The sequence below is a fragment of the Jaculus jaculus genome, chromosome 15, assembly GCF_020740685.1.
Source record: "Jaculus jaculus isolate mJacJac1 chromosome 15, mJacJac1.mat.Y.cur, whole genome shotgun sequence".
Classification (NCBI taxonomy): Eukaryota; Metazoa; Chordata; class Mammalia; order Rodentia; family Dipodidae; genus Jaculus; species Jaculus jaculus.
Genome location: NC_059116.1, coordinates 65,164,593 through 65,721,567, shown reverse-complemented (window position 1 = coordinate 65,721,567; position 556,975 = coordinate 65,164,593). Strand labels below are relative to the sequence as shown.

The 556,975-nt window shown below is 43.0% G+C and overlaps 5 protein-coding genes and 2 pseudogenes across 15 annotated transcripts; 5 read left to right on the top strand and 2 right to left on the bottom strand.

Annotated features, from left to right (window-relative positions):
* The first annotated feature begins 101,510 nt into the window (after positions 1-101,510).
* Positions 101,511-107,044, top strand: LOC101602915 (annotated as a pseudogene).
* Positions 107,045-128,809: 21,765 nt separating this feature from the next.
* Positions 128,810-397,424, bottom strand: Fam107b (family with sequence similarity 107 member B). 4 transcript variants are annotated; one of them, XM_004662367.2, is made up of 5 exons: positions 397,008-397,424; positions 271,687-271,744; positions 141,898-142,084; positions 131,847-131,997; positions 128,810-131,389 (listed from the first exon to the last, which is right to left on the bottom strand). In XM_004662367.2, exons 1-5 carry the CDS (start codon positions 397,422-397,424, stop codon positions 131,273-131,275), a joined length of 930 nt encoding a protein of 309 aa, XP_004662424.1. In that variant the 3' UTR covers positions 128,810-131,272. The 4 variants fall into 4 exon arrangements, with proteins under 4 accessions (XP_004662424.1, XP_044991080.1, XP_044991079.1 ...); XM_045135145.1 differs by lacking the exons at positions 271,687-271,744; positions 397,008-397,424 and adding exons at positions 188,987-189,093; positions 201,548-201,563; XM_045135144.1 differs by lacking the exons at positions 271,687-271,744; positions 397,008-397,424 and adding an exon at positions 201,548-201,642.
* Positions 151,292-151,760, top strand: LOC101602322 (annotated as a pseudogene).
* Positions 397,425-435,995: 38,571 nt separating the features above from the next.
* On the bottom strand, positions 435,996-473,624 carry Cdnf (cerebral dopamine neurotrophic factor). The gene is made up of 4 exons (XM_004662366.2): positions 473,516-473,624; positions 444,179-444,306; positions 442,717-442,858; positions 435,996-437,117 (listed from the first exon to the last, which is right to left on the bottom strand). The coding sequence occupies exons 1-4, from the start codon at positions 473,622-473,624 to the stop codon at positions 436,939-436,941; spliced, it is 558 nt and encodes a 185-aa protein (XP_004662423.1). The 3' UTR covers positions 435,996-436,938.
* Positions 473,625-473,942: 318 nt separating this feature from the next.
* Positions 473,943-506,123, top strand: Hspa14 (heat shock protein family A (Hsp70) member 14). Of its 4 annotated transcripts, XM_004662365.2 has the most exons (14): positions 473,943-474,096; positions 475,127-475,207; positions 475,282-475,364; positions 483,403-483,451; positions 483,545-483,650; positions 484,736-484,826; positions 487,020-487,124; positions 489,495-489,656; positions 491,628-491,783; positions 494,813-494,915; positions 500,170-500,382; positions 501,524-501,697; positions 504,742-504,812; positions 505,913-506,123. In XM_004662365.2, exons 1-14 carry the CDS (start codon positions 474,040-474,042, stop codon positions 505,989-505,991), a joined length of 1,530 nt encoding a protein of 509 aa, XP_004662422.1. In that variant the 5' UTR covers positions 473,943-474,039; the 3' UTR covers positions 505,992-506,123. The 4 variants fall into 4 exon arrangements, with proteins under 4 accessions (XP_004662422.1, XP_044990798.1, XP_044990801.1 ...); XM_045134863.1 differs by lacking the exon at positions 504,742-504,812; XM_045134866.1 differs by lacking the exons at positions 473,943-474,096; positions 475,282-475,364 and having other exon boundaries at positions 475,128-475,207.
* Positions 475,153-481,771, top strand: LOC123455076 (zinc finger and SCAN domain containing 29). 4 transcript variants are annotated; one of them, XM_045134868.1, is made up of 5 exons: positions 475,179-475,207; positions 475,282-475,364; positions 477,526-477,764; positions 478,158-478,253; positions 478,727-481,771. In XM_045134868.1, the coding sequence occupies exons 3-5, from the start codon at positions 477,692-477,694 to the stop codon at positions 479,248-479,250; spliced, it is 693 nt and encodes a 230-aa protein (XP_044990803.1). In that variant the 5' UTR covers positions 475,179-475,207; positions 475,282-475,364; positions 477,526-477,691; the 3' UTR covers positions 479,251-481,771. The 4 variants fall into 4 exon arrangements, with proteins under 4 accessions (XP_044990804.1, XP_044990802.1, XP_044990805.1 ...); XM_045134867.1 differs by having other exon boundaries at positions 475,168-475,207; positions 477,526-478,253; XM_045134870.1 differs by lacking the exon at positions 477,526-477,764 and having other exon boundaries at positions 475,173-475,207.
* Positions 506,124-515,279: 9,156 nt separating the features above from the next.
* On the top strand, positions 515,280-542,082 carry Suv39h2 (SUV39H2 histone lysine methyltransferase). Of its 2 annotated transcripts, none has more exons than XM_045134977.1 (5): positions 515,280-515,405; positions 534,006-534,680; positions 537,396-537,542; positions 539,307-539,436; positions 540,525-542,082. In XM_045134977.1, exons 2-5 carry the CDS (start codon positions 534,009-534,011, stop codon positions 540,629-540,631), a joined length of 1,056 nt encoding a protein of 351 aa, XP_044990912.1. In that variant the 5' UTR covers positions 515,280-515,405; positions 534,006-534,008; the 3' UTR covers positions 540,632-542,082. The 2 variants fall into 2 exon arrangements, with proteins under 2 accessions (XP_044990912.1, XP_004662421.1); XM_004662364.2 differs by lacking the exon at positions 515,280-515,405 and adding an exon at positions 517,637-517,738.
* Positions 542,083-556,975: the final 14,893 nt, after the last annotated feature.

Below are 556,975 nucleotides of genomic sequence, written 5' to 3'. Positions count from 1 at the left end.
ACACACACACACACACAGGATCTCTCGAAGCATTGCAGAATGCAGACAGAGTTCAGACGGAAGGCTGAGACCCTGTTTTTACCCTCAGCTACTCTCAGGGCAGGTCAGAAAGCCTACAGGCCAGAACTGGGAGAAAAACTTCACCTGACAGGACAGAGAAGGAAAGCAATTCAGAGGGGAAGAAAGCTAAGAGCTCGTCAACCCATAGACAAAGTGAGGGGAAAGACAAACTATGAGGGCTGAATTTTTAAAAAAAAAAAAAAAATCTAATGTTTGTGGAGAGAGTTTTACTAAGACAAATTAAGGAAATAATTCTTTCCTGAACTGGGTCTAAATTGAACCAACACATAAATGAGTCCCTGAAATATCTTTGGATCTCATCCTCCAAAGTTGAACGGCAGCCCGTGCCTGTCACTCTCAGACTGTGCAGCACTGTTAATGGCCCCATTGAGTCTGCATTTGTCTTTTACCAGAACATCACCTAAGTTCATTCCAGATGTAACAGTAAGGTTAAAATTGACAAGTTTAATTCTGAACTGCACCAAATAAACTTAGCCATTTGAGCATTTTTAATGTTTTCCCTCCAAAAACTAAGAGAGCTTTTCTCTATCACCATGCACCACTGTTTCCCAAGAGTTCTCTCATTGGAGGATTTTCAATTCATGAGCAAACTGCTTTGAGATACTTCCGAACTCTTTTCCTTTCCTCAAATGAAAACTAATCTGGGCAGATGATATATTGCATAGATTTCTTTATAGATTCTGTTCTTTAGAACCAAAATGCAAATACTACACAGTATAATTTTAACCTATTTGCCCCACAGTAAACACCTTATGCCTGAAAAATATGACAAATATAGCCTTCCAGTTAATAGAACTGCTGTTTTGCCTCAAAGATTTTTATCATTCATCAAAAAAAGAATGGAGGGCTGGAGAGATGGCTTAGCGGTTAAGCGCTTGCCTGTGAAGCCTAAGGATCCCGGTTCAAGGCTCGGTTCCCCAGGTCCCACATTAGCCAGATGCACAAGGGGGTGCACGCGTCTGGAGTTCGTTTGCAGAGGCTGGAAGCCCTGGCGCGCTCATTCTCTCTCTCTCCCTCTATCTGTCTTTCTCTCTGTGTCTGTCGCTCTCAAATAAATAAATAAATAAATAAAATTTTAAAAAAATCTTAAAAAAAAAAAAAAGAAGGGAACAAGAGTCTTCACTGACTCATAGGCATATGGGCCCATGCCCCGCCTCTACCTCAGCCACACCATCCTCTTCTGTAAGTGGATGGAATTATTTAATACAAGTTGGATAAAGGATAATTGACCTTTTATACACAGTTAAAATTTAGGGAAAGTCATTGACTACTGTGGCAAAAGAAAGCTTTAGGCAGAAGTTTCTCACTAAAGATAGTAGAGGAGTGGGCATGCGGAAACTCACAGAAGCCCAGAACATAGGTTATCTTCTCCACGGAGCTACAGTCCTGATTTTTCAGGTGAAGACATTAGAAGGCCACTTCTCTTATCCTAAATAAATAACTAGATAAAGTTTGCAAAAATGAACAGGTGGAGGAATATTTCAAAGCAGCATGTGGTGTTTTAGGCCCCAACCCTGTTAGCAGGTAACAGGGTTCATAACAGCAGCTCCAGCACATAGCTTCAGAAATTTCAAATGTATGCCCAACAGGTGGGGCTTCCTCTCCCCCAAGACTGCCTGCATTGCTTCTAGAGGCATGAGTCCCCTGTACCTGGCCCCAGCTACTTTCTCCAAGATAAGAACATTCCTATCTGAACAAGGAGTATGCATTAGGAGCAACTGGTGGGTTTATACGGCTTCTGATCTTCTTTTCCAGGCATATGATAAGTTCTGGAGGGCTATAAGTAAAACATGGTAAACTGGAAATAGTTCAATGGAAAGATGTCAAGAATGGATGCTTTTAGTGACATATAATGGCCTCCTTGTTGTGACAAAATGAGAGAATATGGACACAGGTTGAACTGGAATTTTGAGGCTCCATTTAGCACTGTGGCAGAGCTGGAGGCAGAATGAGTGAGATATGTTCTTAGAGGCAGCAGGGAAGGAACCTTAAAGGAACTTAGAATTATATAGGAGAGTCCTAAGACCCCCTGAATGGGATGAGAAGGATTTGTGACTTGAGTTCCCAGAGGGAGCTTTTAATGAGAAACCATTATTAGTAAGACCCATATTTTCTTGATTTTCCCCCTCAGCCTGATAGTGGAAATCTGAACTGCTCTAATTATCAATACTGGAATATCAATACTGGAAAGTCTGTTAATGAATTCATTGGCTATTCTGAAACTTTTTTAAAATGTAGGAATAAAGATTCATAGTTATCAGCCAGGCGTGGTGGCGCACACCTTTAATCAGTACTCGGGAGGCAGAGGTAGGAGGATCGCCATGAGTTTGAGGCCACTCTGAGACTACAGAGTGAATTCCAGGTCAGCATGAGCTAGAGTGAGACCCTACCTAGAAAAACCATAAAAAGAAAAAAAATTCAGTTATCCATGACTAAGGTTGAAGAAAGTCTCTTGTGTTCCCTGTGGTCCCTGGTCCTCTCATGATGCTCATAGTTTCATGCTAGTTCTGCTCACTTGGTGGCCTGACCAATGTGCTAAGACACCTGGGCAGTCTTATGTGACCTGGTCAGGTGCCACGGGAGCACATTCGCAGGGAGTCATGGGTCCAGTAATATAAACCAGCAGGTATGCTTTCATACTACCATTATGGACAGATAGCCCCATCCTATTTCAGCTTCAGTTTCCTCAGGGAAGACTTCTTGACTGCCTGACTCAGGTCCCCCTGAAACATGTTCCTGTAGCACCCAATTCTTATAGTGCCTCACCATCCTGAAATCATGCATTTATATTGCCTTGAGATATTTTCCTTGCTAGACTGTAAGCATTATGGGCACAACATATCTATGTTATCCCCAGAGTTGACAATGTTTTTGGTGATGAATCCTAGAGCTTATGATGGCTGGAATACTGAACACTACTTGTGAAAGGATTAAATGAGTAAATGAATGAATCAGTTTATCAACAGTATTCAGTGATTTCACACCACTCCTTCAATCAGGAGAGTGCTCATTGTCAAGAGAATCCCATAAACTCTGGTCAAATGCTATCAGATCAAAAAAGAAAGAAAAGAAAAGAAAGATGACTTGGATGTTCTGGGTGGAGATACTGACCTTAAGGCTCATAAGCCAACTCTAACTTCCATGCTTGTCAAATGACTACGTCTTCAATGGAGTATATTTTCAGCAGCCCAAGGCAAGCAAAGTATATCTTGAAATGTTTGATTTGCTAAATTTGATCCTTTGAGAAAAATTATGATGCCATTTATAGCAATGATCACTTATTAGCTTAATAATCTGAATAGGCATTGGTCAAAACTTCAGAATGTACCCTTCAAAAGCGACACTGAGTCCTGAGGACCACAGAAATCCTGGAAGAAATCTTTACCCACCCTTCTGACTCTCTCTCTCTCTCAAACACACACTCACACAATGTACTAGACCATGCTTATGATAATGACCTAGAATCTGATAGCCCCGAGCATGTTAGGTGGTGATAGAGAATTCTATGAACTCATTATATAACCTTAGCTTTCCACTTAGCATTCAGCATTTTATTATATAAAATGAATCAGAATCCTAGGCGGATGCACATGAATAAATGACCTGCCTACAAATTTACACCTCAGTGAGTTCAATGAGACTGAGTTGGGGGAGAGGTGTATGTATTTTATCAGTCTCCACACTTTCTCAGGGTAATTAAGGTCATGTGCCAGGTTCTAGAGTTCTGAAAGTCTAGCATGCTCATGAAGGTTTAAGAATAAGATGTCACAAACCTTGTAAAATCTCTCATTGACATGGTTAATATTGTGTACTCACTTGATTGGGATAAAGGACATCCAAATAGCTGGCAAACATAACTTCTGGGTATATCTGTAAGAATGTTTCTGGAAGATGTTGGTCATTTGAATTTGTAAAAAGAGTAAAGAAGATCTCTCTCACCAATGTCACTAGTTAGCATCCAATCTATGCAGGGCCTAAATAGAGCAGGAAGAGAGAAGATTGAATTCTCTCTGCCTTCTTGACCTGGGGCATATATGCAAGAAGAACCTTGGACATGGGTTCCTGGTTCTCAGGCTTTCTGACTTAGACTGACGGTTATGCCATCTGCTCTCCTGGCCCCTCAGGTTTTTGAATACAAACCTAATGGCATCCACTTTCCTGGATATCCAGCTAATAGGTTACTACTAAAGGGGACTTCTTGAATTCCATAATCAGGGGAGCCAATTCCCATATTAAATCAACTCATTTCTCTCTTTTTTCTTTTTCCTCTTTCTCTTCTTCCTCCTCTTCCTTTTTCTTTCCTTCTTGCCTCTTCTTTAGAGGTCTTTGTTATGGCAAAGAGCTGCTGGTATATTGGTTTTTATTTGCCACCAAATACAGTCACTGCTTACCTTAACTTTTCTTACTTTGTGGAGATACAAAGGTCTTTAATCCAACACTGTGTACTTCTAAGCCAGTCTTATCAACAAAGTTTATTCAGTTTAAAGGTTTGACCTCCATCAAAGCCATGACTAGCTTATTTTTCTACTTTTAATCAAAAATGAAATAATGGGATTCTAAGTTTATCATTTTTCACCTTCACAGAGGTCAAACTGGTTTTAACTTGAGAATATAAAGGAAACTCAATAGTACTTATACTCGAAAGACAATAGAACACTCTGGTATGGTTATCTATAAGAGGTAGAATGTTATATGTCACTTTAATTAATCCTTTTAGCATAAATTAGTGGAAAAGTCTTGTTGCTTTCATATGGTGTCAGAAAGGCTTAGAAAAGAGACAATGCTTCTAGCAATGAGCTGTGAAATGCCTGGTTCATTGAGAGAAGAAATGTGAATGTATTAGTATGAGGTTATCTATTTTATAGCCAGAAAAACAAAGGAATCTCTAGAACTTGATAAATGCACTGCTATATTTTAAGTTGCAAACTGAGTCGTTTCCTATTTGTAAGAGCATTATTGTAACCACGGCCTTCTTTCTGTCAACATGTCCTGGCTTTCCATCAGCCTGTTCTTAGTGTGCCAGGCCTAGAGCAATTGTGCAGCTGGATCTTCCCTCCTTTTTCTGTCTTCTGTTTCCCCAGGTCTAGAGCCTTCTTTGTCTTTCTTTAAATCTTCCAACAGCATGCAAGTAAGGAACTTAGCTGGTAAATGCATACGAACTTTGCTATATGTCAGAAACAAATGAATTGGCTTCTTCTCCCAGGAGTCTTTGGTCATGGATAAAAGAGCAGGCTTACATCAAAAGAATGTTTTCCAGGCCAAAAAGGTAGCTCAGTAGTAGAGTACTTAACTAGCATAACCAGGGTCCTAAGTTCACTCTTCAGACTCACAGAGAAAGAGAGAGAGGAAAGATGCGGGGGTGGGAGGGAGGCTTTGTTGTTGGTAAAACTTGAATTTTTACTGACCTAATGGGCAGAAGTTGATATTCTTGATATTAACTGACATATACCACACCCTGCCACCTTCTCTTTCATTTCCCCTACTACCCTGACTTATAGCTTGATTAGTTATATACACTTTGAATTCGCTTTTGGATCCAGAATGCTCCAAGTTATGATATCATAAGGGTAGGATATAAAAGTCAATTTCTCAAATTTTTCCTTTAATCCTAATTATAGCACAGTGCAATCAGTCCTGGAAAAAAATAGTTCCCATCTCACTCAAAAAAGGAGTAGAGACACAGATCTGAGAAAAATGTAACTATAAAAAGAAGAGTCAGGGGCTGGAGAGATGGCTTAGCGGCTAAGGAGCTTGCCTGTGAAGCCTAAGGACTCATATTCGACTGTCCAGGTCCCATGAAAGTCAGACACACAGTGATGCAAGCACACACAGTTACACATGCACACAAGGGGTGTATGCATCTGGAGTTCAAATGCAGTGGCTGGAAGCCCTGGCACACCAATTCATTCTCTCTCTCTCTCTTGCATATCCACATTAAAAAAAGCAGTCTGTTGAACTCGATTCAAAAAAAAAAAATAGAGAGTCAAGAACTCACAAAATGTAATTGTCATCCTGAAGGTCACTGGCAAAAATAATTAATAAGTCCCATGGGGAGTTTAAATTGCCATCCATCCTGTGACAGTGATCGCCACTGACCACACACAGCGTGGCTTCACTCTGTTCCATCTGCTGAGCTCCTCACCACCACCCAGAAGCTCTTCGGTGGCTGGAAGGCTGTCCTCAGGTTCACACGGTGACAGCCCAGGTCCACGGCTGCACAGTTAAAGGTGCCATGCCAGGAGATGGGTGGAAGTTAGCTGTGTTGGCAAGCTAGCTGTATCTAATGTCATTGTTGTCAATCATCCTCATTTTCCTCTTTCCTTGATCCACTGCTTTTGGGATTCAAAAGAAATGAAGGCTAAAAGTCTTTTCTTTTTTTAATGTAGAAATCAAGAAATATAGAACATTCCTCTACCTAAACCAAACAATGCCTTCCTATCCAGGCTCATTCTGGACAATATATCAGGGGCCCCAGCAAAGCTAAGGTCACTTTTTAAGTATTTTATTTATTTATTTGAGAGAGAAGGGGAGAGAGAGAGAGAGAAAGAGAGAGAGAGAGAATGGGCATGCCAGGACCTCTAGCCACTGCAAACAAACTCCAGACTCATGTGCCACTTTGTGCATCTGGCTTATGCAGGACATGGAGAATCAAACCTAAGTCCTCTGGCTTTTCTGGCAAACACCTTAACCATTAAGCCAGCTCTCCAGCACCAGGCATATTTTTCTTCAATGAAAACATGTAACTGAAACTTCCTTTCTCTGTTTAAGGTTATCAAACAAAAGTTGCAAAGAGTTTGGACAATTCCATTTGCAGTGAAAGAAAATTAGATATGAAGTAAATTAAGTCTATTTGATGTTTAAACTACTAAAACAGGGCATCTTTGCGTTAGATTCCAGGCACGTACATAGGATGAGCCATTGCAGTCTTAAGGTACATGAGAATTACGGGCTATCCCAATGCCGATTGTTTGATATTGATCAAATCTGGTTGAAGCTTTAAGTTACTGAGTACCAAGAAGGTATTTACCAATGTGGCATGTTACCATTTGTTACTTCATTGGAGCTCCACAAGTGTCTGATGAAGGCCTAAGAACCCAGAGCAAGTCCAACACCAAGGAACCGGGGGGACAACAGATACCCTGTGACTTACTCAGGCTGACTGCCATGGCTAATGAGTGAAGTGTATTTCTAATTCAGACCAGCTTCTTCTCTCTTTAGAACTTCCTATCAAAACAACCTGGCTTCCCCCAGAAATTTTAAAATCTAGAAAGAAGAGGAAAAGTGAGGAAGGAAGGAAGTGAAAAGCATTATACAAAACATGCCTCATGAACCGAACTCTTAATAAAAGTGTGAGGAGGTCAGAGGAAAACCTTGGTGGAAGGCTGAAATGGTGAGGGAAGAAGACACAGAGTTTAGGATATGAGTTGAACTTGAGAGGATATGGAAGAAATACAGTCAGAGAGAAACAGGAAATCTCAGTGCTCAAGATAATAGTAAAACTGGTCTCTCCATGGAACGGACTTGTTTGAGTGAGTTTGGGCTACCAAGGACAACTTGTAGAAGAATAATGTAACCTAAAATCAGAACTAAAGTTGAAGTGAGGAATGTGAATTTGGCTTTTAACAGAATGAAAAGCTGCAAAGAGTTTCTAATAGGAAATAAATAAGATCTACAGAAACACTCTAATGAAATAATGAAAGCTTCCTTATTATTCTTCAAAAACGTCATGATCCTATGTCCTATGAAGTCAAATCCAGGTAGAGAAGCATGGGCAGCCTTTAGACATTTCCATTTCCTTGTTAGTTCTAGTGTAAGGTACTTAGATTATAGACAAAGGTAGAGGTGTAGAAAGGAAAGAAAGGGATGATGACAAGGTGGGTTGAGAAAAGAAAGATCACAATGGACCCACATCATAAATGTGTATCAGTGTGGTGGAATACGATACTGCCCTTCTTCTAGTCTCTGCTTTGCTACTAAATATCTCTTTGACATTGGAGAAATCAATTCAACTCCAAGGAAAGTGCTTATGAGCTGTAAGTAACCTTTGGGACTCAAGTAACTTTCCTTATTTCCATTTAGCAATATCTCTTGACCCACAATGCCATCAATTAGATGAGTAAGGAGCTATGTTGATTGAAATGAGAGAATTTAAGTCATCATTATAGACAGGTACTTAGCACAGCACACAAGGAGGTGATCTTTGCTTCATTTCACAGCCCAGTCACTGTCCCCTGAGCTCTGGGCTTTCTTCTTCTTTCATGTTGAACACCATGCATGCCCAATCATCTGAGCTCCTCCCTTCTCTTTTTTTAATTAATTAATTTATTTATTTATTAGAGATAGAAAGAATGTGAGAGTGAGAGAATGGGCAAACCAGGGCCTTCAGCCACTGTAAATGAATTCCAGATGCATGCGCCGCTTGGCTTACATGGGACCTGGAGACTTGAACCTGGGTCTTTAGGCTTTGCAGGCAAGTACCTTAACCACTAAGCCATATCTCCAGCTCTGTTTTTGTTTTGTTTGTTTTGTTTTGGATTTTTGTTTTTTGTTTTCTTGAGGAAGGGTCTCACTCTGGTCCAGGCTGACCTGAATTCCTTATGTAGTCTCAGGGTGGCCTTAAACTCACAGCGATCCTCCTACCTCTGCCTCCTGACTGCTGGGATTAAAGGTGTGCACCACCACACTGGGCATTTGATTCTCTTGCACTAAGTCCCTGTTGCCCACCTCAATGCCAAGACCTTATCCTTCCTTCAGAATCATTTCAACTTACTCTGCTTTGAACACAGAGGAAACACAGCAGCGAAGGCGGAAGAGTGCAAGTCACAGTGAGCACATGGAAGCCTCACTGGCCTTTCCTATCCCTCTTTCTCCTGTTCCCTTAATGGCAATTCCAAAAAGCAGCTCTGCCACTTACAAATGTGGCCACACGCTCACCCTCCTGCTGAAGAGCCACCTGACTATGAGCCCAACCGCAGACTGCTAGATCTCCACCACCTCCCAATGCTGGCTTTCACCCCAAAATAGCGCCCATGTTGCATAAGCTCACCAGCTCCCCTCCTCTCTTACAATGTCCTGCTAGCGAATCCAAGCTTTCAGCCCCTAACTGAATTCCCGCCAAAAAGTCATTAGCTGGTCTCCAGGTTCCTCTTTCTAATCACTTCCTTGTATCTGTAATGGTTTACATTGGTTGTTACCTTGATAGGGTTTGAGACCCACCTTAATTGTGGGTAGGGTCAGAACTGCATAAGAAGAAGGCCTCTGACTGAGCCCCCTCATTCAGCGCTCTCCACTTAATTCTGCACTGTGAGCCGAATGTAATCAGCTTCCCCAAGCTCCTGCCACAACACCCTCCCTACCATGATGGACTAAAATTTTAAGCTAAGATGAAATTACCTTTCCTCTCTTATCCTGACTTTTTGGGTCAAACATTGTGTCCTAGCAATGAGAAATTGACTAATACAGAATACAGGAGCATGTCCCCTACAAAGGCTGAGAATACCTGCATACCTCAGTGATCTCCCATAGCATGAGTACACTGCTGTCTGCTAAGCCTGGCATATAGTCTCCCTATCACCTTCATTTTCCTCCTCTTTGGAATCACCAAGTAACCCCTCTCTCTATGCCCCAAGAATCCTGTGAAGAACCCGGATCTCCATGTCTGCTAACTCCCCGCTGTGCTTTTCTCCCATGTTCAGTCCCCTGAGTCCCCTCTCATCCCAGATCCCATGTCTCTCATGTCTTGAATCCTCTCAGATTTGCCTCAGTGTCACCTCATCTTTCCCAGGATGCCTGGGCTGACACAGACTTGACCCCCGGCCCTCCCCTTTCAGCTCATGTACGAGGTTGTTAAATGCTCAAACTTCATACCCCTGGTCCACTGTATCTACCTGTCTTTGTCTTTATAGACTATTGCTGGCTTCAAAAGGATAGAAACGATGCCTGTGTCATTTTTGCTTCTCTGGAAGGTAGCACACAGTAGTGCCAGGGATGTAGTAGCCCCACCAAAAGAGGCATGTCCATGGCCCAGAACTAATCTTATTTGGGAAATTTTTTTTTTTTGCAGGCTGGAGAGATGGTTAAGTGCTTGCCTGTGAAGGCTAAGGACCCCAGTTTGGCACTAAATTCCCCAGGACCCACATAAGCCAGATGCACAAGGGGGCGCATGCATCTGGAGTTCATTTGCAGTGGCTGGAGGCCCTGTCGTGCCTATCCCCCCCCCCTTTCTCTCTCTCTCTCTCCCTCCCTCCCTCTTTCTCTGTCTGTCACTCTCAAATAAATAAATAAAAATAAACAAAAAGAATTTTTTTTAAAAAAAGAGTTTTGCACACAAAAGTCTCACAAAGATAAGATGAAATAGAATCACGAATTGTCCATATGGGCCTCAAATCCAATAGGAAGTATCCCTAGAAGAGACCCCGCAAGTACAGACACAGGGAGAAGAGACACGTGGAACTGGGACATGGGTTAGAAGACCTGAGGACACATCAAGTAACACGGGGACAGGTAAGTTGTGGAAGGAAGGCTGGCAGGATGCCCCTCCTGGAGTTTCCAGAGGGAGCCTGAGCCATGTGGCACCTGGATTTTGCCCTTCTAGCCTCCAAAATTATAAGAGAATCGATTTCTGTTGCTTAAGCTCACCACCTAATCGTGTCAGGCCTAGAAGGCAAATATGTTACTCACTTTAGAACCGCATGAAGCTGCCCACAGGGGAAGCCAGATAATCCAGGTGAGTCCTGAGTCTTGCCATTCCCAGAAAATCTATTCCGAGCAAATGCTCAATTAATAATAACAATATGCTACTTTCACTAGTGCTGCAAGATCAGTTTAGGTTTATTGATCCTTTGACAAATGCCAGCCATAGTTCCCGACATTTCACATACAGTCCTCCCGAGCCTCCGAGGTAGCTAGTGTTATTGGCTCTGTGTTTTAGACACAGTGGGCTGGGAGTGGCTCATGCATTGCTGGAGTTCTCAGAGAAACGAGGAGCGGAGCATCACTCACGCACATATCTGCATAAATCGTAGTGAAACGTAAAAGATCATTCATGCAGAGCCCGGGAGCTCAGTACCAGCCCCAGCTGTCCTAGAACAGGCTGCCTGCCTTTTCTGGGCTGGACTGAAGCTCTTGCCCACCTCCCCAGCTTGGGCGTTTGGGGGTCTCCCAACTCTGCTCTGCTTCTGACACTTCATGATTTGCAGACCACATTGTTCCTATTCAGAGATTTTCCTTTCGCATTTGCATAGCAGACACCTGCTCTGCCCTGCCACCCCGTCATGGAAAAGAACCAGAAACAAAATAGAAACAGAGAACGGGCACACTCTCAAAGTCACTCTGAAGGGTGGGGAAATTAAAAAACACCTCAGATTTTCAAATGTCTCCTTTCTGCCGCAGCCAGGTCTTACCAACAAAGCAGGTCCTGGGCTGCCACAACACCAAGCTGCCTCTTGTCCTTATTTTTAAATTTAATTTAACCATACTGTTACCCTGCATGTCAACAGTTCAGGACAAATTGATGGATTCCAGTTTAACTATTTAGCTGTGCCAGTGGTAATATGTTCAATCATGCATTAAATTAAAAATGACACTTGGAGATATGTACATCCTGGGCCTCGGTTCCATGCACCAAACAGGAAGAAGATTTAAAATGCTGCCTAGTGGAGGACTGCCCCGGAGGAAGCCTGAATCTCATTACCGCCGGCTGCACAGAACGCACTCGCGAAGCTCCATTTAAAGCTCTCCGACAGCAGCAGCCTGGTTATCTGGCTGGATAAACATGCCATTTCCCGTCCATGAGAGAAAAGAGAAAGCCCAGCTGCTGCCACAGCAAAGATCTTATCGGCGTCCCCAGCCTCCTCATGGACACCCACCCATGTCTCTCCTCCCTATGCGTACCCTCCTCGCTTCCCAAGACTATAGTTTCCTTCACCAGACGAACAAGGACACCTCCACCAGCCATAAATGGACAGTACAAATAGCCATTCCCCTTTTTTTGAAGTTAGCATTTCTATAATGTTTATTCACTGCTCAGTGTTGACTTTTTAAAATATAACAATATGTAAACTTGTGTTTTTTATATATTTTTTCATTGACAACTTCTATACTTATAGACAACCAACCATGGTATTTCCCTCCCCTTCCCTTTCCCCACTTTCTCCTTCCTAACTCTGCTCTCTGTCATATCCCCTCCCTCTCTCCATCAGTCTCTCTTTTAATTTGATGTCATCATCTTTTTCTCCTGTTATGAGGGTCATGTGTGGGTATTGCTAGGCACTGCAGAGTGTTGATTTCGAGGCCAAATTCTGTCCGGTCAGTTGTATGTAAGGCGTGGTGCCCTTCCTTTGGCTCTTACATTCTTTCTGCCACCTCTTCCGCAATCACCCTGAAATGGCCATTCTTACTAGGCACATGCTATGTGCCAGATGCTGGCAAGGCATCATTGAGCAGCCCTGTAAAGAAGCTATTTTCTATCTTTGGCATATACAGACATTGGAGTTCAGAGAGGGCAGACATTATGTTGGCTTGTTCTTTGAAGTGGCCTCTCGCTCTAGCCCAGGCTGACCTGGAACTCACTATGTAGTCTCAGGCTGGCCTCAAACTCACAGGGATCCTCCTGCCTCTGCATCCCCGAGTGCTGGGATTAAAGGCGTGTGCCACCCCGTCCGGCAGTAGGTATGTTTTTTTAAGGTCGCACAATAATGTGTGGCAGTCATATTTTAAGCCAGGCTTTTCTAATTCCAAATGCCAGGCTCCTAACCATGGGCGGCAATGCCATATAAACCACCCTTCTTGTACTGCCCATTAAGCCGAGCTGTCACCTTTCATAACCTCCCATGGACCCAAGTGACCCTAACTAGGGTCTCAGTTAAGAGCTGCAGGGATGCGTGCTGTGGTTCTTCTGTTCCTGGCGCTGCACCGCCCTCTGTGGGGCCGCCGAGTCCCCACTGGACTAGGAACCCTTGGTTATCTCATGCGCATACTAGGGAGCACACGCCCCTATTCAGCTACACTGCCGGGAGTGCCAGGGAAACGAAGGGTGACAAGTCCCACCTCGGGCGTGGGGAGGGTGGGCAGAGACCCCAGAACGGCTCAGTCATGAGAACGTGAACAGCACGAGAAGCAAAACCTGCCACCTCCCTTCTCATGCTGGTGGCAAGACATTCTCCCTGTGGGCCAAGTCAGTGCTGACGCAAAGTTAGCGTTTCCAGCTCTTTCATCTTCCCTAAGTGTGACTTTAGAACATTTTGACTAAATCAGCAAAGAAAACCCACTAGCTCACACCTACCAATAATGAGAAGTGAAAACTTGGGTAAATAAGGAAGCAAAGCCAGATGAAGACAAATGGTCCCAAGGCCACGTGCAGTTGGCTTACGGGGGGCACCACTTCACACCACTTCACACCACTTCACACCACTTCACGCCTCTCCCTGCTTCTTGGCAAGCTCTGACACACTGATGGAAATGGCAAGAGGCAGACGCACCTTACTGTTACAAACTCGGTCCAATCACATAACCAACTAGGTGCACTGTTCTAGAAACGATTGCGTCCTGTAGGAAATGAACACAGATCCGCAATAAGACATTTCCTGTTCACCCGACTCCACGGCTATGTATTTGCCTTCTTATTTTCTATACTGTAACCCACTTCCATCTCCTAATTACAGGCTGACAATCTCTTTTCCAAACAGAACTGCCCATCCACAGATTTGCATTTATTTAGCTCATGCCCTACTGAGAAATGTTCATTAGCGGGAGTCTTACCATGACCCAAGCTTGCAGATTTCTGGGCGGAGCTGTCCTGGGCTGTAAGAGGCCACAAACAGGACCCAGCTGAAATTAACCTGATTTCAGCAGTTGGCTTTGAGCGTGCCTGCATCTGTTGTCTTAATGGCCTGTGAGAGCTGCCAAGTTGTCTACCAGAACCTGCTGTCAAGGTCGAGGGATACGGGCAGGCAGCCCAAGGGAGCTCGCAGCCTGGATGCTTGACAGTCACACTGAGCTGGTCACCCTGCACCTTCAGGCGGTCCACCTGGAGGTCTTGGGTTTCTCTGACCTCTCTTTCCATTTTACAAATAAAGGAAACATTCAACATGAGCTGGGTTTGTTTGACTGGGGAAAAAAATCTAAATATTTTTATCAGCCTCAGTTTAGCTTCTTATCAATGACAAGACAAACCTTTCCACATCTAGATTCCTCATTATATAGCATGAGAAAAGCAGATTCATTGAAACATGTGCCCACACACAAGTGCCCTGTCCAGTCAGACATGGCCTCCTAATGAAAAAATGCAGCTGCTTTGATTTTTAAACTCTATTATAAGGGAGTTAGTAATATGGCTCCGTGGGTAAGAGCTTGTATGTGAGGACCTGAGATCGATCCCCATCACCCATATGGAAAGACAGGCGTGGCCACGTATGCCTGGAACTCCACCGCTCAGGGGAAGGCAGAGATAGGATACCTGGGCTTCCTACTCAGCCAGTCTCACCAAAGAACAGGGAGCTCCAGGGCCAGTGAGAACTCGGTCTCAGGGCAGTGAGTCATAGAGGAGGCCACGTCGGCCCTCAGGCCTCTGTGTGCACGTGCGGGCAGGGTGTGCTCCTTCAACCACATGCACACAGAAGCCCCGGATCATATATTACGTATTGAATATTAACTCTATGCCAAGCTTTATGGTAAATACTTCCAGCTGTCCTATCATTGCCCTCATTACAGATGAGAAAACTAAGGGAAGTAGAAGCCATGCCACTTAACTAGGCTCACATGTCTGGGAATGGAGAAGTGGGGCTGGAATTCAGACTCAAGCCATTTGATCCCTTAATCCACCTTTGTGAGGAACAGGTTGTATTCCCCAGAAGCAGCAACTGAATTGATAAGGAATCTGGAAGTGTCTAGGGCTGTTCTCAGTCTTAGTCCTTTGCACCTCCTCCTTCCACATTTTCCCAGTGTTATTCTCCCTTTGTACTGTACCCCAAGTTGTGAATATCTCTATACTTTCAGTATTCATTGAGTAAGGCAAGATGCCACTATGAATTTAATGATGTTTATAATGATGTCTGTAGATCTATTCTTATAATACAATTCATGACCCTTACATGTATATGTAAATCATATTATCTTTCAAGTACATAGGATCCTTGGATCCCTTGAATTAATCTTGAAATCTGTAACCAACATTAAGTTCTATCTCCAGTACTTTTCTCATGAGTGATCAAAATAAGTGGCTCAAAGCCAGATAAGAATTATGTTTACAATTTAAAATATAATAGCATCGGATGAAACAAATGCAATATAACCCCTTAAACAAGGAGGAATTTAAAGAGAGACAGAAGTTACGATCAATGATTTTCATGGGGTTGGACACAAAGTCAGCCTGCAGAAGAATAAAGGTTTTATTCTCCATCCTTTTCTAATACTAGAACCTCTTTGCCCTTTCTTTTAAAAGGCATGACTATTATACTTTAAGACACAAAAGAAGTCTCTTTAAAAAAAAAAAAATCTTGGGCTGGAGAGATGGCCTAGTGGTTAAGCACTTGCCTGTGAAGCCTGAGGACCCCGGTTGTAGGCTTGATTCCCCAGGACCCACGTTAGCCAGATGTACAAGGGGACGCACATGTCTGGAGTTCGTTTGCAGTGGCTGGGGGCCCTGGCGCGCCCATACTCTCTCTCTCTCTCTCTCTCTCTCCTTCTTTCTCTCTCTGTCTGTTGCTCTCAAATAAATAAATAAAAATAAACAAAACAATTTTTAAAAACATCTTGTTCTTGGGCTGGAGAGATGGCTTAGTGGTTAAGCGCTTGCCTGTGAAGCCTAAGGACCCCGGTTCGAGGCTCGGTTCCCCAGGTCCCATGTTAGCCAGATGCACAAGGGGGCGCACGCATCTGGAGTTCGTTTGCAGAGGCTGGAAGCCCTGGCGCGCCCATTCTCTCTTTCTCCCTCTATCTGTCTTTCTTTCTGTGTCTGTCGCTCTCAAATAAATAAATAAAATTTAAAAAATATTAAAAAAAAATCTTGTTCTTATTTATTTCTGAGGGAAGGAGGGAGGAGGGAAAGAATGGGCAAACCAGTGCCACTCTGTGTCTGGCCTTGGGGAATTGAACCTGGACATGCAGAAAGGCTTTGCAAAAAAGCAAGTTTCACCATTAAGCAATCTCCCCAGTCCTACTAGTCTCTTCTTAAATAGGGTGTATCAGTTACTATTCCTTGTGGCAACTTAAAGGCAATAAAAGAAAGGACTTGTTTTGGTTCATGATGTGAATGGGTATAGTCCATCACAAGGAAGGCAGGATGGGTTTCCCGGCAGTGGGAACACGGGGCTGGGAAACTCCCGTGTCAGAGGACCCAGAATCAGAGAGAAATGAGGCCAGAACTGGGGCCAGGCTATAACCGAGTCACAGAAACTCACTTCCTCCAGTGATGCTCTATATTTTAAAGTTTTCACAGCCTCGCTGAACACCGCCACTAGGTCAGAACCAACTGTTCAAAACATTTGAATCTGTGAGAGGCACTTTACAGCCAAACCCTAACCATAGCAGAGGGTTTTCACGGAATTCCAGAAAGGGTCTCAGGATTGAAATGAACATTTTCCTCACATTTGAACAAAATTCCCAGGGTGGACTTCTCACTTCTTAGAATCACCTGGACCCTGTCATATCATCTGGTTGTCTTGTCTTACTTGAATCTTGTCTAGCATACTTGTCCATTACACCACCTCACCCAACACAGAGGCACACCAGTTCATCCCGTCCTTTGGATCCCATTAGCCATGGGTCTTCTGTGGCAAAAAGCAAGGTGGAGGCCAGGAAGTTGGCTCCTTCCATGGAGTGTTTACTACATGAGAATAACGACCTGCTTTCAGATCCCTAGAACCTGTGTAAAAAAGTTGGGCATGGTGGGGTGAGCCTGTACCCCAGTGCTGGGAGGTAAAGACGGGAGGGTCAGTGAGAGAGAGAGCATGTCTTAAAAAAGGTAAGCTGGGTGTGGTGGTGCACGCCTTTAATCCTAGTACTCGGGAGGCAGAGATAGAAGGATCACTGTGAGTTCGAGGTGACCCTGAGACTACATAGTGAATTCCAGGTCAGCCTGGACTAGAGGGAGACCCTACCTCGAAAAAAAAAAAACAAAACCTAAGAGCAGAATTGAGGAAGACACCTGATGCCAACCTCTGTCCTTCACACGTGTGCACATACACGCACGCATACACGCACATGCACACAGACACATGCAAAGTAAAGGCACCATATTGCCCACTGTTAGTACCCTCTTGAGGGAATACTGTACTTCTGCATTTCTCCATCTCAAAAGGCAGCAGGGAGCGAGCAATGTATGACTGCAAGGTTGCCTGACCACATAGACACAACGAAATGAGTGGCCTTCCCACAGTCACACATTGACTTCTCTTATTCTCAAGATGAGTTTTGAATAATTCCTGGCATCAAAGGAAGAATTGCCTGCCAAGGAGCCCTGAAACTGTAGAGAAACTGGCAGAGAAAGAAAAGCCCCTCTGCTGCTTGCACGTTGACTCTGGGTAAGAAAGTTTACTCTGGGGCTGGAGAGATGGCTTAACGGTTAAGCGCTTGCCTGTGAAGCCTAAGGACCCCGGTTCGAGGCTCGGTTCCCCAGGTCCCACGTTAGCCAGATGCACAAGGGGGCGCACATGTCTGGAGTTCGTTTGCAGAGGCTGGAGGCCCTGGCGCGCCCATTCTCTCTCTCTCCCTCTACCTGTCTTTCTCTCTGTGTCTGTCGCTCTCAAATAAATAAATAAAAAATTAAAAAAAAAAAAAGAAAGCTTACTCTGAACTTATGTGATTAGAAACCTGGCATCTAAATCCAGACTCCTGCCACTGCCACTTACCTCTGAGGACACTAACAAAGGGTCACTTGTGTGTATGGCATGGCAGGTGCCCCATGTGGCTCCAGCAATTCACGTGTGGCTGTTTGCATAGTTTTCGCTGCAGGGTCTGGTACTCCATTCTACACATGGGGCTGTCTCAGTGACCATTGCCTGACAAACAGATAGCTGGATCCCTGCTCACCTCCAGATACTACGCAGCTGAAGCTCAGAACCAAGGTCTCAATCTAGTTTCAACTTGCCAGGACATCCGTGCAGGAGAGGCACAGGAAGGCCAGAGGATGACCCTGGAAAGGACGCTGGTTCTTCATGCAGTGCTCATCTCTGGAGGGCTGTGATAGCAGCCTTGTCCCCCAGAAGCTCACAAACTCTCTGTGGGATGAGTCACATGCTATTTCTGTTTTTCACTTGAGAAGAACTGAGAGTTCCTGTGAAGGTCAATGAGTTAAGCTGTCCACTGGGGTAGGATCACTCGTCTTTGCTGATAAGCAACGTGAGGGGACAAGGAACACACTGGGCCCTCAAACTGAAAGAACAAAAGAACTAACACAATTGAAAATATTTTTTAAAATTTATTTTACTTTATTTGAGAGAGAGAGAGTAACAAAAAGAAGAACGGGGGAGAGAGAATGGGCACGCCAGGGCTTTTAGCCTCTAGAAACAAACTCCAGATGCATGCAACACCTTGTGCATCTGGCTTACGTACTGGGGAATCAAACTTGGGTCCTTTGGCTTTGCAGGCAAATGCCTTAACCACTAAGCCATCTTTCCAGCCTTGGTATTTCTTTGAATAGCAGGGAAAGAGGTGAGATCATGAGGGTGGACTGGTTTTGGATACTGGAAATGGGATGCTAGTTATCAGCACCTGGTCAGCTGGGCCACCTAGAAATGAGATTAGCTAGCATCTTCATTATGCAGTTGTCAGAATAAAGACAATAACATATGGAAAGTCCATAACCAAAAGGATTCTGTCCTCCAACCTGGATTTTACTCAGGCCTGGCACTTTGCTTTAATAACCTTTAAATACCCCCTAGTTTCTACCATGTAGCTATGGAGCACAGGAAGACTCAGTGGTCATTTTAATCATCCTTCTTACTCAAATGCATATTGAAGGTAGACATTGAGTCCATGCAACTCATATTTCAGATCTCCTCTGCAATGTCTGGTCTAGTGGCACATGCCTTTAATCTCAGCACTTGGCATTTGGGAGGCTGAGGTAGGAGGCTCTTTGTGAGTTCAAGGCCAACCTGGAGCTACAGAGTGAGTTCCAGGACAGTGTGAACTAGAGTGAGACTGCCAAAATAATAATAATAATAGAAAGGAAAAGCTATCCTGTCTGTTAATTCTTTCCCGGCCCTAAGTCTCCTAGGACTTGGCTTTCATTTTGCTCTAACCATGTTGTCCCCCACCAGTCACCCCATCTTGACCTACTTCCTCCCCCCAGTTCCCTCATTTCTCCATGCTATTTGCTAACCTAGTCCCAAAATATCGCCTCTATACCCTCTACCTCCAAGAAACATAGAGCTTATGTTCTTCCAAGAATGTATCCATGTAACATGTGTCTTTTCATTTCTCAAAAAAAGCAAAGTTGGAGAAGTTACTGGGGCAAAGGGGACGGGGGAACTGTGAACTCCCACACATTAATAAATTTTATGCCAACTCATAGAATTAAAGTACAAGATTCTTTATTTTCCCAAGTATTATCTTGGTACGTATAGGATTGAAATTTCCCAGGAGTTCAAATAAAGCATTTTATATGGCTCATAAATCGTTATATTAACACTTGGATGGCATGGGGAACATGATAATTTTTCCTGGCCGACAAAATCACAACTAGCATCATTGCCAAAGCACTATTTTATAATCCTCTCTGGATTTTCTTTCATTCCAGTTCTTATTTATATTTCAACAGTCATTTGACCGAGGGCTCCTTTTTTTTTTAACTTAACTGAAAACATATTTTTTCATTCTTCACATAGCCATGCTGAACTGTAAAGTGCTAATCTACTCCTATATATTATTATAAAATCACAATATGTTCTGTTGAATGCATTTGCACCATGAAAAACGAACATAAAAACTATAAAAAATATATAGGAAAATTAGATTTGTTCATCATAAAGGATAATGAATGGGGGAGATGATGGCCATAGACAATCTTTAGTGGGTATAAACCGAGGAGAAGAAATGTTTTATTAAATAGGATAGTAAAAGAATAGAAATTTCATCACAATAAAAACCAATACTCTACTAAAGCTAAACTACATATTTTGTGCAATCAGTATTGTTATTTTTTTCTTTTTAAAAAATTATTATTTGAGTGAGTGGGTATGGGCATGTCAGGGCCTCCTGCTACTTTAAATGAATTCCAGCGGCATGCACCCCCCTGCACATCTGGCTTTACATGGATCCTGGGAAATCAAACCCAGAGTGTCAGGTTTTGCAAGTAAACACCTTTAACTGCTGAGCCATAGCTCCAGACCCAATTTTTTATTTATTTATTTAGTTAGTTAGTTAGTTAGAGATATAGTCTCATTATCCAGCTCAGGTTGGCCTTGAACCTGGAATTCTCTTGTCTTTACCTCCCAGGTGCTGGGATTTCAGATGTGTACCACCACAATGCACCCCTACAATTCTTTCTCAGTGGTACAACTAGATGAAGGGAATATTTGCAATATTTGACTTCTCTGGAGTCCAGGCCTCCTGTTTGGCCTCTTTGTCCCTCTTACATGAATACATGGCGATCTTGACTTTTCCCCTCACTCCATCCCCACGAATTCCAGTCACCTCTTGGTCCGCACATCTGTCAGTGCCTTTTGCCCACCTGCCCCAGAAGTGACTTTCTTTCCATGGGTGCTTATTTAGTTCATGTCCCCTCAGTTGGACCCTACTTCCCTCACTTGTCACTCAGAAAATTATGGTAAGCAGGACACCAGAAGCTAAGATGTAAATGCACGTTATATTTTCTTCTGAAACTCTTTGCTCATAACACCCAAGATTTAGGTTAGGTGGCAAATGTTCCTAAACAGAAAATCTTCCACCTTAGGACCTGTGATTAGTAAGAAGCAAGAAATTAATGTATTAAGGTAAAAACAAAGTGTGGAGTTACCAAACCAGAGACTATTTTGTTGGCAGAATTCACGGCGTCACCCACGAGAGTGAAAACAAGCAATGGGAGCTTGGCAGTTCAGGAATTTAGCTCTGACTAGCCTTGTTTTGGGTTCTGCTGTGTGGTAAAAAATTTGATTCTCATTGAATTAGATCATCTTTATGTACCAATCCTTTTTAGTGTTCTCACTTTCTTTCCAATCACTTAGCAGGAACTGGTACAGTCATCCCACCTTCTGTTCAGCCATCTTCAGCAGAATTGTTGGCAATGACAAAAAATCAGGCCAGTTCCTGACCGGCAATAATAATTAAAGTGAATCACACAGTTTCTAGCCTCTCAGAAAAACCACAGATGTCACTGGGAATAGAACCATGCAAAACAACCACCACCAAAGATGATTTATGAGTCATGGGATTACAGTTAATTTTTAAAAATGTTGTTCTTGTTTTTTGAATTTTCTGATTCATTTTGTACAGGGTTATGTATTACTTGCATAGTCAGAAAATTACATAGAATTATTGTGGTGGCTTGATTCAGGTGTCCCCCATAAACTTAGGTGTTCTGAATGCTAGGTTCCCAGCTGATGGAGATTTGGGAGTTAATGCCTCCTGGAGGGAGTATATCTTGGGGGGGGGGGACTTATGTGTGTTATAGTCTGTTTTCCCATAACAGTGTTGGGAACACTCTCCTTTTGCTATGGTCCACCTTATGATGGCCAGGGGTTGATGTCCACCCTCTGCTCATGCCATCATTTTCCCCTGCCATCATGGAGCTTCCCTGAGCCTGCAAGCCAAAATAAACCTCTTATTCTCAGAAGCTGCTCTTGGTTGGGTGATTTCTACCAGCAACGTGAACCAGACTGCAACAATTATATAATAGCTATTGGTAATATCATGGTTTTTTGGGATGCTGGATCTTGTAGTTTTCAAATTGCTGTTCCATGTTAAACCATATTCAGTTTCATGCAGATCAATAACTTGGTTCACCTCTTACTGTAAGGTGAACTGCTACAGGCTTTGAATCTTCCTCAGAAATCCTAGTGTCATTTGACCAGCAACTCTAACGCAGAATCACAGCCATTACCCAGAGCTCTTGGAATGTCCGTTCCTTTTACTATAACTCTAAACGCTGCGTTCTGCAAGCTCCATTTAGAGCAATGATTCATATGCTCAGTAATGCAAGTTCCAAACCGGAAACAGATTATGACTTCCTTCAGATTGGTCCTAAACAGTTTGATTTACTCAGAAAGGAGGGACTGTTCGGTGATTTTAAGAAAAGCTCTCAGATGGCAATTTTAAAAATAATTCTTATATTAAAATAAAAATCATGATTCTGATTAAAACAGACCAACCTTAGCTCAAAATGAGTATGCTAAAGATTTGTACTAGATTTTGCTGGATATATGCTTTGTGACCCAAGGGTATTATACTAAATAGAATTTTGTAGAGTCAATTAACATGCATGCTGCTGTTTTCACTCCTGTCAGATTTCAGTGCGTCTCAGCTGTAGTGAGAAGATTTAAGGCACTGTGTGCACCATCATTCATGATAGTCCAGATACTAAAATAAAAGCACCTAAGCATCCCTGGTGGATGAATAAAGAAAATGTGGCGCATATGCACATTATGGACTATTATTCAGCCATAAAAATGAGGAAACCCTGCCATTTATGGCAACACGAGAGAATATGGAGACTATTATGTTAAGTCAAATAAACCACACAGATAAAAACAAGCATGGTGGCACACACCTTTAATCCCAGCACTCAGGAGGCAGAGGTAGGAGGACTACTGTGAGACTCCATAGTGAATTCCAGGTCAGCCTGGCCCAGAGTGAGACCCTACCTTGAAAAAGAAAAAAAAAAAAAAAAAAAACAAGCATAGCATTGTGTGACCAACTTATGTGTGGAACTTAAAAAAAAAATCAAACTCACAGAGGCACATAGTAGCATAGTACCACCAATAGGCGTGAGAGGATGGGAAGAATGAAAGAAACAAGATATTGATGTAAAGTCGGCAACTTTCAGTTACAGGAGGAGTAAGTGGGGCGGGGAAGGAGGTTGGGGGTGGAGGAAGTGCCTGGCTGCCTGGTGTGTTCCAGGGCATGTGTGGGGATAGGGTGTGAAAGTGCCAGGCTGTGGCCTATGTTAAGGGCCTGGGAGGAGGAAGGGCCTGACTGGGGCAGTGCTGTGTGGGGGAAGAGGGTAGGTGAGGAAGTCCCTGACTTCTGGTGTGCTCAGCCAGGTAAGGAAGCACCTGGTGGAGAAGCATGCCTGCATGAGATAAGTAGGGAAAGCCTGATTAGCCCCAGGCAGTTCCTGGATCCCCACACACAAGATGTGTTGGGACAGTCCACAAGCAAGGATCTGCCTGAAATCTTTCAAACCCAGACCACCTCTACAAACCCTTGATCCAGGCAGGACCTAAACCACTGTGACTGAGATCCAAGGCAACTAGAGGGATCCCCACTATCCCTTTGCCCTGCTTGCCCCCAGCACCCATGGTCAATCAAGTCCACCACTAGGAAACAAAAAGTGATCAAAGACAACAGGACCCTGCTTGGCCACTGAGTTGGCCAGGCTTTCCAGAGCCATACACAGAATTCTGAGGAGAGCGAGCCCACAAGAAAGCCCCAGCATAGGCAGAAGAGTACCATCCAAATTTGTGAATATACATCATACCACTCCTACCTTGACCAAACATTAACAAGACAATCAACACATGCTCCGCAAGAGACAATAATTGCTACATTCCTAGCAAAATAAAACAACTACCTCAAGATGGGCAAACTCCAAGGCAAGACAAACAAGACAAGACACCAAGCTAAAAGATCTCCACCAAGGACGCCAGAATGGAAGCCTATATTGCAAACCTATAGGAAACTCCAGCTATAGAACCCCAAAATTAAGCTATAACAAGTAGATTCAACAAACTTAAAGAAGACATAAAGTAAAGGCTGGAAGACTCAGAAGAGAATTGAAATAAACAACTCAAAAGAGTTTAAAGCATGACTGAATGGAGAAAATCAACAAAAATAATTCAAGAAAGAACTCAAAGCATGACTGAAGGAAATGGAAACAAATCAACAAAAATAACTCAATACACTTCTCCAAAAATTGAAAAGAATCAAAAAGAACTTGATAGAACAATAAAGGGAATGGAAGAGAACCAACAACAACAACAAAAAAAGATCTCAATGGGTAGAAGGATAAACTCACCGAGGATATAATCAAATGTAGGATATAAACAAATGTAGGACTAAACTCCAACAAACAACAGGCAAATCTAACCAAGAAATGAAATTGGAGTTCCACAAAGAGATAAAGATGCTGAAAATAAAAAATGTAATAATGACATTGAAATAACTCCTTTAAAGGGTGCCCAAGAAAGCCTCACCAACAGAGTAGACCATATGGAGAATAGAGTATCAGAACTTGAAGACAAGACAGAAGAAATAGTCCATCATCCACAAAACAATGATAATTTTTTTTAAATATGAACAGAATAGGATGGAATTATGGGACACCTTAAAGAGACCAATATTCAACTCATTGGTGTACAAGAAGGGGAAAAATATACACCAAAGGCATAGAAGATATTGTCAACAAAATTATCAAATAAAAATTCATTAACCTCACAAATGAGAGCCCCTTCAAGATATAAAAGGTGCTCAGAACACCAGACAGGACCAGAGAAGAAACTCACCATGGCCATATCATAATCAAAATTCTCAGTACTGAAAACAATGAAAGCTTTCTAAAAGATGTAAGAGAAAAATAGCTTATTATACAAAAAGGCAAACCCATCAGAAATACCTCTGATTTTTCAATGGAAACTCTAAGAGCCAGAGGGGCTTAGAACAGAGCATTTCAGTTTCTAAAAGACCACACATGGTTGCCAACCCAAAATATTGTACCCAGCAAAATTATCCCTCATAATAAGAGGCTCAAGAAAACCTTTCCATGATAAACACCAGCTATGTGATTATACTGCACAGAGTAATTCAAACTGAAGAGATAATCAATCTCACTCAAGACACTATGGGAGGAAAGAGTAACAACCAAAAGTAGAACAGACATGAAAACCTCTACAGTTCAAGAAAACACCAAATTCCACAAAGCCTCCAACTTGATAGGGATTAACTGGCACCTCACAGTTATAACTCTAAACATCAATGAACTCAATATCCCAATCAAAAGACACAAGCTTAAAAGCTGGATCAAAGCTGAGCATGGTGGTGCATGCCTTTAATCCTGGCACTCAGGAGGCAGAGGTAGGAGGATTGCCATGAGTTTGAGGCTACCTCACTCCATACTGAACTCCATAGTGAATTCCAGGTCAGCCTGGGCTAGAGTGAGACCCCACCTATAAAAAAACAAAAAAAAAAAAGGAAAAAGGTGGATCAGAAAAAAAAATTGGACCCTATCACTTGCTGTTACAGGAAGCCCACCTTATAAATAAAGATAGACATCACCTTAGGGTGAAAGGATGGAAAAAGATACTGCAAGAAAATAGAAATAAGGAACAAACAGAGGTGGCCATGTGAGTATCAGACAAAATAGACTTCAAATCAAAGTAATTAAAAGAGATAAAGAATTCTTCTTCATACTCAACAAAGGAACAATACAAGAGGATATTACAAACATAAACCTATATGCACCAAACACTGGAGAGCTAAATTTCATAAAGCAAAATTTGGTAGAAAACAAAGCCAAAATTACCTTGAACACAATCATAGTAGGAAACTTTAAAGTTCCAACATCATCATGAGACAGATCATCTAAGTAGGCATTAACCAAATAATAAGGGAGTTAAATAATACCATAGATCAGTGGGATTTAACAGAAATCTACAGAATACTGTACACATTCTTCTCAGCAGTTCATGGAATGTTCTCTAAAATAGATGACATACTGAGGAATAAAACATATCTCAACAAGTTCGGGAACTTCAACATTATTCCAGGCACTATATCAGACCCTTATGCTATAAAGCTGGAGATTATCCACAGGGAACAATTGAAAACCAACCAACACCTGGAGGCTGAACAATTCACCATTAAACAAGGCCTGAGTAGTCACAGAAATCAAAAAGGAAATTAAAAACTTTCTAGAGCTGACCGATAATGAAAACAGCATACCAAAATGAATGAACACAATGAAGCAATTTTAAGAAGGAAGTTTATAGCACTAAATGCCTTACTTAAAAAAACAGATCTCAACTCAATAACTTAACCATCCATCTGAAATCACTGGGAAAAACTAGAACAGCCCAAACCTGATAGTACCAGACATAAAGAAATAATCAAGATCAGATCATAAATAAACAAACTGGAGATCAAAAAAGTTTTAAAATTGATGAAACAAAGAGCTGGCTCTTTGAAAAAAATAATAAACAAGATTGATAATCCCATAGACGATTTGATCAAAAGGAAACAATAGAAGGCTCATGTCAACAAGATAAGAAAAAAAGAGAGAGAGAGAGAGAGAAGTTACAGTCAACCCTAGCAAAATTGGGAGAATCATCAGGACATATTTCAAAGATTTGTACTCTACAAAATTGAAACACCTTAAAGAAATGGATGAATTCCTTAACTCATACCACCTACCAAAACTAAACCCAGATGAAATGAATCACATGAATAGAGATATAACATTAAATGAGATTAAACTATAATTAAAAGCCTCTAAATAAAAAAGTTCAGGCCAAGACAGTTTCACTACTGACTTCTATCAAGCCTCCAATGAAGAACTAAATCCAATTTTTCTGATTATTCCACACAATTGAAATGTAGGGAATGCTCTGTGATTCCTCCCATGAAGCCAGAATTACACTAATGCCAACCCAGAGAGACACAATAAGAAAAGAGAATTACAGACTAGTATTTCCAATAAAATTAGATCCAAAAATTCTTGCAAACTGGGACTGAAGAGATGGCTTAGCAGTTAAGGCACCTGCCTGCAAAGCCTAAGTACTCAGGTTTAATTCCCCAGTGTACACTTAACGCAGATGCACAATGTGGTGTTTGTGTGTGGGGTTCATTTGCATTGTCTAGAAGTCCTGGTGTCCTCATTTTCTCTCTCTCTCCCTCACTCTCTCTCTTTCTCAAATAAATAAAATAATTTTTAAAAAATTCTTGCAAACGTGGGGTCTGGAAGGGTAGCTTAGCAGTTTAGGTGCTTGCATGAAAAGCCTAAGCACACAGGTTCAATTCGCCAGTACCCACGTAAGATGCACAAGGTGGTGCATGTGTCTGGGGTTTGTTTGTAGTGGCTATCATTCCTATTCTTTCTCTCTCTGTCTCTCACCTCTCTTCTCAAATAAATAAATAATTTTTTTTTTAAATCTTGCAAACTGAATTGAAAAACACATCAAACGTATCATCTACCTTGACCAAGTATGTTTCATCCCTAGGATGCAGGGTTGGTTCAACATATGGAAATCAATAAACTTAATACATCACATAAACAGACTTGAAGTGAGGAGCCGCATGATCATCTCAATAGATGTTGAAAAGGCCCTGAATGAAATTTTATCCCTTCATGATTAAAACTCTGGAGAAGAGCAGGGTGTGGTGGCACATGCCTTTAATCCCAGCAGTGTTTGGATTGATAGAAATGCTATGGGAACTTTTAGGTTGGACTGAATGTGTATTAACATTTTGAAATAGTCATGAGAAGATTGTGTGCAAGGCCTCCAGCCAATAAAATTGAACTCCGTGTGCATGTACCACTTTGTGTGCACTTGCAGCCTTGAGTGCTTGTGTTACCTTGTGTATCTGGGCTTATGTGGAGAGTCCAACCTGGGTCCTTAGGCTTTGCAGACAAGTGCTTTAACCACTAAGCCATCTCTCCAGCCCTCAAATAAATAAAATAAAATGGCATTTAAAAACACAAGTTAAATTCACATGGTGGCACAGAGTAAGCATTGTACTGGCAAAAGCAGGAATAACAAGAAAAGATAGAAGCAGTGCAGCTCTGAACAACGCAGGCATCCATCGAGCCCTGAAGCTCATGTGCGCCATCTATGGCCAGTGACAAGGTCTCTGGGTCCCAAGTCCACCCTCCAGCTGGGCTGCTTACACCCTGGGTGTAAGCCCATCTCAGGCCAGAAGCTCCCCCTGGTGGCCTTTCTATGGTCCCAGTATCTCCAAAATCAAGGGGGCTCCACTGCAAGCATGGCTCACCCATGCCATGGCCTTCCAGGGCCTCCCCACAGGAACTCCAACCCCCCTGCCTGGACTCCAGGGCCCCTGCTCAGGACTCCAACAGCCCTGCCTAAACTTGCCCAGTAGCCATATCAAAATTAAAAAAAAAAAAAAAAAAAAAACATGTTGCAAATCCAATGACACTCTCTTTCCTGAATTTGTTATATGAGCATAGCACCAGGCGAGTTACCAAATTTGTTAAACCATGGACTAGGTGGGTAGAAGCTAACTTTGAAGAGCAAGAAAACTCCTTTACCATTTTTCCTTGAGGCTCCCCACATTCAAAAGTCAATATTCGTTTTTTTTTTAATTTTTTTGTTTATTTTTATTTATTTATTTGAAAGTGACAGACAGAGAGAGAAAGAGGCAGAGAGAGAGAGAATGGGCACAGCAGGGCCTCCAGCCACTGCAAACGAACTCCAGATGTGCCCCCTTGTGCATCTGGCTTACGTGGGTCCTGGGGAATTGAGCCTTGAACTGGGCTCCTTAGGTTTCACAGGCAAGCACTTAACCACTAAGCCATCTCTCCAGCCCAGAGTCAGTATTCTTTATACTGTCCCAGTGCAATTAGTACAGTCTCAATGGTGGTAATCTCTCAAACAGCTGCAGGTGAACTCAGCTGCAGACTCTGTCTCTGCCTAAAACTTTCATTTTGTTCTGTGTTATATCCTCTGCTCTACATTCTGCTAAGGACATCAGTCCTTTACTCTTAAATTCAGCTTTGCTCAAGTTCTCTGAACATGGGAAATACACAGGCAGCCTCTCAAATCGTCTGTCTCTAGCCTAGTTCCTGACAAATTCTCTTTTCCCTCATAAGCCAAGCCTCTACAGAGTGCAGTTCTTTCTTCCTTTGGATCTTTAATTCTCACAGGAACCCATCAAACTCTAATTACAGCTCTGCAAGGCATCTCCTAGTCCAAAGTCTCAAAATATATCCATATTCCTCATATAAATCAGTTCCAAAGGATCAGATGCCACATGGTAAGGTCTCTAGCAGCAATGGTACCATTCTTGGTACAAATTTGCTGTTGTAGTTACCATGACATTGTTAGGACACAACACTCAACCAAAAGCAGCTGAAGGCTTACAATCTCAAAGGGGAAGCTTTATCATAGCAGGAAAGCATGGTAAAGCAGAGGCTGGACATTACTCCTTGCCATAGCAGATGGCAGAAAGTAGCTTTGAGATGAGATAGATAGATAGAGAGAGAGAGAGAGAGAGAGAGAGATAATAGAGATAGATAGGTAGAGATATAGATATGTATATCAGGAAGATAATTTGAAAGGAGTAGGGAGTCCCAGCAGAAGTGAGGACAGAGAGACACAGAGGATTATAGGGGAAATTAATATGAGCAAAGTATATGACATACATGGATTAAAATGTCATCATGAAACTCATCAATTTGCACAATGAATATCTGCTAATTTTTAAAAATATTTTATTTTTATTTATTTATTAGAGAAAGGTAAAGAGGCAGGTAGAGAAAAAGAGAGAGACTGAGCATTCCAGGGCCTCTAGCCACTGCAAATGAACTCCAGATGTGTGGGCCACCTTGTGCATCTGGCTTTTATGTGGATCCTGGGGAAATAGAACCAGGGTCCTTTGGCTTTGCAAGCAAGTGCTTTAATCACTTAGCCATCTCTCCAGCCCCTCTGCCAATTTTTTTAAACAGAAAGGTATGCTACAGCAAAGTTGGTTTTCTGCAACCTGAGTCACATGCCTTTGACTTATTCCTTTATCCTAAAATTCATTGAGGGATATCTGATTCAGGTTTGAATCACTTTATATTCAAAACCAAGCCTATCTATAAGACAAGGACAATAACTGCCTATAAGTTTGTTTTGAGAATCTGAGTGAATATATATTAAGATGATAACACAGCACTTCATGAATTGCAGGTGCTTTATAAATGGTAAATGATAGTATAATTTCTTCATGATTTATAAAGCTAAAGTCTGCCCCAGAGTTGGTGGGAATTCTTCAGCTTTCCTGACTTCCTTTCTTTTATCTTTCTATGAAAAGAAGGTGGAAATAAATTATCTGGAATAATTAGTTAAGTGTTCCCCAATGGGCCATGTGTTAAAGGCATGGTTGCTAAACTACGTGTTATTGGGAAGTGGTAAAACCTTTAGGAGTTGGGACCTAGGGCTGGAGAGATTGCTTGGTGGTTAAGGAAGTTGCTTCCAAAGCCTAATGAACCAGGTCTGATTCCCCAGTAGCTGCATAAAGTGGCACATGCCATGCATGTGAAGTTCAGCTGAAGTGACTGGAAACCCTGGCACATCCATTCTCTCTCTCTCTTCTCTCTCTCTCTCTCTCTCTCTCTCTCTCTCTCTTTCTCTCTAGCTCTCTCTCTGCTTTCAAATAAGTTAATTAAATATTTGTTTAAAGAGTCTGAACCTAGTAAAAGGGAATTAAGTCACTATAGTCAATAAAGGGGATAATGGCCGTCCAACTCCTTCATCTTTTCTTGCTTCCTGGCTGCCTCCTCTGTCATAGCTCCCACCAGGATGTTCTGTCTCCTCCCAGGCCCAAGAAGCAGAGCCAAGAGACAAGGGATTGAAATCTCTAAACCAAAAGCCAAAATAAGCCTTTTCTCTATGAAATTTGATTGTCTTAGTTATTTTTCTAACAATCCCATTCCTTAGAACTGGCCAGTGCTTCCCTATAGGAAATAGCTAGTGAGAGCATCTCTCTAAAAGAGCTAATGTTCTGTGGAAATTTGTTTGTGTGGTGTGGTGTTTCAGCTTTCTCATGCGAGTCCTTGCAGATCCTGAAGTACCTTGTAGCAAGCCGTTGGAGAAAGAGCAGCTTGCTAGACATGACAGCCCCACTTCACTCTAGCGAGAGGAATTTGTTAATACCCAACTATGGTCATTGATGTGTTTATTATTAGACACTCCTGGCACCCACTGAAGCCACCACAAAGCCAAGGCTAACTTGAGATCTAGAAAAATAAACTACCAAAGTACACCGGGGAAGTTACTTTATATGCAATGGTAAAGCTACCTTGTATAAGTCTCATTTGACTTAATTAGTTGATTTGTAAATGTTCAATGCCATTGACTGGGCAGCCAGCCATAAATTCTTCCACTTAATAAAACAGCGGTCTATTAGCCCAGGAGTTCAATAAACAAGCACCAAAGTGGGGCAGTTTCTGTGGGAGCAGCCAATACTGAACAGCCAGACTCCCCTGTAGTCCCTCAATGAGGGAACAAGATTTCACTTTGGATTTATAATGCCATCTTTCACTTTGCATAAGGAATTTCTATGTGATTGAAGTATAATTTAGTTTTCTAAGTAGTAGTGAATATTTGATTGTATCCAGGTCATTGCTGAGATTTTGACTCAGAAACTACATACTCATGAAAAATTGTATTTATTTATATACTGTGTAATATACTAGCCATATACTAAATACTACAGAAGAGTTAGCTGCCTTTGATTATGCTGGAATTGATCTCTTATAAGTAAATCACAACTGAGAGGAAGCACATCAGAAGGGAATCCTTTGTGATTCTATCCAAGCTAAGGAAGCCAAAGTTGATATCTTGACATAACAGGCCTACAAGATCTGACTTATGATCACTGTGGCCTTGTATCTCATCCTTTTCTCTCTTGAACTCTGTGGTGTTTTGAATGTGAATATATGTCCCCCATAGCATCAGGGATTTGCGATGCAGGTTAAACTTCCTACCTATGTCTCCAGAAGCTCTTTTAATACAGCTGTAAGATGTGTTCAGAGCCAGTTTGGGTTCTGGATGCTCATATTTGTTGGCTGCTTGGTGGTGTCTATATGATCTATGGAAGTGAGCCAGCCTCTTCTGCCATTAGTGGTGTTTCCCCTGGATTCTGTAAGCCTAAAATAAACCCATTCATCCTAAAAACTGCTTCTGGTGGGGTGTTTGTCCCAGCAACAAAGGTAAATGTAACACACTTCATCCACACTGGTCTTTTTGTTGTCCCTGAAAAAACCCTTAAAGTACACTGCCTGCTCCTTCTCTAGCCTTATCCATGAGGTCGATCCTTTGTATCATTTCCTTTATGTCTCTGCACAAATATCAACTTAGAAAGGTGCTTTCCCACCACAGTCTGTGCAACATCAAACTGGCTCTGCAGCCATCTATCTCCTCCCTGGCTTTTATTTGTGTGTGTCATGTGGTACATTCAAACATGATATACCGTTAGTCATTTGCTTATTCGTACGTGCTCTTCCCTACTCAACGGCCAGGTTCTTAAGGGAGAAAAATCTCTTTTGTTGACCCCTGTATCTTGTAGCACTTAAACCCTACTAGCCAAGAATATAAGGCTTGTAATACTTGCTCTGAGAGGACAGAATTTACTTAAATGGGCTTGTACTTGGTTTTCAGAGAACTGCAAAAGGAACCAGCTTATTTCTGCCTACAAATAGAAGAGTTTTTAGATTTGACTATAGAAAACTAATTAATAATTACCATGTCTTGCCAGGCATGGTGGTACATGCCTTTAATCCCAGAACTTGGGAGGCAGAGATAGCAGGATCGTCGTGAGTTCCAGGCTACCCTGAGGCTACATAGTGAATGAGACTACATAGTGAATTCCAGCTCAGCCTGGGCTAGAGTGAAACCCTACCTTGGAAAAATAAAATAATTACCATGTCTTAAAAATAAATGTCAATAAACCGGGCATGGTGGCACATGCCTTTAATCCCAGCACTTGGAAGGCAGAGGTAGGATGATTGCCATGAGTTCAAGGCCACCCTGAGACTGCATAGTGAATTCCAGGTCAGCCTGAGCTAGAGTAAGACCCTACCTCAAAAAACCAAAAAATAAAATAAAATAAAATAAAAATAAATAAGTGTCAAGAGTCAGGAATAGTGGCACACACCTTTAATCCCAGCACCCGGGAAGCAGAGGTAGGACAATTGCCATGAGTTCGAGGCTAGCCTGAAACTACATAGTGAATTTCAGATCAGCCTGGGCTAGAGCAAGACCCTACCTTGAAACACCAAAATAAATAAATAAATAAATAAATGTCAAGAAATAAAGGGGAAAAGCAAAATTTCCTTTAATTCTACAAGGTGATCAAAAACTAATTTCTAGGGCTGGAGAGATGGCTTAGTGGTTAAGTGCTTGCCTATGAATCCTAAGGACCCCGGTTCAAGGCTTGATTCCCCAGGACCCACGTTAGCCAGATGCACAAGGGGGTGCACACATCTGGAGTTCATTTGCAGCAGCTGGAGGACCTGGCACACCCATTCTCTCTCTCCCCCCTCTCCCTCTCTCTCTCTCTGTCACTCTCAAATAAATAACTAAAAACAAAAAAAAACCCACTAATTCCTAGCCTGCTCATTTCCTTGAAATCTCAGAGTTCTATGAGAGCAGGTGCCTCTTTATTTGGAAATTTGTAAACGCAAGAGATGACATTTTAAAAATAATTATGCCTGGTGAATAGTAATTGTCTCTCTCTACAGAACAAAATCTGCCACCAAATGTGTCACTACTCAGAGGGCATTTTTAGATTTCCTTTTTAAAGATATAGACATATATATATCTTTATGTTTATATAAATGTATATATGATATATATATATATCTTTTTGTTTATATATCATATATACATATAGATATCATATATATATATATCAACCAGCATCCTCCCACTCTTGTTAATTCTGCCTAGATAATTCCTGTTTACACCACCAAAGTTTAATCTCTCTAAAATGACTTCTGAGGGCCCTACGGCAGGAGTCTGAAAAACCCTGATGGCTTGTATCACTTCACTCAATGGTATTTAGAGACAGCAGGGGCTGAAAGCCCAAAGTGGAAAGGAAACCTTTAGTTGCACCTCTAATTATCATGATTAAACCAAAGCTCTGACATTTGATTTGTTCCTTTTCCTTGAGAGTCTGTGTCCCACCATTCGCAACCAGCTTGCAAGGACAGCACTCTGCAGCAATGAGCAGAACTTGAGGTCCAACAAAAGCTAGTCTCCCAGCCACACGCCCACCCTGTAGCCAGACAAATTCATGCCTATCTCCCCCACACACCCGGCCATCTCAAGACCCCAAGCCCCTCTTTGGGATGTTTCAAGCACACTGAAGTCTCCCACTTGTCCATCTGCCTTGCTCACTCCCCATCACATTCACAATCCTCTCAAGGATCTTCTCCAAAGTCTTCTTGTTCACTTCCTCCAACACTTAGATACCCTGTCCATGGGCTCCTGGAGCATTTCACTATACCCTACATTAAGCTCGGCTACACTACAATGGCAATAAACACCCAAAATGCTTGTGATTAAGTAAACAAAGAACTATTTCTGCTTCGAAAATAGTTCCCAGGTAATGGGGTTTCTCGGGGACATTCATTCTCTAGGCTAACTCTGAGAACCAAGTGGACAATGGTTCTTGCAGCCAAACCACCTGGAATGTGGTGCATTGTCCTGCATAAAAGAGGGAGAGAAATGCCAACCCTGGCCATTAAGCAATGTTGCTACTTCCATATCCATAATCCATAGGCCAGAAATAGTTGTTCCAGGGATGAGGAGATAGTTGGATAAAGCACTCGCTGTGCAAGCATGAGTACTTAAATTTGGATCTCTTGAACCATGTAAAAGCCAGATTCTACAGTGTGCATCTGATATCCCAGCAGTCCTATAGCAAGATGCAGGGCAGAGACAGGAGAGTCCACCCGAAGCTTGTGGGCCAGCTAGCCAGGCAAACAGAGCGGTGGGCAATGAGCGACCCTGCCTCAAACAAGGTGGAATGCAAGGACCATTACCTGAAAGCTGTCCTCTGACCTTCACATGTGCGCATACCCACTCACATACGTTACATGAATGCACTCATATGAACACGCACACACATCAAAGAGAAAAAATAGTCATCTTAGTCCTATAAGGAGAGGTCTGTACTTAAGAGATAAGCTGAGGACATGAGTGAGAATTCTTTAATGCAAGAAATGCTACTGAGCACCAAATATTAACCAGACAGTAAACAAGACAATCATCATTTGTAGAAATAAATTAAAATTCTAAGTAAGATTCTGTGTACTCAGATCCCTTTTGAAATTTTCAGAGTGCATAATGCCACACTTTGGTTAATTCATCAGTTTAGCTGGCTTCCTAAATAAATGTGAACATTATTTGTCAAGATGCCTATAGTACTTTTTATTACATTCTTAGAAAAAGCAAGACAGGCACTCTAAGAAATGTTTCTTTGATATGTGGCATATTCATTTCTTGGGAGATTGGATGACCTCTCTGAATTTTTTGGAAGTTTCATTGGCTAACCTGATTGTCCATTGTCCAGAGACAGACTTTTTTTTTTTTTTTTCAGAGAAAAAGCAAGAGAAAGGCGGATGGAGAGGGATAGAGAATTGGCACATCGGGCCCCTGCCACTGCCACTGAAGTCCAGATGCTTGTCCCACCCAGTGGGCATGTGAAACCTTGCACTTGCCTCACTGTGCGTCTGGCTTATGTAGGATCTGAAGGGTCAAACATGGGCCCATAGGCTTTGCAGGCAAGCACCTTAATCGCTAAGCCATCTCTCCAGCCCAGAGAGAGAGAGAGACAGACTTTTTCACTGGTTACAAGATGTGAATTTGGTCTCTCTGCTACTGATGTGTGTGTGTGTGTGTGTATGTGTGTGTGTGTGTAGTACCAAACCAGGGCATTTATAGATGATCTTCCACCTTTTCAATGATATATAAAATAGTTCTTGTACATAATGGACTTCCATTTTATTTCTTTGTAAAGCATCAAGAGAGAAAAATATGAGTACTTTGAAACATCTTCTGTTTTATCCACAGTGCAGAAGTTGGGTGTTGAAATACCTCTTGGATTTTGTCTCTGTGGATTTAAAGGCATAGCACTAGTCCTCCACTGGGCATCCTCCTTCAGAGCAAGCCCGGAAATGCTTCACAGTGCATGGAGACAATTATGTCGACCAACGAAAGGGTAAATCAACTCATCTACTTGTAAATTAGTTGATTCCAGAAGATTGTCTATGCCAAACCAAGAATGAATAACACAAAAGCATGTCAATCATGAGTCTCTAGTTTGTTGTCTGAAATAAGTATTCATCTGGAAGAGGTTACAGTTTTCTAGGAAAAAATAAAATAAAATAAAAGACAGCACAGACCACAAACAACTTCCTGAGACATCAATCATGAACGTCTCCACCATTTCCTTCCCAAACTTGTTTTTACAGAAACTACTTATTTATTAAATATAGCATGAGCAAACCAGGGCCTGCTGCTCCTCAAATGAGCTCCAGATGCATGTGCCACTTTGCACATCTGGCTTTACATGGGCACTGGAAAATCAAACTGGGACCATCAGGCTTTGCAAGCAAGCACCTGTAGTGGATGAGCCAGCTCTCCAGCCTCTCCTTCCCAAACCTTTATGTAATGAGAAATGGCCTGTGTGGTGACTCATGTTGGCACCTGTACAAATGCATATGGACCAAGCCCCACTTCCCACAGTCAGTTTCCTATGGAGACAGATTGGCTGCCCGTCAGTGGTATCCATTGTTGATTACAAAGAATTAGAATGGTGCTCCCTCCCTCTCTCTCCCTCTGTCCCTTTCCTTCCTTCTTTCTCCCTCTCTCATTGTAAAACACTCTTTCTAAAAGCAACTGTATCTATGGTCAGTACTCATTCAGGAAATTTCTAAGTTGTTTATTTCTATGATGGGACTGAAACATCCAAGAAATCTGACCCATGATATGCACTGCACTTCATTATTGCCTCTGGAGTTTCTACTCTAAGGAGATCCACACCCACAGGCATCAGGTCATCATGTACACATGGGGACTAAGAGTAAAATGAATATATTTCAAATGTGAAATAAAGGGTAGAGATTTATTTCTACATATAGCAGATACTGCCTGTGCAGCATGTTCCCCTGAGATGTCTCTTCATCTTTCTAGGAGTCATTTTGGCCACTTTTCTCTAATACCACAGTGACACAAAGCTCTTTGCCATGCTATCCCGGTTAGTAATAGTGTCACTACTATGGCCATTGACTATTGACATTCAGAATTCCTAAGAAGTTAACTGATAGTCAATTCCATTCTGTTGTTCTCATTAATGCTACATTCAAAGTCAAACCTATTCTACTCTAAAATATATTTGTGTGTTAAGTTCAAAACTAATATTAAAGCTATAAAGGTAATACAAATTTACAAATATCAGATTTGTAATATATTTCATAAGATATGCAATTAGAACAAAATTTCAAAATACAAAGACTTTCAAATTATTATCAAGAATGGCAGCCAGGTGTGGTGGCGCACGCCTTTAATCCCAGCACTCGGGAGGCAGAGGTAGGAGGATTGCCATGAGTTCAAGGCCACCCTGAGACTACATAGTGAATTCCAGGTCAGCCTGGACCAGAGTGAGACCCTACCTTGAAAAACAAAACAAAACAAAACAAAAAAAGAATGGTTACAAGCCAAACACAGTGGTGAACACCTATAATCCTAGTGTTTGGTAAGGTGTTGCAGTCTGGTTCGCAGTGCTGGTAGAAATCACCCAACCAAGAGCAGCTTCTGGGAAAAAGAGATTTATTTTGGCTTACAGGCTCGAGGGGAAGCTCCACAATGGCAGGGGGAAATGATGGCATGAGCAGAGGGTGGACATCACCCTCTGGCCAACATAAGGAGGACACAGCAACAGGAGGGTGTGCCAAACACTGGCATGGGGAAACTGGCTATAAAGCCCACAAGCCCGCCCCCAACAATACACTCCCTCCAGGAGGCGTTAATTCCCAAATATCCATCAGCTGGGAACCTAGCATTCAGAACACCTAAGTTTATGGGGGACACCTGAATCAAACCACCACATAAGGTGAGGCAAGGGATCGTAATTTAACCCTGAGGTACACAGCAAAGCCCTGTCTCACAAACAAAAGATTTCAACATCATCTATGCTAGTGAGAAGTGGTTTCTGCTGTGCTCACTGGTGCATCTGCGGCACTTGCATAAAGCTCATGACAAGACACTCATTATATTTCTGTTAATGAGTCATAAACAAATCATGGATTTTTACTAGCTTACTAGTTTACTTTTTTATTTTAGTTTTTTGAGGTAGGGTCTCAATCTAGCCCAGGCTGACCTAGAATTCACAATGTAATCTCAGGCTGGCCTCAGACTCATAGCGATCCTGCTACCTCTGCCTCCTGAGTACTGTGATTAAAGGTGTGCACCACCACGCCCAGATAAATTTTAATGACTTTTTGATAAGAAAGATAATTCTCTAATGATGTTAGCAGATAGACCAGTAGTCACCTCTGGGAATGGGGTGTAGGTTGGGAAAGGATGCTTTCATTAGATCCTGGAGGCATTGGTATAGTTAGTGGTTATGTGAGTAAACATATATGTGTATATGTTTGTGTTTAAAATTAAAAATTTGACCAAAATTAATGTTAAGTTTTTACTTTACTTTCCTGTTTCCATTACATCTCCAATTAAAATAATTTAAAAGTAGAGAAATACAGAATAACTTAGGTTGTGATCTATGTGAAAAATCTGTTTTCTCCACCCAGAGAACTCTTTATTACTGTGGCATTTAGGGACCTCTTATCCAAGGGCCTGATCATCTGCCCATACTGATTCCCACCGACTGTTGCTTAAGTGATTAAGAATTCTTCGGGGGGAAGGGGAGGGAGGGAATTACCATGGGATATTTTTTTATAATCATGGAAAATGCTAATAAAAATTTTTAAAAAAAGAAGAATTCTCAGCAGGGTTTTTTACTATTATTATTTTTCAGGAAAAACAACTTGAAAAACAAACTAAAATCCTAAAGGAACACGGCATGGTCACACAAAGTCTTGGACACATTTAGATATTCTACGATGACAAAGCAATGTAAAGTTCCTCAGTGTCCTGAGTCCTTGGAGTCCTCAGTCATCCAACTGCGGGAACAACAAAGTTAACGTGGCCTGGGTTTCTTCGTTCATATTGATGGCAACGTCTCTACCTGTGGAGCCTCTGACAAGCTTCAGAACACGGCCACCAGCGAGTGTCAAGCCGTCCAATGACCTTGCACTGGCCAGGGAGCCCTTCACCTGCACTTCCTCTCCTGCTTAACAAACACAGGTGTAAGCTTGAGCCAGCTTCATCGTCCCATGTTTCAGCCAAAGACGAGCTTTACACACACTACCAGTGCTTCTGCCATCTCCAGTTTGATCAAGAAATCTAATTAGACAGAAGTATTTTCCTGTAACTTATTGTCTGCACAAAATGGTTTCTTGTTCACGTTCCAGTTCAGTAATGGAAATGGCACTTGTTATGGGTGATGGAATTTCAACGACTATTAGACAGAAATAAAGAATCTGATTCTTAGTTGCATTGCACTAAATTGAGTATACCTCACTGGCTCTCAATGTATATTAACAAATGGCTTTAAAGTTATTAAAATTTATTAATTTCTCCATAGCCCCAGAGTTAATGTACCAACACTAACTAAGCAGTTCATTTCCATTTAAGTGTCTATATTACATAAAATTTTCTGAAAGTTTATTATTAGGCTACCTTGATGTTGTAAGTTAAATATTAATGTTTTTAGAAAAGAGTGAGACCAGGACTCAAAACAAAGCCCAGTACTTAGCTTGGAGCTTGCTCCGCCGTCATGAAGGGTCTGAAAGCATAAGACATATCACGCCCAAGACCGCTGCTCTGCACTCATCAGCTCACAGGATAGGCCGGGCTGCTTTAGAGGAATCATGAGATCAAGATATTGTCTCGTCCTCGTGCTGAAATTTCCTGTTATTGATTGCCAGACAAAAGATATGTATTATTTTTTCCTCGCTGACCATTCTTTTAGAAAATCGGGCCATCCGTAGCTTGGAGGAGCCAGCCTACCCATCACAGGTCCTGGGGCCGGGAAGGCTGTGCCATGCTAGATTGACATAAGAAACCTCCTGGGCATGCTTGTGGGGGCTGGAACGAGAGAAAGATTTTTTTTTTCCTAGGTCATGCAAACTTATACCTGCTTTTCATATAAAAGCCAAATAATGGGCAAGGTTATAGAGATTAGAAGCTAGGAGGCTGGCTAAGAAAGCAGGTTCACCGCAATGTGAAAAATCGGAATGAGTTAAGCTTTGACTCAGAAAGGAAGGCGTCTTTGTTTCTGCACCAGCTGTACATACCAGTTATATGAATGTGTATGTGTGTGAAAGAGAGAGAGAGAAGGAGGAGGAGGAAGAGGAAGGAGAAAAAGAGGAGGAGGAAAAGAAGAAATAAACACGAAGAGTCTCTTTCAATGATATAAAGCATGTATCCTGTATCATGTATCCTGTTGTCTTTTAAATGAGTTCTCCTTTGGAACTTTTCAAGTTACTTCTATAAATATTTTACTTCCTTTTTTTTAGGAATTACATTTGTTCTTTATTCTTAATGAGATCCTGTGCAAAGACTGGATATCATAAGCCAGTGTTTTTCAGTGAGGTTCTTACAGCATTTTCAACTGACCAAGGCCTCATTATGCAGAGCCATCACTTAGACTCCATCTCTGGTCCCCAGGCACTAAGTGACAGAGAACCTCTCAGTCATTGTGACAATCAAAAGCAAATGCTTCACATTTCCAAATGCCCCGTGACTGGAGGGAATACTGCCTGTGGTTAAACACTACTGATCTAGATATCAGTAAATTTGTTTCTATTAATTGCAATGAATTAATTCCTGATGAAGACGGAAACTCATAAATAAGAATATCAAATTACTTAAATTGTTCCCTAAAGCACTCAAGTCAAATATATATGTTATCATGACTGTGTTTGTCTTCTGCTGTATGATGATTGAAAATGCAACATAAGATACCATCCTTCCAGCACAAACTTGCACAAACTTCTGCAACTGAAAATGAGTAAAGACAGCTAAAATCAATAGGCCAACATTAGTCATCCTTCTATGAAAGGTATGTGATGGACAATAAGAAGAAAATGGTTCTCAGCCTGAAATAAGGATAAAGAGATAATGTAATGAAAGGGCATGGTCTCAAAGACAAGAGCAGAGCGAACACATGTAAATGAACAAGGCTCCCAACAAGGCGAAGAGCAGAATGAATCGTCAACATTTTGAGCACTCATCTTGCTAGGTACAAGCCAGAGGATGTGTAGTTCTCATTGAAATAAAGACAAGTACTTCTTTATACAATGCAGTTATAGAAATCTGTGGTTCAGAAAAAGTGTATCTGTGTGTGTGTGTGTGTGTGTGTGTGTGTGTGTGTGTGTGTGTGTGTGGTGATGTTGGAATTGAACCACAGGGCTTTCTGCACTATTTGCACTCTACTACTGAGCTTTATGGCTGTGCAAATGCATCAGCTTCTCGGAGAGGCCACAGACCACTCCACTTTGCACACCCTTCTCCCATTGCTCTTCTCCACAGCTCTTATCACCATTCAATACACCATATGATCACTCCTTTGTTATTTCTCTGGATGTGCAGGAGCAAGGCAGTGTCACCTTCACTTTGAGAAGGCAGGGACAGCTTGTTCAGTTATTTTTCCTCAGTGCCAAGAATAATACCTGAAAATATAAGCACTTAATAAATATTTATTGAATGAATAAATGAATGAACAAATATATTTAAGAATAGTTCAAAGAGATAAATATATCAGTAGTTACAGGTCACTGATATTTAGCGTGGCCCACTAATTCTTGGAGGCTGACAACATGGAGAACAGATATAATTGCACCATCCTTTTCCATAATTGTACACCCAGTCTATGTTACTACAGGAAAGACTGAACACAGGTCTCTCTACCACCTGAGTCATAGGAGAAGCTTATTGAGCAGTGCTGCCTCCACCTGGTCACTTCTGGTTATACAGAGGAGGGTGAAGGCATTCCTGCATTCAAACATTTCCTTCCCACCACTGGAGAAGCAGAGACAGGCAGATTGCAGTAAGTCTAAGACCAGCTTGACCTACATAATGATACCTTGTCTTAAGTATGACTTATTGGACTTAAAATAATGTCTTCAAAGTTCACTTATGTCATAACATATATCAGAATTTCATTGTTTGTTTTAAGGCGAACCATATTCAAACACACACACACATACACACACTTGGTTTATCCCTTCTGGTGCTGATGGACACAGGTGTGTCTATCTTTTGGCTACTGTGACTAATGCTGACATGAATGCAATTATAACATTTTCTTCTTGGGCTGGAAGGATGGCTTAGCAGTTAAGGCATTTGCCTACAAAGCCAAAGGACCCAGGTTCTATTCCCCAGGACCCATGTTAGCCAGATACACAAGGGGATGCTCGCATCTAGAGTTTGTCTGCAGTGCCTGGAGGCCCTGGCACACCCATTCTCTCTCTCTCATTCTCTCTCTCTCTTTCTCACTCTCTCTGTCTTTCTCTGTCAAATAAATAAATAAATAAAAATAAAATATTAATTTTTTTTCTCTTGGGGCTGGAGAGATTGCTTATGGTTAAGGTACTTGCCAGCAAAGCCAAAGGACCCAAGTTTGATTCCCCAGTACCCAGATAAAGCCAGATACAATGTGGTGCATGTGTCTGGAGTTCATTTGCAGTGGTTAAAGGCCCTGGTATGCCCATTCTCAATCTCTCTCTCTTTCTTCTCAAATAAATAAATAAAATATTTAAAAATTTCTCCTTGAGTTCCCACCTTCATTTATTTTGGGCATGTATCCTCTAATCCTTAGGTTTAATGCAGACAATATAGATTACCAGTCCGAACTTATGCTGAGCTTCATTGGCAAGAAATGATCGCTCAGGCTCTGAAGTTGGAGCCAATCCTTCTCATTCAAGTTCATGATATTTCCCTCATATGGTGTGTTAATATTAGCTCCATCAACATATAAACCCCAAGTCTAAATGGCTTAACTAACATAGTAAAGGTTCTGTCTTCCATAGTGTTGGCTGAACTGGGTTGGGGAATGGTATAGATGAAGTCTAGGGCTAAGACATGCAATATAAAATTTCTCAGCATTTTTGACAACTGTGTGTCTCTGTATTAACCTCTGGCCATTGACAAAAAAAAAAAAAAAAAACTGCTATGATCAAGGCTGAAAGCAGTGCTAATCTATCAGTATAAACATGAATACTTAGAAGGCAGTTTGACAACCTATTTAGTTTAACAACAGTAGTATGATCCTTCCTAGGGCCTATGACCTCCTTAGCCATAGGCTTTGACTAGGTTTACAATGCAAGTATGAATAATTCCCACCTGTGGAGCAGGCCTCGAATCCAGTCAGAGAGTAGTCAATTGCCCCATCACATTGCACCGATGGGCATATCCTGCCTAACATGTCACTATAATAGAATACAAGGTCCATGTTGGGTCAGATCATTAATGCCTTTTCTCTCCCAATAGCCTATCTAGTACCTTCTTGCACTATAAAACAGGGATGAAGCTTCCAGCTCAATTCCAGCTTCATTTTTCTATACCCTACAACCAACGCATGTTCAGTCTCCAGACTCTTCAGCAATCAGAACTTACTACAAAGTTTTGGTGGACAACCAAGAGCAAAGACAATAAATAGCCTGTCTTGTTTTAGAAGCCTCCGTAGCCTCCCTGACCAATAACTTGTTTGGAGCTATCTAAACCCTGGCACCATTATCTTCATTTAATAACCTATCATCCACTCATGCAAGCTACCTTCATTCAAATCCTTTTTTAAGCCATATTGTTAATTAGCTCACCAGGCAGTAGTTTTACGTGTGTTTTTTTTCATACATCTCTAGTTTTGGTTAACCCTTTCCCCACATTTTCCTCTACCCTATCCCTCTGCCTTAAATCTTCCCTCTCCCCCACATTTCACCTGATGATGGGACAGAATGCTGCGGAACACAGTCTTTTGAACATGACAGGTTGTTACACTCATGAACACACAAAAGCTGTGATTGAGCCTGACACCATCTGTCATGGGTGAGGGAGAAGCTCAGAAGAACTCACTCCTCCCAGATTAGCTATTGGCAGCACAGGGAGGTTTTGGTTCCTTTGTTTTGTTTGAGAATTTTTAATTGGGCTTAGGGCACAAGAAGCTAAAGTAGTGCTGAATCACAGCCTCACCCTTACTAATATGCAGCAGCCTTAGAAACATTCACCATCTATTACCTCGTAATGCTCATTCAACAGATCTTCATAGAGCATCTGAATATGCCAAGAGCTGTTCTAGACTCTTAGAATACAACCTCAACCAACACAGATAAGCACCCCATCTTCCTAAACAGTCATTTATTCAAGAAAGTTTGAAATAGGATTTTAGATGCTCTGTGTTGATTTGACCCATTTTTGTTTAGTGCATAATTTTGGGACAGTGTAGAAAGCCTTCTTTTTGCCTTCTGGCACTTAGAAATCATCACTTAAAACTTTCATCATTGCTTTCACTCATACTATTTAAAGCATTTTATTTACATCATAAATCAATATTAAGAGATTTCCTGATGTTAACGTATTCTGCTAAGAAGCATGAGGGGACATAAACAAGCCTACCATGTGCATGTAAACATGTCCTGTGGTGAATTCTAACTCACACTACAGTTTCAAAGGAAAATACAACCTTCTTGTTGTTACAATGTTTGTATAACTTGGTATTGTCTACCACATCTCCACAGTACACAGACTGCTCTCTGCTTTTTGCTAAGTAAAAGTTTCTTGAAGTTTTTACATGTGCTGCATTTTTAAACCAAAATGGATACAGAGAGCAAATGATAGTCACTCTGGCACAAAAACATTATTTAATCTTGGTCATGAGAATCATTGTCCTAAAACCATAAAGACCCATAGGTCACCACAACCGCAGAGGCAGGAATGGAATGCATCTGCCTGCCAGTTTGGTTATGAGAGACCATACAGTGTTCTGTCTGTTTAGATCCCTCATTGAAGACTTGTGTCCAGTGTCAATGCAGAAGGAGGTAATGACTTTATCACTTTTCAATTGAGAATTTTCATACATGAGTACACTGTAATTTGGTCATAATACTTTCTCATTATCTTCTTTATCTCCTCTCTCCCACCTCCTCCAATGAGCCCCTTTTCTATTTTGATATCTTTTGCTCCTCCTCCACGATCAGTCAAAATGTTCTTCATTCATGAGCTAATTTATCTTGACACACACAGTGCAAGTCCAAGTGACTTCAAGAATAATGCTAGACTTATGCTAGAAGTGGTGCAATTTGTGCGAAAACTACTGTAGACTGTCCATATTCTACAATCTCTATTTTCATATATCTGGTATAATCTTCAACTTTTTTCATCCTAATTTTTTTTTTTTAATTTGAGAGTGACAGACACAGAGAGAAAGACAGATAGAGGGAGAGAGAGAGAATGGGCGCGCCAGGGCTTCCAGCCTCTGCAAACGAACTCCAGACGCGTGCGCCCCCTTGTGCATCTGGCTAACGTGGGACCTGGGGAACCGAGCCTCGGACCAGGGTCCTTAGGCTTCACAGGCAAGCGCTTAACCGCTAAGCCATCTCTCCAGCCCTTTCATCCTAATTTTAATAAAAATGGGTCCAGAAAACTTATATATACTTCTGAGATTTTTCTAAAACCCAGCATCTGAGATTATTTTGATGAATTAGGTATAGATAACTCAAAAACATATGGAAATCACTGAGGCATATCACAATCGAACCCAAAGAAGGTAGACACTTGACCACACCCTATAGTAACTGAGAGCCTCCACGCTGCTGAAAGAAGTATAGCAATGAGAAGACCATTAAATTGCTTCTTGTAGCTTCCTCTCTCTTTGCTTTCTCCCTCTCTCCCTCCCTCTCTCATCTTTCAAGCTGCCTGCAACATATCTGGACTATTCCTATCAAGAACTAAGATTTCCCAGAGGCCTTATGTTCACCTAGGAACAAAGAGCAAAAGTCACGCTGTGTTCCGTGTTCTCAAGCACGTGGAGCCTTCTCTAGCGCTTCACCCAGGGCCAGCTTGCCGCTCGTGGGAGAAATGGATGCAGGTGGGGGGTGGCAGGCCAGCTCCATCATTTGAAAAACTTGATACAAAATCAAACTGTGGGTCCCTAAGCCAGTAAGTATGAAGAACTTCAAGATGGAGCCACAGAACAATCAAGGAGGCCAGAGGAGGGTAACCTAGCAAGCCAGCCTGGAGATTCATTTGGGTATTTTCTCCCTCAAAGTCTTTTATGGCAAGTATAAGCAAGACAATGGCTGAATCATAGAGGGGAAAGCAAATTGAAAATGGAGAATGACTCATGTGAGTTACGGATTTGGGTTTCATAAGAGCAGCCACGTAACATCAAGGCATCAAGGGATTAGATGAGAGAGCAACAAAGATTCCAGAAGGTGTCACACAGCAGGGATGCAAAGGGCTGAGTTCTGATGAAAAACAGGTAAGCTGTTCAGGAAAGCCAGGAGGCTACAGTTCTTAAGACCATTTGCTGCTTCCTAGGGGCCTCAGAGGAATGCCACTCATGCAAATGAAAGCATGCTCTTTAAACCTGGTGGTGCTGCCGATAATAAGGCAAGGAAGGCGGTGAAGGAATGCTGAATAGCTCTGGGATAGTGAATATGTGAGCAAGTTTCTGCTTTTGCAAGTGTTAATTTTACCACATACTTTATTCAAGTCCTTCCTGATAAAGACTTCCAGTTCTCATTCAGTCTTCACAGATGAGGAGACACGCAAAGCCCAGCTCCCGCGCAGGGAAGTCACTTTCCACCAGCTCTTTCAAAATGCATCTTCCAGAGCCGTGAGTCTTAATGCAAGCATTGCCCCTAGGCATTTAGCTCTAAATATTCTGGGCATGGCCCACTTTTCTGTATCTATTTTTAGAAAAAAACAAATATATTCTTCCTGGTTATAAAAATGTGAGCAGTAACATAGAATTCAAAATTTAAATATCTGGATTATTCCAATTGTGTCTTTGTGATGAGCCTGTGTTACCTTTCCAATTCTTTTCTACGAGGTTTGTCGCACTGTATCATGAAGAGCACATTATACATTCAGTACTTATCAAGGTTCCTCACTAGTGTTTGTTTGCCAATAGAGTCTCCTAAGACTTGTTGTTTAGAAAAGAAAAACTCAGATAATATAGAATTGTTTTACAGTCTGTTTTTTTTTTGTTGTTGTTGTTGTTGTTGTTTTTGTTTTTGTTTTTTGTTTTTTTTTTTTTGAGGCAAGACCAACAGAGTGGCCTTTTTTATGAAGAGAGAGAGAGAGAGAATTGGCATGCTAGGGCCTCCAGCCACTGTAACCAAATTCCAGATGCATGTGCCACCTTGTGAATATATGCAACTGTAAGGTTTGGAAGTGACAAAGACCACACAAACCACTCGGAGGCAGAGATGAAAGCTTTTATTCAGGAAAAGCACAAGCTGCCAGGGCTGACTCACAAGAGAGGAGCACAGCCACCCTGAGTTTTCAGGTTGGGGCCTTTATAGGGCTTGTTCAGCTGGGGAAGGTGAGGAAGGAAAAAGAACTCACTTGTTTAGTTGAATAGAAAGGTTCCTTTAGGGGAGATCATTACATTAACCATTTAAAATAGCTAGGGTCTGACACCAGAACAGTGACCATGTGACTTAGGAAATAAGGGGTCAGGAAACCATGACCTGGGGCATTGTTAGGGAAGGAGGGAATAAGGACCAGGTGGTTTCTTGAGGAATGTGGATAATCCACTTGCCTATGCCTCTGTCACCATTCTGCTGACCTTGGCGACTCCATCTTGGGAGCCCATCTAACATAACAGTGACCATATGCATCACCTTGTGCGGGTCTGGCTTATGTGGGCACTGGGATGTTGAACATGGGTCGTTAGGCTTTGCAGACAAGAGCCTTAACCACTAAGTCATCTCTCCAGTCCCTTTTATATTCTTTTTTTAAATTTTATTAATTTTTTTATTTATTTAAGATAGGGAAAGAGGGAGTGTGTGTGTGTGTGTGTGTGTGTGTGTGTGTGTATAAGAGAGAGAGAGAGAAAGAGAGAGAGAGAGAATGGTCATGCCAGGGATTCCAACCACTGCAAACGAACTCCAGATGCATACGCCACCTTGGGCATCTGGCATATGTGGGCACTGGGGAATCAAATCGAGGTCCTTTGGCTTTGCAGGCAAGCACTTAACCACTAAGACATCTGTCCAGTCCCCTTTTAAATTCCTTAAACATGGTTTTCTCTCATTTAAAATAAAATGATTTCTTTTGGTTAGTTAGCACGAGATGTGTTATTAAGCATTCAATTGTGCCGCGTGCTTTTGTCTTATTTGTTGTAATCGAAGCACCTATGTTTATGCCTAGATCAAAAATCTATCAAAAATAGGAAACATCCACCTCTGGACAGGGAGGACCAATACCCCAAATTTGTCCTGTGACCTCTACACATGCACCATGGCAACACACATGCAGACATATGTACACACATGTGCACACTCATGCACATGCACCAAAACCAAAAATTAGCAACCAGTGATTTAAATATTAGTGGATAATCATTGTCAATCAACAAATTAGAAAATATTCAATACCAAAGACCTTGCTTCAGAAAACAATCAATTCAATGCCCTTTATAAACGCTCAATAAGCATAAAGAGCACAGCCCTGAGGATCTAAGCAACAACTGAATTTGCCCCCACCCCATAGGCCCAAGCCCTATCAGCTAAATGAAGTACCAGAATAAAAGTGGTCTGTCCTGGCAGCATGGGCCAGGTGACTTAATAATTCTTTCATGTCAAATCCATGTGATTTAATAAATAGCAGGGCAGTGTGTGACATCACAAGACTTTATTCCCTTCACAGGCTCCACTAGGGGACACTTCCTAGCAGCCTGGAAAGTATTTCAAACAACATAATCTACACTTGTCGGATTGAGGGAGCCAAAGAGCACCTAAGGACACATTTATTTTCCTGCTTTTCTTCTCTGGAGATTTTTTCGATTCCTTGCAAATTTTCAAGATTAGGTAGTCGATGATGGATCTCTGAGTAACAACAATGAATCAGGCGAGTCTGACTGACAGAAACCACAGAGGTTTTGGATTTAGACAGAAACCATCCTAAAGCAAGCCGATGTGTGGGTAACGAGGGTGCAGATGAACTTCTTCAGAGGAGAAACTGGAACTTGAAGTTCGATTTGAGGTTGATTCATATTTGTTTGTATTTTAATGCACCTGGGCAATAGAAATGGAATTACCCTTACCACTAAATCCATCACATTGGGAACTTACGTTTACAGATGTGGAGGTATGTGTGAGCATGTGTATATGTGTTTACGCATGTCTGACCTTTGGGAAGAGAAGGCTGTAAATTAGGGTGAGAGAGGCTAGCAACACATGGACCTATAGACAAGAAGATAAAAAGTCTGAATGCTTCCAGGCGGCTGCACCAATCTGCTGCCGATCTAGGTTCTACCCGCCCATGTTCAGGGAAAGCTGGGGAGATGGCTCAGCAATTACAGGCACTTGCTTGCAAATCCTCCTGGCCTGGGTTCAATTCTCAAGCCTCCCTCATCAAAGAGGCACAAGTGTCAGTGCTCATTTGCAATAGCATGTGACCTTGTGTTGAAACAAAAGATTTCTCAGCCAGGGTACAGAAACAAATCAACAAGCAGAAATTCGATAATTTTATTTTATAAATAAAAATATTTTAAATTTTCTCTTTGAAAGACTTTATTAAAAATACAGACAAGTCATATGTTGGGAGTCATAAGACATACATTCAATGAAGGACTTTTGTCAGAATACCTATGACATTTACAATTTAGTAAGAAAAAAATAAAAGCAACCAGTAAGAGACAAAAGGGCAAAAAATATGAAAAAAATAAATGACAGTCATAAAAATTGCCAAAAGCTTACATTAAAATATTCAACATCAGTATTTAACAGGGAAATTTAAAATTAAAGTCACAATAAGAGCCTAAAACTTAGTGACTAATACATAAAAGATAAAAAGATTGATCATATTTTCATTGGTGAAGTTGAAGAAAATATAGACTCTTTATTCTGCCCCATTATGATTCCTTAAGAAAACATGTTAGCAATTTTTAAGAAAACTCTTATTTTGGTGAGGGATAGAGAGAGAGCGAAATAGAGAATTGGCACACGAGGGTGTCTAGCTACAGCACTCAACCGTCAGACTCATGTGCCACCTTGTGTGCATGTGTGACCTTGTGTGTCTGGCTTTTGTGGGTCCTGGGAGTTCAAGACCACTCAAGGCTACTGCAGAAGTTACCTTCTTGTTGCTGGAGTAAAACACTAGACCGGAAGCCGCTTACAGAAGGAAAGAGTTTACTTCCAGCTTACCGTTTGGAGGGGAAATTTCATCGAGGTGTGGAAAGCGTGACAGGCAGCTGTGCATCACATCAACAAGGAGGAAGCAGCAAGAGTGGCAGCTGGCACTGACAAGGGAACTACACTATCCGCACCATCAAGTCCCCCGGCCACCCTCCAGTGACGCTCCTTCATCGGCACTCCTCCTCCCAAAGGCTGCACCTGCTGGGAGGCAAAATCACAAACACACGAGGCTATGGGGCCATTTTACATTAAGACTGCCACAGCTACATAGTAAGACCTGACTGAAGAAAAATTAAACTAAAATAAACTAATAAAATAAAATGAATAAGATCTGGCAATTTTGAAAATTTTATTAAAATAAACACTGACAATAATGACAATATAACCAAGACCTACTTTTATTTTTCTAAGGCAGCCCATCTCACTCTAGCCCATGATGACCTGGAACTCACGCTGTAGCTTAGGCTGATCTGCCTACCTCAGCCTCCTGAGCGCTAGGATTAAAGGCATGTGCCACCATGCCTGGCTAAGACCTACTCCTTATCAACCAACAGTGAAATGACATCAAAGCCAAAACCCAAAAGATATACAACATATGTAAGTGACAAAACTTAGTGACCGGCATTATTAACAGACAACTAATAGAAACCTAAACAAAAGATTTGAATAGACATGTAGTAGTCTGAATCACATGTCCCTCATAAACTTGTGTAGTTCAGGGTGTATTCCCCAGCTGGTGACAATTTGGGAGGCGGAACTTTGCTGAAGGAAGTATTGTTGGGTTTGAGTCAGAGATGTTATAGCTCCCCTTCTCAGACCTTTGGTTCACTCTCTTGCTGCTACTTGCCACATGCTGTGGCACATTATAATGCCCATCCTCTGCTCATGCCATGCTTTCCCCTGCCATCATGAAGCTTCCCCTTGAGACTGTAAGCCAAATAAACCTTTTCCTCCCATCAGCTGCTTTTGATCAGGTGTTTTCTCCCAGCAAAGCAAAGGTAACTACAAGAAGACATTTCCCAAAAATGAAAACACAAGTGGACAATATGATGAAAATTATGACAAGATACTCTCATATGTGGATCCTAGCTACAAATAACTGGACTTCTGGGTAAGGAGGAAGAAAATCAGTAGCATAGGCAAGTAAGCTAGAAAGGAGATATAAAAGGAATAGAAAAGGCAAGAGGGGGGACCTAATGGAATGGTATTGTATATAGGTAAGTAGAAGAACAGATTAATGGGGGTGAAGAGGCCTAAGTGAGGTCAGGGAAAGAGACTGACTAAAGGAAAGGTGGAGGGAGGGCTAATCAAAATCTAAGCGAATGTAAATAAGTCATATGAAAACCTACTTTTTTTGGACAATGGAACACACAGGACCCATAGGTTGTTACTAGAAAAATTTCAGTGCCAGGGATGGGATACCTTCCAGTGAGTTGTTGGCCAGGGAGGTCCCTGATGCCCCCAGAACATTATAGGCCATTGCTGAGGTCCTTTGTTTCCCATCAAGAATAGATTGTAAGACCCTATTGCTGAAGACTCCACATACTTGGGCTGCAAGGTCACTGAGAACCCCTGCTGGAGCTGAGCTGAAAACTTCCTCCATGTAGACCAGCTGATGGAAAGCTGGAAAAAGCTATGCTTCACGCAGTTCAATGGAAGAGAGAAATCACCAGTGAAGATACCCAACAGTGGATACTGCAAGCCTTGTATTTGGCCACCCAGGCCAAATGAGCTAACGGATGCAATAGTGGCACATCTGTTATGGGGGAACCAACTGCCCTCTAATTTGACTAGAGGCCTGCACCATGGGAGGTAATATACCTGTGATACTGAAAATCTACAACAGGGGTAGTCATGAGACCTAGGAATGGAATGTCTGCTGCTGTCTGGCTAAAAGTATATACTATGCTCACCAAACTGCCCAGTAAAGCACTTCTCTTAACATGTATAGCCATATATTAATGTTACTCTCACTTTTGTCTAGAGAACTTTCTCTTTTCAGATGGCAGTGACCTTAGGATGACTCAGAAGGCACCATAGTGCTGAGAAGAAGTGACAGAGGAGTGCTCAGCACTGAAATATCTCAATCACACCTTCCATGGCTCAGAGTCCATTGCAGAAGAGGTGGCAGAAAGAATGTAAGAGTCAAAGGAAGGGTAGGACTCCTTACAACATGCTTCTCCAGACACAAAATAGCCTGGATATCCATGACCTCACAGTGCCTGACACTACCTACATAGGACCAGCATAATAGAAAGAAAAGATCATGACATCAAAATAAAAAAGTGACTGAGATGGGGAGGGGATATGATGAAAAGTGGGGGAAGGGAAGGAATTAACATTATTGTTTATAATTATGGAAGTTTTCAATAAGAAGATTACTTTAGAAAAGAAATGCAAATGAATACCACAACCTGAGAGAGGCAAAATATTTAATGTTACCAAGAATCAATAAAACTATGGGACCTGGGAGAGGCTCAGTTGATAAGTACTTGTCATGCAAACTGAGTTCAGATCCCCAGATCCCACATAAAAATAAGTAAATAAAATTATGGAGCAATGGAAGTTTCATTCACTGGTATGGACAGTATAATTTACTATGATCACTGTGGAATATAATTTGACATTTTCCAATATAGTTAAAGGTATACTTGCCATGTGACTCTCCAAGTCCATCCTAGGAAAAATCCAATCTAATTTAATCTAATTTCCTAAACAAAAATCTAACACTGAGACATCAAGGAGAAGTCAGAACATTCCTAATAATATTATTTTCAACATAAAAATACCTGAAAACAATGAAATAATTATTAATTATATAATAATAATTATTATTATAATGAAATAATTATCAGTGATCATTAACAGAAAATGAGTAAAGAAATGGTGGTCCATTAATTCTGTATAATATCACAGAACAGTTAAAATGAACCAATTATAATTATCTAATACTAAAATATTCCTAGGAACTTATATGTGAAAGATGGAGTAAAAAAAATAGTCACAGAAGAATAAAATCTGAATCTTACTCTTTAAGGAGGGTTAAAATACACAAAAACTAAACCTGCTAATATTTATACTTATATAATAAAACCATACGAAAAAGCAAAGAAATGATTACCATAGTAATTAGAGTATTATTTTTCCCTTAAGGATAAAGACTGGGATGCAATCACAAATTAACAGTAATATGCTTTTGTTTGCTTTTCCTAGAAATACTATTTGGGATTTGTGGGGGTTCTTGCTTATTTGTTTTGGAGGGGCGATGACAAACACATGAGGCTATGGAGAATACCTCAGACTTACACTACCATGGAAGATTACTGCCTTTTGTTGGTAGAAAGCAAGTCAGGGTTTCCAGCCTCTGGTCTATTCAGGTTTTGAGTCAGCGTCTACCTGTCCTTGTCTCTGAACCGCCTGACCTGCTCCCTCATGAAGCTGACCCACAGGTAACGAGTGGTGTTTTCTGGTGACAACAGTGGCCCAGTGGAATGCCTACGAGAGACCACAGGCCCAGGCATTGGAAGGTCACTGACGTTGTTTGTTGCAGAAGCTTCAGGAGCATATCTTTAGCACACCTTTACCTGCACCCCCATGGCTTCCCCATGTGTGTGGAGGTGGTTATCTGCTGTTGAAGGAGGACCATGGGCTCACCCATCAGAGGAGTTTCTTCCTAGTCAGTTCAGGATGCAGAGGCCACCTCCAGTTGTTCCCTTTGAGTATCTTTGTCCCTTACCTGAGAGGTTGCTGCCAGGCTACCTGACTACAATGCCTGTGGGCCCTGGTGTGTGTGTGATGTATGTGCATGTGCTGAGTGTGGGCACATGCATGCCACACGCACATGTTGAGAGCAGAGGAAACTTGGGGTGTTGGTCCTCACCTTCCAGCTTGTTTGAAGCGGGGTCTGCATGTCTGTGGTGGTTTGATTCAGGTGTTCCCCATGAACTTCAGTTTTCTGGATGCTATTCCCCAGCTGATGGCAATTGGAAATTAAAGCATCCTGGAGATGATATATTGTTGGGGGCGGGCTTATGGGTGTTACAGCCAGTTTCCCCACGCCAGTGTTTAGCACACTCTCCTGTTCCTGTTGTCCACTTTATGTGGGTCAGGGGGTGATGTCCACCTTCTGTTCATGCCATCATTTCCCCCTGCCATTGTGGAGCTTCCCCTCAAGTCTGTAAGCCAAAATAAACCTCTTTTCCCCCCAAGCTGCTCTTGGTTGGGTGATTTCTACCAGCAATGCGAACCTGACTGCGACACTGGCTTTAGTTATTGCTCCCTGCTGCATTCCTCAGGCTGGGAGGCCATGAACTTCCAGGAAGCCTGCTGCCTCAGCCTCTCTTCTCCACCAGGCAGACGCTCGCCATGCCTCCTCACTGGGGATCTGAACTCAGGTCCTCGTGTTTGCATGGCAAGCAGTTTATTAACTGAGCCATCTCTTAGCCCCAAAATGATATGGGAATTTAGGGTGTCTTTGAAAGTGACAGAGCCTTTATAGCTCTTGGTTGGATAGTATCTTAGGAGTTAGGGCGTCAGACACCCATGATCACGTAAAACCCCACTGAGTCACTGGCCTCTGGGATCTTGTCTTATGAATTTCAATGAATGATGCTCCCAGGCCACTGGGTACAAGTTTAGAAAGATTTTATCATAGGGCTGGAGAGATGACTTAGTGGTTAAGGCACTTGCCTGCAATGCCAAAGGACCCAGGTTCAATTCCCCAGGACCTATGTAAGCCATATGTACAAGAGGGCACACGCATCTCGAGTTTGTTTGCAGTGGCTAGAGGCCCTGTTGTGCCCATTCTCTCTGTCTCTCTCTTCTCTCTCTCTTGTTCTACCTGCCTACTTCTATATCTCTATGTCTCTCTCTCAAATAAATAAATATAAATATAAATAAATTTAAAAAAAGAAAGATTTTATTATGGAGTTTATAGGACTTAAGAGAATAGTACAGAACTCCTGCCCAATAAATATGAAGGAGTTCCCAGAAATAGAAAAGCCCACCTAAATATCCAGAGTGGGATAGTTTACGGGAGCTTAATGGATAAGTTAGTCTAGCCCCTACTGTAGGTACAGCCAGGTTGTCTTGAAAGGGAGGGATCTCATCTCTTAATTTTCTCTTCTAGGAAAGGGGGAACTTCTTTACAGATGAGGAGTTAAGGAAAGACCAGATCCTTGCCACACGTTTGGGCTCCAGCAAAGTGGAAACTATGAGGACTCCTTTGGGAAGAAAGAGCTGAGGGTGGTTGTCCCTCACAGGCTCAACGACACCCTTTGCTTTGGCTTTATGGGGCTCCATTATCCCTAAACTGCCATAATTATTCTTTTATACCTTAAATATAAGTATATTCTATCAGTCATTTTCTTTTTGCAAGTATTTTTTATTTATTTGAGAGAGAGAGAGAGAAAGAGAGAGAGAGAGAGATACTGGGCACTCTAAGGCTTCCAGCCACTGCAAACAAACTCCAGACGCATTTGCCACCTTGTGCATCTGGCTTGCATGGATCCTAGGGAATCAAACTGAGGTCTTTTGGCTTTGTGGACAAGCACCTTAACTGCTAAGCCATCTCTCAAGCCCCTATAAATCTTTTTCATGTAAGAACTGACATCCTTTTCAAATCAAGAAACAATTTCAAATTTCAAAACTGGAGGAAGTGAACAGCCGTGGGACTTAGATGCATGCGTAGGAAGTTTGCCTCCATCCAACAACGCGACAACAGCGCTCAGTGTTATAAAGTGAAGTGAGATTTGGGGGTTTTCCTGCACATGACTTGTAACTTCTCATGCTCCCAACCTTTGCTTTTAGGCTTCTTGCTGCAGCCAAGAGGAAAGCTAATATTTCCCCCTGTTGACATTTTCTTTTAATCAAAGTATATATTTTATACCTTCTTATAAGAACAGACACTGTTGGGTGCCCCTTTGGGTGAGAAAGGCAGCTTATTTCTCGGTGGCAGACACATTTGTCAGGCACTCTGGCAGCACAAAATGTCAAAGTGCCCATGCGGAAAGGAAAAGGGTAAAGGGAGAGGCTGCTGCAGTATTTACTCAATGATCCCATTTAATTATTGATATGCTGGCAACCCGAATATGCACGGGATTTTTGAAAATAATGCAGCTATGCTATGGGGAAAATGTGTCCTCACAGTCTAGTCTGTCATTACACAGAAACCATGCACTTCGAAGTGATTTAAGCTTGTGTTTCTATTGTTCACTGTTACTGCCACATCAAGAAAAAAAAATTAACTAACTGTATGTGAAATTCTTTTGAATGTATAGAATGACTGCATAAGCTATCACCAAGTATTACTCCTGTCCCCAAATAAAACATGTGAGGTAATAATGAGTGAAGCAACTCTCCATGGGCTAGACTTGGACTCCGAGCTATAAAACCATGTTTGGTGCTGTCCTCTAGACATGACATGGTCACTGCACTCATGACCACAACCGCTGTTGTTACCTGCACAATATTGGGCCCATCAATGCTCCATCATGAAGGGTGGAGGAGGGCAGGAGGCCCCCATCCCTCATTAACAAGGTATTGACTCTCCTGTCTCATGAGACCATTCACTTAATGGCTGTTGGGGAATGGGGAGACATTCTCTTTAGTGGCTTCACATTGGTAAGTTCTATGTGCTCTGTGTGCAAGCAACACTGATTTAAACTCAGTGGGTCTCTCCCCCTTTCTCTCTTACACACACACACACACACACACACACACACACTCCCCAAAAACATCAAAGTGGAAGGGGAACTAGTTGGGAAAAAGAAGGGATATGGTGAAAGGAGGGGCAAAAAGAAGGCAATGGGGACATAAACATGATCAAAATATAGTATATCCATGCATACTAATTATCAATAAATAAAATTTAAGAAAATTTTAAAAATCACATGAATGATTGAATGCTCTGGACCTCGCCCAGCCAAATTGTCCCAAGGCACTTGAAGGAACATTGCAATGGCATGTCCTGTGTGTCTTACTTGCACTGTGATGCTTAACAGGTGCCTTTTATTTTCCCTATTGCCCTCTCTCAGGGAGCTGGGCATGGTACTGTCAGACACATAGCAAGCCAGCAGGGGACAGGGCCCATCATAATTTTTCCACAGCCCACAACTGTCCCTGAAGGCCCCACAGGGTCTCTGTGCTCTGGCCGGTGATGTACAGTTCAGATGGCTCCTCGGGCTGCTCCCTGGCTGTCCTTCCCTTTGAGAGCCAGGATTTGTTTCCTTCTGTCCTCCTCTGCCACCTACTTTCTTTTGTGTGTTTAGCTTTTGGTGGCAGGTCCAGGAAGCAAGGGAGGAAAGAAATGATTAGGGATGCCTGGGCTCTTTCTGACCCATAACACGACCCGCTTCCCTTTTCTCTGCAAGTGAAATGGGACCAGAGTGGAATGTGGGCCAGGGATTGTCATATGAGCTGCATTGACGCCAGAAGTTATAGTTATCACAGTTATCCACAAAGAAACTGTCACAGCCTTGGTGGGTGACAGCAGGGCACAGAAGAAAGTGTCTGGGCTTCCAGGAAAGAGGTTTGGGAGGAAGAAAGAAGATGGTAAAAGAGGGGGAGGAGGTGGAGCAAGCAGCTTCCTCATTTCGATCAGCCCAGAAATATCATCTGGGCGGTGATGCAAATGTGGAGATAGTGGCTTTTAAGTCAGTCCCAGTGGGAGCTTCCAAAGCAGCTTCCCTGAATAAGTCCATGTCTTTTTTCTGCCTTTAAACTCTGCATATATTTTGCTGCTTGCCTTCTGCCTCCTGCCACAATGCCTCAGATCCAGCATGTACACACACATAATCACACACACACACACACACACACACACACACACACACTCACCCATGCACATGTGCACACCTGCATATACATGCAAAACCACAACACACGCACATGGACTCATGCATACACATGTACATCCTGCAACATTTAAGGATCACACAGTCATACTCCATTCCAATAAAGGCACAGAAAAGGACATCAAATGCAGAGGTGTTTCTGGGTTTAATATCCTGACCACATGAACAGAAATGGGTCCCTTTGGTTTTTCTGAGACTTCCCTTGAGAAATTGCTTAGGAAAAATGTGTTGCTTCTCTACCAATTCTCCTGCATAAAAGGACCAGTAGCATCTCCCATCAGGGGAGGCCGACCCAACCCACTCTGAAGAACCCTCACAGAGGCCCATGGTGCATTACTCGGGACTCTCGGGGTCATGAGTGCAAAGCCTGTTAAACTGTGGTCTTCTCATACCCTCCTAAGTCAGCTGAAGGTCCCAGGATGGACCACGTTGACATCTTGGTGCAGAGTCGAATCTGAGTTTTCAGTATTTATGTTGTACTAAGTTATCAAGAACTCTGAATTGATGAAGAGAAAAATCATTCCTTCTAGGGGAATCTCACATAGATAACAATCTGAGATCCCAAAATAACTCATCCTTGCTGTGATATTGTGAAATAATAACTTGCCACTCTGTCCCCTATTCCTGGCATATAACCATTAGAAAAACAATTTAGAATCTCCAAAGTGAGTATTTCTCTGTATTCCAGTGAGTATTTGACAGATGGCTGTCAGCACCTAAATAGCTTCAGGATGGGTGCTGAGCACTAGACAAACTAAGGCATAATTAGTGTTGAGACTTCCAGATCACACACACACACACACACACACACACACACCCCTACCTCTAGGGAGGGGAGAGGACTGAAGGTTAAGTTGATTACCAGTGACCATTGATTTAATCAATCATGCCTTTGCAATGAAGCCTCATACAAATCCAAAAGAACAGCATTCAGAGAGCTTCCTCACACAGAGGTTTCTAGAAAGTGACTTTGTCAGACAGAACATGGAAACTCTCTTCATTCCTCCCATAAGCCCCATCCTATTTAATCTCTTCCAGTTCTGTTCACCACTATCCTTATTATGTCTTTTTTAATTAACAAGCCAACACGAGCAAGGATTCCGTCAGCTGCTCTTGAAGTTTGGGGAAGGGGTGTGGGAGCCCTGATGCCCTGTCCGTTGGTCATAGTCTGGGGCTTACCATTGGTGTCTGAAAGTGGTGGCAGTCTTGGGGCCTGTGCCCTTAACCTGTAGGCAACATCTCAGGTAGAAATCAGAGCACACGTGAATTACAGTGCACCCCTCAGATGCCTGTGCAGCATTGTCTGCCTGGTGGGAAGCAGAAACCCAAGCACATCTGGTGTCAAAAGCACAGGTGTGAGCTCTGTGGGAGAAAATGAGTTTGAGAATTTGTCATCCTAAATCTGCCTTCTGGTAGATCCCATTACCTCCATTTATTTCCATTTATTTGAGAAAATGAGATTCAGAAATGTTGGGTGATAAGCCCCAGGACACTTCACAAGCAGGTGACAGGGTAGTATTCACCCTGTCTAGTCACATCAGAGCAGAGCTTCTGCACAAGCCATTTCCCACACTCCCTGTCCCCATTCAGAACCACCAGATAGGCAGAGCCTGGCTCTTTCTCAGCTGGGAACATGTGTAGCCAGCAATTCAAATGGTTCCAGAAGGTACTGAGTTAGGTTGGGAGTTCCAAATTAATTGTAGCACAGAGGCAATTCACAAATACAGAATCCATGTATCTTGAATATGGGCTGTGCATACGCAATTGCCCCATGAGATAGATAGCATCTAAAGAAAAAAAATCATGGTGTAAACATTGTTGGAAAATCAGTAATATATCGTAGCCCTCGTTTTACATGGGGAGAAATGGGACAAATGGGATTCCTATGGTAGGAATGAGACTTGTAAGCTGTCTATAGCTCCCTGGAGGACTCCAGGGCCAATCAAGACTTGGTAGGAAAAGGGCCAGGGTCTTGGGGGCAGGGAATTAATATGCGTATGTATGTGCTCTGTGCTGACCACTGCAGTTCTGAAGGACACTGAGGCCTGGAGGAGCTGCTCCAGAGTTAGTGACCACATTGGCACAGGCATCTCCCTGCTCAGGGTGTATGTTATTCAGTGAAAAGAACATGAGGTTCAAGCCAAGGCACTGAGTTGCCTAATTAGAACATGCTACTACATTCACTGTGTAACTATGGACAAGCGCTTGCTTCACAAATCCTGGGTACACATTGAAGGTCAAAGCATCAGTCTGGGGCACCTTGGGAAACAGAGCAGCATATCTGTAAGTTATTCTGCTGCTATGTTGCAGATAAGCAACCTTCAGAGATGCCCTAAATAGGAGGCAATTCTATGTCCAGGCCTTCCAAAATTCTGTTGCTGAAGACACCACAGTTTGTGAGCACAGGACATTGTGAGATCAAGCTGGAATTCCAATGGAGCCAGCTCCCTGCTGGCTAGCTATCATACCTCTGGAAAGCACTCTGCCAGCTGCTGGTGGGGGGTGGGGGTGAAAGTCACCAGCAGCATGAACAAGCAGAAACCTCTGCAAGCTCCAGAATCAACCAGTGAGGCAAGAAGCATCCACAGGCTCCACAGTGGCACACAGGTTATGGGGGTAACCAACTGCTCTCTGATTGGATATGAGGTCGGCCCTCTCAGTAAGAGAGAATTCATGCCTGCTACTGAGAACCAAGTCAGAAGCCTGTGGCTTGAAAAGTCACAGACCCTAGTGGGAAGCTTCCACTGTTCTCTGGCTAAATGGAGAGGTTAAGCCAGATGCACAAGGGGACACATGCAGCTGGAATTTGTTGGCAGTGGCTAGAGGCCCTAGCGCACCCATCCTCTCTTTCTCCCCTCTCCCTTTACCTCTTTCTCTCGTAAATAAATAAATAAATAATTTTTAAAGCCTTCTAAATTTATGTTTATCCTCTTTGATCAATGTTTCTCTCACTCTTGCCTAGAGAACCTACTTTTTACAGGTGGTGATGAATAATAGGGAGACCAAAGACCCAGAAAAATGACAAGAGAGAGCCAAGTGACAAGCAAGAGACAGACAAACCATCTCTATCACACCTACCATGGCTCGGGAAAATATTGGAGAGGAAGTGACAGATTAATTGTGACTGCTGCTCTCACTGCTACCCAGAGAACCTTCTCCAGGAAGATTGTGGTAGACACTGAGGAGGTTCAAAATTCTTAAAAGCAGAAAATCAAAGGTAGGAAGGATTTAAGAGCCACAGAGTAGGAAGGTATATGGTAAAGCTTTGAACCCATGGACTAATGTCTCCCCATTTCTCTCACCCTTCCTAGTCCCTGATAATCACCATGAACTCATCCCTTCCGTGAGTTTGACTACTTTGGATTCCACATCTAAGTGAGAACATATAGGATTTGTCTACATCTGGCTTATGCCTCTTAGCATAGTACATCCAAGTTTGATCCATGTCACAAGTGAGAAATAGCATTTTCCACCCATGCAGGGGACTTCTGTTCAAACTCTCGATTTTCCTTGATTTGTTCTCTACATCCACTCATTCATCACTGGGCATTTGGTTTGCTTCCACAGCTTGGCTCATGACTGATACCAACGGACATGGGAATGCACACGTCTTTATACAGTGGGAATTGTGTTTCCTTTGGGTATATGCCCAGGAAATAGGCTGCTGGATCACATAGCAGTTCTACTTTAATTTTTCTTTGAGGATCTCCATACAGTTTACCATAGTAGCTCTGGCAACCTAGAGTCCCACCCAACAGTATACAGCCTGACCAATACTTGGTTTCTAAATTCATCAACTTTTATAACATACATGTGCCACTATATTATTGTGGTTTTGCTTCACTTATCCCTGATGAGTGATGGCACCCATTCTCTTTACAGAAATAGAAAACTAAATCCTAAAATTCACCAAAAACTATGAAGATTTTAAATAGTCAAAACAACCTTGAAAGAAAAACACAGCTGGAGACACCATCCTTCCTGATTTAAAAACATGCTACAGTGCTGGGCATGGTGGCACACACCTTTAATCACAGCACTTGGGAGGCAGAGGTACAGGGATCACTATGAGTTCGAGGCCAGCCTGAACTACATAGTGAATTCCAGGTCAGCCTGTAATAAAGTGAGACCCTACCTCCAAAAAAAACAAAAGGAAATATTACAAATATTAATCAAAACAGCATAGATGGGTATTGGGAAGATTGCTCAGTGGTTAAAAGTACACACTTGCTTGCAAAGCCTAGCAGGCCAGGTTCAAGTCTCAACCTACCCATATTAAGCCAGATGTAAAAAGTGACAAAAGCATTTGGTATTTGTTTGCAGCAGCAAAAGGCTCTGGTGCACTCGTGCGTGTGTGCATGCACGCGTGCACACACACACACACACACACACACACACACACAAATTAATTTTAAAACATAGCATAATACTGAAAAATACTTTAATGAGTATAAAGGATAGTCTAAAAATATCTACTTATGTACAATTGATTTTTGATCAAGAACTCAAAGGTGGGCTGGAGAGATGGCATAGCGGTTAAGGTGCATGTGTGTGAAGCCTAAGGACCCAGGTTTGATTCCCTAGTACCCACAATCCAGATGCACAAGGTGGCACATACATCTAGAATTCATTTGCAATGGCTAGAAGCATTGGCATGGTCATTCTCTCTCTTTTCCTGCCTCTTTCTCTCTCTCAAATAAACAAATAAATAAATAAAATACTTTTTATAAAAAGAAGTCCAAAGCACAATTGACAATGAGCTGTTTTCTTCAGTAGACTGTTGTAGTTTAGATATAAAATGGCCTTCATAGCCTCAGTATTTGAAAACCTGGTCCCCAGTTGGTGACACTGTTTGGGACATTGTGGAGGCTTCAGGACATGGAGTTTTGCTGGCGGAGGTGTGTCACTGAGGGCAGGCCTTGAAGCGTGATAGCTCAGCCCTGGTTGGTGGGGTTCATCTTTCTCCCTTTACCTTACTGACGTGAGGACACAGTACTGGCTGGCTGCTTCTGCCATGCTTCCTCACTGTATTGGACAGCTTCACATTGCTGGGGTGAATATCGAAGCCAGATACCGTTCATGGGATGAAGGGGTTTATTTCAAACTCACAGATCCAGGGGAAGTTCCATCAATGGTAGAAGAAGCTGGCTCCCATTCATAGATCCAAGCAGAGTGAGAAACCACCATCAGCTAGCGACGCCAAAAAGCAGCAAGCACTAACCAGCAGCAAGCAAGGCTCCAGAGCTCAGACTGCTCTCCACACCTTTGGGCTAGAATCAGATCTGCCCCCATGCACACCTTGGGGCTGTACCCCAAGACCCACCCCCCAGTGACACCTCTTCCAGCCAGGTGACTGGAGGCCCAAGTTAACAAAAGCACCTGAGTCTATGAGGGACATACATGCAAACTACCACACCCATTATAAGAAACACTTTGTCTTGAAACTGCAAGCTTGAGCCGGGTGTGGTGGCGCATGCCTTTAATCCCAGCACTCGGGAGGAAGAGGTAGGAGGATCACCGAGAGTTCGAGGCCACCCTGAGACTACATAGTAAATTCCAGGTCAGCCTGAGCCAGAGTGAGACCCTACCTCGAAAAACCAAAAAAAAAAAAAAAAAAGAAAAGAAAAGAAACTGCAAGCCAAAACCCTTCCCTTCCATAAATCTCTTCTGGTCAGGTATTTTTGTCATAGTCATGAGAAAGTAACCGCTTGCTAGTAATGGGAACGGAAGTTCTCTGGAAAAGCCTCACCTATATTAAAGATTCTGTGGACTCGCTAACTAATGACAGCTTCGTGATAGGGAGAATGGGAATCTTATAGATGAAAAGCCAAAACTAGCTTGAACTGTCTTTTGTTCCCTTAATATTCACCCACCTCTGTACCTGACCTAACATCTTTATGAGTATTGGGTAAAACTTTGGGAATATATTACTCAACAGAGCATTAGCTTCCACCAACCCAAAAGCCAACAATGTCATCAGTCAGAATCTGAAACCTATAGCAGAGAGTGCTCTATCTACCTGATTTAGTAAATACATTGCTTTATGATTTTTGTTTGTTCTGTGACTAGAGAAATTCATATAGCTTCCACCCTAGAGCCCACCATTAAGCATGGCCTAAATTCATGTTTCCAGGCCATGGTGACTCATATTTGGCTCAAAATAATCTCTCCATTCCTTTCAGAGCAAGAGCTGTGGTTCATGACACTAGCAACATGCAAAAAAGATGAAATTAAGCCCTTATCTCACATTGTTTGCAAAAAAAAAAAAAAAAGGATTTAAAATAGATTCATGGCTTAAATGCGAGACCTAAAACCACAAAACTACTAGAAAAACTCAGGGAGAAGCATCTCACCTATAGTCTTGGCAGTGATGTTTTTGTATAACACCAAAGGCTCAGGCAACAAAACACAAATGGACGAGTTACGACACACTCAAGAGTTGTCATAGAGCAAAGACAGCATTCATCAGAGTGACAGGGCAACCTACCGGACCGAAGAAAACGGATGCAAGCTACACGTCTGCTCAGGGTCAACATTCAGGGTCCACGTACAGGCTTCCGACAAGCCAACAGCAAACAAACAATAACAACAACAAAAAACACTTCAGTGAAAACAACTGAAAGAGAGAGCGAGCTTTACTTAAACTAGGGTTTCTTCCTTCTAACAAGTAAGAGGAGCTGCCCCTTCAAGAGCAAGTAAGGGAGAAGTTGTGACGTAGGACTGAGTAGAAGGCTTTGGAAAATAGAAAGCAGTGACACACCGCCCCTAACAGCACAAATGCACCAGCACAAAGAACGCTGAAGTCTCCCAGGAGCCTGGGGTCATGGCCCAAGCAAGTCATGTCATGTATGTCCTTTGCATTGGCCTGTCCGCTGGTCGCTACTGGTGGGGAGCTAAGGAAAGTGGGGGCTCACTCAAGGAGCACTCCTCCCTCCATTCATCGGGGTTTTGCCAGCTTAGGCAGCAATCAAACATGCCTTCTGTGAGAGGCGTTTGGGACGATGGCTCTCCCGCTAAGGAGGCCGTTTCTGCCATTGGAACTCTCCCCACATGGCAGCTTCACACATTCATTCAAAAAGAAAACACCGCCTGGTGTTAAATCTACAGGTTAATATTCCATTAAGTAAGATTTGCATCTGTATCGCATATCACTGACATGTGGCAAATGTTTGTTAACGTGTAATTTTAAAAAGGATAGGGGTTGAATGTCATCAGTTCTCCTGAGACACTGTGGCTTTGGGGAACTTGTGTCATTAACTGCAAAACTGGGACCCAAATGATGTGCAAGTATGAACAGATAGCTCACTGTTGATTTGAAAACTGCCATTCTGGGTCCAAATTCTGTACCTCCTTAGGGTTCTGTGATGTTCTGTGCCAATGCAGAACACCTTGAGACAGACAGAAACCTAGCCACAGAAGCCACTTTATCCTTAAAGGCGAGGCACCTGATTAACTCCTGCTGTGACAACAACATTTTAATTTTCCTTGCATAATTAATTGAAACCAAGAATTTCTTTGCATAAAAGAGGTAATGCACTTTTCAGAATTCTACTGTGGAGAAACATCCATGACATGCTTTATCCTAACAAAAGATAGTTGGCAATGCTCTTTCCACAGGAACATGCCATTTTTAACTAGAATAAGCACTCCTTAAAAATACACAATGGGCCTGGGAAGCTTTCTCAGGGATTAAAGGAACTTGCTTGTAAGGTCTGTGCACCCAGGTTTGATCCCCCAATACCCTTGCAAAGCCAGACGCACAAAGAAGTGATGCATCTGGAGTTCATTTGCAGCAGCAAGAGCCCCTGGCATGCCCTTGCTCCTTATGAATAAATATAAATATTTTTTTAAAATATATACAATGAGGGCTAGAGAGATTGCTTAGTGTTTAAGGCGCAAGCCTGAGAAGCCTATGGACCCTGGTTTGATTATCCAGGTCCCACGTAAGCCAGATGCACAAGGTGGCACATGTGTCTAGAGTTCATTTGCAGTGGCTAGAGGCCCTGGAGCACCCATTCTCTATCTCTCCATCTCTCTCCCTCTAATAAATAAATAAATAAAATATATAAAATTAGGCTAGAAAAATGGCTAAGTGGGTAAAGATGCTTGTTTGCAAAGACTGCTGGCCGGCCTGGGTTTGATTCCCCAGTACCCATGTAAAGCTAGATGCATAAAAGGACGTATTTATGTGTGTTCATTTGCAGTGGCAAGGAGCCAGAGTATGCCCATACTCATTCTCTCTCTCTCTCTCTCTTTCTTTCTCTTTCTCATCTCTCTCTCTCTCTCTCTCTTTTGATCTGTCTCTCCTTCATAAATAAGTAAATAAAACATTTTTAAAATATAAAAGCATATACAATGAAATGAAAAACATTAATGAGACATTTGTAGGGTAAAGGGAATCCCAGTCCATGCCCAAATACTTATATCCAAGGGAAGTATGTGGAGAGTACCATTGCTTCTCTGACCCACACTCTTCAAATTTTAGAAGACTTGATGAATAAAGATAATCCAAAGAGCAATGTTGAATCCATGCACAGTGGTGTTTGCCAGTAATCCCAGCACTCCAAGGCTGAGAACCCAGCTGACATAGTAAGATTTTGTCTCCAAAGCACAAAACAGAACCAGGAAATGGTTCAGTCACTAAGGGGCTTACCGCATAGGCAGGTGGGCTTAAGTTTGGACTCCCAACACCCACATAAGCGCCAGGCATGGCAGCTTGTGCCTGTAGGCCCAGACTTGGGAGGGAAACCAGGAGGGTCTTTAAGGCCAGCTCATGCAGCCAAGTCACTGAACTCTGGGCTCAGTGGATCTTGTCTCAAAATGTAAGCTGAACACAACTAAGAAAGATACCCACCACTGACCAGCAGCTCCCACAGCACACCTTGGGAGGGAAGAGTGGGCTGTACATGAGACACGGCGATGGGGTATCAAAACCCAGCTTTGACAAAGCTACGACACAAAGGCAAAACTGCATCCTTCCTCCATATTGCCAAAGATGGCAGAGTGACTACCACAAATTAGTATTCTTACAGCAAGCTGTCCTCAACCTGCAAGGGGATTCTAATTTATATTTACAAAGTGTTCTCCAGCTCAGTCTCTAACCCCTGGATCACACCACCATCCCTTTGACCTGGAATGCTACCACAGGCTCCTGCTGACCTCTCCCCTGCTCCCTCCTGCATGCCAGAGATCATATGAAGTGGCCTCAAATGCTAAACATAAACAAGTGCTCCAGACCTCAGTGATCAAAATAAACATTCAAGTGCAATATATATATGTATATTTATTCTAAGTAAGGTGGCCAGGGAGAGGACTTGGTGAATAAAGTATTTAGTGTACAAGCATGAGAAGCATTAGAACCTGAATTCGGATTCCCCAGCACCCATGTAAAATAGCGGGTATGGTGGCACAAGCCTGTAATCCCAGTGCTGGGGAGTGGAGGCCGGCAGACTCCTGGGGTTGCTAGCTGAAGTGGTGAGTTCCAACTTCAGTGAATCATCTGCCTCATAAACCCAAGTGTAGAAGCAAGGCAGGAAAACACCTAACACCAGCCTCTGGCTTTCAAACTCATGCATACACGTGGACACAAACACACAGATGTGTACAGAATGCATATGCACAAAAATAAGCTGATTGCACTGGAGAGATGGCTCAGTGGTGAAGGTGCTTGCCTGCAAAGCCTACTGACATGGGTTCGATTCCCTAGTGCCCACATAAAGCCAGATGCACAAAGTGGAGCATGCATCTGGAGTTCACTTGCCATGCCTAGAGGCCCTGGCATGCCCATCCCCCCCCCACATCCTTGCAAATAAATAAAAATGTTAAAAGTAATCTAACACAGACATACACATAATGCACATCAATATTTTAAAGAAATAGTGAACAAAAAACAGTGCCATAACATATGACATACATGTTGGAAGTTTAAGGACAAATGTGCACCTGTATATTACAGATTTTTTTCTTTTTTTTGTTTTTTTCAGAGGTAGGGTCTCACTGTATCCCAGGCTGATCTGGAATTCACTCTGTAGTCTCAAGGTGGTCTCGAACTCACAGCAGTCCTCTTACCTCTGCCTCCTGAGTGCTGGGATTAAAGGTGTGCGCCACCACGCCCAGCTATATTACAGATTTTACGTGAAGTTTAATGGTAACTTTTTATGAATTTTTTTATTTTATTTATTTATTTATTTGCAAGAAGAGAGAGAGGAGATTGACACAGAGTGAATGTGCACACCAGGGCCTCTAGCCACTGCAAATTCCAGATGTATGTGCCCCCTTGTGCATCTGGCTTACCTGTGTACTGAGGTCCTTTGGCTTTGCAGGCAAGCGCCTTAACCGCTAAGCCATCTTTCCAGCCCTAATGGTAACTTTTTCTTAGACCATGAGAGTTATTCAAAGAATTGAAGAGTAGAACACTAGATGTATTAAAATTCATAATGGTATTTCATACTTCAAATAAATTAAAGTTTTTCTAATTTTGTTTTCTTAGATATAATGGAGGCAAATACAACCATGTATTGTCAAGGTTTACATCTTTAATTAGCTTTATTTTATTGAGAATTGTAAATTGCTCTAAATGAGAAAAAGGAATTTTAAAAGTATGTTTAAATAGTGTTAACCTTCACACGAGACATGAATATATTTTCTGAATATTTAAATTTACAATAATCACAGAGCTGGGATACGGTTGAGTACTGGAGCTTCTGCAAGCTCCTGGCTTCAACCCTCAGTACTGCCTGAAAACATGATTAAAATCATCACTTGAGTTATAAGGTAGCTGTCATTGGATCCTAATTTTGTTTAAATTTGGGGGCTTCTCACTAAAGACTTTATGCGCTAACTGTGAGTTACTTTGAATTTTGCATTGAAGTATCATTTCTCTTAATGATGGAGTGATTTGTGCTCCTTTAGTTTTATGCTCAAGGCAAGTGCCTCACTCGGGGCACCTTCCATTCTCGCCACCGGCCAGAGAGCAGAAAGATGGACTCAGACTCCAATAAGATCATTCCTTCTCACACCTCATGCCTCCCTGTGGCTGCCCTCTGCACTCAGGGAAAACGATGGCATGAGCAGAGGGTGAACATCACACCCTGGCCAAATCAGGTGGACAATAGCAATAGGAGAGTGTGCCAAACACTGGCATGGGGAAACTGGCTATAATACCCATAAGCCTGCCCCCCAAAATATACCGCCTCCAGGAGGCATTCATTCCCAAATCTCCATCAGCTGGGAAGCTAGCTAGCATTCAGAACACCTAAGTTTATGGGGGACACCTGAATCAAACCACCACAGTATCCAACCTGTGGTATGTGGGCCACAGGTAGCCAAGGTTAGCCAGATATGCCGCTCAAGTCGAAATTCAGGATTCTAAACTTACTTAAAATATTATGAGGTGGTTTTTTTGGTTGTTGAGGGTGGCCTCAAACTCATGGAGATCCTCCTACCTCTGCCTCCCGAGTGCTGGGATTAAAGGCGTGCGCCATCTTTTGCAGTGTGAATGTTTATTCTGTGCCATCATGGTTTGGGGGGGGGATTTTTGGGTATTATAGCTCAGTTAAAAGACCTTGGATGAAGCCAGGCATGGCAACACATGCCTTTAACCCCAGCACTTGGGAGGCAGAGGTGGAAGGATCACCACGAGTTCGAGGCCACCCTGAGGCTACATAGTGAATTCCAGGTCAGCCTGAGCTAGAGTAAAACCCTACCTCAAAAAAACAATAAATAAATAAATAAAGACCTTGGACTATGGGGATGTATGAACATCATTGGAACTGATAAAAAAAAAAAACTATGGGACTATTAAAGTTGGATGAATGCATTGCATTTTACATCACATATGGTTATCAGTTTATAGGGGCCTGGGGTGGAATGTGGTGGTTTGATTCAGGTGTCCCCCATTTAGGTGTTCTGAGTGCTAGGCGCCCAGCTGATGGAGATTTGGGAACTGACACCTCCTGGAGGCAGTGTATTATTGGGGGTGGGCTTATGGGTATTATGGTCAGTGTCCCCTTGCCAGTGTTTGGCACACTCTCCTGTTTCTATTGTCCACCTTATGTAGGCCAGGGGGTGATGTCCACCCTCTGCTCATGCCATCGTTTTCCCTGCCATCATGGAGCTTCCCCCTTGAGCCTGAAAGCCAAAATACACCTCTTTTTTCCCACGAGCGGCTCTTGGTTGGGTGATTTCTACCAGCACTGCGAACCTGACTGCAGAAGACACACGTGGGCCTGCCTTCTGCACACACTGCCCCCCCTTCCCTTCTGAATAAAGCCCTTGTGAGCATGAGCTTCACACGTCAATTCGGTTAGGCTTGGTACCCAGTTTGTTTGGTTTTTTTTGTTTTTTTTTGTTGTTGTTGTGTTGTTTTATCAAATGCCAGTCTAGACATTGTTGGGAAGGTAGTTTTTAGGTGAAAGTAGAATTTACAATTAAATGATTTTCAGTAAAGCAAAAATTGCCCTTTGTAATGTGGCTTAGCTGCATATAATCAGAGGAAGGCCTAAGGTCTTGTAAGAAAAATGGAAGTCTGACTCAAGACTCTAGCATCAAATTCTGCCTGGGTTTCCAGGCTGCAGACCTGCCTTACAGATTTCAGACCTGCCAGTCCCACAATCTTGATTCCATTACAGTAAATCTCACCTGTTCTTAAGCCTTCTTTTCCTCTATATATATATGTTAAGAATATAAATATTATGTGTGTATATATCCTCCAATATTCCTTTGGTCCTTCAAATCAATCATGTAATATGGATCTAGGACATCCTTAGCATTAGACTTTCCTTTTTAGTGCTGGGACGAAACACCCAACCAGAAGCAGCTTATTGGAGGAAAAGGTTTATTTCAACTGTCAGTTTTGAGGAGACATTTCATCACCGCACAAGCAAGACAGCAGAGCATCACATCTTGTCACATTAGCTGAATGAGCTAGCTATCAACACCCAATAGGGTTTGACAAATGAACCTCAAGGCCTGGTCACAGTGACACAACGCCTCCAGCTAGGCGCCATCTCCCAAAGGCTCTATAAACGTTCCCAAATGGCCTCCAGCTGGGGACCAAGTATTCAAATCCATGAGTCTATGGGAGACATCTCGATGACCCACTACACACAGGAGTCAGCTGTTTGTGTTAGTATCCTCAGTGCTTTATTTGCCTCTGCTAGATTGTCAGCTCCATCAAGGACAGGAAACATGCGCCCAGCTCTGAATCCCAGCTTCCAGCCCAGAGCCCAACTAGGAAGCAGGGAATGACTGCAACTGAGGTAGCAAGGGACCAGTGTCCCCTCCCATGGCCTGTGCTCTACTAACAAGTCTCTCTGTGGAAGGGAAAAATTAAGGAAAGGAAGTCCTGGAGCATCAAGCAATTCAGCAGTCTAAGCTGTTCAGGCCCAAGACAGGGCCAGTCCCCTCTCAGAACCTGCTGACGAAAGGTGGGACAGGATTGGGACGAGGGGAAAGCCAAGCATCACCGGCTGATGTTGAGGGCGTCACAGCTTCCTGACTGTTAAGACCATCTACTGCACCGCTCTCTCTGCTGCTGCCCTTTTGTGCTTAGCTCTTTCCCAGCCAGTAGCCATGGTGAGCCCACTAAACACTGTTGGGCCCCGACTCCCCACCTTAGACTCTCCCCAACGTGTTTCCACCTGGCACAGTACAATTCATGCTTCTTATTGTGGCTGGGAAGGGATTTAAATTTTTTTATGTTATTTTGAGCTTCATACGAACACACAGTAGATTTTGATCATATTCACCAGCCATTTCCCTCTTACTCCCCTGCCACTGAAGTCCTTCTTCCCAGCTATTTTCTTTCCTGCCTCATATCTTTCTTGTGTGGCCCACTGAGTTCAATTGTGAGCGTGGTTGGGAAGGGTTATTTCCTGGGGTACAGACAACTTATCAGTGGCTGCACCTCTGAAGGACACGACCCTCCCTCAGCGACCACTTACTGCAGTCTGGAAAGAGTGGGGAGAGAGCAAGCTGAGCGGGAGCCTCCGTTTCTCTCGGCTCCCCGCCTGCGCACGATGCGGCCAGCTGCCTGCTTGCCGCCATGCCATTGCCTGCCATGTGCAGTGTAGCCTCAAGCTGTGAGCTTAGACAAACCCTTCCCTCCTTAAGCTGCTGTTGTCGCCACGACAAGAAGAGTAACTAGGGCTGGAGGGATGGCTCAGCGCTTAAGGCATTTGCCTGCAAAGCAAAATGACCCAGGTTCAATTCCCCAGGACCCATGTTAGCTAGATGCACAAGGGGACTCGTGTGTTTGCAGTGGCTGGAGGCCCTGGTGGGCCCATTCTCTCTCTCTCTCCCCACTTTCCTCTTTCTCTCTCAAATAAATAAATAATTTTTTTTTTTTTTGATTTTTCAAGGTAGGGTCTCACTCTAGCCCAGGCTGACCTGGAATTCACTATGGAGTCTCAGGGTGGCCTAGAGCTCACAGCGATCCTCCTACCTCTGCCTCCCAAGTGCTGGGATTAAAGGCATGCGCCACCATGCCCGGATTTCAAATAAATAAATAAATTTAACAAATGAAAGAAAAGTAACTAACACAGTGGCCCTGAAGACACTGCCTCTGGGGTCCCTCAAATCTGAACATTTGCTGATAATGACTGTTAAAAAAGAGTAAGTAGCTGGGCATTGTGGTGCACGCCTTTGATCCAGCACTCAGGGAGGCAGAGGTGGGAGGATCACCATGAGTTCGAGGCCACCCTGAGATTACATAGTGAGTTCCAGGTCAGCCTGGGCTAGAGCGAGACCCTACCTCAAAAAAAAGGGGGGGCTGGAGAGATAGCTTAGCAGTTAAGCACTTGCCTGTGAAGCCTATAGACCCTGGTTCAAGGCTCAGTTCCCCAGGTCCCACATTAGCCAGATGCACAAGGGGGCGCACGCGTCTGGAGTTCGTTTGCAGAGGCTGGAAGCCCTGGCGTGCCCACTCTCTCTCTCTCTCCCTCTATCTGTCTATCTCTCTGTGTCTGTCACTCTCAAATAAATTAAAAAAAATTTTTTTAAAGAAGGAGAATAAGTAGAAGAAAGTATTTGCCTTATTCCCTTTCATTTCTGGTGACACTTTTGTCGGTTTGCCATTTCTCCAAGCACACGTAAGCAGTGTCCTCAAGCTCTGTCCTCAAGAGGCCTAACTTTGGAATTTGTCAAACCATGGCTAAGACATCACAAGTACAGTTTTCTGGGAAGTGTCCTGTATTGCCCACAGGGATGTGAAGCAACTTAGACACGTGTGTTCACATCACTCCTTTCTGAAAGCTGCTTCTTTTATTTGTAACTTTTTATTGACCTCCATACAGATACACAATGTGCCTTGATCGTAATCCACCCTCCTTTCTCTCTCGTCCTGTATCCCTCCTCCACTCAACCCTTTCTCTTTCCAGTCAGTCCTTCTTGTACTTTGGGGCCATCAGGTCTCTTCTCTTCCATGCAGGTAGGTAGTGTCAACCATGGCAAGGTCATAAGAGCCCTGGCCAGCCACTTTGTGTCTGAAAGACAGTATTCCAGAACATCGCTCCTTTTCTTTGCTTCTTACATTCTTTCTGCCACCCCTTCCTCCATGGTCCCTGGGCCTTGGAGCGTTGATAGAGGTGTCTCGCTTAGTGCTGAAACCTCCCCTGCTTCTCCTTCTCAGCACTTTGATGAGTTGTGTGGCTGGGGATGTCACAGGCCCTAGGGGGAAAGCTACTACTGCTGTTTAGCTAAATGGATACATTATACCCACCAAATTTGCCTTTAAATATTTATATTTATGCCCATAGATGAGCGCTGTTCTCTCTTTTAGTTAGATAAGCTTATATTTCAGATGGTGGTGACTACTAGCAAGACTCAGACTGTTCCTTTTCTATCCATGTAAAGGTCAGATGTGACTGTGATCATGCCGGAAAACAACACAATGTTAGGGTCTAGTGGTATCACAACTGTGATCACGGGGGAATGTGACTGGCTTTGATAATACAAGCTCTACTTTTCAGTGTCCCACTTTTTGCTTTTAGTGAATATATCCTGAGGGAAAAAGGGATTCACTGCCCTCAGTGGATATTTCTCATCTTTCAAATTGTTTAAATGAAATATTTAAGGAAGCTAATTTAAGAAAAGTTGCAGGCTATTTTAGTTTACAACGTTTAAGCCAGAAGCCCAGAAAATATAACACAGGCTTAGGTGAGGAGCCTCTTAGCTATAACACACCACAGCAGAAGCACATGTCTATCTCTCTATCTGACTTCTGCCAGTCCTCTTTTAAAAGACACCAGGAGCCGGGCTTGGTGGCGCATGCCTTGAATCCCAGCACTTGAGAGGCAGGAATAGGAGGATTGTCATGAGTTTGAGGTCCCCCCGAGACTATATATTGAATTCCAGGTCAGCCTAGGCTACAGTAAGACCCTACCTCCAAAAACCAAAATAAATAAATAAAACTTTTTAAAGCCACCAGAGTCCACCTTAATGACCTGATCTGAAGGGAATCATTTCCAAATATCCCGCCTCTAAACACCGCAGTTGGATTAAATTTTACCCTTTTAATTCCATTAACATATGCTATTGGGGACTAGCCTCCTGAATAAATTCAAGGGGGAAAGACAAATCATAATCAAACCACAGCATGAGAGAATCTTCTTTCTAAATCAGCTCTGATCCCTTTGAAACAATGTGCAAAATCCTGCTTGGGTGTGTTCAGGGGAAAGAACCATGACCTTTATCAAATGTAAATAACTTTCCTATCTGCCCCCAAAATGAAATGTTCTTAAAGCACTGATATACACAAGAAGCTAAGCCAGAAAACTGGGCATTGGTAAAAGATGAACAATGAATACACAAATAAACAAACTGGTAATACCTAGGACTGATTAAAGAAACAGTAGAGTTATGTTCTGGTTAAAGCAAGAGATTAAAGAAAGGAATGGTGAATGTGCTCAAATGTATGGACACACACCTGGAGGAAATCTCTTGGCAAACAAATCAGAAATAACCATGTGGAAAACAGATACCAGGAGGCTATATGGGTGGCGGGACTATGTGGTCTCAACATCTGTTGTGGAAACAGATGGCAGAGTGCAGGGGTGAGGCAGAAATGGGTGTCAGGGAAGTGAGGAGAAGACACTTACACTTCCTGCCTCTAGACAGGAGGTAAAGGGTCCATTAGATCAACACACCAGCTAATGTGACAGGAGAACAACAAATGGATAAGTAAATATCACTTTTTTCTAAAAGACACGGGATTTCTATGGATGTAAAGTTATGTGTCTGACCTTTGAGCTCGTGACATGACATTGTCAGTTACAAACGTGTTGGGCCCCATTCATAGCTACCCTGTGAAACATGCAGCACTCAGGCCCTAGGCTGGAGGTGGATAATGTACAGGAATTAAGTGTTACAGGAGGCTGAGCCATCCATAGGAGAACAGGAGGCAGTGGCCGCTTTCCTCCCTGGGACATTGGCTAAGTGTAGAAATGAGCAGGTAAGAACTTGGCTGGCCACAGTTAGAGACATTATTGGCATATGGAGAAGCCACTGACACTTTGACTCGACAGAGAACTTCCATGATAGGTTAGAACCTGCAAGAGTCCCAAGGGTTAAGCTAATCTATAAATAATGCCCACTATTGTTGGAGGGATGGCTTAGTGGTTAAGGCACTTGCCTGCAGAGCCAAAGGACCCAGGTTCGATTCCCCAGGACCCACATTAGTCAGATGCAAAAGGGGTGCACACATCTGGAGTTCGTTTGCAGTGGCTGGAGCCCTGGCATACCCATTCTCTCTCTCTGTGCCTCTCTCTCTCTCCCTCCCTCCCTCTTTATCCATCAAATAAATAAATAAAAATAAAAATAAATTTTTAAATACCCACTATTCTTTCCCATGGTGTGTGTGTGTGTGTGTGTGTGTGTGTGTGTGTGTGTGTGTTGCACAACAACAGCAGTAATCAATCAGGTTAGGTGCTAGGCTCATATACAGAACTCACCAAAACTTCCCAGTGCCCAGACTTTTAAGTCCTGCTGGAGCGAGGGAGCTACAATACACACAGGTTTTACTGCCCTCAAGATGCCTAGAAACAGAAATGAACTACATCTAACTAACGTTACTACCCAGCCCTGATGCAGCTCAGTTCCTGGATGGGTTGAACAAGAGGCTAGGAATGATGCAATGAAAGATGAGTAAATGTGAAGATAAGTCAACAGAAATAATAAACTGAAAAATAGACTAGACCAAAAAATAAAATGGAACATGTCCAAATTTGAGAACTATGTAGAATAATAGTAACAGGTCCAAAGATACGTGTAGCTTACATTTCAGAAAGAAAAAAGATGTAGGGAGTAATCAACATATTAAGAGATAATGGCTTAGAAATTTCCAAAGTTTGGGCTGAGGGTTTACCTCCATACCACAGCATTTCCCTAGCATATGTGAGGTCATGAGTTCCATCCTCAACACACATGAAAATAAAATTAAATAAGTAAAAACAAAAAGAATAAGAAATTTAAAAATTGATGAAAGGTACAAGCCTACAAAGATAACCATACCAAAGATTTTTTAATTTATTTTTTAATTGACAACTTCCATGATTGTAAAATATCCCATAGTAATTCCCTCCCTTCCCCGCTGTCCCCTTTGAAACTCCACTCTCCATCATATCCCCTCCCCTCTCAATCAGTCTCTCTTTTATTTTGATGTCATCATCTTTTCCTCCTCTTATGATGGTCTTGTGTAGGGAGTGTCGGGCCACTTTGTGTCTGGAGGAGCACATTGTAAGGAGTCCTACCCTTCATTTAGTTCTTACATTCTTTCCACCACCTCTTCTGCAATGGACCCTGAGTCATGGAAGGTGTGATTGAGATATTTCAGTGCTGAGCACTCCCCTGTCACTTCTTAGCACCATGGTGCCTTCTGAGTCATCCCAAAGTCACTGCCATCTGAAAAGAGAAGATTCTCTATCAAAAGTGAGAGTAGCATGAATATAAGGGAATGAACATTAAGAGAAGTGCTTACTGGGCAGTTTGATGACCATAGTATATACATTTAGCCAGACAGCAACAGATGTTACACCCTTAGGGCTCATGACTACTCCTGTTTTAAGTTTTCAGTATCAGGGATGTATTCCCTCCCATGGAGCGGGCCTCCAGTCCAGTTAGAGGGCAGTTGGTTTCCACCATGACAGAAGTGTCCCTATTGTACCCTGCTCCTGATTGGCCAAATATAAGGCTTGCAGTGCCCACTGTTAAGTATCTTCACTGGTGATTTCTCTCTCCCATTGAACTTCATGCAGCATGGCCTTTTCTAGCTTTCTATAAGCTGGTCTACATGGAGGAGGTTATCAGCTCAGCTTCAGCAGGGTTTATCAGTGGCCTTGCAGCCCAAGACTATGTGGAGTCTTAAGCAATAGGGTCTTATCATCTATTCTTGGTGGGAAACTAAGAGCCTAGGCAATGGATTGTAATGTTTTGGGAACATCCCTGGCCAATAACTCACTGGAAGGTATCCCATCCCTGGCACTGAAAATTTTCTAGTAACAATCTTTGTTTCTGAATGTTCCATTGTCCAAAAAAGTAGGTGTCTATATGATTTGTTTATATCCTCTTAGATTTTGATTAGCTCTCCCTCCACCTTTCCTTCACTCAGTCTCTTCCTCTGACCTCACTTGGGCCTTTTCACCCCCACTAATCTATTCTTCTACTTACATATATACAATACCATCCTATTAAGTCCCCCTTCCCTCCCTTTCTATCTCCTTTCTAACACGATTTTTTTCAGTGTCCTGACAGTGATGCATTTGACATCTTCAGAAATAGGGTCTTACTACATAGATCTGGTGGGCATTCAAGTGCTGTGACAATAGCCTGTATTGTTTTGGTAGCCTCAGGGACCAAAAACTCACTGGGAGATTTCCCACTCCCGGCACTGAAAGTTTTCTGTAACGACCTAGGGCTTCTGAATATGGTGTCACTCACCCCCACAAAGGAACTTCTGCCCAAACTCTCTTTTTTTTAAGTTACATATTTTCTAACTAGCTAACAAAGAAGTAGGTTTACATGTGGCTTATTCAGAACATCGTTAGCTCAATAATCTCAACCAAGATAAATATAAAGAAAACCATACCACGGAACTTCATAATCATCCCTCTGAAACCAACAGCCAAATGGCAGGAAAGAAAAAAAGAAATGTTAAAGTTTGCCATTGAAAGGGATCAAAGTAGGAGAGATGAGCTATAGAAATTAGTATTAAGCAAGACTCAGGAAACATTGAGAAAGAGAGGCAGAAAGAATGTGAGAACCCCGGGTGGGCGCGGGGGCGGGGGAGGAGCACCTTGAGCCCTCTTGTCGGGATATGAACGTGACCCCACGGTGGACCCCCTTACCTCCATGAGGCCCGCACAATGTTGAGCCCATCCACATTGTGACACAGAGGATGGAGGAGGGAAAAAAGAAAGAGACATCAAAATCGAAGGACTACTTGGAAAAAGGAGGCATCTCAGTGGGATAGGAAACCATAGAGGGCAGTAGGGTGGAGCCATGATCACGCTGCAGTATGTTTACCTATTCAAATTCTCAATGAAAAAACAGAGAAGTGAGTTTCTGACAAATTTGTAAAGTCAAGATATGTTGAGTGTGTTTGCAAGCATATGAGAAAAAGAAAATAGAGGAATAAATACTGAAGCAATCTAGAACTGCAGTTAGAAGCTGTGGGTTGGAGTGAGAGAAGTGTGGATGAGATCTCTGCAGGCCACGGCAGAAAGCACCAACTCTGTATATCTGTTTTTGTCTCAGGACTGGGAATTGAACGAAGGACCTCACACATGCCACTCAAGCACTCTGCCAGCATGCCTTATCTCTTGCCCTTTTTACATTTTTCATTTTTAGACAGGGTCTCACTAAGTCACCCAGGTTGTCCTTTCATTTCCTCTGTAGTACAGGCAGGTCTTGACTCTGTAACCCTCCCTCCTCAGCCTCCCAAGTAGCTGGGATGACAGGCCTGCGCCACCAGGCCTGGCTTCTGTCCATTCTGTCAACGTAAAATGCAAATGGCAGCCAGAATCCTAGAGCATTTCAGTTCTCCCTTCATTTTATATCCCACAAACTTTTCTCATTTCTAATAGGTAAAAATTCATATTTCTCCACATATGTACCTTTTTCAATGGACTAACTTTCTTCCTTTGACTATAAACTTTATCTGGGATAATCTTTCTCTGCCTGAAGAATTCTTTGTAATTTTTTTTTTTTTTTGTAGTAAAAATCAGCTAATGAGAGCTACAGAGATGGCTTAGCAGTTAAGGTGCTTGCCTGCAAAGGCTAATGACTCAGGTTTGGTTCCCCAGTACCCAGGTAAAGCAGATGAACCAAGTGGTGCAGGCATCTGGAGCTCATTTGCAGCAGGTAGGGACCCTTGTGTGCCTACTTTCCACCCCCCTCTCTCTCTTTCCATCTCTCTTCTATCTCTTACTGCTTGCAAATAAATATTTTTTTAAAATTATCTAATGATTAATCTGTGGTCCTGTCTGCTTGAAAATACCTTTATCTCACTTAAATGCTGCATGGATTCTTTCACTGGCTGGAGTTGACAGTGTTTCATTGTTTTCAAGTCCTCTGCTGAAATGTTCCATCTTGTTGTTTATCTCCTTAATATTTTCCCCATAAAATCTGCGTTGGGTAATGGCAATATATAAAATCCTGTAATCTGTTTCTCTCCCCTGTTATTTCTGCTCATTGTTATTCATGCTTCCCTAGGGAATTTATCTTAAACCTAAGCAAAGATGAATGAACAAATTTGTTCACTGTATTGGCATATATGATTTAAAAATAGATTCCAAACAAATACTCAACAGTGGGAAAATCTCTGTTGTTGTGATAGCATAGTTTATGCGCAGGTTAAATACTATTTAATGGCATTGAGAAAATAACAATGAGACAAAAGAATAGAAATAAGCATTGTTGGTAGACTATGACCAAGTATGTGTTTTGTGGGTTTTGTTTTTGTTTTTTGTTTTTTTGAGGTATGGTCCCACTCTAGTACAGGCTAATCTGGAATTCACTCTGTAGTCTCAGGGTCACCTTGAACTCACAGCAATCCTCCTACCTCAGCCTTCCAAGTGCTGGAATTAAAGGGATGCACCACCATGTCCGTCCTTCAGCTGTGATTTTTAAGGTGCATATTCAAAGGAAAGTCATCATTAAATAAATCAAATACAACAGTCACAGGTGGTGGTAAATTACAAATAATTTGTATTTTCTTCTCCTCAGTAAAACTTACTTATTTTTATCATAAGTATATATAACTATGTAATCAGAAAAAAATTCCTTAGAACACAATAAACTAGTCATTCACATTTAAAAATTAAAATACTTAAAATGCTTCTATTATGAAAAAAAGGAACTTGGTCTGATAGGTATAAATTAAGAGATTTTTCTCATATTAGGTTTCCCTCTACATAAATTTGGGTATCCAACTAAACTATAGTTTTCTCCCTGAGTATTTCTACATCCAAGTCTGTTTAAAAAGCTTCATTGACTCAAAGTCTCAAGCTCCTTTTCTGTCTCCTTTTCCTTAAATCTTGAGAGAAGTAAATATTTATTGGGATATTGTGATTATGGGAGTTTCTTTATTTTCAAGTTCCTGTTGCTACTATTATAACATGGATCACATGACCTTTTTTTCATTTTTGGCTCAGGCTAACCGGCTCCATGGTATCCTCTGGAAAGGTTAAGGGCAGACTTTGCCAACTGTCCATCAATCATCCTCCCAGAGTGAGATCTTGGAGCTTAGAAGCCTGACTCACTGCAGCCAACCATCTGCATCCTGGACTTGTGTCCTTCATGGCTCATGAAAACCAGTGGTGTGACATGAAGTCGTCCTTGAAGATCAGGGGCAGTGCTGCTGAGACCCTGGAATGGTGCCCGACTGACTGAGGAAGCAGGCATCCATTTCTCTTGATGCTAATTTCTCCTCCATCTTTACTCTGTTTTGAGTTATTTCCAGGGAGGGCTACTGTCAATTAGAAGACACATCCCTGGCGTGGCTCAGAGTGTTTTCATTTCCCAAATATTTTTCTTCAATTTCCTTAATCCATGCTTTTTTTTTTACAAGTGATTACTATCTTCCCAAGTTAGCTTCATGAATAAAGTTGATTAAAGAGCAATATAAATTAGATTATGCCAAATAAATATCCTGGCCCCACGATTCCTCAGAACTCCCTTTAGGAGCACTGTATCTGTGACCGATCCTGGAAACAGCTGCCTCTCCCAACAGAGCCAGCTGCAGAGCAAGAGGAGGTAAGGGTCAGATGTCTCCTGGAACGATCAGGCAGTAATCTGGGGCATGATCTTATGTGAACAATAAAGCATGCTCCAAAAGCCAGCCCAGAAGTGCCATAATGCCGCAGTGTCCCACGTGGCTCCTTTTATTCACCTTCCAAAAAGGAATTCAAGGGTAACGGATGGAGAGCTTTGCAAACGGACTGCAAATATTTCATTAAGAGGAAAATGCAGGCCCTAGTGTGAGTTCATCTGAGATCTATATCTGTTGGGTTGTCTAACAGAGTGGAGGGCAGATGCTATTTGCACTGGAAACTGGCCGGTTTCCCGGGGGGGTCGCATTCTAAGGGGAGAGGCAGTCTTGCCTAAAAAGCAAGGGTTATAGAAGGGGTAGATGGCCTCCTACTTGGATGAAAGATAGAAGCAGGTTGCAAGTAAAAGTAAGAAAGCTGTTCTATTATGGATATCCATGGCGCAAGCATCAGACATCACACACACACACACACACACAACATAGTGGATGGCTGGGGAGATGGCTCAGCAGGAAAAGTACTTGTCATGCAAGCATGAGGACCTGAGTTCAGACTCCCAGAGCTCACCTAAAAGGCAGGGTGTGGTACCATGTGCCTATCGTCCCTGTGCTGGGAGGGAGAGGCTGGTGAGCTAACTATCTAGTCTAACTGAATGCATGAGCTCCAGATTCAGTAAGAAATTCTGTCTCAAAAGACAAGGTGGAGAATGACTGAGGTGGACACCCAACATCAACATCTGGCCTCTATGCACACACATAAACTTGTATGTCTACACACATACAAATATGCACATACACATGCATGCACACACACACACCACCACCACCACATACACCAAAAAAAAAGAGGTACACAGAGACAGGAGTCAGTTTTCCCATCTTGCCATAGACCGCCACATTACTTTCCCAGGAATTCCCAAGTGAATTAGGAGCAGGGCTGTAAAAGATATGACAGCATTGGTGGAAAACAGTAAGATCCAATCAAAGAAAGAAGGACATGTGACCAGGGAGGCCGGGCATGCCTACAGAAAGATAACACTGCAAAGAGCCTACTTGCTCAAGGACAACTGAGACATACCCCAGGGAGAGACTGAGATGCACTGGGTAGAACTCTGCACTGAATTGGATGTCACCAAAGGTAACAGAAGGGCCAGGGAGCGTTGGTGAGAGACAATAAAATTTGAATTATTATTCATAATGTGACCCCATTAGGCACACAGGCAGGAGAAGTTCAGGGAAATGCAGGTTACAAGAGCCTATCTGAGGCTATAATTACCAGCCCATTTATTTTCCACTGGTGACAGGGACAGAAGGACAGTAATTGGAGGAGTGTTGTGCTAAGACTCAGACAAATTGTGTTCCACTTATTCCATATTTTATAGAGAGCGCTCAAGACCAGATGACCTCTGGAACATACTATGGCTCGTTACTTTTGACAGGTTGTGCCAGAAAACATGTATCGCTAAGTGATTCATCATCGTTTATGTCCAGGTCATAAATCTTTATTCTTCAAAAGCCATGCTTGGGATTCTGGGCAAAGTGAAGTTTTTATTCTTTTTGGTTGGCAGTCAGAAGAATGGCCTCTTGATGCCATTCCTTATAGATTTTATTGTTTCTTGGGGAACCATTTTGTCCACTGGCCTGTAACTTGTTTTCCACACAAGTAAAAGAATACAGTTTGTTGTAATTGTGGAAAGGACTTTCACAAGTCCATTTTCACATACCTCTGGGGTAATTGTGTTGGCTGAAACCTCTGCTAAGTTAGTTGATTGGTTCATTTATTATATAGAGTTATAAAGTTTGCCTAAATGAAAATTCAACTTTCTGGAATTATCACAGCAATGAACTACTATCTTTAAAAATCTTACTTAGGAATTATCTTAAGACCATATGCAAAGGCACAAAGGGAAAGAAAAAAACCTTGGTTTGTCCTGCACTAATACCAGATCCTTACTATAAATGCAGCAAGCCTCATGGAATCCTCCTGAAAACCCTGATAAGCAGGCGTAACTACAAGACCAAGATTCTATTCCATAGGTGAAGACCTCAGGATTCCTGAGGTAATTTATGGATCTAAGCCTCAAACCTGCCCAGGAGATTTTGTTGAGGTGATAGCAGATGAATATCATAGAAACCATACCTTGGCGCCCACCATCCTCTGCCCAAGTGACAGAGGCTTCGTCCGGAGCGAGCAAGCCCCTCTCTCGCTTCACACCCCTCCTGGCTGTGCTCCTGCCCCGGCCCTGCAAGAGCACTGTTGTCAGGGGAGACTCAGGATACAAAAACTTCCTTCCAGAACCTTCCCCTCAACCCATAAACACTGCCTCTGGAAGATATTTTCTGTTCCCATAGGAGGGCTCATGGCATCTTGTCACAATCAGACATTTGGTTCTTGGGACCCTCCTTTACTTTCCAAATCACATGAAGACACCAAAAACATAGAGACCCTTCATTAGGAAAAACTTGAAGGCAAAATATTCTAGGACAGAATGTGTGGGTTACCATGAAAGGGCCTATATTAAAGATAAGAAAATGCAGGTGTTCAGACAGCCAGAGATTATTGAGAAAATTTCTGTCCTAAAGTTAGTTGCTTTCCCTAACTGACTGATGGGCAATGACACCCATTCTCTCAATCGGGTAATGATTTAGATGGCAACTCCCTAAGTTGAGATGAGTTGCCACCGTTCCCATGTCCTCAAAAGTTATAACCATTCTATTTTAAAGAGAGGAAAACAGACCAAAAAGTGAAACAATTGTTCTAGATTAATGCCTAATGTGTCGTGTTGCCTGCATAGGGGATTTCATATGACTTTGGGATTGGATTTTTTAAAACCTTCATTTCTCAATTTTTATTAGTGCCGAGGTCCAGCCTTAGCGGGCTTGTAGACCTCGAAGGGGACGTGTGGAGTAGGCATTGTGAGGACATGCTGTGGACCAGTGGTTCAGGTGAAGCACACTGGATGCAGAGCAAAACTCTGCTTCTTTATTTATACTTTTATCATTATTATTATTGTTTTGCAAGCAAGACATAGCAACTTATTCATGTGGCTTCTATTCTCTAAGAAATCTTGACAATATTCCTCTCTTCCCTTGGTTTCTTCTGCTTCTGCTTAACTCGTGAACTTCTTGGCCCATAGACACTCTGATAACATCTTAAACTCTAAGAAAGTCAAAGATTGCAAGCTGGTTTATATCTTACCCAGTCTCATGGAAACTAGCCAAGAACCCTAGCAGGCAGCTTTTTCAGCTGCAAGGTGGTAGATATTTTTTACCTCAGAAAGGGCTGGTTAGGCACTCTACATAATATTACCTTGTGGCCTGAATAACAGTACGTTTCTCTATTTCTAATCCAGCACTGATTTAATTGTCTCTCCATGACCTTTCTTTGTTGCTCCATTTTACAGCTTGGTCCTGACCTTGCAAGTCTCTCCATAAAAGGAAGATTTTGATATTTATCTCTTTTCCATCTTTCCAGACCATTCTTACTCCAATAGTGTATGCCCCTGTGTTGCAGTCCGGTTCGCATTGCTGGTAGAAATCACCCAACCAAGAGCAGCTTCTCGGAAAAAGAGGTGTATTTTGGTTTACAGGCTCTAGGGGAAACTCCACAATGGCTGGGGAAAACGATGGCATGAGCAGAGGGTGGACATCACCCCCTGGCCAACATAAGGTGGACCACAGCAACAGGAGTGTGTGCCAAACACTGGCATGGGGAAACTGGCTATAAAGCCCATAAGCCCGCCCCCAACAATACACTCCCTCCAGGAAGCATTAATTCCCAAATCTCCATCAGCTGGGAACCTACCATTCAGAACACCTAAGTTTATGGGGGACACCTGAATCAAACCACCACACCCTGTGTATGGTAAAGGTTGATCGATCCAACCAGTGTTTTGCATTGATGTCTTTCCTTTAGGAGCCCACCAAACTCTAATGTTAATTCTGAAAGTTACATATTCTGATTAACTTCCTTGAGTGGGCCCAACCGACTATTTGAAAGATGTTTACTTTTGCTTCCTAACATGTCAGTCTCCTTTTCTAGTAAGTCACCTGTAGGTTCAGGAAATGTGCCCATTCATTCCTGTAATCATCTTGACAGCAAGAATTTTCTTGTAAGTAATGTTTCTTGGGAACAATTGGTAAGGCATGCAACACTGTGAGGAACATGTCTCATTAGGTGAAAAATACATTTGCGGTGTTGAGAAACTTGGTTCATTTAAATTAGGCGTAGTTTCAGGATCCATCATCTGTTTACCTGTTTAAACATTACAGCCTCAGAAATTTCTGCAGAAACATTCTTTTCCTGTTTAATCGTTGGTGACTGTTTAAACACACCTGAATTGGATTCCCTATTACTACTGAGAAGAGGAAAGTGAAAGCAAAAAGAAGTAACAGTATACTTATTATAATTCAAAAAAATTCCAAGAACAAGATAGCAGTAGCGCAGACGGCCAGGCACAGGCGTTCTAGGCGGTCGCGGAAGGACCTCCCGGCTTTGCCAGGGCAAGTCTTGGATTCCGCAGCCCTTCAAGACAGAGTCCCGCCAGCGCCGCACTCCAGAGCCAACTGCTGCAGCTGCGAGGCCACTGCCGTATTAGGATCTTTATTTTATTTTACTTACTTATGAGAAAGAGAGGGAGGGAGAAGGCATGGGCACACCAGGGTCTCTAGTCACTGCAAATGAACTCCTGACACATGTGCTACCATGTGCATCTAGTTTAGGTGGGTTCCAGGGAATTGAACCTTGGTCATTAGGCTTTGCAGGCAAGCACTTTAACCACTAAGCCATCTTTCCAGCCTGCTTTTTAAATATTTGTCATTTTATTTTATTGTTATTTATTTTTTTTAATTATTTATTTATTTATTTATTTATTTGAGAGCGACAGACACAGAGAGAAAGACAGATAGAGGGAGAGGGAGAGAATGGGCGCGCCAGGGCCTCCAGCCTCTGCAAACGAACTCCAGACGCGTGCGCCCCCTTGTGCATCTGGCTAACGTGGGACCTGGGGAACCGAGCCTCGAACCGGGGTCCTTAGGCTTCACAGGGAAGCGCTTAACCGCTAAGCCATCTCTCCAGCCCTATTGTTATTTATTTACTTATGAGAGACAGAATGTTAGGAACTTTAATATATAAACACACATTAACTTGATTGGATTCCCTTCCCATTATCCTGTTTTTCCTCTCTCCCTTACCCTCCGCCCCCACCCCCCACCCCCAGGATCCTCCTATTTCAAGGCAGTCCTTCCTCTGTTTTATTATCTTATTCCTTTTGTCCTCGTCCATTCTTCATGGCAAAATATTTATGAGCCAAGAACCGTGCTGGTCTTATGGGAGTATCAATAACCGTTAAGGAAATCAGTATGGAGGCTCCTTAAAAATCTAAAATTAGATCGACCATTTGATCCAGCTATACCTCCCCTAGGCATGCACCCTAATGACTCTGCTCTTTAGTATACAGATTCTTTCTTAGTTGTGTTTATTGCCACTGCCTTCACAATACCTAGGAAAGAGAGTCAGCCTATATGTCTATCAGTTGATGAACGGATAATGAAAACGTGGCATATTTTCACAATTGACTCAGTAGAGAAGAAAAACCCAATCATGAAATTCACAGGAAAGTGAATGGATCTAGAAAAATTATGCTGAATGAGGTAACTCAGGCTAGAAAGAGTAATTGCTCGTGTTCTGGGTCCTGTGTGGATTTCAGCTTGGAACACTGAGCTTTGTTTACAAGTTGTAGTGAGCATCCGTTTGGTTAAGAGCAGTGCACCAATGTAGATTTCTCAATTTGGAGAAACAAGGCACAATGATATAAAATACCCTAGACAAAACCGAATTGGGAGACGGACATACAGGAAGTCTCTACACCAGTTTTTTAACAGTGCTGTAAATCGAACTTTATCCCAAAAGAAAATGGTCACTTCATACACACATGCAACACCTGGACAGAGGGACCAGACCAAAGGGGCACACAAAGACACGGCTGAGGTGGGAAGGACAAAGAGAGGGACACTTGGCTTGACTGCCCCACTCCCAGCACGCATACAGACTGTCGTTCTGTGTCCCTCTGTCTGCTGCTGTGACCGCTGCCTTAGGCCAGCCTCTTAGACTGTCCCGGCGTTCCTGTGGGCTATATGGACACCCACCCCTGCTCTCACACTCCACCTTCTAATCCAGAGCAAACAGAGAAAATAAAAATAGCCCTTCCACATCTGTTCTAGAACCTTTCCTTCTTTTCTTATTCTCGGGCAGCCCTGGCTGCTTCTGAGGCCTCTGAGTCCTTCACGCTCTTCACATTGCCCCCGTCACTCCAAAGCCCCAGCAGGCGCATCACCCATGTGGGCACACCCCTCAGCTTCCAGGCTTTTCCTGCCCAGAAAGTCCCTCCTCAGGGTTTTGTTCTAGACAACTCCATTCAGCTATGATGGTCTTCTCATAGAATCCTCACTGGATTCTGCTCCCACCCTCCTTAGTTCTTTGCTTATTACCTTGGAAACGTGTTTTCTACAGTTCTAGCTCATTGACTGCTTGGCCTTCTAAGACCAAGCCATCCACACATCCCCAGAGCTCAGGCCTGCGATGGGTCGCTTAGAAGTGTCGGTTGATCTAACTGAAAGAAGTACCGAAGCACTAAGAAATCGTCCCAGAACCGGTCGCACAAGTGAGACTTGAGGCGCATGCCGAATGTAGTCCAGATGGAATGGCAAAGGCCGGAAGCGCCTGGAGAAGGCAGTGGGGAGCTGGAGACAGACAAGACTAGACAAAGCGAGCTAGCCTGTGGCTGGGGCTGTGGAAAGAAAGAGGACACGCTGGATTCTGCGAGCTCGTCTTCTGTTTCCCTGAACAGCCTGCCCAATGCTACCTCATGACTCTTCTGCTTTTCCGTTGTTTGGATTTGAGTTTTCTGGGTATCCTTTCAAAAAATATCATGACCTATGCCGACAGTGGTGTGAAGGAGACTCAGATTGCTTTTCTCTTTGCGCCTCCTAAATCAGCACTTCCAAGCTGTCTGTCATGATGAACTCACAGATGCCTCTGTAAAAGAGAACAAAAATAAATGACTAGACAAATGAAGCAAAAACCCAAATACATACAGAAATAAACCCAAACGTTGAAATATCAAATTCAAGAGACTTGGTGACTGCCTGATCTCAGTGAGCATTTGTAAATGCTTAGCGTCCACTTCTACGCCCGTCTCCTCTTGGATTCCTAAGGAATTCTGCACGCTGCCACACAAGGGCCTCTGTTCTGACTTATCAGAACCCCAGTCTCAGTCTCTTTGGTGTGGACGAGCCCTCTTTCCAAGCCTAGGAGCCCTGATGGTCATTTCTGGGGGTAAAGAGAAGGCCTGAGGTGAGCTGTTAGAGAGGACTCCTCAGAGCGCTCACCACAAGGTAACCGGCAGTCGGCACCAGGCACACGCATGTCCTCTTTCATCCTTGGGCGGCAGGCCCACAGTCCTCCCTGGGGTAGGCAGCCTCACTCTCCACCTGCTGTGAGCCAGTCCTCTGTCCATTCTCACATTAGCTGTCTCTCACTGCTCTTACATCAGACCGGTCCTGTGTAACCTACAGAAGAAAGGGGGATGGATAGTGCCACCTTTCAAGACTGGTCACAGAAAAGCCATGCAACACTTGAAGTCCAAGCACAGTGTGGCTACCCTGGAGGAGTCAATGCCAGACACACACATAGATACACCATGGAGAGAGCCAGAAGGAGACAGGACAAGAGAGATGCCTGGGCTGCCCAATGCCACACTGCTCTCGTCTGCCCAGCTGAGGTCCCCAAGTAGGTGAAACAAAACAGACTTATTCTTCTAACCTCCATCTGAATTGAAGATTCATGACTACCATGGGCTCCGTCACCCTGAAAATACATATGCTAAAATGCTAATCTTCATTGCCTTAGAATGTGAGTATAGAGACGGAGCCTTTAAATAGATAATTTAACTAAAACAGGGTTAGGAGGATGACTCCTAATCCAAAATGACTGAAATGACTGATGTCCTTATCAAAGGAGACAGTTGGGACTCCAACCCACAGAGGGGGAACGCCATGACATCACACAGTCATAAAGCAGCCATCTACCAGCCAAGAAGGGAACCAAGAAGAAACCAGTCTGCCTGCATCTTCCCTTTGGACTTCCAGCCTGTGGAAAAGTGAAGAAAATACATTTCTGTTGGTACATTTTAAGAGCAGCCCTTGCAAACTGATATGGTGAAGACAAAGTAATATTCTTCTTTTAAGCTACTAAAATTTAAGCATAAATTGTTACATGGCAATTTATGACCAGAATACCCTTAATCTTCCAGAAATATATACATTAATTACTGACATAATAGATGTTTTATAGCTTTCACAGAAATGCATTTCCTATAGATAAGTGATTGTAATCGTGTGAAACCCACATTCTTCCTGCTGCAACATCACTTATCTTACCATTATCCCACAGGGGCGCTGTAAGGCTCTGCGGAGCAAACACACCACAGTTCAGAAGAAAGGGAAATTGTGATGGAGAACCCTACCTTAAACATCCAAGCCTTCCAGGCTGCTATCAAAATGAATAAGTTAATTGTCAAGCTATAAAAATGCAATGACTATTAGGTCCCGCAATGTGCTATCATCTATTAGGATCGTGACAAGAGCAGAATTGGGTGAAAAAATGCGCTTTGCAGTCTCCCAGCTCACGTACTACTAAAGGTTAATTGGATTCCATTTCAGAGTCTGCACACCTCATAGGAGGGTGGCTGTTGTTATAACAAAACAAGGTGCATGATGCTCAGAAAATTCAGGTTCCCTTGGGGTCCAAAGTTAGGCATTGCCTCTCCCTGAATTAATGAAAATGTTGCTGGCAGTCTATGAGCTTTTACTACCCTACCCCAAAGTTTCAAGCAACTAGCAATGAACAGGTGTTCTTTCTCATTAATTTAGACATCACAGAGACTTTGGAGGGAAAATAAAAGGCATACAGAGGCAGCTATGGAATTTCCTGAGTTATTTCATGGGCCCAGCATTGCCAATGGCATGTGAAACCCATTAACTTCCCCCGAGTTTGTAGCTGGGTCACAGCCAGATGATAGGTGCTACAAAGTCCTCTAGCAGAATTCCAGGGTAGCAAAGTGACATCACCCATAACCTGATGTGCACCTTCTGACAGTGAGGTGTCAGAAACGCCCACAGAACTGTTCCCAGGGACACAACTGTTCCCAGGGGACAACAAAGCCCCTGTGCTGTGGAGTCTCCATTCTGCCAGCAAAGGTGGCCATGGTAGTTTTTGGCTTTGATTATGAAACATATTCAAATGTTTTCAACACAGTCCCTCAAATGTTTGTGATCCACCCTGGAATAAGTCAGGGCATCAGTGAGGAACACCAAATTGCACTGACAATTTCCATAATCCTCTATCCCCCCCCCAAAGTGTCCCACACCCCCATCAAAAGATGGCTCTTGGGCTGGAAAGATGGTTCAGCAGTTTAGGTGCTTGCCTGCAAAGCCTAAGGACCCAGGTTCGATTCTCCCGGTCCCACATAAACCAAATGCACAAGGAAGCACATGCTTCTGGAGTTCATTTGCAGTGGCTAGAGTCCCTGGTGAGCCATTCTCTTTCTCTCTCTCTCCCTCTCTCACCCTCGGCCTCAAATAAAAATAAATAAAGGTGTTAAAAAAAAAAAAAACATGGGGCTGGAGAGATGGCTTAGCGGTTAAGCACTTGCCTATGAAGCCTGAGGACCCCGGTTTGAAGCTTGATTCCCCAGGACCCACGTTAGCCAGATGCACAAGGGGGCACACTAGTCTGGAGTTCGTTTGCAGTGGCTGGAAGCCCTGGCACGCCCATTCTTAATCTCACTCTCTCTATCTGCCTCTGTCACTCTCATATATATAAATAAAAATGAACAAAAAAAATTTTAAGACTTCTGGTTAAGATGGCGGCGTAGGTACCACGCCAAAGCAGCCTAGGGGGGAAAAAGACCAAAAAAACTCAGCAAAATACACACTTTTACTAAAAAGTGAGGTGTATAGGAAATTGAGGCGGCAGCAGAGAAGTAGAAGAGTTCCAGAGCATCCAGATCCTGCACAGGCGGGAAAAGCGGCTCCGGCAGCTCGGCCAACCGCCGCGGCCGCGGCGCAGCAGAAAAATGCCAGACTCAGCTCGAGCCGCAGGAAAAGCCAGGTGCGGGATTTTCCCCCACACACTGCGCTCTCCGCAACTCGGGAAACGTGAGGGGAGAGCGGCAGTGAGCAGCGGAGGAGCAGACCGCGAGGTAGAAGAACACGTGGAGCAGCGAGAGAACCAGAGCAGCTGCGGCTCCCTCCCCTCCCCCACCGCCTGAGCCCAGCTCCAGCGAACACAGCAGCGGCCCGGGACCCGGCCACACCAACTTGGGCTGACAACGGGACCCAAGCAGGAGCAGAGTTCGGCAGCAACATCAGCGCTCCAGCACCGGTACCAGCGGCCCCAGCAGCGGCAGATCCCGCAGCAGCAGCTTCAGGGGGAGCAGCGGCAGTGGACACAGCAGCAGCAGCTTCAGCAGCAGTGGTGGCTCCAGCAGTGGCAGCTACAGCAGCAGCAGAGGCAGCAGCAGCGGCTCAGTTTGCCCCGTAGGAAAAGCAAGTGCCCAGCTCCAGAAATCAGAACAGCAGCCCGACGACCCAGGCAGCAACTTGACTGAGACCAAAATCACTCAAGGTAACTGGGATTGCACCAGGGAAGGGTCTCACTTGGTCACAAGCTGACTTGGATCCCTCAACAGACCAGAAATCTAAACCTCTTTGTTGATAGAGGATCTGGTCATTATAATAACTACTCTTGCATACATACTTGGGGCTGTTTTTGATTGAATGTGTACAGTGTTTAGTTAAATTTTAGAATCTACCTGTATTTTATTCCACTCAGCCTGCTTGAATACTCCTATAGCAGGGAAACTCAACCCCTAAGAACATCTTTGTAGATACTCTGAGAGTCTTAAGAGCCACACCTAACACCTTAAGGTCCTACCCTGAAAATATATTACATCAAGTCAATTGATACAGCTAAGAATACACAGCTAGCTAGAAAATCCAAGCATTAACTTAATCCAAGATGCAAAAATATATACATTATAACACAAGAAACACTAAAAAGCAAGACTATATAAATCCACCTAAAACTATTAATGCATCAGAAATGTCCTCCAGTGAGAAAGAGTTAGAGGAAATGCCTGAGAAAGAGTTCAAAAGAATAATTATAAATATGTTCAAAGAGGTCAAAGAACACATGAAAACAATCAAAGAGGAAATCAAAGAGGAAATCAAAGGAATCAAAGAAGAGGCAGGACACCAATTTAATGAAATAAAGAAGGCAATACAAGACATAAATAGGGAAATAGAAATAATAAAGAAAAACCAGTCAAAATTACTAGCAATGAAGAACACAGTTAATGAAATAAAAAACTCTGTAGAAAATCTCACCAGTAGGATGGATGGAGAGGACAGAATATCTAAGCTAGAAGATCAGGTGGCAGACCTAATGCAGTCCAACAAAGAGAAAGATAAACTTATAGAAAAGTATGAGTGGGAATTTCAAGATATTCGGGACACTATGAAAAGATCCAATATAAGAATTCAGGGCATAGTAGAAGGAGAAGAACTCCACTCCAGAGGCATAGTAGGCATCTTCAACAAAATCATAGAGGAAAATTTCCCCCAAATTGGGAAAGAGGTGCCAATACAGATACAGGAAGCCTTTAGAACCCCAGCCAGACAAAACCCAGAAAGAACCTCTCCTCGCCATATTATAATCAAACTTCCGAACACACACACCAAAGAAAAAATATTGAAAGCAGTTAGAGAGAAAAATCAAGTTACCTACAAAAGCAAGCCCATCAGGATTACAGCAGATTATTCAACACAAACTTTTAAAGCCAGAAGGGCTTGGAGTGATATATTCCAAGTTCTGAAAGATAACAACTGTCAACTAAGGTTACTTTATCCTGCAAAGTTATCCATCCAAATAGATGGAGAAATAAAGACATTCCATGACAAAAGCAGGTTAAAGGAGTATCTGAAGACAAAACCAGCTCTACAGAAAATACTTGATAGAATCCTCCATACTGAACAAAAGGAAAAGCACACATATAAGGAACCTAGAAAAAACAAGCTATACTCAAATACCAGTTAACAGAAGAGAGCACAGGTAGAACCAGAAACACACACACACACAAAAATGGCAAACATAAATACACACCTTTCAATAATATCTCTTAATATCAACGGTCTCAATGCCCCAACGAAAAGACATAGATTTGCAGACTGGGTTAAAAAGCAGGATCCTACAATTTGTTGTCTCCAAGAAACTCACCTTTCTACAAAGGATAGACATTATCTTAGGGTGAAAGGTTGGAAGATGGTGTTTCAAGCAAATGGGCCTAGAAAACAAGCAGGGGTTGCTATCCTAATATCAGACAGGGTAGACTTTAGTCCGACGTTAGTCAAGAAAGATAAGGAAGGTCACTTTATATTGATTCAGGGCACACTCCAACAGGAGGACATTACAATCCTAAACATATATGCACCTAACATGGGGGCTCCCAAATTCGTCAAACAAACACTATTAGAACTAAGGTCACAGATAACACCAAACACAGTGGTGGTGGGTGACTTTAACACCCCACTCTCATCAATTGACAGGTCATCCAGGGAAAGAATAAACAGAGAGGCATCTGGACTAAATGAGGTCATAGAAGGAATGGACCTAACAGATATATACAGGACATTTCATCCAAAGGCTGCAGAATATACATTCTTTTCAGCAGCACATGGAACATTCTCTAAAATAGACCATATATTAGGACACAAAGCAAATCTTAACAAATTCAGGAAAATTGAAATAATTCCTTGCATTCTATCTGACCACAATGGAATTAAACTACAAATCAGTAGCAAGAAAGGCTATAGAGCATACACAAAATCATGGAAGCTAAACAATACACTACTAAATGATGAGTGGGTCAATGAAGAAATCAAAAAGGAAATCAAAAAATTTATAGAGTCAAATGATAATGAGAACACAACATACCAAAATCTCTGGGACACAATGAAGGCAGTTTTAAGAGGTAAATTTATAGCCTTAAGTGCCTATATTAAGAAATTAGAAAGGTCGCAAGTAAACGACCTAATGCTTCGCCTTAAAGCCTTGGAAAAAGAAGAACAAGGCAAACCAAAAATCAGTAGACGGGAAGAAATAATAAAGATTAGGGCAGAAATTAATGAAATAGAAACAAAAAGAACAATCCAAAGAATTAATGAAACAAAGAGTTGGTTCTTTGAAAGGATAAACAAGATTGATAAACCCTTAGCAAATCTGACCAAAGAAAGAGAGAAGAGACACAAATTAATAAAATCAGAGATGAACAAGGTAACATCACAACAGATTCCAGAGAAATTCAAAAAATCATAGGGACATACTATAAAGGCATATACTCCACAAAGTATGAAAATCTGAAAGAAATGGATGATTTCCTTGATCTATATGACCTACCTAAATTAAATCAAAATGAGATTAATCACTTAAATAGACCTAGAACAAACATGGAGATCCGAACAGTTATCAATAATCTCCCAACTAAAAAAAGCCCAGGCCCAGACGAATTCACTGCTGAATTTTACCCGACTTTTAAGGAAGATCTAACACCATTGCTTCTTAAGCTTTTCCAGGAAATAGAAAAAGAAGGAATTCTACCAAACTCCTTCTATGAGGCCAGCATCACCCTGATACCAAACCCAGCCAAAGATAGAACACAAAAAGAAAATTACAGACCAATCTCCCTCATGAACATAGATGCAAAAATTCTCAACAAAATATTGGCAAACAGAATACAAGAATATATCAAAAAGATCATTCACCCTGACCAAGTAGGCTTTATCCAAGAGATGCAGGGATGGTTCAACATACGCAAATCTATAAATGTAATACATTACATAAATGGGTTGAAGGGCAAAAATCACATGATTATCTCATTAGACACAGAGAAAGCATTTGACAAAATCCAACATCCCTTCATGATAAAAGTCCTACAGAGACTGGGAATAGAAGAAACATATCTCAATATAATAAAGGCTATTTATGACAAGCCTACAGCCAACATATTACTAAATGGGGAAAAACTGGAAGCTTTTCCACTAAAATCAGGAACAAGACAAGGGTGTCCACTGTCCCCACTTCTATTTAATATAGTTTTGGAAGTCTTAGCCATAGCAATAAGGCAAGAGACACACATAAAAGGGATACAAATTGAAAAGGAAGAAATCAAGTTATCATTATTTGCAGATGACATGATTCTATACATAAAGGACCCTAAAGACTCTACTAGCAAGCTGTTAGAGCTGATCAAAACCTACAGCAATGTAGCAGGATACAAAATAAATACACAGAAATCAGTAGCCTTCATATATGCTAACAACAAACACACAGAGGATGAAATCAGAGAATCACTCCCATTCACCATTGCATCAAAAAAAATAAAATACCTTGGAATAAACCTAACCAAGGAAGTAAAGAATCTATACAATGAGAACTTTAAAACACTCAAGCGAGAAATTGCAGAAGACACTAGAAAGTGGAGAAACATCCCTTGTCCTGGATTGGAAGAATCAATATCGTGAAAATGGCAATCTTACCTAAAGCAATCTACACATTTAATGCAATCCCTATCAAAATTCCAAAGGCTTTCTTCATGGAAATAGAAAAAACAATCCAAAAATTCATTTGGAATCACAAAAAACCTCGAATATCTAAAATAATACTGAGCAACAAAAAAGAGGCTGGTGGTATCACCATACCTGATTTTAACCTATACTACAGAGCCATAGTAATAAAAACAGCATGGTACTGGCACAAAAACAGACATGTAGATCAGTGGAACAGACTAGAGGACCCAGATGTAAGCCCAAGTAGCTATAGCCACCTGATATTCGATAAAAATGCCAAAAATACTCATTGGAGAAGAGACAGCCTCTTCAGCAAATGGTGTTTTGAAAACTGGATAAATATCTGCAGAAGGATGAAAATAGAGTCTTCTCTCTCGCCATGCACAAGAATTAAGTCCAAATGGATTAAAGACCTTAACATCAGACCGGAAACTTTGAAACCTGCTAGAGGAAAAAGTAGGGGAAAACCCTTCAACATATTGGTCTTGGCAAAGACTTTCTGAATACAACCCCAATTGCTCAGGCAATAAAACCACAGATTAACCACTGGGACCTAATGAAATTACAAAGATTTTGCACCGCAAAGGACACAGTGAAAAAAGCAAAGAGGCAACCTACAGAATGGGAAAAAATCTTTGCCAGCTATATATCTGATAGAGGATTAATATCTAGGATATACAAAGAACTCAAAAAGTTAAATAATAAGGAATCAAACAAGCCAATCAAAAAATGGGCTATGGAGCTAAATAGAGAGTTCTCAAAGGAAGAAATACGAATGGCATATAAGCATCTAAAAAAATGTTCTACGTCACTAGTCATCAGGGAAATGCAGATTAAAACTACATTGAGATTCCATCTCACTCCTGTCAGATTGGCCACCATCATGAAAACAAATGATCATAAATGTTGGCGGGGATGTGGAAAAAAAGGAACCCTTCTGCACTGCTGGTGGGAAGGTAATCTGGTCCAGCCATTGTGGAAAACAGTGTGGAGGTTCCTAAAACAGCTAGAGATTGATCTACCATATGACCCAGCTATAGCACTCCTAGGCATATATCCAAAGGACTCATCTCATTTCCTTAGAAGTACATGCTCAACCATGTTTATTGCTGCTCAATTTATAATAGCTGGGAAATGGAACCAGCCTAGATGTCCCTCAACAGATGAGTGGATAATGAAGATGTGGTACATTTATACAATGGAGTTCTACTCAGAGGTAAAGAAAAATGAAGTTATGAAATTTGCAGAAAAATGGATGGACCTGGAAAGTATTATACTAAGTCAGGTAACCCAGGCCCAGAAAGCCAAGCGCCACATGTTCTCTCTCATATGTGGATCCTAGCTACAGATGACTGGGCTTCTGTGGGAGAATGAAAATACTTAGTAGCAGAGGCCAGTAAGTTGAAAAGGAGACATAAAGGGTGGAGAAAGGAAGGGAGGAGGGTACTTAATAGGTTGATATTGTATATATGTAATTACAATGATTGTAATGGGGAGGTAATATGATGGAGAATGGAATTTCAAATGGGAAAGTGTGGGGGTGGGGAGGGAGGGAATTACCATGGGATATATTTTATAATCATGGAAAATGTTAATAAAAAAGAAAAAAACAAAAACAAAAAAAAAATTTAAAAAAACATGGCTCTCAGTAAACAAGCACTTTAAAGCTCAAATTTCCTTTTCTAAACCCAGTTTGGGCCATGTTCAAAGCACTGGATTTTGGCAGAAGCCCTCAAGGACATGGGCACTCATAGCATGGTCATCACCACACCGACAAGAGCTCCCAAGGCCAGGGTAACCCGCCCCTGCCCCCCACCAGAGGTCATATTCCAACTTTAGACTCCAGAATCGAGAATTGAACTGTTGGAGCCACAGCTGGCTTTGACCACCCCTTTCGTGCTCTGAGGAGTGGACAGTCCTACTTTCCCACTTGTTACTTGTACAACCAGGCGGCAAACATGACTGGGGTTTGGGTGTCTTTGGAAAAGGTGACAGAGGCCCTTAGGTGTAGACAAAGAAGAGCTCAGACTCTCCAAAGCCTTCAGTGCCTCTTCTAGGAGTTCCCCAAAGATGAAATGCTGAGCCACCAGAGGACCATGGTAGACGTGCACCTTTGGTCTCCCTTCACTACTCTGTCAGCACCACGACAAAGAAGTAACATTTTATTTTGTTACTCATCTTCTTCACCTTTTCTTCTTAGCATCAGTGGAAATTGTCCCTCTTATTTTAAAAATAAGTTTCGTCCCTTTTTATATGTTCCTCTACTAATTTCTTTGCCTATAAGCATGCTGGTGAGAAAACAACAGACCTTACCTAGACTCTTATTTCCTGCTTGCTAATTGTGTATAATAATGCCAGAGACTTCCTGGATGGAGAGAGCCCTAGACAACGCACGGCTGAGCCACCTGGCCCATGAGCCCTCCAGTTCATCATTTCCACATGCTTTTCCGAGGCTGCAGGGACTCCATCGCTTCCTCTTGTTCCACGGTATTTCGGGACCAACCCAGATTGCCTTCCAGATGGGGAATGAGATAAAAGGATTTGAATACAGTCACATGGTTAATTTAAGAACCAGACAGAAATAGGACAAAATGAAACTGGGGCTGGGATCTGGGAGAGAAAATGGTATTCTTTGTGGCCGAGCCAGAGCCTCAACGACGCGGGCCCGCTGCCTAGCATCTAATTTGTAATGCCGCAAAGAATTCGCTGGTTCAAATTTCCTTTACTCCTCACTTTTTGTTACCAGTCAGAAGCCACTGAAACTGGCAAGGATCCCAGGCAGGGCACTAGATCACATGAAGAGAGGGACCTCTAGCGTCAAGCGACTTTTCTGCTGCCCAGCACCACTGCGCACTTGCATTTTTTTTAAATCTATTTGTCCATGATTATGTCAACACCATTTCCCTGAGAAAATCTCGTGTGTGTGTGTGTGTGTGTGTGTGTGTGTGTGTGTGTGTGTGTACACAGGCTAAAGGAAGACATCAAGCACCCTCCTCTGTTGCTTTCCGCCTTACTTGCTTGAGACAAGGTCTCAGACTGAATCTGGAGCTCACCGTTTTTCAGTAACCCTGGCTGCCCAGCAAGCCGCAGAGATTCTTCTGTCTGTGCTCCTCTCTGTGCTGAGGTTCCAGGGATGGGAAGCGACCCCTGGATGACTACAAGGATCCTTCTCATGCTTGCAAGCAAACATTCTTACCCACTGAGCCAGCTCCCCACCCCCCCCCAAGAAAGTGTCCATTTAAATGTGGAATGAAAGCAGGAATTTTAGCACTTCTGGGAGACTGGGAAATTTGAGAATGGCAAAAGTAAAGATTTAAGAAAATTTTTACATAACCAAAAAAGTATTTTTATGTGCCTCTTAAATCTTTGGCCCTAGCAGAGTTACAAAAAAGTAAGCTCAAGAAGTCCAGCCGGTTGTTGTGGTGCACGCTGGGAGGATATTGCTGACGAGGCAGAGGCAAGAGGATCAGGAGTTCGAGGCCAGCCTGGGCTACACATTTAGCTGGGTGTGGTGGCGCTCACCTTTAATCCCGAGAGGCAGAGGTAGGAGGATCACTGTGAGTTCAAGACCACCCTGAGACTACATAATGAATTCCAGGCAAGCCTGGACTAGAGTGAAATGCTACCTTGAAAACCTAAAATAATAATAATAATAAAGAAGTCTAAGATATGAAAAGATAACCAAAATGACAGTTGTATACATGCCCCTGATAAATAAGTAAGGTATCTAGTATCTATCTTTCATCTCTATATCCAGCAAATATTGGTAGTATTGATAGAGCAGATCCAACCTTACAGTCACTTAACTAATCTCCAGACCACAGAGATGTCAGGTACAGATGTACAAATCTCTCTGTCATGAGGACCAAGAGAGAAGCAGGGGACACATCAACCAGGACTCACAGTGACCCGAGAACCCCGCAGTGCCAGGTACACTTCACAGACAGGAAAAAGCTCGACAGGCACGGGGAATGGAAAGAACGAGACTGGGGAGACAGCTCAGTTGGTAAACTGCTTCCCTTTCTAGCAGAAGGACCTGAGTTTGATCCCTGGTATGCATATTAAAATGCTGCACATAGTGCCATGCACCTGTAATCCCAGTGCTAGAAACAGGAGGATTCCTGGGGCCACTGGCAGGCCAGCATGACCGAATTGAAAAGTTCCAGGACAATGAAATACCCTGTGTCAAAGGAGATGAATTTCTAAGAACATCCAGGATGCATCTCTGGCAACCTCGTGTATATTCCAAATACACAGAGCAAGGGAGGTAAAATCCCCAGCCAGGAGCTGGAAAAGCCCTGGTCCTGCTAACAGTAGGGCTGCTCTAGAACCTCCATGGAAAAGGAGGTTAGCACAGAATGATACACAAGTTCCTCCCCTCCTGTCATTCACTGATTCACTCCACTGGCTTGTAGGGCACTTTCCATTCTCAGGTCCTTCCTGTGACACAGGCCAGTGTGATGGTCAGCACTCTGTCACTACGACAAATATGTAAGGCGATTACAATTACAACAGGAAATGGTTTATTATGTTGGCTTCTGGTTTTGGAGGGTTTGTTGTGTGCTCTTGCTTCTGGATCTAAGGTCCTGACAGGTAACGCAAGGTCCTGACAGGGAGTGTAAGGAAAAACAAGGTTACTCACTTCACAGTCAAGAGGAAAGGAAAGAGGAGGTCCCATCCATTGCCTCCTTCAAGGCACAACCTCAATGACCTGAGAACCTTCCATGACAGCCGGGCTTCATGGCTCTTGTCTATAACCCTAGCACTTGCGAGGATAAGGCAGGAGGACTACTGTGAGTTCAAGGCCAACCTGGACCACGTACCAGACTGTCCAGAGGTAGATAGGAGGTTCCTGTTTTATAAGTAAAACAATAAACAAGCGAAAAAAAAGACCTCCTATTAGGTCCTACCTCTTAAAAGTTCTACTACCTCCTAATAGTGCCACACAGGGACCAAAGCCATTACCTCGTGGAACTTTTGGGGACACTTACCAGGATGAGCAAAATATTAGCACTGATGTAAGCAAAATTGTCCCAAATCCTTGAGAAACTCACCTATTTGGGAAATGTGATATTTAATCTCTAATGTCAACTTGTAGACACACCTCTGGGCATGTCTGTGAGGATATTTCCAGAAGTTTACCTGAGGAGGGAAGACCTGTCCTGAATTTTGGTGGAACCATTCCATTGGCTGGGGTCCTAGCCGGAATCAAAAGGGAAAACAGAGAAAGCCAGCTGGGCCCAGCATCCATAGCTCTGCGTTCTGACCACGGATGCAATGTGACCAGCTGCCTCTGCTCCTACATCCGCAGCTAGAGCCTCTCATGCCTCCAGTCAGGAGCAGCAGCACCTGCAAACCCAACGGGCCCGGCCTTGCTACTGCCCAAACTCCACCTCAGAAAGGTCAGCCAAGCGGGCATAGCTCAGTGGTAGAGCATTTGACTGCAGAAAGGTCAGCCTTCGGCATGCAGGTCCTCCTCAGAGCCTTGTTCCCACATTAGCACTTCTTGTGGTTAAATTCTGCGTGGAGCAATTACGTCACACTTTGAGCAGTCCCTTTCTACTGGACTGGGCAGCAGGAAGTAGTCAAAGCACAGCTCAAGTGACCGTTTACTATGGTAAAGCCCCTTCAGCCATATGCCCGCCATTAATCACACTGGAAAATAATGGAATGGCAAAGAAGGATTGCTGCTATGAATAGAACATGTCAGCTGAGGACAAAACCAACCAAACACAGGCACTGGGAGCTGCTGGATCGCCTTATTATCTCTGAATGATTGTCCAGCTGGTAGCTTGGAGCTCTGCGCTCACAAACAAAAGGTTATACATAGAGGGACGCCCCAGAGACCAAGGAAATTGATGGCAAGGCTCAGGCTGTGAGCGTGCTGACATCTTCAGATTTTGTAGTTCACTATCTACAGAAGTGATTTGTTAACCAGAAGCTCGGTTTATGACTATGAAACAAAATGCAAGAGGATTCTTATTTGGTAATGGCAGGTTACTAAAATGAATGAGGGAGTTGTTTGGTGCGTCTGATGTAGAACTGATTGAGCTTATCCCACTCAACTAGCTCCTCTTCTCCACTATCATGGGTGAGAAATAAAAAGTAACTCTGACCTGTAAAGTCAGCAAACACCGACAGAGTGCTGTGTGTGGCCAACCCTGAACTAGGTATGATGGGAAAGACAATAGCAAAGGCCCTTCTCTCTTTGGAAGGGAGTGGGAAAGAAAGGTAGTCAATGTAGAACACAGGGTGGAGAGATGGCTTAGCAGTTAAGATGCTTGCCTGTGAAGCTTAAGGACCCAGGTTCTACTCCTCAGGACCCAAGTAAGCCAGATGCATAAGGTGACTAACACACACAAGGCCATACATGCGCACAAGGTGGCGCCTGCTATGGAGTTCGATTGCAGTGGCTAGAGGCCCTGGAGCACCAAATCTCTCTCTTTTCTCTCTCTCTCTCTCTCTCTCTCTCTCTCTCTATCTGTCTCTCTCCTGTAAAAAAAGGAAATTCAAATACATCCAAGAAGGAGAAAGGGGGTGAGAGGAGCGGGCAGGTGGCACTCAGGAACATCTGAATAGAGACTGGAAAGAAGAAAAGACGTGAGCTATGTGCCCATGTGCCGCGGACTGACTCTCGGGGAGATCAGGACCGAGGGAGAACAAGGGCGAAGGCTCAAGGAGAACTCGGGATTCAGCGAGGAAATGACAGACAGACACACTCTAGGTAGAATATGCTGCTGCAATTTACTGAAGGTTTCATGAAGATTTTATACAGATTGAACAGGGAAACTTAGCAAGCCAACAAGTGATCTCAGAAATCATTAATCTAAACAATCTTAAGTATTGTTCTATTGTAAGCATACATGTAATGTTTATCAGGCAGGAATGTACCCATTTTCTGAGAAGCATGTCTCGCACCATTGACCACAACATTATACGAACAGAAACTAGGGTAAAAGGTGTAAGGTGAATAACAGGTTACTTATTTCTTATACCCCAAGGACTGTATAAACACCAAGGCTTACGTGTCCTTGCTAAGCATTTCATAAATGGAAGAGAATGCCATAGCCTCCTTATTCCTTTATAATTTATTTATCTATTACCGAATTTATCATATCCTCCCTCATAGGGGAGTGGAACTAAGTAGATTCCAGCTCTAGGAGTCCATAATTTGTCCTTGATCAAGTATTGAACATACCCCCCAGGAAGTTTCCTGGTGGGAAAGCCCAAGTTTTGTAACTCCTTATCTGTAGAACTGTCATGCTTCTAATGAACATTATCGATTAACATTTCTACTTTCACTTTCTCAGGATCAGTATTGTTCTAAAACATCATAAGCTGTTTCTACTTTACACCATCTAAAAACTGTTCTAGAGTTAATTTTTTATTCCTAGTAGAGTTATACATTCTCTCCATTGCCCTAATCATAGGAGGGGCACATTCAATACTTAGATTGTTTCTTGTACTCTGATTGCGTGCATGATTACTAATAAGTGTTGAATTAGCTGTTCTTAGACAAACAGCTAGAAGAAAGCAGGAAAGAAACAGCATTGGCGCCAGCAATTAGGTCGTCGTGACTTCATGGGCAGCAGGAACCTTTACAGTAACTGACTGCCAAGGGGTCACCGGGGGCATCCCTCCGAGGAGTGCTGGCCCTCTGTCCTCAGCTCTCTTCCAGTGCAGAAGCATTTCTGCTTGCTACACAGGCGAGGTCGCCGTGGACGTAGCACCCATGGATGGATATGTACAGTGCACTTGGTGTAAGGCAGAGACTCCCTTGTTGTTTTGTTTTTGCCACCATGTGTGCACTAATATAGCTGTCCACCAAACCTGCAGATTCTCCTCCCATTCTCTCCTATTTCAGTCCATACATTGGGATGACTGGGTGCACGTGCCATTTTGCATTTGACTTTATGTGGGTGCTGGGGTATCAAACCTGGGTGGACAAGCTTGCAAACAAATGCCTTGAACTACTGACCTATTTCCCCAGTCCCTTGTGGGCCTTCTTAACCATCTCTTGCTCTGAAGGCTTATTAAGTAATGTCAGATTTACTTCCAAAATTATAATTATTGTGATGAGTTTTGTTGCAGTGTATAGACATATTGTCCTAACAGGCTTAATGTTTTGGAGCAGTGTAGGTTCACAGCAACTCCAAGCAGAATTTAGAGATTTTCCATAGGCTTCCAAGATCCATTCCTGCACAGACTTCCCCAACATCAACATCCTCCACCAAAAAAAAAAAAAAAAAGGCGTACTTACAGTAATCAGTGAACCAACATTAGCCTATCTATCACCATCACTCCATATTTACAATTTCTGTTAGTGTCCGGTCTTTCTTACTTTTTGCTTTAGTGTTGTGAGACAGGTGCTTTCTCTGTGGATGTATTACTTACTTTTCTCATTGGTGTGAGAAAGAATAAATAAAAGACAGAAACAACTAAAGGAGGTGTGGTGGTGTGAATCAGATGTTTCCTATAAGCTCATGTATACCAAATGCTTGGTCCCCAGCTGGTGGCAATTTAGGAGGTGAATCTTTGCTGAGGAGGTGTGTTGTTGTCTTTCTCAGGTGTGATATAGCCAGCTCCATCTTGCCAGAGTTCAGCTCACTCTCTTGTTGCTATTTTCTACCTATCTTGGCAGAAGTCATGTTCGGTTCTGCTCATGCCATGCTTTCTCCTGCCATCTTGAAGCTTTCCCTCAAAACTACAAACCAAAATAACTTTTCCTCCAATCAGCTGGTTTTGGTGAGGGGTTTATGAGGGACATCTGATTTAAACCACATTCCACCCATAGACTCATGACCATGATATAAAAATGAATTCAATCCAGCTTTAAAAGTCCCCATAGTTTTTTAAAAAATGAAACCCAACATTATTTAAACATCTCCATAACTGTAAGTGTATAAAACCAGCACAAGTTACATACACATAACAGCACAGAGTGAACATTCACACTGTAAAAGATGGCACAGCAAACAAAGATTGAACCAATGTAAGAACTAAAATAAGCAGGGCAGGGCTGGAGAGATGGCTTAGCAGATAAGTGCTTGCCTATGAAGCCTAAGGACCCTGGTTCAAGGCTCGATTCCCCAGGACCCATGTTAGCCAGATGCACAAGGGGGCACATGCGTCTGGAGTTCGTTTGCAGTGGCTGGAGGTCCTGGTGCACCCATTCTCTCTCTCTCTCTTTGCCTCCTTCTCTCTGTCTGTCACTCTCAAATAAATTAATTAATTTAAAAATTATTTAAAAAAAATAAGCAGGACAAATATAAAATCCTGAAGTACTATGTCTAGCATGTAGGACCAGCCATGAACTCTGCATGATGCCCATAAGAGCAAGTTCCTGGGTCATTAGCATGAAAAAATAAATGCCAGTATTTCTCCTTCGAAGAAGAAATCATGTTTCCCAAGCACTGGTCTCCGTAAAATTAAACCACAAGAATTTAAAGCAATGAGTCAGTGAGAAAATGCGTTTCCCTTGTGGTTAGCTGGTGAGTGAACTGAATGTCTCAAGCGGGCCTGCCCACACTCCAGACAGACACCTGCGCAGAGGCTTGGGAGTGGAAGGACCTTTTCCTGCAGCGAGCTGTAGCACTTCCTCGGCTGCTGGAGAAACTTCCTTGGCTTCTGAATGTCCAAATGACCAAAATCGACACTTGCTGATCCACAGCAGCCATTAGGGTAAGATCCAAGGGGATTTCCTCTCATGTGTAAGAAGTGAGCCGGCCTGATAGCCTGCCCGTATAGTCTCTCCCCCGCCTCCTCCCTCCCTGCTCCTCCTTCCTTCTTCCTTCTCTCCTTCCTCTCTGTTTCTTACTCTTTCTCACTCTCTCTTTCTTCCTCCCTCCCTCTCTCCTTTCCTCCTTTCTGTTTGTTTCCTTCTCTTTCTAACACAAACAGAGAGATCCTGGCTTTTTTTCCCCATGCTAATGACCCAGGAATTTGGTCTTATGGCCATCATGCAAGGTGCCTGTAGTACCCGCTTCCCCCACAGATCTAATGCAGGCTCTTTAAGACTAATGCCAGCCGCCGCCCTGAAGCTGTGGTGCAGCGCGTCACCCAGGCCAGCGTCACAGATGCATGTCCAGATTTCCCAGCACTATCTGCTGAAAAGGCTATCTTTTCTCCATTGGGGGAGAGCAGATATAAGTGCCATTGGCCGGGGCATCTGCGTGTTGCTGGGCATTTCCCTGGAAAACACACAGAAGGAGCTGGAGCACATGGTCCGAAAGATTTTACACCTGCATGTTTTTGAGGATGAGAGTGGGAAACACTGGTCCAAGAGTGTGATGGACAAACAGTACGAGGTGCTGTGTGTCAGCCAGTTTACCCTCCAGTGTGTCCTCAAGGGAAACAAGCCTGACTTTCACCTGGTGATGCCCACTGAGCAGGCAGAGGTATTCTACAACCATGCAGGTGCACATTCAGAATGATGGGCCTGTGACCATAGAGCTGGCGTCTCCTGCTCCTGGTGCTGCTACCTCGGACCCTAAGCAGCTGTCAAAGCTCACGAAACAGCAGCAGAGGAAGGAAAAGACCAGAGCCAAGGGGCCTTCTGAATCAAGTGAAGAGCGAAACACTCCCCGGAAAGAAGACCGTAGCGCCAGCCGTGGGGCGGATGGTGACGTGTCTTCAGAGCGTGAGCCATAGGGGCAGGAAGCAGAGGCTCAGCGCATTACCATGAGGCAGAACTGGATCCTGGAAAATTCATGATGCTAAGTACCTACTCTGCTTTAAGAATCTTGAACTGGAACATGAAAAGGAAGACAGAGCAAGACATTGGGAACCTGAGCACCCCTGCAGGAAAACACCAAAGGAGCACTCCATTTTCTGGAGCGCTATGGTCTGGGGAGGTGGTGGGTGCTGCGGTGTGGAGAAGGCACGCAACCATGCTCTTCCCATGGAGAGAAGGTCATGGGATCCCCTGCTCCCCTCCATGTCTTTGCTTGCTTTTGGACCAGGCCCAGCATCATTGGTCCTAACGTCCACTGTGATGTCTTCTGCCTGTCCCTGGTTGGTCTCCAGCAGGTTCCTGCTGCGCATGCTCTCTCCAGCACTGGTTTGCAGGACAGAACAGCATCCGGGTGAAAGGAGAGTAACTATCAGTGATAATGTATTTCATAAGATATTGCATCTTATAAATTGTCTCTTTTTTCTAAAAATAAATAATAATAAAACCCTAAAAAAAAAGATTAATGGTACAGAACATCTCTTAATAACCCATCTAAACTTAGTTGTTACCTACATATTTTTGATGAAATGAAATCCTATGAGGAAAAGATATATATGATCTATTCTTCCACATTAATTAGCACATTTGAACTTTTCATTTCAGGTATTAACAGTCTTTTGCCTTTAGGATCTTAACATCACATACTCAACTCTAAGGTTACTCCTAAGTCCAGTGCCTGCTGCAATTGCTTTTATTCTTATTCAAAATTCACAGAACAGAAGGCTGGCGAGATGGGTCAGTAGACTAAGAGGCTGTTGCATGAGCGAGAGGACCTGACTTTGAGCTCTGGCCTCCTTTATAAGAGCCGGCACAGAGGCGGGGACCTCGTAGACAAGAGACAAGAGGGGGTTTGGGGCTTGCAGGCTAGGTAGTCTGACCAATGTGTGACGTCTAGGCTTAGTGTAAAACCTTGTCTCAAGAATCGATTTTATTTTCATATATACAATCACAGTACCTGCAAATGAAAACAATCGTGTTTTGTCCTTTAAAATTCTCAATGCATAGCAGTGATTAATATTGCCAGGTGTGGTGGCACATGCTTATTATCCCAGAACTCTAGAAACTGAGGAGGGAGAATCACAAGTCCCAGACCAGCCTGGATCCTGTGTTGAGAAAAGAAAGAAAATCAAGGTCTGAATAGATGGAAGTGTTTGTTACCTTAATGTGATTAGCACACATATACTTATGTGAATCAAATTGCCATAACATAGGCCATAAACATGTTCAAATAGTCTCAAGAATAAGTTAGTTACAGTAAAAAAAAAAATTAAAATCCTTACATTTATATTTTTTGCCTAACTATATTAAAACTTCTGTTCAATGATGATCAGAGATTATAAGAGCTCTGACATTGTTATATACCTCAAAAGGAACGTTTTCACTTTTACATCATGAAGAATGTGTGTTTAATATTTTTGTTTTGACTGTTTGTTTGAATTTTAAGATTTTTAAAAATCATGAGAAATGTTTAATCTTGTTAATTGGTTCTCTATATCTATTAAATTACTGATACATTTTCCCTTAATCTTACATCTATGTTGACTTATTATATTAACTAATATTCAAAACTAACACTGATTAGTGCTCAAACTAGTCTTGCATTCATTGAACAAAAAGATGTGCTTATTATCTTTTTACTCTGCTGCTGACTCGGGTTTGGCAATATATGGTAGAAGGTTTTCACATCCATGATCATAAATGCTATTGTATGGCCAGCAAGGTTACTACTGCACACTGCATGAAAGATTTTGCTATCAAGATACTGAACACTTCATGTCGTGAGTTGGAGAGTGTTTCCTCTTTTGCAATTCTCAGGAAATGTTTGTATGAAATTGGAATTATTTTCTTTTAACTACCTGGTAGACCTTCTCATTGAATCTATTCCCTGACCTTTGGATATTTTTTTAATCACAGCTCAATTTATTTGAACAGTGTGATACTATTGTATTTAGACCAGGTCTATAAATTAGCTCATATGAAGTGAATTTTCTTAGCAACTCAAAGAGCATCCCAGAGAAGCCTTGAGTTTGATGGGCTTGGAGTCAGATCTGCAATGTTCTGAAAGCTCAGAAGGATGGTGAGGTTAATCTGCCAGAAATGATGGCAGGTGACAACCAGAGATATGAAGACAGCCTCCTTAGGAAACAGGGAATGTAGTTTCTAATGTCAGAGATTGAATAAATTTCTATTCATTACCACATCCAAAAGAAATGCTTTACCTAACTGTTATCTTCCATACAAAACAGAGTTGGCCCCCACAAGGATAGTAGCCATGTTTTTAACCTTACCTCTCCGTAACACTATGCTACCCTTGTGTTTCTCTGCATTTATTAGATTTAAAATGGCATAAGCAATCTACATTGATATTTTCTGATAAGTCAGAATTCATTGGCATAGAAATTGATTTTCAAAATCAATTAGACCACTCCAAGTAATAAGACAACAGAATCAAGAACTGAATCCGAGAATCTAGGGATTAAAAGGAGTCCTGAAAATCGTTTTATGGCTCCTTCCTTCTTCTAAGAAGGGCATTGAGTACAGCTGGGAGGAGAGAGTCCCTGCCAGGACCAAAGGCCTGACTCCTAGGCAAGGTTTCCTTTAACCTCAATCATCGTACTGATGCTGGGTGTGCCTGTGCACATGCGTGTGTGTGTGTGTGTGTGTGTGTGTGTGTGTGTGTGTGTGTGTGTGTGTGCGCGCACACATGTATATGGAGGCCAGAGAAAAACCTCAGGTATGTTTCCTCAGTGACGCCCTTTACCTGTTTTATTTTTAAGACAGTGTATTTCATTTGCCTAGAACTCACCCTTAAGCTAGAATGGCTGACCAGTGAGGCCTAGGGACCTGCCTGTCTGCCTCTCCAGTATGAGTTATGGGTTTGCAATGGAGCGCCATGATGCCAGACTTTTTTCAGTTGGGTCCTGTCAATTGAGCTCAGGTCCTTATGCTTCTCTTCAACCTTTTCAAGTAGTATTTTCTAAAGCCCATTAATGAGGAGTTCAGATTTACCTTTGTGCAATTCTAGCGATTGTGTCAAATCTCTCTCTCAGTAAGAGATGAAAATATCTAAGAACAAACATGCTGCTTGGCGAGATTGCTCAGTGGTTAAGGTGCTTGCTTGCAAAGCCCAAGGACCCAGGTTTGATTCCCCAGAACCCACATAAGCCAGATGCATAACGGGGATGATGCATCTGGAGTTCATTTACAGTGGCTGGAGGCCCTGGCATACCAGTTCTCTCCCTCCATTTCCCTCTCTCACTCACTGTCTCTCTCTTTCTTCCTATTTGCATCTTCTTCTCTCTGTCTCTCTCATAAATAAATAAAAATAAAAATTTTCAAAGGCAGAAACAGGGCTGGAGAGAGGGCTTAGAAGTTAAGGTGCTAGCCTGCAAAGCCTAAGGACCCATGTTCAACTCTCCAGATCCCATGTAAGCCAGAAGCACAAAGGTGAGGCAAGCGCAAGGTCACTCATGCCCACTAGGTGGCGCAAGCATCTGGTATTCGATTGTAGTGGCTGAGACCCTGGCATGCCAATTCTCCCTCTGTCTCTCTCTCTCTCTCTCTCTCTCTCTCTCTCTCTCTCAAAAAATTAAATAAATATGGAATAATTTTTTTAAAAGGAAGAAACCATCTAAGTTGCTGTAGAAGGTGGTCTGTCTACCGGCTGTGTGACCTTGGGGAGGCTGTCCCTGACTTCTGTCTGTCTCCATTGGCACAGACTTTAAAAAGCACACCAGGGCTGTAAGGGCTTGAGTGTGAAAAGGTCCCCACAGGCTCAGGTGCTCAGGTTGGGGTCCCCTCTGCTAGAGCTGTTTTGGAAGGTGGCGCAAACTTCAGGTAGTGGGTTCGACCTGGAGGAAGCAGGTCACCAGGGGTCTGGCTTTGAAGGTTATGCTTGGTCCCTTTCCCCCTCCCTTTGCTTCCGGTCCCCCACGAGGCGAGTGGCCTGGACCACCGTCCTCTTCTGCCTCACCCCTGGCCCAGACTGGCAGAGCCAAACACTCCAGGCTGAACTCTGATCCGTGAGCCAAAACGAAGCTTCCCTCTCAGTCTTGACTCATGGGGTGTGGAAGTGCACAGAGAAAAGTCCTTGGCATAATGTCTGGCATATTGCAAAGTTTTCCTGCTATAATTTCAGAAGCCCAGAAGTAGTTTGGTAGAGATGGGACTGTTTGAGTAGTGACTAGGACCAAAGGTTTTATGATAGGCAAATTGGCCCTAATTATAGTGATAAGGAGAAAGGTTTATGAACAAGGCTTTCATAGGCTCAGTGCTTGTTCCAGGAAAAAAAAAAAAAATGACCATATGCTGAGAGGTGGGAGAAAGAGGAAAGAAAGAATCTTCTACTAGTTGATGGGCGCGTGTGTGTGTGTGTGTGTGTGTGTGTGTACATATGAGAGATCTATTCTGCAGAATGGCAGCTCCTTGCGATAGAAGGCCTGCCTTCCTTGCTCCCTGGGCTCAGAGTCCAGCACTCAGTCACTGGATGAATGAAAGGGTTGGAGGGTAGCCCACTTAACAGATGAAGAACCTGAACATCGGGCAGCTAGGGCACTTGCCCCTGCCACATGGTAAGCAGTAGCCCTGGGCCTACAATGGAAGCCCTTTGACTCTGGGGGCAAGAACCCATTTTACAACTCATGACTTAAGTTAGTTCAATCAGACAAGAACAGAATATTAGGGTCCTGGAGAGAAAAAAAAGTAAAACAAATAGAGAAAAGGTGATGATGATGATGATGAAACAACAATAAACTACATTAATTACAATTTTTAAATAAAGGTTCCTCCGGTTCCCACTAGATGGCAGCATCGGGCATCACTTTGAAGGACACTGAGAGTCACACAAGGTTGAGATGCTAGGTTAGGACTGGAGGTTACATGTTATTTAAGCCTCTCAGCACTGTGGGTAGAGCTAAATATCCTAACCAAAATGAGAAAATGCCAAGATGCTGAATCTACTGTCACTAGAGCTGGCACGGAAAGAGGCTTGCTTTTCCTTCCTGGAGGCTGGCTTGGGCTGTGCTGCCCAGTGGCTGGGGAAGCCTGGGTTCCTGCAAGTCTCACAATGAGCAGTTCTTCCTGGGCCAGGTGGTGCAGGAGACACTACTTTCTCTAGGCCAGATCCTCTAGCAGGCTCTCTCCCCGCCCGACTTCAGCAAGGCTGGCCCAGTCACACCCGTGAGGGCCCAGTCACACCCTCTTTCCCCACACTTGTTTAATAGAAAATATTTGCTGAACACCTATGTGCGTCAGGCTTTGTGACACAAACACAAATCTTCAGCCCCCACAAGCTTCACCTTCCAACAGTCCATCCCCCTGCTCCAGGCTCTTAAGGGCTCCCAGTCGGTTCTACAAACACAAGTGCTCAGGCATGGCCTGGGTCTTCCCCTTCCCACACCAGCAGCATCGCCCGAAGTCACCCACTGCTTGAGCGTGGCCAAGCTTCCTCTGCCATGGGATTCGGAGGGCTGCGCTTTCTCTCCTGAAGCAATGGCACAGTGGAGCTTTATCATACGCAAATAGTGGTGGCAGCTTTAAGGTTAATGTGAAGGCCTGTAGGAGAGGAAACCGAAGGCAGGCTTAGGATCATTCTAGGTGGTGGGGCGTCTATACCTCGTATCTCCCCAGCGCTGGGAGTGGGCTACGGGGGCCGTACAGTCCTGTGCCTCTTCTTACACCGGATCCCGACAAGTGAGCCGGACTGGCTCAAACACCTCCAAATCCCATAAATAATGTAAGAACAATAACCACTGATGTCTGTTAACATTTTGCGTGTTTTAGCTCTTACATAATGCCACCATTATACCCATTTGATGGATAAAGAAGTTGAGGTCATACAAATTATTTCTCCAGCGGAGAGTGATGAAAGTAAGATAAACTTCTGATTCCAGAGCCTGAGTTCATAACTTTACTGTTGACTCAGTTCCCCCCAAATCCAAACAAATATTCACGCGAATTTTGCCTGACATTGAGTATGTGTGCTTGTGTGTGTGTGTGTGCATGTGTGCATGTATGTGTGTGCGAGTGTGTGTATGCGTGTGTGTGTGTGTGCGTGCCTGCGTGTGAGAGAGATCTATTCTGCAGAATGGCAGCTCCTTGTGATAGAAGCCCAGCCTTCCTCCATAGACACACTCATACACACACATACATGCAGACACACACAACATAAAGACATATACATACTCACACACACACAGAGACAAATACACACACAGATATAGACATACGTGCAGACACAGTCACATAAGCATGCATACATACAGATAGTCACATACATGCATACATACACAGATAGTCACATACATGCATACACTGAGACACAGACATACGCACATGCACTCACACATATGCACATACACAAGATTTTCCCTGAAGAAGAGCACCCCTAACACCGCTTCCAGTCCAGGAGAACTGGTCCAGCCGCTGGAGAAAGCAACCTGCAGGTAAGCTGCGGTTGCCTCTGCTTAGTCCATTTTGATCTCACACGAAGTAGCGAGCATGTGTGTGGAAAGCCTCAAGTTGTGCCCACGTGTCCATATGAGAATCTAGACAAGACAATGGTATCTTCGTGGCAACTTAACTTGAACTTTCCTCATGATTTCTTGGGAAAATATAAATTGCACTTTGGAATATACTTTTTCACCAGGGCCAGCATATGAGAAGGCTCTTTACATGTCAAGGACTCTGGTTCACTTATGGAGCCATCTAGGAATTTTCTACACTAAGTTTTCCCAACCCTGCAATGATATAATGCCTGAGAGAACAGTTTAAAAGGAGGCGGCCTTTATTTGCTCACAATTTCAGAGGTTTCACTATCGTGGATGGAGGATGTGGCGGAGCGCCTCCCATTGTGGTGATTAGGAAGCAAAGCAATGACAGGAAGGGGCCAGGGCAGGACAGAGCCCCCAGGGACATGCCCCAGTGTGGTCATATACACCCGGTGGTTAATCTCTGGTTATCAACTTGATAGGATTTAGAATCTCCATGGAAACAAACCTCTGGTCATATCTGTGAAGGATTTTAAAGATTAGATTCGTTGAAGTGGTAGGATCCACCCTAATTACAGTCAGCGCCGTTCCCTGGGCTGTGGGAAAAGGAGAAAGCTACCCGAGCATCCGCATTCACCTCTCCTCTCTGCTTCCTCGCGGAACTGCTCGGGATCACTTCCTGCCTCCATGACTTCCAGTCTGCGATGGGCTGTAAACCAGGGCCTGGAAGCTGAACTAAACCCTTCCTCCCAACTGACTTTCGTCAGGCATTTTGTGGAGGAGGTGACTGATGCACAGGCCACTCAAAGGACAAGGGTGAAGCGTCAGCACCTCACAGCCTCGCGTGCAGGAAGCTCGCTGTTCATGGAGAGGAGGGAGGACATCTTTAGGTTCACTAGTCAAAACGCGAGAAGGGAGGGAGGAAGGGGGGTGCAGGGTTGAGAATGAAGGGAAAGGAGAATGAGGGAAAGCAGGATTTCCCACAGGGAGGAAGTAAATAGACTGCATTTGAAAGAATCCAGGTCTTCATTGTAATTAGACATTCCTGACTGAAAAGTGAGATGAGAAAGGCAGGAGCGTGCACTGAGCTGTGCGCAAGTCAGACTTGCCCCTGGCCTGCCAGTCTGTCTGGCGCTTTCTCGTTGGCTGGATTCTTTGAAAAGACTTGGCTGTGGGTGCACCCCATTGCCTAAGCCCTTGCTTCTTTGGGGGACTAAGAGGCCTCGTGGACTCTAAGGCAGAATGAGTCCATGCAGCCCAGCCTGTACATCCACGTATAGTAGGTAACAAACTGTGGAGTAAATTTGTAATGCAAAGTGTGGATTGCGAGAATGTACACATGTTACTACTAAAGGCTATGGGTGCCCTTAAACATCTGTCAGGCCTAGTTTGAATTGCCGGAGAAAGCAACTCGAGCAATAGTTTTTTCACTGTGGAAAGACCCCTCCCCCATGCCCCTTCAACTTACCAGACTGACATTCGCTTCCTCTGAGGGAACTATATAGCTCAATAAGAGGAAAAACAATATTCTTGGAGAAAGCAACCTGCAGGTAAGCTGGGGTTGCCATATTTATATATGCTTATGGTCGGTCCCTCATGAAGCAGTAAAGTCAGCTAGCTGGGATCAAACCAGGGTGAAATAAGTTTTGGAGAGTGAAGGAGGAAAATTACCAAGTTTAACACAGCACTGTCTTTCCTCTCAACTCAGTTCCCACCATTAAAGACCCTTTCACCCTGTGAAGTAGTCATAGCCTACTTTGGCCAATGATGTGTCACCTCCAGCCCTATCTACAAGTAGGATGGTGTCAATGTGATGTGCTACGGTCTCAGTCCCAGAGTGCACACAGGCGGCAGCTTCCCAGAAAGTTTCATGGGGCCACCATGGACTTGTAAAGCAAAACACCAATCTCTCATCTGTTATAGCACTGCACTTAGCTTTTTAAAAATATTTTTAATATATTTTATTTATTCGAGAGAATGAAGGAGGCAGAGAGAGAGAATTGGCACACCAAGACCTCCAGCCACTGCAAACAAACTCCAGATGCATGCTCCTCTTGTGCATCTGGCGTGTGTGGGTCCTAGAGATTCAAACTGGGATCCTTTGGCTTTGCACGCAAATGGCTTACTCACTAAGCCATCTCTTCAGCCCCTGCACTTAGTTTTTTTTGTTTTTGTTTTTTTTTTTTTTTTTACTGTATCACAATGTGGCACTGGTACATAGACATTAAAAATCACACCCCATGCATTTACTTGGCATGTCTTTTTTTAATGAGCGAGATACACTGAGAGAGAGAGAATTGGCACGCCAGAGCCTCTGGCCACTGCAATCGAACTCCAGACGCATGCGCCACCTACTGTGCATGTGCGGTCTTGTTCTTGGGCACCTTGTGTGTCTGGCTTATATGAGATCTGGAGAGTCAAACATGGGTCGTTAGGCTTTGCAGGCCAGCGCCTTAACCGCTAAACCATCTCTCCAGCCCTGGCGTGTATTTTTAAACACAAGCATAATGTTGGGATTGTTTAAGGATGACGGACGTGGCCCTGAGCAAACACAAAACTCCCTAACCTCGGGGAACTCACAGTGTGAGCTGTCTGCACCTAACCGTACTCAAAGGCCAGTTGTTGTGTCTATTTTATTTCAATACTGTTTCATACTTGATGAATGACATGTTCTGGCTGAAACACTTGCCAAAATTGCTTCATAAATTACTTTCTGTTCTTTCGATGTCAAATAAATGAAAACTCAGCCAGTTACCATCAAATACGATATTGCGCTTTTTCTAGTCTTTGCTTTCTAAGAAAAAAAAAATTCTTGGGCTTCTTGATTTTTTTTTTCCATAGTGCTTGATCTGACTCCTTTCAGTAAGAGCACGTGTCGGAACATGTGGAGAGCTAGGATCACGGTGAGACCCAGACACTCCCAGCAGCCCGTGAAGCACACTGAGCCTCTTACTTCTCAAGGCCACAGCATGGCAGGGGTGTCAATGGTAATAAAAGAATACAGAGATTAAACATGAGCCTTGTATCAGTCCAGCTGGGTTCAAGTACTGGATTTGCCAGATAGTCACTATGTGAATTCCAGAAAGTTCATTTGTTTTGTTGTTCAACAAATGCTTGCTGCACGCCCATGGGCAAAGCTCTGAACTGTGAAAGCTGCAGAGAGCAGGACGCACGCCAGACCTGCCATGGTATCTAGCAAGTGACAAACATGTTACTTGTGCACTGATTCGTTTACCTAATATTGTAAAGGAGAGATAAGCTGTGTTAGGAAAGTGATGAGACGTGCTCTGCACTGTTAAGAGTTGTCCTTAAGGAAGCTGGAACTGAAGGGCCACACACAAGTTGGTCAGAATAGAAAGAGGCTAGCTTATTATCATTGTTACTATTGTGTCTGTTTTGCATGTGCATGCATGGTGTGGATGCATATGTCTACATATTCATTTGTATGTGGATACATGATGTGTGTGTGTGTGTGCACACACATGCGTGTGCACTCATATCCATGTGTGTGCATACAGGCCAATGTCAGGTTTGTTCTTTTACCATTCTCCACCTTACATTTTGAGACCGGTTCTCTCACTGAACCTAGGAGCTAGTCAGCAAGACCCAGAGACTGCAGACACACCCCACTATGTCCAGCTTTTATGTAGGGGTTGTTGATCTGAATTGCGGTCCTCATGCTGTTATGCTTGCGTGGCAAGCACTTTACCCCTAAGCCACATCCCAAGCTCCAGCATAGGACCTTTCTAGGAAAGGCTCCAGGTGAGCCAAAGACCTTGAAGAGGAAGGAGGCCAGTGGGTCAGGAGAGGAAAGAGGACATATGAGAGGAACTGAGATGGTGGTGGCAGCCCAAGCATACCTGGCCTCAGTGGCCATGCTATGGGTTTTGGTCCTTATCCTCAAATCGGTGGGATGTCCTCAAGTGAAGGAGAGACATGGTCAGCCTCACCATTGCGGAAGACCGCTGGAGTCTTGATGGAGCAGACTTGATGGAAGGAAAGGCGGAAATGGCAGAGGGGCTGGGGAGGGAGTGCAGTCATCCAGAAGACAGCTAGGAGGTCAGGTAGGCAGAGCTGGGTGGCTGGCTGGATACGTGGAGAGGTGGGTCCAGGAAGACTCCCAGCTTTCCAGTGTACGGGCTGGATCGCACACCCATCATGAAGCCTGGAGAAGAGAAGGCTGCGGTTGTGGGGAGAACATCTTGAGTGTCAGCAGCGCCCAGGGCAGGGCAGAGAGAATTACGTTTGCTCCTGATTGGCCAGCACCGCACAGCGCTGGCACAGGAAGGGCGCAATGCTGGTGACTGCGGCCACATAAAGAGCAGGCGCACAGGTGCCCTGCTCTTATAGAGCCTTGCCCTGCACCCTTGTACCACCTGAGACAGTTGGTATTTTATGTATTGTATTTTATGTATGCTGTTTTATGTATGGTTTCGAATCATGTTTAAAGTTCCAAAAAGACAAACTCAGCATTGTAGTCCCAACACTGAGCAGAGTAACAAAATAGACACAGAACCTGGACATAAGATGCATGCTTCCCCCAGGCCTCGTTCAGCCCTGGGACCACATGCCCATGGCAGGTGCACAGAAGTAGCCCACTGTTGGGTTCTTATTGACTTGACCACAGCAAAGCACATGGTTCTTAGGTTTCCTTCCCAGGTAGCACATCAAGACATGGCCACCATCTGAGCTCAGGCTCCTCAGGAAAGCCTTTGGAAATAACATGCTACCCAAGATGCTCAGAGGGGAGGAAATGCCCCTATTTGCTGTCCCCCCCCCCCCACCTTCTGTCTGCCCACTCCCAGCCCCTATTACTGCAATTCCTGATAATATAGGTTTTCAAACTGTTTGGTCTTAAGTTGTGAAAAACAGCCAGGGAAGCAGAAGGGAAGATGAAAGAGAAATAAAATTCCCATTTACTTTAAACCGTGTAAACAGTTCATTTGTACTGTGTCCCTCAGAGAATATTTATGTAAGCATTAATCTAGCAATAAAACCACTGGATTTAGTATGTGCATGTCCTGTCTGAATTCGTCCCTATAGCCTCTGCCTTGTAGGTGTTTATGTGGCATTTTATTAAATGACTGTTAGTATTTATTACATCTTGTACAATGTCTTATCTCTGAACAAGATTATAAACACTTCAAGGGTTGGAACCAGCACCTACGGAGATGTCTTGTAAATGTCCTCTCTAAGCACCTGTAGTTCATTGATTGGAATGCTTATCTTTGAGAAACAGTAAACTCACTGAGGGAGGGGAATGAGGAGGAGCCCACAGTGAGGCGAGCACCACCTCAACAAATAGAAGCTGAGTGCCAGCAGCTAGGAAATCCCCCGGGCTCATTTGAGATTACATCGTGAATTTTTTTTTTCCCCATACTAAGGCCCTCACTGGCTATTTGGCTTCACGGGTAAGGCAATGCATCCCGTGAGCTGCCCGTGGTTTTAATCACATATTTTCCCTCACTGCAGGCATCTGGCTGACATAAGTGCAGTTGTTCCCTGGAACCTCAGAAGAGGACCAATACCCATGCGCAGGTGACTAAGGAGACAGGAATACACCTCGCTTCAGCAGTGTGGTCAGAATGAGGAAGGTTGCCACTTCTCTGAAGTTAATTCTGTTCCAAGCCAACCTCTACCTCAGTTTCCGCTGGGTCTCAGAGCCAGGAGTCAGTTTGCCACTATTTTTTCCAAGCTTACATTTGCAGCATTCGGCTGGAGGAAATAAATGTATTGTGAGGGATCTGATAGAGGCACTGCCTGGGATCAAAGGAGAAGGTAAATAGAAATTTCACCATCATCCAAGAAAGGACCTTTGCCAGGCAGACTTGACTGGCCAGGGGCTCCCCCCAAGGCCCTGTAAACAGAAAACCAGTAATGCATTACAGGGCTGTAGTTTTCCCCCATTCCTAGTCAGCACAATCTCAGCCGACAAAAACAACAGTAGAAAGAACCACAGTGGTATAACCCACGTTACCTTCAATTCCAGTAGCAGAGGAAACATGGAAAGGCCTGTAGCCCTTGGCTCGCCATCAAACAGGTCTGACCCAGGCCTCTGCTCCACCAGCAGGCATGTATTAGGGTGCTGTAGAGGAACAGAGCTAATGGGATGTGTGGGTGATTTTAAGAGGAGTTGTTAAAAGGACTTACAACATCATAGGCTGGAGGGATCCTTGATGGCCACTTGCAGGGTGGAGAGCTGAGGAAGCCAGTAGTAAAGCCACCTGGGAAACTCAGTGTCTCAGAACAAGGGGATCAATGATGCAGGCCCGTCCAAAGCCAAAGGCCTGGAAGCAACCTGCAAAGTTGCTGGTGCAAGTCTGTGTTCAAAGGGAAGAACGTGACGTCTGACGTGGGGGTGGTGAGGAGAATGGCAGAGCCCAGCACTGCTGGAACACGGGAGACCTGCCCGCGGGTCTGTGCCCGCCCGCACGGGCGCAAGCATGCTGCCCCCTCCAGTTTGTGTTCCGAACCGTGGCCCAGTGACCACTGGAAGCACCCTCACACACCCCCAGAAATGCACCTAGGCAGTGTTCCAGACACTTTGCAGCCCAGTCAGGTTGACAACCCAGACTAACTGCTACAAAGGTAAGACAGGGTGGGAAATCCTCTTCACCCGGTGGCTCCTGCTCTTCTGTCTTGAAGGGAATACTTTCAATGCAAGGGCTTCTTATTCGGTCCAGGCTGACCTTTAACTTTTACGTTTGGGGTCTATCCAAATCTTTTAAAAATGAGCAAACATTATGACATCTTCAAGCATAATTTGTCTTAGTTGAGGCCCCTCCTCCCACTTGCTCCGTCGCTCACCCTCACACCCTGTCCCCCCTTTCTGCTTTCATGTACCCCTGTCCTTATGCCCCCGCCCCTCCTTTGGTATATCTTCTAATACTCTCTTGGTTTACTTTTGAGCTTAGAGGAATGGATAATGAAAATGTGGTATACACACACAATAGAATTGCACTCAACAGTAAAGAAAACTGAAATTGTAAAAACTGCCTCCCGGGTGCAGAGTTTTTGTATATTTAAAAGCACCTTATTATTAGTGTGTCCCCACTTAACTCATTCATAGATTAGCTCACCTTAATGTGTGTGTTCATCCTTAATAAAAAAAAATTAACAAAATGAAAGAAAAATTCAGGAAAGTGACCTTAAAAGTTTTAGCCTTATGCCTCACCTCTGGAATGCCAGGACTACGGGCAAACACCACCAGTCCTGGCTGCTGTTGATTCTTTCACTGCGTGCTCACCTGTGACTCGGTCAGCGGTGAGTGTGTGAGCGTGGAGCACCGAAAGCATCATCACAAGGTGCATAGCTCTTCATGTGAAGAGAATTCTGTATTCATGTACTTACAGTTAAGTCTTTGTGTCCACGACCTCTTAAACTATTCTTGTATAAAATTTCAAGAATAAGGCCAGGTATGTTGGCTCATATCTGTATTCTCAGAACTCCGATGGCAGAAACAAGAGGATCACTCCAAGTTCCAGCCAGCCAGGGCTATATAGCAAGACCCTGTCTCAAGAGAAAGAAAAATTTAAAAATAAAAATATGCAGGTTAAACATGGAAGCCCACTTATTTGTGACTTCAAGTAACCACTATTGATGTAATTTGTAGCTGTTTGTAAGCATATTTTAAATACATGAATACTTTTTCATGTAAATGGTATTATAGTACATATACTGTTCTACTTTTTTTTTTCTTTTACGAGGTAAGGTCTCACTCTAGCCCAGGCTGACCTGGAATTCACTATGTACTCTCAGGGCAGCCTCGAACTCATGGTGATCCTCCTACCTCTGCCTCCAAAGTGCTAGGATTAAAGGCATGTACCACCACACCCATGTTCTTCTACTTTTTTTTTTTTAATTTTTTTTGTTCATTTTTTATTTATTTAATTGAGAGCGACAGACACAGAGAGAAAGACAGAGATAGGGAGAGAGAGAGAATGGGCGCGCCAGGGCTTCTAGCCTCTGCAAACGAACTCCAGACGCGTGTGCCCCCTTGTGCATCTGGATAACGTGGGACCTGGGGAACCGAGCCTCGAACCGGGGTCCTTAGGCTTCACAGGCAAGCGCTCAACCGCTAGGCCATCTCCCCAGCCCTCTTCTACTTTTTTTTATTAAGTTTATTTATTCATTTTTTTTAAACTTTTTTTTTAATTTTTATTTATTTATTTATTTGAGGGCGACAGACACAGAGAGAAAGACAGATAGAGGGAGAGAGAATGGGCGCACCAGGGCTTCCAGCCTCTGCAAACGAACTCCAGATGCGTGCGCCCCCTTGTGCATCTGGCTAACGTGGGACCTGGGGAACCGAGCCTCAAACCGGGGGTCCTTAGGCTTCACAGGCAAGCGCTTAACCGCTAAGCCATCTCTCCAGCCCTATTTATTCATTTTTATTGACAACTTCTATAATTGTAAACAATATCCCATGGTAATGCCCCCCCTTTCCTGTTTGAAACTCCACTCTCTATCATATCCCCCCCCCCCAGCCTCTCTTTTATTTTGATGTCATGATCTTTTCCTCCTATTATGATGGTCTTGTGTAGGTAGTGTCAGGCACTATGAGGTCATGGATATCCAGGCCATTTGGTGTCTGGAGGAGCACGTTGTAAAGAGGCCTACCCTTCCTTTGGCTCTTACATTCTTTCCACCACCTCTGCCACAATGAACCCTGAGCATTTGAAGGTGTGATTGAGATATTTCAGGGCTGAGCACTCCTCTGTCATATCTTCTCAGCACCATGGTGCCTTCTGAGTCATCCCAAGATTACTGCTATCTGAAAAGGGAAGCTTCTCTAACCAAAGTAAGAGTAGCATTAATATATAGGTGTGAACATTAAGAGAAGTGCTTACTTGGCAGTTTGATGACCACAGTATATACATTTAGCCAGACAGCAGCAGACATTATACACCTAGGGCTCATGACTACCCCTGTTGTAGGTTTTCAATATCAGGGATGTATTCCCTCCCATGGAGCAGGCCTCCAGTCAAATTAGAGAGCACTTGGTTTCCCTCATAACAGACATGCCTCTATTGCACCCGTTGGTTCATTTGGCCTGGCTGGCCAAATACAAGGCTTGTAGTGTCCACTGTTGAGTGTCTTCCCTGGTGATTTTTCTCTCTCCCATTGAACTGCATGCAGCGTGGCTTTTTCCAGCTTTCTGTCATCTGGTCTACATGGAGGTTTTCAGCTTGGCTCCAGCAGTCTACTTGAGTTTTCATATCACTGCATAACTTAGAAGTCTTATTTCTGTGTATGTAGAATGGTTTAGTGCAGTAACATTTTAAAAATATTTATTTATTTGAGAGAGAGAGAATGGGTATGCTAGGGCCTCTAGCCACTGCAAACAAACTCCAGATGCATGTGCCACCTTGTGCATCTAGCTTACATGGGTACTGGGGAATTGAACATGGGTCCTTAGGCTTCATAGGCAAGTGCCTGCCTTAACCAGTAAACCATCTCTTCAGTCCAATAATATTTTATTTAAAGACATGCAGTGTAATCCACAAAGGGAAAGGGATGCACTATCCTTACTCTAATGAACTATATTAGTCTGTGGGGTTGTTTCCAAAAGAAATTATGAGAAATGCTGCAAATATGTCTTTGAATAACAATCTATACACATTGTTCTGAAGGCACACTCCTGGTGATGTAATTGTTGTATCCAACAATATACAGCCAGGAAGAGTGGTGCACATCTTTAATCCCAGCACTCAGGAGGCAGAAGTAGAGGCTCCTGGTGAGTTTAAGGCCACCCTGAGACTACATAGTGAATTCTAGATCAGTTGGGATAGAGTGAGATCCAACCTCAAAAAAAATTACATATTTTTACAAGGTCCTTTGAAGTTTAACTTACCATAGAAATAGCTACTTTAGGTAGATATAAATGTCGCCAGTGGATCATAAATGCACCATCACTACAATTTTGCTTTAAATTATTTCCATCATCCTCAAAGAGAAGCCTCAGGCCCATTTCCAGCCACTCAGCACTCCCACCACATCTGACCTCAGTCCTAGCCAGCCAGGGGTCTGACCTGTCTCTACAGCTCGCCTACTCCAGAGATCACATAGAAGCTTCACTCTGCACACCAGGTGGTCTTTCGCGTTTCCCGTCTTCTGTGTGTGTTTTGGATGGTTTATCCAGTGATGTTCCGTGTTATGAGCTCTTCGTTTCCTTTTTGTGACTGACTGATACTCTACTACACAGACGTACTCCATGTGCTTATCCTTCAGTTGAGGAACGTCTCAGTGGTGACAGGCTGTTACTCTTTGGATCTGAAGCCCTGCCCCTCAAGTCCACACATACTGTGGCCCTCTTGGGGGGGGGGGTGGAAACATTAGGAGGCGGGATCTACTGAAAGAAAACTACAAGTTGGGGGCAAGCACGTCCTTGGGGCGTGTACTGGGACCCTGGGCTCTTCTTTTTCTGCTTCTTGCCACCGCAAAGGGAGCAGCTTAGTTTGACCAGACATTTCCCACCATGATGTTAGGCCTTGCCACAGGCCCAAAGCAATGGGGCCAAGCAACCATAGACTGAAAACCCTGAAATCATAACACAAAATGAATTTTTTCTCCTCTTCCTCAGGTACTTTGTCAGGGCAGCATTCACTCATACATGAGTGATCCTGTTGTGAACATTTGCATGCAAGGCAGTGTGACTGCAATTTCATTTCTCTTGCTATACACTTAGAGGTAGAATTGCTGAGTCATATGATAAACCTACCTTTAACCTGTTCAGAAACTGCCGAGGTTTTCCAGAGTGGCGCCACCATTTTACATTGTCACCAGTAATGCCACAGCGATTCAGTTTCTCCACCTCTTTGTGAGAACTCGTCTTTTTTTTAAACTACATCTATCAATAGTGCATATAAATATACATGCATTTTCAAAGTAGCTTTACTAGGTAGCACTCACTGCAGGTGCACATTTGAAAGAGTACCTGTGTCTATATCTTTTCCATTAATGGGTAGTACCAAAACTACAGATTTTTAAGAATATTTGCAAAATTATATGTTGAAATTTTACCTTCATTTAATTATTTGCAAGGGAGAGGGAGACAGAGAGGGAGGATGGGTGTGCAAGGGCCTCCAGCCACTGCAAACAAACTCCAGATGTGTGTGCCATTGTGCATCTGGCTTTATATGGGTCCTGGGGAATCAAAACCGGTTTTCTGGCAAGCACTTTACCTGGCAAGCCATTTCTCCAGCCCTTATATTGATATTCTAGTTTGTGCTTTCCTGAAACTAGTGACATTGAGCATCTCTTCAAATGTTGATGGGCCATTTGTAGTCCCTCTTCTGTGACTTGTGGGTTTTATGTTCTCATTTTATCGGATTGGCATTTATACACATTGTATGTAATCTAAGTATAGTTCATTTGTTGCTGTATAGAAATATGTCTGAGTCTGTTACTTGCCTTTAAACATTTTTTTTCTTGGTTTTTCGAGGTAGGGTCTCACTCTAGCCCAGGCTGACCTGGAATTCATTATGGAGTCTCAGGGTGGCCTTGAACTCACGGCAGTCCTCCTACTTCTGCCTCCTGAGTGCTGGGATTAAAAGCATGCACCACCATGGCCAGTGCTTTTAAACTGTTTGATGGTATCTTATTTTTTATATGGTGAGTTTAATTTTCACATACAGAGAAGTAGAAAAATATAATATAAATTTTATCTGTAATAATGGTAAAAGGAATCCAACAGTATGTCTAGGATAATACATAGAAATATCCTGACTTTGCGACTAGTGGTAGACAAAAACCTCAAAATTAACTTACTAATTATGTATAATATTGATGAGGCATCCATACGTCTTCAATACTGCTTGTGGATAAGATCAATATATCATAAAGGCAGGACAATGCTGGCCCAGCAAGATGAAAGCACATGCTATTACTGGGAAGAAGAACAAGTTTCCATACACTAAAGTAGAATAAATGGAGAGGTCTTAATCCCCATAAACAAGCAAGAATTCCTTATGCAAAGGCTTTGATCCCAGGTCTGTGACTCTTGGTTGAACTGATTGGGACTGTCTGGCTGGTCTCTGTGCAGGCTTCAAACACAGCTCTTGCTCCTTCAGCTGGTTGCAGGAGGGACTCCCTTTCTTGCAGTCATGGGTGGGTCATTATATGCCCAGAAGGTTTGCATATAACTGAGACCCTAGGATAGTAAACTAAATGTGGTCCTAGCAGTGGGGGAGTAATTTTTTATGAGAGATTTGGCATGCCAGGGCCTTCAGTCATCACAATCAGACTCCACATGTGTGGGCCACCTTGTGTGCATGTGTCACCTTGTATGTCTGGCTTACATGGGTTCTGGGCAGTTGAACCTGGGTCCTTAGGCTTTGCAGGCAAGTGCCTTAAACACTGAGCTATCTCTGCAGCCCAGGAAATAATTTTTTATTTTTTAAAAAGTTATTATTGTAAGTGTGTGTGTGTGTTTCCAAGGCAGTCGTTCACTGTTCACTGCTGCATTCTCGGGCTTCCAGATCATTCTCCTGTCTCTGCCGCCCTTCTTGCTGTGCGTGCACTGGGATTCCAGAAGCCCTCCATCAACTTATGGCTTTGATGTGGGGTCTTGGGATCCAAACTCAGGTACGCAGAGTCACACAGTAAGTGTTTTCTCCCCTTTGCCATCTCCCCAACCCTGCAAAGTTTTTGCAAGTGTAAAAATAATGAACATAAGACTTGATTTTCAAGATAGATTTATAAGCTATTTTTAGTATACTAATCACTGAATTCAAAGTATGGGTTATATATTGCTTAAGGAGTTGGAAAGATTCCAAAGAAGAGACAGTGAAGGGAGAATTTTTCTTCCTTCTTAAGTCTTCAAAATGCCAGCAGGCAGGGCCTGAGCAGGGAAAGTAGCGGAGGAAGGCCAAGGAAATAGTCACGTCCAATAGGAGGCAGTGAGAGAGCAGGAGGAAGGCTGACAAAGATGGAGCTCCAGGAGAGGAAAGGGTTGAGGTAGAATGTTCTGTTGGTTAGAATTCACTGTTTGTTAAGTGTGGGCTCATCATATTCAACAAGTGTAAGGAGCAACACACCCATTCCTCTTTCTTTCTCTTTTTAGCTCTGCTCAAAAATGAGTAATTTTTTAAAGGGCTGGCGAAATGGCTTAGTGGTTAATGGTGCTTGCTTGCAAAGCCTGCTGGCCCAGAGTTCGATTCCCCAGTACCCATGTACAGATGCACAAAGTGGTTCATGTATCTGAAATCTGTTTTCAGTGGTAAAAGTCCCTGGCATGCCCATTCTTTCTTTCTCTCTGCTTAAAAATAAAAACATTTCTTAAAGAAATCCACACGCGTGTATGTATTTGTTCTTATACTTACACACACACACATAGGACAACATCCCAGTGCTGTGAACATAGTTTCAATAACTAAGTGTGCTTTTTGCCACTCTTTAGAAATTAACATAGTACTAGAAAATCTAGGAACATATTGAGAGATATCAAAAACATCCCCAGTTGATAATCACGCATTTTCTCATGAGGAAAAGCAGTAGAAATTGTGATTGTGAGGCTACCATAAAGATTTCATCTACCCTTAAGCCTTGGGAATAAAACACTTCATTTCTTACTGTACCACTGAATATGCCCTGGCAGTATTATTTTAATACTGTGCTGTAGTATTTTTTAAACTTGCCTTTTCTTTCATTTGTTCGTCTTTTGCTTGGTTGTGTGGGCACACGTATGTGCCCATGTGGTGCCGCATGTACTTGCTTGTGGTGGGGTGCGTTCACCTGCGGTAGCCAGAGTGGACTGCTGAGTGTCCCTCGTAAGTGTTCCTCTGCCACTGGTATTGGAGCTGTGTCTCTTGGCAGAGTTGCTATTTTTTGTTTTGTTTTTCTTGCGGCTCTGGAGTCTCCAGTCTTTGCTCCTGTACCAATGGGACTGAGGATACAGATGCAGGGGCCATACCCAACTGCTTGTGTGGGTCCTGGGGACAGAACTCAAGTAGGCTTCCTCGAGCCCTCATTTTTTGGGGGTGTGCATTATGTGTGGTGTGTGTATGCAGTGTTTACATGTATGTAAATGTGTGTGCCACATGCACACAAGTACAGAGACCAGAGGAAGACGCCAGGTACCTTCCTCTATCACTCTTTACCTTTTTTATTTCCCTGAGCTCCCGGTCTTCCTCAGGTAGACTGGCTGACGAGGGAACCCCAGTGCTCCTGTCTCCATCCCCTCAGCACTGGGGTTACAGGCAGGCGTGATGTCCAGCTTCTAACATGAGTGCTGGGATTAGCTCAGGTGCTCATGCTTCCAGAACATGCTGAGCCTTCTTCCCAGCCCCTCTTCTTCTCAAGCCAATATCCTGACAGACTCAAAACTGTCACACTGGGAAGCTGCCTGGTGATCCCAAGGGTGTGGCTACTGCGTTGCTCACTTCTGGGATCCATCTCTGCACAGGCTTTAGTTTATATATAACCTTAGAGACAGCAAATCTTTACTCTCCTAGCTAGAATTTTAAAGGAAAGGGCCCTGCCCCGCGTGGTGGTACATGCCTTTAATCCCAGCACTGGGGAAGCAGAGGTAGAAGGAATGTCGTGAGTTCAAGGCCACCCCAAGACTACATAGTGAATTCTAGGTCAGCCTGAGGTAGAGGGAGACCCTGCCTCAAAAAAAAAAAAAAAAAAAAAGGATTCAAAGACACTAAAAGCTAGGTAATTAATAACTTAATATGTTTAGAAAAGAAAGGTGCAATTGTTAAGTAAATGATAAGCAATTGAAACCCTCACACTATTTGAACCAGTAGTTACCACGTTGGCGTGGGTGCTTTCCCAGTAACTATTTCGGGGGGTGAACATGCTTAGCTAAGCAAAAAAATAAAAATAAAAAATCAGAATTACAATTGTATTATCTCACCAGCAGAAAAAGTAGCTCTTCCAAGACTGGAGAGATGGCTCAGCAATTAAGGTGCTTGCCTACAAAGTAGAAGGACCTGGATTCAATTCCCCAGTGCCCATGTAAAGCCCGACACACAAGGTATTGCATGCATCTCAAGTTCATTTGCAGTGGTACCCATTTTCTCTCTATCTGCCTCTATCTCAAAACTAAATAAATAAATGCTAAAAAAAAAATAAAGCCCTTCCAAAAATGCCATCCACTGTCCTATTGAGCTACCTAATTCTGAACTCTGAGCTAACACTGACAGCCACACTACTGCGTCACGTTTCCCGTATTCAGTGCCACCAGCACGTTAGCTTGAAGGTGTTTGGCATGTGTTCTTAGCCTCAACAGACCTACGATGATAGGACACATCTAGCATCAGAGGCGGCCCTGGAGCCACCTCCTAATCTTTGAACACCCCCCTCTGGGTCCACAAGCCCACCTGAAATAGAGCAGACAAACATGGCTGCGTGGTCCAAGCATGTGCTGATTTTTATTAAGAATAACTTTGGTTCTAAGAATTCTACCCTCAGTTCTGTAATACTTTCATTAAAAACAATTTTACAAGAGCAAATACAAAAAATATTAAATTATGAAAACAAATCCATTAAGGCTCCCTTTATATATATTATATACACTCAAACAGGTCAAGATTTCTCAGAGTAGAAGAATAGAGTCAACTGTTATAGCTTAGAAAGCAACACTATTTTATTACTAGGAGACTATAAAACAACTTAACTATTTTAAGAAAACTACAGAGTGGAAAAATGGAGCCATTTTTTCTTTTTCATTTTCTTGTCAAAAAATGACCCAAAGCACAAAACTGCTCAGCTGTTCCCGAGTCCCTGGGGTTTGAACAGCGCAGTGTTAGGTTCGAGCAGAGTGACTGCCGCGTCAAGCGTGGGCTCTGCGTCACGACCCAGCACAAGCCGTCCGCGCGTGCTGTTTCCAGCCTTCTTCTGGCCAGACCTTGCGGAACCAAGTACAGGTGGGTTTGCAGATCGGAGTGCGGCTAGGAGGAAATTTTTGTTAGTTCACTTCTTCTCAGTGGTGAATGAATCCTAGGGGACAGAATGGATTCTCCTAAAGGAACTGCTAAGAGCCTCTGAAAATTCAAGTGGGAAAATCACTTTCAAGGTGCAGATTTCAAGATCTAAACTCTATTTGGAGAAAAGATACAAGCCAACCCCGAGCCCTCACTTGACTGATTCGTCTTTCCTCCACACACACGGAAGGGGCATGCTCAGTGTGCACTAGAGTTGTTCTTTCACACACTGGTTCCTGCATCTGCTTCTCTCAGAAGGAAGGATGGCGAAGACAGTCACCACCCCGGGCTTCAAAAACATACTGTCTAATCTTAAACATCCGTTTTCTTCGGGTCATACTCACTGATGACACCAATAACCCAGGCGTAATCCAGTGACATGTTTCCCTAGTGAGCCGAGTTAACCTCCATTTACTTTTCTCTTGTTCACGTGTGGACTGAACATATGCCTGTCACCTACCAAACTAAAGTGTTCCCACAGAAAGCTTATGTCTATTCTGCTAATTAAGGACTCCAATGCTCTGCCTCCAGCTTTCTGTGTGTCATTAAAGGAAATATAAGAGGTCATCAGCGTAGAATTACCGGCTAGATCATCTCTATGGAGAACATACTAAAACACACAGAACACTCCCACAGCAGCAGTATAAAATGAATTTTGCATGAGGACTTTACTGCTATTTGCAAGTTGGATGTTCCTTGGAATAACATGTGAGCCAGCAAAGGAGCCTGAGCAGCCTTGCCCAGCACGTCTGCTTTTCCTGAGAGGTGCAATTCAGTAGTCAACACCCTCCTTACCTACGGCATCATGCTGAGAGGGCGCAGAAACAGCCCTTCTTCGTAAGAAACAAAAGGAAGGCGAGAGGTGAAATATATGCTCATTAGTCAGAAATTTTCAAAGCCTGGAATCTAATGATATTTAAAACGTACAAAGAGCACAAAGTCTTCAGTGAAACTGCCTAGAAACAGAGCTATACTCATGTCACATGAAATATCTAAAAGGAGTCTCCATTGCCCAGCTCCAAATGAGAATGTCCCTTACACTGCTCTCAGAAGAACTGAAAAGACATCACCTCTGTACACTTAACCCAGATTTTACAAATGAGTTCCATTTTCCAAAGGGTCAAGGAATTGTTTCATCTGGAGACTAGCTAAGTAAAACTGCCAAGATAAGCTAAACAGAAACCCCACTGGTTATCAAAACGACAGATGAATTTACACAATGTACCTTCTGGAGACGGAATGCCACCATGTAACATACTGCTACACAGAGAACCCAAAGGAATAACAATAGGGACATTCGTGTGTTTTTGACTTCTTGCCGCTATTTCTGACTTTCTGTGTGAGCAAAGGTAAGCGTTGTGCTCAACAACAACGTCAACATTCTCTGCTGTTAGTTCTCAAAATAAAATTTACAAATACCGGCTGTACCACAGTAAATGCATTTTGATGCAATCAAATTATTACCTAAGAGATAGCCAAAGGCAGAATTAACCACAATTTATTTCACTGTTAAAAGAAACAGGTTCTGTGCCCCATTAAACTTGAAATGAAAGAAAAATCAAGTAGCGAGACTCTCAAGCATTTCCAGTGTCCTCTTCCTATTTCTCTTTGCTTGTTTTTTGTTTTGTTTTGGTTGAAGTCTCTAAACACAGGTTCATGATTCCAACTGATGTGCTGCTGGTCCGTGTCTTTCATTTGGCGAATGGGAACTACGACTGTCACGGACGATTCGTCCACACAGTCAGTAGGGAAATCACACCCACTCCTTGTCGACAGCGAAAATTCTCTTTCTCGCTCAGCTGTGGTCCGGGATGAGCGCTTTATAGGCACCGAGACAGCTCCCGCGGCGACGGCCGAAGCACACCAGGTCCCTGGCAGCCACAGCTTATGACTCCTGGGCCTGGGCCACCTCCTGGCCTGTTCGCCTGAGGTTGCCTTTCACCTTCACAAACTCGGGGGCATTTTCTTGCTCTTCTTGTAATTTCTGCTTCTCAAGTTCAAGCTAAGTGAAATTCAAACATGGAAAATTACTTACAAACCTTCCAATTAGAAACTCTCCCTTGATCCCCACCTTTCAAAGAAGACATATGCATACAGGTTTGGGGACCTAAATCTGCAGCCCTGTGACTATTACCACAAACTGTACCCAGGATGACAGAATGGAAAACCAAGCCTGGGGCCAGCACCAGCTGCTCCGCCCAGAGTCTGTCTCAGTAAGGCTGACCTGCATCCACTCTCGGCCCTCTGAATTTAGAGTCATTTCTGGGCTAGCTCTGGCCTCTAGCTCTTCCTGTAGGTCCCTAAGAGGATTCTGAACTCTGCCCTGGATTGATTTATGCCAACTGCTGACATTTGCTTCTCACTGCTTCCCAGGGTCCACCTGTCAAAACTGACATGCACGCTGCAAGCCCTGCACCCTGCTTTGCAGGTCCCGGCTGCTTTTCCTCCCGCAGCCCCACCTGCTCCAGCTTCTGCTGCCGCTTCAACAGCTCGATCTCCAGGTCGGACTTCTTCTTCTGCGTCTCTTCCTCCTTCTGCTTTATCACTTGGTCTCGTTTTCTCTTTTCCATCACCTTCTGCAATTCTGGTTTATTCTGAGGGGCAAGACCTCTGCAAAGAAAGTATTTCAAAATATAAACTGTTAGCCTGATGCAAACAGCCTTCGTGACAAGAACGTTCTTTGAAGGCTCTGTGCTAGAGGAGAGAGGTGAGTACAATTACTAGGACTGAGACACAACTCAGAAGTCCACCAGCATGGAAGAAAGGGTGCGAATATCTCCCAAAGAGCTGATAAAACCAACTCCCTCTGTGAAAATGCACTGAGCACCTGCTGCGTGCAGAGATTCTAGGCTTGTAAAGAAGGGAAGTGGGGGAGGGGAAAGGAGTGGGTGCCAGTGAGGGAGATGAAGGGGCCCAGGACACAGGATGGTGGACTTGGATTCACAAGCAACAGCCTGTGATCTTAAGTAGCCAAGGCAGCTCAGAGACAGGCTGACGCAAATTCGGATATTGAAACGGCCACGTCTGTGCAAAGGCTCTCAGGCAATGAAAGACACACCTGAGGTTGTCATTCCTGAAAGACATTACAAGGAGAATGCACGTCTCCCAAATGCCTGTCCAGCGCTTCCTCCTGAAGCATGCAGACACCTAGCTTGCTATTACAGTGCAGGCTTCAGGAAAACCCTGTTTCTGCAGGAGAAATTAAAGGGCCACCTCTTCACATGGAAAAACCAAGAACAAAACAGGCCATTCCCTAGCTCAAATGTTTGAGGCAAGACAACAAAAAGACACCTGTTGGCATGTTCTGGCGGGGGGGGATTTCTGTCTGGGCTGCACATGAGCTCAGGTTCATCTTCTCTCCCTGCCATGTCTTCAGGGTCTCTCCTGGCTTTCTGAGATACGGGAAGAGCCAACGACCTGTGCCCTCTGTTCTTCCTTACATACTCCATGTGATAAGTAATCTTATCAATTTGGTAGCGCTCAGAACCGCCAGGGGAACATCTTTCTGGGCATATCTGGGGGGGTTCTAGGCTACGTTAAGTGGCGTGGGAGGACCCTGGCTGCGGTGGCGCCATCGGCAGGGCGCTGGGCTGGACCTAAAGAGCTGCCTGAGCACCAGGACTCACGGCTCGGCTTTGTGGTCGCTGTGGACACAATGGGAGGAGCTTCCTCCAGTTCCTGCTGCCATACCTTTCCTGCCACAGGGGATCCCAACCCTGAGCTGTCAGTCCCGAACAACTCTCCAGTCCTTAACTGCTTCTTGTCAGGTGTTTGGTTACAATGATAAGAAAAGTAACTGATGTACTCTACAAACTGATAAATAATCTCAATTTGATGTTTTAAAAAAAAGAAACAAGGGCTGGAGAGATGGCTTAGTGGCTAAGTGCTTGCCTGTGAAGCCTAAGGACCCCAGTTCGAGGCTCGATTCCCCAGGACCCACGTTAGCCAGATGCACAAGGGGGCACATGCGTCTGGAGTTCGTTTGCAGTGGCTGGAGGCTCTGACGTGCCTATTCTCTCTATCTGCCTCATTCTCTGTCACTTTCAAATAAATAAAAATAAACAAAAAAATTTTAAAAAAGAAACAAAACAAGGAAAGGCTAGAAAGCTAGCTTGGCAGTTAAGGCACTTGCCTGTGAAGCCCAAGGACCCAGGTTAGATCCCCCAGTACTAACAGAAGCCAGAGGCACAAGGTGGCACATGCATCTGGAGTTCACGTGCAGTGGCTAGAGGCTCTGGTGTGCCCATTCTCTTTCTCTACCTGCCTCTTTCTTTCTCTCAAATAAATAAACAAATTTTTTTTTTGAAAAAGAAAAAAACCAGAGAGCAGGAAATTCACTCTTCACCAGAGACAGCACAGGTTTAAGTGGTGGGTGTGGGGAAGGCCCCATGTGGCCTTGGAGTATGCCAGCTCTGCTCCATGGCACATGGTATCCTCAGCCCGAGGCCCACAGTGCGCCTCTGCCTCTCACTGCTGGTCTGGCCTTGGCCCCGGCTTCCGGCCTGCAGGGGGACGTCAGCCTCTGAGGACCGCCACCTCGTGCAGACAAAGCCACCGGCGGTCTGCTTGCCCAGCCATGCTGTGTTGCTGCACCATTCACATAGCTAGGAAACAGAATCAAGTGAGATGCCTATCAACTAAGTAATGGATTATGAAGATGAGGTACGTACACAATGGAGTTTTCTTCAGCTGCAATGAAATATGGAATTACAACATGCATTTCTGTGGATTCCTAAACAGATCAAGTTGACAACACCTTAACCATCACACAGCAAAATGGGCAGAACAGTCATGCTGAGTTGAGGTAAAACAGGCTCAGAAAAAAATGCTGCGTGTGCTCTCATGTGCCTATCCTAGCTTTGAATAATCAGATTAGTGGCTTTTTGAGTGCGGGTAGAGACCATGGAGCTAGAAAGGGGTTGTGTGAGGGAAGATGGGCATGGGACATGAAAGTAGGGGGCGTCGTAGTAAAAGGGAGAGATTTAAGCAGAGATTGGGGTGGGGGATGAGGGAGACAAGAGGGTGGTGGGTGGCTGAATCAAAACGAAGGACATTTGAATAAGCCATATGGACAGCTACTACTTGGTAAGCAAATTTAAACTATAAACTTAAGTGTCTGCAGGAAGGTCCCCTACATGGGTGGACAGAGCTGCTCCCACAAGTCCTAGGTGATTAATTAAGTTCCAGTGCTGGGGGTGGGATGCCTCCCAGTGAAGTTTTGGTCAGGAAGGCTACAGAGAGCCTTTAAACAATCGTAGCTACTGCCATTGTTCTTGGTAGCCACCGAAATGAGATGGTAAGTCCTTATGCTGAAGATACCACAAGCTGTGGTTGCAGGAAATAGAGAAAGAAAGCTGGCAATGAGTTTCCTCCCTGCCAGCCAACTCTCTTCACACCAGAGAGCGCTATAGAACCTGCTGGGAGAAAAATCCATCAGCAGTCTTCCCCAGCTGTGGACCCTGTGTGCTCCACAACCCGCCTGCCAGGCAAAATATGCTCCCTGGGGTAACAGTGGCATGATTGCCATGGGAATAACCAGCCACTTTCTGACTGGATTTGAGGCCCTCTCTACAGAAGAGAATTCAAACCTGGTACTGCAAACCTGGCCAAAAGCCCACAGCCAGGAGCACAGGCCCTAGGGGCGAACCAACTTCTGTGGTTGTGTTAAACGGACAGCATGTCAGATTGCCTGCTGGATTTCTGTATTGCTCCCGGCAGTGTAGTACTATGTGAAGCCTTGTCCCAGAAGTTTCTTATTGTAGTGGGCAGATTAATTCAGGTGACAAAGCTGATGAGTGTGCGTTCTGCCTCAGTGCATCTACCCCTCCAGGGCTCAGGACACATCTCAGAAGAAGGGTGGAAAGGTCAGGAGGGGAGCATGGGCGGAGGCTGGCTGTGCTGTGGCCGTCACTCTTGACCTCCCAGCAGCTGTGGTCTTCGACACAGGATCGAGGGAGGGAGGAAACGGGACCCCACCCCGGCAAGAGTAGCCGACAGCAGCTAATGGCTTCGAGGAAGGGCGGGCACAGCTTCCCTGGGGCTGCAGCCGCTGACGAGTTGCTCATTTCACAGTCAGTACCCCACACCTATCATCGTGCCAGCAACCCAAACTCAACAGTTGAAACAGGGCATGAAGGTAAAGATGAAGAGCAGTCAGGAAGCAGGAAGCTAGCAGAGAGAAAGAGGAGTCAGAAAAGATCACCGGAAAGAACAAAATCAAAACTCACTACAGACATTTCTGACAATGTTAGGAGTAAAAAAAAAAAAAAAAGTAAACAAAAATTGCCTTAAATTCTAGTGAAAGAAGGTGCAGTCACTTTTATAACTTAATAGTGCTTTGTTTCCCAGTTATAAAACCTCAGCAGAGGTGATAGGATATTATGTAAATAAGACTTTAATCAGTACAATAGGAGTTGAGTATGCGTGCTCTAACTGCTCAGGTAGAAGACACGAAGGCATGCCTCATAGTCCCAGCACTGCATAAGCTAAAGAAGGGTTGTGAGTTCAAGGCCAGCATGGGCTACAGAGAAAAATATTGCTTCAATAAACCAAAGTTATTACTAACCACAGGAAAGTCCACAGTTGATTCTTTTTGAATTTTTATTTATTTGAGAATGACAGACAGGCACAGAGAGAGAATGGGCACACCAGGGCCTCCAGCCACTGCAAACGAACTCCAGATGCATGTGCCCCCTTGTGCATCTGGCTAATGTGGGTCCTGGGGAATCAATCCTCGAACTCAGGACTTTAGGCTTCACAGGCAAGCGTTTAACCACTAAGCCATCTCTCCAGCCAGGAAAGTCTATTTTTAAAATATATATATATATTTTATTTGAGAGAGAGTGTGCGGGGAGGGGGTGTGCACCATGGCCTCTAGCCACTGCAAGCAAACTCCAGACACATGCACCACTTGTGCATCTGGCTTACATGGGTGCTAGGGAATTGAACCTGGGTCCTCAGGTTTTATAGGCAAGTACCTTAATCATCAAGCCATCTCTCCAGCCCAGGAAAGTCTATTTTTAAATAAACTGAATAAAAACTCAGTTTCATGAATATTGAAAATATTCAATATGGAATCATAAGCAGAATTAACAGAATCAAATTTAAGAATTTTGTTATATGAATAATTTAAGTTTCACATATCCCTATATTTCACTTGTAAAATTAACTTCAACTACTAAGTTCCTTGAAATCACACAAAAGCTGCTGGGGCAGCCTGTGACTACTGACACGTGAAGCTGACCTCCACTACTACATGTGAGTAGGTTTAACAATTATACAATATTCATTCTCTGCTCAGAGATTTTATATAGACACAGTAAAATAAAATATTTAGTAACTGAAAATTTTGGAAAATGGGCATCCTATGATAAATTTTCTGTACTTGTAACAGTCAAGAAGCCAGAAATACTTAGTTAAAATTTTATTACAAGGGAAAATTTAACTTTCTGTGTTAAAAGGGAAAGTTAAGCGATGCCCACAGCTAAACTGTCGGTTGGTCAGTAACAAAAAGAACGAGCCTCTTCACTTTAACTGTCCCGCATGCTTACACGGAGCAGTGGACTCTCTTAGCTCTAATCTCTCTTCACATTTTGTACATAACTGCCCTGCATGCTTGAGTGAGAACAGGGGATCCTCTTAATCAGCTTGAATAGCTACACTGACAAGTATTTTCAATCCCTTCATGACTGACCAGTGATCAAATCCTGGTGGCCAAGTCTGCCCAGGACCACACAACTCCCAAGTTGGCTTCCTAGTCATGTGACTATTACAGTGAGCAAAGCCAATTCTAAAAACTATGAAATCAGTGCCTTTGGGGTGAAAAGGGCAGATAATAGATCCTTAATGATAACACAAGAAACTGAACGCACACCCAACCTTTCCTCATTCAGCAAACATTTATGTGACAGACTCACGCTTTGCATACACTGTCCCTGCCTAGATGGCATTAATTGCTAAAGACTGTGGAACCATTAGGAAGTGGGACTGGTCTACAGGAAATAGGTCACTAGGGGCTGGTTCCTAGGGATTTATTGTCCCTGACATCTCCCTGTCATGTTCTCTGCTTTCCGGTCCATCGTGATGTGAACACTTACTGTCGAGTAATGCCAGGATCTAAGCTGGCCCACCACATCCTCCCTGCCAACATGGACTGAAACCATGACTCTCCTTCCTTAAGAGCTTGCTCTTTCTGGAATTCTATCACATTAACACAAAAATAACTATAGTGACCTTGAAAATTATATGAGACAGAGGCTCAGAGGCCACCCAAACCCTCTAATTCCTGCCCCAAATAGCCGTTCCTAAAACTTCCATGCTTTTCAATGCTTTCTAACGCTGGACAGACACTAATCTCAGTGCACAAGCACGTGGCTTGCCCTTCCCCTCCCAACACTCACCTGGGTATGTTTGTGACTGTTCATTTTAAAACACAGAGAAGCAGTGAGCACCTATACCAGCGCTCTTACATGGGACCCACATCGTGTAACTCGGGGCATTCTGCCAGCTGCCTTCTAAGAAGACCGCAGCAATTTCTGCTCTCCCGCCTGTGTGCGCGGGCACGGCTTGGTACATGCTTGTACGGCCGCATCCACTGAGCACATCCAAGGGCTGCACAGGAAAGCCCAGTCACGTCATGGCCACCACGCTACAAAGCATACTTTAAGTGCCAGGAATGAAGCCAACTTCCTCTCCAGGGCAATACAGCAAAGGCAGGGGAAGCTCGAGCCATCATGGGCACGCCTGCCTGCCACCCAGCCAACCCTTTCCTGGGGTGGTTTTTGGGGGATTCTGGAAGGGGTTGCACTTGGATTTTAATCCTTGATATTTCATCTTGGAATTTTCTGGTTTGGCCAACCCCACTTACTTCCCTGCCACAGCCATTTCTAACCTGGCACTGCACTATGTTGTTCGCATTGTGCAGCAAGCGTCTGCTGAGATCCCGGCCTCAGAAAGCACTTCAAGATGAAGTGAAAATGCAGGAAACTAGAAACCAGCAGTGTGGAATGTAAAGCCCAGACCAGTTTCAAGGATGTCCTAAAGCACATGGTTTGTTGCCCAAAACCTACATGCCACAGAGAATAGGGTCTCTTTAAATTATGTCACATATAGTCTACTACTTTATTTTTATTTTTTAAAATATTTTATTTTTATTTATTTGAGAGAGAGAGATACAGAAATAGGCAGGCGGAGAGAGAGATAGAGAAAGAGACAGAATGGGTGTGCCAGGGCCTCCGGCCACTGCAAACGAACTCCAGACGGGTGCGCCCCCTTGTGCATCTGGCTTACATGGGACTTGGAGAATTGAACCTGGGTCCTTAGGCTTTGCAGGCAACTGCTTTAACCACTAAGCCATCTCTTCAGCCCTATTCTACTATTTCAAAAGCCTAATTAAAAGAACTAATTTATTACTATGCATGGATCTTGTGCTTCCCTTCTCCCTTCCTTACTTCCTTTTCTAATTTACATTATTATTCTGTTCATCTCTCTAAACTATGTCAAATCCTGTATGATTTCTATCCTTGTTATGTGACGCTATGACAATTAAACACTTTAATTTTTTTTTAATGTGAGGGGAGCTTTTCTCTGTCTGAAGAAAATGCCAGCCTACCAGAGCTAACGGCCCGTCGCAGGAATCCTCTGTAAATGCATCTCCCAGTCAGGGGACTGTGACTTACTCTGTGCTTCCTCCAGCCCAGGCTGGAGTGCTGTTGAGTGGCACAGGTTTGATTCTTTTCCATATATGCCTACCTTCTGCCTACTCTATCACACAACAGGAAAGAGAGAGAGAGAGGGAGGGAGGGAGGGAGGGAGGGAGGGAGGGGGAGAGAGAGAGAGAGAGAGAGAGAGAGAGAGAGAGAGAGAGAGAGAGAGAGAGAAAGAAAGAAAGAAAGAAAGAAAGAAAGAAAGAAAGAAAGAAAGAAAGAAAGAAAGAAAGAAAGAAATGAATTTGGTATTTTCGTGCCAAGCAAAAGGAGGACTAATGGCATTCCAAAACAGACCACAGAATTTGAAAGTGATCTTACTTGGGAAAGTATGCCCATATTTTGTTGGAAAATCATTAGTTTAGTGGTTTTCAAAACACAGTAGCTACTGTCACTTAGTGTTTCTCTGGTTGTTTCTACTCTTGAGCTTTGGTTCCCTTTGACAAAATGGCTTGGGAAGGACTTCTTAGTTGAACTCAAAACTTATTTTTTTCCATAAAATAAATTTATGATTAGGCAGAATAAAGCAAAAGTAAAACCCAATTATTGAATATCTAGTCTTTGGATTAGAGGTAACAAATTACTCGGCCAAAATATGCATAGCCTGGATCATAGTGCTGTTAAAGACAGCTTAGTGTAACAGTCTGTTTCTAAATTTTCTAGAGACTGAACCTCTTTTTTCTTTCTGTCTGTCATTCTTTGCCACTTCTATCTTTCCCAACTTAAAAGAACTGAGGAAATGCTGACTTTCCAGCAGGCACACAGAGACAGGCGAGCACAGGAGAATAGTTTAGTAACTCGGGAACTGCTTGGCGTGGCCAGTCGATACCCCTTTTCTCAAAATACACCTGAGCAACCTGTGGGAAGGTACCCCTCCAGCTGCATGTATACCCCATTCCAAACAATGAAATAGGTTTCTCTTCCCTAGGGACCACTATTTTGTTATCAGTTTCTATTCAGGTATGTTCTAGATTTATTTGGGATTGGAACAGCAGAGCTACCCATCTTGTACTGATTTGAGGTATTCTTCAGTAAGGCAAACTGTGTCCTCTAGGTGAGCTTCTCCCTGCAATCCCTGTTTACTGTCTTATGTCTCTGTATCACTGGGTGTACGATTAAACCAGATTACATCATGAGAAGGAGCATGTGCAGGAAAGGTTATATAACCCAAACCTGTCAATCAAACCATAGCACCACCCAAGCCAGGCCTGAGCAACTGAGCCTCCTTTGTGTGGACTCCTTAAAGAGAAGCCCCGGGCAATGACTGAAGCTCTTGAGTACTTTCCTACTCAAGTGGTCCATGCCCAGCATGGCAGTGTATTCAAACCTTTGCTGTCACTTTGCCCTTAATAAAGTTTCTTGCTGCTTTAGTATTTGTGTGCACCTTTCTTGATTTCTGGGAGTAAAACACCAATACCTGGAAACACCCAGGCAGAAATCACTGGTTACATGGTGGGATGAGGGTATGGGCTTTGAGCTTACAGAGAAATGGCTTGAATCCTAGTTCATCACCTCATTTGCAGCAGCCCGTGATCTCAACCAAGCTACCCTCATTGAGATCTATCTCTCTATCTGTTAGGTGGGGGGAAATTTTGTCTTTACATAAAAATTAAATTAAGTAATAGCATGTATTCAAATGTTGGTACACCACCTCTGTATCTGCCAGGACACCCAAGACAACTGCAGAGGAAACAGCAGCACAAATACTGCTCCCACCGCTAGCCTGGCAACCAGCTGCAGGGAAACGGCGACAGACACTGTGGTCAATCAAAACACACTGAATCAGAAACCTAGAGGTTACAGAGAGCTCAGTGACAGAGGGTGACGGTGACAGAGGCTGGGGAGAGAGCTCAGTGACAGAGGGTGACGGTGACAGAGGCTGGGGAGAGAGCTCAGTGACGGAGGGTGACGGTGACAGAGGCTGGGGAGAGAGCTCAGTGACGGAGGGTGAAGGTGGCAGAGGCTGGGGAGAGAGCTCAGTGACGGAGGGTGACGGTGACAGAGGCTGGGGAGAGAGCTCAGTGACGGAGGGTGACGGTGACAGAGGCTGGGGAGAGAGCTCAGCCATGAAAGCACAAGGGCCTGGTTCATCCCGAGTTGGGTCCCTAGCTCTCAACAGAACTGGCCACTCTGCCTGTAAATCCAGTTGTGAGGGGAGGGAGGGCAGAGACCAGAGAACCACTGGGGCTCACTGGCCAGCAACTGACAGCCACTCCATCTCATCCACTATGATCCCCTGGTTCCCACGTGCACGCACATGGGGTGCACACATCTGTACAGACATGTACTTGAACTGTACACACACCATATATGTCACACATACACACCCAGAAAGGTGATAATTTAAAATACTGTCTAAAACCAGCCAACAAACATATATATATAAGTCCAATGCAGCTCTAGAGACTTCTTGCCACTTAGAAACACTGGACTAGGCAAGGGTTACATCTGATTCCAACATTTCTATCTCTATGCTTCCCCAGAGGGGAGGAGTTTAAGAGATCTTAAATGTAGAAATACTACTGTTATTTTACTTAGGGCATTCTCTTCTAACTTTAACCCAGCTTCTTACACCCAAACTTTATACTATGGCATGCATTTTTGGAGGAGACCATGGAAATCCTGCCAGGACGCTGCACTTACAGACACGTGCTTCATGGAGGAATGGCCTGACTCTGGAATGTATGTGACAATGAAGCCTTCCGTGGAGTCAAAGATCTTGAGATCTTTGTGGGCACACTTAAAATTAAATTTGGTTGTCTTAAAAAATTCCTTAAGTAAAACCATGCTCAAGGAACAGTCTTACCTTTTCTGATTCATAAGGAGCTCTCTGTGCAGGTCTTGATGGTTTCGGGATGTCTTCACAGGATTGATCAGCTTCTGGGGCCTTATCAATTCAGGATTGTCATCGTCGTCTATGTAGTCTGGCTCAGCCATGATGTTTCTTGGAATGAGATATGAGTCTTTAGGGTCAGTCTCCTCAAGTGGGCCGTCTGAAACAGGAAGGAGAAATGCTCACTTGCGATTCTGTCAACAATTCTTTCACTGATACTAAGGCCCCATGGGCCAGGCCTGACCTGGCTCACTAAGACATGCTGCCCTCACAGGTCCTCTTCAGGGACATTGCTGATGGATCCTCCCAAGCATTCAGAAAACATCTACGCAGCACAGGAGTTACTGCCAATCACATCTTGAGTTCTGGTCACACAGGGCACTTCCTGCCACCATGTTTCAAAGGCAACCACACAGGAAACGCTTGGATGCCAGCCAAGGCTCTCTACTGCTTCCTCAGCCTCATCAAATGAAGCCTTGCTATAGACGCGTAAGCCCTGAGCCTGCATGGAGCAGATGTTGAGCCCCTAGTTTTTGGAGTTGTCCACTATTTTTTAAAATTTAATTATAGATTAAATTTATTTGAGAGAGAGAAAAAGAAGGGGAGAGAAAAAGAGAGAGAGAATGAGCAAGCCAGGGCCTTAGGCTGCTGCAAACGAACTCCAGACACATGCACCACCTTGTACATCTGGCTTATGTGGGTCCTGGGCTATTGAACCTGGGTCCTTTGGCTTTGTAGACAAATGCCTTAACCGGGCATCCATCTCTCCAGCCCGTGGAGTTGTCCACTCTTTACTGAAGTGTATCCCAGTGACTAAGGTACAGATGTCCTTCTCCCTTAGACATCTGCCCCTGTCCAGAGCTACACAACACCTAGTGAGTGCTTGTGGATGAATCCCACTTTATGACACAGGAAAAGCCCCACTGGAAGCTGGGCTAAGGGTCCAGGACTGGCCGAGAGGCAGGATGCAGGCAGGGTCAGTACCGGCACATGACTGCTGGATATCCCAAGGCACAACTCTGGGGGCCCACTCCATCCCTGCTCCCCTGTCCTCAAACCCGACAAACATTTCACGATCATTAATATACCTTTCACGTGCCCAGTTCCAGATCAGATACACAGGCCTGGCGAGAGAAGAGTATCTGAAGTTGCACCTTGCCTAGAAAGTTCACAGTACACAAACCCTGACTCTGGTCTCGCCCACACTTCCCAGGTGGACCCGTGGTCAGAGGAGGGAGGAAGGAAGGGAGAGCCACACCTAGAGGCTCACACCTGGCACAGGCACCTCGCCCAGCTTGCGCCAGCAGCGGCAGCACACTCACAGGGTGCACGGGGGCTAGTCCCTTCCCTGCCAGAGTGCAGACTTCCCTCTCCCAGCTCCGAATGGCCAGTCTTGCCGGGCTGATGGAAGACAGACGCTGAATAAAGGCTGACTGCATGAAACCTGTCCTAACACGAAAGAGAAGGGTTCCTCCATGGAAAAGCCCCAGACCACAGCCAGCTTCGGTCTTTGCTGCTGCCCATGGAGGTCACCTCCGTGGCCCACAGCTAAGGGCAGGCATGGGACTGCTTGCTCCTGGAGGAGGGGCCGAGGAAGGGCATCCATCAATGGGCTGCAGCACGTGGGAGGGGAGCAGGTGGACGCTGGGGGAAAGCCAAGGCATGTGCAGCGGCAGTCAGCTAAAATCAAAGCTGGAGTTCGACTTTCAAAGTCATCAGTGACGTCTCCCTAAACCCTGAACTGTCGCTGAACACCGCTGGGCTCTGAGGCATCTGATCAGAGACAACCACCACTGCCTTGGACACAGAGTGTGCAGGGGCCTGGCCACATGTGACTCGGCAACAGGCCCACGAACAAAAGAACTGAATTTTCACAGACAATAAAATGGAGAAAAAGAATGTAAATACTGTGCCTATACTGATGTCAGTGCCATAAAGCTAAAACTAAAATGCGTGTCCTCTCATCTCAAAACCCAGGCTCACCGGATCATGATGCCTGGCATTTTAATGTAACTGCTTTGGAAAACAAGAAAGAGCCGCCAAAAATAAAGTTGTAAATACTTGGAGTGACACTGAATGTCACATAAAGGCTCAAAGTCACCAAGCAATAAAGAATATATGACAAACGGCCCCACCAGGCCCCAGACACTCGGCATTGCCTTCTGAGTAAGAAGCCCGCAGCTCCAGCCAAAGGAGCGTCACAACGGGCACACGGGGCACAAGGGCCATCACAGCCAGTCTCGCCTCAGTGCACCGCGCCCATGAAAAAGGGCCTCCCACTTGCACGGCACACACACACCTCTGCAGTCCTGACGGAGCCAAGAGCAGACTGAGTCTACTTAATCAGTAGACAAAGGGAGCCACATGCTTCCAAAAAGGACCTGACTCTCTGTTCCACACCCAAATGACCTTCAGGCCATGACACCTTCAATGGAGAACGTGTCTCCAAAGGCCAGTGGTCCAGCGAGGAGGGTTTAAAACCAACTAAGCACAGGCAAGGGAGCAGGCAGTGCTAGTCCGGCACTCAGGTGAGAGAGGGTTAGGGAGGACATGCCACACTGACTTCTTTCTCTGTTAGATTCTCCGTCCCCACTGGACCTGCAGGGCAATGAATCACTAGGCCTGAGCAGTGGGCTGGAGCTCCACTGTAAACACAGAGCAAGTACTGCTCTTCCCTTTCACTCTTGCCCTTCCCAACTAAAGGGTCACAGAAGCCCCACGGCTGAGTCCTGTGTCAGACCGAGACCCTGCTGAGGTCCAGGCTTTTGGGGCCCTGATGCACCTGCCACTGTGAATCTCAATGCGCTTGGGGAATGGGGTGAACTGCATGCTCACAGGGTGGCTGATGTAGGCCAGGAACCAGGTGTAGCCACTCCTCGCTGGTTTTCTACTGTCAGGTCATCACTAGACCATGACAACATCCAGCTCAATGCCATGTTTACCCAACTCTCTCCTCACCCCTAGCCAACCTGTTCACAGTCACCCAAGCTGGGCAACATACTTCTGCCCATATGGTGACTCTTCTACCTCACAGGGCCCACGCTCCGGTTGAGGGGATATGGACACTACTGCTCCCACACTTTGAACCCGCTCGGCCTTCCTGACCATCAGGCCTTGGCTGCACTGCTCCCTCCAAGGCGAGCTGCTTATCTTCCACTCCGTCCCTGGATCTCCACCAGGCTAACCCTCCCTTCTCCTTTCCGATGCAGAGACATGTCAAATCTACAAAGTCCTTCCTAATTTCCCAGTTGTAATAAAACTACCTCTACCTATGGAATGTCTTGTTTCCTGGCATTTGTCCACTGCCACCTTGTATGTCAGCAGTACGTATTTGCATACTTCTGAGTAAGAAGCCCGCAGCTCACTGCCTCCCTTCTCTGGTTTATGTTCGTATTCTTCACCACCATTTGTTCCATGAAGTCACACGGTCACGATTAGATACCGGTAGAGGGAGCCCCTGAGCTACTGAATTCCTTAGCAACTCGGCACAGTGCACTAGTGGGGTTGGTTAAGGCCAGGTGGGTTTCTTCACTGAGCATGAAGCAATGCAGACCCTGAAAGTAAAAATGAGATAGAGAAGTCTGGAAGTAAAATCATATTGAATTGTGATATTATCATTACACTGAATATCTATTGACCAAATAACTGAACCACAACGGATAAGAAAAATTTAAGTACCAAGTCAACAAAGGAAAACCAGTATTGGCTCAATGAAGGTGAAATAACAATGGTTTGAGGTCTCGGACAACTTCCTTCCGCTCAGTTCCACTGCCTTTGAAACCGAAGGTGAGAACAGGCGGTGGCCTGAGTGGGCACTCTGCAACGGCTGGCCAAAGCAGTGAGCAAGAGGAGGCTGCCGCCAGCCAAGACCTTCAGCCAGCACCACTACATACACAATTTATTTAGAGGTGTGAGTGACTCTTGCTTCTTTTACCATGTTTTTGTTCAAAGCAGGAGTTAAAATGAGTGGCCCACAGACTTCCTCAGTCTAAAACCTTAATGCTGCAAACCAAAGAGCCTCGTGGCACCATAAAGAGGTTTATCAAGCACACTATCAAGGTACTACACGGAGTCCCAATAGCTTCAGAGAGAGCAAAGGGGATCTTTTATGCAGTGTCAGAGGTGCAGGCACTTCCTCCTGGAAGGTTCTAAGAAGTCAGGTAACAACAGCTTCCCCTTTTAAACAAACACTGCTGGCAGCTGACAGGAATTCTGCCCTTCATGGCTGCTACTGACTAATGGAAGCACCAGACAGCCCGTGGGATCCACACCGCCGCCTCTGCCACTGAGGCAAAGCCAAGCGGTAAGCAAGCCAGCCCCGGCTTTCCCGTGGGTTCTGAGTCTATGCACCCACCATTCTAAAGCCCATTCTGGGTCCAGTTGTATGCCTGGCACAGGTGTTCTATGTTGGGATTTTTTTGGGGGGATGGGGATGTTCCCATAAAAACCTTTCCCAGCTGGGTTAACTGCTTGAGGTGGAATATCCCCAGCACATTACTGTAGCTCCATCTTTGCATATTTCTACATCAAGCAGATAGAATTCAAACCTGACCCTGTGCGAATCAGAAACAAGAATTTAGAGGCGGTGCTACGTTTACCTATTTATCTAGGTGAACCTCTGACCGCCTAGAAGCCGAAGCTGCACAGTTACAGGTACGCCGCAGCCAGTCAGGGCGAAGCACTTAAACGGCTGAGCTGCTCCAACAATGCGTGGAATGTGAGTCTCCAGGTCGCCCTTCGCCAGACGCTTCCCAGGCGGGCTCTAGGAGATTCTGCCAACTGCTTGCAAGGCTCTGACAAAGCCAGGATGCATGAGAGTCTGGGCTGAGAAACTCTGGCCTAGGTCAGCCCCTCAAGAAGTGAGGCCCTTCTTAGACCCAAAATAATCTCCCCACTTGCCCCAGATTCCCAGCCAGGCAGGAAAGCAAGTTAAGACAAGAATTTCTCCCAAGTGGCGCTGGTTTCATCTAACAAATTCCTAACCTGGCTGGCCTTTGAGGCAAACCAAAAACAGTTTTAGCCCAGGAAACACCAGCTAATACCAAAGGCATTCAACAAATGCTCAGAGGACATTTGTAGCCACAGACCTGATATAAGGTGGCTTAGGAAAGACATTCCCACATTTCTGTGTAAATACAGAAATGTTATTTTCTGATATTCTGCCGATCTCTACTACTGTTGTAGGAGAGACCCTACAGCTCCCAAGTAGGCCATTTAAAACAATGTCATCTCAACAAACTTGTTTTCACTATGTTGCTGCTGTCCAAATGCCAAACAGTGACAATCTTGGGAAAGTATCAAACTCAGATTCTCATCAGTCTTTTTTATCCTCAGTGATGTATTTTTAAACAAGGCCCATATTTTATATTTAGAAGACGGGAAAGATGGAGGAGCCATGAAGGCAACTGCAGGTCAGGACACACAGCAACAATGTCCAAGACATGTTAGTCCCATGAGGCAGGACGACCAGTAGGTGGTGATGACGCCAAGTACGTGGGTGAGGAGAGTTAGAAGAGCAAGCACACTTCCACGGGGAGACCTCTGCCTCTCCTGCCCCTTGGCACTGCCACTAAAAGTGTCACTAAAGCACCCACCAAAAGGATCTGCATGGTGAAAGGAGCCCCGCTCTGGAGTGAATGGGCATCTGCCGGAGACAGAATGCACCAGCATTCACAGGCCCTGGGGCAGGAGGCTTTCCTCACAGTGCCCACGTGAGGTGGGCATTCTGAAGCAGGAGCTCCAGACCAGACCAGTGTGCAGATCTACATCACAGCCTTCTCACTTCCTAAGAGTGGGCTTTCAGGAAAGTGGCCACCAGTTCACAGGATTTTATGGACCATTGTGCAATACATGCAGATAATGGAAAAGAGCAGCAGCCTTGAGGACCAGTAGATCCTTTGCCAGTCACATGATGTCCCACAAGTTGCTAACGCTGACCATCCATTTCCTCCACTGGAGAGAAGAGCTGGAGTGCTGTTCTAAATATGAAAAACACTTGCAGAGCACATCCACCACCAAGCACCTGCCGTGTCCGTGCAGGGTGCTGACCCTCGAGTCTAACTCCCCACTAAAGAATGTGCTCCCAAAATGGGTAGCTCTCAGTCTGCTAATTCAGAAAAAGACTTCGTGGATGAGCCCACTCTTGTCCTCTGCTCCTTTTCCAATCTGGACACAGAGGGTGATAGAGGACAGGAAGGGGAGGAGGCGGCGGCAAGACCAGAGCACAGCAGAACCAGCAGCCTGCCAAGGCCAGAAACAGCCCTCCCCCAATGTCCTAACCTCTGGCCGTCAGTCTTGTCTCAACACTCCATGGCCCTCTCTCTTTTAGGGTGTTCAGCAGTCTCTTGAACATAAATGTCCGGAGAAGAGGTCAGCCACATAGATATGACGTATTTATGTAAACACAACATCTCTTAGTTTGACTCTTCAGTCATCAAATAAACACACTCAACACTCACAATCTATTTAACTTCCCATATTTGGTGTGAAGATGCACTAGCCAGCAGCTGGTAGAATTCCAAAAGGCCACAGTAGAATAGCAGTGATCATTTTATAGGTATGTCTTATATAATGTTCAACAAAAACCTATATAGAGGTTTAAGTAGATAAGCAATGGCTGAGGATAGATAACAAATATGTCCTAAAATGCACTATAATAGTTTTTATTTCTACATTCCATGCTATCAAAATCAGACAAAGTTTTCTATGCTGGCACATATAATATCAAGTGTCTGTGTTATTAGCGCATTTACAGTCTCACTTAAACTGCTTATACACACATAGTGGTGACATGGGAAGAAAAATGATAGAAGCAGGGACTCAGAGTGTGAGCATGGCAGTCCAGTGCCAAGACCCCACCATGACTTGGTCAGAAAGAAGCGATGCCTCCAGTCTGTAAGTGAAGTGCGGACGCTTCCCACAGGAGCTGGCACAGAACTCCGGCAACCAAGTTCCTTCTGCTTCCAGCTCGGTGGCACCCTATACCTTGCTTTAAAAGAAGGTGCTTTATGAATTGCCCAATTATATCACTATCACCTGGCCTCCCTGTTCTCAGCCCCTTTCGTAAATCTGAGATCTACCCTTCAAGGCTTGACATAAACAGCACTTGGTCACATTCAGTTGCACCATGTGTTACAGATCTTGCCTAGGGTAAGGAATGTGTAAGAGCTTCTTTTTGTAGTGGGAGGAGGTTACTGCAGAGACCCCTAACTGTCAAAGCACCACAAATAAGTGACTGTTAAGTGCTCAGCCTTAAACAGATCATCTGTAGTACACTTCTAAGGCTCAGGGGATATTGTGGAGGAGGGGATGGAGAAAAATGTAAGAGTTAGAGGAAGGGGAGGGGCATTGTGGAACGCTAGCTTCCAGACGGGACCCAGTTGCTGTACTTATGAATTCATAGCACCTGTGGTCACTTGCACAAGATGGGCCCGCCCACATCCTGTCATGAGTACAGGAGGCGCTCACAAGGCCCACCCATCCCTGGGGAGCTATAGGAAGTTAACAGTTGATGGGCAACACAGATATATCTTCCTCAGTAGTGGAACCACTGGTAAGTTGCCTATTCTCTGATAAATAACCTTAATGACACTCAAACAGGCAGCCCTAATTAAAATGACTAGGTCAAAAAAAAAAAAAAAAAGAGGGCTGGAGAGATGGCTTAGCGGTTAAGCGCTTGCCTGTGAAGCCTAAGGACCCCGGTTCGAGGCTCGCTTCCCCAGGTCCCACGTTAGCCAGATGCACAAGGGGGCGCACGCGTCTGGAGTTCGTTTGCAGAGACTGGAAGCCCTGGCGCGCCCATTTTCTCTCTCTCCCTCTATCTGTCTTTCTCTCTGTGTCTGTCGCTCTCAAATAAATAAAAAATTTAAAAAAAAAATTAAAAAAAAAAAAAGAAAGGCATGAAAGTAGATGGGGACTAGTTGGGAAGAGAAAGGGATTCAGTGGGAGAGGGACAAGACAGATTAGCGCAGAGGGAATATGACCAAAATCCATTACATACATATGCAAATAACATTACTCTAAACAGATTTTACCTGATGCGTCTCTACTTAGACATTCCTCTGCCCTGGGAGCTAATGTTCCAAGGGATACATGTGTTTCCCTGCAAGGACCAACTGTGAATCTCCATAGAAGGAAAGACCTCTAACTGACCCCACCAGGCCCCCACCTCTTGCTCAATGGCCTGTGTAAAGCCAGGCAAAGCAGAAGCAGCCACACAGCGCCTAGCAGACACCAGACAGATCTGACAGAAAGCTGAGAGCACTGACTCTGTGCACTGGGCTGAGCTGAATCCCCAGGGGGCTGATACAGCTCGGTCTTAGGCACACTGCTTTCCTCAGCTCTGGGCCGCATGTCACGGCACGGGTACGGGTACTTGATAACAACGTACTGACTTGAACCTCGAGAGGTCAGAGCATCCAATGTAGTCACTCCATCTAGTCTTCGCTGATTCCTCCAGCGTTCCTCCTGCATGTCCTACCGGACACTGTAAATGTTCCTTAAGATATTAGCATTCAGCTTTTCTTATTCCTCACAGTAAGCCTGCAAAGGAGAGGCCGGCCTCTTACACATTCCTTACCCTAGGCAAGATCTGTAACACATGGTGCAACTGAATGTGACCAAGTGCTGTTTATGTCAAGCCTTGAAGGGTAGATCTCAGATTTACGAAAGGGGCTGAGAACAGGGAGGCCAGGTGAACACAAGCCTTGAGCAAACCCCCTCCCTTGTTTAATCTCAGGTGCTTGGCACAAGTTCGAGGCAAATTCCTTGTGTTTCAGGTCTGATCAGGAAACCAAATGTCCATTTTTCTAAGCAGTAGGTTGTTTCCCCTTGAATAAGATGTCTGGACAAAATCCTCACTAAAAGTCTATGCCATTAACTGTTACACATAAGCAAGGAGGCTGTGGTCACAGAAAGATAACTCAGTTTTATATGGTGGGAAATAAATACTAGATCATTGATTTGCATATATATTCCCATAGAATAATGAGTAGTTAATTAATATGCAGCACACTAGTCTACACAAATAACTAAGCAAATGAAATTCTGTCCAATTGAAGATTTTGTTAATAATAGATTACCTTATACTCATTGGCCTTAAAATTGCCTTAGACTGATAAATTACGCTGATCACCTAACATGTGATGGATGACAAGTATTAAGTTTAGATTTAAGGGTTGCTCTTTCTCCTATACAAAGTAGCTTAAAGTCTGAAGTTCGAGAACCCCTGATTCTACCACTGAAGTGTTCTATGGTCACTTCTGACCCATGGTACAAGGCACAGCGTGTGTACAGAGCAGCTGATGCTTTTTAAAATAAATCATTGGCCTTTTTTTTTTTTTTTTTTTACTCTTTCCGGGCATTCAAGATGTCCAAGCGAGGACGTGGTAGGTCCTCTGGTGCAAAATTCTGGAGTTGTCTGGGTCTTCCAATGGGAGCTGTGATCAACTGTGTGGACAACACAGGAGCCAAAAATCTGTACATCATCTCTGGGAAGGGGATCAAAGGACGCCTGAACAGACTTTCCTGCTGCTGGTATGGGTGACATGGTGGCAGCCACAGTCAAGAAGGAAAAGCCAGAGTTAAGAAAGAAGGTCCATCCAGCAGTGGTGATTTCACAATGAAAACCATGACAAGGAAAAGATGGGGTATTTCTTTATTTTGAAGATAATATAGGGGTCATTGTAAACAATAAAGGCAAGATGAAAGGTTCTGCCATAACAAGACCCAGTGCAAAGGAATGTGCAGACTTATGGTCCAGGATTGCATCCAATGCAGGCAGCATTGCATGACCCTCCAGTGTGTTTGTAAAATATACCCATTAAAAAGTATTTGCTCCAAAAACAAAACAACAGCAACAACAAAAGAAATCATTGGCACTTACTTCATTACATTAAGAAAAAGAACAATTTGTTTGAACTGCAATAAGAAAATGGGAAGGGACTCTAAAGCATGCAGGGCTGTGCATTACTGGTAAGCCTGGGGACCACATGGGGCAGGGGCACTTCTGAGCTTGGAGACACAGCAGGGAGCCCCCATGGGCAGGAGCACCCCAAGCTGAGCAAGGCAACATCTCAGTGCTGTGCCGGCCTACAGTTCAGCCACTTGAACGACAAAGCTCAGCTCTCCCGAACAAAAAGAAAAAAAAGAAAAATCAGCCAACTCCGCTCCAAGGTTAGGTATTTGATTCTAAAATTTAAAACAACAACAAATTCTCACTTTGTACCTATATACGGTGAAGCTCAACTGAACACAATAAACTGCTAGACTGCCCAGTACACAGAGGGATGGCTGGTTAGCAAGTGCAAGGCCCTAGGCTTAAACCTCAGCACTGGAAAAGAAAGAATCTAACTTACTTATCTGTACAAAGAGAAGGCTGGGCCAGATGCCACTGAGGTTCTTTGTAAGTTAAATAATGATTAAAAAAATAAAAGGAGTTGAGCTTATCGTTAACTTCCACCAAGCCTAGTTTATGACCAACAGCTGCAGAACTTGGGCCTCATCACGAGGGCTAGGCCACTGTGTAGAGGGCACTCCCCTACATTCCACAGAGGCCCACCTCGGCCTCCACTCTTCTCAGCTCTGTTCTCTAAAACTCCACACATCCACCAGACACTCAGTTTCCCCACATGCATCCACCCTCTGACACCACAGCTCTCTGGAAGAGTCTCGACTTCTATGGCCCGTGATCAAGAGAAACAGGCTGACTACCTTATTAAAACAAAACTCACGCGCCAAAGAAGTGGCTTAGCTTGCCTGTGAAGCCTAAGGACCCCAGTTTGAGGCTCGATTCCCTAGGACCCATGTAAGCCAGATGCACAAGGAGGGACATGCATCTGGAGTTCCTCTGCTGGAGACCCTAGAGCAACCATTCTATCTACCTCTTTTTCTCTCTGTCACTCTTAAATAAATAAATAAATAAATAAATAAAAATAAACAAAATTTTTTTCTTTTATAAAACAAAACTCCAAGCTGGGCATGGTGGCACACGCCTTTAATCCCAGCACTTCGGAGGCAGAGGTAGGAGGATCACTGTGAGTTGGAGGCCACCCTGAGACAACATAGTGAATTCCAGATTAGCCTGAGCTAGAGTAAGACCCTACCTCGAAAAAAATCTCCAAATCTAAGGGCTCCCCAAATACCACAGACTAGAAATAGTTTTAAAAATGGGGACCCGAAAAACCAAAAGAAAAAATCTGGGGATCTGTGAAGATGCAGCAATGGCACATTACCATGTGGAACAAGGAAAAGTGCAAGTTAACTCCTCTTTGCCTGAAATTGCCTAGAGCATATTCAGTCCAGCACTGTATTCCTTCAATCCGAAGCTGAGAAAATGACTCTGAAATTAAAATTCAGCTCAGCTTCTTACACGGCCCTCCTTAGTTTGTTGTAATGATCTCTATGTGTGTCCTCCTCTTCTTCCTCCTCTTCTCCCTTCCTCCCTCCCTCTCCCCTTCCCCCATCTCTCTCTCTTTCTGCTGTATGTCCAGGGTATTCTTCCTGTTTTCACCAAAGCTGAAGGACACATAAGAAAAAGTGGAAGTTGTTTTCTCTGTATTTTCTTACATTTAGAAAGGGTTTACTCCGATAGACTATTGCTGAGAAGACGGATTTTTGCAACTTCCTTTCAGAAGAATTCGTAGTAGAATGTTGCAAAAGCCTCAACACACACCTAACTTGGCTGTCTCATTCTCAGGAATTTACCTCAAGATTTGGAGACAAGAACACGTAGGTAGGAATGCTGGTTCACGCATGTCTGTGATGTGGAAGAGCAGAGAAGCGTAAGTACATGAGGATGGAATACCACACGGCATCAGATCACACCGGACGACAAGCGGTGACAGGGGAAATACTCAGGGTGCACCGAGAGAGAGAAATTCCAGGTTCCAAGGTGACGTCCTCTTTTGGTGTGTGCCCGCGGGCCCAGCACCAGCCACTGAGGGCAGTGGCCGCACTGCCTTGGAGTGCAAATGTGCGGAGATCTGCTGACCCAGAACCCAGGGACGCCCCACAACCTGTGCTTCCGTAACATGGGGTATGTGCCACACAGCCTCTGAGGAATACTGAATTATCCCTTGTAAAGATAGGAAACCTGAGGCGTAGCAGCACTCAGGGACCAGGTCTGCAAAGCTGGTGAGTGGCTGCAGGAAGTTTCCTCTGGGCGCCTCCCTGCCACTCGTGCTTGGAAGCCCGCAGTGTGCTCTTTGCCCCGAGCGAGGGGCAGCGTGCAGGCCAACTACTACCCAGCTTCCTTCCCAGCGGTTCAGTGGTACCTCCCAGGGTACCAGGTTAGGAGGGACTGGCTCTGGCACTACTGCTGGCATCCCTGTTACTATACCTCCGTGCAATGCCTGGCTAACATCTCTAAAGAAAGATGTTTAGGTGACGCTAATTGTAGCCCACACTAACAGCGGCGTGGACACCACGGCCCACGCCATTCCCACTGCCTGCTGGTGATGAGCCCGTGAAGACAGGCTTACAGGCCACTTGCTCTACTGTGTTTGAAATGACACAACTATCGATCGCTCTCTTGTGTTCTTTGTTTTCTGTATTATTTTCAAATGTGAGTATGACACATGACTTAGATGTTCACACTATACCACTCTGTATTCACAGAACTCAAACTAAAAAAACAGTTATTACACTTCATCCTAAACTGCAAACTCCTGGGTTGAAAGCCTTGCCCTTTTCCTGTGTTACTTTCTAACGAAACATCTCAGTCGTTCATTTCAGGAAACTACAAAGCCATGGACTGGGAAGATGGTTGATTTAGGCCTGGTCATTCTTGAGAGGAAGGAAACTACACAAACCAAAAAACCTCCTGCTGCACAGCTTGAAATATTCTTAAGAGCTTAAAATTCCATAAAATCCATAACTGGGCTCAACAGCCAAACTGCTATGTTCACAAGAAGAAACTACTTTCAAAGACTTCATGACTAAAACCTTATGAGGAACACAGAGCCAGTTTGTTCCACTTCCTTGTTGTAACAGAATAGGAAACTGAGGCCCAGAAGAGATGAAGCAACCAAGTCACAAAGATGGTGGCAAGACCTAGTCAGCAATCAAGAGCAGACTGCCCACACTCACGCGACCGCACGCCTCTCGCTCGTACCTGCTCTGTGAAGACTTATAACTTAACTTTCTATATTTTCTACTGATTTGGGGTGTTTGAGCACCATAATTAACACAAGGATTATCACGATCAAATGATGGCATGTTTAAAAAATGTAAAAATCTATTTAAATTATGAGTGCATTTTAACAACAGCACCACAGGTTTACATTCTTAATATTTGATTTATTTTATTTGAGAGAGAAAAAATGGGTATGCCAGGACCTCTAGCCACTGCAAAAGAACTCTAGGTGCATGTGCCACCTTGTGTATCTGGCTTATGTGGGCACTGGAGAATCGAACCTGGGTCCCTGGGCTTCACAGGCAAGCACTTTAACCACTAAGCCATCTCTCCAGCCCCCGTTATACATGTTTATATATTGTATGATATATAAATAGCACAGCATTGGGATGATTTACTCTTTTCTTCTTGAGATTAAGTAACTACAATGTTGAAAAATGGTGATGGTTCAGGCCCCATCACTACGGTCTACCCTGCATTTCACCCTCCACCTGAAACTTATCTTTCCTAATGCATTAGCATTCCAGATAAAAATAAAACAAAAAATTGTTGAAAATTGAAAATCAGTCCCAATGATACCCAGAAAAGAAAGAACCAGCCTCAGCGAAAACTTCTCCATCTGCCATCAAAATGCAAGGCAGGGAGAGACAAGGCCCAGGCCCCCACTGCGGTATGACCAGCGCCCTCTCACTAGCGGGCGTGGCTGGTGAGCGGCCACTCACAGCTCATCTCTGCGTCCACCTCCACAGACTGTGAGATATTCCTGCTTACTTCCAACTACATGGGGCTTATGTCCCCCACCCACCTTCATTTCCCTCAGGACAGCACACAGGCAGCTCCGCCTTTCTGAGACAACCCAGCTCTCCTGGGCACACACCCTGCTGATGCAAGCTCAATGAAGCCACTTCTCCATGGCTGCACACGTCCTAGGGGCTCTCACTGATGGGACTGGGCACTTCTGTCTCAATAAGGCTATAAAGAATGAGTTAGAGTAGGAAAAACCTTTAATAAAAGGCCCACAAACCTAATTCCAACATTACTACTTCTCTTGATCTGAGTCTTTGCTGGGGAAATGTCTCCATTTCAGGCATATTTTGGGTATAATAGGGTGAGATTTTTGTCCTACAAAAGAATGTATTCTGACTTCAAACCATTCAATTTCATTTTTTAAATATAGCTAAATGGTCTGGAAAAACAGCTCATTTTTCATATTTATCAAGTCAAAACTTTCATACAAGAAAAAATATTACAATTATGTGTTTTTCCATTTGACTGAAATGCTTCATAGGTTAAAAAATCCTATCTACGTATTTCTTTTCTCTCTGTCTCCCACTGCCCCCGCCCGTGCTCTCCGACTTCCTCTTCCACAGTAACGTAGCGTGAGGACTGGGGCAAGTCTCTGCCCCAAGTAAACCCCTGAGAGCAACTATTTACAAAGCCCAAATACACCTAATTAGAGTCTGTTTGCTCACTCGTCTCTCTTCAGGCTACCTCATGGGCTTTCTGTGAACAACAAGCTTCCACTTCACTACGAGCACAGCCAAGCAAGGTAAGAAGACTGAAGCAGTGGTGTCAGCAAGGGCGGAAGCTCTCACCGTTCTGTGTCCCTCCTAAGAGTGGGCTGTGAGGTAGGCCACAAGATCTAGAGGTAGCAAGACAGGCCCTCACCCCAAGAAGCTCCTGGAAGACAAGCACAGAGAACAAATGCAGTGAACGACAAACCGTGTGGCACGCTCCAGGGGTGGGAAGCCCAGCAAGGCTCAGAGACCAAATCTTAGATTATGATGCCTGCCAGCTACAAGAAAAGGAAGGGGTTCCCTTGTCGACTCCATTGCAGAGTGGGTGACAGGAACTCCAATGAAACCACTGGGCTCCTTTTTAGCTCATACAAAAATGTCAACACTAGCTGGGCACGGTGGCGCACACCTTTAATCCCAGCACTAGGGAGGCAGAGGTAGGAGGATCGCCGTGAGTTCGAGGCCACCCTGAGACTACCAAGCGAATTCCAGGTCAGCCTGAGCTAGAGTGAGACCCTGCCTCAAAAAAGCAAACAAAAAAAGCAAGCACTAGATCAGTGGTCAGTAGGGTCCTGGGCCCCTCTCACTGTCCTAACCAGCGCAGCAGCCCTATATAACCAGGAGGAAGGGAAGGCAGAGAAAGCCTCCTTGCTGGTGGGTCTTCCCTAAAGACACTCCCAAAAGGCCCTGGGGGCGTCCTTTCAACTCACAGACCAGAAAATCCTAACCATTAAACTGTAAAGGAAGCTGTGAAAATGCAAACTGGGTAGCCAGCCATGGAGAACAGAGAGCAATGGCTGTCTGGTAGAGAATCACCTCAGCCTCACTAACAAGGATGTGGACTGTCGGTGTTTTCTCTAAATTCACATACTGAAGTCCTAAGTCCTGCCTGAGACTTTGGAAAATAATCAGGTTTAGATGATGCCCTGAAGGCAGACCTTTCATGCTAGGAGTAGTGTCCTTATAAGGATAGTAGAGCATCCTTTCTCTTCTGCCCCCTCTCCTGACCCTAAAATGTGAGGTCACGGGAAGGTGACAAGCCAAGGCTACAGCCTGCACCAGAAGCAAAGGCAGATTGCTCTTCATCTCAGCCTCCAGAACTGAGACAAGAAACACGCACTGGCCAAGCCAGGTTCGGACCTCCCTCACTCCTCAAGGGCGTGCCCCTGCGGGAGGAAGGACCCGCCCTACCCTCCCCCTAGCCGGGACCCCGCCTCAACCGCCAAAGGGAAGAGCAAAGGCAATCTCTTCCACATAACAAAGCCCCCCCCCCCTTTAAACGGGGGGGGGGGGAGGGTGGTGGCAAAAGTTCAAGTGTGAGCACATTAGTGGTGGATGTGGACACAGGAGTAACCGCCTCCAACTTCTCCCCTTGGACTATGCACATTAATTCACCTCCATCTGGATGCTTGTCATGCTAATACGCAAAGCCCTACCATGATCCCACAGTGGCCCTGCTGTCACAGAAACAAAAACAAGGCCACCTCAGCTCCCGGAGATGACTGACAGCCCATAAGCAATGATCTTAGTTACCATCTCCCAGCATACCCACGTCCAGAAATCAGAGTTCCTCACTGAAAGGAGCTATATACCATGGCTTTGGGTTAACTGTCTTAATACAGATAGCTTCCCACATCAAAATGGGGGACAGGACAGTCACTCCCCAGACAGGGGGAGCACAAACAAGCCTAACAGGTCATCTGCACTGCCACAGCCAGATCTCAGGTCCCTTAAGATAGCCCATGACGTGTGGACACAGAACATCCTTAGTTCTCAGAGGAAGCTCACTACTTCAGAAGAACTCACAAGGCCAAGGGTCTGACTCAGTGATAGCAGTACTCAAGGACCTGAGCCCAGCACCACAAAGAAAAGTCAAGGTTTCAAGCACCTAAGTAACTCTGGAGTTAAAAGAGCCCTTAAAGAAGTGAGCAGAGGCTGGGCGTGGCCTTTAATCCCAGCACTTGGGAGGCAAAGGAAGGCGGATCCCTGTGAGTTCGAGGCCACCCTGAGACTCCATAGTGAATTCCAGGTCAGCCTGGGCTAGAGTGAGACCCTACCTCAAAAAGGAAGGAAGGAAGGAAGGAAGGGAGGGAGGGAGGGAGGGAGGGAGGGAGGGAGGGAGGGAAGGGGAAGGGGAAGGGAAGGGGAAGGGGAAGGGGAAGGGGAAGGGGAAGGGAAGGGAAGGAGCAGAAAGCCCCTTAGTTCTCATGATTAGGAACAGACTTTCATCACAATCCAGTTCCTAGACGTGCTGATTGGTGTGATTCATTTTCAAACAGGATGCAGTTAAGGCTCACTTAAGAGCACTTAACAGTCTTGTGTTTCTCCCACCTCATACATAAGTATGTGAGAACAACCATCTTCTGTCTGAGTCTGCAGTCCCCAAGTCACTGACCACAAAACACTGAGATCCCATCAGGCCACTCACTCTAGAAGTTCAAATTCACGCCACTTCAGTCTAATTTGTTACTACTGAATAGTACTGCGGCCATATAATGTCGGTACAAAGTGTGGGCATGTCACCATGTCGCTTTCAATAGCCACGGTGCCCAAGCACAGAAGAGAATAGTGGCTAACACCTTACATTTGCGGATGAAATGGAAATTTCCGCTCCTCTTTCCAAAGTTACCTAAACTGCACATGCTTTCATTTCTTTTGTTGCAACAGGATTCATTACCCAAGAACTCAGCATTTAGAAACTTCCCCTAAGCTCTGATTTCCCTCACAGTTCTTGTCTTAAGGGTCAGACATTTTGTTTTAATAATACCTGTTCCAAAGCCACACAAAGACACTACTGGCTACTTTAATTAAATAAGGACATGAACAAATAACATGTTAACATATTCATAACAAGAATTTGTTCTTTACTGGCAGATGGTTACAAAGGAAATCATGAATGGCTTCCGGAAAAAACACTAGAAAATAACTGCTAACAGCCTACACATGTGTCATGATAGCTAACTACTTCCCTTATGCCTGTAGAAATTAATTTGAATAGCTTAAAAGTATAGTTTTGCCTTCTTAAAGTGCTTAAAAGTAAAATGTAGCCAAAGGGCCATGAAAAAATGAGAAGGATTTTGTTTTTCAGGACAATTCAAAGAATAAAACCAAGAAATAAATGTCCCCCTCTTTCCCTCTTTGGATTATGCAATAAAATAAATGTCAAACTGAATAAGACTCTAAGTACTTAAGAACACAGTTGTACAATTCAGCTGACAATAGAAAATATACAAGCACAATGGTACATGTTGACTAAGAAGAGATTACGCTAGTTAAGAAGGGGGTGTAGTCCAGTGGTAGACCTACTTGTCTAGCATGCATAAGGCTGGGGTTCTGTTCTGGGGGGTGGGGGGGGGGTTACAGCTGACTGGCAGCTGCTGGATGTGCTGCTGTCCACCTATTATCCCAGCACGTGGGAGGCTGAGTAAGGCGGGTAACAAGTTCAAGGCCAGCCTGAGCTACAAAGCAAGACCCTATTTTTTTTAAAGGATGCTTTAGTTTTCTAATTCTATCTATGAATCTTCAGAATCAAAGTTCTAGTCTTATTATTTATTTATAAATGTATTAGTTCTGGGGAAAAACAAATCCCTATCACTATTATAACAACTTCTCTGCTGGGTAAGAATATATATTATCACCAATGGAAGTGTCTCAGATGTGTCTGTCTGTCTGCATGCCTGCCTGTCTTTCTCCCCCCTCCTCCTCTTTTTTTTAGTCAGTCTCCACAGAAGTAATTTCTACCTCTTTGTTGCTTTATTACTATCACCCAAAGCTCCCATACTCTAGGGGCCATCTTAGTAGACTGGGACCCTGGTGTCCCACATTCAACTCTGTCCTCTCTGTGTCTAACACACACACATACCACACGCGCGCGCGCGCACACACACACACACACACACACACACACACACACAGAGGGAGAGGGAAAGAGAAGGACTTCTGTTGTAAAGGGCTTGGAATTATTATATATAGTACATAGAAAACTGGTAAGAGAATAAAAACATTTTTAATCTAAAATTAATTAGTCTTTGTATCTATATCCACTGTGCATACACGTAGGTGTGTGACAATGCCCTTGGATGGATGTGGCTCTTAGACACAAGGCCTTGGAAGATCTTAGTGGGAACCAGAGAAGTAAGGGTGACCCTAGAAAACAATGCCATTGCGGCCATTAAAGCCCTACATCTTACAAAAGGTAACACTGAATCCACTCAGGTTGTGATGGAAATAGAGCTACAAAAGACATATAAATGAGCATTTTCCCCTGGGCACAATTAGACCAGCTGGTGCTGACAAACATGCTATGACAGCCTAGCTTCATGGCTTTCAAGTACTTCTTTCTGGAAACCACCGTACACACAATGGCTCAGTACACATACGTCATCCACTACAAAATTAAGACAAATGAAAGTGACAAAAGCGATGACACATGTCCTCTTGTACATGGTGTATATTCCCATAATGTCTATTTTTCCTCTTCTGGCAACACTCATTGTGACCCACTCAACTGACTTCAGACGTAACCTGCAGCGTGAAGGAGCCCTAATCCGTGAGCGTAAGCAAGACAGAGCTGCGCTTAGTAGCAAGTGCCAGGAGTTCCAATATATGGAAGGTGAAGGCAAGAGGATCCGGAGTTTGAGGTCAGCCTGGGCTACACTTGTCTCAAAAAACAAACAAAAATAAGTAAACTCCATGAGGACAGTTTGCCAGTACTTAGGACCAGCAAAGGCACATGAACACTTCCATCACCCCTTCCAAACCATCAACTGCAAACCGCAGGCTCACCAGAGCCAGGGTTCCTGAGCCCGCTCCATCACCTCCTGCCCAGCCTTTCAACTATGCTGACGGTCAGAGCAACTGTTGATCCTTTGATCTGTGTGTGAATGCAGGAAAGGATAAAAACAAAAGATTATTTCAGCCACTGTATCTAAGTTTCTTTACAAATAAAATAGCAGACAGAGTAACTAAGGTGATAAATTCTTTTCTTTCTTTTTTTTCCTTGAGAGAAGATCACACTCTAAGCCAATCTTCCTGACTCACCTTCCAAAGTTCTGGGATTGCAGCTGTGAGCCACCATGCCCAGCATTAATATGTGCTTATTAACACTAAAACACTAATTCTATTTACATACTTCTCGTGTGGTAGTGGACATGGAACACGAGGCCTTGTGCATGCCAGGCAAGCACTCCACCTGAGCTTCACTCTGGCCCTGGTACAACCTTTTAGATGAGCAAAATTTCACATAGGCATAGTTAACCAAGGCAAAGCAGCTTTCCGCTGTCAGATACTAGAAAGCAAACAATCACAGGCCACAGATCCCTGCTGGATTCCTGTGGATAAAACATGGTAAGAAATAAACTAAAAATTCATATGACTTTCTTACTGACAACAAGAAATGAGGCAATCAATAGAAACAGTAGCTAGGAATTGAGGCAAGAGCCTAATAAGCAGCTGAGGGTATAGCTCAGTTGTAGAGCACTTGCCCAGCGCACAATGACCCAAGTTTGATTCCTAGCAACACACACACACACACACACAGTGTTAGGGTCTGAGAAAGGCATAACTCTGCCCCAGACCAGCTATCTGATCTTGTAGTTAAAATAATTAATAAACACCAGCTTTGGGCTGGGTATGCACACTGAAGTTTTACCCAATAGGTTCGAGCAGACAGAACCTTCAGGCAGCGAAGAGCGCCAGCGTTCCAGTCCAGGCCGACTCACTGGTAAACCCTGTGGGGCTCCCGCTGCCCCTGCGGCTGGCGGCCTTGCCTTTTCCTCTGGGCTTGCTGCAGGGAATGTCTGCCTCACCACGTAAGCACTGGCTTGTCTCACGGACTATCCAGGCGAGCCAGCACTGCCTGCTCCAAATCAGGAGTTGTTTTCTTCGTTATCTTTGTTTCTTCTGCCTTCATACTGCCCTACCTTCAGATACACTTCCACGTGAATTCTTTCCTTGGGAAACAGGACCTACCTCATCAGGTATAAGGAACAGAACACCCACTATTAGTATATTTACTAAAGGAAGGGAGGTGGGTTATCTAACTTCAGTTGGACCAGCAAAGTTGTCAGGCTTCAAAGTCAAGACAATGATGGCAGGGAGCCATAAAGGCTGGGACTCAGACCAGGCAGGAGGGACAAGGAACAAGGTGAAACCTATTTACCCAACAAGACCTTTATCCAGATGGAAAGAAGGCAGGGAGGAAATGAAGGCAAGTTCTGCTGGTGATGGACTAGGCCACTTGCTACTTGGGGAATCTGGCAGATATTAAAGGGGCAAGGCCTCAAATATGCCAGGAATTCACCCTAGGGCAATAAACAATTCATAACTGAGAGTGTAGGACTCCATGAACTTGGGTTCTGGAAAGAAGGACCAGCAGAGGAGCTAATAAGTTTTGACAGGACTCTTCAAAACAGGGCTCCATTTTCTTTTCCCTGTCTCCTCAGTTGGCCCATGTCATGGCCTCCAGTCCTTTACCAAGAAAGTGGGTGAACAGAACCAAACCAGATACCTAGATGCTCCTACGCGCCCATCACTGAAACAGACTTAAGATGCTCCCAGCACGGCTCAGGGAACCTTGCAGATGAGGGGGCGGAAATTAGAGCCACAAGTTGGGACATTTTGCACAGAGACATTGCCTTTCCCCCATAACTGACTGTTGCCTTATAATGCATGACCCACAATCCCCAAGGGGTTGACCTGCATCCCCAATGAGGAAGGCCTCTTTAAAAAGGGGGCAGGGAGGAGGGAAAGGATGTTATCAACATGTGTTTTACTTACTAAATATGTCCATAGCTAATAATTAAATATAAAAAAATAAATTTAAAAAGAAAAAGAGCGAAGCACTTGACCGGCTTTAAACGGAAACAGCTGGAGAGCATTTGCCGCGCTGACTGAACGAGTGAGTGAGAAGCTGCTACACCCTCACCTGGACTTAAACATGCTGGATCAAGACCCCCCCACACACTTTTTTTCGAGGTAGGGTCTCTCTCGAGCCCACACTGACCTGGAATTCACTCTGAACTTGCAGGGTAGCCTCAAACTCCCAGCAACCCTCCTGCCTATGCTTCCCAAGTACTGGGATTAAAGGCATGTGGCACCACGCCCAGCAATTTTTTTCTTTGTTGTTTTGGATCAAGACATTTAGACATTTTTAATTAATTTATTCATTTATTTATTTATTGGAGAGCAAGGGGAGGAGGCAGATAGAACAGACGCACCAGGGCCTCTAGCCCCTGCAGACAAACTCCAGCTGCATACGCCACCTTGTGCATCTGGCTTATGTGGGTACTAGGGAATCGAACCTGGGTCCTTAGGTTTTTCAGGCAAATACCTCAACTGCTAAGCCATCTCTCTAGCCTAAGATCAAGACATTTTTAAAGCATGAATAGAAGTGCCCTTCTGTGGTGGAGCATGTGAGTTCTAAACTTTAAACTTAAAACCACTATCATGTCACAGACATGGTAGCTCAACACTTGGGGGACTGAGGTAGGAGGATTGTGAGTTTGAGGCCAACCTGGGCTACTGAGTGAGTTCCAGATTAGCCTGGCCTCCAGTGAGACTTTGACTCAATTGTTCCTGGGAATGTAGCTCATTTGGTAGAGGGTTGCCTAGCATGCACAAAGCTGTGGGTTCAATTCCAGCACCACATAAACCAACTGTACACATCTGTAATCCCAGCACTCGGGAGGTACAGACAAGAGAATCACAAGTACAAAGTAATCCTTGACCATAAAATGAGTTCGAACCCAGCCTGAGATACATGAGACTGGGTCAAAAATTGAAAAGAGCCGGGCATGGTGGCTCATGCCTTTAATCCTAGCACTCCGGAGACTGAGGTAGGAGGACTGCTGTGAGTTCAAGGCCAGCCTGAAATGACAGAGTGAGTTCCAGGTTAGCCTGGGCTAGAGTAAGACCCTATCTCAGGGGAAAAAATAAAAAAAGCTCACTGCAAAGAAAAAAGAATTCAACTCACCAACTTAAAAATTGGGCATTATGTGTTTCCTCATTATATCCATTAGTGAACCATTTTCCTCACAATTAACTAAGCATATTTTAGTGTCATCAACGATCTCAGGCACCAGAAATGCCAGGCCCAAGCCAGCCCTGCCATCTCTCAGGACCTGTGCATTCAGAAAGCAACCTACTGTACACACACATGCAGGCATGTCTTACACCACTACCCACAGCCATGCAAGCAGTATATGTGACCAACCTTTCCAAGCCATACACTTTCCTTCCCCAGTAAACCTGTCTTGCACAAAAGCTGGGATGACCCACAGGAACCCACAGTTAAAGCTGGTGCCTGCAATCTGCCCGCATCACACGTCGGGGGCTCTCAGGACTTGGTGACCAGGTACACCCAGAAGGCAAACTGTGGTCACAGAGAAATGCATGCCTTTCTTAATTGAACACACACACATTAAAAGACTGACTAATAGTGCTTAATATAAATGTACCTCCAAAGGAGTTCTCCTATTATTAGAACTACTACTTTAATGGCCACTGATTTGATATCAAAAATTTACAACTAATAAACCACCCATTGTGATGCTTCCCAAATGCACAGAGTATCTAGAAGTGCTGATTTCTGAGTTTCTGGGTGGTTCCTGGCTCAGCTAGGACTCTGTGGAAATATACCCGTCAGCATTCAGCCTGCCAGATATTGGCTCAGGTCACAAATCCTCCTTTGTCCCCGCCCTGACCCGCTGAGAGCCCCGCCATGGGTGTTGCACAGTTGGGTGCACCTCCACAGCAGACTGAGGCCTACACTGGCCCCGCCCGCACAGGGGAGCTGCACGGCTCCATCTCAGTGGCAGGCTGTGCCTTTCTGTTCAGTGTGCGATGAACACAGAAGGCCACCTCAGTGTGGCCAGTTCTCAGACATGTACTAATAATTCTATGGCAGACAAATGACAAAAAGACGCACCTGCACATTCACAGGCGGCCGTGGTGGCACACAGCTGTGGTCCTAGCACTCGGGAGGCAGAGGTAGGAGGATCGCCGTGAGTTCGAGGCCAGCCTGAGACTACAGTTAATTCCAGGTCAGCCCAGGCTAGAATGAGACCCTACCTCAAAACACCATAAATAAATAAATAATAAAAATAGAATTGACTTTGTCCATGGGATTGTCAAGAGACCTCCCCGGTAGGTTCTCTGAAGCCCTGGCAGGAAGGAGTACTGCGCCTGCTCCATCTGCCAGCCTGCCCCTCGCGCCTCTTGGCCCTACCTTGCTCCCTGTCCTTAGCCACACGGGAAAACACACCAGATTCTTCCCTGATCCCATTTACCAGAGTCAGGTAACTCCCTCTCAGTCTTCCAGCCTGTCCTCTGTGGTCCAGGTGTCCCCTCACATCCGGAACTCCAACATTTTACGTACCTCTATGCCTTCACCTTCATAGCATAGCCCACAATTACCCAGCGCCCCCAGTGTCCATACATGTCCAAACACAGAAGACCCACATACAAACTCTCCTGTGGGGGGGGGGGGGGGCAGGCGGGTATGTGTTTGTATGTGTTTTGTGAGACAGGGTCTCCCACTGAACTTAGAGCTCGTCTACTTGTCTAGACTGACCTGTGACAGGCAGGAAAAGTGACCAGGAACCAGACTGGGAGGGATTTCCACATGGTTCTCACGCCTCAGGCAAGCAAGAGTCAAGTCCCTGCAGGCGGCGTTTGTGGTAAAACATCCAACCAGAAGCACCTGGTAGGAGGATGGCAGAAAAGGGCTGATTCTGGCTGCAGTTGTGAAGAAAAGTTTCATCATGGGGAGACCCAGCAGGCAGCTGGGGCATCACATCTTGTCACAGCAGCAGGAAGGAAAGAGTCTGGGTGAGCTAGCTCCCAACCCCAGGTGGGCTAGCGAAACAAACCTCAAAGTGCACCCCCCCCCCCCGTGACACCACTCCCAGCAAGGCTCCGCCTCCCCGAAGTCCACAGCTGGAGATCTGGTAGGAGGCTCTGATAATGACCATACTCAGAGTCTAAAAGTCCTTCCAACCCAGTCTAGTACAGACATCAACGGAACCAAGAAAGAACTCAGTGTGAGCAGTGGTTTCAACGTTTCAAAAGAAAGAATCCACTAGGTATATTTGTAATGTATTTTCTACTCTCCAGAATGTTTGCTTCATAATAAACTTGAGTAGAAACTGAATTAGAATATTTACAAATGTGGGCTGGAGAAATGGCTTAGTGGTTAAGGTGCTTGCCTCAAAGCCAAAAGACCAAGTCCAATTCCCCAGGACCCACGTAAGTCAGATGCACAAGGTGGCACAAGTGTCGGGAATTTGTTTGCAGTAGCTAGAGGCCCTGGTGCACCCATATTGTGTCTGTCTGTCTCTCTCTCTCTCTCCTGTCTCACATAAAGAAAAAAAGAAAGAATTTTGAAAAAGAATATTTACAAATGTAATGATAATTTTAACTATTAGGGATGCTATCAAATATATTTACAAATGTTTTAAGCAAAAGTCCAAATAGGTCATTTACTGTGAACAATATCAGAATGCACAACTTCATAGTTTTTCATCACAGAGTAAGCCACACTTCCGTACACTTGGGAATCACTCCTGTCACAAAGCTACAGCCGATCCAAGCACAGCAACTCCCACATGACAAGGCTGTCGGCACTAAGAGGACCAGTGGCAGACGCAAAGCTGCTCCTTTCAGATGCTGTGGAGGCTTTGATCTCAGGAGTTTCTTCATGACATCATGAGAAACCTAAGACAAAGAAATGATGGGCTGGGGAGAGAAGGCGGTTAGTGAAGTCTTGCCTTGCAAGCACGAGGGCTGAGCCTGATCTCCAGGGAGCACATTTAAAAAAAAAAGAAAAGCTGGGTTTGGTGGTAAACATTTGTAATCCCAGTGCTGGGGAGGCAGAGACAGGAAGATTTCTGGGGTTTGTTGGCTTGGATGGCACCTGAGAAGTAACGCTTGAAGTTTTTCTCTACCCTCTACCCACACATGCATGCATGTGCACACACACAAAAGAAAGAAATGGAAATGTGATAAGAAACAAACTGTCCCGTCCTCAGATCTGGATTCTTGTCTGAAGAGGACAAGAGCCGGGAAGTGCAATGCCAGGACAACGCTGTGTGAGCCACAAGTGTCCTTTCTGAATCTAGAAGTAAGCAGGGAATGCAATGCCCCTGTACGTGAGCAGCCACCTCTACCAAGCAGCAAATCACCAGTCACTTCCTGGGGTCAGAAAATAGTGCTTGCCTGAACTAGGACGGAAATGTGGAAAGGCAAGCCCTGCCTCCATTCTGTAAGTTCAAGTTCAACTTATATCACTTAAGTTTGAATGTCTTACTACTAAATCAATGACTTGCTATCAAAATAAACAGGACAAAATTGGAAGCTCGTGACAGCCACAGAAGGTTACCTTAATTTGTTAAACAAAAAATGAGGTGAGAAAAGGGCACTAATCTTCTAGGTGGAGATGCTGTGGGGTTTCCCTCATAAGGCATGTATCAGTTTAGTAGGTACATGTACTTCTATTTGAAAAAAGAAAAATCTTAACTTTCCCCTTGATTTTAGAAGCGATATGACCAAATCAAGTTGGAAAATACAGAGAAGCATAAAGAAAATAAAACATCACCCACAGATACATACAGATGTTTTGAGAAATTGCCTTTCAGTTATTAAACATTGATATCTATTTTCACTTTTAAGAAGAATTACTCATTCAATAAAGAACTTACTGCATTTATAAGCATGCCAGCTGTGACAAAGCACTTCTTTAACATGCACAATATGCAATTACAGGTATGTTATAACTGACCTACCAGTCCTCCACTGTCCTATTCAAAACACAATATACAATTACAGGTATGTTATAACTGACCTAACTAGTCCTCCACTGCTCTATTCAAAACACAATATACAATTAAAGGCATCTCATAGCTGACCTAACTAGTCCTCCACTGTCCTATTTTAAACACAATATGCAATTACAGGTATGTTATAACTGACCAAACCAGTCCTCCACTGTCCTACTCAAAACACAATATGCAATTACAGGTATGTTATAACTGACCAAACTAGTCCTCCACTGTCCTAGTCAAAACACAATATGCAATTACAGGTATGTTATAACTGACCTAACCAGTCCTGCACTGTCCTATTCAAAACACAATATGCAATTACAGGTATGTTATAACTGACCAAACTAGTCCTCCACTGTCCTAGTCAAAACACAATATGCAATTACAGGTATGTTATAACTGACCTAACCAGTCCTGCACTGTCCTATTCAAAACACAATATGCAATTACAGGTATGTTATAACTGACCAAACCAGTCCTCCACTGTCCTAGTCAAAACACAATATGCAATTACAGGTATGTTATAACTGACCAAACCAGTCCTCCACTGTCCTAGTCAAAACACAATATGCAATTACAGGTATGTTATAACTGACCTAACTAGTCCTCCACTGTCCTACTCAAAACACAATATGCAATTACAAGGCATTTTATAACTGATCTAACCAGTCCTCCACTGCCCTGTTCAAAACAAAGGACAGACCACCAAACTCCCATGGGAGAGAAGGAAAAGATCACTGTCCTACTTTCAGAATCCTCCTGTCACTACCTTTCAGATGCCATTGCTTGTTTAGTTCCAGTGGAATCTTGAGGACTATCCACAACTGTCCAAAAGGCTATTTCACCACTCTCACCCTTCCCGGTCACAGAGCAGTGAGAGACTGCTTGCACCCAGCTTACCTCATCCTGGATGTAGAAGCAGGTGGAGAACTCACGCGTTTTCCATTAAAGCCAGTTGTGAAACAGATTTCTAAAGCGCAAAACAATGCTACTCTTCACCTTTTGTGGGGAGGGGGTTGGACAACAGTGCTCATTTGAAAAAATCTTTTAAAAGATACAGGACAATAAAACAGTGTCAAGATTCACACTTTTTCTTTTCTTTCAGAGTCCTCACCATAGATACTGAGGTAGTCACTGAGTGTTGTGTAAGTCACTAATTAGCTTGGGGTCATTTGTTATACAGCAACAGATAACTAGTACAAACCAAACAGCTAAAAAAGACACTCAGTTTAATCAGGGGAAGGACAGAGAAAGCAGGAGCCTAAAGCCCACACTTATCATGCAGTGACTGTTTCTTATCAGTTCTTTTCCTGAAGGTGGGAGAGACCTACGCATTCATAGATGCTTCCAGAAGGAGGCACCAGCACAGAGAGGCTGAAACAGATGGGAGCAGAGAACAGGGAAGGTGATTTTTAGACTGAGGACGGATTCCTCTTGTGCTATGACCAAAACAACACAAAGCGTAGGTCCAGGACCAGACAAATGCTCTTCACTAGTCCGTCTTCTTCCTGGTGGAAAGACCATCTGCTGGGGACAAAGAATAAAACTGGGGGCTTAAAAAGTGTAGAAAAGATTGGAAAGTCACTCTGGAGAGTGAGGGGACCAGTGAGAAAAATGCTTTCTGGAGGGTGCAGGGAGGGAATGAAAGTGGGAGATCACGGGCATGCGCAGCTCTACGGCCCTTCCCAGAGCCCAGACGCAGACGCGGTGAGTGAAGGCTACCTCCAAGACGGTGCTCACTGTCGGAAGCTGGACCCCCATGATCAGTTCTACGATTTCAAAGGCTGCAGAGGGCCCAGTTTGGTGGCCCCTTTCCTGGACTCAGTGTAGAAGGCCCAGCTACCTCAATATTGGAGAGGCCACTTTGCAATCAGTTTCCCTTTTCCAAGAAAAGCCCTGAGTGAGGAAAGTAAGAAGGAAAAATAAGGAGGACATTCCAAATGTACCACAAAACCAGTACTGTAGAACCTCTTGCCTACACCAATATTACATTTTCACCAAATATTTGTGCACAGCAAGTGAGGCAGGCAGGTGGCAAAAGAGTATGTAACAAAAAGAGCAAAGGCGGCTGTGGAAATGACTACTCCAAGTTAAGTGTTAAGAGCGGCTAAAATACCATGGTCATGGTGGGCTCTCAACACATTCTTAATCCCAGTACTAAGCAAATTAAGCTGAGTACAAACCACAGTGATATGTTATACACGCCTTTAATTTTTTTTCTTTTTTAACATTTAAATCATTTTTATTTGACACTGACAGAGAGAGAAACAGGCAGAGATAAAGAGAGAGAATGAATGGGCATGCCAGGGCCTCCAGCCACTGCAAACGAACTCCAGACGTGTGCGCCCCCTTGTGCATCTAGCTAACGTGGGTCCTGGGGAAGCGAGCCTCGAACTGGGGTCCTTAGGCTTCACAGCCAAGCGCTTAACTGCTAAGCCATCTCTCCAGCCCATTTTTTTTTCTCTTAATCCACAACTACCAGGCCAAAGGAGAAGAAAGTGGACAGAACAATTTCACATCAAGTTCTATTTTGCTAATATACAGCATCTCTTACCTTGGGCTACTGTGACAAATTACCATAGCCAAGGAGCTAAAGCAACATTCATTTGAGTCTCAAATGGGAGTGCCGGGGTCCAGCCCTGGCTTGAAGGAGGGTCCCCGAAGAGAGGTGTGAAAGGGAGCGGCAAAATAACGACTCGAAGTCAAGTTCTGGTGCAAGCTGACAGGCTAATGCTGAAGGCAGCTGAGTTTTTCTCTTTTTCTCTCTGCCTCCTTTTCTGTTTCTATATTTTTTATTATTTTCTATTTTTCTATTTTTTTCTTGTTTTTTTCTTTTTCTATTTTTTTTGGTCTTTTTTCTGTTTTCTGTTTTTCCCTGTTTCTTCTATGCTTCCATGTTTCTATATTTCTCTGCTTCTCTGCTTCTCTGCTGCCACAGCTCTTAGTCTCAGTCTTTTATTTTCTGATCACGTCATGCAAGAACAAACTTCAAGAAAGGTACAATTTTACAGAATTCATAGAAACTTTTTGTTATTCCTTATCATCAAACAACCCCATAATTATTCACCTCAAGTAAAGTCATCAGGCCCCTGTAATGATTAACTGCTTTCACATTTTCCCCATGTATGTGTGGTCAAGCACTTGTGATTTCCTGGACTTCTACTTTCAATTACTCTATTAAAGGTGAGAGGCAAAACAACCACAAATGGGGCTTCCCATCATTAATCACTGATCCAGCAGATCCATTTATCCTTTAATTATTTATTTTGAATTTTCCTTTTTACGTCCCTCCAATACTTAGACTTTGGTCCCCCAATTGAACTATTTCTGACTTCGGTTGTTTTTCTGTAAGGGTTCCTGGTAAAGAGTCAATTGCAATTGCCACCATTTAGAAAAATTAGTCATATAACAATGTTCACATTGTTTCAGGAGGTTCACTGTTTTCTCCTAAGTTTACTGTACTCCATGCCTGACTTTCTTTAAGGCCTTTAAGGAAAACAATTATCTCAGACCCATTTTCTTGTTTTTCCAATTCTATGCCAGAGCCTCTTTCAGATACATTGACCAACACTTTACCGACACCAATTTTTACTAGAAAAGTAAACTTAGAGATTGGGACACCAAGTGAAAGACAGAGAAAGACAAACATTATATAGAAAACCCACATATTTCTGTAGCATAGAGAGCCAAGGATTTTTCTATAGAGGGGCCACACTGGACTTCAAGGAAGAGACAGCTGGGCTGGAACTATGTCAAGCAGCTCTTCAGCGCTCGATTCCTCGTGATCCTGAAATGGCATGCTTGCCGTCTCCGGCATGGGAGGAAGCGCAAGGTCAAGGTACCAGCAAGTCCAACGTGTAGTGAGAGGTGCTGCCTGGCTTGCAGAGGCCAGTGTTTGCGCTGCCCCCAGCCCCACCCCGGGGAAGAGGGACAACAGGGACCCTGCCTCAGTCACGTTCCCAGCGCACCCACCTCCTGACACCATCACACTAGGGCTAAGATGTTCATAAATAAACTTAGTGTGGGGGGGGGTTACACAAACACCCAGATAGTAACAAAGTATTCTATACAGACACAAACACACACTCATACAAAAAATATTTGCTGGGTAGTTCCAACTTACTAGAAAAACAGAAAATGCACAATTTAATCATCAGGATCCTAGACATGTACAGCATGGATAAAATTACAGACACTGGCCAGCATGGTCATGCACACCTATAACCCCAGCACTTGCAAGGGAGTCTGGGACAGAAGGATGGGGAGTTTAAGGTCAGACTGGGCTATATACCAAGACTTTGTCTCAGTAAATGAAAGTAGGAAGGTAGGGAGGTAGAGGAGGAAGAGAAAGAAGGAGAGAAGGGAGGGAGGGAAGGGAGAGCAATCACAGAAGACAATCACATCAACCAAACTTCTGGCCACCACACACTCAAACACATGTACCCACATACACATACACACACACACCACACACCCAAACAGAAACAGATTAGAGACAAGTTACTGAACATAAAATTAAGTTATGATCAACTCACCCCAAGTTGGTGAATATGATCAGGCATGTGAAGGCCTCTTAAAGAGAAGAGACACCTAGGAACACTTTCTTCCTGGCAAACCAACATCCAGCTACTCACTCTCAGACACGGAACTTTCACGTAGTCTTCTATGAAGACATCTTCTCCAGGACTATTCTGTTCAAGAGTCCATAGAAGATCTGGCATTTATGATTACTTCAAATACATATTTTCTTATTTTTTGCTTTAATGATTAACCATCACAGTTTTGAGAGGTCAACCTTAGCATGAAAAATGCTTGCTGAGGAAATCTCCCCACACCAGTAAAATGTCACTGGCCAAAGGTTAGAGACTGAATTCTTCAGACATCTGCAGACTCCTCAGCCAAAGCAGAAAGTAAAGACTGCAGTGAGAACACACCTCCCACCGGTGACGGTCGTTTGTACGGCACTGGCGAAACACTCAAAACTACAACTGACCACCGAACAAGGAAGCCATCTTTCTGGAAATCAAACCCCGTCGCAGTTCAGGAGCAGAAGGCAGAAGGTCTGCGATGCTGTTACAACAGGTGACAATAGAGCAATGACGCAGGACAAGCCTCCCCAAGTCTAGTCGAAGCCGCCAACCCTGCAGGCCGGGGGCACACGCCGTGCGCCGTGCGCCGCGCGACTGTGCGAGAAGCTCGGTCCTCGACCTGAAAGCAGCCGCCGCCGCCGCGCTGACCGAAATGCACTGAGAGCAAACTTCACCCCAGTGAAGCAACTCCCTCACTGCTGTGCAACACACAGGAGACATGGCCAGCGGGACCCGCACTCCAGCCCTGGATGGGACCATCCCTGGACCACTTTCACATGGCTTCCCTGTCGGACCCTTGCTGAGTCACTTTGCCAGCTACTTAAAAATGCAGAAGACAGCATCTCAATACATCTTAGAATGTCACCACAATACCTAGAACACGCGAGAAAATCAAAACTGCACTCCACAGCCCAAGTTCATGGCATTATAGTCCACTTAGGAAGTGCTGGTTTCTATGGTAAACAATCACAACCAAGGAAGCAGAAGCTTAAATTCTAATCCCAATTCTGTGTGTCTGTGCAGCGGCCAGGCTGAAGGGTCCTCCTCCTCTGTGACTGACTGTACAAGGTCTCCTTGGCATTGTGGAATGTTATGCTTGAACTAGCAAATCAGTATCAAGGCCAAGAATATGAAATTAAAATGGCACAGTCAATACAAAAGTTCATTTTGTTTTGTTTTTGAAGTGGGAACTCACTCTAGCCCAGGTTAACCTGGAACTTTTGTAGCCCAGGCTGGGTTTGAACCCCAGCAATCTCCTGCCAGAATGTGACAAGTGCTACAACTACACACAAGTCACATGACCATGCCCGGAAACTGGATTTTAATGAAGGGCAAGGACGCTTCAACACTTACCACAGCCACACACAACAGATTCCAGGCACTCCCAGGAATGCGGCCAGCCAGCCATGTGATGCACTGTGGGGAGAGGCTCAGTGGGAGACCCTGAAAACTGTTTGCAAACAATGCCACTTGGCTACATCTGATTCACCAGATTCCTTGCAAGTGTATCACTGTAGACACATGACTTTCAAAAGCCACCAACGCCCCGAGTGTGTCCGGTCTTCCTCTCATAGCTGAGCCCTCCTCTGGCCCAGGAGCCACTGTAGAGCTCGCCTATGAAAGCGTGGCCAGACCTGGGAGGCACAGTAGCAGAATTCACCTCGACTCTGCTTGCACATTGTTTTTATATCATCATCACTGAGAACAGGGCTTAGAAACTTACACACAACTGAATATGCAACCCTCCTTCAATAGAAATGGCTAACAAGGTAATTTTTCATCAGACATCCTAACCTAATTGTTCCCAGCTAAATCTGTAAGAATGAACTGTCACTCTGAATTCTGTACCATAAGACAATAAAATGCTATACTTGGTATAGTGTACCCAGTATCTCTAAAGCTAGGCAGTTTTCTGCAGCTTTTGTTATCTCCCCGTTTCTAAGTGAGATGTTCCACAGGCTGGCAGCAACGTGGCTAGGGCCAGGAGCACGGAGAAACACCACACCCAGGTACACAGCCGAGCCCTCTTCTCAGCTCTACGGATCCCGCCCTGACCCAGCGGCTGGGGCTGATCAGTGACCCACTCTCTGTAGTCAGTCATATTAGTAGGTAGTTATTATTCATGGGGCAAGTGACAGAAATTTAGCATAAGGACCTCTAACTAACCATGTAGTAAACTCACAAAAGGAGCTAGGAAACTGTATCCTAACTTCACATGAAATAAAGGAAATAAAATTATATGATTTTTAATAGCATTACATCACATACTTTCCCAGTGTATCACTACACTCAACATGAGTCACTTCTGGTCATGTCATTTCTGTATAAAGTTAAGGAATCTCTCTCCAATTTGTGCATAACTGGTCACAACAAGCCAAGAACAAGAAGCTAAGTCCAGATGTTTTATCCAGAGATCATAATACGCTGTGCTATACTCTAGCTTTGAGCAGCAGGGAGGGAATATGGCATTCCTGATTCATACAGTCCTTCACGGTGGCCATTAATGCACAGGCTTTAGATACCCTTGGGATAATTGGCTCATAAAACCAAGTTATCAACTGGAATCAATTACCAGGCCTAACCGAAGTAGAGCTTCTTGCTTTATAAATCAGGGGTCATGTTTCCCTGTGTTGGTGTTTATGCGTACCTTCACGAGACACCGGGCCTCGCCTATTGGGATGCTTCTCAGTGGAGGAGCATGCAAACTTAACAAAGAGAAAGCACTGTGAGACGGTTTTTTCACCAAAGGAGCTACCCATCCATGGTCACACAGCACATGTCCGCCACTGATAGTAAGGCAGCATTTACATCATCCCTCAAGCCAGGTCTGGTGGTACATGCTTGTATTTTGGCCTTTTCAGAGGAGGCAGACTCGAGAGGGTTCAAGTTCAAGGCCAGCCCAGGCTACATACTGAATTTCAGTCCAGCCAGGCCTATACAGCAAGACCCTATCTCAAAAAATATGAATAAATATGTGAAAACAGTAATATATCATGACACAGATCCCCCCACACATATATACCTCACAAAACAATAGTGGTCTCATGTCGAACATATTTTTGACTTCATTCTTTTGGAAAAGTCAAGTCATAAAAACAAAAACAGTGGGTTAAATCTAGCAATAGATAGGTGGATAAGCAAAATGTGACATCTGCATACAATGGAATAGTATACAGACATGAAAAGAAATTTTGACCTCTGCTACCACATGTGGGTGAACCTTGAGGGAGGGAGGCTAAGTGAAATAAACCAGTCACAAAAATAACAAATTGCACAAGTGCACTTACATGAGGCCCTTCAAGTAGTCAATGCATGCAGAGAATGGTGGTGGCCACTGGCTGATGAGAGGAGGAAGGAGCAGTTGCTTAACGAACACAGTGTTGGTTTCAGATGGTGAGAAAGTTCTGGAGATAGATGGTGGGGCTGGCTGCAGAGTTGTGGATGTACTTAATGCCACGGAGTTATACACTTGACATTAAAATCGATTTGGGGACTGGAGAGATGGTTCAGCAGTTAAGGCATTTGCCTGAGAAGCCTAAGGACCCACGTTCGATTCTCCAGGTCCCACATAAGCCAGATGCACATGGTGGCGCATGTATCTGGCGTTCCTTTGCAGTGGCTAGAGGCCCTGGTGCACCCATTCTCCCCCCTCCCCCACTCTCTGTCACTAATAAGTAAATAAATAATTTTTAAATGTCTTTAAAAAATAAAAATAAGATCAACAATTTTGTTACCTATAGTTTATCTCAACAAAAAGTACTGATTTTAGAAAGCGGTCCACAAAGAGAAATTCCCTCAACCTGATGGCTTTCTCCACAACATGACTTCAGTTAGGTCACCTGGAGGCAAAACAGCTGTGGTGTCAAGGCCCCGGCACACGCTTCCTTGTCCTCTACTTGAGAATGAGAAACAAGGATGTTCACCGTAAGACTGAAAGGACTGCAAGATCCAAAACGCTCAGAACTGTGTTCAGGAAAGTCGCTGTATTAGATTAAATGCCCTGGAAACATTTTACAATCTATGAAGGTACCTCTAATTAAAAATTAGGGCACATAAGAAATTAAACTCTGATTTTGTGTTGATCCAAAGGAATATACAATCGTGCAAGCCTTTTTAACAACTTTTTCTTTTCAAAGGTATCCTGATAACTAGTTACAGTATTTATCCCTGATGGTGACAGGGAACCTTTCCCTGCCCTCCCATGATTTCTGCGTGCTCCCTGGTGCCAAACCCTCCAAATTCACCACAGCCTCTGCTTATCATGTGTTTCCTCTGGCTACCCTGGTTGAGAAAGCAATGTTTCTTGAGCACAAGGGTAAACAAAAAAGTTATTTACTTATAGCCTACAGTTTTCTATTTACAAGCCACTTTAATAAAAACCACTGTTCTCTAAAATAAACATATTTGGGCAATTAGTATTTTTGTGACCCCCGCAGGTCAGGAAGTACATTCAATTCAATTTAATTTTATTAAAGGCACTCTCACCTGAGAATGTCTCCTAGCTCCAAGTTCTTCCCAAGTGGACAGTCCTACCACTGGTGTTTAAAATGTCGATTTATGGGAGGGGGGGGAATTAACATGGGATTTTTTTTTTATAATCATGGAAAATGCTAATAAAAATTTAAAAAATAAAAAAATATTAAAAAAAATAAATAAAATGTTGATTTAAAGCCTTCTTTCGATGAAGAAAGTTCAATGAGCAAAATGGTACCATCTTCACTCCCACAGCAGAACTCGTGACTCATTTTAACTTTCTCGTTGTCTAAGTGTGTGCCTTGCCTCCCGCAGGACACAGAAGCTCCCTAAAGGCAAACATCTTGCCACTTATGTGCATCCAGGATACTATGGCCCTTCCGTTATGAGTTTAATAAACATGAGTCAAATTAATTCACTCCACAGACTCAATCTGATTTTACTCATCTGTCTTCACTTTGCTAAAACTTTCTGAGTCATATTCTCAATGTTAAAAATACACTGAAACAAAAATCTAGAATAAACAAGTTCCTTCCCTATCATAGGTATCTTTCCTTTGGAGACTGAGAAACAATACTGGCTTATAATTATGACAAGTCTACAAAGGAAAAACAAAAGCCATCTGAGTTGCTGAGAAATGGGATCTTGCCAAACTGTTCACTTTCTAGTCTAGTTTATTCGGTAAATAACAGACCAAAGGACAGCTTTCCCATAAGGAACCATTCAGAAGGCAAGAAACTTCATGAACTACGCCTTCAGTCAAAAGGAAAACTGCAGAATTCCTGTTGAGAAAAAAAAACATGTGACTATTGTAAAGGGATTAAGACGCAGGAGAACTTGGAGTTGGGGAAAGGATTCAGATGGCAAAGTGCTTACCGCACTAGCATGACAACCTAAGTGTGGGTCCCCAGCACCCACATAAAAGCAAGGGGCTGAGCATGCATGCACCAGAGCCCCAGCCCTGTAATAGTGCGGGCACTTGCTGTCACCTCGACTAACCTAACCGTCAACTCCAGGTTCAGTGGCAGGCCCTTCCTCAAGAAAGAAGGTAGGGAGTGACAGGGGAAACATCCAATGTCAACTTCTGGCCTTCACATGCACACACGTGCGTCCATACACACATGAACACACATACACCATGCACACATATACACCAGAAACTTTTTAATTTTAAAATTTATTTGAGAGAGAAAGAGGAGCAGAGAGAGAGAGAGAGAGAATGGGCGTGCCAGGGCATACAGCCACTGCAAATGAACTCGACACACACTCCACCTTGAGCATCTGGCTGACATGGGTCCTGGGGAACCGAACCAAGGTCCTTTAGCTTTGCAGGCAAGCTCCTTAACTGCTAATACATCTCTCTAGCCCCAAACACTTTTTAAATGGAGGAGAACTAAACCAAAAGAAAATATGTAAGCATGCCTGACAAATTATTGTGGCGGGATAAGAATGACAAAATAAAAATTCAATCTTATGATTGTGGTAATTTAACTCATCTGCAGCTTTTCACTTTAGACTCTCCAGAAAGTACAGAATGCTTTCATTCAAGTGCAGACTAAAAGTGAGAGCTCTGTTTGCATGTTTTACCTTACGACTGCTATGGTTTGAGTCTGGAAACGGCCCCTGTAGGCTCATGCGTTTGAATACTTGGTCTCCCAGCTGGTGGTGTTGGCAGGGGAGCCTGTGGAACCCTTGAGACATGGCATCTAGCTACAGAAAGCAGGCACTGGGGTGATCCTTACAGTAAGCCCTTGAAGATTACATCCACTTATGGTTCTGCGCTGTCCTCTCTGGCTTCTGTTCCATGCATTGTGAACCAGCTACAACCTCACACTCTTGCCACTCCAGACAGAGATGCTCCTGAAGCCGTGTTGTGCCCACTATAAGAAATTGGAATCCACCTGAAACTGTCCTTTCAGGGCTGGGGAGATGGCTTAGTAGTTAAGGCACTTGCCTGGGAAGCCGAAGGACCCATGCTCTACTCTCCAGATCCCACGTAAGCCAGATGCAAAAAGGTGAGGCAAGCACAAGATTGCACATGCCCACTAGGTGGCACAAATGTCTGGAGTTTAATAATAGTGGCTGAGGCCCTGGCATGCCAGTTCTCTCCCCCTCTCTTGCTTTCTCTAAAAAAAAAAAAAAAAAAAAAATCCTTTTCTCCCAGAAGCAATACAAAAATGTTGCCAGAATTATAATGGAGGAGAAATTTTTTTCCTATTAATTTCTACAGGCATCTCACTAAAAAGAAAAAAAAACCTGGAAAATATCTAGTCATAATATTAAGTCCAAGCCAACAAGCAAACTGATTTTTGCAAATTGTTTCCTTCATTTGTTTCTAAAATAGTTACCAATTGACACACCAGCCTTAAAAGCTAATTTATTTATTAAAATGTTACCATCTGTAGAGTAGGTTTGGCCATTTAAGCACCACTGGTAAATGTTCACAGAAACGAGTAGAGCTCTATGAACACTGGAAGGCTCTAAGTTACTGAATTAAAATTACCGAATTGGCAAGACCTAAGAAACTGTATTTCAATATTTAGAAGCCAGGCATCTGGTTTCCCTGAAACACCACATATTTGTAGACTTATATAGGAAAGTAACTCAAATCTCACAATTGGATTAAACTAGGCAGAATCAGTGAGATTCACCTCAAATGGTACTACTCTTACCATGGCCCACCTCTGTATTCAGCCTATGACAATCTTAAAAATGCAGGCTTGAGGGCTGGAGAGGTGGCTTAGCAGTTAAGGCGCTTGCCTGAAAAGCCAAAGGACCCAGGTTTGAATCCACAGGACCCATGTAAGTCAGATGCACAAGGTAATACCTGCATCTATAGTCCATCTGCAGTGGCTAAAGGTCCTGGCATGCCCATTCTCTCTATATATCTGCACACCTCCAATCTCTCTCTCTCTCTCTCTCTCTCTCTCTCTCTCTCTCTCTCTCTCATAAAAATAAATAAAACTTAAAAGTAAAATAAAATTCACCCTTGAACTTAGACAAATGAATAAAATGTCTAGCTGGGACTGGAGAAATGGCTTAGCAGTTAGGGTGCTTGCCTGCAAAGCCTATGGACTCATGTTCAACTCTCCAGGTCCCACATAAACCAGATGCATAGTGATGCAAGCATGCATGGTTGCACATATGCACAAAGGGGTGCATGAGTTTGGAGTTCCATTTCGTGGCTCGATGCCCTGGTATGCCAATTCTCTCTCTCTGTCTCATAAAAAGAAGGGGGCTAGTCTGTTGGGCTTGCCTCAAAAAAAAAGTAAAAATTAAAAAGTCTACCTGCACAAAAACCCTTTTTCTCAAGTGAAAGCCACACAAAGGTAACAGAACTACAAAACCAGGTTGGGTTAGGTACATGTTTGTAAATCCCAGCACTGAGACAGGAGGATCACAAGTTTGAGGCTAACCCGAGCTACATACATAATGACAATATGTCTCAAAGCACTGAAGGGTAGAAATGTGGCTCCATGGTACAGTGTCTGTTCAATAACTCATATTGGGACATAAAAATTGTTGTGCCCTTGCTTCTTTCCAAAGATTTACGGTACTATAGATATAGTACTATGCATATAAGTAAGTTATATATGCAACTAAATAAATAAAATTAGAATTAGAAACTCAAGACATCCTATACAAAAAAAAAAATAGCAAATGTTTCAACACATTAGGAGTAATATAATTTCCAGGCCTGAGTATTAACTGTAGCCAGAACCAACAACAACAAAAACCTGTCTGTTTTTTTAATTTACTTTTTATTCTTGTTTTGTATTTCTTCTGTCTTCATGCATGTGCGTATTGCACTTTGATCTCCTAATTACCCTCTCTTATCCCACTCCTCTTATTACCATCTTTCTTCTTCACCAGTAACCCCCAGTTTACTTGCTTGCCTTTGTTAGTCCACTGAGGTAAATTAGGCTTGCTTTCATTCCCATGGATTAAAGAGGTTATTTACTGTGGAATGGGCAACTCACCAGTGGCAACCCTGCCTCTTCCCTCCTTCCCAGCAGCCATTAGCTACCGAGAGGCCTGGGGTCTCACGTGTCCTTCCCCCGTGGATGCTGAGGTGCTGACAGGCTCAGTCTTGTGCCGGAAACCACAGTGCTTCTGACAGAGAAAAGCCATGAACAACCCTAACTATCTAGCTATAGACCTGTGTACTCTATTACCAGCCTGCCAGGCAAGTAGAACATGCCCCTGACGCAACAGTGGCAGGAGTTTCATGGGAGTAACTCCTTTCTGACTGCATCTAAGGCCCGCTGCACAGGAGGGATTTCACACCTTGTACTGAAAACCTGGCCAACCCTATGGCTAGGAACGGTAAGCCCTAGGAGAACCTACTACTGTGGGCATACTGAAGAGACAGGACATCGAAGCGCCTTCTAAGCATCTGTATTTGTTCCCATAGATTAACACTGCTTCAAGCCGCAAACACAGGAGTTTCTTACTGCAACACAGTAGTTAATGCACAGATGTATGGAGGGCAAAACTGCTAAGACTACTGTGTGCCCAGCGTCACACAGGACATCTAAACCACCCTCCAAGGCTCAGGGACCCTCGTGAGGAAGGGGAGGAAAGAATGTAAGAGCAGGAAGGAGATGAGGAGGCCTGCACAACTGCCTTCCAGACACTTCAGGGCCACTACGCATTCTTCTTTCCTAGAGAAAAAAAAAAGTAGCATCTCTTTTTCTCAAGGAAAGAAGAGTATGGCAAGCTTCCCATGAGGTTCGGATAAGGAACAATCATCAGCAGAACTGGAGCACCTTCACTCATTGGTGTGCAAATAAAAGTGCACTGAGTACATGGCTATGTTCTGTTAAAAAGAAAAATAAAGACTACAGGGCAAAGGCATTACTGAAAGGAAATGCTAACTTGATCCTCCCACTTGAACTCCCAGGACCCTAATGTCACAGCAAGAGGGTCATCAAAATAATGCGTTCTGCAGAAGTTCCTTCCCCAGAATGGCTTCTATGTGCCAGCTTAGAGACCAGGGGCTGCTCAGCTCCCCCACGAAGCCAGCCCTTGCTCTGCGGTTCTGGAGAACAGAGCAGCAGTCTCAACTGGCCGCAGGGCGCCCAAGGCTTGCCAACTGCAGAAAGCATGTGCGGAGTAAGCGCCTGTCCCTGGACAGGGCATCTGACGGCCAACAGAGTAGGAAGCCCGACAGTGACCAAAAACACATGGGCCGGTGACACAGCAGGGAGCAAGGGCAGAGAAGCCCAGGGACTGCGTTCGCGTAGAGGCCCGGGGCCTCCGCAGGGTGGTGCAGAGGCGGCCTTGGGCCAGTGCATGCTTACCTGTTCAAGGAGACACAAAAGTGGCCACTTCAGGGTGCTGTGATGTGGGACACAGTAGCTAACAACCAGGTAAGGATGGGAGCAGCGGGCGACAAGCCTTGACCTCACATGTGAAGGAAGCTCCCGACCACACCCGCGTGTTCCAATTCCACGTCCATTCAGCAGAAGGTGCGACGGGAACGCTGCGCGCAAGCTGGCGCTGTTTAAACTGTGCAGGATGTTTGCTCAGGTTGGCAGTTTCAGTCCTCGTGTTTTGTGGACACAGCTTTGTGACAGTGCTTAGCACCCCTGGTTGTGGAACAGCAGAATCAGCCCATCCTCAACCACAGAGAACACCGTCCTTTCCTTGTTTGCAAGTTACCAAGGAGACCAGAGTTTTGGGGACACTATCAGCTTCAAATACCCTTGTTTACTGTTCGCATAGTTGCCAAATGATTCACTCTGACCATGATTAGAGAGAACAGCCTGTGACCACACCTCTAGGAAATACTATCCCCAAAACAATAGCACGCTCTGGGGTATATGGTATGAATATTGTACCCATTTTTGTAACTGTCTGATTAAGCACTGAGCACTATACATGCACAAATCTAATCAGCATTACTGTAAACTTCAGTTTTTTTATTAAGGCTATATTGCTATTATCCCCACTTTATTGCTAAGGTAGCAAACTCAGGCAGGTATTTCACCTGCCGAAAGTCACAAAGTAGTGAACGAGTTCCTGGCCCAGAAGATGAGCTTAAGCAGTTAATTCCAGAGACTATCAAATGACACTAGTCAATTTAAAGAAACAGGAAAGAGGAAATTTATTCATCTGGCAGAAGTGACCCAGGGAGAGGAGAAGCTGCATCCTTTCCCTCTGCTAACACGACTCTGGGCTTTACTTCAGACCCACAGGAAGGACCCTTCAAGGAGACACGCATAACCCAGAGCTAAATATACTGCAGGGAATCTGTCCACTGCTCACTAGCGCCAAGTGACAAGAAATACAGAGCCGTAGTGCAGGCTCCAGACTCTGAAAACAGGGTACAGCGCACTACTCTGCGGCTGCCCTCCTTGGGTGTTTCCATGTTTTTATCTAGGGGAGGGGCAAGCGCAAGTATGTTGTGTAGCTCTCCATCTGCTTTTAGGACAGGGTCAAGGAACCTGTCACCCCACCCAAGATATAAAGACAGAGCGGGTAGGAAAGAGGAAGAACAGGCTTTGGCCCAACCAACCTGTGCATTATTAGCCGGCATCGGCTGAAACAGAGGACACCCAGGAGCCTGCTTCACGGGCCTTACTCCCTCACACCCACTTCCCAGCAGCCAAATGAAAACAAGGCTCCCAAACCTCTTCTCATGGAGGAAGGGGGAAAGTTCATGCGGAAACGAAGATAGGAGGCAAAGGGAAAAAGCCCGAGGCTGTCCTCTTGCTGGAAGGATCTTCTACAACTCAACCTTGCTGGAACACTCCCAGCCATCACAGAGTCACCGCTTCAGGTCCGGGGCTGGGGACAGCACTCACGGTATCGGGGGGAGCTTCTCCAGGGGGGGTTTGTTTGCAACACGGTCCTTTGAAAGCGTATTGCAGGGCAAGTCCTTAGAGAAAAGGATTTCTCGGTTCAGGAACTATCAAACTGAAATGACACAAACACAGAAGCAAATGCTGCAAGGACTGCCTAGCTTCTCCCACAGAGGGCAGGTGCTGACACCCAGTCCGAAACGAAGACTGGCTGCGGAGGCTGGGCAAGACCAGACACTCTGAAGCCGGCCCAGCCCCGTGCAGATCAACAGTGAACCCCAGGGTTGAAGGATGTGAGACCCGCTGTGGACCAACAAGGCCCAAGCAGACAGAAAATCCTCAATGCATAATCAAGTGGCCACAGGAACAGCCCACGGAGGAGCCGACTTCCTCCATGAGACCTGGGCTTTCTCCTCTCGTGGTGCTCAGGACTCAAAGCCGTCCATTCCATTCCACCATGACCTGCTTCGCTGATCTTACTCCCTCTCACCCACTTTCCCAGCCGCCAAGCAACAGTGTGAGCAAGCAGAGGCCAAAGCTGCCCGAAAGCAACCGCCCAACAAGACGCACACAGCGGTGCCGTGGTGGCGCCCAGCCTTGGGGAGAAACCAGTGGCTTTCTCACTGGCTCAGAGACCCACTCAGTGGAAAGGAACCCACACGTGGAACTGCAAACTGGGTCAGAATCCTGTGGAGACCAAGACTGTGGTCCCCAACAATAAGCTCTCAGTACTCTGTCAAAAGAGGGGCTAAACCCATCAAAATCTCCCTAAGTTAACAATGCTTAACTCATTTAACCTATGCAGACTTCATTCTCTGTTGAAGAATCTGTTTTTCGTTTTCAGAATGTAGTGAGACCCAAGGAGATGAACCACCCCTCGCACTTCAGGCAAGGCCCAGGTGAATCCACAGGAACTGGGGAGATGAGCAAGGGAGCTGCTTCCGTGCGAGCCTGACAACCTGAGCCAGGGCGATGTACACACTGAGGAGCTCACACCAAAGCGGAGATCCACATGCTCCTCAGAGCGCATCACTGAAGTTAACTCAAAGCACACCCACCACGTAAAACACACACAGCACTCTCAGGGACTTGTGCAGAAGAAGGGGCAGAAACATCGTAAGAGCCGCAGGCTGGGACATCATACCCAGAGGCACTGCCTCCCTCCCCCCAATGATTGACTGCTGCTCCCACGACACATAACCCCAACCCCATGGGGAATACCAGCAACTGAGAAGGGCCCTCAGAGGAATGGAGGCAGGGAGGGGGGATGATGGTACTAACACATGATGTGTCTACGCAAAGTGTATTTTTTTTAATTTTTTATTTATCTATTGGAGAGAGAGAGAATGGGTGCAGCAGGACCTCCAGCCACTGCAAAAGAACCAGATGCATGAGCCACCCTGTGAACCTGGCTTACGTGGTCCTGAGTCCTCAAGCTTCACAGGCAAGTGTCCTAACCACAAAGCCGTCTTTCCAGCCCACAAAGTATACTCTCAATTAAAAAATAAAGAAAACAAGGCTTCCCATACTTCTCATCAGGATGGCAGGTGAGAAAGGCAAGGCCTATACTCCCCTCCTTCCTCCACCCTCATCCCTCTCTCAGCAGTCCCTGCCAGCAACACCTCAAGTGGGGCTACTGTGCTCTACGGGCCTTCGGGACAGAAAGACTCCAGGGAAGGTGCAGTGCCAGACTCTAGGGCACGTGGCTGAGCAAAACAGTCATCGAAACAGACACCCAGAGAAGAGAGCTCACAACCACTGTACACAATGTTCTCCAGCGTTAAAACAGTAAGCCTGCCAGCAGCTCAGCCAGCTCTCTCCTCTGACAGGGAAAGCATGTGCTCCCCACGAAAGGCCCTGTGGGTCCAATGTGCAATCGGGACCTTCATTCTCCCCCCCCCCCCCCTCTCTCTCACACACACACACACGTGTCTCTCTCTGCAGCCAGGTGCATTACGTGGAGTGGCCCCATTTGTCAACCATAGTGAATGAAGGCTGTGGCCACAATATGAACCAGGTTTATTCTGGGCAAGCCAGAAGTCATGTTGCCCTGTGTACAACATTCCCTCCTGCTCTCCCCTTCTGCCACCACTGAGTAGCCCCTGGGTCCCCCTTGCTGAAGGCACAGAGCTGCCCTCGCTCAGCAAACAGTTTCTGTATTAACAGAAGCCCATAAAGCAGCCACTCCTCTGGACAAGAACATCTGCTCACTTCACTGGCCAGCCTGGGCTGTGATGACCAGTCCTGATTGTCCTATGTACTAGGTCAGACACCTGATCTTCACTGCCACTTCCAATCCCTTCCTTCCTCGTCCATCTTCTCTACGGAATACTTCTTTGCTTCTAATAGCCAAGCTCATGGCCTGCCCACAGAATCTAAACCACTGCTTACCTCGGCTTTGCTACATCTCAGATGAGTCTCCCCCATAATGCACGTATTTATACCCTATCCCCCTACACAATGACAGTAGGACATTGTGTATTACCAAGAGTAGATTACTAAGAGTAAAGCCCTTATGAATGGGACTGATATCCTTAAAAGAGCTGGAGTAAGCCAGTTTCTCTCCACCATGTGAGAATACAAGATCATCTATGAATCTGGAACAGGCCCTCCATGACACTGAATCCGTAAGCACCCAACTCTTCTCGGCCTCCAAACCACCAAATGAACACTGGTCTCTTAAACCACCAAGTCACAGCAGCCTAAGTGTCTAAGAGCCATCCACACCTTTGTAGCCAGGGCATCTCCCCCACTAGCCAAGCACATCCTGAAGCTCCCCTCTGGCCCTCTGCTCCACATTCCCAGCCCATCTCTGCCTTCTACCACTGATTAGGCTGGCCCAGCGTTGCAGAAGTAACAGAAGGTCTAAGGGGCTAGAACCAATGAAACAGGCTCACCCAAACCCAGGATAAATTCTCTCTGACTGGTATCCATGGGAGAACATGCTGACAATCACGTATGAAGTCACATGGGGATGTCAACCCGGGGAGGACACACAGGGAGGCACAACACTGTGGACATCTGTACACAGACACCAGGCTTGCACGTCGTCCCCTGTGGCCTGCTTCAGAGTCCAAGTCAGAGATAGCAGTGCCTGAGTTCACAGAGGGCCAGCGCGGTCACCGGGTCTAGTGATCTTACTCTTTCCCGTGCGCCAGTGCTGAACCCAGGAATGATGGCACACCCCTGTGAACTCACTCTTAATCCCATGCTTCTTTACAGAAATATCCTCTTACACTTATTTAGAAAGAAGTATTTATTCAACCACAGCAAAGTTGTTCAGCCTAGAAGCCAAAATGGACAGAGCAGACACCATCAGCAAATCCAGTTCTCATCCATTTAAATAAATGCCTAGACTTGTTTATGATACGAGAAGGTATTTTTAATGTTTAATGGTCTTTAGACTTTCTATTTGTATGAACAAGAACTTTTTCTTACACAGAAAAAAAGTATTTCTGGATGCAGAAGTTTAAACATGACTATTCCTTCTCTGTCGTAAGATAACCATCATCCTGGTAACTGGGGAGCTGTGTTTCCTGTTCTCGTTTTTATCTTTGTGTGGTGGCAAGTGGCAGCATGGGGAAAGAAGAGTGAGGCAAGCCACAAGAGCCACGGAAACTGTCAAGTCAAAGACAGGGAAGAGAGTTCTCCTCACAGATATTTATGAAAGAGCTTTAGGGCTAACATAACCCAACAGACATGGTCCTCATTCCGGCCTTAAAATGAGTTCTCTGGGCATTCAGCCCAACGACAACTACTGAAACCTCCACCTGGGCTGTGACTGCAGCGACACACTTAGAGACACAGTGGGGTATTTATGGGAGGATTTATAGAAGAATACCAAATGAATCATCCACAAGTAAAAAGTAACTTAACTCCATTTAAAGCACCATGTTTGTCCACATGATGCAAGCAGAGTGTACACTAACCAACCAGCCGTCGACAATTATTCTAAAAAGGCTATAAATAGCCCGCTTTGAAATTAGTCAGCTATGTGCTATTCCCCATGAAGCACATGTGTGCAACATGTCCTGGACTGAACACACAGGCTGTTTAGTTTCTAGCATAAATGGGCTAGAGAGAAAAAAGTCTTGGTAGAAGAACACATTTCAGCTGCATGAAACAGGAAATGCATGAAGCATTGTAACTTAAAGCATTTAAAACAAACCTTCTCTGGGCACATATAAAGATAACTGAAAGCCAAATGTTGCTTTTATTTTTTCACAAATTACTTGATGTTACCCATGCATCAGAGCACAAACCACATCCAAGTGGACAAGACAGGGTCTCCCCGCAGGTAATTAGCCTGGCTAACTTTGCGCCTGGGGCACCCATGCTGGGATCTCAGGAGTGCCTACAAAGCAATCTTGAGGAACACGTTAACCTTCAGAAAATCAACACTGGACACCCTAACCGTTCAAACTTACCTAGACATCTTTAAGTGTCCTAAAGCATCCATCACCCCAAAGCTTTTTTAATGCTAAAGAGTTACTACTGATAATTTAAATAATATATTAGTGTATCACTTTCCATTAATAAATATACACATATATGTAGACATATATATACATATGTGTATGTGTGTGCATGTGTATGTATGTATATGTATGTGTGTGTGTGTGTGTGTGTGTGTGTGTGTGTGTGTGTGTCAGGGAAAGCACTGAGCATGCAGACTTAAGAAACACAGTCATTAGTCTGGAATGAGTTTTGGTTGCCAAGTACTCACCATTAGCTGTATGGGCTTGGGCAGGCTATGTAGTACATCTCAGCATTACTTTATTCATCAAAACAAAATGGAGCCGGGCATGGTGGCACATGCCTTTAATTCCAGCACTAGGAAGGCAGAGATAGGACGATCACTGTGAATTCAAGGCCACCCTGAAACTTCATAGTGAATTCCAGGTTAGCCTGAGCTAGAGTGAGACCCTACCTTGAAACACCAAAAAAAAAAAAAAAAAAAAGAGAGAGAGAGAGAAACTAGATCAGATGATCTCTTGATTCTTGTGGCTTCTCTAAGCTCAGTCTCCCTGACAATACAGCTCTGCTGCTTTACAGCTTTACAATACCAATTTTTTATATAATTTTATTTCATTATTTACTTGTAAACAGAGAGAAAGAGATATAAAGAAGAGAGACAGGCAGAAAGAGACTGGGCACTCCAGGGCCTTTAGCCACTGCAAACAAACTCTACATGCATACACCCCCATGTGCATCTGGCTTACATGGGTCCTGGGGAATTGAACCAAGGTCCTTTGGCTTTGCAGGCAAGCAACTTAACCACTAAGCCACCCCTCCAGCCCCACAATACCAATTTATTTTAGGACTTCAGATTCCACATCTTTCTTTCTGAGCTTGCACAGCCATGATTTTTTTTGACACCCAGTGTCTAATCAAAAGCATGACTCTTAAAATAAGAGACTGTGCCAGTGGGGAGGGCTGCCCAAGTCCTAGGACTGGTTCTTATGCTCTCTGTCACGCTGTGTTTCCAGGAGTACACTACGGTGCCAATAAGATGGTTACCAACCATGACAGGAGGAACCAATGCATTTTCATGCCAAGGGTCTTCAACTGCTCAGGGTATCCCCAAATCAGACTATAAAGTGAGGGTGTAGTTTGGTGGTGACGAAGCAAGCTAACTTCATTTAATGTGACTACACTCCTTTAAAAAGAGCTCTCAACTATTTCCTACTGGAAACATGGCAGTAATCCACCCTCTCCAAACACTCCTAACAAGCGAAGTTGGAAACTGCCTTTGGGGGGCATTTCTCCTGTCTTGGCCGAACAAAGATAGAACTCTCAGATTTATCATTCTCTCCCTCTGGCCCCTCCATATATGTGTACATATGTATATGTGCATAAATAATTTATAAAATATTTTATCAACAGCTTATGTTTTCTAAGAAAAGTCTGGGCATACATGTCCTTAAGTGTCAGGAAACTTGACATTTAAAATTATTACTGAAAAAGATAACTGGCCACGGTCTGCATCACTGTCTACAGCTGTGCATATAAACCTATGGCACCATCTAATGTAGATGGTGAGCAGGCAGCCATGTTACATAAACAAGTTAGCACATATGCACAGAATTGGGTATTGCTGTTAAACATGACTTATAATAAAATTAACCTGACGCAGTAGCACTGAGGAGCGACTGCAAATGTCCATGTGAATCCTAGAAGTCCTGCAATAACTGGAAAGCCAGCCTACCCTTTTTCCCCATCAAGTACCTACGCTGCTTCAATGCTAAGTTTCCCAGACACCTTATCCAATATGAGTCTCATCCCACGCTCACTACCAGGCTCATTAAACAACAGCTACTCAAATAATTCAAGCAACTGTCATCAGTGGATGCTAACGACACTAGGAGAAAGGTCTACGGAGGAAACTCACAATGAAGGATCAAGCTGTCAACAGATAAACCCAAGAATTAATGTCCAAATCACTGCAAAGGAGATGTCCAGACTTTCCCTGGAATGACACAACACGGAGCAGATGACACCCCACGTCAGGCCTGTCCACCGAGCTGACCATGAACCTGACCGGGCTTTGGCACTCCCTTCCAGTTCACAGAAACACACGGACTGTAGCACGGGTTTGTTGGGTTTTTTTGGTTCTTTCTTTTGTGTGCATGCAGGTGTGCATGAAAGCATGTGTATGTGTGCGTAAGCATGTGCACGTGCGTGTGTCTAAATGCACGTGTTCATGCACGTGAAGGCCAGAGTTTGACATCAGGCTTCTTCCTCATCTCCCTCCACCTCATCTCCCGAGGGAGGGGCTCTCACCTGAACCCAGCGCTTGCTGAATCGCCCAGTTAGCTAACCACGCTGCCTGGAGGTCTCGGCTTCCTGAAAGCCACCATGCTTACCTGGCATTTCCTTGGGTGTTAGGAGATCTAAACTCTGTTCCTCAAGCTTGTGCGCTAAGAGCCATCTTCCCAACCTCCTAGAACAACTTTTAAAGGCAAACTGGTAGCCCAGTAGAAAGTGGTACGTTCTAGGGGACAAGGGACAATTCCCTCAACAATGCAGCAGCACGGGGAGGAGAAGGGAGGGCAGGGCTGCTCGAGACCTACAACGCCGTCGGCAGAGAAACGATGGACACTGACCAGATGCTGGTCCATAGAAACCAGGGGTAAAAAGACACTTTAAGGACTGAGCCATTAGAAAGGCGGTAAATTCAACAGATTCCCGTCTCATTCCTCAACTAGCAGCCACTTTCGGATCAAAAGGGCCACCTCTGCCTCCAAATCCTGATTTTTTACCAGCTTCCCACTCAGGTCAGGATTTCTATACTGCCCCAGCCAGGAACTGCCCAGCAGGTATAAAGCCACCCTGCTGTCCCTGACTCACTTCCAAGTTTAACACTGTATGGGTTAACCTTTTTTAAACATGGGGACGTAGTGTGGGGGAGTCATGAGGCCCACCCCTCCTTGGCTATAGGAAGTTAATGGGCCCAGGCTACTGTAAATAATTCCCACCTGCCCCGACAGCAATTCTTCCATGTTCACCAACAAACTTAATTTAACTCAGAAGGCCATAGGAAAAAAGACATGAAATAGACAAACTAGTCAGAAAGAAGGGAATCAGCAAGAGTGTGAGAGACAAGAGAAGATAATGGGGGATAAATGGAATCAAAATATATACATATATAAAATTATAAAAATTAATTTACAAAACAGCAGATTTCCTATGGTTCCAATAAGGTAAAGAGATTAAAAGGAGTTGAAAAAAATCTTTTTAAATCAAAATTAGTAATTTCTTTGGTCAAAGCCAGGCATTCTAAAATACAAAGCAGTTTTTTCACTCACTACATCGAACTTGTAAACTAGATGACACACTAAGATCCCTAAAGATGAAAGGCATGCTACCCTCAGAAAGTTACTAGAGTGAGGCAGAATTCCTTTACAAGGATTGAGAAAAACGGGCGCTAGCTGAAGCGTCTTTCTGGAAACCAAGGGCAGAATCTAGGTGTAAAACGTCTTTCTCCCAGAAAGTTCATGCTGTTAAAAATCGTCACTATGGTGCTGGAGAGATAGATCAGTAGTAAAAGCACTTACTTGCAAAGCCAAAGTATCCAGGTTCAATTCCCCAGTACCCACATAAAGCCAGATGCCATCATTTGCAGTGGCTGGAGGCCCTGGCATGCCCATTCTGTCTCTATCTGTTCTTTCTCTTTCTCTCAAATATTTGTGAAAACTCATCACTACGGTTCATCGCTGCTCACCATGCCTAACATTACATGGCTAGTTCTTACCAAACTACTCGTATGATGTACTTCAAAGTTTTCCAAAATTTTAGCATTATGATATACAAAGAATACCTCTGCATTACAGGTATAAAAATCTTCTAATATGAGTGTTATACAGACCAAAAAAACACTATTTAAATGTGTGATTGGTACATTTAGAAAGGAGGATCTCTAATATTTAATACAGTTAAACACACATATTGAAAAATGCATGATGCCTCATTAAATTCCACCCAGTAATAGTATAAATAGCCCTGGGATAGTTCATACAAAAATGTCTTTCTGGTAAACACCATATTTAAAACACAACCCAAACATGCAAGCTTTGCCTAATGACATAATTGTGTATTTTTAATTTGGTGCCATTCTGATGTTATACCTAAGGAAATTCTCACACAAAAGGAGTACTTTAAGACAACATAATTTCCAAAATAAAAATCCAGGACAAATACTGTCCTTCAAAACTTTAGATTAGCACACAAGTGCATTTTCCCAAGTGGGAGCCCGGCCCTCTCTAAAGTTGCGATGCGCAAGCTTTCAACACAGGGTTAGGGAAAGCCAGAGGAATGGTGGAGAGGCAGCTCTGCAGAGACAAGGTCCCCACTTGACCTCAGCATGATGAGCGTGGGCAAGCTTTTTATTCTCTCTGTGCTTCGACTCCTCCTCTGTAAAACACTAGCCATGGTACCACCCTCATGGAATCACTTGGAAGACCACAAGTTATAATGACCTAACTCATCTTGACATTACTCATCACTCAGTAAATGCTAACTACTATTTTTATCATCTTCAGGGACATCGTATTGGTGATTTTCCCACCAGCACAACTTCTCCTTCTGAGAAAGGGCCAAGACTGCCCCTTAAAACCAGATGGCTGATAGATGGACAAACCTCAAAAAACACACAGATAAGGGCTGGACAGAGATGGCTTAGTGGTTAAGGGACTTGCCTGCGAAGCCAAAGGACCCAGGTTCAATTCCCAGGACCCACATAACCCAGAGGCATAAGGGGCACATGCATCTGGAATTCATTTGCAATGGCTAGAGGCCCTGGCGTGTTCATTCTCTCTCTGTCTCTCTTCTCTCCATCTCTCTCTCTCTCTGTGTGTCTCTCTTCTCTCTCTCTCTCTCTCTCTGCTTACAGATAAACAAATAAAAATTTTTTAAAAAGCACAGATGAGCAAAGTTGGCACTGAAGGCCATAATGCATGACTCCATTTGTGTGAGACATACAGAAGAAACAAAACTCTAAAGAAAGAAAAAGGGTCCATGGTTGCTCAAGGCTAAGGGTGGGAACAGGAGCTAAATGTTGTATCTAACACTAAACTGGCATATGGGGCCTGAAATTACATGATGATAGGAGAGATGGCCTAACGGTTAAAGCACTTGCCTGCAAAGCCAAAGGACCCAGGTTCAATTCCCCAGGACGCACATAAGGCAGATGAACAAGGTGGCACATACGTCTGGAGTTATGTCTGCAGTGGCTACAGGCCCTGGCATGCCCATTCTATCTGCCTCTTTCTCTTCCTCCCTCTCAAATAAATTTAAAACTAAGAAATATTTAAATCCTGATGCATTTCCCAGGTGTCTGCACAGGCAACTCCACACTGCTCTGGCTTCATCCCTCAGTCAGTCACAGAGCGGCAAGAACAGACAGCAAGGCGGAGCTTCCACACTCACATCACTCTTTTTTTTTTTTTTTTTTAATTTTTTGGTTTTTCAAGGTAGGGTCTCACTCTAGCCTAGGCTGACCTGAAATTCACTATGGAGTCTCAGGGTGGCCTTGAACTCATGGCGATCCTCCTACCTCTGCCTCCTGAGTGCTGGGATTAAAGGTGTGAACCACCACGCCTGGTTCACAGCACTCTTGGATGCTGATCCTGACTCAGCTTCCTCCAGGACACCCTTTTCACATCTCAGCCTTAGTCTCCACATCAGTGAAACAGGAATAAATCAATCCTAACTTCTGAGGCTGTGCAGTACAAAAATGATCCTCAGCTAGTTTTCCCTTCACCCGTCATGGGTCACTCCTGCTGCTGACCAATAGCAAGTGGGAATCATGAGCAAGTCCTAGAGGTCACATCTTTAAATGAATCGGGTATCCAGTTACCAGAGCACTTCCCGGGTGCGCCAGGGCCATCCGCTGGTCTCTCTGCTTCCATGCTGGGCCCTCTGCAGCCACTGCTGCCTTCCACAGCCAGAGCGACAGGTATAAAACACAGGATGACCTCTTCCATCCCCGGCTCAGGACCCTCCCACAGCCCCCACATCAGCAGGTCCTAACCATCTCACACCCTTGCCCCTGCCGCCCACCTAGCTCTGTTCACATGAGCCCGCCTGTCATTTTCCACAGCAAGCTCCTGCTGCCCAGGCTGCTATGTAGCCTTGACTCCTCAGACAGACTGTCCTGGGACACTCACTGACTTGCTTGCTTTGTTCAGATCTCAAATTCTCCCCTCAGGTGCCTCCCCTATCAAAAACACTACTTCCTCCTTACCAGATTCCAGGTTCCTGACCTGACTCAGTTTCCCCCTCAACATGGATCATGGGAACCACCTTATGTGGGTACTGACTTTCCGTGAGTCATGTTTCCACCTCAAGTCAGCCAGGTTTCAGTTTTCCCCAGGTATCTGAGTCTGGAACACTGCTTAGCACACAGTGGCATGCCTTAAATAGTTGCTGAGCGAATGAACAAATTTCATAAAACATCACTATGCCCAACCGTTGGCTGGTGGTAATTCCATGGCCATCATTACACTTGTTATTATTAGCACACTCCACAGCTACAAACATGGATCCCTGCTAACCCAGCTCAGACCCAAGTCTGATTGTTTCTCCAATCATGCCTCCAGTTCCGTGAACACATACTAACCAAGGGACCCTTCAGCAGATACAGCTGATTCTCTTCACAGTTCCAGGCCAGGCTGCTCCCATGTCACCTGAGGATTGCTCCAGGGCATGCTCACCTTACAATCATAAGGCACAGCACAGATATAAAGGAAGCAAGTGCTCACGTCATCCTCACAAGTCGGTGAAGCAGGAAGTGTGCTCACCTCCACTCGCAGAAGAGAAAGCTGGAAGAACAGATTCCCTGCCTACAACCATATCCTAACTGACAGTGAGCTAGGGAATAGGAGTGTAGAAATTTAAGAAGCAGAGGCCTCTCTGTGTATATTGACAGGAAGAGAGGAAGGGAAGGAAAAGAAAAAGTCAGGGAGGGACAGGGACTTTGGCCACAGTTGAACCTATTTCAAATAACACCCAATTTCAAGGGAAAGAATATTATATACCCAGCTACATAGACAGGTCCATAGTGGCATTCTTACCTTGGTCCAGAATATGAGGGTTTTAATGTATCTACATTAGACACTCACAAACAACTTCTGGTCATCTATAGTACAAGATGATATATCATGGCTATACAGTTTTTATAAAGCCATTACCATCCACTGGGCTTAGATACCTTAAAACTCTTGATAAAGCTGAGTTTTCACTTCAACTCTAAGAGCTCCTGCACTTTCATTTACCAATATCGATGCCACGGTTCCACAGCCCTCTCTCCTGCACACCTTATTATCACTTTGGGAAGAGTGCCAAAACTTGAGCCCAAGAATAGAATGCCACGTGGAATTTCTAATACCAGAACAAGGTTATCTTTAGATCTCTCCTGAGGGCCTGAAAAGACAAGGAGCCAGGTGAAAAGTCTCTTGCCTCTGACAGCACTGCAGGCCACCTTGCTAGAAGCCGGAGGTAAAAGCTGTGAGTGGCTGGAGAGAGGAGTTCAGAGGACGAGACACTTGCCGCTTCAGCATGAGGACCTGAGTTTGCATCCCCAGCACCCATGCCAAGCGGGAAGAGGTGGCGCATCTATAATCCCAGCGCTCCCGGGAGGAGATGAGAGGCAGAGACAGGCGTAGGGGAAGCTCACAGGCATAGCAGCCACCAACAAAAAGGGGCTGTCTCACCTCACACAGGTGATCCTCTGACGCACCCATGTGCTCACAGACACATGCACACACGATGGTTACAGACAACTGTAGGTGAAAGGTCTGCCTCAGTCCTTGCCCCTGTTTGTTTTCACTACTGAGTTGTGAAAAGTGCTCACACGTGTGGAGAATAACCCTTTGTTAGACATATGGCTTGCAAAGAATTATTCATTCTGAAGACTGCCCTTCCTCTGCTGGACAGAGGCTGTCAGGTTTGATGATGAACTATCTAATTATTTGTGTGTGTGTTGCCGAGCTCTGGGTGACGGCCACGAAATCATGGCTCACGAAATCATGGCTAAAGTCAATGTTATGAAGATTTTCCTGGTTTTCTTCTGGAAGTTCTGTAGACACACCAAAATATCCATCAAGAAATTGTGGATTTAAACAAAAGTGGCGTATACTTGCAGTAGAAGAGTGTTCAGCCTTTACAGAAGAAGGGGATCTTACGGTACGCAAGCACGTGGATAAGCCTTGCTGACACCACGCTAAGCGAAGAAAGCCAGTGGCAGAAAGCACATCCCACTGACTCTTAGTTCTGTGACGTGTCAAAACAGCAAGGCTCCCAGACTTTCAGAGAGAAGAGTGACCTGACCATGACAGGGACTGAGGTGCGTGGGGAAATAGGGAATTTCCAGCTGATGGGCATACGGTTTTAGTCAGGCAAGGTGAATAATTCTAGAACTGCTGCTCAACACACAGCCTACATTCAAGTAGCAATGTACACTTTAAAAATGTATTTAAAATGATCTACACTTAAAATCTGTTTTAAAAAAAGAATAATAATTAAATGTTCTTACCACAATGAAAACTGTAAAAAACCTTTATTTATTTCTTTATTTATGTGTGCACATACGTGTGTGTAGGGGCACGCATAGAAGCACATGACTCCCGTGCAGAGTGCAGACAGCAAGCAGCCCTTGCTTGACGATGACCCTTCGCTGCTCAGTCCACCTTAAGTGACTCTGGGAGAACTGCACTGTCCTCTCAATGCACCCCCTCATGCACTCCTTGTTCCTGTACTGCCCCCCTTTTCCTCCCTGCAGCCCACCTGAGCCTGAGAATCCTCTGAACCCAGTCTTCTCACCGCGGCCCTCCAAAGCCCTGGCCGTCTGTTCACTGGTAATGGAATCTCCTGGGGGCACAGCTGTGGTCAGTTGGTCCCTGTGCAACACCCACCACCATTCCCAGGAGTCATGTCCCTGCCAACAGCAGAACATCTCAACCCTTCCTCAGTTCTATGCTAGAAAGAGTCCAAACACCTTGATAAATTCTGAACAAAACCCAGCAGTGGCCTTATCGTATCAGCTGGCCCCAATCAGCAAGCTCTTAACTGATCAGCCCTGGGCAACTCACACCCTCTTAGCTCTGGGTCTCTGCCTGACCCTTCTACCTTCCAGGATCGAGACCCAATCACCGTCCTTCACTGGTTTACAAGGTTCTCTCTGAGACACTTTACATCATAAAGTGCTACTTTCAGGCTGGAGGGATGGCTTAGCAGTTAAGATGTTTGCCTGCAAAGCCAAAGGATCCAGGTTCTATTCCCCAGTACCCACGTTAGCCAGATGCACAAGGTGGCACATGCGTCTGGAATTCATTTGCAGTGGCTGGAGGCCCTACTGTGCCCATTCCCTCTCTTCCCACCTTCTTTCTTTCTGTCAAATAAATAAAAATAAAGTGCTACTTTCTACTCATAGCTCTTAACTGTTATTAAAAAATTTGCAGATAATTTTGTGTAGTTTTTAAAATATCTTCTTCATTTTCCATGCCAGAAGGACCAGCATTCCCCCGGTCTTGTTAATTTATAATAGCCCCAGTTCCTGGCCCTTACGAGGCATTCAGTAAGCACCTGCTCCAGGCAGAGTGCATCAACAGCAAAGCCGTCCCAGTAGCCTTACAAGCAGCCCTAATGGAGTTGCCTTACTATGTCGAAATGGTAACCTAAGCCGGCTCCCTAATAATTTCATTTTGTTCTCCAATGGGACACTGGGACCGATGTACTAGGTGGATAAAAGCATCCATTCCTGTTCCATCCATTCCCTAAAATGGCTAGGGTGAGGAAAAGTTCAGATGGATAAGGCCCAACACTTCTTGAACTAGAAAAGAAAGAAAAATGGATTGCTACCAGGAGAAGCAAACACAAGGCAAGATTAGAGAAGGGGCGGGCACGAGCAAAGGCAGGAAAGTCCTTACAGGTGGTGCCAAGGGGAGGTGCAGTCAGTCCACAGCGGCTCGCCCAGCTCAGTGAATGGCCAGAGAGCCTCACACTGGTCAATTCTTTCAGCCATTTTCTCTAGATTCTCCAAAACACCTGGGGATTTCTACAAATGCCTGAGAATCCAGATCTCCCTTCACCAAACTCCCAGACCCACTTCCTCCAAACCCCTATACACTGGATTCTGGCAGGAAGAGGCAGCTGGGACATTAACAAAAGTAACGAATGTGATTCTTCTTTCAGGTGGAAGAAAAGCCTCCCGTGGCTCAGCCATCCCAATGAAAACCAGTAAGAAACTCTTTCAGCAGTGAGGAAGGAACCAGAGCATTCGCCCACCTCCGACAGCTCAGGAAGATTTCTCAGATTCCTACTCTAGAGCACAAACCAAGTCGTTCACCACTCCAGGAATCCTTCTCCAGTCCCTTGGGGAGGAGGTGGCCATCCCAAAAAGCCAGAGAAGGTCCCTAGCACAGGGACACTCTGGCACTTTGCTCTCCTGGTGTAAGCGAGCTCCTAAACCTAACCCAAGGTCTACTGCCTGTGCTGCTCATCCTGTCCATGGAACCGCAGAGGCACTACAAGCAAGCACGTGGACACGCTGATAATTTCCTTCTGGAGTTTCCATTGACACTAATTATGCAGAGACTTGCCATGACCTGGTAAAGGAACGCCAATCACTGCACAGGGTTAAAGATTCCACCCTCCACTTACGGGTCACTACACTGCAAGTACTCCAAACGGGCGTGCAGACTAAAGAACCTCCCAACTAAAGACGAAGGGTCCCAAGCAAAAGCATGCACCTGGGAGCACACAGCCACAACCTGCCTCTCAGAAAGCCCCCTCACTTCAGAAAATAGTGCATCATCCTCACGATCAACCTACTTCTGAAGGGTTGTCTCAAAGGCCTCTTTCCTTACTTGCATATTCAAGAATTCAAATCTCAAAAGAGAAAATAGAAATAGTTAATAGCTAAGGTGTCTACTGGCCAAGTGTGTGGCTGAATGGCCTCTCACCACCCCCACCACTACCCACACACACCATTACCCCCATCCCCACCACAGAAGGTAAGCACTCAAAACTCCTCCCTACCTGCTGGGAAACTTTCTTTACTTCCTCAATGCACAGTCTTTTGGAAGCCAGCACGGATATGGCTTTTCTTTCTATAGAACAGTTGCTTTCCGTCACACAGTTCTCATGACTCTCAGGGAAGTTGTACTTGGTAAATATTTTAAAAGCTGGTTTACTTTTTTTAAAAGTCAGTCCAAACTACTCCTGAAATCCAAAGAATATACTCCACTAAGCTTTTGAGTCAGAAGCTATTTTTTTTTTTTGCCTTTTTCTTCCCTCTCCCTTCTGTATGAGTGATTGTTGGCAAGGATACAAGAAGATATATTCCAAAACAAGCGGTTGGTCTAATCATGTGTGAAAGTGGCCAAGGAAAATTGGAAATTATCATTATTAAATGTCACATTTTAGAGCCAGGCATGGTGGCGCACCCAGCACTCGGGAGGCAGAGGTAGGAGGATCACTGTGAGTTCAAGACCACCTGAGACTACATAGTAAATTCCAGGTCAGCCTGGGCTAGAGTGAGACCCTACCTCGAAAAACCAAAAAAAAAAAAAAAAGTCACATTTTAGACTAATGTTAAATGGTAAAGGTTAGGTTTACTTAGTTTAGGTTAGAGTTTAGTTTCTTTTCCTAGCTGTTTGTGTGTGTGTGCGCGCGCACACACACACACACACACACCCACCACACACACCCCAAAGCTTCCCTATCATAAATGAAGCAAAAATACTTTCATGCCCTAGAACTTTTCAATAGTGGCCACATGGGTGATAGATACTGCAATTTTTCTACAAATGCATAATTATGTACTTAAAAGTTTAAACTTGAAAGTACAAAATAAAAAATCTTTCCTAGGCAGCCAACTGTTTCAACTTAAAGCAACTTGGACAGCTAACATGTTCAAAATGATGGGAGTGCGGGAATGATGTAACTGTTAGCAAGGAACCCCAAGTTCAAGAAGGTCAAGTGTAACAGGCCTCCTTCTGTCTTTCTTTGAGTACAGTCACTATCACTCTCATTCTAATCAAGTTACTGCTTGGCAGTCCTAGAGTACAATTTTTCACAAAAGGGATGGGTATGTCTGTTATCTGCGCTTTATTCTCTTAAGAGGATCCTTCTTCAAATTTCAGGAGTGGGTGGGTCCCATCCCCTAGTGCATGTCAAAACCTGGCCCAAAGCGTCAAGTTATCTCCAAGTGAGATGAAGATGCCTGCAGAAGAGCCGGGGAGCCCAAGGAAAATTTGGGGGCTTCACGCGCAGGGACACCACCAGAACAAACATACCGGGGTTACTGGAGGAGAGACGCAAGAATGAAAAGCAGAAAAGTTACTTGCAGAATGGAAACGCGATCACCGGCACCTTTCCAGCCCGGGCGAAGCCGCACGACCCCGCCTTTGTGTGCGGGTCGGGGCCGGCGTGGGGCCGCGAGCCCGTGGGGACCGGCCGCACCGACGGCCAGGCTCTCCGCGCCCGCAGGGCCGGGAGCCAACAACGAGCCGCTCGGCCGCCCGCTGCCCTGCCCCGGGGGGCGCCCGGTCCTACCCACAGCCCGTCGGCGCGGCCACCGCCCGGGCCCCGCGGCTCGCCGGCCCCGCGCCCCGGGTCTGCGCGCCCGGCGACGGAGCGAGGCAGGGAGGGCGCGCGCTCCACCGGCGCGGCGCCGGGTCCCCGGGGCCGGGGTCCCGCAGGCCGCCGCCGGGTCCCCGCGGGAAGCCGCCCGCGCGGCGAGCGCTCGCTCGTCTTTGTGTGCGAACTAAGTGCCCGCAAGACCTACCTCGGCGCACAAAGGCGCGCGGCTCCTTCCCGGGCCGCTCCGAGCCCAGCCGTCCCCGGCTCCGCGGCGCGGCGGGGCGGGGCGGGGCGGGGCGGGGCGCGAGGAGCGCGAGGAGCGCGAGGACCGGGGCCACCAACGCCGGGACCGAAGCCCGCACGCTCAGGGCGGCTCTCACAGCCCGCGGGCCCGCGCGGCCGAATTAAGCGGCGGGGCGGGGCGGGGCGGGGCGCAGGGGGCGGGGCGAAGTCGTGAGTCACACAAGGCCACGCCCCCTGGCCGGCTAGGCCACGCCCCCGGAGCGCGGCCACGCCCATCTCCCCGCTGCGCGAGACCTGGAGAGGAGTGCCGTGGGAAGACAGACAGACTGCTCCCTTGCTCTACTTGGAGACCCACGAAAAAAGAGGCCAGGATTAAGGAGGAAAAAAAAAAAAAACAGAGCCACCTGAGACAGGGACAGTTGGAAAAGTGAAAGATGCAAGTTCACTGGGTCCACATTAAAGATACTGTGTATATCTGTGGCGCGCGCGCGTGTGTGTGTGTGTGTGTCCGTCCGTCCGTCCGTCCGTCCGTCCGTCTGTCTCCCTTTTGTGTGTGTGTGTCTGGCTGCCTCTCTGCCTCCCCCCCCAAACACACACGCAGACTGGTTTGGCTACATCTCCACTTGCATGCCTGTGATGCTCACAGGAACTGAACCCATTGAAATCCTGCCAATCTCTTTGGAAGAAAAGTAAAAAGGGGTCCGTTTTAATTGTGCAAATCTATGGTCAACCCAGGGCTCAAAACCTCAGTGAGCTGGGTTTTCCTCCTCACCCTTCATCAAAGAGCAGGCGGAGATATATGTGGGCACCATCAAGGAGAGGCTTAATTTCTCTGTTTAAAAATGCTCTCTGATTTTTGTTCTCCTTGGCTCCTTCACAGCAAGTTGTTTCTCTGGCCAACTGAAGGCTCTAAGATTACCAGGTACCTGAATCACAGCAAATAGAAAAGCAGGAGCCAAGGCAGTATCTGTTTCAGGGGAAAAATAAGGCCAGCAGGTTGATGGATTCTACATCAAAAGCTTTTTAATTTTCTTGGCAACAGATGACTAAGGCTTTATTTATTAGGAAGCTTTTATGACTAAAATAGCTTGGGTCACAATCACACGGAAAAGTGCTATCAATTGATGGATTTCAATAAACAAATTACTTAGTCCAAAGATATCTGTTCTACACAGTGCAATAAGCCAGTTCCCCCCGCTATTTAAGGAAATAGCTCAGTTGTAAAATACTTGCTTTGCAAACATGAGGATCTGAATTTGATCTTCAGAGCTTACATAAAAATGCTGGATATGGTCTGGAGAGATGACTTAGCAATTAACGCGTTTGCCTGTGAAGACAAAGTACCCAGGTTTGATTCCCCATAACCCCCATAAGCCAGATGGACATGGTGGGGCATGTGTCTGGAGTTTGTTTACAGTGGCTATAGGCCCCGGTGTGCCCAGTCTCCCCCGCCCTTTTATAAATGAATAAAATATTTTTTTAAATGCTGGATATGATGTGCACCTATAATCCCAAAATTTGCAGGTAGGGAGAGAAGGATCCCTGGGGATCACTGGCCAGCCAGTCTAGCTACTTAGTGAGCTCCAGGATAATGAAGGACACTGTCTCCAAAAGATGTGGACAGAATACCTGAGGGGAACACGTGAGGTCTTCCTCTGGCCTTCACATGTACATATGTATGTACACACACATGCACACACGTGCATGCACACAATAAATCTGGCCATCCTCTCGAATAGTGCTGGGTGGTGGAATCACGCTGCCCACCCCCACATACACAGGCAACTCAGGCAGAAGCCCCTTTCCAGGCCAAGAATCCTTGCCATATACACATCATGTTTTCTACACTTCTTCCTTCCTCACTGTTTTGCATTGTGTTTCTATTTTTGGCAATGACTCCACCAGTCACCAACCACAACTTGGGATCCAGCCTCGATTCCCCTCCTCACACTGGTGTTAACTGTAAGTTCTGTGTTCTGCATGATGCCTCCTATACTCTGCTCTCAGCACATGCCCTGCCATGCTTGTCTTTGGGGTTGTCACCACCCTGATACATGGGTCTCCTAACCAGTCTCTTCCTGCCAACCACTTCCCCAGTGAACTTGAAAAACTGTTCAACTTCTTCTGCCATTAAAAACCTAGCTGTGGGCTAGAGGGATGGCTTAGTGGTTAAGGCATTTGCCTGCAAAGCCAAAGGACCCAGGTTCGATTACCCAGGGCCCACGTTAGCCAGATGCACAAGGGGATGCATGCATCTGGAGTTCGCTTGCAGTTGCCCGAGGCCCTGGTGTGCCCATTCTTTCTCTCTCTCTCCCTCCCTCTCTGTCAAATAAATAAATAAAAATAAAATATTTTTTTAAAAACCTAGCTGTGTTACTACTCTCTCTATGGGACAAAATACCTGGCAGTGACATCTTAAGGAAGGAAGGATTCATTTTGTCTCCCGGTTTCAGAAATTGCAGCCCATCATGGTGGGGAGGACTGTGTGAATTTCATGGCAGCAGGAACATCTGATGGAAGCACCTCAAATCCTGAGTTGAGCAGAAAGGAAAGAGAGCAGGGGCCAAGTACAATCTTCAAAGGCAGACTGGAGGGATGGTTTAACAGTTAAGGCACTTGCCTGCAAAGTCACAGGACCCATGTTCAATCCCCCAGTACCCACGTAAGCCAGATGCACAAAGTGGTGCATGTGTCTGGAGTTCATTTGCAGTGGCTGGAGGCCTTGGCATGCCCATTCTTATTCATTCTCTCTCCCTTTCTCTCTCTCTCTCTCTCAGCCTCATGTAGTCACCTTGTAGTTCTTACACGTACTTCTGCCTCTGCCTAGTATAACTGTTCACTCCCAGACTTCAAAAGTTCCTGCCTTTTCTGAGATTCATGTTCCTCTGAAATGCCTTTCCTGACATACTTGAACTGAATGGGTTTGTTCTTCCCATCCATCCTCAGCACAGTATTGTAATTATAACATGCATCTTTAATCACATACATTGTTACCAGTTTGTCCTTAACATATATACTTATCTATATGCCCTCAAACTTAATGTAGCATCTGGCATGTAAGAAGTGCTAGGGTCTAAATTGTATACTCCCCATAATTTACATAGTGAGGCCCTAACGCACCACTCCCTTGGGAAAAAATAGCCCAAATAAAATTCTATGATGCTAATCCATCAGGAAAAATGTATGCCTGTGATAAGTGATCACATAGCTTCCCCTGACCTGTCCTCTGAGAGAAATGGACACGTGGCTTGCTCTGTGGTCTGAGATAAAAAATGCTTACAGACTCTAATCCTTGACTCTACCCCTTGTATCGACTACCAAATTTCTTGAAACCTAAAACAAATAAATGGAGAGCAAATGTTTACTTGGAAATTTTCAATTCAGTTGACAGCAAGCCAATATCATTGTATTAAGTCCACTTTGGGGGAGCTCAACATCTATCTAACGTGATTTGGGACATCTGAGGTAGACCCTAGGAGTTATAATTTTAAAGTTAGGAGCATTTACATTCATATCACTACCATCCATCACAATGCCTGTTTCATAGTAAGGTACTTAACTTTGTTGGGAGAGTGAACCTGGCACATCTGGGCACGGCTAGCCTTCCCAGGGTAGCCTCAGATGATGTGAGTCTGAGGGTCTGTAGAGTCCACATTGTACTGCACACAATATGAGCTGGGAGATGTTAGGGAAACCAGGGCTCTGGGGACACGTAGAGAGCTATGTTTAGGTTTTTATGCCTGGTTGACTGTTTATCAGGAAGCGCAGAGGGTTTGATGGACTTGCTATCACCAAATAAACAGGAAAATGCTCCTCGGAATGATTCCTGAGTCACTTCGCCCATCCTAGTGACAGATTCTCTGACCTCCCACCACCAGAAAATATACGTAATCATTTTCTATCTTAGAGTACTCTCATCCACAAGGTCGTCCATTCTCAACTCTGGCTTCCTTCTTTGGCTGTGACATGGGCGGTGGGGGGGGGCGGGCCCTGGGAGATGGTTTTTGAACTCATCCCTAAAGAACACTGAAGTGAACATTTGGGAAGTACAGCAAAGCAAATCGATTTGTCATAAGATGTATTTGTCTCTGCTTTTCTCTTTGATCCTGCCCTTCATCCATTGGGGCTCTGAGGAGATGAAGTCAACAACAGTTAAGAAGAAGAAAGAGGAGGAAGAGAAGAAGAAGAGTGAATCTCGGGGCTGGGAAGATGGTTCCAGGCATAAAGTGCTTGTCACATGAGTGTAAGGACCAGAATTCAGATCCTCAGTACTTCCTAAACACCAGGTGGTTGTGGCAGCTCATCTATAGTCCCAACACTCAGGAGGCAAGCAGGAGATCCCCAGGCAAATTGGTTAGGGTGTCTAGTTGAATTGGTGAACTCTGGGTGCAAATGAGAGAACATGGATGGAAAAAAAAAAAAAAAAAAAAAAACACCTGACATCAACCTCTAGCTCCTGGAGGAATTGTCATAACCTGCCACTAATCTCCCCTCAGTCTGGCTTTGGGAAATACAGCAGTTTGAATGTGGAATGCACTCCATTAGGAGGTTCTGGAAATCTGGGGAGCTAAAGCCTAGCTAGAGGATGGGGGTAGGCTCTTAAGGGTGTATGATCCTCTGCCACTTCCTGTCACTCTATCTACTTCTCGGTCATCCATGAAGTAAACATCTGTCCACTGCCACATACTCTTGTGATATTCTGCTCAAGCACATGGAGTCAAATGACCATGGACTGAAGCCTATGAAATTGTGAGCCAAAATAAATCCTTCTCCCTTTAAATTGTTCCTATTGAGTATTTTGTCACATTCAGCACAAAGGTAACTAATGTAGTAACTACACAGTGGATGATGTTGCAGTCAGGTTCGCATTGTTGGTAGAAATCACCCAACCAGGAGCAGCCTGTGGGAATAAAAGAGGTTTATTTTGGCTTACAGGCTCAAGGGGGCAGCTCAGTGATGGCAGGGAAAACAATGGCATGAGCAGAGGGTGGATATCACCCCCTTGCCAACATAAGGTGGACAATAGAAACAGGATAGTGTACTAAACACTAACATGGGGAAACTGGCTATAATACCCATAAGCCAGCCCCCAATAATACACTGTCTCCTGGAGGCATTAATTCCCAAATCTCTATCAGCTGGGAACCTCGCATTTAGGATGCCTAAGTTTATGGGGGACACCTGAATCAAACCGCCACTGATGGTAACTGTGACAAATGTTTTGATAGTCTCATTTTCCTAATTTATAAACAAGTCAAAGCCCTTTGTCATTGTACATTAAATCCCTAAGATAGGTTCCATAGGTTAGCATTGGCCTCATGCCCTTAGTTGATCAAGCAAAGTAAATATTTCATTTCTGCTTATCCATTTCTTATTTAAAGTAAGAACAAGAAAGAAGATAGAGGACAAAGGCTTCAGGATCTGAAGGAGCTAAAGCTGAGCAGGTTCTTAGCTTGCACATAACTAAAGATCCACCTAATACTTAATAGATCTCCACCACTGCAGATCAGAGCGTCCCAGAAATGCTATCTTAGGATATCACTCATACATTGCTTCATCCTTCTTCAGTCCAGGCCCAACCTGGCGGGGTTGTCTACTGAGGGCCTTACATAGCAAAATCAAGATGTTGACAGTCTGCATGGCTCACTTCAGGCCACCCCCAGAGCCAACAGCTCTTCTAAGCTCATTGGATTGATGATAAATTCCATGGATTGTGGTTCTAAGATGGAAGTTTCCATTTCCTTGCTGGATATCAATAGGGAACCACTCTCAGCTCTTCCTCACTGCACAGCCTTCTCCACCTTTAAATCAAAGGTGACCTCAAATCCTCAAGTGCTTCTGATCACTGATTATTTTCATCCCAGCCTCCAGTGATGGGTCAGGCCCTATCTTACAGCCAGCTGATTGGCGACCTTTCTCCCATCTGCAGAATCCATCATTGGTACATCACAGTTTGCAGATGATTTGAGTGTGCTCTCCAAAAGTTCATGTAGCTGTAGGTGGCTATAGATTGTTAAGCAGCAGAGCTCAGTAGGAGGTCCTTAGGCCACTGGGGACCAGCCCTCAGAAGAAATTGTGTTACCCCAAGTAATCTGGCCTCCTATTTTTTTAATTCTTTTGGTTTATTTTTATTTTTTTATTTGAAAGTGACAGAGAAAGAAAGAGGCAGATAGAGAGAGAGAATGGGCGTGCCAGGGTCTCCAGCCACTGCAAATGAACTCCAGACGCGTGTGCCCCCTTGTGCATCTGGATAACATGGGTCCTGGGGAATGGAGCCTCGAACCGGGGTCCTTAGGCGTCACAGGCAAGCGCTTAACCGCTAAGCCATCTCTCCAGCCCTGGCCTCCTATTTTAATATGTGAGCTCTTTCCCCCATACATACTCCTACTGTTGTCATACCACCTACTATTAAGCTCTGACCAAAGACCACAGCACTCAGAGAATATGCTTTGAACTTTCGTCCTCCAAACCAGTCAGGTAAATAAATCTCTTTTCTCAGTAAACTTGGCCTGCCTGAGATATTTTATTATAGTAATACACAGTGGATTAATACACAGCAATACCTAGACTAACATATGATGGAATAACTGGGACAAGATTGTGTGCTCCACAGACTAGAAATCTGAGAAGCTGTCTTAGAAGTCAGACCACACAATTCTGAAGATATGGACACTAGGCGGTTCTTTAGTATAAAACGTATAGAATGTGCGGGCCAGCAGCAGCAGATCAGAGTCTTGAGGAGGGATCCCACACAGCTCAGCAGTTACTTAAAGCAGAAAAAGCAGGTCTAAGAATGCTTGGATTGGTACTAACTAATTGGATATTCTTAGATATACTCACCTAGCTATCACACGGTTCATTAATAGTGTTCTCTAAACCCTGATGACCTGATTCTGAAAAAATAGGGAAAGACAAGGTTAAAAAAATATGGCACCTTCATTTTATCACTTTCCTTGCAAGCTGTTACGAGTACCCTAGTATTCCTCTTATTCTTCTTTAGTCATTGGCATAGCTTCTACGTAACCTTAATTCAGTATTCTATAACTCTGGGAGCTAATTCGTTCTATAAAAGACTTGTAGAACTCACTTGTAGAAAGTTTTGAGAAAATATGTGTGGCTTGCCAAGCAAATATAGCATAAATGTACCTTCAACAATTAATAGCACTTTGAAGGAATGAAAATGATATATGTCCCTCTGCAAGAATGTGCTATATGCCAGATATAATGAGCTGTTACATTAAAACTATCTCTTTCTAGGCATGGTGGTACATGCCCTTTGGTCCCAGCACTGGGGGGGCTGAAGTGGAAGGATTACTGTGAGTTCAAGGCCAGCCTGGGGCACAGAGTGAGCTTCAGGTCACACTGGACTAGAATGGGACCTGTTTTAAAATAATTTTTTTTTAAAGCTATTCCTTTTGTGAGCATTCATGAGGGAAGGAACTGAATGGCAGAATACAAAAATGAATCTTTTCCCCTGTAGGAATCACCCCCCACAATGCATTTTGCAAGCCCCAGGAGAGAGTTATGAGAATACATAATGCAACTGAATTTTTTGTTACTGCTAAAGTGTTGAAGAAGTAGTTTCAAAAGATCTGACATGTACTTCTTAAATTGCTTGATTTAGTTTTTACAAAACACTTTTTCTTTAATATGTGGAATTTTAAAATCAAAGGGATTCTGTAAAGTTACAGCTGTGATATGGAACTAAATATCACAAGGAATCATAAGAGCCAGCTGCAAGTCACATAAACAATTACTCCACGAGGCATAGATCTGAGCTTTACATCTTATTCTTTACATGAGTCCAAAACCAGGGGGAAAAGGGATTTCCTGAGAGTCTTCCTGTGTTTTAAAACTAAAATCTGTTAAAAAAAAAAAAAAAAAGGCGGGGGGGGGGAGGAAAACCTTTAACCGCTCAGCTCATCCTGTCAAAAACCTTAAGATATTGTGCTTCAGAATAACTGTTAATGAGGAAACAAACCACTTCTGTTTAAGCATGGTGAAGTTCACCTGCCTATATTTCTCAGTCCAAATGACTGACCTGCAATATAAATAGCCAGTTTACCAAAAACATTCTTTAATTTATTCCAACTTATTTCTTCTTCTCTCTCACACTCGTTCCGGATATCCACATTTCCATAAACAGGAAAATTCCTTGGGATATTGGGATACTGTTTGACTTGGTAATGACTAGTTGAATGACTTTTTTAAACTTTTAACTGTATGTGCATGTATGTGGGTATACTACTTGTATGCAGCTTGTATGCATGTAGGTGTGTAAGCATGTGTGTGTGTATGTGTGTGCACACATGCTCATGCATGCACACCAGAAGTCGTTGTTAGATACTTTATTCAACTGCTTTCCACCTTGTCTTTGAGATATGGTCTCTCACTAAATTGATAGCTCACTAGGCAGCTGGCTCCAGGGAGCCTCCTGTCTCCACCTCCCCAGAGCTGGGATTATAGGTGTGACACCACATCAAGCTTCTACCTGGGGATCTGAGCTCAGGTCATGCTTCCTCAGCAAGCACTTTACTGACAAACATCTCCACAGCCCCTGACTGATATTTTAATGTATGGTTCTGCCTTTGATGTGTATAGTAAAATAAGCTCATACTGTGATGGAATTCAGATGAAGCTATGACTACAGCGATCTGCTTTCTGGTTGTAGCCTTGCTCCCAAGTAGGTAGGTAGGTTTAGACAAATCATTTCACTCACTGTGACCTTCAGTTTCCCCTAAACACAATGAATGAGCTTCTGTTAGACTTGGTTGGAAAGCCAAGGTATGCGATCTATTCTGGTTTACAAGTGAAGTCCAAACTGCAGCTAATGTTAAATCTTGCCAAAGATTATTAACTATGCTTAGAGAAGCGTGTCACCCACACATTGAACTGCTGATGATTACTGGACTTTCAAAAGTGCTTTCCCAGTAAAAATATTTTATCTGCTCCAACCAAGCTTAACATGATCTAAATTTCTAATATTTGCCTTGGTTGGATCGTGTTGGGATGGGTATAAGCCTGAACTTCACAAGGAAAAGGAAGCAGGAGGAAATGATAAAGAGAGATTCCTCTCCAGCTTCACCCTCCAGACATTTGTCATGGGTGCCCAGAGCACCTTGCCCTGTCCTCAACTTGCAGCCTGATCCAACACTGTCCTCTTCTAAGTCAACAGCTGAATCACATGTATTTTGACACACACCTGCTCTTCTCAACTTGTTTCTCTCACAGCAACTGTTAAAGCCATCTGTTATCATCGGCATCATGTCATATGCAACTGCTTAGAAGGAAAAAAAGAAATGCAAAGCTGCCCTGGATATTATCTTGTTCTTTGAAAGACTGAGAAAATTGATAACCCCTTCAAGAATGATGGAAGACAGATCACAAGGCAGAGACAAAAACACACAAGGCTGAAGAGAGACTGTGAGAACACATGAACAACTTGGTTTACAACGAGATGAAGTAGAAAAGCATAACTTGTTATGCATGATCAAGGTGAGATGGGAAACCTAGAGAATTCCACAAAGTTTCCGTAAACTAGATCAGCAATCAAAATGATCTCACAGAACTGGAAAAACCTAGTAATATGAAAATCGATGCTAAGATTTGTTCATGTTAATTCTCAGCTTGTTTGCAGAGCCATTGAGAGATGCTTATCAGTATGACTAATTAAAAGCAAGACTTCCCCTCCTAGCTTCCTTTCTCAACTCCCTTATCACATCTACCCCAGAAGTTTTCTTAGCCACAGGAACTTCAAGATGACCTTCGTGTTTTTCTCTTGGGCCCCACATCTACTTAGACCCTTAGACCAAGTTTGCTTTCTCTGCAATGGGTCTCTACTCTATATTTTCCTCTTCATTCACTGTCACACTGTGCAGGGCCCCCAGGTGCACCGTCCTCTGTGGGTTCAGGTCGACTCCAGCTGCTTTCCTTCTGCCTTCCCCACACGTCACCCATGGTTCCTCAGGAATCTCACAAGGAGCCCACACCAGCTAGGCTATCCAGTCAAACAAACTGCACTCTGTCCCCACCCGCAGAGCCAAACCACTGGCTCTTCTCTCATTAAAGGGCGAAGTTCATTCATGCTTTAATTGTGCTTTTCCTAGAGATGTAGCTCAGAGGTGGAGTTTCAGTGCTGTCCACAAAGACCTCGGTCTCATTCCCAGGGCTGCAAAAGAGGGAGAGGGCTGCCTTTCTCTGCTTACTGATTGTCTCAAGGAATTAGTGGTAATGTTAGTTTTTTACTTATTTATTAAACGTGTTTTTGTGGAAAGGAGGGACCTACATTGAGTAAGAGGATAAATTAGCTAGAACATATAATATCTACACTCAAGAAGCTAATAAACTTATTCATCCTATATTATAACTTTTTAAAGTTTTAATTAATTTATTTATTTATTAGAGACAGAGGGAGGGGGAGAGAGAGAGATAACGGGCATACCAGGGCCTCTAGTCACTGCAAACAAACTCCAAATGCATGCGCCACTCTGTGCATCTGGCTTTCATGGGACTTGGAGTATCAAACCTGGGTCCAGGCAAGAACCTTAACCACTAAGCAATCTCTTCAGCCCTCTATACCAACTTTTGCTTTACCCTAATTAAGTTTAACTTTTTGTTTTGTTTTGGTTTTCAAGGTAGGGTCTCACTCTGGTCCAGGCTGACCTGGAATTAACTCTGTAGTCTCAGGGTGGCCTCGAACTCATGGCGATCCTCCTACCTCTGCCTCCCAAGTGAAGTTTAACTTTTGAAAGTAGGCAAGACTTAATGTCTAAGTCTCCTCAGAGATACTTAGTATGAGAGATGCCTGATAGATATTTATTGAACTATATTAAAAATCCACATCATGTAGCTTGGAAGAATTACTCTGTAGCAGAATGCACATTTATCACATGCAAGGTGCTGGGTTCAATCTTCAAACAAGAAAATCAGAATAGGTCAGGCGTGGCAGCACACACCTTTAATCCCAGCACTCAGGAGGCAGAGGTAGGAGGATCGCCATGAGTTTGAGGCCACCCTGAGACTACATCGTGAATTCCAGATCAGCCTGAGCTAAAGTGAGACCCTACCTCGAAAAAAAAAACAAAAACAACAACAAAAAAAGAAAATTATTATGACGGAAGCATTTAAGACATTATATTGTGCTTTTATTATAAGAACTTAGCTTAGCAGTATATTCTTTCAAACATTTTATAATACTTTAATACTTTTTGAAATAGTTCAGAAAATTCCCTGCTATTTTAAAGAACCATGCTGAAAGACAGGTTTATTTTTTTAAATTATGAACTTTAATGTATGAACAAAATCACATGTTGGCCATATTCCCATTGGGTTATGTTCATATCCCCCCCCCCTTCTGCTAAGGGATTCCTCCTCAGTGGGGTTACTTGTACGCACCATGGGGTCATCAGTGTGTTAGTCTCTGGAGGAAGAGAATTCCTCAGGACATCTCAGCCACCCTGTGGCTCTAACAATCTTCCCATTCCCCCTTCTACACCGTTACCTGAACTTCGGTGGGTATGCTACAAATCTACTTTAGGGTTCTGCTTTCTGCAACCTCTGGATTTCTGCTTTGATGAGTTTTGCGTCTTCTTAGTGAGACTTTTTCTTAAACTTATTTTGATCAGCTTATAGGTGCAGAACTGGGTGTCTTTGTTGGATATTTTGATAAAGCTAGGATTGTACACTGTCTGGCACGGCTGTTCCCAAGACTCAGTTTTTCATAAGCAAAGAAACTGATCAACTCCCTGTGGAGATTCCAGAAACTTGTACTTCAAAACCACTGAAGCAAATGAAAAGCAAAGGTCATTGTTTTAACTAACATGTCCACTACTCTCAGTGCTTTCCCCATGACATGGAGTAAGCCCAAGGGATTAGTAATGAGGCAATAAATGAATATGCATGAGCTGGACTTCCACCAAAAAGCAGATAAAAAGGGATTGGCCCACGGTCTAGGTTGGCCTGGTATTGAAGAGTGGAGAGACCCAGTGGGCATATTGTTGGCAATTTTGTGGCAGACTTTCTTCTAGGCTTACTGGAGAACATAAAACTTCATTGAATTGGAGAAGAAATAATAAAAGATACACTTGAGTCCTTTATACTAATCAGTGAAAAGAGTGAGCAAGTGAAAATATAAAAATAAGGTAGCAAATAAATGGATAAGACAGGTGGAACAAGAAAAGAGAAAGGAGAAGGAACAATGAGAAAAAAGAGAAAGAAAGGAAAGACAGGAAGAACCCACCACAGACAAGACCAGAGTAGGAGGGAAGGAAAGGAAATAAAGAGGCTGGGAAGGAAAAGGAAGTTGGCAGGGAGAAAGACTTGGGGTATTTTAAGATCCTTCTAAGGTCATGGCCTGGTTTTACTGTAAATTAAAGACTAAGGAAGCAAGTCTTCCTGTTGAGGCGGTTCCCATGCACCTTGTTAGCCATTACTGCACATTAGAGAAGCACCTGAACCCGGGACCATTATGAGTTTAGCTCCCTGGGGAACAAATATACTCTCAAACTTGAAATTGGAAGGGAGAGAGGGAGAGAGTCCTGGTCTTGCAATTTAGAAGCCAAATCATATGGGAGACACTGTCTAAATAAAAAAAAAAAAATTCAAAAACCAATGGTATTTGGGCTAGAAGGATGGCTTAGCAGTTAAGGCACTTGCCTACGAAGCCAAAGGACCCAGATTCGATTCCCCAGGACCCCCGTAAGCCAGATGCACAAGGGGGTGCATGTGTCTGGAGTTCCTTTGCAGTGGCTGAAAGCCCTGGTGTACCCATTCTCTCTCTCTCTCTCTCCTCTCTCTCTCTCTCTCTCTCTCTCTCTCTCTCTCTGCTTGCAAATAAATAAATTCAATTAAATTAAAAAAAAAAAAGAATCAGAAGCCAGTTCCCATTGGCTTGGTTCCTTTGTATTTAAAAAAACCAATGGTATTCCAATGTTTTATATAGATACATAAAATCATTTATGTACAGATAACAGGCAAGTAGACAAATTGTAAAGAGCTAAAAGGTAAGACCCTATTTCTGAAGACATCACTGGCTGTGGTCACAGGGCATCAGAATACCATTCTGGTACCAAACTGGTACCAGCTTCCTCCTCGCTAGCCCTTGTAGAGTTGGAAAACGCGCTGGAAGCTGCTGGAATATAAAAGTCACCAGTGGCATGAATAAGCAGGGAACCCTGACTATGAAGTCAACCAGCTGGACAAGAAGTACATACGTGTACAATAGTGGCATATAGCCTCTACAGGTAATCAGTTGTCCTCTGATTGGACACGAGGTCTGCTCAGTGGGAGAGAACTCCTATCTGGTCCTGGAAACCAGGTCAAGATCCCATTGTCAGGAAACTCATAGACTTCAGAGAAAAACTCTCCACTGTTCTCTGGAGAAGAGTAGATTTTCCCATCAAAAATGTCTTCAAATAACTTTGCATGTCCCCTTTAACCAAAGCTGTTCTCACTCTTGGTTGGAGAACAGAAGGCAGAGAAAACAGAGGAGTACCAAGATCCAATGGTAAGACAAAAGGATAGCTGACTGCCCACCATGAGACATGCCACCTTCACATCTGCTGAGGCCCAGAAAAAAACTGTAGAGGAAATGGTGACAAGAACACTGCTCTTACTGCTAGCCTGACACCCAGCTTCAGGGTGATGGTGACAGACACAGTGATCAATCAAAACCCACTGAAGCAGAAATCCAGAGGCTACAAAGAATTCAACACTAAATCAAACTGCCAATAGGCCTGCTGTGGCTCAGGGAACATTGCAGAAGAAGGGGTGGAAGGATTGTAAGAGCCACAGAGTGAGTAGGAGTGGCCTAAGAATGGTTCCCCACTACCCCACAGGGACTAACTGAGGCCTCATGACTCCACAGTGAATACCTTATCCTAATTGAGGAGGGCCCCAGGGATATGGGAGCATAGGAAAGGGGACAAAAGATTATAACCCATTATAATATATAAAAATTATTTAAAAAAAGAAAAACTGTCTAGAGGAACAAAGTGGACTAAAGGAGGGAAAGGGAAGGTAGCAGGGTATAGGGGTGGTATGCTCAAAGTACATTAGATTTGTATGAAAAGTCCTTATGTAACCTAGTGACATATATGTTTAAAAAGAGCAGAACAATCAAAATACCAATGATATAAATTGAATAGTGCAATATAAAATTGTACATTTTCTTATTTGAAGCTTAATACATCAAAATTCTATAATTGATAACTTCTTAGAATTGAGCAAACATGGAAGTTGTGATCTGTATTTGAGTCCAGGTGAAAGTTGAACTGTGGCCTCAGACCCAAATGGATAGATCCCAAGAGCAAGCTGTCCTGTAAGGAGAGGCAGGACACAGAGTGTTCATGACAGGGGTGTGGAGAGAGGAGAAAAATAGGGAAGGGGGGATAGAGAGATGGCTTAGTGGTTAAGCGCTTGCTTGTGAAGCCTAGGGATCCCGGTTCGAGGCTCAATTCCCCAGGATCCATGTTAGCCAGATGCACAAGGGGGCGCATGCATCTGGAGTTCATTTGCAGTGGCTAGAGGTCCTGGTGCACCCATTCTCTTTCTCTGTCTTTCTGCCTCTTTCTCTCTCTCTGTCTGTCACTCTCAAATCAATAAATAAAAATAAGCAAGAAATTTAAAAAAAAGAAATAGGGAAGGATTCAGGCCCATACCAAGGAAATGCTTCAGGCAAGTACAGAGACCAGAGCTGGGAGCTTCATTACTGTCCACATTTGGATTTTCTAAACCTTACCCTAGTTAAGGCTGCTCCTTGGAACTACCAGAGGACTGTTCCTCTGTTTAAGTACTTGTGGTTCTCAGATGTCAGTGTATATGAGCATATGTTTATATACTCGAGTATCAGCATTCCTGTGAAAGTTTTCTTGAAGTATAATTTAACACAATAAACAATATTACATTACATTCGCTTCTTTGACTATTCTATGAATGTTGGCAAATGTATACAGTTATAACAACCATCAGTTAAATTATTCACTTCTATTTATTTTTGTGTGTCCATGTGGTATGCCTGCATGGGAGGGTCATGTGTGTGAGGGTGTGTGGAGGTCAGAGGTTGACATCTGGTGTTTCCCACTATCACTGTCCTGTTTATTTATGGAGGCATAGCCTCTCACTTGAACCCAGAGCTCTCCAAGTCAGGCTGTCTAGCTAGCCAACTTGCTTCAGGAATCCTATCTCTGCTTCCCAGGTACTGGGGTTTCAAGGAGGCCACTACACCCACCTGGGGTTTACATGGGTGCTGGAGGTCCAAACTCAGGTCCTCCTGCTTGTGTGGCAAGAGCTCGATCCCCTGAGCCATCTCCTCAGTTGAATTATAATACAGAATATTTAATGACCTGCCTGCTGCCCTCCGTGTTCAGTGTTCATCTACTTAATCTCCTCTCCATCTCTATGGTATCTGTAGCCATTCCCGCTGCCTTTGGATCCACAGGTTTGCCTCTTCAGAATGTTCAGTAAATGGCATTGTACAGTTTCCTTTATTTTTAAATATTTTATTTTTCTTTATTTATTTGAGAGAGAGAGAAATAGGCAGGGAGAGAGAGAATGGGCACACCAGGGCCTCCAGCCACTACAAACAAACTCCAGATGTATGCACCCCCTTGTGCATCTGGCTTACATGGGTCCTGGGGAGTCAAACCTGGGTCTTTTGGCTTTGCAGGCAAATACCTTAACCACTAAGCCATTTCTCCAGCTCTCCTTTATTTTTAGTGTGGCTGCTTTCATTTATGATACTGCTGTTGAGATCCACTGATATTCTTGGACATATCTGCTGGGAAAGATACTCCTTTATAAGCTTCAGAGGGAGTATGGCCCTGCTTTGATTTAGCACTTAAAAGTCATTAGATATATGAAGCATAAATTTTTGTTGTCTTAAGCCACATTTTTTCATTCTTTCTTATGGCATATCTATTAAAAGAATATGTATGATAAATAGATGTTTATATGTACATATAATGTTAATATTTGTGGGTATGCATGTTTGCATGTGTGAGGGTGTGGGTCATTGGGATTACAAACACATAACAACATGCCTGGAACTTTTATGTAATGGGGACCTGAATTCAGGTCCTCATGCTTTTGAAGAAAGCACCTTGCCCATTCCCAAGTCCCCAGGTAATTGTCTATTTTGCTTGATAACAGTCAATGAATTAATTTCCAAAATTTGTGTGCGCATTCCATTCCCACCAGCAATGCCTAAGGAGTATAGCTGTTCTACAGTCTGCCAGCATCCTCATTTTTTTTAATTTTAGCCATTCTTTTTTTTTTTTTTTTTTTTGAGAGCGACAGACACAGAGAGAAAGACAGATAGAGGGAGAGAGAGAGAGAGAATGGGCGCACCAGGGCTTCCAGCCTCTGCAAACAAACTCCAGACACGTGTGCCCTCTTGTGTATCTGGCTAACGTGGAACCTGGGGAACCGAGCCTTGAACCGGGGTCCTTAGGCTTCACAGGCAAGCACTTAACTGCTAAGCCATCTCTCCAGCCTTATTTTAGCCATTCTTATAGGGCATGGTGCTTTTCATTTTTATTCCCCAAGTGGATTATGATATCATCTTTTCATGTAGTCATTTGTCATCCATAAATTTATCTTGAAGCTTCGGTGCAAGTCTTTTATTCAATGTCGTCACTGTGTGTGTTCTTAGTGAGTTGTAAGAGGTTGTTTTGTTTTGAGGAAGGGTCTTGCTACATTGCCCAGGCTGGCCTTGAACTCTTGATCCTCCTGCCCACCACCCAGCTTTGGGATTCCAGGCACATACAATCACATACCACTATTTAAGATGCTTAAGAGTTCTTTTACCTTTTGTCAGATTCTTGTGTGTGTGTTGTGTGAATATGTGAATGGGTACACATGTGTATAAATGTACATGCATGCATGCACACATGCTACACAAAGCCAGAAGTCCGCATCAAATGATTTCTTCACTGGTGCTTCTGAATAAACCTTATTTTTGGAGACGTGGTTCCCTCACTAACCTGGAGCTCAGTAATTATCGTAGACTAGTTAACCAGAAAGCCCCGGGGACTTTCTTCCTCAAGCTTCCCAGCGCTGGGGTTACGGGTCTTGTTGCTGCATGCAGCTTTTACAGGTACTGGAGGGAGAGCTCAGGTCTCCATGCTTGTGAGACAAGCACTGTACCTACTGAGCAGTCTCCCCATCCCCTTTCTCGATAGCTTCGATGCAGTTCAATTGACTACAGGATTAGGAGCCTGCGTCTTGACTCCATCCTGTTTCCTGTTTCTATGTATCATCCTTCCATCAATACCACACTGTTCACTTCGTCCTCCTTTATTATATGACTTGAAATTATATCATGTGACTTAATCAACTTTATTGTTCTTCCAAGTTATTTTGGTTGTGCTAGATCCTTTGATTTTGATTCACATTTTAGAATACCATATCTTTCCAAAATATTTGTTAGATTTTAATTTAACCTACATTAGATCAAGGAAACTGACAGCAAACTAACAACATAACAATATTTAGGATTCTGATGCATGAAAAGTATAATGTGTTTTTCAATTTTTTATATCTTCTCAGATTTCTCTCATCATTGTTTCATAATTTTTGGCATATAAACTTTGCACATATTTTAAGTTCATTCCCATTTATTTCTTGGGCTTAATGCTTTTGCAAATGATAGATATTTTTATAAGTAAAATTTATTTTTATTTTATTTATTTTTTATTTTTTGGTTTTTCAAGGTAGGGTTTCACTCTAGCCCAGGCTCACCTGGAATTTACTATGGAATCTCAGGGTGGGCTCAGGGTGATCCTCCTACCTCTGTCTCCTGAGTGCTGGGATTAAAGGTGTGCACCACCACACCTGGCTGCAAAGTTTATTTTTGAAAAGAAAGTAAGGCGGGAAGCTCTCAGGTTGGAGGGGTCACAAGCAGGTAACGTGCACATGAGGATTTCCCATGACTTGGAATGCAAACGAGGTATCAAGCTGGGATGAGCTTTATTGGTCAAATCTAAATAGACGGAGAGGACCTTGATTCTGAAGAGTTATATGGAAGGACTTTTCTCATCAATGACTTTTTATCACAACGAGAAGCTTTGGTCTTTATATGTAACCTCATTGGCAAAGTTCCAAAATGTTATAAAGACTCTTTCTGAGGCCCAGACCCAGGATCTGGGAGCTCCTCTATTTGAATCAGGAGAATGATTTTAGTCTTTCCCTAAAAGCATCCTGGGAAGGTCCACACAGTGTAATTCTCTATACCCTCACTGCCATTAAGGTCTCCAGACTGAATTCATGGACTCACTAGTCCGGAGTGAAGAAACAGCCTCCATACCTGGACAATAGCCCTCCCAAAGTCTCAGACTTCTACCAATAGGTATGTGGTGTAACCCATAGAAGACCTCAAGTTTCTCTTCAAATGAACAGATCAGTCTCTTAATTTTAATGTCTAAAAACATCCTTTGTACTTGTTTCTCCTGGTCCTATATTCATAATGCTAAGTTTTTCCATAAACTTAAGCCTGCTCCCAACAGGACATTATCATTCATTTCCTCTGGTCTTGATAATAATCATAGTCTGTTGTAAATCTTACCTCACGTTCAAAAGATAAGACTAAAGTAAACAGTCTTCACATAGATGGTGATGTAACATCAGACAAGTTCACAAGACAAAATGAAAAAGCCTTTCCATCACGGGCCTTTAGGTAGTTTTCCTTCTGGGGAACTCTTAGTGCGGTTCAGCCGAGAGAAGTTAGAGCAGTAATTATTCCCTAACCCTAATGGCAGTTAGGGTTACCTCTCTTGACAGGGAGGAAATGGAGATAATTTAGCCTTCTTTTGCACACAATTAGCTAGGAATGCATGCTCCAAAGAACAAAACCATCACCCTGCCTTGATAAGACTCAAAGGCAATTCCAGTCTGAACCTGAATCCGACTCATGGGGATGGCAACTGGAGACAGCTGTCTGTTTCACATCCTTGTTCTCTGTGACCCACCAACCAATCAAAGCCCTCCATATAAATAATATATTTTTAAATTTTCAATTTCCAGTTTTTCTTGCTAATATATAAAAATAAAAAATAAGGGCTAGAGAGGTGACTTAGCAGTTAGCACTTGCCTGTGAAGCCTAAGGACCCCAGTTCGAGGCTCGATTCCCCAGGACCCACATTAGCCAGATGCACAAGGGAGCACATGCATCTGGAGTTCGTTTGCAGTGGCTGGAGGTCCTAGCATGCCCATTCTCTCTCTCTATCTGCCTCGTTCTCTCTCTGTCTGTCATTCTCTAATAAATAAATAAAAATGGACAAAATATTAAAATAAATAAATAAATAAAATGTGGCACATTCCCGTAATCTAAGTTCAGGATACGAAGGCACAAGGATCATGAGTTTAAGGACAAATCAGCCTGGGTTACACAGCAAGACTGTGTGTGTGTGTGTACGCACATGCGTGTGTCTGTGTCTATGCATGTGCGAGTGTGTGCTTTCCATAGGTTGGTCTTGTATCTTATGAATTTAAACTTGATAAATTCACAGCACTACTTCTGGTAGATTTTTGGATAATCCTTTGGGGAATGTTTTATGCGTAGACAATCAGTCCATTAAAAAAAAAAAAAACAGCTTCAGCCAGGCATGGTGGCGCACGTCTTTAATCCCAGCTCTTGGGAGGCAAAGGTAGAAGGATCACCGTGAGTTTGAGGCCAGCCTGAGACTCCATAGTAAATTCCATGTCAGCCTGGACTAGAGTGAGACCCTACCTCAAGAAACCAAACCAACCAAACAAACAACAACAACAAAAAAAAAACCCAAGCAGCTTTAGTCTTTAAGTCATCTGCGTTTTCATCGTGGGATTCCTTTCAGGGGATTCAAGAGGAAGAGTCAGGCCTAGGGCCAGGAAGGAGAATGGCATTCTGCCCCATATTTAGATTCTTCAGAAGCACACAGTAAATCACTGCTTACATTACTTGGGCTCATTTACCATCCTGTTAAACTGTGCTTTTACTGTTCATGATTGGCTTCTACTGAAGACTATTTGGTCTAAGATCTTGAATTTTCAAACTATAATGCTCCCATCCAATGAGATATTTCCTCCTGTGGTGCACTTTAAAAAATATATAGAAAATTCTGTGGCTAGACGGAAACCAAATGGCAGCAGGCAAGGGGCAATTAAAGTAAGGAACTTGATTCTGATTAAAGGGTTAAGACCAAGGAATTAAAGTATATAAAGGTCAAAAATGAAGCTAGCATTTACCTTAGTTAGGCTATGACTGTATTAAAGGAAATGAAATACTTGGCCTTGAGAACTCCCAGAGCTTCTTAGACTAAAAGCTTCTGTTGATTTGAGGTTGGGGAAGACAGAAGGAAAATAAACATACCTATTCTTTGAGGTTTCCCCAGACCAGGAGGAGTCAGGCCAGCCCCTCTTCACAGTGGGTTTGCTAGCCCCTAGAAACAGAATCTCACATTCAGAGAGAAAAAAGAAAGGAGAAAAAGGTCTATCCAAACACCTTGCAGGAAAGAGAAAGTGTGCCATGACAATGAACACTTGAAAAAAATACTTCCAAAATATGCCATGATGCCCAGATCTTGTCTCTCTCTCTCTTTTTTTTTTTTTTTTTTTTTGAGGTAGGGTCTCACTATGGTCCAGGCTGACCTGGAATTAACTCTGTAGTCTCAGGGTGGCCTTGAACTCATGGCAATCCTCCTACCTCTGCCTCCCAAGTGCTGGGATTAAAGGCATGCGCCACCACGCCTGGCTTCAGAGCTTGTCTCTTTATCAAACATACTTTAGAAACTTTTCCCTTTTTTGGTTTTGTTTTGTTCTGTTTTTCGAGGTAGGGTCTCATCTAGCTCAGGCTGACCTATAATTCACTATATCATCTCAGGATGGCCTTGAACTCATGGCAATCCTCCTACCTCTGCCTTTCAAGAACTGGGATTAAAAGTGTGCACCACCATGCCCGGCTTTTAAAATAACTTCTTGTACCACCAAAGCTTTCCTACCATCTTCCAATAAAATAAGACACTTGGTTTTTCTACTAACACATTTAGAAAAGTCCAGCCTTCATCATTTACTCAATAAACATTTGTGTATCTACAAGAGGACCAAATAGGATTTCAGGATGTAAGAATAGGGAGATTTAAATCAAGTCACTGTTCTCCCTATGCTCAGAACCACAGGAAGAGACAGACAACAGAGCAAGCACTTACAACATAATAAAATGTCCTGATAAAAAAAAAACCTAGGAGGAGCAGGGGGATTCTTACCCCAGATTAAAGAGAACAGTCAGAGAAATCTTCCCAAAGGCAATTCCCTATAACCAATACATTAATCACAGAAATGCCTTCTGGAACACTACAAACCCTTATACTAACTATTTTGACTTGGCAGATGTTTGGCTAATCAGAGAGGAAAATTTTTTTATAAGTATAATGTATACTTTATACACTCAATTTGACTAAGACATATATTGGGCTTTTATGCCCCAGCTTATCCTAATGTAGTCCCAAGGTTTCCTGCTAAGCATGGCCCTTCTCATTAGAAGCCTTGCTTTCCTTCCTGCTGAAATCATTTCCAAGATGCACTAAATGTACAATTTCCAGTGTGTTTCTTTAAAAGAGGGCAAAAATGTGGACAGACCTGCAAAGCCACGCAAACAAATAAGCCTCCTCTTGCCCACACCTAACCTGACAGCAACTTTTCTTAAGCAGCTCCCCTTCGGGCCTTTCCAAGTTTATTGCCCAAGTGCTGTAACTACGGCCCTCTTCCTCTCCAGTTCCAGTGCTTCGCTAACTCAGCGTTTAGTTACATGACAGTGCCACACTAACCAGTCCAACTGCAGCAACAAAGCCCATGCATCTTGCTCTTAGTAAGCAAATAATTCCACTGGGAGCAGCCGAAGCCCACTGGTGGCAAGAGTCAAGCAGAGTACTCAGCCTGTGTAGCAGACAGCTTTAGGTTCGCTGAGATGAACTTCCAGATCAGGCACAATTATGGAGGAAGGGATATTTATTGAAGCTTACAGATCCAGGGGAAGTTCCATAAAGGCAGAAGAAGCTGGCCTGCCTTCACAGGACCAAGCACAGAGAGAGAAGCACAAGCCCAAAGGCCAAAAGCCACAGCACACTTCAGGAACTCCAGCTAGGCACACTTTGCATATCTTTAGATTGAAATCTGAAACCTACCACCACACCTTAAGAGCCACCCCATGACATGGCCTTCAGCCAGGTGGCTTAAGATGCAAACTACAAACAATAAAGAACTGAATATATTGGGGGCCATCTATTCAAACTACCACATTCTGCCCCTGGTCCCCAGTAGATTTATAACCATTACACATTGTAAATTATACTGAGTTTAATTTCAAAGGTCCCCACAGTCTTGACCAATTTAAGATATTAAGACCTGTAAAATCAAACAAGTTAAACACTTTTAACATATAAAGGCACAGAGTAAACATTTTCAACTGGTATAAGGCATAGCAAGGAGAGACTAAAAACAATGCAAACTTAACCACCATCAAACAAACATCAAACTTCTGCAGTTTAAGTCCAATACAACCAAAGACTGACAGTCTCCAGATTTTCTAATTATGCCCCTCCAGCTGGGCAGAGTAGCCAGGGAACACTTCCATCTTAGGCCAAAAGTGCACTCTATGGTGGCCCTTGCATTGTCCTGGTACAAAACATCTTCAGGTCTTCATGCAAACCACGGTCCATCTTCCAAAGGCTCTTTCAGCCTATCAGGGCATCAGGCCCTACCTCATGCAGCATCTCAGCAGCAGCTCCTGGAACCGTGTGCAATTCACGACCACTGCTCACATTTTTCATGCTTCTGAAACCAATACCAGGTGTGCAGGACACAGCCATATTCTTAATTCACAGACAAAATAAATCATAACCTTGAAAAGCAGGTTCCTTCTCCAGTCAACTCTTTCCAAAAGTGTTTGCATTCCTATGATAGTCTTTCCTCAGGCATCCTTTCCATGCTAAAGCAATTGGATCATCTTCCTTTAAGATTGCTAATGTGTTTGACAATAGCAGATTCAGTAACCTAAAACCAGTCTCAGTGCCTGTAATTTTAACTTGTTTGAGGTTTTCCAGCTTAAAATCTTAAATCTCTCAGTCTAATATCTCTAGCCAAGCACATCGGTCCATTACAAATTTAACCTTGATTAAACTCTCTGGGCCCGGGCAGTCTTTCCTTCCTCTTAGAAAGCTCATAAGTCAAGCCTCGAAGTTCAATGCTGTCTGCACTTAGCATTCTCAGACTGTCATCAGAATAGTCCCTAAAATTGTCTTACCACTCCAGAAGACATCTTCAGTTGCAAGCACCAAGTCCATGCCTATTCCTCCAAAACAAAGGTTCCAAAAGATCAACATCCACATGGCCAGGTTCATCTCAGTCCACTCCTCGGTACCAAGTTCTGTAGCAGACAGCTTCAGGTTCACTGAGATGAACTTCCAGATCAGGCACAGTTATGGAGGAAGGGATATTTATTGAAGCCTACAGATCCAGGGGAAGTTCCATAATTGCAGAAGAAACTAACCTGCCTTCACAGGACCAGGCAGAGAGAGGGAGAAGCACAGCCTAAAGGTCCAAAGACCCAGCACACTTCAGGAACTCCAGTTAGGCACACTTTGCATATCTTAAGATTGAAATCTGAAACCCACCACCACACCTTAAGAGCCACCCTGTGACATGGCCTCCAGCCAGGTGGCTTCAGATGCAAACTACAAACAATAAAGAATTGAATATATTGGGGGCCATCTATTCAAACTACCACAGCCTGTATGTCACTCAGAGGGAAAACAGTATGACGGTTCATCCTAGCAATGCCTAAGTGAAGATCTGTCCTAGGAACATCTACTACCCAAAAGACCCAGCGACCCAGAGAAGAGCGGCCAGTGCAGACATGGAAATGGTCACAAGAGAATGTTAATATGTGGAAGAAGAGAGCCATGTATCTCAGTCAGGCTTTGAATTTTAAAGGCATATAAAATAGCTCATTTCCTAATGTTCTTAATGTTCAACAAAATGTCAAGCCCGTCTTTTTCAACATGAGCACTAAATATTACTAAGACATCACTTGTCAATGAGCTGCCAACACCAGTGGCAAAGCAGTCTTCTGAAGAATGGAACATTATAAAATGTCTCTTGTCAACAGTCATACTACTTGCCCCCAAACAAGTGGGGGCCAATTTCAAAAACACGAGGTGGACTATTCAAAAGCCACCAGAGTGTTGCAAATGACCTATTAATACCGTAAACAATGGATTGAACACAGGAATAATAATAATAATAAATTCAGGAAGCTCACCAGAAATTGTAAGAAACATAGAAGCTTTTCTAAGGTCAGTTGAAAAGGCTAGAGACAACATAGCAGAGCCAGTTCTTGCTGGGCCAAGGTCTGGTCTACCCTGTTGTTTCTCAAGTTCAAAAAACTTGAGGGGGGGCTGGAGAGATGGCTTAGCGGTTAAGTGCTTGCCTGTGAAGCCTAAGGACCCCAGTTCGAGGCTCGGTTCCCCAGGTCCCACGTTAGCCAGATGCACAAGGGGGCGCACGCGTCTGGAGTTCGTTTACAGAGGCTGGAAGCCCTGGCGCGCCCATTCTCTCTCTCTCTCCCTCTATCTGTCGCTCTCAAATAAATAAATAAATAATAAAAATTTAAAAAAATAAAATAAAATAAAATAAAACTTGAGGGGGAGGGGTCAGAGACTCAGCAGTTAAGGCGCTTGCCTGCAACGCCCAACGACCCAGGTTTGATTCACCAGTACCCACATAAAGCCAGATGCACAAAGTGGCGCACCCATTCTGTCTCTCTCTTTCCTTACAAATAAATAAATAATTAAAATAGATTTTAAAACTTGGGGGTCAACACCTAAGAAGAACGAACATCCCAAAGTAGCATTCCACATTTTGTTATAATAAGTTGCACTTAGGGCAAATGTGGCCAAATAATTTGAGCAGCTGGTCACATGGGGCTAAAAACAAAGAGATGGGGCTGGAGGGAGAACTCGGTCGGCAAAACGTTTGCCTCACAAACCTGAGGACCCAAGTTAGATCTCCAGTACCCACACAAAATGCTGGACATGGTGGCTCATGCCAGTAAGACCAGCACTGAAGAGGCAAAAGCAGGGGGACCTCTGGAGCTTTGTAATTGGCGAGATCCAGGCCAATGAGAGACCCTGTGTCAGAAAAGGTGAGATATTTCTAATAACCTCAGGTTGTTTTCTGGCCTACACACACAAACACAGATACACGCATAGATAAAATACATACATAAATAACAAAGCTGGGTAGGACTATGAATTTAATCACATAGAGATCTAATTTTACAAAAGCACATATAAGGGTAATGGAGATAGACACTGAGGACACTCAACACTTACCAAGCCCAAGATCCAGAGGCTCCTAAGTGCCCATCACTGAAGTAGATAAAATACTCCAGCATGGATCAGGGAATTTTGCAGAAGAGGGGCAGAAAGATTATTAGAGCCACAAGTTGGGACATTTTGCACAGAGACATTGCCTCTCTCCCCCCATAATGCATGACCCACAATCCCCATGGGGGTGACCTGCATCCCCAACGAGGAAGGCCTCTTCAGAAAAGGGGCAGGGAGGAGGGAACGGATGGTGCTAACATGTGCTGTTTACATCCTAAATATGTCCACATCTAAAAAAAAAAGCACACACACACACACACACACACACACACATAGTAAAGTTTATTTATTTTGCCCAATAAATATTCAAGAGTAAGAATTCCTATTGGTCTGTTGACTGATATGCATGACAATAACTCACAATGTGTGTGTGTGCGCGTGTGTGTGTGTGTGTGTGTGTGTGTGTGTGTGTGTGCTAGCCCTGCCAATTTTCCACCTTGACACTAAATCAATGCTGTGTCTCCAGGCCATCTTTGATTTCTTCTTTGACCCTAAGACGCAGCCTCATCCAATGCCCCACACCTCCCTGGGCGGTGAGCAGAGCCTGAGGTTGGCTCAGCTCTGGAATGACTTCATTGCAGAATTGCTCTAGCCACGGACCGTCAGTCATGAATATGACTCTGCTGGCAGCTCTGCAGGGGACTCATAAGAACAGAACAGGAGGGACCAGCCCTGCTTTGCAGCTGTGACATGATGTGCCAAAATAGGCATTAATGTCGCGTGCAAGAGAAACAGGCGGAAGAGACAGAGAGGATTTGCTTGTGTTAGAGCCGAGCTGCATTTTACAGCCCAGATCAGATTTCTTGATGTTTTTTTCATGGTGAAATTCTAGTGGTTTGGGGAGTCTAGTGCTGTTGCTTAAAAGGGTGGAGGGGGAAGTGCCACTGAGGAATAATTGAATAAATAAATATTCAGGAGCATTTTAGCCCAGATCCACCCAGTTTGACACAAGCCCAACCATCCAGGCCCACATGCAGCTGCTCATGGATAAGCGAACAGCTTATTTCCACAGGGCTGCTGAATAATCAAGGCTTAAGAGGTGAAATCCTAATGGAACCTGATCCTTTCCTTCCATCACTAGAAAACATACAGCTGTACATCAAAGCCAGAATGTCTTCCTCCTTCATTAGGGCTGAGGGAGGCTGGGGACACTGGGCCCCCACAAGGTACACTTGGGACTCTTTCAAGGCAGTGATTGTCCCGGAGCTGGCAGAGTGGAGCACGAAAAATCCTCCTTCTGTTGCACTCATGATTTTATCTGCTTTGTCAAGGGCTGGTCACTGCTGGTCACTGCTGGCCACTACCAGGCCCTGGGTGGCCTTGGATTGACACAAGCCTCTCTTCATGTAGCATGAATGAAATGAGGTTCTTCCCCTTGCCTTTGTTTGCAATATACAATTCATTAGAGAAACAATCAAAACAATGCTGTTTTATATTTCAATGGAGGTAGAGGGTGGGGGGAAGGGTTCAATCATACTGTGCAGTTGTCCAAGAGCAGAAAATCTTGGAAATTAGGTGGCAAAGACCTTATTTTCCAATATTTGTGCTATTTGGTTTCTCATTTTGTGGTCTCAGTTATCCTGTAACCTGACTTTTAATCTGGCATTAGAGATAGGCCATTTTATTGCTAGAGATACCATACCCTGTAAGTCTCAGGGTATCGCAGCAAAGGCCTTTAAGTCATACACACAAAGGACCCCGGAGCACAGGATGGCCCATTGGCCTCAGTTCATTTCTGATCTGTGTCCACAGGAGCTGCTCCTCTCTCATTCCATTTCTGAGTCATTTATGACAAACCCTCGTTATTTGTTTTCTTCTGAGCTTATGAGTTACATTCCCTGTTTACATAAACATCTGCCTCTTAACAGGATGCTCTTAATTAGAGACAGTGATGGCCTGAAGGTGGGTTTCAGACCAGATAGTTACAAGGTAGACCCTGGTGGATTTATTTCCTTCTAGGCACCAATTACCACCCAGGCAATTTGGGTAAATTGCCATTGCTTGGAATAGTAGAGTATAAATTGTGGTCAAATGATTAGAAAGGAAACTTTTCAAAATGCATGTCATTAATTCATACAGTATTGCAATCTAATTTCACCGAAATAAACCTTAATCACAGTCCTAGTTTTTTTTTTAAATTTCCCAAACTGTTTAGCATTAGCATTATACTATAATCACTAGAATGACTTTACAAAGTGACCTGATGATCATCAGACAGAATGAGACAAATAGAATATAACAAACGCCATGCAAATATCTATTAAAATAGCAGCTCTGGGCTATGAAGATGGCTCAGTGGTTACAAGCACTGGCTGTATAAACCCGAGGACCCGTACCCAAACAACAAATGTCAGTAACCCTACTGCTTATAGATGCACCAATGAGAGATGGAGTCAGGAGAATCCCAAAGCTCAAAGGCCAGCTATCCTGGCATTCATGAAGGCAAAACAAGGAAGAAGATAGAGACAAAGATTCCCGAGGGTGTCCCGTGACTCATCCTCCACACATGGGCCACGGCGTGCACACACCCACACATGCACACTAACCCATACACATACACACTCTACTATCTCTGCCAGATAAAAAAGATAGAAATAATGTGAAAAGAGTCCACTTAGAGAGTAAAGCAAAGAAGGAAATGAATCCACACTTTGAAGAGATGGTCATGGGATTTGATTGGCTCTAATTAGAGGACATAATTGACAGCTATTACAGAGAATGAGCTTGAATTCAGGGGGCCTGGGGCATCAATGTAGAGTCCACCGCTGGTAAAGCTATTGCAAGCAGAGGATCGATACAGCAGACTGTTGGGGAGATGATGACGTAAAGAATGAAACCAGCCTCTGTGTTTATGTAAGAAAAACCCTTCCATATTAGGAATAGAAACCTGGGCAGGATACCCTCAAATTTCTTGGAAGAGGGATAATGAATGTGGGATACTGGATACTGTATTTTGTTTATTAGGGTACCTGTATATGTATTTTGTTTTGTTTTGTTTTGTTTCAGGTAGGGTCTCACTCTAGCCCAGGCTGACCTGGAATCCACTATGGAGTCTCAGGGTGGCCTTGCACCACTGGGATCCTCCCACCTCTGCCTCCGGGGGGCTGGTGTGTGCTGTATATGTGTTTTTTCCTTTTTAAAATCAGTACACATAAATTGTACAAAAATAATGGGCTTTATTGTGGTACTTTCATAATGCATATAATAAACATTGCTCGTACTGATTATCCCATGAAAAGAGTCAAAATTTAAATTTAAAAAAGATGTTAAGGCTTTTGTACATGCACATATTGTAGGTTGGGCATATTCCCCTCATACTTCCCACTTCTTGTCCCTCCCCTTCCTATTAGCCCTTACACAAATCCATCCTTTTATTTATCAAAATATTTTTATTTATTTATTTGAGAGAAGGAAAGAAAGGGCATTGCTTAGCACTGCAAAGGAGCATGTGCCATTTTGCATATCCATCTTGACATGGGCCAGAGGGAGTTGAACCTGGGATGACATGCTTTGTAGGCAAGTATCTTTAACCACCAAGCCATCTCCTCAGCCCAAGAATTCTTTCTTCCTTTTTTTTAAAGTACCTTAAAAAATTTATTTATTTGAGAGTGACAGAAAGAGAGAGAGAGAGAGAGAGAGAGAGAGAGAGAGAGAATGAGCGCCCCAGGGCCTCCAGTCACTAAAAACAAACTCCAGATGTGTGTGCCACCTTGTGCATCTGGCTTACATAGGTCCTGGGGCATACAAGCCTCCAACCCTGGGTCCTTAGGCTTCACAGGCAAGCACTTAACCACTAAGCCATCTCTCCAGTCCCCAAGAATTGTTTCTTTCTTTCTTTTTTTTTTTGGTTTTTCGAGGTAGGGTCTCACTCTAGCCCAGGCTAACCTAGAATTCACTATGGAGTCTCAGGGTGGCCTCGAACTCACTGCAATCCTCCTACCTCTGCCTCCCAAGTGCTGGGATTAAAGGCGTGCATCACCACGCCCGGCTAGATTTATTTCTTAATGAAGGAGTTAGTTCATCAGAGGGCATAGACATTCAGTTTTGACATCAAGCTGCCAAATTGCACAAAGCTATTAACAAATCCACAATCCTAATCAGTTTCTAACACTTTTTCTTTTTCTAGTTTTTGTTGTTGTTTTGTTTTTCGAGGTAAGGTCTCACTCTGCCTCAGGCTGACCTGGAATTCACTATGTGGTCTCAGGGTGGCCTCGAACTCACGGTGATCCTCCTACCTCGGCCTCCTGAGTGCTGGGATTAAAGGCGTGCGCCACCACTTGCCCGGCAAGTTTTTTGTTTTTTTTGGAAGGACAGTGTTTATTATCTGTACAAATCTGCTCGTACTGTCTTGTAATTGGTGCTGACAGCTTCCGCCAGGTTGGCCGGGCTCCTTGGTCTTCAGCGCGGACCTGTGGGAAGGCAGCGGGCGCGCTCGTCCTCCGTGGAGCCGGCGGCGCCGTCGGGACCGATCTTGTGTCCCGGGCGGCGGGAGCTCGGCCGGCGGGCGCCGTGCGGTCCACGTGGCGCGATCACCAGCAGCTGGAGGGCAGGGAGGCCCGGCCGCAGGGTCAGGACGTCCCCGAGGCCGGCACGTGCTTCTCGGCGGCCGCAGCCTCCGCCTCCTCTGCTGAGCCTCGGAGCCTGGCTGGCGGGGGACTGCGGGCGGCCCTTTCAGCCGCGGACGCCTGTCCAGAACAGCCCTGTGCCCTGCTGCCCCATGTCACGGGCGCTGGACAAAGCGGGTGAGGCCCCCGGACGTCCTGTCCACTGCCAAGACTCTTGGGCCTTTTCTCAAGCCTATTTGGTTTCCTGTTTGTTTAGGACAGCAGGCGCCAGGGCCACCTTCTTCCCTTTAGGCATCTTGCTTTGTTGGAGGAGAGAGCTTTCTAGTTTTTTTTTTTTATTGTATTTGATTTATTTATTAGATAGAAAGAGATAGGGAAAGAGGCAGAATGTGTGTGTGTGTGTGTGTGTGTGTATGTGAGAGAGAGAGAGAGAGAGAGAGAAAGAAAATGGGCCAACCAGGGCCTCTAGCTGCTACAAACAAACTCCAGACACATGTGCCACATTGTGCATCTGGCTTACATGGGTCCGAGAGAATTGAACCTGGGTCTTTTGGCTTTGTCAGCAAGTGCCTCTAAGCAATCTCTTTAGACCTTTTTTTTTCTAGTTTTTAATGCCTCTCTCTCTCTCTCTCTCCATACACACACACACACACACACACACACACACACACACACACATATATATTTACATACACATATATATACAATCCATATATATGGATTTTAATTCCAAGCAAGTTTAGAGTTAAGTCTAAACATGATTAAGTAAACAAAAGTCATAGTATTATCATTTTTTTATGTTCACAAGGAATCATTTGTATGTATCTTATATTTTCAATATTTTGATTATCTAAAATAGTTTGACTTGGTTAATAGATTTATAGTCATGTTTTTAAGCCAACATAGTAAAGCTAAATTTAAAATAGTTTAGAAGAGCTTAAGCAAATCTAAGATTATATCTATAAACACATACGCATATATTACATGTGAGTTATCTATTACAAATCTTGGGAAGATTTTTTTTTTTAAAATTTAATTTATTAGTTTTCTTTTCAGCAAATACAGGCAGTTTGGTCTTGGGAAGATTTTTATGTTTAAGAAATATACAACTGAGGCGTGGGGAACAGCTAGCTCAGTTGGTAAAGTGTTTGCCTCACAAGCATGAGGACCGGAGTTCCATGCCTGGTACCCATGTGAAAGTGCTTAGCGTAGTGGCATGTGCTTGGCATCCCATTATGAGGTGACAGAGACAGACAGAACCGTGGAGCTCACTGGCCAGTCACATTAGCTTAACTGGCCAGCTTCAGGCCAGTGAAAGCTCCTTCCTCAAAAAACGTAGACGTCATTTCTGAGGAATGATTCCTGAAGTTTCCCGCTGGCTTCCACATACATGTACACCCTCGTACACATGCGCACATGTGTACATGTGTGCACACACACGTGCAAATATAAAAAGAAAAGACTATAAAGATTTATAATCTATGATATTTCAAGGAGTGTAAGTTTATATATGGTATCATATATTTGTGAAGGCTATGAAATGTCCCATTAAAGTTCTGAGCATTATATCTAGCATAATATGATTCATAAATTTAAAGAAATATTATACTTTTAATTGTACTTTTATTTATTTTATTTTTTCAAGGTAGGGTCTCACTGTAGCCCAGGCTGATCTGGAATTCACTATGTGGTCTCAGGGTGGCCTCGAACTCACAGCAATCCTCCTACCTCTGCTTTCCAAGTGCTGGGATTAAAGGCTTGAGCCATCATGCCTAGTTTGTACTTTTATTGTTGAGGTAGGGTCTCGGTGTAGTCCAGACTGACCTTGAATTCACTATGTAGTCTCAAGCTGACCTCGAACTCCCAGTGATCCTCCTTCCTCGTCTCCTGAGTGCTGGGATTAAAGGTGTACACCACCAAGACTGGCTTTAAATGTACTTATTAGGATCAATATTAAAATTAAAATACACATAAGTCACCAAAGTGCACTTTTTCCACTTGAGACATGAACTGTATGCATCTTCTTTGAGATTACCCATAAATGAATTACGTGCATTATAATAAAACTCCACAGGATACTGTGCATGAACAGGAGTTTCCTTGGCTGAAGAATTTTCCAGTCTATTGTAAAGCCGAGGGCAATAATTAAGATGTTCAAGAAAACACACTTTAGCAGTGTGTTCTAAAGTAAGCTCTTTCTGCCCCCCACACAATGTGAAGACTGGCGTGTTGAGCTGACTCTGCCTTCGCTTCCTTCTGGCCTTAAACAGTGGAAATAGAATTAGAGGGAAAAAAAAAATAGCTGAAATGCAAGATTTACTACAGTGATCAGTAGCAAAATGTAGGATTGCCAACAAATGCCCACTGCTCCCAACAAGTAAGAACTAAAGCAGCCACACCGGAGGAGCTGCTTTTTATACGGGTAGGCATATTCCAGAGCTCCCATTTCCAAACCAGAAAGCTGGCACCGCTCAGCAGCGCCATTTGTCACTCTACTTTATGCCTGCAGAAGTGACACCGGCTCCCTGCTCCTGCCAGTCCACTAGGACGGACTAAACCCTCCGGAACTGAATAAGCCCTTTCCTTCCATAAGCTGCTTCTTATCAGGCCTTTCATCCCAGCAACGAGGAAGTTAACAATATCATCCTACAGAACTCCTTAAGAGAACAAGCAAATGCGCTACACCTGAATTGCTGGTAACACTACAAGGAGACATCACCAGTGCAGAAATTACCCGGAGAAAAATTTACACAAGCTAATGCAGCCGAACATGTTTCTGGATCTTGAAGTGCCTTGAAATAATCATGAGAAATTTAATGACTGATGAAGTTATTTCATTGAGCAGTCCATAAATTAACTCAATTTGTGAACTAATTAATTTATTGATAAATGAGAGGATATGAACACATGAGCTAATTCTAATCCATAGAATACTAAATTAGCTTTCCACTAAACAAACTAAATTTACTAATTTGTAATAGGTGGATTAACAAATATTTGTGGAGCAAATGAATACATAGATAAAGCAAAGAAATTCCTCCTTTCCCCTCAGACTTCAGGAAAGAGACATGATGTAGCAGAAGGATCACAAGGCCAATCTGGAGAAGACACCTAAAGGATGTATTATTCTCTAACCTAAACTCAACTATTTTTCCCCCATAAGGCATTCAGAGAAGATACTGATTCAATAAATTTATGCAATTAAGCTCACATTTCTTCCATTTCCCACATAGTAAGAAATTTAAAACATTTCTGATCAACTATAACAATCCATTGTGGAGCATAAATGCAATTTAGGGAAGGGATGAAACAGTGGTAACATATACACCAGCCCTGAGGAATTCAGCCCCAGAAGTGACCCCTTAAACCAATTTCTATACTATTATAAACTGGAATGTGCTGTTTGTTCTCTAATTGTGTTATACTTTCAAGATATCACTATTGATCTTTTAATGTATGAAGTAACTTTTAAGATTTCAAAGCATGCATTCAGTAGCCAGATTTGGAAAAATAGGCTAATGGGCCTGGGTTTCTTCACATGGAGGCAGCAGTTCTATAAGGAGAATGAAAGGTAGTGAATTTCTGATTTTAGTAGGGCCAGCTTTCCTATGCACAGCACTGTAAACTTAAAAAAATAATTACCCAGGTGACCAAAAGCCGGCAGAAACTGAGGGCGAGCAGTCAAGTTCATACTTCTGACCCCGATGAAAAGTTATATAACAGATGTATCTTTTTGCATGTTTGTGTGTGGTGTGTGTGCTCATATGTGTGTGCACAAACACGCACATGCATGTAGAAGCCAGAGGACAGCCTCACATGTTGTTCTTCAGGTATGCTGTCCATTTCTTTTCTTATATTTATTTATCTTTTACAAGTAGAGAGAGGGGGTGTATTGGTGCACTAGGACCTCTAGCTGCTGTAAATGAACTCCAGACGCATGCACCACTGCATCTGGCTTTATGTGGGATACTGGGGAATCGAACGCTGGTCTTTAGGCTTTGCAGGCAAGTACCTTCACCACTAAGCCACAGCTCCCGCCCTCAATCTCTGTTTTGTTTTGTTTTGTTTTTTTTTTTTCCGAGGTAGGGTTTCACTCTAGCTTAGGGTGGCCTCGAACTTACGGCTATCCTCCTACCTCTGCCTCCTGAGTGCTGGGATTAAAGGCATGCTCCATAAATAAATAAAAATAAACCAAAAAAATATTTTTTTAAAAAAAGGGTTGGAGAGATGGCTTAGTGGTTCAGTGCTTGCCTGTGAAGCCTAAGGATCCCAGTTCAAGGCTTGATTCCCCAGGACCCACATTAGCCAGGTGCACAAGGGGGCACACGCGTCTGGAGTTCATTTGCAGTGGCTGGAGACCCTGGTGCACCCATTCTCTCTCTCTGTCTATCTGCCTCTTTCTCTCTGTCGCTCTCAAATAAATAAATTGAAAAAGTTATTTAAAAAAATAAAAATAAAAAAATAAAGGCATGCGCCACCACGCCTGGCTTCAATCTCTTTTTGAGACAGGGTCTCTCATTGGCTTGGAGCTCACCAGTTAGGCCAGACTGCCTGCCCAGTGAGCCCTAAGGAGTCTTCTGCCTCTCCCCAGTGCAAGCCTTACAGGTACATGCTATCAAGCCAAGTGCTTTTACGTTGTTTACATGGTGCTGGGGATTGAACTCGAGCCTTTACACTTGAAAGGCAAGCATTTTACTTACTGACTGAAAGATTTTTCCCAGCTTTGCATCTACTTTTAGTCACTGAATTCTTGGTAATTTGTTACACAGCCTAAGATAACTAGTCCATTCTCCCACTGAGATGGGCATCAATTTCAAGCCACGAGATTGCTAAAGTGTACCCCAAGTACAATTTACAAAATTACTTCTTTAATTTTCAGTTGCTTCTTGATTTTTAGCTTCTAGGAGTTTCCGTTATTTTCTGCAATTAGCAATGTACTTAAAAAACTCTTAGCCAGGCATGGTAACTCCCGTCTCTCATGCCAGTACTCAGGAGGCTGAGGCAGGATTGCTAGGAATTTTGGGTCAGTCTTGGTAATGTAGTGGGTTCCAAGCCAGCCTGGGCTGTAGAGTGAGGCCAGCCTCAAAACAAAGAAACAAGAAATTTTTTGTTAACATTTTTTTTTCCTGAGAGCAGCTTAGGTTAAAATGGGTATGCAACCTGTTAATTCTTATACAGAGTGGAATGTCCTCCACCTGATAGTTTCCATGTTATAAAGTCCTCCATTTTGCTAGAAATTGAAGACCTCATTAGAGATTGCACATAAACTGAATGCATTATGCTCCTTGTTTTTTATTTTCTGTCCCTCAGAAGACATCCCCATTCCCACAGCTCAAATATTACCTCTATGTGAATGGAAAGCCAAGTGCCAATCTTCACTCAAAATACAAAGCTACAGACTGGCTACTTTTTACAATATTGTTCTTGAAGGCCTTGTTACTTAAAAATTTATTATTATTGCTTTAATATTTTATTTACTTTTTTATAATCAAAGAGAAAGAGAGAAGGATAGAACTTGCACTACAAACATACTCCAGACCCATGTGCTGTTCTGTGCATCTGGTTTTATGTGGGTACAGGGGAATCAAACCCAGGCTGTCAGGTTTTGTAAGCAAGTGCCTTTAATCACTGAGCCATCTCTCCAGACCTATTATTATTGAAATGGGGTATTGCTATGCAGCTTAAGCTAGCCTAGAACTTTCTATGTAGCCCAGGTTGGCTTTGAACTCATAATTCTCCTGCCTACGTCTTCCAAAAGCAGGGCAAACCTGACATTAAGTACATTAGTCCCCTAAATTCCTGCTACCAAATTGTTACATCCTTCAGATACTTTGTTTTCTAACCATGTTCTAATGCTTTCCTTATTTAAGAAGTGACCATGAGCTTCCTATTTTTCTCACATTGGCTTCCTTCTCATCACTGCTGCTTACCAATAAATACCCTGGATCCAGTCCCCATGATCCCATGCCTAAATATCACATTATTTTCTCTTTGCTGCCTGTGACTGTTAATCTCTATTGTCAGCTTGACTGGATCATGAATTAAGTGAGAGACATGCCTCTAGAGCAGGTTTTTGAGGGTATTTCCAGGAAGGATTAACTGAGGGGGGAAAACCTTTCCCCAGAGTGGTCAGCCCTCCAATCAGCTGCCTATATAGGAAGAGGTTCCATGAAAAAAAAATGTCCCTTTCTGCCAGGCTGCCCTTGCTCCTTGCTGGTATGGGCATCTACCCTCTTGCCACCATCCTTCACTGCCATTGGAACCCAGCTTCTTAGGCCTTCCAATGTGGACCGAAGACTCGTCAGTGCCAGGCTGGGACTCCTGAAGCATTCCGCCTCATAGACTGAGCAGCTACAGGGTTCCCAAGCCCTCCAGCCGACACCAGCCATCACCGCACTGAAGAGGCACTATGTAAGCCAGCCTGATAAATCCCCTTATAAGATATATTCATCCCAATAGCTCTGTTCCTCTAAGGAAACTAACACAGAACTCTTTCTTAGCACACTCGCATTTATTCACCTTTACTCATGATGCCTCTTCCATCTAGATTGTTCTCTGCCATCAACATTTCCCCTACCTTTAATCATCCAGCTCACAGGCTGCTTCCTTCCGGCACCTTCCTATGACTAACCACATCAAAGGCATCTTGCCCCTCTCTCCACTTAAACAGCACAGGAACGTGGGGTCCGGCCTGCTGCCTTGTCTTTGTCTGTCCTAGGCTCCCCACACGGAAGTGCCCAATATATTGTCGAAGCTGGTGACTTACATTTGCAAGGCTGCTGTCTGTTCCTGCTTCAGAAAGTGGAGAAATGGACTCAAGAAGTCTAGTACAAGGAAGTAACATAGAAAATTGTAAAAATTATCAAGATGTCTTATCTCAGGCTTGAGAGATGGCTCAGAATTTAAGATCATTCCTGTGTAAGCATAAGAGATTGAGAAGACCCCTCAAGGTTGATCCCCATGACTCACATAAACAGCTAAGAGTAGTCACATCATCTATATCCCACAGGAGAGCAGAAACCCGAAAATGACCCGAATTGACAAAAAATAGCAAGCTTCAGATCAGTGAGAGACTCCAGCTCAAACAGAAATGGAAAGAGTGATCGATCATAATAGAACACCTGCCATTACCTGCGACACTGCAGGTGACCACAGGGATGTTTTATGGGTACACACATGTGTATAAACACACACACGTACATCACATCACACCTCGTACACATAACACACAAGACAAAGAGTACGTTTCTTATCTCTAGGATCTACCAGACCCTGGGTCCACATTGCATCTCACTCTTTGATTTCCTTTTCATTCCAGTTCTAGCCTTGCTTCACATCTGAGGGCTTCCTGCTTATGACTGGTGATGCCTTGAAACTTTCTCCAGTAAAGGCAGCTTCACTGGTTGCCATGGGATGTGGAATGTCCCCTAAAGCTCTTTATGATGTACTTATCACCCAGCTTCATGTCCCATTATGCTTTACTCTCCCCCACACCCGTTCATACATCCAAGGACAGTCATCTCTGGATTGGCACCTTCCTTTGGAGCACACAGTGCTGGCCCCACGACCTTTAAAGCCTTGTCTTCGCTCACAAAGGCCCATCTTATATCTAGTGTTATTTGGAGGTACTAGAGATGGAACTCAAGGCCTTGCACATGCTAGGAAAGTGTGCTAGCTCTGAGTTACGCAGCCAGATTTATCTCAACTTTGAAACTCACTGGGATTACCTTCTCTTGAAATTTCTCTAACTTCCACTCCCACACTTCCTCAGTAATACACTACTTGAGCTCTTGTCCTAAGTAACATCTGTCAGGATTCATTTGTATTTAATATGGAATATGGTCATGGCAACGCAAAATATTCATTAAATTATTTCTATGTAGCAGGCATACCTATATTTACCTATATTTACTCATCAACTCCCATAGCAAGCCTTTTAGATGAGGACAAATAGATGAGGAAACTAAGAAATTGCATAGCTTGTTCAAGGTCCCAAAGCAAGTATGTGGCTGAGCCAGGACTTGAACTCCAAGTGTTTAACTCCACAGCCTGAATTATTAACATACTATAATATCAAAGCTTCCCTGTGGGGTATGTAACTACATGTGTATATTACAGACCATTTGACAAAAATTAAAGGTTTTGTGAATGCACAATGACCAAAATTTAATTCAAAATCAAATGCATAATGAATCGCAGGTGCTCTGTCAATGCTTACTTGCGTTGCATCATGTGCCTTCGATGCAGCCCTCCTTCCAAAAGCACATGTACACTTTGTACCGTGCATGCTTCTCACACCACAGAATGCCCACGAGTGCTGCCCCAAACACCTTGCATCACATTTGAGTTGTATGCTATGAATTACAGTACTTTTACTGAACAGACAAAGTTTTCCACTTTCAAAGAAGCATGATAGCTTAATTAGGAAATTTAGTAATTTTCCTACCAACATTCCTTGGCATATAAGCTTCAAATTAGCATATCTGTGGATCCATTTAGGTTAGAAAAACCAGTACATCCAACTCACTAGCATGCAAATTTGAGTTTGTCCCATAATAAGATCACCAGGCCTGTTTAAGGTGGTATGGCCATAGATGATAAGTAGTAAAATTATATTTATACTAAAAATTCTTTTAAGAAAGAAATTACTTAATGATTTGCAAATGCTTGAGTTATATCTATTTTATGTAACTATGTGCTTAGGGCTGCATAAAAGTTTCTAAAGTCAAAAGGGGAAAAAAATTTTAAGCTGGAAAAATTTAAGAATCACTGTAGTACACTACCTCCCAATAAGCACTGGTTAAGGAACATGTTAGCAAAGGAGTTCTGAGCGGTAGGAAGCTTACTCAGCTATCTTTTTCTATGTGCTTTTATTGTACACAAAGTAAACTATTTTAACCCATATTGCTCCCAAAAGGGATTTCTGGGGGGGCTGGAGAGACAGAGATAGCTCAGCAGCTAAAGGTTCTTGCTTTCAAAGCATGGTGGCCTGGGGATCAATTTGCCAGTACCCATGTAAAGCCAGGTACACAAAGTGGTGCATGGGCCTGGAGTTTGTTTGCAGAGGCAAGAGGCCCCGTTGCACCCACACTACACCCACACACTTGCTCTCAAATAAATGAATAAGTTGTTTTTCTTTTTTTGAAAACAATCCTCTTGTAAATAAAGCAGAAGTGTGATCAACCCTGCCCCACCAAAGCTACAGTATGAGCTCCACGTGGCCCAGCTGAGCAGTGAGTACTGGGTTATATACTACACAGGTTCTGCCATGCAAGCTGAATAAAACCAGGGCCACTTTAGCTGGCTGGATTTATTAGACCAGCATTTTTCATAAATCTTGGGAATTCAGAGCTGGACGTCTCTTCATGCATGCCAGTTTATTAGCTGAATTGCCAGGAAGCAGAGGCTCATAGCAACAAAGTACTAAAGCATGGTCATGAAGTTAGTTGTGACTCTTCTACCAGAATCCACAAGGGAAAAAAGCATTCCAAAATCTCTTGGTACATTCTTTTTGTTCAAGGGAAATAGCCAATTCTGACATTTTCCATGGTATTTTTTAAATAAATAACTTGCTTTAAAAGAGCTTCAACCCAGATTTCAGTATTTCACCCTCGTTCTGGCGTAATTATCTATGGCTTCTATTCCCAAGTTTGCTCCCTAACACCCGACTGTTTGTCTCACAAGCGAACTGCCTTGCTTTCCTTGCCAGCATCTTCAGCAGAAGGGGAAAAGGTACCCTTGCCAAATGTGTTTGCTTAAAGTAACTGATCATCGGCAAAGCTCCGCCAGCCTCTTGTTTCTTCCTACGCAGATAAAATAACCAAGTTGGCGTTTTCCATTCTCCATGACCAAGCTGTATAATGACTGCTGATTTTTATAGGTGAAGAGATGAAGCACGTTTAAGAATTTGGAGAAAGTACAGGTGAGGAGAAAAAGTGGGGAGGGAAGGGAAGGGGAGAGATATCTGGTGTTTTTAAGGGCACAATCTTATCATGAGCTTTCTATCTTCATGACCTCACCTAAACCTAAGGATTTCCCAAAGGCCCTATTTCCAAATACCATGACATTGGTAGTTAAGGCTTTAATATGTAAATCAAAAGGGAGCACAGTTCAGTCCATAGCATTCTACCTCCTAAAATCCAATTCCTTCTTGCATGCAAAATATGCTCATTTCATCCAATAACACCAAAGGTCTTTGCACTCTAACATCTTTAAATATTACCTTCATCCAACATAAGTGGGACTTAAGGTATAATGTACCTAGAGGCAAAATTCTTGAGCTATGAACACATGAAACTAGATTTCATGTATTGCCAAAACACAAATGTGGGAAAGGGATAGGCTAGACATTCACATTACCATGAAGAGGAACTGAAAGGGTACAGGCATGACATGTCAACAGAAAGTCTAACACCTAGCGAGGAAAATTCCATTAGCTCTAAAGGTTTGGAATAATTCTCTTTGGTTTAATGCCCCATCAGCCAGGGTCACTGCAATAAAAGCATCACCCCCATGTCTCCAGAGAGGGGTCTTCCCTCTGTGGCTTTTAAAAGTCATAGACTCTGTCAGAAGATCAGCCTCACCATCCCTCTCCAAGGTACCTGGTGGTGGCTTTCTACTCTGTTTAAATGAAGGTGGTAACCCTGGCAGCCTCCAAATTTCCATCAGCATGTTTTTCTTCTTCCTGAGGAATAGTCATGCTTGCATTCAAATAGTTCTAAGGTCTCATTCCATCAAACCCAAGAGGTCTGAAGCCATCCTCATGTTGCCCCATTTCTATATCCTTTAGTTTACTCTGGCTGTTCATGTAAGTATGCATTCACCATTGAGTGGTGACCCACCCACACCCTTGCTGTTCTCTTCAGAATGTTTGTTCCCATTGCTTTCCTGATACGGATAGACTGGGACTCTTCCCCACCACCAAGCTCTGGTTCCTTCTGTCTTAACAATTTCCTCTTCAGTTCATCTCTCTCCTTTTGCACTTTACAATAAGATGTTGGGAAGAACCAAACCCTTCCTCCAGTGCTTTGCATAAAAGTCTCCTCTAGTGAATATATTATTTCATCACTTAAAATTCTATCTTCAACAAAACACTAGAACACAGTTTAGCCAAATTCTCTGTCACTTTTTCATGAGGATCATCTTTCCTTCAGAATGCTAACAACCCAATAATTTTATTTGAGATCTCACCCAAATTTTCCTTTTGTCCTTATTTTTAGTATGTGCCTCATAATTCTCCCACTGTGTACTAATTATTTCCATAACTATTTCTACATTTTAAGTATATGTTATAAAACATCCTACTAGGTTTCTCCTTAGAAATAAAACCAATATGGAGATATATGGGTGGGTAAGTAGGTAGATAATTAGGAGAGAGAATGTTGTAGGAAATTAGCTCCTGTGATAATGAAGGATGATAACTATTAAAATATATGTTCTATACAGTGAAGACTCAAGAGAGACAGGGGTACAGCTCAAGTCTGAAAGCTGGCAGGCTTTAGACTAAAGAAGAGCCAATATTTCAGTCAAAGTCTAAAGGCTGGAAACACTGATGTCGTAGCTCAAGCAATCCGGTAGGAGTTCTCTGGTTTATTCTGTTTGCTCTACTCAGCTCTTCAATGGATTGGTTGACATGTACACTTATTCAGCCTAAACTTTTAAATATTAAATTCATCAGAAACATTTAATAACATGCCAAAAAGTGTGTTTAGTACATATTAGGCAAGTACTCTACCACTAAGTTAAACCCACAGTCTCAGAATAATGCTTAACCTGGCCCAGTTAGGTTAGCAAAGTTAACCGTTATACTGACTCTCAGGACATGACCTCAGGACTTGATCTCAGCACGCAGCCTTCTCGGCAAGCTTCCAGGTAATAATTCTGGATGGTAATTTAAATAAGCTCAGTTTCGACAAAGACATAAGAAAAGAGCTACTCAACTTAAGACTTTTAAAGCCTTTTCATAGTAGTTATTTAGAAATTGCCAAATAGTATAAGAATGAGTTTCTGTTTATAGTCTTATTATTTCACCCTTTGTTTACCTTAGCTTGGTATTACAGCAAGATGGTTGGATTGTGGGGAGAGGGGAAGGTCAATATATATATATTTTTGAGAACACACAGTGATGCAACAATCTTAACAACAGAGGCTGGAGAGATAGACCAGTTGGAAAAGTGCTTGCTTTTTAAGTATGAGGGCCTGAGTCAATCCCCATTACCTATGTAAAAATGCTGGATATGGTGGTGCATGCTTATAATCTCAGCACTAGGGAGAGAGAGAGAGAGAGAGAGAGAGAGAGAGAGAGAGAGAGAGAGAGAGAGAGAGACTGGTGGATCCGTGGGACTTGCTGGCCAGTTAGTCTAGTCCCCTTTGTGAGTTCAAGGCCGTTCAAAGACCATGCCTCAAAACAAACAAGCAAAGTAGATGGCGTTCCTGAAGAATAGCAGGCTGTCCTCTGCCTTCCATACGCATGTGCTCACATGTACACACATACACGTACACACACACAACAACAACAATGCCTGACACTTATCGGAGACTTCCACCAAGCTGATGAGGTAGGTCTTGTTTCCCAGTGAAACAGCAAACAAGAAATTGCACTGGACTTTGCCTTGCATAGATTTCTGCCTTGCAAGACCATGTTCCATTGATCAACAGAAAGAAATCATACAAAAGAACAGATGGCTTGGGCTGGAGAGATGGCTTAGTGGTTTAAGTGTTTGCCCGCAATGTCAAAGGACCTTGGTTCGATTCCCCAGAACCCATGTAAGCCAGCTGCACAAGGTGGCACATGCGTCTGGAGTTCGTTTCCAGTGGCTGGAGGCCCTGGCACACCCATTCTCTTCCTCCCTCCCTCTCTCTCCCTCTCTCTCTGTCTCTGCCTCTTTCTCTGTCAAATAACTAAATAAAATGTATTTTAAAAATAGATGGCTTATTCAACTACACTACTTTTTTCTAACTTGTGACTTTCACCATATCGCTTAATTTCTCCACGACTCAGTTTCTTTCCCTGTAAAGTGAAAATTCGACAGCTATCCCACCCTCTGTCAAGGGGTTTTGACAATAGGTTCAAGTGAAACGGTCGTGAAGACAGAAGTGCCGGGATGAGATGCTTTCTACAAAACATGGAACCCTTCCTCCCTCTGTGCGGCAGCAGCCATGCACTGTCCACATCACTGTCTTCCTGCTCACCCGTTCAAAGCGCTGCCTCCTAATTATAAGAATGGGTGAGGGCTGGACAGATGGTGTTAGGGTCAAGTTTGCATTGCTGACATAAATCACCCAACCAAGAGCAGCTTTTGGGGGGAAGGGGGGCCATTTTGGCTTTCAGACTCGAGGGGAAGCTCCACGATGGCAGGGAAAATGATGGCATTAGTAGAGGGTGGACATCACCCCTGGCCAACATCAGGTGGACAACAGCAACAGGAGTGTGTGCCAAACACTGGCAAAGGGACACTGGCTATAATACCCATAAGCCCACCCCCAACAATACACTGCCTCCAGGAGGTGTTAATTCCCAAATCTCTATCACCTGGGAACCTAGCATTCAGAACACCTAAGTTTATGGGGGATACCTGAATCAAACACCACAGATAGCTTAGTGGTTAAGGTGCTTGTCTGTGAAGCCAAATGACCCAGATTCTACTCCCCAGGACCCACGTAAGCCAGATGCACAAGGTGGTGCATGTGTCTGGAGTTCGTTTGCAGAGTCTGGAGGCCCTGGTGCCCTCATTCATTGTCTCCCCACCCTCTCTCTCCCCCTCTTTCCCTCTTTCTCTTGCTGTTAAATAAATAAAAATAAAATATTTTTTTAAAAAGTCATGGCTAAGAACATGGTTTTAAAGAAAAGGATGGATGAGTGGCTAGGGATGTAGCTCAGTGGTATAGCACTTGCCTAGCATGCACAAAGCCATGAGTTCAAGCTCTGGTTCCACCACCAAACAAGAAAAAGTAAATTGATAATAATTTTTACACTTTGAAGCCAATAGTGGAAAGGAACTTAGACTCAAATCCCATCTTCACTACTTAGCATCTGAATGACTCTGGGCTTATGTCAGAGTGACAGCGGACTCAGGATTGTGACATGCGTGGTGCTCATTGTGCTTCCATGGTAACACAGCACACATGTCATCGGTCATGTCCAAGATTGTCCAACTAAAGCCATTCTCAATAAAGTAAGTAAACCTTGGAAAAAAGAATGGATGACAGGTGATGGATAAATGGTCTAGCAGAGCTCAAAAAATATCAGTGTCCTTATTTGCATGAATGCGCATAAGAGGCAGAGCCTGGCATCTGTTGATCAAATGTCATGGGAATTCCATTTGCAGTGTCTTAAAAATACTGATCAGTTATGACCTTCTTCTATACGATTAGATTCAACATTAAAAATACTGAGTGAAGTCTGCATGTGTGCAAATGGGTGGGCATGTGTGTACATGCCTGTGGAGGCCAGAGGTCTACACTGGGTATTTTCCAATCATTCATTGTTTTTGAAACACTCTACCAACTGAGCCATACCCTCAGCTAGGAAACTATACTTTAAGAATCACTTAATTACATCAGACCTCTAGCCTCAGGATTCAGGACATGTGCTTACGGAAATTTCTTTCTTTTTTGAGGTGGGAATCACACAGTCCTTTCTGACCCTGGGGTATAAAGTTCCTTTATTGCCCATCTCACTCATTCTCTCCATTCCATGGACTCTAAGGACGTGTCAAGTCCAGAGACAGCAATAGCCATGTTGGTTAAGCCTGAAATGACTTCCCAATGGCCTGAAATCTGGCTATATTAAGAGTGGCCCTCAGAGCATGCCTTTAATCCCAGCACTCGGGAGGCAGAGGTAGGAGAATCGCCACGAGTTCGAGGCCACCCTGAGACTCCATAGTGAATTCCAGCTCAGCCTGGGATAGAGCAAGACCCTACCTCAAAAAAAAAAAAAAAAAAAATGGCCCTCCGATGTATGCTCCCTTTTACTCTGAGAAAGGACAGGCCTGTCTGATTTAGTCTTTTCTTTAAACATATCTCTATACATTGGCAGCTCTTTTTTTCCCCTCTAGTTCACTGTGACCATAACACACCAGGGAAAGAATTCTTAGCTTAGAAAGGGATATAACTAGAGAAAGAAGAGCCTTGCTCTCCACTGGTTTGGCTACAATGACATTATTTTTCTTCCTTTTTCTCATTTACTAATTGAAAATTATGCCTAGGAGGAAAACATGATAAATAATGGCAATTCAAATTTCCCCCAAGGTAAGGTTTATGTTTTACTTGTCTCGGGTTGAAGATAAACTTTCATCCTCATTTCTGTTTTATGTCCCCTTAGCTGACATATGGCATACTCTAACTATTGATTAAAAATTGCCCATTAAGTAGCTGCAAAGAAGGGACTCGGTGGAGGGGGCATACAAGAGCTGGAAAAAGGGATAGTGGTGGGAGGGGATTATGATCATGATATATTGCCTATATGCACGGATATTGTCAATAAAAAGATTGTTAAAAGGGCCGGGGAGATGGCTTAGCAGTTAAGGCATTTGCCTAAGAATCCTAAGGACCCCAGTTCAATTCCCCAGGACCCACGTCAGCCAGATGCACAAGGGAATGCATGCATCTGGAGTTTGTTTGCAGTGGCTAGAGGCCTTGATGTGCCCATTCTCTCTATATATCTGTCTCTCTCTCTTTCTCTCAAATAAATAATTTAAATATTTTTAAAAGTTGTAAAAATAACCTGAGTGGAAACAGAACATCAAATGTTGGGTATTGTACTGTTTTGTTATGTTCTCATGATAAAGAAGAGGTTAAGGGCTGGAGAGATGGCTTAGTGGTTAAGCGCTGGCCTGTGAAGCCTAAGGACCCTGGTTCAAGGCTCGATTCCCTAGGACCCACGTTAGCCAGATGCACAAGGGGAAGCATGCATCTGGAGTTCGTTTGCAGTGGCTGGAAGCCCTGGCACGCCCACTCTCTCTTCTCTCTCTCTCTGCCTCTTTCTCTTTCTGTCTGTCACTCTCAAATAAATAAATAAAAATAAAAATAAAAAAACAAAAAAAGAAGAGGTTAATATCAAAAGCAGGACTCATAGGGTTGGTGAAAAGGCCTCTGTTTATCTGCAAGGCAAAGACAACCTTCCCAGGGCTGCTTCTTCCTCAGTCGACTTGATTTTTCTGAAACCACCATCCTCTCACGGGAAGATGAGAACATCCATCACACATGGCTTATCTTTCTTTTGGCTACCATCTTGCTTGATGGTTACCAGTTACCAGGATACATTGCTTATCTTCCCTTTTAAACTGAGAACTTGTCAAGACTACAGACTGTGTCACTCATGTTTCCCCACTAGGCAAAATAGAGTATCTTTCACGTAGGAGACACTCACTTATGAGTATTTGCTAGTTGGATACATGAAGGAAATATTCTGAAAGATACAGCTCACACGGATTCTGGGGACTGTTAAGTTTAAGTATACGTATTGCATTTTGTCATTCAATATGAGCAGTCATGGCCAGATATTCAGTTCTTCAAATCCATGGCTATTGGTAGGCAGATACATAGCCATCTCTGGTGAGACCGTTGCTCTCATACAGATTACTGTTTGAAAATCAAACAAGCCATGTTTAGTCAGCAGTTTGGGGTCCAGGCTAGCATTACGTGTTATGGTCTATAGTAGTTAATTCTTTCTTAAATAGAATGCTGAGGCTTCAGAAGGGACAAGACTAATCCCCTGACCAGGGCCATCCTTAGACGGCCAAGCAGTGCTGCATACACACTCTAAGAAGATATTTTATATCATACCAGTCATCTTGCATATGCGAATATATGTTAGGATGCTGAAATAGCCAAGGAATGAGGAATATTGTTGATATCTACAGGAAAAAAATGAAATGTATGAGTTGGGTAAACAATCAACTTTTCAGAAGGGAAAAGGGATACTAACTTTTTAAAAATAGATGTAGCACATTTAAATCATGTGCAAAATGATATAAGAAATCTCAACTCAAATGTTCTTGCACCTCAGCCATTTCCATTTTGGGTCACAATCTAAAGAAGGAAGAAGGAAGTAAGGTTTGAGGTAATTACGGTCTAACCAAGAGCAAACCAGGCCCCAGAGCTCACAAGGAAGCGTGGCTCAAAGAGGAAGAAAGCTGCTGGCTTGGTGAAGCCGAGCCGCTGCGGGGCGGGTGCGGACACTCTGACCCGTGGCTGAGAGGCAACGAGCAGGAGAGGAAACAAAAAGGCAGAGAAGTGCTGGGCGCTAAGAGGCTTTCAGAGGCTCCCGTTGCTAGGGAACCACTTCCTCCGCGTCCACACGCAGCTCACTCAAGCTATTCAGATACATACCGCTAGCATCATCTTCCTGAGGCTTCGTGAGGCTGGGGGAAGGCGAAGCAGTTCTCCAAGCTCAGACGTTATGGTAACCCGGATTTTCCCAGCAGATACCAAAGAGCTGGAAGGGCACTGGGACAGAAGACGAGCTGTGAAGGAAAGCTTGTCTCTATTCAGACAAGGCACTTTTGCTTCTACCTATCCAAGTGCGCCAGTTGCAAACAGTAACACACCCACATACAGTTTTATTATCAATTCCTGAGGGCCAAGGTACCATCTTCTTCATCTCCAGATTCCCACAACATCCAACACAGTTGCTCGCAAATACTTCGTTGTATTCGGTGCTCCAGTCCACGTAGGTAAGCGAGGACTTGCTTGGTTCTGTGTACTCTGTGTGAGGTGCCGTGATGGAGGCAAAACATGAACATAGGATCTTTCCCTTCAGAAGTTTCCAGATCTGGGGCTAGAGAGATGGTTTAGTTGATAAAATGTCTTCCTCCCAAGCATGCGGACCTCAGTTCAGATGTCCGGTACCCACGTGAGGTAACCTGTGCCTATCATCCCGGAACTGGGAAGGTGGAGACAGGAGAATCACCGAGACTGTCTCACTAACTAGTCTAGTCAAATCAGTCAGCTCTAGGTTCAAAAAGAGACCTTGTCTCAAGAAACAATGTGGAGAGCATTGAGGAAGACATCTGACATTGGCCTCCACATGCACATGAGCACACACATGCCACATGCGCGCGCGCACACACACACACACACACACACACAAAATTTCCAGGTCTAAGTGGGTGTGGCGGCCACTCCTTTAATCCCAGCATTCGGGAGACAGAAGTAGTAGGATTTCCGTAAGTTTGAGCTACCCTGAGACTACCTACTGAATTCCAGGTCAGCCTACGCTAGAGCAGAACCCTCACAGGAAACACAGCCAGAATGGGTTTGGCCACAAGCAACAGTAACAAGCAACAGAAGGCTAAATGAGATAGTAAATTTCATTTTGAGGCCTTTTGTGTGTGCATGTGGGTGCATGGAGAGGCAGAACGTGTAAACATGTATGGTCATTTGCACGTGGAGGCCGGAGTACAGAGTCCAGTGTTTGTACCCAGGCACCACACATCCATTTGTAGACAGATTCTTCTTTGGCTTGGATCTTACCTTGCCAAGTAAGCTGAACTGGCTGGCCGGTGAGCCCCAGAAACCCATCTGTCTCTGCCTCCTGGCACTGAGGTCACAGGCATGTGTCACCATGCCTGGCATTCCAATGTGTGTTGTGGGGGTCAAACTCCGTTCTTTGTGCTTTTGAAGCAAACACTTTACCAACTGAGCCATCTCTCCATGTTTTGGTTCTTACCCGTGAAGTAACCCCATAGCCGGGCAGTACAGAGTTAGTGTCATTGTCCCACATTCATCAGAAGTGTGCACAGAGTTTCATCCTTGAGGTCCCTACTTGGTCACAGGTGGCTTCCATACTATCTTGTCACTGTTTCACACAGGAAAGAGGAAGAGAGATTGTTTCCTGAAGGGAGGTTTCCAGAACTCCCCTGGTAGTGGACGTATTCCAAGCCCTTCTAGGAATGGCATTGAAGTCTGTTCTGGGGCTGTGAAATCAGTCTTATTTGAATAGGCTTACCTGTTTATGAAGGTCATGGTATCTCATCATAAATGTGGCACATGAGCTAGTTTCTCTCTAACTCCCGTGCTCGTTTAAGAACAATCACTACGGACCGTGGCGTCAGGAGCTGGGGCTGTGCTGATCATGCTCACTTCCCTCCCTTTGTTAAGCTGTACCTCATTTTTTGTGTTCTGTGGTTACAATTTTGGCTCTGAAAATTATAACCTACTTTTTAAAAAAAATTTAATTATTTATTTATTTATTTGAGAGCGACAGACACAGAGAGAAAGACAGATAGAGGGAGAGAGAGAGAATGGGCGCGCCAGGGCTTCCAGCCTCTGCAAACGAACTCCAGACACATGCACCCCCTTGTGCATCTGGCTAACGTGGGACCTGGGGAACTGAGCCTCAAACCGGGGTCCTTAGGCTTCACAGGCAAGTGCTTAACTGCTAAGCCATTTCTCCAGCCCTATAACCTACTTTTTTACTTAGTATTAAATCATTGGATTTTTGTTTCCAGTTTATTAAATAAATACTTTTAGCATTTCTTTAAAAAAAATTTATTTATGGGCTAGAGAGATGGCTTCGCGGTTAAGCACTTGCCTGTGAAGCCTAAGGACCCCGGTTCAAGGCTCGATTCCCCAGGACCCACATTAGCCAGATACACAAGGGGCGGACGCACGAGTCTGGAGTTTGTTTGCCGTGGCTGGAGGCCCTGGTGCACCCATTCTCTCTCTCCCTCTTTCTCTCTCTGTCTCTCTCAGATAAATAAATAAAAATAAACAAAAAAATGTATTTACGTTGTATGTGAATGATATGGGGGTATATGGGCACTATCTATGAAGGTGCACATGTGGAAGTCCAAGAAAAAGTTGAGGGTGCTTGTCCCCTCCGTCCACAACACCGTTTCTCATTGTTTTGTCCCTGTGTGTGGATCAGTCCAACTGGCTCACAATTATCTGGAATCTCCCGGCTCTGCCTTCCACTGCCTTAGGTGCACTGGGTTCACGGACATGCGCGTGAGCGCTGGGGACTCTCATTTGAGACAGCGGGCTTGCAAGTCAGCACCTTTAAATGCTGAACCATCTCCTAAGGCCTGTGACTAAATGTTTAAGTAGCATGTGTGCTCATAGCAGAGACACAAATATTATTAAAAAGAAAACGAGCCTGATTCCTTTGCTCAGTGGGCATCATTCTAAACTCAGAAAAAGTTGGATACTCAGTGTCAGGGATAGAAGAGGAAACTTCCAGCACTTCAAATGCCCCCTAGAGCTCCCCAGTTCATGAAACTCTAGACACCAGAGTGACTCTTCTAATAGCCAGCACCATCTTGATTGCATCCATGTTCTTACATATCTCTCTACTGTGTGTGCTTGCTAACAGACCACACTAGAATCCTTGTCTCAGGTTGGCTGCTAGAGGAACCAAATGGACACTTAAAAAAAAATTTTTTTTGAGGTATTCTCACTAACTCAGGCTGACATGGAATTCACTGTGTACTCTCAGGGAGACCTCAAACTCATGGTGATCCTCCTATCTCTGCCTCCCAAGTGCTGGGATTATAGGCACGTGCTACCACACCCAGCTATGTCTTTTATTAGATATATTTTATTTATTTGAGAGAGAGAGAGAAAAAAGAGGTTAAGAGAGAAAGAGAGAGAGAGAGAGAGAGAGGGAGGGAGGATTGGTGTGCCAGGGCCTCCAGCCACTACAAACGAACTCCAGATGCATACACCACCTTGTGGAACCTGGGTCAAACTGGGATCCTTTGGCTTTACAGGCAAATGCCTTAACCACTAAGCCATCTTCTGCAGCCCAAGACATGTCTTGACAACTTCGCTTACGCACTGTTAGCCATCCTCTCTATGAGGGTTCTGGGAAATGTAATTTTATAGCTGTTATAACTACATCCAATGTCATTGCAACTCTGTGTTTAAACAAGAGAATAGGAATAACTGGTCCATCTCTGTCACAGGAGATAAGACAGCCATACCCACATGTTACTGGAAAGTATGGGCCATAAGAAAAGCATTAGAGGTATTCCTTCTTGGCATATGTTTTGTTACTTCATTGAGACTATAGAACTTGACTTAGATCTTCAGTGAAGATGTGATTTTTGGGGGTATCGTGTACATGTTAATGTGTATGAATGTGGATCTTCAGTGAAGATGTGATTTTGGGGGGTATCGTGTACATGTGTGTACATGTTAATGTGTATGAATGTGGGTATATGTATGCCAGAGTGCCCATTTGGAGGTCAGAAGACAACTTTGCATGTTGGTTCCTGCCTTCAAGCATGTGTGAAACAGGGCCTTTCATTGATTACCACACTGAGTTCACCAGGAGAGTTGACACATGATTTTCCAAGCAACTCTTCCTGTTTCTGCCTTTCAAGATACACATGAGGATCACAGGTGCCCATGCTACATACCAGATTTTTATGTGGGTTCTGGGGATCTGAACTCATGGAGCCATTTCCCCATTCACATGATTTTTATGAGGGAGCATATAAACTGACAGTAACACATATGGAACTTATAAGAACAGGTAAAACATGAACACAAAAAGGCAGGTGAAGAAACTAGCAAAATAGTTTAAGTATGAAGGAATAAGGACCTAAATTAGACTATGGCAGTGACTTGAAAATTTGCGACTGGTGATATAGCTCAGTGGTAGGAACTTGCCTAGTATGTCAGAGCCCTGGGTTAGAAAGAAGGAAAGATAAAGGAAGAAAGGAACAAAGGAAGGAAGGAAGGAAGGAAGGAAGGAAGGAAGGAAGGAAGGAAGGAAGGAAGGAAGGAAGGAAAAAGAAAAGAAAGAAAGAAAACAAGAGAGGAGAGGGAGAAAGGGGTAAGGAGGGGAGAAAAGGAAGGAAAAGACTAGAAAACTTGGGGTTGACATGAAAATAATGAATACAAAGGAGCTTGTGAGACTGATAGGGAGTTAAGTGGAAAGAATGAATTCAGCAAGACCTTGAAGGACCGGTAGCAGAATCATGAACAGAAGTTGTACAGTCACAGTTGAGTGATATCTTTGTTTCTATCAGACTGAAATATTGTCCTAATAAAGGCTGAGTTAAAACATAGGTGCTCAATTTCACCAAATCTAAGGGAAAATCTCTGTGTAAGCATAACTTTATATACCCAGAGAAAATTCCAAGAGTTCACTGTACCTCAGAGTTCCCTCTTTACAGGAAAGCATGAAGGTGAGTGTTCCTGAACTATTAAGATCTCTGCTGACAAATTGGCTAAATTAGAGGGATAGAAAATGAACCTTCTCAATATGATACTACCTAGAAATTATCCAATCAGTCTAGAAAACATACTGATTCTTATAGAGCTATTAGTATAACAGAAGGTTGGGCTTAACCAGGATGTAGTTCCTGGTTTCAGCCCCTTTTTGCTATATGACGTTGGATAAATTTACTTTTTAAGCTTGAGTCATCTGTGAGAAGGGATAAAATAGTCCTACTCTATAGGGCTGTTAAGAGGATTATTGCAAGAAATCCGCATAAAGCACTTAGCACAGGACCTCACACATTCTAAGAATTTGATAAGTGTTAGCTTTTACTGTTGCAGTATCAAGGTTGGGTTAAGCACCAGGTATTTTATATTTGGTTGTCACAATAAACCAGTGAAGACGGTATGATCCTGAATGGACTAAAATCAGCTTGGTAGCTGGACTATGTAACTCAGGCATGGACAGGGAAGCCCGGGTAAGAAGCTAAGAAAGTTGTAGTTGCCTGAATAAATGCCTGCAATTATCCACTTTATGCGGAAGAAACCACATACTGTGAACATACTTAGAGCAGGGAAGCTGTAAAAAAAAAATTCAGACACAGAAAAAAAAAAAAAAAAAAACACCAAAAACTGAAAGCATATACTTCTGGAAACGTGGCTATTAAAGTTATAAGGGGTGGCTGGCTCTGAGTGAACCTAAAACCAAACTCACAGCCCTTGTTCGTGCCCAGCACTGAGCCAAAGCCCAGGAATGCTTGCTGAACCAAAGGACAAATTAAACATGGGACCAAATGCACTGATGGCACAGTACTTACTATTAAGGCCAAATATGAGAATCAGGCCTTTGAAAAATGTGCCTGGACTTTCTGAGTTTTTAATCTGTTCTGGTTTTGTAGCCTGGAAAAAGCCAAGGGCAGTCTGCCCCTTTCGTCCTCGGATAGCGAAGCTGAAAATTTCCATGATTGGGACACACACTGGGGTCACACTTGATCAAATCCATCTACAATACCAGGCTCACAGCCAGATGGGCAAATTCTCTTGAGGTCATTTTCCATGATCAGCCTCCTAAGCCAGAGCCGAAAAGAAGCAGTCACCCTTCATGCCAGTCCTTGCTGGAGCACACAGTGGCTGCTCACTTCCCTAGAGGAGCACGGGTCCCAGCTGCTCATGAGACCCGCTACTATGTCATCAAGAGGAAGCTGAACCTTTATGGATAATGCTCCAGGCACTCCACCCTCATGCGATTGCATTTCCTAGTGGTACCCCTCAAAGTTGCAAAACGTTTTGTAATTCTCCATTACGGAAATCATGACAAGTATTTGCATAGTGTAACGTTTGTCCCTTGCACCAAGTGAAATGTAACAACAGAAAGCTCAGGGGAATTGTGTAAAGATCTCAGGCTTAGGTAGGCACTCACAAGCTTGATGCTAGCATTTCCTGCACTGTTCCCATAGCAACAGGCCCTACCTTTTCTTTGCTCCTCAGATCCCAGCCAAAGCAAGAGACTTCGCATAAAGGAGCAAAAACACATGGCAATACCCATAAAACGATAAAACAATGGGGAAAGAGATTCTTCTTGCCTGAAAGGACAGGTTGATTATTTGTTTGCGTTTCTTTTCTCTCTTATTTCTTCTCACATCCCAAGCCCCAAACCCTGGAGTTTAAGCTTCAAATGCCCCCTAACAGGATAGGGACGGAGCAGGCAGAGAACCACCTAAGCCTACTTTTGAAATTACTACTTAGGAATGCAGGTCTGGTTTGGCTATTTCTTATTATTTCTCAAGAAGAAAAACTGGAACCCAGATTCTTTTTTCATGAAATTTCCAAGCTTTTAAACACTGGCAACCTTTTTTTTTGTTGTTTTCAAAGTAAGACTGTAAGTCAAACAAAAGTCATCTATAAAATGAGTTTTCTGGGCTGGAGAGATGGCTTAGTGGTCAAGGCACTTGCCTGCAAAGCCACAGGACCCAGGTTCAATTCCCAAGAAGCCACATTAGCCAGATTCACAAGGTGGTGCATACGTCTGGAGTTTGCTTACAGAGGCTAAAGGCCCTGGTGCACCCATTCTCTCTCTCTCTCTTAAATAAATAAATAAATAAAAATTATTTCAAAGTGAGGTTTCTCATCTTAGAACATCAGTCATAAATAACTAGGATCACCTTTTAAGATATCAGAATTATTTGCTGTTTTCTGAATATCTATGAGGAACATATACATATATTACTCCTGTATGTTAATTACTGCCAGGATTTGTTAATTTGTTAATACAAAAACACAAATCATTTGAGAAAGGTCTTTGTTATTTTGTTGTGTTTTGTAGTCTCTTTTTACTTGATATCTGTAATGAAGGATAAGAAACTAAAGGCGTTCTTTTCCAAGGTACTATTTTAAAAAGAGGCTTGATGACAATGCTGTTTTCTTGGTGAACCTGGTACCAGCACAAGGGTGAAGGAGATAGATACAGAGAACACTCAACTCCTACCAAACCAGATATCCAGAGGCACAGAGACTCCCAAGACCCCATCACTGAAGCAGATCTAAAATGAACCTAACATGGCTCAGGGAAATTTGCAGAAGAGGGGGCAGAAAGAATGTCAGAGCCACACAGCGGGTTATGATACACAGAGGCATTTCCTCCTACCCATAACTGATAGCTAACCCCACAATGCACGACCCATATTCCCCATTAAGGAGGGTCCCTGTGGAGGGGGGAGAACAGGGAGGAAGATAACAATGGTACCAACTTGGCTGTATTCACTGAGTATAAAACTAATAATAAAAAGAGAGAGGCTTGAAACAAGGTACATGATTATTCAAGTTCACACAAAATCAATCATTATTTAAGATAAGTATTAGGGTCCATGTTTGAGGACTCAAAATTACATGATAGCATGATAAAAAAAATCTTCTCAAACTGAGTCCAAATATGACAATAGAGCCGGGAAGGGGGTTCATTTGCTGGTCTTGCAAGCAGGAGGACCCAAGTTCAAATTCCAAAATCCACACATAACCGAGGCGTGGGGTACGCATTACAACCTGGCAGTGGGGAAGCAGAAGCAGGAGGAGCCCTGGGGCTTGCTGGCAAACCAGCCTGAGCTACCAGAGGCCCTGTGTCCAAAGAAAGGCTGATGGTGCCTGAAAAGAACGACACTGGGGTTGCCCTCCGGCCTCCACACACATGCACACGCATGAAAGTGCACCCTCTCCTGCACATCTGCACCACACACACACACACACACACAGAGTAAATAAATTATTAAATATGGCAACAGACAGGCTTCGCAACAGTCAAATTCAGAATGAAAAACCCTAGTCCCTTTACCATTCATTAAACAAACCCCAGTGCATACGTTAGAACATTGTATCCAGAGAAGGTCAGCAAATTCAAATATCTTGGGAGTGCAACCATTTTAACTAATCAGCAGGGGGAATGAATAGTCAAAAGAAGATACTTCGGTCATTTTCCTCAACTGACTTCCCTGAAGTTACTGGTGAGGAATCCTACCTTGAGCTTCCTGTCACTGTTCATGAAGAATGGCAAAGCACTATTCTAGGACTTAAAACATGTCACCTCCCATACCACCTCCCATGCCACCCACTGCGCCCAGCCCAGGTTCCTTCTCTTCCTTAGCAATTTCTGTGATTACAGCTTCTGCTGTAGTTAACAGGGAGGCCACCCCAGCAGCATCCATTAAAGCAGTTCTTACGGGTGTTTAAGCAAATCACTATAACCATCAGTTACTGCTTTCAGTTGACAATACATACTGCTTTACTGCTGCCTTTTGTCCATGCCTGCAGATAATTTATTTTGTATTGTTAATAAAAAGACATGTGTACATTCCTGATACTGGGGCGCAAGAGCTGTGTACCCATGTACTGCTTTCAACATCAATCAATGAGGCATTTCTATTACGATTCTTTTCAAGTCAGGGTTTCAGTGCTTGGCATCTCCAGATAAGTTCAGAAGCAGCCTTTCTGTGGAGAGCAAGGGTAACTGTACAGAGCAGAGACATATCCAAGTATGTGACAACCTTTGTGTAATAAAAAATCTGTTTAAAGTTAAAAAAAAGAAGATACTTTAGTTTTATGTGTGTTATACTTTTAACTTTTTTTTTTAATTAATTTATTTATTTGAGAGCGACAGACATAGAGAGAAAGACAGAGGGAGAGAGAGACAATGGGCGCGCCAGGGCTTCCAGCCTCTGCAAACGAACTCCAGACGCGTGCGCCCCCTTGTGCATCTGGCTAACGTGGGACCTGGGGAACCGAGCCTCGAACTAGGGTCCTTAGGCTTCACAGGCAAGCGCTTAACCGCTAAGCCATCTCTCCAGCCCCTTTTAACTTTTTTTAACAAATCTTTTTAATTTATTTTTTTATTTATTTAGCAACAGACACAGAGAGAAAGACAGAGAGAGGGAGAGAGAGAATGGGTGTGCCAGGGCTTCCAGCCTCTGCAAACGAACTCCCGACGCGTGTGCCCCCTTGTGCATCTGGCTAACGTGGGTCCTGGGGAACCGAGCCTCGAACCAGGGTCCTTAGGCCTCACAGGCAAGCGCTTAACTGCTAAGCCATCTCTCCAGCCCCACTTTTAACTTTTATTAGTATAATTACTAGTGCATATTAGTGGTACAAATTAATAGGGTTCGCTGTGATATTTCCATCCATACTAGTTTTTAAATTACTTTTGAAAGTTGGTTGTCGTTTACTGTGTGTGTGCATATGCGTGAGTGTAGACGCACACGTGCTGCGTTCAGAAGACCACCTCACTGTCACCCAACACTGCACTCGCCAGGTAGATCCAGGAGAGCCTGCTATCTCCACCTCCCTTCTCATCCTAGGCACACTGAGATGGGTTCTGAGGATTCAAAATCTGGTCCTCATGCTTGCACAGCAAGTGCTTTACCCATTGAGGCATCTCCCCAGGTCCTGAGACTTTGTTTGTTTTCATAATGCATCTGACCTGTGTCCGACTGTAGACTCAAATAGGCAACAATTGTGTTCAGTCAGTGAGGGTGCTATGGAGCCCTGTCTTAGTGTGAGTCCCCAGAAGTTGACTCCGAAGTAGGGATTCAGATGGAAGCTCTTGACAGGAGTGGAGAGGTCAGGCAGAGGATGACGAGAACTTCCACAAGCTTGTCTAGCCAGCTGCCTTGAGAATGGCAAGGCTTCACCCTGCTCCCTGCTCGTGTGGAACATGCTACATTGTCCTCTCCCGAGGGCAAGTGAGCTAGGACGTGCATTCACCAAGTGTCCTCAGTGAGTAGTGAGGGACTGCTCCCTAGAATAAAAAAGAGGAGGCCTTTAGGCAAAAACATGCAGGTGCTAGAAGTGGGGATTTAGTGCACTGAAAGTGAAGGACAAGAGGTCACAGGCTGGGATGATGGTTGACCATACAGCCGAGCTGCATCCTTATCCTCTGTAGGGATAATGGCTACTTTGTTGGTATAATGTAAAGAGCTGTGGAGAAACAACTTTAAGACAAGCTCTTGGGTTTCTTTTCAAGTGCATTGCTGACCCTCCCCACACATCGGCTGGAGCGGTTGCAGACCCATCACGAAATGCTGAAGCACATATAAGGTGTGGTGGCTAGAAAGCCAGCAGAACTGGGATGGGGAGAGGAATGAGGAAGCAGACACCCAGGTCCAAAGCTTCCCTCCTTTTAACCATTTTCAGGAAAACCTGGGTAAATAGCAAAAACAACAATGACATTAGTCGTAATCTTTGAGGGCTGTGAAGATGGCTCAGCAGTTCAAGGCTTACAAAGCCTTCCAGCCCAGGTTTCCCCAGCAACCCATTTATATGGAAGTGAGTTCATTTGCAGTGACAAAAGAGAAAGTTCAGCGCATGTACACACACACATATGGATATACATATACATATGTATATATATATGTATGTATTTGTGTTATGTAGGTAGATATAAATTAAGAAATTATAAATTAAAATAACCTTTTGGGATATGAAAGCTCTGGTTGTCTCACTTGTGGACATGTGTGACCATCATCTGGAGTTTCTAGATGATTCGTAACCTCTGAATCCTGAGAATGGGAAGAAAGTTACACTTTAAAGGGAAAGCTGGTTGGACATTCAACCTTATGGCAAGCAATACAAGATCCATCTTTGCCCATATTCAAAAGTAATTGAGAAGTTGGGGGTGGGCAGCAAGGCCTTTTCAGGAGGGAAACATTTAAATATAATTGCTTTTTTTTCTGATTTTATATGTCAATGCCACCTTCCCAAAATTGACTCCAAGAGATTTTTACAAAGGGATCATATTCAATTTTAAACAAAGTATTTTTAAAAGTAAAAATAGTACAAAAACAAATTTCATGGCATTAAAGATCACACAATTCTGCTCTTAGCATGATCACACTGAAAATTTTATTCTGGATAACCAGTGTAACTTGTGTGTATACCTCTGAAAAGTTTCATCACCTCCCATTAAGTCCCATTAAGCACCTCTGCTGTGTTAAGGAATGTAAGATAGGCTGTAAAGTCATATGCAATAAAGCCGCCAGGGTGTTTCCTGGGTCCACGAACACAATGTCAGACTCGATGTTTGGTGTCGCAAAGGAACATTTCAGCCCCAGTCTCAGGTGTCACTGTCCAGCTAACCAACAGCAGATCAGACGTGCAGAACACAGAGGCCAAAGCCAAACCCTTGCTTCATTTTCCTTTGGCATGTTCCTGTTCATGAACAATGTGACCTGTTGAATTTCCCAAATTTAAAAAAGTGGAAACAATTAGTTCTCTGCCTATAGAAAAGGAAAGCGGAAGTTGCTTCCCGTGCAACCTTGAGGTGGATGGAGGCTATTTCCAGAGCCATCGGTGGCCACATACTTCACAAGTGTAGCAAGTCAGAACCATATCCAAAAATGAACCCGCTCTCCATTAAACTCTCTCTAAAAAACAATGGTTATCCCATTTATCTGGTGCTAACTTTACTCTCCATCAGAGAATTTGCTTCTCTTTCTCAGATACACACAGATCCTAAGTAGGGAACCACCCCATCATACCTCCAAAGGACACCAGCTGAAACTAAGAATATTTGGGGAAACATGCAAGAATGCTGTTTTCTTGGTGAAACAGGAACCAGCACAAGGGTGAAGGAGATCAACACAGAGAACAGTCAACCCTACCAAACCAGATATCCAGAGATGCAGAGGCTCCCAAGATCTCAACACTGAAGCAGACCTAATACAAACCCAACACGGCTCAGGGAAATTTGTGGAAGAGGGGGTGGAAAGAATGTCAGAGCCACACACTGGGTCATGATACACAGAGCCATTTCCTCCTACCCAAAACTAAAGGTTAACCCCACATTGCACAACCCATATACCCCACCAAGGAGGGTCAGGTGGAGGGGGGAGGACAGGGAGGAGGCTAACAATGGTACCAACTTGACTGTATTCACTGTCTACAAAAACAAAAATAACAAGGGAGGTGCTGAGAACTTAGAAACCCTGTGTCATTAGTTGTTCCCTTCCGAAGGCAAATTGGCAGTGGGTTGAGTGGCTCACACGTCATTAAGAGTCAAAGTAATATCTCCTCATCCCAGACCCCAAAGTACCTCTGCTGCCTTCTGCTTGCCAGAGGCAGACATCATCCTCACCTCTCGTCGCCAGACATACTGCTCCTTAGTGTCTAAAGAAATTGCAATTGAAAATCTAGGGAAAAAATAATAGTAACTCTTTTCCACTTGTAGTTAATGATGCAAAATCAGTAAGTAAGTTAAAACGCCTCCCTATGACGTTGAGTCAGAGCACATGGCTCTTGTCCATAGTGCTTTCAGTTCTTAAGTTTGGAAATGGGAACTCATTTCCTCCAGTCCACGTGCCTCCCCTGAATCTCCAGCATCAAGCATGCCACCATCTTTGCCTCTTGGGAGGAAAATACATGATGATAAAAGCCAGTCACTAGTATTAGAAACAATCAAAATAGTTGGATGTTTTGACTAAAATGAAAGTGAGGTCATCACTGGGATTTTTTTTTTTCTTCATTTGTTTGTTGCCATGCTGGGTATCAGATAAGACGGGGGTGTCTTGTACATCCTAGGCAAGTACCCTACCACTGAGGTTTAGCATGAGTCCTAGTTAAGTTATATAAAGGGGTTCAGGGATCAAAACTTTGTTGGAAGTCATCTCCAACTGGTGGTAGCATCTGTCTAACAAAGGGCCTGCTGTGAATTCCCAAACCCTCTGTCCTAGGCCTAAGAGAATAGGAAGAAAGCAAACTCAGGTTAAAGGAAACACATTTGGTTTCTTGAAGGCAGAGCCACATCCCACACATCTCTGATGCGTCTCATGAGTTAGCTTGAGTGGCTCCATGTTTGTAAATCCCCAACTGAGCAACGGTTTTGACATCACAGGCCATGCTGTAAATGACTCGGTCATTCCTCCATGCATTCATACTTCAAACAGCTAGTGATTTTGAGTTTCAGACATTGTGTTGGTAGCTGAAAGGAAAAGGGGGGAAAAAAAAGACATAGCATTCCACTTGTGATTCCCCTAACTGCTCTAGAAGGAGTTTAAGATAAAAGAATAAGCATTCATTCCTCATTCAACAAGTGCTTACTGAGTACCCGTTCCCACCTGGGCTCCACTCTAGGCTCTCACTCTCAGCAGCATGGAAAACGGCCTGACGTCCGTGCCTGCAATGAGCTTATCTTCTGCAGGGGGAGGACCGGCAAAAAGCAAGTGAACTGTGAGCTGGAGAGATGGCTTAGCGGTTAAGCGCTTGCCTGTGAAGCCTAAGGACCCCGGTTCGAGGCTCGGTTCCCCAGGTCCCACGTTAGCCAGATGCACAAGGGGGCGCACGCGTCTGGAGTTCGTTGGCAGAGGCTGGAAGCCCTGGTGCGCCCATTCTCTCTCTCTCCCTCTATCTGTCTTTCTCTCTGTGTCGCTCTCAAATAAATAAATAAAATAAAAAAATTTAAAAAAAAAAAAGCAAGTGAACTGTACGGCCTGTAGGATGGTGGTAACCGATTTCAGCAAAATAAATCAGGCCAGGATGCAAGCATTGAAGGAGAGGTCACAGTCTTGCCGAAGGTGGCCAGGAAGAACCCTGTGAGAACAAAAAGCTAGTGTGAGGTGAGGAGATGACTCAGGCAGAACAGAGTCCCACAGAGGGGTGTAGGAACCGGGTCTGCCTGAAAATCATCTGTAAACCCTAGCAGTGTTGTCTCTAAAACTGATTTCCCTGAATCTTCACTCTGTCCCTCCTATGATTAAACGAAATGATCTTTTCTTTTATGTTTCCATTACTGGGGATTGAACCTAAGGCTTCATACACTCCAGGCAAGTGCTATACCGCTAAGCTAAACAGCCAGCCCTGATTTTACTTTTTCTTGATGGAGGGTCTCACTGAGTTGCCCATGTTGACCTTGAACTCACTCTGTAGCCCAGGCAGACCTCACACTTGCCCCCTGCATCAGCCTCTGGGATTTTACAGGCCTGGGCCACCATGCCAGGCTCCCCCTTTTCTTCTAAAACCTTCCTTTCTGAACAGCTGTTTATTCATTCTTTGGCTGGAGAGCATTGGAATAGTCTGTATGGATAAAAAGTTACTTTTTCTGTATCATCAAAGGAGATATATGACTCAATATATTCTGACGGGAGCCTCATTTTTTTTTTAATATTTTATTTATTTATTTGAGAGCGACAGACACAGAGAGAAAGACAGATAGAGAGAGAGAGAGAGAATGGGCGCACCAGGGCTTCCAGCCTCTGCAAACGAACTCCAGACGCGTGCGCCCCCTTGTGCATCTGGCTAACGTGGGACCTGGGGAACCGAGCCTCGAACCGGGGTCCTTAGGCTTCACAGGCGAGCGCTTAACCGCTAAGCCATCTCTCCAGCCCGGGAGCCTCATTTTGACTGTTCTACCATGAGCATGAAGGAAAAGCTGACCTGTGGGTGGACGATGAGGGAATGGAGCTGGCTAGCCTTACCCTGCAAGCAGGTATGCCCTGAATGGGTGAGCCTTCCGGAGGGACTGGCCTCTCACACGCACCCGCTCTAGTCTCACTTCTCCATAGAAGCTACAAAAACACATGTATTGTTTGCCTCGTTGTACCCATTTTCAGTTGAACAATTTTAACTGTTTGGGGTTTGTTACTTCACACTTAAGTAAACTACAAACCACAGGAAATGAGGACTTCCCTAAATGCAAGTGTCACCAAGACAATTTCAAAATATGTTGGGCTCCCCTGAGCACCAGATGACTTTTAGCACAAAAAGGGTACACTGGCGAAACCTTCTGACAGTCACAGACAGACTATAACGTATGGGATTATCCCCTTGATGACCAAATGTTCTTAAAGTTGGAGCACATCTAAAAGTCGTTTCATGTAAAAATAGTTGATCTACTTCCTTCCTTCTTTTCCTTGCTTGCTTCCTTCCTCCCTTCCTTCCTTCACTCCTTTCTTTGTGTGTTGTTTGTAGTTGTTTCTGAGATGGGATCTCACCCTGTTGCCCAGGCTGATCTGGGGCCTGTGATCATCCTATATCAACTCCGCCCCCAAGTGCTATGTGACATGGGACCGGCAGGTCACCCTGCCCCGAGCTGTTGTCCGAGCTGTTGTCGTCTGTTGTTGATAACTAAGCACACAGACAAGAGGCATGGTAAGGTAGAGACAACATCTTCCAAATATGCTCCATTTTAAAAATTGTTATTTATTTATTTGAGAGAAAGAGAGAGAATGGGCACACCAGGGCCTCTAGTGACTGCAAACGAACTCCAGATGCATGTGCCAGCTTGTGCATCTGGCTTATGTGGGTTCTGGGAAATTGGCCCTGGATCCTTAGGCTTCTCAGGCAAACACTTTAACCACTAAGCCATCTCTCCAGCCCTGTTTTTTTTGTTTGTTTGTTTGTTTGCTTGTTTGTTTTTGTTTTTGTTTTTGTTTTTTGAGGTAGGGTCTCACTCTGGCCCAAGCTGACCTGGAATTTACTATGTAGTCTCAGGGTGGCCTCGAACTCATGGTGATCCTCCTACCTCTGCCTCCCGAGTTCTGGAATTAAAGACGTGCACCACCATGCCCCACCCTGTTTTTTAAACATAGCCACCAGAAAGGATTCAACTCATTTTTAATAAGAATTTCCTCAAGAAAGCAGACCTGGCTCACTCATCCACCTTTCTAGTCATAAATGGATACATGAATAAGTGAAGATATGCTATGGCAGCTCCAAAATCTGGATCTTATTCAGTGATGATACTTTTGTAGCGTCACGTGTATGCCTATTACTGTCCCAGGAAACTGCCAGTGGCATAGAAAGAGATGAAATGAAGAACAGGAAGGAGGGATCCGACTTGCTTCCTGCTCAGCTGCTTCACCTTGCTGTCATGGTTCAAATATGTGTTGAACGTTTGCTACTCAACGATGGCGCGAGTTTGAGAAATCAGGATAACTTGCTTCCTTGAGGAAGAGAGTCACTAGAAAGAGGTTGTTGGTTAAATCTTGACCTTGGCCTCCATATGTGTTTTTTCTCTCTCTTTCTCCCTCTCTTCCTGTTGGCTATTAGGCAGAGAAGCTCTTTTCCATAGCTCACATCATCACGTTCTGCTCAAGCGCTCGGGGCCAAGCAGCGGCTGAGTGCGGAGAATGCGCTCAGCCGAGAATGCGCACGCCTGTGTTCTCAGCCTCTGCCGGCAACGGGCTCGCCTTCCTGCCGGGCACCAGGTGCACCTTGTTACCAACCAACAATTCACTCAATTTGGCACTCTGGCCTCCATTTTGTCATTATTAGTAAAGCATCCTTGTTTTATTCTTTATTAGCCAAACCACCTCCTGGCCAAATCAAAGGAATTCTGGGGTGTGAACTTTCCTCCACAAAGACTTCATTCACCATAGGATCACTTTTTATAAGTCCACAGCCTCACTCTTTTTTTAAATTAATTTTATTGGCAACTTCCACGATTGATTGTAAGCAATATCCCACAGTTCATTCTTTTTTCATATAAAGTTTAATATTTTATTTATTTGTGAGGAAAAAGAGAAAGAATGGATGCACCAGGGCATCTCCTGTGCTCCCAGCTTTAACGTGAGTACTGGGGAATCACACCAGGTCAGCAAGCTTTGTAAGCAAGTGCATTTAGCCACGGAGCCATGTCCCTGGCCCCAATTCTTTCTTTTACCTGTGCAGAGTGGTAAGCGCAGCCAAGTTTGATCTTCCATCCTGTCCCTTATTTCTCCTTGAACACCCCATCTGAAGAATGTGGTGTCTCATCACGGCACCTCTGGGGGCTGGGAGATGGCTCGGAAGGTGAAGTGCTTGCACACAAGTATGAGGGTCTGAGTTCAGATCCCCAGGACCCCTGTAGTCCCTGGGTGCTGTAGCGTGTGCCTATAGTCCAGTGCTGGTGAGGCAGAAGCAGGGGACCCCCAGGGCAAGCTGGCTAGCCAAGCTACTCTAATTGGCAAGCCTTGAGATCAAGCAAGAGACCCTGTAAGTAAAGAGGAGACTGGCGAAAAAGACACTTGCTGTCACCTTCTGGCCTCCACATACATGTGCTTCTGCACACATTCTAACATACAGACACTCATGCGCACATACCACACACATGCAAAAAAAATAAAATTAAGGTGGAGGGATGGCTTGGTGGTTAAGGCACTTGCCTGCAAAGCCAAAGGACTCAGGGTCCATTCCTCAGGAATTGATGCACAAGGTGGTGCATGCGTCTGGAGTTTATTTGCAGTGGCTGAAGGCCCTGGTGTGCCCGTTCTCCCTATCTATCTGCTCCCCCTCAAATAAATGAAAAAAATTAATGAAAATAAGGTGGCAACTGAAGAAGACACCAGAAATTGATCTCTAGTCTTTGCGTATGCACATACGCACACACCCTCCACAGTCAGACACACGTACCCACACACAAACTTGCATCTCCCCCAATACAAACACACGCATGAGCATACACCCCAAATATACATATACTGATACAAAACTGCACTTTTTCATAAGGAATCTGACACCTTTTCCAACAGTCACAGTCCCTGCTCTCCGGGAGCCACTCAGACCAATGCACCCTTCAGTGAGGGCTCCTGTGATTCCGGGTCTCTCTGTGCCAAGGTGGAGGAAGTGACGAACTAGAAGATGTGATTTCCACTGCAAGTGTCTCCCCCACCCTAACCACGGCTCCCCCACCTCACCCTTCTTTGCCTGTCTGCTGATGTTGAAAAAAAATCTCTTTAACAGTCACCATATTTTTTTCATTCTTTGGCTATACTTGAGCATCCAAATACCAGTAGGGGGCTGGAGAGATGGCTAAGTGATTAAGGTGCTTGCTCCAAAGCCAAAGGATGTGGATTCAGTTCCCTAGGACCCACGTGAAGCCAGATGCATAGGGTGGCACATGTATCTGCAGTTTATTTGCAGTGGCTAGAGGCCCTGGAGTGCCCGTTCTCTCTCTATCTGTCTCCTTTTCTCTCTCTCTCAAATAGATAAATAAATAAAGAAAATATTTTTAAGACATACCAGTAGGCTAAATAGAAATGGTACAGTGTAGCAAAACATGCTTGAAGCCCAGCCTTCCGGTGGTTGTACAACTTGGAACCAAAGGAAGTGGGGAGGTGGTGTGTGACCCCCCTGCGTACAAGCGTCCATTCACCCCAGACACGGCACCGACAGACCAGTGAAGCGCTGACACTCGGGGCTTGCTTGGTGGGACTGGACAGATGGCTCAGTAGTTAGAGCATTTGCTGTGCATGTCTACAGACCAAAGTTTGGATCTAACACCCATGTAAAGCCAGGCTCAAACTGGCACACCCGTCTGTAACATGGTGCCAAGGACGTGGTGCCAGGCGAATCTTAGTGCTCTTAGGCCAGCTAGTATGGCCTTCTCACTGGCAAAACAACAGTGAGAGAGAGCCTATCTCAAGCGAGTTGGAAAGAGAAGACCAATACCCCAGTGTTGTCCTCTGACTTCCACATGTTTCACACACACACAAAACTTTGTTAAATGCTATTTTCCAATGAACCAATGATTTTAACTGATATTTCCTTACGGAAGCATGGGCTACAGGTAGCTTACAGGAGCGTGGACATCTACACCATGAACAGTACTCATAGCAATTATGACCACTTATATACCCTCAAGGAGAGGGGCTTATGCACCATGTGAGTGTCTACCACCCCAATACCTCCTCGCGAGGGTGCAGTAAAGGACCCAATCATATAAGGCTCTGGTATATCTTAGCACACTGATTTCATGACATCTGTGGCCATGTTCCACTCAGAGTTCTGCAACATGAAGGAATCCCCCAAGGAGCAGCACAGCCCTGGAAGGACAGGCTGGGGACAGAAGTCAACTTCATGTCCCTGCAAAGCGCAGACATCACTTCTCTTGCTACAGGGAACATCACTGAGTGATAGCAACCCACATTGGATCTCAAGAAGAGGGACTTGCCATAAAAAGGGCACTCCTTCCATGCAGCGAGACTTCCAGGGAGTCTCAGGAAATACTATGTGGTTGTGGGTAGATGCTGGCTTTCTGTCTATTACAGGCAAGTCACTACTAGAGCAACCTTCAAATGTTCATGGGCATTGATCATTACAGAGCACAGAGCAGGCAGTGATGGTGGGAAAGATGAAACATACTCCCAAGGGACTGTCATTGTTTGGATGGCCTCTGCAAATATAAACTACAGACCCCAGGATAAGGTGACAGATACCTAAGGATTAGGTCATCAGCCAAAAACAAAGGGATGAACTCCAAATATGTATCACTTTAGAATTAATTATAGTAATTGGTGCTCACCTTCTTGATATTCTAGCTAAGGAATCTCTGCTCATACACATGAATTTCATATCCATTTTTATAAATCTTTACCACATATTATATTTTCTTAGAAAGCTTCCCGAATGCCCCAAATGGAATCTTGTCACTTCTTTGGTGCTCCGAAGCTCTCTGCTCTCGTTTCTGTTTGGGCATATGCTATTATCTGCTTTTGGTCTTGGCTCTTGGTACCTATGAATTACAGGCCTTGTTTAATTATAAGGCTTGTGAATAGAAGATTTCCACACCACTCTAGTTTATCAGTAATTTGCATTTTACTTGCTTAATGGTTTCCTTTTGTATATAGCACACATTTTTGTTTTATCTGATGGACACATTTTTTTATCTGTAAGCCTCATGAAGCATGGTTTCATGCTCATGTACTAACCCACTCAATATAGCATAATTCCACATGCATATCTAGCACATAATAGGCATCAAATAAACACTAAACAAGTATGTTACATGTTCATATTCTAAAGAAATCAGCAGATACTAGCTACCTGCCTTATATCTAAACAATGTCAAAGACTGATTCACAAATATAGGAGATCTGACTCAAATAAGCAAAAACTAAAGACACCCATTTGGGAATAAGCCCTGAGTAAAGAAAAAAAAAAGACTCTATAGTAAGCCCCACATAAGCATTTCCCTACATCAGGCATTTTGGGGGGACTAACAAGAAACTGTATTCTATTTACGGAATAGAATTACTAAGTGATTTTGAAGAGAATAGAAAAATGGGCCATTTATTTACACGTCCAAAGTCGAAAATAGCATCAATCAATCACAAAGAAATTGTGATTCTGGATTTCTTTCTCCTTTTCCTTTCAGGCAACATGTTACCATGTGGCTTCGAATTCACAGTGCTCCTGCCTCAGCCTCCCTAGTGCAGGGGTCACAGGCGTGTGTCACCTCGCCTGGTTTGGGAGTCTGGATTTCTAACTAAACAATGCCCCTCTTTTTTTGTGAATTATTTTTCGTGGGAGTGATCTGACTCTGAATGCGTTTGTTGAAGGAAACCCTTACTACTAACTAGATTTCTAGCAGCATAATATGAAAGCCTAATGGTCAGGTTCCTGGAAGACTACAAATGGAATGCTTAATTTCTCTCGCTGAGATAACCACAGAAGGACTCGATGGAGGCAACCCATGTCTGAGGAAGCCCTTGGAGTGTGGCTGTGTTCTCTAACATGTGTGAGCCACAGTGTACAGGATAGCAGGTCAAAAATTGACATCATTTATAAACTTCCAATGTCTTTATCTTAGTGGTCTAATCTGCATAGACCTAGTAGTGATCATCCTCCCAACCTTCTTCTCTAACTGGGAAATTGAAAATCAATAGCAAATATGCAAAGGAAATACTGAAAACCATATTCTAGGGGCACTTTGCTGATACTGATACGTCACATTATTCTTCAGGTTACAAACATGCGGCTCTTATCGTTTTGTCTTGGGCACAAGTTCCACAGCTGATTTTTTTAGTTTTTTGTTTTATTTTTATTTATTTATTTGAGAGTGACAGAGAGAAAGAGAGAGAGAGAGAGAGAATGGGCGTACCAGGCCCTCCAGCCACTGCAAACGAACTCCAGATGCATGCCCCCCCTTGTGCATCTGGCTAACCTGAGTACTGCAGAATTGAGCCTGGAGCAAGGGTCCTTAGGCTTCACAGGCAGACAAGCACTTAACCACTAAGCCATCTCTTCAGCCCCATGTCTGATTCTTTTATATAGCCCAGCCCAGCAATCCAAACTACACATGTACACATAGCATTGGCACACATCAAGCCTGTTTCACCTTTATCTCCACTGCACAGAGAAAGAGCAGGCCTTCTATACGCAGACACAGAGGACTTCCTAATAAAAACTTAGGGAATGACTGCTATGTGCCAGGGATTGTCCAAGGTGCTAAACCAGAAAGGCAATGGTGTGAGAAGCAGCTCAGGGGAGTGTGAGGCAGTCTGGGAAGTTTTCTGTAGGTCAAGACATTTGATCTGCAAGCTGACAGATGAACAAGGCATTCAAGGGTCTGCAAATTGAGAGTGTTGTAGGAACAAGCACTAAAATAAATGGTGCCTGTACTTGATGGGGGCACAGGTAACCTGGCAGGGGAGAGAATGGCATAGAAGAAAATGGAACAGATAGCTAATTGCTAACTCCCCCCTTCATTGACAGCAAAGCAGGGTGCCACTTTTCACTTTGAGGAACATTTCCATTACCATTTCCAGTTTCTTCACCTTGCTTCCTAATGTTCACTAAGTTATGAGAACATGAGTGCCTTGTAGTAGCCATCTCATGTGTTACCATCTGCTAATATTGAACCATATCAAATACAAAATTAAAAACTAGAAGGTGGGAGAATAAAGATTGGTCTTTCCTTATTGTAGAGCCATGCAGCAAATGCTTACTTTTTGGACCATTAGATTTCATTATCATTATGGGTCATAGTACTTTCTTAAGACGTCATAGGGCCTCACAGTCCACTCATCCACTGACGGACACCTAGGCTGATTCCACGCCCTAGCTACTATGACTAGCTCCACAATGAGCATGGAATGCAGGTATCTCTTGGTGTAGTTTCTTCTGGGTATATGTCCAGAAGTCGGATAGGTGAATCACATGTAGACCGGCTGTTCTCAAACTTGCAGCAACCCCCTTGCCTCTGCTTCCCAAGTGCATGAGCCACCATGCCTGGCTGGATCATAGTCTTAAACTAAGTTATAAACCTTCTCATCATTGTTTCCTTCCACATAAGCCCTGTGAGGCCATAAATAGCTTTAACAGAGCTCTATGCTTGACTATACACTAACATGTAACAGAAAAGCAGCAAGCCTATGTAACATTTTTTTCCCAAGATGATCGTAAGTATTTTAGTAAACAACCACGCTCCTCAATTTAGCAGCACTGAATCTGGGATTTCTTCATCATCATCCACTTTGCAAGTGTTTGTTCATCAAGAAGTATAATCAACAAAAGAAGGGAGACAAAAAAGGAAGCATGCTGCTTTCTGCAGCTCAGCCAGCTTGCCCAGATGTGGCCCTGGCATACATCACCAGTGACATTTCTACTCATGTTTCTAATCATCTGGAACAGATGGATTTGCCTCTGCAGGCTGCAAGGCGTTCTGAATCTCTGAGGGCTGCTGAGAGCCCAGCAAGGGAGGAGGCACCTCGGAGGCTCTGTACCTGAGGGCGTCTTCTGTCCCAGCTCAGGACACTCAAGTTCTTCCTGAAATTCTTCTTCCTAAATTCCAGCCCGGCAAACCAGAAAAGCAGAGAAAGTGAGAACAAGCGTGAGTTTTCAGCAACATGTTTCTGCAAATCTATGATTACTTTGAAGTCAAAATCAGAGAAGATTAGGCCAAATCCTAAAGAACTGAGATGCTGGGAATTCCTCCACGGATGTTGGGAGGACTAATTATGGGGGTGCTGTGCTCGAACAGTGCTAGTGTGCCCTGCATTTGGAGGAGTCTGTAAGACTAGGCTATGGGGACTGTGAGGGGGTCCTCTGAGACTAAGGCTTTCAGGGATCCGGGACCCGCGAACGACTAGTGTGTTTCCTCATGAGACAGGCGTTCTGTCAGTATGGTGGGACAAAAGAAATTCAATTTCATTTTTCATAATTGATGGAGCTCACTCCTTACGCATTTGGAAATTGTATCAATGCTCACATTCCTTCCCACATCTGGGAAAGTAGGTACTTACCTTCATCTCTGCGTCCTGGTATGATGCTCTGTATTTATTATATTTTACTTTATTTTGATTAACACATATCAGTTACACATATTAATGGAATTCAGTGTGCCCTAATCAAACCCAATCCTCCTTTATCTATCTATTCTCCCACCATTCTTCCCCCAAATCTCTAACAATCAGTATTCTACATGAGATTAACATTTTTAGCTTCCAAATATGACAGAGAACATGCCTTTGTTGCCTTTGTGTATCTGGTTTACTTCAACTAAGTAATGTCCTTCAGTTTCTATTAATTTGGTGATAAATGACAGAATTTCCTATTTATAGCTGAGTGATATGTATATACATATACACATATATACACATGTACACATATACATATATATATCACTCAGCTATACATATATGTGAACAGAGAGATCACTTTCATTATCCCTGCAACCATTGATTTTCATCTAGGCGTTTGGGCTGGTTTTACATCTTAGTTACTCAGGCTGGAGAGATGGCTCAATGGTTAAAACACTTGCCTACATTTTACTTACTATAAATAGTTTCACAACAAACGTGAGTTTTTCAGGTATCTCTTTGATATGTTGATTTCATCTCTTTAGGCATATACCCAGATGTTGGATATCAGAATCATAAGGTAGTTCCATTTTTAGTTTTTGAGGAATCCCCATGTTGTTCTTCATAAGGGTTGTACATTACATTACACCCCCCTCACCAATATATGAGAGTCTCTTTTCCTTCACATCGCGTGTGTGTGTATGTATGTATGTAAGGGAATATGTGTAAAAAATATATATATGCATATATTCTAACTGAGGTGAGATGATATCGCACTGTGGAGACATTAATTAATGACAATTTCCACTGCTGTAACATTGCTAAAGGTAGACCCTGCTAGAAATAAGGGAGATAAATTAAGGAGACTACCTAGAGGGTATCTGTCTAGATTTATCATAAAGATTACTTTATGGTGATTCATTCATTTATTCTTCTTGCCACTGAACACACACTTTTGGGGTACCTGTAGGGGCTCTCCACCTCCAAACAGAGTCTGTTCTAACACCCCCGATTACACCATGGGGCTGGGAGCTGAACCTCCTTCCTAATCCAGTATTCTTTCTGTGTGCATCCCTTGTTCTAAGAACTTGGTCCAACAGAAGGTTTTGACTTCACAATAAGCACGGGGCTGCGGAGCTGCATGTGTGAAATGGGGATCCTCTGCAGCTTGAGTAGAGAGAACCGTGGCACTAAAGAACTGATGCTGCCTGTCGTAAAAACATATCCAGATTTGGTCTTTGCCAGTTTCTAGGTAATACTTAATCTAGACCAGAATTCACCAGCCTGTCGAGTTCAGTGAGGAATACAAAGAAATGTGCTTTCTAAGTCATAAAGATTAGTTTCACCCAACTAGTCAGTGTCACCCCATAAGGAAGCCGATCTCACCCGTGTGACAGTGTTTCTCCAGAGATGAAAATCCATCCCCAAATGTCCATCACCAGCAACCAGTTTCCTAAATTTGTCCAACTAAAAAAAAACATGAATTGGGCTGGAGAGGTGGCTTAGCGGTTAAGCGCTTGCCTGTGAAGCCTAAGGACCCCGGTTCGAGGCTCCATTCCCCAGGACCCACGTTAGCCAGATGCACAAGGGGGCACATGCATCTGGAGTTCGTTTGTAGTGGCTGGAAGCCCTGGCATGCCCATTCTCTCTCTCTCTCTCTCTCTCTCTCTCTCTCTCTCTCTCTGTCACTCTCAAATAAATAAATAAATAAATAAATGAACAAAAAAATTTTTAAACCATGAATTAGTATTGGCATGGGCAATTGTGGACCATAAGGCTTCCATCCAATTATCTCATATTTATGTGCTGTAAGAAATCTTAATAAAAATTGCTTCCAAACTTGCATTTCTAAGAAGGGTGTAAATTAGCAATGTAGCAAAAGATGTACAGATTAATCCCACCACTACTCAGCAAGTAAACACAGCAAGTGAGCTCTTGTTTCACAAGGCCCAACAGAATAGTGTATGGTGAAAACACAGAGTTATGTTATTATACAGCCTCAGGGATAAATCTCTGGAGATGCCAGAATCATCCAAACAAAGTTGTTTCAAACATGAAAATACTCCCCTAAGAGCCAATAACACTGCTTACTTTGTACTGCTCAGAATCCCAAATTGTGGAATAACATAGCCTTTTAGTATTCCTCCAAACTTTTTTATTGCTCCATTTAAAATATGCCCCCAAAGTTTTTATTAAGAGATGCAAAGCCCACAAGAATCAGCAGAGGGTGTTTGGAATCCTCTTGGCTAGAGAACACTCCACACAGAATAGCAAGCATCTGCCTTGGTTAGTATAAACTCTGTTCTATTTAGAGAAAAAAGGCTGAGCTTCTCAAGTTCATGCATCTCTTAGTGCAAGTACAGGATTTGATGGATTTGTTCTTAGTAGCTTTTACCAGCAATGCTAGTGTGAAATAACAACAGCCCAACTGTAGTGAACATCTGCTGAGTTTGTCTCTGGCCTTCATTCATCCCTAAGTAGTTAAAGTGTCCTGATTTCCTCTTCAGAACTATCCCTTTCCTGCTCTTAAAGGGCCACAGCTCTTTTGATTTCATGTGGTCTATGAGCTGACCCCAGAAGCTGCAGGCCTGGCCCAGGTGGATGGCCAACGATCTGTTGTAGTTCCCTCTGATTGGTAGAGTGCTTGTTTGACCTAGTCAAGGCCAATGAATAGTAACCAGAGTTGTCACTGGGCTTCTGGAATATGTGTACTACTCTCTCTTGCTGGCCCTGAAACCTACAAGAACGGTCTGTGTTGGAGCGCACACAAGGAAGCTAAGGGATGGGCTGGAGCCGACCCGCTGATATCAACCGAGCCCCTAGTCCAGCCACGCCTGGAGCAGGAGTGCTGTGCCCAGTTCTCGCCCCCCCCTCCCCCAGTAACCACCAAGGAGAACCAAGCATGCATGCAAAAGCAAGGAGCTTTATTTCGGGCTTAAGCCAGACTCTTGACTTCACCAGTGCAGTGGATCCGTACAAGAGCCTTGGGCAGCAGGGGTCAGGGTTTTTATAGGGATTTGAACAAAGAAGTAGAAAGAAGTAGGGAAATATTTACATGATTGGTTGAGTTAAGCAGTAACTGCACCTGTATTTTTCTGATAGGCTTAGGATGCTGGTGGGCAAAGCTGGTGGGCAGGGGTCTAGAGGATTCCAAGCAGATTAGGTAACCTTTATTGTGAGTGGCTATATGTATCAAAGAACTTTAAGCAAACTTATTTTGAGCAAACTTATCTATGACCACAGGAAGGCATGGTGCAGACGGGAAACTGACCTTGCTGGGAAGCAGAAACTTAGGCCTATTGATGATTCTAAGGCCTATTATGGCTTCCTGAATCCTTCAGGAATAAGTCATAGTTGTGGGTTGATTATGAGATGTCCTCTTGCTCTCATATTTTGAGTGAGTGTCCCAGGCTTATGCTATTTTGGGAAAACTTTAGGAGATGGGGGCCTAACTGGAGGAAGTACTTTAATGGGGGTGCGATTCTGAAGGTTATACCTGTTCCCCAGCCCGTGTCTTTCCCTGGGCTTCCTGTGGACACTGAGCTGGAGGAGGGAGCTGCTGCTATGATGTCCTGCCCAAGAGCACGGAACCAAGCGCCATGGGCTGAATCAGACCAACGCTTCCTCTGTTACGCTGGCTCTGTCAGGTATTTGGTCTTAGCAAGCAAAAGTCACTCTAGGATTCTGTTAGTAGCTTACAAATTATTTTTCTCTGTGTTCCTTCTGTAATAAAGCTAATTTTGGTCAGGCTTTCTGTTCCTCGGAAAAGACGAATGCATGCTGTCTGGCTCAGAACTCTGTTCTGTCAGAGATGACATTACCTTTTTAAATATGAGCTTGTTGCTATGATTTTTATTTTTACTTTATTTTAATTAATTAATTAATTAATTTACTTTGGTTATTCAAGGTAGGGTCTCACTTTAGCTCAGGCTGATCTGGAATTCTCTATGTAGTCTCAGGGTGGCCTCGAACTCATAGTGATCCTCCTACCTCTGCCTCCCCAATGCTGGGATTAAAGGCGTGTGCCACCACGCCCAGCCTTATTTTTATTTTTTAAATTTCATTTTTAGGGCTGGGGAGACAACTCTGAGGACAAAGTGCTTGCCACACAAGTGTGAGGACCTGTGCTTGGACCCCCAGAATCCACATTACAGTCTGGATGCTCTGGTGGGCGTCTGTAACCCTAGCATGCCTATGCTGGGAAGGGAGGTGAGATGGGAGAAGCTCGTGGGTCTGCTGGCCTGGAACACACAGCAGTGAACAAGATCCTGCCCCAAACAAGGTGGCAGGCAAGGACCAACATCCGAAGGTGACCTCTGATCCCCATACACTCTCCATGGCATGCACACCCACAATCAAACACAGGAACATGCAGGCACACATGCACACACATGCATGTGCACACACAACACAGCTTCATTAGAGACAAAAGTGAGTCACTAAAAGGTTATCTTTAGTAAAAGGTTGGCTAACGAGGACTTTGAAATATGGAAGAATGGGCAAAGAATAGCTCTGCATAGGAATGAACTGTTGTTCCTCATAGCTGGAGAAGGTTTCTTCATAAAGTCACTGTGTGCTTTGAGCTCTACAGAGCTCCAGGCCAAGAAACTGCAGAAACGATCTTTACCACATGGTAAAACATCCAGAACGAATGCCTAGGAAGGTTTGACACACACTTTACATCTGTAATTCAACCTGTTGGTACAACGTTCAAAGTTACACAATGATCACAAAAACACTCGCATTAAAGTAAATTTTGTCAAACTAGCTGGGAATGGAGAGGGTTAGACTGATTCCTTATATTGATGACTGACTGCCTCTACTGACGCATTAACTCACTGATGGGATAATAATTTGATGGATCATTGGTAGATGGTAGAAACTTCCAGAAATAGATCACTGAGGGCTTGCTCTGTCTCCCCCACCTCTTCCTCCGCCATGAGGAGAGCAGCTCTCTCTGTCACATTTTTCTACACCATGATATTCAATCTCACCACAGCCTGACAGAACAGGAGCCAGCACACCATAGACTGAAGCGATGAGCCAAAGCAAACTCTCAGTCCCTGAAACTCTCAGGCATTTATCACACAATGAAAAGGCTGTTTCCAATTGGCACCGTTGCTCCCTCAAAGTTCCGGCAAGGATCTCAGAAAATATAGGAAGAGGCGCTGCATAGCCTGAAGCCCTCTAAGTTTCCCAGGGTGAGCACTTCCTTGGAACTTTTGGGAGACTCCTTCAGATTCTTTCTGAGTTCCATACCAAGGTCAGCCTCCCTTTCGGAACTTCCTCTAAGCCTTGGCATCTGCCAAAGCTGGAATGATGTCTGTAAGAAGAAGCCATAACCTTGGGCAGCGATACCTAATGACTCCCTTGGCTTCCTGTAGATTCTTCCAGAATAAACCTCAGTTGGGAATTGTTTTGGTAAGCCTGAATTGTACCAGCACTCACTGACGCTGAAGCTTTGGGGAAGATGTTTAGACCCCAGGTTTGGCCCCCAAACCCTTTCCCTGAGGTTTCAGTTGGCATGGGGAAGATGTTTAGACCCCAGGTTTGGCACCCAAACCCTTGTTCTGAGGAGTCAGTTGGCATGGAGTACAATTTATAAGTTGTCCAAATCAACTTAGAGTGTGAATTCATCCAGAGAAGAAATGCTACCCTAAGGCTATTCAATGCTAAGTAAAGAGTAAGGCTGTGGAAGGAGCCAAGGAACTGCTTTTCAGCTCACTCAAAGGCACTCCCAATGCACACGGTGCTTGGTAAGCATATCGCCTAAGACAACTTTCAGACAATATTTATTTTTGAACATAATTGTGACTACTTAATTACATTACGTTCATGTCATACAGCTCAGTGATTTTCATGAATTTCAAAATACTTGGCACGGGCTGGAAAGATGGCTCAGCGGTTAAGGCGCTTGCCTGTGAAGCCTAAGACCTATTGGAATCCTCCAGATTCCCACGCGTAGCCAGACGCAAGTGATGCAAGCGTGCAATGCCATGCGTGCCCACGAGGGGCGCCTGCGCCTGCAGTTTGTTCCGAGTGGTTGAAGGGCCCTGGCTGCCCATTCTCTCGCGCCTCGTTTTAGAAAGGCGCTATCAGGTCTCGGGAGAAGTCTCGGTGGTTAAAACCACTTGCTGAAAAAGCTGAATATCAGTTTAGATCTGGAGAGTCCACATGAAGCTGGACTCGGTGGCACATGCTTCCGTGATCCTAGCACACCTACAGCAATGCAAGGTGGGAGAGCACAGGCCAGTTAGACTGTGTTCAACAGAGACCCTGTCTTAAAGTGCGGGGCCAGGACCAAGCCCCCACACTTTCCTCTGATCTCCACACCGTGCTGTGACACAAGCCCCTGTGTATGCACGCACACATCGTACACATGCAAAAAGAAAGGCAGTATCAGCTAGCGGAAAATGAGTAGCAGAAAAGCCCCATGCCTCCAACGTCATCATGTGAACCTGATTAATCCATACTCTCCTGCTCTGAAACCTTGTGTCATGCTTCCAGATGAAGAAGCATGAAAAACATGCCGAGATCTTTAGACAAACAGAAGGTCCAACATCTTGTTGTTCGGAAGAAAAATTATGAAGGTCAATGTTTACCTATTGTCTTCAGGAAAGTGCAGGCACTTTTGAGCAAAATCAACGCACTGAATAGAATTCCTGTTGTGTTGCACACAGTGATCCCGCAGCAAGTAGCTGCTTGTGGACTCACGTCACGGTGCAGACCATGCCAAGTGTGCATGGGGTTGCTGGGAAAACGCGAGACAAGGAGCAAGTGGTGGTGGCACCAGGCTGTGGAAGGGGAAATGCTCATTAAAAACTGACCCGAGAGTTCTGGTCTTCCGTTTGTAGTCTCTTCCCACCTATAAGGGTGTCTGGGCCCTATTCAATTCTTCTCCCTAGATAGATTCTGACAGACAGAACCATTTATGAACCAGGAAGACCAAGGTGGCTCGCTTTCTCTCTCTTTCAAACAATACATCTGGGAAAGAGATTTTGAGTACTTCAGCCTTTCCAAGCCTCCCGTCGGTGTCTCTGATCTTCCTAACAGGGCACACACCATTTGTCTTAGTGTCTTTCTTTTCATAGATTCCAGAAACGGAAAGGGTATTAACGTGAATTCCAGTGTGAATTTGAGTAATGCCCAAGGCTCCTCTGCAGGGAATTTAAAAATGGAGTTTCCTTTCCACAGACATCCTCCGGTGGTCTGACCACCCTCTCCACCCACACCTTCCTGCTGATTTGAAGCTTCCCACAGCCACTACTAACATACTCCAGATGTTCAAGTCTCTCTGGGCCCTGGGAGCTCTTTGTCTTAACGTGCCTACTACTAGGGGTGGGGGGAATCAGTCACTGGTCCATTCAGGCTTTAATTCAAAGAGTACTTAATTGTATCTAATATCAACCTTCCTTTCAAATAAAATATCATGTATTCAACAAGCAGAGATAGTGCACCAACAATATGCATGTGACTGGGCTAGTGTGTGAAAGACCAGGGGACCCACATGGTTCTGGGCCTCTGTGAGCTCCTACATTAGGAAAGCAATCATTGCGACATGGGAAGAGCTAGCCAGTTGAAAGTCAGGTGCTCAAGGAACTAAGGTGGGAAAACTGGTCTAATGATGGGAGCTAATTAGGTCCAGGGATGACTTCTGGGGGAGGAAGGAATGACACAGGCTAGGAAGGCAGAGATGGTGGCATCCCAGATGGGACAGTGGCTAAACAAACAAAACTCTGATAATATTATGTGCACTTAGTTCCTTCTTTCAAAAAGATACCTTGCATCTCAGAGAGAAGATGTCTATGCAGATCTCCCATGGGCCCAGTCTTTCTCCCATTCCTGTTAATGAGTTACATCAATGTGTTGGTTCCCTTGACTCTGGCTTGTTGGGGTCAGCCGATGGGAACCATTAGTTAGGGAAGAGAAGAGATCCTGGAAGGTCAAAGTTTGTGCAAAGGCAGGTTTCTCCAGGAAGGGCTTTTCTAGGTTTCTATATTTGCTTCCTTATTCTTCTCTTGGGCCTAGGAAATAGCCCTTCCACTGTTACAAGTAGTCCTGAGAGGTTTCCTATGTCCCATCCACTCTTTCACACATAGTCCTGCTTGCTTATCTGACACGGGTCTCAGTTTAGCCCAAGCTGACCTGGAACTCACTCTGTAGCCCAGACTGTCTTTAAACTCATGACAAATCCTCCTACCTCAACTTCCTAAGTGCTAGGATTAAAGGAGTATGCCATCACGCCTAGCTTTAAATAGTTGTGGGTTTTTTATCGCTTGCTTGTGTGTGTAATGTGGTGTGTGTGTCTGTGTGTGTGTGCAGTGAGTATGCTCACCTGTGGTGACCTGAGCAGAATGCCAAGGGTCTCCCTCTCATTCATACTTGATCCACAGTCTCTTACTGGCCCATGAGCTTGCTATTTTTCACGGGCTCTGGAGATTCTTATATCTCTGTTCCCCATGAGACTGGAGTTACAGGCCTTTGTGGCCATACTCAGCTGTTTCTGTGGATCCTGGAAGTTTGAACCCCATCAGACTCTCAGCCTCCTCTGTCCCCCCTCAGGCTGGCACAGGAAGTGCTCTTAACCACTGAGCCACCTCTCTAGTCCTAAATAGTTCTTTTTAAGAATTCTACTTGAGTTATTTGAATTTGAGATCCGCCCCTTTCCTATTGGGACCCAGACTGATGCAGAAAATAGCAAGCACATCAAGGAAGGCAAGGGCAGGATGCAGAAACGGCACGTCAGTGGCAGCAATGGTATAGTAATGGATGCTCCATCCAGTCAGTCATTCTTACAGTCCCTTAATGAGTCAACTACATGAGGAACACAGTGGGTGAGAAAATTCCTGAAAGTGTAACTCACGGAGGGAGGGTCATTTCAGTTCACGGGAATACAGTGCACTTGGTGGGGAAGGTGTGGTGGTCACGTTGGGAAGCAAGTGGTCACGTTCCTTCCAGGCAGGAAGCCGAGAGGGATGAATGCTGGGCCTCAGCCAGCTTTCTCTCTCTCTCTTCTTATTTTATTTTAATTTTTGTTTATTTTTGTTTATTTGAGAGTGACAGACAGAGAGAGAAAGAGGCAGATAGAGAGAGAGAATGGGCACGCCAGGGCCTCCAGCCACTGCAAAGGAACTCCAGATGCGTGCGCCCCCTTGTGCATCTGGCTAACGTGGATCCTGGGGAATCGAGACTCGAACCAGGGTCCTTAGGCTTCACAGGCAAGGGCTTAACCTCTAAGCCATCTCTCCAGCCCCAGCTCTCTCTTTTTTATGGAGTCCAGTGCATCTAGTCCATGGAAACTCAGTCAACCTAATCTAGAAAATCCCTCACAGAACATGCCGAGTGTCTCCATGGTTATTCTAAATCCTGTCAAGGTAACAACCAAGATTAAACCATCACAGTAGAGCCAGGTGTGGTGGTGGCACATGCCTTTAATCCCAGCACTCAGGAGGCAGAGGTCGGATGATCATTGTCAGTCCGAGGCCACCCTGAGCCTCCATAGTGAATTCCAGGTCAGCTTGGGCTAGAGTGAGACCTTACCTTGAAAAACAAACAAACAAAAAACCCCATCACAGTAAAGAAATCATACTTTCTGGACTTTATAAGACCTTAACTACAGCCTTCTTTGTTGTGGTCACATGATGCATTTTAATTTGTGGTTCAGAAAATGTGGTCAGTAGTGATGGGCAATGGAAAGCTGAGTACGACAGAATCTTTACTTGCTGTACTCTAGCTTAGCTCAGGGCTCCAGCGTTCCGTGTGTCTGAGAGAAAAGAGCGGGCAGAGAGAGTCGCAGGTGAGAAGGGGCGGTGGCAGGGCATTCTGCAGAGGCTACAAGATACTGCACGCATGTCTCCTGACAATCTCAGGGAAATGTATATTATCTGCCTTCTGCACTGTGCATGTGAGCCACTGAGGCCTGAAATCTCAAACAGCAAATAGCAGGCAGCATCTGGATTCGAACCTGAGTCTAGTTCTCATGAAGTTAACTATTCCATCTCAATCTCTCTTCTTGGAATAGACAATTCATGGGCAAGATTCATGTCTGATTTCTGTTATTACATACACACGCTAGGGTAGGGAAGCATCCTTTGGGAGTCTCCTTCCCACAAGGCAAATGAGATATCAGTTAACAATTTGCCCTGAAATTAGAAAGAAGGAAAGGGAACAAGCTAAACAAGACATGCCTCCCTCGGCAATACACTTATTTTTGCCTCTGTGAGGACCTTTCTCCCTTTGAACTACCTAATAATCCTTGCCTCAAGACAGTATTAATGGTGGAGGTCTTGGTGGAAAGTGTGATAAAAGTCACACTTTACACTTACAGCTGTTCTACTTGTGATTTTCTGTAATGAGGCTGTGGGGAGGCAACCTCATCACAGGCTTCTTGTGAGTCTATGGATAACCACCCTAACTACACGGGGGGGGGGGGGTCCTCATGAGTGACAAGCAATACAAGGGATTGTAAATTAAAATATCCCATAAATTCTATAAGATTCAAATTTAAGACCATTGATGTCCTCATTAAAAAATTACCTTATGGGGGCTGGAGAGATGGCTTAGTGGTTAAGGTGTTTGCCTGCAAAGCCAAAGAACCTCGGTTCAATGCCCCAGGACCCACGTAAGCCGGATGCACAAGGTGGTGCATGCGTCTGGAGTTCATTTGCAATGGCTGGAGACCCTGGTACACCTATTCTCTCTCTCTATCTCTCCCTCTCTCTCTCTCTCTCTCTCTCTCTCTCTCTCTGCCTCTTTCCCTCTCTTGCTCTCTTAAACAAATAAATAAAATTTTAAAAAACTACTTTAATGACCCCCTTATGACAAAAATACACATGTGTCATGGTTTATACATGTTGTCCCCTCTTACTCTCAAAAGTCTTGATTTGGGTAATAAGTTATCAGTCTACCTGTATTGTATGCAATTGACAAATAAGAGGAGGTGAGACATTAGTTTCCAACAGCTCATGTGTGGTTTCAGAATGCATGTCATCTTTCTACACAAGTCTAGTTTATTCAATTAACCTCTCTGATGTTTGATGTGCCAAATGAGAATAAACTATGTGGCCAGTGACTTTGATGAGCAATAACAAAGAGAAGGAGTTCACAGAGTTATAGATCTTGGAAACAACATCAAGAGATCACTCAGAACATGAGGACACTGATGAGGTATACAAAACCACAATGACATAGCCAGCTGTCACAACGGCCTCTGTCATTTCAGTGAAACATAGCAGATCAACTCAGCCTTGGGAAATTCCTTCCCAGAGAGCCAATGGCTTGGCAACTTCAGCCTTTTAGCAAGTGGAGTTCTAACGACCAATTAGTCTGTGCATGTGCATATTTAACTAAATGTTAAACTTCTAACTAAAGTAAATGTTAATAAAATTTTATTGTGTATAGTTAAGGTATACCACATGATATTATAGAATACATATAAATGGTAAGATGGTTACTACAGTGAAGTGAATCAGCATGCCCATGATCTCACATGGTTAACCATTCTGGCTTTTATGATAAGTGTCAAAAATCTACTTGTTTGGGGTGGAGCTCATAAAGCCCCACTCCTCCCTGAAAAGCTATTGGTGGTTTCTAGGGGAGTGGAGATATTTTCTTTAGTTGTGTAGCCACTGGTAAGTTTCTCATGCTCTGGTTTAAAAAAAAAAAAATCTCTCAGGCTGGAGAGATGGCTTAGCGGTTAAGCGCTTGCCTGTGGAGCCTAAGGACCCTGGTACAAGGTTCGATTCCCCAGGACCCACGTTAGCCAGATGCACAAGGGGGCGCATGCGTCTGTTCGTTTGCAGTGGCTGGAGGCCCTGGCGCGCTCATTCGCTCATTCTCTCTCCCTCTCTCTCCCTCCCTCTCCCCCTCCTCTCTGTTGCTTTCAAATAAATAAAAATAAATAAAAAATTTTTAAAAATCTCTCACCCACACTTCTATAAGCAACCCTAATTAAACTCAGTGGGTCACACAAAAAAAGACAGGAAAGCGAAGCATGGTGGCACACACCTTTAATCCCAGCACTCAAGAGGCAGATGTAGGAAGATCGCCATGAGTTCTAGGCCACTCTGAGACTACAGAGTAAATTCCAGGTCAGCCTGGGCTACAGTGAAACCCTACCTTGAAAAAAAAAAAAAAAACCAGGAAAATAGAAGGGGGGCAACAGAAGGTAATAGGAATGAATATGACAGACGGTAATAGGAATGAATATGATTAAAAATTGATTATATAAGGGGTGGAAAGATAGCTTAGCAGTTAAGGCCTCTGCCTGCAAAGCCAAAGGATCCCAATTTGATTCTCCAGGACCCACATAAGCCAGATGCACGAGGGGTTACATGCATCTGGAGTTCGTTTGCAGTGGCTGGAGGACCTGGTGCATCCGTTCTCTCTCTCTCTATTTCTCTCTCAAATAAATAAAACTATTTTAAAATAGATCCTACGCATTATGTCACTATCAAGAATAAAAATTAACAAAAATATATACACAAAATACAATGTATCTCTTTCACAGGGATGCCTACTGCAGTCGATTTTTTTTTTATTTACTTGAGAGCGACAGACATAGAGAGAAAGACAGATAGAGGGAGAGAGAGAATGGGCGCGCCAGGGCTTCCAGCCTCTGCAAACGAACTCCAGATGCGTGCGCCCCCTTGTGCATCTGGCTAACGTGGGACGTGGGGAACCGAGCCTTGAACCGGGGTCCTTAGGCTTCACAGGCAAGCGCTTAACCGCTAAGCCATCTCTCCAGCCCGCAGTTGACTTTCTTAACTACAGTTCTCACCCTGCAACTCTTAGACACCTGCTTTGTCCCCACCAGCCTACATCAGTCCCCTCTCCCAGCAGCGAGTTTGGCTCTTGACCTCTCTCTGTTTGATTCTTTGTACATTGCACATGAGGGATGGTGTAATATATCTCAATCTGTTATTTCACTTAACATAATTTCATCCCAGTTCACACATGTGGCAAGTGGAAGGATCTATTTTTTTTTAATATTTTACTTATTTATTTATGAGAGAGAAAGAGACAGATAGAGAGAAAGAGAAAATGGGTGCACCAGCATCTCCAGCCACTGCATACAAACTCTAGACGCATGCACCCCCTTGTGCATCTGGCTTTTGTGGGTCCTGGGGAATTGAACTGGGATCCTTTGATTTCACAGGCAAATGCTCTAACAACTAAGCCATTTCCCCAGGCCCCAGAGGATCTATTTTTAAGGATGAGTAATATTTCATTGTAGATGTACAATTTCATTATCCATTCCTCTGTCAGTGGTCACATAGGTTATGTCCATACCTTGGCTATTGAGAGTTAATAGTACAGTGAGCACTGGAGGTACGTATGCCTTTGTGAAGTAGTCCTTCCATTTCCTTAAGTATATGCCCGTAAGAGGGCGTGCTGGGCTGTATGGTCATTTCTCTAGGATTGGTCTATACCGCTTTCCATAATCACTGCACAAATGGACAGCCTTTAGATGGTGTACAAGGTTTCTTGTCTTTCTTTACCCTTGTCAATATTTGTCATCACTTCACTTTTTGGGAACAGCCATCTTAAGTGTGAGATATGAGTAGTGATGTTTGATCACCTGTTCATATATGTACTGTCCATTTGTATGTCTTTTGTTTGAGGTAGGGTCTCACTCTTATCTCAGGCTGACCTGGAATTCACTATGCAGTCTCAGGGTGGCCTCAAACTCACAGTGACCCTCCTACCTCTGCCTCCCCAGTGCTGGGATTAAAGGTGTGTGCACCACCATGGCCCTGCTCCATTTTTATGGCTTCTCTCAAGAAAAACCTATACCAATCCTTTACCCAATTTTAATGCATTATTTATTTTCTGTAACTTGTATGTATGAGTTTTAAATAATGTTTTACTAGTATGTATATATATATATATGAAACATGTTTTTTCAATCTGTAGGTTTGATTTTGCGTCCTTGGATGTACTTAAAACATTTTAGTTTGCTATAGTTTCATTTACTTGTTTTTATTTAATAGCCTGAGTTTTGGGTGTACAAAAAAGACATTTCCAAGGCCATTGTCAAAACAATTTGTCCATCCACATGCTCTGTTTTAGAAATATGGTTTCAGATCTTAAATTTGATCCTTTCATCATTTGGGGCTTGAATTTTTGTGTGCTCTAAGGGTCCACTTTCATTCTTTCACATATGGAAATCAAGTTTTCTTATATCCTTTTCTTTTTGGTCTATGTGGTATGTGTGCATATGTGTGTAGGTACAGGTGTGTGTGCTTGTGTGAGTGCATTCAGGGGGACAGAGATCAACATTAGGTGTCTTCTTCAATCACTCTCCACCATGATTTTAAGGAAAGGGACACTCATTGAACTTGGAGCTTATCAACTAACTGCATTAGCTGCTCAGCAAGCCCCAGGCATCCTAGTGTGGCTGCCCCTTCCTGGTGCTGGGATTCTTGCCACGCTGTGCCCATCTTTTACATGGGTGTTGGGGATCCAAACCCGGGTACTCAAGCTGGTAGAGCAAGTGCTTGATTCTCTGAGCCCTTCCCCCAGTCCTTGCATAGTTTCTATTTTAAAAAAATTGCTTCTCCCTTGTATATTTTGGTGCCTGTATAAAAAATTAGCTGAACAGGGCTGGAGAGATTGCTCAGTGGTTAAGACACCCTTCTGCAAAGCCCAGTGACCCTGGTTGCCACATAGAGCCAGATGCACAAAGTTGTACATACCTCTGGAGTTCCTTTGCAGCAGCCAAAGTCCATAGTGTGCCCATTCTCTCCGTCTGTCTGTCTGTCTGCCTGTCTGTCTGTCTGTCTCTGTCTCTCTCTCTCTCTCTCTCTCTCTCTATGCTTGCAAATAAATAAAAAAAAAATACTTTTTTAAAAATTTAGCTCGAGCCGGGCGTGGTGGCACACGCCTTTAATCCCAGCACTCGGGAGGCAGAGGAAGGAGGATCACCATGAGTTCAAGGCCACCCTGAGACTAGAGTTAATTCCAGGTCAGTCTGGACCAGAGTGAGACCCTACATCGAAAAAAAAAAAAAAAATTAGCTCATCAGCTGTGTGCTCTGGGTTGATGGAGTGTTTGGGGCCTGTGTAATCGGGGCTGGTAAGGTGCTCGGTGTGTTTGGGGCCTGAATGTTCGAGGCCAGCATGTTGCATGAGGGTAATGGACACAGCATGTTTGGGGCCTGTGCTTTCAGGGCACCAGCACGAGCATGTTTGAGGTCTGTGCACTCACGTGGGTGAGAGGCACAGCATGATTGGGGCCTGTGCACCCAGCCTGTGCCACAAGCTCCCCTGAAGGACCCCCTTGCGCCCTGTGCCTCCTGCCTCAGCAGATCTTTTGTGCCTCTGCCACCTGCTCTGATCCTGGCAATCCAGCTGCTAGCTGCCTCCCCACTCACCAACACCAGCTAATTCTGAGGACCTGAGTTCCAGTTCAAACCTTGGAGCCAGGTTCACCACACCCTCTTACCACCCCCATAAACCCCACCGCTGCCGGCATCTGCCTACTGGTTTCTTCTGGTGGCCCCTTGAGACATCAGTCCTGCCCTACACAGGAAGAACAGGAACAGCTGACAACCACCCAACAAAGAGTGCCAGTGCGTCCTCTTCAACGTGCCCAGCTGGGTACAGCAGGAGAGTAGGGGAGCAGGGGCTCCCCTAGGCGCCACAGGAAAGGCACAGCTATGGTTATTGGCTTATGAGATCCTGGACCCCCAAAGCAGCTCTTGTATCAGCCACCTACCCAGAGCTGCTGGTGCACTTACAACCTTCACAATGTGCACATCTGCAGTTTAAACCTAGAACACTCACTGAAGATCCTACAAGGACAAATACTTGCTTCCTCCTTAATAAAATAAGACTTCTACCCTGAGATGTGTAGATATCAACAAGCATGCACACACACACACACACACACAGAAAACAAACTGAGAGATTTCTACCAAGGTTGGTTGCCTAATCCTACAATGGAAGCCTCCAATGAAAATATAGAGGAAACAACAGAAATTGAATCCCAAAATGAAAGCACAATAAGTTATGCCAAGCAAATTGATGAATTGGAAGCAAATTATTAAAAAATTGCATAAGTAAAATGCACACAGCCTTCATCCCAAGGCTTAACTTAACTGAAGAAAATGAGAGACCTCAAAAAAGAGATAAACAAATCAAAGGTGAGTCAACAAATAGAGGATCTCAACAACCAGCTGATTAAGCTTAATGCATGAAGTTCAGGGCTGGAGAGATGGCTTAGTGGTTAAGGCACTTTCCTGCAAAGCCTAAGAATGTATGCTCAAATCTCCAGGTCCCACAAAAGCAGTGACGCAAGCATGCAATGTTAAACATGCACACAAGGGGGCACATGTATCTGGAGTTCATTTGCAGCAGCTGAAGGCCCTGGCATGCTCCCTTTCTCTCTCTCTCTCTCTCTCTCTCTCTCTCTCTCTCTCAAATAAAATTTTTAAAAAGGGCTTTTGAAGAAAGAATTCCAGAAAGCTTCAAGAAAATCAAACCTTGATTTGAAATTGAACCTCAAAAATGAGATGGAAATGATGCAGAAAAATACAACAGAATACAACAATCAAAAAGAGCTTTTTAAAGCCTCTCTAAAAGCTTTACTAACATATCATGTTATATGGATGACAGAACTTCTTATCTGGAAGACAAAAGAAATAGATTGGGAGTCCAAAAACTTTGATAAGTTCAAAAATTCATGTGAAAAGAATATGAAAGAACTGTGGGATACCCTAAATGACCAAACATCCAGATCAGGGGTAGACTAGAAGATGAAGAAATATGGGCCAGAGGCCTAGAGACATATTTAACAAAATTACTGAATACAATTTTCCCAGTCTCACAACACAAAGGCCCATTCAGATACAAGAAACTCAAAGAACACTAAACAGACAGGACCAAAAAAAAGAAACTTTTCAAAGCACATCACAGTTAAAACTCTCAACAGTGAAAACAAAGAGAGAGTGCTAAAAGCAGCAAGAGAGAGACAATTCATTACATACAAAGACAATCTCATCAGAGTTACCTCAGATTTTTCAATGGAAACCAATAAGCCACAAAGGATTTTAATAGAGTGGCTCAAATCCTTTAAAACGATGGCTTCCACTCAGTCCAGAGAGATTTGCTCAACCATGTTTATAACGGCTCAATTCGTAATAGTTAAGAGCTGGAATCAACCCAAATGTCCATCACTACACAAATGGATAACTAAGATGTGGTATATCTACACAATAGGATTCTACACAGCAGTAAGACAAAATGACAAAATGAAATTTGAAGAAAAAGGGTTGAACCTGGAACAGATCATTCTCAGTAAATTTACCCAATCACAGAAAGATAATGGCTGCATAGTCTCACTCATCTATAGCACCTAACCTGAACATACCCAAGATGCCAACATACCCAGCAAGCATCTTGAGGACTGGACAATCAGGTGGGTGAGGAGGGAGGGGAGGGCAAGGGAGGAGTTTGGGGACACAAATCTGGACCCAAACAGCAATGGTACCATAAAATTCTACATCCCCAAAGGCAGACCAAATGGTTGAACCTTCACCAGCCCCTTAGAAGGAACACCTGAGTCACAAGGCACTAGAGCGGGTATGATGAAGACTGACCTTAATCTTCTACAGTCTCTCTCTCTCTCCTCTCTAACTCTTTTATATTACTTATCTTTTTATTCCTTCTCTTTGTGGGTGCTGATCTGTAACTCCTAGTACAAACAGGTGGCTATCATGTACAATGAGCTTTTGATCAGAGAGACCTACAAGGTTTCCTAAAAGAATGACAGATTTCTGTCAGAGTGCTTGATGACCCACCAAAGGTTAGTGGTAAGACCCTACTGCTGAAGATACCATTTGTGGTTGACATGTAACATGGACTGATATGGCTGTGAAAGACCCGGAAACCAGACTGGTGCCATAACAGGCTTCATTCAGTAAGGCGCTGGCCCAGCTAAGCTTAAGTTTAAAATACCCACTTAGGCAGAGGACTTGAATCAGACCCTAGTCATGTCCAGGCATGCCCAAGACTTGCCTAAGACTTGTCCCTTCTGCCTTTCTGCCCCAGCCAATCAAAAGATTACAAGTACAGTTAATGTTTAAATTAACCAATCATTTAACCACTCCCTACTTCTTTGTTCAAATCCCTATAAAAACCCTGCCCTCCCACTACTTGGGGCTCTTGCATGGACCCACTGTGCTGGTGAAGTCAAGAGTCAGAGCTTAAGCCCAAAATGAAGCTCTTTGCCTTTGCATGTGTGTTTGGTTCTCCTTAATGGTCACCGAGAACTGGACATAATATTTGGGGGCTCGTCCGGGATCCCCTCAGAGACCCCTGAGGACCATCAACATGTGGAGCTCAAATCTCCAGCTGGTGTGTTTCTGTGTTTTGTCTTTCCTGAAAACCTGTCCTTCTTCCCTCCTTTCATCAGAAGATTGTGGTTGGGCAGACACGTCTCTGGAGGCCTCACTGGACGGTGGGTCCTGGGTCCCCCAGGCCTGTGCGAGGGGGATTTCATTTCCCTTGGTAGATTTGCAGAGGCAACACAGGTCGCTACCACGGAATGGCGAGAAGCCACTGTCTCAGTTTTGGTTTTGTAGTTGCTGGCCAGCTGAACTTTTTTGCTGTCTCTTTTTCCTTTTCTTTGTTGGAATTACTATTTGTGTGAATGGACAGATGGGACAGATGCGGACTACCCTGCATTCTTTATTGATGGACAACTTTCAGGACATTAAAATTAGGGCTCATAACCTCAGTGTAGAAATAAAGAAAACTAAATTTATCGTTCTTTGCAGGAGCAAATGGCCCATCATCAATGTGGGCTGGCTGCTAGAGGGCACCTTCCACTTACTGATTATATGGTGAATTCAGGAAAACATCTTTCAGGGGCCTCCAGGCCACCCAGACCAAATCCCCTATATTCTGGTCTGGTGAGACCTGGTGGAAGACCCTCCCTCTTGGGTTAAACCTTTTCTTCCCCCTCCACAGGAGACCACCACTATTTTGGCAATTAAGAAGAAAGATAAACCAGGTGATTCCTCCTCTTCCCCTCCACTCCTCTACATCCTGTACTCCCAAACTCAAAGGAGGAAGAACTGACCTTCCCTCCTCCCTACTTCCCTTCTTTCCCCTTTAGGTAGCCAGAGTCCTTGGACTCCCGGCAGTCGTCTCAGCCATTCCCTCCACGTGTACTAGACTGGACCCTGGGTGAGTGCTGGGAGTAGGGCAGGGCTGATGTAAGGTGAATGCAAGCCCCACCCAGCCACTACAACACATCAAAAAGCATCAAGAAAGAAAAAAAGGCATGTTTAACTACAGCCTATAAAGAATTAAAGTTTTATGTAAAAAAACTGTCATACTTTGTTACATGATATCATAAATATAATTACTGAATTTATGTTCTAGGTCAACTTCAACTTACAAAGAGGTTTATTAAAAACAACAGAATTTTCTCTGAAATGGTAACTTATAATTTGTCAGGTATAAAAAAAAAAGATTGTAATGTCCTGTTACTTAAAAGGAGGAGGCAACTGATCTGACTTCTAGGCCAGCCTGTCTCAAGATAGCAACAAAATTGGCCTTAGTTACTCCCAATAATATCATTTCCAAGTGTCTTATTGGTATTAATGACATAAAATTGTCTTTAGACTACTCACTTGTTAGTGAGTAATAGGATTAATCAATTTGGTATAGCTTTTCATAATAGCCTTATAAGAAAAATGTTTAATAATGGGGTAAGATGAGTTGATTAAAGGAACTGGGAAGGAATTTTTCAATGTTGGGACATAGAATGTTCATTAAAAATGCCTTTTGGGGCTGGAGAGATGGCTTAGCGGTTAAGCGCTTGCCTGTGAAGCCTAAGGACCCCGATTCGAGGCTCGGTTCCCCAGGTCCCACATTAGCCAGATGCACAAGGGGGCGCACGCGTCTGGAGTTCGTTGGCAGAGGCTGGAAGCCCTGGCGCGCCCATTCTCTCTCTCTTCCTCTATCTGTCTTTCTCTCTGTGTCTGTCGCTCTCAAATAAATAAATAAATAATTTTTAAAAAATGCCTTTTGAGTGCTACTTAGATCAGAATGTTAAAGTATGCGGATAAAGATGTGTGTATGTAGGAAAGAATTTTCAGGCTAAACCTAAACACCATGCCTAAAGTTAGGGATTTTTCAACTGTTTACAAACTCTTAAGGAACAACAAAACTAATTTTCAGGCTAAAATATGTTGGGATAGCTTGCTTAAGCTTTATCAACTTTAAGTCATGGGTAAAACATGAAATTGTTTTATGTTAATAAAAATTTCTATAGTACATAAAATCAATAGCTATCAAGTTTAAGCCAAAATCATTGGTTGTCAAGTAATGTTTTTTCTTTCAAAAAGATTTATCAAGGGTTATATTAGAATTTAGCTAGCTGTTTTGGTAAAAAAATAAAAGACCAGGTTCTGTTCTATCGTATGTAAGTCCAGTGCTTATAATAAAATTAACTCTTAAGACATATTCCCTACTTTAGGGTACAGCCTCATGCTCAAACAATGGTCCTCATTTGTTAAAAAATTCGACCTTTGTGGTTCTGTTTCCAGTGTTCTCTGGGTAATTTGTACCCACACAGGTATCTGAACTAATCAAAGATGTTTTCAAACACAGGTGCTAAGACTTTATACTGTCTTACTTGTCCTTTTCTGACAATTACTAGCTTAAATTAGTTAGTTTGTAAATCAACCGGTACTATTTTCAAGCCTGGTAACAGGTTCTGCCTATATTTATAAATGTTACATATTTAAAATGGGAGATGTGCCTACTTTCTATACTTCATATATAAGGATTATGCTGCCACAGTACAACAAAAATTTTAAAGATTGGACAAAATGATTTTAGAAGCCCTTGTGCCATTCTTTAACTAAATCTACTTCAGTCATCAAATGTGCAAATGTATGTACATACATCCAGGCTGGTGTAACTTCCTTTCTAAGTGTGTTAATTACCTATATAGAAGCCAAAGCCAATTGGAATCATTGGAGCAAGAGGCACCAATATTTTGACCTGTGCTCGCAGGTCATGAGGCCACTGGAGATGATGGGACACTTATTCACTGGCCCCTTGGTAAGTCACCTGTCTTCCTGAGCAGAAAGGATATGGAGATCCAAACAAAATTGGTGTACAGTCTAAAACAGGAGAGTCAATTGAGGAGCAATCAGTCCTCCCAACTTCCCAAAGAAGGGAAAACTACTTGGCCAGCATGACCCTGACTCATCCTAACAGACATAAAACACCAGTAATTATGGAACTACTCCTGTGTCCCTAAAGTCTTTTTGGAGAGCCATTAGTGTCCTCCCAAATTAATCCTTAATTAAAATTTGGCTATCTACATGGTGTTAAACACTCAGAGAGAAATGCATAACCAAAGATAAAAAATGTTTAAAATATATGAATGGCCTATTAAGTAATACAACAAGAGCTTTCCAAGAGGGGAAACAAATATTAAGACATCTTTTCCCCATAGTTCTAATTCTCTAATAAAAAAAAAAAAACTATAGATGTTCAAAGGGTTATTTTCAAATCTAAAATATATAAATAAGTTCTGAGACCAAAAATTATATTTGTACAGCCTTTAATGGCACCCAATAGCTCTCTATTATCAAGGTTAAATGTTGTGTATATGTTTCTGGTAATTCTGCTAATATCTCATCTGTTTTACAAGCTGTATCTAATACTACTGTGCCATTTTAATGAACAGTTCAGGAAGAAATCTCAACCAATTCATCCTCAGATAGTCCTGAGATGATCCAAGCCTGCCTACCTGGATTTCCTCAACCACAGAAAGTACCAGTTTGCTGTGTGCTCACTTCTCATTAGCTCCTGACTTTTATTCTTTCTCCCAAATGTTATCTTCCAAGACTATCTTCCTACACTCTGGGGTCCATTAAAATAGTTCCCCTCTCTGGGAGAGACTCTCTAACTGCAACAAGTCTCCAGTTCGTGTCCAATTCAGCAGGAAATAGTAAATGATCTGATGTCTTCGTCCCAGTCCCCTAAAGCAGTTAGAGTGTCTTTTTATGAGAGGGAGAAATAAAAGGGGATTAGATCTACTCTTCCTACAACAAGGAGAACAATGCCAAGCCCTGGGAGAGCAATGTTGTTTTCATACCAACAATTCAAGTATTGTTAGAGATAGCTTAGCCATGGCACACAAGAAACTAGAGGAAAGGGCTAAAGCTAGACAACAGAATCAAAATTGGTATGAATCCATATTTGATTGGTCCCATGGCTAACAACCTTGTTTTCAGCCCTAGCTGGACACCTGATTCTATTATTGTTGTTACTAGCCCTTGGCCCCTGCATAATCAATAAATTAATCTCTTTTCTCAGGGAATGAATTAATGCAGTACAACTCATTGTGCTAAGAACCCAGTACCATTCTTTACAACCTCTTCCCTAATAAAGACCCGAGATTGGGCCACCTTAAGTTACAAGTAGAGGGGGGGATGAAAGACCTGGAAACCAGACTGGAGCCATGACAGGGTTCAATAAGGTGCTGCCACGGCTAAGCCTAAGTTTCAAATTACTGCTTAGGCAGAGGATCTGAGTCACCCCTGCATGTGTCCAGGCATGCCTGAGACTTGTCCCTTCCACCTCTCTGCCCCAGCCAATCAAAATAATGTAAGTACAGTTACTGTTTAAACTAACCAATCATGTAACCAGCCCCTACTTCTTTGTTCAAATCCCTATAAAAACCTTGCCCTCCTGCCACTTGGGCCTCTTGCATGGACCCACTGTGCTGGTGAAGTCAAGAGTCTGAGCTTAAGCCCAAAACAAAGCTCTTTGCCTTTGCAGGCATGTTTGGTTCTCTTTGGTGGTCACTGGGGGGCACTGAGAACTGGGCATAACAGCTGGAAGAGAGTCAGTCCCCAGACAGTCAGCACATCTAGTGCCAAAGCGTGCTACATGGGTGACTGTGGGAAAATGACCAATATCTGTCAAAGCAACTCATGATTTAACCTACTTAGCAGCAAATAACCTGTCACGATGCTCAAACAAGTGCAATAGTGGCACACAGTTGGTGGGAAACCAACTGCTCTTGATTTAGCTAGCTGGTCCACTCACTGGAACAGAACCAATAGCTAGAGCTGGGAAACAAGTCAGAACCATATCCAAAAATGAGCTGCTCTCCATTATCAAGCTACCATCAATCATGGGCTATGAGAGGGCCTACACCTATTAAGTTCTCTATAAAAAACATAAGGGTTATCCCATTTATATGGTGCTAACTTTACTCTCCATTGGAAAATCTACTTCTCTTTTTCAGATAGGCACAGATCCTAAGGAAAAGGACAACCCCATCATACCTCAAAAGGGCCCCAGCTGAAACTAGGAATAATTGGTGAAACATGCAAGGGTGCTATTTTCTTGGTGAACCTGGTACCAGCACAAGGATGAAGGAGATCAACACAGAGAACAATCAACTCCTACCAAATTAGATATCCAGAGACACAGAGTCTTCCAAGACCTCACCACTGAAGCAGATCTAAAATGAACCCAACATGGCTCAGGGAAATTTGAGGAAGAGGGGACAGAAAGAATATCAGAGCCACACGTTGGGACATGAAACACAGAGACATTTCCTCCTACCCATAACTGAGGGCTAACTCCACAATGCATGACCCATATACCTCAACAATCAGGGGGAGGAAGGAGGACAGGGAAGAGGCTAACAATGGTACCAACTTGACTGTATTCATTGAGTACAAAACAAATTCATGAAAAAAAAAGGAAAAAAAAAACCTATGGCTTCCAAACTACTGTACCTAGCAAAAATGTCCTTCATAATAGATGGATAAAGGAAAACTTTCCATGACAAAAGCCAACTCTATGATTATATGAACACCAAGCAGGGAATACTTCAGAGATGACTCAACTCAGAAGAGTCAAAAAACCTTAAGAACCTACAAGAGGACAAACACAATAACCAAACTAGAGCATAAACATGTACAAAAGCATCAAACAGACATCAGTAAAATTGGAAGAATCATCAGGACATATTTTCAAAACCTCTATAAAATTGGATAGCCTGCAGAAAATGGACCAATTCCTATACATATACCATCAACCAAAATTAATTCCAGAGAAAATACATATCTAAAACAAGCCTATGACATCTGTCAAGATTGAAAATTTAATCAAAAACCTCACCAAAGGAAAAATCCAGGACCTGATGTATTCTCAGCTGAATTCTATCAAACCTTCATACAAGAACTGAAACCACTTTTTCTCAAGATATTTCACATAATTGGAGAATAAGGAATGCTCCCCAGCTCTTTCTATGAAACTAACATCACACTAATACCAAAACCAGGAGCAGATGCAACAAGAGGGCTGGAGAGATTGCTTAGTGGTTAAGGTGTTTCCCTGCAAAGCCAAAGGACTGCTCTTCAATCCCCCAAGACCCACATTAGCCAGATACACAAGGTGGCATATGCATCTCGAGTTTGTTTGCAGTGGCTGGAGGCCATGGCATACCCATTTTCTCCCCCCACCCCTCTCTCTCTGCCTTTTTCCCTCTCTTAAATAAATAAATAAATTTTTTAAAAGATGCAACAAAAAAAGAAAGCTATAGAACTATATCCCTGATGAACCTGGATGCAAAAATCCTGAAAAAAAAATGCTCACAAAACATCCAGGTGTGGTGGCACATGCCTTTAATCCCAGCAATTAGGAGGTAGAATTTGAGGTCAGCCTGAGAATACATAGTGTACTTAGTGAATTCCAGGCCAGCTTGGGCTAGAGCAAGACCCTACCTCAAAAAGACAAAAACAAATAAACAAACAAAAACAATCCTCGCAAACTGAATTCAACCACACAGCAAAAGGATTATACACCTCAATCAAGTAGCCTTCATCCCTGGGATGTAGGGATAGTTCAGCATATGGAAATTGGTTAACATAATACAAAAGAACCTCATGATCATTTCAATAAATGCAGAGAAGGCCTATGACAAAATATAACATTACCTCATGATCAAAATGCTGGAGAGAATAGACATGGGGGGCTTATATCACAACATAATAAAGTCTATAAACAAAGCACCTAAAGCCCAAATCATACTTAATGGGAAAAGACTCAAGTAGTTCCCACTGAGATCAAAAACAAGACAGGGACACCCATTCTCACCACTGCTCTTCAACATTACACTAGAAGTCTAGCACAAGCCATAAGGCAGAAAGAAGATGTAAAGGGATATAAACTCGAAAGGAAGAAGTCAAATTAGCCCTATTTGCAGATGACATGATCCTTACATAAGTGACCCAAAAGCATCTACCACAAAATTTCTAAAGGTGATAAATTCCTTCAAGAAAGTGGCACTATACAGAATCAACACACAAAAATCAGTAGCCTATCATCTTATATGCAAAAGATAAATAGACAGAGAAAAAAAATCAGTGAGGCTGTCCCATTTTCAATAGCTACAAAAAAATACAATACCTTGGAATAACACTAACCAAGAGGATGAAAGACCTACATACTGAAACATTAACACCCTCAAGAAAGAAAATGAGGTCTGGAGAGATGGCTTAGTGGTTAAGTGCTTGCTTGTGAAGCCTAAGGACCCCGGTTCAAGGCTCATTTCCCCAGGACCCACGTTAGCCAGATGCACAAGGGGGCACACCCATCTGGAGTTTGTTTGCAGTGGTTGGAGGCACTGGAGTGCCCATTCTCTCTCTCTCCCACCCCTCTCTCTCTTTCTCTGTCTCTTTCAAAGAAATAAATAAAAATAAACAAAAAAAAAAAGAAAGAAATTGAGAAGGACATGAGAGGATGGAAAGACCTTCCATGTTCCAGGGTAAGTTAGAATTAATATTGTGAAAATGGCAATCCTTCCAAAAGCAATATACAGATTCAACACAATACAAACAAAAATACCAGCATCATTCTTCATAGAGATGGAAAAAGTAATCTCAGAATTTATATGGAGTGGCCGGAGGCCTTGGAGATCCAAAAATACCCTCAGCAAAAGATACACCTCTGGAGGTATCACCTTACCTCATCTAAAGCTATACTACAAAGCTATAGAAACAAAAAACAGCATGGTACTGGCATAAAAACAAACATATAGACCAATGGAACAGAATTGAAGACCCAGTCCTTAGTTCAAGTAACTACAACTACTTGATCTTTGACAAAAGAGCCAACTATGTACACTGGAGAAAAGACAGCATCTTCAACAAATAGTGCTAGACAAATTGGACAACCACATGTACAAAAATGAAATTAGACCCACTCCTCTCACCATGCACAAAAATCAACCCCAAATGGATTAAAGTCCTCAACTTAAGACATGAAACTCTTATTTGCCTGAAAGAAAAAAATAGAGGGAACTCTTCACAATATAGAAATGGAGAGAGACTTCCTCAACAATATCCCAATACCCCAGGAAGTTAAACATTCAACCAGTGGGATCTCATGAAGTTAAAAAGCTTTTATACAGACAAATACACCATAAACAGAGACAACAGACTACCTATAGGATAGCACTGACAGAGACCTAAAATGCAGAATCTATAAAGAAGTAAAAAATATAAGCAATTAAAAAATCAAACAATCCACTCTATAACTGGAGCAGAGAACTAAGTAGGGATTTCTCAATGGAAGAAATACAAATGGCTAATACTTGCCTAAGAAAATGTTCAACATCCTTAACCATCAGGGAAATGCAAATTAATACAACCATGAGATTCCACTCCAGAAAGGATGGCAATCATTAAAAAAAATCAAACAACAATAAATGTTGGTGAGGTTGTGGGGAAAGAGAAACCCTCACTCGCTGCTGGTAGGAGTGCAAACTTGTACAACCACTACGGGAATCAACATGGAGACTCTTGAAAAAGATGAAAATAGAACTTCCATCTGACCCAGCCATTCCTATATCGAGCATTTACCCTAAAGGCTCCATGCTTCACTGCAGAGGTATTTGCTCAACCATGTTTATAGCTGCTCACTTCACCACCATTAAGAACTGGATTCAACCCAGATGCCCATCATTTGACAAATGGATAATGACAATGTGGTACATCTATACAATGGAATTGTACTCAGCAGTAAGGAAAAATTATACAATAAAATTTGTAAGAAATGGACAGACTTGGAACAGATCACACTAAGCCTCATTATCTTTAAGATGGTGTTAGAGCTGGAGAGATGGCTCAATAGGTAAAGTGCTTGCCCATTGAGTCATCTCCCTGGCCTTCAAAAATCAGTGCTGTTTCTTTAATGTCTTTGAAAAGTGTAAAAGTGTCCAAGGTCTGATCCTCTCTGTTTTCTTCACTCTTGCCTTACCTCACCTGTGACCCTCGCCTTCCCTACTCAACCAGGCCTAGCCATTTTTTTATGCCTGATCAACTGACAGTTAAGAGACAGAACAGGGTGTGGAGGTACAGGGAGAAGTCTAGCCATGCTACCCATTGCAAGATGGGGCCAGTCCTGTTCTGAGGTCCTGAGCTGAAGCTATGGACTTAAAGGATGAAACTATATTGGATCCTCAGGAGAAGACCTAGAAAATTCCATCTTGATTCCCTCTGGCACATTATCAACTCACGGCCAACTCTTATTACCACTTTTTTTTTCTCTCCCCACCCCAACCCAACCTTCCTCCAATCTGACTTCGACTGGGCAATTAATGAAGATTTGCCATGGCCCGGAATCCTAGATCATCTCTAGAACTATGTGGTTGTGAAGTACTACAGGGCTCTTTGTTTATTTAGTTGGAAAATATGCCACCCCATCCAGGAATTAATCATAAGCCAAATTAAAATTTTACTCAAAGTAGAATGGAGATGGCTTATTGGTTAAGGTGCTTGCCTGAAAACCCTAAGGACCCATGTTCGACTCTCCAGGACCCACATAAGCCAGACATACAAGGTAATGCGAGCATGCAAGGTCACACACGCGCACAAGGTAGTGCATGTACCTGGAGTTTGATTTCAGTGGCTGGAGGTCCTGGCACACTAATTCTCTCTCTCTCTCCTCCCTCTCTCCTCTCTCTCTTCTCTCTCTCTCTCTCTCTCTCTCTCTCTCTCTCTCGATCTCTCTCTCACATGCACTCTCATAAAAAATATTCAAAAAAGTAAAAGTAGTAAAAAATTTTTAAATGACCAAAAGTAATTCATAAACTACAGTTTACCAGAGTCCACTTCTCTTCACATTGTTTACGTAATTTCATAGCATTGTTGATAGGAGGTTTCTTGCCACATATTGGCCCAGCCCAATTCAACTTTTTCTCTTAAAACACAAACACCAAGATTAAAAATAATTTGTGTCTATGGTAATTTTCACAACCACAAAATAAACAGCCATGCAAACCAATTAACATCATGGCATATTTGCTAGAGAGAAGTAGAAATCTACTGAGAGTAGAGCTCTATGTTTTTTCAATTGGTGCTTTGTTTTGCCGTGTTCAGTTTGTCTTGTTTTAGCTTTTAGTTGTGTTCGGAGGCAGAATCTTGTCACATAGCTCATGCTTGCCTTGAATTCATGAGCTGCTTGCCTCAGCTTCTCAAGGATAAGGATAATATGTATAAACCAACACTCCTGGCTGATGTTTTCTTTCTTTTTTTTTTTTTTTCCAGTGACTACAACACCAATTCAAAGAGTTACTTTCTCCAAGCTTGATGTCATAAACCTATAATCCCAGCACTCAGGAGGCTCAGATACAAAGAACAGGAGTTGGAGGCCAGCCTGGGCTACATAGTGAGACCTTGTCTCAAACAACAATCACAAAAACGTGACCTCATTAAAAAGAGAAATAGAGGCTGGAGGGATGGCCTAGTGGTTAAGTGCTTACCTGTGAAGTCTAAGGACCGTGGTTTGAGGCTTGATTCCCCAGGACCCACGTAAGCCAGATGCACAAGGGTGCACATGCATCTGGAGTTCATTTGCAGTGGCTGGAGGCCCAGGTGTGCCCATTCTCTCTCCCTCTCTCTCTCTCTCTCTCTCTCTCTCTCTCTGCCTCTTTCTCTCCCCATCTGTCTGTCGCTCTCAAATAAATAAAAGTAAGCAAAAATAAACGTTAAAAAGAGAAATAAAGTGTGAGCAAAGTTAATGCAAACCCAAAGAGACTATTAGAATACCTGTGCCCTCCAGCCTTTTGAAAATCATTTAATTCTTAATGTTTAATTCTTTGTGTTTATTATTTCTACTTACATATGTATTACACTATCTGTTTGAAAAGATGTTTCACATTCCTATTTCATTTGAGCAATATTGAGCTTTATAGCAGTGCTTTGAAGAAAATATGAAAAAAAAGAAAATGTGGTTGTACTCATTTTATACTTGGATATGTCAAAACTGTGTTAGTCAGTGTTCCATTACTACAACAAATATCTGAGGAAATCAACTTATAAAGAGAAAAGGATTATTTTGGCTCACAGTTTTTGAGATTCCAGTCCATGGATCATTTATTTGTGTTCAACAAGGCAGCACACCATGTAATATATACATACATACATACATACACACATACACACATACATACATGCATACATATATTAGAGAGAGAGAGAGCGTGTGCAAAGCTGTTCATCTTGAAGATAGGAAGGAAGAGAGAGAGCGCACAGGGGACTGGGGCATCATCTCCTCTGAGGGCATGTTCCCAATGGCCAGAAGACCTCCTTGCCAAGCCTGCATTCTCAAAGTTTCCATCACATACCACTAAATAGTACCAAACTGTGGATCACACATTTAATGCACAGGCCTTCGGGTGAGATTCCAGATCCAAATTATAACAGGCCCCAAAAGACATGAGAGTTGACCAAGCTCATTTAGCTAATACTTAACTCCAAACCCCATATTCACCGTGGCATTGACTCCGATACATCCCCATTGACTCATTATGCCAACTCTATGCAAGCATGTGTTAGGTTTCAGGGAGCTGCAGGTTAGAAGGCACTGTCCTGCTCTCCTTGAGGCTGAGACAGAAACACATACACAGTGTTTGTAGTGCAAGGTGCATATGGTCACCATAAAGAGGCATATGCCAGTCCCATATGCTATGGAAGGTCTGAGAAGGATACAGCTGCTTGGGAGACTAGAAAACTCTTCAGAACAGAAATAGGCTTGAGTTGCACTAGAAAATGAGTCTACTGAGAGCAAACAGAGATGAGATGCAGGAGGTACTTTGAAAGCTAAATGGACAGCATGAGAAAGGCAGGCAGAGCGTGGCACACAGTGAAACTACTGAGTGACGGGTTTTGGCTCAAGAGGGGGCATTTTGGAAGAAGGGCAGAAAGAGGATTAACTATACTGTATAAGTTAATGTTACCCAGAGAAACAGATCAACTGAATATACTCACAGATATAAAGACTTACTGTGAGGGATTGGCTTACACATTTATAGGGGCTGGGAAGTCCTATAATCTGATAACTGCAAGCTGGAGACCCAGGAAAGCATGAAGTGCAATTCCAGGTAATCGAGTCCCATGAAATGAGAGCAGAGAGGCCAGTGGCATGGGTCTTGGTCTAAGCCCGAAAGCCTGAGAACCGGGAGTGCAGGTGCTCAAAGCAAGTGAAGGTGGGTGTCCCAGCAGAAGCAAAGGGAAGAGATCCATCCTCCTCCTCCATGATGTCCTCCCCTATTCAGGACTGTGATCCACTTTGCTCAGTCTGAGGGGAGAAAAGTCCTTATGAACATACTCAAACACAATGTTTGACCAGCAGTCCTGGCAGCCTTTAGCCCCATGATGGGCTGTGGAGAGAGCTCATCTGATAAGGAGCTCACCTTATAAGCATGAGGACCTGATCTTGATGCCAGAACCTCCATATAAAAACTGGGGGTGGAGCTGGAGAGATGGCTTGGTAGTTAAGTGCTTGCTTGTGAAGCCTAAGAACCCCAGCTCAAGGCTGCATTCCCCAGGACCCACGTAAGCCAGATGCACAAGGGGGCACATACATCTGGAGTTCATCTGCAGTGTTTGGAGGCCCTGGTGCACCCATTCTTTCTCTCTCTGTCTCTTTCTCTCTCTGTCTGTCACTCTCAAATAAATAAATAAAAATAAACAAAAAATTTAAAACTGTGTGTGGTGGCACTTTGAGCCAGTCTAGCTTAAGTGGTGAGTTTCAGGCCAGGGAGAGATCTTATCTCAACAAAAGTGTAGATGGCTCCTGAGGTTGTGCACCTAAACACACACACGGTCCTGTGGACACACACAGATACGCACCCACACTCACTCACAAATCAACTCTTGTATATATGCACAGCACTTGATAGCCACAGAAAGGACTTGACAAAGCTGTGGGAAACACATGGTGGTACCCAAGATGGCTTATCATGGGGGTTAGTCTGGTGACAGTGTAGGATGTGGACTGGGGTACACAAGGCTATGAGTGGAGGGGATAATGAAGATAGCCTTAAAATGAAATAATAGTGAAACGAGAAACTACTATAAAAAGTAAAGTAACCTACACTCATAAAGACAAAGATTCCATGTTCCCTTTCATACATAGGTCCTAGACTTTGGTTATATGTGCATGTGGGCATAGGTCATGAAACTAGAAAGGGGCCTGAGAGGGGAAGGATGTCCTAAGGGGATGGGAAGGGAAAGAGAGAGATAAAGGAGGAAATGTGGCGTGAACGCAGAAGGGGTATTGGAAGGAGGAACAGAACCAAGAGAGACGGGAGGAGTGAGGGATAAGGATTAACAAAGCAATGTATGAAAATGCCATAATGAAACCCATTACTTTGTACGCTAATTTAAAAAATGAAAACTCAATGGAAGAAACAATAATGATCATTGTGGTGCAGGAAATTTAGCTGACTGAAGTGCAACTCAACCCAAAAGAAAACTGGCAAAGAATTGAGAGGCACTCTCCAGCAGGAAGACTACTCTTTGAGAGTGAGTAGTTGTTCCTTTGGCCAATTGATACAGCTTGGGAATTCCATTGTCACAATGAACAGCATTATGCCTGGCACCTTCTAGGGCACTTTGAGGATTGAGAGACTACCTGGCTCCCTAACTTATAACTTTTAGAACTCAAGATAAACACAACAGAGAGAGCTTATAATGCCATATGGGAGCCCCGAGAGCATTAAGGTGTTCACATAGGATTTAATGCAGGGAGATGAATTCGTGTTAGCATGAGAGGAGATCCAGGAAAAAGATGAGTGTACAAATTCAGAACTGACCAGAGCACTGGTGGCGATGGAAATTCAAATTGCAGCCTGTGCTGACGTCTGGATCCTGAGTGGGATCATAGTGTGTAGTTCCCAGAACATCGTCTTCTGCCATGAGCAACACAGTACTCTCTTTCCCGCATGTGCAAATATGCTAAATAGCCACTGTCGACTGGCAACTATAGCAGCCAAAGTTATTTGAAATGGCACAAGCCATGGATAATATGGGTCCAGCTAGTCCCATGGGTGAGGAAAAGGGTTAGGTACAAACATGGATCTGTGCCTACTGATAACTTCGATCTGCTCACCATGTGGCCAACATGCAGGGTGCACACACATCTCACTTGCCAAGAACCGACTCCTGAGACTTAGAGTCAGCAAGAGCTTCCTCCTGAGACCAGGACAAGGGTCAGAAGTGAGACCCAGCGGTGTTTTCCTTGGAAAACTATTCTCTCTACCGCTGCTTCCTTATGGAGCATTGAATTCATCCCATTTTCAGCCACTTGTATTAAGGCATTCTTTAATGCCCTAACTTTATCTCATGTTCCCTGACATTGTGTTCACATCATTTAACTCTGACAAATTTATTTATTTATTTATTTGTTTATTTGTTTGTTTGTTTGTTTGTTTGTTTGAGGTAGGGCCTCACTCTAGCTCAGGCTGAGCTGGAATTTACTCTGTATTCTCAGGGTGGCCTTGAATTTATAGCGATCCTCCTACCTCTGCCTCCCAAGTGCTGGGATTAAAGGCATGTGCCACCATACCCGGCTCAATTTCTGTTTTAAAAGCCAAGGAAATAGCTTGGTTGGTAAAGTGCTTGTCACACAAGTATGAGGGCTTAATTTCTGATCCCCAGAACCCACATCAATACCAGGTAAGATGGCACACACCTATAATATCAACACTCAGGAGGCAGAGGTAGGCTTGATACCTAGAGAAAGCTGGCTGGCTAGTCTAGCCAAATCAGTGAGTTCTGGGTTCAGCAAGAGACCTTGTCTTAATAAATAAGATGGAGGCAATAGAGGGAGACATCTGACACCAATCTCTGGCATCTGAGTGTACCTGCACACACATGTGTGCCTACACATAAACACGCACACAAAAGACAAGCCTTTTTATTTTGAGTAGGCATAAAAGGTCCAGGAATATTTACTTATCCTTCCAGGAATCACCAAATATGAGAATTAAACAGGAGGCAAAGGCCATTTCACCCAACTTTCCCATGTCGCAGGCACAAGAGGACAGAGGCCAGTAGCATGATGTGGGTGACCTAGACAAAGCTTGGGGTGTTTTGTTTTATCTTTTCCCACAGAAAGAGTGAAGGATGGAAGAAGACATGCATGGTATCATACTTATGACCTTTGAGACCAGACCCTTGTAAGAATTGCCTCAGTGTGAGCATTTTTACTGAGCAAGTGAGGCTCTGCGGAGGCTAAACAGTGGCTAGCTAACACGCTAAGACTGAGTTCTCGGCAAACAAAATAAATGACAGCAACTGTCAGAATGTTGGAAGTATTAGAAAACCAACTTCAAGGAGCTTAAGACTTTGTGGCAATAAATAGCCACTCTAAAATAAAAATATGTTAGAAATAAAACTTCATTTGTTTTACTTACCTCTGCTTTTTAGATGTGGAAGAAAGACTATAATGACATGTATATGAAAGAACTATGTTAAGTAAAATTATTCTACAAACAAATGTATTTTATAAAATAGCCCTAAAGATCAGAGAAATGCATGACTTATTTATGTACATACACAATATTGTATGTGTAAGTGGCATGTGAGTGTGTGTGTGTGTGTGTGTGTGTGTGTGTGTGTGTGGTGTAAAGACTCTCTTTTGGGTGGGGGAGATAGCTTTGTCTGTAAATTATTTGCCTATCAAGCACAAGGACCTGAGTTTGATTCCAGAATCCACATAAAATAGCCAGGTACACTGGGAAGTAGAGACTGACGAACCCTTGGAACTCACTAGCCAGCCAGTATAGCGCCATTGCCCCAAAGTACCAGGCCCAGTGAGAGACCTTGTCTCAAAAAAAGTGGGTAACACCTGAGAAACAACACCCAAGGTTGTCCACTGACCTCTATGCTCACGTGCACACAGGTGCATGCATGCACGCACATCATGCATGTGCATGTACACACACACACACACTAAAAGATCGTTCATTCTTAGCATTTTCTCCAAGGCAGATGTGATCAAATTGCTCTTCTGTTGGAATGTCATTGCTATCTGTGAAGCCTGTTTCATAATCAAATGCATTATCTCTCTAAAACTGCAGGTGGAAGCCACAGCTTTGCGCTTCAATGTCGGAAGAGTAGCTCTCCAAAAGCCCAGCCACGTTTGAGTCCTTCTACGTTTGACTAAACTACAAACTAAAAGACTGCAAACCTAAACCTGTATATTGAGAGTAGTGTTCTTCCTCATTTCCATGTCAGTCTGAGTGAACTATGATGACATATCTTAGCCATTTCTGCATTAGCAATCAATAAGGAAAAGCTTATTAATGGCAGGATTTAATGTTAAATTTAGTCTGAAAGTCTTTTTTCAGAAATGCTACCTTACTTTATTTTGTAAGTTGCCACTTGTAAGCAGCCAGGTATGTGCGCTGTAATTCTTGTTCCTTCCCAGGCTCTGTGGCAACCAAAATGGCTGTGTGTGGTGGTGGTGGTGGGGGGGGGGTGGCGTGTGTGGATGTGGTGTATGCATGCATTTGCCTGTCGGGCACACCTTGCACACATGCATGTGGAGGCCAGAGGAGAATGTCAGCCGTCCTCGATTGCTCTTCTACTACGCTTCCCCGAGACCGAGTCTCTCACTGACCCCGCAGCCTGCTGACGTTTGGCTAGACTGGCTGACCAGTGAGTCCCAGTGACCCTCTTCTCAGCCCCGGGTCACAAGCATGGTAAGTGGACACGCCTAGCTTTTCACACAGGTGACAGGGGTTGAACTTGGGTCCTCAAGTGCTCACGGCAAAGTCTCTTACCTACTAAGCCGTCTCCCCAGCCCAACTATAGCAATTGGAATACAAAGTTTGTTAAAAGGGAAATAGTGAAGAGAAAAGATATTCAAGTACTTAAACAGACAATGAAATTCTTTTCTAGCCTGGGGCATCTGCTGGACTGTGGGTAAGCCTTTGAGAGCAGCGGTGATCAATTCCCATTCTGTGGATGGTAGAAGCCACGTTTCTTTCTTTCTTATTAATTAGTAACTTTGTTGTATGGACAAATTATGTGTTGGTCCCTCCCTTCCTCCCTGACCCTATTCCACTGAGGGCCCTCCTCAGTGAGGCTACTGGTATCCCCATGGGGTTGTGGGTTATGAAAGCAGAGGTCGGACATTTATGGGGGGGGGTTGAGGGGGTCAATGCCTCTGGACGCTCCGTGTCCCCTCCTGTGGCTCTTCCAGTCTTTCCGCGCGCTCTCCCGCAATGCTCCTGAGCCTTGGTGGGTGTGTTTTTATAAGTCATTGTAAGTCGACCTCAGTGTTGAGCTCTCAAGCAGCTTTTGGATTTCTGCACTGACGCATTTTCAGTGTCCACGGTGTCTATCCCGACTCATACAATGAGAGAATATATTTGCAAGTCACATATCTGAGATGAGATGAACGTGCAGCATATAGAAAAAACCACAACTCAACAATTTAAATACTGAAAATAGGCAAAGAACCTCCAAAGAAGGCTATGCGAATGAACACATGAACTAAGCACACTGAAAAGGTGCTCAGCACAGTAACCCAAAGGGAACAAGAATCAAAACCAGCGTGGGCACCACTTCAATCCACTAGAATAACTGCTATAAAAAGAAGCAGAAAGTGACAACCGGGTGTGGAGAGGATGTGGAAAACGTTGCTGCCAAAAATGTAAAACGGTGTAGCCACCATGGAAAACAACGTGGGGTTCCTCAAGAAATTAAACATAGAGCTGCTACGTGGCCTGGCAATTCCTCTCCTGGATAGTTGTGTTGAAAGATTGAAAGTGAGGTCTCAAGCAGACGTTTGTCAGGGGCGCATGTGATAACCACTAACGGCAGAAAATGCTTCACAAGCAGACATTTGCACATTTGTGTTCACAGCAGAGTTCAAATCTCTGGCTAGATCAATGAGACAGATGAGGTAGATCTAGAGAAAGAAATGACATAGAGATGAACATGACACACCCACACAGTGGAATGTGATTGCACCTTCCAGAGGTGTTCTAGAAACACAGGCATGAACCTTGGAGATACTATACGAAGTGAAGTAAACCACTCACACAAAAGACGATAGTGTGCAGCTCTTGACATGTAAGATATCTAAAGTCAGCCTATTCAGATAGAAAGAAAGTAAAAAGCTGGCGAGCCAAGGCCAGACACGAGTGTGGGAAGTCAGTGTTTACTGGGCACAGAGTTCAGGATGCAGAGAGGTTCTGGAGATGGATAGTACCTATGCTTGCGGGCACGAAACTATAGTTCGAGATGGTTAAATTGCTAAATTTTGTTCTGTACTGTGTGTGTGTGGGGGGGGTGCACATACCACAGCATGCACGTGGCGGCTGGAGGATGACACCAGGGGTCCGTCTTTACCTTACACCTTGTGTGAGGCGGGGACTCTGGTTGCTTATGTCAGCCTTGCTGACCTGTGAGCTTCGGCAGATTCTCTGGTCTCCAGCTCCAGCCACGCTGACATTACACACGCTCACATGGCCAGGTCCAGCTGTAGTAAGTTCTGGAGAGCCAAACTCAGCTACTCAGGTTTGCATAGCAACACTTTCCCTACTGAAGCATCTCCCCAGCTTGTTATTTAATCTCCTCTCCCTCTCTCTCTCTCTCACACACACACACACACGCACACACACACACACACACGAGGATGTGGCTCTTATTCCGTCACAACAGCCCTCTCCTAAGTGACTTCACAAGCTGCCACAGCACCTTTCATCGACTTCCCATCAATTGTTTCCACCAGGGTATTCTCCAGGTCACACAGAAAGACTGCATCCTCCCAGGCACAGAGAGCTCCATTTGGGACCTTGTCACCAGGACAGAAGGAATAATGATCCCTGGCAGGATGTCCCAAGACTGAGGGCGGGGGAGGGGGCCTTCCTTCACAGGAAAATGTTCTGCTCCCACAGCTGTGAGCTCCAGGGCAGACTTTAAACTGGGGTGGGGGGGGGGCGCTGGTCTCAAGAGGCAAACTTCACGGCCCTGTGAGGGCTGAGACAGCTGGGACAGATAAATGAGCCACATTAGCACCTTTAATGGGCAGCCTGAGTATTTATTCTCCTGTCCTTTCTCATTCTTCCGGTTGTTAAAAAATCTCTTTGCTTTTCCCAGCCCTAAACATGGGTCTTTCCTTCCACTTTATCAAACTAGTGAAATATGCATGCACTGTGTTGTTTTGTTTAAAAGTACTTTGAAAAGAAGTCATGACTCTTTCAAGATCCAAGGTAAGGGCTGGGGAGATGACTTAGTGGTTAAGCGCTTGCCTGTGAAGCCTAAGGACCCTGATTCGAGGCTTGATTCTCCAGGACCCACGTTAGCCAGATGCACAAGAGGGTGCACGTGTCTGGAGTTCGTTTGCAGTGGCTGGAGGCTCTAGCGCACCCATTCTCTCTCTCTCTCTCTCTCTCTCTCTCTCTCCCTCTTTCTCTGTCTGTCACTCTCAAATAAATAAGTAAATAATAAATAAAAAATTATTTTAAAAAAAGGGCTGGAGAGATGGCTTAGCAGTTAAGCACTTGCCTGTGAAGCCTAAGGACCCCAGTTTGAGGCTTGATTCCCCAGGACCCATATTAGCCAGATGCACAAGGGGGCACACACATCTGGAGTTTGTCTGCAGTGGCTGGAGGCCCTGGCACGCCCATTCTCTCTCTCTCTCTCTATCTGCCTCTTTCTCTGTCTGTCACTCTCAAATAAGTAAATAAAAATAATAAACAAAAAAAAATGGTTAACTTAAAAATATTATTTTAAAAAAAGATCCAAGCTTATAGAGAAGATATCAAGCTTAGGGACAAAAACACAGGAATGTAGGCCAGGCTGCGGAAGGCACAGCACATGTTCACAGTGACACATGGCAGACCTTTCAGCCCCGCCTTGCTGACAAACTAGCGCTCCCTCCCTTCCACCTCCAGCTGTACTGTTTGGTGAGACTGCCCAGCCTTTCCCCTTAGGAAGTGTGAGCCCCAGACCAGGCCCGCCGTTTCCCTTTCTCGTATTCCATGTGCATTTCAGACAGACATCAGCAGTGACGGCATGACAAAGCGCTTCCCATTTGTGACCCCTGAAACGCCCTTGGCCTGGGAAACAGCCTTTGAAATCAAGGGGGGAGGAAATGTCCAGCCAGACCACACTTAAGCACTGAGTGTCAGTCTTAGCGATATGTTTGATGGAAAAATAATAAGTTTGATTTCATTAAAATTAAAAACCTGAGGGGCTGGAGAGATGGCTTACTGATTAAAGTATTTGCCTTCAAACTCAAAGGACCTTGGTTTGATTCCCCAGGACCCACGTTAGCCAGATGCACAAGGTGGTGTGTGCATCTGGAGCTCGTTTGCAGTGGCTGGAGGACCTGGTGCTCCCATTCTCTCTCTCTCTCTTTCCCTCTCTCACATAAATAAATAAAAATAAATTAAAAACTTTAGTCTTCAAAAGGCAGTATTAAGAAGACAAACCACAGACTGAGAGAAAACATTTGCAAAACACATAGCTGATATATGTATGGGTACACTTGTGTGGTGTGTGGTGTGTGTATACACATATATGTATGGGTACACATGTGTAGGTGCATCTACACTAGGTGCCCACGCATGTGGAAGCTAGAGGTTGATGCCAAGGGTCTTCCTCAGTCTCTCTTCTCCTTACTGTTTGAGATGGGTCTCTCACTGATGTAGAGCTCACCAATTCAGCTAGACTAGCTAATGAGTGATGCTAGGGATCTCCTGTTTCTTCTCCCTCAGCATTGGGATTACAGGTATGTTCCACTATGCCTGGCATTTGCTGTGGGCACTAGGGATTTGAACTCAGGTCCTCATGCTTGTGTGGCAAGCACATTATCCACTGAGCCATCTCTATAGCTCCAGTTTTGCCACGTCTTGTAAACTTACACATTCTGTAATGATACATCATCTGCACTTTAGATATTCCTAAATAAACAAGTGGAAACATGAACACACAAAAAACCTGCACAGGGAGGTATACAGATTTCTTCATAACTGATAAAACTTCGAAGCTACTAAGATACCCTTCAAAAAATGCACGGAGGGGGCTGGAGAGATGGCTTAGCGGTTAAGCGCTGGCCTGTGAAGCCTAAGGACCCCAGTTCGAGGCTCGGTTCCCCAGGTCCCACGTTAGCCAGATGCACAAGGGGGCGCACGCGTCTGGAGTTCGTTTGCAGTGGCTGGAAGCCCTGGCACGCCCATTCTCTCTCTCCCTCTATCTGTCTTTCTCTCTGAGTCTGTCGCTCTCAAATAAATAAATAAATAAAAATTTTAAAAAAAAATGCACGGAGGGGCTTGGGAGCTACCTCAGCTCATGAAGGACTTGTCACATAAGCAAGAGGATCTGGGTTCAGATCCCCAGCACCCATGTCAAAAGCCAGGTGCTGTGGCATAGTCCTGTAGTCCCAACACTGCGGGGCTGGAGGGGGGTGTAGAAACTGGAAGATCCTGGGTCTTGCTGGCTAGCAGGTCTATATGATCAGTCTGCTCCAAGCTCAGTGAGACTTTTGGCTTGCAGTTGGAGAAGACACAGTCCATTGTGGGGAAGGCATTTCAAGTGGTCACATGGCAGTCAGGAAGCAGAGAAAGAGGAACATTGGCATTCAACTCACTTTCCCCTTTACCTGTTTTTTAAAAAAAAATTAATTTTTTTTGAGAGAGAGAAAGAGGTAGAGACAGAGAGAGAAAGAATGGGTGTGCCAGAGTCTTCAGCCTCTATGAACGAACTCCAGGTGGGTACACCCCCTTGGGTGCATGAGCAACATTGCGTGCTTGTGTCAATGTGCATCTGGCTTATGTGGGACCTGGAGATTTGAACATGAGTTCTTAGGCTTCACAGGCAAGAGCCTTAGCCACTAAGCCTTCTCTCCATCACCCCTTTCCCTCTTTTTATTCAGACCAGGGCCCCAACCCATAGGATAGTGCCACCCACATTCAGGGTGGATCTTCCCTCCTAGGTTCAACGTCTCTGGAAATGCCCTCACAGACATGCCCAGAGACGTGTCTTCTAGGTCATCCCAATCCGGTCAAGTTGCCAGTGAAGATGAACCATCACCGTGGCAAAGAGCTCCCAATTCAGGACTCCTAGCCAAACTCTGCACACTCAAGAGCTCCCACACGTGGGGTGATCAGTGTGCCTGATGCTGCAGAAGGGGGCTGGCAGAGTCATTACAAACAAGAGAATGGAGCAGGTGGCGTCTGCACACTTTTGTCAGGAGAGGACCGGTCACTTCTGCCTACTCTATCAGGCACCCGGGGAACCACTGGGCCCAAAAGCTCACACAAAACAAATGATGTGCCAGCCATGGTGGCACACGCCTTTAATCCCAGCACTCAGGAGGCAGAGGTAGGAGGGTCAACATGAGTTTGAGGCCACCCTGAGACTACATAGTGAATCCAGACCAGCCTGGACCAGAGGGAGACCCTACTTTGAAAAAAACAAAATGATAATAATAATATGGTAGAGAGTAGTTGAGGAAAACACTCAACATCAGCCTTGGACTTTCACATGCACACACGTCACAGGTGCACCCCCACACATACAAACACACATATACACATGCCCCACACATACTTACACACACACAAACAATGGTGCATCCAAACAGTAGATTATTATTTGGTATTTTTAAAATTAGCTAGCAAGTCAGAAAAAAAAACAGTGGCAGAAGCCTTGCTACATATCAATAAGGGAATGAGGCCAGTCTGAAAAGGCTGCCCCACAAGCCTAGTCACCGCAGTGTACTTCAGGAGACAAGCTGCGACAATCCTGGGTGTGATAACCAGGCATGGTTTGGTGCTGAGCACTTAGTTACCAATTATTTTCAGCACTTTAATGAAGTTTATGTTTCCCCAGTACTCACTGCCATCTGCAAAAAGAAGCTTCTCTGACCAGGTGAGAGCAGTCCTACTCTATGGGCATCAATATGAACATTTAGAGGGAGACTGGATGGCTACAACATATCCATTAGCCAAACATCAGTGGTGGCTTCCTCCCTAGGGTCCTCCAGCCACAGGCACTGCCGTGGGGTCAGACAATGGCTTCAGGCATAGGCTTTTACTTTCCACCTTTCTTTGCTGTTCCGCATTGCATGCACCAGGCTCGCCGTCCCACAGACTTGGCAGGATTGTCCTGTCTCCACTTTTCTTCTTGCCCTAGGAGCCCTGGGATTTTTAGATGCAAGGAGCTATACACCCACCTTCATGTGGATTCTGGGCATCCAAGCTCAGATTCGCACACTCGCATAGCGAGCGCTTTATCCGCTAACCCTTTTCCCCAGCCTCCTAAGTGGTTTTCATTTGTTGCCTGAAGCATTGCCTCTGTTGTGGTTTGGATAGGAAGTGTTCTCCCAAAACGTTCATATCTCCAGTGCAAGCAGCATGCGGGGGTGGGAATTTAGGGAATCATAAGGGCTCCAGTTAAGTCAACATAGTAATCCACAGATGGATTAAAAAATTTTTTAAATATTTTAATGCATTTTCAAGCAGAGAGAGAGAGATAGAGAGAAAAGAGACAGACCCGGAATAGATATACCAGGGCCTCCACCCTCTGCAAACAAACTCCAGGTACATGTGCCACTTTGTGAATACGGTTTTAGGTGGGTACTGGGGAATCAGTGCAGGTTGTTAGGCTTTGCAGGCAAGCACCTTGAACACTGGGCATCATCTCTCCGGCCCTGGATTAAAACTTTGAATAGATTATTGGGAGTGGCAGAACTGTGGAAGGTGAGGATTACTTAAAGGATGTGTTACTGGAGGCACGTCTAGAAAGATTGATCTCATCCCAGTTCCCCTCCTGCCACTCCTTTGGTTTCTGGACTTCTGTGAAGTGAGCAGCCTGGGCCAAAGCACTCGACCAGTACAGCGAGCTGAACACAGGCTGGATCCTTTGAAACCATGAGCCCAGATGAGTCTTTTCTCTGGTGAGTGTTTTCTCAGAGACCTCTCAGCAGTGCAGACACTGACTCACACAGCACCCCAGCAAGGTAGCAAGGCTGCTATGTGGAAAATCTTAGAAATCTAGTATTGACTTGGCCTTCGTGTAGACAATTTTTTGGCATTTTGTTTTGTTTTGTTTGTAATGAAACTGTTAATAGCAAAGGGAGGTTTCACCTTGATCGAAGATTAGCTCTGGTGAGTGACTTTTCCCTACCAACAGCTTATCTAGGGTTTCCAGAATCCCTTCAGCCACCTTCACAGCAGGGGTCCTCGGCTCTCTCCCTCTCATCATGTAATGACAAATGACCTTCTGTCGCTTAAACTAGTCAGAGATGGGAAATTCAATATTATAGTTGGGTCCAGCCTTTTCTTTCAACGTGGCACATGGACATTTGCTTCAGCTGTGATCATTCTGGTTTGGAGAAGGATATGCTGTGTTTGGTCTTCAATAAAGACATCAGAAATTTGTCTATATCTGTAGAGAACCTTCTTGAATTTATTAGCTTCAGGGAAGCAAGTCCTTTAATAGCTTTCATCATTTAATTCTTGTTCTTCAAGATTATAGCTCTAGTGGAATGGAAACAGAGAGCAGTAACCATTGCTGAGTTACCATCCTTATAGTCCTTAGTCATTTTTTTTAATTTTTTTTAATTATTTTTTTTGTCCATTTTTTATTTATTTATTATTTGAGAGCGACAGACACAGAGAGAAAGACAGATAGAGGGGGAGAGAGAGAATGGGCGCGCCAGGGCTTCCAGCCTCTGCAAAGGAACTCCAGACGCGTGCGCCCCCTTGTGCATCTGGCTAACATGGGACCTGGGGAACCGAACCTCGAACCGGGGTCCTTAGGCTTCACAGGCAAGCGCTTAACCGCTAAGCCATCTCTCCAGCCCGTCCTTAGTCATTTTTAACTCGATTTCAGGTCAGTCTTTCAATGTGACCACTTACTGGCAACACTAGCCATGGATTCTGTATATGTAGCAGTCATGATAAGTAAAACAGCATGAGATGAAATCAAGCCTAAGGAAAAAACGAAGCAATCAAGAGATTCAGGCAACATGAGATGTAAGCTTCCAGCAGAAAAACGCAGCCTCCTGTTCCACAGTAAACTTTTTCTTAGACAGAAGGAATGCCTGCTAAATAATGCTTTAAAAAGTATACTATAATAAGTACACAAACCAGCAACACGGTCCATTGTTACCATGGAGTCTCGCTCTGCATAACTGCGTGCTATGCTTTCCTACCACCGGCATCACAGTGGGCTTGTTTGCAGCATCACCACAAGCAATGTGTCTCGTGATGCTGTGGCAACAGATATGAGATCACTAGACAGTGGCGATTTTCAGCTCCTTTGTAATCTCATAGGACCACTTCATTATTGACTGAATGTCATCAGCTTCATATGATTACGTATGAAATTCTGGAAAAGGTAAAACTGTAAAAGTAAAAGGATAGTAACTGCAAAAGGATTTGGGGGACAAAGAGATGAATAAAATAGGCAGGGCAGTTCAATTTTTAAGGCAGTTAAATTATCATGTACAATATCATAATGGTGGATACACGACATCATATATCTATCAAAATACACAAAATATGATGTGGGAGAAGAAATACAGAAGCTGTTGAGAGCTGATCACTGATGAAGTAGACATAAAAACCCACCCACCATGGCTCAGGGAACTTTGCAGAAGGCGGGGTACAAAGACTGTAAGAGCCACAGGGCAGGTCAGAGGGCATTTCCCCCAACCCCTCCCCAATGATTGGCTTCAACTTTCACAACGCACAACCCACAACTCCATGGGGAATACCAGCAACCCCACGGAGGTGGGCCCCCAGTGGATTGGGGGCAGGCAACAGAGAAGTTATGATACCAACACACGTTGTGTCCATACAAAGCATATTCTTAATACAAAGGAAAAATCACTTCAAGATAATAAACAACAATTTCACATTTTTGGTTAGATTTATTCCTAGGTATTTGAGTTGTTGGTAACTATTATGAATGGAGGGGCTGAAGAGATGGCTTAGAGGTTAAGGTGCTTGTCTGCAAAGCCAAAGGACCCAGGTTCAATTTCCTAGCACTCACATAAGCCAGATGCATAGGGTGGTACATGTGTCCACAGTTCATTTGCAGTGGTTACAGGCACTGGTATGCCCATTCTCCTCTCTCTCTCTTTCTCCATCTGCCTATTCCTCTCTCTCTCAATTAAGTAAATAAAATAAAGTTAAAAAAAAAAGAATAGTCCTCAACAATGCAGGGCTGAAGAGAGAAGGGAGGCTAAGGTAGGAGGATCCTTGAGCTCAAGGCCAGCCTGAGGCTACATAGTCACGCACTGAGTTAGAATGAGACCCTACCTCAGGGAAGAAAAAAAAAAAAAAAAAAGAGAGAGTGGCTGACGAGATGGCTCAGAGGTTAAAGCACTTCTTGTCTGGGAAGTCTATGGACCCAGGTCCAGTTCCCTAGGACCCATGTAAGCCAGGTGCCCATGGTGGCACATGCATCTGAAGTTCGTTTGCAGTGGCTAGAGGCCCTGGTGGGCCCATTCTGTCTCTCTGTAATAAATAATAAAAATAAAATATCTAAACATGAATGGAATGTTTTCCTTGATTTCTTTCTCTGTGAGTTCATTATTGGCCTATATGAAAGCTACTGATCTTTGGATATTGATTTTGGATCCTATAACCTTACTGAAATTACTTATTAACTCTAAGAGCTTTTTATGTAGAATCTACTGGGTCTTTTAAGTATAGAAACAAGTACTCTGAAAGTAGGGATAGCTTGACTTCTTTCCCTGTTTTTATTCCTTTTATGTCTTCTTCTCTCACTGCTCTTGCTAGGATTTCAAGAACAATATTGAACAAGGAGGGGAGAATGGACATCATTTTCTCATCCCTGTTTTTAAACAAAATAGTTGCAGTTTTTCTCCACTTTGTATAATGTTGGCCATGAGTTTGCCATGTATGGGTTTAACCATTTTGAGGTATGTTCCATCTATGCCAACTTTTGCCAGGACTTTGATCATGAAGGACTGCTGGAATCCATCAAATTCCTGTTCTGTAGCAATGAAGATAATCATGCAATTTATGTTTTTATGCTTATTTACATGGTATACTAAATTTATTGTTTCATATATAGGTTGAACTAGCCTTGCCTCTCCAGAATAAATCCCACTTGATCATAATGTGTGTGAATATATATGTGTGTGTGTGTACAGAATATGTACCACCAATAAATTATAGACTTTAATTAATCCTAATGGATCAGTGTTAGCCCATTAATCATTATTGTACTTTTAACTTTGTTTTCTCTAAATCTAAAATTAGTTTTTCAAGTCTACAAATTAGCACATATAGGCTATAATCAAGGCATTTGGTTGCCCACCAGATTAGAGGATAGGATTCTACTGCTAAAGACAATGAAGTTCGCTGAGAAATCAAGTGAGAGCTGAGCTGAAAGCCTCCTCCTTGTTGACTATCTGTCATGATGCTGGAAAGTGCTAGGCAACCTGCTGAGAGAGAGAACTCATCAATGGTGCTAACCAGCAGTGGGCCCTGTGAGCTTATGTCTGGATAAACAGGCCAAATGTACCAACTTGTGCAATGGTGGCATGTCTTTTAGGGAGGAAACCACCTGCTCTTGATTGGACTTGAGGCCTACTCCATGGAAGGAAATTCATGTCTGGTACTGAAAACCTAATCAAAAGTGTGTGGCTAGGGATCTCATAAACCCTAGGGTAAAAGTGCTACTGTTGTCTGGATAAATGGACATAGTACCCCCACCAAACTACCCTCTAAATATTTATGCTTATGCCCATATATTCATGCTGCTCTCACTTTTGTATTTTTAAAAAATTTTTTAAAAATTATTTATTTATTTATTTATTTGAGAGCGACAGACACAGAGAGAAAGACAGATAGAGGGAGAGAGAGAGAATGGGCGCGCCAGGGCTTCCAGCCTCTGCAAACGAACTCCAGACGCGTGCGCCCCCTTGTGCATCTGGCTAACGTGGGACCTGGGGAACCGAGCCTTGAACCGGGGTCCTTAGGCTTCACAGGCAAGCGCTTAACCGCTAAGCCATCTCTCCAGCCCCTGCTCTCACTTTTGGTTAGAGAAACTTCTCTTTTCAAATGGCAATGACACTGGAGAGACTAAAAAAATCTCCAACGTGGTGAGAAGAAATAATAGTGGTGCATTTAGTTAAGTGAAACATCTCTATCATACCCTCCAAGGCCCAGGAGCCATTGTGGGAGAGGTGGCAAAAAGCGGCCCTGGCGTTCACGACCTCACGGTGGCTGACACTACCTACACGAGACCTGCATGACAGGAGGGAAGAAATGATGACATCAAATTAGAGGACAGACTAGTTGGAAAAAAGAAAAAAAGAAGTTGACAATCTGTTCTTCTTTTTCAGAAGGTAGTGAGACCCAAGGAGATAAACTGCCTCTCACACTTCAGCGAGGCCCCAGCTGCAACCTCAGAGGCAGTGGGGAGATGAGCAAGGACGCTGCTTCCATGGTGAGCCTGACAGTCAGCGCCATGGTCAAGGAGACAGATGCTGAGGACACTCAACACCTACCAAAGCAGAGAGCCAGAGGCTCCTAGGAGCTCATCACTGAAGTAGACTTACAACTCACCCATCACAGCTCAGGAAATTTTGTGAAAGAGGGGATGGAAAGATTTTAAGAGTCACAGGTTGGGATATCATGACAGAGGCATTGCCTCCCCCCAACCACTGCTGGTCCCACAACGCATAACTCACAACTCCATGGGGAAGACCTACAACCAGGGTCCCCAGTGGAATAGAGGCAGGGATGAGGAAAAGAACGTAACAATACATGATGTGCCCATACTAGGTGTGCCCGTGATAAATAATTTTTTTAAAAAAAGGGAGGATGATGGGAGGGGATTACATTCATGGTAAATTGTCTACATCTATGGAGGTTCCCAATAAAAGGTTAAAAATAAGCAAAATAAATAATCAATATTGAGGATGTTTAAAAACAGTGATCTCTCAGCCTTACCTTACACTCTGATTTTGTTTCTAGGGGTGTCTGTGGGTTTCTCTGTGAGAATTCTGAGGCCTAAATCCACATAGCATTTCCAGTGAGCAAGAACTCTCCTGTGTTTAGCAAGTTAAACCGATGGGACTTTGACCCCTAAACCAGTGAGTGTCACCCTTTAGAAAAGCACACAGGTGTGTTGTTAGGCTAGACGTCACAGAAGTGCAGACAGCTGCAAGCTGAGATGATTGGCTCCGAGACATTAAGGCTTGAGTTTCCTAAGCATTGCTGGAGGTTAAGGTTCAAAACAGAAATTCCGAGGGGTGTGTGTGTTGTGGATGTGTGCATGAAATTTCTTTACTTAGAAGCAATCGAGAAGGACTTTATTTCAGAACAGGAACCCAAAATGCAGATGTGCTTTGGGCTCTCATTTCGAGCAATCTTGTTAAGAGTCACGGATACTAAGAATGAGAACATGCTTTCCTTCCACATCAGGGCTTCCCTTCGCCCTGTACTCCAGGGTTCTACTGCAGCCTGGTCCTTTGATGTCTTCCTTCTGTGTCTCCCTGTCCCCCCAAGTCCTTTGCCCCCCCAGACCAGCTCCCCGTCATGATTTGCTCCATTGTACAGGTACAGGTTTAGAGTTGTTTTCTACTTAATCAGAGTAAGCAGGCCACATTGCTGTAACAGAAGATAATGGGTTATTATGTTCCTGCTTGCTCAATAGACATACGCATGAAACAACTCCATGCTGTTCCTAGTTGTGACCCAGCAATCCCACAAATGTTGGCAAAGCTTTATCTATAAGGACGTTTGCTTTATAGCATGGCCAATGTTATGTAGAAAGGATTTTGAAAATATTTAACAGGTTCCTACTCCTCAGACAAACCACTTCCTGTAATCATTCACCATTATGACGTACAGAAGTATCTGAGGCACAAGGGCGGCCCCAGTGCAGGGAGCCAGTTGCAGTCCCTCACTGTTTCTGGAAGAACGAGAAAAGGAGTGGGGAATGGAGTTGGGGGGAAATCAGCCAGGCAGTGATACTCTGTTTTTCCTATTCTGCACCATATTTTGGGAACACAATGTGGTATATCATTTAAGAGAAAGGGAAAGTGCATGGAGCCTTATTCTCAGAGGAGAGGACAGTGGTAATGGGAGGGATCTGCAGAGACATGAGCTGTGTGCCTAGACCCTACAGCCTGTTACCTCAGGGACATTACAAGTCTCCATGTGTCTTCCTGGGCTAGGGACACTGAGGGACTGACAGAGGTCTTATTTCAGGACTCACAGGTGACAATACTCTGAACTTTAAAACAAGATACAAATGGTTAGAACCATGAAATCCATGGCAGGAGCCACCTAATGGCTCTAAATCCTGAAGAGACTCTCACATGTTAGACTACCGGCCTGTCTTCGTTAGAAGGCAGTAAGGACTCACAGAGCAACACAGAGAACCACCCTTTTTTAACATTATCACCTGGCATTAGACTCTCCCTCAGGCAGGAACTGAGGGAAGGAAAGGGAGCCCGAAAAAAATTGATATAAAAATGTCAAAAAGGGAGGGGGGTTCTGGAGAGATGACTGAGCAGTTAAGGCATTTGGCTACAAAGTCAAAGGATCCCAGTTCAATTCTCCAGGTCCCACATAAGCCAAATGCACATGGTGGCACATGCATCTGGAGTTCATCTGCAGTGGCTGGAAGCCCTGGTGTGCCGTTCTCTTTCTCTCTCCTTCTCTGTCTCAAATAAATAAAAGTAATATCTTAAAAATGTCAGTCTTGTAAAAAAAAAAAAAAAAAAAAAACACCTGGAAGAATTATTCTTTTCTTCCTAAAATACTGCTAGAGGTCAGAGAACCAGAGTGAGATGAATGAATGAATGAATGAAAATCAACAGTGCCAGGGAACACTGTGGAAGGGACGCTGGAAGAATGTAAGAGCTAGAAGATGGGGAAGAGTGCTGTGGAGTGCTATCTTCTGGATCGTGTGTCGTGAACTCACAGCAGCTGTCAATGACCCGCACAAGATGCCCAATATTGGCCTCATCGACACTGCATCATGGGTGGTGGAGAAGCTCATGAGGCCTTGCCTGAGGAGTTCTTGGCAGTTAATGACTGCTGGGGGGTGGGGGGTGGGGGGGTACCATTTTCTTCAGTGGTGTGGCCACTGGTAAATTGCCCATGCTCACAGTAAATAAGCTCCCGTCAATGCTTATGCAAGCAATCCTAGTTGAATTCATGGGGTCATACAACAAAAACCATCAACGTACAAGTGGGACTAGTTGGGAAGGAGTTACATGAGAAGGGGACAGGGGCAAGAGGAGACAATGTGGACAAATACGGTCAAAGTTCATTATATGCATGTATAAAAAATTTTCAAAAAAAATGAACTGTTGTATGGCTTCTCCTTGGGAAATATAAACAAAGGTCCATTTACCCCAGATAGGGCTCTAACAACAAACAGATCAAAGATACGACAGCACTCAAGTCTAGTCTGGTGAACCAATGAGTTCACTGGAGTTACTTACAGGAGCAAGGTAGAGATGTATCCACAAGAGCATGTGATCAAAGGCAACTGTATCACTGAGAAGCCTGCGTGATAGCACAAGCAACAACTCGTCAGAGCTGCGTCCCCCGAGCGAGCTCTCTGTCCAACTTGCAGGCAGCTCTGCCGGAGAGTCGCTTCTCTCCAGGAATTGTTTACTATCTTGTTTTTCAAGGTAGGGTCAGGCTTTAGCTCAGGCTAAACTGGAATTCACTCTAGTCTCAGGGTGACTTTGAACTCACAGCAATCCTCCCACATCTGCCTTTGTTTACTATCTTTATCACCTTAGTGAGGGCCTTTCAAATCTTGTAGCCTTCATGAGTGTCCTTAGCCTCATAAATTTCATGAGCATCCTGAACCTTAGGAGTTGAACCTCGTAAGTTTCTTTACCTTCCTGAGTCTCATGACACACTTTCCTCTACACAGCAGTCTCCATTTCTTTGTGAAGTGATGCTGGGTCACTTGCCATACTTTTTGCATACATTTTCCATACATATGGCCTAGCTTGTCCTCAAGGCAGAATAAAAGATCCTTTCACACATCTAAACCAGAGAAAGGACCTCCAGCTATTAATGATGGGTGTTTGTTTACATGCACTCAGCATCCTGCCGAGATGTCACTCACTGACATACACTAGAATTTAAAACCCTTTTACTTCTTCCCCTTGTGTAAATATAAATAGACAAATAAGGGTCAGCAGATATTTGAGGACAGAAAAATGAAAATGAGACTCAAAAGAATGAGGCCATCCAGAGGGAGGATGTCAAAACCCAGTAGCACCTTGAGGGAGTAAGATGATCCTTAAAACAGACAGGTGGGCCATGGAGAAAGATCTGGAGAGATGGCTCAGTGGGTGAGAGAGCTTGCCATGGTAGCATGAGGGCCTGAGAGGACCTGGCACTGCCAAAGTTGGACCCCCAGCACCCAGGTAAAAATCTAGGTGCAGTTTCCTATGGCCATAAGCCAAGTCCTTTGGGGAGTGGATACAGGAGAATGGCTGGGACTCACTGGTCAGTCTGCCCAAAAATGACAACTCCAGTTCAGTGAGAGACAAGCAAGGAGAAAATATGGATTGTGTGATTGAAGACACTGTAATTTTTCTTTGGCTTTCAACATGCATGCGCACAGAGCATGTACATCTGTGTGCCCACACCACAGCACACATAGTACACACAAAAATAAAAGAAAAAAGAAAGGAAAGAGGGAAGAAAAAGAAACAAGGGAAGACAGATAGGTAGATATCTATATATCAATAGGTAGATGATAAATAGATAGATAGATAGATAGATAGATAGATAGATGGAAGAAAGAAGGAAAGAAGGAAGGATTAGAGGGAGAAAAGGAAAGGAAGACATCATTTTAAGGAATTAAGGAGTCTGGGGAGATTTCTCAGTGATTAAAGGCTGCTTCTTTGCAAGCCTACACACCAGAGTTCTGATTCCCCAGCTCCCGTGTAAATCTGGACACACAGTGGAACCCAAGTCTGTAATCCCAATGCTCCCACAGCAATAGGAGGAGTCAGGAGACTCCCAAAGCTCACCTTCCCAGGAGCAAGCAAGTCTCACACAAGGTGAATGGAGGTCATCCTCTGACTTCCACATGCATGCTATGACACACATGCTCCCACCCACACATGCACACACATACGTCCACACATGTAAACATACAGAGATAATTTATTTTGTTTGTTTAAGCAGGGACTCACTCTATCCCAGGCTGACCTGGAACTTACTTTATAGCCTAGGCTGATCTCAAATTCAGCAATCCTCCTACTTCAGTCTCCAGGTTGCTTGGATTAAAGGTGCAATCCACCATACCTGGCTTGGGATAATTTTTTAAAAGACAAAGAAATAGGTGTAGAAATTAATAATATACTAGCTGAAGTTAAAAGAATCTGGAAGAAATAATAGGAAAAAGAAATCTCCTAGGAAATAAAGCACAAAAGGGAGAGAGGTCAGTGGGGTAAGAAAATTAAATCTATTTGACTATTTTGATTAGTTATTTCTCACTATGTAACAAATTATCCCAATGATTAGTTTCGGTTTGTGAGGTTGATTGGTTTGGTTTAGTCTGGATTGTTCAGACAGCATCTCACTATGTGGCCTAGGCTGGCCTGGGATCTGTAATCCTCTGGAGTAATCGGATTACAGATGTATGCCACTCCACCTGGCTGTGACAGTTAATTTTACGTGTCAAGTTGATGCAGTTAAGGAACATGCAGATACCTGGTGAAACATTCCTGGATGTTGCTGTGAGGATGCTTGTGAAGGACATCAGTCCCTGCATATGAACTGCAGCTCACTCACACCGAAAGGCAGCATCCAATCCACCAAGGGCCTGAGCGCAACAAGAAGGCAGACGAAGGGACAGTTCCGTTCTCTCTTGAGCTGGGTCCTCCATCTTCTGCTGCCCTTGGACGTCAGCACCCTGGTTCTTGGGTCCCTGGACTTAATACCATAGCCTCTCCACCTCCTAGTTCTTGGGCCTTTGGCCTCATAATGAGACTTACATAGGCTTTTGGAGATTGTAGACTGAACTACACACCACCATCTTTCCTGGTTCTCTGGCTTCTAGATGGCAGGTCCCAGGACTTCTCAGCTCCATTAATCAAGTGAACAAATTCTCACAGCAATTCTTCTATTGTCCCCTATGTATACTTAGGATACATCAAATAGCAGACTGTAGTGGAGGAATCAGTGTGCTACTTCTGGAAAGCACTGTGGCTTTTTTGGAAGCAGAGGTTTTTTACTGATATTCAGGAACTGACACATATACAGACGGAGAAGTAGAAGGGGGGAAGAAAGAGAGTGAGAGACCTACCATGGCTAGTTTGGTAGCTTAAAGCAACGAAAAACACTTAAACAGATTTTGTAGACCATCTGGCACTTAGCTAGATGGTTCTTATTTGGGGACTTTTGCAATGTAATAGTCAAGACATGACATTGGCCATCACCGAACTCATTTGAATGCTCCAAGGAGCTACAGGATCCATTTTCAAGATGGCTCCTTAACAGTGCAGCCCCTTGGCAAGCTGTCTGACAGTGTGGGGCGAAGGATCCTCACTGAGTGGCCTATCTGTAGGGCTGCTTGACTGTCCTCCTGCACATGGTCAGAGAGAGAGCAAAGAGAAAGCCAGCCACTGTAGTTTTCAGAAGTAACACCTGAGGGGCTGGAGAGATGGTTTAGCAGTTGAGGCACTTGCCAGCAAAGCCAAAGGACCCAGGTTTGATTCCTCAGGACCCACAGTAAACCAGATGCACAAGGTGGCGCATGTGTCTGGTGTTCATTTGCAGTGGCCGGAAGTCATGGCACATCCATTCTCTATCTGCTCCTTCCTCTCAAAGTAAGTAAGCAGGGATGGAGGGAGGGAGAGAGGGAAGAAGGAAGGAAGGAAGGAAGGAAGGAAGGAAGGAAGGAAGGAAGGAAGGAAGGAAGGAAGGAAGGAAGGAAGGAGAAAGGAAGGAAGAAAGACCCTGAGCAGAGTCAGTCAGATGTGCTCTTTGCCAGAGAAGTTTGTCAGTGGTGAGGTGCCAGCCCGAGTGGCGGGCACTGGTGTGGTGAGGCAGAAAGAGGATCTGATGTCAAACAGTGGCGGCTTTGAGTCCCTGCTCCTCCTCAAGCAAACCTGCCGACCTCTCCTCCGCTTCCTCCTGTCAAGTGCTGCGGATCTTATCGTGGCGCAGCATTCTTGTTAAATTATTTAAAGTGACTTGGACATGGTAGGTGCCAGTAAGTCGGTTATGGTCATTAGTAATGAGAAGCTTTTAGGGGAAACAGAGTGTGCAGTTTGCTCCGCAACGCTGGCTGAGGTCCAAGCCGGAACTCAGCAAGCCCCTCTGCGCAGTCTCAGCACCCCAGAGCTAAACAGCGGGAGCCCACTGCTCCATCTCCGAGTGATGGGCAAGGCTCTGCTAGCCACCGAGATCTGCAATAGGGGGTTGTGGATCTAGAGGAAATGGAGAGCTCATGAAGGCCTGTGGTTTTGCTTTCTAGTTCTTTGGAACTGTCTGCCAAAATCCAGTAAAACATGTACATTTAAACCTCTGATTTCATACCAGAATCGCTAAGGACCTGAGGTAACAAGTGGTAGGAAGAAGCACCACCCATCCTGACTGCAAGACCCCCCCTCAACAGTGTGGCATCCACTGGGACGTAGGTGCCTAGCTGTTTTTCCACCCTTCCTTCATTTACAAACTGCATCTTGCTGGGCATGGTGGCGTACCTGTAATCTCAGCATTCAGGAAGCTGGGGCAGGAGGACCTCAAGTGTAAGGCCAGCCTGGGCCTGATTTGGTTTTGTTTGTAAGTACTTCTCAATTATAATCTACCTGCTTTTATGCAATAAGCACCATAAAGACACGAGAAAGCAGCAGCAACATTTCTGGGGGACAATATCTCTGATTGCTGCTAGGCCCCTGAACAACTGTGCAAGGGAGACTTCCTGCTGACTTACTGCCCACCACCACAGTTCAATGAGAGAGGAGAAAACTTCTGACATGCCAGACCTCTCGTAGTTTTAGTATCTAGCATCACCCAAATTCAGGTTCTCATTCTTTGACCAAACCTTGAAAAAATAGAATTGTTCTATGCTAAACATTACAGAGGTCATATTTGCTATTTTCTTGTTGCTGTGATAAAATACCTGACCAAAATAATAATAATAATAATTTAAGCCCTGGTCAAGCAATTAGAAAAACTTGCAGAAAATTAACAAAGGTCCAGTAATTATATTAATGCTTTCCTTGCTAGATTAGACCTAATAGAAAAGAAACAGGAAGGGTCCCAAAGACATTTAAATGATCTGAAGCAGGGCAAAAAAAAAAAAAAAAAAAAGAGGACCTCAATAACCAGCTGGCTAAGCTCAATGAAGACATAAATAAATACAAGGATGAATTCCAAGAAGCATTAAGAAAATCAGTGAATGATGTGAAAAGGGAACTCAATGGATAGAAGCTAAACATAAAAAGACAGTAAAAAATACAAACCAAATTGAACAAGTCCAAAACTCTATAGAAACTCTTAAGAACAGAGTCAGCCATGTAGATGATAGAAACTCAGAAATGGAATAAAAAACAGAAGAAACATTTTGTGAGTCCAAAAGTTTCAATAAGTTCAAAATTTTTGGTGAAAAGAACATAAGAGAAATGTGGGATACCCTTAAATGTCCCAACATTCAAATCATGGGAATACCAGAAGAGGAAGAAATTCAGACCAAAGGTATGGAGAATTTATTCAACAAAATTATTGAAGAAAACTTTCCCAGCCTCTCAAAGAAAAATCCCATCAAGTTACAAGAAGCTAACAGAACTTCAAACAGACTGGACCAAAGAAGAAATTCTCCAAGACATATTATCATTAAGTCTCTAAGCATTGATACCAAATAGAAAGTCCTAAAAGCAGCTAGAGAGAAACAACACACTGCATATAAAGGAAAACCCATCAGAATTACTTCAGACTTCTCAATGGAAACCCTGAAAGCCAGAAGGGCCTGGAATGGAACACTGCAAAGTCTAAGAACTTATGGCTTCCAACCCAAACTACTCTGCTCAGGAAAAGTGTCCTTCATAATAGATAGTGAAAGAAAAACTTTTCATGACAAAAGTCAGCTTTACAACTACATGAAAACAAAGCCAAACCTACAGAGAGTACTTCAGGGAATTTTCCACACAGAGGAATCAAATAACCAACATCAAGTGCCTACAAGAATCAGACAGCCCATGGAACCTTCTCCAAAACAGATCATATACTGGGCCATAAAGCCTGCTTCCACAACTTTAGTAAGAGCAACATAATTTCCTGCATGATACCAGATCACAATGCTGTATTGCTAGAAATGCACTTTTGAACAATAAATGGGTAATGGATGTAATAAAAAATTAAATTGCAAAATTTCTAGAATTGAATGACAATCAGAACACATCATACCAAAACTTACGAAGCACAATGGAGGCAGTTCTTAGGGGAAAATTCATAACACTAAATGCCTTCATAACAAAGACAGAGAAGTCCCAAGTCAATAACCTAGACAACCATCTAAAGGCATTGGAAAAACAAGAAGAATCCAACCCAAAAAGCTCCACATGGAAAGAAATAAATAAGATCAGAGCAAAAATTAATGAACTAGAAACTGCTGGAGGCAGCACCATATCTGATCTAAAGCTAAATTACAAAGCCATAGTAACAAAAACTACATGGTACTAGCATAAAAACAGGATTATGGACCAATAAAATAGAATAGAGGATCTGGACTTTGGGTCAAGTAACTATAGCTACTTGATATTTGACAATGTCCCTAACAATGTAGAATGGAAAAAAGAAAACATCTTCAACAAATGGTGCTAGACAAACTGGATAACCATATTCAGGAAAATGAAACTAGATCCACACATCTTGTCCAAGATGCTGACATGCCTAATAGGCATCTCCTGGACCAGATACTAGGAAGGGGGGTGTGGTGGTTTGAATCAGGTGTCCCCCATAAACTTAGGTGTTCTGAATGCTAGCTCCCCAGCTGATGGATATTTGGGAATTAATGCCTCCTGGAGGGAGTGTATTGTTGGGGCGGGCTTATGGGCTTTATAGCCAGTTTCCCCTTGCCAATGTTTGGCACACCCTCCTGTTGCTGTGGTCCATCTTCTGTTGGCCAGGGGGTGATGTCCACCCTCTGCTCATGCCATCGTTTTCCCCTGCCATCGTGGAGCTTCCCCTCGAGCCTGTAAGCCAAAATAAACCTCTTTTTCCCAGAAGCTACTCTTGGTTGGGTGATTTCTACCAGCAATGCGACCCAGACTGCAACAGGGGGAGAGGAGGGTAAGGGGGCCACAAAACTGGACCCAAACAGAACTGGTACCAAAAAATCCTATATCCTGGGCTGGAGAGATGGCTTAGCAGTTAAGCGCTTGCCTGTGAAGCCTAAGGACCCCGGTTCGAGGCTCGGTTCCCCAGGTCCCATGTTAGCCAGATGCACAAGGGGGCGCACGCATCTAGAGTTCGTTTGCAGTGGCTGGAAGCCCTGGCGCGCCCACTCTCTCTCTCTCCCTCTATCTGTCTTTCTCTCTGTGTCTGACGCTCTCAAATAAATAAATAAATAAATAAATAATTTAAAAAAATCCTATATCCTGAAAGACAGACTAAATGGTTGAACCTTCATCAGGTCCTTAGAGAGAACACCTGAATCAAAGGAGAGGATATGATGAAGAAAAACCTTAATCTTCTCCTGTTTCTTCTGTCTCTCGCTCACTCACTTGCTCTTTCCCTCTCTCCTTTCTTTCTCTTGTATATTACCTATATTTTTCTTCCTCCTTTTCCCTTGGAACTGGTCTCTAACTCCCAGTACCAGGATGTGGTTAACATCCACAATGAGGTATAGATAAGAGAGACCTACAGGATTTCCCAAAAGAAGACAGATTTCTGTCAGAGCCCTTTATTACCCACCAAAGGTTAATGGTAAGACTCTACTGCCAAAGATACCATATGCTGTTGGTACAGAGCATGGAGATAATTTGCTGGAATTTGGAAGAGAGTCAGTGCCCAGACAGTTAGCTTGTCTACTGCCAGAAGGTGCTTCATGAGTGACTGGGGTAAAATGACCAACATCTGTCCAAGCAACTCATGGTCTAAGCTACTCAGCAGCAAACAACCTGATGTGATGCTCACACAAGTGCAATAGTGGCACACAGCCATGGTGGGTAACCAACTACTCTCGAATTGGCTAATGGATCCACTCAGTAGAATGGAATACATACCTGGAACAGGTAAACAAGTCAGAATCATACCCAAAAACTGAGTTCAAGCTGGGCACTGTGGCACATGCCTTTAATCCCAGCACTTAGGAGGCAGAGGTAGGAGGATCACCAAGTGTTCGAGGCCACCCTGAGAGGACTACACAGTTAATCCCAGGTCACCTGGACCAGAGTGAAACCCAAACTCAAAAAACAAAAAACAAACAAACAACAAAAAAAAAAAACCTGGGTTCACTCTCCCATATCAAGCTCCCACCAATATTGGGCTACAAAGGGCCTACACCCATTTATCCAGTGCTGACTTCACTCTCCACAGGAGAATATGTTTCTCCTTTTCAGATGGCTGAAGAACCTGAGGAGAGAATCAGCCATCACACCTCCCCAGGGCCCCAGCTTAAATCATAGGGGAATTGGGGAAATAAGCAAGAGTTCTGCTTTCTTGGTGAACCTGGTATCAGCAAAAGGGTGAAGGAGATAAATTGTAAAATTCCTAGAATTGAATGATAATGAAAACACAACCAGGCAAAACTTATGGGACACAATGACGGCAGTTATCAGGGGAAAATTCATAGCCCTAAATGCCTTCATTACAAAGACAGAGAGATCCAAAATCAATAACCTGACTGTCCACCTAAAGGCACTGGAAAAACAAGAAGAATCCAACCCAAAGAGCTCCAGATGGAAAGAAATAATGAAGATTAAAGCAGAAATTAATGAATTAGAAACTAAGAAAACAATTTTTAAAAATTGATGAAACAAAGATCTGGTTCTTTGAAAAAATAAACAAGATTGACAAACCCCTGGCCAATCTGATGAAAAAAAAAAAAAGGAGAGAAGTATCAAATTAACAAATCAGAAATGAAAAAGGAGAGATCACAACACACATCAATGAAATTGGAAGAATCATTAGGGCATACTTCCAAAACATCTGCTCCTCAAAATTAAATAATCTGAAAGAAACGGATGAATTCCAAGACATACACCACCTACCAAAACTAAACTCAGAGCAGATTAATCTCCTAAACAAACCTATCAAATCCATGGAGATTGAAAAGGTAACCAAAAATCTCCCCAAAAAGAAAAGTCCAGGACCAGATGGCTTTTCAGATGAATTCTATCAAACCTTCATTGAAGAACTCAAACCAGTTTTTCTCAAACTGTTCTGCATAATCAGAGACCAGGGAGTCCTCCCTGACTTCTTTTATGAAGCTAGTATCACCCTAATACCAAAACCAGACAGAGATGCAACAGGAAATGAAATTTTAGGCCTATATCCCTAACGAACTTAGATGCAAAGATCCTGAGCAAAATCCTTGCAAACCAAATTCAACAACACATCAAAAGCATTACCCATATTATTCAAGTAAGCTTCATCCCAGAGCTGCAGGGATGGTTTAACATATGGAAATTGGTCAACGTAATACACCACATAAATAAACTTAACCATAAGAACCACATGATCACTTCAACTGATGCAGAAAAGGCCTTTAACAAAATACAACACTACTTCATGATCAAAACACTGGAAAAAATAGACTTGCAGTGTTTATATCTCAAGACAATAAAGGCTATATATAAAGCACTTAAAGCCCAAATAATACTTCGTGGGGAAAGACTCAAGGAGTTCCCACTGAGATCAAGAACAAGACAGAGGTTCCCACTCTCACCACTGTTCTTAAACATAGTACTAGAAATACTAACCCAAGTAATAAGACAGGAAGAATAAATAAAAGGTATTCTAATTGGAAAGGAAGAAGTCAAGTTAGCCCTATTTGCAGATGATATAATCCTATATATAAATGACCCAAAGTCTCCATCTCAAAACTTCTAAAGGTGATAAATTCCTTCATCAAAGTGTCAGGATGCAAAATCAATGTACAAAAACCAGTAGTGCTTCTATATACAAAGGAGAAGTATACAGAGAAAGAAATCAGTGATGCTGCCCCATTGTCAATAGCAGCAAAAAGTTAAGTACTTTGGAATAACACCAACCAAGGATATGAAAGACCTATAAAATGAAAACCTTAACACTCAAGAAGGGAAAAAAGGGAGAACTAGAAAATATGGAAAGACCTCCCATGCTCCTTAATAGGTAGAATTAATATTGTGAAAATGTCAATTCTACCAAAAGCAATATACAGATTTAACACAATACCAATAAAAATACCAGCATCATTCTTCACGGAGATTGAAAAAGTGATCCCAAAATTTATATGGGCTGGGCATGGTGGTGCACACCTTTAATCTCAGCACTAGGGAGGCAGAGGTAGGAGGATCACCATGAGTTTGAGGCCACCCTGAGACTACAGAGTGAATTCCAGGTCAGTCTGAGCAAGAGTGAGACCCTGCCTCGAAAAAAAAAAAATTCATATGGAATGGCAGAAGGCCTCAGATATCCAAATATATTCTTGGCAAAAGTAAACAACCTCTGGTGGTATCACCATACCCAATCTAAAGCTGTATTACAAAGCCACAGACACAAAAACAGCATGGTACTGGAATAAAAACAGAAACATAGACCAGTGGAACAGAATCGAAGACTCAGACCTTAGGGCAAGTAACTATAGCTGCTTGATCTTTGACAAAGGTGCTAATAATGTAGAGTGGAGAAAAGATAGCATCTTCAACAAATGGTGTTGGACAAATTGGATGACCATATGTAGAAAAATGAAATTAGATCCACTTATCATACACAAAAAAATCAAGTCCAAATGGATTAAAGACTTCAATATAAGACCTGGAAGAAAAATATAGGAGGCACTCTCCATGATATAGGACTGGGAAAATACTTCCTGAACAAAACCCCAGTAGCCCCAGAAATTAAACAAGCACTTAAGCTACAAAGCTTTTGCACAGACAAACATACCATAAGCAGAGACAAGAGATTACCCACTGAATGGGAAAAAATCTTTGCCAGCTATGACAATGACAGAAACCTAAAATCTAGAATCTATAAAGAACTCAAAAACCTAAGCAATACAGGCTGGAGAGATGGCTTAGTGATTAAGTCATTTGCCTGTGAAGCCAAAGGACCCAGGTTCAATTGTCCAGGACCCACATAAGCCAGATGCACAAGGGGCACATGCATCTGGAGTTCATTTGCAGTGGCTAGAGGCCCTGGTGTGCCTATACTCACCCTGTCTGTCTCTCTTCTCTCTCCACTTGCAAATAAATAAATAAAATTTATTAAAAGAAAGAATTTTTTTTTAAAAACCAAAACAATAAAAAAAATCAAATAACCTACTCCAAAAGTGGGACTGAGAACTAAATGGGGAGTTCTCAGAGGAAGAATTAAAAATAGCTAACACACACTTAAGAAAATGTTGGTGAGGCTGTGGAGAAATAGGAATACTCATTCACTGTTGGTGGGAGTGTAAGCTTATACAACCACTGTGGAAATCAATATGGAGACTCCTGAAAAGGATGAATATAGAGTTACCAACAGACCCTGTTTGTCTATTACTGAGCATTTACCCTAAAGCTTCACATCTCAGTTAAGAGATATTTGCTCAACCATGCTTATAGCTGTTCAATTCATAATAGTTAAGAACTAGAATCAACCCAGGTGCCCATCATTGGGTGAATGGATAACCAAGATGTAGTATATCTATACAGTGGAATTCTACTCAGCAATAAGGAAAAAATGACACATTGAAATTTGTAGAAAAATAGTCAAACTTGGAACAGATCATTCTAAGTGAACTCACCCAATCACAGAAAGACAACTGTTGCATGATCTCACTTATTTGCAGGTCCTAACCTGGATCAGTCCAAGTTGTTGACATAACTGAATAATAGCATCTTGAGGCTTGAACAATAGGGAGGGCAAGGCTTGGGGAAAAGGAAAGGCTGAAGGGGACACAAAACTGTACCCAAATGTTACTGGTACCATAAACTCCTATGTCCTGGAAGTCAGACTAAAAGGTGGAAGCCTCAAGAGGACCTTAGGGAGAGCACCTAAATCGAAAGGCTCTGGAAAGGGTGAGATGAAACCTAATCTCAAATTTCTCCTGATCCTCTTTTTTCTCTTTTTCTTTTTTCTTTTCCCTTGGTGCTGGCCTGTAATTCCCTGTACCAGGATGTGCTCTATATCCACAATGAGCTGTTGATCAGAGAGACCTATTAGATCTCCCAAAACAAACAAGACAGACTTCTGTCAGAGCACTTGATTACCCACCAGAGGTTAATGGGAAGCCCCTCATGCTGAAGACACTATATGCTGTTGGCACAGACCATGGAGAGACCTGGTTGGAATTGGGAAGAGAGCCAGTCCCCAGACAATTACACCATCTAGTGCTGGAAGGTGCTACATAAGCTACCAGGGGAAAGTGGCCAACATCTGTCCAAGCAACTCAAAGTCTAAGTGACTCAGAAGCAAACAACCTGACATGATGCTCACACAAGTGCAATAGTGGCACACAGCCATAGTGGGTGACCAATTGCTCTTGGACTGACTAACAGATCTGCTCAGTGGAAAGAAAACCATATCTGGAATTGGAAAACAAGTCAGAATCATATCCAGATAATGATTCTGTGTTCCATTGTCAAGTTCCCACTAACCTTAGACTATAAGAGGGTCTACACCCTTTTCATTCTCTCTAAATTAATAATTGTTATCCCCTTTAACTGGTGCTGAATTCATTCTCTGTTGGAGAATCTGCTTCTCTTTTTCAGATGGGAGTTGGACCTGAGGAGATAAATGACCCAGTGCACTTTACCCCAGCCTCAGCTGAAACCACAGAGGAATTGGGAAAATTAGTAAGAGTGCTGCTTTCTTAGTGAATCTGACATCAGCACAAGGGTGATGGAGATAGACACTGAGGACACTCAACACCTACCAGACCAGAGATCCAGAGTCTCCTAAGTGTCCATCACTGAAGTAGACTTAAAGTGCTCCCAGCAAGGCTCAGGGAATTTTGCAGAAGAGGGGGGCTAAAAGACTGATAGAGCCACAAGTTAGGACATTTTGCACAGAGTCATTGCCTCTCCTTCCCCACAATACATGACCCACAATCCCCATGGGTTGACCTGCATCCCCAATGAGGAAGGCCTCTTCAGAAAAGGGGCAGGGAGGAGGGAATGGATGGTACCAACATTTGTTGTTTGTATCCAAAAACATGTCCATATCTAATAAAAAAAAGTTGCTTAAATTAAAAAAAAATGGGCATTCAGATAAATAAAAAATTCTTCATTGGAAAATAAATAGATAACTTAAGGAAGGAAGGGCTTGTTTTGGCTCATAGCTGCAGGCTACAGCCCATCATGGTGGAGATGGGCATGACAGTAGGAGCCTGAGGCACTGGTTACATTCAGCCCACAGTGAGGAAGCAGATATAAATGTCACTGCTCAGGAAGCTCTCTCCTTTTACACAGTCCAGACCCCTGGCTCACAGAACAGTGCTGCCCACAGCTAAGGTGGATTTTCCCACCTCAATTAACCCAATCAAGATAATTCCTCACAGGTGATTCAGGTTCTGTCGCTTGACAATCAACATAAGCTACCAAGGAGAGAGGATTATTTTTTTATTTTCTTTTTTTTTTATTAGTTTTCTATTCAGCAATACAGGCGGTTTGGTACCATTATTAGGCTCATCCTTGACCTACCCCCTCCCTAATGGCCCCTCCTTGTTGAGGTATATGGGTCGTGCATTGTGGAGTTAGCCCACAGTTATTGGTACGATAAATGTCTCTACATATCATGACCCAACATGTGGCTCTGACATTCTTTCCTCCCCCTCTTCCACAAAATTTCTCTGAGCCATGTTGGGTTCATTTTTGGTCTGCTTCAGTGATGAGGTGTTGGGGGCCTCTGAGGCTCTGGCTCTCTGATTTGGTAGGAGTTGATTTTTCTCTGTGTTGGTCTCCTTCCCCCTTGTGCTGGTATCTAGCTCATCAGGAAAACAGCACCCTTGCTTGTTTTGCCAATTTTCCTTAGTTTCAGTCGGGGCCCTTTTGAGGTATGATGGGGTGGCTCTCTCCTTAGGATCTGCATCTATCTGAAAAAGAGAAGCAGATTCTCCAACGGAGAGTAAGTTAGCACCAGGACAAATGAGATAGCCCTTACTTTTTTAATAGAGAGTTTAATAGGTGTAGGCCCTCTTGTACCCCATGATTGATGGTAGCTTGATAATGGAGAATGGTCTTATGTTTGGATATGGTTCTGACTTTTTTCCCAGCTCCAGCTATGGGTCCTGTACCACTGAGTGGATCAGTTAGCCAAATCAAGAGCAGTTGGTTCCCCACCATGGCTGTGTGCCACTATTGCACTTGTGTGAGCATCACAACAGGTTATTTGTTGCTAAGTAGGTTAGACCATGAGTTGCTTGGAGAGATATTGGTCACTTCCCCCAGTCGCCCATGTAGCACCTTCTGGCACTAGACACGCTGACTGTCTGGGGACTTACTCTCTCCTGGCCTCCAGCCATGCCGTTCCATTTTACATGTCAGCTGCATATGGAGTCTTCAGCAATAGGGTATTACCACTGACCTTTGGTGGGTCATCAAGTACTCTGACAGAGATCTGTCATTCTTTCAGGAAACCTTGTAGGTTTCTGTGATCAAAAGCTCATTGTGGATGATAGCCCCATGCTGGTACTGGGAGTTACAGGTCAGTGCCCACTAAGAAAATGAGGAAAAAGATAACTAATATACAAGAGTTAGAGAGGAGAGAGAGAGATAGACGGAGGGGAAGAGGGAGGGAGGGAGGGAAGATGTAGAAGATCTAGGTTAGACTTGATCCTACCCTCTCCAGGGTATTGTGGTTCAGGTGTTTCCTGTAAGGGCCTGGTGAAGGTTCAGCCATTTGGTCTGCCTTTCTTTCCCTGGTATTTTGCAGCGCAGCTAGGCGGTTGCCATCTTGGCCCGAGAGGATTATTTTTAAATAACGAAAACTCAAAACAAAAACAGCCTTAGAATCTGTGCTTACAGAGCCATGTTAATGTGAAAGATTAATTCTCCTGCTATTTGCATATCTGCAAATATATTTACAGTCATGTGTGTTTATGTGGGTGTCATATTTATTTCATTTTTTATTTTTGAGAGAGAGAATAGGCATGGCAGGACCTTCAGCCTGCTGCAGACTCCAAGTGTGTGCACTCGCTTGTGGCACGTGTACAACATTGCACTCTTGTCTCATTGTGTGTCCAGCTGTGTGGGACCTGGAGATTTGAACATGAGTTCTTAGGCTTCTCAGGCAAACACCTTAACCACTAAGCAATCTTGCCAGCCCTGAATCCATTCTTGAATCACATAGTGGTCAAGTACCCAACATTGGCCACAGAAAAGCATACGGACAAATAAGATACAGTCTTTAGCCTTGTGGGGCTCACAGAGAGCTTACTGCCTGGCTTTACAGACTTTACCACAAGCATGACACAGAACCCCAGCTTGGCTTTCAATCTTACAGATCACTTAGCATCTGTCTGGAGCACATGCCCAAAAGCTGGCATTTAGGAGAACATTCTCCAGCATAATAAGTTTAAAGCAGAATCCTCCCAAGATGAATCTAATCTCCAAATCCACTGCACACAAATCCCTAGGAACCCAGTAACAGGGAGAACAGGAAGAAGGCTAAAGGAGGACTGGACAGAAGCCCATCCCCATCTGAACAGTGAGGTCTCCAGGCCACAGACACATGGCTCCTAAAGTACAGACTCCATTCTCCTCCTTTCCACAGGGCTGACCGTGAGAAGACGAAGCAGACATTTCTAAAGCCCATTTTAGAATCAAGGCTAGAAAATAAACATTAGCAAAATCAATCCATAAGGCTCCCATAACTTCAAAAGGCTGAAAAGGAACAACATTTCTTTGAATTTGGTATAAATGAAACAGAAACACATGATTTAGAATTCTACAAAAATAAACATAACTTCTATGGGAGGAGAGAAACAGAACCTGATGGCCAGATGGCCTTGGGTTGTGCTATATGTTTGTAAGCGCACAAGCTTATGGGAAGAGGTGAGGCTCCCAGCCCTCATTCCATCTCCTCCAGAGCAGGTTTACTGGGGTGGTTTGTGAAGTATGGCTGAGTTCAACAGATTAGAATCTCAAATTGCATTTAGAGACACTTATGGATCTCAGAGAGAAAGAGAAGGGAGGGCAGAGGAAAGAGAAGGGAAGTGGGAGAAGAAAGGTTTGAACAGTGAGGGGAGGATAGAAAAGGGAAAGGGAGGATAGAGGAAGGGAGGATGGGGGAAGAGAAGGAGACTAAAATGGGAAGGAGGGAGGAGGGGGAAAGGGAAGGAGAGGGGAGGGATTAGGAGAGGAAGAGAAAGAGGAGGGGAAGGAGAGGAAAGTGGAAGGAAAAAGGAAAGGGGGCTGGAGAGATGGCTTAGTGGTTGAGGCACTTGCCTGCAAAGCCTAAGGATCCAGGTTCAATTCTCCAGGTCCCACATAAGCCAGAGACACATGGTGGCGCATGCATCTGGAGTTTGTCTGCAGTGGCTAGAGGTCCTGGTGTGTCCTTTCTCTCTCTCTCTCATAAATAAATAAAAATAAATCAGAAAAAATGTTATAAGTCATTCTGTACTACATACCAAATTTGAAGCCAGCCTAGATTATATGAGACCCTATCTCAATAAAGGGAAAAAAAAGAAAGGAGAGGAGAAGAAAGGGGGAGGAAATGGAAGAGGAAGTTGAAGAAAAGGAAAAGAAGGGGAGGAAATGGAAAAGAGAAAGGAAAGGGGAGAAAGAAGAAGAGGGAGGGGCTGAAGGAGATGGAATAAGAAATTGGAACTTCTCTTCCAAAGGCAAGGTTAATGACCTCTGGATTTCATTTACAAACAAGGCTCAGTTTGGACTGCTACATCAAACACCATAAACTTGGCAGCTTAGACAACAAGCATTTATCTCTCAGAGTGCTGCAGGCTGGGAAGTCTGAGATCAAGGAACCAGCAGTTTAAATGTTTAGGGAAGATGTCCTCATGGTTTGCAGATGGTTGTCTTGTCATTGCACAGACAGAGAGAGAGAAGATCAGGCTTCCTAGCGTCACTTCTGAGGACATGAATCCCATCACGAAAGCTCCACATTCATGATCTCACCTGACCCTAATCCCCTCACAAAGACCTCACTCCCAATTCCATCACAGTAGGGGTTAGCTTATGAGAACACAAACATTCAGTTACGTGGACAGTGAACATATGGTAGTGCTAAGTGGAAGAGATTATGCTAGCTCCAGGTACCACGGTTTGGCGTGTGAGCAAAGCAGATACAGTTGGATAGGATGGCCGTACGAGGCTTGAAGGAGCTTAAGCTACAGTGTGAGCAAACAGGCAACCAGACCCCAAAGATAATCAGGTGGGTGTCAGATCTCTAGGGCTAATTTGGGGTGGACAGAATTCCAAGATTAAGAAAAATGATGTCACACTTTCCCCCAGAAACCATATCTAGCCAAATAGCAGCTAGATGCATACATGGTTAGCTTCCTGCAAATAGGTTGGTGCAACCCCAAGAATTACTGCCCCAAAGGACCAAGGAAGACTGAAGGAGTCTTTTACCTTTCCCAAACGTCAGCTGCTGTCCTGTGCTGCCTCCATAAAGGGAACCTTTAAACTGCCCTTTCGCCAGTGATCTAAAACAGAGAATGTGTTGTTCTAGAAATAGCACCATCATTCCATATGTGCTTTGCTAAGTCAACCCAAGCACATCTCTTGTATCTTAACTGTTCAGTGTTTTGCACAATGAGCTTCCAAATGCCACTGACACCATGTCTGTGCCACTCTCCTAAGTCAAGAAAGATGGTGGCCTGGGCATCAGCAGGCTCTTGAGGAATCCCACATTGGGCAGATATCCAAGGGCCAAGCTAGCTTTCAGTACTTGAATAGCCTCTTTCTAGTACTTTTAAGTAAGGAAATATAAAAGCACAATTTCAGGAAGGTTTGGATAAATAAAATGCTATAAGCAAATTAAAAAAAGATGAAATACACCCTAATAACAAACTCTTAAGTCCTAAATAAAGGAAAGTGGACTAGGCTAAGTCCATGTAGACACAGGACAATCATAGGCTTCGTCATATGCTCTCCGTTTATCTTTATCTTGTTCACTGCCACCCCACCGCATATATTTATGGAGCAAATGAGCCCATTATGTAACCTAAAATGTGAAATAGAATGCCTGGCCAATGCAGTGTTTGTGAGTCAGTGGGTGGTCTGAGATCTGGGCTGAAGGCCATGGCTTGAGTCATTATTTGAATTTTTAAGATTGATTGTATTTGCGTCATTGTCTTTAACCAAAGTTTAAAATTGCTCTAAACTCACTTTAAGCCTTTAACTTTCCAGAAAAACAGCCAGCAATTATCTGTTTCCCATTTGGATTTTTGTTATGGTATGATATGGTATGGTATGGTATGTCATGGCATGGCATGGTATGGTAGTGATGTGTGTACTTTTAAATTTCCAGTGGTAAAAGTCATAATTTTTCTTTTAATCAAGCCAATGAGAAGAAGAAAGACAGAATACATTAAACTGAAGAGAAAGGAGACAAGAAATGCCCCAGGGTATGAATTCCAATTGGCTCAGAAGTCCAGCTGAGCCAGTAATTTATTTATGCCATCCATCACTGGGGCCTCAAAAGCACCTTCCTCCCTCCCTTTGCTTCCCTGATGCAAGTCTCCTATGGACCAGAGTGGTGAGCTAGGAGGTCATGCTGTTTCTTACTGTATGCTGATTTATTTGCAAAATCTTCGTCATGGACAGGCTTGTAAAGCAATCAGCTGAGAGGACACAGCTGCCCCGAAGTGTCTTGTCACCACGAAACACTATTTAAATTCATCTCCAACCCATTTCTGAACACAGATAAGCCAAGATCTTTTATGCTGTCTTCCCACTCGTGAGATAAAAGCACTTAGGTATTCATTTATGTACATTTTTCCTCTTATTTTTGACACGAGTAAACAGATTCAGGCACTATGTATATTTGGATATGACTTTTACCCCCAAATTCACACAGGAATTTAAACACCAAAATCTTACCTTCAGTGTAAAGACTGAGACAATTTGTTGGGGTGGAGGAGTGAAGCTTCGAGAAGTGGCTAAGGCCATCAAAGTGGAGCCCCGTGGCTGAATCCCGGTATCTTCCAGAGGCGAGGGAGTGAGATCCCATGGACACGGCCACTTGCATGCTCCCACCATGATGTGATGTACCTCAAAGCTCCCTTGCAACAGTCTGCATACTAGTGTTTTGATGTTTTGCTTCCAGAACTATACCTCAAATTAATCTCATGTCTTTATACCGTGCTCAGGCTTTTCGTTTTAGCAATGAAAAGCAAAGTAATGCAAAGGAGCAATGTCAGACATGCTCTCTCCTGTTCATCTGCAAGTATATTAATGCAAGTACGGCCTATGCCAGTCAAATGACATAAGGGACTTACTCTTTAGCTCTTTAATATACACAAATATGGTGAGAAAGCTACAACAGTAATGCAGGCCATACAAAGAGCCATGGGAACAGAGAAATTTTACCCTAGACCAGTGACTCAAGTCTCGTCTATACATAATGATATAAAGACTTTAGAAACTACAATGCCTGGTTCCATATGCAGAAATAGGACTCGGATTACTTTGGCATATGGCATCGGGGTCTTCTAAGCTTTCCCCATGTGATTCTAATATGAAATGTAGGCTGAGAACCATTGATCTGTAGTGAAGCCACCTGGACCCAGTGACTCTCATCACACTTAATATTCTCGGGCTGGATGTTGAAGGCATTATGATAAAAGTTAATAAAATAAAGGCCACGGTAGGAACTCAGGGCAGTTCACACAGCAGCAACCTTACTATGAAGGCCTGGAGAACACACACAATATGCTCGAGGACATGGAAACAGGGAAGAACCCTGGGTTCAGGCCGAGGGATGATGGGAGCCAGATCAACATGGTGGCAAGCTGATGGTCTTCACTGCCGTTTGAGGATGTTCACCAGTGACACGACCTGGTTCTTGGTCATAAATACTTTTCTGGCAGCTATGAGGAAGTGGACTCTAAGGAACAAAACAGCCTATGAAGATGCTGCTACAGGGAACGAGGTCACAAAGGTGACCCTGACTGAAGGTGAACCACTGTTCCAGTTTGCCTTGTAATACTCAAACATTTAGCACTTAAAGTTCAGGTTGACTTTTCAGGTAAGCCAGGGCAGTCAGTGACCCTGTGTAGACCACAACAGTAGCAACATAAGTAGAGAAAAATGCATAGAGGTTAGAGAGGTGGTAGATAGAACTGGCCTGAAGAATGAAAAGGAGAAGACTGAAACTCAGTTTGCTGTGGGAAGGGCTTTGAGAAGTGATTGACGTCATTAGGGCGGAGCCCTGTGTTTGAGCCCTTGTAGCTGTTTAAAGAGAGGAAGAAAGACCATAGGGACACAGTTTTTATATCCAAATAGATATCTAAGCAATAATCCAGCACAGATGCATGGTGCCCAAACATCAGTAAATCCATTGATTCATTTAATAGCTGAAAAAAGTAAGATGCAGACTGTACCTATGCTCATGAGAATTCAGTCTGGGGGGCAGGACTGGGAGAAAGTAAAGAGTAAAAAAAAAATTCCCATGCACATGTACCTCTATTTTGCCATTTTCTTTTCTATCATACTATTATATATAGGATGACCATATACCCTGGACAGTACCAATTCACACTGCTATCTTGATGTAATTGTATCAACAGCTCTCCGTCTCAGAAGTGCCCCCGATCCAATGGTACAGTGTGAAATGACCTACAACTGGCTGCTACACCAGCTCAATCATGGTATTGGTCTTCCGTATTCATTTTCTTTAAACAGCTATCTCTCCTTGCAGAAACCATCTTTCAGCAGGTATTGACTGTATTCTGAGCATCCCACGAGCAAGAGCAAGGGAATGAAGCAAATCGCTTCATAAAGCAGTCTTTCCCAGAGATTGGTGATTAATCAACTTGTCATGGAGGTGGTGCTGTGGAGTGGGAAAATATTGATTGGAACAGCAGTCTGAAGAGCTATCATCAATGTGACTGCCTTTTATTAGATGTCATTACATTTACTAAAGCCCCAATAAATGGTCTTATCTTTAGAATGGGAATAATAATATCTGCCTAGACTATTTTAGAGGATTGCTTTGAGAAATAAACGCATGGATATATCTCTAAACTATAAGATGCCATACAAAGGCAAGAAATTCTATGTTTATCAGTGCTAGTTGTTAAACAGGAATTTTAACTACTAATATAAAAATACACTTAAGAGCCGGGCATGGTGACGCATGCCTTTAATCCCAGCACTCAGGACGCAGAGGTAGGAGGCTTGCCACAAGTTCAAGGCCATCCTGAGACTCCATAGTGAGTTCCAGGTCAGCCTAGGCTAGAGTGAAACCCTATCTTGAAAAAACAAAAAAAGGACTGGAGAGATGGCTCAGTGGTTAAGCACTTGCCTGTGAAGCCTAAGGACCCTAGTTCAAGGCTCAATTCCCCAGGACCCACATTAGCCAGATGCACAAGGGGGTGCACGTGTCTGGAGTTCGTTTGCAGTGGCTAGAAGCCCTGGCACACCCATTCTTTCTATCACTCTATCTGCCTCTCTCTCTCTCTTTCTCTCTTTCTCTCTCTCTCTCTCTCTCTCTCTCTGTCACTCTCAAATAAATAAATAAAAATGAACAAAAAATTTTTGAAAAAGAAAAAGAAAAACCAAAATATATATATGTATGTATATATGTGTGTGTGAGTGTGTGTGTGTATACTCGATAATATATATTATAATTGACATCACAAATCCAAAATGTGACTTTTGCTGGTAAAAACATATTGTATAAACTATAAATATTTAGACAATATGTATAACAATATTTATATTATTTATTAACATTCAATGATATTAAACATATAATATTGGAGAATATTTAGTTTTATATATAATATATAGGATATTATTATACATACTTTTAGGTGTTCAGAAATGTATTATTCATATCACATGCAACATTTGAACTAATTACAACACTCACTCTTAATTTCTATGACAGAAAAGAATATAAGCAATGGTACATTAGTCAACCTCTCCCACCTTTTCAAAATCAAACAGCCCCAGAGTCAATGTAATATTACTGGCTCAGTTTTATCAAACAAACATCACATTTTATTTCAATTTTGTCAGCATCATATGCAAAGATTATTCTGTATTTTTGGTAATAAAATGTTACTGAGTTTACTATAAATTTGATGAAGGTAATGTTAAGTAGAAATGATATTTAGAAAAAAGAGAAATAATATTTAGCAAAATGGTATTCTTTTACCTACTGAGACAAATTGATCTCTGAATGCAGGGCGAAGTGATAATAGTGCATTTGACACGCCTACAAGATTATACTGGAAAGTAATACGTTAACCATGGAGTTCTGAAACTATCTCAATAGATACAGAGGTCACTGGAGAAATCGCTATAACAATGTTATCCATGATAACAATAAGCTTCTATGATCTAACCTCCTTACATAACAAGCCGGAGATTAAGCTTAACTTCCGCTCAACAATGAGAAACCCAAAGTCAGACAGGTTGTGCACTTTGCCCATATCAGACAGTGAGTACGGAGCTGAGACAGGCTTCAACTTCAAGCCTGACTCTAGAATTCTTTTTTTTTTTTTTTTTACATTTTCGTTTATTTTTATTTGTTTATTTGAGAGTGACAGACAGACAGACAAAGAAGCAGTGAGAGAGAGAGAGAGAATGGGTGTATCAGGGCCTCCAGCCACTGCAAACGAACTTCAGATGCGTGTGCCCCCTTGTGCATCTGGCTTACATGGGTCCTGGAGAATCAAGCCTTGAACCAAGACCCTTAGGCTTCACAGGCAAGTGTTTAACCGCTAAGCCATCCATCCCTCCAGCCCTGACTCTAGAATAGTTGTTTTTTTGATTTTTCGAGGTAGGGTCTCACTCTAGCTCAGGCTGACCTGGAACTCACTATGTAGCCTCAGGGTGGCCTCGAACTCGTGGTGATCCTCCTACCTCTGCCTCCGGAGTGCTGGGATTAAAGGCGTGAACCACCATGCCCAGCCTGACTCTAGAATTCTTATTCTGCACAGTCACGCTGCTTGTGAACCTTTATTTCAACAGATTTCTAATGTGTCTATGTTAATAGCAGAAATTCTTTGGATGTGATTTCAGCGAACATCCTGAAACAGAGCTTTTGGACACTTTGTGTTTGAAGAGAACTATGGGCAAACAACTGGTACCAGACCAACGTGCCATTAGCTGAGCCACGGAAATGACGTAAGACCTGCTGGCCCTAACCCTCACCCTTCAGTGAAGCAGCATTAATGGGTTTGAAATGAGATGAAAATGTTGAAATAACAAGGAGAGTAAGAGCTCCTCCCACAAGAATCAGAGGTCGGACCACAGGACAAGCATGGGGACTTGGTGAGTCTAGGGTGGGCTGAGAGCCTGAGGTAGCGAATGGCATGCTCCCCGACCCCAAGGATTTGCCCCTCAAACTAGTAACCCTAAGACACTACTTTATATGGACCCACCCTGACATATTGAGGGTTAAAATCACCTACTAAATGACTAGAAATGTGATTATTAAGATTTGGCAGAATCTGTGTTCAAAATCTCAGGACACAATCACACAGCTCAAGGTACATGACAATTCAGGTCTATAGACCTAACACGGCTCTTGGCTTTGTGTGCTTTAGAACCGTTCATTTGTCAAGCACCTTGGCGATGAAATGAAATGGGTACAGTTTCATGCATCCTTCAAAGAAAACAAATTAATATATGTAATCTCCCCTGGCAGCACACCCAGGCCCATCTGTTCCCAACTAACCTGCCCACTCAGCAGAGTCTCGGGCCAGCCTGTGTCAGCTGCCACACCTGCTGGTGTCCGGTGAGATGTCTTCAGGTAGACTTCTATCACAAAATTGGATTATGTTAGAGTGTGTGAGTACTCTGAGGTCCTACGCATCCCAGCAGGAAAAGTAAGTTGAATTGGTCCCCCAAGAGCCAATGACTTTCTTTTTTTTTCTAAAATATTTTTTGTTCAATTTTTATTTATTTACTTGAGAGTGACAGACAGAGAGAAAGATAGAGGGAGAGAGAGAGAATGGGCGCACCAGGGCTTCCAGCCTTTGCAAACGAACTCCAGACGCGTGCGCCCCCTTGTGCATCTGGCTAACGTGGGACCTGGGGAACCGGGCCTCGAACCGGGGTCCTTAGGCTTCACAGGCAAGCGCTTAACCGCTAAGCCATCTCTCCAGCCCAAGAGCCAATGACTTTCTGTGATGCTCATGTGCTCAAGTCATTCGGCATAACTCTTTAGGATGTATGTCTTCCCAGAAGAGGATAAAGGGCTTAAATTACTGAATGGTTTTGCTGCGATGCATTGTTACACAATCAACACAAAATTTGGGACAAGACAACAGAATGCCATAGGATGATTATGGGAAGGCTTCCCCAGCTACAAGAGTGTACTGTGCTGGAGCGTATCCGTCAGCGGCACTGGGAAGACTGCTTTCCTAATAGAGAAAGAACCAGACTGGCCGATGTTCTACAAAGCTTCTCTGAACTGGGGCATGGAAGAATGCCCTTCTCGGTCTACTTACTCAGTCATCCTTTAGCAAGTTGCTCTAAAGTGTCCTAAAACATCCGTCTATGTATACATATACACATACTATAATTCATATGCATTATGTTATCATGGGGAGGGGTTGTTTGTTTGTTCTTTTTTTATGAGAGAAAGAGCAAGAAAGAGTGAGAACTGGTGCACCAGGGCCTCTAGCCACTGCAGTTGAACTCCAGATGCATGTGTCACCTTGTGTGTCTGGCTTATGTGGGTTCTGGGGAGTTGAATTTGGGTCCTTAGGCTTCACAGGCAAGTGCTTTAACCTCTAAGCCAGCCCTTTGTTTCTTTAAGGTACAGTCTCACGCTAGCTCAGGCTGGCCTGGAATTCACTATGTAGTTTCAGACTGGCCTTGAACTCATAGCAATCCTCCTATCTCTGATCCAGAGTGCTGGGATTAAAGGTGTGTGCCACCACACCTGGCTATATTATCACATTTTCAAATAGGCTATGTATCATAAATCATATGCATTATCATGTTTTATTATTATTCCAAGAAACTCACGAGGAAAGTGGAATATGATTCTAGGTTAGATGCAATGAACTCTACAAGAGGGTTCATATAGCATGCCTTAGAAGAGAAAGTAGGAAGAAAGCGGAAACCTCTCATCAAAGGAAAAATACCTGTCAAACAATGTATGATTCTAGAACATACTTTTATAAAAGAGGCACAGTCAAGATATCTGAGAGGCCCCCAAGTCCATTCTCTAGTACTTTGATGAAAGCCCTAATCAAATAGGAAGTGAAGAGGCTGAGCTGGAGTTAGGAAGGTACAGTGGAATCTAAAACTCAGAATGCTTATCGAAGTTAAAACAAGAGTATCTTGATGCCAAATTGTCAACCTACTTTAAAGTCTCTCACCATAGGATCGGTTCAACCGAGTCTAAGAAACAAAGTGCGTTCTGCTTTCTAGACACTCGCAGTTAGCACTCCGGCCGTATGGTATTCTTCAACCTCCTGTTGCACTAAAGTAAATAATGCTTTTAGAAAGCATAGTAGGGCTGGAGAGATGGCTTAGCGGTTAAGCGCTTGCCTGTGAAGCCTAAGGACCCCGGTTCGAGGCTCGGTTCCCCAGGTCCCACGTTAGCCAGATGCACAAGGGGGCGCACGCATCTGGAGTTCGTTTGCAGAGGCTGGAAGCCCTGGCGCGCCCATTCTCTCTCTCTCCCTCTATCTGTCTTTCTCTCTCTGTCTGTCGCTCTCAAATAAATAAATAAAAAATGAACCAAAAAAATATTTAAAGAAAAAGAGAAAGCATAGTAACTCTTCTATTTAAAACAAAAATGTATATTATAACTTTATTTTCATCCTCTGGCTCTATAAATTCTATTTTCAACATCCAAGACACACTAAAATCTCTATTAAATACAAGCATCATAAATCATTACCTAGCCATTCCCCAAAAAATTATTTTAATACTGGCTACGGGTAAATAGTACTAGGATGTATTTTCACTGAGAAGCATGCAATATTATTTCAGGATAATCAATGTTAAAATTTTGAAAGGGTCATCTAAACATAGAATCCAAATGATACAATATAAAATATTGCCAGCAGAGCACAGGGTTATGGCTATGAGCTGCAGGTCCTTGATAACGGACACTCAGTTTGGAAGCCAACTCCAGGTGTCCATGTTGGCAGCCTGAGGAGAGGCCACACGCCAGCTGTCACTTGCCTGTGGAAGAAGGACAGCTTCATGAGCCCACAGAAGGAAAGGGAAGAAGACTTGAAGAGCGCCTAAATGCAAGCGAGCCCGAGATCTTGTCAGGGCTCTGGGAAAAAGGAAAGAGCCTCCATTCATGCCTCATGTCTGCTGCACAATGTACCCTTTTGTTTCACTCGTATGGTTTCTTTTATGTTTGTATCAAGCAGTTGAAGTGGGGGATTCAGGAAAAGAGGGGGAGAGAGAGAGGAATAGGGAGGAAAAGAGAAAAGGGGGAGGGGAGAGAAGAAGAGAGCATGGAGAAGGCTGAGGAGGAGAGAGGGGAGAGGAAAACAAGGAGAAGGGGATGAAGGGAGAGGAGGGAATAAGAGAGAGGACAAGGAAGAAGGAAGGCATTTCCTGGCAACAGAAAAAATATCTTCTCCCACAGGGAAATGCCCTAAGTTAAATTTATCTTCTGTAAATAAGAGGCTCCTCTGAAAATACTTCCCATATCCATAAATCAGCCTATTCTTGTAGGCTTTGCTCTATTTAACTGCCTTAATGGCCAACCACAGACCAGATATGAGTTCTGTGACTCAGTTTACTTTTTCTTCCTCCATGTAATATGCAAATTTATCCCTATGTCTTATAGTGACATTGTAAAATGTACTGAACAACTTGGAACAAGATCTGCTCACGGACAAAAGTTCTGTCCCTTTGTATTTCTACTTCCTGACTGCTGTGGGGCACACTTAGATTGTGATGTCACTGGAGTTGAGCAAGATTTCTATACAAAATGTGTAGTAAGCAGGAAGGAGGATTCCCATCACATTACATCTTGAGAAACTTAAATTCACAAATTTGAGTAACTTGCACAGGGTCAGGTAAGCAGCTGAATTCACACCTGAATCAACATTGAAACACTGATCGCAGGCTGTGTTCAAATAGCTTTTAACCAAATAAGATAAAGCAGTCAGAATTGCAAATTTGTTGCAGGTGAAAGAGAAAGATAAGGCATATTTCAGACAAGAATTTTGAAATTGTTCCTGCCACCAGGTGAGCCCATCTTTTTACACAAAACCTTTGCTGATGGCTGGGAAGTAGGGTCAAGTGTTGCACGTGATGGTCATCTTGGGTTGCCTCCTGACCTCAGCCAAGTCCCCTGACCTCTTTAAGTCTCTTTAAATCTTATCTGGAAAATGAAATGGGTCTCTCAGGGCCCTTTCAGTTCCAAAAGATTCCCTGAGGATTCCCAGCAATAGCCTATTTCTGGGTAGCCTAAAGCATGTCACATGCCATCTGAAAAATGAGGTTAGATGAGCAAATATGAAATTGGGTCAATAGCACCTAGCCATGGCAGTACCACTTGCAAGGGGTCTGCACATTAAAGTTAGCAAATGCACTGGGCACACTGGGCCTCTGTACTAAGTTCCTACTGACCACATTGGAATGTAGTTGCTCTATTCTGAATAACACTGGATCCTAACAAGCCACCCTGAAATTAGTGGCTTACGGCAACTATTTTGTTCACAATCTTGTGGATCAAGAATGTGGATTTAGTTGGGCTTTGATCCATGTAAATTAGCTGGGGTGGCTGGAATTGAAGGATCCCTTCCAAAATGAGTACCTAATTCACATACCTGCATTCCCCCCTCAGGGTTCACACTTCTAACATTGTAAGTAGCTTCTAGAAGACCAAGGTAAAAGCTCCCAAAGACTATGCCCAGATCTAGAACAATGTTACTCCCACCACACCTCATATGCAGAGAAAGCACTGTCCGAGTGGCCTAGACTTGGAGGAGGGCAGGGCTCCCATCTCTCAGTGGAAGAGTGTCCACATGGTTTGATGTGTGCATTAGTGACTTCTCTCCTCAATGTGACAAAATGTCTGAAAGAAGCAACTCAATGTGAAGGACAAATTTGTTTTGTCTCACAATTTCAGCCCATCATTGTGTGCAAGGCAAGACAAAATTCATGGCTTTAGGAACATATGGTGGAGACTCCTTACATCTTGGCAAACTTAAAGCTACTCTAAGTAATTAAGCCAATTAAACACAGGTTGGCACCTGATATTTGTCATTCAGCTATGCCAAAGTTAGTCTGTCTCTTGGACCATTTGCTGGGAATTTAATGATTACTCTTAGCTTAAGTAAGTTGGGTTCATTTTTTATCATTTGTAATAAAAAAAAATATAGGTCTTAACTGATGATCTAGTCTGGTGGCCAGAAAAAAAAATATGTGAAAATTATAACAAGATCCAACTGAACCTTAAGAATAATCAGCAAGAGACATCAGGGATTCCCATCTAGCAAACAGCACAGGGATAGGGGCACTCATGGCTACGGCAGGCAGAGATACGGTAGGCAATGTGGCTGCCAGAACGAGGTAAAGGAGGATGGAGCAGGACTGGGGGCTGGAGAAAGAGGAGTGGAAAGACCAAGGCAGGAGCTGAGGCACTAGGCAGAGTGTTGAGATGACCTGGCCCAGGAAGCAAGGCAAAAGCCAGAGAGCAAGAAATGAATAAGGATCTATGTGATGAACTAATGATAATTGAAGCCAGGCATCTGGAAGCAGACAGATCACCTCACCTGAGAGCAATCCTGGTCCCTAGAACTGTCTGTTGTCTTGTATTTTTTCAGTTGCTTTGTTTTATTTTGTTTGTGGTGCTGGGGATTGAACCTGGGACTTTGTGAATGTCAGGCAAGCGCTCCACCACTGAGCTACATTGCCAGCCCTTTTTAGTTTTGAGACAGAAGCTCCCTAAATAGACCAGGCCAGCCCTGAACTTGCTCTGTAGCCCAAGCAGGTTTGGAACTAGCAATGTTCTTGCCTCAGGCTCACAAAGTGGGATTACAGATTTGTAGTACCACGTTGCTATTTTGTTTTGCTTTTTTGTTGTTGTTGTTACAAAAGTACAAAAATACTGTTATTCTTCCTCACGTCTTCCTTCCACACGCAATTGCCCAACTTTCTCAACCAGCTTTGCCCAGGAACTAAGTACCACAGAACCATCTGCAGGCCATGTCGTAACAGTTCCTTCAGTGAAGGGGTGGCAGTGAACAGAGCCCGGAAATCAGCACCAGACTCTGGGCCTGTTTTGATGTCAGACAAAGTACATCATTGATCCTGTTTGTCATTAAGAACTCTCTCTAGGCTACCAAACACATCCCATTCCTCCTCATTAGTGACTAGTTTCATAAGCTGATGGTAATGTCTAGAGAGCGAGGTGAGATGTCCCACCAAGCCCCCCTCTCCAAATAAGCAAATGGTGAGACCATTAAACACATCACATGTCACAATCACATGTCATGTAACAAGTATTCCTGGTTTTCATTGTTATTTATTTACGTATGTTCCCCTGGAGAATCTGGGCCGTTTGACATCAGTAATTATTACCTGGTTTGTTCACTGGTCGACCAAAAGCAGTACCTGAAATACAGTAGTTGCTAACTACCATTTGCTAAATCCTAGGTGAGTTGTTTCTCTTTCCCTCCTTGGCTGGGCTGCTCAGAAAAAGGAGGTAGACAGTAGGTTGCATATGCATTCAAAGACTGGCATTTAAAGGCTGGAGAGATAGTAATGGTCAGATTTAGCAATTTTCCCTTGGATTCTACATCATCCCTTTGCTCATCTCCCATCTGACTCTTCTTCCGTGTAATGAAACTTCATGAGACGCATTACCCCTACCTCCACTGTCTAGCCGTTCTCACCTTGGTTCACTGCCAACCTCTGGTCATCTTTCCATTTTAACATCCCTCATGAAGGTCACCAACAATGTCATTCTGCCAATACCAGATGCACTTTTCAGTGCTCATGTTTCTTTGTCCTCTATACTTTCTTCTTCAAATTCTTTCTTCCTTTGGTTTTGTGCACTCTTCTTGTTTTCTTCTTGCCTCTGTGAGTTGGATACCTGCTCGGTCTGTCACAGGCTGTGTCTCTATTCTGTTCTATAACTGTGAATGACCCATGTCAATGTGAGATCCATCTAATCAGGTACAAGATTTCACCTGGAATCTCAGCTCTTGAGATGTGAAGGTAGGAGGATCTGGAGTTCAAGGCCAGCCTTAGCTACATAGTGACTTTGAGGACACCCTGGGCTATATGAGGCTCTATCTACAAACACCTAAAGAAGAAAGAGCCTGTCTATTGTCAGGACTCAGGGAGCATTGCAAAGGAAGTGGCAGAATGATTATGAGTACTAACCAGAAAATCTTCTCTATGGAAATGGTAGTAGAAAAAGAAACTCAAAGCTGAAAATAAGAGGCTGCCAAGAGCTCTACATTAAAGGAGATGTCTAATACACTCCCCTGAAGACTCAGGGAACAGTGGAAAGAATGTAACAGCCACGGGGTATGTAGATATTTGCGGGGGGGATACTGTCCTTCTGATGTGAATTGACTGATGCATTTATAACCACTCAGTGAGTAATGACACTCCCATAAGACCACTTGGTTCTGACCCCGTCAACATTTTGCCATGAAGAGCAGAGGAGGACAAAAGGAATGAGACACCAAAACAGAGGAAGAGCTACCTTGAAAGAGGAAGGTGCTAAGAGATAGGGGGTGAAGAGAGAGGACAGAAAAGGATAATGGCACAGGAATGCAATCAAATTGCTGTATGTTCATATATTAAAGTTCCCAATTTACAAAAGAAAGGAGGAGGAAGCAGAGGAGGAGGAAGAGGAGAGGAAGCATGCCTTCACTTTTTCTTTCTGCTCATTCTAGGTCTCTGTCTGATTCCAGCTATGACTTCCATGACTCCATGAATGCTAAAGGAGGAAAGGTTTCTTCTGACTCATGGTTCTGGAGGCTTCCAGCTAGCTGGCGACATTACTCCTGCGTGGGGAGAGGTGGAGCACCATGGTGGACTAGGTAGAACACAGCCGCTCACCTCGTAGCAGCCAGGAAGCAGAGAACGCATGCCTATACTGACCTTCCTTCCTATACTAAACGTCCTTCTTTTGTCTTACCCAGGCCTCTAGCCTATCAGACAGCAGGACCCACATTCAGAGTGGGTCTTCCTCCCTTGCTTGCCATGGTGGCTCACACTGACCTTCAACTTAGAATCTCCTGTGAGGAAAACACCTAGAGTCAGTTAACCTCTGGGGATTATTTTGACTGGGGTAGTTGAGGTGGGAAGACCTACCTTAACTTGGGTGGCAACATTTCATTGGATGAGGGTACTGGACTATCTGAAACGGAGAGAGCTGGCTGAGCGCCAGCATGCAGCTCTCTCTGCTTCCTCGCTGTTGGTTGAACGTGACCAGCTCTGCTTGAAACTCCTGTCATCATGCCCTTCTCCACCATGATAGATTGTAACCTGGAACTGTGAGCTGAAATAAATACTTCCCCCCGTTAGCTGATTTTTTTTTCAGGTATTTCATCCCAGCAACAAGAAGGTAACTGTGATGGGGTAACTGCAACAGTAACTAATATAGTTGTCATGCCAGTCACCTCTGGAAATGCCCTCACAGGCACACCCGAGGATGCATTACTACTCACCTAGATGTTCCTCAATCAGATCAGGTTGACAATTAACCTCAGCCATCGCAGGCTGCAACCTCTTCCTCCAGCTTAGTCTACGCTCCTGAAACCCTGATGTTTCTACTCCAGTGCCTCCCAGACACCTCAGACTCAGCATACCTAAAATGAAACATATCTTTTTTTCCCCTAAATTCAATGCTACTTTCCACATAGGTGCCCACACATTGAGCCAGAAGTCACCTGTGACTTTCTATCTCTCTTAGATGGCACAATTGATTACCAAGTTCTGTCAACTGTGTCCTCAAGAGTCCAGTCGATCGTTCTTAAACCTGTCACTCTTTCTGGAGTCTTTGTAGTAATTTCCTGACTTGTCTTCTCACCTGTGTTTTATTCAGTAAGGTAGCCACTGACAGGTCGTCCGTGCTCCAACAAATAACCCTCAACCCATAATTATGCAGCAACCTCAATTTACCTCAGTGAGTAACAAAAAGCCATAAAGGTAGGAAGGGGGAATGGGCAGATGGCTCAGGGTTAAAGGTGCTTGCTAGAAAAGACTGCCAACCCAGGTTCAGTTCCCCAGCCGCCAGACAGGCATTTTGACTGCAGCAGCAAGAGACCCTGGCACACCCATATATGCACACACATGCAAATAAATCAATGGATTTTTAAAAACATAGAAAAGGGGCTGGAGAGATGGCTAAGCAGTTAAGGCGTTTGCTTGCAAATCCTGACAGCCTGGGTTCAGTTCCCCCATGCCACATAAAGCCAGTTGCACAAAGTAACGCATGTGTCTAGAGTTCATTTGCAGAGACAAAAGGTCCCAGCATGCCTAGTCTCTCTTTCCCTCTCTCTCTTTCCCTCTCTCTCTCCTTGCAAACAACATATATATAAATGTATACATATAGTAGAAAAGGGACTAGTTGATAAGAAGAGGCTCAATAGGAGAAAGAGGGGACAAAATAAGGTAATAAGGAGTGAATATGATTCAAATACATTATATACATGTACGAAATTGTCAAAGATCCTGTAGTATTGTCTCATATAATTTATTTTCTCAACAATGCAGTATTTCTAAAATTATCTATCTTAAATTTCTCCAGTAATTTCCCATAATCTTTTATTTATTTATTTTTGATTTTTCAAGGTAGGGTGTTACTCTAGTTCAGGCTGACCTGGAATTCACTCTGTAATCTCAGGGTGGCCTCGAACTCACAGCAATCCTCCTACCTCTGCCTCCTGAGTGCTGGGATTAAAGGCGTGCACCACCATACCCAGAAATTTTCCATAATCTTAAGCATAAAATCCAAACTCTCAGTAAGGCATACAAAGCTTTCAAGTTATATCTTTGCCTGTCTTTCCATCCCACCCTCTACCGGGTACATTCCTTTATGCAACCATCTCAGCGTTCTTCCTCCGGAACCCCCTCCACACTTTTGCCTTGGCAATCCCCACTCATTTATCCACAGTTTGTTCACCCATCACCTCCTCTGATGAGACACTGCACTTCATCTCCAGCCAAGCATTCACTACACCATTTTATTCTGTGTATTTGTCCAACTTCCCTAAATACTTCACTTCTTGGGGGAAAAAAAAGAAGAAGGAATTCTAGTGCCTGGTCATCCATAATTGTTCAATATGTGAATATTGACTGAATGAAAGTGCGCAAACTTGGAATTAGTACATGGATGTCAAGGTTATATTTATTGGAGGGCAGTGGATAGCCACCACTCTTTGTGGTCAACCAGTATTTGGCACTTTCCTCGTGTGTTGGGTGTTTCTCACTTGAGTTTCAGGAGCAGAGAGCCAACTTTGTGGGTGCTGAAGTATGGGCAGCTCACCCTCCCATCCTCCCCCTTTCTATGTCATAGAGTCTAACATGTCTGAGTAAAATGAACAGTGCTCTTCCAAGATCAAGCCGGAAGCCAGCAACCTCGAGTGGACAGAACTGGACACTGCTCCCTTGGCAAATCCGCATTCCCGAGCCGGCAGCAGCAAGGGTGGCTGCATGCTGGTGTGGGCGGCGGCAGTCGAGCTGTGCTCACGACCAGCTCTGCAGCATTTTGGCCTGGCATTGTAGAAGAGCAGTCTGATGATGGCATGAATGTTGTTTGTGACAAACCCCGACTGATACTCAGAAGTTTAAAAGGGACAGACTCCAAGCAAGATGTAACACAAAGAAAACCAGGTAAAATCCCAGCGTTCTGAAAACCTGAGCAGTCCCAAGTAGGACCATCTGGCCTGCTTGCTCAAGTGTCATCTGGCCTGGATTTTGCCCTGTCCTTTCTTTGAGCAGGGTGTAAGAATAGATCTGTTTATGCCTTAGGGATCTAGAGTAACTTTCCTTTAAAATGAGAAGGAAAAAAAAAGATCCTGGATGCTTGTCAGAGTCAAAGCCTGTGTGTTCTCTGGGGCACTCCAAGTTTAGCACCAGATGAGACCACAGGGCCACAAGAGAGCTAGTTGAGTCCAGCTGGCTTCTCCGGAGAGGCGGAGTTTCAGAGGTGTAATGACTGGCCACGCAAGCCAGGAAACAATGTCATTAAAAAGAAACCGATTGCTGGGGAGATAGTGCAGCCAGTCAAGTGCTTCCCTCACAAGAATGAGGACCTGAATCTCCTCCCTATTTCCCAAGTTAAAATGTTGAGCAGGGTGGCACTTGACTGTAACCCCAACACTGTGGAGGCAGAGACAGGAGGACCCCGGATGCTCAGTGGCCAGCTAGTCTAGCCTAATTGGTGAGCTCCAGGCCAAGGAGAGAGCCTGCCTCTGCGTGGCCTCCAGAGTGTTGAAAACCAGCTTGTCTGAGGATGCTGAAGCTGAGTGACACAAAGGGGTGGCAGGTAGGGAAAAGGCCTTCCCTTGCCCATGTGACCAAGGGCAATGGTTGCTTGGCACCTCCAAAGACAGTCTCCTGTTCTGGCATTTCCTTAGCACCTCCCCTTCCCCTCTGAAACAATCTGCAACTGAGCTGCCAGTGCCTCACCCCTGTCTCTGGTTAAACTCTACTGTGCAGCTCAAAGCAGGGCTATAAAGTGATCTTGGCAGGAAACACACTGCTTCGTGTGGTAAGTTTCTCCCAATCCAGTGGGTAACAGAATTGCGCAAAGTTCATCTCCTATTCCTCGTGATATCCTCCTAGGGATGTGTATTGAGTGGGACAGGAGTTGCTCTGAAATGGATCATTCTGCCTGGACAAGAATCTCACCCCTGTGACCAGGTCCAAGGAACAGAGCCACCACCAGCCCATCCCACCCAATTCTACTGTTCATGCTGTCCTGCTTCCATCCTGAGCCAACAGCGTTCACGTCTTTTAAAGTGGAATGTAATTGCAAAGCCACCTCAGTGGCAACATTAATGCGCCAGGAGGGGGTCACATAGCAGCCACGAGCGCATGCAGACCTTCCAGGAATGAAAGCCACGGTAGGGAAGAGGGAAGAAGGCAAGGTCCAACGCCGCTGGGAACACCTGGAAACCCGTCCTGAAGAGCCCCAGGCTCCTCATCTTGACTGGCCAGTGCTGGGGGAACCCCGGGAAGTAAGGGTGAGCAGTTCCAATAAGAAAAGCCGCCTGGGGAGCACAGCCAGGGTGGAAAGCTATTGGCAGGCGCCCCAAGGCCTTTGTTCTGAAAGTGGAATTCCTCTCATTCACAAACGTCTTCTGAACGTATTCTTCCCAGACCAGCACTGCCTGTAACCCAAGCCAAATCCTGGGATCCAGGACATCTGTGGAAACCAAGGCAGCTGCATCATAATGGGGAGACATGGAAATAGAATGCCCTGGAAACCCATTTTTAAAGCAGTACAGACCTTCCAGTCATAAGAACACGGGGGTCAGTGAAAAGCCCAAACATGCAAAAGGATGGTGAGCCGCTTTTCCCGTTCCTGTACCAGGGATCCCGAGGAACCGTAGAACCTGCAAGCTAGCTGGAGGGCCCACACCGTCGTGGCCTCTGCCTGCAGGGCTGGAGACACATCCACCAGGAGCCTGCCCTGACAAACCATGCTCCCCATGCTTGGACCCGACCCAGGAATTCCCTACCCAAGCCCCCCTGGCTGGAGCGGTCTTCCTCGGTGCCAGTACTCCGGATATCAGGAAAGGATATCAGGAAGGGGATTTCAAAGAGCGCAGAGGCAGAATGGGACCCAAGCATGCCCTAGGGGTCCCACAAAGAGCAGTGTGGAATCCTGGAGGGCTCGGGAAGGAAGTTTCCTCTCAGCGTTGTCATTTTGTTTCAGTCCTACCAAAATTAGGAACAGTTCCTCCTCGGGTACTCTTCCTACCTCTGCACACCCGCCAAGGGCCTGGCCCCCGGGCACGGAGAGAGAAGGACCAAGAGGGCTGGCCCACCTGCTCCTCCCTTCTGCATCAGTACCTCTGCGGAGAGATGGAATCTAGCCACGAAGACCCCAGCCCAACCTTCCCCAAAGAGAGAGTTCCCTAAAACATATCCTCAGATGGGAAGTTCTAAAGGAATTCTCTCAGCTGTGAAGACTGCAGACATTTGGGAAAACCATTCCATTTTTGTATCATTTCCCCCATATGTGGCTCTAGTTCTACAGACTGGGCACGCCCTGGCACCATCCCTATTCTCTGAATTCGTTTGTGAGCTGACCAGCTAGGCTAGAACTGTGGTTGCTACGGATTAGGAATGCCAGGCATTGGGCAGAGTTCCAGGGGGCAGGGTGAGTGATCTTGTATCCGTAGTGTGGGAAAAGTGTAAGAAAGTCCGAAGGTGGGGCTGAGGAGAAGGCTCGGGGTGCTCGTCGAGCAAGCATGCAGGCCTGGGTTGGAATCCCCAGTACTTGCTGGCCTTGGTGGTGTGTGCAGTAATCCCAGCGCCCAGGAGGCAGAGACAGACAGACGCCCAGGGTACACTGACTAGCTAGGCTAGCTGAATTGGTGAGCTCTCGGTTCAGTAAGAGACATTGTCTTGATAAATAAGATAAAAAGCAGTTGAGGAAGACTCCCCAAAGCACCTCTGGCCTCCAACCACACACACATGTGCTTGCTCACACATACATGCACCCACATACAGGAACACACACATGCGTGCATACACATGGCATGTCCACACACATGCAAAAAGACCTCTCATTAATGTTCCCATTTTCACATTTCATAACGCAATGTCTTTTCAAAAGAAGTTCTATGGTGACCATAGTTCTCTAGACCATGCCCAGATGCAACCTTGGATATCTTCTGCCCTGCACTGGCCTAGGACTCTGAGAGCTGAAGGGACAAGAGAACAAAGGGTCGCCCAGCCTTGGAAGGTTCTAAGCTACCCAGACTGAATCCCAAGCCTGCGCTGAGGCCTGCCTTTCACTTCCAAGGGAAGTCAGGGATGGTCAGCATAACCAGAGAGCTTTGCAGTGGCACGGAAGTGCGCGGAAAGAAAGACCACCGAGAGACGCTTCATTGCCGAATCTCTTTAGTTTCAGATTCCCAACTTGTTTCCCTCCACCCACGCCCCGCCCACGTAAGGTCTTGCTCCAGCCCAGGCTGACCTGGAATTTACTCTGCAGTCTCAGAGTGGCCTCAAACTCATGGCGATCCTCCTACCTCTGCCTCCGTAGTGCTGGGATAAAAGGTGTGTGCCACCACATCCAGTTACCCCAGTGTTTTCGAAGCTGGTTTCCTATTATAAGATTCACTGAGCCAAAGAGGAATTTCCATTTCAGACTGATATCATTCCTAAGTGTGCAGGTTGCTCTCCATTCCATCGGCTCAGGCTCTGTGGTTCTGCAGGAAAGCTGACCTCTGCTCTCGTCCAAGCAGTTGGCCATCCATGTTTCCTGTGTTTGTTGCAAGCTGGGAAGAGAAGCCTGACAAAGGCTCCTTCCTGTCTTCTCTGTAGTTTCAGAGTTTCATTCCCTGTGCCCCTTGTTCATCACGTCAAAGCTGGCCCTCATATCCACTCAGCTGGGGGAAGGAAGGAGGACGTGCCTGTGAGGAGCCAGCTTTCTATCCATTACTTTCCTGGCCCAGTCCACAAGGCAGAAAATGCAGATCAGAGCCAGATGCAGAGAGGCTTTGGGGAGTCATCTTGGATGGCCTGTTTCAAGCCACTGGAAAGCTCACGGAGACTCTACACTTCCTAGTAACAAAGCTATATTTTTATACTTTCAATGTTTAGAATTAAGTAAACGATTATACTGTATCACTTGAGATGGAGTTTTTGCCACGAAGATGCAGGTAAGTTTCGCCAAACACCACAAGGCTGAAGACTGCACAGGCTGATATTGTCAACCTGACTGGATTGAGAAATGCCTAAAAGATCAGTGTGGTGTGATCTGGTGTGACTGTGACGGCATTGCCAGAGGTGACCGGAAGAACAACTGTGAGCTCGGGGCTAACACGTCTGCATGTTTGCAAACATACGGAGAATTTCATTTTTCTCTTGCAGCAACCCACCATATCCAGAAAGTTCACCAACTCCCCGTCTTGTAAAGTTATTCAGTCAAAGATAATATACAGAACTTGGGAAAATGAAAATGTTTCTGAACATAAAAGCTTGGATTTGATCCCTGACTACAGATCTGCCCTGCAAGCCCAAGTGTGAGTTCAGAGCTGTGTCAGTGACAGTTTAACTCGTCTGACAATATTTTCACTGCCAAAGGAAAGCATATTTCAAAGAAGACAGCCATCTGACTGGAGTCAGCAAATGTAAGGACTTTGCGACTTGGAGCTTCTAGGTCGCACCTAACACGAGTTGAGCTCTAAATCGAACTTGGCATGACTCCATGGTTCTGGCGAAATCCCTTTGGAGCAAGGGGGCACTATTTGCAGTAGCAACGGGTCAGGGCTGGGCTACTGAGACTCGAGCTCCCCGGAACAGAAGCCGACACCGGACCTCCCGAGTGTGCGCTCTGCGGTCACAGTGCCATCGCTTCTCCTCAACTCTCCAGACTGCTGTCCCCAGGGTTCCCTCTGAAAATTCCCTTTTCATCCCTTCCCTGTGGGACATGTCTTCACTCCCTTGAAACTTCCTAGCACTGTGTCCATAGCCACAGGACGTGCATATTTTTAAGATATGGGAGAGGAAAGCATTCAGGATATGGCTTTATCTTAAAGATTCAGAATTTCAGAGCCAAATGGGACATTGGAAACTTCTTATCGACTGTTTCCTTGGCAACTTTCCGGAGAGTAAATGTGGGAATTATATATCTAAGAAATGGGCCTAAGGACCATTTAGCAAGTTGAGACTAGAGCCCAGGTTGTCCAAAATCCATGATTCTTTTCTATGAACCCACCTGTAGCAGGTAGTCTTAGGTATCAGCTTGGACGGGCTATACAACCTCGCTATTTAATCAAACTCTAGGAGTTCTGGGAAGGTAACTTGTAGAGGAGGTTAACACCTACAGTCAGTGACTCTAAGTAAAGATTATAATCAGTAGTGCAGATGGGCATCATCCAATCAAGGCTCTAAAAGCAAGTGCTGAGATTTCCCAAAGAAGAAAGCATCATGTTTCAAAACAGCAGCATTCAGTCATCCTGCCCAAATTTCTAGTGTACAGACATATCCCATGGACTTTGAATTTGTCAATCCCCACAACTTTATAAATCAATTCTTTAATCTCTCTCCCTCTCTCTCTCTCTCTCTCTCTCTCTCTTTCTCTCTCTCGCATGCACACACACACACAGACATATACTCCGTTGGTCTTGTTACTTGGGAAAGCCTGAACTGATAAACTCTCCAAGGACCAAAGAGAACAAATCCAACTATCACTGAGTAAAGTTGAGAGGCTGGAAGAGCAATCCACAGGGTGAGAAAGCGGCCAGTGCCCTCTGCGGGGCGGTGGGGGGTATGAATAGGCTCACAGCTGCACAGTCATGTAGTGACGACCAAGGTGGAAAGTTCCAACCATTGAAGAAAACACAATTGAGGATTCTTCGTCAGTCTGTTTTTTTAAAAAAGTATAAAAGCCCGGCATGGTGGCGCACGCCTTTAATCCCAGCAATCAGAAGGCAAAGGTAGGAGGATCGCTGTGAGTTCGAGGCCACCCTGAGACACCATAGTGAATTCCAGGTCAGCCTGGGCTAGAGTGAGACCCTACCTCGAAAAACCAAAAAAAGGAAAAAAGAAAAAAAATGTACAGTAAAAAGGAAAACAAGCTCTCCAGCTGAAATCATCTGGTTGGAACTAGCTCCAAAGAAGGAATAATAAGCCCTCTGTTTTAGTTACTTCTCTTTTGGAGTCTCTGACAAAATCCATGACATCAACAACATTAGTCAGGGAAGAGTTTGTTTTGGCCCCTGGCTTCAGAGGGTTCAGTGCACGGTCACTTGGCCCCATGTGCTTGGGAAGGACATCACGGCAGTGACAGCATGTGGCAATGGCTAGGTACTTAATGGCAGGCAGGAAGCAGAGCCTAGGAAGAGATCAAAATAAGATATTCCCTTGCCAGGAGTGGTGACGCACGGCTGTAATCCCAGCACTCAGGGGTAGTAGAATTGCCATGAGTTCAAGGTCAGCCTGAGACTACATAGTGAATTCCAGGTCAGCATTGGCTAGAGCGAGACCTTGCCTCAAAAACCAACAACAACAGAAAGATATGCCCTTACTGGCATATGCCCCCAGAGACCCTCCTCTATCCAGAATCCACCTTTCACAGTTCTACCTCTCAAATGTTGAATTCATTCATTAGATTCATTTATAAAACACTCCACCCACCACAAAGATGTACTTTACTAATATTTTATCAACTGACAATGAAGATTAACCCTGCACCCTCCTGCTCACCTGGCATCCTTTTTTTTTTTTTTTTTTTTTTTTACTTTCGTAAAACCACTCACGTCTTTCTTTCTTGAAGAAGAAAGTTATGCACCATAAAGGTGAGTTTTGAAAGATTTGTAGTTAATCTTCAAATATCGAATTATACTTTGGAGACTATTTGAAAGATACCACTGATTCTATCTGCAAGGTAGGAGGTAAAAGAATTTTCCAATAATGTTGATACAGAGCAGGGCCAGAGAGATGGCTTAGTGGTAAAGGCATTTGCCTGCAAAGCCAAAGGATCCTGGTTCAATTCTCCAGGACCCACGTAAGCCAGATGCAGTGACTGGAGGCCCTGCTATACCCATTCTTTCTCTCTCTCTCTCTCTTTCTCTCCCTCCCTCTTTCTCTCTCTCAAATAAATAAATAAATGAACATTTAAAAATAATTTTTTAAAAAGTTTGATGCAGAGCAATGTTTGCTTTGAGTTTCAAAGGAGATTTGACAAGACTTCACTTCCATATTGCCAAACTGTAGCGGAGTCATCTAAAAACAATGCATACATCATGGAAACTTCCTTTCCCTCTCTGCTCTGTGTTACCACTCATTTGATCTAGGAACTACCAGGACCTGCACACCTGGTGGTGGGAATTGTTTCCCATGCGGAAATCAGAAGATTTTAAGGGCAATAAAGCATAAGGAAGTCATTCTATTGTTGAGTAGGATGTTTCACTGCCTGTTACACACACATGCTGACGTATCCATAAGGTAGGACAGTGGTTCTCAGCCTTGCTTGAGCATAGTATTGCTGGGGGAGCTCTTTAAAACTACTGATGTTCAAAATTGGGGCAGAGGTTTCCTTCCTGCTAGCTAGTTTTCATAATTTCCATGCAGGCTCCCGGCAGAGAAAAGCCATGAATAATTCCATCTTTAAGTGACTCCTGAATTCTATAATACTGACCCAACCAGGCAAGACATGCCTTCTGATGCAGGAAGTGACATATGAAGGCAGTGAGGTAATCCACAGCCCTATAATTGGATTTAAGGTCCACTCCACAGGAAAAAAATGCATGCCTAGGGAAAATACAGGCCCTAAGGAAGAACTTACTATTTCTGTGTTGCTAAACAGATGTACTATCAAACCAACCACGTTCTAAGTATATATGTATTTTACCTTGATATGCACAGAACATTTCTGCTCTCAGCCCCAGTCAGGAAAGTTTTTATGGCAATGGGAGGCAGTCAATGCAGAGAATCATAACCGGTCGAGTGCTGGAATTAAGTGACTGGTAAATACTCAGCCCTGTATGGGAAATACACATCATCCTTGTGAGGGCTCAGGGGCCATTGCCGAAAGATGGGGAGAAAGGAATTTAAGAGCTGGGGCATGGGGAAGAATACTGCAGAACTTTGACATCTGGGTAGGACAAGACCATTGCACTCAGGAACTCATTCCAGACTTGGTTACCCACACAACCTGCACATGATGGGGCCAACCAAGATTCCATTATAGACAGAGGAGGGGCTTGGGGGCCACACCCTCCCAGGTGAGCCGATGACAGTTAAAGGGTGCCCAGTGGAGGAATCATTCTCTTCTGTGGGACAGCTACTGATAGGGGAAGAAGTGTGGTGAGTCAGTGGGGGAAATGCACGTGAAGTACATATGACAAAACTATAATACATGTGTATGAAAATGCCAAAAATCAAACAAAGAAAACTCATGGCTCGAGGTATGACTCAGTCAGTGAGGCACTTGCAGTTCAAGCAGGAGTGCCTGGGCTTGATCCCCAAACCCCATGTAAAAAGCCAAGGCTGAGCCAGGCATGGTGGCACACGCCTTTAATCCCGGCACTCAGGAGACAGAGGTAGGAGGATCACCATGATTTCGAGGCCATCCTGCGACTACATAGTGAATTCCAGCTCAGCCTGGATTACAATGAGATCATACCTCAAAAAAAGAAAGAAAGAAAGAAAGAAAGAAAGAAAGAAAGAAAGAGAGAGAGAGAGAGAGAGAGAGAGAGAAAGGAAAGGAAAGGAAAGAAAAGAAAAGAAAAGAAAAGAAAAGAAAAGAAAAGAAAAGAAAAAAAAGAAAAGGAAAGGAAAAAGAAAAAGAAAAAGAAAAAGAAAAAGAAGAAAAAGAAAAAAAAGCTAAAGGTTGTGGTGAGTTTCTGTGACACAAGCACACTGAATGCTGACAGCAAGATGGGAGGCAGAGACAAGAGACTTTCCTGGAAGCTAATGGCAAGCGCAGCAAAGAATAATACAACACATCAAGAACCCAGAGAAGGGCTGGAGAGATGGCTTAGCGGTTAAGCTCTTGCCTGTGAAGCCTAAGGACCCCGGTTCGAGGCTTGGTTCCCCAGGACCCACGTTAGCCAGATGCACAAGGGGGCGCACGCGTCTGGAGTTCGTTTGCAGAGGCTGGAAGCCCTGGCGTGCCCATTCTCTCTCTCTCCCTCTATCTGTCCTTCTCTCTGTGTCTGTCACTCTCAAATAAATAAATAAAAATTTAAAAAAAAAAAAAAAGAACCCAGAGAAGAAGCCCTGCTTCAAACATGGTGGAAAGGTACAGTCAGCCCCAAAGATGTCTTCTGATTTCCACATTCATGCCATAGAATGTATGTGCCTGTACACACACATACACACACACACACACACACACACACACACACACACACACATTAAAAAAAACTACCATTGTGGGCTGGAAAGATGGCTTGGTGGTTAAGGGTGCTTCCTGCGCAAGGAGCCTAAGACCACCCTAGTTTGAATCTCCAGGATCTACATAAGCATCTGAGGATGGCCATGTATGTCTGTAACACAAGGGTACATATATGTGCATACACCACACACACAAGGAATAATAATAACAATAATTTTATAGAATATTATTATGAGAGTTCCACTTATGATCAATTAAGTATAAATTTCTAGGGTATTATAGTAGCATGGATAAATTTTAAACACATCACAAGTGAGACTCAGTGCAGCTAAAATTGAGAACAATTGTGTGGTAGTTGAATATGTGTCCCCCCCATAGACCCAGGTATTTTCTGAAACTTGTATTTGGATCTCTAGCCACCTGGCTGGAGCAGGCGTCACTGGGGGGTAGACCCTGGGACCCAGTCCTAAGGTGGGCTTGGGGGCGAATCTGATTCCAGCCCAAAGGTATGGAGAGCAGTCTGAGCTCTAGGATCCTGCTTACTGCCAATTAGTGCTTGCTGCTTTTTTAGTGTTGCTGGCTGACGGTTTCTCTCTACTTAGATCTATGAAAGGGAGCCAGCTTCTTCTGTCATTGATGGAACTCCCCTGGATCTGTAAGCTTGAAACAAACTCCTTCATCCCATAAACCATGTCTAGTTTGGATGTTCATCCCAGAAATATGAAACTGTCTGCTACAAATTGGGATGGAGAATAGTAACTCTTGTTGCCATTTGAACTGCTATTTTCCTAAACAGCAGCGCTAAATGTAAGAACAACGCCAGGCACACCTGAGCGTCAGGCCAAAGCCAAGGCTGATGGGCTCAAGACACCTTCTCGGAACTTCCGTACCTAACTCATTCCTGTACTTCACAGATTTCCTCTTGCTCCACCTTTTCTTGCAGTTTGTGACTCTCTTGAACATGCTATATAATCTACTAACTGATTTATTGCTTCAGTAGGCCAGAGACTCTAAAGTCACTATTTTGTTCATAACAGGACGGAATCAATCTCCTAGAACAGTGTCTGGTCAAGCTGTACATTCTCAGTAAAATTTTGTTGGATTAAAAAATGATTGGGGGGCTGGAGAGATGGCACAGAGGTTAAGGTGTTCACATGCAAAGCCTAAGGCCCTGGGTTCAACTCCTCAGTACTCATGTAAGCCAGATGTATGCGGTGGCACATGCAATTGGAGTTCATTTGCAGTGGCTAGAGGCCCTGGCACACCCATTTCCTCTCCCCTCCCCCTCTCTCTCTCTCTCTCTCTCTCTCTCTCTCTCTCTCTCTCTCTCATCTCTCCCTTCTTATGTGTTCTGAATGATTAGGTCCCCAGCCGGTGGCAATGTGGGAACTGAAGCCTCCTGGAGGCAGTGTATTGTTGGGGGCAGGCTTATGGCCAACTTCCCCTTGCAAAAGTTTGGCACAGTCTTCTGCTGCTTTTGTTCACGGGATGTTGGCCAGGAGGTGATGTCCACACTCTGCTCATGCACTGTTTCCCCTAACATTATGGAGCTTCCCCTTGCACCTGTAAGCCAAAATAAATCCTTCTCTCCCAGAAGCTGCTCCTGGTCAGGTGTTTTCTGCCAGCTACGCAAAGCTGACTACAACACTATATAATCTAGTAACTGATTTATTGCTTCAGTAGGCCACAGACTCTAGAATGACCATTTTGTTCACAACTGGGTGGTATCCATCTCCTAGAACAGTGTCTGACCAATCTGTACATTCTCAATAAAAATTTGTTGGATTTAAAAATGATTGGGGGGGAGCCAGGGAATACCTTTAATCCTAGCACTGGGGAAGCAGAGTTAGGAGGATCACCATGAGTTTAAGGCCACCCTGAGACTCCATAGTGAATTCCAGGTCAGCCTGAGCTAGAATGAGACCCTACCTCAAAAAAACAAACAAAAAAAATGATGGGGGGTGGCTGGAGAGATGGAACAGAGATTAAGACACTTGCCTGTAAAGCCTAAGGACCCAAGTTCCACTCCCCAATACCCATGTAAGCCAGACGCACAAGGTGGCACATGCACCTAGAATTCATTTACAGTGTCTAAAGGCCCTGATGTGCCCATTGTCTCTCTCTCTCTCCTTCCCTCTCTCTCATCTCTCACTCTCTTTCTCTTTCCTTGCAAATAAATAAATAAATGATTTTAAGAAATGATTGGAGGGCTGAGGAGATGGCTCTGTGGATAAAGCGCCTGATACACAAGAATGAGGACCAGAGTTTGGACCCTCAGTGTCCACGAACGCGGGGTAAGCATGGTGGCCCTGCAATCCCAGCACGTAGGTGCAGAAACAGGATGCTCAGCACAAGCTGGCTAGCTAGACCAGCAAAAATGGCAAGCTCCGGGTTCAAGTGAAGATCCTGCCACAGTACATAAAATAGAAAGTGACCAAGGAAGACATTCCATGTCAAACTCTGCCCCCCACATGGACATGCATGTGCATTCCCCACGCACATATGTACATGTGCAAACATGAGTTTGAATGCCATACACACATAAAATGATTGTAGAGGAGCTGGCAAGATGGCTCAGCAGAAAGAGTGTTCATGAGGGCCTGAGAGCCTGATTTATCCTAAGTTCAACTCCCCAACAGACATGAAATGTAAACAGTTGGGCATGGTCACACAGGTCTGTAATTGCAGTCTTGTGGGGAGAAGAGACCAGAGAATCTGGGGCTTGTGAGGCAGCCAGCCTCACCAAAATCCACAGCTCTGGGTGCAGTGAGAGACTCTGTCTCAAGGAAGATCTCAAAAGAGTGATAGAGGAAGATATAAAAAATTCTCCTCTGGCCTCTACATACACATGCACAGATCATCTGAATCTGTATATACACATGTGCACATACCACATACACACATCACAGTGGAAAGAAAGAAAGAGAGAAAAAAAAACTGATTACATGGATTTTTTGTCTAGTTTCAGTCTTATCCAAATAATGTTAATGTTATCCTGTTCCTGTGAAATTGAACAATGAATTTCCTAAAGATGGCTCTTTAGAGTGCACCTCCACCATCCATAAGAACCCTCACAGTTGGGGCTGGAGAGATTGCTCAGTGGTTAAGGCATTTGTCTACAAATCCTAATGACCTGGGTTGGGTTCTCCAATGACCACATAATGCCAGATTTGCAAGGTGGCATATGCATCTAGAGTAAGATTTCAGTGGCTAGAGGCCCTGGTATGCCCATTCTCTCCCTCTCTCTCTCTCTCTCTCTCTCTCTCTCCATCTGTCTGTTTAAAAATAAGTAATTTAAAAAAAAAAAAAAAAAAGAGCCCTAGAAGTTGATGTCAGTGCCAATAATGTACTCACAAAAGCTGGCCAGCTCCATTTACAACTTGTGAGTCACATATTCCTTCAAATAAACCAAAAGAATGTAGCTCATTTAGGCAAGAAATAAACTACCTAGTGGGTCATTCAACAGAGAGCCTTTTAAACTTATGAAAAAGGGCTTATGCTTGGGACCTATAGAAGGAATGAATACAATTTACATGGGGTTGGTGGTTTCAATGTAAAATGTCCCTAATCGACTCATGTTTAGATACTTGGTCACCAGTTGGTGGTGCTATCCAAGGAGGTTGTGGAACATTTGGGAGGTGGAGCTTTGCTGGAGGAGGTATCACTGAGGATGGACCCTGAGATGCCATAGTCCAGGCCTGCTTGGTATACCTCAGCTTTTCTACTTCCTTCCTGCTGATGTGATGATGTGACACCAGATGTCTGCTCCTGCCATGCCCTTCTCATCAAGCTAGAAACTGTCCCTCAAAAGTATAAGCCCATGCTCAATTTTTAATAGCTGGGAAATGGAACCAGCCTAGATGTCCCTCAACTGATGAGTGGATAATGAAGATGTGGCACATTTATACAATGGAGTTCTACTCAGCGGTAAAGAAAAATGAAGTTATGAAATCTGCAGAAAAATGGATGGACCTGGAAAGGATTATACTAAGTGAGGTAACCCAGGCCCAGAAAGCCAAGCGCCACATGTTCTCGCTCATATGTGGATCCTAGCTACAGATGACTGGGCTTCTGCATGAGAATGAAAATACTTAGTAGCAGAGGCCAGTAAGTTAAAAAGGAGACATAAAGGGAAGAGAAAGGAAGGGAGGAGGGTACTTAATAGGTTGATATTGTATATATGTAAGTACAATGATTGTGATGGGGAGGTAATATGATGGAGAATGGAATTTCAAAGGGGAAAGTGTGGGGGTGGTGAGGGAGGAAATTACCATGGGATATTTTTTTATAATCATGGAAAATGCTAATAAATTTTTTTTAAAAGTATAAGCCCAAATAAACCATTTTCCCCCGTAACCTTGGTGCTAACAATGAGAAAGTAAGTGCTACATGTGGAAAAAGGGCAAAGATCCTTCAAAATCACACAGAAGTGAAAAATGACAGGAACAGCTATGGTTTGAATGTCCCTACCAAAACTCATGTTGAAATTTAAGCCCCGTTGTGGGTTATTAAGAGACGAGGCCAGATGGGACCAGATGGGAACTTTAAGAGGTGCTTTGGTCATGAGGAAAGATTTTTATTTAGATATATAATGAGCAAGCACTGTTCTAGGAGATAAATGGATTGAGGCATTCATGGGCTGTATGCAGAGTGGGTCTCTTTTTTTTTTAAATTTTTTGTTTATTTATTTATTTGAGAGCGACAGAGAGAAGGAGGGAGAGAGAGAGAGAGAGAATGGGTGCGCCAGAGCTTCCAGCCTCTGTAAACAAATTCCAGATGCGTGCGCCCCGTTTTGCATCTGGCTAACATGGGTCCTGGGGAATTGAGCCTCGAACCGGGGTCCTCAGGCTTCACAGGCAAGCGCTTAACCGCTAAGCCATCTCTCCAGCCCCAGAGTGGGTCTCTTATAAAAGCCAAGTGTCTTACATGTGTTCAGTTCACCATGTGATCTACTATGTACCTTAGAACTTCAAAGAAAGTCCCCACTATCAAGCAGGGTCTCACCTTTGCGGCTCCTTGACCTTGGGCTTCCCAATTTCCACAACTATAACAAACAAATATATTTTAAAATAAATTACTGAGCTTTACATGATCATTTATAGCAAGAGAAAATGGATTAAGACAGGTACAAAAACTCTAGAGTGGGGCTGGAGAAATGGCTCTGCTGTTAAGGCATTTTCTTGCAAAGCCAAATAGACTGGGTTTGATTTCCTGGTACCCACATAAACCCAGAGGCACAAAGTGACCCATGCATCTGGAGTTTGTTTGTAGTGGCCCACCATTTCTCCTTCTCTCTCTCTCTCTCTCTCGCGCGCGCGCTCTTGCTCTCTCTCTCTCTCTCTCTCTCTCTGCTTGAAAATAAATAAATAAAAATAAACTCTATAGTGAAGAGCTGTTCATAGCAACTGCCTAGTGAAAATCTCTAGAAAACATGTACTTTAATACCAGCCAGGACAAGAACTTAGAGGAAAAAGAGACAAGAATAATGAAGACAACCTGGAAATAGGAAGTTACTAAGAGAGGGGGAAAGTATGTATAATTGTGTAAATGCTTTAAACCACAACCCATAGAGAAAAGGCGAAATGCCGTGTGAGCACTGACTGCCTTCTCTCACAGTTGCCATTTTCCTGGCTCCTGTCCTCCCCACAGCACCAAAGGCTTGTCCTTCAACACCAACCCTCACCTATCAGTCTTTTACCTAAAGAACAAATAAAGATCTTAAAACTTCAAGGTTAGACTTCACACCAGTTACTGACAGCACAAAAGAAATAAAATGTTGATTACTTTATTTGAAACAATTTGTTTATCACTAAGTCAGATTGACTTTTTCTTACTATAGATATCTACAGTATCCATGTAGCATGTGTTCTAAGATGATCCATAGACACCAAAATCCAAGAATGCTCAAGTTCCTTACCCCAAATAGCATAGTATTTATATATAACCCACCCAGTCCTCTGGCAAAGGTGACATCAAATCAGCCCTAGATTACTTCTTACCTTATCTAATGTAAATGCTATGCACATCCAGTATGGTGCCACACACTTATACTCCCAGCACTTGGGAGGCTGAGGCAGAAGGATCACAAGTCTGAGAACAGCCTGGACTATAGTGAACTCCATGACAGAAACTCCATGACAGACTGAACTACATAGCCAGACCATGTCTGGGGGGAAGAAAAAACAAAATAAAAGCAGCCGAGCGTAGTGGTGCATGCCTTTAATCCCAGCACTCAGGACGCAGAGGTAGGAGGATCTTGATGAGTTCAAGGTCACCCTGAGATTGCAGAGTGAATTCCAGGTTAACTTGGGCTAGAGTGAGACCCTGCCTCGGAAAAACCAACAAACAAAAAAAGGATTTACTTATATAAATAGTTGTTATACTGTGTTATTTAGGGAATAGTGACGAGAACAAAATTTTGTACTTGTTCAGTACAGATACATACAGAGTAAATGATCTGTGGTTGGTTGAATAATTAATGCAGAACTTGTTCATCATGAAACTCTCTGTAACTTGTCAACAATATATAGGTTCCTGGTTTTACTCTCAAATTTAGAAAGTAACCCAATGCAAGATCATATACTTCATATTTCAATCAGATTAGATAAAATTATCTTGTAAGTATTAAGTTCTCTGCAAATCAGAAGAAAACTACAAAAACTCATAAGTCCATAACTGTGAAAGAAAAACACTAAACCCATTCTTCATAGTGTCTTCGTGTTTCTACTATAGCTCAGTGCCTCACAGAAGTGATGGATACCATGCTCCTGCTTTTCCACTATCTGTTAGCATCATAGAGGGTAACGAGGAAAACACAACTCTGTGTTCTTCTGTTCCTGTTTTAAATTTACCATTATTTGTAATATCCATATCCTGTATTTCCTCCTATAATGCTTAACGTCCTGTATAAGTGGTTGTTCTTTTGGGGAGGGCGGTTTTGAGGTAGGGTCTCACTCTAGCCCAGGCTGACCTGGAATTCACTATGTAGTCTCAGGGTGGCCCCGAACTCACAACAATCCTCTGACCTCTGCCTCTCGAGTGCTGGAATTAAAGACTTGTGCCACCACACCTGGCAGTAGTTGCTCTTTCTTTTTTTTTTTTTTTAATTTTTTTTATTTTTATTTATTTATTTATTTGAGAGCGACAGACAGAGAGAGAAAGAGGCAGAGAGAGAGAGAGGAGAGTGGGCGCACCAGAGCTTCTAGCCACTGCAAACGAACTCCAGATGCGTGCGCCCCCTTGTGCATCTGGCTAACGTGGGTCCTGGGGAATTGAGCCTCGAACCGGGGTCCTTAGGCTTCACAGGCAAGCACTTAACTGCTAAGCCATCTCTCCAGCCCCAGTTGCTCTTTCTTGAGGTAGCACTAGATCACAAAAGTTGCTATCCTGCTTTTTCAAACAGGAAAGCTGAAGCATACAGAGTTTCACTCTCTGTCAAGCAGGACATTTCACTAAAGGGGACAGGAAACGGGCTAGAAGGAGAGAGAAGAGGAAACCACCTCCTCTGGTTCAGTTTACTTGAAAATAAAATTTCCTAGGCTGGAGAGATGGCTTAGCAATTAAAGTGCATGCTTGTGAAGCCTAAGGACCCCAGTTCGATTCTCCAGGTCCCATGTAAGCCAGATGCACAGCTGCCCTTCCATTCTCACACACACACACTCTCTCCCTTTCTCTCCCCCCCCTCTCTAATTAATAAATAAATAAAAATAAAAATCTTTAAAAAAATTTTCCCTTGGTCTTTTGTCTTAGATCTGAGTTTGTTTTTCCAGAGAAAATTTATTTTGACTCCTATTCCCTCCATTTGTCTTAAACTATTTCCACCAATTTCTAGAAAAATGAATGGATCATAAATATATTGGCAATACTAAGCAATGGTGAAATGATAATAACACATAACAATTTTGTATCATAAACCTTTCCTTTGATTTTGATTTTATTGATTCATCGTTTTTTTGAGGGAGGGTCTCACTCCAGCCCAGGCTGTCCTAGAATTTACTCTGTAGTCTCAGGGTGGCTTTGAACTCACAGCAATACTCCTACCTGTGCCTCCCAAGCGCTGGGATTAAAGGCAGGCACTACTACACCCAGCTTGATTCATTTTTTAACATATCAAAAATATTAAGGAGTCCAGGCTGTGGCTTACAGGTAGAGCCCTTGCTTAGCATGCCCAAGGCAGAGGCCTGATCCTCAGCCCCACAAAATACACACACAAGCCGGTTAAGATGGCGGCGTAGGTACCACGCCAAAGCAGCCTAGGGGGGAAAAAGACCAAAAAAAACTCAGCAAAATACACACTTTTACTAAAAAGTGAGGTGTATAGGAAATTGAGGCGGCAGCGGAGAAGTAGAAGAGTTCCAGAGCATCCAGAGCCTGCACAGGCGGAAACAGCGGCTCCGGGGCGGCTCGGCCACCCGCCGCAGCCGCGGAGCAGCAGAAAACCGCCGGACTCTCGGCTCGAGCCGCAGGACAAGCCAGGTGCGGGATTTTCCCCTCACACCGCGCTCTCCGCAACTCGGGAAACGTGAGGGGAGAATGGCAGCGAGCAACGGAGGGAGGAGCAGACCGCGAGGTAAAAGCACACGTAGAGAAGCGATACAACCAGAGCAGCCGCGGCTCCCTCCCCTCCCCCGCCGCCTGAACCCAGCTCCAGCGAACACAGCAGCGGCCCGGGACCGGCCACGCCAACTTGGGCTGACGGCGGGACCCAAGCAGGAGCAGAGTTCGGCAGCAACTTCAGCGGCTCCAGCACCGGTACCAGTGGCCCCAGCAGCAGCAGACCCAGGAGCGGCAGCGGTGGCAGATCCTGCAGCAGCGGCTTCGGGGTGAGCAGCGGCGGTGAACACGGCAACGGCAGCTTCAGCAGTGGTGGTGGCTCCGGGGGTGGCAGCTACAACAGCAGCAGAGGCGGCAGCAGCGGCTCAGTTTGCCCCGTAGGAAAAGCAAGTGCCCAGCTCCAGAAATCAGAACAGCTGCCCGACGACCCAGGCAGCAACTTGACTGAGACCACAATCACCCAAGGTAACTGGGATTGCACCAGGGAAGGGTCTCACTTGGTCACAAGCTGACTTGGATACCTCAACAGACCAGAAATCTAAACCTCTTTGTTGATAGAGGATCTGGTCATTATAATAACTACTCTTGCATACATACTCGGGGCTGTTTATGATGGAATGTGTACAGTGTTTAGTTAAATTTTAGAATCTACCAGTATTTTATTCCACTCAGCCTGCTTGAATACTCCTATAGCAGGGAAACTCAACCCCTAAGAACATCTTTGTAGATACTCTGAGAGTCTTAAGAGCCACACCTAATACCTTAAGGTCCTACCCTGAAAATATATTACATCGAATCAATTGATACAGCTAAGAATACACAGCTAGCTAGAAAATCCAAGCATTAACTTAATCCAAGATGCAAAAATATATACATTATAACACAAGAAACACTAAAAAGCAAGACGATATAAATCCACCTAAAAGTATTAATACATCAGAAATGTCCTCCAGTGAGAAAGAGTTAGAGGAAATGCCTGAGAAAGAGTTCAAAAGAATAATTATAAATATGTTCAAAGAGGTCAAAGACCACATGAAAACAATCAAAGAAGAAATCAAAGAGGAAATCAAAGAGGAAATCAAAGGAATCAAAGAAGAGGCAGGACACCAATTTAATGAAATAAAGAAGGCAATACAAGACATAAATAGAGAAATAGAAATAATAAAGAAAAACCAGTCAGAATTACTAGCAATGAAGAACACAGTTAATGAAATAAAAAACTCTGTAGAAAATCTCACCAGTAGGATGGATGAGGGAGAGGACAGAATATCTAAGCTAGAAGATCAGGTGGCAGACCTAATGCAGTCCAACAAAGAGAAAGACAAACTTATAGAAAAGTATGAGTGGGAATTTCAAGATATTCGGGACACTATGAAAAGATCCAATATAAGAATTCAGGGCATAGTAGAAGGAGAAGAACTCCACTCCAGAGGCATAGTAGGCATCTTCAACAAAATCATAGAGGAAAATTTTCCCCAAATTGGGAAAGAGGTGCCAATACAGATACAGGAAGCCTTTAGAACCCCAGCCAGACAAAACCCAGAAAGAAACTCTCCTCGCCACATTATACTCAAACTTCCAAACACACAAACCAAAGAAAAAATATTGAAAGCAGTTAGAGAGAAAAATCAAGTTACCTACAAAAGCAAGCCCATCAGGATTACAGCAGATTATTCAACACAAACTTTTAAAGCCAGAAGGGATTGGAGTGATATATTCCAAGTTCTGAAAGATAACAACTGTCAACCAAGGTTACTTTATCCTGCAAAGTTATCCATCCAAATAGATGGAGAAATAAAGACATTCCATGACAAAAGCAGGTTAAAGGAGTATCTGAAGACAAAACCAGCTCTACAGAAAATACTTGATAGAATCCTCCATGCTGAACAAAAGGAAAAGCACACATATAAGGAACCTAGAAAAAACCAGCTATACTCAAATACCAGTTAACAGAAGAGAGCACAGGTAGAACAAGTAACACACACAAATGGCAAACATAAATACACACCTTTCAATAATATCTCTTAATATCAACGGTCTCAATGCCCCAACGAAAAGACATAGATTTGCAGACTGGGTTAAAAAGCAGGATCCTACAATTTGTTGTCTCCAAGAAACTCACCTTTCTACAAAGGATAGACATTATCTTAGGGTGAAAGGTTGGAAGACGGTGTTTCAAGCAAATGGGCCTAGAAAACAAGCAGGGGTTGCTATCCTAATATCAGACAGGGTGGACTTTAGTCCAAAGTTAGTCAAAAAAGATAAGGAAGGTCACTTTATATTGATTAAGGGCACACTCCAACAGGAGGACATTACAATCCTAAACATATATGCACCTAACATGGGGGCTTCCAAATTCGTCAAACAAACACTATTAGAACTAAGGTCACAGATAACACCAAACACAGTGGTGGTGGGTGACTTTAACACTCCACTCTCATCAATTGACAGGTCATCCAGGGAAAGAATAAACAGAGAGGCATCTGGACTAAATGAGGTCATAGAAGGAATGGACCTAACAGATATATACAGGACATTTCATCCAAAGGCTGCAGAATATACATTCTTTTCAGCAGCACATGGAACATTCTCTAAAATAGACCATATATTAGGACACAAAGCAAATCTTAACAAATTCAGGAAAATTGAAATAATTCCTTGCATTCTATCTGACCACAATGGAATTAAACTACAAATCAGTAGCAAGAAAGGCTATAGAGCATACACAAAATCATGGAAACTAAACAATACACTACTAAATGATGAGTGGGTCAATGAAGAAATCAAAAAGGAAATCAAAAAATTTATAGAGTCAAATGATAATGAGAACACAACATACCAAAATCTCTGGGACACAATGAAGGCAGTTCTAAGAGGTAAATTTATAGCCTTAAGTGCCTATATTAAGAAATTAGAAAGGTCGCAAGTAAACGACCTAATGCTTCGCCTTAAAGCCTTGGAAAAAGAAGAACACGGCAAACCAAAAAGTAGTAGACGGGAAGAAATAATAAAGATTAGGGCAGAAATTAATGAAATAGAAACAAAAAGAACAATCCAAAGAATTAATGAAACAAAGAGTTGGTTCTTTGAAAGGATAAACAAGATTGATAAACCCTTAGCAAATCTGACCAAAAGAAAGAGAGAAGAGACACAAATTAATAAAATCAGAGATGAACAAGGTAACATCACAACAGATTCCAGAGAAATTCAAAAAATTATAGGGACATACTATAAAAGCATATACTCCACAAAGTATGAAAATCTGAAAGAAATGGATGATTTCCTTGATCTATATGACCTACCTAAATTAAATCAAAATGAGATTAATCACTTAAATAGACCTATAACAAACATGGAGATCCGAGCAGTTATCAATAATCTCCCAACTAAAAAAAGCCCAGGCCCGGATGGATTCACTGCTGAATTTTACCAGACTTTTAAGGAAGAGCTAACACCATTGCTTCTTAAGCTTTTCCAGGAAATAGAAAAAGAAGGAATCATACCAAACTCCTTCTATGAGGCCAGCATCACCCTGATACCAAAACCAGGCAAAGATAGAACAAAAAAAGAAAATTACAGACCAATCTCCCTCATGAACATAGATGCAAAAATTCTCAACAAAATATTGGCAAACAGAATACAAGAGTATATCAAAAAGATCATTCACCCTGACCAAGTAGGCTTTATCCCAGAGATGCAGGGATGGTTCAACATACGCAAATCTATAAATATAATACATTACATAAATGGGTTGAAGGACAAAAATCACATGATCATCTCATTAGATGCAGAGAAAGCATTTGACAAAATCCAACATCCCTTCATGATAAAAGTCCTACAGAGACTGGGAATAGAAGGAACATATCTCAATATAATAAAGGCTATTTATGACAAGCCTACAGCCAACATATTATTAAATGGGGAAAAACTGGAAGCTTTTCCACTAAAATCAGGAACAAGACAAGGGTGTCCACTGTCTCCACTTCTATTTAATATAGTTTTGGAAGTCTTAGCCATAGCAATAAGGCAAGAGACACACATAAAAGGGATACAAATTGGAAAGGAAGAAATCAAGTTATCATTATTTGCAGATGACATGATTCTATACATAAAGGACCCTAAAGACTCTACTAGCAAGCTGTTAGAGCTGATCAAAACCTACAGCAATGTAGCAGGATACAAAATAAATACACAGAAATCAGTAGCCTTTGTATATGCTAACAACAAACACACAGAGGATGAAATCAGAGAATCACTCCCATTCACAATTGCATCAAAAAAAATAAAATACCTTGGAATAAACCTAACTAAGGAAGTAAAGAATCTATACAATGAGAACTTTAAAACACTCAAGCCAGAAATTGCAGAAGACACTAGAAAGTGGAGAAACATCCCTTGTTCCTGGCTTGGAAGAATCAATATCGTGAAAATGGCAATCTTACCTAAAGCAATCTACACATTTAATGCAATCCCTATCAAAATTCCAAAGGCTTTCTTCATGGAAATAGAAAAAACAATCCAAAAATTCATTTGGAATCATAAAAAACCTCGAATATCTAAAATAATACTGAGCAACAAAAAAGAGGCTGGTGGTATCACCATACCTGATTTTAACCTATACTACAGAGCCATAGTAACAAAAACAGCATGGTACTGGCACAAAAACAGACATGTAGATCAGTGGAACAGAATAGAGGACCCAGATGTAAACCCAAGTAGCTATAGCCACCTGATATTCGATAAAAATGCCAAAAATACTCACTGGAGAAGAGACAGCCTCTTCAGCAAATGGTGTTTTGAAAACTGGATAAATATCTGCAGAAGGATGAAAATAGATTCTTCTCTCTCGCCATGCACAAGAATTAAGTCCAAATGGATTAAAGACCTTAACATCAGACCGGAAACTTTGAAACTGCTAGAGGAAAAAGTAGGGGAAACCCTTCAACATATTGGTCTTGGCAAAGACTTTCTGAATACAACCCCAATTGCTCAGGCAATAAAACCACAGATTAACCACTGGGACCTAATGAAATTACAAAGATTTTGCACCGCAAAGGACACAGTGAAAAAAGCAAAGAGGCAACCTACAGAATGGGAAAAAATCTTCGCCAGCTATATATCTGATAGAGGATTAATATCTAGGATATACAAAGAACTCAAAAAGTTAACTAATAAGGAATCAAACAAGCCAATCAAAAAATGGGCTAAGGAGCTAAATAGAGAGTTCTCAAAGGAAGAAATACGAATGGCATATAAGCACCTAAAAAAATGTTCTACGTCACTAGTCATCAGGGAAATGCAGATTAAAACTACATTGAGATTCCATCTCACTCCTGTCAGATTGGCCACCATCATGAAAACAAATGATCATAAATGTTGGCGGGGATGTGGAAAAAAAGGAACCCTTCTGCACTGCTGGTGGGAATGCAATCTGGTCCAGCCATTGTGGAAAACAGTGTGGAGGTTCCTAAAGCAGCTAGAGATTGATCTACCATATGACCCAGCTATAGCACTCCTAGGCATATATCCAAAGGACTCATCTCATTTCCTTAGAAGTACATGCTCAACCATGTTTATTGCTGCTCAATTTATAATAGCTGGGAAATGGAACCAGCCTAGATGTCCCTCAACAGATGAGTGGATAATGAAGATGTGGTACATTTATACAATGGAGTTCTACTCAGCGGTAAAGAAAAATGAAGTTATGAAATTTGCAGAAAAATGGATGGACCTGGAAAGTATTATACTAAGTCAGGTAACCCAGGCCCAGAAAGCCAAGCGCCACATGTTCTCCCTCATATGGGGATCCTAGCTACAGATGACTGGGCTTCTGTGTGAGAATGAAAATACTTAGTAGCAGAGGCCAGTAAGTTGAAAAGGAGACATAAAGGGTGGAGAAAGGAAGGGAGGAGGATACTTAATAGGTTGATATTGTATATATGTAATTACAATGATTGTAATGGGGAGGTAATATGATTGAGAATGGAAATTCAAACCGGAAAGTGTGGGGGTGGGGAGGGAGGGAATTACCATGGGATATATTTTATAATCATGGAAAATGTTAATAAAAATTTAAAAAAAAAATACACACACAATACACACACAGAAACAAATACTACTAAGCACCTTCTACATGCCCAGGTTTGTTCTAGGCATCAATTATAAGAGATTCAAAGAAGAAAAGACCCAAGCAAGATGGCACAATCTTGCAACCACAGCACTTAGAAGCAGAGGCAGGGATATTGAGTTCAGGGCCAGCCTGGGTTACATGCATACAGCCTGTATCAAAACACCAAGAGCTAGAGAGATAGCTCAGTGGTAGATAGAGCCCTTGCCTAGCATCTGCAATGTCCTGGGTTTGAAAACCAAAAGGGAAGGAAAGAAGGAAGGAAGGAAGGAAGGAAGGAAGGAAGGAAGGAAGGAAGGAAGGAAGGAAGGAAGGAAGGAAGGAAGGAAGGGGGAAGGGAAGAAGGGAGGAAGGGAAGGAGGGAGGAAGGGAGGGAGGAAGGAAGGGAGGGAGGCAGGAAGAGAGAGAGAAAGAAGAAAGGAAAAGATCTCATCTCTGTCTTCAAGTTCCTCACAATCTATTGAAAAGTCAAGCACATAAGCCAATATGATGCATTTATTTTTAACTAAAATAAAGACCCCATTGCCAGGTGAGGACACCAAACAAAAGTGAGTGTTAGGGGTGGTAGCAGTAAGGTATGACAGAGGAGACAGGGAAATTGTAATATGAGCAGAAAAGATCCCAAATGTGTGGATCGCAGAGGAAGAAAGGGAACCTTCTGGCCTGCCTGCTTCTGTCGCTATGACCCCAGAAGGACCCGCACGTGGGCTGAAACCTCCACAGTGGAGGGCGGAGCAGACACAGGAAAGGGACTATGGCCCAGCCAACCCTGGCGCCAGAGAGCAGGGCTTGGGAATTTTTAATTTTTACTTCTACTTGATAATAATTGTTTGTTTATGTAACCATTTCAATGCACATGTATAACATGTAATGACCCAATCAAGGCAACGAGGATTTCCATCTCTTTGAGGACATTTCTTTGTGTTGGGAGTCTGTAGAAAGTAAGATATCCCGTCTTCCTATTGTTTAGGTTGGAGTAAACTTTTCTGTGTCTTGCAGATGAAAACAAGCTGAGCGACACAGGAAGAGGTACAGTTGAATTCGGATCGCTGTGAGACCACCTAGGGATTTTCCAGGGGTCATGGGGTCTGGGCCGCGTTTGTTAAAATGTTTTTTCAATTCTTTGGAAACTTTTTAGTATGAACGTATGCACGCTGTTAGTTAGACCTGGACAACAGCTGGTTGATCAGAAGTGGTTCTGGGTACATCAGGAAAGAGCCTTCAAGGGTTTCTTCCTGCCCTTGGCTGCTACCTCCAGCACATTCACCTCTATGGAGGCTTGCCTTCTCCAGCACACAGACGCTTCAAGCCACCCATCAGCTTCCAAAAGCTAAATTCAAGCACCATTTTCCATGGATACCTTCTAGATAATAATAACAACAACAACACAACCAAAGTCTACACTTGCAAAAGGATAGATCATAGTAGAACGAAGTCATGGCAAGCATGTCCAATGAGAATGAGACCAGCTCAATCTGAAGTAGAGGACTGAGGAATTAGCAGTTTGTAAATCTTCATTTGAGAAGTGAATGATATTCAAAGGACATGAGTGATCTCCATCTCGGCCTTTGCAAGATGTAGTGCGTGAATATGGCAAGATCAGGAGTCTAATTCCTTCGCCTTGGACCTTGAATTCCATTTAGTAAAAGAGACTTCCTGTCCCCAGTTTGACTAGAAGTTTCACTGGATTTGCCACTGGAATACTGTGTCTCTCTATATTATTTTATTTTGCAGGGGGCTACTACTTAAAAGAACAGAAACTGGTGACTTTCTTCTGTTATTACAGGCTCAGGAACTCGTAATATTTTTTGTGCCTCCTTCCCATCAGATGGTTGTACCTATGGCAGAATTTATGTGAGACTTTATTTGCAGCATACCACCAGGAAGCAAGCTTTGAGTGGGCAAACATGCAGCCCCACATGTATGTAACTATTGGAGGCTAATAATATTTACTGGGTTTTTTCAAATAGTCAAAATAACTGCAGTCAATTTGCAATACCAGCAGACCAAGTCACTTCTCCCAAAAGAAACTCAAGTATTGTGTATGGTTAGGTGGGCTCTGGCAAAACACTTCAGTACAAAGGGCTGCTCTTGCTAAGAAAGGCCTCCTAGAGACCTTGGGAAAGGCTTGGAAAAGAGAAAGTGAGGGGTAGGTGTCCTCTGTCATCTCACTGAGTGCCAAGATCTTCTTTGTATTATTGCTCATTCATGATCCAGCTCAGTCAGAAGAAGTTCATTCCCAGTCAAAAGAAGACCTCGCTGGCTGAGACTATGTGTACTGATGAGCCCATTCAAGTTTCCTTAGCTAGGACTCCACCCTTTATACAGCCATGTTTGCTGGTCCTCCGTAACTACATGATCCACACCTATAATTTAAACATGGGAGGAAAGTACTTTGAGAAAAAGTACTGAACACATACAAGCTTCTTTCTTCTTATAATTCCTTAGACAATACAGTAAAACAAGTATTTTGATAGCATTAATATTGTATTAGGTACTATACACAATCTAGAGATGATGCAAAGGATACAAAAGGGCTGTGCATGGTTTTATGCAAACACTACACCATTTTACATAAGGGAAGGCCTAGACCCCAGCCCCGTGATACCAAGGGATGGCTGCATGGGATTTTCTCACATTCACTGTACAGCCAGGAGCATAGCCAGCAGTTCCAGTCTCAGCACCAACAACTCTATTGCCTCCCTTCTGTCCTCCCCCGTGTAAGTCTGTATACCAGAAAGCGGGCAGCTGTGAGTGATTTTACAAGAGCGAACACCTTGAGCTAACTCTAACTGCGAGTCATATGTCAGTCTGGGAGCTGGGGAGATGGCTACATGGGTAAAACACTTGCTGCATCAGTGCCAGAGTTCAGATCCCCAGACTCCATGTAAAGGTCTGAAGCCGTGGCAGAATTCCACCTAACCAGATTTCACGCACTCGGGGAATGCATCTTGTCAATTAGTTGGAGTCTCATTAGAAGTCCTTGGGTTAAACAATCAAGGGCATGACCCTTGCACTCTCTGAAAATGTAAGACATGCTAACAACAAGATGAGCAGGGGAAAAAAGGGGGGGAATTTCCCAGAAGCTCTTGTACCAGCTAGCCCCGTGACCACTGTGGTGAGCAGCTATGAGAATGAGAGACCCTAGAAAGCTGTTCTCTGACCTCCAAACACATGCTGTGACACAAGCATGCCCACACTCACATACATGAACATGCACACATATACACATGCACAAACATACACACACCAAAATAAATTACAGCTCTTACAAAGCCATGCATTACTGCATGTCAAAGACAAAATCTTTTTGTAAGACCAGTTTATCACTTACAACATTAATTTACCAGTTTATCACTTACAACTTATTAATTTCAATTAGTAATAAATTAAATGACACCTCTTCCTACCTTTTTGTGGAGAGTTGATGTTTTGAGTTACATGCCCTGACTCTTCCCATGTAGGCGACATTTGCAGGGGAATTTCACTCTATAATCAACAATCAAATCATGCCTGTGGCTTAGGTCCTAACAGTTGCCTGAGCTATCATTTGCTGTTTAGCTGAATGTGGTTTATACACAAACCAGCTTTCTAGAACAAGACAAACAACTCCCCTAGCAGACACAGTGCTCCTGGGCGAGACTTCCCCTTCCTCTAATTGCCGCAAGTTCCCAACCTCTTGCTTCCCTGGTGCAGAATTACAAAACCAAGTGTGTCCACCGCACATTGGAAAAAGTGTTAACTCAGTGAGTTGTATTTTCTTTGGAAAGGAGGAACAGAGAGTGGAAAACTGACCTCAGTTCAGATCGGGTTAACCATGGCCTTGGCTGGAAAAAACCTCTCCAATTTCCCATGATTGATATAGCACATTCATTCAGCTAGCCCCTGTGGTTACTGGAACATAGAATATTTTCAAGTTTCCAGCATACCCAGCAAGTGGAATAGTGGAATTATTATTATTATTATTTTTAGCTGAAGCATGACTTCAGGTTATATAATCAAGAGGACAGAAATTCCACCTAACCAGATTTCAAGCACTCGGGGAATGCATCTTGTCAATTAGTTGGAGTCTCATTAGAAGTCCTTGGGTTAAACAATCAAGGGCATGACCCTTGCACTACTCTGAAAATGTAAGGTGAAGGAAAAAGAAGATTCTAGGCAAGTCGTTAGGTTCTCTCTGTTGAACTGCTCAGAAGAGCCAGCTCTTTCATCTCTATCTTTCTCCCTCTAACACAGTAATCTTTACTTTAAGAATGCTTGTCATTTTTAGCCGGGCGTGGTGGCGCACACCTTTAATCCCAGCACTCGGGAGGCAGAGGTAGGAGGATCACCTTGAGTTCAAGGCCACCCTGAGACTACAGAGTTAATTCCAGGTCAGCCTCGACCAGAGTGAGACCCTACCTCGAAAAAACAAAAAAACAAACAAAAAAAAGAATTCTTGTCATTTTTAATTTAATTGCAAATGCAGTGGCAACCTCAGCAGAAAGCGATGCTTTAGGTGATTATTTTGTTATGCTTTCCTCCATTATTTCTTAGTGTGATGTGTATGTAGATAGATAGATAGATAGATAGATAGATAGATAGATAGATAGATAGATAGATAGATATACATGTATATATGTATATATGTGTGTGTGTGTGCATATATATATATCAGCTCTTAAGTTCTTAAGTGTCTGAAAATTCTGCATTTTTGCTTTCCCCTGCACTCTTTTATGGATCCTTTCCAATAGCCAAGACTGGATGATATAAATTGCATGGCTTTAGGAGGGCTATTCATTTTAGTTTATTCCAAGTGGCACCAAGAAGCTATTTCTCTCTTTTGCCATTGGAATGCAACTGAATATCTAGATTGGAAAATTCCTGACTGAGTGCACAGATAGACCATGCACAGTCACACACAATGCTCAAGATCTTTTGAAGGTAGAAACCTAGCGTGAAATATTACCAATGCATGGGAGAAATTCTTAACAACTCAAACATCCTGTTTATTTGAGGAGGAAAAGACAAAGTAGTTTTATTCAGGAGCATAAAAGGGAAATAAAGAATCTTACATTGGGGCTGGAGAGATGGCTTAGCGGTTAAGCGCTCTCCTGTGAAGCCTAAGGACCCCGGTTCGAGGCTCGGTTCCCCAGGTCCCACGTTAGCCAGATGCACAAGGGGGTGCACGCATCTGGAGTTCATTTGCAGAGGCTGGAAGCCCTGGCGCGCCCATTCTCTCTCTCTCCCTCTATCTGTCTTTCTCTCTGTGTCTGTCGCTCTCAAATAAATAAATAAATAAAAAATATTAAAAAAAAAAGAATCTTACATTGATTGCATAGGACTCTAAGTTGATAGCTAGTTTAAAAAGTTTATGTTGAAGGATTAACACTTATAAAGAATTGCAAATATTAAGCACTAAACATCAAATCATTCAATCAATAAATGGGCTAATGATCTGAATAGACAGTCCTTAGAAGAAGAAATACAAATAGTCAATAAATACTTGAAAAAGTGTTTAACATCCTTACACATCAGGGACATGTAAATTAAAATTGCCTTGAGATTATCTCACCCCAGTCACAATGGCTATCATTAAAAACAACAACAACAAAGACAGCAAATGCTAGTAAATATGTGGGGAAAAGGAACATTTATTCACTGGTGGTAGGAATGTAAACTGGTATAGCCATTATGGAAGACTGTGACAACTCCTCAAAAAACTAAAAGTAGAACTACCACATAACCCAGTTAAACAACTCCTGGGTACACACCCAGGGAACTGAAAGTCAGCATACCACAGAAAATGAGCACTTCCATGTTTATTACAGAACTGTTCACAATAAGGAATGGAACCAGCCTAGATGTTAATCAACAATTGAACTGATAAAGAAAACCCTAGCACATGTGTACAGTAGAATTTTATGTAGCCATTAAGAAAAACAAAGGGCTATGGATACAGCTCAGTCAGTAAAGTGCTTGCCTTGTGTACATGAGGTCCTGAGTTCTATCCCCAGAACTCATGTAAAAATTCCAGGCCTGGGCTGGAGAGATGGCTTAGTGGTTAAATGCTTGCCTGTGAAGCCTAAGGACCCCGGTTCGAGGCTCGGTTCCCCAGGTCCCACGTTAGCCAGATGCACAAGGGGGTGCATGCGTCTGGAGTTCGTTTGCAGAGGCTGGAAGCCCTGGCGCGCCCATTCTCTCTCTCCCCCACAATCTGTCTTTCTCTCTGTGTCTGTCACTCTCAAATAAATAATTAATTAATTAATTAATTAATTAAAAAAAAAATTCCAGGCCTGGTAGCATGTGCCTGCAATCCAGAACCAGAGAGACACAGGCAGGAGGATCCCTGAGGTTTGCTGGGTTCAATTCTGCAGGTCCCACATAAGCCAGATGCACATGGTGGCACGTGCATCTGGAGTTCGTTTGCAGAGGCTCCTCTCTCTCTCTCTCTCTCTCTCTCTTTCCCTCCTTCCCTCCCTCCCTCCTTCCGTCCCTCTCTCTCAAAAATAAATAAAAATAAATCTTTAAAAAAAAACTAAAAATCAATATTCTTGATGATTATTGATATAAAAATTCTCTACAAAATACTAGCAAACAGAATTTAATGTTTGTACGCCATGATCAAATAAGATTTATTCCAGTCACAGCAATTAAGCAAGAAAAAGAAATAAAGGGCATCCAAATTGGAAAGAAACAGACAAAGGTATCCCTCTTTGCAAATGGTAAAGTCCTCTATGCACAAAAACAAAATATAGAAATAATAAATGAGATCAACAAAATTTGAGGGCAGAGAATGCCATGCACAAAAACCAATTATATTTCCCTACACTACCAATGAATAATCCAAAATGTAAAGTAAATTAAGGAAGCAATTACATGTACAATAACATCAAAAAAATCTAATGTGCCTTAGTAGTAAACTTATTTAGGAAGCAAAGGAAGTATATATTGACTACAAAATATTGCTGAAAGAAATCAAATAGAACCAAATTAAGTGGTGTGATGGTTAAGTTCTATTGTCAACTCGATCAGATTCGGAATCAGTAAGAGATAAGCCTCTTGGGCTGGTCCTGAAGGTGTTTCCAGGAATGATTAGTTGAAGGAGGGCATACCCTTTCTGGTGGAGCACTGTATATAAAAAGCTGTGAGATAACATAGACCTTTTGCTCCTGGTTGCCCATGCTGCTCACTGGTGCATGCTTTTTAGCCGGCTGTCCTCACTATTCACTCATGCAGTGCATCTAACTGCTTTGGCTATTCTTCGTGGACATTGGAACAGAGAGTTTCATTAGCTTGCCAATGCGGGCTGAAGACCAGCAGCTCTGCAGGAATCCTCCAGGCCTTCAGTGCCAGACTGGGACTGCTGAGGCAGCCAGCCTTACAGACTGGGTTCCTCTGTGCTCAGACCTGCAGACAGCTATTGTTGGACTTCCCAGGTCATATCTTGTAACCTAATAGATCCTCTTCATCTTGAAAAAGTAAATAAATTCTTACAGCCAGGTGTGGTGGTGCACACATTTAATCCCAGCACTCAAGAGGCAGAGGTAGGAGGATTGCCATGAGTTCGAGGCCACCCTGAGACTCCATAGTGAATTCCAGATCAGTCTGGACTAGCATGAAACCTTGCCTTGAAATAATAAATAAATAAATAAATAAATCCTCTTTATAATACTTATTCATTTAATAGTTCTGTTCCAGTAGAGAACCCTAATACAAATGGCAAGACATCCCACAATCATGTATTAGAAGTCTTAATAGTGTTGAAATGTGCCAGTACATAAAATTGCCCATATATTCAATGCAATCAAACTTCCAATAATGCTTTTTATAGAAATATATCTAACCTAAAGTCACATAGAATCTAATGGGAGTGCAAAATAATAATCAAAATAATCTTAAAAGAGGTCTAGAGAGATTGCTTAATGGTTAAGCACTTGCCTGTGAAGACTAAGGACCCTGGTTCAAGGCTCAATTCTTCAGGACCCACATAAGCCAGATGCACAAGGTGGCACATGCATCTAGAGTTCATTTGAAGTGGCTGGAGGCCCTGGTGCACCCATTCTCTCTCTCTCTCTCTCTCCCTCCCTCTCTCTCTCTCTCTCTCTCTCTCTCTCTCTTTCTCTCTCCCTCTCCCCCATTCTCTCTCTGTCTGTCACTCTCAAATGAATAAATAAAAATAAACAAAAATTTTTTAAATAATTAAAAAAAAAATAAAGTTAGAGGTCTCACTTTTACATACTTCAAAACTTATTACAAAGCTGTAGCAATCCAAAGTGAGAAACATCCATAAAAACAGATGTAGAATCCATGGAATAGAATAGACAGCCTAGAAAACAAAAAAACCTCACTTATATGGGCAAACAATCTCCAATGATAATCCCAAGACCATGTAATGGGGAAGGAGAGGTTTTCCACAAATGGTGCTGGGAAAATTGGATATCTACATGTGGAAGAGCCCAGTAAAACTCTTGTTAATTTTTTTTTAATTTATTTGCTAGCAAAGAGAGATGGAGAAAGAATGAACATGCCAGGGCCTCCTTCCACTACAAATTCCAGACACATGCACCACTTTGTGCATCTGGCTTTATATGGGTACTAGGGAATTGAACCCTTATCAGCGGGCTATGCAAGCTCCTTTAACTGCTGAGCCATCTCTTCAGCCCTCAGTCAAACTTTTGACCTTATACAATATAAAAAAATTAACTCAAAATGGATTAAAGACCCAAACATAACATGAAGATGTAAAACTCTTGGAAGAAAGCTTAAGAGAAAACTCTTCATGACCTATGATTTTTTAGACATGAAATCAGAAACAAAGACAACAGGGCTGGATAAATGGCTTAGCAGTTATGGTGCTTGCCCATGAAGCCTAAGGACCCGTGTTTGATGCCCCAGATCCCATGCATGCTAGACACACAAGTGACACATATACAAGGTTGCACATGTGCACAAAGTGGTGCATGCATTGCAGTTTGATTACAGTGGGTAGGGGTCCTGGCATGCAAAGTTTCTCTCTCTCTCTCTCTCTCTCTCTCTCTCTTTCTTTCTCATTCCTGCTCTTTCCCATTTAAAAAAAAAAAATAGGCCAGTCGGTTGGACTTGCCTCAAAAAAAAAAAAAAAAAAAAAAACAGAAAGAAAAAGAAACAAATACAATAAATAAAAGAGAAGTTGGAGTCAATCAAAATTAGAGGATTTAGTCGTCCAAAAGACACTATCCACAGAGTAGGAAAATGGCCAACAGAATCTGAAAAAATATTTGTAGATCATGTATTGAATAAAGGATTAATATCTAGAATTAAAATTTCTTATACATAAAGTTAATGCCACAGAACTATATACTTAAAGGTAGTTAAATGGGCTGGGTGTGGTGGCACACGCCTTTAATCCCAGCACTTGGGAGGCAGAGGTAGGAGGATCACCAAGAGCTCGAGGCCACCCTGAGACTACATAGTTAATTCCAGGTCAGCCTGGAACAGAGTGAGACCCTACCTCCAAAAAAAAAGTAGTTAAATGGGAGCTGGGAAGATATCTAAGCTATTAAAGGTACTTGTTTGCAAAGCCTGCCAGCCCAAGTTCAATTCCTAAGACACCCACATAAGCCAGGTACAAAAAGTGGTGCAAACTTCTGGTATTCATTTATAGTAGCAAGAAACCCTGGCATGTCCCAACCCACGCATGTATGTGCAAAGAGGTAAAAAAATGTTTAAAAAGTAGTTAAAATGATACAATTCATGGTGTGTATTTTATTCTGACAAAAATAGAAATAAATTACCCTTTCCTCTGAGTTCATGATTTCAAATGTTTTTATTATTATTTCTCTTCTAATTTTCTAGTGGAGAAAACACGTGACTTGGGGGTAAGATACTTCCCAGTGAGTTGTTGGTAGGGAGATCCCCAAGGCCCCCAAACAATATAGGTTACAGCCAATGCTCCTGGTTGTCCACCAGAACTAGACAGTAAGACCCTGTTGCTGAAGACACCACCTGGTTAGGTTCTAGAGATCTGAGAAATCAAGCTGGAGCTGAGCTGGAAGCCTCCTCCCTGCTGGCTAGATGTCATAGTGCTGCAAAGTGTTATACAGGCTGCTGGAGGGAAAGAATCATCAGGAGACTTAACCAGCAGTGGATCCAACCTGCATGCTGTACCCCAGCCAGGCAAGATATATCCAGTAGAGTAACGGAGGCATGGAGATAACCAGCTGCTCTCGGATCAGGACTGAAGTCTCATGGGAAGGAATTCATGCCTTGCACTGAAAACCTAGTCAAAAGCCTATGCCTAAGAAGGTCATAGGTGGGCTGGAGAGATTGCTTAGCAGTTAGGGCATTTGCCTACAAAGCCAAATGACCCAGGTTCAATTCCCCAGGACCCACGTTATCCAGATGCACAAGGGGTCGCACACGCCTGGAGTTTGTTTACAGTGGTTGGAGGTCCTGGTGCACTCAATCTCTCTCTCCCCCCCTTTCTCTGTCAAATAAATAATTAAATAAAAATAAATATTTTTTGAAAGGTCATAGGTTCTAGGGAGGAAGCTGCTTCTGTTGTTTAGGCTAAATGGTTATGCTGTGTCCATCAACTTGCTCTCTAAATATTTATATTTATGCCCATAAGGGTCAGAGAAGCTTCTTGCAGATGACAGTGACTAATAGGGAAACTCAAAACTCCAAAGTACTAAAAATAAGTAACGAGTGCTCAGTCCTAAGTGATGCATCCCTCCAAAGCTCAGGTAACATTACAGAAAAAGGGATCAAAAGAATTTAAGGCCAGAAACTGCAGAGGAATGTTCTAGAATGCTGTCTTCCAGACATGAAGTAGCCATTGCATTCATGACCTCACAGAAACTCTCATTACCTGGACAAGACCTGTGCAATGTTGAGCCCATCAACATTCCATCACGGATGGTGGAGGAGGGAGGAAGACATCAAAAGAGAAGATGGAGTAGTTGGAAAGAAAAAGGGACTGAGTGGAACAGGGATATGGGAAGGGGGCAGGCGAAGGCAGCAGGAGATGATTATGATTAAAATCCATTATGTACATGTACGAATTAAAACTATTTTTAAAAAGCATGTGGCTTGGCCATCCCAACTCTCTCATTGATGCTGGAGGCCTATATTTACACACTTGGCTCTTGTAAGCTTGGGTATCAGGAGCCCATGTCTTAGAGAAAGATGACTAACAAAGATGACTGTCTTTTCTACACAGCAAAGCCAAAACTCAGACCCCAGAAGTCAGCGACTGATTGCCCAGAGCTTGTAATTCTTTACTCAGGCCACCACATGAATGCAAGGATGGTTTAGTGATTACTGCTCTGTCAAGCTGCAAAATCAGCCTATTCCGAAATGCATTGTCCTCTACAAGCTGAATCATTTCCCTTTATTTTTATGCAATTGAGTTTTATTTTACAGTACATCCAGGAATCATTTCCTAGCCACAATTACTCTCCTGTGTCAGACTGATTATTCCCTAATGGAGAGAGAACTTGATTTACAACATGTATATATATATCTCCACCTGGGCATGGTGGCAAATGCCTTTAATCCCAGCACTCAGGAAGCAGAGGTAGGAGGATCACTGTAAATTCGAAGCCACCCTGAGAATACATAGTGAATTCCAGGTCAGCGTGGTCTCTTTAGAGCAAGACCCTACTTCAAACATATATATAGATATATGTATACCTTTCTATCTATGTATCTATCTATCTATCTATCTATCTATCTATCTATCTATCTATCTATCTATCACCTTGTTATGTAGATTTTCTAAATTTAGCAAACTTCTCTGAAGCACTTGGTCACTCAGTCTGAACTGTCCCCTGCTTCTTCCGGCCACAGTATGGAGACAGTATGCAGCCAAGAAGTGTGAAGTCTCATGGGAAATTTTCAAAGAATAAGGTAGAAGTTCTCCTCTGAATCCTCCAGCCTCTCTTGTCTTCCCAACGCTGAGCCAGGGATCCCTTCCTGTGCCTGTAAAGCACTGGAGCCGACCTTTAAGCTTTCTCATAGTGCCCTGATACTGCCAGTTATACTTCTGTCTTTCCCACCAGATGGAAGCAATTTTTAGGACTGCCCCAGTCATCTCTTACTTCCTCAGGGCTGATACTGTTCAGGCAGGCAGGAAGATTACAGTATCTATTGGCTGAAATAGTAAACAACAGTAGTCTGCATTTCATTAACTCTGTAATTCTACCAAGTATGAAATGCTTCAATTGTGAGGACACTATGAAGAGAAATATTATAATTCTAAGGTATCAGCAACTATAAGACACTGCAATTCTAGGGGTAGAAACACAAAGAAGATGACCATGAAAAATGACTAAAGACTAGCTGATACACTGTGTGTGTGTGTGTGTGTGTGTGTGTGTGTGTGTGTGTGTGTGTTCAAGTGTGTGCAGGGGCGTGCATGTGTGTACACAGGTGGAGGCCAGAGGACAACCTCAGGAGTCACTCTCAGGAACCATACCCAGTTTTTGGAGACAAGTTCTTTCATTGGCCTGGAGCTCACCATTTAGACCAGACTGTCTTGCCTGCCCCAGAGACCCACCTGTCTCTGCTTCCCCGGCTCTGCAGTACAAATGTGCACCACCATGTCAGCTTTTAGTGGTTGAACTCAGATCCTTGTGGCAAGCACTTTACCACCTGAGCCATGTCCACAGCCCCAATATCATTTTTTTTAATTTTTTTAAATTGATTTGAGAGAGAGAGAATGGGCCTCCAGCCGCTGCAAATGAACTTCAGACACATGTGCCATCTTGTGCATCTGGCTTACGTGGGTCCTGGGGAATTGAACCTGGGTCCTTTGGCTATGCAGGCAAATGCCTTAACCGCTAAGCCATCTCTCCAGCTCCCCCAGTATTATTTCTGACATACAGACACATACACCTTTCTTTACCAAAATGAAATACTTCATTTTCACTTAGTTTGCATGGCTCCCTTACCCCCAGCATTTCCTCTCAAACAAGTTGCTTCTTCAGGTTGTTTTGTATGAGGACGTGTGTGGCATACATTTGTATGTGTGTGTACATGTTTGTATGTGTGTGGGCACATGTGTGGGTGCATGCATGTGTTGTACAGAGGTCAGCAAGGACTTTCCTCAGTCGCTCTCTGTTCTCTGAGGCAAGTTCTATCTTGCTAACCATAGAGCACACCAATTCGCTAGACTAGCTAGCCAGTGAGCTCTAGGGATTCCCTGCCCCTGCCTCTCCAGTGCTGAGGCCAAAGGTGTGTGCCACCAAGCCTGGCATTTTTATGGGGGTCCTGGGGAATTCACATGTGGGGCCTTATGCTTGTGTGGCTAGCACTTTACTGAGGCATCTGCCCAGGCCAGTGTTAGAGATCTTAAATGAACCACGCTGCATCTGAGCTTCAGGTAACTAAAGATGGATGGGAGCATTTGTCCTCAGTTCCCAGCCACAGGTATGTTCTGAAGCTGGGCCTGAAAAATCAATCAATAATACTGTTACTTGTGGTCTCTACCAATGCAGCTTCAGTGATGAGGACCAGCACATTTACAGGAGAAATATTTCTGCCAACGGGCAAGACTGTAATACAATCCATTCATCCATTATCTGCTGAGAGGAAGTGAGCCACTGCAGGTAATAAAGCGTCTGCACGGTGCCACGGCACTTTTAATCAGAAGACCTCAAAACAACCCCCACACTGTTACCAACAAAAATCGGTCACCAACAGAGTGTAAATCAGAAAATATTCCTTGCTGTGATATTATACACCATGTCACCATGGTTTAAGGTAACTCGAAAAACCAAATAATTGTAATTATATGCATGTATAATATTCCTTGCTGTGATATTATACACCATGTCACCATGGTTTAAGGTAACTTGAAAAACCAAATAATTGTAATTATATGCATGTATACAATTATAAATATATGTTTATCATGCTAGGGACTTGATCCAAGGCTACATCAGAACCACTATATATATATATGTGTGTGTGTGTGTGTGTGTGTGTGTATACACACATATATACATCTGTAAAAGAATATACCTATATGTGGAATTTGAATCTGATTACACACCAAGTGAGGGCATATGTGGATATTTGATAATAAATGAATTCATTGTACAAGCACATTATGTTTCAAAAGATGGACTTTGGAGTCAAAGAGAAATGGACCCTGACCCTGCCTCTTCCTCCCTCTGTGGCCTTGGGCAAGTGCCAGTGCCTTCCTCTGGAACACTAGGGCCATAGACTGCGCACCTCCCTGGCCTGGGTGAGTGCCTCCGAGCAAAGCATTTGGAAAAACGGCTGGCAGGCGGCAAGTTCTCTGTGCAGGCGAGCTCTTGGCATCTGAACCAGAACAGAGGCCCACTTGCCTTGCTCTGAAGATGCCCTCATATTTTCCAGCCCTTAATTTCATAATGTTCTCATTATCACTCTCAACCTTGTCTCAGCTTGCTTCCACGGTCAGCTGACTTCTCCCCTGTTGGATCCCTTGCTCTTGGCTATGTCCTCCTCATCTTCCTACTGGTCTTTTCATGATTATTGTCGTGGCATCTCAGCATCTCTCAATCCCGCCATGATGTCTCTGCACAAAATTCTAAAAGCTTCCCACAGCCACTGAGTTCTCAGTACAGCATTGCGGACACCCTTGGTGGGCCATATTGCGCCTTTCCAGCCATCTCTGCAGCTCGTAGCCTCCCCTTAACCAACCTGCAGATCTACTCCTGAGCTATAAGTCATAGTCACGTTTCCCAAACGGCAATGCTCTCCCTTTACCACTGCCTTGAAAAGTCCTCAGCCTTCTTCCAGACTAATTTCTACACCAGAGTACCCTCCCTGGCCCTCCAACACTCCTTTAACCCCTCTCCTGTATGCCTCTCTTTGGAACTCACAGTAAGCCTTGTAATTGGGCTGGTTCCATCTTAAGACCCATCTCATATCTAATATCCCCACAACTTTGCTCCTATCAAGTAAACAATAAATACACATGACTCCCACTTTGTTTCACTGTTTTGTTGTTGTTGTTTGTTTGTTTGGTTGGTTTTTCAAGGTAGGGTCTCACTCTGGCCCAGGCTGACCTGGAATTCACTATGTAGTCTCAGGATGCTTCGAACTCATGGTGATCCTCCTACCTCCACCTCCTGAGTACTGGGATTAAAGGCGTGCACCACCTCACTGTTTTTACTTGAATATGCATGCCTCAAGTCCCTATACCATTGAAAGAGGAAGTTAAAATCAAATCAAACCTTTCTACTTGCTGCTGAATTTAACAATATAGCATAGTGCTGGGTTATTGGAATCCATACCCCACAGGAAGTTTCCCAGCTCATTAAAATAGTACATCATTAGTTTCTTTTTTATTAAATTTTATTTTATTTTTATCTATTTGACAGAGATAAAGAGGGAGACAGAGACACACAGAGAGAATGGGTGTGCCAGGGCCTCCAGCCACTGCATATAAACTCTAGACACATGAGCCACCTTGTGCATCTGGCTAATGTGGGTCCTGGGGAATCAAACCTGGGTCCTTTGGCTTTGCAGGCAAACACGTTAATGGCTAAGCCATCCCTCCAGCCCCGTTGTTCATTTCTTGAATGCATAATGAATATGAACTTGGTTGTGACATCGACTCAGATAACTACAGTACCACTAAAAATAATTTACACATGAGAGTGCTGAAAATTCAACCAATGTTTCGGTTTATGGTTTTTGCTTTTGGGTTTTGGCTTAATGGTGCTAGAAAAAAAATATATATATTGCTATAAGATGTTGTTTGGTGAAAGTCTTTGTCCAATTTCAAAATAAAAGATAGTGTTTGGTGAAAGCCTTGTCCAATTTTCAGAATTAAAGGCCGCAAACAGCACAGCTGAAGTCAATCACATGTCAAGTTTTGTTTGTTTGTTTCCCAACTGTGCTGGGGCTGGAAACTCCAGCCTGGTGCTTGCCTTTGAGTTACATCCTTGCCCTGAATTCAATCATTTACTATAAAGTTATAAACTGCCAAATGAAACTATTTTTATCATAGTATTTTAACTCCATCTTTGCTGTAGGCAGTTTTCATTGTTAAAAACTCTGCATAGAGCCAAATCAGCAAACCAGACAAATAACATTATTTTTCAAACTAGCTGAGAAAAAATATTATTTTTAAAAATCAGAATACCTTATCAATAGATCCCCCAAAATATCTCAATTTTTAGATTCGTCCTAAGCTACTTGTACAGGATATAACTCTCCCTACAAAATGCTCAAAGGACATCTTTAGGAGACTTCCTCTACACTATCAAGTTATGAAATTATAGTATATCTCAGTCAAATCAGAAGACTCAAAATTAAAATCAGGGCTGGAGCTGGCTTAGCGGTTAAGCACTTGCCTATGAAGCCTAAGGACCCCGGTTGGAGACTTTATTCCCCAGGACCCACATGAGCCAGATGCACAAGGGGGCGCACGCGTCTGGAGTTCGTTTGCAGTGGCTGGAGGCCTGGCACACCCATTCTCTCTCTCTCTCTCTCTCTCTTTCTCTCTCTCTCTCTCTGTGTTGCTCTCAAATAAATAAATAAATAAAAATCAAGGCTGGAGATATGGCTGAGTGATTAAGTCACTTGCCTGCAAAGCCTATGAACCCCCCAAGATGCACAAGGTGCCACATGCATCTGGAGTTTGTTTGCAGTGCCTAGAGACCCTGGCATGCTCATTCTCTCTCTACCTACTTTCAAATAAATAAATAAACAAATAAATTTTTAAAATATTGAAATACAGCTGGGCGTGGTGGCACATGCCTTTAATCCCAGCACTCGGGAGGCAGAGGTAGGAGGATCGCCATGTGTTCGAGGCCACCCTGAGACTACATAGTGAGTTCCAGGTCAGCCTGGGCTAGAGTGAGACCCTAACTTGAAAAACAAACAAACAAAAAAAATTGAAATACAATAATACCAGGAAAAAATAAGTAAATAACTAAAGATCCTGCCTCAAGAAGTAGCAATATTAGCTTTTAAAACACTTCCTCTTCTTGTTTCTAAATCTTGGAAAATTATCACAGAAATATGCATTTTACAAATATTTTTGTCAGTTCCATTTGGCTCGACACACAGTGATTATCATTTCCAAATTGTCCTAAACTACTGGATGCCACCTGACACATTTTAACTTCTAGAGGCAATCTCTTCAATCCTATGATCAAACTTTTCATATTGTGGATTTCAATACACATAAATTTACAGGGTTTTTTTTAAGCCTAAAAAGAAGCCTTCTCTAGCTATAATTCCCCTACATTTTTTTTTTAAACACTGCTGGCTCTGAGGCATCATAGTAAGTGAATTAAAGGCCATTTTTGGTCATTGCCCAGGGTTTATTATCACTGCCTCTGAGAGCTTGCTGAGAATTCTAAAGGCTTTGCAGCGCTGCTTCTGGTGAGAGTTCCCCCCGACGTCTCCGGAGGTCGCAGATCTAAGCAGCTGTGCTTGCTGAAACCTTGCCTGGGCGACCAGAGCTCTCACTCACCTTTGGCATGTCCACGATGGACGGTCGAGGGATGGAAGCCTGGAAGGCACCTGCTTGGCAGCCCGGCTCATCATGCAGGGACGGGGGCAGACCCTCCGGGCTCTCCACGGGCTGGACAGTAGTGTGATTACTGGAATTCTGGTCTGCACCTCCATTGTGCTCTGAGTGGGCACCGCCAGAATCTCTCCTCTTCTCTGGAGCTCCTTCTTCCACCCTTGAGTGACTTGGTCGCCTGCCCGCTTTGACCATAGGCTGGGCATAAACGGTGGCGTGAGAGTCAGCTGCGCTGGTCTGATCAAAGGGGGCATTCTCCCTGGTGCTCCCAAAACATGCCAGCAGAGCTGAGCACGGGAAAGGATGCATCCTGGGAGACGGGAGCCTCAGACCTTTGGTGAGCCTCGCTTTCCACGTGGACATGCCCTGCAGTGACACATTGCAACGTTTAAAAGGGGAAAGGAAGTCTTCCAGGGCTTGCCCTGCGGTAACTATTTCAAGAGGACTCGCTGGTGATCGTTGTCGCTAAATAGAAGTGGGGCTGGCATGGCCCCCCTCCCAGAGAGTCGCCTGGCACCTAACCCTTCTTGGAAGCGGCCATTCTGGGTGATTTCGCGCTCTTCCTTCCTTCTTGCCGTCAGTGGTTAAAGAAAGCTGTATGTGAGGCAGTCCCTTGGCTCGGGTTACAGTCCCCAGCAGGGCAGACACTTCAGGGTATAGGTAGTGCCAAGTGAATAGACAGCTGGTTCAGGTTACCTTGAAGGCATAAAGATAAAGTAGCCTGGCAGCGTCTGCCATAATAGCATTGGCCTGTGTATCGATAACATCATAACTGCGGCAAAACCTTCTTTGGTTACCTGCTTCAAATATTTATCCCCCCAAACAAAACAAAAATCACCTAGTGATCTAGCACAGATGAAGACCCCTGAGACAGGTCATGACCCTGGCACCTGTTTCATTATTAAAATGGGAGATATGCTTGGATCTTTCATCTAGGGGCATCTATGTTTGCATCTGGTGTCAAAGAGACTCTTCTGGATCTTTCCTTCTTCTTTTTCTTCCCAAAGGAGCATCCTGGTTTCAGGGTTAATATTGGACCTAATAACTGTAAGTGAGTATTCATTTTTTTTCTCTTACTCCCAAGCTCTTTATGAGTTTTCAATAATACCAAAAAAAAAATCACACATTAAGAATTAATATTATGTATGGGGGCTGATGAGAGGGTTCAGTGGATAAAATGATTGCCACACAGGCATGAAAATGAATGCCAAGTTAAGATCCCCAGAACCTGTGGAAAGCCAGATAGTAGTGGGCGTGTGTAATTCAAGGAAAGACGGGAGGCAGAGGCAGGAGAATTTCCCAGAAGCTCACAGCCCCCCTAGCCTGGCAAACCTGGCAATGAACAATGAGATACTCAGTCTCAAACAAGATTAAAGATAGTTACTATGACAGCAACACCCAACATTGCCATCAGGCTTCCTATGCACACTGTAGCACACGTGCATGAGTACTCACATGTATGAACACACACACACTCACACCCCAGAGGAAAAAAACACTGTGTACTACGTTTATGAGAGAAGGCACTATGCAAGTGTGGAGTATTCTATTACTGTATGTATTGCCGAACTTCAGAAAAGAAGTCCCTGTTGAATACAGACCTTCTATTCCTTAACCCCCTGATGTGTGACTGGAGCTGGGCATAGTGGCCCATGCCTGAAACCCCAGTATTCTGAGGCAGAAGCAAGACGATCACCACAAGTTTGCAGCCAGCCTGATCTACACAGCAAGTCCCAAGCCAAGCCAACCAGGGCTACGTAACAAGCGCCTGCAATGGTAACAGTAACAGTAAAATTTAACCATATTCTAAGATAATTCCAAGTCAAGATTTTTTTCCTTAGCCAAGCATCTGCTAGGAAAGCGATAGAAACATACCGGTTTAAGAACATATTACCCACTCTAATTTATTTGTTGGTTCTCTTTGTTTTAATTTAATGTCAAGTTGTATTCTTAACCCCAGAATAGTTACTATGATAGTAATCCTCATTTTGCAGAGGCAGAAATTTCAACTGGCTAAAGAAAAACTAGGCCCCTAAGCAGGTCTTAGGGGAAGCCCGGGACCCCACTAGGAGCACCTCAGATTCAGACTTTATTTTAGTGTTACCAAACATGCCATTTATTGCTAGCCCTGTGCCAGGCTTCCCAGGACTAAGAATTCATTCTCCCAGTACACAGAGGCAAGCAGACCAGAACACTCCATGAGAAAGGCTCCTTCATCAAGTATTGCTGGGAGGCCTGGGAGGTGCTTTACCACCAGCCTGCCTGGGATGCTACAATCAACATGGCCATGGTCACTCCATACCGCCTTCCAAGTACACTCCCAGTGAGCTAGGCTGCATGGGTAAGGCTTTTCAGAGACTTGGAAATTAGAGAAAGAAATTAAAGAAAACCTATTATTCCACCTGGTTTTCTTCACTCAGTCATTCAACTACATACTCAATATTTAGTGTTGTCAAGGGCAAAAGATTCAGCAATTAACAATGCAAGTAAGTCTCTTGTTTGGGATTTTTTTTTTTTTTAAGAGACAGTGTCTCCTGTATCCCAAACTGATCTTCTCACTATATAACTAACAATGACCTTGAACTCATGAATCTACCTCCGCCTCCTCGGTGCTGGGATTGCAGTCTTACACGCCACCACACCTGGGATCTGGGATCTGGGATCTGGGATCTGACCAGGGCCTTGTGCATACCAAGCAAGCGCACAGATGGAGTCCCAGCAGAGCAGCTTTTAAGTGACCATGCTCAGTGGAGCGCAGGGTAAGAAAGCTCAGAGCCTCTTTCTCAGCCTGCCCTCACCCTGTGCCTGGCATGAGCTTGAAATCCTGCTGTGAAAATCGCCTTACTTCCATCAAGGGCGTTCTCAGGAGTATACCGGAACCAAGCCGAATCCCACTGGTCTGCTAAGAACGCTGGCGTGCTTCGCTGGTGTGCTTACGAAGCCTGACCTAGACTGACATCATCAACAGATGATGGTCACTGAGTGTTTAGTATCAGGCGTGAATCTCAGCAAATTAGTACATTTAATCCTCATAACCCCAGCAGAAAGGTGATATTATTATTCCTGTTTTACCCATTAGAAAAACAAGACAGAGAAACTTAAGTAACTTGCCCAAGGTCACTGAACTGCTAAGGAAGAAAGCTAAGATTATTAGCTCAAGCAGCTTGCCCCGGGCAGGGTTCACAGTCTTAATCAGTTTATAGTACACACACACACACACACACACACACACACACTCCAGAGGACCTTTCCAGTGACCTTCAATCCTATCTTTAAGAATTCTGTCCACAGCTACTCTTGTCCAAAGAAGGACATTCCTAGCATCAGTGTTTATAACCATAAAGTTCCTTGTTAGTCAGCAGAAGACAAGTTAATATATAGGAAACCATTAGTACAACTGAATATTGTGCAGCAACTAAAAAGAAGGATGCTGAAACCTCAGATACAATGCAGCATGCTAACCAAGCACATGCTTAAACAGACCCCCTTTGTAAGAAATCAATACAAGGAATGGAATTCTCCTAAAGTCTTCTTAAGTTTTGTTTTTTTTAATTTTTATTTATTTATTTGAGAGTGACAGACACAGAGAGAAGGACAGATAGAGGGAGAGAGAGAGAGAATGGGTGCACCAGAGCTTCCAGCCTCTGCAAACGAACTCCAGACGCGTGCGCCCCCTTGTGCATCTGGCTAACGTGGGACCTGGGGAACCGAGCCTCGAACCAGGGTCCTTAGGCTTCACAGGCAAGCATTTAACCGCTAAGCCATCTCTCCAGCCCTCTCCTAAAGTCTTAAATGAACAACACTAAAGAACACAGGAATAGGATCATTAACACACCAGAACCTCCACAAGAAAAAGCAGACGAAGCAGTGCAGGTGGGTTCTGAGCCACCACTAGAGGCAAGAGGGCCAGGGCCACTCCACTCTGCCAACCTGATCCCAGGATCTTTCGTATGTAGTACCACTGGTAGGGATTTTAAAGAACTTCAAAACCCTGTGCTCTGCCCTCAAATCTGCTGAATAGTTGTACTGTGAAAACATGGCTCACATATTTTCAACTTTCACAATGAAAACACAGGCGGATGGTTACTTCGTGGTGGCTTTCTGGAACCATTAGGCCTCAACATGGATTTGGTTTGACTAACGACACTTAAAGAAATTATGTCACAACTGGTCAACCATAATAACCATTGTCTTCCAGATCTTACTTTAAGCTGATTCACACATGTATGTAAGCAGAACCCTGAAGGCATAAGTGTGTGTTGCTTGGGGTGGTGGCTCATTGTTTTCCAGGCCGTATGCATCAGTTACATTCGTGCTGCTGAGTCAAAATACCTGACAAGAGCAGCTTAAGGAAGGAAAACATTTATTTTCAGTTTACAGTTTCCAGGGCAGAGAAAGCATGGCAACAGTAGGAAAGCAGCATCACATTGTCACATGCACAGGAAGAAAGGAAAGAGAATGGAGGAGGGGGGAGGAGAGAACAGGAAATGGGGCTGAGCAGTAACATCTCAATACCTGCCCTCAGTGACATACTTCCTCCAGCACGCCTCCACCTCCTAAAGGTTCCACAACCTAACCAAACAGCATCACTTATTAGGGATTAAGTATTCAAACAGCGGAGTCCAAGAAGGACCCTTTACATCAAAACCAGTGCACCTCATATTCTGTGCTCTCTCTTTTGATGACAGCACCCTGGCTTCCTTTTGGTGAGCTCTTGTGCTTTGGGTCAAGCTGCTAGTCTAGTAACCGAGGTGGGAAATAGGGTACAGGGTGAGAGGCCCAGGAGCCTGCAGTCCCTGCTCATAGCCACTGGGTTCTAAAAGGGAATGAAATGGCATTGTTCCAATCAGAGTGAATCCGAAAACTGCTTAACCCAGCAAATTTAAATTCTAATGGTTAAAGCTAGTAAAGAGGAAACAGCAGCTGCCAATATCCTGCCTCCTTGAGGGAGGAGCTCACCCAGCTGAACCAACACAAAGCATAACTTAAGAGCTAGAGGGAAAAGGAAACTGCCTCCTGATAGCAATTTTGGATAAAGTGTTACTAAGACTGTATCAATCACTACCCTTTGCTGTTTGCTGTGTAAGCAAGTGTGTGTGTGTGTGTGTGTGTGTGTGTGTGTGTGTGTGTGTCTTGCTACTAAGAGTCCCAATCAATGTAAGGCCCACATGTTCCTGAAAATCATAAAAAACTTTATTATGGTTCCAGAATAGAATGTAATTTTTTTTAAGATATATATGTTTTTTATTCATTTTCTTCAGTTTCTGTGAGTGAGTCATGCATTTGGAGGTGAGCTCCAGTCTACTTTCTCCATAATATATATTACATATAAAATATTATGGAAATATCAGAAACCATACAGAGTATCATAACACTCAAAAATGTGAAGATTTATACATTTGTCTTCAGATTTATAAACATATGAGTATGTAAGCATGTATATTCTAAGAGAATAGCATCTACTTTATTTCTCTTATAAAGTTATAAGGATACACACAAAAGCAATGAACTAAAATATATATAGAATGAAAATTTTATCAGCCTTGAAAAAATGGCAAATAAAGGGATAGTTGAGAGATTTTGAAAGTTGGACAAGTTGTGGAGGGAGTAATATAAGAGGGAAGGTTGGGTTTGCCAGGATTCTTGTATTTCAAGCTTAAGAGATACTCCTATGATTGGTACAAATAGAAACAGAGCCAGCCATGGTGGCACACTCCTTTAATCCCAGCACTTGGGAGGCTAAGGTAAAAGGATCACTGTGAGTTCAAGGCCAGCCTGAGACTACATAGTGAATTCCAGGTCAGCCCAGGCTAGAGTAAGACCCTACCTCAGAAAACCAAGAACAACAAAAATAAATAAATAGATAGAACTTGGGGGGGGTGCTGAGGCAGAAGGATTATAAATTTAAGAGGAGTCTTTGTAACACAATGACACGCTGTTAAAATAAATAAGAAAGAGATAGTCGGAGTTTGAATGGTTGACCCCCAATAGTATTGTATTAAAGTTTGTAATTCAGACCTGAAGCCACCTGGCTAGAGGAGGTGTTGCTGGATGGATACTAAGGTCCAGCCCTAAAGTGTGGGAGAATTCCAGTATAAAGGAATGCAAAGTGCTTGAGCTTTGTCTGGAGTGCCTTCAGGAGCAGTAAACCAAGTATTATGGACTATTATGATGAGAGTTTAAAAATGCTAAGTGCGGGGCTAAAGAGATGGCTTAGCAGTTAAGCGCTTGGCTGTGAAGCCTAAGGACCCCGGTTCGAGGCTCGATTCCCCAGGACCCACGTTAGCCAGATGCACAAGGGGATGCACGCATCTGTAGTTCATTTGCAGTGGCTGGAGGCCCTGTCGCACCTATTTTCTCTCTCTCTCTCTCTCTCTCTCTCTCTCTCTCTCTCTCTCTCTCTCTCTCCTTCTTTCTCTCTCTGTCTGTAGCTCTCAAATAAATAGATAAAACAAATTTTTTTTAAAATGCTAAGTGCGAAGAGAATTGTATTTGGAAGCTCATTTTATGAACATTCTAAGGGGAAGAAAGACTGTAGAAAACCTTTATAACTGGGCTACCGGCATAAAAGCTGACTGTATTCTATTTCCCAGGCCCAGAGAGTTTGTTCAAACTTACATTTGTAATGAACTGATGTGCTTGGCTAAAGATATAGGACTGAAAGATTTAATATATTAAAACGGGAAAAACTCAAACGAGCTTAAAATTACCAATGCAGAGACTGGTTCCTAAAGCTGCCAATGTCAAACATGTTAGCGATCTCAAGGAAGATGGCCCAACTGCTCTACATTCAAACAGTGTGAAGGTGCCTGAGGAAAGACTATGGCAGACATGCAAACTCTTTTGGAAAAGAGTTAAATGGTAAAGGAACTTGCTTTTCAGTGTTATGAATTATTTCATCCCTGAATTAAGGATATGGCTGCATCCTCCATAACTCGTATTGATTTCAGAAGCATTAAAAATATGGGAATGGTCATAAAATGCACTCTGTTTCAGGAGCCACTGCTGAGATGCAGCATATAGACAGGGCATGATGACCCTGATAGGCTGGAAAAGCCATTGGAAGATGGACTGTGGTTTGCATGGAGACCTGAAAAGGTTTTGGCTATATCAGAACTGTACAAAGGCTACCATACAGGCTGTTGGCTAGGTATTGAAGTTTCCCTAGCTATTCAGCCCAGCTGGAAGGGCAATTTTTTTTTAACTTTTATTAGCATTTTCCATGATTATAAAAAACATCCCATGGTAATTCCCTCCCTCCCCCCTGACACTTTCCCCTTTGAAATTCCATTCTCCATCATATTACCTCCCCATCACAATCATTGTACTTACATATATACAATATCAACCTATTAAGTACCCTCCTCCTTTCCTTTCTCTTCCCTTTATGTCTCCTTTTTAACTTACTGGCCTCTGCTACTAAGTATTTTCATTCTCACACAGAAGCCCAATCATCTGTAGCTAGGATCCACATATGAGAGAGAACATGTGGCACTTGGCTTTCTGGGCCTGGGTTACCTCACTTAGTATAATCCTTTCCAGGTCCATCCATTTTTCTGCAAATTTCATAACTTCATTTTTCTTTACTGCTGAGTAGAACTCCATTGTATAAATGTGCCACATCTTCATTATCCACTCATCAGTTGAGGGACATCTAGGCTTTCTATGCCTGTATATGTTAAAAGTATATAACTTGTTTTGATTTTAGAGGACCCACAGTTAACAGACAATCTTAAACCTCTCAGATAAGACTATGGGGACCTTTGAAGTTGAACTGATTACAATTTACAATGCAGGTGACTATAAATCTATTGAGGGCCACCAGGGGTGAAATGTGATCGTTTGAGTGAATGGCCCCCAGTATATTCAGGATTTTATTAAAGTTTGTTGTCTAGACTGCAGCTACCTGGTTGGAGGAGGCATTACCAGGCGGATCCTAGAGGCCAGCCTTAAAGTGCAGAGTAGATTTGGAATTCCAGTGTAAAGATCTGCAAAGTGCCTGAGCTTTGCCTGGAGTTCCTGAAGTGTGCTTGTTTGCTTTTGGGTGATCCTCCCTCTCCCTTAGAATACATTTTTATTCTATCATCTCTGTTTCTCTAGAGAACCCTGACTAAAACAACAGTTATGTCTAAAATTAGTAAATAATTAGAATACTCAACTATAATGGCAGACTATCAGTAGATATATTAATAGATTAAGAAAAAGAAGTACAAACAAACATGTTTATATTAACATTGATAACATTATGCAATCTATCAGAAAAACTAGAGACAGTTATTAGTAGTTGCCTTCAAAGAGTAAGATTAAAGTCAGGCAAAAAAATTCCTTCCATTGATTTTTATGTGTAACCCATGTGAAAGTATTACTTTGACACAATTGAGAAATGTGGTCTATTTACATGGGGCAATATGAAAAATCAAGCGATATGTGGAATAACAAAACCAAATTTAAAATCAAGCAAAAAATATTATAAATGTACACATAAATATTTATAACTATGCACATAAATATATACATGTATGTGTTTACATTCATGTAGAAAATTTATGTAAGAATGTCCAAGAAATTAGTATACATCTTGGGAAAAAAGCCATTAGGAGACTGGTTTGAGAAGGAGATATTTTCCTAGCATACCCTGTGGTATTATTTGTCTTTTTAAAACTCATGCAATTTTTTTCATATTTTCCAATCTTAAAACACTAGCATGGAACCATCCCAAAGTGACATAGCACCAATGCCATCAATTCTTCACAGGGTCTCACATGAAAGTTTCCAAAGAGGGGGGCTACCTAGGGTGACCTCAGTGACCTGAGATGAGTGAAATCATGCCATCTTCCACCGAGAACTTGGAGTTGAAGGACTAACTTTTGAATCCAGGGCTTCAAGCCACTTCCTGGAAAGTCAGGAGCCAACAGGGTCTGCATTCACTGCTGCTCTAGGTAGGGATGAGAACGGAACAACAGGGTCTGCATTCACTGCTGCTCTAGGTAGGATGAGAATGGAACAACAGGGTCTGCATTCACTGCTGCTCTAGGTAGGGATGAGAATGGAGCAACAGGGTCTGCATTCACTGCTGCTCTAGGTAGGGATGAGAATGGAACAACAGGGTCTGCATTCACTGCTGCTCTAGGTAGGGATGAGAATGGAACAACAGGGTCTGCATTCACCGCTGCTCTAGGTAGGGATGAGAATGGAACAACAGGGTCTGCATTCACTGCTGCTCTAGGTAGGGATGAGAACGGAACAACAGGGTCTGCATTCACTGCTGCTCTAGGTAGGGATGAGAACGGAACAACAGGGTCTGCATTCACTGCTGCTCTAGGTAGGGGTGAGAATGGAACAACAGGGTCTGCATTCACTGCTGCTCTAGGTAGGGATGAGAATGGAACAACAGGGTCTGCATTCACTGCTGCTCTAGGGAGGGATGAGAACGGAACAACAGGGTCTGCATTCACTGCTGCTCTAGGTAGGGATGAGAACGGAACAACAGGGTCTGCATTCACTGCTGCTCTAGGTAGGGATGAGAATGGAGCAACAGGGTCTGCATTCACTGCTGCTCTAGGGAGGGATGAGAATGGAACAACAGGGTCTGCATTCACTGCTGCTCTAGGTAGGGATGAGAACGGAACAACAGGGTCTCCATTCACTGCTGCTCTAGGTAGGCATGAGAACGGAACAACAGGGTCTGCATTCACTGCTGCTCTAGGTAGGGATGAGAATGGGACAAGGTGGGGCTCCTGTAGTTGGCACGTAAGCCAGCACTGCACGTGAGAAGTGAACGTGCCAAGTACAGAGAGGAAAACCCACTGGCACCCCACAGCTGGTCCTTAAGGCCACTCTCTCCTAGGGGATCCCACCAAGCACTGTCTTGCCACCATGGTCCCCAGAGGCGCTGCCCTCCCTTGCAGGAGTTATACATTTCTGCCCCTCCTCTCCACGCTTCAGCTGAAAATGGTCTGAGACGTTTGAGCAAACCTCAGTGGTGACAAGAGAAAAATCCACTCCTCCTGCCTGCCTGCTTCCTGGTAGTCTCCAAGAGAAACTATCTCACCCTCTCAAGGCCATCTGGACTCCTGACTGTGAAAGCTCTACAGATAAGGTCTGGGGTCCCTCTCTCTCCCTTCTAGTCATTTCCTGTTTGGGGGTGATGAATGCTGGGAATATCCTCTGTCCCAGGGAAGACCTTTCTTTGCCCCCAGATCTTAGCATTTGTGGCAGCATGACAGCAAACACAACAATATTTAGGAGTCCAACATGGGCCCCTGAAAGCAGCCAGGATGGCCATTTCCTTCCAAACGTGGAGGAAGGAAGGTCACCCAGGACAGCGGTCAGGAAACAGGGGACTCACAAGACCTGCAAACACAGCTGCGCTTGTAGGTAAAGCTCTGTTGCCTTTTGATTCCATATCTTCTCTCTTCCCACGTTTATTTTTTAAAATCAAAGTAAAAGTGGAGTTAAAATTCCTTCTTTAAAATTTTAGCAAATTTGACAAACATTACTAAAATACCTGAAAATACTTCAATTTGTTGCAAAGCTGGTTGAAGAGCATGAGATTTGTTTAGAAATAAGGCTGTCCTACCTTCACATGCTAAAATTTTCTACTCTTGTTTTCAAGCTTTACTTTTATTTATTTATTTGAGAAAGGGAAAGAGACAGAAAGAGGGAAAGAGAGAATGGGCATGCCAGGGCCTCCAGCCACTGCAAACGAACGCCAGAGCCCCGTTGTGCATCTGGCTTATGTGGGTCCTGGGGAATCAAACCAAGGTCCTTTGACTTTTAGGCAAATGCCTTAACTGCTAAGCCATCTCTCCAGCCCCTCTAGATTCTCACATACAAATCCCAACTGACAAAACATTGTATTCTTCAGATTAAAACAGTAAGCTTTTCTGCCTTCTATGCAGAGTTGGTGGTTTCTGTCCCCTGACAAGACAGACCTTCCTGTTTGATGGTCAGCAAAACCAGAGCTTCAGGATTTTACTTGTATCACTGCAGCTTCCATCAGCATTTCTGAATGAATGTCAGTCTGTGGAGTCCCTCATCAGCTTCTGTTCATAAGCTCTCACCCTGTGGGTAGATTCGGAGGTCTCCAGGCATGGCCCCTCTCCAGCTTCTTTCCCCTTGTTTCTTGGCCCACAGCCTGCCATTTAGTGCCCTGCAGGGGTCAGAACAAGCAAAGGACATCAGGGACAGGGCTGGCAAGAGAATGATGGCAGGGAGAATGCTACTTCTTGTGATGTTGGCTAATCCATTTCTTCTGGAACAATCATTTTGTTTGATGGCTCCTCTGTATATATCACCAGCCATCTATGATATCTAATTTTGCTCTGACATGTCCATTGTGAAAAGTCACTGCCCTGAAATTCATGTCTTGAACCCTTTCCTCCTAGCTATACCTGGACAATGGTTTGCTCTGTCCTCATCTCTCCCTTACATAGGACCTATAGGCCCTGCAACCACCTCCTTCCCATGGGCACCTATGCCAATCCTATGCCATAGACTTGGGGCAGGAGGTAATTAAAAATGAGGAAGTCTCACAACAAGTTGGACACACATGAAAGTTTTCATACTGTATTAATTTTTAAAAACAAATTATAGCCAGGTATGGTGGTGCATGTCTTTACTCCTAGCATTCAAGAAGCAGAGGTAGAAGGATTGCTGTGAGTTCAAGGCCACCCTGAGACTGCATAGTGAATTGCAGGTCAGCCTGAGCTGCAGTGAAACCCTACCTCAAAAAACAAAGTTGAAGTGGCATTAAAATTCCTTTTTTAAAATTTTAGCAAGAATTTGTCCAACACTACTGAGATAGTGGAAAATACTTTAGATATATACACATTATCCTGGGTTGGAGAGATGGCTTAGCATTTAAGGTGCTTGCCTGCAAAGTCTAAGAACCCAGGTTCAGTTACCCAGTACCCATATATGCCAGGTGCACAAAGTGGCGCATGCATCTGGAGTTCATTTGCAGTGCCTGGAGGCCCTGGTACACCCTTTCTCTCTCTATCTGCCTCTTCCTCTCTCCCTCCCTCTCTGTCTCAAATAAATAAATAAAATATTTTTAAAAAGCATAGTCCATAATATCATTCACTAAGTAATTAAATAACAAGTTTTAAATAAAAATAGAATATGATTCCTGGAACAGTTCAAAGAGCTAGGACAAGTTTTAAATAACTAAAGTAGTTTGATAACCATAAAAGAATTTAATTAGAATGACAGCAATATTATTTACAGCATTTAAATCCACAAGGATTTAAGGTAGAAGAGGGGCAGGAAGACAGCTCCCTGAATAAGCGCTTGTCATGCAAGCATGACGACCGAAGCTTAGGTCTCCAGGACCCATGTTAAATCAGAGCGCCGTAGCACTAGCATCTGTAATGCCAGGGCACCTAGGGCAAGAGAGAGAGAGACAGGGGAATCACCAGGAAGTTGCAACCCAGGGGCCTGAGCAGTGACCAATAAGGGACCTTGCAAGGTCGATCTTTGTAACAAGATGGACGACAAGGACCAACACCTGAAGTTGTCATCTGACCTCTGCACACATACTGTGGCAGGCACACATCCACACTCACACAAACATGCACACACAGAAACCTCCACATCATATACAACACACACCAAAAAAAAAAAGATAGAAGGTAATAAGAGACAAGCAATAAATAAAAGGAAATGAAAAGGAAGCATATTTAGCTGACTGCTATCACAGCACAGAAAGAAAATACAAGAAGTGAAGCCTGTTATTGACTACACAGATTCCTACCCAGTGACCTACTGAAGGCTTATAGATCAGGGTCATTAACTAATCTAAAGGTCACAAATGGCGGAGGATTATTCAAAATTTTGCTGAAAGAACAGTTAGACCTTGCTATGGTCTCAATTCACAACTTGAAATCTTTTACCGCCAGCTAAAGTAATGGGATGATGGAATGGGACCTTTGAGAAGTTATTAGAGGAGGGAGGCTTTTCTTTTTCTTTTTCTTTGTTTTTTGAGGGAGACTTATTGAATGGAATTTATGCCCTTATACAAGTGGATAAAAAAGCCTCCCTCACCCCTCCTGCCGGGTTAGGATGTAGTAGGAATGTGCTATCTGTGAGTCAAAAGGTCACCAAGATCGCTGGTGTCTTGAGCTTGAGATTATAGCCTTTAGAATTGTGGTTTATAAAATCCCATTGTCTATAAGCCTTCCTGGTTAGAGTGTCCTGTTAAAGCAGCCCAAATGAATTGAGACAGACACCATGTCCTCCTCTCTAGTACAGAGGCAGCGTATGAGAAACTAGCTCCTATTCTCTAGAGAAATTGAATCAGAAAGTAACATGAGAATGAATAATAGCAAAAGAGAACAGAGAACTGAACCAGGAGTTTGAATAGAAAAGTCAGAATTCAGAATCTTCATAATGGAGAAGATATTCTTGATAAAAGAGGGCATGATGGAGGGAAGAGAAAACTTTATCACTATCATTCCTTCTTTGTATTTTTCTAAATTCCTGGTTTCCTCCATTAATATATATCTAGTCCCAGATTCTAATTACCTAAAACTTGGCACCTCCAGTGGTCTCTGAGGTCAGTTCGATGCTGGCAGCGCTGCTGTATGCCAAGGGTTACCAGTGCTCCACCAGCACCTGTTATAGGATTCTCATGGCCAGTTGGTTGACAGATGACGGAATTCAAAATTCAACTTTAGACTGTTTCCTCAGACCACCCAGTAACCAATTATTCAAATGAGGTTCTCTGGAAGCAGGCTCCAAGTTGAGCATGCATGCATAGAAGGTTAATGAAGAACAGTCTGGATTGTGTTCCGTCAGGGGATGAAGGAAATGGGATGGGGACAGGGAGAAGATAACTTTCAATACAGTTATCACAAAGGGCTGATCCCAAAGGAGTCTGGAGTTGGGATGGCTCAGCAAATGCCACGAGGGTGCTGGGTTTTGATCCTCCTATTGGCCACTCACTGGATCACTTGAGTGAAGTGGTTCTTTGCAGAAGGCAATTCTGGGAGAGAGGCTTATCTGGAAGCTTCAAGGTCATGCATCTAACTGTACAGCAGTTGTGGAATGAGTACCTCGGTTCTGAAGATAACTGTATACACTAGATCATTCATGCACATCCTCAAGGGCCTCCTAAAACAATCAGAAAGTAATTTGACAAAAAAGGAAGGAAAACCCATAGTTGTGGTATGAAGTGTGGGCGTATGCCCAGAAACATATTATTATGTGGAAGTATTGTTACCCTGCCTTCATTCCAAAGCTGGTATAGCCTAGGAAATAGAAATTGTATGTGTACATTACTTACTCCTACCTAGAACAAAATCTCTAGGACTCTTTGTTGAAGGCATCACATGCTTTGATTCTGGGACACAGAAATCAAGCTAGAACTGAGCAAGGAAATTCCTCCTCTTGGCTAGCTCTCATCGTGCGAGAAGGTGCTGTGCAGACTATTGGGGGAAGGGAGAAGTCATCAACAGTCTTACCCATTGGTGGACCATGCATGCTACCCATGAGGGAAAAGAGAAGGTTATTGGAGGTGATTGTGATTAAAATACTTTATATGGGGGTGGAGAGATTGCTCAGTGGTTAAGAAGCTTGCCTGCTTAACCTAATGACTGTGGTTCAATTCCACAGTACCCACATAAAGCCAGATGCACAGTACCACATGCATCTGGAGGTTATTCACAGCATCTGGAGGCCCTGGTGTGCTCATTCTCTGTGTGTGTGTGTGTGTGTGTGTGTGTGTGTGTGTGTGTGTGTGTGTTCTATCCATCTCTCTCTGCTTACAAATAAATAAAAAATAAATTACATTATAAAAAGAATAAGTTATATTATACATAATATATAATGTAATGTATAAAAGGGATCAATGAATATTTTGTAGACAAAAAATCTCTAGGAATAGAAGATGAGAGACAACAGAAGGCATAAAGTCCTTTCTCTATGGCTCAGAGTTTAGATGTGCTACACATAAGAAGCCAGATCTAGCCGGGTGTGGTGGCTCACGCCTTTAATCCCAGCACTCGGGAGGCAGAGGTGGGAGGATTGCCGTGAGTTTGAGGCCACTCTGAGACTCCATAGTGAATTCCAGGTCAGCCTGGGCTACAGTGAGACCCTACCTCGAAAAACCAAAAAAAAAAAAAAGCCAGATCTTGATTCTTCCTACAGAAAGTCGCATCTCACTCCAAGTGTTACTGGTTCTGCTCCTCACGGCTCGCCCACCTCTTGTGGTTTGAACACTCTATCAGTATGTGAGAGCCGCAGCCTGAGGCAGAACTGCGGCCTCGTCTTCTAGGTCCTGGTCTTCAGAAAGCTGACTTTCCTGTTTCCCATTCCATAAACATGGACATGGCCTTGAACTCGGTAAAGCTGGACCCTTCCCTGGTCCCTCAGGACCTTGCAATGAGTTGAAGCCTAATGGGAGTGTGCAGTGTGGCTGATGCAGGAACTATGCAGTAGGCAGGGCTCAGGGCGGTCCTTACCTCTGAACTTCATGTGGTGTGGAGGATGTCATGTCATTTTCTAAGAAAATGTAATGACTTTTTATTTTTGTCATTGTTTTTGACATATTTCTTTTTCTTTTTTTTTTTTGCAGGTGTGTGTGCATGTTAGTGTGTGTTTTATAAGAAGGAATGATCCATGGTTAGGTACGGTTTCAGTTTTGGATGAGTGATATATTTAGGAATATATCAAAGAAAAGCAAGAGTTGGCAAGTAGCAGATAAGGAACAGAACATCACACTGTGCATTTACCAATGTCCAACAGAAATGACTGCAGAGGAACCTTAAATACAGTCAGCTGGAGCCATTTATTGAAATCGAGGGTCCTGAGCAGTGTCCGCCCCTCGGGTCAGACCTCCAGTGAGCAGTCCTTCCATATGTGATAAACAATAGTGACACCTGTTTAAGTTTTAAGATTTGGGGGTGGGCACCAGACAGCTGGAAAGATGACTAACCTTTAAGTTGTTCTCAAGGTAACAACTCCTGTTTTTAGTGTGTGGATGCACATGTGGAAGCCAGAAGTTAATGTCTTCCTCAATCTCGCTTCCACCTTATGTTTTTCAGACAAGGTCTATTGCTGAACCTGGGACTAACAAACTCAGCTAGACTAATCAGCAAATCCCGGAAATCCTCCTGTCTCTACTTCCTAAGCACTGGGATTACAGGTACACACCACCATGCTCAGCTTTTACATGGATTCTGGGGATCCAATCTCAGGTCCTTATGCCTGTGTGGCAGGTATCTGACCTATAGGGCCTTCCCAGCCCCCTGTTGTGGACATGGTTTTAGTAGCTTTCAGAAGGTTCCATGATGTAGAGAATAGTCAAGTAATGGAAACTTAAGCTTGAAAGGCATTTGAAACCATCTTCATATGTCACCTTGTCTCTGGCACAGCTTAAATAAGATTGGTGAGCCAGTTGTGGTCTTTTACACAGATGGTGATCATAGTTTATTATTATATTTTATGCTTCAAAATACCTATAAGATAGGATCTTGAATACTTTGCTACAAATTAATGATAAAGGTTTGAGGTTATAGATACACTAAAAACTATATTACCCAATGAATCAAAATTTTCATTGCACCTCATAAATGTGTACATTTACTATGTCAATAAGAATAAAGCTCGGGGGACTGGAGAGATGGGTCAAGGTTCTTAGCCTGAAAAGCCTAATGACCCAGGTCTGATTCCCCAGTACCCACATAAAGCCAGGTGTGCAAAGTGGCACATGCATCTGGAATTCTTTTCCAGTAGCTAGAGGCCCTGGCACGCCATTACCCCCCACCCCCGCTTTGCAAATAAATAATTAAAAATAAAGCTTGGGAAACAAATTAGCAAGTTGTATTTACATGAGCAATAAAGGAACAATACTCTAAGATAAAAGGCCTAAGAAAGGAAGTCAGTATCAGACAAGGGCTGAGGGAAGTAAAAGTTTAGGCAATGATGAAACAATTAAAATCAATGAACTACTCAGGCCAGGATAAGGTTTGCTGCAGAAACACATAAACTCCAAGATCGTTTATGAGCTCTGGTCCAATGTGACTGACTGGAATATATGTTCTTCAAGCTGGGGCTCAAGGGTACAGGTTTGTTTCATCTTATGCCTGTGTAATCAAATATATGACTTCCAAAATGTTGGTCAAAGGAGAAGAGGGCTGGAGGGTAAATCAACACTAATCAAGTGCCATGTTTTTAAGTGCCTTACATCACTTACACCCACTTCAAATTATCTAAAATATAAGTGTGCTTTCCTAAAAGCCACTACAAAAGAGTATGGGGAAACATCTTCCATTGTGCCTAAGAAAACAAAATGAGAAGGAAACATGACCTGATTGACTTCACAACAAGCATCAGAGTGAGCCTACTAAAAATCATTAACTAGGGGCTGGAGAGATGGCTTAGCAGTTAAGGCATTTGCCTGCAAAGCCAAAGGATCCCGGTTTGACTCTCCATGACCCATGTAAGCCAGATGCACAAGGGGGCACATGTGTCTGAAGTTCATTTGCAGTGGCTGGAAACCCTAGTGCACCCATTCTCTCTCTCTCTCTCTCTCTCTCTCTCTCTCTCTCTCTCTCTCTCTCTCTCTCTCTTTCTCTCTCTCTCTCTCTCTCTCTCTCCCCCCCTCTTTCTCTCTCTCAAATAAAGAAATGAATCATTAACTATTAGTCCCTGGTACTAATAATGAGCTGGGATCCTCATGCTTGCAAGGCAAGCACTTTTCTGACTAAAATATTGCCCCATCCATAAAATAAGGAACTTGTTAACTCATTTCAGGGAGTGTAGAGATGGCTTGGGTCAGGCTATACACAGGACTAGAAGGCATTTGCAGGGGCATGAGTAGTGACATGGAACATCCACGAGAAACTTCCTACATAGTCCTGAAGCACCACTTTACAGAGCTGAATCCTGACAGATGATGAGACATGATTTGTGCAGAAACCAAGGGACACTGGGAAATGGAAAAGGGGACATTCCAGGTTAAAGTGGAAGCATATGTGAGGTCTAAAAGCAAAAGAAAGCAAAGTTCTCTTAGGACATGGCCAGTCCTTCACATGGTTAAAAGGTCTGGAACTGTGAGAGAGAATACAGAAGCAAGCACCAGGCAGGTAAAAGTGGTCCATGTGGGGCTGGGGAGATGGCTCAGTGGATAGAGCCTTTGCTGTGCAAATGTGAGTATCTCAATACGGATCCTCAGGACCCATATAAAAAGCCAGACGCTGTAGCCAACATCTGAAATCCCAGCTCGCCAACTACAAGAAGAGAGGCGAAGACAGAAGAATCCACGAGAAGCTTTAATCTGTGTGTCTGAGTACAAACACATCTACACCACAGCACGCGTGTGCAGGGCAGAGGACAGCTGTGGGTGTCAGTTCTCACCCACCATCTTGTTAGAGGTAGGATTCCCTTGTTGCTCTCCACTACATAAACCAGGTTAGATGCCCTACAAGCTTCTGGGGATTCTCCCTTCCCAGCTCTCATCTTGCCATTGGTATGTGAGCTGGGATAGCAGACAGACACGCACTACTGTGTTTCACTTTATTTTTTAAAAACTTTTGGGGGGGTTATTTTTATCTATTTGTTTGAAAGTGACAGAGAGAGAGAGAGAGAATGGGCACACCAGGGCCTCCAGCCACTGCAAATGAACTCCAGATGCATGCGCCCCCTTGTGCATCTGGCTAATGTGGGTCCTGGGGAATCCAGCCTCGAACTGGGGTCCTTAGGCTTCACAGGCAAGCGCTTAACCGCTAGGCCATCTCTCCATCCCTGTGTTTCACTTTACACGGGCTTTAGGGATCTGAACTTGGGTCATTATGCTTGCACAGAAATCACTTTTATCTGCTGAGCCATCTCCTCGGTCTTATTTGTGTTTTGATTGGACCTTCCAGACATAGGCCTCAAATCTTTCAGCAGGAAAATTTGAACCAGTAGCAGGAAATTTGGGGCAGCATACTCAGCATACATTAATACATTTATGAATAAATGAAAATATAAAGATGATGGTGCCAGAACAGGGCCTTCCTCTCATGCCCCTGGTGAGGTCATTTTTGTGACATTTCATATACACACCATTATATTTTGCTCATTTTTCCTTTTTCTGGTTTTTTTTTCTGCATAGTAGCCCAGGCTAGTCTCAAAATCTCCATCCTGTCCAGTAAGCACTTCTCTTAACATTTATAACCTTATATTAACTCTACTCTCACTTTGGGTAAAGAATCTTCTCTTTTCAGATGGCAGTGACCTTGGGATGACTCAGAAGGTATCATAGTTCTGTAAAGAAGTGACTGGAGTACTAAGTAACATCTCAATCACACCTTTCAAGGCTCAGGGTCTAATGTGGAAGAGGTGGCAGAAAGAACGTAAGAGCCAAAGGAAGGGTAGGACTCCGTACAACGTGCTCCCTCCAGACATAAAATGACCTGGATACCCATGACCTCACAGTGCCTGACACTACCTACACAAGACCATCATAAGAGGAGGAAAAGATCATGACATCAAAAGTAAAAGAGAGACTGATTGAGATGGGGAGGGGGTATGATGGAGAGTGGAGTTTCAAAGGGGAAAGTGGGGGGAGAGAGGGTATCACCATGGGGTATTTTTTATAATCATGGAAGTTGTTAATAAAAATTTTTTTAAATCTCCATCCCCCTATGTCTTCCACCAGAGTACTGTGATTACAGGCATGTGTCACCATGCCTGGCCACCCTAAGGGTTTTGATGGAAATACATGCTAGGAACATGCATGGATACTTAGAGAAAATCTTCAAAAAGATTCAAAGTAAAAGAACTTGGGTCATGCATTAAAAATTCTGAGATTAGATGGCTGACTTACACACTCTTCTCCCCCTCTACATTAACTGACCAGCTGCTCCAATGCCAAAGGAAGCCCCAGGTATTGATGTGTGTACTAGGTATTGATTTGTATGTGCTAGGAATTGGTGTGTGTGCTAGGTATTGGTGTGTGTGTGCTAGGAATTGGTGTGTGTACTAGGTATTGATGTGTATGTACTAGGATGTGTGTACTTGATACAGATGTGTGTACTAGGTATTGATGTACGCACTAGGTACTGGTGTGTGTTTACCTCCTAGAACTATAGTCTCCAGGCTAGTGTCTGTACTTACACACACACACACACACACACACACACACCCCACTGCCCTCCACATGCACATTCTCTGAATCTATTCTAGAGTCACTTAGTCAGAGAATCTTCAATGAGTGGTGCCCTTGAATAGAGTCTTTGTGCTACTGTTTCCTCTGTGATCTGGACTCTAACCAGCTTCTTCAGGTGGCCATTCATTATGATCAAAGTGTGAGGAAACCTGTTTGCTGGCCTTCACCTGGAGAGGAAAGCAAGCCTCAGTGGGAAGAGATGCTACACACCGAAGTGCCCACTAGGAGGAGTGAGTGTGCATTCGCTACACACTGCACTGTGTACTTAGACCCCACTCTGCTTGACCTTTTAAAGGGATATGTAAGGAGAAATAGGAAAAGGGAACCTGGTCCTCTCCTTGCACAAAAAGGGGAAAGGGGCTTGGGAACTCCATCCTAATAACATTTATCCTTGTTGCACATAGAAATGAAGCTGGATGGTGTTATTCCAAAATGTAAACGCTATTATTTTTACCCAGTAAGACTGCCAGTGATAATTGCTATTTTAAAATTTTGATTAACTGGGCTTTCTATAGTCTCTTCAGTGAATGTATTAGTTCCTTTGGAAAATGACTGAGAGAGGGGAGTGGAAAATGCTCATTAAGTATCTCCTACTTTATGCACTGGGGAGTATCAGATAACCAGTCCTTACTCAGTCCTCTGTTACAGGAAACCCACATCATCATCAAGAAACCAAGGCCCCAGATTGACATTACTGCATAGTGGGCTACAGGACCCAAAGTAAATTGGGGCAATTGGAGGGGCCCCTACTGGATGCTTCCGTGCAAGCTGGCTGGGACTCCAGGTGAAAGCCATGCTCATTTTTCAATCAATGACTATTTGACTGGATAAGGTAGAATCCTTTTTTTGTTTTTCTGAAACCAGGGTTCATAACCAAATCAACAAGGAAATGCAGATGGCCTACTTTGTCCCTGTTATGGCCTCTCTTTGGTCAAGGGAATTTTAGATATTGGAGGTAGGTAAATAATTTGCCAAGACTACACAACCAACAAATGGTATTCTGTAGACCTCAAATTCTGATTGTAGAATCTTCACACTTAACCATGAGTAAAGCCCTGTGAGTTAAGCAGTCAAGAATCACTCAGAACAATATGGGTGTGAAACACTCAGCTGGCATACCACAAGAACTGGGCAGCATCCGTCGGCTCTGGATCTACACTAGATAATGTGAGTCAGGGGCGCTGAGATTGAGAAGCCATGATGAATTGAAGATTGGCTACATCCAAGAGTTAATCAAACACATTGGTAATGGATACCAGCTTCTCTGTTAAGAAGGGAAGTACATTTATGGAGAAATGAAGACTATAATAAAGTATGTGATGTTAGATTATAATTCAAGGTATTGATGTGAATTTGGGGACTCCAAAAGATACATGGAGAGTGACTGATGAGTGTATGTCCATGTGTGTGGGTACATATGTATCAGCAAGAAGCTCTGTGCCCTGAAAGAGCCTGCAATCAAAGACTCCTTATGGATTGGAACACTATTAAGTCTTATTTTCTCAACACAATTTTCAACTAAAAACTACTAGAACTATATGGAGAAATGGCTGATTCCAGTGCAGGCAGGAAACGTACAAGATGAGCCTAGAATTCTGGAGACAGGAATTAGGGCTTTCTTCAGGCTTGATGGAGACTGTCAAGAAGCACTGAAGTCAGATGCAAAAGGCTCTCGCTGGCCAAATCTGGGCCCATTTGAGAATCAAAGGAAATAATGTTCATAACATAACATATTCATTAAAATAAGAACCCATGATCCCACACTGGTTTAACTATGATACAGATGTCTTTTAGTATACTGTGACTGCTAATTGTAGAGGGAACCATAGCATTATATAATTATTCATCAATCATCTTAGTAACTCAGTTGGATGCTAAGATTAATGGGTGAAGTTTTAATAAGGAAACAGATTTTGATACAGTCTTAAAGTCAACCCACAAATATTATTAACATTATAATAGATGGTTATCAACATCAACCAATACTCATTAAGATCCCTTTGCAAAGAACTTAACACACCTTTTGGTGGTGAACCCTGACAGCTACCATCTTAACCACATAATAAAAGTTAACCTGACCAGAAGTGGGTTAAATAAGCATTGTGCCTTCAATACTATGCACTGAGATCACACACTATAATTTCTGTAATGTTCCTGTAACATACTGAACCTTGTCATGACAGAAACCTCAGACAACCTCAAGTTGAGAGACATTACTCAAGGCAACTGCCTGGGCTTCAAAAACATCAAAGCTGTGAAAGATAACAAAGACAAAATAACTGATCAAGTTCAAAGATGACTGAAAAGACTTGTTAACTACACATGATGCATGGTCCTAAATCAGATCTTCACCTTTTAAAGACCATTTGGCTTAGTCAGTTTTACATTACAAAATAATTTTGGATTTTTGGAGCTTCCATCCTCTGGTCAGGTGGATCAAATGCTATAAGTTTCTTGTGGAGATAAAGGATGAAAATGGTGTGGAGCACATGGTGGTGCAAACTGCTCGCTTTGTAGCCAAGGAGCAGAAGAAAATATATAGACCACTTATGGCCCCAAAATCTCTCTCAAGGAAGGGGACATTCCCAGTGACCTAAGAACCTCCCCCAAACCTTACCTCCTAAAAAGTCCACCATCTCCAAATAGTAATGCCACAGTATCAAGCCCTTACTTAATACATGAGCCCTTTGAAGGTCAGACCATAGTATTCAAAGAATCAGTGAAATTTGAGGTGGGGGCTATGTGGCTTACAGGTAGTATGCTACCAATGCTAACTTCCTGATTTTTATGACTATCCAATAGCTGGATAGGATGCTTCTTTATTTAAAAGAAATAGACACTCTGACATCTATAGAAAATAAAGCATTGTGCCTTGTCAATCTTTCTCAAATGGTGAAGGAAAAATGAAAGGCAGAGAAAGAGCTAAGGAATGTGTGATTAACAACTGAAAATTGATTAATCTGAGGAAGGACATACATGATTTCTCTTTACTATTCTAGAAATTGCAAATATTTAGTTTAAAATTGGGTATTAAAATGAAATCATTGAAAGTTTAGGGCTGGAGAGATGGCTTAGCGGTTAGGCGCTTGCCTGTGAAGCCTAAGGACCCCGGTTCGAGGCTCGGTTCCCCAGGTCCCACGGTAGCCAGATGCACAAGGGGGCACACGCGTCTGGAGTTCGTTTGCAGAGGCTGGAAGCCCTGGCGCGCCCATTCTCTCTCTCTCCTCTATCTGTCTTTCTCTCTGTGTCTGTCGCTCTCAAATAAATAAAATTTAAAAAAAAAAAGTTGAAAGTTTAAATAAGTTTAAGTTAATGTTAAATTAATTATTCAGTGAGCTCTGAGCAGGTGAGGGACTCAGCATGTGTGGGGCCTGTGGCTGCCTGGGCAGAAGGCCTCTGGTATCCAAACATATCCTCAGCAAAAGAAACACCTCAGAAGGAATCAGCAATACCCAATATAAAGCTGTATGACAAAGCCATAGTAACAAAAACAGCATTGTACTGGCATAAAAACAGACATATAGACCAATGGAACAGAATTAAAGACCCAGTCCTTAGTTCTAGTAACTATAGCAACTTACTCGATATTTGACAAAGGAGCCAACAATGCAGACTGGAGAAAAAATAGCATCTTCAACAAATGGTGCTGGACAAGTTGAACAACCACATGTGGAAAAATGACACAAGACCTGCTCCTCTCACCACGCACACAAGTCAGCTCCAGATAGATTCAAGTCCTCAACTTAAGACCTGAAACTCTAAAACTACCAGATGAAAACATAGGGGGATTCGTCCTGATACTCGAGTGGGAAAAGACTGTCTCAATAATGCCCCAGTAGGCCATGAAATTAAAGAATCAGTGGGATCTCATGGAGCTAAAAAGCTTCTGTACAGACAAACATACAATAAACAGAGACAACAGACTTCCCACGGAATGGGAGGAAAATCTTTGCCAGCTATACCACTGACAGAGGCCTAATATCTAGAATCTACAAAAAAAACTATTCAATAAAAAAAATCAAACAATCCACTCAAAAACAAATGGGGCAGAGAACTCAATAGGGAAATCTCAAAGGAGGAAAAACAAATGGCTAATGGTCACCTAAGAAAATGTCCAACATCCCTAACCATCAGGGAAATGCAAATTAAAACAACTACGTGATTCTACCTTGCTCCAGAAAGGATGGCAATCATTATAAAACCAAACGAGGGCTGGAGAGATTGCTTAGTGGCTAACGCACTTGCCTGCAAAGCCTAAGGACCCAGGTCCAAATCCCCAGAACCCACATAAACCAGACACACATGGTCATGCATGTGCACAAGGTGGCACACATGTCTGGAGTTCAATTGCAAAAGCTAGAGGCCCTGGCACACCAATTCATTTCTTCTCTCTCTCTTTCTCATAAAAAATTAAAATCAAATGGCAGTAAATACTGGAGAGTATGCAGGGAAAGAGGAACGCTCATGCACTGCTGGGGGAAGTGCATGGGGGAAATCGATGTGGAGACTCTTGAAAAAGATGAAACTAGAGCTACCAACTGACCCAGCCATTCCTGTACTCGGCATCTACCCTAAAGGTTCACACTTCTCTGCAGAGATATTTGCTCGCCTGCATATATAGCTGTTCAATTCACAATTACTAAGAACTGGAATCAACCCAGATGCCTGTCATTTGATGGATAATGAAGGTGTAGTACATAAACACAATAGAATTCTACTCAGCAGTAAGGGAAAATGATACAATGAAATTTGTGGGAAAATGTACAGACTTGGAACAGCTCATACTAAGCAAACTCACACAAACACAGAAAGACCTATGCCACATGATCTCCCTCACCTGAGGGTCCTAAACTGGAAGAGCTTGTATTGCTGTCATGCATGACAGGCAACTTGAGGGCCAGATATGCAGGATGGAAGGGTTTGGGGGGAGGGGAACTAGATATACATACAACCAAATGCAAAATGAACTGTTACCATAGAAACCTTCTTCCTAGATAGCACACTAAAGCATGTAACCCTCAGTAGGAGCATGTAGGGATCACCTGGTAAGATGGGCCGTGGAGAGGGAGGGATGAAGCTTACCCTGAAATATTTGGTCCAGTGACTCCTACTGACTCCTAGTACCAGAAAAGAGTTACAACCCACACTGAGCTGTTGATCAGAGAGACCTATGAAGTCTCCAAAACAAGACAGACTGCTGTCGAACCACTTGATCACCTACCTAAGGAAAGATAAGACCCTATTTGCTGAAAACAACACCTGCTGCTGATGCAGAACATTGAGACATTTGGCTGAATCTCAAAGGAAGTCAGCTCCCAGATGATTATCCCATATAGTGCTTAAAACCATGACATGAGATGCTGGGCAAAAAGGGCCAATAATGCTGCTAGCAAGCAGGGGACCCTGATATATTCAACCAACCATCCTGACAAGCTGTTCACACCTGGGCAATAGTGGCACCCACCCTAGATAGGTAACCAGTGGATTTCTGATTGGCTAAGAGATGCACTCAATGGAAACAAAAATCATTGCTGGAACTGGGAACCAAGTCAGAATCATATGGAGACCAAGGCTATGGACTCCAGTGAGAAGCTTCCAGGAGTCTTTGGCCAAAAGTGAGGCTATACCCATCAAAAATCTCTCTAAATTAAGAATGCTTATACCCTTAAACCTATCATCATCTCACTCTCTGTAGGGGAATCTGTTTAGTTGGTGTTGTTGTTTTGTTTTTGTTTTTTGAGAAAGCAGTGAGAACTGAGGATAACCAAAATCTTTCAAAAGGACAAAGATCACTGACTGCATGTGAGCAGGTCAACCAGAGTGCTGCTTCCATGGTGAGCCTGACAACCTGCGCCAGGATGGTGGACACAGACACTGAGGACACTCAAAATGCACCAAGGCAGAAACCCAGAAGCTGCTGAGAGCTCAACACTAAAATAGACTTAATGCACACCCACCAAGGCTCAGGGAATGTTGTGGAAGTGGGGGCAGAAAGAATGTAAGGGCCACAGGGTGGGAATATCCAGAGGCATTGCCCCCCCTCCAAATGACTGACTGCTGGCCTCACTACTCAGAACCCACAACTCTTTTGTGGATACCAGCAAGTATTGTGTATATGTACCACACCTTCATTATCTGTTCATCAATGACAGGCATCTGGGTTGATTCCAGTTCTTAGGCAGGAAGGATTGATGATGCCAACACTTGTATCCAAAGTTTCAACTTAATAAAAGTAAATAAGTAAATTATTTAAGAAGCATATACTAAAATTCAATACCAACTTTTAGAAAAATTAAGTAATACATCCTATGGAAAAAGATAAAAAGAGAGGTGCATTATTTAGACATTTTTCTATATAAATGTTATATTTTTTCAAATATAAGTGTTTGGTTGCTGTTTTTAGACAATATTGTTTTGTGGCATTTTTTCCCCTTAAAAATATATCTTAAAGGTCTTTCCTTGTCTTTTTTTAAATGCTGCATAGAATTGCCTTTAATATTCTCATATTTAAACCAATTCCCTATCAGAAGATATTTAATATTCTTTAAAACATTTATTGGCTTTTTTAAAATTTTTACTGCAAAGTTAGATCATGTACTTAAAATCAAGATGGAAGGTACTTCATGTCATAAGAGATAAATTCATCAGCTCTGGGTAACTGAAGTATTCAAAAGTAATGATAAACCCAAGGTGAGTTGTGTGCCAATGGACAACATCACAAAGAGCCCTTCACCAACTCTAAACCGCCATGCACTCACCCCCTAGCACTGAAACTGGTGAAACTCCAGTGTCTCCAAACCTTATTTCTTTCTAGCAACCTACTTGAGTTTAAGACTATTTGATTTCAATTCGGAAAGTCTTTGTTAGCCTACTAAGACTTTTGCCTCTTCAAACAAGTTTGCTGTGCTTGTTGCCAAAGAACAATCCTTTCTTGGCACTGGTAAGGCCAGGAAATTTAAGCGCACAGAACATAGTTGCCTTAATGGAAAACATAGTGTCTTCATACATGTCCTCACTTCACACTAGAAATCAAGAATTGGAGACGCCATCCCTGAAAGAATAGAAACCTCCCAAAAGAGATGGGTCTTGGGTCAAAGGCCAGACAGCCCCCATCACCCTGCCAACAGCTGGGGCAGATCTGAACAACAGCAGAAGTTGTGAAAGGCTAGCATGCAAAGCTTGGGAATTGCGCTTGCAAAACTGACATCACTGGAAATACAAGGCATATGTTATAACCACAAAAAAAAAAAAAGCCTCTTTACGAGGCTTCTTATTTTTGTATGAAGCCAGTAACGCTAAGGAAAAGGGCGTCATAGAGTCCTTTCTGAATGTCTCCATTTCCAAGGAAGTGGCACTATCATAAGAGTCAAGATCACTGGGACTTGGTGTGGTGGCGCATGCCTTTAATCCCAACACTCAGCCCTCAGGAGGCTGAGGTAGGAAGATTGCTAATGAGAGTTTGAGCCCAGTCTGGGCTACAGAGTGAGTTTAGGTCAGTCTGGGCCAGAGTGAGACCCTACCACAAAAAAAAAAAAAAAAAAGAGTCAAGCTCATTGGAAATAAACAGCCACTGTCCCTGTTACACTTAAGTCACAATTCACACTAAAATTATAAAATCAGGGCTGGAGAGACGGCTTAGCGGTTAAGCACTTGCCTGTGAAGCCTAAGGACCCCGGTTCGAGGCTTGATTCCCCAGGACCCACGTTAGCCAGATACACAAGGGGGCGCATGCATCTCAAGTTCATTTGCAGCGGCTAGAGGCCCTGGTGTTTCCATTCTCTCTCTCTATCTCTCTCTCTCTCTCTCTCTCTCTCTCTCTCTCTCTCAATTAAATAAATAAAACATACTTTTAAATTTTTTTAAAAAAGAATATGAATGCCCGGGGGTGGTGGCGTATGCCTTTAATCACAGCACTCAGGAGGCAGAGGTAGGAGGATCACCGTCAGTTCGAGGCCACCGTGAGACTACATGGTGAATTCCAGGTCAGCCTCCGGTACAGTGAGACCCTACCTTGAAAAACCAAAAACAAACAAAAATATAAGACAAAAAAAAAAAAAGAATATGAGTGTTGCTCTCACTACTAGCCAGAGACCCCTCTCTATGGAGATGGCAAGAGACACTAGGAGATTCAAAATTCAGAGTTGAAAAAAACAGGTTGTCCAGAGCTCAACTCTAAAGGAGACTTATAACACATCCTCAAAGGCTCAGGGAACATTGCAGAAGATAGGGTGGAAATAAAAAGCCACAGGGTGGGCTGGAGAGATGGCTTAGCGGTTAAACGCTTGCCTGTGAAGCCTAAGGACCCCGGTTCGAGGCTCGGTTCCCCAGGTCCCATGGTAGCCAGATGCACAAGGGGGCGCATGCGTCTGGAGTTCGTTTGCAGAGGCTGGAAGCCCTGGCGCGCCCATTCTCTCTCTCTCCCTCTATCTGTCTTTCTCTCTGTCGCTCTCAAATAAAAAAAAAAAAAAAGCCACAGGGTGCCTTGGCAGAATTTGGGCACTGCTCTCCTGACATAGTCTTTCATCCCCGTAATGGCTACCAGCTTCCCAACAAGACAGCACTGTTCTGAGCCCATCTACATTTTCACATGGAGGATGGAGGAGAAAAAGAAGAACGAGACAACAGAATAGATAAAGGACTACCTTGAAAGGAGAGGGCTCTTAAGGGACTAGAGGTGAGGGAAGGAGAAAAGAGGATAGCTGGACAGGAGCATAATCAAATTACCTTATGTTAAAGTTTAAAAAAACAATCAAATTGTCTCCTTTCAGTTATTGTAAAAATATAAATCACATAGAGGAATGGTGCAGTTGCTAAAACTTATTGTGGTGCAAGAATGAGGACCTAAATTCAAATACCCAGCACCTATGTAAATGCCAGGCAGCTGTGACAGCTCCCCTGTGATCCCCACATTGGGGAGGTGGGAACAGGGGATTCCCAGGCCAAGCTGGTTAGCTAGACTAGCCAAGTTGGCAAATTCTGAGTTCAAGTGAAAGACTTTGTCTCAAGAAAGCCGATAAGAATTGAGGAAGTCGGGTTGGAGAGATGGCTTAGCGGTTAAGCGCTTGCCTGTGAAGCCTAAGAACCCCGGTTCAAGGCTCGGTTCCCCAGGTCCCACATTAGCCAGATGCACAAGGGGGCGCACGCGTCTGGAGTTCGTTTGCTGAGGCTGGAAGCCCTGGCGCGCCCATTCTCTCTCTCTCCCTCTATCTGTCTGTCGCTCTCAAATAAATAAATAAAAAATTAAAAAAAAAAAAAAAGAATTGAGGAAGTCACTCAAATATGCACCCACACACATGCATGGGCAAAAGAAAAAAATTACAAAATCATCATTCTTATAGCTAACACTAAAACTCCATGAGAATTAAGTGCAATGATCAGTAAACACACCTAAGCAGACGTTTGTCTTTTCAATATATGTGCTTGTGAAAGCCTAGATTTAAAATTAAAACCTTAAAAAGGCATTTAAACAAGGCATACTCATGAGTCATGTTTTTTAATTTTCTGAACATTTTCTGTTAATTTTTTTTTAAAAAAATAGATCCTGACAGTACAGGGGAACATATCTGAAACCAAGCACATATACAAAACAAAGCAAAAATAAGAGTGAACTAAATAAAATACACTTGAACTCCTTCTTCTTCCTCCTCTTCTTCCTTCTCCTCCTCCTTCTTCTCCTCCTCTTCTTCCTTCTTATTCTCTTATTTTCTTTGTTTTGAGATAAGTTCTTATTCTAGCCCAGGCTGATCTGGAATTCACTACGTAGTCTCAGGGTGGCCTCGAACTCACAGCGATCCTCCTATCTCTGGATCCCAAGTGCTGGGATTAAAGGTGTGTGCCACCACACCTGGCCTGTTTTACAGTTTTGCCTACTTTTCTTAAGCCCTATAATAAAACCTTTCTAAACTTCACCGTATCTATACCTTTGGATTTTTTTTTTCAAGGTAAGAAATAATCATAGGCCATTTTTTTTCCAAGCAATATATTGAGCATTCCCCTCCATCCAGAAGAGATCTAATCTAGGGTGTGAAACAATAGGTTTGTTAGATTAAAATAATTGGTATTGCTATAAAAGCAGAAAAAGGAAATTCAACTTTGATTTTTTTCAACATTTTAAACAAGTGGAGAAAAAAGTTCAAAGTAGAACAATAAACTGTCCCATTCTAGTGTGTGACCATTTTTTTTTAGAGACAGAGTCTTGCCCTACAAGCCCAGACTGGCCTTAAATGCATGATCCACCTGTCTCAGCCTCCTGAATGCTAGAATTACCAGCACAAGGCACCCCCAGCTTACTACATTTTTACCTCATAGGACAAGGACGGTGGATTGGAAAATGACTAATAAACTAGATCCAATAAGGTGCAGCCTACGAAGTGCCTCATTTCGGGTTCAGGAGCTTTGAGTCTTGGGGCCGCATGCTGCTGAGCGCCTGTCCCAGCTTTTCCCACAGAACCGCGCCACGCGCCGCAAGCTCGCGATGGAGGGGCGACCCAATCCTGCACCAGCCCGAAGCGCTGGCGTCATGGAGGTGCGGAGCCAAAGGACACTCCAGGAACATTGAGCCACCCCCAAGAAATGAGGTATTCCGCCACCATCATTAGCTGCCATTCCAGAACACACTGTACTATCTGTTAAAGTTCAGACATCTTAGCATCCTTCTCACTTCACTATTTCCTGCCATACCCCTAGTAAGCCAGAGGCATGAAAGTGCAAAGACGCTCTCCAAAAATGGGTTCAGACTGATGCTTTCCATCACGTCAACGTGTCAGTCCTGAATTTCTCAGTCTAAAAATGACATCCAGTCCAGACATCAGTTGACCTGAATTCATTTTCTGGCCTCTGTAGGTAAATCACTAAATGTCTCCTTGGTCCCATTTCCTCGTGGATAAAATAAATGGGCCAAACATCATCATGCCTTCACGTACAATGTTGTGATAATGAGCTAAATCTTCAAAACAAGAACGTGACTTAGAGCCAGGTGTGGTGATGCACTTGGGAAACTGAGGCAAGCAGGAAGGAAAGGAGGGAGGGAGGCAGAAAGGGAGGGTAAAAAAGGTACCATTCAAATTCAAATAACATGTGCTGAGATATCTGCCTAATGCTGTATACTCTGTTTTGTTTATTTGTTTGTTTGTTTGTTTGTTTATTTATTTATTTATTTGAGAGCGACAAACAGAGTGAGAAAGAGGCAGAGGAACAGACTGGGCGCACCAGGGCCTCCAGCTACTGCAAAAGAACTCCAGATGCGTGTGCCCCCTTGTGCATCTGGCTAATGTGGGTCCTGGGGAATCCAGCCTCCAGCCCGGGTCCTTAGGCTTCACAGGCAAGCGCTTAACTGCTAAGCCATCTCTCCAGCCCTATACCCTGATTTATATATACATATATATATATATATGTATATTTCATTAGTCCTCATGATAAACCTTTGTTGCGTAACCAGAAAAGTTAATTGATTCTAGGCAATCCTAAGATTCAAATTCAAATACAACCCTCTCTTTATCTTCTTATTTTTCACTTAATCTTTACATATTCAGGGGATTTCCAGCAGAATGAAACTTTTGGGGATCACTAAGTACTGAGTCATAGAAAGCAAACTACTGACTATCACTGCAGTTACCTTTGCTGTGCTGGAACAAAACACCTGGCCAAAAGCTACAGATGCGAGGAAAGTTTTTTTTTTAATTTTTTTAATTTTTGGCTTATGGTCTGGAGAGGAAGATCTATGACGGCAGGATATAGCATAGCAGGAGCAGAGGCTAGACGTCACTTCTGTCACAGCAGGTGGAAAACAGCAGCAAGGGAGTGAGCCAAGCTCTGGCTTTACAGTCTCTAAGCGGGGCGCCATCTCCAGCAAGCTCCACCTCCTAAATTGCCACCAGCTGGGGACTAAGCATTCAGAACACACAAGTTTACTGGGGACAGATAATTCAAACCACCACAACTGTATTCAAGTGGATCAACTATATTCAGAGTCTGTCATCTGAGGCACTCTGAACTTCCTAGGGAGACCAGCATGGACACATATGAATAGAACCTAGAAAGAAAAACCTCTGGATTCCTTCCTGGAAGAAGCAGGGAGCCTTGCATTAATTCACGATTGAAGAAAACTGGAGAGATATAAGTAAATAGTTAGCTGTCAAAAGAAGAGCTTTCGGGAGGGAGGGGATGCTAGAATTTGGGAGACGTATACATGCATTCTTACATAATATCTTCCAGTTGGGCAAGCTTACTGCACGCTAGAATTTTCATAGCCAAAGATCCCTCACAATGTATTTATAGCTGCTCTGTTACTAAGAAGCCAACATTTGATCTGTTCTTTCCAAAATAGGTTTTTAAAAATTCAAAAGGAAAAAGGGCAGGAGGCCTGTACAGGACGTCTTCTACAGCCAGATAGACACTGGGGTGCAAAGTCTGAGAAGGTGGTCTGTCACTTTAATGAGAGTGACTCTAAGGATGGGGGCTGCTGCTCCCTGGGGCTTCATGGCTCTGGCGACATGCAGAAAAGCACAGTTGACATACCTGTGAAGGAAGGAAGGCAACTTGGTGACTATGTTTCCTCTGAGCTGTCTAGTGTTTAAGCTGCTCTGTGGTCCAGGAGAGAAAGAGCCAAGATAGGCACTCTGCATTCTGGCTTTCTGAGGCCCCCAGGCATATGGGAAACGGGAGATGGAGTTTTTGTAAAAGAGCACCGACATCTTAATTAATGATTAATAATGACTAGGCTAGGATTGCCACAAAATTATAATCTCTCACTTGCCATTTCTCATCCACATTGCCCAAATTGAAAACTTCTGAAAGTTATAGACTCTTTTGTGTAACCCATTTGTCAGCTCAACCTGTCCTGCCCTGGATTCTTCTGGTAGTGGTGATGCCTGCCCTGGGCTTATGAGAGGGTGTTTCAGTGTGCTGCCTCAAGCCCCTAGGTATGAGGGAGTTATGCAATATTTGTACATACACCAGGCTAGAGCACTTGCCTAGTATGCATGAGGCTCTGGGTTCTGCCTCTAGAACTGGAAATGATCTACCATATTATCTTTCTAAAACCTGAAAACTTATATGAGTTTCAAAGATATGTTTCTGCAGAGACTTTGGTAATGGATTGTGAGCCCATGCAATTTTCTTCTTTTGTTCTCAATGAAGGTTAATCCATTTATTAGCCAGCATAGACAACTTACTTGCAGTGCCTAACAAGCAGGTGTATGTCCACAGAAAATGTACCACTTGCTGTCCAGTGCATGTTTCAAGGTCAACCATTAATCTTGGGAGAATCAAGATGCACGGGTGGGCTTCACATATCAGGTCTCCCCTGCCCTGGGAGTCCAGTGCCAGATCCCTGTGCAGAGTAACAAGGAAGGTGCCTCCTAACCACTGACATCTAGAGCTTTTTGCTTCCCCCTACCATCCTCCAAACTGAAAGGGATTGGTACTACGTGCAGACTGACCTTGGGCATGTTTAAATTGTCTTTGGTTGCCTCTGATATAAAGACAAGCTTGAGAGCCACTGACCAAAGAGTTGAAAATAATCCACATTTACAGTATGTCTTAAAACAGATCATTCCACTTACAATGAACAGTCTCACCTTTATCAATTGCCAAATTTAAAATGTTAATTTATCAGTCACATAATCCACTAAAGGAACTCAAAAATTCAGACCCAAGAAAGCATACAAAATCATAATTCCTGCCGGGTGTGGTGGCGCACACCTTTAATCCCAGCACTCGGGAGGCAGAGGTAGGAGGATCACTGTGAGTTCAAGACCACCTGAGAATTCAGAGTGTATTTATTCCAGGCCATCCTAGACTAGAGTGAAACCCTACCTCAAAAAAAAAAATAAAAATAAAAATAAAAACCATAATTCCTCATGTTTGCCAGTGAAAAGCATTTCAAAAACAAGCAACTGTTAGCAACTATATTTTACTCCTGCTGTCTGTACTGACCTATATTTTGTAGTACCAGAAAAAAATGTTAGAATAATAATAACTTCATGCATTTAAGTTCCTTATTTATGATCCCCATACTAAGCCAAAAAGAGAAAAAAATAACTAATAGCAATTATTTAAAGTTTCAAGGTTGAGGAGATGGCTCAGTGCTTAGAGGTGCCTGCTTGCTTGCAAAGCCTCCTGGACAGGGTTCAATTCCCCAGATACACAAAGTGGTGCATATATCTGGAGTTCATTTGCAGTGGCAAGAGGCCCAGGGATGCCCATTCTCTCTGCGGCCCCCCTCTCTCTCTCACACACACAAAATAAATGTTTATATGTGGCATATATGTTTTTACATGCAAAATGATAGTATGTCCAAAGGATGTTGCTTTGAGTGGGACTGTTTGTTTGTTTTTTTTCAAATGCATTTTGGAAGAATGGCTATGTGGCCATTGTTTCCTGTGGATGAGACTTGAGATGAAAACTAACAGCAATCTACTTAGGGCTCTCAAGAGCCATTTAAATCCATAGGTAGGGTCTTTGGATCACAAGATGCTCTACTGTGTTGTATGACCTTACTAATTATTTTCTTGTCCTATACTCCAAGCTTACTTGGCCTAAATTTAAAACATTTTAGTGGAATGTGGATCACAGATAATCCACACTCACCTGAGGAACAATATTTAAAGTGTGTTCTAAATGTTATATCCAGTATCTCAAGTTTATTTAAGAGTAGAATTAGGGCTGGAGAGATGGGTTAGCAGTTAATGCACGTGCTTGCAAAGCCAAAGGATCCCGGTTTGATTGTCCAGGACTCACATAAGCCAGATGGGCAAGAGGGTGCATGCGTCTGGAGTTCTTTAGCAGTGACTGGATGCCCTGGCATGCCCATTCTCTCCCTCTCTGCCTCTTTCTGTCTCTCAAACAAATAAATAAAACATTCTTTAAAAGAACAGAGTAGAATTCAAGTGTCTCTGGTAAGAATTTTTGAAATCTAGACTAGATCAGGAATGTCAGTCCCAGAATACCACTGTTTACATGAATTTTTAGCTCAGAGTTTTTCAGATTGTCTGACTTCTAAATCTTCTGAGCTGGTGGATTTTGGGTAGAAATGCATGGAAATATGCATACACAGACACTGCACAATGAGAGAAGCAGAGACTTAAAGATGAAAATAAAGGAGAAAAAGAGTATCTACTCCTTGTCAAGCCAAAGCAAAGAAGGGAAAATATCACTGCTTACATGTATGAAAAACTGAAATAGCAAAGGGAAGGGCTACTTAGAGTATGAATTATAGCTTGAGATTCATGGCAAGGAAAAATGTATGCTATGTGGCAGAGATGATTTGTGATCATAAACTTTATCCCTTTTTCCTGAGTTAAAAAAAAAATCAAATTTGATTTGGCCAGCAATGATCCCAAAGTTGTGATCCCAGAAGCTGTGATTGCCCAGGCGCCTTTGCAGCTGAGTGGGCACATGATCAGGGTTTAGTCTGTGGTACAGAAGCAGGGTGTAGTTAGTGGAAGGGCTGGTATCAGGTTGCATGCATGGCCTTTCCTGTCTTCTGTCTTCTGGAATGAAAAATACCAGCTGCCAACATGGACCACGGGTTAAAAATGAAACCTGCCTGGTAACCTTATGGTGCGACCACATTTGCTCTGAATTTCCTCCTTCTGGGCTGGCTTCTTCTACGTAGAGGAATGAACTCTTGCGTGCTTCTATAGCTTTTATTGATATAGCCCAGCCCTGGATTCAGTCTCCAGCACTGTGTAAAGCTGGATGTGATAGAGCATGCCTATATGGGACCCCAGCACTTAGAAGGCTGAGGGAGGAGGATCAGGAACTCATAGATATCCTCAACTACATAGTGAGTTTGGGGTCAACTTTAGCCTCATAAGAACTTGTGTGTGTGTGAGAGAGACACTAATGTACAAACTTACTTAACTGAGTGTAGCCAATGAAAAAAAAAATCACATCAATTCAGGATGCATGACTTAAACCTGTGCCATTCACAATGTGAGCCCTAGAAGAACTTGTTAGAAATTCCAGTGCTCAGGTCCTGCCCTCCGAGTAAGAATGTGCTCTGGAGGAAGCTGTCTTAGAGGTCTGCACAAGCAGCTTGAGGAGATGGAGAAACATCAGTGTAAACTGTCTTGGGAAACCAGACTATCCCAGAACCACAAAAAAAAAAAAAAAAAAGGAGGAGGAGGAGGAGGAGGAGGAGGAGGAGAAGAAAGAAAAGACTAAACAGCTTTGATCTGAATGACCTGCTAAGCAGAGTTCCTATTACCTAGATTTCTATCCTGAAAAAAAAATGACACAGAAAGATGATCTAATTTTGGGACCAGATAGAAAACATTATTTTCAAAGGAAAAATTTCATTAAGTTCAAAGTATAAAAATAAAAGCAAATATAAAGTTTTTGAATGTATAAATAACATGTTTATATGGTCGTGCATGTATATGGGTTCTCATGGTTGACGTCAGATGTCTTCCTCAATCACTTGCCACCTTATCTTTTAAAACATTTTCTCTCTGCTAGACTAGCTAGCCAGCAAGTCCCAGAGGCCCCTCTGTCTGTCTCCTCAGTGCTGGGGTAACAAGTATGTCCCCCCATGCCTAGAACTGACATCAGTTCTGGGAATCAAATTTCATGTCTTCACACTTGTGTGGTGATTACCCACTGAGCTGTCCTGCCAGCCCCCAAATATAAAGTTAAAACTAAGTTTAGACTTTTTAAAGATAGAATTCAAAATAAAGTAGGTTCTTTCACATGATTATTAAGCTACCAAAATCCAGAAACAATAACACTTTTGGCCATTCATTACACTGCAGCTTTTCATTCTCATTCTTCAGCTATGGGACATACTTAGGTCCTTAGGATTCTCAAATTCTCTGACAAGTTTGGTTCCATTCTAACAACCCAGCTGAAAGTCCATTTTGCTTCCGTAGCATTTAAAAGTGAGCTTTGGCCTTTGGCTGGGCGTGGTGGTACCCGCTTTTAATCCCAGCACTTGGAAGGCAGAGGTAGGAAAATCTTCATGGGTTCGAGGCCACCCTAAGATTACATAGTGAGTTCCAGGTCAGCCTAGTCTAGAGCAAAACCCTACCTCAAAAAACCAAAATATCTCGCTCTCTCTGACCACTTGGGAATGTCCAGATGTGGGTGAGTTTTTCCCTCAGCCTAGGTCCTAGCCCAGGCCCAGGCGGGAGGGGCCCCTCCACATGGTTTTTTCATTTGTTTGTTTGTTTGTTGGCAGGAGCTCCTTGAACTTTCTTCCCTCTTTTCTCTCCACACTTTTTTCCCCAGATCCGTATCTGGTCACGTGGACTCCTGAGCTACACGTGGCCCCCATGGGCTTTGGGGCTCAGTGTGGTGTACCTCTCTTCTCCCCACTTTATCTCCCCTTACCTCTCAGCCTTCCCCTTTCCACAGTCCTTTGTAAAATCTGAATAAAATGTGGTATTTTAAAAATAAATAAAAAATTAAATGTGAGCTTTGTTCTTCCAATATACAGTAGTCTGTAAGATTCCCTCTCTGCTTCACAAATGAATTCTCAGTGAGTATAGGAAATGCAATTATCTTTTTAAATGTTGTTTTTAATAAATTTTAGGTAATTTCCAAATAATTTAGCGTACTTCTTTAGATAGGAGTGAAGTATACAGTAAAATGCCCAGACCCTAATTGTACTACTTGGTGAGTCTGATGGTCACAGTGGTCATGATGCCATTCCATACCTGGGCCTTTCCCTTCACCCCAGGAAGTCCCAAAGGAATGCTGTCTCCAGTGTCCACTTCTACCTGAGGCAGAAGAACCAATTCTACTGTGGTTTCTTATGCTCCTGTGGTGAGAAAATGGAATTGCAAATGATTTTACAGATTTTTATTGTTGTTTGGGGGGGCAGAGTTTTCTAGGTAGGGTCTCTCTTTCTAGCCCAGGCTGGCCTCAAAGTCACAGTGATCCTCCCACCTCTGCCTCCCAAGTGCTGGGACTAAAAGGGTGTACCACCACATCCCACAATTTTACAGTTTAAAGCTGTTAAAATAGAGTTGCAAGCATAAAGCTGTATGCTGTCTACATGGGATCAAAGTGCTCTAATTTTCTATCAAAAGCCTATCTGCTGTGTGATCATGGAGCCTGAAAGAGGCCTTGAACCTGGTTCCCTTGGCAATGCAAGTGTGCTTAGCAGTTTTCAAAGCACTGCCCATTCTTATACACATTCTTGATATGTTTGTAAGTAGGTATCCTTTAGATGGAAAGTAATAGTTTCCAGCAGTCCTATGTAATGGTTAATCTTGATTGCCAACGTGACAGGCTGCAAAGTCGCTCAGCAGGCAAACCTCTGGCATGTTTGAGAGTGTTTCCAGAGAGGATTAACTGAGGAGACAAAAGATTCAGCGCCATCCCACAGCTGGGTCCCTAACAGGATAAAAAAGAGAAAGTGGGCTGAGCCCCGACATTCATCTCTTTCTGCTTCCTGACAGAGCGTGTGATGTAAGATCCTGCCACCATGATGGATTGTGCCTAAAACTGTGAGCCAGTTCAAACCCTTCTTTCCTTACATGATTTGCCCAGGTGTTCTGTAACTGAGGAACCTGCCTTATCACATCAGAGACAGTGTGTATAACAATTTCCAGACACAAAGGAAGAAGTTTATTTAAAAATATTCTGGGTTTTGTTTTGATTATTGGGATTGAAGTTGTACATTAGATAAGACAACTTTTGTTTCTTTTTATTATTTTTATTTGTTTATTACAGAGAGAAAGAGAGAGAATGGGCATGCCAGGGCCTTCAGCCACTGCAAACGAACTCCAGATGCATGTGCCACCATGTGCATCTGGCTTATGTGAGATCTGGGGAATCGAACCTGGGTCCTGAGGATTCAAAGGCAAGTGACTTAACTGCTAAGTCATCTCTTTAGCCCTTATTGTTTCTTTTATCCTAATCCAACATGTTTAATTTTAAAATCTTACAGAAAGAGATGCCTGTAAGTACTCTGTCCTCTCTTGGAATCTATCTATTTTTCAGTAGCTGACTTTTCTCAGTTTGTGGAGGTCAGCAATGATAACTTACATTGTCCTTTTGTTATCGTTTGGATCTTTGCCTCCCACAGGCTCATCTAGAATATTTGTTCCCCAGATGGGGCCATTATTTAGGGAGGATGTGGAACCCTTCAGAGAAAAGGCCTAGCTGGCAGAAGTGGGCTCTGAAGGTTGTGGTCCAGTTGGTTTTGACAACATCCTCTGTTTCCTGGTCCACAGTGATGTTAACAGCCTCTGCCACATGCGCCTGCCAGCATGCTCTGGGCTGTTCCCCATGCCTTCCCTACCATGGTAGACTTCAACCATGAGACAAAATTAATCTTACCTTCCCTGTGTGATTTCTATCGGGTATGGTGATTACAGATATGCAAAAGGAGCTATTGCACTTCCAAGGAAAGATGAGAAGAGCACTTTTGGGTTTTGGCACACTGCAAATTGTGCAATACCAGCAAGAGTCATAGTTTCACTCATACGCCTAAGTAACAGAATTCCGAGGTTTAGGAGAAAGATAAAAAGTCTGGCACCCAGCCAGGCATGGTGGTTCATGCCCTTAATCCCAGCACTTGGGAGGCAGAAGTAGGAGGATTGCCGTGAGTTCCAGCCCACCCTGAGACGACATAGTGAATTCCAGGTCAGCCTGGGCTAAAGCAAGAACCTACCTTGAAACACCAAAAAAGAAAAGACTGATACCTAGTACAAGGCAATTCCTGGTTCTCCTTAACCAACATATCTGTATCTTGGACAGTCATTTTGGTATCTGAGGTCAGAGCTCTGCTTGGGGGTGTATTGCTGCATGGTTGGGGGCCAGCTCTTTGATCAGATTCACATAGTCGGATTTTTCAGCGCAGGCCCTGCACTCGGCCCCCCAGCTGAGCAGGATCTGCTTCAGCTCAGCCACTCTCATCTTCCACAGGTCCACAGAGGCCAAGTCCAACTTCTTCTCTAAAAGACATGGAGGAAAAGCACAATGAAAAACACAGAACAGGGCTGAGAGTTGGCTTAGCGGTTAAGGCATTTGCCTGCAAAGCTGAAGAACCCAGGTTCAATTCCCCAGGACCCATGTAAGCCAGATGCACAAGGGGGCGCATGCATCTGGAGTTCATTTGCAGTGGCTGGAGGACCTGGCACGTCCATTCTCTCCCTCTCTCTCTCTCTCTCTTTCATAAATAAATAAATAAAACATATTTTACAAAAACATAAAAATTCCATGAAATGCTTAGAAAGGTATATGGTACTGACTTTATTGCAAAACAATGTAAAACAATTACTCTCTCCATGGAACCCAAGATATATCCAATGAAAATGTGACATGTATGGTCACCCTCCACACCTGTGGGTTCTACCTCCTTGAATGCTACCATTCATGGACCAAATTTTCCAGGGAAAACACTGCAACTGTATTGAGAATATGTAGAGTTTTAGATTTTTTTCCTTACCATTATGCTCGAAATAGAACGGCACAACAACTATTTACATAACATTTACATTGCACGATGCAAATAATCTGGAGATGACTTAAAGCATAGAGGACAACAGACATAGGTCCTATGCAAATTACACCATTTTATACAAGGGACTTGAGACTCTGGGGATTATGTCATGCACGGTGGTTCCTGGAACCAATCCTCCATGATACCTAGGAACCACTGTGTGGGTAGTGCTGAGTCTGACTTTGCCTCCAAAGGACTCTGCTTGCTGCAAAACAAGAGCCTGTGTAGTCTTCAGGGTTCTCAAAAATCAGCATTGCTGAACCAAGTAGCATTGCTTCCTAATTGCTGCATCTAAGTAAGACCGGACTTTGGGGGTCTCACAAATAACCCACAACCCCATGGGGTATACCAGCAACCCCGCTGAGGAGGGCCCCCTGCAGAATGGTGGCAGGGTGCAGGGAAAAGATGATACCAATACATGATGTATCCATATAAAGTATGTTCTTAATAAAAATAAATAAATGACTGAGATTACAAAACGCACACACACACACACACACACACACACCCCAAACCCAAGCTCATGTCTGCTTTACCAAAGAATTGAAAGGAAGCAAGACTGAGGATTATTAGTGAAATATTACATTTTATTTTATAAAGTCCAGAAATCAAAGGGTGGGGAGTGGGTACATCCATGTAAATGTCCATGGGCCTAGAAAAAACCATGAAAAAGAAAGAGAGGCTTTTAGAAATAAGTCAGCAATACATTATCCTTTCCCAACCCAGCAGCAGCCAAGGTGGGAAGGACAGACCCGGTGGTGAAAACTTCAAGTGCTGAGAGATGAGCAGCCCAGAAGCCAGCAAAGAAAAGAAGGAAAGAAAAGAAAAGGGGGAGGGGGAAAGGAAGAAAAGGGGAGAGGGGAGAAGGGGGAAAGGGGGAAGAAGAGAAGGGAAGAGAAGAGAAAAGAAAAGAAGAGAAAAGGCTTACCCAACCCTCGAGCAGCCAGGCTTTTCACCTGGGGCTGGGGCTGGATGCAGAGAAAGCACACCTGGATGCAGCACCGTCTGGCAAGGGCCAGGCCCCAGCTCCATGCACACCTGAGTAATTCCAAGTCTGCGGCTGCTGCTGCACACAGCAGGGTGGATGCGCCATGATGGGCAGCCACAGCCTATTTCACCTTCACTTGGCAGTGGGAACCAAGAGCTGTCTCCCGTGGGCCTTCCTGCCTAACTGTCTCCCTGCAGAGCTACCCACCTCCCTCTCATAAGGGTGGAAATTCAGAGATGCACAAAGAGGGTCTCCGGGATGGCCCACTGGAAGGTGTAGTTCATAACTAACCAGCAAGTTATGACTGATTTTTCATAAAAGATATATCCTCAGTGAAATAGATCAGCACTACAATCTTCAAAAAAATGTAAAGAAAATGTAAGGTAAAATGAGGAGCATTTTCTCTGGTGCGCAATTGTTTGGGATAGGCACAGGGATTGGTGAATGATCTGGTACTCATGCGCATCCCTTTGCGGGGTACCCACTTCTCCAGTGCTCGTGCTTCTCTGCCAGCCAGCATGGCTCCCAAAATCTTTGCCATGAACCAGGCACCATAGTTCCTCTGGCAAGGCTACTATTTTCCTGCTTTCAGATTATCTGCAGACATGAAAAATTCAGCTACTTTTCTATCGCCTCACCCCTAAACAGGACAAAGTAAACATATCCATCCTCTCCATGTGAGTATAATGTCCCCTATCAAAAGGGCATAGTTGGCCTGGAGGGATGGCTTAGTGGTTAAGGTGCTTGCATGCAAAGCCAAAGGACCGAGGTTTGATTCCCTAGGACCCACATAAGCCAGATGCACAAGGTGGCACATGTGTTTGGAGTTCATTTGCTGGAGGCCCTGGCATGCCCATTCCCTCTCTCTCTCCCGCTGGCTCTCTTTCCTTCTCCTCCTCCTCTCTTTCTCAAATAAAGAAAGAAGGGAAGAAAGAAAGAACAAAACATTTGTACAAAGACGGGATAGTTTTCTTTCACAAAGGTAAGTCTTGGGGCTGGAGAAATGGCTCCATGGGCAAGATGCTTGCTGCACGACCATGAAAACTGAGCTGGAGCCCCAGAATCCACGTAACATTCTTGGTGTGGCAGTGCACACTTGTAATCCCACCTAAGGCTTACCATCTAGCTAGTCTAGCTGAATCAGTGAGTTCCAGGTTCAGAGAGAAAGAGACCCTGTCTCAAAGAACAAGGTGAAGAGTAATTTAAAAAGGCACCTGATACCAGCCTCTGGCTTCCACATGCTCACATGGGCACAGGCATGCCCCCACCATAAATACAGACATGTGTACACACGCATATACATACCACACTCACATACACATACCAAAAACCATAAAAGTCTCCTTTGTCCCCTCCCCATTTCCAAGTCTGAACATTCAAGTTTCCCGGAGACTTTATTAGCTTAGTTTCTTTCCTAAAAATACTTGCCATTTCCCCCTAGAGATCAGAACATAACACTATTTTAGATAGTATTAAAAGCCTGGGGCTGGGGATGTGACTCGGTGGGTAGTGTGCCGGCCTAGTATGCACAAGGTCATGGGCTTAATTACAAGCACTGAATGAACCAGGCACACTCTGTAATCGGGCACTCAGGACGTGGCGGCCTGAGGATCAGAAGCTAAAGGCCACCCTTGACAACATGGCAAGTTTGATGCCAGCCTGGGATATATGAGCCCCTATCTCAAAAAATTTAAAAAATAAAACCAAAGCAACTAAACTAACAGCTATCCAAATCATTTGCCAACATTTTCCAGCATGTTCTAACTTAAAAGAAACATTTTTATTTTTAATTTGGAGGCCCAACTACAGTGTGTGCTTCATAGAGTCCTTGATTTCTTATGATCCTTATTTTTCTTTAAGAAAAAAAAAAAAGTTGAGTAACGGAAAATATTCTTTCAGGTCAAAAACAAAACGTGACTTTCCTCAATTGAAAACATGCTCTGACTCCACAATCATTTTATGGTCCTGTGGCTAGCTTAATAGAACACCTGTTTTCTTTTCCTTTGCTTTCTTTCTTTCTTTTCTTTCCTTTCTTAAAAATTTTCTTTTATTTACGTGAGGGGGAGAGAGAGAATGGGTACACCAGGGCCTCCAGCCACTACAAATGAACTTCAGACTCATGTGCTACCATGTGCATCTGGCTTATGTAGGTTCTGGGGAGCTGAACGTGGGTCCTTAAGCTTTGCAGGCAAGCACCTTGAACACTAGCCATCTCTCGAGCTCTTGTTTTCTTTTTTTAAAAAATAAATTCTCAGGCTGGAGAGATGGCCTAGCGGTTAAGCGCTTGCCTGTGAAGCCTAAGGACCCCGGTTCGAGGCTCGGTTCCCCAGGTCCCATGTTAGCCAGATGCACAAGGGGCTGCACGCGTCTGGAGCTCGTTTGCAGAGGCTGGAAGCCCTGGCGCGCCCATTCTCTCTCTCTCCCTCTATCTGTCTTTCTCTCTGTGTCTGTCGCTCTCAAATAAATTTAAAAAAATGCTTTATAAAAAAAATAAATAAATAAATTCTCACTATATTGTGCAGGCTGGCCTGGAACATCTATGTAACCCAAGCTGGCCTCACACATGCAGTGATCGTCCTGTTCTGCCTCCTGAGTGTGGGGATTACAGGTGTGCAGCATAGGCCCAGCCTAACAGAAGCCCTTTTGTCCCTTCATCGCCTGGTTACCAACAACACAAACGTCGCCAACACCAACTGGGAATTTAGAACTATTCGTCTGCTTGAGAGTCTAGTTGAAGAAGAAAAAGTACTGTTTCACAAATGTGAGTTTCTTTGATATTTTTCTAGAAAAAGTGGCATGTGGCATTTAGTTCAAAGGGGGAACACTTCTGTGATATTATAAAACTATAAGAAAAAAGTCAATGCAAAATTTTTAATTAGTTCCATGGCTCCTCAAGGGCCTCTAGTGGCCAATGTTGCCAAAATATTAGCAAATATTCATTTTTTTTTCTCAAGAGTATCTTATTTTTCTAATGCTTACGGAGCCGTGCAAGATTGGTCATATACATGTTTTGCAAACTACATTTGTTAAAGGAAGAACTCAGTACAGCATTGTCCCTCCTGGGCTCAGTGTTCATGTGGACTCGGTGCTTCCTGCCTCTACCCTGTTCCTATGAAGCCAACAAAAAGGGATGCTTACCCATAATAATTACCCCGGAAGTTCGGGTCTGCGCTTGGCAAATTGAGAAATGGGCTGTCTTTGGTACCTTCCCACCTGAAGCCTATTTAAAGTTTGCTATGTAGCCATGGTGCACAGGCATATTACATGACTGTGTTGGGAAAGAAAATTAAAATACTTCCGAGTTGGATGCTAATTACTGAGGTAGCTTACAATAAATAGTAGCGTGGATGTTTAACATAAAACAATGACTCATGCCAAAGAAATGAGTCTGCATTGGTGGGATTTCAGGTGTTAAGCAAAGCCAAGGGAAGAATTCCCCAGCCTTTTATCATACCCACTCCATCTACGCAAAAGACTGGCCCAGATACAAATCCTCAGTGTAAGAATAGATCCAACCATGTGAAATTTATAAGGCCAAGGATAGCATTCTAAATAGGCCACTTCCTTACTTTCCTTTCTGTTTATTTTAGTTGCCTCTGATAAGCTATTTCATCAGACAGAACCTGATTTGATGGAAATAACCAAGTTCCTAAAATTTAATGCTCACACTCCTAAGGTTAAAAAAAAATAGTCACATTTACAACTTCCAAGTCCTAGTGTGATCTTTGATATGTAAAACTTTTATCTTAATGGGCAAAATCACCATGAGCAGCTGTTTCCCTTAGATTTTGACACACATGGCTGAAATTGCCTTAGTAAATTACGAGTTGAAATTTTGCTGTTTGGATTGGCAGTTATATCCTACTGCTGATTATGCACTAGCTTGTAGTAGTATTCTCATTCGGTTCTTTGTTGTGTTATTATTGGTGCATTTATTTCCCTTCCTCATAGGAGCTCATCAACCCAGCAATCGATCAGTGAGTGGAGGATGCTTAAACCCCTGTCCCTGGCTCTTTAGAAAACACGGACATATTGGTGGGAAAACCACTTGGTTCAGTTGTACCATATTTCAGCTCACAGATCTGGCTGTCCATCTTCTCCAGCTTCTCACAGATCTTCGCGGCAGGCATGTGCACACTCATGGGGCGCGTGACTTCACTTAGAATCTTGGTGGCTGCATCTTTTGTAGCTCCTAGATAATAGCACTGGAAGAATAATGAGAACTTAGTATCCTTGATCATGGAAGAACCATGTAGTACAGCATAGAAAAATGAGGAAGAAGTTAGCCTTGTTTTCATGGTCCAGCTGTTAAACTTTAACCCCAGATGACTAAGGCACCAGAACACAGGTGACTTTATCCTTGTGACCATCCTAATGAGAAGTACCCCTCACCACACGCATAATGTTGAAAGACTGGCAAGAAAAGCTTGTGCTTACTAAGTGTTTCCTCTGATCGCAGGCTGTTCTAACTGCTTGAAAGGCATTAACTTATTTTTTCTTGTGACAATCTCATGAAGCCAGTTCTATTATTAACCCTGTGTTGTACCCAAGACAACCAAAGGTCACCCAGCTAGCAAATAGATGAGACAGAATGACCAAGTCCAGCTTTTGGGCTGCTGAATCCATGACTCTTTCCATCAAGCAATATTCACTTTCATGCTACCTGGTAATTTTTTTTACATCTAAAAATATATGATTTGATGGTATAAATAAATAGCAAGAGTTTTGTAATTTGTATCAGTGGTAAGCAATCAATGGTTTTGATTAGCAAATTCAACATGACTATTTTAGGCAAGAAAATAGTTTGACCTAGGACTAAGTGTGCAGCTCAATGGCAGAGAATGCTTAGTATTGATAAGCTTGTAGGCTCAATTCTCAGGACAAAAACCAAAAAGGAATTGTCTTTATTGATATAAAACACAAGCTGGAAAAAAGCCATATATCAACCTCAGAAAAAAAATAAGTACTTCAATAATTATGAATAAATAATACTATAAAATGTTTTGAAAGGGCTGACTAATTTTCTTGATAGCATATGAAAAACTCTACCCAGTCTCACAGTGAATTCTTATCAGGATTCAGATTAATAATTTCATTTAGGAAAACATGCTAGCCATAGTGGCACATGCCTTTAATCTCAGCACTTGAGAAGCACAGGTAGGAAGGAGGATTGCTGTGAGTTCAAGGCCACCCTGAGACTACATAGTGAATTCCAAGTCAGCCTGGGCTAAAGTGAAACCCTACCTCGAAAAACCCCCCCAAAAAATAAAGAAACAAAGAAAGAAAAGAAAAGAAAGAAAACATGAAACTGTGATTGACTCAGAAAGCAAAACCAGATTATATTCAGGATAACAGCCCGTAGAACTGCATTTCCCTGTGACATTGATTTTTGCCTGCTGTCTACAATGGACGTGCTAGAAGCAAGCATCTAAGTAGGAGGATCTGAAGTCCAAGGTGAGAAACGAATCTATCTCCAGTTTTCTTGTAGCACATGGGAAGAACGAAGGATGAAATCTTGACCATACCAGGCGGTGTTCTTTTCCTTTGGCATCCAAGCAAAAGCCGATCAATTCTTTCTCTATGACATCCAGTGTAAATCTCACGTCCTTGGCTATCAGGGAGTTGTAGAATCGGTTCAAGAATCCTTTACACACTAGAAGGAACAAACAAATAGGTCCAAATGCACAATTTAACCTCTACCACACCCGTGTCCATGACATACCCACCAAGGAAAAAAGAAAAAGAAGGTCTGGTTTAATACATTGTGCCCAAGGAATAAAATCCTAAGAATGACTTCTGGGGGGTGGGGCGGGGGGAATGCTAAAGAATGAATGCACAAGCATTGAGCTTATTGAATCCATCAAATTTTGATTTAAGTTCTACCTATATTGAGAACTTTGCTATGAACTTTGGCTAAACCTAAAAGATGGCTTTCTATACAATATGATCTTGATACAACTTAGTTTTAAGCACAGAGAAAAACATGATTAAGTATCTTGAATGAAGTCCTTGGCAGTCTGGATAAGTCCTTGTGTTCCTCTGTCATGAGCCTGAGGTTAGGGAAAGCCCCACAGGAGCAAGCCCATTCAGTTCCAGCTGTGTAGAACCAGGAGACAGGGCTCAGTAGAGGTACAGCTCTACCAACCAACATATTAGCAACCATTTGTCAGGTCTGACAGGTGCAGGCCCTATTCTAAGTGTCACCCCTAAGCTATGACATAAATATAGTACTATTCTCTCTTTAAAGATAGAGAAAATGGGGCTGTAGAGATGGCTCCATAGCTAAAGTGCTTCGCTGCAAAGCCAAAGGACCCAGGTTCAGTTCCCCAGTGCCCATGCAAAACCAGCTGCACATGGTAGCATATGTGTCTGGAGTTTGTTTGCAGTGATTGGAGGCCCTGGTGTGTCCATTCTTTCTCTCTCCCTCTTTCTCTCCTGCTCAAGTAAATAAATAAATAAATCTTTCTAAAAAAAAAATACTTTAAAAATATAGAGAAACTGGGATGGAAAGATAGCACAGCAGCTCAAGGCACTTTCTTACAAAGGCTGATGGCCCTGTGTCAATTCCCCATTGCCTACATGAAGCCAGAAACACAAGGTACAGCAAGCGTCTGGAGTTCGTTTGCAGTAGCAGAGGGCTCTGGTCTCTCTCTCTCTCTCTCTCTCTTTCTCTCTCTCTTCTTCTTCTCATTTAGCTCTATCATAAAAGAATAAATAGAATATAGTTTTTAAAAAAGATAGAGGAGCTGAGTCAAAGAAAAGTGACCTGAAATGTCTGTAAGTGGCAGAGAAGGCGCTTAATCCTCAGTGGTGTGACTCTGAGGCTGTGCTACTCTCCATCAGGTCCTCCCGCTGCAAAAAGCACTGTTTCCCCAAACGAGCAAGTACCCGAGACAAGCAAGCCATGACGAAAGCCAAGGCCAGAGCTGAAACTGGTCAATAGTAGCCCTGCTGTTAGAATCCTGGGAAACAGTAAATACCAGTGGCAAGAGCTCAGGACTTACCTCCTTGACCTTGCCTCTTAATTCATGGCAACAAACAAAGCCAGGTTCTGGGCTCATCTTCCATGCCCTTATACATCTTGTCAGTGTGGCAGAATCTAACGTGCTACATCAAAACTAGAATTTTCAAGTACTTTCAACTGTGTTCAGCTGATTAAATTCATTTATTTGCTTCACATTTAAGGAGCCAAGCATGGGAGTACATGGCTATAATAGCTTGGGGAAGTAAAGGCAAAAGGATCATGAGCTCAAGGCCAGCCTGGAACTTTACTCAAAAAAAATTAGTCTTTAAAGATTGAACACTTTTTTTAAATTGTTTTTTGATTGAGAGAAAGAGGGAGAGTAAGAGTCAGGTTGAGGATGGGAACACCAAGGTTCCAGCCACTGTAAATGAACTCCAGACACATGTGTCACCTTGTGTATCTGGCTAACATGGGTCCTGGGGAATCAAACCTGGGTCATTTGGCTTTTCAGGCAAATACCTTAACCATTAAGCCATCCCTCCAGCACAAGATTGAGCACTTTTATGTGTTAAGCACAACAGGAAAGCTACCAAGGGACGGACTTCAAGGAAAAGGAGACAGAAGCCATAAAGAAAGATATTACTAAGCCGGGCGTAGTGGCGCACGCCTTTAATCCCAGCACTCGGGAGGCAGAGGTAGGAGGATCTCCGAGAGTTCGAGGCCACCCTGAGACTACATAGTGAATTCCAGGTCAGCCTGAGCCAGAGTGAGACCCTACCTCGAAAAACCAAAAAAAAAAAGATATTACTATAGATGTGGTGATGCAAAAAGCAGTGGAGATGTGTGGAGCTTTAAACAGAGATGAGCTAGACAACAGAAAAATAATGAGCAGGCCTCGTGGCACAGACCTGTAATCCTTGCCGCTTGGGAGGCTTAGGCAGGTGGATTGCAAATTTAAGACATGCCTGGGCTACAGAATGAGCACAAGGCCACCCTAGGTCAGCTTAGTGAGAGGCTGTCAAAATAAAAAATAATAATAATAAAAAGGAAGGCTGGGGCTATAGTTCAGCAGTGGAGCACTGGCCTAGAATATGCAAGAGCCTGTTAAACTCCCACACTGCAAAATCATCATCATAACAATAAACATGGAAGTAACTGAAACACAAAACCCAAATATAGTAAAATCATAAACCATAAAGTGAAAATAAAGGAGGATTCAAGTGAAACTTCCCAAGGTCTTGTATGAACTAGCCTGAGCAATATACCCAAACCAAAGAAAAAAGAAATGAGTACTAGTTAAAACAATATACTTTTTTTTGTTGTTGTTTTGGTTTTTCAAGGTAGGGTTTCACTCTAGCCCAAGCTGACCTGGAATTCACTATGGAGTCTCAGGGTGGCCTTGAACTCAGAGCAATCCTCCTACCTCTACCTCCCGAGTGCTGGGATTAAAGGCGTGCACCACCACGCCCAGCAATATAGATTACTTCTAAGATGATATTAGTGCTGGAGTAAAGGCAGGATTTGAAAAAAAAAATTTCTTGTTAGTCCAATAGTCAATAAACAGGGAAGAAATGAAAAAGCCCAATACCTTTTTTAAAAATATTTTTTTTATTTATTTGAGAGAGAGAGGAATAGGCAGGTGGAGAAAGCGAGAGAATGGGCATGGTGCCCAGCCCAGCACAGAGCTGCAGGAGCAGAAGCCAGGTGAAGAGTTTCCACTGGCACCAGTGTCCTCAAAGGGGAGCACAGCCGGGACCAGCTGAGCAGCTGTTGAAGGGGAACACAAAGAGGACCAGCTGAGCAGCTCTGGAACAACTCCAGTCATCCTGCACAGCCTCCCTGTACCCAGCTGCCAGTGCCATGAACCATTAGAGAACTCATCCGCCCCCCCACCCCCGCCCCAGGACATCCAGCACAGCCGATCAGATACCCTGATCCAGCCACCCAAGCAGCCTGAGTCCACAGCGCAACAGAGGGATTGAGGTGGGCGTGCAGCACAAATGAGACTGGAAGCCATTCCAAAAGGTAACAGGGCCTACGTTAGACAAAGCCAGGTATATAGGCCTGCACTGAAAGTGCTAATCTGGGCTGGAGAGGTGGTTTAGCAGTTAAGCGCTTGCCTGTGAAGCCTAAGGACCCCGGTTCGAGGCTCGGTTCCCCAGGTCCCACGTTAGCCAGATGCACAAGGGGGTGCACGCGTCTGGAGTTCGTTTGCAGAGGCTGGAAGCCCTGGCACGCCCATTCTCTCTCTCTCCCTCTATCTGTCTTTCTCTCTGTGTCTGTCGCTAGGAAAGGTGGGAAAGGAAAAGGAAGGAAAGAAAGAAAAGTGCTAATCTCACCTTCAATGTGACTGATGTATTCTTGGTGGGCTTTACTATTCTCAAATAGCCATGTTTTGGTGTTGACTATTGTTGCCTTTGTTGTTTCCTGATTTATGGGGCGTCTTTTTCTTCTGTCATTATTGGGAGCAGGATCCCACTTGGCCCTAGGCTGACCCAGAACCAATGAGACCACAAATCTCAGCCTTCCAGTTGACAAGATTAAGGGACTTTGATTTTAATAGGCTATCTGTTTGTTTTAATCCCCATTCTTGCATAAATACTCTGTGCTGTTTGATTGAATGTGTATATTGCTCAGTTGAATTTTAGAATTTGCCAGTAACTTGCTCTACTCAGCCTACTACTTGCATAACAGGCAAACTCAACACCTAAGGTAACTTTGGCTGTTACTCTGGAAGTAATACAAGAGCCACATCTGGCACCTTAAACTCCTACCCTGAAAATATATAAAGTCGGATTTACATAGCTAAGAATACTGCAGATAATTAGAAAACACAAGCATCAACTTAACTCAAGATGCAAAAAATCTCTACATTATAATACAAGAAACATACAAAAAATAACAAGACAAAACAGTCCTACCAAAAATTATAAATCCGCCAGGCATGGTGGCGCATGCCTTTAATCCCAGCACTCAGGAGGTAGAGGTAGGAGGATTGCTGTGAGTTCAAGGCCACCCTGAGACTCCATAGTGAATTCCAGGCCAGCCTGGGCTAGAGTGTGACCCTACCTTGAAAAAAAAATTATAAATCCATCAGAAATGATCTCCAGTGAAACTGAAGTAGATGAAATGCTTGCCAAAGGTTTCAAAAGAGAAATGATTATATCTATGGTCAAAGAAGAAAACAAACTCCTTAAGGAAACACAAGAAAACACAGGAAACCAAATTAATGAAATAAGGAGAGCAATATAAGACATGAGTAAAGAAATAGAAATAATGAAGAAATACTAGAAATGATTTTAAAAAAGAAATACTAGAAATGCAAAACAGAATAAGTCAAATAGAAAACCCTATAGAAAGTCTCACCAGTAGAAGGCATCAAGGAGAGGACAGAATAGCTAACCTAGAAGACCAGGTGGCAGATCTAATACAGTCCAGCAAACAGAACGACAAACTAATAGAAAGACATGAATGGAAATTTCAAGACATTCAGGATATTATGAAGAGATCAAACAGAATTCAGGGTATAGTAAAAGGAGAAAAATTTCACTCCAAAGACATAATAGGTGTTTTCAACACACTCATAGAAGAAAATCCCCCCCACCAAAATAGGAAAAGTGATGCCTATTGAATGCCAAACAAACAAAAATCAGGAAAGAACCTCTCACCATCATATTATAAACTACAAAACAAACCAAAGAAAATATATTGAAAGAGAAAAACTGAGTCACATACAAAGGCAAGCCCATCAGGATAACAGCAGATTACTCAACATAAACTTTAAAATCCAGAAGGGCTTGGGATGATGTATCCCAAGTTCTGAAAGATACCAACTATCAACCAAGATTACTTTATCCATCAAAGCTATCCATCCAAACTGATGGAGAAGTAAGACATTCCACAACAAAAACAGGTTAAAAGAATATATGAAGACTAAACCAGCTCTACAGAAACTACTTGAAGGGATCCTCCATGCTGAAGACATAGGAAAGCACACACATAAAGAAGCAGGAAAAAAATAAGCCATACTCGGGTAATGTTATATGTGAGAAAGTAAAAGTAAAGAAAAAATGGGAAAACTACAAAATAAGAAGAATAGCATGAATAAATACACACCTTCCAATAATAACTCAATATCAATGACCTCAGTGCCCCATTCCAAAAGACATAGCCTTGCAGACTGGGTTAAAAGGCAGGATCCTGGCGGGGAAAGGTGGGTACATGCCTTTAATCTCAGCACTCGGGGGATAGATGTAGGAGGACTATCATGAGTTCGAGGCCACCCTGTGACTACATAGTAAATTCCAGCTCAGTCTGGGCTAGAGTGAGTCCCTACTTCAAAAAAAGAAAAAGAGCTGGGTATGGTGGCACATGCCTTTAATCCCAGCACTTGGGAGGCAGAGGTAGGAGGATCTCTATGAGTTCGAGGCCACTCTGAGACTACATTATGAATTCTAGGTCAGCCTGGGATAGAGTGAGACCCTACTTCGAAAATCCAAAAAAAAAGGACCCCAAAACAAACAAACAAAGGCAGGATCCTTCTATTTGTTGCCTCTAAGAAACTCACATTTCCATAAAAGATGGATACTATCTCAGGGTAAAAGGATAGAAAACAATATTTCAAGCAGATGGGCTTGGAAGACAAGCAGGTGTTGCTATCCAAATATCTGACAGGATAGGCTTCAAACTGACATTAATGTGGAAAGATAAAGATGGTCACGTTAAAATCCGGGCACAGTGGTGCATGTCTTTAATCTCAGCACTCAGGAGGCAGAGGTAGGCAGATTGCTAAAACTTTGAGGCTACATAGTGAATTCCAGGTCAGCCTGGGCTACAGTGAGACGCTACCTCAGAAAAAGAAAAGGTCACTTGATATGGATTAAAGGGATAATTCAAGAGGAGGACATTGCAATTCTAAACATATATACACCTAACATGGGGGCTCCCAATTTCATCAAACAAACACTAATAGACTTACGGTCAGAGATAGCACCAAACACAGTTGTACTGGGTGACTTCAATACCCCATTTTCATCAATTGACAGGTCAACCCAGCAAAAAATAAACAGAGAACCTTTCAGATTAAATAAGGTCATAGAACAGAGAACCTAATAGACATTTATAGAACATTCCATCCAAATACTGCAAGAATACTATGACTTCCGGTTAAGAGGGCAGCGTAGGGACCACGCCAAAGCAGCCTGGTGGGGGGGGGAGACCAAAAAAACTCAGCAAAATATACACTTTTACTAAAATGTGAGGTGTATAGGAAATTGAAGCAGCAGTGGAGAAGTAGAAGAGATCCAGAGCATCCAGAGCCCACACAGGCTGGCAAAAGTGGCTCTGGCAGCTCCGCCAACCGCCGCCAGGCTCAGCTCCAGCCACAGGAAAAGCCAGGTGCAGGAGCTTCCCCTCACACCACGCTCTCCACAACTCAGGACACGTGAAGGAGAGTGGCACTGAGCAATGGCAAAGCAGACCACAAGGTAGAAGGACACGTGGAGCATGGAGAGAACCAGAGCAGCTTCGCTCCCTCCCCTCCCCCACCGCCTGAGCCCAGCTCCCACGAACAGAGCAGCAGTCCCAGGACCCAGCCACGACAACTTGAGCCAACAGCTGGACCCAAGCAGGAGCAGAGTTCAGCAGCAACATCAGTGGCTCCAGCACCAGTAACAGCAGTCCCAATAGTAGCAGCTCCAGTCGCAGCAGCAGCAGCAGCAGACCCAGGAGCGGCAGCAGAGGCAGATTCCCACAGCAGCAGCTTCAGTGGCAGCAGCAACAGTGGACACAGCAGCAGCAGCGTCAGCAGCAATGGTGGCTCCAGCAGTGGCAGCGACAGCAGCAGCAGAGGCAGCAGCAGCAGCTTCAGCAGCAGCGGCTACAGGCCCAGCAGCGGCAGCTTTAGCAGCAGCAGTTCCAGCAGCAGGCATGCTGATCTGCAGGGCCACACGTGCCAGGCTCGGTTTTACCCGCAGGAAAAGCCAGTGCCCAGCTCCAGAAATCAGAATAGCAGCCCGACAACCCAGGCAGCAACTTGACTGAGACAAAAATCATCCAAGGTAACTGGGATTGCACCAGAGAAGGGTCTCATTTGTTCGCAAGCTGACTTGGATCCCTCAACAGACCAGAAATCTTAACCTCTTTGTAGATAGAGGATCTGGTTGTTATATATAACTACTCTTGCATACATACTTGGGGCTGTTTTTGATTGAATGTGTACAGTGTTTAGTTAAATTTTAGAATCTACCTGTATTTTATTCCACTCAGCCTGCTTGAATACTCCCATAGCAGGGAAACTCAACCCCTGGGAACACCGTTGTAGATATTCTGAGAGTCACACCTAACACCTGAAGCTCATACCCTGAAAATATATAACATCAAATCAATTGATACAGCTAAGAATACCCAGCTAGCTAGAAAATCCAAGCAGTAACTTAATCCCAGATGCAAAAATATATACATTAAAACACAAGAAACACTAAAAAGCAAGACGATATAAATTCACCTAAAAGAATTAATGCATCAGAAATGTAGTCCAGTGAGAATGAGTTAGAGGAAATGCTTGAGAAAGAGTTCAAAAGAATAATTATAAATACGTTCAAAGAGGTCAAAGAACAAATCAAAAGAATCAAAGAGGAAATCAAAGGAATCAAAGAAGATGCAGGACACCAATTTAATGAAATGAAGAAGGCAATATAAGACACAAATAAGGAAATAGAAATAATAAAGAAAAACCAGTCAGAATTACTAGCAATGAAGAACACAGTTAATGAAATAAAAAACTCTGTAGAAAATCTCACCAGTAGGATGGATGAGGGAGAGGACAGAATATCTAAGCTAGAAGACCAGGTGGCAGATCTAATACAGTCCAAAAAAGAGAAAGACAAACTTACAGAAAAGTATGAGTGAGAATTTCAAGATATTTGGGACACTATGAAAAGATCCAATATGAGAATTCAGGGCATAGTACGAGGAGAAGAATTCCACTCCAAAGGCATAGTAGGCGTCTTCAACAAAAATCATAGAAGAAAATTTCCCCCAAATTGGGAAAGAGGTGCCAATGCAGGAATACAGGAAGCCTTTAGAACCCCAGCCAGACAAAACCTGGAAAGAACCTCGCCTCACCATATTATACTCAAACTTCCAAACACACACACCAAAGAAAAAATATTGAAAGCAGTTAGAGAGAAAAATCAAGTTACCTACAAAAGCAAGCCCATCAGGATTACAGCAGATTATTCAACACAAACTTTTAAAGCCAGAAGGGCTTGGAGTGATATATTCCAAGTTCTGAAAGATAACAACTGTCAACCAAGGTTACTTTATCCTACAAAGTAATCCATTCTAATAGACGGAGAAATAAGGGCATTCCATGACAAAAGCAGGTTAAAGGAGTATTTGAAGACAAAACCAGCTCTACAGAAAATACTTGATAGTATCCTCCATGCTGAAGAAAAGGAAAAGCACACATATAAGGAACCTAGAAAAAACAAGCAATACTCAAATACTAGTTAACACAAGAGAGCACAGATAGAACCAGAACCACAAAAAAAAAAAAAGGCAAACATAAATACACACTTTTCAATAATATCTCTTAATATCAACGGCCTCAATGCCCCAACGAAAAGACATAGATTTGCAGACTGGGTTAAAAAGCAGGATCCTACAATTTGTTGTCTCCAAGAAACTCACCTTTCTACAAAGGATAGACATTATCTTAGGGTGAAAGGTTGGAAGACAGTGTTTCAAGCAAATGGGCCTAGAAAACAAGCAGGGGTTTCTATCCTAATAGCTGACAAGGTAGACTTTAGTCCAACGTTAGTCAAGAAAGATAAGGAGGTCACTTTATATTGATTAAGGGCACACTCCAACAGGAGGACATTACAATCCTAAACATATATGCACCTAACATGGGGGCTCCCAAATTCGTCAAACAAACACTATTAGAACTAAGGTCACAGATAACACCAAACACAGTGGTGGTGGGTGACTTTAACACCCCACTCTCATCAATTGACAGGTCATCCCGGGAAAAAATAAACAGAGATAAAAAATAAACATATGGACTAAATGAGGTCATAGAAGGAATGGACCTAACAGATATATACAGGACATTTCATCCAAAGGCTGCAGAATATACATTCTTTTCAGCAGCACATGGAACATTCTCTAAAATAGACCATATATTAGGACACAAAGCAAACCTTAACAAATTCAGGAAAATTGAAATAAAACCTTGCATTCTATCTGACCACAATGGAATTAAACTACAAATCAGTAGCAAGAGAGGCTATAGAGCATACACAAAATCATGGAAACTAAACAATACGCTACTAAATGATGAATGGGTCAATGAAGAAATCAAGAAGGAAATCAAAAAATTTATAGAGTCAAATGATAATGAGAACACAACATACCAAAACATTTGGGACACAATGAAGGCAGTTCTAAGAGATAAATTTATAGACTTAAGTGCCTATATTAAGAAATTAGAAAGTTTGCAAGTAAACAACCTAATGCTTCACCTTAAAGCCTTGGAAAAAGAAGAACAAGGCAAACCAAAAATCAGTAGATGAGAAGAAATAATAAAGATTAGGGCAGAAATAAATGAAATAGAAACAAACAAACAAAAAAAATCCAAAGAATTAATGAAACAAAGAGTTGGCTCTTTGAAAGGATAAACAAGGTTGATAAACCCTTAGCAAATGTGACCAAAAGAAAGAGAGAAAAGACACAAATTAATAAAATCAGAGATGAACAAGGTAACATCACAACAGATTCCAGAGAAATTCAAAAAATCATAGGGACATACTATAAAAGCATATACTCCACAAAATATGAAAATCTGAAAGAAATGGATGATTTCCTTGATTTATATGACCTACCCAAATTAAATCAAAATGAGATTAATCACTTAAATAGACCTATAACAAACATGGAGATCCGAACAGTTATCAATAATCTCCCAACTAAAAAAAGCCCAGGCCTGGTTGGATTCACTGCTGAATTTTACCAGACCTTTAAGGAAGACCTAACACCATTGCTTCCTAAGCTTTTCCAGGAAATACAAAATGAAGGAATTCTACCAAACTCCTTCTAAGAGGCAAGCATCACCCTGATACCAAAACCAGGCAAAGATAGAACAAAAAAGGAAAATTACAGACCAATCTCCCTCATGAACATAGATGCAAAAATTCTCAACAAAATATTGGCAAACAGAATACAAGAGTATATCAAAAAGATCATTCACCCTGACCAAGTAGGCTTTATCCCAGAGATGCAGGGATGGTTGAACATATGCAAATCTATAAATGTAATACATTACATAAACGGGTTGAAGGACAAAAATCACATGATCATCTCCTTAGACGCAGAGAAAGCATTTGACAAAATCCAACATCCCTTCATGATAAAAGTCCTACAGAGACTGGGAATAGAAGGAACATATCTCGATATAATAAAGGCTATTTATGACAAGCCTACAACCAACATATTACTAAATGGGGAAAAACTGGAAGCTTTTCCACTAAAATCAGGAACAAGACAAGGGTGTCCACTGTCCCCACTTTTATTTAATATAGTTTTGGAAGTCTTAGCCATAGCAATAAGGCAAGAGACACACATAAAAGGGATACAAATTGGAAAGGAAGAGATCAAGTTATCATTATTTGCAGATGACATGATTCTATACATAAAGGACCCTAAAGACTCTACTAGCAAACTGTTAGAGCTGATCAAAACCTACAGCAATGTAGCAGGATACAAAATAAATACACAGAAATCAGTAGCCTTCATATATGCTAACAACAAACACACAGAGGATGAAATCAGGGAATCACTCCCATTCACAATTGCAACAAAAAATAAAAAGTACCTTGGAATAAACCTAACCAAGGAAGTAAAGAATCTCTACAATGAGAACTTTAAAACACTCATGCGAGAAATGGCAGAAGACACTAGAAAGTGGAGAAGCATCCCTTGTTCCTGGATTGGAAGAATCAATATTGTGAAAATGGCAATCTTACCTAAATCAATCTACACACTTAATGCAATCCCTATCAAAATTCCAAAGGCTTTCTTCATGGAAATAGAAAATACAATCCAAAAATTCATTTGGAATCACAAAAAACCTCGAATATCTAAAATAATACTGAGCAACAAAAATAAGGCTGGTGGTATCACCATACCTGATTTTAACCTATACTACACAGCCCTAGTAACAAAAACAGCATGGTACTGGCACAAAAACAGACATGTAGATCAGTGGACCAGAATAGAGGACCCAGATGTAAGCCCAAGTAGCTATAGCCACCTGATATTTGATAAAAATGCCAAAAATACTCATTGGAGAAGAGACAGCCTCTTCAGCAAATGGTGTTTTGAAAACTGGATATATATCTGCAGAAGGATGAAAATAGATTCTTCTCTCTCTCCATGCACAAGAATTAAATCCAAATGGATTAAAGACCTTAACATCAGACCTGAAACTCTGAAACTGCTAGAGGAAAAAGTAGGGGAAACCCTTCAACATATTGGTCTTTGCAAAGACTTTCTGAATACAACCCCAATTGCTCAGGCAATAAAACCACAGATTAATCACTGGGACCTCATGAAATTACAAAGATTTTGCCCTGCAAAGGACACAGTGAAAAAAGCAAAGAGGCAACCTACAGAATAGGAAAAAATCTTTGCCAGCTATATATGATAGAGGATTAATATCTAGGATATACAAAAAACTCAAAAAGTTAAATAATAAGTAATCAAACAAGCCAATCAAAAAATGGGCTATGGAGCTAAATAGAGCATTCTCAAAGGAAGAAATACGAATGGCATATAAGCATCTAAAAAAATGTTCTACGTCACTAGTCATCAGGGTAATGCAGATTAAAACTACATTGAGATTCCATCTCACTCCTGTCAGATTGGCCACCATCATGAAAACAAATGATCATAAATGTTGGCGGGGATGTGGAAAAAAAGGAACCCTTCTACACTGCTGGTGGGAATGCAATCTGGTCCAGCCATTGTGGAAAACAGTGTGGAGGTTCCTAAAACAGCTAAAGATTGATCTACCATATGACCCAGCTATAGCACTCCTAGACATATATCCAAAGGACTCATCTCATTTCCTTAGAATTACGTGCTCAACCATGTTTATTGCTGCTCAATTTGTAATAGCTGGGAAATGGAACCAGCCTAGATGTCCCTCAACAGATGAGTGGATAATGAAGATGTGGCACATTTATACAATGGAGTTCTACTCAGCGGTAAAGAAAAATGAAGTTATGAAATTTGCAGAAAAATGGATGGACCTGGAAAGGATTATACTAAGTGAGGTAACCCAGGCCCAGAAAGCCAAGCACCACATGTTCTCTCTCATATGTGGATCTTAGCTATAGATGATTAGGCTTCTGCCTGAGAAGGAAAATACTTGGTAGCAGAGGCCGGTAAGTTAAAAAGGAGACATAAAAGGAAGAGAAAGGAAGGGAGGAGGATACTTAATAGGTTGATATTGTATATATGTAAGTACAATGATTGTAATGGGGAGGTAATATGATGGAGAATAGAATTTCAAAGGGGAAAGTGTGGGGGTGGGGAGAGAGGGAATTACCATGGGACATTTTTTTATAATCATGGAAAATGTTAATAAAAATTTTTTAAATTAAAAAATGTAAAAATAACAAAATAAACACACACACACACACACACACAAAGAATACACATTACTCTCAGTAGCACATGGAACATTCTCTAAAATAGACTATATATTAGAACACAAAGCAAATATTAACAAATAAGCTGGGTGTGGAGGCACACACCTTTAATCCTAGCCCTTGGGAGGCAGAGGTAGGAGGATCACCATGAGTTCGAGGCCACCCTGAGACTACATAGTGAATTCCAGGTCAGCCTGGACTAGAGTGAAACCCTACCTTGAAAAGCCAAATATATATATATATGGACAAATATAGGAAAATTTAAATAATTCCTTGCACTCTATCTGATCACAGTAGGATTAAACTTCAAATCAACTTGAAGAAAGGCTATATAGCATACACAGTCATGGAAACTAAAGAGTACACTACTAAATGATGAACAGGTCGTTGAAGAAATCAAGAAGGAAATCAAAAAACTCATAGAGTCAAATGATAATGAGAACACAACATACCAAAGCATTTGGGACACAATGAAGGCAGTCCTAAGAGGAAAATTTAAAGCTTTAAGTGCCTATATCAAAAAATTAGAGGCCTGGAAAGACGGCTTAACAGTTAAGGCCCTTGCATGTAAAGCCCAAAGACTCATATTCTACTCTCCAGACCCCACATCAGTCAGACACACAAAGGTGAGGTGTGATGGTTTGATTCAGGTGTCCCCCATAAACTTAGGTGTTCTGAATGCTAGGTTCCCAGCTGATGGAGATTTGGGAATTAATGCCCCCTGGAGGGAGTGTAATGTTGGGGGCGGGCTTATGGGCTTTAGAGCCAGTTTTCCCTTGACAGTGTTTGGCACACCCTCCTGTTACTGTGGTCCACCTGATGTTGGCCAGGGGGTGGTGTCCACCCTCTGCTCATGCCATCGTTTTCCCCTGCCATTGTAGAGCTTCCCCTCGAGCCTGTAAGCCAAAATAAATCTCTTTTTCCAAGAAGCTGCCTTTGTTGAGTGATTTCTACCAGCAATGCGAACCAGACTGCAACAGTAAAGTGGTACCAGGAGTGGGGTTGCTGCTAGACACCTGACTATGTGGTTTCAGACTTTTGGAGCTGATTTTCAAGAGGAATGTGGAAGGGGTTGAAACCTTGGCCTAAGAGACACCTTGAAGTGCTGTAAGTACAGCTTGATGGACTATTCTGGTCAGAGCTGAAAGACCTGAAGGCAGTAAGAACTATGGACTGTGAGGTTTGGCTTATGAGGGTGAGAAAGAGCTTTGCTTGGACTGGGCTAGCAGTTTGTGTGAAAAGCTTGCTGTTATGCCTGTGTCCTGAAAAGTTGTGCAGGGTTGCTTTGCATAGAAATGAACTGGTGTGTGCAGAAGGATATGGCACAGAAAGAAAAATCTTTGGGTGAACTGTTGCCCATTCAGCTGCAACTGAGAGATTACAAGCTTTGAGACTGGGCTAGCTGACCTGCGCTGGGGCAAGAAGAAGAATGTAGACTCTTTTGAAGGGGCCTGAGTGCTCAAGGAGTGTCCTGTTCTTCAAAGTCTGGTTTACTCCCCCCTGGATTAACAAATTGGCACCCTACCTCGTATCATGGAGTATAAGAAATGCTGGAAAGAGGGTCATTGAGTTTGCAACACGGTCTTGTGTTTTGGAAATGGCCATGAGCAGTGTGAAGTGGATTTGCTGGTTGCCTGCATAGAGACCCCATGGGGCCATGAAGATGAACTGTGGATTGCAGTGGAGCCCCAGTGAAGATGCCAGGACCATGAGATGGCTGCCAAGGAGCTGTCAGCCCCGATGAAGTTTCCCAGGACTGTGAGTAGCCTAGCTGGAGGGGCAGAATTGGAATGCTAGAGACTTGTTGCTGGTTAGAATTATGGGACTTTAAGATTTGTCACTGGTTAGAGTTGCTGGACTTGAAGCTAAAAAGTTTGATGTTTGCCCTGGTTGTTTTAAATCTTGTGTTGGTTGAATGTTTCTTTGCTATGCCCAATGCCATCTTTTGCAGTATGAATGTTTATTCTGTGCCATTATGGGTTTTTTGAGGTTTTTTTTTTTTTGGTATTATGGCTCAATTAAAAGATCTTGGACTATGGGGATGTATGAACATCATTGGGATTGATAAAAACTATGGGGACTTTTAAAATGAGATGAATGCATTGCATTTTACATCATGTATGATTATCTGTTTATGGGGGCCAGGGGCAGAATGTGGTGGTTTGATTCAGGTGTCCCCCATAAACTTAGGTGTTCTGAATGCTAGGTTCCCAGCTGATGGATATTTGGGAATTAATGCCTCCTGGAGGGAGTGTATTGTTAGGGTGGGTTTATGGGCTTTATAGCCAGTTTCCCCATGCCAGTGTTTGGCACACTCTCCTGTTGCTGTGGTCCACTTTATGTTGGCCAGGGGGTGATGTCAACCCTCTGTTCATGCCATCATTTTCCCCTGCCATCGTGGAGCTTCCCCTCAAGCCTGTAAGCCAAAATAAATCTCTTTTTCCCAGAAGCTGCTCTTGGTTGGGTGAGTTCTACCAGCAATGCAAACCGGACTGCAACATGAGGCAAGCACAAGGTCACACATGCCCACTAGGTGGCAAAATCATCTGGAGTTAGATTTCAGTGAGTGAGGCCCTGGCACGCCAATTATCTCTCTCTCTCTCTTCCTCTCTCACTCTCTCTTTCTCTCACTCTCTCTAAAACTAAAATAAAATAAATTAGAAAAGTCACAACTAAACAACTTAATGCTTCATCTTAATGCCTTGTATAAAGAAGAACAAGACAAACTAAAACTCAGTAGATGGGAAGAAATAATAAAGATCAGGGTAGAAATTAATGAAATAGAAATTTAAGAAAAACAATACAAAGAATCAATGAAACAAAGAGCTGGTTCTTTGAAAGAATAAACAAGCTTGATAAACCCTTAGCCAATCTGATGAAAAGAAAGAGAGAAGAGACACAAATCAATAAAATTAGAGATGAAAAAAGCACCATTACAACAGATACTAATGAAATTCAGGAAACCATGAGGACATATTTTAAGAATATATACTCAACTAAGTTTGGCAACCTGAAACAGATGATTTTCTTGATTTACATGACCTACCAAAATTAAATCAAGATGAGGTAAACCATTTAAACAGACCTGTAACAAGCACGGAGATCCAATCAGTTTATATATATACATACAGATAGATAGATAGATAGATAGATAGATAGATAGATAGATAGATAGATAGATCCCCATTACAAAAGTTCAGGCCCAGATGGATTCACATTGTGAATTTTACCAGACATTCATGGAAGAACTAACACCAATGCTTCTCAAAATTCTCCATACAATAGAAAAGGAAGGAATATGACCAAATTCCTTCTACAAAGCCAGCATCACCCTTATATGAAAACCAGATAAAGACAGAACAAACAAAGGAAATTATAGGACAATCTACCTCATGAAGTGCAAAAATTCTCAATATTAGCAAACAGAATATATGAATATATCAAAAAGATGATTCACCCTGACCAAGTAAGCTTTATTCCAGAGAAGCAGGGGTGATCCATATAATCAAAGTGATAAATGTAATTAATATACTATATAAAGGGACTGAAAGACAAAAATCACATGATCATCTCAGTAGATGCAGAAAAGTCATTTGACAAAAATCCAACATCTCTTCATGGCAAAAGTACTAAAGAATCTGGGACTAGAAGGAGCAGATCTCAACATAATAAAGGCTATTTGTGATGAACCTCAGGCAACATAATACTAAATGGGGAAAACCTGAAGCTTCTCCACTAAAATCAGGAACTAGACAAGGGTGTCCACTGTCCCCGCTTTTATTTAATATAGTACTGGAAGTTGTGGCTATAGCAATAAGGCAAGAGACATGCACAAAATTGGTACAAATTGGGAAGGAAAAGATCAAATTATCATTATTGGCAGATGATATGGCTCCATACATCAAGGACCCTAACGACTCTACCAACACACTGTTAGAGCTGCTAAACACTTCTAGCAACATAGCAGGACACAAAAGAAACACACAGAAATCAGTAGCCTTCATATATACTGACAACAAATATGCTGAGGATAACATCTGGAAATAACTCCCATTCATGAAAAGAAAAAATAAAGTACAATAAAAACTTTAAAACACCAAAGAGAGAAATTGCACAAGACACTAGAAAATGGAAAGACATCCCATGTTCTTGGATTAGAAGAATTAATATTGTGGCAATGTTAATCTTACCAAAAGTAATCCACACATTTAACACAATCCCCATCAAAATTCCAATCAAGCTGGGCATGGTGGCACATGCCTTTAATCCCAACACTCAGGAGACAGAGGTAGGAAGAGTGCTGTGAGTTCGAGGCCACCCTGAGACTACACAGTGAATTCCAGGTCAGCCTGGACCAGAGTGAGACCCTACCTCACACACAAAAAAAATTCCAACAGCATTCTTCACATAAATAGAAAAACAAAATCTGAAAATTCATTTGGAAGCACAAAGTATAGATTGGAGAAAAGACAGTCACTTTAATGAGTGGTGCAGGGAAAAATGGATCTCTGTATGCAGAAAGATAAAAATAGATCCTCATCTCTCTCCCTGCACAAGAGCAAAGTCCAAGTGGATCAAAGACCTTAATATCAGACTTGAAACTCTGAAACTGCTACAGGAAAAAGTAAGGGAAACCATTCAACATATTGGCATAGGCAATGACTTTCTGAATATAACCCCATTTGCTCAAGAAATAAAATCACTAGTCAACCACTGAGAGTTCAGGAAATTAAAAAGCTTTTGAACAGGAAAGGATGCTGTGAATAGATAGAGCAAAGAGGCAACCTACAGAATGGAAGATAGTCTTTACCAGCTATACATCTGACAGAGGATTAATATCCAGAATACACAAAGAACTGAAAAAACTAAATAATAAGAAATCAAAGCTGGGCATGGTGGCACACGCATTTAATCCCAGAACTTGGGAGACAGAGATAGGAGGATTGCCATGAGTTTGAGACCACCCTGAGACTACAGAGTAATTTTCAGGTCAGCCTGAGCTAGAGTGAGACCCTACCTAGAAAAAGCCAAAAAAAAAAAAAAAAAGAAAGAAAGAAAGAAAAGAAAAGAAAAGAAATCAAACAACACACCTAAAAATGGGCTATGGAAATAAATAAAGAGTTCTCAAAGGAAGGAATACAGATAGTCTATAAATATCTTTAAAAAGCTCTACATCCTTAGCCATCATGAAAATTCAAATTAAAACTACTTTGAGATTCCATCTCACTCTTTCAGAATGGCTGTCATCAAGAAAGCAAGTAATAATAAATGCTGGCAAGGATGTGGAAAAAGAGGAACCCTTCCACATTGTTGGTGGGAATGAAAACTGGTACAGCAATTGTGGAAAACAGTGTGGAGGTGCTTGAGGCAACTAAAGTAGATTTACCGACTGACCCCGCTACTCCACTCCTGGGCACATATCCTAAGGACCCGTCTCATTACTTTGGCTACACTTGCACATTCATGCTTATTGCCGCTCTATTCACAATAGCTAGGAAATGGAACCAGCCTAGATGTTGCTCAACTGAGGGGTAATAATGAAGATGTGGCACATTTATACAATAGAGTTATATTCAGTGATAAAGAAAAATGAAGTTGAGCATGGTGGCACATGCCTCTAATCCCAACACTCAGGACACAGAAGTAGGAAGATCCTCATAAGTTCAAGGCCACCCTGAGACTACATATTGAGTTCCAGGTCAGCCTGAACTAGAATGAGACCCTACCTTGAAAAAAGAAGAAAAATGAAATTATGAAATTTGCAAGGAAATGCATGGATCTGGAAAGGAATATACTAAGTGAGGAAACCCAGGCCCAGAAAGCCAAATGTCACATGTTTTCTCTCATATGTGGATCCTAGCTACAAATGTTTAGACTTTAATGTGAGTTGTGGTAAAAATTGTTAGCGGAGGCCATTAAGCTGGAAAGGAGCCATAAGAAATGGAGGAGAGGGATAACTTAAAGGGATGGTATATATACATATACATATACATATACACATATATACATATATATATATATATATATATTTATATATATATATATATATATATATATACATAAATATAAATGAACAGATCACAGTGGGTGGAATTGCCTAAGTGAGGTCAGGGGAAGAGATTGAGTAAAGAATTGTAGGGGGAGGGTCAACCAAAATTTTAGAGGGTATGAATATGCCATATGGAAAACTACTTTATTGGAAAATTGTACACCCAGAAGCCATTGATTCTTACTAGAAAAATTTCAATGCCAGAGACGGGATAAGTTCCAGTGAATTTTTAGCCAGGCAGGTCCCTGATGCCCCCCTCCCAAAATATTCCAAACCATTGCCAAGGCTCTGGGTTTCCCACCAGAACTAGATAGTAAGACCCTGTTGCTGAAGACTCCACATGCTTGGGCTGCCAAGAAAACATGTGCTGTCATGATCAAAGTTATAAGTCAGCAGAAATTCATCTGCATCTCCAGGCAACCTCTGTCTTGCCTTCTGCAAAGGAAACCCAGTTCTGAAAAGCCTCCTGGCTCTTACTACTATGGCACATAAGCAGTCAATGTGTTGACATAGCAATTTCTGGAACGGATGTGGTGAGAGGTGCTGTCTTGATTTTCAAGGAACACACAGTTGCATGGAGGAGACCAAAACAAATTTTGAAGTGTTTAGGAAACATACTAGATACTGTAGGAAAACAAAGGGAGGGAAACTACTTGAAGGACACTGGGAAACTAGTGAAAAATATTAGATAAGGAGGAATATTACAACCAGCCTAGGGAACTGGAGAGGGGATAAAGGTCAGGTAGGAAGGATGGTGTGACAATAAAGGCGAAAACTGTGTCTATAAGTAGGCGTGGGATCTAGAGAGAAATAATGGCCCAGCCTCTATCAGAAGGTAGTCAATAGACACAGTGATTGGTTCATCATTAGGGATAAGGGAGAAAGAGAAGATAAGAATAGTAGGCTTGCTACTGTGTTGACCCCATAATCACAGGAATAAGTTTCCAGGAAGCAAAAATGAGGGATAGGTGATGACTGGTTTTTAATTGGTTTGAGTTTTGGGGATGCTGGCTGTTCAGCAAACAATGATCACAAGGTCTGGAACTCTAGAAAGAAGGTGGTATAGATACAGAAATTTAGGATTTACTAGCCTGTTAACAAGATTGTTTTGATTGTACTGAAGAACACAGACTGAGAATAGGTAAGGGTGCAGTTCTGGAAAGTTCTAGCATTTAAACCATGGCTAAAATATCAGAGAGGCTGGGGCTGAGGAGATGGTTCAATGACGAAAGGTGCTTACTTACAAAGCCTGCAGGTCCAGGTTCAATTCCTTAGCACTCACGTAAAGATAGATGCAAAAAGCGGCATATATATCTGACATTTGTTTGCAGTAGAAAGAGACCCAGGCATGCCCTCTCACTCTGTACCAATGGCCATAGGAAAAGGAAGCAAGGACAAGAGAAAGAACAGTGTCAGGGCCATCACGGGAAGAAGTGACTAATAGAGAGACTCAAAACTCACTAAAATGCTGAGAATGGATGACTGCTAAGTGGTCAGCACTAAGTGAGACACCTATAGCACCCCTCTCATGGCTCAGGGGAACACTGGGCAAGAGGGATTGGAAAGAAAGAGCCAGAAGATGAGAAGGAATGCTCAAGAATGCTGTCTTTCAGATACAAAGTGGCCATTGCTTTCATGACCTCATAGTCATGCAGGATTTTGGAGTTCAGGAGAGGTCCACCAAGTTTATGAACCTCAATTTTGGTCATATTGTCATTTATATTTGTTTTTTTTTTTTGTTGTTGTTGTTGTTGTTTTGTTTTGCTTTGTTTTTTGAGGTAGGGTCTCACTCTAGCCCAGGCTGACCTGGAATTCACTCTGTAGTCTCAGGGTGGCCTCAAACTCTCAGCGATCCTCCTACCTCTGCCTCCCGAGTGCTGGGATTAAAGGTGTGTGCCACCACACCTGGCTTGTCATTTATATTTGCAAGCAGAGGGAGAAAGAGAGAAGAGGGAGAGAGAGCAAGAGCAAGGGCATGCCAGGGCCTCTAGCCACTGGAAAATAAACAATTCCAAATGCATGCACCACTGTGCATCTGGCTTTATGTGGGTACTGGGGAATTGAACCTGGGTCATTAGGCTTTGTAAGCAAGCACCTTAACTGCTGAGCCATGTCTCCATGCCATCCTGTTCTATTTTTACCAAAGAGTTGATAAAAATGAACTCAATAAGGATAAATTATGAATTACTAAGTTTATTTATTTAGGGAGAAATCACAAATTGTGGAGTTTATTTAAGGGAAATTGGGATCTAGGAAGAAGGCTACAGCACAGTCATAAGCATGTGGGAAATAGAAAACATGCACTCACGTGGAAAACACAGCATGGTCAGGGAGATTCATTCAAGGGAAATAGATGGAGAAGAGCTATAAACATATGGAAGATAGAACCTAAGTACGTAAGTAGGGAGATTTAGAAGGAACACTCATAGCATCTGCCCTGTTTCCCATGGAAGAAAGTTAACAGGGCAAGGAGGACTACAGTATAGAGAATGTATTCTTTTATCAGATTCAGGTACGAAGGGGAAAACCCTATTGGCTTGTAGATTTGGAGGGCAGACCCCAGAGGGCAGCCCACCTAGGTAGTATGCTCGACTGTGGACAGTAGAGAGCTCTGTAGCGGAGTCTCAATCAGACAGGAGTTCCATTCCTGCCAAGAGTTCCATTTATGCCAGCGTGAGGTGTCATCAGTCCTCTCTGGGCCTGTTTCTAACTGAAACCACCTAAAAGAATATAGCTTTCTCTTATTTTTCCTTCAACAGCAGTTGTCATTACCTGCACAAGACCTGTTCGATACTGGGCCCATCAACGTTTTGTCATGTGTGGTGGAAGAGGGAAAAAAAAAAGACATGTAAGAAGAGGAACTACTTGGAAAGAAGAAAAGAAGAAGGGTTCAGTGGAAAGACAGTTGGGGGTAAAACAAGAGAAGATAACAGGAAGGAATCATGATCAAAGTACATTATATGCATGTATGAAAATTAAGAAAAGAAGAAAATTCTCTCTCTCTTTTTCAAATAAATAAATATATAAATATATTTAAAAAGAAGAAAATTAGAAAGAAGGAAGAAAAGAAGTCAATGGTGGCACATGCCAGAGAGTTCAAGTTGATTTCTTGAACTTACATGGATAAAACAAGCTCAACATAAATCATCGAACAAGCTAGTAATGTCAGACTCCCGGCATGAATTTATTGTATAACTTCAAATAGTCACATTCTTTTTATTTATTATGTCAGTTTTTCATTTCTTAAAAATAATCCAGCCAGGTGTGGTGGCGCACATCTTTAATCCCAGCACTCAGGAGGCAGAGGTAGGAGGATCACGTGAGTTCAAGGCCACCTTGAGACTCCATAGTGAATCCTAGGTCAGCCTGGGCTAGAGTGAGACCCTACCTTGAAAAAACAAAACCAAAAATAATAATAATAATAATCCTAGCTGAGCGTGGTGGCACACACCTTAAATCCCTGCACTTGGGAGGCAAAGATAGGAGGACTGCATTGAGTTCAAGGCCACCCTGAGACTCCATAGTGAGTTACAGGTCAGCCTGGGCTAGAGTGAGACCCTACCTTGAAAAACAAACAAACAAAACAAAAAGTCCTATATTTGGGAGGGCTGAAGAGATGGCTCAGCAGTTAAGACACTTGCCTGCAAAGCCTAACAATCCAACAATTCCCCAAGTACCCACATAAAGCCAGATGTGCAAAGTGATGCATACATTTGGAGTTTATTTGCAGTGGCTAGATGCCCTGGCTCAGTCGTTCTTTTTCTCTGTGTCTATCTCTCTATCTGCTTGCAAAAAAATAAATTAAATATTTTTTTAAAAAGTTACGTGTGGGCTGGAGGGATGGCTTAGTGGTTAAGGCATTTGCCTGCAAAGCCAAAGGAACCAGGTTTGATTCCACATTACCTAGATGCACAAGGTGGCGCAAACATCTGGAGTTCGTTTGCAGTGGTTGGAAGCCCTAGCACACCCATTCTCTCTCTTTCCCTCTTTCTCTGTAAAATAAATAAATAAATAAATAAATAAAATAAAAATAATTTTAAAAGTCACATGTTTGGGCTGATTAAGCGCTTGTCTGTGAAGCCTAAAGACCATGGTTCAAGGCTTGATTCCCTAGGACCCACGTAAGCCAGATGCACAAGGTGGTGCATGCATCTGGAGTTCATTTGCAGTGGCTGGAGGCCCTAGAGCACCCATTCTCTCTCTCTCTCTCTCTGTCTCTTTCTCTCTCTGCCTGTCTGTTGCTCTCAAATAAATAAACAATAAACAATTAAAAAGTTACATGTTTGAATCTATAAATATTTCAAAATAAATAGTTTTAGGTCCCATAAAACAATCCATTTAAAGAGTTCTGGAAATGTTCATGCTTTTTTTTTTTCAGTAAACCTCATCTTACCTACATGCAAGGCTCACAAACTTACCTACAGAGATTAGTAAGAAAAATTAATATGAAAAACTCCCAAACCAGAAAGAACACATGTACTTCCTAAAAGGAGAAACTATAGCCAATTCTTAAATGGAGTTTGGGCTTCCGGTTAAGATGGCAGCTTAGGTACCATGCCAAAGCAGCCCAGGGGGGAAAAAGACCAAAAAATCTCAGCAAAATACACACTTTTACTGAAAAGTGAAGTGTATAGGAAATCGAAACAGCAGTGGAGAAGTAGAAGAGATCCAGAGCCTGCACAGGCAGGCAAGAGCGGCCCGGCAGGTCTGCTGACCATGGCAGCAGTGCACTGGAAAGCCGCCAGGCTCGGCTCCAGCCACAGGAAAAGATAGGTGAGGGGAGCTTCCACTCACACCGGAGCTCTCTGCAACTCAAGAAACGTGAAGGGAGGGCTGGAGAGATGGCTTAGTGCTTAAGCGCTTGCCTGTGAAGCCTAAGGACTCTGGATCGAGGCTCGGTTCCCAAGGTCCCGCGTTAGCCAGATGCACAAGGGGGCACACACGTCTGGAGTTCATTTGCAGTGGCTGCAGGCCCTGGCACGCCCATTCTCTCTCTCTCTGTCTTTCTCCCTGTGTCTGTCGCTCTCAAATAAATAAAGAAAAAATGAACAAAAAATATTAAAAAAAAAAGAAAGAAACATGAAGCAAGAGTGGCAGTGAACAATGGAGGAGCAGACCACGAGGTAGAAGAACACATGGAACAGCAAGAGAACTAGAACAGCTGTGGCTCCCTGCCCTCCCCCACCACCTGTGCCCAATTCTAGTGAACAGAGCACCATTCCCAGGACCAGCCACGCCAACTTGAGCCGACAGCAGGACCCAAGCAGGAGCAGAGTCCGGCAGCAACATCAGCGGCTCCGTCACCAGCAGCAGCAACCCCAGCAGTGGCAGATCCAGCAGCAGCAGCTTCACAGGCAGCAGTCGAAGATCCAGCAGGAGCAGCAGCAGAGGATCCAGCAGTGGCAGCTAAAGCAGCAGCAGCAGCTGTGGACTCAGCAGAGGTGACAGACCCAGCAGCGGCAGCTTCAGGAGCAGCAGTGGAAGTTCCAGCAGCAGGGGTGCCGATCTGCAGGGCCACAGTTTCCAGGCTCGGTTTGCCCCATAGGAAAAGCCAGTGCCCAGCTCCAGAAATCAGAACAGCAGCCCAACAACCCAGCCAGCAACTTGACTGAGACCAAAATCATCCAAAAAGGTAACTGGGATTGCACCAGGGAAGGTTCTTACTTGGTCACAAACTGACTTGGATCCCTCAACAGACCAGAAATCTTAACCTCTTTGTTAATAGAGGTCTGGTTGTTATAACAGCTACTCTTTCATACATACTTTGGGCTGTTTTTGATTGAATGTGTACAGTGTTTAGTTAAATTTTAGAATCTACCTGTATTTTATTCCACTCAGCCTCCTTGACTACTCACATAGCAGGGAAACTCAACCCCTAGGAACACCTTTGTAGATACTCTGAGAGTCTTAAGGGCCACACCTAACACCTTAAGCTCCTACCCTGAAGATATATAACATCAAATCAATTGATACAGCTAAGAATACCCAGCTAGCTAGAAAATCCAAGCATTAACTTAATCCCAGATGCAAAAATATATACATTATAACACAAGAAACACTAAAAAGCAAGACAATATAAATCCACCTAAAAGTATTAATGCATCAGAAATGACCTCCAGTGAGAATGAGTTAGAGGAAATGCCTGAGAAATATTTCAAAAGAATGATTGTAAACATGTTCAAAGAAGTCAAAGAACAAATCAAAGGAATCAAAGAAGAAATCAAAGAGAAAATCAAAGGAATCAAAGAGGAAATCAAAGAAGATGCAGGACACCAATTTAATGAAATAAAGAAGGCAATACAAGACATAAATAAGGAAATAGAAATAATAAAGAAAAACCAGTCAGAATTACTAGCAATGAAGAACACAGTTAATGAAATAAAAAAACTCTGTAGAAAATCTCACCAGTAGAATGGATGAAGGAGAGGACAGAATATCTAAGCTAGAATACCAGGTGGCAGATCTAATACAGTCCAATAAAGAGAAAGACAAACTTACAGAAAAGTATGAGTGGGAATTTCAAGATATTTGGGACACTATGAGAAGATCAAATATAAGAATTCAGGGCATAGTAGAAGAAGAAGAATTCCTCTCCAAAGGCATAGTAGGCATCTTCAACAAAATCATAGAAGGAAACTTCCCCCAAATTGGGAAAGAGGTGCCAATGCAGGAATACAGGAAGCCTTTAGAACCCCAGCCAGACAAAACCTGGAAAGAACCTCTCCTCGCCATATTATAATCAAACTACCAAACACACAAACCAAGGAAAAAATATTGAAAGCAGTTAGAGAGAAAAATCAAGTTACCTACAAAGGCAAGCCCATCAGAATTACAGCAGATTATTCAACACAAACTTTAAAAGCCAGAAGGGCTTGGAGTGATATATTCCAAATTCTAAAAGATAACAACTATCAACTAAGGTTACTTTATCCTGCAAAGCTATCCATTCAAATAGGCGGAGAAATAAGGACATTCCATGACAAAAGCAGATTAAAGGAGTATTTGAAGACAAAACCAGCTCTACAGAAAATACTTGATAGGATCCTCCATGCTGAAGAAAAGGAAAAGCACACATATAAGGAACCTAGAAAAAACAAGCAATACTCAAATACTAGTTAACACAAGAGAGCACAGATAGAACCAGAACCACAAAAAAAATGGCAAACATAAATACACACCTTTCAATAATATCTCTTAATATCAATGGCCTCAATGCCCCAACCAAAAGACATAGGTTTGTAGACTGGGTTAAAAAGTAGGATCCTACAATTTGTTGTCTCCAAGAAACTCACCTTTCTACAAAGGATAGACATTATCTTAGGGTGAAAGGTTGGAAAACGGTGTTTCAAGCAAATGGGCCTAGAAAACAAGCAGGGGTTGCTATCCTAATATCTGCAAGGTAGACTTCAGTCCAACGTTGGTCAAGAAAGATAAGGAAGGTCACTTTATATTGATTAAGGGCACACTCCAACAGGACGACATTACAATCCTAAACATATATGCACCTAACATGGGGGCTCCCAAATTCGTCAAACAAACCCTATTAGAACTAAGGTCACAGATAACACCAAACACAGTAGTGGTGGGTGACTTTAAACGGATTTTGGAGAAAAGCTAGAAATATGCTTTTATATGAAATCTCTCAATTTAAAAATGATGCTAATTTATTTTTTTTCCAAAATACTTTGTAAATTTAACAATAAGTCCACAATGGCTCATGATCATATTTTACCATTGGCACATTATGCACAGTATATTGTGACATGTTAATCTTATATACTGATGGGAAATTAAGCAGCTAATAAGAAAGGCCAATTGAGCAGTAAAAGTCTGACATAGAGCCTACAACCTAGTTTTTATGTGAGTGGTATACATGCATGTTTGTATATGTGTGGGCACATTTGTACATGTGTGAGTGCACATATGGAGGCCAGAGGACATATGAGTACATCATCCACTTTAAAAAAAAATTATTTATTTGCATGCAGAGACAGACAGAGAGGAGAAGGGAGAGAGATAAAGAGAGAGAGAGAGAATGGGCACACCAGGGCCTCTAGTCAGTGCACAGGAACTCCAAATGCATATGCCACTTTGTGCATGTGGCTTAACGTGGGTACTGGGGAATAAACCCAGGTTGTTAGGCTTTGCAGGTAAAAGCCTTAACTGCCAAGCCATCTCTCCAGCTTTTTATGAGACAGTTTCTCACCGCCCTGGAGCCCCCCCCAACAAAGCTAGCCTGGTTGGCCAGGAAGTTCTAGGGATCTTCCTGTCTCTACCTCCAAAGCACTGGGATTACAGGCAACACATTTGGTTCGTTTACTTGGCTTCTGGGTTTCAAACTTGGGTCCTCATGTTTACCTACTGAACTATCTCCTCAGCCCCTAGAAGCTAGTTCTTGCTCCAAAATAATTCCTGCCCCTGTGATAATATAGTCTCTTTAACAAATGAAACATACTCACAGTTTAGCCAGACATGCAAGTTAGTAATCACAACAGGCTGTAATAAACTTAGAAAAGATGACATAAGCCTATCATTTAATTAATCCAGACGCTCTGTCTCTTCTGTTTATTTTCAGGCACAAGCTACAGAAAACTAATTACTTAGGGCTCATCAAGTCAGTGGTGTGTGTCACATATGCGCTTCAAAGATGTGGGACCCGATGGCTTCTGTAAGCAAAATTACAGCAGTAAAACAAATGTCTTCCTTATAAATTTTTAAAGCATCAAATATTTTAAATTTCTGGAGAAAAAGTTTAACTTTGCTGATAGAAACTGGACTCCAATTGTTAAGATTGATTAGCATACAGACTAAGTGACCATTTGTTCTATGTATCCTATGAACTGACCTCTGTTCAGCAGATCATTCTCAAGATCAGGGATACATATTTTAATTAATTATTTTACCAAAGCATGGTGACAAATGCCACAGTAGTCTAAAGGAGCTAACATAATTCTTTTCTCTTGTTAAAAGTGTAATTAACAGGATACTGATTTTGTAAAAAAAAAAAAAAAAAAAACCTCAAAGCCAGAGGGCTCGGTGGGACATAGACACAGGTGTTTGGCTTTTTAAAATATATATATATATATTTTATTTATTATTTTACAGAGGTACAGGAAAGACAGAATATGGGAATGAGAATGGGCCTCTCGGGCTTCCTTCCTCTGCAAATGAACTCCATACAGATGCACCACTTTGTGTATCTGGCATTAAGCGGGTACTGGGGTATCGAACCCAAACTACAGGCTTTGCCAGCAATTGCTTTTAGCTGCTGAACCATCTCTCCAGTCCCAGGATGCAGGTGTTTTGACTGCAAGTCCACAACCAGGAAACTGAACCAAAAAAGGGATTTTTTTAAATTTGAAAGGGGGGGAGGGGGGAGGAAAAGGAAGAGAGAAAGATAGAGAGAGGGGAAAAAAATAGGCGCACAAGGCCCTCTAGCCACAGCAAAGGAACTCCAGACACAAGGTGACCTTGTGCATCTGGTTTTATGTGAGTACTGCGGAATCTAACCCTGGTCCTTAAACTTTGTAGGCAACTGACTTAAACGCCGAGTCATCCTTCCAGCCTCATTTTTAAAATCTTCCCCTTCTCAAAGAACTAATGTTCTCCTTTATAAAGCAACTTGTTGCCCATAAAGTCGTAACCAATATTGGCTGTCTTTTGATTTAACTCACCCCAACATATTTTCATGTTTTAGTTTCCTTTTGAAAGTCAAACGTTGTTAAGTTGAGCTTGAGAAGCACGAAGGCAAGGCTTACAGGTTAGAAGCAACAGAATCAGGCCGGCTATAATTGGGTCATCTGAACCTAGCCCCGTTTGCATAAAATCTAATCCAAATTCCAGCTCCCCATTTTACTGAGGCGATTTTTAAAAAAATTTATTATTAACAACTTCCATAATTATAGACGATAAACCATAATTCTCTCTCCCCCTGGGCATTTTAATATTCACAGCAACACCAGAACGTGGTTTGTGTCTCTGGGCCGGCATCGAGCTCTTGCTTAGGGTTGGAACCGTGGAAAAATATTAGGCACAGGGCCTGCCTTTCTCGGGAGCCGAGGCTAGGAGCAGCCAAAGCCACGACAGCTGCGGTCAGCGCGGTGTCGCCGCCATGCAAGCAGGTCACACCGCTCACCTTCACAGTCAGCCCCCGGCCGCGCCACGGCCTCTACGCCCTGGCCCGGGTTGGAGACCCACAGACCGGCGCAGAAGGCCACCAAGGCAGCGAGGCTCAGGCACCACATGGTGACCGACTCGCGCTGCTGTCGCCTGAGGCTACTCCAGGCCACCAGGGAGCCGGGCAAGTGGGTGGAAACAAGTGACGCAACCCCAACAAGAATTTTCATTGGCTATATAGTCAGAAGAAGGCGGAGCTAATTAGCCCCTTCCAGTCCCAGCTGGATTTGCGCATGCGCACTGTGGCGTGAGGCTCGCTGGGAACGCGGAGAGATGCCCTAAAGCTATTGGCTGACTACTCGTGAGGGAAGGCGGGAGCTTCACGCTGATTGGTCGCGCCTCCGAGCGGCTGAAGCGGCGGTCCGGACGCAGTGGGCGGGCGGGAACGTGAAGTCTCCGCGGTGCCTGATGGGCTTTCACGGTGGCGGTTAGCCCTGGCCTCCGGAGGGTCTCTCGTCTCCGCGCCGTGGTCCCGACCGTGCCATGGCGGCCATCGGAGTCCACCTGGGCTGCACCTCGGCCTGTGTGGCCGTCTACAAGGTGAGGCTGAGGGAGCTGGACTGGCCACTCTCCGTGTTCTCGGGTACGAGGCTGCAGGACCGAGTGTCTCCGGCCTGGGGGCGCCGCGAGGCAAAGGGCCGAGCTGGCCGGCCTGCTGCTCCTCCGGGGCTTCTCGGTAAAGCCCCGCGCGTCGGGGCGCAGGCTCCCCGGAGGAGTTGCACGGATGCAGAGGCCACCGGACCCCCAGGGTCGCTGGGACCCGCAGCCCGATGGGTTCCCGGAGATGTGGTCACGGGCTGCTCGGAGGGGCTCGGAAGCTATTCGGGCCCGAGGATACTTGAGGGAGGAGCCCGGGCGGGTTGTAGGCCAGGTAGCTGCGAGGGGTTTCACCAGTGACTTTAGTGACCACGGGCCGGGCAGGTGCCTGGAGGGGTTTGGTGACATCACGGCCTCGGGATTCCGGGGATGTGGGCGGTCCTAAAAGGACTTCTTGGCCTCTGGGCTCCGGGAGCCCTGATGGGGACACGGGGGAGCGGGGTGGCCTTGAACTGTCTTGAAGCCAGGTGTGTTCAGTTGTGAAGCAGAGTTGATGGAGAGTGCCTGCACAGCTGGTCTTGCCGGAAGTGTGAGCTTGGTAAGGAGTGGTGGCCTTTTCTCGACATCGAGGCCTGAGGGACAGTAACAGTGAGCTTACCTGCTACTGGCCCCATGCAAGTGATTTATGTGGAAAAATCTAAAGGGTTTAGGTACTTCATTTGTAGGAAAGGGAAGAAAAGTGTATTTGTGGGAGAAGAAAAGAAGTAGGTGAAATGACAGTGTTATTTTAAGGTGTATAGAATGGTTATTGTTTTTGAACCAATTGGGCAGGGAAAAATGGGGCAGTTCTTTATAGAATATGTTTCTTGTTGAAGTCTAGGAAACTAAGAATGGTAAGTAAATATGAAAGGTTAAAAGATTAATATGCAAGTTTTTCACATCGGTATCAAAGTTACACTAGCCTACATATGTCATGTCTAATGAGACTGTGTTTTTTTTTCTAAAGAACTAATACTTGAGTGTTTTTCTTTAGGATGGCCGGGCTGATGTTGTTGCAAACGATGCTGGCGATAGAGTTACTCCAGCGGTTGTTGCTTACTCAGAAAATGAACAGGTACTATTAGCCTCTGTTTTGTACTTGAAAATAATTAAAAATTGGATACCTTATAATACATTGTTCTTTTTCAGGTGGTTGGACTGGCAGCAAAACAAAGTAGAATAAGAAATATTTCAAATACAGTAATGAGAGTAAAGCAGATCCTTGGCAGAAGGTATGGAATGAAATGATACTTTAAAATATGATAACAAAAATGTGTTTATACAATTTAATCACACTGTAAAAATAGGACCAGGGATGGATTTTATTGCTTTTATGACTGAGTCATTTCAGAGAGTGCCCCAGTAGGTGCTTTGTTTTGATTATTAATCTTGGATTCAAAGGGTAGAGTTTGTCAGCTAGTAGATTCTTGCCATCAGCTCTGTTAGTATTAATAAGTGCCAGCATTTATTTACTTTTGACAGTTTGTGTCATCCAGAGGTAGAAACTTGGACTTTTCACATTTTATGTTTTTATACTGAGTGAACTTGAATAATTTTATATTGCACAGTGACGAGTTTTGCAAAATCTGTTATATATGTCATAATTTATGTAGCTGCTGTTGATTTTCTTTCTTGGGGTCCTTTGTGACACTTTCTGGGAACTGACTCCTCCAATTGACTTGCAAACTATTAGAGTAACAGCTTAATTAATATCTTAAGAATCGGGTTAATGCTTTGTAGTAACTTTAATTAGAAGATTAAAGAGGCTTGCTTCGCCAGACTTCTGGCTCCTCAAATTATGTTACCATAATAATTAAGGGTTTTCATTTTATTTTATTTTTTAATTTTATAAAAAAAATTTTAAATATTTTTGTTATTTTTATTTACTTATTTGAGAACAACAGACAGAGAGAAAGAGGCAGATAAAGAGAAGGAGAGAGAATGGGCGCGCCAGGGCCTCCAGTCACTGCAAACGAATTCCAGGTGCTTGCGCTCCTTGTGCATCTTTCTAACGTGGGTCCTGGGGAGTCGAGCCTCGAACTGGACTCCTTAGGCTTCACAGGCGAGCGCTTAACCACTAAGCCATCTTTCCAGCCCAGGGTTTTCATTTTCGATAGAGACATGGTAGTTGACAGAATATTTTTAGATTTTCAGAGCAATTCCCCATCTCTTAACTTACTTAATTCTCACAACATCCCTGTAAAAATTGATACTGCCCTTCCCTGTTTGTGGATAAGGGAACAAGGTATATAGAATTTGTGCATTTCTAAACTCAAGAGGGGAATTAGATAATACTGTAGGTTAGGCTCCTAATCCTCAGCTCCAATCTGTCCCCTCTACTTCATTTAGTGATAACGTAAGTAGTCATTTCCTTGTGGTAATTTTAGAATTTGGAAATTGCAGATTAAACTTAATATTCTGTTTTCATAATACACCTATTTTACTAACTCTGGCCTGTGTTTAGTTACATTGAACTTGATATTACAGTATTTTGGAGAGAATTCAGTAGGTTAATAATAAATATACTAAAAAATAAATGGTGTCAAACATTTTCAAGACATAAACAGGGTTAGAAAAACAGAATTATATTGGATCTTGAAGCCAGAGTTAGTGAGGGCCAACAGTTTGTTTTTAAGTAATTTTTATATTTTGAAATAAAGCAGAGGTGCCCAATTTATTATTGGTTTTTCTATTACCCCAGTGGTATCTTGCAAAGTTATACTTCAGTATTGCAACCTGAATATTAATAAGAATACAGTCAAGATATGGAACCTTTCCATAGATCTGTCTCTGGGTAACCAGCAATGTTTTTGTTTTCCTTCATGTTATTATTTGGGGAGAGATGGTTAGAGAAATGATACAGTTGTTACCCGCTATATTATAGACTAAGCTTTCTGCTAACAAAACAATTTCAGCTCACCTTTCTGATCCTGAAAGTGAAACCACTAGCAGAGGCGTATAGTAGTGACAGACGGGTGGATAACGAATAGCCGCAGTGTGGTATTTAATTCAGAGCTAGTAAAAGACAAGCACTCCAGGTGTACGGCTGCACCATCATCCTAGCACTTCTCTGTTTAATTTCCACATGGTCCAGGCCATTTTCCTCCTCAGCCTGCCTACTTGCCAGACAGTGGTCATTTGTACCGATATATGATTGTATCTGCTCTCAGCCTTGGAAGCATTTGGCCCTTTGTAGAAGAGCTAGTCATTTTTTTACCAAGCCATTAAATCCCTTAGTCAAGTACTCATCCTGGGTGAACTCTCACTGCTGAGCTTTCTCAGTTTTGACCTCATGCGTATTTGTGATCTACACACAGGTAGCACTACTTTATCTTGCTGCCAAAATGATCCTTAAACCCTCCCTGTAACTCTCATTCCCCTGTGGCCTTCCAGCCAGAAGTGCGGTCCTCGGACCTGGCTTCTCAGCAATTAGCCCTGAGAGGGAAGAACCAGCTGGCTCCTGGAAATATACCGAGAGCACCCAGAGCTTCCTTACTCCTTCAGCCTTGTGCCTTGCTGTCCAGGAGCACGCTTCAGTAGCCTTCCTTCCCAGCCCACTATGGCCACCACCAATAGCAGTGCGGGCATCCGGTGGTCCAGACAGGAGACACGAACTCTTCTCTCCATACTAGGTGAGGCAGAGTATATTCAGCGCCTCCAGACTGTGCATCATAATGCAGATGTCTATCAGGCTGTGTCTAAGCGGATGCAGCAGGAAGGCTTCCGCCGCACCGAACGCCAATGCCGCTCCAAGTTTAAGGTTCTGAAGGCATTGTATTTAAAGGCCTATGTTGCCCATGCCACAAGTATGGGGGATCCCCCCCACTGTCCGTTTTATGATACGTTGGATCAGCTTCTTCGAAATCAGATAGTGACTGACCCAGACAACTTAATGGAGGCTGCTGCTTGGGCCAAGCATGGTGATCAGAACTTAGTGGTCTCTGACAGCCCAGGGGAAGAGGGAACCAGCATTTTGAAAGCGAAAAGGACTCAGGCAGCTGATCTCCAGCCTGTCTTGAAAACAGTTAAGGAATCAGATGAGGATTGTCAGCTGAGAATCAGTGACCGGATTCGAGAAACCAGTGACCTTGAGGACTCCTGGGATGAATCCTCAGGCGCAGGTAACTCCCAAGCATGTGAAGGACTGGGGTTTCTGAGTCACTTGCTCCTAAGTAATGGTAAAAGTTTAGAGTGCCCTTTTGGGCATTGCACTCATTTCTGTCTCGTGGTGTCCCTTACTCCTTTAAAATCCTCATAGTAAGATAAAGGATTCTGGGTTTTAAAAAGCTGACCTGTGGTATGTGAGGTAGTAAACCTGGAAGACACGTTCTTTAGAAGCAAACTAGGGGGAGCAGTACATATAATGGGTAATTAGGACCATGTGCGGCTAAAGGGCGGGAAGAGGGCCATACGAAAAGGAGTTCAGGGGACGTTTTGCAAGTCAGATTCCAGTCAAGAATGAATTCCTTCTAATCCCTTTGAAGAGGCCTTCCCAGGAACTACCCTAGTTATAGAACTCTCAACTCTGCTGCTGGCTACAAGCATTCCCTTAGCAGGAATGTCCTCTTTGCAACACTGTTGCTTTGTTTTTCAGGGTGCTCTCATGGGACCCCCAGCTACAGCAGTTCCCACAACCTTTTCAGAGGTGCAGTTGCTCCCTGTCAGAGCACCCCCATGACCAGACTGGGTGTGTCGGGGGAGCCCAGTCCCTGCGCCAGCACCAGCCGAAGCCCTCCTGGGGTGGCCTCCACACCGCAGCCTCCACGCTCCTCTTCCAGACTGGGTTTTGTGTCTGGTGGGAATAGGCCTCTGACCAGTGAGCCGCCTCCACGGTGGGCGCGGAGAAGAAGGCGCTCCATGGCCAGGACAATTGCCGCTGAGTTGGCAGAGAACAGGAGGTTGGCACAAGAACTCTCAAAGCGAGAGGAAGAGAAACTGGACAGGCTGATTGCTATTGGTGAGGAGGCCAGTGCCCAGCAAGACACTGCCAATGAGCTGCGCAGGGACGCTGTCGTCGCAGTCAGACGCTTGGCGACAGCAGTGGAAGAGGCATCTGGTGCTTTTCAGCTAGGGCTTGAAAAACTGCTTCAGAGATTGATTTCAAATACCAAAAGCTAGGGACTGATGGCAGAAGGATGTATTTCCTAGACTGGTAGAAGTCTGCCAGCGCCTGTCTTCTGGAATCCTGCCACCTTCTGTGTGTCCTCAGAAGGAAAAGTAGATGAAACATTAAAATCCAGAACAGAAGGTATATGCTGATGACTTTCTTTGCCCAAGAGCCTCCACTAATGGAAAGACCTTTCAGGAGCGGAAAGGTGGCCTGTAGAAACCAGAAACCTGGCTTCCTCACTAATGTGAGGTGATCTTCTATACCTCTCTACAACAGTTTCCTCATCCTCACCGGGCACAGATAATAAGTCCTCCCCTGCCTACCTCACAGGGATGTTGTGAGGGTCAGTGGCTAGCAGATGTGAAAGAGTTTAGAAGTTTTAAAGCACTATGCACATGTAAGTTATTAATGCATACAACCTTGGCTGAGGCAAGGCTAGGGTGAGCACATTAGTTCACTAGATACAGAAATGTAGTTATATGCCATGACCTCATTGCTTGAGTCTTTATTAGTTTAATTGGGCTGCTTCTTGAAGTTTGGATCTTAATTTTTTAAATTCCTTTGTGGTTCACTAGTCTAGGCACAGTATGTATTTTGTACTTTTGTCTATTTTTGCTGTTGTCTATGACTTACCTACTAGTAAGCACTCTCAATAGTCAAGCTAGCTTGCTTTCTTCACTTTGTTAGTTCTTAATCTCCTATCAAGACATGAATAATATTAGGAACAGATGGGAAATCACGGTGTATTAGTGCTTTGTATCCATAATCTCTCATAAGGTGAAACATTGGCTGTTTCATACTATAGGAAGTATACATAAATTTGAATTTTATATTATTTGGGCACGTTTGTATGCCTAATTTACATCTTTACATTTGGGTTGCCATGGAAATGACTTAGTCTGTCAGCTTTAGCTGATTTCATTAGCAGTAGCTGTTTTGTTTTGGCCTTTTCATGTTATTGAGGGCAAGTCCTAGGAAACTTCCAAGACCACATTTTCTCAAACGGTATAAACAAGAATTCATCTAGTTAATGGCATGTGGTGGAAAAGGGTGCTAGAAGGTGTTGTGTATGAAGACTGGTCCCCTGGGTAACTCCCTTTAGGCACAAGCCCTCACAAAGACACTCCCGCAGCACCAGCACACATCTGAGGCAGAGATGAAGGTGCTAGAGCCACTGTTGGTCATCACAAACGAACTTAAAGCTCTCAGTGAATTTCATAGCACTTTTGGGAAACACAAATACATGCCTTGAGGATTTAAGAGGGTTTCCTGCAAAGTTAGGAGAAAGGGAGTAGGTCTACCATTGGGGGAGGTTTTGTTTTATATATTCTAGTCTTTGGTGTTCACCTAAAAGCTGGAGGCACAAGTAGATAAAGTGAATAAAAACAGCTGTTGGCCTTCCCTAGCTCTGTCAGCTGGTGGCCAGTGAGCGGTGCTCTGCGGGTGAGCGCGGGCTGAATGAAGCGGGGCATGGAGGGGAGACAGTATAGTGGACTCTTGTCCCGTCACAGCTGTTTCATTAGGTAAATCATGTTTCCCTTTTGTGCCTGTTTCTTTTATCTAACTTGGGGAAATTGTGCTAGATGGTTTACTTGCTATTACCTTTCAGTTTTAAGATAATTTTAAATAACATAACAAAGGTGCCATTTTAGTTGTCATTCCTTCAGTCAGCAGTTACGAAGGTGTATTTAAAATACTGCTAACAAGTATATTTGGGACACAGTCTATGGAATTAATGAAATTCTTAGAAGTACCACACCAGACATTCCTTTCAAGAAAGGCATTGAAGTGTATGTGGAGATGTATGTTGTCTGTTATTTTAGGCCAGTATGTGGAAGGATATGTTGTAACTGAATAAGGCTTACACAGATACATATATTTTCTGGGAAAACAAGGAAGTACTTTTAGGAGAGTGAGACCTGTACCATACATAAAACTGCAAACAAAATGCATAGATGGGGATTTACTTGAGATAGGAGGAATACTAAGAAATAGAAGTGGAGCTAGTTGGAGGTTGTCTTGTGAAAATGTAGTGGGTGAAATAAGCACCAGATAGAAATCAAACTCAAGGGTACGGTCCTTCTGGAAGATTAAGCTAGCAAACATGCAGGAATACTATGGAGAAAAGTTGCAATAGGGGATCAAGTACAGGGAAACAGGATGGGTACCCATCACTACCTGAAGTTCCTTCAACAAGCCTTTCACCATTCTGTAAGTCCAGTTCATTATATGAACTAACAGTTGTCCTACCTACCTCACAGGGGTGTTGTGAGGATCTAGTGAACAGATGAGTATGAAGTGCTGCTGGATGTGTAGGCTCAGTGATGGAACAGGAGTGGGGAAGGAGACCACAGCAAGTGCTGGTGCTGGTTGAGGTGCAGAAAGAAACTGGCATTGCTGGTCAAAGGTTGTGATGCAGTGGCAGGATTAACGTTGCCTCCTGGGGGCCATGATGTACACCAGCCTCCCACCACCTTTTCTGTCGCATTGAATCCTGGTGTGGACAAATAAAGTTTTGACTTGTGTGTAGTTGTGGCTCTGTCCGCTGCTTTCTGATAACTGGTCCTTTGTCATTGTCTGCTTCCTACATCTCTGCTGTTGAGTCTCCAGTCAGAGCCTTGTCCACGTATGCATGGCCCTCCCACTTCTGTGTATGTTCTCTTCTCATTGGAAAGGGCCCTCCTTGCATGACAGCTGAGAAATAATCTTCCATTTCTAAGAGATTCCATAAAATACCCTTACTTAAGAATGACCCTGTCTTAGGGGTAGGTAACCTACACATTGATAAGATAAATAATATCAGCATAAATTATGTTCTAAATGTATTATGCTGAAATAATATCAAAATCTCAGGCCGCGCATGGTGGCACACGCCTTTAATCCCAGCACTTGGGAAGCAGAGGTAGGAGGATCACCATGATTTCAAGGCCATCCTGAGACTACATAGTGAGTTTCAGGTCAGCCTGGGCTAGAGTGAGAGCCTACCTCAAAAAACTGAAAAAAAAAATCTCACTCATAAAACATTTGATCTGTAGTCTATTAAGTTTAGAAAAGGGGAGGGTTAGGTTGGCTTAGTGTAATTAATTATCTGTGACACTTTGGGCAAGCTTCTTACCTTCTCATTCTCTAACCCTCAATTTTTAGGTGCTAGAAAAGATGAACCTGTAAAAATTCCAGAATTTGAAGCAGAATTGGCCCATTTTAAACACCTTTTTTACCCCTGATATTTATGAAGGCTACGGTCTCTAGGGCCCTATCCCCTACTTAGCCATTATTAATTTTCAGGTCTTAATAAACAAGTTTCCATGTAGAACAGCCACAGCTCCTGAGAAGACTACTAGCAAGGATACTAGTTGGCTTCATTTTTATTTCTAGGTGAAATTAAGCCAAGCACTAGAGACCCTTTCCCTCAAGGGGGAGAAGTACAGTGGTCATTTACTGTGAAGTGTATATGGCCTGGGATCAACTCCTGGCTTTGTTCCTTCTTGGCTTATAAGCCATTGCTCTATTTGAACCTGTTTGTCTCTAAAATAATCCCAAACAATTGCCCTTGGTATTATGCAGGTAGAATGGTGTTAAGTGAAAATACTGTCAACTGTGTAAGTTGCATTACTATTTTGAGCAACCTGTTACCTTTTTCACTTCATAAATATACATTTGTTTAGCACTCTGTGGAACATTAATATCTTTCTATATTATATGTATGTATTGAGGACAACTTTCCATGTACAGTATTCATACTTTGGCTGAACATTTTGGCTTTGAGTGTTGATTTTACGAGTAGAAACCAAGGAACAGAGGTGGTATTAAGTCTTTGCCCTGAGTTTGCAATCTTAACTCATTCTCTCCTTTTCATTTCAGTTGTTGGATCTTCAAGATCATAGGTGTGACAGTAGTAGTATATAAAATCATTAATAGTATGAAAAGTTATCCCAAAATGCATAGCAAGGTTACAGTAAGAAAATTGTTTGCAAATACAAAGAACAACACATTAATATGATTGCCATAACCATTGCAATTATTCTGCCTAATTCTAGCTTCTGTACTATGTATTAACAGTTTATTATGTTGGCATTTGTCCAGTGGTATTGAATAATGCAGTCTTAGTTATCTACAGTACTGACTTTAATACTGAGTTATCTTCATATCTTTATGGACAGTGCTGATGATCCGCAGGCTCAGAAATACATCTTGGAAAGTAAATGCTTAGTGAGTATGATTTATTACTTCCTCAATGCACAGAGTAACTCGTTGCTTGATTAAATTATTCTGTATTTAGCACAATTATAATTTCTTTTTTAGGTCATTGAGAAAAATGGGAAATTGCGATATGAAATAGATACTGGAGAAGAAACAAAATTTGTTAATCCAGAAGATGTTGCCAGACTAATATTTAGTAAAATGAAAGGTATTGTATTCAAAAAGTCAACAGTTACTTTAAATGATCTCTTAAAAGTTAATCTTTGCAAGATTTGGAATCTTGGGAAGAGCAGAGTGACTCAACAAATTCTCTGTAAGGAAATCTAAACTGAACATGTTTGTCCACTGTAGCCTTAGTTAAGAGACTGACTTCTGTGTAAGTACAGGTTGAATATCCCATATTTGAATGCTTGGAACTGGTAGTATTTCAGAATGCAGAGTTTGCAGATTTGGAGATATTTTCATAGATCTTACCTGTTAAGTTAACACCTCTTAGATCCAGAATATTCCAAAAGCAAAAGCTTGTTGAACGTTGTTGTGGCACACTTCAGGTTTCAGGTGGTGAGAGTTAGACATGTTCCCCCTGCACTATAGATGGAGCTTGGGAACTGAAGTGCTGTCTCTGTACTGATTGAGCAGATTGATCAGGTTTCATTTCATCCTTACTTCAGACAAAGTCTCAGTGAGTTGAGTAGGTACTCTTTAGAGTCAATAGGAAAATTCTTATTATTTGGTTTATTGAGGTAGGGTCTTACTCTAGCCCAGGCTGACCTGGAATTCCCTATGTATTCTCTCTTCTCTGGGTGGCCTCCAACTCACGGTGATCCTTCCTTTATGCATCCTGAGTACTGGGATTAAAGGCATGTGCCACCACACCCAGCTGGGAAAAATTCTGGCATAGGTTATTCATAAGGCTCATTTCACTTTTGTACTTTATGTTGTGACCTTGTGTGATGGAAGGCAGCTCTTTACTGTATTAAACTAATGTGATCATTTCACACTGATGCTCTTGAAGCTTTTCTGTTTGGAACCAATCTAAGTTGGAAGAGGATGGAAACTCTGAGGCCTTAGAGCCAGTCTTTGAAAAGTGCCTGACTGCCCACAGCTATTCACCAAACCCACAAGAAGTACCACATGAGTGAAGAGCACAGAGGAAAATTGACAGGGTGGGACAGTCCAGTGAATTTGAGCCTTTATTTAGTGAGAAAATCTTTGGAATAAATGAAGAAAGCTCAAAGTATTATTTCATACTTTTGTGTGTCCTCAGAATTGATTTTTATGTTTAATGTACAGAAACGGCACATTCTGTCTTGGGCTCTGATGCAAATGATGTAGTTGTTACTGTTCCATTTGACTTTGGAGAAAAACAAAAAACTGCTCTTGGGTAAGTATAACACAGTGTTTATCTTATTTGGTTAATTAAAATAATAGAAAGAAAACCTACACTTGACAAATACTTCACAAAATAAAATTATGTTTGTAAATACTTTTCATGGAAATACTAATATTTCCTTTTATAAACACCAGAAAAGCATAAAATGAGATGCAATATGCCCTCTTAGTTGTTTGGATTAGAAATCTCTATATCTATCTATCTATCTTTATAAATTTATTTTTTATTTATTTAAGAAAGAGAATGGGTGCTCCAGGGCCTCCAGCTGCTGCAAATGAACTCCATATGCATGCTGCCTGTTGTGCATCTGGCTTACATGGGTCCTTAGGCTTTGCAGGCATGTGCCTTAACTGCTAAACCATCTCTCCAGCCCTCGAAGTGTTTATAATAACCAGGTTAAGTTGATGCTTATGAATCAGACTTTGCCTGTTTCATGTAATTAAGGTTCATACATAAGAATATGCAGTTGGTGATCATTTCTTCATCTTAGATCTTAACATCTAAAGAAAAATTGGCCTTTACAGGTGTTCTTGCAAATGTATGATGATCATGCATGCCTTTATTTTGCTGGGTAGGGCTCCATCTTGGGTTTGGAAAACGCCATGTTTACCTGTGACCCTAGAGTAAAGAAATTAAACATTTTTTAAAGTGTTACACATTTACCCCCCCTAGGACTTGGTGTATAATAGGCAAGCACCCTACCACTGAGCTATATCTCTCGCCCTATACATTTATCTTAATCATTTCCTAAAATTTGTGACCATGTGACATAAAAATAAACACTTGTTTATTTTCAATTTCACCAAAATTTATCAATTAGTATTGAAATCATAATCTATTCACAGTTGAGTACACAGAGATGAATGACACATGTTCTGACTCTCACCATTAACTCCAGTTACAATAGCATGTGGTAATTCTTTTGAATGGAACATGTTGAATAGCGTGGAGATGGATACCTTTCCTATGCTTCCAGAGCCCAAAAGACTTCCCAGACAAAGTTTTTTGTTTTTTTTTAATGTTGACATTTTTGTGTGTCATTCCAGTTTATTGAAATTAGTAAATTTATAACTACTTGCATATAGAAAGTGCACAGGAAAACAGTTATGTACACAAAAATTGTGTGACTGATCAGCACTTGTTAAAAACTCAACTATGTAGAAATAGTTACAACCAGTTTAGCACATTTAAGTGTTTAGACTTTTAAAGTACTGTTTCAAGTTTGTGTTTATCATGACTAAGTAAGAAGCCAAAAAGAAAAATATGCCAGAGATAATCAACTATTATCATTAAACATAAACCCACAAGACTTTAGCTTTGACTACTTGGGTCTGATCAGTAGAGGCTCACAAGGCTTCCGTCTTATTTACATCCTGAGCAGTCATTTTCTTCTTCCACTTAGAAGTAAGCTTGTATGTGGTTGGTTAACACAGTAAGAACCTGAGCATTAAAGGTCAACAGGGAATCTTAAAAAAAAAAAAAAAGCAAAACTCATTTTGACAAGGTTACGTATTTTTTTTTAATTTATTGTTATTCATTTAATTATGTGTGCATGCTTAGGGGAAGGGGTGTGTTTACTGCCAGTGAACGCCCGATACATGCGCCACTTTGTGTGTGGCTTCATGTGGGTGCTGGGAAGTCAAACAGGGGCCAACAGGCTTTCCAAGCAAGCACCTTTAACTGCTGAGCTACCTCTCCAGACCAGTTTTGACATTTTTGAGAACTTTATTTTTTTTGTTTTATATAATCTCTGCTTTCTTTGTCAAGAAAATTGACTCTGAACATTGTGGTTTTTTAAACAGGAAGTGACCACCTACAGAGTCATTTCTGCTTTGTGTGCACTTTCTTGCTTTGAAAGGTACTTCAGCTTGTGAAGTCTTTTTCTTTTTTTTTAAATTATTTATGATTTATGAGCAGAAAGACAGTGAGAATGAGTGAATGAGTATGTGGACAAACCAGAGCCTCTCGCTGCAAATGAACTCCAGACACATGTACCATTTTATGCATTGGGCTTTATGTGTACTGGGAAACTGAGGCCAGGCCAGCAGGCTTTACATGCAAGCACCTTTAACCAGTGAGTGATCTCTTCAGCCCCACTGCATAAGTCTTGTAGATGAGCATTTCTGAAAGTGTAGACTTCAGCGTGCTGTGATGGTAAGTTCACGGGAAGCCATTTGTTCACAGAGAAGCGGCAGCTGCTGCTGGCTTTCGTGTCTTGCGGCTTATCCACGAGCCCTGTGCGGCCCTGCTTGCCTACGGAATTGGACAAGACTCTCCTGCTGGAAAAAGGTAAAGATCGTCTTTGTAGTTCTCTCAGTGCAGAAAAAATTTTTGGTTGCAGTGAGTATGTCAGTAGTTACATTATACAGTGGAGGGGTTCTCAAGCTGCATGTGTGGAAGACATTAGAACTCTCACCCAGTCTTCCACATAGCTGAGAAGGAGAGGAGGGCAGAAACGCCACAGGACATTGCGCTTTTCTCCCGTCACCCTCATTTTGCCCCTGTATTGGAGGCAGATTGGAGAAATCAAGGCTCATCTCAAGTTCTAGCTAAAGCTTGGACACCATTGATTTTATTACCAGTTCCAATTTTCAGACATGTTTAGAAACAGTGGATACTATTTTATGTATATTTGACATGATAGAAGATAAAGGAAATCCTGCATGAAGACTTAAGAATTCCTTTTTTAAAAAAATTTATTAGCTGGTTGTATTGGTGCATACCTTTAATCCCAGCACTAGGGAGGCAGAGGTAGGAGGATCACCATGAGTTCGAGGCCACACTGAGACTACACAGTGAATTCCATGTCAGCCTGAGTTAGAGCGAGACCCTTGTGAAAACCAAAAAAAAAAAAAAAAAAAAAAAGTTATTGACAACTTCCAACATATATACAATGTATGTACCCTGATCATAATCCCCTCTCATCTCCCTCCTTTGTTGTTCCTCCTAATCCCCACTCCATTGAACCCCTTCTTTCCAACTAGTTAGTCTTCTATTTTATTATTTTGCCCTCCTGTTATGCAGGCCTTGTATAGGTAGCATCAGGCACTGTGAGATTATAAATGCTATAGCCACTTAATGTCTGGAAGACAGTGTTCCAAAGCACTCCTCCTCTTCCTTTAGCTCTTATATTCTTTTCACTTCTTCTTCTGCAATAGGACCTGAGCCTTGGAGGATGTGATAGAGATGTCTTACTTAGTTCTGAACACTCAACTGTCATTTCCCTAAGCACTTTGATGAGTTTTGAATGTTCCTAGTGGTCAGTGTCATCTAAAAAGAGAAGTTGCTATAGTCAGAAGTGGGAATAGTATTAATATGTTGACATAAACATAAGTATTTAGTGGGCAGTTTGATAGGCATAATAGCACCCATTTAGCCAGACAGCAGTAGCAGTTTCCCAGGGCTTAATGATTTTTCCAGCCATAGCCTTTTGACTAGGTTTTCCGTACCAGGCATAAAGTCCCTTTTGTGAAGTGGGCCTCGAATCCAATCAGAGAGCAGTTAGTTTCCCTCACAACGCACATTCCACAGGTTAGCACACTTTGCCTGGCTAGCCAACTGTGTATCTTGCACGTCCTCTGCTACTTAAATCCATTGATGCCTTTCCTCCTTCAGCAGGCTGCATAGCACTTTCCAGCACTATGACAATCTACAGGGAGTTACGATTCCTTTTGAATGTAAAATACTAAGACATACTTACACCTAATTCAGATGTCAACACTTGTCTTAATAGAGCTTATGTTCATATAACTTTAGAGAATGGAATTCAGATATAATTGTTTCACCTCATTCAACTTCTCATAATTAGTGAAACCAATAATATGTAAATGATTGGAAAATTATTTTTAGATAACCTAGATATATATTAAAAATTAGAAGTGAATGGGCTGGAGAGATGGCTTAGCGGTTAAGCGCCTGCCTATGAAGTCTAAGGACCCCGGTTCAAGGCTCAATTCCCCAGGACCCACGTTAGCCAGATGCACAAGGGGGCGCATGCACCTGGAGTTTGTTTGCAGTGGCTGGAGGCCCTGGGGTGCCCATTCTCTCTCTCTATCTGCTTTTCTCTCTCTGTCACTCTCAAATAAATCAATAAAAAAAAAATTAGAAGTGAAGCTGGGGATGGGGGCTCATGCCTTTAATCCCAGCGCTGAGGAGGCAGAGGTAAGAGGATTGCCTTGATTTCAAGGCCACCCTGAGACTACATTATGAATTCCAGGTCAGCCCGGGCTAGAATGAGATCCTACCTTAAAAAGCCAAAAGAAAAAAATAAATGATAAATTTGATATATAGGAAATTAGCTTTTAGCTTTCCCTTTTTTTTTTATTTTTTATTTTTCCATGTAGGATCTCACTCTAGCCCAGGCTGACCTCGAGTTCACTATGGAGTCTCTCAGGGTGGCCTTGAACTCATGATGATCCTCCTACCTCCGCCTCCCGAGTGGTGGGATTAAAGGGATGTGCCACCATGTCTGGCTTGAATTACTATATTTAATGTTGCAAAAATTCACAGTAATCTCATATCATATGACAGTTTACTCATTTGAGCTTTTTAGTTCCCTCATTTGTAATTTAAAGATATTAAATGGCTTCTAAAGTTCTACCTGGCTTTAAGGTACTATGATTCTCTGATGAATTATCCATTCTTTTCTTTCTCTTAAAGCAATATTTTGGTATTTAAGCTTGGAGGAACATCCTTATCTCTCAGTGCCCTGGAAGTTAACAGTGGAATGTACCGGGTTCTTTCAACAAACACAGATGATAACATTGGAGGTGCACATTTTACAGAAACCTTAGCGCAGTATCTGGCTTCGGAGTTCCAGAGGTGAGTGTTAATGGCTTGGGTCATTTTCATCAACGGTCTAGAGCCTGGTGGGCAAGTACTGTGCCACAGCATTACTTTCCGCCGCCTGGAGCCAGCTAGGCAAGTGCTGTACCACTACATCATGTTCCCCTTTTTTATTTTTATAATTATTTTGAGACAGAAATTCACTGCGTAGCCAAATATAGCCTCAAATTCAGGTTCTTCCTGCCTTAGCTTTCTGAGGTGCACATCTAGCCTTGAAAAATTCTTTTTTCTTTTTTCTTTTTTTGGTTTAGAGTAGGGTCTCACTCTAGCTGAGGCTGACCTGGCATTCACTATGTAGTCTCAGGGTGGCCTTGAACTCATGGCGGTCCTCCTACCTCTGCCTCCCAAGTGTTGGGATTAAAGGCATGCACCACCATGCCTGGCGAACAATTCATTTTGATTGAGACTTTTCTTTGAAATTTTGTTCCCCTTTAATTTATTTAAATTAATTAAATTACACAGCTGTAAAGGATGATGTGCTTTTCCTATTTCTTGGAAACTAGGGAATGGGATTTGTTTTGTTGTTTTCTTTTTGAAGATTTTGAGGGTTTTTCTCTTACACACAAAGAACATTGCTGATCTCTTTCACCAGCTGAAGGGCCTTGAATAAGCCATTTTAGGAAGGTTACTTAGTCCAACTTACTGAAGCCTATGGCCTTTGCATCCTGACAGAAAAACCACCTCCACATTTCAACCTTTACATACAAATCAGACTTTGGAGCAGGCATGGCAAGAGCCAGAACCCCAGTTGAATAGTCACGGGTCACTTCTGAGGAGCTGCTGGTGCCCCATTTGAGTTCAGAAGTCCAAGGAGGGAAAAGCTGGGTATTTTCACCTGCATAATTACAGTGTCCTTAGAGGCAGAGGCCAAGTTTCCCAGTGTAGTGTGCTTGGATTTTTCACTTAGTGCAAAGGGACAGTCCTTTATGGAGCTGAATGAGCATGTGCCTGAAGTTGTGAGTTTTTAAAGCATCATGCACCGTTCTTCTGAAGATAAAGGTCTGAAAACCTTAGTGGTGGCCCAGCAGTTTTTACAAGTTTGGATCCAGGGAAGAGTGTGCTGTTTTTACCACATTCCAGTGAGTTAGTATCTGATGAAATACTTATTTAAATTACTAAATCTACTATGAAGAGTCTTTTAGTCTTGTTACTGGATATAATTACTCCATTTAACATGTTTGCACTTACCGAGAGTCAAATAGGTAAAGATTATATTTTACACATTGCAACTCCAAAAAAGAAATTAGTTGAAATAGTGCTTTTAATAGTATGACCAAAATCATTGTTAGAATTAGTTTTAAAGAAGTGATGTACACAGGTAGCCCTTGCAATCAGGAGGCAAAGGCAGGAAGACCATGAATTTGAGACCTGCCTGTCTACATATCATGACCTGGCCTTAAATAAACAGTGATGATTCATTTGTGCAATAAATACTGATATTTTGTTTAACTATAAAGGTGTTTTAACAGAGCCATTTTTCATTACTAAGCAAGTTTTAAAAACTACTTAACATTGGTGATAGACTTTAATTTTGCATATTTTGTATATGTCCAATTTCTTTGAAGAAGCCCTTTTGATTTTGGTGTTCAACAGAATTTATACCATAAAGAGTGAGATAGGAAGTTCACTGAGTAGCATAACTCCCCTTCATTCTGATTGTCACTTTGGCAGTAGATGATCTCTATAATTTCAACGTACAATGTATTGCTGTGGCTACCTAGTATAGCAGTTCAGAGTATTATATAAATTGGCTCTTTGCTTTTTTGGAAGGGGCTCTTCTTCCTTTAGGAAAGTGTAGTAGGATTAGAACCTGATTACTAGCATCTGAGAAGTAGTATGGATTCATGAATTTATTCTTTCTCTAAGGGTGATCATTTAGATTTTTAGTTACATTAAATTCTGCATGACCCAGGTTTTTTAAAATAAAACTGACATTTGTACTTTTAGGTCCTTCAAACATGATGTGAGGGGAAATGCCCGAGCCATGATGAAATTGGTGAACAGTGCGGAAGTGGCAAAACATTCTTTGTCAACCTTGGGAAGTGCCAATTGTTTCCTAGATTCACTGTATGAAGGTCAAGATTTTGACTGCAATGTGTCCAGGTAAAACTGAAGTTCACAGAAAAGTTAAGACCGTCCATGAGTGTCTTACGTACAAGTAATGTTTTTACATTTGGCTTTAGCCATCTATGAAAAAGGAATTTATTGTTTTTACTTTTGGGGTTCAATTTTTTAATCAGGCTAAATGGTTGTTCCCAAAATAATGAGTTGTAATTACTTGGCCTCTTTGTTTTTAAACTAAACTTAGCAGTGTGTGAAGACGCCATTTTTTTTTTTTAAAGAAAGGTCAAATGGGGGCTGGGGACATGACTTAGCAGTGAAAGGTGCTTGCCAGCCCAGGTCCAGCACCTTTGTAAAGGCAGATGCATAATGTGCAAGCATCTGGTGATGTTAGCACGTTCATACACACATGCATGCAAATAGACGAATGATTTTTATTTTTAAAAAAATGAAGTGGGATTTAAAATTTGAGGTTTTGGATTTCTTTCCTATTCCAGTCTTACCTACCAGTCCTTATTCCATTCTTTGTTGTAAAAGTGTGATGTAGGGCTGCCTAAGTTTCAGTTCACATTTTGGGTGGACTTTATTTTAAGTACTGTATTCATATTAATTAGTTGAATCCCCTTATCAATGCTATGAGGTAAGTACTATTATCATCCTCATTTCTAGCATAAAGAAGCAGAAACTAGAGAAAGTTTATTACTTTCCCAGTGTCTTACAGTAATGGACCTGGAGTTCAGTCCAAGCAGTTTGACTCCAAAGTTCATATTCTTTAATAATTAAACTCTCTTGAAGAATGACATCTGTCTTATTTTTGTTTATTTGTCATCAGTATTTTTTATTTTAATAGCTTTTCTGAAATTTAGTGAACACAGGATTGATGTGCATAAAAAAGCTTTTTAAAAAATATTTTATTTATTTATTTGAAAAAGAGAGAATAGGGCATGCTGGAGCCTGCAGCCACTGTAAACAAACTCCAGATGCATGTGCCACTTTATGTATCTGGCTTTACGTGGTTTCTGAGGAATTGAACCTGGGTCCTTTGGCTTTGAAGGCAAGCATATTAACCGCTAAGCCATTTCTCCATCTCCATAAAATAGCTTTTAATATGCATATTTTTCACATAATATAAGACATTACTTACAAGTGACTACACCTTTACCCAGAGAAGTAAAGGGCAGATAATCAAGTGTTGCTCTTGCTTCTTGTGTTATGTTACTAACAATTGTTTCTAGTTACCTATTCACAGTTTCCAACAATTTAACAGATAACTGAAATGCAGTAAAAATATCCAGCATTGCAAAGTTAAATTGTTTCTAGAATTCTACTGACTGTATTTTGTTACTTTCTTTTTCCATCTCTAATTGACTGTCTCCACTTTGTCTGGGCTTCCTAAAGCGTGTAGGTCAGTTTTGCCCAATGGCTATTTGAAGTCAGTCAGGAGAAGGATAACATTAGAAATAGAGTTCCTCAATAGCACTGACTGTAGTTCACATGCTCAGTCGTGGAGGCATTTGAGAGAGGAGAGAGAGAGAATGGGTGCACCAGGGCCTTCAGCCACTGCAAACTGACTCCAGACACTTGTGCCACCCTGTGTGTATGTGTAACATTGTGCACTTGCGTCACTGTGTATCTGGCTTATGTGGGACCTGGAAACTTGAACATGAGTTCTTAGGCTTCACAGACAAGCGCCTTAACCACACTGCCATCTCTCCAGCTCTGGAGTATCTCTATATTGTTTCTCTTTCAACAGTGCCTTAGTACTGAGTTTGTCCAAGTACCCAGTATGTGTTTGCTTATTAAGATCAGTATTTGAGCTGGGAAGATAACTCAGTGAGTAAGAGCACCATGGCACAAGCATAGCACCTGAGTTTAATCTCCAGCACCCATGTAAAAAGCATGTCTGCGACCCCATTACTGAGGGAGGTGGAGACAGGAGGATTGCTGAGGCTCACTGGTCAGCCATATGACCAAAAAAACAGCACAAGCTTCAGGTCCGGTGAGAGACCCTGTTTCATGAAAATAAGATGGAAAATTACCTGACACCCTGACACTCTTCTCTGTCCTCTACCTGTATGTGCATGGGGCATATGCATTTGTACATACACATGCGTGCAACATATTACACATGTACTACATAAACTGTACACATACATATCAAAAAAATCAGTGTTTAAGAAGAAAATGGAATTTGTTGTTTTTCATTAAGGAAATTTTACATTTATGTAAAATAGTCAACCATTAAAAAGTAAGCCAGGCATGGTGATACACACCTTTAATCCCAGCACTGGGGAGGCAGAAGTAGGAAGATCACTGTGAGTTCAAGACCAGCCTGGCACTAAAGCGAAACCCTACCTGGGGGAAAAAAAAAAAGATAAAAAGTATATATTGCCAGGTGTGACAATGCACACCTTTAATCCCAGCACTTGGGAGGCAAAGGTGGGAGAATCGCCGTGAGTTCGAAGCTAGCCTGGAACTACACAGTGAGTTTCAGATCAGCCTGGGCTAAAGTGAGACCTACCTGAGGAAAAATAAGTGTGTTAATATGTGTAGATAATACAAATTTAACAATCACTCACCTACATTTTAAAAGTATAAAATTGGCTAGTGCATTTTTCATGAAAAAAACTATCTTAAATTATTTGCCAGCATTCACTTTCTTAGTGCAGAAGGGTTAAAGTTGCATATAGCATAGTCTTGGGCTATAAAGAACAAAAGAACTAACTATTAAATCTCGAACATGTAAAAGTAGCAAAACATTCCAAATGATTTTATCAGGGTCCATAGCCTTATTGGCGAAAATGTCCTATGATCTTAAATATATTTTTTGGAAAGCTTATGGGTAGAGGATGGTTCTCCCTTTGAATTTGACATTAAATATTTTTATACAAGTGAATGACTCAGACATGTCCCATATACACAATATTGTACTTTTTAATGATACCTGTCCCTTGGAGAATGAGCACAATATGTTTTGATGTTATTTTACATAAGAGAAAGAAGTTAGTTTGACTGTACTAAGTCTTTTCTCTGTCTCTTCTGTTTATGTTTGTTCATGTGCGTATACACAGAGCAAGATTTGAACTTCTCTGTTCTCCGCTTTTTAATAAATGTGTAGAAGCAATTCGAAGACTCTTAGATCAAAGTGGATTCACAGCAGATGATATCAATAAGGTAATGCTTTTATATTCCCTTAATTAATTAGGAGAAGTGTTAGCTTTGGAATTTAAGAAATAGTTGTTAGCACAGGAAAATATTTTTACACATGTATTTCCAGAATTTGTTAATAAATCAGGAAAATTTATTGAATTTTGATCAGTGACTGGTAAACTCAGATATATATATATATATATGTTTATATATATACATATATGTACATATGTGTGTGTCCATATATGTATGTCTATTTATGCTTAAGTCTCATCACACAAAAATAATGGCATTCCTTTCCAGTGCTTTTTTTTTTTTTGGTTCTTTGAGGTGGGGTCACACTCTTTCCCTGGCTAACCTTGAATTCATTATGTAATCTCAGGCCTGCCTTGAACTCACGACCACTACATCTAGCTCCAGTACATTTTTATATGTGGGATGGGCAGGTATTTGAATGTGTCCTATGTATTAACTCACTTCAACACTGGAGCCCATTGTCTCCTCAATTGAGGTCTTTTGGCCAGTTTATAGTGTCTTTCATGAGCTGGAGAAATAGCTTAGCGGTTAAGGCACCTGCCTGCAAAGCCAAAGGACGTAGGTTCAATTCCCCAGGACCCACGTAAGCCAGATGTACAAGATGGCACATAAATCTGGAGTTTGTTTGCAGTGGCTGGAGGCCCTGCCATGCCCATTCTCTCTCTCTTTCTATCTATCTGTATCTGCCTCCCTCTCTCATATAAATAAATTTATTACAGTGTCATTCATGAGTTTCCTCCTGGGAAGTGAGTCTTAAATCCAGTTGAAAAGTAGGTATTTGTACTCAAAATAGTTGTGCCACTGTTGCACCAGTTGGCACATCTTTTGGCTGGAGGACATGGAAAAATAAAGCCACGACTCCGCTGTAAGCTCCTTTCCCACAGGCTGTTTTTCACAATTCCAGAAGGTGCTATGCAAGCTGAGAGGAATTGTCATCAAGAGTTGTGCTGATAAAGACCTCTGTGCTACACTACCACATGCCAATGAAATGAGCCCGCTGGTGCAGTAGCTAAGGGCATATTATGATAAAGGCTACAAGATACAGCTACAGTCACACAGGTCACCTCTGTGCCCTTGATGGGCTCAGCAGGACCAGCTTGCATTGTTTGGCCTGGCAAAGAGGGTGCAGCACCATGTTCCTGCCTGCTTTGCCTGTCTCTCAAGCCAGCTCCCCAGTTCTGACAGGCTCTCCTCCATCATCCACACTAGGTTAGTGAAGGACCCTGGCATGGGCAGTTTTTACCCCCAGTATACTGTCTTGTTGGAGAAAAATGTACACAACATACTCTGAGGGGATCATTGTCCACTGCTAGGGCAAGCTGAGTCTTTCCACCTGCACAGCTTGCTTTCCCCTTTGGTGAGCTGCTCTTTGGACTTTTGGCTTTCCAGGGTTCACTAGCACAGTATTTGGTGCTCAGTTTTCCCCTAGGACTTTCAGCTTGACGTAGATTTTTCTATATTTGCTTTGAGTGACCTATTAGACCCCTTCATGTGCTTTGCCTTCTCTCATCCCCTCTTAATTGTTCTAGTGCTTCAAAACCCTACTTGCATACTGGTCTAAATCATTCGAGTCTCCCAGAGCCTCTCCTGCCTTGTAAAGACATGTCTACCATGAGGCCCAGCATAGCCACTAAAGCCCCATACCAGCCCCCCAGTCCCTTCTGAATTAATTTCTTTCTTAACTTACCTGTGAATACATACCTATCAGGCCCAGTAAAGTGGACATCAAACACCACCTCTTGCGTGCCCATTTTCCTGTCATAATTCATGGCCTTCCTCTATTGTCTTAAGTTCCTGATATTCATGGAGAACTCACCTGGCAGTAACCAAGTGTCCTGACGGCTCCTGTGATCCTTCCATCAGGGACTGAGTGCACTTGTGTTGTCTCATATTATGCCACGTTTCTCCGAGGAGGACTGGCTTGTTAGGCTATGGTCCCTGCCTCCATGGTACTCTGACATGTCCCATCCGCCTTCTTGTCCGCACCCTCATGGGGCTAACAGGACAGCTGTGAGTTGCTTAAATTGAGGTGGAGCATTCTAAGGCTGTTGCAGAGTCCTCAAGTTATTCCTAAAACACAGGCTATGGAGAACTTAAAAGGCTGAAATTCTATTCTGTAGTTTGTTAGCCTTGCTACATGAAACACACCCCTTCCTTCAGTGGTTTTCTAGAGCAGATGTTGTTGTCTCCCCTAGATTTGGCAGACAATGGTGGCTGGAAATAAGCTGCTGTGGCTCTGTTTCCCTTGTTTGCATCCTTGGGGACGCTGTGTAGTTTCCACGGCAGCAGGAAAGAGGAAGAGCACTGGGCATGCGCGCCACACCAGTGCTTCTGCCTCGGTGTGGACCACAGCATGCCAGCAGGACAGGGGCCTCACGGAACGTGGAGTCTTCGCAGTCATGGGGATAGCTGATGGAGGAGGAGAAGTGAATGGTTGGGCTTTACATGTAGTAAACATTCAGTCAAAAAAACTAAACTAGCTGGGCGTGGTGGCGCACGCCTTTAATCCCAGCACGTGGGAGGCAGAGGTAGGAGGATTGCCGTGAGTTCAATGCCACCCTGAGTGAATTCCAGGTCAGCTTGGGCTAGGGTGAGACCCTACCTCGAAAAACCACACACAAAAAAAATTAAACAACAAAAATCCAAGCCCTACAAAAGTACCAAGAAGTAGGCACTGCTGTTTTGTATTATGAAGCACACAGAGTTGTATTTGAAATAGTAAGAACAGTAACTGGCGCCAACCAGTGGTGCAGCACGTGGTAGTTGAAGGCAGGAGAATTGGGAACTCAGGGTCATTAGGTTTGCAGCCAACCTGGATACATGAGGTCCTTTCTCCCCCCACCAAAGCACCTGTTAATAATTATATTCAAAACACGTGTTTTCTGTTCAGATTTAAGTTTCAGAACCTTCGTGTGAGTGTGGGTGATCTCATCCTGTATGAGGCAGGGTCTCCCTCACCACTGTGGTCTCCACGCTAGCTGGCCTATAAGCTTCTAGGAGGTTCTCCTGTCTCCACCTCCCCTCTCACTTGTAGGTGTGCTGGGATTACAGAAGCCCTTGCCACTGGCTTTTTACATGAGTTCTTGGGATGTGAACTCACTTTATCCTCTGAATTATCTCCCTAGCCCCAGAATGCTTAAATAATTTAATTAAAACCTATTGTTTCCTGTCCATACTAAGTGTCGACACTTCTCATCCTAAAATTAAAGTATAAATACCCAAGATTTTGAGAATGGGGGGCGGACTTAGTGCTTTTGTCTTTTGTTGTGTCTGTCTGTGGTGTATGGGTCACTGCCATGCTCTTTGTGCTTACCTGCGGAGGCCAGAGCATGACACAGCATTCTACTCCATTGCTTTCTCACCAGTTCTCACTTGAGTCAGCGTCTCCTGCTGATCCCACAGCCTGCTGTTTGATTCTCAAGTGTCTGCTCTCCCACAGGACTGGGCTTACAGAGGTACATGGCCCAGTTATTTCTGTGCGTCCTGAGCATTGAACTCAAGCAGCCTCACAGGCCTTCTCACTCAGGCCCTTATGCTTGCACAGCTGGTGTTCTTAACTGCTAAGCCGTTTCTCCAGTCCTTGGCGTAGTGTTAACATATAGTTTATTAGGTCTTTGATGTTCAGTTTGAGAAATTTGATAGAACATTTACATATTTTCATGTTATTTACCTGAGATCATAAAATATTAGGAAAGACTTTTCTAAGAAAAATACATACCCCCAAAATAGACTTTTTTGGTTATTGTTGTTGTTTTGAGGTAGGATTTCACTCTAGATGACCTGGGTATCACTATTTAGTCTTAAGCTGGCCTTGAACTCACAGCGATCCTCCAACCTCTGCCTCCCGAGTGCTGGGATTAAAGGTGTGAGCCATCACACCCAGCCTCAAAACACAGACCTTCTGAGGCTCTTTACCAAAGAGGCAAACTTACTTTCTTTTCTTAAATATTTTATATTATTGAATTTATGAGAGAGAGATAGGTGAGAGAGAAAATGGGTATACCAGAGGCTCTAACAACTACAAATAAACTCGAGATAAATGCACCACTTTGTGCGTCTGGCTTTACATGGGTCCTGGGAAGTGGAATCCCTGTCCTTCGGCTTTGCAGACAAGCACCTTAATGACTGAGTCGTCTCTCCAGCCCCACTTTCTTTTTGTATTCTCTACTGGATGTTCTCATGTGCTCACCCGAGGATTAGTCCTATGTCTCTTGTTTCATACCACTTGTTAAGAGGGTTAGGGTGTATGAACTGGTCTTCTCTGTTGCATTGAACTTTGAAGACATCCACTGAAAGACCATGAGATAAGTGATTGTTTATGAATTCCCTTTGTAACCACATATTTCCCATTCTGAGCCACAAAGTTGTAGGTGCCAATTGGATGAATCAGTGAGGAAACGGTGGTACTTTTTATAAAGGAGCAGTTTTGTAATTTCTTCAGAGACAAGAGATTTCATCAGATAGTACCAAGATCTTAAAGTAATGAATCTTTTTCTTCATGACCTTTATTAGTTGATGGTGAAGGTAAAAAGCCTTTGACAGAGTTATCTTACAGAGATTGACAATATTTATTTTCATCACAAAAAGTGATACAGGGTTTATTTAGAAATGATGAAATAGAAATGATGTAAATGTAGAAGGAAGACTAGTTTGGAAGAGAAAGGGGTTCAATCAGAAGTGGGGGGAGCAAGAGTAATGGGGCTGAGTATGATCAAAATAATACATGTATAAAATTACCAGAAATAATGAAAAAATCAAATCTTGAAATAGTACAGAATATTCCTATTCAATTGACTATGATTATTATAGTGTATTAGTTATAAACCAAATATGTATTGCTGTACTGTATTTAGTGGTACGATTTCCTTATTTTAATTTTTTTAAGTTACTATTTTTTGTTGTTGTTTTTCAAGGTAGGGTCTCACTCTAGCCAGGCTGACCTTGAGTTTACTATGTATTCTCACAGTGATCCTCCTACCTCTCCCTCCCAAGTGCTGAGATTAAAGGTGTATGTCACCATGCCCGGCATCACTTTAATTTTTGTTGAGTGCAGATTATGTTGGTATATAATATATTAACTATTTGTTTATATGTTAAATGTGACATACTATGTCAAAATATAGGTCTTTTTCATTTTTATCATAATATGTGCTAAAGATTATCTTGTTGGCATTTTCATTGTGAGAAACGACCATTTATGATGATTTTTACTAAAAATTGAAAACCATTTTTTATTTTCTAGGTTGTCCTTTGTGGAGGGTCTTCTCGAATCCCAAGGTTACAGCAACTGATTAAAGATCTTTTTCCAACTGTTGAGCTTCTCAACTCTATCCCTCCTGATGAGGTTATCCCTATCGGTGCCGCTATAGAAGCAGGAATCCTCACTGGGAAAGAAAACACAACAGTGCAAGATTCTCTTATGATAGAGTGTTCAGCTAAAGATATTTTAGTGAAGGTGTGTTTAGCTTTTCTGTATTTTATAAATTTCCTACAAACTTTCATAAATTTATATTTGTTATAATTTATATATAAGCTTTGTATGAAGATAAAGACTTAAGTTTAGGCTAATAATTACATATTTAATGAGTTCCTTATATTTTTATTTAGCTTGTTTACCTTTTTTTAAATTACTTGGTTTTGTTTTTATTTAGTTAGTTAGGAGGCAGAGAGAGAGAGAGAGAGAGAGAGAGAATGAGAATGGACACAGCAGGGTCTGCTGCCACTGAAAATGGCACATGCACCAGACACATGCACCACTTTGTGCATCTGGATTACATGGGTCATGAGGAATTGAACCGAGGTGTTTTGGCTTTGCAGGCAAGTGCCTTAGCCACTAAGCCATCTCTCCAGTCCCACTTCTTTACCTTTTTATCTGGTTCTAGGGTTGAAACTTGTCTTCATGAGTTCAAGGCAAAAACTTTACCAATTGAACTATCTCCCCAGTCTCCCCTTATGTTATTTTAGTTAATATTTATCTAACATGATAGCTGGGTGTGGCGGTGCATGCTTCTGGTCCCAGCAGTCAGGAGACAGGTAGGAGGATCACCATGAGTTCAAGGCCACCCTGAGACTACAGAGTGAATTCCAGTTCAGCCTGGACTAGAATGAGATCCTACCTCGAAAAACGAAAACAAAAAAGGTTTGTCTAACATGTTAGTTTCCTAGGAAAGTGAAAGTTAAGTACATTTTAAAATACTAGATTCTGAGCCGGCATAATAGCACATGCCTTTTCATCCCAGCACTCGGGAGGCAGAGGTAGGAGGATTGCTGTGAGTTCAAGGCTACCCTGAGACTACAGAGTGAATTCCAGGTCAGCCTGAGCTGAGAGTGAGACCCTACCTCGAAAAACCAAAAATAAATAAATAAAATAAAATGCTAGATTCTAATGTAGGTAGAGAGAGGTATGTCAGTGTAGTGTTAAACAAAACAGACTAGATTGGAGTATTCTGTTTTTTTCTCTTTGCTTAATTTCCAGCTTATTAACAGGGAATATCTGTTTCATTTATAGTAGGAGTAATAGGAATTTATACTGGAAACTTTTTCATTTTTTCATTATAAATATCAAAGAATGTTCATTTTACTTTCCTGATTGCTAGGGAATAGATGAGTCAGGTGCCAAGAAATTCACAGTTCTGTTTCCATCTGGGACGCCGCTGCCAGCTCGAAGACAACACACATTACAAGCTCCAGGCAGTATGTCTTCAGTCTGCCTTGAACTCTATGAGTCAGAAGGGAAAAACTCCATTAAAGAAGAAACCAAGTTTGCACAGGTGAATGCACAAAATAAGACACTTGTTATCACCACAACCAACTGCTTGACTTTCTTACAGTGTAGCGTCCATTTAACATCTCAGTACAAAGTATATATAGTACATTTACACATTTTTATGATTTGAATTGATTCCACTTGTTAATTTTTGGAAGTGGGAAGAAATAAGTGATGTTTAATTTGAAGGAGTTACGGAAAAATAAAAATAATGCACATAGCACAGCTTCTCTCTGCTTTTGGCCCACCCAAATAATTAAGCAACTGGAAATGAAAACATTTTTTTATTTGGTAACTGCCACGTGCTAAATGAGGTTATTTATAAGCTTAATCTTAAAGTGCTCTGAGTAAGCCATCATGTACATTTTGGAAATGATTAAGAAACTGGCTTGGTGGCTGGAGAGATGACTTAACAATTAAGACACCTGTTTGCAAAGCCTGATGTCCTCGATTTGATTCCCCAGAACTCACATAAAGCCAGATGCCTGAAGTGGTATGTGCATCTGGAGTTTATTTGCAAGAGGCCCTGGTGTGCTCATTCTTTCCCCTCCTCCCTCCCCCTTCCTTCCTTCCTCCTTCTTCCATCTCTTTCTCTCCTTGTAAACAGAAAGAAACGAACTGGTTCGGAAGGGCTACAGGCATAGCTTGGCTCCAGAGAACGATGGACGTTCTTTAGAAGCCAGCCTTTGTTTCTCATAGTGCAAAAGAAAACAAAGAATCTGGCTTCTGGTGGCTAATATCCTATTGTTTTTCTTGGTTAGGCTAGGATTTCTGCTCAAGTTGGTTCACTCCTGAGCGCTAATAAAATATTACATACACATTTCAGACCATGTGCTCATCTGCTTCCTTTACAAAGCCAGGCAAAGCGATGTCTCTCCACAGAAGCATTCCCCAAAAATATAGCACCATTAAAACCAGCATACCAGGACTGCAGCCTAGATTTTATAATGTAGTGTCATCTGTTTGCTATACTCTTGGGAGCATGAGGGAGGTGGTGGTTGAGGAGAGGTGTGAGGTTTAGGTATCCATGTATGTGTATAGAAAATATAGGACCCCGCAGTGGTGGCCTATGTCTGTAATTCCAGTGTTTGATGGAAAGAAAAAGGGAAGGGAAGGGAAAATAAGTATGTAAACAGTATGCCAGAAACTGAACAGTGGGTAAATAGATTCCAGGGTTGTTTTCTTTCACTTTTTATAGATTATGCTGCATTTTTTTAAAAAAAATTTTGTTCATTTTTATTTGAGAGTGACAGAGAGAGAGGCAGATAGAGAGAGAGAGAGAATGGGCACGCCAGGGCTTCCAGCCACTGCAAACAAACTCCAGACATGTGCGCCCCCTTGTGCATCTGGGTAACATGGGTCCTGGAGAATCGAGCCTCGAACCGGGGTCCTTAGGCTTCTCAGGCAAGCACTTAACCGCTAAGCCATCTCTCCAGCCCTATGCTGCACTTTTTTTTTTACAGCTAACATAAGGCGTAAGCATTAATTACCTCCATAGTTAAAAAAGGAAATGTGTAGTGTGATTGTATTTGTTTTTTAATATGTATATTAAGAAGTTTGAAGCCAGCCTAAAATGTCTGTTTATTCAGAGCAGAAGGGTGGTTAGTAGTGATGAGAAATGATATTTTTAGCTTCATACCCATTTTCTAACCCTCCCAAAAGACAAATGAACACACAAGCATACATGAACATAGCATGTCTGAGCTGTGCCTCAGACCCACCACTGAGAGTTTAAAAGCTCTTACGGATATTCTGCTGGGCAGGTGTAAATACCTTCTTGTGCACCGGTCTCTGATCTCAGGTGGCAGTCTCAGTGTACCTTACTGTTTGCTTTCATTCATCTTACTGTCTTTCTCTTCACATGGGACTCTAGCTAGACTCCTCAGCTGCTGCCAACATATGCTAACTTGAAAATGCCAGGAGAAAAGTTCACTAAGTAACACTGACTTTGGCAAAGAATCTTTCAGTGTTCCCATGTGTTCTGACTTCTTCCTTCAAACAAGATATGACTTGCATAAGGTCATTAAACTTGATCTTGGCACAATTGGAAAACTCATTGCTCAATTCTAAATTTGATTTTTTGATGTACCTTTCTTTGGGAAAACTAAGGAAGTTTGTAGACATTCAAAACACCTTTTAACAAATTTTATTGATAATATGCTCTCCGTTGTTTAAAAAAAAAAAAGGCCACTTTTATTTTTGAGGCAAGCCCAACAGACTGGCCTTTTTTTTTTTTTTTTTTTTTAAGAGTGAGTGATTGAGAAACAATTGGCATGCCAGGGCCTCTAGCCACTTTAATTGAACTCCAGACACATGTGCCACCTTGTGCATCTAGCTTATGTGCAATCTGGGAAATCAAACACACGTCCTTAGGCTTTTCAGACAAGGACCTTAACTGCTAAGCTATCTCTCCAGCCCCATATACTTCTTTTAAATGGGAAGCTTTCAAAGTGTACTTAAAATATATAAAAATATTAAAATATTTGTTCATTACAAAAATTATTTGTAGATTGTTTGCCAGAATATAATTTGCATGCTACTGGTACTGTTCATTACAAAAGGAAAAGTAGTTTTTTGCTAAGATAAGCAATTCTTAGAAGCAGTCATTTTAATTGGATATGACATTAAAGGGATAGCTACATAGGATAGTTTATCTGTCCTCTGTTTTTTATTTATTTATTTATTTGACAGAGAGAGAGGGAGAGACAGAATGGCATGCCAGGGCCTCCAGCCTCTGCAGACAAACCCAGATGCTTGCGCCTCCTTGTGCATCTGGCTAACGTGGGTCCTGCGGAATCGAACCTGGGTCCTTTGGCTTTGCAGGCAAATGCCCTAATCACTAAGCCATCCCTACAGCCCTTATCAGTCCTCTGTCTAAAGGAGACATTTGTTCTTAACAAAATTTAACTAAATTTCCTAATCTTGTGTGTTAGGAAAATTTAAAGCTGCCTTTTTTTTAAAGATGTTTCTTTGGTTAAGAAGTAAACTTTTGTCCTTTTCAATACAAGTATTCAATCATGTGTTATTGTGTTATTTTTGTATAAACAGGTTGTACTCCAGGATTTAGATAAAAAAGAAAATGGATTACGTGATATATTAGCTGTTCTTACTATGAAAAGGTACAAATTAAACTGTTTCTAATGTTAAGAAGATTCTCCCATTTTGAGTTTTATTGTTTAACCATTGTAATTCTAGGCAAATTATTTATTTAGAAAGACTTTATTAGTGAATCACATTTTCACCCTGAGATCTTAATATATTTTCTGAAGAAGAGCATGTCATTTTTAAATTTTTTAATTAATTTCTTTTTATTTGAGACATAGAGAGAGGGAGAGAGAGAATGCACCCGCCAGGTCCTCTAGCTATTGCAAATGAGCTCCAGGCGCGTGCACCACCTTTTGCATCTGGCTTATGTGGGACCTGGAGAATCAAAACTGGGTCTTTAGGCTTTATAGACAAGCACCTTAACTGCTAAGCCATCTCTCTATCCTGAGCATGTCATTTTTAGTATAGATATTTTCTGAACTTTTTATTCATTATTTCTGCTGAAAAGCTCTAGGAAATAAGTTATTAGTTAAATTTAACCTTTACTATTTCTTTAGTAATAGGCCATCCACGCCACTGTGTTTTACAAATAAATTCTTTCCAAATTAACATTAGAAACAACATGTTCCAGAAACCATACTTACCAAGAAGATGAAGTTCATCAGCGTGAAGTTGGCATACTGTGTCTTTGATATTTAACATCTTGTATTTCCTCCTTTTTTTTTTTTTGAGGCGAGCCCAACAGACTGCCTTTATTTTATTTTATTTTATTTTTTAAATGAGAGAGAATTAGTGCACCAGGGCCTCCAGCTTACACTCCCTCGTGCGTATGAGCGACCCTGCGCGCTTGTGTCCCTGTGCGTCTGGCTTACGCGAGACCTGGAGAACCGAACATGAGTCCTTAGGCTTCACAGACAAGCTCCTTAACCACTAAGCCATCTCTCCAGACCTCATCTTGTATTTCTAAGGATTACAACTATTATCTCAGGTCTTTAGGAGGAAATTTCTAAGACTTTCCTAAATGTAGCATATGCTGAATTTAAAACACTCAAATTGTGCTTATATTTTTATCTTAATCTCTTTTGAAACTTTTCACTAACTTTAATTTAGTCCTTAAGGAATTTCTGTTTTTATAAAATATACTTAATGGGATGTTTATTTCTTGTTTCTTTAGGGATGGATCTTTACAGGTGATGTGTACTGATCAAGAGACTGGAAAATGTGAAGCAATCACTATTGAGGTTGCATCTTAAGTGTCTTAGATAAACCAAGAATTTTTAGACTAGAATATCAACATTATTTGTGTATAAGTGATGTTTATATTAAAATGTTTTTCAATGAATGCTCTAAGCTGTTTGTATTAAAATACAATATATTGATAAGTATTGTAATGTCTTTGTTTTCTTTTTCATGTAACCATTGTTTGGAAAATAAGGCAGTTTAGTCATGAAGCTATTTAGGTTGATTGAAAGATAATTCTGTTGAAAATTTTAGAAAGTGTTTTTAAAAGTTTTTTTGTTTGTTTGTGGGGAGGGAGTGTGTGGTAGGGCTTTTTGTTGCTGCAAATGAATGCTAGACAGATGCACCACTTTTTGTATCTTGCTTTACGTGGGTACTTGGGAGTCAAGCCCTGAGCTGACAGGCATCACAAGCCAAATCCCTTTAACCAGTGAGGCATCTCCTCAGCCCAATGTATATTGTTGTTTATGAGAGAGAGAATTGGCATGCCAGGGCTTCCAGCCACTATAGTGGAACTCCAGATGTATGCACCACCTTGTATGCATGTGCAACCTTGCATGCTTGCGTCACCTTGTTTGTGCATGTGGCTTATGCGAGACCTGGAAAGTCAAACATGAGTCCTTAGGCTTTACAGGCAAGTGCCTTAACAGCAAAACCGTGTCTCCAGCCCCCAGCTTATAATTTTACAAAGGCATTTATAGGGGGCTGAAGAGATGGCTTAGCAGTTAAGGTGCTTGCTTGCAAGCCTGAAAACCCAGATTCAAATCCCTAGTATGCACGTAAAGCCCAATGCACAAAGTAGTGCATGCATCTAGAGTTCATTTATAGTGGCAAGAGGCCCTAGTTTGCCCATTTTCTCTCTGGGTCTTCTCTCTTTCCCCAGTCTCTGCTTGCAAATAATAGTAATTAATTTTTTTTTGAAAAAGCATTTATTAAATCTTGATAGTTGATTCAGGGGACAATTGAACATCTTTCATATTAATTGAAAACAATTAAAGAACTATGTATTAGCTTTCTCAGCACTGTGACACAATGCCTAGCATAAAAGCTTAAAAGGAAGAAAAATTAATTAATTTCAAAGTTTCAGAGATTTCCAGTTACCATGACGGAGAAGGCATGGTGCTCGGATCGTCGCAAGCAGGAAGCAGGGGGGGGGGGTACAGAGAGGAGCAGAGCGTGCGGCAACTACCGCACCCGTCACTGCTGACCTGCTGGCTCCAGCTGCACTCTAATCCCTACTTGCCCCATCTCACAGTTAGGCCCTTGTATTATCAGTCCATCTAAGGACTAACCCACTGATTACATTAGAATCCTCTGGACCAAATCACTTCTCCAATCCATGAGCCTGTGAGGGACATTTTCTATTCAGTCCATAATATTCTGCAATTAGATCCTGGTGCAGTCAGGTTCACATTGCTGGTAGAAATCACCTGACCAAGAGCAACTTTGCGGGGGGTGGGGGGAGGATTTATTTTGGCTTTCAGACTCAAAGGGAACCTCCATAATGGCAGGGCAAAACAATGGCATGAGCAGAGGGTAGACATCATCCCCTGGCCAACATAAGGTGGATAATAGTAACAGGAGAATGTGCCAAACACTGGAAAGAGGAAGCTGGCTATAACACCCATCAGCCCACCCCCAACAATACACTGCCTGCAAGAGGTATTAATTCCCAAATCTCCATCAGCTGGGAACCTAGCATTCAGAACACCTAAGTTTATGGGGGACACCTGAATCAAACCACCACAGAACCCAAAGATATATGTCCATGTCACAATGCAAAATGCATTCAGTCCATCTCCAAAAGTCTCCATAGGTTTAACAGTTCTACCATTATTCAAAAGTCCAAGTTCAAACTATGAAACCCAAGGCAAAGTCATAGCTCTGAGCTGCCATAAAATCTGAACAGCCAAGTTCCATATGTCCAGCACACATGGCACTGAGTATTTCCATTCCAGAGAATGGCAGTGTTCAAAAGACAATAGGCCCAAGCTCATCAGGACAGTCGTTGAATCATTACATTGCTGTATGTTTTAGCTCAGTGTCTGCATCAAGGGCACGTGGTGTTGTGTGAGCTATGGCAGGCATGGGCTACCTTTCCCTGTCCTTGCTGGCTGTGACAAACATGGCATTTCTGTGGTGTTGGCTGTACTCACTGCATGCAGTTTTCTTCAGCATTCCCGTCATCTCCAACATCATAGGATCTATGTTTCTTTGGGGAGGGGGAGTCACCCTTGGCTTCATGCATTACCTTCTTAGACTGCCTCTAGGGATTTTGATCTTGTTAAATGCCACCCCACATCCTAGGATTTCCTTTCAAATATGGGCATAAGCCTCCATTAGTCTAACTCTTAAACCCTACATGCCTACAAAAATAGCATCAAGTAGATGCCATCAAGGTTTACCACCAGCCCAAGGGGTAGCTGTGCCCCTTTGAACTCCAGCTACATAGGTTACCAAGTGCATGGGGAGCGGAGCAAGTGAGCACTGAAATCCTGGGCGGACAGCTTCGTTGGTGGGCATAGTGACTCAGGTTCTTCTCACGAGTTCCTTACAAATGAGTGTACACACATCCTTGAGGCTGTGGTAGTATAAAGTACTTGGCTTTAATGGTCCTAATATTTAAACAACCATACATCTCTTGGGCCCCATGTTTAAATGTGCTCCTGTTCTGGAACCAAAGTACAGTTTTCAAATGTTTCCACTCTGCCTTTTGATACTACTTTTCACTAAGTGTGAATAGAAGAGGAGCCACCAGGATTGACCTGCCATGGCCTAGATGCTAGACATGGCATATTCTCCAACAGCTTAGCTCGTCAGTTACCTTTGAATTCAGCCTCATGCAAAATTTTAAGGCATGGGCCAACTGTAGGCACATTCTTTGCTGGAAGGTAACGTTCATGGTCCTAGTAGTTTTCATTCGCATTGGAGTGCATTTCCTCATGAACTGTCTTTATTGTCCGCATTCATATCATTCCTGTCAGCACTCTGGTCTGGTATCTCCCACCAGAACCCCATGGTATTCTAGAGCTCTTGTAACTCTATCTCCAGATGTTTCCAGACTCCTACTGAATGCCCATTCCAAAGGCCTCCAAACACGTCATCGGTGGCTCCACACTAGGTACCAGTTTACGTTGGCTTTTTCATCAGTTTGACAGAATGCCTGATGCTAAACCTTAAAAGGAGGAAAGATGTATTTAGCTCATGGTTCAAGAAGTTTCAGGGGCTGAGGAGATGGGTTAGCAGTTAAGGTGTTTGCCTGGAAAGCCAAAGGACCACGGTTTGATTCCCCAGGACCCATGTAAGCCAGATGCACAAGGGGGCGCATGCATCTGGAGTTCCTTTGTAGTGGCTGGAGGCCCTATCGTACCCATTCTCTCTCTGACTCTCTTTCTCAAATAAAGAAATACATTTTAAAAAATGTAAAGAAATTTCAGCTCATCAGTGAGGAGACAATGGCAAGGCAGCTCATATTGCAGAAGAGAAGCAGCTGTGGGAAAGGGCCAAAAACAGCCCCTAAGACTTGCCACATTTTGCTGTATTAGCTACCCATTGCTATGATCAAAATACCTGAGAGAATTTCTGTATGAGTATGTGCAGGCCACAAATGAATGTGGAGGTCGGAGAACAACTTCAGGTCAGTCCTTGCTTCCCACCTTGTTTGAGACAGGGTTTTTGACTTGCTGCTGCAAATGCCAGCCTAGTGTACAGCCTGAACAGCATACCAAGACCTTGTATTGCCAGGCGTGGTGGCACACGCCTTTAATCCCAGCAGTTGGGAGGCAGAGGTAAGATTGCTGTGAGTTCAAGGCCACCCTGAGATTACAGTGAGTTCCAGTTCAGCCTGAGCTAGAGTGAGACCCTACCTCAAAAAAATCAAAAAACAAAACAAAACAAAAAGACCTTGTATACGTGTATATACAAAGGAAGAGAGAGCACTTTTGTTCATACTATGTGTTATGTAGACATAGGTGTAACTACATAGTTGAAGGATAGATTTTTCAAGTTATTCAATCTCTTTTAAGTTTAAAAGGTAATTGAAGTTGTTATCCTTAAGAACTTTTTTTGTTTGTTTGTTTTGAGGTAAGATCTCATTCTGGCCCAGGCTGACCTGGAATTATCCATATAGTCTCAGGGTGGCCTTTAACTCACGACGATGATCCTCTTACATCTGCCTCCCAAGTGCTGGGATTAAAGGTGTATGCCACCACACCTGGCTCATAAGAACATTCTTACGAAAAATAACTTTGAAACAAAAATAGTTTAGTGGGCAAGAGGGGTGTTCTATGTTCCCGCCACACCAAATTTCCTAACATTTGGCTTAATAGAAGATATCTTTTTGATACCTGCTTTCTTCCTTCAGTATGTGGCAATCTGTTGTATAAGTTCTGGAAAACTCCAGTGTGTTCACATGAAAGAAAGTAAATAAGAAAGTACATAACATTACCTTCTTGGTGTCATTGTGAAAATACTTAAATGTCACTTAGTGAGGAGATGTGTCCTAAGAAATTGATTTTGTGATTTCATCGTTGTGAAAACATCACAGCACCCTTACACAAAGATAATTATCCTTGGCTATAAAGTTCTTATGCAGTGCCTGACTAGTTCTGCACTCATTGATTCCCCGAAGGGTCTCAGAATCATTCTCCCATACTTTTGAGAACTGCTGTTTTAGATACTAGACACTGGTGAAGGGTGAAGAAATAAGGCCTTCTCTATGCCCCTGCAATGGTGGGGTTCAACACTAGAGAAACAGAAGAAGCATTTGTCTTACACAATAGCATAATGCACTCCTTCTGCAGGAAAAAATTGTTGTAAGCCAGATGTGGTAGTACACACCTTTAATCCCAGCACTCCAGAGGCAGAGGTAGGATTGCTGTGAGCTTGAGGCTTGCCTGTGCTAGACTGAGACCCTGCCTCGAAAAAACAAAAGAATCGTAGTGCTGGGGTTGAACCCAAAACCTTGTATGTGCAAGAATGTTACCACTGAAGGGTGCCTACCTCCCATCTGTAATTCTGTAACTCTCTCTGGATAAAAAGAAATTCAGTAAAGATAATTACAGATATTGATAAATGTTTTTCATGCAAAGGAGAAATTGAGAATGAGGTCAGATAAGGAACATTTAAGTTCAAACCTAGATAAGAAAGTAGCCACACGAGAGGAAGGAATATGTCCTTTGAACTAGGAATTGATTTGCAGATACTAGTTTCAAGTATTTAGAAAGTGATGGGCTATGCCTATAATCCCAGCACTTTAGAAGATGAGGGCAGAGAATCAGGAACAAAAGGTTATTTGTAGCTACATAGCAAGCCCAGGGCCCTCCTGGGCTACATAATACTTTGTCTCAACAACAGTATTATTTACTTGTGTATTTTCTGCTCCTCCCAGTAGGAAGTTAGTCTCCACGAGGCTGCCGTCTTCTTTGTCTAGCTGGTGTATGGTACACAGGAGAAAGATTTCCTTTTCTTCTTTCCACTTTTATTTTGTGAGATGGGGTCACATGTAGCCCAGGTTGGTTTCAGCCCTCTTGGTACCAAAGGATGACCTTGAACTTCGGATCCTCCTGCCTCCACCTCTCATGTGCTGGGATTTGTGCCATCACGCCTGGCTTATGTGGTGCTGGTTCATTTCACTCAGAACTTTGTGCATGGCTAGGCAGGCACTCAACCAACTGAGCCACTTTTCCAGTCCAAGAAAAGATTTCTGAAGGAGTGATGAACATCTCCAGACAGTAGCGTGCACAGGGGAGAGTGGCACGAAGTAAGGTTCGAGTTCTAATCACAGGAGGCCTGTCGGCCATGGCAAGATTTGAGTTTATTTTAAAACCCTTCATTGACAGCCTTCATGTATAGACACAGTATACCAAGATCATAATCTCCCCACACACACCCTCCTTTAGACCTTCTCCACTGAATCCCTTCTTTCAACTAGTCCTTGCTCTATTATGATGTCATATTGTGGGATGTCATGTCCACTTTACGTCTGACAGTATTAGAAATCACTCTTCCCCTTCCATTGGTTCTAAAATTCTTTCTACCACCTCTTCCACAAGAATACCTGAGACTTGGAGATGTCTCACTTTGTGCTGAACTGTCTCTTTTCATCACTTTGATGAGTTTTGAGTTAAGGTTTGAATTTTATCCTGGCCTATGTGTTGGGAAACAGTTAAAAATAGGCCATGCTCTACTTTAAGATCACTTCAGCTGGGAAGTGGGTTGGGAGTGGTGCAGTACTGAAAGTTAAACTAGTTAGGTTTTTACAGTAATGCTAGCCAGAGCTAAGGTGTAACAATGGAGATGGAGCGGATGGTCGATATATATATATATCTGCTGGTGGTATTTCCATGACTTGCTGATGGAATTACAGATGTTCCTCGGTGTATAATTGTTCCACTTAAAGGTTTTGGCCTAAGATTTGAGTTGTGATGGTATAAAAATAAGTGACCCTCCTCTCCCCACGTTTATTTGGCTAATAATTCCGCACTGTTAAATACAGTTAAAGTTGCTAATAAGTCTTTGTTATATATTTCCTTTAATGTATAATTTCCCTTTACATTTTTTGGCATGTGTATGAGTGTGTGGTTCGTATGCATGTTCATATGTTTATGGACATACATGTGAGTATAGGTACTAGTGGAAATCATACTGTCACTTTTCTTTTTTATGTATTTTTTGTTTACTTATTTATTTGAAAGTGATAGAGAAAGAGGCAGAGAGAGAGAGAGAGAGGGAGGGAGGGAGGGAGGGAGGGAGGGAGAGAATGGGCACGCAAGGGCCTCCAGCCACTGCAGACAAACTCCAGACGCGTGCGCCCCCTTGTGCATCTGGCTAACGTGGGTCCTGGAGAATCGAGCCTCGCACCGGGGTCCTTAGGCTTCACAGGCAAGCGCTTAACCACTAAGCCATCTCTTCAGCCCTTTTTTTTTCTTTTTTTTGAGATGAGGATCTCTCCGAACCCAGGCTTCACTGATTCAGCTAAACAAGCTAGTCATTGAGTCTGGGAGATCATTCTATCTCCACCCCCCCCCCTCCAGCCCTGGGACTGTAGGCACACACCACCATGTCCCATATTTACATGGGTACAGGATCTGAACTCAGATCTTCATGCTTACACAGGCTGCACTTCACCCACAGAACTCTCTCCCAGCTCTCTACTTTTCCTTCATCTGAGTGATACTGGCCAGCTGGTTGAACTGACAGTTGCTAGGCATTTGCTTTATGTCCAGCTGCTTTGAGCAGGGAGCTCTCAAGTGAATAGCTCCTCTTTGGTGACCATTGTCATTATGGGATCCTGGCTGCTTTGAACACTCTAGGGAATGACTTGGGAAACAACAGTGCAGCTGCAAAGAACATTGCAGTTGAAACTAAAACCCCTATTTCAGGAAGCTTTGCACTTGTCATGCCTGCTCCAGACGAGCAGCACCATTCCAAGAAAGCTCAGTAAAACTCCAGATGACCCTGCACAGATCACTTATCAGTGGCCCACCAGAAAGCCTGTGCTTGGGGCAAGAAGGACCTTATCAGTTTATGTCAAACCTGTGACTGGTAGAACTGGAAGCTGGGCCATGATTGGTGTGAATTGTAATATTACATTTCCATTTTGCCCCTGTGCCATGCCCTTTTCTAGCTAACAATGCTGTAGACTTCTATTTTTAGTCAGCATTGAGACATTCTCCCGTTGTTGCAATGTTCAATCCAATGAATGGCTTCTGAGTGGTCCTTTAAGGTCTACTTGCCATCTTTATTAGACTAGGCAGAGCAGGCTGATCAGTCACATGAAGAGATGGCAGCAGCGGCCACAGCAACAGAAGCCGAATCTTGGCGGAAGCACCTGTAGGGAGAAGTGTTCCACTGAGCAACTGGGAGGAAAATCTGCAGGGGTCACAGCTCTGGGTTCAGAGACCCCCATTGCAAGGAATTCCGGTGGAAAAAGGCAATAGTGTCCCCTGGCCTCCTTTCACATGCATGCACACAGAACATGCATGTCTGCACATCTGTGCATACACCACACATAAAAACACTACACACATACACACACTAAAGTTTAATTTAAGAAAGATTAGCTTTCAATCGGTGGTAACCCAGACCCACGTTAGGAAGGAGCATGAGAGAAATGTGGCCCTGGGGATGCCCAACATTTAGGTTGAGTAGAGTCAGGCATCTGAAAAGGAGGTTACAAAGTGACTAGTGAGCCAAGGTTAGATGCTGTGTGTGGTGTTGCAAGCTACACAGCCTAGGCTATATAGACCCGGAGGGAGAGGAGGGGAGAAAGTGTAGTTGGCTGTTCTTGGTGTGAGGACACAGTACAGAGGGAGAGTCAAAGGAGAGGGCCCTGGAAAAGGGAAAGATCCATCCAATCCAGCAGACACATTCCTGTGTCAGGACCCACTAGGGATTCTCACTCATCAAGGAAAAAAAGCTCATTATAGAACATGGGTAAAAACAGACACAAGTTAAAAAAAAAATCATTCCAAAAAGCATTTTACATTACCTTATGTTCTTCTACATTTTTTATAAAAAATGCAACTTTTTTTTTTGCTTAACTCAATTAAACAGTTTCCCATGCTACCAAAAACTTTAAAAACATCTCAGGCATTATTTCATAACGGGGCTAATTAACCTACTACTTCTTGCACATGTGTGAGCAAACAAGCAACAGCCACTTGTTGGCTTACATGGATGGCTTGGGAATTGAACCTGGGCCGACGGGCTTTGCAAGCAAGCGACTTTAACCTCGGAGCCATCTTCCCATTTACTTTTCTGGGCAAAATAAATTTTGCCAGGGTCTGAGAGCTGAAGACGAAATTTTGGTCTCCCGGAGCCACTGAATTCGAGTTTGCACTCTAGCCCACCTCTGCAAGACGGTTCTCAACGGGAAAGAAAGCCCTGGTTGACACTTTGTTGCAAACTAGCCCAGTCGATCAACCGAGCTGCTTTTAAGTACGAGCCCGCTGCTCAGGCTACAATTAATCAGAATTACCGGCGAGTAGGGTCAAAGGGGCAAAATCTCTCCCAGCGCGCCCAGCTCCGGGAGCCTGAGCTCCAGCGGAGTGCCCGGGAAGCCGGGACGCGCGCCGGGGCCGGGGGTGGGCCGCAGCCTCCCGGGGGCACGTCCGGGGTCCGGGTCTCGCCGGGCGCACGCGGGGCCCGCCGCGGCAGCGCGGGAAAGCCCGGCCGGCCGCGCCCAGCCCGCGTGGGGCCCGCCACGCCCTCCGCGCCGTGGGGCGCAGGCGCGCCGGCCGCCGCGACGGGGTCGCCCGCGTGACGTCATCACGCCTCGCGGGCCCCAGCCTCCCAGCCGCGGCCCCGGGTCCCGCGCGGAGCGGGCGGGGGCGGGGCGTCGGGCCAGCTGAGCGCTCGGCTCCGACCGCGCCAGTTTGAATGAAAGCTCCGCAAGATGGCGGCGGCCGGTGCTGAGGCGCGGAGAGGTGAGGCTGGAGCGCGGGCTCCCGAGGCCACGCGGACGACGACGTGGCGGGACGCGCGACACCCCGACCCCTGCACGCGTGCAGCCGGCAACCTGGCCACGCCGCGCGGCCCGGCGCACGCCGGCGGCCGAGCTGCCCCGGCGCCGGCTCGCGGTCCTGGGGGCCGGGCTGCGGTCCGGCTCCTTTGTGGCGGCCCGAGGGGGGCGTGTGCGCGCTCGGGCTTTTAAAAGCAAAGCGGGAAATGACGCGTGCGGCGCGGCTGCTACTGCGACCTCCGCATCCCCGGCGGAGACGTGCGGGGCCGGAGGGCGCGTGCCGAAAGCGGGCTCCGCGCCCGGTGCGGGAGCCTCGCAGGCGGCCTGTGGCTCCCGGCAACTTCCCGAGCACCTTGAACTTGCGTGTTGCTGGCGGCGGCGGCGGCGCACCACCCGCGCCCGTGCGTGCGTGCGCTCCCGACGCGCGCTCTTTGAATGCCTGGGAACACCACGCGTTCGCTCTGCGCGCTGGAGGTGTCCCGAGCTGGACGCCCAGACCCCGGCTTCATTGTCCCTCATCCCGCAGCTACTGCCTTTGAGAATGGGAGTGTGAATTCGTGCAAGCATTTCCTCTGCCTTGAAACTGTCTGGCCAACGAAATCTTTTTTTTTTTTTCTTTCTTTTTCTCTCCACTGTGTTACAGCTCTCCACTGTTTTACAGGCTGTCGGATTTTTTTAAACCAGGTGTTTGCACTTTTTCCTCTTCATAGTTTTCAGTTCTCAAAATAGAACATTTTGTCGAGGGTTGTGTTTCAGACTCTCACATGCATGTGAAAATCTGAAAACAGCAAAGACAGTGGATACATAACCTGTAGGAATCTTCTTACAAGTGGCCAGCATAATGACATTAATTTTACACAAACTCCTCAAGGTTTTTAAGTGGGAGAGATATACGGAGTTATTTCTTCAGTACTCCTAAATCTCTACTTACACTCCAGCAATTTTTTTTTTTTTTAACAAAAATACTTTGCCTTTTTTGTTAGAATTTTAAGTTCTTTGTAGTGACTAGAGTGGTGGAAATGACTGGTTAGTAGTCTGGTAATGAAGTCTCTTGTTGAGTATGAGGAAAGGATGCTGGGAAATTAGAGCAGCTGTGTTTTCTCTTACTTGCAAATTACCTCAAAACAAAAAATTTATTGCCATTTCCTTGGAGAATTACTCAGTAAAGGTTGAGTTAAAGATAAACTGTGTTTGGTAACCCCAATTTTCAGCAGCCTTCTCTAGTTTTTTTCCACTGAATCTGATACCTAGAATGATTGAGACCTCACTAAAGCTATGTAGTTGAGTGGATGGCCCACAAAGGCTAAAACAGAGAACTCTTGACCCATCTAGTGTTTACCATGACCAAAGCCATAAAACCAAGTTCATTGCATTTTTATAAACATCAGTTGGTGTAATTTATATTCAGTATACAGTTTCTGGCTTCGATAAGATTATTAGTATATCTGATTTTCAAGTTTGGGTTATGAATTACTGAATGTTTTGTAACTCGGCTTAAAAATGTAGAAAATAAGTATTGCAAAGCTCACTGTACTTCATTTTAAAATGATAATTCTTGGATTTATGCATCTTGATGATAAGTATGGGGGAAATCAGTGGAGTTAAAATTTTATGCACTTATTCCAAAATTGGAAAAGTAGGACACCGGTTTGTAATTACAGAACTGTATTTCAGTTAGCTTTAATTCTTGTTATTCATTTAAGATAAATGAAAAAGTGACTTCTTAACAAATCTGACACTTTATTTTAGATATGTTTTCTAGTCATATATCCTAGCGATCTGTTTAAGATAGTAATCATATTCTGTGTGCAATATAATGGAAAAGTCAAAAAATTACCCCCTTTTGTCCTGTGCATTTTTATGTAATATTAAAACCACTTAAATACGAAACACCTTGTTCAAGTGGCTTAGTAGAATTTAACCAATGTCAGCAAAACATAGGATAGTAATCTGAGAAAATCCAAGAAAGCCAGTTTACTAAAATCGTTGTTGCTTGTTCTTGAACACATATATATGTATTTATTTATTTATTTATTGGTGATATGGAGTTTTAGACTATAAAATTGTCAGCTAAAAGGTTTTTATTTTTTTTTCTTCTTGTTTTAACTGAGTAGCTGTTTCACTAGTAAAGAGTTCTATTTTCTTATTGTAGCCTGGTGTGTGCCTTGCCTAGTTTCACTTGATACTCTTCAGGAATTATGTAGAAAAGAAAAACTCACATGTAAATCGATTGGAATCACCAAAAGGAATCTAAACAATTATGAGGTGGAATACTTGTGTGACTACAAGGTAGTAAAGGTAAGGCAAATATCTAGCCCCGTAAAAGAGACCTGTTCACACTTCAGTGTTTCATATTTTTGTAACAGAAAGAGCCTTGAAAACAAGCAAAGCTCTGCTTAATGTTTGAAAGACTAAGCTATAGAGTTGTATGTCTGGTTTTCTTGCCAAATCCCATTGTGGATTCTGAAGCATAAAGTGTTCCTGCATACAGATACTTAAAGCACTGAATCATCCTACAGCCATCTCTAGATGATCTCTGTGTGGATTACCGGAGCAAATGTTTGCTCTCAGATTGGCTTCTCCTGTCATTCATTTTGCCCCTGTATCATGTTTCCCCATAATCGCCTGAAATGACCTTGAGTTTCAAACAACTTTAGATTATTAAATGTCTTCAAGAAGCATCACCATCTGTATTTCCTGCCATGGTGTTCAGTTCTAGATAGTAGGAGATTCTGTGATGTAATAGAGTGGTCTTATTTCAGTCATTTCAAGCCATAGCTTAGTAACTTACAACTCAGCAAACTAGCTGTTGTGAGCTTCCCTTCATTCCTGTTAAAAATGAGATGTTCTTCTAAGAAGCTTTTTAATCTAAACCTTGTATTTTTCAGTAATTCCCTTACCTTAAGCCTCCCTCTGAAGAACTCTGGTCATTAGTCTCACTTCTCAGATAAGTGAATTAGGAATCCTGCTTTTAATTCTTTAGTTTTTTTCATTTTCTGTGCTGAATCACTCATGAAATCCAATTTTTCCTTGAAATGTCCCTTCTCATTTGTCCCCTCTCAGTCAAGCCTTTTTACCAACACTCATAGTGTCCTTCCATTTATAAAATTAAAGGCCTAGTTATATGCCATCTTCATTTACAAGCTTAGGACTAGGCAGTCTAGCTAAGAATATCATATAATCGTGAATATTGGCTCCATTAAAACATACTGCTAAGCTGTGCTTGGTGGCATTACCCTGTGAACCTAGGCAGGAAAATGACAATTTCAAGGCCAGCCTGGGCATTGTAGTGAGACCTTGTCTTAACATTTATAAAAGCAAAAAGGAGCTGAGAGAGTTTGCTTAGGATGAGTAAGGTACTATAAAACAGCAAACCCAACATGCATCTGTTCACATACTGCTGTGTTTGTCAGGTTTTCATCGACTGCTTTGTGAATTCATGTCAGTGGTTTTCTCAGTGTTCATTACTGTTTTGGATCACTTTCTCTATCCCTTTTTCATATTCAGCTCAAGATCTTCTACCCCAATAAGCATGCTTTTAAGTCTGAAATTTGAATTTACTTTCCCTCCAGTTATCTATATTGTTAGTCTTTCAATTTTCTTTTTTAATTCCTGTACATCTTCCTAGGATTTTGCCTAAATCTATGGTGTCTTTTTGTATAGTTTTAGGTTGTGTTTAAGAGACTAGAGAGGTGGCTCAGTGGTTAAGGTGCTTACGTGCAAAGCCTGATGACCCATGTTTGATTCCCCAGAATCGAGGTAAAGCTAGATGCACAAAGTGGCACATGTGTCTGGAATTTGTTTTCAGCAGTTGGAGGCCCTAGCATGCCCATTCATTCTTTCTTTCTTTATTTCTCTCTCTCTCTATTTCTCTTCTTGCAAATAAATAAACTTAAATAAAATAAAGTAATGGGCTATTTAAATTGTGTTTATTTTTTGAGACAGGGTCTCGCTGGTTGGTTCCAAATTGGCCTTCATCTCAGGATCGTCCTGCCTGGTACTTGGATTATTGGCATACACTGCATTGCCCATCTTGTTGTTTTTTAATAGTCAACTCTTTTTTCACTCATTTATTTCAGTCAGTAAATATATTCAGATATTTCTAAACCTTTAGAAATCTTCCCTTGAACCATTCAGGCATCTATTTTCTGTATTTTTCTTCTACTTCATGACCTCTTAATTTTTAAAAGCTTTATTGAGGGGCTAGATAGATAGATAGGGGCTTGCCCCCAAAGCCTAAGGACCCAGGTTCAATTCCCCAGTACCCACGTAAGCCAGATACACAAGGTAGCACATGTATCTGCAGTTCGTTTGCTGTAACTAGAAGACTTGGCACACCCATTCTGTCTCTCTCAAATAAATAAATTTTAAGAGCTTTACTGAGGTATAATTTACCTAAGAATGTACTTTAAATCGTAGTGTACCCAAGTTAATTTTAGAAATAGTTTCATTACTGTAAGAATCACAACACCCCTTAGACGTAACAAAGTCTTGGTTACTCTCTTACCTATTATCCTTAAGCAACTGCTAACTCTGATTTCTTTCTCTATAGATTTTGTCTCTCTGGGCAGGCCTTGAACTTGAGATCGTCCACCTAAGAAGTTGGGATTATACACATGTAGTATTAGGCCCAGCTCTACAATAATGTTTTAAAGTTCAACCATATTGGAATACATCAATATTTCTTTTCTTTTTATTAACAAATAATATTCCATTGTATAGCTACATCACATTTGTCACATGGTGGATATTTGGGTGTGGTGAAACATTTCCGTATGAGGACTGTTGTAAATAGTGCTGCTTTGAATGTTCATATAAGTTTCTATGTGAACTCAAGTATGCATTCTCTTGAGTGGTATTGCTGATTCATATGCCATTTTCCTTTTAACCATTTTGGGAACTGCTAGGTTTTTCTAGATTTCTCCCCATTTTACTTTCTTTCCAGCAAGGTATGAGAGTTTAGTTTCTACATATATTGACCAATACTTGCTCTTTTTTTTTCTGAACCTGTTTTATTATAGCCATATTAGTGCATGTAGGGTGTATCTCATTGTGGTTTTGATTTGTATTTCTCCGGTCAGTGCATCATTCATCATGTTATTACTGATATTTGAATCTTCTGTGGTGAACTGATCCTTTGCTCATTTTTTAAAGTCAGGTTGCCTTTTTTATTATTGAATTATATAGTTTATATCTTATGCATACAAGTCCCTTGTCAGTTATATAATTTGCATAATATGTCTTCCCTCCTGTGGGGTTTGTTTTCATTTTCCATTACTTTTTAAATCATTATCTTCCAATTTGAATGATCTTCTCATGGCACATTTGAAGACCTCAAATCTTACTGTCCTACTTTGGCATATTTGACACTGTTGTCCCTTTTTCCACATGAAATGCTCTTGTCTATGGAGACACTATGTTCAGATTCTAGCTCTTGAGATGTTAGTTTTGTGATTTCAGCACTTAGCCTCAGTCCTTTTAGTTTCTTTATCTGTGAAATTAGTGTGTGTGTCTTGCAGGATACAATTAGCATTAACTAAATTAATAGAGGATGCTTATAATAGAAATGATATTTGGTAATTATACTCTTATCAGTGTTTACTGTTATTACTACCTTTTGTCTCCACTCAATTTTTCCCCATTGTTTTTATGTTCTTCTGGAATCTTTTTTTTTTCCCCCCCGAGGTAGGGTCTCACTCTGGCCCAGGCTGACCTGGAATTCACTATGTAGTCTCAGGGTGGCCTTGAACTCTTGGCGATCCTCCTACCTCTGCCTCCCGAGTGCTGGGATTAAAGGAGCGCACCATCATACCTGGTTCTGGAATCTTTTTATCCATCCTTCCTCTAATATGTAAATAGGCTGCAACGCTCTGTCCTTGAGTCCCTTCTCGCTTTGCAGTTACTCTCCAGGTTACCTCTTACCCAAGTTACTGCTTCAGTCTTTTTGCGCCATGATTCCAAATCGTTCTGAAACCTTGACCTCTTCCTGGGTTTAATTTCAAACTGGATACCCTATAGATAACGTGAGTTCAACATAGTCATCATCGTGCCTGTTTAACATAGGAATATGTTAAATCTGCATCCTGTGCTAATGGCTTCTAGCTTCGTTAACAGAAGAGTATTACTTCCAGATCTTTAACCTTAATTTCATGCATTAATCTTCCTAACCTCCCTCTCTTCTTTCTCCTCTCCCTGCCTTCCTTTCTTTCCTTCCTTTCTCTACATCAGAATGTTATCTCTAACTCTATTTGTTTCCTCCTGCTTATTCCTTTTATACCTTTACAAAAAAATTAGTTACCTAGGACTCTGAACTCACATTGAAAGTGTTATTAAGATGCATTTTTAGGGGCTGGAGAGATGGCTTAGCAGTTAAGTGCTTGCCTGTGAAGCCTAAGGACCCTGGTTCGAGGCTAGATGCACAAGGAGGCGCATGTGTCTGGAGTTTGTTTGCAGTGGCTGGAGTCTTTGTTGTACCCATTCTCTCTCTCTCTCTCTCTCTCTCTCTCTCTCTCTCTCTCTGTGTGTGTGTGTGTGTGTGTGTGTGTCACTCTCAAGTAAATAAGTAAAAATAAACAAAAAAAATTTTAAAAAGATTCATTTTTAGAGGTGGAGGGATGGTTCAGCAGTTAAAGACACTTGCTTGCAAAACCTGATGTCCTGGGTTCAAATCCCCAGCACATATGTAAAGCCAGATGCATAAAGTGGAGCATGCATCTGGAGTTATTTTACAGTGGCAGGAGGCCCTGGCATGCCTATATTCTACCTCTTTCTGTCTCAAATAAATAAATATTTTTGAAAAAAGTTTCATTTTTATACAGAATTTTGAATGTTGCAGTTAAGTTTCTTTCTTTTTTTTTTTTTTTTTTTTTTTGATTTTCAAGGTAGAGTCTCACTCTAGCTTAGGCTGACCTAGAATTCATTATGTAATCTCAGGGTGGCCACAAACTCACAATGATCCTCCTACCTCTGCCTCCCAAGGGCTGGGATTAAAGATGTGCATCACCACACCTGGCTTAGGTAGTTTCTTGCAGTGTAGTTTCTTTTACATCAGTCCATCTTTTTAAAAAAATATATTGTATTTATTTATTTGAGAGAGAGAAAGAAGCAGAGAAAGAGAGAAAGGGCACGCCAAGGCCTCCAGCCACTGCAAATGAACTCCAGGTGCAAGGCCCCCCCACTTGTGCAGCTGGCTTATGTGGGTCCTGGAGAAATGAACCCAGGTCCTTTGGCTTTGCAGACAAGTACTTCAACTGCTAAGCCATCTCTCCAGCCCAGTCCAACTTTTTTTTGATGTGTGTGTGCGCTGTGTGTGGTACGTATTGAGTACGTGTGTGCAAGTGGAAGGCAGTTCTACATCAAGTGTCTTCCTCAGTTGCGTCTTATTCATTGAGACAGAGTCTCTCACTGAACCTGGAGCCCTGTCCCCACTGAGCCATCTCCCCAGCCCTTTCCATAAGTCAGCGCTTAACACAGTCCTTTTCTCTTTCTCTCCTTCTTTCATATACTAGAGTAATGGTAAAAGCTTTTGATTTCCTCTGTGGTCCCCTTAGTACCATATTGCACGGTGCCATTATAATTTCTTAAATGCCCTGATTGCATTGTGGACTTGTTTAGACCTTATTATCATATTTCTCTGCTGTCTACCTGTCTAATCTGACACAAATATTTGTGGATTTGCTTAAGATTTACGATTTACTATGTACCTAGTATGAGTCAGGCATCATTTTATCCATTGGAAATATAACTTAAAAACATACATTATAGCTGGGCATGGTGGTGCATGCTTGTAAGACCAGCTACCAGGGAGGCTGAGACAGGAGGATCATAAATTTGAAGATTGTTTGGGCTACATAGTGAGTTGAACCGAGGTCCTTTGGCTTTGCAGGCAAATGCCTTAACTGCTAAGCTATCTCTCCAGCCCCAAAGTACAAATTTTTGTCCTGGCTTTTTTTTTTCAAGGTAGAGTCTCACTGTAGCCCAGGCTGACCTGGAATTCACTATGTATTCTCAGGATGGCCTTGAACTCGTGATCCTCCTATCTCTGTCTCCCGAGTGCTGGGATGTGCACCACTATGCCCAGCTGTCCTGACTTTTTTTTTTTGGTGTTTCGAGGTAGGGTCTCACTCTAGCCCTGACCTGGAATTCACTATGGAGTCTCAGGGTGGCCTTGAACTCACGGCAATCCTCCTACCTCTGCCTCCCAAGTGCCACCATGCCTGGCTGTCCTAACTTTTAAAAATATTTTATTTATTTGAGAGACAGAATGAACAGGTGTACCAGGGCCTCCAACCTGTACAAACGAACTCTAGATGTATGTATCACCTTGTGCATCTGGCTTATGTGGGTCCTGGGGAATCAAACTAGTCCTTTGGCTTTGCAGGGAAGTGAACCAGTAACCAGTAAACCATCTCTCCAGCCCTGTGCAGACATTTTGCTCCTAATTCTTTTTTTTTTTTTTTTTTTTTTTCGAGGTAGGATCTCACTCTAGCCCAGGCTGACCTGGAATTCACTATGTCGTCTCAGGGTGGTCTTGAACTCACAGTGATCCTCCTACCTCTGCCTCCAGAGTACTGGGATTATAGGCATACACCACCACGCCTGACTTGCTCCTAATTCTTACTACAAGCAGTCGTCAGTGCCCTGCCACTGCCTAGAGGCTGAACTTCCTTGAAATGTTCTTTACTAGAATAGTTTAAACTCAACCTTCACAAAGTTTCAGGACATGGAAAAAATGTAGCCCTCTGATCCATTTCCTAATTGAAGCTTTGTTCTCCCCTGAAATTGTATGAGCCTGGTTTTCGCTGTCCTCATTGTGGTGCACGTGTGTGTGCTTGTGAAGGCTAGAAGTCAATGTTTGGTGTCTTTCTCAGTCTCTCTCTACCACACTTTTTTTCAAATATTTTTATTTATTTACTTGCAAGGAGAGATACGAGAGAGAGAGAATGCACACAACAGGGCCTCTAACCATTGCAAATGAACTCCAAATGCATGTGCCACTTTGTGCATCTGGTTTACATGAACGTTATGGAATCGAACCTGGGTCATTAGACTTTGCAAGCAAGCACCTTAACTGCTAAGCCATCTCTCCAGGCCCTTCACCATATTTTGTTATTTTTTAAATAATTTTTTGTTCATTTTTTATTTATTTATTTGAGAGTGACAGACACAGGGAGAAAGACAGATAGAGGGAGAGAGAGAGGATGGGCGCGCCAGGGCTTCCAGCCACTGCAAACGAACTCCAGACGCATGCACCCCCTTGTGCATCTGGCTAACGTGGGACCTGGGGAACCGAGCCTCAAACCGGGGTCCTTAGGCTTCATAGGCAAGTGCTTAACTGCTCAGCCATCTCTCCAGCCCTGTTATTTTTTAATATTACTTATTATTTGAGAGAGGGAAAGTGTGTAAGGAAGAGGCAGAGAGAGAGAGAGAGAGAATGGGTATGCCAAGGCCTCTAGCCACTGCAAATGAACTCCGGATGCATGTACCACCATGTGCTTCTGGCTTACATAGGTACTGGGGAATGAAATCTGGGTCCTTAGGCTTCACAGGCAAGTGCCTTAACAGCTAAGCTGTCTGTCTTTCCATTTCCCACTACCATTTTTTTTTTTTTTTTGAGGTAGGGTTTCACTCTAGCTCAGGCTGTCCTGGAATTAACTATGTAATCTCAGGGTGGCCTCGAACTCGTGGTGATTCTCCAACCTCTGCCTCCTGAGTGCTGGGATTCAAGGTGTGTGCCACCATGCCCGGCTTCCTGCCACCATATTTTTTGAGAGAGTATCTCACTAAATATGGAGCACACCAATTGAGCTAGTCTATCTACCCACAAGCTGTAGGGCTCCTGTCTTTGCCTCTGCAGCACTGGTATTATGGGCTTACGTCACCATACATAGCTTTTGAAAACATGAGTGATAGGAATACAAATTCATTTGCTTACCATCCCCCAGCCCTGGCATTCTGGTCTTGTGAACTACCAGACTTCCTGTTAAGCCCTGCTTAAAGCATTCAAGGCTTTCTTTATCTCCATTTCCGACTCTCCTAAATTCCCTCTGCCAACTGGTTGCAAAGTTGATGAATCACATAGTCAGGCTTAATCATAGCAACAACCCAATCCTGGTACAAATATCTATGCTAAATACTTCTGCATATTAGAGGAAGAATTGTTTTGACTTACGGTTTTAGAGGATTTAGTCCACGGTTGCTTGGTTTTATGTCCTTTGGAGGAACATGGGGCAGAGAAGATTCACAATTTCTGGCAGACTAGAATCAGAAAGCACCTTTAAAGGAATGTCTCTACTGATCTTCCTCTACTGAGCCTCCACCTCCTAAAGTTTCTCCCCAAATAGTACTTGTACGCTGGGAACAGCGCTCAGTTCCTGAGCCTGTGAGAGATGTAGTCAAAGCATAACAAGTGAAAACTCCAGTTTCTTTAATGTGTATCAGGCACCATGTCAGTCACTGGGAATGTAAAGATTACTAAGAAGCTTGCTCCTAAGAATGGCTAACAAGTCAGTGATCTGCCGCAGGAAGTACTGTGGCAAACATCACAAGGTCTGTATGAGCGGAACAGAGGACAGGTTACAGACAGCTGCTCAATAGTAGTATCTATGATACTATGATCTATGTGGGGTCTGAAATGGCAAGTACAATTCATTATGGCAGGAAGTGGGAGCCCGAAAGAATGGGATGAGATCTTTCGACCATCTTAAGACAATGGCGACTCAGTTGAAAGTTTCCTAGAAGTGAGACACATCATTTGTAATTCATAATTCTTTTCCTTTATTGTAAATAAAGTGGATTGGGAATGGCACATGCATGACTATATGCTCTGAAAGGTGGTGGTGACCTATGCAAGAAAGGATGGTGTGAAAAGCATTTCACTAGTGATGAAGGAAAAGTAGGTGACAATTTAAACAGCCGATGGGGTGGTGGGGATCTGCAGTAAAAGAGCCTTGTCTGGGAAACTGTTGGTTTCTGGTTTGGGCACAATTGGAGCAGATCATAGTTTTGTTTACCAGGATCCAAGAATACAGGAAAAGGAACTGTGTTAGATTTGGGGGAAACCCTGAGTATACTTTTTTAGTAGAAAGTTGGTATGTGGCTTTAAATCAAGAGTGGGATCTAATTAGAACAGATCTTAGTGATCGTCAGAAAGGTAGTAATTGCACTCTTGAGAGTAGATAAGGCTTCCTGTTCATGAAGTCAACAGATGCTTGCTGCCTGTCTACCACGCCCTGTGGTAGCAACTAGGAATCATGAAGGACATGGGGATTGAGTCCCTTCACCCATCATATGGAGATTTGCTTGTAGTGACATGAGAAGTACTAGAACATAGTGTTCAGTCCATGTGCAGAGTCCTTAGTTATTGTTAGGAGAGTGCTAATGTAATGGAAAATCTAACCCTGGAGACACTACACAGATATCACTGAAGAATTAATGTTTAAACTTAGCCCCAAAGAGTGAAAAGATAAATGGTGGTAGGTCTTAATGCTTCAGACACTCTTCAAGGAATAGAAAATGAGTAGAATATTCAAGGACTAGAAAATGAGTAAAACATAGTTCCCAGAGGGCATGAGATGAGGCTGGAAGGATGAGCAGGGTCTAGAAAGCACAGCTCCTTCTATGCCAAAGAATTTGAAGCTTCATCTTGAGGACAGGGTACTTTAACGAAGTGGAGTGGCATGATGAGAGAAATGTGAACTCTCATGGTTTTATCCTGAATGGATACATTGGTAAGAGGATATTGCAGTAGTCTAAGCAAAACAAATGTAAAAACAAGGAATAGGTGGTGAGTCCTGAGGAACAGTAAGGCTTGCTTAAGGAAAAACTGTCAGTGAGGCAAATAAAAACTTAACCAGCTGGGTATGGTGGCGCACACCTGTAATCCCAGCCCTTGGGAGGCAGAAGTAGTAGGATTGCCATGAGTTCGAGGCCACCCTGAGACAACATAATGAATTCCAGGTCAGCCTGAGCTAGAGTGAGACCCTACCTCAAAAAAACAAAAGCAAACAAACAAAACAACAACAACAAAATACTTACCCAGAAAAATAGCATAAGATATGGGAGAAAGAGTATATAAACAAAAGAGAGTATGGATGATGGCTTAGTGGGTACATTTTGTACAGTTGTGAAGACCTAGGTTCAAATTCCTAGAACCCTATAAAGCCTGATGCAGTGATACAAGCATCTGTAACCCCAGCTGTCCCGCAACAAGATAGGAGGCAGAAACAGGAGGATCTCCTAAGGCTTGCAGGCCAGCTAGCCTGGTGTATGTGGCGGTGAAACAGTAGGAAGCCCTTCTCAAACAAGGTGGAAGGTGAGGGATGACACTCGGGCTTGCCCTCTGACTTGTGCATGCATGCTGTGGCATGCGCACACACAGATAGGTAGGTAGGTAGGTAGATGGGCAGGCAGGCAGAAGAGGTACTAAACCATGCATTAAAGAGCTGTCAACAGTCCACTGAAGTTAGCAGGTGAAGGGTTACTGATACCCTGTGAGTAGGTTCTGTGGCATAAATAGAAGAGTCAAAAGAATGAATTAAGATAGAGGCATAAGAAAGTAGAGTCAAATATATTGATATTTCTTCAAAGTTTCCTAATTTTGAAGAAGAGAGAACACAAAGCAGGGTATAATGATGTTTATAGTTTTTAATATGTCTTTACAGTTTTGAGTTGTACATTCATGTTTTTAATTGTTTTTCAATGTTATCAAAGGCCATTACTGAAATATTTCTGGTGACCAGTCTGTTACTTATAATATCTTTTAGTACTTATAAGAGCATTGTTTTATATCCAAGGAGGTTTAGTTTTATGTTGCTTTAAAAAGCAGACATGGAAATGCATCTGTAATGAAAATGAAAGCCTGGGGATGAGGAGCAAAGGTTACATGCTACTGAAATGAAGAAGGTAGTTCATACATACCCTGAGCATGCATAGGGAAGAAAGTCTGAAGGAACCAGGTTGGGAAATGGAACACTGCCATCTAGCAGAACAAAGCGCTCCTCCTACTACGAAGTCACTTCAGGGTCTACTTGAACTTAAAGGATATATATTAGTCTTTTCTCAGGGCTGTGAAATTTTTCTGCAGCAGTGTCTTGCCAGGTCACCCTTTCATACAGAATCCTTTTTTGAAAAATATTTTATTTATTTATACTTAGAGAGAGAATGGTCATGCCAGGGCCTCCATACACTGCAAACAAACTCCAGACACCTTTGCTACCTTGTGCATCTGGCTTACGTGGGTCCTGGGGAATCGAACCTGGGTCCTTAGGCTTTGCAGACAAGTACCCTAACTGCTAAGCCATCTCTCCAGCTCCCAGAATCACTTCTGATAAAACTATTGGTACTGGACCGTAGAGATAGCTTAGTGGTTAAGTCACTTGCCTGTGAAGCCTAAGGACCCAAGTTCGACTCCCCAGATCCCATGTAAGCCAGATGCACATGATGGTGCATGCTCCTAGAGTTTGTTTACAATGACTAGAGGCCCTACTGTGCCCATTCTTTCTCTCTCTGTAATAAATAAAATTTAAAAACAATGCTTACATACTTTATAATGAAGGACAATGACCCCATGCACATTGGTGGGATTTCTTCCTTAGTAAATTTCTTAAAGTGTTAATGTATCTCTGAATTTCTAGAATCACTATGTATTGGTGGCACAATCTAACAATAGATTAATATCCCTAAAGGACTAATTACATCTGAGGAACTAGATTAACAGAAATCATTAAACTACAATGCACAACTTAGAGATTGTAAAGCAGAGCTCTTAGGAAAGATTTTCCCATGGTTGCATGGGTCACTTTTTTTCAGTGTAGGATCTAACCCAGGACTCACAGCTCCTTGCCTGTCAGTTACTGGCATGGAATCCTGTGACTTTCTAACTAGAAAGTAGTTTTCAACTGTGGCACATAGTGCTGCTGCTGTTTTGAAATCATATTGAGGCTGCCAGTAATATTGAATATGATTATCTCAAGGTTGGCAGAAAGCACAACTAATGGAAATATAGAACATTTTCTTGTCATTTCATACACTGAAAGCTTTGGTATTTGCTACCATGTGTAGGCTATAGACAGTTCCTCTTGACAACACAGTTGTGAATTGATCATCTCCAGTATAACTGCTTATATTTCAGTTGTGTGGGTGTGTGTGTGCACACGTTCCACAGCACACATGTGGAAATTGGGACTTTTATTTATTTATTAGAGAGAGAGAGAGAAAATGGGCTTACCAGGGCCTTCAGCTGCTACACATGAACTTCAGATACATGAACCACTTGTGCATCTGGCTTACATGGGCCCTTTGGCTTTGCAGGCAACCACCTTAACCTCTAAGCCACCTCCCCAGCCCAACTTTTGGGTTTTTGAGGCAGGGTTAGAGTCTTTCTCTCGCTCTCTTTCTCACTTCCTCCATCCCTCTACCTCATCCCCTCCTCACATGCACAAGTGCGTGCGTGGAGGAGGTGTTACTTGCTGTTCTTGTTGACTGCTGCACATGCGGCGGGCGTCCAGGCCATTCTCCTGTCTCTGTCATCTGTCTTGCCATCAACCTGCTGCAATTACACAGCCCGTGGCTTTGGCTTTTTCTTGGGATCTGGGCATTGAACTCAGGTACACAGGCTTGAGCAGCGTTTTATCCACTGAGCCACTGAGCCATCTCCCAACAGCTTCTTTTAAAAATATATACAGTGTTGATTTTTATATTACATACGTTCTGTTCATTACATTTTTGTTTCACATTCAGAAACAGTCAGATTTTAAGGCAGTTAGAATAAAATTCAATCCCTTTTCATAAACTGCTTATAGGTCAAATTAGAAGTGGGAACATAAGGAAGCTGACTGTGATCAGCTCTTGGACAAGAGAGGCAGAAAGGACTTCAATAATGAGGTGACCCTTGAGCTGTTTTGAAAGACGTGTACATTTCTCTATATGAGCAGATGTCTGAGACTGAAAGAAGTTTTCTTGGCAAATGAGAGAGGCTATTCTAGTTAGGGAGAGCTTTGTAAGCAAAGCAGCAGGGAGTACAAAATAGTCTTGCGTGTTCATGTACCAGTAGTAGCTCAGTATGGCTGGAAGGTAGTAAATAAATGAGTTTGAGCCAGCAAGACATTAGGAACCAAGTTTTTTTTAATGACATAGTTTTATTTTGTTGTGTTTTGTAATGTAGCCTTTTTTTAAAAATGTGAGTGTGTTTCCTCATACTGACCAACTTTTTGGAGACAGAGTCCCATTGGCCTAGAGCTCACCAAGTAAACTAGATTGGCAGGTTTGTGAGCCATAAGAATCTTCCTGCCTCTGCCTCCACAGCACTGAGATACGCACATGCCGTCATGCACAGCTTTTTTATGTGGGTTCTTGGAATCATCAAATGAAGTCCTCATTGCTTGCAAAGCAAGCACTTTACTCCCTGAGATATACCCCCAACCCTTGAGCTTTATTTTTGTTACATTGCCTAGGTTAGTTTTGAACTCTTGAGTTCACATGATCCTCCCACCTTAGCCTCTAGAGTATTTGAGACTACAAATGTGAACCATCACCCTGATAAAGAAAAGTAGGGTTCATTTGTGTCGCAAGGCAAGCATTCTCCCACCAAGCCCAAGCCACACCTCTATCCCAGCAGTGCATTTAAGGATGGCTTTGTTGCAATAGCAAGTTTGAACTGTTCAGGAGAACTAATAACAGTTTGCAAGCAAGAAAACAACAGAATAACTGATTCTGTGGACAGTTTGTGTAAGTCAGCCTTGTCCTTTAGTCCAGGAGGATGAACGGCAGTGCTGTTAGTTTGGGAGGATAGTGTGATAGTCCAGATGAGAGCTGTGTTAGTAGAGGTGGATGGGGACACGTCTGTCTCTAAAGAAACTTGGCACTGGACTGAATTAGGGAGGAGGAATTAAGACTGTCCTTCTGTTTTTTAGCTTCTGGGCAGGTAGATCGGCAAGATTCACCTTGATTCGTAATGCAGAAAGAATCAGTTGTGGAAACACAATAGTGAATTCCATGAGGATACATTGCTCTAAAAATGGGTTGGCATCAAGTAGGCTACTCGTGGCAATGCAAGCTTTGGTAAACAGCAGCAAATAATTGTTAAAGCCACTGGAGTGGTTAGGTTACCCAGGAAGCATCTAGAGCAGGAGTTCTTAGCCTGGAATTCAGCTGTCCTGAGATTAACCAACGTGCTATGAGATGGTATTGTTTTGGAAAGCTCCATGAATTTTCTCAGATCCTCAGAAAGGATAAATACTTGTTCAGTGTGAAAGGGGGCAAAGGCAGTCTTGAACATCTTATGTTAGGTGAGGGACAAAAGAGGCTATCTCAGTAAACAAAGTAGAGAGGAATAAGCATAAAGAGAAATCATTAAATGAGAGTACTGTGTAAATAAATCGTTGTACTAATATCATAATAGATGAGTTAAGATACTATCAGTTGGATAGAGGCTTCTTCCATGAAAACAGATGTCTGCTACAAGCAGTCCCAAACTGTCTTTATCTGACTGAAGGGGAAAATTGTTAGGGTTTAGATAATAGTGCTAAAATAAGCTCGCCTATAGATGTGTAAGCATCCTTTGGCCCAATTTATGCCTCAAAAGCCAGACATCATTTGTAGGTGATACTTAGTTTTGGGGCTCGAGTCATAACTAGGTGACAGAATGCTTGCAGGGTATGTACAAGGCCCTGAGCTTGATTCCAGCACTGTGGGGGAAACAAAATTAAAAGATCTTAATACAACTGTCATGCACGTCCTTACTTTATAATAAAAATATACTAGTATTTTTAGAGAAAAGATTTACTCCAACTATTTTTTCCAAAACTATGAATTTAAAATAATTAAAAGACAACAGATGCATTTTAATCATGTCTATATTTCAGAAACATTTTCTGAGCTTAGTTTGTTTTGGGGCATGTGGGTATATGTCAGTTACTTATTCCAAGATGGAGAAGTTGTTAAGATTTCACTTCAGAATGCTTCTGTGCACACTTTAACAAGAAGTTTACGGACACAGTATGCTTGACTTTTGGGGTGCTGGAGGAACGTTAGTTACCGGGTTCTAAAGAGAAGATTCCAGATACCAGGATGGCCAGTAGAAATGAATGAAAAATCAAAATAGTTGATTTTTGGTATTTTTCATGCATAATTCAGTTATGGGTGTGTCTAAATGAGGTAACCATTCACTAGAATGTTACAGTCCAGTAGATTATGATATGAAAGCTGGACATCATGGCACATGCCTTTAATCCCAGCACACTGGAGGCTGAGGTAGGATCACTGTGAGTTCAAGGCCTGTCAGGGGCTACAGGGTGAGTTCCAGTTTAGCCTGAACTAGAGTGAGACCGCCTCAACAGGGAGGGAGGGAAGGAGGGAGGGAGAGAGGGAGGGAGAATGAAGGAAGGGAGGGGGGAAGGAGGAAGGGAGAGACAGGGGGGAAGGGAGGGAGGAAGGAAGGGAAAGAGAGGGAGGGAGGAAGGAAGGAAGGGAGGGGGGAAGGAGGAAGGGAGAGACAGGGGGGAAGGGAGGGAGGAAGGAAGGGAAAGAGAGGGAGGGAGGAAGGAAGGAAGGGAGAGGGAGTGGGCAGAAATTAAGGAAGGGAGAGGGGGGAGGGAGGGAGAGAGAATGAGGAAGATAAAGTAGGTGTTTCTTTAAATTTTCTTAATACTACATTAAAAAATTTGCTTTCAAAACAAAGTAATAATTACTTCAAAATAATAATTTCTTCAATAATATGTTGAATCTATTACATGCAAAAGCTTATTTCAACGTGTAGTCAGTATTTTTTTTTTTTTTTGGTTATGATAGTTTGGTTCTTTGTACTTACGTCTTTGAAACGCAGTATGTATTATGCTTCAAGTGTGTCTCAATTGAGACTAATTATAGTTCAGATTCTCCATAGCTAAATGTAGTTAGCAGTGACTGTATTGAACAGTGAATCTTTAGAGCATCTAAGTTCTAAGGATGTGTGCTCAGGAAATTGAGGAATGAATACAAGTTCCCTTGGATACAGTGGACAGTATTAAATTATGGAACTTTATTTATGCTGGCCACATGATCCACTAATCTAGTATTGATTGTTGCCTTCGAGACTATTTAATTCTAGAATTGAGGCAAATACTTTTTTTGTTTAATCTAATTACTGTTCAGTAGAATATTCATACATTTCAGTGCCTTTAGTTTTCTTTGGATAAGATTCTTGAGCCTAGTCAAGTATGTTATGCCACATCTAAATCTGTATTTTATGTAATAAAAAATTTTGTGCATATGGTTTATACCTCACTGTTTAAAACTTGTGATTCAGCTGGGTGTAGTACACACGCCTTTAATCCCAGCACTCGGGAGGCAGAGGCAGGAGGATCACTTGAGCTGAAGGCACCCGGCGACTACACAGTGAGTTCCAGGTCAGCCTGAGCTAGAGTGAGACCCTACCTCGAAAAACTCAGAAAACCAAAAAACAAACAAACCAACCTGTGATTCTACATATTCTGAATTATTTTAAAAAAAGATATGGCTTACTCTTTAAAATATTTATTTTATGTACAGACTGTCATTATCTGATTTGTATTTTCTTTTATATTTTAAGGATATGGAATATTATCTTGTAAAATGGAAAGGATGGCCAGATTCTACAAATACTTGGGAGCCTTTGAAAAATCTTAAGTGTCCATTACTGCTTCAGCAATTCTCTAATGACAAACATAGCTACTTATCTCAGGTAAAGAAAGGCAAAACAATGATTCCAAAAAACAATGTCAAGAAAGCTTTGCAACCTGCTGTTGCTGAGTACATTGTGAAAAAAGCTAAGCAAAGAATTGCTCTGAAGAGATGGCAAGATGACCTCAACAGAAGAAAAAATCATAAGGGGATGATATTTGTTGAAAACACTGTGGACTTGGAGGGCCCCCCTTCAGACTTCTACTACGTCAATGCGTACAAGCCAGCTCCGGGGATCAGCTTAGACAACGAAGCCACCTTTGGGTGTTCGTGCACAGACTGCTTCTTGGAGAAGTGCTGTCCTGCTGAGGCTGGAGTCGTTATGGCTTATAATAAGAACCAGCAAATCAGGATCCAGCCTGGCACTCCCGTCTACGAGTGCAACTCAAGGTGCCGGTGCGGGCCTGACTGTCCCAACAGGATTGTACAGAAAGGCACACAGTATTCACTGTGCATTTTTCGAACTAGCAATGGCTGTGGCTGGGGTGTAAAAACCCTTGTGAAGATTAAAAAAATGAGTTTTGTCATGGAATATGTTGGAGAGGTATATAAATTTATCTCACAAACAGTAATGTATACATAAAGTTGACACTTTGGAGAAGTGACTTTTGATTTCATTAACATGTTGATATTGTTTGCAGGTATATAGAAATTCAATTTTAGGTTTTAGGAGACCAGTTTACTGGCATAGTTAGAAACAAGGTTTTTATAAGCAAAATGCAAATATAAGTGTGTCAGCTTTCAACAAATACTCGTAGTCATTGAGCAGAGCACATACAGATTTTTTAATGGGACAATAATTTTCACACAAAGTCCTAAAAAGAAAATCAGACTTACGTTGATTTTGAGACTTTGAAGTTACAATTTACTTCATTTATTTGGCCCAATATGGAAATTTTATTTACGATTTTGTATCCACATGAAAGATGTTAAGTAAAACAGTGCTTTATGAGTAATGTAAAATAAAAACATTTTGTATCTAGAAGAAAAACTCTTTTATCTGTAATTCAGCCACTTTACATGACAGACCATTTCTAGATTACCACTATTAGCACATTTATTTTGATACATAGCATATATGTAAATATTAAAGTAATATTTGCCATGGGCCACATATCCTGCTAAGCACCTTACTGTATGTATTAATACTCACTAATCCTCAACTAAATTATTACAGTGAAGAAACTGAGGCACCTGCCCAAGCTCACATAGCAGTTAAGAAGAGCCAGGATTCAAAGCTCCAAAATAAGTGCTGTTCATCACCTCCCGAATGGAACGACGGGCCACGCTCTGGGCGGGGAGATGAAGCATGTGGTCGTATTCTGGACTAGCCTTGGGGTAGGGGGGACACATGCAAATGCGCGTGCACACACACGTCAGTGCAGGCATGCACATGCAACTTCACATGTGGAGTTTAGAGGACAACTTTTGGATTGGTCCTCGCCCATCTATCTCATTTGAGACAGGGTTTCTCACTCTGGATTCTTGTTCTGTTTTGCTGGGCTTGCCTGGCGCTTCCAGGAAATGCTTCTGTTTCTGCCTCCCATCTTGCCTTTAGTATCATAATGCTGGGATTACAGAAGCACACCATGACTTCTAGCTTTTTAAGTGAGGTCTGTAGGACAAATTCAGGTATTGCAGTTTAAGCAGTGAGCATGTTATCCACTGAACCATCTCTACAACCCAGTTAAAATTTTGAAATAAAATGAAATCCTGTTTTGATCCTTATATTTTTAGGTAATGTCAGATTATAATAAATTGCTGTGTTTTGTCACCAGATTTTACACAGTCACATTTCTGATTTTGGCTTGTTTAATGTGGCAGCCAAATTAGGGTGATAATGTGAATCATGTTAGATACTTGGTTTCTTGAGCTGAGCCTACAGTTATTTCCTCTATATGTGTATGGTATGCGTTTACATGTGTATAGGCCAGAGGTTGATGCTGAGTGTCTTCCTCTCTCACTCACTGAGGCACGGTCTCTCATTTGAACCCAGAGCTCGCCGTGGTATCTTGTCTAGCTAGCCAGTTTGTCCTGGGAATCCCATTTCTACCTTGAAAACATTGGAATTGCAAGAGTGCTACCATGCCTGCCTGGTGTTTGTTTGGGTACTGGAGCCCCAAATTCAGGTCCTCATACTTGAGTGGCAAGAACTCTGCCCATTGAGCCACCTCCCGACTCCTGTAGTTCTTAAAGCGAACTGTGGATATTTTCCGTGTGGTGATGTGGAAGGAACCCAGTGCACACTAGGCAAGTGCTCTACCACCGAGTTACACCCCTAGCTCCTAGGTGATGATTGAGAGCTGAAAATTTCCTGAGTATTATACAAAAAAGCGCTTCTCAGTGCATTTGATTACAAATTTAACAAATGCTCTCCATTTGATAATATACACATATTATAGGAAAACTGTGCCTTTAGGGCACATTTACAATCTATGTACTTCTAAGTATAGTCCTTAACATTCAGTTCTACCCTATAGAGAGCTTTGAATTGCTGCTGCTGCTTTTTTTTTTTTTTTTTTTTTAGGATCTTGCTCTAGCTCAGGCTGACTTGAAATTCACTATGAATTTTCAGGCTGGCCTTGAACTCACAGCAGTCCTCAAAGGCTGGGCTTACAGATGTGTACTACCACACCTGGCTATATAATTTTTTTTATTTTGAGATAGAGAGAAAGGCAGAGAGAGGAAGAGAATGGGCACACCAGGGCCTCCAGCTACTGCAAACGAACTCCAGATGCATGTGCCACCTTGTGTGCATCTGGCTTATGTGGTTCCTGAGGAATTGAACCAAGGTCCTTTGGCTTTGCAGGCAAACGCCTTAACCGCTAAGCCATCTCTCCAGCCATGTATAGCTTTTTTGAACAGTGTGATTATAATGAAAGTAGTGCAGTGTTTCAATTTGACTCAAATTTTAAGTCATTTTTTCTGCCCTATTTTTCCTCCATTTTTCACTCTTTCTTTCTCTAGTTCTTAGTTTGGGTGAACATTTGCTTTGATGACACTTGAATTTTCAAATATGTATAGGCATGAATGCATTAATAGACTTATGAGAAACTTTCTTTGGCTTAGTAGTAAGTAGATAGTATTCTATGGTTTTTCTGGGCAATGATCACAGCTACTAGGGATGCTGAAGTAAAACATGCATTTGAACACATAGGTAGGCAACAGCCTGGACAACATAGTGAGACCCAGTCTCCCAGCCTCCCCCTGAGAAAACACTAGTATTTTTGTTTTGTTTTGTTTTGTTTTCTCTTTTTAGGTAATCACAAGTGAAGAAGCTGAAAGGCGAGGGCAGTTGTATGACAACAGAGGAATCACTTACCTCTTTGATCTGGACTATGAATCTGATGAGTTCACAGTGGATGCTGCTCGATACGGAAACGTGTCTCATTTTGTGAATCATAGTGTAAGGAATACTTAAAACTAAGACAGAACCGTTCAATTTACTGTTCTTTTAATCATTTTTCCATAATTATCTTTGCATGTCTTTCAAAGTAATTGAATATAATGGCCCCTTTTGTTGTGTCATGGTATTCTGTTAGTAGGAAAATAAACACTGAAGTGCCTAGTATGTTTTAACCTTTATGTTTGAAAGAGCTTGAAGAGATCTATAATCTTGACTCTAAAAATCTAATACTTTTTACAAGCTATTTTTTATGTGTGCTAAGGATGAACAGAATAACTCAGTACAGAGTTCTTTTTTTCTTTCTCTCTTTCCTTCCTTCCATCTGTCCTTTCTTATTTTGTTTGTTTTTTCAAGGTAGGGTCTCGCTGTAGCCCAGGCTGACCTGGAATTCGCTATGTAGTCTCAGATGGCCTGGAACTTACTCAGTTCCATCCTTCTATTTCTGGCTCCCTAGTACTGGGATGAAAGGTGTGCACCACCACACCTGGCCAGAGTTCTTTATTTTTAAGTATATTGATCCTGATTTTTGTTGTTGTTGTTCTTAAGAGCTTTACTGGTATGAACCTATCACATGTTGGTTATATTTCCATTGGATTACACTCATATCCTCCTTATAAAAACTATTTCTTAGAAGTGAGAAGTTAATAATCACCAGATTTAAGTAAGCCCAGTGAAGTTGATAATATGTCTACTTTATTCATAACATACAGTGCATAATCAGAACAGTATGTCTCAGGGAGTTAAGTCACATCACTGACCGGAAGGGGATTTGGCTATGTTAAAATGTCTGGTGAGTTGCTTGCCAAGAAATGAGTGTGTGAGTAGCAATGAAATATGAAAGATGTTCTGACTCCCTTCTTAGTTTTCTGCTTATTTAAGTACTGTTTTAAGGATTAAATACTAAATTTGGGGGGCTTAGGGGATGGCTCAGCAGTTAAAAGTACTTGCTTGCAAAGCTTGATATAGTTGTCTGTAATCCAAGGAATTGGTTCCAGTCCCCTCCCCTCTTCTTACCACTGCAGATACGAAAATCCTTGATACTAACTCCCTTGTATAAAACTGTGACATGCATAACTTGCATATCCTCTCTCTAGATCATCTTTATATTACTTATACCTAATACAACATAGGGAAAAGGTTAAGAGGAATCAGTCTGGACATGTTCACATGTAGGTTTGTTTTTTTTTTCTCTCTAAATATTTTTAATTAATTGAAACTGTAGTTGGTTGAATCTACAAATATAAAAGCCCGTTCCTGAAGGCCAGCTCACTCCCTGGTGCATACATTCTGTTCAGGAACAGTTAAGCACTTAATATAGTTTCTTGGTGTGATTCACTGAGTTCTCCAAAGGTTGAACAATTCCAAATAAAAGGATAAGCAGTGAAACTGCAGTGCTGGTTTGACTTTAAAATAGTTACAACTCTTATATGCCCCACTGAATAGCTACAGATAAAATATCCATGATGGACATGAAACTTGGGTTAAAATTCTCAAAAAAAAAAAAAAATGAGACTAGATAAGTAAGACTGGCATATATGTTAATAGTAGTTGAAGCTACATAGTGGACACTTCCAACTTATTGGATTATTTGGGGTATTTTTTTGTATTGTGAAAATTTTTTATAAGTGAAAACTATTTTTTAATATACATGCCACAGGGAAGAGGCTTAATGTTCAGTACAACTTACAAAATGATGACTCTGGGAAATTTAAGGGGTGCTTTTATACCACCTTTACTTAAATGGATTTTAATGTTCCTTCTTAGTGTGACCCAAATCTTCAAGTGTTTAATGTTTTCATCGATAACCTCGATACTCGTCTTCCCAGAATAGCATTATTTTCCACGAGAACCATAAAAGCTGGAGAAGAGCTGACTTTTGATTATCAAATGAAAGGTATGATTTTCAAGTACAATTTCCTTGGTGTTAGTTCCAACATTATCACTTAAAGTAGGAAAAGATGTTTGACCATCTGAACCAAACTAACGTTAAAGATGAAAAAGAGCCTGTGGATATGAGAGGGACTTCTGTGGTCTCTGCCCTCTCTGGGGGTAAGCATAGTTAGTGGTTGCTGGTGAAGGAGGCATCATTCTTTTCTGTGGCATGACCACTGGTAAGTGGTGGGAGGAAGTGGGACTGGGGGGATAAAGGAGGGTAATGTGGGATGCATGTGATGAAAATGCAGTATACATGTATGTGTGTGTGTGTGTATGAGAAAATGCCAAAATAATAGATGAAAGAAATTTAAGGTTGCCATATTTTGTCATCTGACAACTACAGCTGGAACCAAGGACTGCCTTACTTATGGTGACAAATCGTCTTTTCTAAATCATGTTACATCCGTCTTTCAGAACTTCCAGTTTGGAAGCTGATTTATTACAACAACTAAGTAGCATACTGCTAATAAAAATTATGAGCCTATAGATTTTGAACTTTCACTAACCATTCATATTATGGTTTAAGTCATATGAACATGCTCCATTCCCCCTTTAATCTTTTTAAACATTTAATTCTATTAGCTTTATTGTGACTATGAATATTTTCTCCTTCCAAGAATGCTGTGCTTCCCATGTTAATACGAGACCTCCCTTTGTGCACTCTTCTATATGAGGAGAATGATTGCATATTGGAATTTCTCAGTAACTTCAGCAGGTCAGATGATCCTCAATTTTTTTTAAGGCGGAGACTTATTCTTGCCCAGCCTGACCTTGAACTCAATCCTCCTTCCTCAGCCTCCCAAGTACTAGAATTACAGGCATGAGACACCATATGTTTTACCACTTATTAGTCTATACCATCCTTTCGAAACAAATGAATTATCTCAGAATATTCACATAAGTACAAAGGGATTTCCTTAGGCATTCACTTATTCCTATGGTTTAAGTGAGGATGTACCCTTGCTAGCTATTTTGAGACTAATAGAAATATTTAAATTCATTCTAAATTAATTTAACTCTTTCTCCTATGTTTTTCTGTATATTCAGGTTCTGGTGAGTTATCTTCAGATTCTGTTGATCCCAGCCCTGCCAAAAAGAGGGTGAGAACTGAATGCAAATGTGGAGCAGTGACTTGCAGAGGTTACCTCAACTGAATTTTCAGGAATTGGAATCGATGATAAATGTGGGATTTCCCCTATCCCTCCAATGATAACAGTGTAAAAGCATTTGGGACTCTTTCATAGTATGAAGACCTATACCTATGTTGATTTACAGTTAATGACTCAAGACATTTGCCAAATACCTTATGCTGCTTCTGGTGAGGCTACACCATCACGTGACACTTTTTTTGAAGTGCATGTATTTGATAATTAGATACCAAATGCAGAAGACAAACTACTTACAAATCAGCACATGCTTAGGTAAATCTGAATAGACAGTTGCTCCTGTTAGAGTTTGAACAGTGTTAAAATGAGGGGGTAATGGTTGCTGATGGGAAACAGCTCACCTTGATTCAAAGAAACTTAATTCATCTTGGGCAAATGTACAAGTTCTATTTTTGTTACTATATTGTTGTTCCTGTTTAATACTGTTCTTGTATTTGAGGCAAATATGTGATACTGAATTTTTACTCTATTTTCTACTTTTACATTAAAAGATTCACATTTTAATGATATATTTTAGGTACAAAATTAAGTGTAAAAATTTAATTTCAGCTTGAACTCATATTTTGAGGCAATCTATACCATTTTGGAGGTCATATGTCTAAGCCTGTAGTTCATAAAGATTTTTTAAACCTATAGAAAAAAAAACCCTTAAAAAAAACTATGAAAGTCCTCAATAGCTGGCCATTATTCATCTGAGAAAGGACAGGGCAGTGATTGTAGGGCTTTTTAAAGTGTCAGGGAAGGTATATTGAGCACTTTAAGGGTGCAACTTAGCATGAATTAGTAGAGCCATGTTGAATTCTCTCAGTGGAACAAGATGTCTGATGTAATGTACACTAACTAACAGTGCTATCTCAATTTTAGGCAGCTTTAACATTTCCTTTCCATCAAACTTATTTTTGTATTTCCTGCAGGCCCTTGAAAAGTAATCTATATTTGAAAAGATACTTGTTATACAGAAGACTTTTTTTGATGTGGTAACACTAAACTTGGCCAGAGTGTATGCCTGAATTGAGAACATTCATTGGTTGTCTTATAAAGACTGACATAGATTTCCCCCTGTGTAGTAAAACCTAAATCAAGGTAAAATAGTTTTCTTTCTGGTTCTGGAAGCTCTAGTTGTGTTCCGCATGAAAATTAAAGCAAATCAGTGTTGCTTCCGTGTCCTGATTACGTTCCACCCAAGCTCATTGCTCTGTGCTTAATTAGACCTATAAGAAAGTTAAGCAAACATGAACTGAATGCAAGAGCTCAGCACCTCATACGTCTTGATACCTAACTCTTATTTTGCTAAAAGCGAGCCCATTATGTTATATTGCTGTCACACAACTTGTTCTTTCTCAGAGTAGGGTAAACTGGATGCATGTTTGGAGCCCCATAGTATGTCTGTTAACCAGAATTTGCAGAATGTGCCAAGATAAATATATGTATAAATTTTTTCATGGCATTCCTTGTGTTTTCTTTGAGAAATTGACAAAGCATCACAAATTTACAGGTTCACCACGCATTCTCACAGGATTAAAGATGTAATTTTAAAAAGCAATATTAAGCCAGGCGTGGTGGCGCACGCCTTTAATCCCAGCACTCGGGAGGCAGAGGTGGGAGGATCACTGTGAGTTCAAAGCCACCCTGGAGCTACAGAGTTCCAGGTCAGCCTACCTCAAAAAACAAAAAACAAAAAAAAAGCAATATTAAGCTGGTCATGTATTTGACTTCATTTACCATCCAGGTTTCTGAAAAATGTCAAAGTTAGGGGCAAAGGGGAAAAAACTGTTTAGTAAACTTGTCCCTATTAGAAGAAATTTAATGGGCCCCAGTGGTTTTGTTGGTATTTTTGTTTGTTTCTTCTTGTTTTGGTTGTTGGGTAATGAGATAAGGTCACCTGTAGCCGAGGCTCACTGTGGAGCTGAAGATGACCTTCTGCCTCTACCTCCTGAGTGGTGACATTGCAGGCGTATGCCACTCTGCCTACCTTAGGATTTTAATCTACATTTTAAAAAACTGATTTACAAAATGAGGGTTATTTTTATTTTGTTTTATTTTTTGGTTTTTCGAGGTAGGGTCTCAATCTGGTCCAGGCTGACCTGGAATTAACTAGTCAGGGTGGCCTCGAACTGCAATCCTCCTACTTCTGCCTCCCGAGTACTGAGATTAAAGGCATGCTCCACCATACCCAGCAAAATGAGGGTTTTTTAATTGACAACTTCCATAACTATAGACAATAGACCATTATAATTCCGTCCCTTCCCCCACTTTCCTCTTCACAAATCTATTCTCCATTATATCCCCTAACTCCCTTGATTAGTCTCTCTCTTATTTTGATGTCATCATCTTTTCCTCCTATTTTGAGGGTCTTGTGAAGGTAGTTCTAGGCACTGCGAGGTCGTGGATTATGGAAGCTAATTTGTATGAATGATTGCATTGCATGCAGGCCTGCCCTTCCATTGGCTTTTGTATACTTTCTGCCACCTCTTCCTCAATGGACCCTGAACTTTGGATGGGGTAATAAAGATATTTTAGTGCTGAGCACTCCTCTGTCACTTCTCAGCACCATAGTGCCTTTTGGGTCATCCCAAGGTAACTGCCATCTGAAAAGAGAAGCTTGTCTAACCAAAAGTGAGAGGAGAGTAGCATCAATATATGAGTATGAACATTAAGAAAAGTGCTTGCAAGATAGTTTGGTAAGCATAATCTGCATTTATCCAGACACCAGCAGGCATTACACTCCTAGAGCTCATGACCTCCCCTGCCACAGGATTTTGATTAGGTTTTCAGTACCAGGCACATATTCCCTCCCATGGAGCAGGCCTCCAGTCCAACTAGAGAGCAGTTTATTTCCCCCATAAAAGACATGCCACTGTTGCACCCATTTGGTCATATGGCCTGGCTGGTAAAACAAGACTTGCAGTGTCTACTATTTTCACCATTGATGACTCTCTCCCAGAGAGCTGCAAGCAGTGTAGTTTTTTGTTTGTTTGTTTGTTTGTTTGTTTTCAGCTTTCTGTCAGCTGGTCTTCATGGAAGTCGTTTTCAGCTCAGCTCCATCTTGATTTCTCAGTGACCTTGCAGTCCACCATGTAGAGTATTCAGTAATATGGTCTTACCATCTATTTCTGGCAAAGGCCTGTGATGTTTTTCGTGCATCAGGAAACTCCCTGGCCAACAACTCAATGGAAAGTATCCCATCCCCAGCACTGAAATTTTCTGTCTATGGCTTCTGGGTATACCATTATCCTTAAAAAAAGGAGGTTTCCATATGGTTTATTTATAACATCTTGATTTTTGTTTAACCCTTCCTCCACCCTTTTACTCAGTCTCTTCCCATGAGCTCACATAGGCCAGTAATGTGTTCATCTACACATCTGTAGCTAGGATACACATATGAGAGAGAACATGCAGCATTTGGCTTTCTGGGTCTGGGTTACCTCACTTGGCATGACTTTTTTCCAGATCCATGTATTTCCCTCCTAATTTTATAATTTCACTTTTCTTTACTACAGTATAGAACTACATACTATAAATGTACCACATCTTCCTTATCAGTTTATCAGTTGAGGGACATCTAGGCTGGTTCCATTTCCTAGCTATTGTGAATACAGTGGAAGTAAACATGGTTGAGCAAGTATCTCTAAGGCAGTGAGACGAGTCCTTAGGATATATGCCTACTAGTGCTATAGCTGGGTCATATGGTAGATCTTGTTTTAGCTGTTTGAGGAACCTCCACACTAATGTCCACAATTCCTGTACCAGTTCACATTCCCAACTGGTATAGAAGGGTTCCTCTTTTATCACATCCTTGCCAGCATTTATTGTCATTTGTTTTTGTAATGATAGCCATTCTGACAGGAGATGGAATCTCAACATAGTTTTAATTTGCATTTCCTTAACAGCTAAGGATGTTTATAGGCCATCTGTATTTCTTCCTTTGAGAGCTCTATTTAGTTCCATAGCCCATTTTTAATTGAGTTGTTTGATTTCTTACTTAGTTTTGTGAGATTTTGTATGACCTAGATAATAATCCTGTCAGATGTATAGCTACCAAAGACTTTCTCCCATTCTGTAAGTTGCCTCTTTGCTCTATTCACAGTGTCCTTTACTGTACAAACGCATTTTGATTTTATGAGGTCACAGTGGTTGATTACTGGTTTCATTTCCTGAGCAACTGGGGTTATATTCAGAAAGTCATTGCCCATGCCAGTATGTTAAAGGGTTGGTTTCCTCTTTTTTTCTCTAGGAGTTTCAGAGTTTCAGGTCAGCTATTAAGGTCCTTGATCCACTTGGACTTGATCCTTGTGCATGGAAAGAGATAAGGATCTATTTTCTTCCTTCTACAAATAGGTATCTAGTTTTCCCAGCACCATTTTTTGAGAGAAACTGTCTTTCCTCCAATGAGTACTTTTGGCATTTTTGTTGAAAATCAGATGGCTGTAGCCACCTAAATTTATATCTGGCTCCTCTCTCCTGTTCCCTTGAGCTACCTGTCTTGTCTTTGTGTCAGTACCATGCTGTTTTTGTTACTGTGGCTTTGTAAAATAGCTTAAAATTGGGTATGGTGATACTGCCAGCCTTTTTTTTTTTTCTTGTTCAAAGTTGTTTTGGCTATTCAAGGTTTTTAGTGCTTCCAAATGAATTTTAGGATTATTTTTTCTGTTACTGTGAAGAATACCATTGGAATGTTGATGGGAATTCCATTAAATGTGTAGATAGCTTTGGATAAGTTTGCCATTTTCACAATATTGGTTTTCCAATCCAAGAACATGTGATGTCTGGATGGAGGGATGGCTTAGCGGTTAAGTCATTTGCCTGCAAAGCCAAAGGACCTAGATTCGATTCCCCAGGACCCACGTTAGCCAGATGCACAAGGGAGCGCGTGCATCTGGAGTTCATTTGCAGTGGCTGGAGGCCCTGGCGCCTCATTCTTTCTCTTGTGCTCTCTTCCCCTCCTTCCCTCCCTCCCTCCTTCTCTGTCAAATAAATAAAAATTAAAAAATAAAAAAGAACATGAGATGTCGTTCCATTTCCTAGTGTCTTCTGCAATTTCTGTCTTAAGTGTTTTAAAGTTTTCATTGTACAGATCTTTCACTTCCTTGGTTAGGTTTATTCCAAGGTACGTTATTTATTTATTTTTGAGGTAGTTGTGAATGGGAGTGTTTCCCTGATTTCATCCTCAGCATGTTTGCTGTTAGTATTAAAGAAGGTTACTGATTTCTGTCTGTTTATGTTGTATCCTGCTACATTGCTAAAAGTGTTTATCAGCTCTAACAGTTTGCTGGTAATTCAGGGTCCTTTATGTATAGCATCATATCATCTGTGAATAATGATAACTTGATCTCTTCCTTTCCAATTTGTATTCCTTTTATGTGTGTCTCTTGCCTTATCACTATGACTAAGACTCCCAGTACTATATGAAATAAAGATGGAGACAGTGGACACCCTTGTCTTTTTCCTCAATTTAGCGGAAAAGCTTCAAGTTTTTCCCCATTTAGTATTATATTGGCTGTAGGTTTGTCATAAATTGCATTTATTATGTTGAGATATGTTCCTTCTATTTCCAGTTTATGTATGACTTTTACTATGATGGGATGTTGGGTTTTGTGAAATGTCTTTTCTTCATCTATTGAGATGATCATGTGGTTTTTGTCTTTCTGTCCATATAGTGTATTATGTTTATCAATTTGCATATGTTGAACCATTCTTTCATTTCTGGAATAAAGCCTACTTTCTCAGGGTGAATCTTTTTGGTATGTTCTTGTATTATGTCTGCCAATATTGAGAATTTTTGCACCTATGTTCATGAGGGAGGTTGGTCTGTAATTTTCTTGTTTTGTTCTTTGTCTGGTTTTGGTATCAGGGTGATGCTGGCTTCATAGAAGGAGATTGGCAGAATTCCTTCCTTTTCTATTTTGTGGAATAAGTTTGAGAAGCATTGGTGGTAGTTCTTCCATGAAGATCTGGTAAAATTCACCAGTGAAATCTACCTGGGCCTGGACTTCAGTTGGGAGACTTTTTATAACTGCTTGGATCTCCATAGTTGTTATAGGACTATTTAAATGGTTTTTGTCATCTTGACTTAATTTTGGTAGGCCATATAAATCTAGGAAATCATCTACTTCTTTTGGATTTTCAAATTTAGTGAAGTATATGTTCTTAGGTATGTCCTTTTGATTTTCTGAATTTCTGTGGTACTTGTAATGGTTCCTTTTTTTATCTCTAATTTTATTAATTTGTGTCTCTTCTCTCACTCTTTTGGGGTCAGATTTGCTAAGGATTTATCAGTGTTGTTTATCCCTTCAAATAACTGTTTCATTGATTCTTTGGATTGTTTTTTGGTTTCACTAATTTCTGCCCTACTCTTTATTATTTCTTACTATTTACTGACTTTGCTTTGTGGTGGTTTTCTTTTTCCAAGGCTTTAAGGTAAATCATTAATTTGTTTACATGTGTCCTTTCTAATTTCTTTCTTTCTTTCTTTATTTGAGAGCGACAGACACAGAGAGAAAGATAGATAGAGGAAGAGAGAGAGAATGGGCGCGCCAGGGCTTCCAGCCACTGCAAACGAACTCCAGACGCGTGCGCCCCCTTGTGCATCTGGCTAACGTGGGACCTGGGGAACCGAGCCTCGAACAGGGGTCCTTAGGCTTCACAGGCAAGCGCTTAACCGCTAAGCCATCTCTCCATCCCCTAATTTCTTAATATAGGCCCTTAAAGTTATAAATTTCCCTTTTAGGACTGCCTTCATTGTGTCCCAGAGATTTTGTTATGTTGTGTTATCATTATCATTTGAATCTATGATTTTTTTGATTTCTTCATTGACCGGATTCATCAGCCATTAGTATACTGTTCATTTTCCATGATTTTGTGTATGCTCTGTAGTTTTTCTTGTTGCTGATTTGTAGTTTAATCCCATTGTGGTCAGGTAGAGTACAAGGGATTATTTCAATTTTCCGATATTCGTTAAGTTTTGCTTTGTGTCCTAACGTGGTCTGTTTTAGAGAATGTTCTATGTGTTGCTGAAAAGAATGTGTACTCTGCAGTATTTGGATGGAATGTGCTATGGAGATCCGTTAGGTCCATTTGTTCTATGACATTATTTAATCCAGATGTTTTATTTTTTGCCGGGATGACCTGTCAGTTGATCAGAGTGGGGTATTGAGGTTACCCATTACAATTTTGCTTTGTGTTATCTGTGACATTAAGTCTCATAGTGTTTGTTGAAATTGGGAGCACCCATGTTAGATTCATATATGTTTAGAATTGTAATGTCTTCCTGTTAAATTGCTCCTTCAATCAATATAAAGTGACCTTCTTTATCTTTCCTAAGTAATGTTGAAGTCTATCCTGTCAGATATTAGGATAGCAACTGCTTGTTTCCTAGACCCATTTGCTTCAAGTATTACTTTCCATCCTTTCATCCTTAGATGGTATTTGTATTTTATAGAGAGGTGGGTTTGTTGGAGGCAAGAAATGGAGGGATCCTGCCTTCTAATCCAGTCTGCAAGGCTGTGTCTTTTTGTTGGGGCATTGAAGCCATTACATTAAGAATTATTATTGAAAGTATGTACTTATTCTCACCATTCTTCTTGCTTTGTACTTCTTCCTAGTTTTCCTTCACTATTTTAACTATTATTTGAATGTGGTTTATTTTTTCTTATTTCCTCATGTGTGTGCTTTTCCTTCTCTTCAGCATGGAAAATCCCTTCAAGGATTTATTGTAGAGCTTGTTTATTGGTTATATATTCTTTAGCTTGTTTTTGTTGTGAAATATTATTTCTTCATCTAGTTGAATAGATAGCTTTGCTGGATAAAGTAATCTTGGTTGGCAGTTGTTATCTTTCAGAACTTGAATACATCATTCCAAGCCCTTCTGGCTTCTGAAGTTGATGTTGAGTAATCTGCTGTGATCCTGATAGGCTTTTACATGTGACTTGATTTTTCTCTCTGGATGCTTTCAGTATATTTTCTTTGGTTTGTATGCTTGCTTATTTAATTATACTGTGGGGAGGAGAGGTTCTTTTCTAGTTTTGTCTATTTGGCATTCTGAAGCCTTCCTGAATGTGTATTGTCATCTCTTTCCCTCTTTGGGGGAAATTTTCTTATATAATTTTGTAAAAAACACCTACTATGCCTTTGGAGTGAAATTCTTCTCATTCTGCTATACATACATACATACATACATACATATATATATATATAAAACTTTTATTCATTTGAGAGATGAGGTAGAGTGAGAGAATGGGTGCACCAGGGCCTCTGGCTGCTGCAAGTGTACTTCAGGCATATGTGTCTCCTTGTGCATCTGGCTTATGTTGGTCCTGTGGAATCAGTCTTGGGTCCTTCAGCATTGTTGGCAATCACCTTAACTGCTAAGCCATTTCTCCAGCTTCGGAATTCTTTGATCTTTCCATAGTGTCCTAAATGTCTTGAAATTTCCACTCATACTTTCCTATTAGCTTATGTTTCTTTTTGTTGGACTGTATTACATCAGCTGCCTGGTCTTCTAGTGTAGATATTTTTATTCTCTTTTTCATCCATTCTATTGGTGAGACTTTCTACAGTGTTTATTATTTGACATACTGTTTTTCATTTCTAGTATTTGATTGGTTTTTCTTTAGTATTTCTATTTCCTTACTCATGTCTTGGATTAAAAGGCAGGATCCCTCCATTTCTTGCCTCCAACAAACCCACCTCTCTATAAAAGACCTTCTTATATCATTAAAGTTGGCATCCTGTGTTCTCCTTTAGGAGTTTGTTTTCTTCTTTGATTTCTTTGAACATAGTTGTAATCATTCTTTTGAAATCCTCGTCAGATATTTCATCTAAGATAGTTTCAGTTGGCTGGAGGAATGGCTTAGTGGTTAAGGCATTTGCCTGCAAAGCCAAAGGACCCAGGTTTGATTCCCCAGGACCCTTGTTAGCCAGATGTGCAAGGGGGTGCACACATCTGGAGTTCATTTGCAGTGGCTGGAACACCCATTCTCTCACTCTGTCTTTCTCTGTCAAATAAATAAATAAATAAAAATAAAATAGTCTCACTAAAGGTCATTTCTGATGGTTTTATAATTTTGGGTGGAATTGTATTCGCTTGTTTTTTTTGTTTACTTGTATTATAATGTAGAGATTTTGCATCTTGAGTTAAGTTGATGCTTGGGTTTTCTAATTACCTGCAGTATTCTTAGACATGCAAATCTGATGCTGTATATCTTCAGGGTAGGGGCTTAAGATGTCAGAAGTAGCTTTTATGACTTCTAGAGTAACAACAAGTAACCCTAGGTGTTGGGTTTGCCTCCTATGCAAGTATTTTTCTAGGCTTTGTGGGCCAAAATAGAGGCAAATTCTAAAATTCACTTGAGCAATATACACATGTAGCATTTATGTAAGAGTGGCTATTAAAACAAACAGATAATAAAGTCAGTATCCCCAAGAGTGTGTTTGTTGCCCCACACCCTTAATCCTATTAACTTGGTGGCTGAAATTTCTGGTCTGCAAAGTGTTCCAGGTTAGCCTCTGTCCATGTGAGAAGCTTCCTCCAAAAATCATAGAAGACAAAGGCACTATAAGACAAGAAGAAGCAAAGAACAACCCCAAAATATAGCTTATTTAAGAATGGCAAAGCTGACCATCAATCAAACCTGCCCTGACACGGAAGGTGTGATTATTCCATTATAGGCTGCCATCTTACCCAGAAGTCCCCCAAATTAGGGTTTTTAAAAATAATTTTGTTTCATTTTTATTTATTTATTTGAGTGTGACAGAGAGAGAGAGAGAATGGGTGCACCAGGGCTTCTAGCCACTGCTAACGAACTCGAGGCGCGTGTGCCCCCTTGTGCATCTGGCTAACGTGGGTCCTGGGGAATCTAGCCTCAAACCGGGGTGCTTAGGTTTCATAAGCAAGTGCTTAACCGCTAAGCCATCTCTCCAGCCCAAAATTAGTGTTTTTTTTTTTTAACTTTTTTTTTTCTATTTATTTATTACAGAGAGAGAGAGAATGAACGCACCAAAGCCTCTAGCACTGCAAATGAAGTCCATATAGATGCACTACCATGTGCATCTGGTTTATGTGCTTTCTGGGGATAACTGAACCTGGGTCTTAGGTTTTGTAGGCAAGCACCTTAACACTAAACCATTTCCCCAGCTCCCCAAATGAATTTTATGATATATTCATGCATGTTTGCCATTCCTTTGCTCTTATTCACCCCCAGTTTGCACCTTCTATCGTATACCTTCCCCCACATCCAAAATACTCCTATCAGGGAGTGTGTGTGTGTGTGTGTGTGTGTGTGTGTGTGTAGAGAAAGATTCTGTATATGGAATTCTTTAGAGCAAATGTAGCAGCTAGCCACTGGATTTCTTCTGTGTTTTAGCTTGACATTTTTGAAATTTGTTGTCTTTTATAATTTACAGTACTAGCCACTACAATTAATCTTGCCCATTTTTGTGCTAAAATTTTATTTAATTTGTTTGTTTTTCAAGGTAGGGTCTTACTCTAGCTCAGGCTGCCCTGGAAGTCACTCTGTAGTCTCAGGGTGGCCACGAGCTCATGGCAATTCTCCTGCCACGGCTGGGATTAAAGGTGTGCGCCGCCGCGCCCAGCTTGTGCTTGTGTAGAGGGATTATCAAAGTGATAAAGAACATGAACTCTAAAGCCAAATCATTTGTGTTTGAATCCTGGCTTTGCCTTTCACTGTATAGGTGAACCACACATGTGACTTCATCTCCCTTCTACTTCAAAGTTTGGCTGTAAGGATTAAAGCTTAGATAGCATGTAAAAACCTTAACTTTGCCACAGAGTAAACATATGTAACATATGTAAATATGAGCTGTTTTTTCTTTTGTCCTTTGTAAACACCTGCTTTAAAATCTCATGATCAGAGCCAGGCATGGTGGCTCACACCTTTAATTCCAGCACTCAGGAGGCAGAGGTAGAGAGAGGATTGCTGCACGTTGGAGGGCACCGAGACTATATAGTGAATTCTAGGTCAGCCTGGGCTAACATGAGACCCTATCTTGAGAAGAAAAAAAAAAATCTCATGATCAGTGCAAATGTGTTGATCAAATTTGTTCTATTATTCTTAGCCCTTGAATTCAATCAGCCAGCATTTATACCCGATATAAGCTATCAAATGATGAAAATGAAATGGCTATAAATGCTATGAATACATTCAGAAAAATGTTCATAGGCACTTGTTAAGTACCTTCCTTGGATCATGAAGTATACTAATGAAACTAATTCTAGCATCTCTATCATATTCTCCAAGGCTCAGGATCATTGCAGAATAGAGGGAAAGAATTTAAGAGCCAAAGGATAGGGAGGAGTGCTTTGAAACACAATTCCAGTCAACAGCTATCATTACGTGATTCAGTAGAGGGGTGACAAGGAGAGTGGCTGGATGGGATTATGATCAGTATTACTTAAGTGTCTAGGGTCGGAAACATGGCTCAGCAATGGAGCACTTGCCTACCATGTGTGAGGCCCAAGGTTCATTTCCCAGTACCATTTTAAAAGGAATGTCATGGGCTGGAGAGATGGCTTAGGTGCTTTCTTCATGAAGCCCTAGGACCCAGGTTCAGTTCCCCAGGACTCACGAAAGCCAGATGCACAAGGTGGTGCATATGTCTGGAGTTCATTTGCAGTGGCTGAAGGCCCTGGTGCACCCACTCTGTCTGCCTCATACACACACACGCATGCACGCACATATTTAAAATTAAAAAAAAATTTTTTTTTTAAATTTATTTATTTGAGAGCGACAGACACAGAGAGAAAGACAGATAGAGGGAGAGAGAGAGAATGGACGCGCGAGGGCTTCCAGCCTCTGCAAACAAACTCCAGACGCGTGCGCCCCCTTGTGCATCTGGCTAACGTGGGACCTGGGGAACCGAGCCTTGAACCGGGGTCCTTAGGCTTCATAGGCAAGCGCTTAACCGCTAAGCCATCTCTCCAGCCCACACGCACATATTTAATAGATATCATTCAACTTAGTCTGCAATTTATTTATTTTTATTTATTTTGGTTTTTTGAGACAGGGTTTCATTCTAGCCAAGGCTGATCTGGAATTCACTATGTGATCTCAAGGTGGCCTTGAACTCACTGCAGACCTCCTACCTTTCAAATGCTGGGGTTAAAGGTGTGTGCCACCACGCTTATTACACTGCAATTTATATATATATGGAACTTGTCAAATATATTTTGACAACTCCATAATTGTAGACAATAACACATGGTAATTCCCTCCCCTCCTTGAAACTCTGTATCATATCTTCTCCCCTCTCAGTCTCTTTTTATTTTGATGTCATGATCTTTTCCTCCTCTTATGATGGTCTTGTAGGTAGTGTCAGGAACTGCGAGGTCATGGATATCCAGTCCATTTTGTGTCTGGAGGAGCATGTTCCTTTGGCTCTTACATTCTTTCCGCCACCTCTTCCGCAGTGGACCCTGAGCCTTGGAAGGTGTGCTATATATTTCAGTGCTGAGCACTCCTTTGTCACTTTTCAGCACTGTGGTGCCTTCTGAGTTATCCCAAGGTCACTGCCATCTGAAAAGGCTTCTCTAACCAAAAATGAGAGTAGCGTTAATATATGGGTATGAACATTAAGAGAAGTGCTTACTGGACAACTTGGTGAGCACAATACACACATTTAGCCAGACAGCAGCAGATGTTACACCCCTAGGGCTCATAACTACCCCTGCTTTAGGTATTCAGTGTCAGGAATGTATTCCCTCCCATGTTGCAGGCCTGTAGTCCAAGTCAAGAGTGGTTGGTTTCCCCCATAACAGACATGCCACTACTGCACCTGTTGGTTCATTTGGCCTAGCTAGTCTTAATTTAAGGCTTGCAGTGTCCACTGCTCAGTATTTCCACTGGTGATTTTTCTCTTCCATTGAACTGCATGCAGCATAGTTTTTTCCAACTTTCTGTCAGCTGGTCTACATGGAGGTTTTCAACTCAGTTCCAGCAGGATTTCTCAGTGACCTTGCAGCCCAAGTATGTGGAGTCTTCAGCAGTAGGGTCTTACCATCTATTCCTGGTGGGAAACCAAGGGCCTTGGCAATGGCCTGTATTGTTTTGGGGGTATCAGGGACCTCCCTGGCCAACAACTTACTGGAAGGTTTCCCATCCGTTGCACTGAAAATTTTCTAGTAACAATCTGTGGTTTCTGAGTGTTCTGTTTTCCAAAAAAAGTAGATTTCCATATGACTTATTTATATCCTATTAGATTTTGATTAGAACACCTACCTTTCCTTTACACAGTCTCTTACCCGGAACTCATTTAGGCCTTTTCACCTCCATTAATCTGTTCTACTTAAATATATACAATGCCATACTATTAAGTACCCCTCCCCTTTCTATTCCCTTTTTATCACCTTTCTCACTTACTGACCTCTGCTACTGAGTGTTATCCCTATGCATATAGAAGTCCAATCATTTGTAGCTAGGATCGACATATGAGAGAGGACTTGTGATTTTTGGCTTTCTGGGCCTGGGTTAACTCATTAAGTATAATCCTTTCCAGATCCATTCACTTTTCTGCAAGTGTCATAATTTCATTTTTCTTTACTGCTGAGTAGAACTGCATTGTGTAAATGTGACACATCTTCATTCTCCACTTAGCAATTGAGAGACATTTATTTAGGCTGGTTCCGTTTCCTAGCTTTTGTGGATAGGACAGCAATAAACATGGTTGAGCAAGTATTTTCTGCAGAGCTGATTTTGTCTTCAAATACTAGTCTGCTTTTGTTGTGGAATGTCCTATTTCTCCATCTATTTGAATGGATAATTTTGCAGGATAAAGTAACCTTGGTTGACAGTCGTTATCTTTCAGAACTTGTAACATATCATTCCAAGCCCTTCTGGCTTTTAAAGTTTGTGTTGAATAATCTGCTGTGATTCAGATGTATGTGACTTGATTTTTCTGCTTTTGATATACTTTCTTTGGTATGTGTGTTTTGTAGTTTAATTATAATATGGCAAGGAGAGAGGTTATTTCTAGGTTTTGTCTGCTTGGTGTTCTAAAGGCTTCCTGTCTCTGCATTGGCACCTCTTTCCCAATTTGGGGGAAGTTTTCTTCTATGATTTTCTTGAAGATGCCTACTATGCCTTTGGAGTGAAATTCTTCTCCTTCTTCTATACCCTGAATTCTTATGTTTGATCTTTTCATAGTCTCCCGAATATCTTGAAATTCCCATTCATACGTTCCTATTAGTTCGTATTTCTCTCTGTTGGACTGTATTAGATCTGCCACCTGGTCTTCTAGCTTAGATATTGTTCTCTCCTTCATCCATTCTACTGGTGAGATTTTTTTTTTACAGGTTTTTTTGTTGTTGTTGACTGTGTTTTTTCAGTGCTAGTATTCCTGTGTTTTTTTTTTTTTCTTTATGCTTTCTATTTCCTTATTCATGTCTTGTATTGGCCCCCTTATTTCATTCAATTGGTTTCCCATGTCATCTTTGATTCTTTGATTTCTTTGGGCATATTTGTAATCATTATTTTGAAATCTTTCTCAGGCATTTCCTCCTAAATCAGTCTAACTGGAGGTTATTTCTGATGGATTTATACTTTTTGGTGGATTTATAGTATCTTGATTTTTTTTTTGTTTGTTTGTTTCTTGTATTATAATGTAGACCTTTTGGTATCCTGGATTAATTTAATGCCTGGGTTTTCTGATTAATTGCAGTATCATTGGATATGTAATCAATCTGATGTTATCTATCTTCACAGTAAGAGCTTAAGGTGCTAGGTGTGGCATTTAAGATTCTCAGAGTAACCACAAAAGTAACTCTAGGTGTGGGTTTGCATGCTATGACAGTATTCTAGTAGGCTGGATAGAACCAAATACTGGCAAATTTTAAAAATTTAAACAATATACACATTCAGTGAAAAACCACAGAGTATTCAAGAGTAGGAATGTAGAAGACAGCTTCAGGTTTGCTGAGATGAACTTCCAGACCACGCACAGTTAAGGAGGAAGGGATTTATTGAAGCTTACAAATCCAGGAGAAATTCCATAATGTTAAAAGAAGCTGGCCTGCTTTCACAGGACCAGAGAAGCACAAATCAAAAGCCACACAGCACAGCACACTTCAGAACTCCATCTAGACACACTTTGCATATCTTTAGATTGAAATCTCAAACCCACCACCACACTTTAAGATCCACCCAGTGACACTGCCTCCAGCCTGGTAGCTGTAGATGCAAACTACAAACCAATAAAACACAATATACTGGGGCCATTTATTCAAACTACCACAAGGTATTATGACAAACAGAACCTCTAACAAAATCACAGTCCCTAAGGATGTGTTTTGCCCCACACCCTCAAATCCTGTCAACTGGGAGGCTGAGATTTCTGGTCTGTAGAGTGTTCCAAGATCAGCTTTTGACTGAGTGAGACCCTTCCCCAACAAAAGTCAGAAGAGGAGAGAAAGGCACTTTAAATCAGGAAGCAACAAATGACAAGTTCAAAATATAGCCTATTTAAGAATGGCAAATCTGACCATCATTCAGATTTAACATATAATTTACTCTGACATGGAAGGTGCAATTAGCACTTCTGGTGCAAACCTATATATAAGGCTTATTTGGCCAGTCATGACCTGGCATAATCCCCGTTACCTTTTGGGATGGCACTGGTCTCAATTATGCTGTGTGTCCGCTTAGTTCCCTCTTTCCTGCACTGCTGGCTCAAGTAGGCTGGCTGGGTTGTGGAACACAGCTCTGACCTCCTGTGCCAGGTACTGTGTAGCTGAGTTCCCTTCCCCGGGGTCTCTGGTGTGCGGCGGTGGGGGCAAGGAAGGCTGTGGATGATACCTAAGTTTTCCCACTGATCTGTGTGATCCTTTTCCTCACAAGCTGCTCTGCTGGTCATTGCTGTCGTCCCCTTTATATTTCTTGAGTTTGTGAAGAGGCTGGTGTGAGTGGAAAATCCCCTCACCTGGTTTTTCCTGTGGCTCAGGCCGAGCCTGGCGGCCACAGCTGCACAAACCTGGGGTCACTGCTGCTGGAGCTCTCCTGCCCGCTTCTGTGGTCTCTGGACGCTCTGGATCTCTCCTAATTCTCTGCTGTGGTGGATAATTTATACACCTTCACTTTTAAGTAAAAGTATATTTTGGGTTTTTTTTGGTTTTGTTTTGTTTTTTGCTTTTTCTCCCCTAGGCTGCTTTGGCGTGATTCCTATGCTGCCATCTTAACCAGAAGTCTTCTTTTTTCTTGAGGTAGTATTTCACTCTAGCCGACGCGGACCTGGCATTCATTATGTAGTCTCAGGGTGGCCTTGACTTCGCTGTGATCCTCCTACCTCTGCCTCCTGAGTGCTAGTATTAATAATAGTAGTAACAAT

Bases quoted from the DNA above. Each gene is read 5' to 3' on its own strand.
- Fam107b (XM_004662367.2), bottom strand. From the start codon at position 397,424: ATGTCCACGTGGAAAGCGAGGCTCACCAAAGGTCTGAGGCTCCCGTCT. The intron at 271,745-397,007 runs GTGAGTGAGAGC...GCTGGAATTTAG, and splicing joins CCATCGTGGACATGCCAAAG to GAAGAAGAATTTCAGGAAGA. The intron at 131,390-131,846 runs GTGGGGCTGCGG...AATTTCACTTAG, and splicing joins GGCAGCAGAAGCTGGAGCAG to CTTGAACTTGAGAAGCAGAA.
- Cdnf (XM_004662366.2), bottom strand. From the start codon at position 473,624: ATGTGGTGCCTGAGCCTCGCTGCCTTGGTGGCCTTCTGCGCCGGTCTG. The intron at 442,859-444,178 runs GTATGGTCAAGA...TTATTCTTCCAG, and splicing joins AAGGAAAAGAACACCGCCTG to TGCTATTATCTAGGAGCTAC. The intron at 437,118-442,716 runs GTACAACTGAAC...CATGTCTTTTAG, and splicing joins GATCTGTGAGCTGAAATATG to AGAAGAAGTTGGACTTGGCC.
- Hspa14 (XM_004662365.2), top strand. From the start codon at position 474,040: ATGGCGGCCATCGGAGTCCACCTGGGCTGCACCTCGGCCTGTGTGGCC. The intron at 475,208-475,281 runs GTACTATTAGCC...GTTCTTTTTCAG, and splicing joins CTTACTCAGAAAATGAACAG to GTGGTTGGACTGGCAGCAAA. The intron at 504,813-505,912 runs GTACAAATTAAA...TTGTTTCTTTAG, and splicing joins GCTGTTCTTACTATGAAAAG to GGATGGATCTTTACAGGTGA.
- LOC123455076 (XM_045134867.1), top strand. From the start codon at position 477,692: ATGGCCACCACCAATAGCAGTGCGGGCATCCGGTGGTCCAGACAGGAG. The intron at 478,254-478,726 runs GTAACTCCCAAG...TTTGTTTTTCAG, and splicing joins GGATGAATCCTCAGGCGCAG to GGTGCTCTCATGGGACCCCC.
- Suv39h2 (XM_045134977.1), top strand. From the start codon at position 534,009: ATGGAATATTATCTTGTAAAATGGAAAGGATGGCCAGATTCTACAAAT. The intron at 534,681-537,395 runs GTATATAAATTT...TTCTCTTTTTAG, and splicing joins TCATGGAATATGTTGGAGAG to GTAATCACAAGTGAAGAAGC. The intron at 537,543-539,306 runs GTAAGGAATACT...GTTCCTTCTTAG, and splicing joins CTCATTTTGTGAATCATAGT to TGTGACCCAAATCTTCAAGT.